The following is a 559061-nucleotide window of genomic DNA, read 5'->3' on the forward strand; positions in this document are numbered from 1 at the left end:
AAATGACACTTCAAAATGTTAGAGTGACACAGTATACATATGTGTGCACGCAAGCGTGTGCGTGTGGGGAAGGGATGCAAAAGGAAGACAAGTCAAAGGCAGACAAAGAGGTGCCAGAGAGGGGCAAAGAGTATGCTACATTCTGCACTGTAGGCAATTAATGGAATAATGTACACCTGAATTAACTCATTAATGATTCCTGGAGTGAATCTTAGAGATCATGAAAAACCACCTGACAAGGCTCTGCAAGAAAAATCTGTTTGGTAAATGGAAAAAAAAAAACCAGAAACAAACCCAAGCCAGTTTCAACATTTATTTATAATTTGGTGCACGATTCATAAATCAAGAAACAAAAGTCAGGGTATATTTTTAATCAAAGTTTTGCTGATCACAATATAGGGTATAAGAAATTGAATTGATAGATCATTTATTATTATGATGAAACTAAATGCTTTATATTCTTAAGTGGAGCAAAGCAGACAGCAATACATTCATATTAGGAAGTTCTTCCTGTGAATGAAAAATGGATTAAAACTGAGATATTGTTTAGCAAGACAGACAAATCTGTGTTTCTTTTTGGTTGTGAAACTATTATAACCATACATAACCAATAAGTATGAAGAATTGGCACTGGGGGAAATCATCTTGCCAGTTTGCCCTACGTGTCTGTATCTGGCAAACGCAATCTGCAGGGTGTGTATTCCATTTGCACATAATCAGATCTCTGACCTGTAACGTGTACATTCTGGAGCTTTAATTGGCACAATTAAAAAGTTATTTAGAGGATGAGCTTGGAGCAAAAAATGTTGTCACATCTCAGAATCCTGGAATGCAACCTGGACTTCATAATAAGCTGGTTTAACTGTTTTTAGAGAGATGTTATGAGTGTTCACTGGAGGGGAAAAGTAACGATCAAGCTACCCATGCAACACACAAATCTGAAGAGTCCAGCATGTGTCAGTGCACAGCAAATTTATTCTATAAAGTGACTAGTGTGAGAAAGAATTAGAAAGGATTATAAAAATACACTACCATATGCTGTAGTATTTGAAAGCGATTAATCCAGTTCTTAAATTCTATTTTAAACTCCCTTTCATTTCTTCCCATAGAAAAATAGAAGCTATATTGCTTTGTTTGAATGCTATGTAGTTAATTACATCTTCTAAGAAACTCTTTTAAAACTAAATGTAATGTTTAATTACAAAATGCCTCCTTGAAAACAGTTAGCTCGCACATTGATTTGTAGTTCATCAAAAAATGCTTTCTTAATTATATTTACAGCCAGAAAATACACAGAGGTTAAAGACTCTATAGAGAAATTTTGAAATTACAGCATGAATTTTGAAGAGAAAGTTACACTTCAAATAGTGGACAACTGACAGCCATGACTGACTAATTGCTGCCTTTCTGTAATTTCAAAACTTAATTGTTGTAAAAAGAATAATTGGAAAACACAGTGTTCATTGTAACGGCTATCAATATTACATTTTTTTATAAGAGCAGATTTTCAAGGACTAATTAGAAAGCAAATCAATTGCATCAAACAAGTGTAAAGTTCACATTAGCTGTTGGACTGATCACCTCAACACGCGGGGTTCACAGTTAAGGGCAGCCCGCGCTTTGGTTCGTAAGGTGTTGTCCTGGAAACCATGCGGATGCAGTCGATAACAGGGCAGACGCTGAGACACAGGGTGCAGCCTGTACAGCTGTCAGTAACCGTGGGCAGGTGGGTTTCGGGATCAAACTGGATAGCCTGTGAACAGGAATAAACATTACTGATGTCACTCACAGAAAAGGTCAAAATTGCTCCCATTTTAGTGTCTGCATTTCCTGTGCTACAGCACTTGGAGACATCTTGGTGTGATTCTGCACTGCAGCTATAGCAACTGTTCAACTGGCAGGGAACAAAACAACCCCCCCTCCTGACACTTTAAAATTAGAAATATGGGCCAAATTATACCTCACTGAAAGCTCATGGGTCACAAGGGCTGGTTACAAAAGGAGGAGTTTGGCCCATGATGTTTAAACTCCCAGAGGGATATTTCTAGTTTCATGTGAAGGAAATATTTTGTAAGACAGCGATTTGCCAGTGTTATTGGTTCAGGGCAGACACCAGACCATGTCTGTACAGCTTCAGCACAACACTGGCCACAGTGTGTTCTTTTGACTTTTATTTTCAGCACAGCATAAACAATCTAATTTAATGAACAGTAGAGAAAAACAGCACGCTGTGCCTTGTATGATTATTTTCCTTTGCAAATCTTTGAAAGGGATATCTGAGTTTTGGGCAGGCAGAGCTTGCTTTAGCTCTCACGTTTCCATGCAGTGAATCCTCATTACCAATTAGAGTGATAAGTGTATTTGAATGTGAAATAACAATTGCAGTCTCAATGAAATAAGCTCCTGGTATAATGGAAATGGCAATTAAAAGCAAAACCAAAAGCATCACACAACTGCAAAAGCTTCAATATCTAAGAAGCAAGCTTAGAAAAGTGAAAAATAAAAAAACCCCACTGAATATCTACTTTTAAGAGTCTTAGCAAGGAAAAATCAGGCCTGAAAGCTGAACTCTCACTTCTCTGCAAACAGGTGGTGGTACCTTAGCAAATCTCCCTAACCACTGTTAGCAACTGGGGGAGCCTAGGGAGGAGATGGTTGGTACTAGGTTGGTGGTGCTGCAGGTTGGCTCCAAAGGCAGATTTGCCGCATTTGGGGTTTCACTACTAGGAAAGCACAGAAGTTGCTGTAGCAACCCACAAGGACATGAATGAAGTAGGTACTAACTGCCCTGAATCTAAAAGTTTTAGTTTAGCTTGAGCACAAAGAGAGCTTTGGTTTGTAAGTACTTAAGAAGGAATCCTTCCTCTCTCCCTAACAACAATGCACATCTTGAAAGGGAGTTCAAAGAGGGAGAAGTCAGGACTACAGTGCTAACTTTAAATTTAAAGGAAAGCTTTTCTATTGGAGTCCTACAAGGTGATAGCTCTGTAGAGCAGTATGGATTTTTTGAAACAAAGAGAAGCACAAAGCAGATGCTATTCTGAAGAGGGGAGGTGTGATTTCTTTGCAATTAAGAATTGCTTTGCAATTCTTTGCAATTAATTTCTTTCCAATTTCCTTAATTAATTAAGGAAAAAAGCACTTTTTTTGTGCTTAGAAAACCTCCTGGGGTTTTAAAATTTGGTTCTTTTGGTGCTGGGTTTTTTTTCCAGTTATAGAAAAGAACGTTTTACTAAATACAAATGCAGTCTTTTGCTCTCCAAGGGCTACATCCTCACCTTCACTGGGAAATATGATGGAAGGAGAAGAGGTGAAGATTGCAGTGTCAAGAAGAAAATTAGACAGTTAAAAGCTACTGCAGTAATCTAATCTGGTATAAATGCAGTATTAATTTTCTCGTATCAGTGGAAAAAACATGTCTACCTTTGCTCTGACACACTTGTTTTAATTGCAGGGGTTGATTTTACATGGGAAGACTTCTTTCTTTGACTGTACGTGGTTAAATTCATCAGACCTACTATTGATTAGACTGACTTAAGGATAAACAAGAGGTCATGGTTTTCAGAGGAAACTTGGTGCTCAGTTAAAGTATTTGTTTCTGACAAACTATTCTTGGACAGGGATGAATGGAAAAATTAATGTAGATATTATTGCTTGCTGCATATTGGATTCCATGGAGGTTATGCTAGACCATATTTTCGTTTTCTAAAAGAACATGAGTCCTCCTTTTTAGTGCAGACCAGTCCATCAGCTCCAGTGGACATGGCAAGGAATGGCATGTAGAAATGCTGATACATTTCATACAACTGATGTTACCATACTGAGCAGAAATCAAGGAAATATTTTGCTGCAAACAGGAGCCCCAGCTCAAAATTGTACTATTTTCTGGTCACAATGATTTCTGCAAACTTCAACCTGCTGCTCTAAAGCCTGGCAGCTATCCTGGAGAGAGGATTTGTACCTCAATCAAGATCAAAACAGAAACCCACCTGCCTGAAATCTGAATTAGTTCAAGTTCAGTTACGCTGATGGAACAAGGACTAGGTTTCTTAAAAAGCATTTGGCAATAAGAACAGCTTTTGTCTCCCCACATCCCCTTAAGTGAGAAGGGATGCATTCTTCCCTTTCTCCCTCATGTACTTGAAAACCATCAAAGAACTGCATTTACTGCTATCTGACTTATGTCTCCTTCATTTTCTTCCTCTTAAAAAGAATCCCCCTTCCCACCTGCAGTTAGGGAGAGACTGGGAGAGTGACCTAGAGCAAGGCCAGTGAGATGCGGTACACTCAGCAGGGCAGGCAGGGCTTGTGCGGCACAGACTGGGAACATGCTGGGGTTCGAATCCAATATTTTAGACATCTGTTTTTCCCACCTGCTCATTAACAGAAGGTGGATTCTTTCTTCCCAGCAGCAGAAAGATAACTCATTGTGCCTTTCTGCTAATTACAGCTGTGCTCTTACCTGGTAGCCAGAATCATTACAGGTCATGTAACATTTGCCACAGTTGATACACATTTCCTCGTCAATCAGAGCCACAACTTGCTCTGTGTTGCAGAGCTCACCATATGTTCCAATATACTGCAGTGCTTTTCCAATGACATCCTAGGGAAAAAAAAAGTTATCAACTCATTTAGAAGATACCTAAGCAGTTTCTATAGCTGCACCGGAGCACTCTCTAGTACTTTAATATGGAAGATTTGGCCATGCACTGTGATGATGATTAGGATTTTTCCCATAAATTTCCAAGTTGCTGACCTTCATACCTCCTGTAAAATATGAAGAATGCTCCATACAGGCACATTTTAAATGTAGGCAGCACTAGAAATATATATTCATATATGAACACATTCTACAAATAGGTTACACATTTAGTACTTGATTTGAGTGTGCTATTGTTTTGCCATTATTGTGTGAAACTTCAAGGAATAAAATGGAGCACAAAACAGGAGTAACATGCTACAAACAATCAGATCATCCTTGGTCATTTCTCATTAGCACAGATTTAAGAGCTCACAGCAAGAAAAGAAAGGGGCACCATCAACTAAACTGACAGAAAGAACAATAACTGCTTTTCTCTCTTTAGTAAAATGTGCAAATAACATTATCATCAGTTTATTGCAAATATTGTACAGAAGTAAGCTGTGGGTCTAATCCTGCAAATCTTGATCAGTTCTGTTAACTTCACAGGAAGGAATTTGTGGCATCAACCTAACACATCTGTGCTGCAAAAGTAAAGGTAATATGGCAGGACAATGTATAGGTACGTACCACTAGAGGAAAACATTCCCTCTAAAAGAAGTTGTTGGGGACCTACCTGATGCAAACAGTTTCCACTTTACATCAAGGGAAACTGCACAGTTCAGTGGCAGTTCAGCTTCACTGAGTCAATGGGAGAGATGGGACAAGTCCCACGTTCTTCGAACTACAGCTATCCCTCAGTTAAAGGAGTTTAACTTGTGGAAGTATAGCATAGATTATGAGCATGACGGCATTTTAAAAGATTCATCCTGTGGGACTGTATTGGTTGCCTGGATATTTTGTAAGTTTACTAAGCACTCTTCTACAACAGTTCCCATGTTGCAAAATAAGCTCGATTTTATGTGCAAGATTCTACATTCTTAAGATAAAGTTAGGCTTAGTAAATGAAGGTTATGTGATGCAACAATACATTTTACTTTTGCTTTAAAAAGCTGTATAACTTATGTATTAGAGAAATCTCATTGATTGACAGGAGAGCAGAACTGGCTTCAAAGTCATTCCACTGTAATAAACCAAGAAGTCTTTATGATTTTGATTACGGAATTTGATCCAAGTCAATTGAAAAATGCTCAGGATCAAGCCAAATACAAGACACAGAAAAGTCTGCTGAGAATTATAAGCTTCAAAGTGTTCACCTTTGGTCTTGCATTGCCAAGAAACATGATAAGGATTTCTTTTTGTATCCTGTTTCTCACTATTTTTTGAAGAAGCAATACTTACCTTATTCCTATCAGTCAAAAAATTATTCAGAAATTATTAGCAACCATTTTAAGTGTGTAGTAGTACGCTATATTTAACCTGTATAATTAATAATCACATACAATGCTCTATATATTGTTTTCAATTCTCATTGCAGAAGAACTGGATTACAGTAACTTAAATTTTCATTGCATTTCTTATTTTGGGCAGCCTTACTTTCAAACAAACTAAGCATCCCTAATTATTCCTATGCCACATCAGAGCAATAGGGTAATATGGCTTTATCAATGTTAGCTCTACAGGAAAGCTCTGCTACATGAATTAAATGCAAAAATGGGTCCAACCTTGTCTTCCTGAGCCTGCTGAGAACTTGCAACAGGTCTACTTCCTGAATGAATGAGTCCCATTCTTCTCAGTGAAGTTTGAACTTTGAGACCTACCTGGGCTTCAGCACTGAAATTAAAATAGTATCTTTATGCAATGAGAGAAATTTATTTGTTCGCTGGATGCAGTGGTAGGAACTATGAAGTTGCTCTTAATGACTGTTGAGGTAGGAAATTCAACCATATCCTAAGCCCAGGAAGGACAGAGAAACTGTACTGTTTTCTTGTTCCAAAAACACTCAAATGTTTTCTCTCTGCCAAACCCCTAAGCTGCTGACATGTGAAATACCTTGGTTGCATTCATTCAAAGCTAAAAGCCTTCCAGTTCTTCTCAGCTACATGCAGAGAACATTAATGCTCTTCCAGCATAAAACAGCTATGGCATATTGCTAAAGGCAGCATGATGAGTGTGGACAGATGACTGTAAGTGAGCAAGTTATCACAGCTTAATGAGTTAACATTCATCAATAGAGCTGTGCAAGCTGATTATGTGCATGGTCCAAATTCACTGCAAATTTGAAGTAAAATCTGTTTGCTTAAACCACTGTAAAAGGTCGATTAACTACTATGAAAGTGGTTTAGCTAATACTTTTTACTTTGGTATTGCAAAGGACTCGACTTGAACATACAGCCCTTTAATGTGACTCCACTGATGAGCTAGAGTAACTAAATCAAATGTGATCTCTTAGGAACTGCTCACACCCCTGTATTTTCATTTCCATGTCTTACTCAGAAAAGTTCATGGATTTACTGGGAATTGCTCAGCAGTTTTTAGGTTGCTACAGTTCTCAGGTTTCTGCAGTCTTTATCAGCTGAAAAACTGTAGTTGTAGAATTCAGCTCCAGCTTGTTTCAAGTCTCATATAGGCTTGTCTGTATCAAACCTGTTACAGGTTTCAAAATACATGTGTCTGTGTGTGATCTACTGCCCCCAGCAATACGAAGTATCCTATAAGCCTCTCTTGTGTAGCCCTCAAACATTCCACTATACATCACAAATGCACTTGTCATCTGCGAGTACTGGTCTGTGTACTGAAGAATTTGAAGAAATTATGTAAAACCTGTACAATATACAATGAAGTAGCTTTCCACTGCCTGCTCATGTAAAAGTATCAATATGGGGAGATTCCTGATAGCGAAGGGCTTTTTAACCTAACAAAAGCAGACTTTACAGAGCACAGGTAATTAACAATTTTCTCAGGGAGGTTCTGGATTCACATTTGTATTCTTTAAATATCGTTTGGATGTTAACAAAACCCACAAAGCTCAAGCAGGTTGCAGAGATGGGGTACTCAAATAATCATGGGATGGAGGGCCTTGCTTATGAGAGAAGACAAAAAGAGCCTAACAAGATGTTTAGCCTAGGAAGATGAAGGCAGAGCAGGAATATGACGTCTCTTTATGTATACATCAGGGAGGGAAAGAGCTATTTAAGTTAAATGACAATGTTGGCACAAGAATATATGATTATAAGCCAGCCATGAATAAATTTAAAGCTGGAAATTAGAAAAGGCTTTTTAAATGAAAAAGGAGTGAGGTGGTTAATGGTCTTCCAGAGAAGCAGCTGGGGGACAGGAGGGAGACAGTGCAAGGTTTAGGATAGCATGAGATAGCTCAGGAAATGGTTGCTTAGAAGAACATAATCAAAATAGATTTTTTCTATTTTCTATTTTCTACAAACTTACAAAGGGAATAAGAAAAACAATGCATATGATACGGTGATTTCTGAATTTTTAACCAAGTCTTACTTCTCACAGCTCACAAAAATATACTTTTGGGGACTTAGAGTCCCAAACAGGGAGGATGATGGCATTTTAGAGGCCTGAAAGTGATTTCAAAAGACTGTGTCAATGATTTACTGTTCATTTACACTCCTGGGTGTTGTGTCTTTTAATCACTTCTTTCTCTCAAGCAAAAACTGTATCTTTATTCATTTGCAAAGTTTCAAGACTTTATTGACTAAAAAAGCAATGGTACTTAAAAGATGTTTTGCAGGTGCAGTCTTTTACAGCATCTCAAGCTATCTCAGAACTTCTTGTTTCCATCAAATCATAAATGTTTGGAACAAAATAAACAGTGCAGCAAGAAATAATCAGCTTTCACTGTTTAAAGTGCAGTTTCACTCCAAAAAGCAACCGTCTAAAATGGCACTATGGGATTCCACACTTGGTATATCTCAATGGCGTCCGGATCAAATTTGCACTGTTTACAGTATAATGGTATTTTTGCCAACTGCCAGATCTGCAAACAGAAGCCAGGTTCTGAAAGTCAAGCTGTGTTCTTTCTGGCTTATGCATTACCAGCAGCAATAAGAAAAAAAACCAACTAAAAACCAAACCTGGAAGGTAAATTTTGTCCTAAGTTACACCTTTGCAATCTCAGGGACCTAGAGTGCTTCTTTTTATTACTGCTGTGCTGTCCCACTCTTCTCAACAAAAGTGTACTGAACAAACTGGGAGAGGAATGTAGTCCTGCAACTGGAACTGGCAGGAAATTCAGTTGCTATGGAGAGAATCAGAGCAGAATCCATTAGTTTTATGTTACTAATGAGTACAGAAAAAAATTCATTTTGTCACTAAGCTAGGCAGATGTGATTTTGAGTATACAACAGGAGTAGATCTGTTCAGTAGGATATTATTTTAGCAATGCTATTTTTATTACTATAGCTGCATTTTTAATGTTAATATATCAAACATTGTATGGTGATTAGTTTTTCATTAGCCATCATATTAGTAAACCTGCATTTGTAAATAAAATTCATGCTTCAGGTATGGCTCCTTGTAGACCTGCTGTGTCCATCTTCATACAGACCACACTGTAAAAAGCCATACTGTGGTCTAGAGATGGTGATCATCACAGGCCTCTCATTAGATCATTAGAAAGCCATACACAGTGCAGGTACTGCATCTCACATAGCAAGTTCAAAGGGAACACATATGCATGTCCTCTTATTGCATTTTTTGAGTCACCATAAGACACTTTGCATGTCACACCATGTTCAGGAGAAAGGTTCTTTGTGCGCTTGAAGCTGACAGCAACAGCAGGTAAGGAAAGCAAGGTAATCTTTAGATTACCAGAAGTAGAGGTCTACCTGTTGACAGTTGGACTCGATGATCTTAAAGGCCTTTTCCATCCTAAACGATTCTATGATTCTATGAATAGCAGCCTGACCTAAGGACAGGCCTCAACCTCAGTTTTCAGGTCTCTGAGGGACCATGACACAAATGCTGAAGTTGATTCACCACCAAGTAATATAAAAAAGTCCTAACAACCATCTGACATTTATATAGCAAAGTTGTGTGCTTGATCCCAAGTACTCTATCTGTTCATTATTATTTATGGAGTGTTTGGGCAGTTCTCAGGATTCAATTGGTTGTGAAAGAACAAGGGGCTGTGCAGAAGTGCCCTCACTAGGATACAGGGAGAGCACAGAAAGGGGATGAAATGTTGCAAAGAAAGTAAATTACTCTCTGTACCAGTTTTTATCTCCATTAGGGAGATACCTGCCTTCCACCTGTTCTTTTTGGTAATAAAGGTGAGGTACTGTCAGAGAGAGAGAGATGAAAAGAAGAAATGTTGGGCAAAAAATTATGGATTAAAGAAGAAAAAGTCATCAGAATCTGAGAGTACCTCACCAAGGTCAGTTTACAGTAAAGTGGCTAACAAAAATATGTAATCTCATTAAAACTAACTTTACTTTGGAAGATTACAGATGCTTTGCCAATAGTTAAAAAGGTTGTTAAATGTGCTCTGGGATTTAGGGACCTCTAACCCTTGTTTCAGTAAAGCAAGCAAAACAGTTGCAGTATTACCTAAAGAGGGACTTACAAAATAACTCAAATGAACCTTTCCTACATAATTCAATATGGCTTCTATAACGAAAAATTATGCCTCGTGAATCTATCAGCATTCTTTATGAAGGCTGTGAGGCAATAAATATATATAAAAAAAAAAACTGGTAAATTTTATGTTTCAATAGGCCTCTGACACAGGCCTGACACAACAGAGTTCTGAAATTAAGTAGCTGTGAAGTGGGATTGCAAGTTGGCTGAACAATAAAGAGCTGGAATACAATGATCAATGTTCAGAAAAGGTGAAGTATTAATAGAGCAAAGGGTCTCAATTTTCTGGTTTAGATATGATTCTGTATAATTCTGCTTGAGTGTGTTTCAGAAAAAGATTTGAACCAGAATATAGAGTTGATACAGATTTTACTTTAAACTAAATTAAAGAAAACCCAAGGAACTTCATAGGTATTTTATAAAACTAGATGAACAGGTACTATCACGGTGAAAAAATGCAGTTTGATGAACAGCATATCAAAATAAGTAACTTTTGCTACTCTTGCCAATGGATACATTCTAGACAAGAGAAAAGCTGCAAGAGAAAACGCAGTAGGAAACACCATGGACAGCTCTTGAAAACTTCTGCTTGATGTGCTGTCCTGACAAGAGACAAGCAAACTAGCAAGATGTTAAGATACTGTAGTGCTGTTATATTAATCAGCCATGATCTGGAATACAGAGTCATTCCAGTTTTACATACAGTAGCACAGTGCCCTTCCTCTTACAGGCTGCTAGTGCAATGACAGCCTTGCGGACGGATCTAGACAGATTGGAGCATTGGGCAATGATTACTGAGATGAAATGTAACAAGTCCAAATGCTGGATTCTGCATCTAGGATGGAATAATGCCAGGCACAAGTATAAACTGGGAGAGGAGTGGCTGCAGAAAAGGATCTGGGGGTACTGGTCAACAGCAGGCTCAATAGGAGTCAGCAGTGTGCCCTGGCAGCCAAGAAGGCAAACCACATCCTGGGGCACATTAAACACAGCATAACCAGCTGGTCAAAAGAGGTGATTATCCCACTGTATTCAGCATTGGTGTGGCCTCACCTTCAATACTGTGTGCAGTCCTGGGCCCCACAATTTAAGAAGGATGTTAAAGTACTTGAATACATCCAGAGGAGGACAACAAAGCTGGTGAAAAGGCTGGAAGAAATGTCCTATGAGGAGCAGCTAATGACTCTGGGTCTCTCTGGTTTGGAGAAAAGGAGGCTGAGGGGTGGCCTCATTGCTCTCTACAACTTCCTGGGGAGGGGAAATGGAGAGGGAGGTGCTCATCTCTTCTCTTTGTTATCCAGTGATAGGATGCATGGGAATGGTTCAAAGCTGCACCAGGGTAGGTTTAGACTGGACATTAGGAAACATTTCTTTACCAAAAGGGTGATCAAACACTGGAACAGCTTCCTAGAGAGGTGGTTGGTGCCCCAAGCCTGTCAGTGCCTTAAAAAGAGGCATGTGGACAATGCCCTTAATAACAGGCTTTAACTTTTGGTCAGCCCTGGAGTGGTCAGGCAGTTGGACTAGATCATCTGTTGTAGGTCCCTTCCAAATGCAACTGTTCTATTATACTCTATTGCAGAACCACTTGAGGCAGTCCTACAGTCAGAGCGGGGAGAGAAAGAGGAGGTTTGGACTCTAGGATTTCTCTCCATATCAGAAGACTAACTTAAATTTGCTTAAAATGTCACATGTAATGAGAATATTTTCTGAGGTACTGTGACAGAGAAGGGGTCATTATGGGCTACTGCAGGGGAGATTATTGCTGTGATTCATGTTGGAGCAAATACTTGGGAGAAGCAGTCTTAGAGTCCTATAAATTATGTGAAACACATGCACAGTTCCACCTGAAATATGCAACAGCTCCATGTTTACGGTGAAGATTACAACATGGTCTTTTCCAGGCAGGCAAGCACAAGCTAAAACTACTCATGGTGAACAACCCAGATACATGCTAGGAAGGATCCAAATGGTACACTGTTATGGCATAATAGTGCTGTGCCTAGATCAATATTCCTCACCTCTCAAGGGGATTTTATAGATTAAGCACAGCACTGGACTAAATGTGGCTAGATACCTCCCAAGGTGCTGGCTTCCAGCTGGGTGCTTACGGCATCAGCATAAAAAGACTTGCATATATATAAAGATATCTGTACACACAAAGGTGAAAAATAGTTCGAACATGAGGAATTTAAGCTTGAGGATCTCTACGGATATTTTTCCAACAGGTGGAACAACATGTCATGCCCTAGCTAAGCTGACAAACCCAGCTATGCCAGAGTGTTTAAACTACCAAACAGGACAATCTCTACAGCAAGACTTGTGGAGTAAAAACCGGAAGAAATAAATAAGCAGATAAATGGTGACCCAATATTATGGTATAGACCCTGGAGGACAAAGAACTAAATTATTAGGAAAAAACCACAGGAATGTATAAGGAAAGAAAGTAATAAGGAGGTAACCTGAGGTAGGCAAATACATGTGTGGGAGCTGTACAAAAATGCAACTGAAAAGATCCAGGGCACATATCCACATATGGCAGAAATTCTGATATTACAGACAAGTGAGAAAAGAAGAAACAACTCTGCTGAATATCAAAGTATGCAGTTTCAATTAATATTGAAAAAAAGAGAAAATAAAGAGAAAAGCCATGGGAAAAGCTATCCAAAAATTAAATTAGATTTTGGATAATCACAGAGGGTTTTTAAATCTATTAAAAAAGTCATTTTGGCAGCATATGGAATTTAAACAAATGTTGGAAATTACATATTACCAACCCAACAGCCAATTAGACAGATGAGGGAGTTCTGGGCAGGCATGAGGAAATTTGCAGCAACCCTCCAAAAATACAACCAGCCAAAGCAGGGGTCATAGGTCTTTCAAGCACAGCTACCTCTCAGGTCTGATCAGTTTCCAAGCATACCTCTTCACTGCTCCAGAGAACTAGAGTTAGGCTGGGATTAGCTATAAGAGCTGACCATTCCCACCCTCAATACCCTAGTCTGAACTAACAGAACATATTCTCTCCTCTGTCTAGAGGGTCATCCAAGACAGAACTGCTAGGAGACGGTCTGGGATTTGTAATTCCAAATGTGAATAATTCTTGGACAGTTACAAATAAATCACTCAAGTCTGAGCTCCTCTGCCTCTCTTCTCTTGAGAATTCCTGATCAGTGAAGCGTATCAGGTAAGTCACCTTTTTTCATTAAGCTTCACTCAGCTTCCTTAATGTGTATTCTGAATCTTCCTGGCAGATTTTCTCCACAATATAACAATAGATGGATCTATTAATAATAAACTTTATTAAAATCTTCTTTTGTAGTGGCAAGTTCCCTACTTCAAGAAAAACACAGGTATTTTCCTATGTCTTAGTGGGCAGTTCTCATTGCTGTTTTTTCTCATTATGGTTAAAATATTCCCTTCTAAAGAGATGGTCAGACTGAAAGACTGTCTGGAATCAGCTTTGGCGGTTCCTACTTTCTTCTAATTGCTTCAGTCTTTTTCAGTTTCGTTTAAATGAAGGTGTGAGAAAGATGCTAACCTGATTTCTCTGGCTGAGAAGCCCTGCACAGACACCACATAGAAGTATTCAAAGTCTTTATAAACAGAGGTTTTTGTTTTGGGAAACTAATTTTCCTCTTCCCTGCAGTAGGGCCTCTTCTGTTCTTTTTAATCTATCTCCTACTACTTGGTTCTTTTTTGCTTTTGTACTTGGAGTTAGGCTTGATAAATTATTGACCTCATCTTTTTATTTATGTTTTTTTCAAGTTTTTATGTCTGGTTTTCCCTCTTGCTAAACTTTTTCCTTCATTCAGTTTATTTGCTTTTGGATGGTATAGTTTTTTGGTTTTCTGCTGTTTTCAGAAGCAAGCTATCTCATTGAAAATGCAGTTATTGGCTGTTGCTTCTTCTTTCTTTTTTTCCCTACATCAATACTCTCCCTGCAAAGAGAACAGAACCGTAAAACCTCTGAGGTCAAGTAGGCTTTGAAAATGCTCATCATAGTGGGAAAAAGAAAGAGTAGATTGCTGTTCTTTGAAACTTTTTGTATGCATGAAGAAGGGAATCTCAGCACAAGAGGAGGGGAGTGATTTTCAATAGTGTGACATAAACCAAAATAAGCAGTCCAAAAAACTGAGAGGGGTCTACAGAAGTAGCAAACTAACTTAGACAGAAAGATGACTCAAAATTTCTCCATGGCTGGTTTTGCAGTTCTACCAGTTAGCTTGGAATACTGCATATGTTCGTAAACTGGGAATTATGTGTTACTTTGAGCCAGTGCTTGTATTGTATTTTATGTTTGGCCTTATTTTTGCAAGAATTCTTACAGGTCTGACCATACAGTGAAAGTTACCTGTCTGTAGATATCTGATATTCTCACATATATGAGGAAGACAGTCAACAAACCTAACAGATAAAATTTTCATACTGCTTTATAAAAGGCTCTACATGAGAATCCTGATTTAAAAAAAAAAAATAAACTGCCTGCTTCTTTTTCCTATTCAGACATGAAGTTAAAGTAAGGTCTAAAGTGAACACCCAGAATAATAAGCTTCTGACGTTTCATTTTATTGACATTTATTGTCTACCTAAGGGAAGGGAAAAGCTCCAATGTATGGATTATGCAGTAGATGGGGTCACAGGTTTTATTTTCACCTTGACATTTACTCATTGCAGATGGTGGATCAGCTACTTAGACAAACATTCTCCAGCTTTAAAAGTTCAGTCTGAAAACCTATGACACAGCTTTCATATGTACTGCACACCAACCTTTTCCATTGATCCTACATGAAAGATGGAGGTATTTAGCACATCGCAAGTAATCAAAAGGTATCATGCAAAACTGAGCTCATACTGTAGCATTCAAACTGCAAGAAATTCTTAACAGTTCTACTTTGTTCTTCAAGGCATTACCCATGTCTTGTTCTACAATTACCATTCCATTGCCTGAATAACTTCATTTTGAAAAATGACATTAGGCAAATACCTATACATGCACATCACAAATCATTTCCCATCGATTTTGGTTAAAAGCTAGAAAGTCTGCATAAGTAGTTGTCTTTGATGCCCTCTAACAAGCTTAAAAGCAGTAATAACCAACTCAAACTGCTAGAAATGACTGTGCATGTCAACTGCCTGATGGCTGATCGTTTCTTATGCGTAAGCATGTATTTTTGTTACCTTGATTGCTGGAATGGGCTTCTTCGGAAAGAAATGCTTTTTCTCAGGAAGCGCAGCAGCAATGCTCTGTTCCTTTAGTTTAAGCTTGTTCTCAGCTATTATCTTTTTGCGTTGTTCCAGGTAAGGCCCAAAACTGGGTAGTTTCTGAAACAAAAATCGGGAAACATGATTATGCTTAATGAGCAGGTGGAGCAAAAAGGTGAGTCCGATCCCACGGGCAAGATCCTAAGTCCTTGCTGAGTGTGACTTGCTTCTTTATTCAGGAAGTTGACACTGGTATCAGTGAGACTGTACCAGAAAGAGAAGTGAATAAAAATCAAATATGAACTTAAGGATCTGACTTGAAAATGTATATTGAATATTAAAATATTAATATACCACAGCAGAAAAATAGCTGAATTGCAGGTCAGCATCCAACGGTCTTCTATTGCCCCATTGCATACTTGCTTATATAAACAAATGTATCATGTTAAATAATTCAAATGCGTAACTTTATTTCTATAGTATGCGGAAAGGTATCGTGAAACTATCAGTTTACTTAGAAGGGTTCCACCAGTGTTTAAGATTATTTGTATGGATATCTGAATATATTGATATACATTGTTAAAGCTTACAAACATGTATTTTGCATTCTGATAACAGAAGGCTGTCTTGACCTGTCAAAGTAAGGCTAACAAACACCAAATGAACTGAAACACATTCTAATCTCCTAATCTACCTCTATGTCCCACTTGCAGTCTTTTCTGCAACATTTAATCCCTGAACCTAATTAAGCAAACTCTAGAGGAAGATTTCACTGAATAGCAAAACTCATGTCTCACCCAAGAACATGAAAGTGCTGGTTCAGATTTCATAAAACACCCAGCCTCCTGAGAGAAGAAGTCCCTTTGCTTACCTAGCAGAAATATGGACAACTTGTAGTATGCCACAATCACAGATTTAGGTGAATGAAAAATGGTAGAAAGTATGGATTTTTGCTTGATGCAAAAGACCATGCCCTTCCTCCCCTGAAACTAGTTCCTTAATCTACAAAAGTATTTTATCTGCAGTACTGCAGAAACTAGCAGGTAGTAACAGGGGATACATAGCCTCAGCGGTTGCTAGCATTAATTCACACTAATAATACAACCTCAAAGAGCATATCGAACAAGATACAGTACTGCTGTGGTTATCAATTTTTTAAGAGGGAATTTCAATGTGAATTTTAAACCCACAATTATTTAAAAATTTAGAAATTATTATTTTTTAAAATGAAGTAAATCCAGAAGAGGTTACCCCGCTCTTCTGCTAATCCTTAAGAGAAAAATTCCTCAATGAGCTCTGTCAGTCACAATACCCAACCTTGGGACCTCAAGCTTCTTGTTATGACAAATAAAAGCTTTCTTGGCTGCTAGGTTTTTGGCACTCTGAACATAGAGCCAGAGGGTGAGGTCCTCGAAATGCTTCCCTGCTTCTGAGACTTGGTTTGTGGCCTCAACACATTTTTAACTTTAAGTCAGAACAAGATTTGCAGTCTCATGATGCTTTCCAGAGGAGGTGCCCTCCTGCAGCATGGGACTGAGCCGTACTCTGGGACAAAGCCTCAACCTAGGCAAATGCAAAACGAGAACTGTGGGGGGTGTTGCAGATCCCATCTGTCCCAAATCTAGATGAGGCCTGAGTTTGCCCACCAGCAAAGGGCTCTTGTTTTGTCTGTTCAGTAGGAACTTTGTTCCTGAATGTCATGTTCAAGGGCTTCCTTACAGACATCAAACAAACTTTCCTTTCTATGCAGTTGCCATACATGATCCTGGAAAGGAAATGCTCTAGGATGTCTTAAAATAAGGCTTTAAATATTACTGCGAACAGCAGTAAGGTAGTGGCTTTACATACCAAAGTCAAATAAGACAGCAAACCCAGAATTGTTTTAAACAGGAAAATGACTAGAAGGGAGAATTTCTCTAATTTCAATTTAATCAATAAGCTCTAATGCACACACAGGGAGACTCAATTCTTTATATGACTTTAAGAAAGCCTAAGACTTTTAGCAAAAATCTAAAAAATATAAATTTTGGTAAAAAGTGTTCTTGTACATCTGCTAGGCTGCATCAATTAGAAATACATTTTGACTATGAATAAGTAGTAGCTGTGTCACTGAGAAACTTTTCTTTCTCCATTTATTTATGTGCTGGTGCCAACAACTTTGGGCTTGAGAGGGCAGGAGACCTGATGACAAAGCATTTTTGGACTCTTCCCTGTCTGGCCAGGAATTGAATTGCTGACTTTCAGAGTAGGTAGCAAAGCTAATTTTGCTGAAGTTTTAACTGAAATAGTCGAGAGAGGAGACAGTTGTTCATGGCTTGACTGATTGAAGATCATCTTTGGGAAGAACAGCCAAATCTTTGCAGAATAAATAATTTACTTTTCTGTTCTCTTAAGGTGTGCCCAATCTCCTAATTTCTACAGACAGAAATACGGAGTATATTGAAATGAAATCAGGAAAAAGTGTAGAAAGGAAATAAGTGTAGAAAAAGAATTCATTTTTGTGTATAGGTGAAGAGCAAATTACAAAGGCAATTAATTAATTTTTGAAGTTGTGAGATGGAAGTATTTAGATTTTTACATCTAACGTAGCTGCTAGCTGGAATGTACAGCAGACATTTTGAAAAGTCTGCAATGCCATCAGTACCATAATACAGATGTTTTGTAATGACATGCATACAGTTAAATTAAACAACTTAATCTGTATCTTTTAAAAATAAATGAAACAATGATTAATCTAGAAAACTAACATCCAACCTTAGTCTTTCCTGTGCATTGCTGTTTTTTCACCAAGAAACTGATTAAATGCAATTTAAAATAATTAAGGAAACACCTAGATCTTAGTCCAGATTTGGGCATACACAATGAGCTTCCACTGACTTACCAGAAAGTGACTGTGTGCCCATACAAATGGTCTGGTTATTTTGTGTTTGGAGTCTAGTAGTTCACAAGCAGCCAAGCCAAATTTCATCAGACAACACTGAAAACCAGCAATCTTTTCTTTAGCAATAAATAATACATGAATATGCAGCCTCAGGAGCTTAGGAAGGACTTATTGATGGTTCCCCTTATAAGTAATGCACAGATATAGGGAACAGTGATGAGACTGCTTATTGTTCAGAGCTGTGGTTTCAGACATTTTGGAGTCAAAGGCCATATGAAATGGCAAACAATATTTTAATGAAGTGAGTTACTGGATATAGCAAAAGCGGAAACATGTTAAAATAACTGCTGAAGAGACGGATATTTAAGAGAGTTTAAAATTAAATCACATCTAATCATTGTAGGGGTTATGGGGGATTTAATAGCACAATTCCCAATGAAAGCACAAGCACAGAACTTGGTGAGTTTAACTCTGTTTGCTTTTGAAATCTTGCTACAGTACTTTTTTAAAAATTTCTAGATATTCCAATGTCACTAAACTCTCCATACACAGATATCTTTGTCATATCAACATCTGCCTAGAAAAAAACCAATTAATATGATCAATATGTGGATTATAGCAAGTGCTGAGAAGATTGCAACAAGCAGAGTAATTAGATAATTCTTGTCTACTTACATACCTGTATCAGTGATGCCTATAGCTGCATTATTTGTATCCATCTGTCTCTATATAGCCATAATTCAATGTGTTTCTATTCTATGAAGATCGAAGCCAAAATAAATATATTAATTGCTATTATTTCATCGTTTATAATTGCATTGTCACTGAACTGGAAGCTTGAAATATTGTGCTGAAGTATTTTACAGAAAGAAAGGAAAAATCAAAATTCTGCTCCCCTCCTCCCACCAGGACTTCCAAAAGCTGCCCTTTAACTGATGAACTGTATAAAACTCCAGCAACATTGTGATTTTTCTTTCAGTAGTTTCTCCAGGGATTCATCACTGATGAATTTGTTCTTACCAGAAAAGCTAAATCTTACTCATTTAAAGATAACAGTATCTTCCACTAAAACTGTCTCTATCCAGATATAAAAAAGCATTACCCTGCCAATAGAGAACTGACAACATAATGAATCAACAATGAAACCTTAAGCCAGGAAAGCTTTAAGGTGAATAAGTCTGTTTTGATTATAATTTATTCATGGATCAATCTAAAGGTAATTGAGCATATTATGAACTTAAAAAGGTGCTCCTTTCCTAATGGTAAAAAGTAGAGAGAATCCTCCACTTCAGATTGCTGCAATTTTTATGGGCACAGCAGCAAGTAGCCTAACTAGTGGAATAGGCTAGTGAACAGGGCAGTGCAATATACATCAGATGACCCAGACTTTATTTCTAACTTTGAAACTGATCTGCTCCTTATTTTGGGAAAGTCCACATACATCTCCATGATGCAGTCATGCGTTGCTTATTTGGGAGCTGTCTCCTACTAAGGGGCTGGGTGCTATCTAATGTTAGAAGACCCAGACTTCAGCTGACACAGCGTATTGGGTTTGTGTGGCAAGGTTTTGGTAGCAGGGGGACTAGAGGGGTGGCTGCTGTGAGAAGGTGATAGAAGTTTCACCTGTGTCTGATAAAGCCAATGCCAGCCAGCTCCAAGACACAGCTGCTGCTGGCCGAGGCCAAGCCCATCATCAACAGTGGTAGTGCCTCTGGGATAACGTATTCCAGAAGGGGGAATAAAAGAACTGTGAAACTGCAGCTGGAGAGAGGAGTGAGAATATGTGAAAGAAACAACCCTCCAGACCCCAAGGTCAGTGAAGAATGAGGGGGAGGAGGTGCTCCAGGTGCTGGAGCAGAGATTCCCCTGCAGCCCGTGGGGAAGACCACAGTGAGGCAGGCTGTCCCCCTGCAGCCCAGGGAGGACCCCAGGCTGGAGCAGGTGGATGCCCCCAAAAGAGGCTGTGACCCCGTGGGAAGCCTGCACTGGAGCAGGCTCCTGGCAGGACCTGTGGACCTGTGCAGAGAGGAGCCCATGTTGGAGCAGGTTTTCTGGCAGGACTTGTGACCCCCTGGGGCACCCACGCTGGAGCAGTTCATGAAGAACTGCAGTCCATGGGAAGGACTCACAATGGAGAAGTTCATGGAGAACTGTGTCCCGTGGGAGGGACCCCATGCTGGAGCAGGGGAAGAGTGCAAGTAGTCCTCCCTGAGGAGGAAGGAGTGGCAGAGACAACATGTGATGCACTGACTGCAACCCCCATTCCCTCTCCACCTGCGCTGCTGGAGGAGGAAGGAGGTAGAGAATTGAGGAGTAAAGTTAAGCCCAGGAAGAAGGGAGGTGTAGCGGGAAGGTTATTTAAGAATTAGTTTTTATTTCTCATTATCCTACTCTGATTTTGACTGGTAATAAAATTAAACTAATTTCCCCAAGTCAAGTCTGTTTTGCCTGTGATGGTAATTGCTGAGTGATCTCTCCATGTCCTTATCTCGACCCATGAGTCTTTCATTATATTTTCTCTCCCCTGTCCAGTTGAGGATGGGGAGTGATAGAGTGGCTTTGGTGGGCACTTCACATCCAGCCAGGGTCAACCTACCAGGCACAGCTAGGTATCATCATAAACCAAAAATAAGTGACAGTACTGCAGTGGATCTGAAGTATATCCTGCTGGTATATGCTGATGAGATGGTGCACCAAAAAGAACACTGGAAAAGTAATAATTTTCACAAAAATGACTTTCAGGGAGCAGTGGTCACAAGGTAAAGGAAGAACTTACATAAACAATTCTAGGGATCACAGGCTCCTGGAAATTCGGGGTAGCAGTATCATTTAGCTATGAGGCAACATGTTTCAAAAATACTTTTTCCCTCATGTGTGAAGGGAACATATTGAATGTAATGTCATTATCCAATTTCATTTATCCTTGGAGTGTTGCCTCCAGTCTGAGGTATGAAGATGTGTATGTATTCATTCTCTAAATTCCTCTTGTGCACTTTCAACATGTAAACAATTTTAAGTGACACAGTGATGTCCCTCATGAATCTGGAAATGGAACTGAAGCCAAATTGTCTTTTTTCACGTACTTTACATTTTTCAAGTGTAGATGTTTCTGCTTGCACATAGCAAAACTAGATGAGAACAAGAATGAAGATTGAAAAATGTCTGACGAACAACTGCTAAAAGAGAGTTCAGATTGCCCTACTGAAATATTCTATACTGGTTGCAGTAGACATGCACCAAACAAAGGCCCACATACTCTGTAGCTATGCAAATGGATGGATAACTGTCACACAAAAACTTTGCCACATAGTGGCAAACACTAATGTGTTCTAAAACACTGCTGTGTTTTAGAAATCAAACAAGAGGTGGGTCTTAACCTTCCTTCTCTGTGGCTTGTTCTTCTGAATAGATCTTTCTCTGAAATTACTTAACCAACAGCTTTCCCTCAGAGGAGAGAAGAAAGAGGAGAAAATAGAAATTCTAAAAATGACTGGAAAGGACAAATGTGGTCAACTACCTTCACAGAATCACAGAGTGGTTGACATTGGAAGGGACGTCTTGAGACCATCTAGTCCAATGCCCTGCTCAGAGCAGGGTCAGCTATAGCAGGTTTCACCAGTTTGTCTATGAGGATGCTACAGGAGACAGTGTTGAAAGCCTTGCTAAAGATAACACCTACTGCTCTTCAGTCATCTCATTGTAGTAGGCTACTGAGTTGGTCAAACATGGTTTTCCCTTCATAAATCCATGCTGACCACCCCCTTCCTATGAAGAACAGTTGATCTGTAGTTGGTTTAGCTATCCTCCCCAAATACCACTCTCTTCTGTAAACATGCAGAAAAGCTGGCCTTCATCCCTTTGCTGCCTTGGCAGGACTACATCTCAGAAGGTTTCTCGTTGGCTTCAGACAACTGGGGAGACAAGCAGCTGCACGGTTAAAAGCTAAGAGTGAAACAACTTGGGAGGCTACATAGCCAAGTGACTACCTCTGACACAGTTAAAGCTATGAAGACTGCAGACAAGAATGAATAGCTTTGAAGAGGGTAATAGGTGAAGCAGGACCCCTGAAAGTGGGAGCATGGTATGGAAAGGCAATCATATAAGGGAAACATTAACATTTAAGCAAGGTAGGCAGCTGCCCTCACCCAGGAGCTACAAGAATTTAAATCAGGTTTGTATGGGTCATTTTATATGCCCTTACCACAAAGGTTTTAGTAATGTTTGACCCCCATTTGGTCATGTGGAAAACATCTATATTTGATATATAAAGTTTTCCAAAGAAAGCAGTTTCAATTTTAATGATTTTATCCAGTTGCTTCTGAATCCTTCAAGTTTATTTTTCTAAAGTCTAATGTGCTCAAAATAGCTACATACACTTAGAATCCTTATTACATGCTTCACATACATGTGGCCTTGACCATACTTTACACTGTGCAACAGTTTCCATTCAGTGGTCTCTTTCCACCCTCTTGCAACTTTACAACAACAACAACAAAGATTACTAAAGTTTCCTGAAGTGGTATCTGCTTCCTTCCTTGTTCTCAGAGAATACAGTGAAACGTGACTCCAACATTTCCAGGGAGGAAAAAAACCACAAGGTCCCAGTACCAAAGAACAGCAACAGTAACAACAATAAAATCTTGTCACAATGTCAAGGTAGCTTGTGCTCCTTCTGGGGAAAAAACCCCAACCCAGCAATAAAGTCAAAAGCTGAATTCTGTTCCTCTGAAGGTGGCAAATAACACACATATTCATATTCATAGATATATGGAGAGAATATTTTGTACAAGCTTTCCCCACTGATTGGGTAAACTGCTTAACTAATGAAAACTAAGTATGTATGGCAATGGAGAAAGTGAAGCTGCTAATTCCTATTCTTTTAGGCGTTCTTACTCCTTCAGAAATTCAAAGCTAAATTATCTTAAATAGCTGCTCTTCTTTGTGTCAGTCTGGCAATGCTAATGTATGGAACCTTCTCATACACTCCATGGTAAGGACCCATGGCATGAAGGAGTCATCCAGTTGGCAGTAGGCTCATGCCAATACCTCCAGCAGGGAATCCTGCCAGAGTCCTCCCTCCCCATGGCATGCAGGCAGGTGACGTGCCATGGAGAGGATGGGGTAATTCACTCTATCAGTTTCCATCTGATAGTGAGTTTCCTGGGCCAACACCAGTTGTTAGAGACCCCAGAGCTGCTGTAGTTACATTAACAAGAAGCTGCAGAGAATTTCTCCCTTGTATTAAAGGGTTCACACATTCTCACAGCTCTGTTTCTTAGAGCTGAGACATTACTGGGATCACTGCCTTTAATGACGTGGAAATGCCTTCAAAGTACAGGACAGAACACAACAATTCTTCAGAAAAAAAATAAACTCTGCCTTTCAGTTATTGATTTTTTTTCCTTGCAACTTTTATTTGCTTTGTAAACAGCACTGTCTCGATAATCTGTAATTACTGCACATATACTTGTTCCTGTAACCTCTGCTCCCCACACTGTGTGTGTATATACCATTGCATTTAGTTACTCAACTATTCTTCCTGCTCTTTAGACCATGATTATTTAAAGCAGGCGAGCTAACCCCAGCCCTGCAGTAATTCTGAGGGGGTTAGGATTTTTCCCTCTGAAAAATGACGGAACATTAATGTGTGTTCTAGGAAAATATATTGCTGTGACCTCACCATGAAACATATAGTACCATGCTTGAGTCTGCAGATAAAACCATTATTTAAAATAACAATTATTTCTTTTTTCATCATTTTTCTAACACTGCCAAAATTTCCTCTACTAGCTCAAAATCATGAACAAATTATTCTTCATGTTCTACCTCAAATGTTTGGTTTTTAGCAGCTTATATATACCAAGTGAAGGAAAAGATTTTAGGATTATAGGCTTACTACAGTGCAGCAAAAAAACTTACATTCTACAAATGTACTGAAGACATGAAATATTCATCAATAAAACAAAAAGGAGTTAATATTTGAAGCAAGCTTAGACATTTACAATCAAAAACCAGGATGACATAGATGATAAAGAAAATGTTACCTTCTGGGGTGAAGAAAAGAAGATACTGATACACATTACTGTGCTACTTCATGAACATCTGGCAGTCTGTCACTTAATAGACAACAACATCTTCTCTAAACAGAAGAGACTTGAATTCATCAGGGATTCTTGTAGTACAGTATGTGCTTAACTTAAGTACCTGCTTTCTGTGATTTCCATAGATTACCATATTCATGACACTGTGGAGTGAAAGCATTCTTCTCACTCTCTAACCACAACATGCAAAAGAAATTAAAACATTGGCAGGCACTTTGTCTCCAGTTTGTTGGACGTGTAAGGAACGGACTTTCGACCCATTTATGCAGATGAAATTCTGTCAGCTAAGCAGCAGCATAACAAAGATGTCAATAGAATGGCTATTAACAAATATCTGACAGGCAAGCAAATATAAATGTATTAAAATGCACCTAGGAAATGTGGTTAAGTATCAGTTGAGCCTTACTATTGGAAAAAACTTTGTGCAAACAAGATTTTGTACTTTTACTGGTACAAAAGTAAAATTACATCAGTCCAGTATTCACATTTTCATGTGTATCTATACACCATGGTGTATATATATCCATACATTCAGCTTATACACTTACCATATCAATGTTGTAAATTACCTGATCATATGAAAAAATGCCATTGCCAGATACTTTTACCCACCTTCTCCTCCAAGCTGGCTGGTAACTGAGCTGTTCAGAACCACCTTAAAATAACTGTGTTTCTTTGGATTCAACCATCCTCTTCTGGGGGTACATGTACTGAGGAGATTGAACTCTAGCAGTACCTAATGACTGTTTCTACGTCCTTTCAAAGAAGTTTCAGAGGTGCTAGCTAGGCTATTACAAGGGAAATAAATCTTTTCTTACAAATATGAGAAAGCATGAATATCCTTGCTGCTATGGCTACATTCGTGGTTACAAATCCACCTGTCAATCATAGATGCTGCTGACCCAGCAAGAAGAGCAGAGCTGTATTAAGCTGAATTTGGTAATTCCACTTGTGCTAAATGAGCTGGGTTGGGTACCAGGAGCAGCCTGGCCTTGTCTCTAGAACTGTGAAAGCCCTGTGAAGCTGCATTTAAACTGCCTACATGACCCATGTGAACCTGTTCAAAAGCTCCTTGAGCAACCTGACACTACCAAGCAGCCCGAGCGCAAATTACCCCTTGTGGGCAAGACTAGGTGAAATGCAGGCTATCTACATCCTCCTTAGCTCTCCCACACTCCCCTCCAGCATCTCCCCGGTGGAAATACAGCTGTAGACACCCTGCAGTACTTAGACATAGAAATCCTATGCACCACATATGCATAGTGGTATGCACCACAGCCATAAAAAATATATATACAGTCTAATCAGTTATGCCCATCAAATTGGTGCTCTCAGGGGAATGAGAGACTAGGCAGAAAAGGCAACCAGCAACCACCTCTTCCAGCCTCTGGAATAAGCCAAGATTTTGAAAGCCACTCTATGAGGTTTTGAGTACATTCAGTAAAATAACCATTGCTGCCACTGTGTACAAAGCAAAGTGCATCTTCACCATTGCTATATGTATTTTAGCTGCAAATTTACCTATCAAATACTTTTTGCTAGCAGTTAAACCTTGCACAAGTGGTAAGAGCATACACTTTTTCCATCTGCTGGAACTTCTGCAGATTTTTTTTTGTTTTTGCTTTGACTTTTGTTTATCCTGCCTTTTTGTTTTGATGTATTTTTTTGCATGGAAGTTCCAGATTTATTACTGACTTGCCTATACTGTAAATAGCATATCATTTCAATATATCTAGAAATAAACTCTGCTTCCCCCTGGTAGATTACACATCACATAACTATACATATATTATCACACTAATAGATTACTTAAATGCAAACCACTGCTAATAATTCCTAAGCAAACCTTCTTCCACTTCAGATTCCTTGTAATCCATCTCTTATGGCAGATGAACTACAGTACTTATCCTCCTTCTGCACAAACTACAATGCTTTTCCTCATTCATCTCTCACACACAGTAATCCTTCCATCTCTACTTCACACAGTCCTAATTTAAATGTAAAGTATTCAGTGCAGACTAATGAGCCCTAGTCAACTCGCAGTTATGACCAAGAAGCCTACCATTGGCTTTTAGAGTCTTCAAACTCAATAATAAAATTACTTTTATCATCACCTCAATAATCTAAACTCACTAAATTTCATGCTAAGAGTCATAATACAAATAGTTCTGGCATTAATAAAAAGTGCTTCCACCCCTAGATAGTCAAAACTCCCACTTCAGTTGGCAAAAGGTAGGATGAGAAAATGCTGAACATTCTCCTATGAAGAGTTTGGGTATTCTGGTTTGGTTAAGGCCTTACAACAGTTTTGAAAATGTGACAAATCAACACATAACATGTGACATTAAAAAAATTTATGAGAATATAGCCAGATGGTAAAATTGGAATGGTCCACTGAAATAAAGTGATGATGAAGAATTTTGATCATTTGAAGTTATTAAAACTTTTAAACAGATCTGAAAAGAAATAAGTAATTGCTAAACTATTTAAAATTAATATTATATCAAACTTATGAATAAAATATCAATAATGCATTCCAAAAGTGATACCTTCACTAAACTGATACAAATGCTTCCTATATCACCATCAAGCAGTGAGGAGATGTCAATGCATGGGTACCAAAGTAATAGATGCTATATAAAAACCTAATGTAGACAAACAGAAAAGTGCTCATTAGAATCAACCTTCCAGTCCCTCACAGTGCCTCTCTTGCATATTTACCTGTCTTTGTGACAGCTAAAGTATCATTATATTCTGAAAATGACATTACAACGGTCATATATTCTAAAATGCTAATTTGATTAGGTTTTCACTCAAGTCAATCAGAGGAAGAATTTGATTTTTAAAAATCTAACGTGCACATCATTAGAAATACAGATCACAGGCATACATCACTGTATTTTTAAAAACTATCTTGTTTTAAATTACTATAATAGCTTTAAAATTAGTTCTGATCATCTTGTTACTACAAGCTTTCACTGATTTGTACGCAAAATTAGGCTTGTGAGTATATGCATTCAGCTTGCCCTCTGCTGTTAAATATAGCCACAATCACATATTGCTTCAACAGGCCATCCACTTTTTCACTGGTTATGTGCTCTTTACAGATAAACAGTGGAGATACATAAACTTTTCCTTTACATATCACTTTTTGCACTGTGTACTCACTGGGCTATTTTGCAGGTCAAAAGGATTGTCATGGTACAACAAACTATACAATTCATACTTGCAAAGAAACTCCTGTCCTGATCCTACAAGCTTTTACATGTGGCTGACCTTTAAACATGCAAGCAGTTACGCTGACCGAGGTTAAGCCTCTGTGCAGCAACTGGGGGAACCGGGACCATGCCTCACTGGCTGACCTCAACCAACCTACTCTTCTTGAACATGCACACATGGTTCCACCTGACTTCATGACAGGAGTTACAGGCAGCTAATGAAAGATAAAATGGAGCATAGAGTGGACACCTCTTTTGCATTGTTTGAAAAAACTGTCATGTTTTCAGCTGTCCTGCACCCAGATAGTTCCAGTTAACATACCTCTTCACAGATGAGTGACCACACAAGCCCTACAGAGCTTTGCTACTCAAAAACCTGCCATATTTAAAAATCTCATCCTCATTTAAATTGTAAAAACAAAATTATTTTTATTTCTTGACATAATTCATCTTGTTAAAGTTATGCCAGATATTTATAGTGATTCAATCTACAGCTCAAAAAAAAAATATAATCTATAGCCATTTCAACCATAAGACAGAAAGGGAAACAAAATTTTCTACTTAGTGCAGCTTCTTTACATTAATGCTGTCTACAACAGTGCTGCTGCTATAAAGGTCACAGATGACATAGTTTATATTATTATAGAGAATCCATGCCACCTGTTTACCTGACTTTTTTTCCTCCATATTTTATAGAGGTGCTGTGTATTCTGATGGATAAAGCTCCTAGGAAAGCTTCAGTCCAAGTGGCTTACAAAGGCAGGAGCAGTCACCACACAGGAGAGATTTGCTCCTTCTCCTCAGGAAGGCTGGGACCATTTCCTGCCTCCAGAGAAGATGCAGTGAGTGGCCCTCCATAAGCAATAGGTCTGTTCCCAAATATCCACTCTTTCTGTGTACAGACCACTTTGATGAGCCATGACACAAGAGCAGAACAACCTGTTTCCTATCAGGTGTGCACCTGGAGCAGGGCAGCAGGGCAATGAGGCAGGGTAGCAAAATACAGCTTAGCTACACAGGCTTTGTGGATAACTGTGGCACAAAGCCAGCTCACAGCTATGAAGTATTTAAGCAGCACTTGATTTTGCTGGAGATAGAGCAGGGTCGCCATCCTGTGCCCCATGCCTGCTGGAAATGCTTGGTGCAGAGCTGGAATGCTCACTGGCCAGGCAGGGGGAAGAAGGGGCAAGGCTGTGACAGGGAGCAGTAGAGTGATGAACAGCGGGGCTCTCCTGGGCAGGAGCAGCCCCTCAAATCCCTCACTCCCCCCATGCCACCCCAGGCTGCTCCCTGCTCTGACAGTAACTTGACTGACAGAGCAGCTCGTGCCCCTCAGCCACTGCTTCAGGCTACCTGCAGGCTTAGACAAATATTTTTCTGTGCTCAGACCCCAGAAGTGAGAGAGTGCGCCTCACTCCAGCCTTTAATCCTTCTTACAGATGGAATATTTTCTTTGAATCACTTTTTTGAAGCAGAGTTCTTTGAGTTTCCTACACATAAATGTGTTTATGCAGGAATAAGCAAGCTCATTGTGGTGGCATCCCTCAGCTACATTTAGCTGAGATGGCGTTATTAAACACGAATATAACTGCTCTCCATCCTCAACATGGGAAACAGCACATATAAAAATTTGTAATTTTTACTGAAAAAAAAATTCCAACTCAACTTTCTTGGCAACCTGGGTGAGGAGGATTACTCTGTCACCTTCAATACTGCCCAAAATGGAACTCGCAAGCAGCATAAAGCTTGGGTGGGCATTTTCTGCAAAAAACCTTCCTGTGACACAGCTGCTGTTGCAGTGGCATGAAATTTAACAAGTCAGCTACAAAGTTTGTCAATGGCGTGTTCATCAGTTTGTGTTCTCCTGTCCCACTGACCAAGCCCTGCTGAAAAAAGTGCCTCCTTATCTATATCTTTGCCTCCTGCTCATATGATGCAGACATGTGGGGTGAGACTAGGAAATACACTCACCCACTCCTGCTTCGGACAAATTGCAGGGTCTTTTCAATGTGGGTGGCCTGCAGTCAAGTTCATGATTTATCTTGAAGAAAAGGTTTGATCTTGGCAGAGTCCTGGGTCATATTTCTTGGTGGTGGTTAGCCTGCTGATCATAGTATTGCCCTGTGATTTCTTTTCATTACTCCTTTCCCCATTGCCAGCCATAATGCTTCCTGAGGCAGCAGACACTGAGGTATACACATGTCCTGACATCAGTACGGCACCAAGCTACTGTGAGCGCTTTTCACAAGAGCCATTTTTCCACCGGAGGAGGTCTTCCTCTTTGCTTTTTTAAAAAAACTTGCAATTCCATTTCTTGACTCAGTTTTGCCATTCAACTTCCTCCAAGGTGATGGTAGTGATAGCAGCGATAAGTGGACTAGATTTTTATTCCCATGTTATTTGCATGAGTGAACAAGAAATAGCCCAGGTTACACTGTCTCCAAATGCAGTTTGGTAGCGGGGCTGCCAGAGTGCCTGATCTTGCTGCAAAATGACTTTTGAGCCACAGAAGCCTGACTAATATAGCAGAGGTTAGGTTCTGAGATTTGCTGTTTGAAATTAAGTCCTTTTTTCTACTTTGCCTCAAAGTCTATTAAGAATGTAATGAGTTTTTATGTCTCTCCTTTCTGTTAGGCCTATGTTTCTCCAGGGGTAATGCACTACTTGCACAGCTCAATGCTCCCCAGTACACAGTCATCCTTTTGAATTGGAGGATTCTGTCCCAGAATAGCTTTGACAGGCACCCAATGGCATTTCTGCTTAGTGATCTGGGTGCTGTAACTTGAAAACCTGTTGTACAGTTCCACTTACCTGTGGGGTTGCAGTACTCCAGGAGATGATGGGACATCTCCTGGCTCATATGGCCAATGTGAAAGATAGATGGACATGAGCTGACACTGAATTTTTGTCTTGTTCAAACACTCCTTTGAGGTGTTTTTTTTAGCCCCTGCCTCAAACTGACAAATACCCAGCTTAATATCCTCATTTTCTCTACTTCTATTATTTTGAGAATCTGACATTCTTGTTCAGTCGTCCTGTGTTTGTGTACATCTGCAGGTTTAGCAGCATTTCCTTGTGGTTACAGAGGGGGTTCTAGTTCTGGCTTTATAAAATGCTTTCTAATAATTGATGGTCACTTTGTATTCATATAGTTTTCTGCCCTTAAAACATAAGGATTGAAGTTTTCACTTGCACACATTGTTCCAGTATGTCTCAGCTGGGCTGCTCCTACACTCTGCTGGTGGATGTAGAAGCCTTTTTGGAGGAGTTGTGTTCTATGTGTGCCTCATGCAAACAGTAGGGCCTCCCCCGCACTGCCTTGTGCGATATAATGGCCTTGGCATTTACATGCTGCAACGCTACACCGTGGGATATTTTGTACAGCTCCTTTATATATGAGAAGACTCCAGTGAATTACAGCAGTTGTATTCATAGTGTGGTTTTGTTTAGTAATCACCTCAGGAGACTGTACAGATCTGAAAAGCATGGAAAAGTATTGTGAGATGGTCTATGAATCCCACTAATCTTCAAACTGACTTACCCATTTTCAGGTGTGGGTCTATCCTGTGTGGTTTTTACTTTTTAGGAGCTGGGTAATAGCCTTTGGGAGGTCAGCAATTATCCCAGTGCTCCAGGAGTCAAATGCAATTTCATCTCATTTTATTTCATTTTAGATTTATTGCCTTGGTCATTGCAAGCAGATAGATGAGAATGTAATCATGATCAGCTACAGCTTTTGCTGTTCTGCTTCTGCATCTATACAGCTACGGCAGCAATCCCAGCCAGTCCCGTTAGTTCTTCTTGCTGATACTGCTGGCATTCTTTTACCACAGGTTTGATCTCAAATTGCATTTTCTTCTACCTCTATCCACCCTAATGGATGCTCAGAAGGTACTCAGGTAGTTACTTTCTTTAATTCTCATATCTAATACATTTGCAAATATACGACTATTGTGTCAGAAACTGAAACTACTTTTACTTTTTTAAGATGGAAAGCATATTACCACCTGCAGGTCTGTATAATGCCTTGTTAAATTGCTAAAAGACTATACATATGTACAGCTTCCCATCTTCTCTATGGCTGGCTTGCTGCCTATCTGACCTGTGGCTCTGGAAAAACTCAGCAATGACACTTATGCCCTCCTTACTTTCACTTGCCCTATTGTTTTCTCTCAGAGTGCAGAGGACTTTCTATTAAGCAAGTGCTTTCCTGGCTGCATCACTGTATCCGTTTCCAGCTCTCGTCTGCCTAGAAGAGATCCCAGACCTTTAAAACAGCATGTAGATACTTTGCTACAGGGCTCTTACAGCTCACTACCTATTTGAGCTAAGTTTTCTGACTTTTTGTATGTAACTTTTATGAATTGTTTGCCCCAGTTTAGTCACACACTTCATTCATTCACTCAATTTAGTTAAAAGCAGAGTATTTGTGCGTTATCTGTATTTCCTGGTATTTTAATTCGTTCAACTTTTCCTGGTAATTTACATTGTCCCGCTGGTATTTTGATTGTTCTATTGTGAAATACTATGCTTTACATTTTTGTCAGCAGTTCTAGATTCTCACAAAATGCCAACAAAGTGTCTGTTATCTAACATTTAGTGATGTTGAACTGTCCAGCTGGCATTCAAACTCATTTCTGCTTTTGTGCTGCTGCTCTTAGTTTAAAGTTCATGCTTGTGCAAATGGCACCAAAAGTTTATTTTTGTTCTTGTGTAGTGCACCAAAGCCAGATATGTGCAAAATTACATTTTCTGAGTCAGTTTGTTTTCCTGATGTGGTGCATTTTTTTCTTTCTGCTATTGTAAGCAAGCTTTGGCAAAACAATTTTCTTGCCAATGCAAAGAATCCCATATGCGAGACAATTACCAGTAGATTTTTCTTCTCTGCTTTGTGTTAATGCATTTATGTTTGCACAAAATTTTTCCTTGTCTATGCAAACATTTTCTTTTCTGAGTGGTAAACGGCTTCTGTCTCTGCTCCACTGATAGTTGGCCTCGGCTTGCTCGCTAATTGTGCACATTAGCTCTGCATTGCTGTAATGTTGCTGCATGAGCTCTCCAGGTGCCTCTACATTAGTGTTTTAGTTTAGATCAGGAGTACACCTTTGAAGTGAATTTCCTCACTATCCCCACATATTGCACTTTGGTTCTTATGGCAGAGCAGTCTCAGAGAGCACAAACTGGATTTTATTTTGGATGAAATGAAACCTGAATGTGTGTTCCAGGAGTGCACCTAAAACGAGCTGCAGCTGCTAATGGGCATTTAGCCCATGAGACCAGACTAGAGTTAGAACACAGTAAAAATACCCAGGAATGCATAGACACAAGTCTGCAGCATCAACCATTTCATTCTGCAACTCCATTCCTATTTGGCCTATTTGTCTGCACTACTTCTTAATGTAAACATAGCTTCTGAGTTCTCTCATTTGAATCACTGCAACTTTGTCCCACCTACAAACTGAATTCATCCATTAGGATGCAATGAACTCATGGGTTAGCTTTTTTATAACATACAGAAAGACAGTGGGCTATCATTTTTTTAAACTGTCTATACTTGGATAATACATATATACACACACATAAGTCACACATATTATATTACATTACGTTCTATTATATTTTAGATAGAAGGTATTTCTGGAGATTTTCTAAATTTCTCACTGGTTTTCTTGATTTTGGAGCCTCAGGCTGTGAGAGTTCTTTTTCCCAGTGCAATTTCCACTAACATCCAATATAGCTCATTTTTATGTCCATCTGTCCATCTTTCATGCCCACTCACATACTACCATAACCATTGCTTTCTCTTTTTTTTTTTTTCTTGAGACTTTTGCAAGATACTCAGTCTGTATCTACAGTAGTAAATCAGTGTCTGGGAATGTTCCTGTGCACAAGGATGTTGTCATCTATCCTAACAAAGCATTACAACATTTTCTTGCCCGCTTTTGGCCTGTGCTGACTATCAGCGTCCCAGGCAATTCTTGGAGAGGCTTTGGAAATTGGCATGCTCCAGGAGCTGTTCCCAGCAGGCAGCCTGCCTGCAGCCAGCCTACTTTGGAGACAAACAGCTTCTGATCATCGGCACAGGCTGCTTGGTGCCAGCTGGCGTAAGCACCTAGGAATATTCCCGGGCACATCTAATTTGAAAGTACAGACACATCTCTCCTTTCTGAAGTTAGGTGCCTATAGGAATCTAGTCACTTCTGATGTCAGTGCCCAGGAAAAATGAAGTAAAACAGTGTAACATCTAACTAGTTTCAGTAAGGCTATTCTCTGTTACCATGGACTTTCTGGAAGTAGACTTAAAAGCTTAATGCATAACCATAAAAAGTATGTCCTAGTGTGGAGTTATTTATCACAGATATCACTGCATTTGTTAACATTTAAGGACATCTCTTTTGTCTTTTTTGCAAAAATAGGAGAAGTACAAATACAGCTTTAAAAAGCCAAGAAAATAAACAATGTTCCAGCATGAGCCAAAGTATGATCTGTATCTTCAACCTAGTCTTAAAGCAAGCTCTTGCACCAGTTGTGTCCTTAAAATAAATGATTTCTCCCTTCTACAGCTACTTTACACCACACGGGGTTCCTTTCACACTCTGCAAGATGCTGCTGTAGTCTTAATTAGGAAGCGAAGCAACCTCAGGATGCTATGAAGTTTTCTTTTTGATGCTTTAACTGGTATCAGTGACACTGATACTGACACTGGTACAGACAGATCATACAATCATAATATTTTGATTTAACTCTCTAAGTGAAATAACAGCTTTAAAAAGTTAGTGTTGATGATTACTTTGATGGGAACTCAGCTTATTTAATATCATTTGCTATCAATTGTTTTTTCCTTAGGAAAACTTTGCTTCAAAGTCTTTAAACATTTCCCCAACAGAAATGAGTAGATTTGGAGGTCCACTGACTCCTTTTTATAACAATGAAACTGATCTGAGATATGTCAACTACTTGGCAGGGCCTAATGACAATACTGAGAGTATGGATCATATCTAAAGACTAGCCTAGACACCTAGTTCCTCTCTTAAAGAATGAGAAATACTTTGAGAATTCTGGTTATAATGTCTTACTTTTTTCTGAAAATAATACAAATTGAATATGAACAGAATCAGTCTGGGCAACAGAACTGGGAACTAATTTTTATTTTCTTTCAGCATTTAATTAGGTTTCTTGAGCCTGCCTCTCAGTGTCTCTGTTTCTGTTCCAGAAGACAAAAGAAACAAGATAAAATGGACACTTGTTTCATATTGCTGTCATCCCTTGCAAACGTTTTATGCCACCTTCATCATTAAAATATCCCAGCAGAGTCTTAACTAATGAACTCCACCTATCTCGTGTGGCTCACCTGCTCTCTCATTCTCATTCTTTGTGTATTCTTTGGTAAGATTTTAGTAATTTCCTTCCTGTAAAAACAAAAGCAAGCAGCAACATAGTTACACTTCTGCACAGAGAAGGCAAAGTTGCAGAAGTGCCTTTTACTCTTAGGGTGAAAGGCAAGGGCACTAACTGAGTCCTAGGTCCTGTGGGAGCTTGTTCCACAGTTGTGGACATGCCCCCAGGCCAACTCAGTCACCTTCCACAGTGGTGTTATAAAAAGAACATTGCTAAAAATACAGCAAGCACAAGAAATGAATGGAGTCATGGAGTATAGTCAGTCTCCCCTGGGGTTTAAGCTAGCATGTAAGATACAAAGGATCTTTGGTACTGACAGTGCTGAAGAAAAAAGCCAAGAGCTGGTTTGCTATCTGTACCACGATGTCCCATCTAGGGATTCCATGCCACCAACACTCCTCATTGCCAGCACATGCATGGAGCCAGGGGGGAAAAAAAAAAAAGTGGAGGCCATACAGGAGGTCAGTGCTTCATCTGAGATGGAAGATAGATCTTTCCTTCAGCATATGCTGAACCTTACAGTTGAACTGCTGTGTCAGAAAATGCTGGGAATCTAGCCTAGAAAATGGAGGGAGGACAGCCTGGTGTTCTTGCAGCAACTTTGGCTTCTGAGCAGACATGCTGCAGCATTTTCTGCAAGCTGAAGTTTTTCAGAAGATATTTACAACTGCTGCTACTTCATACGTTCATTTCTTTTACCTCTTAGTAGAAGGTAAATCACAGTAATAATAAATCTTTCTATATAAATGCAAACCAAAGCTAAAAATGAAATTGGTATCACAATTTTAATTTACCACTTTCATTGTTGTTAATTTATACGAAAGCAGTGTGCCATAAGTTTCCCCTGGAAAACAGTCTAATTAAACTTCTTATTTTATTTAACTTGGGGAAAAGACCATACCCCTGTAGTGAGACAAAGCAAAGCAAGTTTCAACATTTATGTGAAGCTTCTGATTGCTGTGATAAGGGGTGAAAAATAATTTAAGATACCCTCAGCTATAATAGATCACAGTAAAATTTACAGTAGCCTTTTTTAAAGTCTTACTGTTCTTATGTATATAAAAACCATTAGGGGTGCAAACAAAGTTGAACTTTTGGGCTGAGCTTGCTTCACAACTAGCAGCTTGGTTCCAGTGCAGATCACAAAGCTACACATTATCTTTCAAAAATTCCTCCAGAACTTAAGCCCAGACAAATACCACAACATAAAATTTTCATCGCCATCCTGCCTCTTTTATAGCACGTTACATGCAGTGGTCAGTACTGGGCTATGAGGGTTATCAGGCTTCACCACAGCATGGTTCATGATTTGGGGGGGCCTGAACAGAGCATTCCCCAGGCCTGGACTCACAGGGCAAGATGGGCAGAGGGTGGCAGGAGGGCCATGGAGGGTGAGCCAGGAACAGCCACTGTGCAGCCATCGTAGGAGAGAAAGCCCTGCAATATTTTGAACTTCTTTGCAACTACTTCTGAGAGACTCTTTCCACTGGAAAAGTTCAAATGTCTAGTACTCCAGCTCATTTTGGAGAGGAAAAAACCCCCACAAATTGGAATGAAAACTTTGACTTGCAGAAACTTCTGTCTGGGAGAATGTAGGTAAGCTATGCTATTCAAGTCAGCAGACTTTCTTATTGTCCGACCTCCCCTTTGAGATGAGTGTTTGGTATATTATTCACTTCTAAACAGGAAAAAGAGGGCAGCACTATTGAGAGCAATTGTGTTGTTTTCTCTGCTGGGTTTCCAGAGAAAGGGGCCACATTTTGAGTTGAAATTGCTTTCATATTAAATGAAGTATCTGTAATTTGGTCACCACCATTGTACCATTACTTTCATTGTAACGCTACTTAATTACTTAACATTTCAATTTGTATGAGTAAAACCTTTCATCTCTGAACTAGAAATATCTCCCTAAAACCAAGTAAAACATTTTCAAAGGAAAAACATCAGAAATCAGTTTTGTACTGATTGAGCTATAACTAAGTAGTCTTCAGTGACGTAGTGAAATTATTTAAGTGTTTAAGCAAATGTTTACAAGTACTGTTAAAATAAAAATTCTTAATAGTCTTAACTCTAAATAAAGAATTCTATCCCTTCATGACTGTAAAAGCCAAGTGGAACCCAAATGCAATAAAACCATCCCAGCCTAATATTTTAATTCAGTTGTTCAATAATTTCTATTTCTTTGCATTATTTTTACTTTATTATACTTTTATAATACCCTCAAATATATCTATAAAACTTTACAGCCCTTTTCCAACAGCATATGGTGTGTGTTGTGAAGAGAAGCATGTTTATGAGCTGCAAGACAGGAAGAAAATTAAAGTACCCTTATGGGACTGAGGCAGGGAGAGTTGACTATGGTTATGAGCTGAGATTTCGATGTATCCACCACTACCTACCTAATTCTTGAGTCTCGAAGTTTTCATTGCAATTGCATTATAGAATTATCTTGTGTTGGGCTGCTAACACTGTACAATCACTCATTGCTTGAAACTGAATGCAAGTTATGTTGCGACACAGTCCCTTTCACAGCAGCAACTGAGAATATCCTGGCTAAATAAACAAAGCTAGCCTTGAATGAATTTAAAATGAATTTTAACTGAACTAACATTTATTCCACTAACATTTATTCCACTAGAGATGTGGAAGCAAATATTCAATGTACCTAGGTACTATTCAAGAACTATTTGTCATATCCTGATGCAATTCCACTCTCTTAAATGAACACCAGTCAGTTGGGATAGGATCTAACAGCAGAGGCTTACTTGTCTTTCAGCTAGATGGACTTAAATGTGGCTGGTCACAGTTTTCAGTTCTGGGTTTCTAAAATGAACTTTCAGGAACAACCTCTGTAGCTGACACTATTTTGGGGGAGAGTGACCACACACGGTGGTCACTCCAAGTTTTTTGATTCCTCTAGTCTTTCCTGCACCCCTGACTGCAGGAAGAGGGAACCTTGCTGGAGTTTCAGGACATGTCTGCAGAACAGCTGAGAAACACAAACAACAAAACACTTTGTGCACATGCACGAACATACACATGGCTGCACCTACTTCTTTTTCTTTCAAAAAGCTCAAAAGCATTAGATGACATTTTGGATGAATGCCTCAACCCCTTCAGTCTGACTTCCTCACCCCTAGGAGCAGTAAGCCTGGTCAGTATTTCACTTGACTCTTTGCTCCCTCTGAAGAAGGAATGGTGTCCCTGGTTGAGAGAGTGTATGCTTTTGGAAACAGCTTTCTGCATTCTTTTTTGACCGTGTGTTTCTGCTTGTCAAGCTCTTAGTGTCCAAACCACACTAAGCTTCTGGGCAGGAAAGGGTTCATCAGCCCCAACATAAGTCTCTAGTGCCATGCTCCAAGATTCAGACCTACACAGATGCCTCAGATACCTGTAAGGTCTTAAACCACATCTGGAGGCAAATAAATCCCACTCTGAGTGTGTAATGTTCAACTGTTCCAATGTCCTGATATCTGACTTCAGTGCTTAAGGGCAGGGACTTCACTCCTTGTGCTGGAGACTCCTAAGGGCAATTCAGCCAGTCAGATAGATACCATAAACTGAGACCTCTCTCCATGGATGAGATGGGGATGGTATTTGGACAGTTAAGTTGGATGCTTACAATAGACTGTGTTAAGACTCCACTGCAAAATAAGTGCTCAATTCTGCACTAAAAATTATATTCCCAATGCGTGCTGAATTATGAACCAGTACTCATACAGTCAAAATAGTGGTCGTGACTTCACACAGGCATTCCCTCCCAAACTGCCATTTAGGAACTAGACAACTAAAGACACAGACTGGATGAGAAGGAAATGCTTTTTTTAAACAGAGGCAGAGAGGCAGACTTTCAAGCTTTTCAGACTGCACATCAATCACTCAAATGTGGTTATAAATACCTTTGCAAACAATTCACACTACGTAGACAAAAATACCTCAGTGATAAACAACAGAGAAATAAATTAAGTCCTATGGTAAAATGTAAACAGTAAGTTTCTCCTCCATCTGCTGTATACTGGTAAATTAAGTCCAAAATCCAGCAGCAGGCACAGAAGCCCACCCACAGACCAGGCACTGAAGGTCAAAAACTGAGTTATGACAAAACTGCTAACAAAATGGCTGCAGTCTATCAAATGAATGATTATGATGACTGTTGTGAAGAGAAAGAGGGGAGTTCTGGAGCGTATGGCATTTATTAGCCCTGCTCTGTACCACCCACAATGGCAGCTCTGAGAGAACGTGCTCACTCCTTTGGGGTGCTCTTTTATAAATGTTGATTACAAAAGGCACACTCATGCTACAGTTGCCAAAGGATTTCTTATTGTTCCAGCTTTAACAGGTAAGTTTAGAGGTTTCAGAATATAATTTATGCTATGTAAATGGCATGTGAGTTGTTTACATCTTAGTGATAAGTTTTGAGCAAAAGAGAAAACGTAGACATATTTGTGCTTATAGAGCGTTGTTGGTTTACAATAAGCCTTCTGGTTTTCAATTTACAAATGGAAATTTTTGAAATGGACATTTGAAAATGTCAGGAGTGTTCAGCATTTGAAAGAAGGCTCAGTAAAGGCAGTGAAAAACTGCTGGAGAGTGTGGATTAGACTTTCGGTCTGGAATTGGGAAAGATGCCTTTTGGCATATATTTAATATTTTAAATCAGAGCACACCTATTCAGAAAATAGTAAGTAATGATTAGCATCTAGGATATAATGCTCTATGCTGTAATGATGGGTAGTATAAATAAATAAAATTATAGTCAGTAGGTTTGAGAATTCAACTGCTTTAAGCTCAACTGCAAGGTCTTGTCCCGAACGGCCTAAAAAAATGTACTATTTCAGTGGTATGCTTCTGAATTTCTCATGAATCCAGACATACTGTATAAAACAACAAGGTACTTCATAGCTTTTATGTATAAATAAATCAGCAACTTGGAAGAAATACAACATAGTAATGGAAAAAAAAAGAGTATTAATTATTCCAAGCAGTCAAACAGGAAAGAGACAAAATGATTAATGAAAGAACAGATATATGATACGACATACCCTGACCAATATATGGGTTATACAGTGACTGACTTACACTGGATAGTTCCAAACATGGCAATCAAAACCAGAGCTGTGGCATAAAAAATAAAAGGGAGCTATTTCATTAAAACTTGTCTGCTGAGTTGAATGAAGGGCAAACAAGGTCTTACCTATGTGAGGATTAGACCCACCTTCTTAATAACAGCTAGGGTAGGTGTTCTTAAACATCAACCATCAGAGTACCCAAGTGCAATCAGCCTGAATGAGATCCCAAGAAATCAATAAAATTCTTGCCAGGCCCCTTCAAACTATTACGGAGCCCCAATGTGCTGCAGAGCAGCAGATTACATGCTGGCTGTAATTGTTCCCTGGAACAACCCAAACACAGTCCCTGGGCCTTAATGAATTCTGTACAGCATGAATAGGTCAGCAAAGTGCAGAAATCTCTTTTCTCAACTCCTACATGTAGAAAAGGTGTGCCCAACAGCTCCATTTAGTTACTGGGGGCAGTTGCCCTGTGTCAACGTATGACTAATGGGCAATGAAAAAAAAGACATTTTTAATCCATTTAGCCACAAAAACTCAGGAAGTACTGCTCTGACTGCTGAGGCATCCATGTTGTTGGATCAAAACCACACAAGATGACAGAAAAACCTGCAAGGTTTTTTCATCGCAATAAAAATAAAAAAAGGTGGGAAAGGACATAATCATGTTGCTTAAGTATCACCTTAATCTTTAAGCAAAAAGACATTTCAATTGCAGATTATTAGATACTGTTAGCTCCAGTGGTTTATACTGAGTCACTATCTGAACACTTTGTTAGGATGCAGTGGCTTCCAAGGATAACACCTAGTGCACAGCTGAAATACTGGAAAGGGCCATAGGCTAGCTTGTGCAAACCAGACAGGAAAGGTCTAGAAGTCCAGCACATACTCCTGGCAACCCAAAATTTCTCCCAGCGGTACTTCTTCATGCATTTGAGTTTTAAAAGTCCTCCCTACCTTTAATCTCAGCAACCCAGCATGAAACCTCAATCTTTTCTACAAAAAGCCTTTCCTTCCAATCAGGATAATTTTTCTCCTGCTTTTGCTGAACAATTCCTTTTTTTTCCAATTCAACTCATCAGTCTTGGTTGAGTTCTCACTCCACATCATAAAGTCCCCCTCTCTCAATTGATTGCAAACTTCAAATATTTGTAGACCACTGAGTTCTCCACCTCTTATGTTTATACACATCATTTAGGCAGGGCATATGGACACTTAAGAGTTTTAGCTTCTTTAGCTTCTCGCTATCAATCACTCCTTCTAGATTTCTTGTACATCTGTGCATGTCACTACACTTAGGGCTGTGCTTAAGGGCCAAATCTGTTCCTAAGAGAATAAAGAGATGTTATAGTCAAAATCCCTCTCAAAACTAGCACAAGAGTAACACAATTCTTGGAAAACAGGCTGATAATGCATATTTAGTCTGCTGTTTATGACCAATACCATGGACTTTGTTTTGCGCTTTCCTTGCACAGAGCGCTGTGGCCCACAGAGCACCTTGCTATCCAAGTAAACAGCTTTCTTAGATGAGAAGTTTAAAGGGACAATGATTCTTTCAGAAGCTAAAAGCCTAGGTCTTTACATGCACATCAGTAAGTACATCTGTGACTAGTACCAGAAATGAAATGGGAACACATAAATAAAAGTAGGTTTTACTAATAATAGCTACCTGTAGATACAGAAGAGACATTTCTGTTTGCATAGATGTTTCTAAGCCATCTGGATGTCTGTAGAATATAGCCTGCAACTCCGTAAGACTACATCTCGTATAGTATCAAACATTTTGCCAGTGTTTAATGAACAAAAAGATAGCTAGAAGTACTGCTTAGAAATACACAACATTGTTAACAAATTACTTCTCTCACTAGGGGTAGATTCTAGAGGAAGAATTTGATATCATCAGGTTCTCAGACCAGAAATTATAGCTTACATTTTGAAAGGAATAACCTTGCTTTCATGGATGCAATTTGCATCAAAATCTGCACTTACAAAATCAGGAAGAAGAGTTTTGCACACATAAATTAATTGCTGACACATTTTCTAGTGCTTGAACTGTAGACAATTAGCTATCAATCACTACTGACCAGGTCTTTACCAAGTGAGGACACAAAGAGTAAGGGTCAGCAACTAATACCAATCCCACAAATACTGCAGTGTCCTAAACATCCCCAAACTCCGCGAATTTCACCTGACAAAGAAAAATCTCTTTGGCAGTAAAAGCTGGCACAGAACTGAAGGCTGCAGAAAAAGGAGGGAGAGGGAGAGGAAGAGAGAGAGAGACTGATTTGCTCTCAATGAATATGAAAAAGCTGATCTCTGCCATTGAGGAAAATTCTTGCACCAGCAAGTGGTGACTGATTGCGATGAGGAATGCTTTATCACCAAGATCCAGACACCCTTTCATATGGTGATTATTATTCCTGTCATGACCCTCTGGTCATCAAGCCACAGTGTCTTTTGTCACGAAACAACTATCCAATAAAGAATAATCTAGGAATAAGCCTGTAGCATAATATCTTCTACTTGCTTATACACACAGCGGGAGGAGGAAAATCTTCTTCCTATGAGTTATTACCTGCTCTAATCCACTTTGGAAAATAGCAGTATTTCCTTAATTTTGTGAAGCATGCAAACATATTTTTCACAAACCACAGCTACCTGAATAGCTCAGCCCAGAGCTGAAAGCAAATCTAAAAGCTCTCTCAGGCAACAACAAATAGTCCAACATCACGATCAACTCCATGGCAGCACAGAAACTGTCAAATATTCCCATTAAAACTTGATAAGAACATGCAAAGGCTGAATTGCTTGCCAGCTTGCCTCTATGTTTAATTTCATATTGTCTTCTATAAGGCTGAAGTCTGGCCTAATTCCTGATGCTATTCTTGGAGCAACAGTTCTGAGAAACAGAGGTAACGCATGTACAAAGCCCCAACAAACAGCACATACCACCTAGCAATATTACCTCTGGTTTAGTTCCTATACAATAAAACAGTGCTAAATTCTTCAGAAGAGAGAAATTTTATATCAACACTACCATTGTCCGTATTAATATTACCCAGCTACAAAATTCTGTAGAACTCATTTAACCTTCCATGCATTGTTTCTCCAGCTTTTCTAATTCAGCTGCTTGAGAAAGGGGCTACTACTCTGCAGTCACAGACAGTGCGCACTGCGCTGAAAGTGTCCGGGGGAGAAGGGCTGGGAACCCCTGCACTGGGACGTGCAAAGCCATGTCTGGCCATGCAGGCCAATTCTTTTTATGTCTATTCTGTCCTTATTGCTTATGTAGATCACCTAACACGAGGGCTGTTTTGAACGGTTTTATCCAACTAGCAAGCTAACCCTAAGTAACAAATAAAACAATACATATACAACTGTACAGAATAAAAAATTAATGGTGTTAAAGAAGGATGATGCACAGAGACATTATGTGTCACACTGGGGAGGAAGTGGGGGTAAGTGCGCATGGTTAATATGAAAAGATGTCAAAAAAAATGAAGCATAATAATAGTGCAATTTATCCTTGCTAAACGTACTGCGCTGTGCTATAATTAAATATGAAAACCTAAATTTATCTCTATGTTCGGCTGTCATTAACTTAACAGGGAGTGCACATGTTCTAATCTAATGGCTGATTTTTTTCTCCATGTGCAGCATATTAAAATGTATATTAGCCTCAAGGTGCATAAACACAAAATAATAGACCAAAGGTTTTGGCCTGTGGAGAAAAAAATCCATGCTCAAAGGCCGTCAAGTAGCTGGTGATGCAGGGGAGACACTCACTTAGCCTCATTAAGCCAAAGCTCTCTTTTGCTTGTCTTTTGTTCTGCATGACAGCAGCCTCTTTGTTGTATAATAATTCATTCCAAGTTCGTTCCAAGCTACCGAAACTGGTGAACTGTGGCCATTTTAATGAGCAGTATTGGTGGTATGCATAATCTGGAAGCCACGTGGACCAGGCAATCACAGAGCACTGCAGCCAGCAAAATGAGATACTGTCGAAATCACAAATTTGTCAAGTTGTTTTTGGACAGGGTATTATAATAAGCACTAAAATATGCATCTTATTACTCTGCATCTGCCAGTCAAAGATCACTGTAATGAATGCATGCTGCAGGGTATGACCAGGCCGTTTCCCTAAGTAAAACAAACTGCAGAGTACAAAAAAAAAATTAGGTATTTTTGGCAGTGACTGGATATTTTTTTTTTTAAATCCTTTTGCATCAGGAGTTGGATTTTCCTGGCTTGATGTCCGTTGCCAGCAGTGAATGCACTAAAACCGCCACAGCCAAGGAGTTAATGTGAATACATTGTTTCTTAATAGACACATTTACTGGCTATGAATATGAAACTTTAAACTCAGTGCTCAAAGCAAATTCAGCATACAGTACATAGAAAATCCACAAAGTTTAAACTACTTTAAATCTACTTTAATAATCCTAGTTCCTTTTGTTTTACCTATTTCTGCTGCAAATGGCTTCACCATTAGGGAAGATACATTTTACGTAACAACTTGCAGTCTCCATGAGAAACAGCACTGTAGATAATCACAACATGAACTTCCATAATAGACCAGTTAAGGAAAAAAAAAATAATGTTAGAAAGGTCCTTTTTTCTACAAATTGGTCAGGCCAGGGATTGCTCGTAATTGCTTTCGGCTTGCAAAAACTGGGAGGTTCACCAATAGCAGCAAACCTGCTAAGTGTGACTTGTGCAGTGGGGTGCAGGGGTCTGATCTGCTGGCGCTCTCCAAATGCTACTGGTGATGCTCCACAGAAGGACCACAAGGCTTCCACCTGGAGCCATGCCTGTGGAGACCTTTCATCATGTCAGGGGAGGAGATGAAAGACTGAGAGGGGGAAGTAGGAGGAAAGGACTTATTTCCTCATCTGCCTGCAGGTGCTGGTTCAGATATATTTTGGCAGAGCCTTATTTTTGATCAGGCCAACAAGCATATGTGACAACAGTCCCTGAGTGTGATGATGCACAGTTCCCATAATATCCTAAACCAAGAGGTTTCTTGATCAATACTGGCTTATACTTAAGAGGCTTTGCCTGGCTGAGAGTTATATTTCAGGTGCAAGCCTTAGCTGATGGGAAAAAGGATCAAACAGCCTAAAATTGATTTTCCCCTCCTCTGCTCTTCTTCAGAACTGGTGATGGCAATATGGGAGAAAGGGTTTCTTCATCAATGTTAATTTTTTATTGCAATTTCTCTACCACCATATGATGAGATGGTCTGTATTTCTGGACATGGCAACAAATACCATTTGTTCTGTCTTCTTTATACAGGTCTGGAAACAAGTGGACAGTTCTTTGCTATACTGCACAAACTTGCCTTCCTGAATAACAAGGAGCACTTCCAAAAATGAAGGGTGAAAACCTCTGCTCAGTGAAGGCAGTCAGAGGTCTTGAAGAATCTGAAGGCAGACAAAACTTGGCGTATGCATTGCAATAGTATTCTTGTATGGCTGGGAATTCACATTTTATTTATTTATTTAACAGAAGAGAGAATTTAATATTTTGTCGATGGTGTAGCAAGTTTTTTTTCTCTGCCATACAAAAGGCTATTTAGATTTGACTGCAGTCAGGATAGAATTTAGCAGGTTTGTACTGTTCAGAAGACTCAGCTGATAGTACCTGTAGATACTTGAAGGAAGCGCGTATTTTAGTTGTAATGGGAAGTCCATGCATTCAGAGAACAAAATCAGAAGCTTGCTAAATTTAAGGTGATGAGAATCTTCACTGAAGTTCATATACTGTGCATGTTCAGGATCATTCTCTCATCTGTCTGCTGGAGAAAACCACCTTCTATAAATGTGTTTTTATCAGATATGGTTTTAACATTTGCAGTACAGCACAACCTTAACAGTTGAGGAGGATTCACTGTGAAAACCAATTTGTTTTGGATTTTGGATATTTCTGGAATCAAGATGTTTAAATTATTACTTTTTCTTCTTTTTAATTTTTTAACCTTTAGACATGGTCAAATAAATGTCAGGTTTTGCAAAACTTCTGGTGCTGAAAGCAAGGTATGAAACATCCATATACATTTATCTCTGCCTATAAACCCACACCTACCAACTGAATACACTACCATATTTTTAATGTTTAGCCACCTGGCATGTATACAGGCCACTGCGTTAAGTATGATTTTTTTATAGCTGACATGAGGTGCAAGTTTATACACAAAAACACTATACCACTTCTGTGACCACCAGCTGACACCAGTATATTTCTGGGACATAATGACTTCAGCTCTCTGGAGTAAGATCAGTAAGCAACTAATGAAAGAGTCCTGTAATAAACAGACAAGGTGAGACAGTGACTACACACATGAGATCAAATTGCACCTCTGGGGAATACTGTACTTTATCCAGACACCTGGTAAGAACAGAGTTATCTTTATCGCTCCTGGTCATGTATCTTCCTGAGAAACTCATGAACATTATTTTAAAACATAATTCTGTTAATATTGGATTATAAGAATACTAACTGTGCTCTCCCTCTCTCCTGTGCAGACACCCTAATAACTTTGGGTTGTAAGAGCATGCTCTACATCTTAACTGTCTGCCTGATTGCATCATGCACTTGATCTCAGTCCTAAATTCATGCTGAGGTAAGTGTGCTTTTACAAAAGTTCTTCCTCGAGGGAGTCAGTGAGAAGCAGTGTGGTGTCATCATTACCTTGCCATTCTCTCATCTCAGTGTCAAGATTTGCAAGATGAGATTATAGCTGAGACAAGCTGACAAGTTTTATTCCATGCATTTAATGGGGAGGTGATTCAGAGGTCATATTAATGACACTCATCTGTGTCAAGGCTTCAAATGTCAGGTCCTCCCACACAAAAAAACCCCAAACAACTAAATAAGCCATCAGAAAAGCAATGAGGAAGGAAGCCCAGAAGACTGGCTTTGTCCACCTTTGTGAGTCTGATGCAGCATCTGTGCTAGGACTGTCTTTGGAGCGGTTATGGATAAGGCTACAGCAACAGGAAAGAATGAATAAAATTGGTGGAGCTATGGAAGACAGTTTCACCCAGTGACTGCAAGCCATGGCTGAGGTTAGCATTTCTAAGTGGGAATCTCACTGCTATTACAGGCAGTGTAGTACCACAGGTCACATCTTGGACAATGGCAAGTATTGACTACAGCAGCAACTGCTGTGCTAGCAAAAGGGAAAAAGCTAGCGTTACTGAAAAGTCTATCAGAAAATATCCACTAGCTGGCTCAAAGATGATAAATTTAGGGTCTACATGCCAAAAAATACATTCTGCAACAGTGAAAAACATAAAAACAGCATTCAAGTTTCCAAAATATTTTCCAGTGCTAGGATGATTCTCACATGTTAAGGGCTATAAATTATCAGATGAAAGTATTAGTTTCATTAATGCAGAAGCATGAACAGGTACTAATCAACATGATTCTCTTTTTCAGCCAAAAGTTGATATGTTTGCTATTAAACTGCTTATTATACGACACTATTTAGGATAGTATTTTTAGTATTCTTTCTGTTTAGGAAGGAAATTATTGTGATAAATGTAACAACTGACAGTGACAACTGTCCAGTTTGTCATTTACCTGGTAACTGCATGGCAAGACAGCTTCAGTTTTATGTCAGTTGTACCACTTAGAAGAAAGTATTTATCTTTTCGTTTACTCTGGTCATAAAATACTACAATATTTCATGACATAACTCTATTGTGTCACTCTCCTGTGGCAACACTCTGCACTCAGCATCTGTTTGATGCTGAAACTGGGACAGAAAATGAATTATCAAAAGAATAGTGCACTGTTATATAAAAATATGGACATTAACACTCAATATTGCACTGTGAATCAAAACAGATACTATTATGAACATACTTAGCTAGGAACAGGACCAGTTCTAACTCTGTAATATATTCAAAACTGGGAGAGGCTCGATGAATTTTTATACAATCAGAAGGCAAGTGGTTCTTGATGCTGTCGAAAATAATTCCTGTCCCTCAGTTCCTTCTCATTAAATTGTCAATTGCCTGAACTTCTTAACCCTGTGATTCTATATGAGAATTAATAGGAATTTTGTAACAAAATGGAGGATAATTCCTTTATATTTTTCACATTTACTGCACCAAAAATACAATATATCAAAATTAGCATCTTAACTTTTTTTTTTGAATGCAAAAGTTCATCAGTATTTGCTGTTTAGCTTCTTATGGGGTCTTACTGAAAAAACTGCATTTCATCTCGCAGTATACCAAGACAAACTTGGACAGCTCCTTTTACGTTTTTAAAATTGTAATGCAGGATTTTGTCTTTCATATTTTACTCCATGTATAACTTACACATCCCTACACGTTACTTTTATCAATGAGAACATATATATCTCATCAACAGGCTATCTTCTCTTTTCCAAATAGAGAGTGAGGACATGGTTTTTAGTGAATTTATTTTAGAAAGAGAATCACAAGTGTGTGTTATGACTTGCTGCCAAGCGAGCTAGATATTTGTGTTTCAGTCTAGATGAAACTACAGCACTAAATTTGCTAGGCACAAGTACATGAAATCCAATATTGATAATAATTTATGAAGGTAAGAATACTGATTCCTATAATACTGCAAACTTAGTTTATGATAACATAATTAGTTACACTAATAACACTGCTTAGGCACAGTCTTGCTAATTATGATATTATAAATATTAATGATATCACGCCTTTGTATTTGATTGCCCCTAGTAGGAGCATTTATCATGGTATTTCGTTTTACCCGTGTTGTATTATTTTTCTGCCTTTTCCCTTGAACGTCCACTCCTGGACAAATACTTAGCCATCCTGAGCGTATGCTTTAAATATATCAATACCTTATCAGTGATGCAGCCTGGTTAACTTTATATGTTATTATTTAGTAGCAATGATCCAATGTTATAATTCAGTGCTAAGGGCAATCAAATACACAAACAGTTATATTCTGTACGCCTAGTTCTTTTTAAATGTCTAACAGAGCCAGCCAGACAAGATTACACAGGGCTTTGTTTTTCATTCTTTTTCATGTGACCCGTTTCAAGTTAAGATTCCTTTGAATTATTAAACGCTTCCTTAAAGCATCTTTTCACGCTACCTTTTTAAAGTTAATTATTGATGTAGTGACAAGCAGAAAAGACTAAGAATTATATTTTTTTCTTCTCATTCAAAAGGACATGAGAAACACCCTTGACAATGGTTGTCTGTTTAGTAAAATACAAAGGTAATACAAAGATAGAACATTGAATGGAGCTTTAAAGAAGAGTTACAACAAATCTCTGTACATGAGTTGGAAATGTGGAAATGCTGTGTATGTTTCTACAGGTGTTAAAGGAAGGAAGTTTAGATATAACCCTTTGAGCCTGGTTTAACTGCTTAACATAAGTAGATGAAAATGAAACTGCTTATACCTTGTTTTATTTTTAAGCAGCGTATTATACAGAGCTTTAGGAATAGGATTGTCTTTTCTCCTGGAAGGTAATGTTATAATTTTCAGAGCTCCACAGAGAACAACAACAATATAGGAGTCTCTAATCTCCTGCTAAATCCAACTCCAGTCATCAGCAACGATAAGCAGAGATTTGGAGGTGTTTGACACTCCAAATCCTATTCTTTTGTAATTCTTTACTTTTTACAACATTTTCAACAGTGTTATATAAGATTTTTGGAAGGATAATCAATAGGCACGATGTATAACTGAAATCAGTCTTCAGAGAGATCCCCTCTAGTAACCAGAAACAAAAGCTCAGCCTTCCTGCTGTGCAGGTATTTTGCTTAGAGCAGTAGGCAGCAGGGCATCAGTAGGAAGCCAGTTACACCTCCCTGCTTCTCAGCATGGATCAGCCGGTGCCCTGGTGGAGGGGTGAGCAGTACTGAGGGTGGCTGCAACCCATTACATCTGGCAAAAATCTCCAAGGATGCTTTTGTAGCAGGGAACTACTACAGCAGAGAGGAAAGACAGCCCAGAGGTTAGGATTTCAGACCACAGTTTACATTCCTATTCCACCACAGATCTTCTAGGTTTAAATGATCTTGCGGAATCTGTTAAATTATTCAGTGTCACTGTTCCTCACTTGGAACTTCCCTGCCTTGCAGAAGGTTTGGGAGTCAGCACACATGAAACACCATGAGATGCTCAGGTATGATGATCGAAGGGCCACTCCTACCTGATCTAGTGTTCCAAGTAACAGCTGGTTTGTGGCAAGCTGTCTCAGCTGGTCAGGTCCAGCGCTAGGGAGCTTTCATGTCTCCTGGATGTGGCACCCTGGCTGGAATACCCAGGAACTTCTGGCACAATATTAGTAGCATTCTGAATTGAGTTGAGTTTCTTTAAAACAAGCAGTTCCAGAACTTGTTCCAATGCATTTGTAATTTTACATCCTACACTTTTTTTAAAGACATTATGTTATGAATCAAGTGGAGAGATCATTTTTATAGCAAAAACGTTATCCCATATCAAGTCATCTCAAGTTTGTCTTCTTAAGCTGCCTTCAGATATTTGTTAATACTCAGTAGGAAAAAGACTTGGTGACTAATTGTGACAGCAGTAGTGGTTACCCAAGGTAAGGAGCAGAAACTGCATACAATCATTATGGAATTGCATTCAAAACCAAGACATAGTGTCATTATACAGGAATGGCAATGAAACAACATACCTTTCCCATCAGATCAGCAATTCTAGGTACTGGTTTTCCTTTCTGATGACACATGGTTGCAGGACTCTGTCCATTCCATTCTTCAAGTTCCTCAATGCTTTTCAGGTAAAGAAGAGCTCGCAGTCCAGTGCAGTAGTCATCAATAACAGTGAAATCTTGATTCTGGATTGCACTGCACACCTATAAAATATAAGTCAGTTATCAGCAACATCCTGGCAGAGGAGCACATGGAATTAGCAAGCTCTTTGGACTTACTGATTATCATATACCCTTCTTGCAACTTCACTGGGAAAAACTACAAGAATTCAGGATGTTAATTGGCTGCTTAATCCTATGTCATGATACCAGCACTGCAGTTCAGGAAAAAAAGGACTCAATAACACTAATTATGCCTAGGTTTCCTAATGGCAGCCCTTAGACCAGACCTGAAGGCTGTTGAGAAGTAAGCCTGCAAGCCCAGCCCCAAGTGTGCCTTCTGGGCTGCTGACGCTGAGCATGCCAAGCACACTGGCAAACCACCAGCTACGCTCAGACCTTTGTCTGCAGACACACAGTGGTATTCCCCAGCCTGCTCTGTCAGGAAGCACAGACATATCCAGTTAGGCCCCAGTCAAGCAAATCACAGAACCACAGACTTGCTGAGGTTGCAAGGCATCTCTAGAGATTGTCTTGTCCACCCTCCCTGCTCAGAGAAGGGTGAACTAGAGGAGGCTACCCAAGACCGTATTCAGTTGGGGTTTGAATGTCTCCAAAGACAGAGACCTCTCAGGGGAACCTGGTCCAGTGTTCCATCTCTCTTGCAGCTTTTTCTTATATTTAAACAGAATTTCCTGTGTTCCAGTTTGTGCCCATTGCCTCTTGTCCTTTCACTGGATAGTCCTGAGAAGAATCTGGATCCAACAAAAGTGTCTCAGCAAACAGCACCCATTAAGCTGAGCTGTTAGTATGGGTGAACATTGCCAGGCACAAAACTGAATGGTCCACTTCTGCTAATCACCATTTGCCATTCAGTGGTACTGGGAGGCCAGGCCACTTTATTTTAGGTACTGTAGAAACACAGATAGCAATATAGCTTTGTAAACATATAAAACAATGATCCCTGACCTTCAGAGCCTAACATGTGAACACAAAACTACTGACAGCAGAGAACAGTCTCATCATTTACATGGATACTTCTGGACCACATTGTGGGTATCAACTCAGATTTAAACCCACAGAGATCCCCAACCAAACTGACAAGTGAATAAAAAATTCCTGACTCTTCTCTGAACATCTTCTCATTAGCTAAACTCTAATCATCCATCAGTTATGAGGTGCAGGGTTGGTTGAGTACCATTAATTGTCAGTCCCTGGAAATGCTCTGAAATTCCAGATGTGTCAGTGTTTTCAGCCTCTGATTCAGCTTTTATTCTAAAAGCTAAAAAGAATGCTCCTGATAATACCTACACTTACATATACACATAATGAACACAACAATGAAATAGCCACCTATTTTAGAACATGAATGTGTGCATGTGCACACATACATCCATGCTCCTTGGACACAAAAACATGCCTTGGATCATAATTGACATTGATGCTTAAAAAATACAGGAATTGTTTTTCACATTTCAGAAATTATAATAAAACTTGCAATTCTGAAGACAGGTACACATTACTTTGTAATATACCATATACTACAGCTGTGCAAGTTAAAAATAAGGGCAAACTATCAAATAAGCACAAGAACATTTTCTATACAGCACATGTACGTTACACAAAATCTGTTTCTCTGAAGAAACAGTGTGGGCATTAATTAGGTCTGTTACACCTTCCATAGACTTCAAGACTTTTTTTTTTTCCAGAGCAATTATAAAGAACATCATAACAATTTCCTGTACAGGTTATTTAACTGCAAAACTCAACTGATGCTTATTTAAGCCTTTTTGTTCACCAAGGGATTCTCTATTTTTTTAGTGCATGGGTAACACTTTTTTTAAGCTGTTCTTAAAAATACTAAAACTGTAAAAAAATACAGGTAAAAGCCATGTCATGTCACTTGAAACAAGTTCAGGCACTGTTGTCAAAATCCTGAAATATTTTGACAAGATGTATACACATGAGATACACTGGAGGATACCTGTAATAACCTTATAAATAAAGAGGCTTTTACTGTTTTCCATCTTGTGGTGCAGTGTTATGAACTGCAATAATATAAAAATGTGCAGAAGATGATATCACACTAAGAGCTAACATTTGATCCCTGTGAATCTATGTGCAGTGCACTGTTTGCCTTCCCTAGAAAGCCAAGTAGGTTGCAGAACCAAAGGCAAAATGCAATTTTTAAAGAAAAATGTAAATCTCTGCACTGAAGAAAAATGTTATCTGAAATGGAAAGACTTAGATACAGAATTAGCAAGTGGTTTCAGACAATCCTCCTCTTCTGTAGGAGCCTCATGACTATGGTGCCCAATGGTGCAGATAATTAACCAAAGACATGCCATTCACTGATTTCACTGTGATAAAAGCAAGTGCTTATGTTTATGGGCCTTTCCTAGAACAAGAGAGATTCAAACATTAACACATACAAAACCAACATGCTTTTGGCAAATTCCAAAACATTCTGAGCTTTGAAATTTCTTATGTTGCACATATCGGATGGTGAGATTTGTGTTTTAGGCTTACAGTGTCTTCCACGAATCAATGTAGAAGCTTTTGCTGCATTTTAAAAGGTGGTGAACAAAGTCAAGATAAAAGGTCACTCTGACCCATCAGCCATGACAATTTCCACACCACAGAGAGAGGTTTTTAGCATCATACCTGGCTGCATCTGAATCACCAGTTTAAATGACACTGTGCCCTCTTTTCAGCACAAGAGAAGTGGCAGGGCAATAGACCAGGTGAGACTCAAACTCATGCATCCGGAAAAATTGCAGAAGAACTGAACCGACCTGTCTCCACACATCATTAATGCCCCGCTTCGCTCCTGCTGCTTGCACTGGGAACAGGCATGCTTCTCCTCCCTTGCAAAGTGAAACCTTGAGCCGCCTCTTCTGCTGGTATCTTATTTTATGGGTCTGAAGAGCAGGAAAAGCAGGAAGAGCAGTCCAGCTATGGCCATATTTAAAATGGAACTACCTTTTGATTGCTACCCCTTCTCATTTAATGTCTTATTGAACCACCTCAACAGGAGATAAAGGTGAGCAGGGTGCTGCTGTACAGCTGTTACCCATGCTTTGCACACCGATCAGAGCAGCAGCATGAAACAGAACTGCATCCAGCCCTGCCCGCTCAGCTCCTCTCCTCAGCATCATGGTTTTACCAACCAAACATAGTAAAATGTGATTCCCTTTAGACCCTGAAGCAAAAGCCTGAACAAAAATAGAACTTCACAACTGAGAACATACACATGGTCATATTGTGCCAGACCAGCAGTCTGTATCCTGTGGTCCACAGAAGCCGCTTATGGATGAGTATAAGAAACAGAGCAAGTGTAGATCAGTTGCTCACATGGTTTATCAGCCCAGGTTCTGGCAAGCAGTAGTGCTGGGACTTCACATGGCAGATATGACACCTGTTTAATATCCCTTGATCCTAAATAATGTAAGTGAATCTGTTTTATGAGTAAAATAACATTCAACTGTTCACTGAGCCAGGCTTTCACTTGAAACAATTAGGTAGAAAGTAGTTTTTTCTTCTTTGGAATATGAGAGAAAAGCCCTGTGAGCAGCCTATGGGACAGAGTGAGGTTCAGATCACAGTGCAGCTGTTAGCTGTGCTGCTGACAAGTGCAGTCCTGCTGCCTTGGCTGTGTTTGTCTCTAGCTTTGGACTAGAACTTGGGCTAGAAGAGAAAGCTGCTACATTTTTCCTGCTTCGAAAGCTACCTATATTATTCATATTGCACCAATATACACAGAGATAATTTTGCATGAGCTTGGTTTTACTGCACTGCTTGGCTCTGCCTTGGCAGTAGAACTGCTATGATTTCATTTTTAAGATCTGACCTTCTCCCCTTTCCTCCAGGTCCACACTCCAATGATTGTCCCTTACGTCCCAACAGAGACAAGCAGGCCAACATGCTATGTATTACATTGTGCTCTCAGTATTCTGAAATCTAAAATTGTTCAGTATAAGTTGCAGCTGTAGGTTACAATTCTAATCTATACAGACATGTCTGAGATACTAGAAGACACAATGCCTGCTTTGCTGCTGGTAAATCAAACATACACCAAATGATCTCACTGGGGAATGGGGATGTGAAATGAATCACAGGCTAAGGCTCTAAGTAAAACTGTTCTGCAAAATGCAATGATGGGAGAGGCATGCAAAGGTCCCTGCTGATATCTTGCATAAGAAATGACCTGTCTGCTCTATCACTAAATAAACATAAATACTGAGTCTAACTTTGTCAAAGGATCTAGAGCCATTACAAATCTTACTTGAGGAGCTGGAGTAAGTTGTCAGGAAACTATTATTGTGTAAAAAGAATTTTATAGGTTACGTGATTCTAATTAATCATTCACATCAATCTGAAACTTTAAATTTACATTTTTTAAAGAACAAGTTGTAAATTTTCAATGTAAAAAACATTCTTAATGCCTTTGCTTTTAGCAGAATCATTACACAACAAAGATATGCCAATTTCTGAAGTCTTTAGTGAGGCAAATCCCCTGCACCATTCACTGAGAGCTCTGTCTGCGTAAGACCTTTTAGATTTTGTCCATCGTCTTTGTTTCTAGGAGCAATGAGAAAAATACACAGACACTGCATTTTATTTTTGTTTTGCTCTCTACAAAAATGGATGTGGTTCCTGTCCAAACTTTGGTATAACCTGAGAGACAGTGTGGAAGATCTGTGCCATCCGTGCAGAACCTGGACAAAGTGGTTGAGGTACTTTCAGCCAGATCACCCACTAAAGCAATTCCTGTTCAGTGTGTCTTGGCATTTTTCCATTGGGGGATGCTGCAGAGCAGAAAATCTTTTCTGTAACACTAGAAAGAGGTAACAATGCACTCCTCTTCAGGCATTACTCTGTCCACTCTCCTACCCCATGATCTTCAGTTTTTACATGAACTCATTATTATATGGTGAAATCCCAGCTGGACAGGTGATGGTGGGGAAGATGGTGCCAAAAATGGACCCCAGACCCCACCTGCATTCTTTCTATTCCATCAATCGCAGGAATTTCAGCGGAGGCAGCAGAGGAGATGCAGATCTAGATGTGTTTGTACCAATTCTTCCCTACACTACTTTCAACTGACAAGAGGTAGTGTGTCTATAATCTCATATACTGCTAGTTCACTGCAAAAGGCTGGAGCAGGTCAGAGAATCTAGCCTGTTTAATAACATGTTGCTTGCAAGAAGCGTAAGTATTCTTGGTGTGACTAGATCTGTGAGAACAAGAATGCTGCAATGTCTGGCAGCAGCTGTGCTCCTATTCAAAATTGTCTCAAAGCACTATTAAAACCCTTTGCCAGCCATGAATCTGTGGTAGGAGACAATAGCTTGGAGAAAATTTTAATTTTTACACTCTTCCAAAATATGTTTCTTTTTTCAGAATATGTATGTAAAGTAATTGTCATTTTTATGAAAACAGAAGTAACAGTAAGGAAGCACATAGGTGGCAGTGATACACGGTCTAGAAGTAAGAAGATTGATGGGTATATATTTGTATATACAAACGCAAATCACACAGCTTGACTATTCTACCATATTAGTTTCCATTTGTTGTAGCTGTACCACATCAAAGCAGTGATGTCCCCATATATTGCATTTAGTGGTAATGTAATGGACTACCAAAAAAAAAAAAAAAAATCAAAGTGAGAGTTTCTAAGTAGTTTCCTGGCAATTGAGACAGCAGGCTCTTTCATCTGTGCTGTAACTGTGGCAATGCATTGATTTAAACTCCTTCTGAGATCTCAAATGCTTTTATATTCTTAGGTCTCACTGGCTGCTTTCTTTTTGCCTTTTTTTTCCCTTCAAATGATAAAATTCTAGCATTTAGCAGAATGCCATCTTGCTTCCCCAGAAGACGGAGACTTATTTCAGCTTTGGTTCTAAACTGCATAGGATCTCTAAATAAAATAGCTCTCAAAATGCCATCCGATTAGGAAATTGGCCTTTGACTTCACAGTTTCTAATATTCTCACCATAGCAAGGGGATAAACAACTATTATTCCTCTGAGATACCTGTGAGAGGTTTTACAATGGATTAACAATTTTGCTTTTACATTAATTTGGTTGACTTCCTTTGAAATATTTTTACTGATATGCCCAAATGGTAAGCAAAAGATTTACTGTTTTGATTTTGTATTATAATATATTTTCAATTTTAGCACTTCTTATCATCTTTTTATAGAAGCTTTCTTTTTCTATTAAAAATTCTTCCTGATAAGTATTGAAGACATAAATCCACCTTCCTGTTAGAGAAACATTTATGAATGATTCTAAGCTGTTTTTCAATGTATAGTTGAGGCTACTGCTTTTTTGATTAGTGTCTATTGATTAAGATTCTAGCGGAAAAAGACTGAAGTTGTAAATGAATGCAAGGTACTTCAGGAAGGATTCTATTTGTGCCCACCCAGGTATGCATATGAATTGACAGCCTTAAGAAAATTTATTTTACTGTAGTGGGCAAGAGCATGATAACCTGGGTAAGGCACGCATACAATTTAAAATTTATTCTCAAAAGCAACTAGCAAAAACTGACTTAACTAAAGGGAGATCTTTCTAGGCCATGCAATCCATACGCTGCATACTCTTGCCTATAGAAATGAAAATGTATGTTTTCTAGCCCCTATACAATGATTTAGATGTGCCCAGATCTACAAAGTAAAAAGCAGTACACACAGCATTGGTTGTCTGACACAGTACTCATAATAATGTGGCAAGAGCTGCAATGTGAGAGTAAGCAGACAAATAAAATCTCCTCTGAGACTGGTTTCTGCACTTAGAATCTTCAGGATACCAATATCTATGGAAAGGCTGCCTGTATAATGATTGTTCCTCCTCCTCATGTCTCGTTGAACACTGACTTACCAGTACATTAAAAGCGTAGCCTAAATTATCCTTTCTATCAGCAATTATTACTTTTGCTAGAGGGTTGTAGGATTAAGAACATTAGGGGAAGTGGATTATCGGACAACGTGGTACACTCTCTGGAAAAAAATGAGATTCTTTGTTTTAAAGAACAAATTTTTAAGTAAGAAAAAGCTTCCCAAATATTGATACAGTACAGATGGAATGACTTGATTCATTCACATTAGCTGCTTAAATGACTCTAGAGATACAGGTCAGCAGATGGGATGTTACTTAACAAGGCTTCAGATACTGGATCAAGGTGCAAAACCTATTTAGGTGATAGCTGATAGCCTTTTTAAAACATTAGAATTGAGCTAATATACATGAAATGAACTACTATTTCTTCTGAAGTCCAGTACAGCATTCAGAAAGCAGTTTGAAAGACTGAAGTATTACATCTATGAATTGTCTGAATTGTGGGGAAAAAACCACATAATCTTTTTTACTGAGTCCTAGACTTGAAGTCCTATTGAGCTGAAGGCTTACCAGAGACACCTGAGGGGCAACACACAGAAGAAAGGTTCAAAGATGTTAACAACTCCAGGCTCTGCAGAGTAGGCAGCCATTCACATAGGGCTTAAGAAATCTACCAAAAAAACCATGACTGGATGGTCCGGTGCCATGTGGGTGGCAGTAATGAAGTATTTCAGTTATTTTGTTATATCTCAAGTGAGTTCAACAGACAAGCTTGAGGTAAAGTGTCATTCTAATGAAAAGTATAGGCTAATGTCAGTAAGTAATGGATCTCAAAATGAGTTAAAAGGAGAAGGTCTCTAGCCCATACAAGACAAGCTTGCGGGATAAGAGCTCTATCTGTGGTACAGCTTGGATCCTCTCTACAACAGGACAACATAACGCTGTCGTGGTGTTGAGCAGAGCTGAGCTGACATTTAGGGAGCATCAAGGCAGGGACCACAGGTAAGGAAATAAGGATGCAGTAGCTGGGCAGCAAGAAGAGCCACACAGCTTGTGTTGAAGCCACAGCAGCCTCCTGAGGCAGGCTGTAACGAAAAGCCTCCCCAGCACCAAGGTGACAGTTACTCCTGCTGGCATAGAGACCCCAAAGCACCTGATTCTGGGGGGTGAAAGATAGACCTGGTTCATGTATTGCACTCCAGCAACCTTGGGCAACAGTGAGTGGCCAACAATGAAGGAGAAAAAAGTCTAGAATCCATTAGCCACTTATCAGACGAGGGCACAGCAGGGTATAAGAGCACTGTAAGAGATCCTTTAGGAATGTTATCTGATGCATTAATTCCTAGCCTACTCAAATGTATTTTTCCTTCCCTTAAGTTCTTCTCTGTCAATTAATGTATCTTTGATCTAAATAGCTAAACTGGGTGTTTGGGAGTGGGAAACTGGCACTTATCAAGGGACCCTGAATGATGCAATTTTGTATCCTGTGTCTCTGAGAGGGGAATTGCAGAAGAATTCAAGAATTTTCAGAAGGCTCCCTGAGGTAATTGTTTGGGGTTTTTTTTTCTTTTCCCGTCAACCACCCCTAGAGGAATGGTTATATTTCCTTATCTCACTAAAGCATTCTGTCAGTACTTGGAACTACAAAGTGGACCTTTATGCAGTAGGTGGGCACACACACTGATAAAAGTGCTGATCGTGATCATCTTTCCTAAAAAAACAAATATGATTCCACATGCCTTGAGCATTGAGGAGTGTGGGAAACAGCCTCCTAATCAGCCATCTATAGCAAACTGTATCATTGTACTGTAGATCTACAAAATTAAACATATTTTTGAAAGCAGATGAGCTAACTCCCCTGTGTAAACAGTCTAATCACATATAGAGGCTCTACAACTATCTTTAAATTTATGTTGAATATCACTTCATATTTCATTTATTAACACCCAAAGGTCTTGCCTCTCTCTTGTAAGTACTGTTGTGGAAAATGAAATCCTTGAGTTCTCCCAGTGGCTCTGCAGCTGCTGGTACAGCATCAGCAGCTGTGCCAGGTAGACGTAATTTTACTCGACCCATTTCCATGAGCTGTATCCTCCAGTTCCTCCAAAGATATTTCTAAACCAGGTATCAGTTAAGTTTCTCAGATCTGGTGGTTTTATGTTAAAAGTCATCAAGTAACATGACACATTTAGACAGAAGTTAGCAGTGTTTTTAAGATTTTGTTTTCTGAGAGCTAACCAACAGGAATGCCATCCTCTCTAGACTGGAGTTGGTCCATTACTGCATTTTTGGAAAGGCATATTTGTCAGAAGCGAGTGTGGTTCTAGGAAAGCAGGTTTTTCAGAAAAGAACTGTGTTCTGAAAAACGTGTGGAAAAGAGTTTCACAATTACCAATATGTGCTGTTTGACAACATGGAATGCAACTGCTCCATTTAACTTGAAAATGTCTGTTTTGCAATCCAAGTTAATTGGAATTAAAAGGTCAGAACTAAAATATGTTGCAAAATAGTTGAAACAAAGATTTGATTCACCCAAATAATACTTTTTTCTTTAAATGTGTTAATTCCACACATTTTTAGAATTTTGATTATCAGTTTAAACTGGAAAACTTTTCCATCCTTGATCTTCCCTGTGACAGAATAACTATTTCCTGATCATTGGTAATACTCAGGTTCATTAATGCATAACGGATCCAGGGTAAAGCTTCAGCATTCTTTATCCCAGGACACTCTGAATCAGACACAGCAGGGACTTGAACCCAGATCTATTTTGATTAAATGAAATTTGTCAATGAAAAACAGTTTCCTCAAAGAAGTTTCCAACAAACTCTAATGAGAACCATCTACGGAGGGACACTCTCCTGTGACCAGAATTTTGAAAGCTGCAGACCTCTCAAAATCAAACAGAAAAGCAATTTTTCCATTTTGGAACCTCCGTTCAGTCCTGCAATGATTAACCCCTCATCCTTGTGAGTCTTTCCCTCTAGTACTCTCACATTTTATTTCAGTTAAAATTACTTTCATCCTTTATCAGCTTCCCTGTATGAATTTGTGCAGCAGCTGCTGTGTCCATTGAAGAGTGAGATTCATGTGAATAAAATAGTTCTGACCCTCCGAGTCCTTCGTGTCTGAGATAAAACACCACTTTCACATTTCCTTAGGGATTGTTTTACCTATCTCTGTCCAAATAATAAATATCAGAAAGAAAAGCAACAACATAACTCAGATATTGAAGGAAGTTAAACCCTTTCTTAAACGTACTGCCAGCTTCAGAAAAATGGTTTCACTGTTTGTTTCTTTCATTCAAATTGCATGGATAAAAGGACCTCTCGCCAGCCAGATCAATCTGTGTCAGGGAGCTTGTGTTGTAGCAGGAAAAAAACCTTCAAAATGGCATCAGGGCTCACATGCCCAGATTGCTCCCTCCTTCCTGGGCAGAAAAAGATTTTTCTACCACTGGAAAAAACCGGCAGATCGGTGACCAAACTCCAGCTAGCCCTGCACCGAACCCAAGCCAAGCTGGACAGCAGTGCACACCTGTGCCGGTATGGGCTTCAGGTCTGTGCCTTCCCTGAGCACGACCTCCTCCACCACGTGGTCTCCCTTTCATTGCCAGCTACAGCCTCTGACGGAAAGATCAATGGAGCTGCTATGACACAAAAAGGAAAATTTCTTACATGAGTATTTTCTTTGTATGACCAATAATGTTTCCAAGAAAAACTTCTCTGATGGCAGAGCTTTGCAATCCTGAATGTTTTATGTTTTCCCTTTTTGGAAAACAAGTCCCCTGCAGAGGGGGACTTGTTAATACATATAATTTAAAACAAAACACAGGAAATTCCCTAAGTAATTATTGGAGATGGCAGTAACAAAAAAAGAAACTCAGCATTTTCTACTGTGCTTATCTTTCCTTCTATTTATATTTTCAATATCCAACAAGGAGCTGTGTACATTTTCAGATTCAGTTTCTAGTCACTTCCACACTGGTACACAAGGGGAACTCTGTCTATAACAGAGCTAGCTTCGTGTCTGAAAGCAACCTGAGCTGAGCAAACCAACTTGCCCACAATTTCTTCAACACTTAATTGACCCTCTTTTGAAGAGTCATCTCCATGTTGCTTTTACTTTGTAAACTTTTAAACAAAATTCACTTGATGTTAATTCACACCATGTGGTTTTATCTACAGGGAGGACAGCTCTGTGCTTGTTCACATAAGATAGCAGGAGCACAAATCCACATCAGTAATGTGAATCCACATTAAAAATAGGTGCAGCAGTAGTGGGTTGTGGAAAGACAAGCAATATTGTGGATTCTTGGGAGAGATGGAAAGAGCATGTTGCCAAAGCAATTGTTCTTCACATCTCCTCAATCCTTATAGTCCATATGTCACCAGACCCAGGGAAGCAGGGTAGACACCTGGGCAGAAGGGGAAAGAGAAGCAGGCTCAGTGTCCCCAGGTATAAAAGCAGAGAGCAAATCCTCTGCAGACACTTGGAGTGACTGGTATAGGACAGCATTTGAGCTGATGCTCAATTGAGACCATTCAATGATAGTTACACCTACTTTGCATGAGAATCCTTTAAAAGAATGACAAATAGCAATTGTTACGGAATGAGCTTGAATTCAGTCTTACAAATTTATGAAATTACAATCCTATCTATGCAGACCTCATTTACTAGCTGGTGAAACAAGCAGAAATAAAGGAAAGCTAATAGATAAATCCCTTAAGCAGCTCCAAATAAAATGTAAAACTACAGCAAAACTGCACAAAATAAAAGGCATTATTAGCTTAGAGTTTAGTCCGTAACTTTACAATGTGCTGATTTGATTATTGCAACTTTTCATTAAAAGTGGCAAGATACTAAAAGTAAAAATCAATAATGAAAACCTGTTCTAATTTGATATTTTTTTCCAACTATAACCAAAAAGCTTTCTAGATTGTTTTTGTTTGACAAATTCCAATTTCCATTAAAGGAATTCTCACAGAAAATTCTCCCTATCAATTAGCAATTTCCATCCCAAGCATCTGTAATGGAGCAAGTGTGGCAGTCCTCAAATGACTTTTTTTTTATTACCAAAGAGAACAGACAGACAGTTGAGAACAGGCTGAGTTTCTGTAATTAGCACTGAGCTAAGAAAAAAGCAGAAAATAATGAAATGCTTATCAGAAGTGATCACTTGAGTATGTCTGCCCCAACTCTTCTCTCTCTCACACGTTCATTTTCCTTTTGATTTTATGTCTACATGTTCAAACAGCACTTTGTTCCCTCTTTTGTTTCTGCATGTACTGCAAATTTCAGCTCTGCAGAAAAGGGCCACTCCATTCAGCGCTGTGTCCGTTGAAGACTTTTTTAAGCACGCGGCTCTGTGAGCAGCAGAGCTAATGATACCTGGCTTCCAGCAGCTCTGTGTCTCCTGGTTGGGTTCTCTGACGTCTAATAAGGTGTGACTGCCAATTAAAGCCTTTCCTGTGGCTGACACAGTCCTAACAGCACTGTCACATGTGGATTCTCAGAGGTCTAATAAAGGTGAGCTCATAGCACGCTCACGCTTACAGTGAAAGAATGCAGGTACGCTCCATCCTCTGCCTGACTTTTTTTTTTTTTTCTCAAAACTTTTTATAGCAAAATACTTTCTATCTTCCAGAAAATTTCAGTGAAAATGGCCACAAAGCTCAAATGTGACTGAGGATACTCAAAAGGACATAATTTCTTTGGGAATAGGGACTAAAACCTGCTATTTCCATGTGAGACTACATTTATCTCAATCAAAGGACTGATATCTGAAAAGTGGTTTTGCCTTAAGTGGTATTTTTTTTCCTTAAAATTGTTGGTGGATGTAAAGAGCCACACCTTGAATCTCGTTTCATATCATTTTGGTGGCCTGCCACTGCATCCAGCAATCTATTCTTCACTTACTAATTTAACTGGTGAAAGAAGAATTAGCTCCAACATCTTAACTTCTCATTAGCTCCAACATCTTAACTTCTCTGTATCATGGACAGCTTTGTACAGAAAGGTTTTGTTCTTCTACCCTGTAAGCTACAGCCTGCATCAGAAACTTTATGGTGTCCAGTTGGTACCAAAGTGTGCCTGTTCTTGGGCTTATCTGCCCGTGGAGTACTCTCTGACTGACACAAAGCAAAGCTTTCAGCCTCTGTTCCCCCCATGCACTGGTGTAAGGATGAGCTGGGGGCAGAGGAAGGGTGGACTCTTGGCGAGTCCAGGCAGTAGAAGCCCAGCCTTGCTCTGCCACACCAATGGCACCTGTGGTTGTTTAAGGCTTGCAGCCATCCACCTGACATCTTTTGCCTCACAGAGAGCTGAGATTAGACATGAGGAAAGACTGAGCCCTTCCTCTGCATTCAAAATCACTGCTATTCCTTGCAAGACAAAATAAATTTTTTTCCAAGTGTCATCAGTATAAACTTAACCTCATATTGTAAAACAGAGGGCCTACTCTATCACTGCCCTGCTCTGTCACTCCCATGATTTCAATCTCTTCTAGTTTTTCACTCTCCATACCATTAAATGGCATAAATGATAATTCCTGGATGAGAATTTTTTGGCCTCATCTAGTCTTCACTTAACTCAAATTTCAGTGTCTTCACTGACTTGAACAGACACTGAGATGGGCTTAAAAGAGCACTAATTCAGTGCATGGAGAACCAGCTCTCTACTTTGCAGTTCTGTAGCCATAAAAAACCATAGAGAAACAGCATCAGGGACCTTAATGAAAATTAAATTAACCAAACAAAATAAAATGGGGAAAAAATATGATGAATTATTACAGCAGACATTTACTTCATGGGTTTTTGTGGGGGTTTTTTTGAGATTAGGGTGGAGAAAATGGTAGCATCTAAACCTTAAGACGTGACATAACGTTTTTGAAATGTTTTTTTTTTCCCCCCTGTCATTTCAGTGATTATATTTTCAGAGCATTGCTTTTATTTTCTGATACCTATGGCATTTTATACCATGTAGAAGGGTTCCTCACAAGGTTTCACATCTGCACAAATAGAATAACAATGCTCTCTCATAGTTCAAGTCCCACTATTTTGTGATAGAAAAGCTTGTTTATTCACACACAAAAGGCCATCCTGCTGTTATAAAAATCCCTCAGCTAAATGCTTCAGTAAAAAGCCTGCTGAAGAAAAAATAATAATCAAACTGTCCTGAATCCCCTGAGACTCTGGCTCCAAAGAGGTACCAACAAGAATGCTCCTTGAAAATGTTACAAAAAACACAAGTAGTCTCATAAAAACAACCATGTTCTGTGTTGGAGGGAGATTTTATCTTGCAGGGGCAAAAAACCATCGCTATTGCTTTCTTATCATGGGCTGTCATACTTCCAGAATGGCTTTGTTCTTCCTCAGATCCCTGAGGTTTCATACACAACTGGTGTGAGGCAGGAAAGAAGGGCACAGGGCAGATCCAGCATGACGGCGGCTCTGTCTCTGAGGTGGTGTGTATTCCCTCCTTATTCCCTTGCATGAGAGATGAGGAGGGTCATGGTGTAAGGTCCAGAGGCAGCAGGTGTGCATGGACTGAATATGACATGGTGAGGACAAGAGCACAGTGCCTGTAGGAACAGGACTACAAGGTGCTACATCCTGTCCAGGGCAAGTGGGAGACAGAGATGGGTGAAGGTGGGTCTGAAATAGGGCTCAGGGCAAAGCTACAGGCAGCCCTGCTAGGAAGCAGTGTTATATGGGTGGATTTTAAATCGTCGCTATGTAGAGAGCTTTCACAGACATCCATGTTGGAGCAACAGGTGACATGTGTGACCTCCATATTTTGTAAGAAAGGAAATTTATTTGAAAAGGAACCCATATTCTTTACACATTAATGACCAATATTCAAGATTAACAAAAGTATTCCATACCAGAATACAATGTTAAGAGACTCTACCATGAAACAAGTATACTTCAGAAAGTACCCCCTTTGTTCTATGGTTTTTTTGGTTACATCTGCTAGAAATAATGACTACAGAATCTCTTTCAACAAAAGGTCATTTATGTCAATGGACAGAACACAGAGGATCAGATCACCTGCGGTAATTGCAAATTAATGCTCTACTGCTAATGCATTAACTACACAATATTGATCTACAATTCAATCATACAGGCTACTGTGAAGTGATTTTTACTTTAATATTTGTATGCTTTTATTGCTTTTTCCATAATGCATTTTCTCTTTCCACTGGAATTTTCTATAATTGTCTCCATTTTTAATTTCCTACAGAGAGATGACTTTGAAAAATGTATGTGTCTTTCAAAGCCTTGCAAAAATCTAACAAACCATTATTGTGACATGGTAAATCACATACATGATGCAAAAGGTGTAAAAAAATCCGATATCTTATTTTGATAAATTGGGGTTTTAAAAAAAGCTTATTTAAAAAAAAAAATACTTCAGCCTCACTGGAAGCCTATACTAATGAACTGTACCTCAGAAAGATGCAGCTAGACATTTCTGGAGCTTTTGGTATGCAATGAGTGCAAGATTATCTCCATAAAGTTGTTATTTTTTTTAATTTCATGCCTGTACTGAAAAGGGATTGGTGGATTTCGGTATGCTACAAAAAAGTATAGTGCTATGGAATGAGCTGAAGAATGATTTAAATGCTTCAGCATTTTTCATGAAAAATTAAAAAACAAGTGGGATCTTTTTGCAACTGTTTCTGAAGTCCATAAAGTGGAAGAATGGTCTGCTAAATTGCTGTATAAAATTTTAACCCCAGCTACTACTGACTACAATGATCCAGTTTGTTTTCTATACCTGCTGCAAAACTTTCTTACACACAAACTTTTTGCCAGTAATGACACCAAGATATTGCCCTCTATCTTTTAAAGGAGAGGATAGAACACACTTTGAATACTGAAACTCTCTCCCCAAACCATTCCCTAAAATACCCGCTTAATACCACTTGAGGTGGTTACAGCATATATCAAAATACAGCTTACCACCTGACTCCTGACTTGCATTCCTGTGTATGATGATTTTGTAAATAAATACCCACATTGTAAAAAGAAAAGCAATTGGAAAAAATAATGGAGAACTGATTGTAGGTGAAATAGCTGCAGAGGAAAATCTGATCTTGCTTTTAATGGAGGTACATTTATTATTCATAAACCTCTTCTCTAAGAGATATGCCACTCTGCAATTAAATCAACTCACACAAAACCTTCATATTACCTTAGCCCATGAACATCACCCTCATGGCAGAGAAGACACAGGACCCTTGTCTAGGTAAAATGAAGGGAAGCCCAATGGCCATGCAAGTGCTGCTCTCCCAGGTTCTCTAGCTGGGCTCCATGGATGGATCAATACAACCTGTGCTGCTTAGTGATATCAGACCTTGTCTAATGCTGGATGAACTGACATTCCCTACCCTTTAAAAATACTGCTAATGAGGAAACATCCATGCTCTATTCTGTGTAACAGGGTGGTGATAGCAGTGGCAGTACCCACTCCTAGGTTTTGAGACCACTGCTCATTTAGCACAGCTGAGCACAGAGCTCACAGATACTTAAGATAAGGCTATGGGATGCATATATAATTCCCCCAGTACAGTCCCAGTATCTCCCTACTTAACTCAGGGACTTGCTATGGAGTGAATCTTAATAAACTGAATTATTCAGTCGGTCACTTTATTTGATATGATCTCCAAATTCTGTACTTGCTCTGTATTTTGGTACTGAAGTGAACTGTCAAAGCTGTTACGATGAGCAACAGAGGTTTTGACTGTTGAAGAAGGAACAACTTGGGCATTTGATACCAAGGACATGTGAGAGAGAGATTGGGATTCAGGGGAAAGTATGTTAGCCAGCTATTCCTATGACCTTGTTAAGAAATAAAATAGCGGCGATGATTCTCATAATTCTAATTAGGTTCCAAAGATGACCTATGAAGATGAGGCTGTCGTCTTCTGTCTGTCACAACTTGTCTTGCCTAAAGCAGCAAATAAAAGTTTCAATCTAGTCCCGGTCAACTGTATGTCTTATAAGACTGTCTAGAGAGATTAGTCATTTCCCTCTCCCTTCCATTTGCCTTTCCCAAGATGAGGGAAAGACTTATGGCTTGTACTCACAATCTTGCATGAAGTTTACTAAAGGCTTATTTTTAAATAAATGTAATTGAACTAGTTCAGACCCTTACCTACACAGCAGCTTTAGAATCCATTTACCTCAGATTAAATTACTTCCCTACTTTAGTGAAGCAGAAATAAGCTACTCAAGCTGAGGATAGGTTTGATCCAGAGGAGTTTAAAATCAGTTCTAGAGATGATTTAAGTTAAACTGGTGAAGCCTAAGGACAAGAAAAGAGTTTTTCCACCATCTCTGGGAAAAATCTGTTGAAAAGAGAAATTATTCTGTAAAGGGCAGAAGACCAATATAGATCCAAGTAATTTCTGGAAGCCAGTTCCAGAGAACTTGATTATTACTAAAAAGAAAACAATAATTAATGTTTTGTAAATCCAATATTCTTTCTCTTGAGCACTGACTGGGATGTCTGCATTAAATTATATTTCAGAGTTTCCCATTATCACTGGGGCAAACCAATAAAAAAGAAAAGAAATAATAAAAAATAAACAGCTACACAGTCTATATATAGGAAAAGTGCATAAATGACACTAAAAAAATTCATTTTTAGTCATGCAGAAACAGATACAGCAGACGTAGAACAGAAAATCATTCCACTCTGCGTAGTTCAGATCACATAACATTGTTAGAGACAAAGCCATCAAAACTGAAGCTCTATTAGCAATAACAAATGAAATGCATCTATAGCAGTAAAAACGTTCCCTTGCCAATCCTACTTTTTTGTAGACAAATGCTGCTCTGTAATTTGTACCGTTACTTAGTATTTATATAGAAGAAGCTCTCAGACCACTGTGTAAGAAAGGTAGATCTTTTGTCTGTGCATGGGAAAAGAAGAGTTTGAAGCATTCCAATACAGACTAAAAAAAAATAGGAAATGGTATTAATAAATCCAAGGAACACAGTAAGTCTATAAAAAAGCAGTGGCCTTCTACTTCAGCTCCCAGAGATGCTAACTGTGATGTGCATTAAAGAACCCAACCAAACCAAACCACTGAGTTGGCCTTTTTTTTTTTTTCTCTGAAATTTAGCAAAGAAATGACTAATCTCAGCAGTCGCCATAGCTATGCAGAAAGGATGGTCACACTGATTCTAATTTTAATGTCAAAGTGAATTGTGGGAATGAAACCACTCCAGTCATTCCACGGAGTGACACAAAGCCGATATCCACAGGATCCACACCTGCTGTTGTCTGTGATGGGAACTACAGATAAAGGGGATGAGCAGTTATCAGAATGTAACAATATATAATGGAATAATATAACATAACCACCACCTGCTCCTTATCAGCCATTCTAACATATATGCTGCAATGGTGCCCTGACATGCCTAGTAGAGCAAGTAAGGGGCTGATTTCCAGCTAATTTCCTGGTGCCCATAATAACAGGCCACCAAGGCTTCCTTCCATGACAGGGACTAACTAACCATGCCAGTCTGGCCAGGACCTCAAAACAACCCATCAGGCAATGTAAACAGCCTCCACTACTGCCTGCAGTCTGACACCTCACTCCAATGCAATGGGCTGCAATGCCAGCACCCCATGCAGGAGGCAAAGCTCTGCACCTCCTGACAATAAACATGCTTAAGGGACACAGATGCCTGGATAAACAAGGGTTACTTTACACTGGCTCCCAGTGGGACCAAAGTAGTGCTCTTTGAAATCCCCCTCTCCTTGAAAAGGCTCTTTGCAGAAGACAAAAACCGAGAATAAAGGAAGATCAGATAGATAAAGCTTAACTCTGTGTCAACCTTGTTTGTATGATAAGGGAGAGATGGTGAAAGTTTAAATCCTATAGGTCAGAGAAAAAAAGTGATCACATACATATGGCTAGCCTTTTCCCAGATTAGTATCGTGACACCCAAAGTTTTCTTTTGGCAACTCCTCCTCCATCTGAAATGAATCTCTCTTAGCAAGAAGCATGAAGGTAAAAACATGAGAATTCCTGTCAGTGGTATAAAATCCTCACTACCCTAATGTTTGAAAGCAAGATACATTATGGTTTTAATTACAGTTATTTTAATTTTTATATTTTAAAGAAAGAAAAGGTACCTGTAAAACAGAAGCCCCACTGTGTAGAAACTGCAGCCCACTTTCAGCAGAATCGATGCCTCCAGTTGCTAAGATGGGAAATCCTGGGAGAGCACGGGCTATGGCAGACACTGCACGGAGGGCAATGGGCCTAATAGCATTTCCTGCAGAAAACCAGAACATTTTGTTAGCAGTGTCAGAACACACCCTGATGTAATTTGCACATCCCTCATGGTAGGAACATTGGCAACTAACATCTAATTCTGAGATGCAGAGGTTATATTCATTTACAAATTGACACCAAGTGGGTTTCAAGTGGTATCAATACTTGCAAAGCATTATGAGATTGGCTGAAAAAAAGAAAATTGCAGAAACATTTGGATAAACATTGCAATGCTGGCTTGCACATTTTAGCTGATGCTCAAAATAAAGATTAACAATGTCTGAGACATAAAGCAATACTTTATCATACAGTACTCTGTAGACAAAGAGATCTACGTTTCTACATAAAGAATCAGGTTGATTTTTTGAACATAGATGTTGTCCAAGTAAGAGGGAACATCTCACTTATTTATGTGTGACTAAAAATTGTTTAAAGGTGCCATTTCACTGCACTTGACATTTCATATATTATTTAATGTTTCCCCTTTGGACATTTGCAGATTCAGATAATCCTTTAAGTAAGCCCCCTTTAACTATTAACATGATAGAAGCTCAAAAGAATAAAGTATATTCATTTATGGCTGTATCTCCAAGACTGGAGCTTGCATTTTCAAATGGTATGTAGAGGTTGAGTCAGACAACTCACTGCTACATTTAGAGGAATTATGATTAAAGTCTCAATACACTGAGTCTGCAATGCATCTGCTTTGGCTACATCCTACTGATGGCATGCAAGTATTTAAAATATGCATACAGATGCTGCTCATTAAATGATGGATAGCATAGACAGCTGACACTTTCAGTTACTTATTTTTTAGGCTAGTTGGGATTTCTCTAGAAAACTCCCATATTCCTAAAACCTCTACTTAATTTAGAGAACCTTTGGGGTAATTTTATGTTACCGTTAGACAACAATACAGTAGTGTAAGGGAGGGACACATCGCTCCCAGAGGAACTGGCTGGCTGTCAACCTATGCAAGGAAATGCTAGTACTTTTTTTTTTTTTTTTTTTTTTGTACTGTATTAGGTAACCTGGGGAAATACCATGAACCTGAAACACTTCTGAACACTCTCCATGGGTACTGTTATAACCTTTAAAGCTTTGACCTTCTGCAAGAGCAAATAACCAAATGGGAAGAAAGAAATAAAACTGAAGCAACAAACAAAGCAAGAGGAAGAAGAAACCACAATTAGGAAGTGTGGGAAAAGAGCCCATGCAAAAACAGTAGCTGCTGCATCACCACACCTCTGCTTAGAGGCCTGACCAACATGCTCATCTCCTTCAGTCAAAACTTCTTGAACCCAAACAAGCTGTGTTGCCATTCTTTCCCTACCCTTTCTGAGACAGAAGCACTGCAGTCTGCTGGATTTTTAATCTAAGAAAGCCTGTAGTAAAGGATATGTTGCTTTTTTTCATGCAGCCCTGCCTCACTGAGCCCAGCACCTACCCTCCCTCCAGTGTCCCCATCAGTGCTTCCTCTCAGGCCGAGTTTTACTGGTCTCTGCGAAGGACCTACTATCAGCTCAGGATTCTGCTCTCTAGAAAGAGCCTCTGCCTTGCTAGTGCATCAGCTAAGACCTCCCCGGTCTAGCTGGAAGTGTCAATGAGGAGAATGATCCCACACAAATTCGGGCCATAAAACTTGTCACGTTTTGCTTTAAATAGGACAGCTGCACTGTTGCTTTGACAAGGAGATGTTTTTTCAAGGTAATTTTCCATTACAGAAAACCGAAATTTGGTTTGTCTTAACCATTAAAAATACTCTGTCTTCAGCTCACACTGCCTTTTGCAACATACCACTGCCCCTCACTGTAACCCTGACAGACAACACTGAATTCACAGGAGACCCTGGCCCGTCAGTATTAAACACATTCACACCCAAAAGCTCAGCTAAGCAGTCTCTATTGACACCTGCTCTGGATTCAGGACAAAATTATCTTCTTGCGCAATGACAACTTCTGCTGCCTCAGGATAGACATCTTCTCATTATATACTTAATACAACACCTCCTCCTTCTTCAATAGCTGATCTCTGCACCTGAGCAAAAACCAGAATACTTATTATCTGATCAGACAGACTCTTCCACCCTCCATCAAGACACACCACATGTTCTTCCATGCCCATGTTAGGGATCAGGACTGCTCTCAGGCTTTACACAGGTACTTCTTGCTAGTTTAACAGAGACTACATAGAGATACAATGTTTTCAGCACATAAACTTTCATTTGCATAAATGGATAGCCTAACCCAAGATGCACTATCACCATGTTTTGGTGAAAAGTAGAGCCTGGTTCATAAAAATTAGAAATCTCACAAAAACTGCCTTAAAGAATCTAAGATCATACCAGAATAGATCACAGAAAGGAGCTGGAGCTGAACAGGAACTTTCCACAGGACACTAATGACTATTTGCCATCATTTGAGCTAGATCGATTGTAATGTGTTTGAAAGGAATAGAATGATTCTCTGAAAGAAGATGGTCCAGTCTTAGAGAGAGACTTGAGACAAAAAAAATGGAACCATGCTGTTTGCTCTCACAGATTTATGGATAAAGCCTTTTGGAGGGCATACATGCCAAGATATACACTACACAGCCAAAACCATTGAAAATAATCTCATCAAAAAACACTAGTTCATGAGATTCTTCAAATATTCAGTGTTCAAAATTGAGGCTATAGGTAAGCATCAGACTTGCTATATTGCTTTCAGGCACTGACACAGCTGCTCCAGAATCTCACTGTGATGAGGTAGTTTTTTAGAAATGTGAAAGAATACAGACACTGGGAACTCTGAAATCACGTGGCTAGAGGGAAGTCTCTTCCCAATCTGCATGAGTTAAAAACTGACATCTGCCTCGAGGCATGAAGGTTTATATTCTTTTAACCCCAATGTAACTCTGAGAGTTTGCATTCAATCAGTTTTTAAGCCTTATTGACCCTTGACCTTAATGGTATCTTGTAGCAAAGAGTTCCACAAGAAAATATTTCCAGAATAGAATTGTTCCTTTCTTCAGTCTGATTAAATTAGCCACCTTCTCACTTAAATGACTGTCTCTGTACAATGGTCAGTAGAGGAAAAGAAGCAAATGACAGTTTATTTAAGCTTTCAGCACAATAGGTAATCAGAAAGGCTTTCATTCAGCCCAAAGAAATCAAGCATATGATTTGATGAAGCCTAGCAGAGATGGCAATGAGACTTGGAATTTATTATGGAACACAGGTACTTTTTAGTACTAGCTGCACTTGATATTTATAATTTGAGTTATTACTTACATTTGGTGATTAGTAAATTAGTGATAAATTGGTACAATCGCAAAAGTATTCCTTCATCTATAATTCACCCAAATGAATTTAAAAACATTTTATGAGTGCTTATAATGACGATGAGAGTAAATAAATGGCTCTAATGTCAATCAGAGGGTTGACTGAGGTGTCACTATTCATCCCAGCATTTTTTTCTTTAGTCTACAGAATACAGAACAAGCACATCAGAAGGTGCAGCCATTCCCTCATGCATTTCTTGATCAACAGTTCAGAAGCTTCCTCTTCTGTAGTAAAAGCTGCTGGTCTGGAATACAATGTGATTTACTTATGATAGAGATCCTACTGCCTAATGAAACGGTGAAACAACCTTCCAAATCAAAGCCAGAAAGAATACAAACAACAGTGATGTCAAGCTATTAAAAAAAAAAAAGGCAAATAATTAAAAAAAAAAAAAGCAAATGAGCATTGAATTTGACCTAGAGTCTCTATCTTCTTGCATTTTCATATGAGTACCACAGGAAGGTAATAAATTCTGTTATAGAGATTTGTGGAGAAGGAGTTTTTAAAAGGTTGAAAGAAAGGAGATTTAATGCCAGATTTTAAAAGAGCTCTAAGTAGTAGAGGGAATTTGCAGAATGTTGTCTGATAAATCCAATGGTATTTAAGAAGCTGAGGTCCAAATCCAGCATGCATTTGAAAGATGGCTCACATGTTAAGAAATAAGCATCTACCACATACTCTGACATATTGGGACCCGTAATTCCACTAGTTAAGCACCTGTAGCTGGGGAAACTGCTGATATGGTACTCTCTTGATAGTAGTATTACAGCTGCTACCAGAATCTAGATGTGGCTATCATCTACCTGGTTGTAAAATAATGAGATTTAATAAACAAAGTCCATTTATCCAGACCTCAAGCAGGGGAGTGAGATTTGAAAATGAAAGACAGACAGAAAAATATCTGGTGGAGATGACATGCTACTCTATGTTGAAAACTACTCTTTCAAGTCTCTCATTAATTATGGAACAAACAATTGCTATTATATAAAGATTTAAACAATAAAATAATCATATGATGCAAAAGTCCCCTTTTCTTCTTTTTCATGCCTTAAACCAAAGCATTTTGGATTTCTCTTTTTTTTTTTCTTTTTTTTTTTAAAATAAAAAGTCAGATTTTTCGTGACTATCAGTCAAGGAAACCCAATAGGCAAAATACAACACGAAGGAGGAGCAGAACATACGTCAATCAAATCCTCTCCCTCATCAGTGCAGGTAGGCAGAGCTGCCCTTGTCCTCTGAGGGTAGCAGACTGATGACAAACTGATGAGAGGTATTATACCTACTTACTTGTTTGAGTGTTTATTTTTCCTTAGGAAGTAAAAAAACCTTTACCAATGCCAGAAGACACATGTTTTATTACAACTTCATAAGTCCTTGGAGTCCCCAGAGGACTTGATCCTGTCATGCACCAAAAAATGTTCACTAGATTGAGGCCTGAGAGCCAAACTTAATACCTTCTTCAAGGAGAAGCCTGGCATTAAGCTTCAAGCAACCCAGTAGCTTTGGAAGTTCCTAGGAGAACCAATTCAGATCTTGATCCCAGTGATCCACCAATGGGGAAAAAACCTGTCTCAGAAGTCTTGAATGCTGGGCTACATTCTCACTGGCAATACATTGCACCAACGTGGTAGTTTAAAGTCTTTTACACGTATTTGCAGCAGCTCTAAATGGGCCTTTAGGTAAAGATGATCCAGGTCCATAAAAAAATAGCCAACAGAACTGAGGTGAATCAATTCAGACTGATAACACTGAGCCTGAATCTTGAAGCAGTCTGAATGGTCTTTATCAAACTCTGTCAACAAACCCCCCCAGATTTACAAGGAAAGCAAACTCTCATACCTTTGGTTAGTAGGTGACTTAAAAGCAAATTTGTGTATCTATGGTTACTAGATGGAACAAAAATGAATTTGGGTCATAATTCTCCCAATTCTGTGCATTGTAAAGTAAAATTAATTTTTAATTTACATTATATTATATTACACTGCAGTTCTTTATGAATTTAATATCAGATTTAAACCACAGAGCCTAAATGTTACAAAGAAAAATTAGCTGATACATTATTTTTTATTAATATATTACTGATAAAGTCTGTGGTGCTAAAAAAAATAAAACCCCCAAATCTAAGCAAGATCACCCTCCCTCCCTCTGTAAATACATTCTTGGAAGACAGCTGACATTGTTATCTTCCTGACTGTTAAAATTAATGATGCTAATGACAAAATAAGCCAATGACAGCAAATACTAGACTTTAGTGAAAAAGCATTACATAAGGGAATTGGTCTGGGAAAGCTTAGGCATTGTAGATGATCAATCCAATGCTGCAGGAAGTAACTGGATAAGAAAGTTTGGGGATTAGGAAAAAAAACAGAGAAAACATAATTCTTTGTTAAGACATTTTCTGCATAATGTGTACGCTGTCTAGCACTGGTGTTCAAAGTACTTTATACATGTATATATAAATAAAATCTGCATTCACAAAAAGTCCAGGGAAATGTGCAGGTAATACACAGTTACTTTGCATTGCATTCCTTCCGATTGCAATTATTCTATATGTTCTTTCTCTCTCCCACCTGTAGGTGGCCACCATAAGCTACACTTATCAAATAACTCATTAGCAGGGTTTTCAATACTGTCATATCCAGATAATTAGCAATTTATTTAAATAACCAATTTCTGTGGAAATAATTGCCATGGAATGCCCTGAACCTACTTTTTATAAACTATAATAAAAGTGTTAAGATAATCCCTGACATTTGCAAATGCCATTAGTTCACCTTTCCTTTTGATAGTGCTATGGCATTATGTTTAAACAATTACCCGATAACGTGGCAGTTTAATGAAACAGCATAGCAGGCACATCCTTCAAAATGGCCAGAGAATGCATTTATATGCAGAAGAAAACCCAATGAATAGACATGTTTAGAGAGAAAGACTATCCACAGCTGTTATGAGCTCCCCAAATAGGACGCACAATATTCAGTGCACAAAAGAATATAGGAAGTGCCCAAAGACTAAGTTCAATACGGACCTTGCCACAGCTTTAATGGTGCACAGCCCAACACTTCTCAGGATCCAGACAAGACTCTTTCCACTGCTCCCTATCTATTTCACAGCCTAGGCAGTCCTTCTGTCCATTACTACTCATACATTAATAGCCATTTGCCAAAATCACTAATAATAATGTACTATTTAGCTAGGCTCCGGCTATTTCCAACCAAAACTTCTAATTACTCATTTACCAAATGGAGCATTCAAAGAAATATTCATTTTATGGGATGGCTCTACAACAGTTAGCCTCTATCTTCAAAGCAATGGCTATCTAGCGTTTCATTTTACCGACAGTTTGTGAAGGGTGATGCGCCAACACTACCAAATCAATGGCAAAGGTTCTGCTGACTTCAGTGAAGTCAGGACTTTACTCCAAGACTTTAGAATAACGTTAAGGATTCTGCAGATTTTAAACAATTTCTATCTCACTGCCATTGCTGGCTCTTGAAACCATGTCAACTGACTGCATTTTACTCATTTTTGTTAGCATATCATGACTATCTATGACATTTATGGCTTGATAAACTGGTGGTGTGTTAATATTTTCTCTGATAATTATTTCCCCCTTCTTTTTTATTTCAAAGTTTACTTCTCATTTGATTCTATTTGTGATACCTATGGGTTTGAGTCCAACCTGTGACTGGAAAAAAGAAGTAATGATTTTGCTTCATGTCTCCTTCAAAAAAAAATTGTATCAAAATAGAAAAAAAAAGGTGGAACTTTAACAAGCACAGAGAAAAATCAGTGTCCTGCTTAGGATTTTTTTTTAATCATTTTTGAACTCATACTAATGATTATTTATGCTCTTTCAGCTGAAAGTTCATAAAATCACCAGAGTTTTCATTCAATAAATGTTTAACAGTCATCAGAGACTTATCTCAATTAAAAAGGTTAGAATCAGAGAAAGAGAGAGAGAAAAAGTAAATTTTTCTTATCTGTAAATATTATTTATCCAGGAAGACCTGGGGGAATTTTCACTCATATTGAACTTCAGCAGGAAAAATCAAGAGGACAGATACAAATTGTTTTGTGGTTGCTGCAAGAGCTGGTTAAACATTTTCTAACAAAGCCATTCTCTCACTGAAAACTACAGATCTACTAAAAATCGATGCTTCTGGTGATCTGCATGAAACCTAGCAAAGCATTTTCTGTTGCAATTTATCACATGTTCATTATTTAATTTCATTCGTGCTTTCTACTTTGGTTTGACTTGAAGCTGGAAATTGCCTCACACCATGCTTTACATGTTCTTTGGTTGCCTTGGTATGCCCTTTCTTCTTCCTGGCTGCTTCGCTATTGCTCCCCATCGTGACTCAGAATCTGAGCCACATGGTTTGGTGCCGTGGAGGTGAGCATAGTGTGCTGCTAAAGGAGGTCTGGCACCTTTTGCACTGCACTTCTCCACTGGGCCAGTACAAAACTTGCCTTTTACCAAGAAAGTGGTAGTGCTAGTAAAATAAAACAAATAATGATACAACAGTAATGATAAAATAATAAAAGTAGTGCTAATAACTGAGGTACGCTCCCAACGTAACACAAGGAAAAAGACATGCGAATTAGACCAGAGTAAAAGCCAAGGGACAGTCCATCTAAGAAATATTGCCCAGAGTTACCAGACAAGACCGTTGCAGCCATCACAGAGGGACAAATGAGTTCCTACCAAATTCTGCCGGGCAATCCTTCCCCCAAAAAGTTGCGAGTTCTTCACTTTTAACACACGGTAGGTCTCACTGCCCATTTATTTCAGTGGAGAGACAGGTGTGTTTAACTCAAAGTCTAGTGAAAGTGTTTGTGGCTATTTACCCAGAAGCTTACAGATTTGTTCAAAGGCAGCATTGCTTCTGTCAGCCTCAGATATAGTACTACCTTTTAGCTGGTTTTAACCTCCTTAACAACAACTGCCACGGTCAACATGACCATGGTGCCAGAAAGCGGGACGTGCACGTGTGTCTGTGTCTGTGCCTGAACTTTAGTGCATGCGTAACTCTAACCATACAAAGGCAATTTGTTATATCTAAGGTCACATTGGAAGAGTGGTGACTGGCTGCTGAGCAGGGTGCTGAGGTTCCTACAGTGTATTTAAAAATAAAACCATTACTGAAAAATGTAGTACAACAACTTCGCAGGTTATTTACAAAACCTGAAGCACACATCGTACTGTTTAATAACCACTTGTCTAAGAAGTCCATTACAGAAAGGGAGGCAGAGCTTATGGAAGTACAGCAAACTAAATAAACCAGATCTAGATATCTAGAAAGCTCAGATGAAGTATTTCCTTCTCCCTTTACATAACTCCAGATTATTCTTATCCTATTTTGAGGTTTATCTATTTTATTTTGTCTATCTTTCTATTTTATCTATCTCATCCAGTTGCTACTGTCTGGTAATATACAATTTTATGTACGGATGTATTTAGATCTATTTATAGATACATAAAATATATTAAAAATATGAGAGCATGAACACAAAATTTTTGTGAAACAAATTACTCGATTTCAGCAAAAAAGACTGTATTTGCCTGTGCAATAGTGTGTGTGGCTACACACACATCTACCATATTATTATTACATATCCATATAATCTGTGTGAGTATATATATACATGCACACTTAGTAGATATATTTCCATATTCACATATACATAAAACAGTGGATGACACGTCCCCTGATAAAACCTGTTATTTCAACACTTCAAGTGAAAAGTGTTAAAATAAATGGCTCATCACATACAATGTGTTAAAATAAATGTTTATTTCAACACTGTGTGTATCATAGCCATTTATTTCAACACTTCTCGTTTCTCAAGACTCACACAACCAAGAGTAGGAGAACTGATAGCTATACCTAAGGTAGTTGAAGCATACAGACCTACTCATCTGCTTGCCATAGGATGAGTAGGAAGTTATTTGACAATTTTCTTTCTCCCAGCAATAAATGGAAACTACCTACCTTGACTGTTCATGGGGATCTGCATGTGTCTGTAAGTTGGTGGGCTGGATCATTATTTGGAAAGAAGAAGGACCATTACATGAGTCTGTTGAGGTATTTGGAAAGCAAGCTGCTGCTACCAGGGTAGGATTGGGAAAAGAAGCAAAGTATGGGGGCTTTTGACAATTTCACTTTGCAATTTTGCAGTTCAACACAAAGGGATCTGGGCAGACAGACACTTGTGAACAAGAGCAAAAACTAGAGCTGTTCATAGTGAAGGCTGGAAGGGATGTGATTTTTGCAGAACAAGACAAATTATAACCCAGTGACCAAATTATGAGTTAAGAAAGAACAGCTGGGTTCCCACTCTATCCTGCTGAAAATAGTTTCTTGGGAGGATTCTTCAGCTCAAAAGACTTGCCTTATTTATTTTAACACAGAACCTGAAGGATCTTTGGAGCAGAAGCTTTCCAACTTTAGGTGGTCTCTAAAGTACAAATACAGTCTTAGGGAGCTTCATGTTGGTGTGTTTAGATTAGTGTCAGCATCTGAACTTGCTCTGACAGCTTGGACATTACATTATACGCCAGTGTTAAACTAGCGTAAGTTTCTTTCTCTGCCTTCTTTTGGGAGGAAAGCAGAAGAAGCTCCCATTCTCTGGTAGCTCCCACTGGAGCCGGAGGGCACTATGCCTTTATAGATCAGTCTCTAAGGCAAAAGGCAGGATGAGGATGAAGAAATTTAAATAATGCACAAAATATGCACAAAAAACTTCACAAACTACAAGTCCCCTCTGAGCAATATTTACCACTAACTTGCCTGCAATGTTTTCTTACAGCTCTCCTACTTTGAAAAACTCTCAAAGCATGATTAGAGATTGCCTAGGCCCTAGCAAGACAGTGTGGCCTTAAGAAGATAAACACTTGGCAGGGAGTTCTCTTTTCTTTTTCTTGTACTTTTTCTTCCCTGAAATTGCAGATCTATGTGCTGGCCTGGACAGAACACAAACACACAAATTAAACTAACGAAATGTTAGCAAAGACTTTGCAACCAGCACACCCTGTCAGAACACTGTTTTGCACCCAGACAACGAAAAATTGAGACCACAGTTTCATCAACCCACAGATAAATTCACTGCCTCAAGCCAAGCCACTGCACAGTGCTAGTTGCCTATATTCAAACATCTCTCTTCCTGTAAAGTTATCTTCCCCCAGTGTCACCTTTGGCAGATAAAACACTATAATCATTTTGTAGCAGAATAGTGTGCAATGCAATGAAAGTTCTCCAGAAAAAAAAAATGTTTTCATCCTTTCACTTTCTTCAGATGTGATTAGTTCCAGAAAGAGGAGGTATCATCACTCCTTTGAAGGCACTGTAGGTTATAAGATTGGTCCTCAGAAGCTGGCAACATATAATAAAAGTGCTTCATTCCTAAACATCAATCAGTTTCAAGAATGGCAGTAGCTCACAGAATGGTAATAATGGAAATATTCGGCTAATAACTACTGTAGACATTAAAACACTATATGACAGATATGCTGTGTTCATTACAGAGGAACACTTTCTTATAATTACGGTTTTATAACTAGGTACATAAGTTTCTAAATATTTAGTTCCTTATACTTTGGTATTTTTGTACTGAAATTTATATGACAATACTTAGTTACCCATAAAAGAAGAGGCCCCCTCCACTCCAACAGAGAGTTGATACCTTGGCTTTAGCTGAGACCTTGGCTGTGCATGGATGACAATTTTAAAGAAAGGCTTTTTCTTCTGTTCCTTCTTTTTAATAACCTTCACAATTACAGGAAGTTTCATGCCATTTCTTTAGCTGAGAGTGTACAGCAAGCTGAAGAGTTAATGCCTTAATGAAAAGCAAAATAATAGCATGTCCATGCTGTGTAAACTATTTGTGGTATAAAGGAAGCACAAGCCTTATTTGTGGAGGCCTTTACTAGCTCTGGATATATTATCAAGGGTTGGTAATTAAAACATGGTTACATCAGTCCTGCTTGTGACCAGCCACAGAACTCAATGCTGATTGCAAGATGAAATTATGCACCTGTATCATAACAGCATTAATAGGGCTAAATACTCATTTGTTTGATGTATTCAGAGCAACATAAGGGGATGCGAGGGAAGTTAGTGCATTGTTCTGTCAGATGATTTTAATTGTTATCCAATGAGGGCAGCTCAGAGGGTAAGGGACTTAACTTATGTACTTACTCATTGCCTTGGCTTCCACTGAAGAAAACTAGTAGCAACACAATTCCTAGACTGCATTCACTGGTCTTCAGTGATCAAAGTAAAGGCCAACAAACTGAAAGCCAGGGGCCCACAAAGTGTTTGTTGATTTTAAAACACTGATCAGAACACATGCTGCTGCTGCTAAACACATACCAGCAATATTTGGCACTTATGCAAAGCCTTCTAGGAGAGGATATGCAAATGCTATACAAAGGTATAATATTTTTGTCTCACAGAAGAGAAAGGGTGCAAAGAGAGGCCTGGAAATCTGTGTGTGAAAAGAGCAATTCCACCTGAGCAGAAGACACAGCAGTCAGCCCTCCAGGTCACAAATCCCTCATCCCTTGTTCCAGGATGTCATATTGCCCTTTTCTCTAAAACTGCTGGTAATTTAAAGGATACGTTTTTAGAAGTATGCTTTGTAAATCAACTCAGGCAGTCTCGTCTTAGAAGTAAATTACATACTAATGTCCTGAGCACCTTATTCTGTGCATATTCAAGGATGAATTTTTATGCCCATTCGAGCCACAGCCTCAAGCATGGGAATATGGCTGTTCACAGAACTCTACAGGACTGCTGTTGACTGTTGCTGCCACCCATAAAGGAATTACGTTCTTCCCTCCTATTCTTCTCTAATCTAAAATAAAACATATCTGAAACACTTGATTCACTCTGGGGGCAGTATCTTTGGGCAAAACTGGGTTGCCTCATTGTTCTTCCTGGTCATGCAGAATTATTAGGAATTCTGGAGGTTATTTTAAGCTATCAATGTACATATGAAAATGAAGAGATCCCATTTGCATGAGCTATCGCTGACATAATACTGTGTATGGAACACTCAAAGAGGAAGACTCACAAAAGCATAAGTGTTCCATGTGAAACTCTAACACATCTGTTCAGCACTGAAAAGCCAGCATTTAAGTCCAAAGTGCTAGAGAGCTGAGACAAGTGCATTTTTGGAATCAAAACAAATGCTGGTAATTTAAGAAAATACTATGAAGCACACAAAGACTGTACAATGCCATATGTTGCACAATGCATCTGGTAATCAATTTAGTGTATATGCCAAATTCACTAGAAGCCCAAATAGGCTTAAGTTCTTTATTCAGAAATTCAAAAAGTAAACTACAAGCATTATAAACATGGTGCACTTACAATTAAAAAAAAAAGTGGATTTTTCTTTTTACTTACAGAACACAAATAAAAATTAATCTCCTAAATTATATCCCATAATTAATACATGTCCAAGCTTCACTTTCAACCAACAGCTTTCACAGACTCACAGTCTTAGGACACGGTGTGTTCTACAGTATAAAAGATATCGAAGGTTTGAAGTCATGAAGGTTTTATGCTGTCATTTGTGATTCTATACACAATACATTACTGAAGATGTCATCAAACACAGATGTACAAGCAACCTTGCATGTATTGTAGTCCTAAATGAAATATTAATCCACAGTTAAAGTATTAAAATTAAAGTAGAAATCCCTAATTCAAGTGGACAGTATCACCTATAAAGCCAAAATTGTGTAGGATAATAAGTTTTCAGACTTGGGTTACAGTGTCACTGCAGAGACTTGAGCTGTGTTAACTCACCAAGCTTGATCTTGCTTGCCAGAGCATGCTCGTCAATATTTAGGTCCCAGGGAGCATGTCATGAGTCTTTACAAAAACTAGCTTAAATACAAAATACTATAGCAGCTGCTGTGATCCTTTTTCTAACACTGAGATTAAATTGCTGAAATTTGTTTTGAGCTTTTTAAACCAGAAGATGTGTGTCATATACCTACTGTAACAAGAATATAAGAAACAGCATTAAGGGATTGCAATGCTGTTATTAGGGCTTATTAAAATACAGAAAAACACCAGATGCTTTACATTAACTGATTGGAAGATATTTTAATGTCAAGCATACAAATATCACTTTCTTCTGTGATATCAGATTAGAAAACAGACTGGGCTAAAATAAGATACATCTGTGTTTTCAAAAAAAGAAGTCTAACCTGCACCAGCAAAAAACTGAATTATTTACTTGCCTAACCACCAGAATTTCATTACAAAATGCAGGAACACAGTATCTTAGGCATTTGACAGCGGTACCTAGATTAGGAATATACTAATCTCAAATTTCTGATGCAGTCAATGGAGCTAGAACAGAACCCACCTCTGAGAATGCCCATCTCCTTACAGTGATGAGGTAGAAGCTTAAGTCTCCTCGTGAAGTGCCTGAAGTTCAGCGGGATAACCGTTAGCCGTACTTGGTTAGCACATCAGCTCACAGCTGCCTGTGAGATCCCTGACAGTGAGTGCATATCAGTAGCTGTATTTTAGCAAGTCCCTGGCCTCCTTGGGGACAGTCTGGAAGGGCTCTCAGACACAGAGGTGTCCTGGTAGTAATGGCAGCTCATGAAAGCAATGCAGGTAGCATAAGAAGAAGAGAGTACCACTACTGCCTGCCTTCTCTGCCCAGCAAACCTTTGGCTCAGTGAATCTTATTTACGGGAAACAGAGGGAAACAGCAAAGGACATTGGAAAGAGCCTTGGAAGAAGCCCAAGTTTGGAAAAGAGATTGTAAGAGTCACAATTTTCTTTTATTTTTGAAGACCCTTTTACCACCCCACACTATCTGCCTTTAACAGTAAGCTGGGGATGTTCTCAGAGCTGTAAAATAGCGAGCCTGAAAGAAAAGAAAAATAAAGACATTGGAAGGAAATCTGTGTGCCAGCCCCATGCAGAACAGAACTCCTTCCTAAAATTCCCCTCAACAAGATGAAGCAAGACTTGGGATGACTTCCCTGCCTCTGGGAGGGTCTACCTCCTCTATGGATACCTGCCAAGGGCTGATCCTCTAATGCATTTTTATGAACAACAAAGATGCAAGCAATCTCTTCACTATTTCAATAAACCAGATTGTACCACGAAGCAGGCTTTTTCAAAATCTTTCTTAGGGAAAATAAGTTGCCACCCAATCCTCCTTGGTGGTCTGAATTCGTCAAATCCTGCCTTTGATAAGTTCTGAAGAAGCTGCTCGATTTATAAGAAAAAGCAACCGATTCTTAAAAGCCTTGTCCGGCAATACCTTTTCTGCAAGTGCTCCTAATGCACAGAATTTATCAGGGCCTAGAATGAGAAGATTTCTCTCAGTACTCCTTATTAAAATCTAAGCAGCTCTTGACTGGGCATATATCCAAAGATCGGTGAAAATACCGTCAAAGCTTGTGTATTCAATAGGCAGGCAGCTGACACAGCATTAACAGTGTAAGCACAGCAATAACTGACAGGGAGTAAGATAAGCTCAGCCCAGCCAAAATGTGGACTGGAGTAATCATACATTCTTTTAAAAACCAATAGGTCACTCAATAGGGCCATGAAATGTATATAAATGGCCAGACACAACCATAACACAGTTAACCATGTCTTCATTGGCATGCCTGCTTGCAAAAAAACCCCACAGTTTTCTTCTCATTTTGAGCTTCCTGTAACAAAGTTCTTCACAGCATCAGCCTTGCCTCAGTGCTGAGTCATGTGTGGTACCACACATTTTATGGATAGATCTCATGTCATTAAAAACACCCTCTCTCTATATCTGCCACGGCTGCGCAATAGATTTCTCATTCTGAAACAGTGGGACACTGCTCAATGGTTCTCACTTGGCTCTCACTTAACCCAAATAATGGTGGCTCAATCCCTGACTATGAGTGTCTTTGGGGATTTAAACAGGATTTAGTAAAGACGGTTATACAGTGCATCTTAATAGGGAAGACATTTGCAATTATCTGGCAATGTCGAAACTGCAAATCGATCATAAACTGGAAAACCAAATTATGACAGCAGGTTTCCTAAAAGATTTTGTAGGATATGTTTGTATATCCTGTGTGTGGGCAGGATATCTGTATAGATCATTCTATACAATGGTGTGCTTGCATGAAAAGGCACATTAAAATGCAGATCCCTTAGCTGACTGCTATATATTACTTGCATTCTTTTGAAAGGTAAAAAAAATTCTTCTGAGGTTGTGAAATACTTTTATAAATGCTTCTGGCAATAACTCATCAGAGATGATGTGATGCCCAGTGAAATACAAACCCAGGATCTACCCAGTTAAACAAATCTGCTATATTTTGTGTTCTGTATTTTATGTATGAAGCTGGCATTAGGATTTATTCATCATTCAAGTAGGATACTAAAAAATACAGAATGTTAGTGGGATTTAGGTGAATAAAGATGTGTTCACTATGATGATGAGTTCATCATAAATCATAGCTAACCAGTGGTAAAATTTTCAAAGGCTACTCCTATATGGAAGCAGGACAGCAGCAATAAATGCGTAAGTATGTCCTTTTAGTGCTGCTGGATGTAAAGCAAAGCCCTGGGTTAAAAGTTGTCCCAAGGATTATATCCTTTTTTCCTAAACCCCTGTATCTGATTGTCCAAATATCCTGCAACTAGATTAACGTCAGCAAGCACAGTTTCATGTAACCTTCTCTTCAAGCCACTTCCTGACCCATTTCCAAAACACATTGATCCAGTGTTTTGTAGGTACCAAGAATGATGGGAGGCCCAACATCCTCACAGAGATGCCCAAGCCATTGAGGCTACTGAGGCTACTGAAGCAGGTGGAGGAGCTAGCACGCAGTACAGAAGTTGGGGTGTATTGTCAGCAGTGGTAGTATCCCCAGACTGACAGTGGAAGACAGTAGTCAGTTGGCCTATCCTGCAAGCACAGCTGTCCCACAGGGAGAAGGGAGAACAGGAGGAAGCTCCATGCTAACAAATGTTAAGTAAGAAGACATTTTTCTATTTATTTGTTAGCTCATATTTTGATGTTAAATGTATTGCCTTTTTTTTTTTTTTTTCCATGAATGTAAAAACGTGTTTACTGTTCAGGTAAGATGAGAATATGTCTTCCACTGAATACAGATGGGCTCTACAACCAGTATATGCCACATGGTGACTAGATCAAATCAATATGCAAAGTAAGATACGGAAAAAAATGAACATGCTTAAGACATACCAGGTCAGTACTCAGGGATTTTAACTTCTGCTGATACAATTGTTAATCAGAATTGTTTACAAACTCTGCCAGATTCTTGGGGTTTGGGGGGAATTACAATTAGAACTTCTGCTCTGTGACAGGTACAGTTTATATTTTTCACAGAAGATGGTTGCCTCATTGATCATTCTCAAGTACCACCTGTATCACAAACCATGCTGTTGCTTTGGATACAGAATAACAAAGTCAGCAGAAGATATAATTGTGGGCACGATCAACAGCAGGGAGCTTGTAACACTGACATGTATTCACATGAATTTGGACCCTGCTTCTTTTGTCAGGTCTTTCCTCTGCGTCCTATATGGAAGCTCCCTAAACTCTCATAACCTGTATTCAAGTTTGAATCCATCACACATGTACACTGCAACACAGATTTGCAGACCTCCAGGCCAACTTGAACACTACCACCTGAAATTATCTTCTTTGACCTCCAGCCTATGACCACATGCTTAACCACTTAGAATTACTGCTTCTATATAAAATGTACTTGTGCATTGCCTGCAACACTGAGAGCAGAAAGCTAGGCCCAACTCTAACTTGCGTGATTGCTGGAGACCAGTTGGCAAGCCAGAGTGACCCTTCTAACTGGTCACGGAGCAGCCGCTAGAATATCATAAAGCACGCAGCTCTCACAGTTTAGACACACTTTTGTAGTGACTAGTAGCCTTTCAATTGTATGAAAGACTGGAGAATTATACTGCATGCCACCACAGCCTCTAGTCCTCGTTCAAGCTGCACTTGGAAGTCAAAAGACATTTTGACTTCATTGTGATTATCTGAGGAGAAAGGTGAGCAAGATCAGATTGAGAGAACTGCTGAGACTTAATGGAAAACAAACCTAGCAGTAGACTTCACCAGAGCTTTTCTCAATTTTTATTATTTTAATTAATGTCGATTTGAAATTTTTGATAGTATTTTAATTCCTGTGTTAGAATAAACTGAAAAGTACTTAAATGCCAAGTACTTTCCAGATAAATAATTCATAAGATACTTCAAGCAGTTATATTTAAATGACCTCCAAAATGAATTGTAGTAAGTTTTTTATGATAGAAATACATCGGTTTTCAACATGATAATCTCCAAAAGACATGACACAAAAATATTCTGAGTATTTGCTTAAAATTGGAAGAGGTGATCATAGGAGAAAGAGACACCTTCTCCCCTAGACTTGACAGACATGGAAAGACAATCAACTTGTGCTGACAAGGACAACACCAGTGGGTTCAATCTTGCTGATATTATCGGAAGGAGAAATGTTCTCTTCCTGACTGACTTACACCTCCTCATCACGTCATAGTTTGCATATGGTACATTCACCTCTACCCATGACTGTAATTGGGCTTAAACACCAGCTTCTGCTCCACCAGCCTGCTTTAAAATGCTTTGACATCTCTTTTTTCTATTCATTTCCATTCTTTGTTAATCAGCTTATGTCTCCAAGCTGCTAACTAGAAGAGCACTCTTTACTTAATCATGTTAGTCCATACCATTATGTGAACTGATTTCCCATGTTATCTACCTGCACCCAGATTAAAACTGCACCTTCTTTCACCCATGCTTGGGCAAGTTGGCCACAGTTATCCTCTTGTATTTTTACTATATTATGTCTGAGTAGAATTTATGATTTTATCTGAATCACCTTCTGACTTTTGCCTTTGGTAGCCATCAGTAAGACTTGATAGCTTAACAGTTATCTGTTTATTAAAAACCCCCACTCATCTGGGAAATGAATTATTTCAAGCAGACATATTCTATATGAGCTTTGATGTAAACAGTAAATCCAGAGTGTTCAACAACAGTAGTTTAGAGATTGATCTAATTACAGGCTAGTAAAACAGGAGAATATAGCCGATTGCATTTCTAAAACCCTGTACAGACCAGCAACAGTTAACGACGATTTTATGGTTTTCTAGGAGTTTGGAACAAATACTTGGCTTTTAGTCTGAGAGCAATGTTGGACATTTCTGTCTGATGCTTGGGGGATTCAGCCAACTAACAGATACATTTGGTGAAGAATCTCATTCTAGTCATGCCCTCCCTTCCTAATTTCCCTTTTCACTGTTTTGTCGTCTTTGCCTGTTCCTCAGGGAACCGTGTGATTGATAGCCTAATCCAATGACTGTATTACAGCTGCCTCAACTTGGACTCTTTTCCTTATCATTAGCAGTTAGCCTATGGTTAAATTCACAGCTCACTGCTTGGTACAGCCCCTGAGATTTAAGGGTCTGGCCTTTAGAAAATATTTAACATAAAATTGAAATCTTGACATACTGAGAATTCAGTTCTCTGCAAGGCTTCTTTAATTAATCCAATGTACTGTACCATTGTTCTATATGAGGCTGTGACATGGTGAACTGTTACTGACGCTCACAGAGATGTGTAATTCTAAATTAAACACTCACTTACATGTACCTACACTGCGTTTGTTTCCCAAGTACATGTGCATGAATGTGAAAATTTAAATTCAATCTATAACAATAATAAAACACAAACCAATTGCACTTCAAGAGTAAAGACTTCTCATTCATTTCAAGCTTAGAATGAGTTTTTTTCAAAGTAAGAGGAGAAAACACAGCTTTGTTCAAATGCTGTGTGTAAAGACTCATGCTTCATTCTTTTTCCAGGACTCGTTTAATCTTTTTTGGTGAATGAAATCAATTGTGATCATTTTTAATCAACTACAAATGGCACCTGTGCTAGAAGTGTAAAGCGTTTTCTTTGTGGAAAAGAAATTGGCTAAACAATATTAGAAGTGGAAAAAATATGCTTAGTTCTCCGACCTTATCTGGAGAATAATACTTATTTTTAAATAGCTATGGGAAGGATGTAGACCTTGATCTATGCTGTAAACCTTTGCTCTACTTCAGTCAGTCGATGAGCTGCAAGCTTCTATGAAAATGGCAGCTGAGTCCCAGATGAAAAATTATGCATCTCATAAACTGCTATTCTGCTGAAATGTCAAGCTATGGCAGGGCTGTACCTCAAACTCAGCACTTGGCATTTTCCTTCTGTCTGCTTTGTTGCCATGAAGCAAACATGAACAGTGAGGATTTGTGTAGGGCAGGTAGCAGGCGAGCTCCCTGTCAAAAATCTATTATTAGGGCTCTGATCTCTCCTGCACAGACCAGTGATGGCAGAACACTAAGAGAAATCAGACTGCTGCAAGGACATGATGGAAAACAGAGGACTCTTTGTGAATCCTGACATAATATATGCAAATAAGGGCTTTTAATGGCTGAGCTACATTTAACAGAAATAATAAAACGAAATTAAAATTGTACAACAGCATATATTTGTTTTTTACTCCTATCCACACTGTTTTATAAATATATGTTAAGGTAAATAGTCTTTAACTCTTGGTAAATATTTATATTAAACAGAAGTGCCTATGCATACATACATTTTGGTTTGTTTCCAGCGATGGGCAGCTTTTCATTCATTTCTATTGACCAAAATCCTCACTGCACAGTCACTGAGAACTGTGTTTAGGAAAGTGAATGCTCTTGGTTTTTTCCCACTTTTCTTTTAATGATGTGTCATAAATTTAAAATTAAAAGGCAGCCCTTATTATTATAACTTCCACTTTTCCTCTTTCAATATAATTCATACATTTCAGATTAGAATATATGCCCCTATTAATAATGTCAATTATTCATATAATGTATACATTTTCATTTAATGAAATAACACCTGCAAAGCATTTCCTTAAAGGTCACAATTGCTGTCTGACAGGGTTTTTTTGTAAAAACAGACAGCTCCACTAACTTACTTCAGAAGTAACTAAAATTAATGGCCTCTGCTGATTTCCAACAATTATACGTTCCCACATTTAATGACTGAATCTGCTATCTAGATATATTCTGACATCCCATGTGGTCAGCTATGAAGTTATAACATACAACTTTCTGAATCTCTCTTGTTCTGGAAAACATAGAAACATATGTACTGAAACATGCTGTGCAATATATTTGTGCAAAAAATGCCAAAATACTACAGAATGTAATAACTGGACAAAGCAATAAGAGCATGTACACATGAGGTGTTTGAAATACTACTGTAAAATACTGCAATATTTTTGCAACAAAGCATTAAAAGGATACATAGCAAGTGCACCATAGAGAGATTTGCTTTTAACCTAAGTTTTTTGCAAAGTCCAGTGTATGTTTTTATAAATTTATCCCCTAAGGATCTGGCTTCCAGACAAAAACAAAGAAACAAACAGATGACAAAGAACAAAAAAACATGGAAATTCAAACAGAAGCTCTGCTCTATTTTGCCTGCAATAGATATCCTATTGTGCTGCAATGTGGTGTTTTTTATAAAACACATCTGGAATATGGAAGCACACTATGAAAGCTCATGGAAACACTTTAGTTTTTTTTAATTTTAAAATACATTTAAAGGGAACAAATCTTAGGGAAGCATGTAGCTGCTGACAGTATATTAATATTTCTCTGGGAAACCTGGGATCTTATTCTAGTATCTATAAAATACACATTTTTGAAATAATTTATATGTACGCAGACTAAAACATCTCTTTCAGAGCCAGAGGTCATTATCTTTTGTGAGGATAAAAACCAGCATTAGCTTCTCTTTAAGAAACAAATACTCTGCATTACACGTTTATGGGAAGAACTCGTGGTTAAAATCACATGTATTCTATATTCTCAAACCCAAAATACTGCTGGATCAATTCTAAAAGCTCCTTAATGGAAATCAAAGTACATGTCTAATCCTGCAAACACATATGATAGTTATACAGTTTGGGAAGCCATACCTTAATTTTAGTGTTTTTCTTTCACCGTAAGGGCTTATTTCCTTAATCATATTTTGGAGGCTTCATTAGGACATTTCGACTTTTTGAGTAATAGGCAGTTCCTGGAAACTTATAAAAAATGGATGAAGACTGGGATCCTCTAAGCACAATGTCCTCTCATGTAATGGGGCCACAGAAATCTGTAGGGCTACCACAGCCCTTGGGGTCAGCTGAGGCTCCATGGTACCAATTAGAAATTAATTTTCTTTAGAAAACAAAAATTTGTCAAAATTAAAGTGAAATTTTTCCTGCAAATATTTTTTGGCACCAGGATAGAGGTAGAAGGTGAAGAAAAACCAGAGAGGTTTTACAATGCTCAATAGTCGGAGGGTAAACTTGGAATCCTGGGGACCCGGATGGGAACTGGGCTCACACCTGGGATTTAAAGCTGCCTCTCCCAAGTCAGGCTTGTGCGCAGGTCAGCAGACTGTGCTAGCATGAGTGTGTATCCTGTGAGAGCTGTTTCACTTTGTATTAATAATTCAATATTTACAGGGAAGTAGAGAAAAGAGAGAGACTAATCCTACAGTCTAGTGGTCAAACATCCACCTGGGATACTGGGATCCTTCCCTGACAAAACCACCCAACAAACAGGAGGGTAGGAAGGAGGAAACAGTGATGCCTCTTACAGCTTAGCAATTTTCAGCTGATCAAGGTAGATCAAAACAGGAAAGTCACTGCCCAAGCACAGGGTGGGAGGAAAACACTAACTGTGACAACTCAAAGCTAAACAGGGGTTTTAAAGTGATCTCACTAAGTCTCTCCTTCTTTGAAAGATTTTAAAAAAAAAAGTTTTAAAAACCAGAGACATAAGTCTGTTCTCAAAACATCTCAGGATCTATCAAGATGTTAGTAAGCTTTTTTAATTATTATTTTATGTATGTTAGACAAACCATAGGAAACTACCTGTCATTTAGTAATTTAAAAGGAATTAAAAAGAAACTCCCTCTACAAGTTCTCTCTTTTCAGGTAAAACGAGTGACAATCCTTCTGCATATAGCTACTTCTGCATGAGGCAGACGAGAAGAGGAGGGAAGAGGAGGCCAAGGGGAAGTCATATATGGAAAACATTTCTTCAGTACATGGCCATGTAGAAGCATGTTTTTGGACAGTGGAGGGCAGGGAGGACTGCAAGTCAAAATATCAGGCTGCAGCTAGGCCAGGGCATTAACATACTTTCATTAATTTCTCTTTGATGGAAACCTTTATCACACTCCGAGGAGCGAGTCTGCACTCACCCAGAGAAGGCATCCCGCACCGTATAAAGAAACTTGTGGACATTGCGAATTTATAAAACATTGAAGAACAGCCGTCCTTTAAGAGAACGACTTCCTGGCAGCGTGATCTGGTCCCTGCCACCCAGCCGCAGAGCTTCCCCAGCCACGCTGCCAGGCCGCCAGCCCCCTCAGCTGCCACGGGGCCCCACGAAGCGCCTCCCTCCCCTCAGGTCCTGCTGGCTGGCGGGTGGGCGGGAGCCAGGCCTGAGCTTTGAGCACAGCCCTTCAGCAAGCAGAGGGAGGAGCGGGCCTGCAGCCTCACTTCGGGGTGTGAAGTGCTGACTTTTGCATTTTGAGCTGCAGTGGCTTACCTCCGGCTTTCTGCTGGCTGCCTCCTCTCGCCCGCTGCGGCCCTCCATGGCGGCGCAGGGCTCCTGCAGCTTGCAGGGGAGAGAATGGAAATGCAGAGCGCAGAGAACAGCATGCATTTCTCCACGTGATGACAAGGGAGGAATGTGTCCCTGCTGCTGATGGTGGACCCTACGAGCAGCAGCTTCTGCTTTTCACTCTCCGAAGCAGAAGCACCCTTTTAGATGGAGCAACCCCTATACTAACAGGTGATGCTACTGGAGGTCGGGAGAGTTTCCTGTGAATTATGTGTAAAGAGAAGGGGAAAAAAGATAAGCAGGCCCAGGCTGATCTAAAATCCAGTTTAATCCAGCACTCCAGAAACGCTCCATTGCGAGCAATTCCTCACCAGCTGGGTGAGGCTGAGGGTCACCAGCTTTGAGCCTTGGTACGTCTCAGACCTCACCAGCCCACCTGACTGAGGGGACTCTGCGCTGCAACCTCCACGGGGCTGGGGGTCACCCACAGTCCCGGGCCACCCACGGTCATGCAGCATCATGAGCGCAGCACCCCGTGGGACAGAGGTTCCTGCTGCACTTACTGCACTTCTCTGCCAAGCAAGCATCATTTCTAGTCCAGAAAAGAACTGAAATCTGTGCAACTCGAAAAAATCCAGAAAGCGAGATACAGCTTGGCTACACGCTGTATCTGCTCTAGGTTTGTGCACTAGAGAACAGGATAAACCAGCTGTGCTTTGGTAAAACACACGGAAAATGGACCAGACTCATTGCTTTTACAATAGCGCTGATTTTCACTTCAAAAATTAATTCTCTCTAGAGAGGACTTATTCCAAAACACAACCAAAACTTACTGACTCTACCAGGTAATAAAATAGAACAAGAAGTTTAAGCACATTAAAATACAAAACCAATACTTTACACTAGGAAGCGACTTCCATGCCAGGACCACAGAGCACTTCCAAACAAGCCTGTAGGCATGTAAGTGGTGTTACTGCCGTTTCACAGACAGGAGAAATAAAGCACAGAAAGGTCAAGTGTCTGGCTGCAGGCCACGCGGCTCAGCCCTGGCACGGCCAGGAACAGACCTCAGAAGTATGGCCACCCTGCCCTTTTCCCTAACAAGACAACACGCTCTCCCATTTTTTGTCTTCTTGTAAGTATGCTAGCTCTCTTGATTTAAAATTGCTTTCCTGCTTTCATGAATTTGTATACTGCTATATCCTTATCGCTGAGCAGAAAGTATTGCAATGTGCTGCAGAGCCTATTGACTTTATTGGCTCTGTGGCTTTCTTTTGCACCATGAGTTGTGGGATTGGGACCTAGCAATGCCAATTATCAGCAAGAAACCTTTATATGATTGTCTGTAACAATATGCTCTTTCAAAACATAATAAATTGACAGAACTTCCAGTGGTTTTTCCAAATAAATAACCAGATTTGCGTCATAGGTAATGGTGCATCTTAAAATTACATTCTCTATCTCCTCTGATACATGTAAAACTTCAGGAAAAAAAATACATTTATATACTTACATATAAACACACATATATATAAAAATAAAATAAAGAACGAACTTTTCCTCAGGTCCCACTTATAACAGAATTATAAACCATGGAAATGCTGGTACGTCCTCCCTTATAGCTGAGCATCCAGGTGCCACTGTAATTTACACTACATACATGTTTCAAATTTGTGACATAAGAGACACACTTTTCATAATGCGGCCATTTTATAGATTTTATTAGACAGACTTATGGTAGGAAGGAATATTCAGAGATTGCAACTTAAATGAGAAAATGTGAATGGTTTTACTTATATAAAATACTACTGCAATAGTTCTTTTATTAATTTTTAATGCACAGCACCCACTGTGACCTCCTTTATTCTTTTCCTGTCAACATGGCAGGCTAGAAAAATTGAAATGGGCTGTAGCTGTTCTCTTCTTGTTCCTCTCTTCCTCCCATTTTGCATAATATTAAAATATAACATCTTATTGGACTGTCACTGTGAAATAATCATTATGCAATAGGCATAATGATTTTTTCTGATTGTTATCTCTTCCTTACTTTTCAGCGTTCTCTAAAAAATTCCAAATTCCATGTAGTTATCTAAGGTAATAAGGCAATTTTCCACTGAATACACTCGTCTGAATTAAAAGTTTGTTTAAAAGTTATCTTTTGCTATGTTTCTTATGGTTCTCTAAGGATAACACCAGTCACATAAAATAAAGCATTTTTTGCCTGTCTGGTCTCCTCTGATCACGTTTTCGGGGTGAGGTAGGAGGCGGGTCCGATAAAATAGTGTTTGACTCAATCAGGAGGATGCTATTACTTCTGTTATGTATATTTACTGCTACCTCTATCACCAAGGAGACTAATCTCCATACCAGTAAAGTCAAGAAGCTCACAGAATTGTCTTTGCAGGGCCAAGTTCATGTTGTCACAGCAACAGAGTGCACAGGGTCAATAGATTAATACATTAGTGTGCACAGGCGCTGAACTGGAGTGTAAAAGTTTTGCTGCTGGTTTTAAAATTAAACTGTGAATCAGGACTTGGAAATATGGCCTACAAAAGATATTCTTGTATATCTCACGGAATAGGCTACCAAAATACACATATATTTGCCTAATACAGTCTATCATTTTTACCACAGCAGGAAAAGGAGGAAATAACCGCCTTGGAAGAGGTGCACTCGGTGGGAAGGAGGGAGGAAGGCTGGAGTTCAGGCTATGAAACATACACTGCATTTGGATTGTTGATATTTCCCCCTGCGATGCCCTTTCATTAGCCTCTGTCTAACGTGGGGCCTGACAATTGTGACAGAATGAAAAATTTGAGGAAAAGCGAGGGTCATGAGAGAAGAGATTTCCTTCCCTCTCCAGTGACCCTATCACAGTATTCTGATGCAGCACTTTACCATTAAGGAAAGGGCAACCCAAGAGCCTTCACACTTAATCTGTTCCATCTGTCATGACTATTAGAAACATTGACCAGCAGTGAGCTTTAAGGACTCGGTGCTACTGCAGACATGATATTCTAGCCCACTACAAGGACCTCCTGATGTTTTGAAAGCCTCCAAGGAAGTACCACGCATCAAAAAGGGCAACACCTACCTGACACACCACCATATGTGGTCCTCAGTCCTCCACCAACTGCTGGCCAAGGTGTGCTGTCTGCTTTCAGTCCCATCAGTCCTGACACAGTGTTGGTGGCTGTAACACCATCTGCGCCACCTGTGAAAGAAAAGGTTACTTTTTTTTAAATCATGTGTATAAGAAGAAGAGAGGAAAAAACAGAACAGAAAAACTGTGAAACTGTGAAATAACTAGAAATTCAAATAAACAGCTGAAGATGGAAAACAACAAACTGTAAGGGGATATGCAGAAGGGTCCTTAAGACCAATCCTGGGCTGATAAATTTAACAGTAGCTTCAAAGCAGGCTGCATCAGTTGAAAGAGCTGTAAGGGCTGTAAGACAGCACGTTGGAAACACTGGAGCTGACAGGCAGATCTCTGCCCTTCAGCTGTGTGGGACAGAACCTGCTACAGTGGTTGTACAACACCTGGAGGTGCCCCAGCACAGGGGTCACCTCCTCCAAGCTTGTGAGGAGCAAGACAAAATGAACAATGCAACAGAGAAATGATGACCATGGTCCTAAGTGATGGATTAATACACCTACTTGAAAACTTAATTTCCTGCCATGTTGTACTTTAAATTCTAAAGAAAAAAAAAATAAATATACCTTTAAATGGTGTATTTCTGTTCTCACACATCACTTTCACTACTAAATGTAGGAATAGGGCAACTTACAGTGGTATGGTAAATGTATACATATGATAGAAATAGTAGCGTGCAGACAAACACACACACAAATATATATGATTTATGGTTAACAGTCTAATATAGGTCTCATCAAATATATCTATATTCTAGAAACATGGACAAAATTAAGAAGCCTTTGATCACTGTGCTTATTCCAAATACATCAAATAAACTATTTTCATATTAGTTTCTGTTATTATTCCAGCAACTCCCCTATCTTAACCCCATCCAGCAAATTAGTAAATCTGCACAGCTTGTGCACTGGAGTCGGTTACCTTCTTGCGCAGCCATCGCAATATTCACAATATCAGTGACATTTGGGGTCAGCTTGGCAAAGAAAGGAATCTGAACAGCTTGTCTAACCCAGCGACAGATGTTCCGTACCAGCTCTGGATCCTGTTCAAATAGGTCAAATAAATATAGAACATAATTAAAAGTAATATGAACAAAAGGTATATCAAGGAAATAGAAAACTTTGCTATAAGGGGCTATACTGCGATTTTGTGAAATTACATATCAGGACTGAACCTTATCTCATTAGATAACTTATTTCAGACACATCGAGTAACTGCAAATCCATTACAGAAAGGTTAGTTCACGAAAAAAAAGGAAAAATTGCCTTTTTTTCTTTTTTTCCAAAAGACAAAGACATCACAAAATGTTCCCTTCCCAGAGTGTGGAAAATACCATTTTGGATGACAAAGGCTTTCTTCACCCATTTATTTTTAAAATTACTTTTCAGTTTTAATGATTCACTCTATGTAAGGTATATTGAAAATAACCAGTATCCTATAAAATAACATGAACCTGAAGCATTGGCTGATCATGCCTTAATCAGAACAACAAGGATGAGTTGAGGTTGTAGGGCTATCAGAATGCAATTCAGCATTTCTGAACTCTCCTCTGACTTCAGAGAATAACTTGGGATGGCCATAGTGTAAATGGAAGATCAAAATCTTCTCTTTTAAAGCCAGAAATCAAAATCTTCAAATGTTGGCTTTTCCTGATTTCGAGGCATTTACTTCCCTTATGGAACACATCTCATGTAGACAATAATCAACTATTCTTTCCTTTGAGAACAGCTCAGTGGAACTGACATTCTGCATCTGGCACATATAATGGTTATTGTTCAATATAATTCTTAGGGTACGGGTTGTTGTTTTTTTCTGTTGGCTATTAATATTGCTCTCCAACAAATACCTTAAAATTTGCAATACTGATGCATGTAGAACATGGTGCGTGATCTGGTTAAAAACTGAATGCTGCTATTACAAGATTTAGTTCAAATATAACCTGTGGGTAGGCTAATTGGTACCGCAGCGATTATTTACATTTACTAAATCTTTATCACACTCTCAGATAATTAAGTCTGTCATATATGAATAATTTTCTCCCATTTGGATATTGTAAAAACTCAGAAAGCTGCAGTGCTATGTAGTAACTGAAAATGGGATGAACATAAATGATGTTTAGTTTAAAACAATCTGGTGGACACCAAGGCTGTCAGTCTAGTGAACACATGGGAAATATCCCCTTGTTGTTTTTTCTTTTTACACCGGTGGTTAAATACAAACAAAAAAAACCCCACAGGCTGTGTTCCTAGAAAGCACACAGTGCTTGACATGAACCGTAAAACCCTGAGACTTAGCTGTGCTATTCCAAGAAAAATGGTGATCTCCCCACCCATGCAGCTTCCATGAAATATGTATGAATGCTGCAGTATGAAAGTAGTTGGATCTCTGACTTTCATTTCTGTTTTGAATTTCCTTGAGGCCCAATGCAGAAATGAGAGACCCTCTAGAAGACATGAACTGTATATCCTTTATGTTAATTCTTCTCCTTAGAAATCCTTGTAATAATGTTCAGGATGTTGGCAACACATAACTCATTATGCTGACTTCATTGTGCTTATAGTGCTGCCATAAAAATTCTTACTCCAACACACACTAAGACTTAAAAAAAATGCAATTATTTTAATCCACATTGAATAACTTATTGGGATATCTCTTTCATTCATATAAACCCAATTTCCATCCTACCTAAGACAAATTAACTAGTTTGTCTTTCTTAATAATTTGACCTTTTTTCCCCCCCCCCCCCGAAGTAAGTAAAGACCTTTATTTTCTATCAGTTCTGCTTCTCCCACACCAAGATTAATGCAACAAATGCTGTGGAAGGGTCTTCAGTTTCTCAAGCTAGTAAACACTTTAAATACCTGATTCCACAGCACATGTTTAGACAAAGCCCTTTTGAAAGGTTCAGTTCTACCAGTCTTGGAAACCTGCCCATTTTCAGTACCCATAAACCAACAGGTAACTTAATAGGAAAATAATTTGAAAACTCAACTGAAGGAGGTGAAATCTTTTATATTACTTCAATTAATATTCCAAGGAAAAAATAGGAAAGTTTTGTGAGGCAACATGGAAAAAATGAAAAAAAATTAACACAGTGCTTTTCTGCATAGTGACACAGTCACTGATAGGAATCAGAAAGGTGTTGAATTTCATACAAAAAAATCAGAATTTCCATTAAATTTGACAATTTTGGATTGAAACAGGTATTTCTAAAGCTGATTTTTTTCCTCTGTAATCTTTTAGCTAATTTATTTGCTCATTAAATAAACATCATGTAAAGATAATGCTGGATACCTTAAAAAAATCACCATTTACCCTTGTGCCACCCCCAAAACACACACATGTGACAGCTCTCGCTGCTTCCCTTTTCAGTGCGAGTCCCTACTGGAGCACCCAGCTGATTCACCCTGCCACCCTCCCCCTCCCCTCCTCCCTCTGCTCTGCCTCCAGCCCCCTCCTGCTCAGATTCCTTCTGGTGCAGCAGCCAACATCAGTAAGCCACCTCAGCCTGTCCTCTCTCACCTCGCTGCAGGGACATCACAAGTGTCCAGTGGCCATGGGCACTACATGCCTGAGGTTCCCTGCTGCCAGACGGATTTCTATGCCATGAAGTCACTGCATGAGAATACCAGAGCTTCTACGCTCTGCAGACAACTAACATATTCTCAAAGAGGAATAATATCCCCACCTGTTTTTATCTGTAATACCACACTTTCTTCTTTAGATTACTAAGAAAAAGTTATTCGTTCATTTATAAAATTCGTAATTTCCTACTATATTTGCACTAAGGACTTGGAAAAATGCATCATAAGTCATCAGAAGGTTGAAAACAGAAGATACTCATGTCACTGGACAGCTAATTTTCATATGAAATATATGAACTGCATTTATATAACCCAGGGGAAGTTCACTGGATGGTGTACAGCCTCTCCATAGAAGTTTGCCTTTGGACTGAGAACAATTCGCAGAAGTCACACAAGAACACAACTTTTGAGAAAGATTCAAGTAATTAGAAATACAGAATTCATTTCTAAGTGCAATCATTGACTAAAGAAATTATCCCAATTTGAAATGCAGTTCAAAACTTAAGATTTCTGAGAAAGCAAAGTTTTAAACTCAGGTGCAAATTTAACAAGGTGAGCAGCCTGGTACCAAAAACTAGTTTTAAAGAGGCTATATACAGACTTCATTTTGCCTAATAATTTTGTTGATTAAGGGCCTCCCATATACTTGGATTTCTGAAAGATTGACCCCAATTTACAAATTGCATTTACTGATTCTTAGCAGAGAATGGATTTATAAAACATTCAAGGACGAGCACATAACTTGTAAAAGAATGAATGTTGAGGCCCATAAATCACGTTACAAAAACCACCTGTCACTGCTAACACAACATAAATATCTTTTTTTACTCCAGTCCAACTTTATGAAAGTGCCTGCAGCTTTTATCATTGATAAAGTGGTTGATGAAGCCTGCATAGTTAAATATTTTCTAAATGGCTTGATATGTAAAATGTTATTAGCTGTAAAAACAGCTGGGCATTCACATTCGCAAAATCAACAGTATGAACTAACTAAAATATTATTCTGCTTAATGTAGCACAAGATCTTAACGCTTTTGGTTCAAAGCCTACCATGTTGATATAAATTATTTTCTTCTATTACACCTAACTAGGTTTGTTGGTTCTCTCATTAATGATGATACAGTGCAATTGTTACAGAACGTGTAGCATAATTTTGCTCTGTGTGTCAATCCAGAAGAACGAACAAATGCTTCAATGGACTGTAACATCCATTGCTAGCACACTTCATTTATCTGCTGTATTTTATTTTTTTTTAAACAAACATCATCTAAATAAAAGCTTGGTGAAATTATTATCAGCTAAAACATAATATTGATTCATGCACTCTAACTACAGGAATCTGTTGGTAATTTAATACCATATAAAGTCTCTTTTGGTATGAGATGTACATCAGTGTGTCTTCTGTCTTCCTGTTCTTAATCAAATATTGCTTGTTTATTCCAAAGGCACAGGAGATTTGAATGTTACACGGGTTTCTTTTTACTTCCCTAAGCAGCAGTACAGAATCATTTTTCCTGAATATTCATTATAGCCTTGGGCTAGATGGAGCTTTTAATCCTAACTAGTCATTGCCAATGGGTAGATATACTAGAGGAAAAACAACTACTCACTTTTTTTTCTAAATGATCACATGATAAGCTTAACTACAACCATAACTATAAGTCCTCAGAAATTAAAGCAGCAAGTTGTCTACTGATTGCATTTGGCACTGGTAATGAGATGAATCCCACGTCCTATCACCCTCAAGGCAGATACATCCTGCATGCTTAAAAAGGAGTGTGAAAATGCTGTGCATAGACTAGGTCACCTCTCCTTGTTTTTCATGGAAAGAAACAAAACCATGAAGAGATTACCACAGAAATGTCTGGCTGTAGATTTTTGGAAATTTCGGAAATTTTTACTATGACCTGTTTTCAGTGTTCTTGCAGGGTCCTCATTTTTACACTATCCTGTTACTGCACAATCTTTATATTGTATCCAGAACACTTCTCTGAGGTAGGGAAGTACTATTATACCTGTTTAATAAATGGAGAGAGGAGAGTCAGATAGACTGAGGTGCACCTCCTCAAACTCACCTTGTTTTGGTGCCCAGTTTTTACTAAGTCATTTGCATAAGTATCTGAAAAGGTTTGTCTGGCAGAAAACTACTCTTGATTCTTCAGAATACCTTAAAGCATGGGATACTTTCCACATTAACAGAAGAAATATTTTTAATACTTGAATTTAATCAGTTTTTCAGAGTATTTGAATAATGCAAAAGATAGAAATACAACTACTTTAGGGTAATGAACATGCTTTTCTTAACTATGCAAACAGTCCTTGGGAACCACATATGTGTGAGTGTATGTACATATCTACGTGTGCATATATAAAGAACACAAATGTCAGTCTGAAAGATGTCATAAAAATAAACCTGTTACAGAATTTCACCCAAGAACTTCAGAAGGAATGTTACCACACAGTAACATTAGCTGATCTTGTCTAATTAGTACTACAGAAAATGGACCATACCATGCAATCTTCAGTCCATCCCTAATTACTTTAACAGTGGCAGTTCTGCCTCACTAAGAACAGGGTAAGGACTTTTGCAGTTGTGGAAAGTATAAAAACATAACTCTTCTCAGACAGAATCCTGATTTTACATATATATGAAGGCTTTCTCACATAGGACTATGTTGTGGTTTAACCCCAGTCGGCAACTAAGCACCACACTGCCGCTCACTCACTTTTCCCCCACCCAGTGGGATGGGGGAGAAAATTGGGAAAATAATTAAAACTCGTGGGTTGAGATAAGAATGGTTTAATAGAACAGAAAAGAAGAAACTAATAATGATAATGATAACACTAGTAAAATGACAACAGCAATAATAAAAGGATTGGAATGTACAAATGATGTGCAGTGCAATTGCTCACCACCTGCTGATTGACACCCAGCTAGTCCCCAAGCGGCGATCCCCTGCCCCCACTTCCCCCAGTTCCTATACTGGATGTGACGTCCCATGGTATGGAATACACCGTTGGCCAGTTTGGGTCAGCTGCCTTGGCTGTGTCCTGTGCCAACTTCTTGTGCCCCTCCAGCTTTCTCGCTGGCTGGGCATCAGAAACTGAAACATCCTTGATTTTAGAGTAAACATTACTCAGCAACAACTGCAAACATCAGTGCATTATCAACATTCTTCTCATACCTAGCTCAGAAACGTAGCACCGTACCAGCTACTAGGAAGACAATTAACTCCATCCCAGCTGAAACCAGGACAGACTACTAGCTAGCATTACAGGCCACGCCGATGATTTGTGCAAGTCCATTATCCTGAATGTGATGACGGGAAGTTCTAGACAGCACTGAGAATGTTGCAAGATCCATTAGGACTTTGCACGTAAAGTCCTTAAATTTCATTTATCACTGACTACAATGACCTAAACAACAAAGTTTCATAAAGTAAAATACTTTATTCTATTTAATGCAAGCATAAGTCTGATCTTCCTTATAAACATCAAGTCTTTGATGACCACAAAACTATTCTTATATATATATCTCTTGCCATTGAGTTTCATGGCTAAATAATGCATTGTGTCTGCAATTTTAAATACTGACACTAAGTTACAGAGGACTTGTTTTTTCTTTGTATTAATTTGAGACACATGAAGGTGACATGGGATTTCTTATATATGGTTAGGATGCAAGTGGCACCAAGAGTCCCTCATCAGTGCATTCTTCTGGTGGCATATTTTCTTTCTGTACTGGCTCTTCAGAAAAAAAACAAACTTGTAGGCCCCTTACATCTATTACCACTGGAGGAATTTTTTATATGAAAAATGTCCTACAGTTAACTTCCTCATTCTGCACAGTAGATACATTTTCCAAAATAGTATAGATATCTAAGGGAAAAAGAGGGCATGCTTTTTATGTTCAGGAATGATGTAGCCTAAGAAAACCCAAGAATTTCCAAGATTTGGCCTTTAATTCATGTATCATTCTCACTTTATTGTTTCATTCAACAATAGTCTACAAGGGAAGAGTTAAACCTATTCTCAGTCAAATTGCTGTCTGAGAGCACCTTCAAATGCACCTTCATCTGAAAAACAAGAAAGGAGAAAAGAATCTTTCACTGTCTGCAGATAACCTCCATGCAACAGGGAGACTTTCTTCCGGGCCATGCTACCCTTTCCTTGTGAAGACTACGGTGTCACTACCTGCCACGGCATGCAGTGCGGGCATGCAGGGGCAGGATACATTTGGAGCAGCTTTAGAAAATGAGTAATAATAATTTCTATAGATCCCTCACCTATTCAATCCACTCCACCAGCTCAACATGTAGGTCTGGAGCTGCATCTTTTTATAGAGATCCCACAGATGTTCTGAGGACTTGTTAGCCTGAAAAGTTGTTAGTTTAAATGGTTTTTATATGTGTCTATCATGTATTTCTTTTCCAGATCAAACATGGATCCAGAAATACATTAGGAAATTGGAAAAAAATAAAAATTTTTCTCTGTGTGTGAAGAGCTACTCTTTTGCTATTCCTTCAAAGGTGAATAAAAAGTAAAAGTATGGCAATTTCAGCTTAAAGCATTGCAAATTAGTATCTTCAGCATTCACCTTTTTTTTTCATATTACTATTGATCTTTTTCACAGTTATCTTTTCTCCCTCCTCCTATGACATGTCCAACATTGCCTTCATGAAACTGTCTATCTCTAAACCTACCCAAAATTTCCACAGTACCTAAATATAGAATTTCAGTCAATCACTACAGCAAAAGAGACATTTGAATCTCTTGGTTAATGTTACTGTCTTCTCACATTCTAGAAAGGGGCAGTTCAGGTTGTGCATTTGTCCCATTTCAAACTTAATTAAAGCTAACAATTTGTTTAAAGCCTGTCAAATTAAGGGAAGGATTTCCCAGGGTAGAAGATGAATAACTCTCTACTTCTCATCTGGAATAAAAAATGCTTCCTCATTTCTCAGGAAATTTGACAGCTTTTGGTCAACATCTATTGACCACAGCTGTCAAAAAGAAAGACATGAGGCAGTTTAACCTAAGGCAGGAATAACGTTTTTCACAGTTGTATGTGAAGCTATCTATATATATTAGGAAAAATTTCAAAAAATGCCTAAATTACTTTAGAGGCTTTGGGTCAGCCTGGTCAACCCTACAAAAATGTAGCTGCTGGATGAGAGCTTACATCCTTCTGGCTAGAATCTATGATATGATGTGATGTGAATCCAATGTCACAAAATAAACTTTTAGAGATAACGACAGCATGTGAATTCAAGAGTCTTTCAGTCAATACCGTATTGCCTTTGGGCGTGAGATCCAAAGTGTACTGAAGGTAGTGGAAGCCTTTTGCATCAGTTTAGCAAAAAAAAAAAATTCCCCCAAATCTCATTAGACATCTTCAATAAAATGGTACAGGAAAATCCTATTCAGGACAAACATTCAAAAACGTCCATAAATGGAAAATTTCATATCTTGTTCTGGGAGGATCAAATGTTTCATTCCAGTTTAGGCCTTCAGCTTTTATTAATTAACTTGCACTTTGAAACAAGAGGTCTTTTCAATATGAAAAGAGGTTGTAGGGTTGGGGTTTTTTTGAAGAATTTCTAACAGATCAGAGATTCATATGAGAATTAAGCAAGGTCCACATAGTTACCATTTAGCTACACTACCATAGCAACAATATGTACTGTGACTATTGCTCACTGGTATAATTCAAGGATATACTTATTTTCTACTCTCTTACATACTCTGAAATGCTCTTTTATTTTAAAAAATCTTTTGAAAGAAGTCTACTTGGTAAATTAAGACATTTGTGTTATTTCTACGTAGTAAGTGTTCTCTTTATAATTTGAACAAAAACTATAATATATATAAACTGAAGAGATATCATATGGCTTATATAACTAAGCATGTACTACTAGTGAAACAAGCATATTTTTGCTTACAAAATACTGTCAATTAAGATATAGAGGGATAGCTTGGAAAATTCCCATTAGCTTTTACAGACTACATTCTTTCTTTTTGTTATAGTCTATTCACACAGACAAACATATTACCACTTGAAGACCATGTAAAGACTATATTTATATTTTTTATTTTAATTTAATTTTTTAATATATTTATAGGGAGTAATGATTCCCAATTTATAGATGTTTTCGCCAAAGTAAAAATCTAAGCAAGAGCCTAGAGACTTGATTCAACTTTTTTTTTTTTTTTTAATTTCCTGTGGTAAATTATAAGAACTAAAAAACCCCTGCCATCTAGCTCCATTCTTAGATGCTAGGACTTAATTACTTTCAAGTAAAGCTGCAAGCACGTTGTCATGATTTGACCAGCTGCTCTTCAGATCAGTCACTGCAAGTTCCACTTGGGGGAGCCTAACTGAGATTCTCCTTTTTTTCCAGTGATACCAATATGTCCCTGGACAAAATCAAGTCACTCTGGATTAGGTCCAGGCTTTGGTCATGTCTCAGCTGAGAAGTCAAAGCTCTGAGAGAGACCCTGTCTATAGTGGGAGAGAGAACAGCAGGTATGGAGAAAAGCCAGTGTAAGACTATGACACTACTGTGGTTCCTACTTCTCGGAGTTAAGCTACTTTGAAAAACTCAAAAAAATAATAAATAGGTGCACATAAAAAACTGGAACTTTAAATTTAACCGTCTTTAACCAACTAACCTTAAAAGACTCATAAAAGGTTTTGACAGAATCAGAATTTCAATAAATTTCAATTTTAGCAGATCCTCATCTCCCTCTTCTTTCTTACTCTCATTTGGTATTGCAATCACTATTTGTCCCTTCCCCAGCTCTACAATTAGAACCTTTGAAAGATGTTAAAAGTATAAGACAAATAGCCTTTGATCACTTCTCTCTATTCTAAATGAAAAAATGGGAACACTAAGTTGTTACAGCATTTTCTTATTGTAGTACATTACTGGAGCTGCACAAATGAACAATGCTTAACAGTATGTTTTAAAAAAAAGACATCCCCCCTCCTAACCCCACTCTAAAGCTTTTTAACATATCTCATCTAATAGCTGCCAATATTAATAGGTCAGTATCCAAACTCAAGAATACATACATCAAAGTGCTTTGTGGGAGATCCATTTTGGATACCTTATTAGCAGCACGGCACTCCTACACCCCTTCTTTGATAATGTAGCACCTAATGACTGAAAAGATAACTAACATGAAGACAAGGTCAAAAATGAGCTGGAAATTTTTGATTGACCAGTAGACAAAAGTACAAAACATAGATTTAAGTTGGGAGTTAGAGCAACGATAAGAGGGATGTCAAGATCAAGCACAACTGAGACTCGAAAAGTTTGTGTCTGTCTTTAGTCAGCTTTGCAACTACTCCTTTCTCAGATCACATAATAGCTTTTTGTTTTCTCCCTAGCACTAAAAGAAAAACAACCAAATTTATTTTGAAAACTGAGTCCTCTCTCTGCATAGGTGGTCAAACCACAACATTTTTCCTTATTCCAAATTTGTGGGGTTTTTTTGTGTTTTTTATTTTTTAATTTAAAATATTAATCTAAGCAACCAGAAGAAACATCACTGTTAGAAAACTTTCTACTTTTAAAATTAACTATAAGGCTTTTTTTAAAATTGTTACAGTTATATAATAGGAAAAGCTCTCCTTATGTTTCACTGAGATAGGTCAGTTAAAACTGTAGCAATCACTTTACAGCTATTCATTTTAATGCAACATTAAAGGAGTCAGATTAGCAAACAATTTGTTCCAGTACCAGTTGGGCCTAGATGTTTCAAGTGAAAAATGTGAAACTGCACATTTACATTTATCAACTTCTTGGAGATACTAACTGGGAAGATTTATTTATCAACAGCATTGGTATATGTAAACTGTTGACTAATAAGAATGCCTTTTTACCCCTGCCAGAACAAAATATTTTATCTTGGTTTTTCCTAGCCAACCAAAATAATGTTTCTCATATCACTGTAAAGAAGTGGTATGCAGCATGATTAAACAATATTTCAGCTCTTTAGTTCATGCAGAGGTTACTTGCTAGAAGGCATAAAGGTTTGATTAGGCTTACATCATACATGAAATATTTTAAAGGGAAGCATAGAACTTGAACACAAGTGCTGCAGCTACATTTAGCTTTTTCCTGTGGTCAGGTAGGCAAGTTCTCAGTCCCTTCCTATAATAAAGAGGCAGAAAATATCAAATAATTGAGGAAACCATAAACCTTTGAGACCATCAAACTAAGGAATTTAAAACGCATGCTCTGAGAAGGATTCCCCACATTTTTAAAATGATCATCATATAGGCCTGTATTCAGGTTTGGCCTACTGTAAAGAGCAAGCCTCCCAGCGCATTGACTAACTTTATTAGGAGGTGAGGCACAATTAAAAAAAGTATGAGCTTAGTCCTGAAAATTCCCATGTAGGCAGTGAAGACACTAGGTAACACAGTGTTAATTAACTTTAGCAAACAGTGGCATAAAACTAAAACCATAGAAAGAAAAAACTAACGTGCACTGCATAGTTAACTTTTATTGTGTACCAAGATGAACAATCTTAAAATATTTTATTTTACCTGCACATAGATACTTGTTCCCGATCATATCCTTTCCTATAAATCCTGTTTACCAGACGTCATCGGTATGAACAACTGCAATATCTTATGCTGCAACCATATATCCAAAGGCAAAGCAGTCCACAGGATCTGGACATTTAACCAAAATATTTAACCATGTAGACCACAGAAATATGCTTGCCTGAGTTTTCTACATTTCCCTTTTCTGAAAGCTTCTCAGTGCATTAAAATGCAATTGCAAGAATAAGTACAGGTTGCCATTTGGTTTTAAAAAAAAATAAATCATAGTTTTCTTCCTTTCTGGGAAGCACTCACTACATACTCCATCATAGTTAGGCTACTGAAGTGTCACTAAGCCAGCCCAAATCTTTTTGTTTCCTTTTTAAACAGTGGCAGGTCACTGATATTTTGGCCGAACTGACCTTCTTTGTGACATATATCATCTGTAATGTGTATTCCAGATGAAATGCTTCCATCATAGTGAGATTGAAAATAAGGTTATCCTTATCCCCACCTTTCATGTCTTAAGAAAATCCATTCTGTAGAGGATGGTCTCCATAATAAATAAAAAGTCACCACACATGAACAGTATTTAAAATCTTATTAACAGCCATACCATGTCATTAAAAAGTTTCAGCAAGTCAGTAGTGCTATTAACATTACAGTCATACTTAGAATCCCTTTTTATTTTCCATTTTGTCTTTTGAGTAATTAAATTAAAAATCCTTCAAAGCAGTAACAGTGGATTAAATGTTGTCAAACCGCAATATAAAATTACAGAATAGTGTTCTGATGATGACTTTATTAAACTTTGCATCTTAATTCGTTTCTTCTCAAGTGTTATGAAAAACGGAATTCTGAAGACAAAATACCAATTAACGGTTGTACCTCATTATTAAGTATTGTGTCCTTTTACATGTTACAAAAAATAGAATACATGAGCACATAAAGGACATACAGAACTAAAGACATGGAATAAATCCATTTAAATAATGACATCTAATCACACCTGAATCCTGTGAGGGCAACAGAAAAGGAATTGAATCCTCAGGTACTGGAGGAAGGTGAGTGATGCCACCAACCCAGGAGTGACCACATAGTCAGCAAGCTTTTCCTGTTCAGATTTCCAGTGAAACAGCTCATGAGTCAGTTGTTACTTTGAAATCAACTCAGCAAAGCATTTACTTTATGAAGAGGCTTTTAAAGAAGGAGAGAGTAGAAAGAGAAAGGGAAGACACACATATGAAAACCAGGGAAGGTGAAAAAATCAACCAGTGAGGTTAAAACAACAAAACTGAACTTCCATAAAGAATGACGTGTGGCCACGATCAGTGTAGAAGCCAAGAAGGCAAGCCCACAAAACATACCTGGCCCATGAAGACGTGTGCTTAGATCTACGTTTGCAGGAGTTGGAGGAGGCAATCAGCAGCATCCCTTCTCCCCGCACATCCCAAACACCCTCCCAGCAAAACAACGTCCAATGCAGCACTTCTCTGCACGCACAGAGTAACACCATCACCCCCTGAACCAAGGAATCCGTGTTTCTGAGGAGTCTGCATCTTGTGATTGAATTTCCTGCGTCTGCCTGAGCTCTTCCCTCAGCTGGACTATTAAGGCTCCTATTCATATCCACCAGCTTGGGCAGCAGACAATTTCTCTCCCCTACCCAGCTGCCTAGTTTTATGAAACTTACAGAAATTCAGTATCTTTGAAACAGTTTCAGCTCTGAGAAACATGTCTGAAACAGGTCATTTGGTTGAAACATGCCCCAAAGCAACAGAGGGCACTGACAGACACAAAGACAGCGAGATCAGCTAGGAGTTATCTTCTTAAGATCACAGCCAAAATGGATGAAAGGGGCCAATGCGAGAGAACAAGATGACACATAAATCTTGAAACTCCACCGTAAACACCAACACAAACCTCACTTTGATTATACTGGTTTATACTGCATTTTGGGTGGCAATGTTCCCGTTGCTGCTATAGCACAGTGTAACACCACCCTGCTGTATTTTGCATTAATTTGTTGCAGTAACTGATACAAAAGAGAAGAGAGAGAACTAATGCTGCCTGCAGGACTCAATGAATTACACTTAACCAGCATATTATTGTAGGCTGATAGTAGAATTCCACATGAACACAGATATAATCAAATTCTGTTTGGGGCATCATTTATTTAAAATACTTCAAGCTCCTTGCTGGCAGAGCAACAGCAAATTAGCATGCTATGCTGTGCACTTCAATTAAAAAGCAGTCTCATCTTTCCTATTTCCAAGGTACAGCAGAGCAAATCTAATTGTGCGATACAGCCAGTTCTCATCTTTGCAGAGTAACCAGGGCTTTGGGGTTTTTTTGCTTTTTGGTTTTGACAGATTTGTCTTCTCCTGAATAAGGCAATGTGGGCTTTTATGAAACTTGCCTCCTAATTGCAGGCAATAAACATGAACACAGCCAGCAGCAAAGGCTGTAGCAAGTACAGTTTAAGTAGAATGAAAATAAAGGTAAGAAAAGAACCACAAAGCAAGTTCATTTTACATATGATATGAATAGTTAAACCACCAGGATCTGGATTTCAGTGTTCACAAGAGAAGTATACATGCCTCCTTCAATATAAACTAAAAAAAAGCAAACAATCCCCCAAACCTATAGCTTAAATGCTGAGATAGGCAAAGATTTTTTATATTTTGGAGGTTAAAAGGTATGACTAATTAATGAGAAATATTTATAAGCCAGGACGTTATTTTAAATATTTTAAATATTTAAACAAATATTTTAAAATATTTGTTTACAGCATACAGAATCTCTGTTCTTGCACTTAGGCTGAGATCTTTGAATATGAGATCTGTTTTTTTAAAAAGTATAGAAGCATCCTCTGTGCTTTGGAAATTTAACTGATGTGTTGCTTTTGACTTGAGATCTCCCTGTCACACTGATCATCTCACACCAAGTGAACAGGTGAGTCCTTCTGCTTCCTTTTATCCACTACTCATTTCTTATCCCTGGTACAAAGACCACACTACTTTTGGACAGGAATTGAGTCCACAGAATCACAGAAATGTTTGTCTGAATGGATTTCTGGAGGACAGCTAGTCCAAGCTCCTGCTCTGAGTGGGACCACACAAACACCAGTTGAGGTTGCCCATGGCTTTGCCTGCCTGAGCCCTGAAAACTCCCAAGATGGAGAGCACACAGCCCTGCTAGACAGCATGTTCCTGTACTGCATCACCTTCTTGGTGAATTTTTTTCCTGATGCCCAACCTGAAACGTTCAGCCTGCAATTTGTGGCTGTTGCCCCTTGCTGTATCATCTGACACTACAGAGAATTATCTTTTCCTCTTTGTAGCTACTCTCCCAGCATCTTTGTTACAATCTTTCAAGCAGCTGTAGGCTGCTCTTTTCTTCCCTCCATTGTTTTTTACTCGCCATTAGGCCAAGGAGACTCGCTGATATTTTTGAAGACTTTGGATATCACTCATCCTAGTCGGTCTTATTCTAATGATTCTAGGTATATGCACATTACACTTACTAGACCTGGGTTTTCATCTGAACAACAAAGATTGACACAAAACTTAGCAGGAAAACCCAGATTATCCACTCAATTCAACTATTTATTCATTCTTACCAGAGTAGCTGGAAAGACTTGTTGAATTGTGGACCAAAACCAAAAAGTCAAATGCTTAAATGTGTTGATTTCACATCATGGTAATGGTTCTGAATATTTAATGGCACTTTTTAGAAGGATAAGTGAAAAAAACAAAAACCCAAATCATCTCTGCATGGTTTCCAGTGAAGAGACAAAAAGTGCACCACAAATACAACACCAGAAGTTAGGCACTGAAATGTGAGTGTTACCATCTTAGATGTTTGATTTATTATTTTCATAATTTTATTCTATAATCACTACAGTTATGAACTATAGTGGGAGAGCAACAGCGTCATTTTTTAATAATCTGCTGTTCACCACATTGTCTTTATGTTTACTGTTAAATGTTTTGTACACTTACGTGCATTAGTGCTGTTAAACCTAATGATGGAAATTCTATTACGATTTTTAATGATATCCAACTTTTATACAGTTGCAGATTGTTATGAAAGAACACAAAACTTAACTTTATTATCATTCATCAGCATTTGTAAATATAATTGACATTTTATACAGAACCACCTTTAAGTAACTTATTGGCAGCAATACAGATGCCTCTTAATATTACCCTCTGGCTAGCTATGCTGTTTGGGTGCCAGAGTGTCTGCACTAATGACTTGGAATTAAAATCAAGTAAAAGCTGAGAACTGTAACTCCGTATAAAACAAACAGCCATACTTTGTACCAATTCTTTATATATATAATTTGGATATACCTGGCATTTTTTAAATTTACAGTGGGTGTAAAACAGTGAAAGTGTTTGAGACTAGATAACAAAATAGGACAGAGAAAAAACAAATCTGATGTTCCCAGATTTCTACACTTACCCTTAGGCACACCATAGGAATTAAAATGAGGAGAGAAAGTAGACAGTGCAATTAACCTTTCCTTTCCCTCTTTTTTTTAAACAAAAAACAAAACAACAACAAAAAAGGCAGAACATTTTAGACATTACAAATAGTAAAAAATACACATACATGTTTTTCTGCCATTATTTTTCATCTCAGCAATTTCTGTAGTTTTCTGAGGATTTAATGTGCTTAGGCATGAAAAGGGACCTAATCCTTAAAAAAATTTCCTATGAAGACATGGATTATGTTATCAAAAATATTTAAGAAAACCTGCTTCACTGTACAACCAGGAAAGCTGCTCTGTCTCTCAAAGCCTCATGCCTTGACTTCGAGGTATTGAGTGGTGGGTTTTTTTCCAGAGCATATCTGAGCCCTCTCCTCCCCACACCATCTACATATGACCTATTTGACTTCAGCTCTGGGGAAAGAAAAATAAAATTAGGAGTAGAGCCAAAATACTTCCTAGCACTTTCCTGTGTTACAATGGGCCACCACACACGGAAGCTCCTCAGAGAGCTACTGATAAATCTCATCACACATATCATTATTTCATCCAGTTTATCCATACCATTTGCTTCGATAAACTACATTTAAAGGCAGCATAATTTAATTTTAGCCAACTCTGAGGAAGAACCTCAGGATCTGGCTCTCTAAAGATGACTGTTTTATTCATTTATTTGTCTAAAGAAGTAGATTCTTTCCTGAGCTCTCATTTTGGTGATACAGTTACGAAAACACAAGAATATATTTAATAAGCAAGCGTAGCATACATTAAACATTCAAAAGAATATCCATATTGTATGGGGAAGAGAGAAATTTTATTATTATACAAACATACATGTATATATAATGTAATCATCTTGCTTTATGGATCTGATCTCCTCCAAGGAGAGTCACAAATCCACACGATAGCCCTAAGTGCTAAGATTTTGCATTTGGTTCTCTGATTTTACAATAGCTGAAAGATATGTAAAAACTCATGTAGCCAGACAGCTCCCTACTGACTACACATCTAAGCAACTTCACATGCATATATTATTCCAACCAGCAAAAGCTGGAAATAACATATGCCTAAAAAAAAAGGAAAAAAAAAAAAGGAAAAAAGAGTACTTGAAAGGAGACTGTTTTCAGCTTCTGTGTGAAAACTTCAGGGCTCTCCATGACCAAACCACATCCTTCTACAGCATGCTGCCATCTCAGGTGGGGACAACCGAAACTACTGAGTTACGCTCTGCAGAGTGAAGGGTGGAAATTGCTTCACAAGCTTATAAAAACAGCTACTATAGCTCTTTGTTGTTGAATGCAATTCAGGGAAATAATTAATAATAACTACTACCATTTTGCTAGTGTGGTCCTGAAGGATTTTTATAATTCTACCCCATTTTTAATCACAACTTTTGTAAATGACCACTGGCCACAAAAAGCATCCAGATTGCTTTCATTTAAAATAATAATCTATAGCATGGAGCAGATTGACATAATTTTGTTCACAGAAAATAACAAAATGTCCCGTGCGCTGTGCCTGACAGTATTGCTATGATAAAGCTACACCTGAAGTGTGTCCACAGTTGCACTGAAATGATTACAGCCCCTACTGCCTCCCTACTAAAAGTTTTAGAAAGTTAATGGTTTAGTTATCCAACCACACCTCAGTTCATAGAAGTTTTCTGTTTAAGTGAGGAAGTGAGGATGAATTAAGATGTCTACTAGCCCCCCTCGAAGGGGATCAACTGAATAGTGTGTGTCAATTTTAGAGCACGTAATCATGATTCCCACTCAGCATCTCCTTCCTCATCTTTTTCTCCTCTCCCCAAAACGTAGTAAGATGAGAAATCAAACAGACTTCAGACTTCTGAAACTTTGATGGTCAAACGCTAGAAAATCTCCCCCGGTAGGCTGTGAACCAAGAGTTTTCAGAGACTTCCAAGTTCATCACATCTGGGCATGTTTCAGAGCCAAAACAAATTTCAAACCATGACCAAAACATGCAAAAATCTGAAAACTTCAAAAGGATATTAGTATGAGAACTGGTTTTTGTGCATGCTTGCTTTCTTTTCATGGGCAAAACAACACACATTGTCGTAACTGAAGTCACGGGCCGTATTGATAAACTGTATCAGATTTCTACATGACAGAGACATCAGGCATGGATAATTCCAACCTAAACTGTATAAACCATCAAATCTATAGGTTACAGAACACAGGCTCTTATGAGAGAAGACATTAACTGTAGGTGGCACTACCAGAATGTATGCCCTATTCCGTGATTCTAAAATACAGTTAGGTTCATATGCTAAAAACTGTGAAATGAAATGTGTGTATAACTCATGTCCTTCAAAATCATATTGATATATGCAGTAGTTACTGGGTTGTGATCTAAAAGATATCTACAGGGCACTGAAATGGAAACCAACAAATTCTGTCCAAGTGCTTTTTGGAAATTATTTGTTTCCATCTTGTTCCTTGTCAAATACATAGTGCATTTTTGTTCACAGCAAAACTAAGCATTTTGTATATTCTCAGCTTCTGTCTTCCTTTTTTTTTTTTTTGCTTTCAGCACTAAATATTTAAACACATTCAACCTAAAAATCTCAAGCTAGTAATCTGCTGCTTGTGTCTTCTCCCCGAGGTGTAACTATCAATGAGGTAGTACAGGATTGCTGAAGAGACATGAAAGAGATTGCGGTTACAGTCTTACCTGCCCACAGGCCAGGCCCATACCTCTCTCTCCCATACCATGAGGACATGATAAATTTAACTCCAGTGCATCTGCACCAGCAACCTATGAAACATGCAAAAGGGAAAAAAAAGCAAAATTAACTTCAAGTAATACTCCTTGCTGTAGCATTTACTGTTCATGTTAAATAGATTTCTTTAGACATTTCTTTTTTTTTTCTTTTTTCTTTAAAGTGAGAAAGCTATGGTTATGATAGTCTGAAAAAGAAATATGTTGATCATTACAGAGAAAAAATTTCAAAAACTGATGTGGCTTCCCAAATCTACAAAGGAAATTAAAGTAAAAAATAAATTAAAAAGAGACAGGCACAATAAGGAGCTGGTTCTGAAAAATGTTAAAAAATGAAATGTAATGACAGGGCCTTAGGGCAGCACTGAGAGCGAGGTTCAGTAGTCAGTGTTACACAGGTGCTTCTGTGCTCTGAAGCACTGTGACTCAGTAGTAAATTTCTCCTTCCTGCTTTAACGAATTTAGCCTCTAAATTTTCTGCAGGCGCCTGGACTGTGCCATAGCTTTTGTCATTAAATATTTTTATTTCTGAAGTCAAACAAGAGAGTATTAAAAGAAGTCCATACAAACATATTAGTCATACTAATTCCTCTTCAGCACCCTCTATTAGTTAGAATTAAAAAGGCAAACGAGCCAAGGCGTACAAGGGCAGCACACAACCATGCTCCTCCTCCTCCCTGCCGAACTGCTCCGGCCTGAGACGATGATCTCTCCTGTTGCCTTCCACGTGGCTGTAATGAGTATTTTGTTTTGCATTTGCGTTTTGTTTTTGCTTATTGAACAGCAGTAATTTTGCCTGCTGCGTGGCCATGGTTCAGCAGCTCCCCAAGTGCGCAAGCAGGGGAGAAGGCTTCCATCGCTTTTGGGAATCCTCCACGTCCTGAGCAGCTCTGCAAGCCCAGCCATGCTGCACTGTTGCTGGTGCTGTCGGCCTCCGTGACAAGCTGACCTTTTGTATGAATAGGTCGTCCTCCTGCCGAGAGGCACTGCGGTACCTTCTGCGGCTTCTGCTCTTTGGAAAGCCACATCTATTACCTTCTAGGTAGGTTCCTACGCATGTGATTAAATAGCACTGCTCTTTTCCAGAGCACCCCAAACAAGTGTGCTGCTCTCCACAGAGTGGAAGCTAACAACTTCTTTGTGGAAGAAAGTTATATCACACAGGTTACACATTACTGAGTGCATTTAAATAACTACTTCTTTCTAAAGGGGTAACATAAATACAAACACATTGGAAATATCTGTCTTAAAGCCAGACAGCAGTACCACTGGACTAAAAAAAGAGAAGCAAATGGCACAATAAAGCCATTCATCTTAGTCAGTTTAAAAGCGGTACTGCTCCCGTTAAGCACGGATTCCACAAAAGATTTCATGGTCAATTAGGTAAATACAGGTATAAAATGGACTAGTGTTGAAGATCACCAAGTTAATTACTGATAATGTTTAATTCACTTCTCTAAGCTCCTAAGCTATTTTTTCCCTCATAGGTTTGAAATGCCCAAAGAAAATGGAGGTGTCTTCCCACATCATAGGAGGGCTTAGGACACTGTGAATAAAGAAACAACAATGTCCAAACACACACATTCAGCCGTATGAAAACACAAATTCAGAATATCCACACCCATATCTACACATACACAAAAACATATATAAAAAAATTTATAATACTTATAAAACACTTAGATCTGAGCTAATGATAGCAATAACGACAAGGTAATTTTTTTTTTCTTTGCTTAGATTTGTTAAAACCTTCCTTTATTGATCTGAAACTATGCTTTTTATTTCCTCTAGATACTTTACATGGAGAAAACCAGTTTTATTTAAAAATAACAACTTTGTATTACATTCAGATATAGACACCTTTCTGAATGAAATTACTGTGGTCTTAATCAAGTATTTCCTATACTATTCTCTGTGGACACAGGTACATGTTTTTAAATAGTTCTTTTCCTTCAAACTGAATCAAAATTTCAGGTGTATAGTCTGTTTGCATTTGTGTGAGATTGGATTTATATTACAGGAAGCCTGCTGACTGCTATTATATATGCTGGCTTTCTCTGCTATCATTTTTGAAAGTCTGTATTAAAACTAGAATAGCATTAAATGAGCCTTTTATACTTTAAATATTCAAAAGTTTTATATTCAAAATTTGTTCTGGTGCTGTCAAACTAGTATGCCTGGAGGCAAGGTAAGATCAAGTTAGGCTCTCAAAGGTAGAATTAAATTTTATCAGGGCATCCGTCATAATATACAGTTTGCTTAAAATGCAAATAAAAAGTATCTAGATTCAAAGACTAAAGGCTTTCCAGGTACTGCTTAAAAATCCAAGGGACTATTTTTATGGAACAGATTTCCTTTAAATTTACATTTCTATCATTTTAATGAAAACACAGAATAAACAAATTATAATGGACATGCTTTAAATTCTCACTTTTCACTTTGAATGTATTTCTTTCAAGAAATTCCTTATTGCAGCTCTTGTTTTTAAGGAGAATAAAAAAAGATGCAGAAATACATTTAGGAAACCATTACCTCAGCCATTTTTGAAAGTTCAGTCCAGTCCTCCCTGCTATAGCTGCACATGATACTGGCAATCAGAATCTGAAAAGAATATATATGTAATCATTTTAAACCATGTTAACAGATTTTGTAATATAGTCCTTTACTGGGACTCCAGACATTAACGACCACTACCTGCATATGGGAACTACCAGTTATATACTACTAGCATGTATAATGAAATATAGCTGTATATTTCACTGGGGATGAGAAGTAGTATACAAAATCATCTATTTTATCCCTGTTTTTCAAGTCATTAAGGAAAACCAGCAGGTGTAGTCACATAGAGAACTTCGCATTCTCTTTGCCATGCGATAAAGTGAGAACAAAGGCTGTCACAGACACAGAGCCCACCAGGAAAACTGTCAAAGGTATTTGTTTCTGAGGTCAGGGGAATTAAGTTATTTACTATTTACAATGCCAGAAGTTACTTGGGGCCCTTTAGAGGTAGGTAAGACATAAATGCAAGAGTTTAATAAAGCAGCGTACAAACACAATATTCTAGCCGACTTCAGGAAGGCAGGCTACACCAAAACCAGCCCCCTGGAATCTCATACTATGCAAGTTAAGGACAGTGACAGGCAGCTGGGACTGTTTTGTGTAGAGGCAACTGGGAGGAGACTCGTAGGATATCGGAAAAATCTAGAACAGGCAGAGTGGCACAGGGGAATCCCAGCTTTTCTTTTCCCACAATACACATTTTATTTCCTATTTGCTGGCTGTGGCCCCAGTTCCCCAAGAGCTGTTTCTGCGTATTGCCTTTCCTCCTCACTGCACTGAGCACCCTTCAGGTTCAGATTCTGCCTGTAGCTGCTGCTGCCTCCAATATCTTTACTGAGGTTCAAGTGTTTGGGTAAAGTAAGTTCTAATAGGATTCTTCGAGGAGGACAGCTGGACTCACACCTTTCCAGTTGCACAGTGCTATTTACCGTTAAACAAATGTTAACGACTCCTCTGGTGGATGTCCAGTTTAAGTAACAATGTTAATTTCTATTTAAGAACCATCAAAGTTCATCAGACACTGAAACTCGGAAGTTGATACATTTGTGGTACAATTAGCAGAGAATTCAGCCCAGGAAATCCTGCATGGAGGACTTTGTGGAAGGATGAGGTTTGCAGGAAAAAAAGCAAGAGAGACCTATATTGCAGCAGCTAAAAGATTAAATCAGAAAAAGAAGTCACAGAACTTATGACCACAGTACCAGCGCAGTCTGTGTACATCAAAGGAAACTCCAGGGGAGGAGAACAGAAAAACATCTGGCCACACTCTTGATTATTTGGCCCTTTTACGTGAAACGTATGAAAGTTTCACATAGATGTTTGATTCACAGGTAGGATGAAATTTGGTTTTAATCTTTTTTGCTTTCCAAACAAGTTTTACTGTCAGTATTAATATCTGGGATGAGCTTAATCTGTCACTCCCAGTCAGTATAACACTTCTCTTGAACTTTCCCATAACGCTAAGGGTTAATGACTCATTCATGTAAGGTAAAATACTGAAAAGCATACTGTAGAAAAATTGTCCAATACACACAATTGTTGGAAACTATAAACTCCCAAATTATCTCCATAAGAAGGATATTTGGTATCTTTAGAAGGGAGGGAAACATACTTTAAAAAGGAAGGCAGCTAATGGAGAAAATTAGACATGGTGAGATTACAATCTATTCATTTAAAAGGACAATACCACTTACCATCATCATTATTTCCATTACTTCCATTGTTTTGCTGTGATGAATCCGCACCTATCAATCTACCACCCACCTACCTGCAGACTACCTACCCACCCACCCACCTTTCTGGGTGATGTTTGCAAGATGGTAGTCTTTTGAGAAGGAAAGCCTTTGACGAAGTGCCTGCCTTGCCTGCAGGTGCCCATCTGTGCACACCTCTGGCATAAATATTTAAGACCAAGCTTTTCACTAAACACACACAATCATTACTGGCCATGCTTTTATTACCCTCTTGACAGAGGAAAAGACTCTCTCTCCTATACCACCCTTTTTTCTATTGTGGAAAGCCTTATATAGCTCTATAGGCCAAATGTTTATGAAACAGAATTTGCTCTATGTTCTATTTGAATATTCAAGATAATTTGAGTACTCTGGAAATAAACATAAATCTCTTTAAAAAGAATCTAATATTTTTAAACACACAAATTGTGAAAAATTGATTTAAGAAAGTATATGTCAGAAAAATTTAGAGTAAGAAACTAGTTAAAATATGCACTAACTAGAAGTTAGCTAGAAACTATCTTGTCAAATTCACACTTTTTATAAACTAACCAAAGCAAAAAAAACCCCAAACAACTCAGACACTGACAACATGATAAGGGTTTTCACAGTTGCAGTCACAATCCAAAGTATATCAGAAATCTACACAATTCAGCTTTAAAACAAATCAAATTTTTCAGCAGCAAAAGTTGTAAAACAACAAAGGTGGCTGACTGACTATATTCACAAGTAGCTGAGTTAGGTTATGTCAAGTGTTATTAATGAAGTTTGAAAATTCTGCTGGGAGTGTACAAAAGAGGAGGAACAAGATCTGTGATGTTTCAAAGAGCTGTTAATTAAGACAACATGTTTATTTAATATTGATTAGTTTTAGCATTCACATTTAAAATTAAGTACATACTTTTGACAGAAGCAGTGGTTTACAATAACAAAAATAACTGAAAGCAAAAATTACATTTCTGCTGTGACTGTTCACATGAAAACCATGATGTCAGAGGGAATAATGAAAATTTTAAAAAAGTAGGGATTTTATTCTCCTCTTTTCCCTAGTGTTCTCTTATAACTTGAAATTAAACTTAATTCCTAGGTAGAAACAGGTCCTCCAGCACTCCATGTTAACAAAGCTGTCCCTCCTCAAGTGACTGTTCTTCCCCTCTATGGTCTTTTCATTTGGAATCAGTACCCACGACAAAAAAAAATAATAAAATTATCGTATGTGGACATTTAGGGACACTATCTGTGATGTTTGAGGTTTGAATCTAGTCCTAAATCACACATTTATAAAGAAATTTATAATTTATAAAGAAAACATAGAATATTATCTCTTATTACCTAGAAAGAGAATAGCAAGAAAGAAGTAAGAATAACAAGTGATAAGAATCAGATTTTCTATTGGAAAGTAATAAACAGAAGTTGTATCAAATTTCAGTTTCTCAGCCTCTTCTCACTATTTTTTTTCCCCCCATCTTTGGTGCCTGCAATGCCATGTACCACATTACCAACCCTGTAACTTTAATAGCCCCAATCAGTTGTGTCTCATGGAAGTCCAGCACATGGCCCAGCCCAGGAGCATCCTCAGAGAGTGCATCCTTCCTTTCGACTCCTGAAATTTGCAGTAGCAACCTGAGCTTAATTACAGTGGTTTGAACCACAAGTGCAAGGCCGCACCACGCTTGCCTGGCTTACAAAAGTAGACTACTGACAGATCTTACAATAAAACTGCTGCTGAAGTGTGGTAAGTGGTAAATGAAGGTTGACTAAATTGCAGCTTTGTCATAGCTTGAGAGGGGGCTGCCTGCGAAACCATGCATGACTGAAGCACAGTGGGATCCCTGGCCCATTCCTTATTCCAGATCAGAAGCATAGCTGGCATACACTGTTCCCTCTTCTTCTTCATCCAAACTGCTATTTTGCCTGTTGTTGAGAGATCCTGCCTACCCCACCCTGCGTCAAGGAGCGTGGCGGCCCTGCAGACACCACTCCCTCCCCAATGATCGCTGTGACAGACGCACCAGACAAGGTCTTTATGCCCTGACATTACACAGGTGATAGACAATTTCTCCAAATGCCTATAAAGGGACAAACGCATGTTTGTAACATCAGACACTGGTCTGTGTACAAGATTTTCTTGATCATTCATGGAAGAAGATCTACAATAAAACTTTTTTTTTGTTGGAGGGAGGGGAGATGGAAAAGGGAGGGTATATAATGCACCATTTAGGACATGATTATAAGATGAACATACCCTAGCTAAAGCACCTAGTAAAAAGCTACATTTCACACAATTCTGTAACTAATGCATTAGTAGTTGTTTGTCTTAAAAGGACACTGACAAAGTACTTCTCATAATCCTTAAAATATTTTTTCTCCCTGTTTATAATAATCCCCTGGAAACTTAAACTAGAATCTATTTCCCTTGCAAATGCTTTTTTCTCCTCCATTATCTCTATGCGGATGTCTCATGAATGCAACAGCATTAAAAGAAATAAAATGGATGAGGTTTGTCACTGTGTATGTTTTCAAGTGATCTTCCATCCCTAACACATGGAATTCACTGCAAGAGTTTTCAAAACAAAAGGAAGGAGAAAAAAAAATAACTGGGCCTACTTTGGGTCAGACAGTCCTGAGAACATCTATTTAAAGCCAGACAGCAGTAAAACTCTAGGCAGACAATTACCATTTGTCCTGTATGGCTCTGCAGGGAATAAGGGAGTTTCAGTACACACAGAGAGTCTGAAAAAAATCTCAGGGGGATGGATTTAAATGTGAACATTGTCAGTTCCTGAAAATTTAAGAAAACTTCCCAACAGACACAATGGAATCACAATCCTCTACCCTCATGCCTGTAATAACCATATTGATTTTGGTCATCTAAAACAGGCCATAGCCTGTATCTGTTCCTAACCTATTATTCCAGGTCTGTGCATAACCTCCCCGCACTTCAGGAAATTCAGCCACCCATATAATTTCTGCTTTCTCTTCCCTGCCTGTCCCTTCTCATTGCTGCACCAGACTTGAGGACAGTTCTGCACCAAGTGTCCATAGATGCTCCATTTAGACACTGTTGCTGGCCTCAACCTGCACCCCCTTCTACTTTCTCAAACATTTCCAAAAATCCCCAGGGTTTTATTTTTGATGTACACAGCCCTTGCAGAAATAGAAAGAGATCCTTAACATCATATTTAAGAGACCGTTCCTCCGAAAGCTGTAAAATCAAGAGGAGCTTCCAAGAAGGCTGAAGGACTGGTTTTGTAACAGCTACCTGTTTGGGAAGCAGAGATGTGGAACAGGATAATTTCTGTGGACAGAGGAAGTCCAGAGACTGAAGACTATGTTAAGTACCAGATTTCAAATACCCACAAAATATTCTTGATCAATCTAAACTTCAGAAGGTATTTGTATCTGGGTCAGACAGAAGGACCTCAATCTTCCTTTCAAGGCAACTTTCTTCCCAAACAACACAGTATAGCTTTGCCACACAACCTGCTTAGTCTGAACAAACTCAAATGTTTTTAACCAAAATTCTTCAGGAAGCATTTACTAGGAAGAAGCTTGGCACTGAAGATACAGTCTTTCTAAAACAATGGCAAAAATAGCATATTTAGTTCATCACTCACCAGTGGAAAAGACACCTACATCTATACAAGCACATTAGGATAGGAGAACTTCTTGGCAGCTGAATCATTGTTTCACAGCATTAAAATTCCCCGTCTGTCTGAATGAGGGGTATGTGCACTCAGTCCTGACCCACGCCATCTCTCACCCGCACATGGTAATAAGCCAACACACTCAGAGCATTTCCTGAAGGTCCTGCACACATGTAGCTACAAAAGTGTGTGGTCCACCTGGTGCTTGATGAAATGTTAATAAAGAACAGTTTACTGAGCACTCCTCAACTATTTCAATGACACGATAAACAATCTTGTAAAGATCTAAAAAACACATGTTCTGCATAGACTTCAAATAGTTTTTTCACACATGAAAGAATAAAACATATGGACCATAGACCAGATTCTGCCCTACCCAATAGCTCTTAGATGCAGTCTCAGTAGCAAAGAGCGAGCAGCAAGGGAATAAACAACAGCACCACAGGACTTTTTGGGTTGATATAGATTTTCCACCTTATCGAGACTTGCACCACTAGCCTGCCTCTGTAACCCTGCCTCTTGCACAACAGCAGGTTCAGGACAAGTCACAGCTATGCCACATCTTGCCAGCAGAAAGATTCTCGGAGGCTTACTGCCACTCAGTGCAGCAGTCCTCTGCTTTTCCAAATAGCCACTGGCTGATGACATGATCATCCTCAAAACCACCCAGCCAGAATTACCAATGTACAGAACATTTCTAACACCCACCTCACAAGGTAAGAGTGCAAATATTCTGTACTGCCCAAACACACTTAAATGTGCAGTACTGAAAAGCAACGGGAGCACAAAGATTTACTGTTTTAAAAATAACCCTCTAGAAACCAGTCTGATTTTGATGCCTTGTAGACCCAAGTAGGTTTCTCTTTTTCTGTACTTTCTTGTTGTAATTTTTCAATTGTTGCAGAACTGAAATAAAAATAAGCTTCTTATTAAAAACTACCTAGAACATCAAATCCCATGCAATAAGAAAGTTAACAATTGTAAACCCTGTCATGTCTCTCAGAAGCAGAGGAATTATCTTGTTATCAATTTAATAATGGAACATTGAAGTAAATGATGCCATCCACTGACACCAGTAACACTGTCTCTCCTGGGAAATTCATGTCGGTAGCAACTGTCAATCTAGATGGATATGGACATATTAAACATTGTACCTTCAGTCCATAAATCTATTCTTCCTATGCCGCCTTAATAAAAAGATTCTGCATGATGATAAAGACAAGCAATGCAGAATGTCTTGACACTGCTGACCTATAATTCTGCTTCTCTTCTCTCTTCTTTTTTCAGGGAGTGAAGAGTAAATAATTTAACAATCTCTAAACATCCACTGTTTTCCTTCTTAACTTGCATTTAAATTACATTTAAGATAATTTGAATAAATGAAAATAAGACAGGTAGGGGATATTAATATGTTTATTATTTAGCTGTCTTTCTGTAGCAAACCTTTCAAATAAAGCCCTATCTTTACCTTGTTACTTTATATTGAGATCTTCAGTTTGTTTTTCAAAGTGAAGTGGCAGTGAGATATAACAGATTGACACAAAAACAGGACAAACATTATCAGCACACAAGTAAGTCTAGAGAAGCTGATGATAGGAGTTTGAAAATATTACCATTTGCTCACCCTACCACACACACAAAATCAGCACGAGTGGAAAACAACAAAGATTCTTTTCCCAGGCTAAATGGAGATGCTTATTTTCAAAGGCAGTTATTTTCATATGATGACTCTACTTCTATCAATGAGATTCCATCTATTAAATGAGATTATTTGATGGATGTCAGTGAGTACACTGGGCTATAACTTCAAATTAAGGCCTAGAGTTGTTAGGATCTACCATCCTCAGACAAATAAAACCCAAGCGTTATGAATAAACCCATTTCTTTGTAAAATAGCAGAATGCTGTGGCTTTGATGCGAGCATGAAGCTAAACAGAATGTTCTTTAGGACAAAAAAAAAAAAAAAAAAGCTAACTTTCCATTAAAACATTTAATAAGAGTCCTACCAACCTCGAATACAACTGAAAGCAAAATGAGGGGACAGAAAAAAAAGAGACCTTCTGATGCACCTGTACCTCCTTCCATGGTTCAGGGCACTCTTTAATTAAGATGTGGTAATTCCTGAAGAGTGAAAAAGGGACCATGGGATATGAGTTCCCCAAAGCAGATGTTTAATGGAAGAAAATATAGCACTTGCATGAAACACTTCAGGGAAACTCAAATATTTTACACGATTAGAAAAAGTATGCCCATTTTATGACAGACTGTTAAAAATTTCAGTGCTTTGGGTAAACCCTTCAAAGTCCATTGAAAGTTACCCATGTGGCTGAAGACTTCCCTGGAAATTTGATAGAATCTTCGGGATTTTATTTTGTATAGGAAACCTATCCTAGTTCAATCTTTAGTCTCTTTGGTAATGACTGAAAACGAATACATGGGTGAATGAAAATTAGCATTACTGGAAGGAAAAGACACAAGTTAACAAGGGCTGAATCCAAGAGGAGAGTGAAGACAGTTTTCAGCAGTACTTCTTGCAAACAATACCTGCAAGCCCTTGTGGATCTGCCATGCCCCTGCTGTATTTCTGTACTTTTCACACTGACTAAAGAGAAAGCAGAGGAGGCCAATACAATATTGGAGAAGGTAACAGAAAAAGGATATATCTAATTCTACGATATTTCAGATGCATGCTATGACCTGTAGCAAAAGCTTTACACCAGGGTGCTGACATATTATTGATTCTTAAGACCACATGTGGAAAATAAGGCTGGCAAAAGGCAACACAAATTTGTGGAGTTTTTCCTCCACCTTTAGAATTTTTTCTCTCATCAAATAATCTGCCCAGATATACACACATTCCTTTTTAACACAGTTCTTTGAGCACCTCGCTAATTGTTGCTGTTACTCTCATAATAGCACAGGCAACTCTCTGCAGGGTGCCACTGTGAGAGGGGAAGCCAACTGGAGACAAATATGTTCAAGGGCTGTTGGCTGTTCCCAACGGAGGGAATGAGCAGCCATTGACTAAAAGGAACCCTAAGGTCCCTTTCAGTCCCTGACTGCTTCTAGACACATGCAGATATATTTCCCCTACTACTTAGCAGCAAAGCAGCTTAACTTTTTAGAAGACAAATTCAGTAGAAAATAAAAACAGACAAAATGCACCCTGAATAACTTTGTCAGAGTTCCCCAACTCCTGCATTCAGTCAGCTAGCAATTCCCCAGCTCAAATCTGTCTCTGTGTCCCTCAGAAGTCCATCCTATCTATTCCCTTGTTCCATCACCCCCAGGGCTTCTTTTAATCCAATTCCTTGGATTTGAAGGCTCAAGAAAACTAGCAGTATCAGTGCCGGTAGAGGAGAAAAATGTAGCTCAGAGAAGAGGGAGAAAAACCCCTCCCTTTAACACTTTAGAGACCTATGATCTACTTCATCATGTGACACTGCTGGTGCCAAAGCAATGTTTGGGAGGAGTAAGTGATTTTGTCAGCCTGGCTGCATCCTCCACAACTCACCCACTCTCTCTCTGTGCACCATTATCCTTGTAGTGATATATTGAAAAGCACTGATAATTTACCTGATTTTGTACAAACATCTCTTAGGTTAGGCTGTTCTGGTAGATGAGGGTATGGTCATTCAGGTGTGTGGGAACAGGCTGTGTAAGGCTTGTCCTTTCTTCAGAAAATTATCTGAGGGCTTTACACGCCAGCTGCATGGGGGAGACCTATCAGTCCCTTAACGCTATTCTCTCCTGTCTGGCCTGGCTATTGGACTTCACAGAGAGGAGAGCTTCCTCACACTCCAAAACCTGCCTGATTAATGAGACAGGTACACCTCATGAAAGGAGACAATCTGCAAATGTTCACAGGGCTGGGAACACGGAATCTTTTCAATGGCCAGAGCAGGACCAGTGGGATTCATCCCCACCAGAACTTCACTGAGGATCACTTATACAAAGCTTTTCTGGGTTATTTTCCTGTTCGAAAGCATGGATGAAAAGATGGTAGAAAGTTACAATGCACACAGTAACATAGTAATAACTGTTCTATCTATTGATCTTAATTTTCTTGTGATCCCTTTGCCTTTCTCCTCCAGACACTAGAATGATTCTTTTGAAGAACGCTTAAGTTTCCACTTCTTTGGGCATCCTCTTCAAATCCATGTAATCTTCTCTGAATGGTCTGATTTCATAACCAGTTTACTTTGAGCAGAAGGTTGGCCTAGCTCACCTCACCTCCTGAGGTTCCTGCCAACCTGAATTTTGCTGTGAACCATCCTTGCAAAAATACACATCATCAACAAGTATTCTTGCCTTATTCTCTTCATGATCACTTCATAACCTTGCACCAAGCAGAGAGCCGCCTATCTTTAGGAACTCTGACATTAAGCCTATCAAGCCTTCCCCAGGCACAGGAACCTGCTGCAGTCTGGTATTTGTTCAAACCTGTCTTTTATCTCTATATTTTGCCTTTTGTTCTCTTGTGCAATCTCCAAGCTATCATCTTTGCTCCCTTTTGAGATCTGGTTCATTGCTGTCTCCACTGTCTCCTCCTGTGATCTTGCAGGGCCAGTGTGTTTATTTTTCTTCCTTCTTTCCTACCTTCAGGTTTTGTTCTCCCCCTTTATCGTGTACTAAAGCAAACATAGTCTTCAGTTCTACTTTTTCTGCCACTATCTGAGCTCGTACAGCTTTGCTTTTTAATAAGACTTAGTTGTTGTTGAGAGACAGATCAGACCCACAGCCCAGCAGCAAGGCCATCTCCACAACTATGTGTCATCCACCTCCCTCACACACCGTGCACAAACCTCAACTGCAACAAAGCCAAATACCAGATGCACTCACATACATTCATTGATTCCTACCAGCTTTCACGTCTCCAAAAGAACGAGAGCCCTCCTGACCTGGTGGAAGACCACTGTTTCTTAGGCCCATATCAATGGGAGCCCTAGGCTCATTTAACAACAAACCTGTATCAACAGTAGTATTTCTTATACAAAATTAATTCTTGTTGTGCTTTTCAAATGATTAGCGATAAATTCACACTCAATAGCTTCTTGCCAATAACAAATTTTAGGAATTTTTAAAAGGGAAAAGAGAGAAGATAAGAAGATGAGGCAAGCAAGAAACATGTTTCATGGACTATCACAGAATCATAGAAGAGTTTGGGTTGGAAGGGACCTTAAAGATCATCTAGTTCCAAGCCACCTGCTGTGGGTAGGGACACCTTCCATTAGACCAGGCTGCTCAAAGGCCGATCCAACCTGGCCTTGACTATAGAAAAACTTTTAAGAATAAATAAATATTTTCATTTGGAAAAAATGTTTACTATATAAATATTTCTAAATTTGAAATTATATTAAAATATTAAAAAAATATATTAAAATAGTCCCGTAGCAAAGAAAGAAACTCTACTTTCTTTCAGGCACAGAACTTTTCAAGAAGTGAAGATGAAAATCCATGTTTTCTGCTGATCTCTTCATATATCCTTCCTATTATCCCCTGGTATCCCCCAGCTGGGCCAAAAATTCAGTGAACAACAGTGCCACTATGCACCAAACCTCACGATGGCAGGTTTTCAGTGCTCCCATCTGAGATATGATCAGAAAAGCTCATGAGTGGGTAGCTTTATTTTTTTTTACATGCAGACATTATAATTTACTTAAGTAGCTAGCTGTTATGTCTGATGACCCAAGTAGTTTTTTGGCTACACTCCAATAGCAAAGAAGTTACAAAATTAAGGGCTGGAAGTTGGCAGCTACCTTCTGACTAATCCTTCCTTCTCAACTGTCAGTTTCAACCACCTCTTCATCTTTTAGGGAAGCTTCTCTGAAGATGCTGAGAAACTGAAAGAGGCCTTACTATTTTCACTAAATATTTGGATGTTTAATAAAATTGTTATGTAACTTGTTCAGCATACTGCTGTGTGATCGGACATTTCAAAATTAAAATGCATTGAATAGTCTATAGGATTATAGTCTCATTCAAATGAAAGCACAGTAAAACCAATTGCCATCTAGTGTTAGAAAGATTTTCTCAATGACCCAGTACTGAGTATGTGTGCCTCTCAAAAGATAAACTGAAAAAAAATCAGGTGAAATGTGGCTGTCTCTGGCAGAATCAAAGGCAGAAGTCCTTCTAGGAACCAGAGGGGTATCAATAGTACAACATTAAGAGAATGCAAATGTGACTTACGATGTGACTTTTTAATGTCCACCCTTTACCTTGAAATGCACATACTGCTCACAGGTAAGAATTTGGGGTACCTATAAAATTCACACAACCTCTAGGTACTCTCACCTGAGCTGCAGTTAACTGAAATGAAACATTCTGCAAGTGTATTCAGATTTTAGTATGGAGGTATATCTCCCATATATATATCTCTAGGTGGCCAAGAATGGTGTGGCTAAGATTCTTACACTGCAAGAAAAGTGCCACAGATTTTTAGAAATGTTACCCTGAAATGTAGGAATAGATCTTCAATATAATTTTTTGCCAAATCTAAGACCTTAACTAGCTGTTATGTATAGACAGAAACAATCAACATAACTACAATTCTATAACAAAAATGTTAAACAGAATTAAAAGAAAAATGAAACTTGAAACAGATTAGGAAGCCTGAGCTTAAAAAATATGAGAAAGATGTAAAAACAAAGCAGCGAAAAAGCATTCTTCCTTGGAGTTGTGAACTGAGAGGTGCAGCAGCAGGAAATAGGATAGAAAACTACTGTTGTTTTCTTAGAGTTTACATTTAATTTATGTGGCTCATAACAAAGGATGTATTTAGGTCTCCTTGAAAGAAGACTTTAAAATATTTATTTGGGTTTAAGTGTTCAGAAAATAAGTACTTACTGTCACATTTTTCCTTCAACAATTAAAAGAATATACCATCTCCACTAGATGTGCACACAAGGTTTAGATGCACAAACAAATTACTGCTCATTTATGAGTTACAAGCCATCAGCACACCTGCAGCAATCGACTGCTTCAGTGGTCTTTCAAAACCCATAAAATACAAGGTAAGTCCAGCTTGCTGCGTCCAAAATTAAAGAAATTAATTTTAACTGGAATTAGCTTGTACTTGCTGCAAGTTACAAATATGCACATGGGTAGTTTACCATACTGACACACAGTAATTTGCTGTCCCATAGTTATTTGTTGGCATGTCTGTGTTCACATAAAAGTATATCAGACTAATACAGTATGAAGAAAGAAAGAGTTTGCTTTTTGGGTCCTGCTGGCCACCTGATTTTGCATGTTTAGCAGTTGCTACTTAACCTTAATAGCAAGTACAGTTCATTAGTTTCAACTAGAACATAAAAAATGAATTAAAATAGAAAAACAGGGTGAACTGAGATCTAGAATGTGGAAATGTGACAGATATGAGAAGTCTGGTGAAGAAGACCATGTAAACGTTTTATGATCATAGTTCTTAAACTCAATGAGCATAAAAAGTTCAGAAGCTATCAGCATTGTTGAGGGTGCAGATTAAGATCAGTTCAGAGCCCACTAAGAATTCTGCTAATCTACATGTTCCTCTGAGCGGATAAGGAAAAAAACCATCTTGGAACCCTCTATTTCCACATTTTGTTCTGAATTTGAGATCTTTCCACAGTCCCCCTCCCCAGAAAGCACAGGAGGCTGGGATATAGTCCAGCTGCTGTCAATCAGACTGAAGAGCTGGCTCCAATTGTGATAGATTCAAGCATGTGCCTCTGCCTTTCTTGTCTAAGCTAGAACATGTCTGCATAGAGCCAGCTCTCCTACTATCGACACAGTTCATATCAGTAAAGTAAACTCTTTGCTCCTGAACAAAAATAAACAGTTTGATGGTATAACTGCATCCACACTAGGGTTCTGCCAGGACAGCAGTTAGATGCAATTTTATTTTTAGTATTCCTACCCTACATAAGTATGTGAACAAGACTTTTAAATATAGACCTAGCCTTCATGTTTTTCTTCATTAGAGCTCTAGCAGAACGCCTAAAATGTAAACCACATCACAGAAATTAAGTGCAGAGTATGGGCTACAGGAACAGCATATACTTACTACTTTCATCAGACATAAATTTGCTTTCTTCTTATTATTGTAATATACATTCCACAAAAGAGAAGAAGCAGAATTATCTAAACCACATATACTCAGTGCCTCATAAAAGACTAAAATCATATCACAGCCAGTATAAATGAATGCCAAAGCTACTGTGCCTTCTAAAAATCAAATTTTGTAATGTACCCAATTGCCTACAACAAACATGAAATGGAAATTGGGGAGAAGTATTTGGGAGATAAATGTTTTGCACAGGTAATAAGGCTAGCAGAATTTTGTCATTCTTACAAACTTTAGATTTTAATTTTGATGGATCATTGACTGTTGATAATTTTAAAATTTTGCCATTTGGGGTCTTATTTTTTAACATTGCCACAAGGTGATTTTCTCCCCATCCAATGGCAACTTCTACATCCTAATATTAAAACAATAACTACCCAGAAAAGGGCATTTCCTAGGGAGTAATGACTGGCTGGGAGGAGTTGATGGCCCGAGGCACTGCTGAGGGCCATTAACCCTGGCCGGTTATTAATCGCCAGGAAATGCCCTGCACCAAGGTTGTTATTGCTATTTTAAGCACAGATTAGGGGGTGTGTGAAATGGACAACTTAAGTGTACAGATTTTTTTAACGCATGATGCCATTTCCTTTGTTGCAGTTTATGGAGGACATTTCTACAAAGAATGAATGCTCTGCCTGATACCCAGCCAGATTTCACAGATCATTTCACAGCACTCTATTGTGCACACAGTAACTTACCAAACTGAGAAAACAGTTGGGGATTTTAAGAGATTTTCTTTTCTCTCTAAATAATAGTCTGCATAGAAAAATAAAAGGAAATCCGAACCTTAATAAGATGAACAAAAATATGCAACTCTTCATGTCAGTGTCAGCAAATTACATTCTAGAAATATCTTTTTAATCACACTGTCTTTATGTTTAGTGCATTTCCTTTGACGGTACTCCCGCTTAATGACCATTCACATATCTCTTAAAAACTAGGAATTTTTAGCAGCAACAGCCAAAGCACATCCTAAACCAGCTTCAGCCTATGCTAGCCATTAAGGAGTTTGTCTTTTCCAATAATCAAGCAGATTAGGTTATTTTCTAGGAGATGGTTGGTGAAGTATTTCAGAAACTGCTTTAATTTTCTCCTAGTTCTTACCCTAAGGCTAAATTTTTAAAGATGTGTTCATGGTCCTCACAAAACTGCGAAAATTGTTCTTTTCTTGCAGGCATCAATAACTCACTCTCCAAATCAAAAGGATATTCTTAGTGTATGTACAAATAGTCCTCTGCCTTACTGAACTACTTACTGTTTGTCAAACCTTAGCTGTGTAAGCAAAACAAATAAGTCATGGCTTTATAACGTGCATAGGAAGAAAGTAGAGTTCTGCACTAAACTAGTTTGACAGGTTTCTCAACAAAGTGGTAGTTTCCAAGTGCAAAACATAAAAGATCTTCTCACATTTCTCCTCAAGGTCCTAATTCATCACCACAAACATGTACATCTGAATCACAGATTGATTGTAAAAATCTCACTGAATTTACCACGTGGTTCTGTTTTCAGTTACAAATAGTAGTTTCCAGCAAAAGATATGTGCTTTCTTAAAATAAAATTCCCTCAAATTGATGGCCAGAGTGTGTGTTTCCACCTCTTTGCTAGATTAATAACCATATTCTTAAAAAAATAACAACAACAAAAAACCCAAAATGAATTGTGGCAGTTGGGACCAATTGATATGAAACATACTGCATGATCATTTGAACATGCATGAACAGACATTGTCTCTGGATAGATTTTTAGCAGACTGTCTTGTGTTTCTATATGTAGGATCATCTGTGGTGACCCTCTAGAAACAGAGCCTTTCAAGTCTTAGTAAACTGAAGACAGCACTTGAATTACAAAACCCTTAGCACATAATTTCAAACTAGTACAAAATATATCTTCATCTCAGCTTGAGTTCAAGTAACGTAGCTACATGCTAATCAGGTTGTCAAAATGTAATACAGGCACAATGGTCCAAAGGTTGAGACAGGACTGGATGGCAGGAGAGGGTTTCTGATCCTGGGTACAAATATAACAGCTCTTCTTTGTGCATTGACAATGTAAACCCGTACGAATGGGTTACGTAGCTCGGTACGCTGTCTCTGACACACACCAGCAGCAGCTCTCTAGAGCAAGCTTGGAGTAATATTTCCCTAGAAAACTCTCCCAGCTTTTAAGAAATCTGTGGCACAGGAATTCCCTGAGCCAGAGGTGATCTACTCCATAGCCTTCTCCAAATGTTTCCAGTCAGTTCTTTCTCAACCCCTATGTACCTCTGGCACCAGCAATGCCCTGTGAGAATAAGCTCCACAGCCACAGTGGCACTTAGTCAAGTCTATCCTACTGCTCATTTCCACCTACCACCCTTCTGGTTCCAGTCCAGCTGCACCCTTGCTGAGACAAAAAAGTGTGAACCACACAGTGTTTTCAAAATGTGCAAAAAAAAGAAGAATCAATGTGCTGGCATAGTGATGATTTTTGCTTTGTTCTCTCTTCCTTTCCCAGAAATTCTGTTTGATATGTTTTATTTCAGTGCTATTCAGCATTAAACTGAGATTTTCATAGTCCTCTCTACTGTAACCCTTGTACAGTTAGCTTACAATCAATCGCTGTATATATAAATTTAGTACCGTTTTATCCCATGTGCATACTACATTTATCTTCATTTAATTTCATCTGGCAGTTCATTGGCTAGTCACTCAGTAATGCAAGATTCTTCACAAACCTTTATAGTCAGCTCTCATCTTTATCTCCCTACAATACTTACTATTAGAAGTAAAGTCTACATTCTTGAAATTCTCTCTCTTTTCCAGATTGTTAATAAACATTTTAAATAGAACAGAACACAGCACAGATCCCTAGGGAATGTTATTGGAGTTCTCTATCCACTGTGAAAACTGAGTATTTATTCCTTAACATTGCTTCCCATGTTTAACTAGTTATTTATACATGTGGGTTTCTTATGGATCCCACATCTTCTTATGGTAACTTAATTTCTTTCAAATCCTTCAGTGAGGGACCCTGTCAAGCACTTTCAGAAACCCAAGCTCACTTTATCAGTTGAGTCTCTCCTGATGTACTCAAAGAACTTTTTTTAAGGCATGGCATACTACAAAATGTGTTTATTTTAATTTTTTTTCTTTTTTTTTTCCCTTCTTTTTACTAATTCTGGTTTTTAGAACAGCTTCTACCAATTTGCTTTCAAGGATAGAATATTTTAGGTCTGTAGTTTCCCTGATCTCTACCAGAAAAGAGGTGTTACATTGACCCTGTGCCAGTTCTCTGCTACTTTTCAAGCCTCAAGCAGATCTGCTATAGGCAACACTACTATTGAAAAATGCTGATGAGAGATGAGAATTTTCCTGTAATTTCTCATTTTTTTTACTAACACCTAAGCCTCAAGAAGTGAAAATTTACAGCACCGTATTTTGTAGCTCAATCCCATCTCTATTAATATTCAGGTCATATGAGGCTTGAGCATTTTTTATGCCTTGTGGAAGAGCCTTTCCCAGAAAACTTCCTTCCATATAAGAAAATGTGATCTCAGAGACCCAATACATCAACATTTCTGTTACTAGCCTCTGTTTTTGTTCTCTTACTCTTGCAAACAGAAACTGCTGTGCCTACAGAAATGGATGGTCACTTCTGGTGTAAATCCACTGTGTAAATCAGAATTCTTGTTGAATTCTTCCTTAGACTGCACAGAGGAAAATGTGTCCTGCTAGCTCATGAAGAGCTGAACCAACATCAGGAGCAATGAGGACACCCTCAGGGTGGGGAAGAGTAGAAGCTTCCCTGGAATACACGGAGGGGTGTTGTTAATGTGTCTGCTCTTCTTTCATGTCAGCTCTCTCCTCTCTCTTTTCTAGGAAGCATCTTTCTGTACTCTTTTTCATCCTCCCTTTTCCTCATGGTGAAGGACGAAGAAAAAAGGGTAGGTGGTCATATGCTCCATGCTCCGAGGTCTCTTCCCTTCTACCCACCACAGTAGTCACTGGAAATTGAGGAGTCTTGGCCATTCTTGCACTCCACACTAGCTAGGGCCAAGTGGTTTAGTTCCAGGTCAAGGTAACCAGTATGAATGCCTTATTCCAACCTCATCCTCCCTCTTCAGCTAGGATTTCCTCTGATGTTAAGGCACTAGGCCTACTGCCAGTTTTCTGTAGTGAAAGGGATCTCTTCCATATGGTGAATTTAACAACTGCTGTGTGGGTTTTTTCACCTCCTACCAAGCATCTATGATGGCTGGCTTTGGGAAGTTTAAGCTGCAGCAATAACAACTTCTGGAGTTTTTTAATGTGATTTGTGGATCCGAAATTCAGATAAAGGAACCCAGGTAGCTGTTCTGCACTGCTGGGCACCTCCATGATATGGAGTGTGCAAGGTTCTAGGCAGCCCAGCTTGTGTCTCCCTTCCTCCTTGTGTTCTGTCCTTTTCCGTTTGTGTGGAAAAGCATCTGGGCTTCCAGCAAGGGTCCTCTGATAGGCCTGAGAATGCATGGCATGTACCCTCCCCATTCAGGTCCACAATACACTCGTTGCTGTTGGTACCAAGTGAGGTCCACATGGGCACAGCCTTACCTGGCTGTTTAGAAATGTTGTATTCCAAGTTTGTAGGTGCTGTGGCTTGTCAAGAAGTCTGTGACTTATCATGTGGATGCACACCTCAGCAGATATTCGGTCTATGAAGTATTGTTTCTTTGTGATGGAAAGGCAAAGCTATCTATGCTAGCCCTAGGAAGAGCAGGTGTTTATGGAGAGCAGCTGGCTGACAAATTTGATCTTGACTTCTTCTGAACATGACTACCGCAAAGATGAAGATGAGGGTTCTGCCTTTCACCTCACCTAATTACCTGTATTACAAATGCTATTCCGAATTCCCAAGTATTCCAAATTTGAAACCCAAATGGTAAACCAACCTTTTAATTTTTGTAACCTGAATCAAGTCAGTGACTGGTATCTTGAAATGTAAATACTATGTACTCTACCCAACATCCCACAGACCTCTGAACACCCATCAAAAGTGAAAGCTGTAATAATGCCTGCAAAAATAGACAAATTATTCCTAATACATCTAGTGAGAAATCCAACTTTGACCTTCTCTTCACAGTAAAGCTGTGAAGTCTATGATTCCTCTGTATCTTAAAAAGTTTTCCACCTAATGTCCCCTAATTCTAAGTCTCAAAGGAGTTCTACAGCAATTTTAGATATTCTGGTCAATTCCTCTCAGTAATCAGATTACAAGGTCTACTATTAGTGCAGACTTAGAGAGGGAAAAGGTTTATATAAATATACAAATGTTGTTCACATTCTGTAGACAAAACCTGCCATTAAAACCAGAGCTGGTTCTACAAATAAGCTTGATATTTAGGACCCCACTTCAGGGATCGCTTTGGCAAACTAATCAAACCTCTCCATGTAAACTATCCAAATAACTACTCTTACTGTTGGAAATCTAATTCTGTTCATCTTATAACTTCAGGAAATTTTTTTGAGCATTGCATTTTTATGCACCAGAAGTTATTTACAGGAGCAAGGCACTGCTTTATGCCTGTTCAATTGTATTCTTCTTGCTCTGCAACCCCCTATTTCCTCCTATCATCACAGAGTAGAATTAAAACAAATTTGGTTGTTACCTAAATTTAAACTAACAAACAAACAAACAACAAAACCTCCCCAAAACCCCAACCCCCAAAACCAAACAAAACTGGCTGCCCTATTTCATGGTAGGAAAAAAAAAAAAAAAAAAGGGTAATAGAAAAAAATAATTACACCATTCCAAGAGCTTTAAACAAACCAACCAACCAACCAACAAAAAAACAATGCTACAAGGAAGTTGGTTATCAGCCTGAGATCCAGAGATCTGTTCTCACATGCTCTCTAGCATGGCTACTCCTGACAGGTGTTCCTGGGACATTCTGAACAAAATGTTGAACAAAAATATATCTTTAACAGTTTCAGCCCTGAAAAGCTGCTCTCTGCTGATTAACTGTCAGGGAGACTGTCAGCAACATTCTGCAAGCAACAGAACAAACATTAAGACGACAAGAGTTTTCACCTTTATTTTGGGGTCCAAGAGTTTCTAGCAGAAGAGGTTTCTCAATTCAACACGTCATGACACTGATATCTGAATCACAGAATCGGTGTCACAGCTGACAATCTGGTATCCTATCTACGTTCCTTAGAGTCATGCAGCAGTGCATGTGTTCAGTTAGGAGGCCAAAAAGTTACTTTTAAGACTTCAGTATACTAATATAGCAATATTGAAAAATACTCCATTTGGCATCTTCTTCCAAGATCCCAGTACTTCCTCTCAGTACAAATTTCTCAGGCATTTTCTTGTTTGTGATGGACTTCTGTTAGCCCTGTGGGGAATGACATTTCCCCTGCAATCTAATTTTTTTCATTAAGTGTCTTTTCAAAGCCTGTACTGCTGTGACCTCCTGCACATGCTCAGACCCCAACTAATTTGCATGTTGAGGTTCTTCATTAATTTCCTTACTTTTTTATCATCTATAGGGCACCAGTTACAATTTTGGGAAGGTGGAGAAAGACTAGCTGGCAACTGTGTCCATCACCTCAGTTCACATTTTTCTGTAGAGGAGTGTTTTACCATTTTCAAACCTTGCTCTTCTCAAGCTTGTTCTCCCCAGTGCAAATGCTAAGGAGGTTTCAGGATAATATGCAACCTCAAAGTATTTGGCCAGCTACTAGACAGTATAACTATATAGACATGTTTATGGGACTGGAAGAACAGACATTTGTGTAAGTAGGTGACTTAGCAACTCAAATGAGGAGGCTGAGCTATGGTAAGCAAAAGGTTTTGATGAGGAACAGCAGCAGTTTGTAAGCTTTTTGTGGTGAAACAAGTGCTACCACAAATATATCCCATTCCCTCGCAATCACTAAAAATGATTCTCACGATTGCCAGCTTCACTATGCACACAGCTCCTTGTTTTACTGGCACACAAAGATGTACTGCCACTACCAGTATTCACAGTTCCCAGCACAGATAATGGCCGTATTGTAGCCAATGTCAAGTATGTGAATATAAAATTTCAGCAATATGGTCTCTTCCAAGGTTTTATAATTTTCTTTTCAACTTTCTCAGCCACTTCATACTGATTAAAGTTTGTAGACTTTTGCTAAAGTAAAAGTGAATATTTTTTTTCCCGCAGTTTTCATTCCTGCTCATATCCTTAGGTGAGTTCTACTTGGCCAAATTCTTATTTCTTAAATAAACTAATTTCTTGAATATACCATAATATGCCATTTTTTCAGCCACATTTTGGCTGAAAAGTACCTCAATACACCCTATAGTTATGGATCTTCTTGGTAAATAAAATATGAAAGCAGGACATCTTGTGGCATTAGAGTTAGTTCTTTTGCCCCTCTATCTAAAGCACTTCAAATATTGCATGTCCAAATTTTGGTCTAGTATTCTTAACACAAACTGACAACTTTATGCATTTCCCATCGGTGGTGGGTTGACCTCAGTCAGCAGCTAAGCCCCTACCCAGCCACTCGCTCACTCCCCACCTCCAAATCTCCCCTCTGCCATTTCAAACCAGTCTAAGCAGGACTTAGAGAGGGAAAGTCTTCTTATTTCTCATTATGATGTTGAGATAATATTTGTATTACATGAGAACAGCTTTTATTGGCCTTGGCCCAAAATGTCCCTCTATAGCAGGGAGTAAAGTGAGCAGACTACCAGACTATGATTCTGGTTTCAGTAGTCATTCCTCTCAAACAAGCAGCAATTAAATTTCAATCTGAAAATTTTAATTATTGATATTTTTCTTTCACTTTTTTCTTGAATTTTAGATTAATATAGCACTTTACAAACAACGTTTTTTGAGGGAGTAGGGATGCAAAATTTTCCAGTAACATGTCAGCTTTATAGTAATTAAGAAGGGATATTTTAATATTACATTTAAGACTACTAAATTAATAAAATAATTGTTCCATCTTTTCTCATTGTCAAGTTCTCAGTCTCTACTACTACAGAACAAAAAAAATCCATTTTCTCCTGATTAATAATTGCACAGAATGATAAATCCTGTGGTATCAGATGCTATGTGTGGCCATAAGACAGAAAAATATAAATACTTAATTGAATTTCATAACAAAACCCTTAGTTAACCTTGTAAGGAAGGTGTTTGGATATCACAAACACAGGTCAACATAAATAAGTAAAATTAAAATATCTGGGAAAGTAAAAAGAAGACAACAGATACAAACAGACCAATTTTCTTCTCACTTTCACAGCTCTCTGACTGAAAGGTTGTTTTCTTGCAGTGGACACAGTGTTTGTAACACTATATCCTTTGAAAATTTAAGAATAAACAACACTGAATAATACCATATGTTTTAAATGGTCTCAGCCAAGTTGCTGAAGTAATACCTTACTGAGATGACTGAAGTACCAGAAAGAAAACAATCCTATTTTTAACTGCAAATCATTTTAACAGAGAAGCACTTGATTTAAAAAAAAAAATAAAAAAAAAAAATCTTGAGCCTGGACTGCGCATGCCATCTAATTTCTTCTTGTGTGTGTGTGTGTTCTCTGAAAAAACAGTAATAGTGATATTAAATTAACTCAATTAAAAAAATCCCAAATTGAAACAGCAAAGGTTTTGATGATACTTCACAAGCAAACATACAAAATTCAGATACTCTCTCTTTCTGCTTTCTCCTCTGCTTGGACCCTTACAAATATTTAATTCACTGCCTGTGGCATTGAAGCAAGTTTCTGCTGGTGGCAGCTTTTGCCCTAGTCCACTTGAAGTGGATTCAAGGTTGAAGGGACAAGCTAATAGAAGAGAAGACTAGGAAAGGCTGCCAGTCAGAGATAATTGCAAGCTACAAGCAAGCATCAGGAGTCAGAAGAGCCAAAGAATGAGGCCCCTCACTACAGGGGTGAAGACAGCACAAGGAAGATGCTAGCTCCTGATCTATAGAGGCAACATGTCACAGTTACGTGACATTATCCACTGAGCTGTGACTGGTGGTCCTCTTTTGCACAACCCCTTGCAAAATTTAGTTTAAATCCTAGGCTTTGTTGGGGGAATTTAGCTGCTCTTTTTGTGTTATGGTTCGCTTCTTCCTAATGGCACAAGATAGGATGCTGTTGTGGGATCATCTTCTAGCGAGGTAGCTATTTTGCTCATTCCCTTTTCATCTGTAAGATAAATCTTACCTTAAATTACTTGTATTACATAGCAAAAGTAATTATGTATAATTTTTCATTTGTTTTTAATATTTACCATAGCAAGGTAAGCTTTTTACTGTAATCACTTGTGTTGTCATCTCTGTTTGGCCTTCATTTGAGCAGAAAATGTCATTCTTTGCTTGTTAATTACGTTCACCCAAACAGTTCTCAGAAACTGTTTTGGGTTTTAATAAAACACATCAAATTTAAAAAGCCTTTCTAGAGGAGTGAAGAGGAATTGGGGGGGGGGGGGAATTCTGCAAGCTCTATTTATACAGAATATTTCAAAATAAGCAGCAAGAAATTTCTACTCAGTAAACAAAAATCTGTTTTCAGTTGGCAACAGATTTACCATTATAATTATGACAGTCCTTAGATGAGGTCACAGGCTCATTTTAAATATCCCTGTGAGCAAAGCCAAGGTCTACTGCTCAGTGCTGCTTCCCCTGTGTCCACACAGGCTTTACCAACCACAAAGATGCCACAGCAGCAGCCACAGCCAACTTGCAGGACCTGAATTCACATCCTCAAAGTCATAACTCACATAGTGAGGGATGATCAGAAGATGTTCATCCCAGGAACCATGGAAGCGTGAGACTTCATCCCACACAAGAGGCCAGGTCTCAGAAAATTCAAATTCTCCTTTTGAAATTGTTGCTAGTGCTTTTCCTCACAGAAAAGAATGGTTTGGTCTCGAGCACAAAGTGCTGGGATAGATTTTCGGTGAAGACTGCGATGGAAGGCCATTCCCACAGCAGAAATGGCCTATGGTCTGCCTGCATGCAATATCCAGGGCTTTGACAAAGGATGTTAAAATCAAAATCAGAGAATTACAGTATTATCGTTTGATTCACACTTTCAGTATTATGATGCTCAGTCACAGCAAATGAAGTGACAGAAACCTCAGCAAAGAAACACACAGTCCATCCATAGTGAAGTAGGATATTAAACATGCAGCACTTAACTTTCACTATTAATACAATGTGTTTAAAGATTTTTATACTTGCCGATGTATACATTTAAACTCCAGGAATAAGATAAAAACCCAACTGATTATCTTCATGTCGTAATATATTCAGGAACGTTCACTTATTTTGTTCACAGCTGAACCATGGAGGTAATAACTTCAAGACAGCAGACCTGTGGGCTCTGGGATTTCTAGCTCTATTCATTTGAGATAATGATTGAGGATAATTTTGCTTTCCACCTTGTTGTTCTTATTCACTAGAGCAGCAGCTGAAAACCAGTTATGCCAGCTAGCTGGTGTCATAGCTCCCAACTTTGATTATTACCTTCTAGACAGATATTCCCCATAGCCAAGAAGGCTCTAACAAAACTCTATCCTTGGTGTGAAGTTAACTTTAAGCCAGTATTGGTTTTTTTCTCCTAAAGCAGCCAATTGCTTATAAAAATATTAGAAGTATCTTTCACATTTGGAATAAGAATGAAAAGAACAAAGATTCCTTTTATAATCAAATTCAATTCACAACAAAAATTATTATTATAAATTACATCTTTAAATATGATCTTAAATACAAAATTATTCACAGCAGAACTGACAAGCATCCACACTGGGATCAACTCTTTCCCTTGATATTATCTATTTGAATGTAAACATCAGCCTAACTAAAAAATCATGACTGTTCTCTGTTTGTATAACCGTAATTTCACAGAATTTTCTGTCATAAAGATTATTTCAATGGGCTTTTCCAGTTTTTAATAACATACTCACATGTCAGTAAAGCAACTGGCATTCTTTTTAATAAGCATTAAATAGGTGAATTTTCACAGATCTGTAAACTGGAGATTTTAAATAAGTATGTTGCATCTTTATGACTGAGTGGTACTTACATGGTTTGGAAAGTCAGCCTTCAGTTCAGCAACACTTTTACACCAATATGCTGCTGTTTTCTCACTGATCAGTTCGATGTTTAGAAAAGAGCCTTGGCCTGGGCCGTACATAGGACCTGAAGTAATTCCACGCACAATCCTTGGAGAGACATTGGTCACAATATCCTGCAAAACAGTGAAATATTTCAGATTGGTTTTGCAAAGTGAAGCATATATCAATGATGTCTATGACATAATATAAACTTAAATGTATCAGGTGTTCTAAAAATCTACTGTTATTATGGGTAAAAACTACAATTATAGGCCAGTTCTCTACATTAGCAGATTCTCTAATTAGATTCTCTACATCAGTGGACAAAAATGTTGGCTGTGTGTGGGAAATGGTATGATAATTATCAAGAAAATGCCAATATGGGGCACCTATAAACTACCATACAATCATGCAAATAATGCCTTTGTGTTGGGTAGAGGGCATAAAAGACTTTGTGTAAAAAATGGTGTAGGCCTCAGTCATCTGACAACATACATGTGAACTCTCCTCCCCAAAGATGATCAAAGTCCATGTTCTACACTAACAGGTGAAGTGCAAAGAGGTGCTGCCCCCCGGACTTTCTGCTGAAAAGTCAGGCTCACGGGTCCAGTATACCAGTGTATCAAAATTCACAAATGAAATTATATGATTGAGAGATCAACATCAAAAACTAAAACCAAAACCAGTGAAAATTAACATCAATATTGTAAAGCATGACATTTCTGAAGGTCAACATGAGGTTAGCAAACAATTTTGAAACATTCAGTAAACACACAAAATGTTGACTTGTTTAGTAGTCTTAATTAAGCTGCAATGTCACCATATCTCTATTAACAAAGAACTGTAAATTCTGACATTATTTAAAATTAAAAAGAAACATAGATGGCAAAAGGAACATTTTGCCAATTTCCAATTAAAAATAATTTTGAGTAAAGGTCATTTATTTACAAATGTATCAACATTATTTGTTTAAGTACCCCTCCTCACCATCTTGTCATTTTTAGTGAGATAACATGAACCTCCATTAGTATATACCAATTAAGGTCAATTTACATATTTTAATTAAGAACCATCCCATATAAAACAATTAGGGTAATAGGCATACTAACTGGATTTCATAACATTTGGACGTTTTTCCAACTAGATAGACAGGAAACCTTAATTAGCATTAATTAGCACTGATCTGCATATGTTTGATAAGGCATACCCTTGCCACAAAAGATTATTTATTCCTGAATCTGCCAAATGCTGCAGTTACAGAGGATAAAGGGACTTTTCTTCACATTGTATGTAAATTTGAGGTAATCTTCATTTGCTTATAAAGTTGAATTAATTATTATACAGTAAATATGCACTAATATTTTATACTGATAATTATATATCCATTTACATTTGTAGAAATCATACAAAGTGTCCTGGTTTCAGCTGGGATGGAGTTAATTGTCTTCTTAGTAGCTGGTATGGTGCTACATTTTTGAGCTAGGTATGAGAAGAATGTTGATAACACACTGATGTTTTCAGTTGTTGCTAAGTAATGTTTAATCTAAAGTCAAGGATTTTTCAGGTTCTTGTGCCCATCCAGCGAGAAAGCTGGAGGGGCAAAAGAAGTTGGCACAGGACACAGCCAGGGCACCTGACCCAAAGTGGCCACCGGGGTATTCCATACCATGGGACATCATATCTAGTATAGGAACTGGGGGGAGTGGGGGCAGGGGATCGCTGCTTGGGGACTAACTGTGTGTCGATCAGCAGGTGGTGAGCAATTACACTGTGCATCATTTGTACATTCCAATCCTTTTATTATTACTGTTGTTGTTTTATTAGTGTTATCATTATTAGTTTCTTCTTCTCTGTTCTATTAAACTGTTCTTGTCTCAACCCACGAGTTTTACTCCTTTTCCCGATTTTCTCCCCCATCCCACTGAGTGGGGGACAAGCGAGTGAGTGGCTGCGTGGTGCTTAGTTGCCGACTGGGGTTAAATCACAACACAAAGTAATCTCCGCAGTTCATCTATTTTCAAGCCTAATAAGTCTGGAACATGGACATCTCAATAATCCCTAATTTTTCTATTAGAATATTTTCCCTTAATCACAAAAGCTTCACCTCCCTCTCGACAGTTAAGTTGTATTTTCAGAAAAAAATAATTCATAACATTTTCTGAATTTATGCAAACCCAGACCAAACAGCAAGGCATGCTCCCCTCACTCCTAAAACAAAGTACAAAAATTGCAGCTTATGCAGAAGAAGCATTTACATCAGTTTGCTCTGCATTATCCTCTTGAGCGTTTCACTCCTTCTAAATTGCCTCAGAGGAGGTTGTGCTTTGACTTCATCTCAGAAAGCTGGTCATACACACAGGCCAATGCTATCACATCATCCTGCATGAAAAAACATGCAAAATCAAAATGCTGGCTGTCTGACCTTATTCCTGCAAGCACAGGGTGCACATGGTCATTCGTCAAGAGACATGAGTTACTTTAATCATGCTGCAAGTGACCAGGAGCTTCTTTTTCCCATGCTCCAAAGCAGTCAGCAGCTACGTAGCTACAGTAATATGGCATTAAGCCTGAGCTAACAGCCTGTCTGCTGTTAGGAATTATTTTGGGGGGGTTCAGTGCAAATTATGATAACATGCATGTGGTATGATTTCCATTTTGTGGCTGGCTTGTGTATGTGTGTATGCCAGACAATGCTTGGAGCCACTGATGGTACTGTTTATTATCTTACTATTTGCATGTTTTGTTGTTCTTCCAGTCTCTCTCATTTTACTACAAGTAAGAATTCAACGATCGAGATACTACAGCCTAGATTATACCTCTTGCAGGACACTCACAACTCCTCAGTCTGCTTCCATGCAAAGACACTCTGAAGTTTTTGTATCTGCTTTGGGTCTCCAGGCAATCTCCTCTATCTTCTAAGAACAGAGACACCTTTTTAGACCCCGTGACTGCTGCCGAATCCCCATGGCTTCAACTCACTCTTTCCCAGAGCTCAGTCATAGTCAACATCTGAGTGATAATTTATCTCTCCAGGATCCCATGAAGTCGAATCAGGTAATGTACAGACTTTCCAAACTGTCACAAAAGCAGTCACTCCACTTTAATGACCACAAGAGATAACACAGAGCCACATGCAACAGTAAACACACGTACATCTCTCTGCTTACGTTCCTCACTCTTGAATTTTCCCTGAGATTTTGCGAGACCCCTTTGGTGCTCAGGGACCTTCCCCTCCCGTCCCCCATCAGGAGACAGCAGCTCCTTCGAATGGTGGCTTCCATTGTTTCCCTACTGCCTCTGTGTCACAGGACACACACCCCCACCCCCCGCACTGTGTCTGTGCATCACTTTATCTTTCCTCATATCTTTTCCTGACCAAGCTGCTTCTGCTTCCAAAAATCTTTCCCGGCTTTGAAATCCAAACATTACCACTCAGCTGCCCAGAGAGATACGCTGTCCTTATTTAAGATCCCATTCCTCGGTTGCCTCTCCTAGCTCAGAGTAAGCTAGATGGAGAAAGTCTGTAATGACTGACACACTGGCACCTCTCCTGTCTCTTGTTAGCATGTGACAGCCCCAGACACAAGGAGACTCACAGTTCATGGAAGCAAAATGGAATTTTTAACTTATGGGATGATTCAAGGAATCTGTCTATCTACATAGAGAATAAAATCACACAAGTGACAAAAAGGAAAATTGTCTCCTTGAGATGAGTGTGAAATACCTACACAGAACTTGCCTTACCATTACCTTCCTCTTCAGTCTCCTGCCATGTCTACAAAAGCTAAACAGGGAGAGAGTTAGGCAAAGGATCTATTGGCTAGGCTTAGCCAACTTCATGTCCTTTGGTCTCAGGAGTGAATTTTACACGGTACTACAGGTTCCTTCACAAAGACGGGCCATTCTGGTGGCTGGCCAATTTTTACTGCTGTCTCCAAAACAGCAGGTAAGATTGGAGCAGCTGAGATAGCCATAGTGCTCCAGCCCACAGGGTTTGTGAAAGATTATCTTCTGTGTGTTAATTAAATACTGATTTTCTCTGTTTGTAGGAATTGTCCAGCCAAATGCTGGCCACTCATCATTCCTTTTCTTTTCCAAAACCCCAGCTTTTCCTTTTATCCCAGATAATGCGCACTACCCTTTTATTGTTAATACAAGTTGTGTGCATAAAAATCCACAACAGAACTGGTGCAAGAAGCCTGAAAGAAAGCACTTCAAGGTTTGAACCTGAAAACTTTTTTGATTCTAAAAAAAGCTGACTGCTACAGAGAGATGACCTGACTGATGAGTTGGTCTGGTCCCCACACGCAGTTGAAAGTAGAGGTCCAGAAACAGGAATAGGAGAATGTCCCCAGACTCCAAAACGAATCAAGTATCTTACCTTCCCATGCGATGGAAGCAATAAACAGTCCTTGGGAAAAATAGCACAAAGCTTTCATGTACTCTGAAGACCAAGGATAGAAGACTTTTAATAAAGAGCAACTAGGGGAGAACAAAGCTTGTATCTGACCACACTAAAAGACAAAGCTATAGAAAAAATAACCAAAAAAATCATTGGCAAAAGTAAACAGAATAGTCCATGGAAAATTCCTTTGTTTTGTGGGGAAATCTTGCAAATCAATGTAGACTTGGGGATTAAGAAAACTATATTCCATACTAGATCACAGCAAAACAACTTGGTTTGGAGGAGTTAATGCAAACGAAGAGAAACAGTGACAACAAATGGATTCAAGGGCCAACTGTGAATCATTAATATTTCAGCTACTGAATTTCTTCTTTTGCCTCAAAAGCTGATCCTTTTCCCCAGGAGAGCACAGCAGAAACAATAATATCAGTCACTCAAATATATCTAGCTCAGGACATCACCTAAGAAAGTGGTGCCACACAGATAAAAGCAATAATCCTGCTGCTTTTGGGTTCCCCTTTTCTGCTTATGACCATTTTTGATATTCTGGTAATTTGAGACTGAGTTAATTTGCATTACACATATATTTCTGCTCCTGTTGATTAATTAATTAACACACTGAAAAAAAAAAGATCCAAGGCATTGATCAGGCCCCATTTGCTCTAATAATCTTTGAACTCTGCAATCAGATCGTTGAATTCTAAACTACTTAAGTCTAATGGGCTGGGAGGTTTGAGACAACATGTTAAAGACAAAGCCCAAACACTCAGAAGTTTTTCATCAGTTAAATTTAAATAAAGGTGCAAATAAATTAATCAGCCCATGTCTAACTGTTCACTCTAAAAGTTGCTTTGCTTCACACTGTCCACATTTGCAGTTAATAATTGCCACAGATTTTTGTATTGTAAAAACACAACCATGCTATTTAAGCTGAGAGAGAGACACTTAAGTTTGGGCAGCAGGAACATTTTGAATTTTAAGTGACCCAAAGAGGTGTCCAGCACAGTGTTAGATCATGCGATAAGCATATTCATTGTGTGTTTCTCCTAAACTAATCAGCAGAGAAATAATTCACATTGTGAATATTAACATTGTCATCTGTAGGCGTGGAAGTTAATGACCCATGGAAATGAATCAAGCCATACACCTCTCTCTCAGAGTTATTGTTTTAGGGGAATCAAGAAGACAGCTCTTCATTAACTGGGTTCATATTTTTATTTCATAATCATTTCTCCTAGAAACAAAAAAAAAAGTTTGGAGAAAAATGTTGTGTAAAGAGGTCAGTTGCAGGAATATATAAAAACAGTCTCCCAAAGGTATACCACAGCCTCATGCCTATTCAATTAATACAGTTATATTAGGCAACTACAATAAAAAGAACCAAAAGGATAAATCTATACTGTTTTTCATATCAAAGCTCTGATATTCTGTTTCTATTAATTTGCAGAGGTTGAAGCATTCTTTTTCACTTATTTTTCCCAAAATACTACCGCTAATGGTATTTTAATGAACATTTGAAATAATAAAGTTGCTTAAGTGAACACATAGGCATTTATATGTGGGATATGGAAAGCAAATTAATTAATCATATATTTAATTAATATATTAACCTGTTGTACAAGTATTCATTCCTGAAAGTACATGTGTTCTGCAAGGTAAATATCTGCAGCACAATTAAGGTTTTGAGTAAGAGTTTTAGATTTTAAAAATACATTTAATCACACTATACCAAGTGTTAACATGTGTTTTCTTCACTCTGAGAGGCTTCTATGAGACACAGAGAACTTGCCTTGCAGCATTGGCCCCCAAAGTTAATGAAAATCACTGCATTCTTCAAATTAAGCTTTTCTCATCTTTAACTTATGAAAGCAGATAGGAATTAGTGACCTTTTCCTGTCTCTTTTCATTAATATGAGAAAAAGGTTTAACCCAATGAGCAGATTACTACTTTTTACAAAGTTAATTTATTTGACCTTTCTTTCTTTCTTCTAGGGAGGGAGGGCAGTGGAGCATGCATCTGTACATTGGTGGGGTTACTACTTACTAAATATCAATCACTGGCCTCTTTGTGAAGAAGAGATCTAAATAAATACCTTATTAAGGTATTTTTAGTCAGGTATCTCAAAACGGCATACTTAAAGTTAGTAGACAGTAAAATGCAATGTAAAAAAAGCCCAAATGTAAGTTTCTACTGTACTATATGCAGCACACCATCTTCCTTACCTGAACAACAAAACACAGTAGCTGAAAAATGCAGGTATTTAAGCAAATTACGAAGTATTCTTTTTCCCCAGATTTTCAAAGATATATTGAAAAGGCTGTAAAGATTTCAAAATCCAGTATGTGTGAAATGTTTTTGGAGCTTATTTTCTAAATCAAGCCCCCAACATCAACATTCAGTTTTCCCTACAGTTTCCGCTAATTACAGTAGAACTTGATGTACACTTTCACCTATGCAAAAATATGGAGGAGGAGGAGAGGGAGACATCGCCCTTTTCTGCCTAATATCGTAGTAGTTAAAGCATTCTGGAAATCTGCCTCGCTGCACACCCTCATAGATATGAATGGCATCACACACTTATGTCCTCGTAATTCCCTGCCAACTCTCACTCAAGGTCTTACAATGATTTGCCTCTTCTGTGACACAGCTGTCTAGCCAGACTGTGTCTAGTACCACCCCTTCTGGAGTTTTAACCATCCACAAAAGGCAAGTGAAACCTGAAGCAACAATACCACCTTACACAGCACTGCTCCTATATGTTCTTTCTGATTTGTTCCTCACCTTCTCTCCTCCATCAGAGCCGAGACATGTGACATCTCCGAAGAGTTCCTCTTCTGAGGCCCAAAGCACTGACTTGCTCTCCTGAATTTCCTCAAGCTCAGGATTTCTTAAAGCTGAGCTTGTCAGGCTCCTTTTAACAGGAAGCTAAATCCACAGCAAGGACCTCTACAAACACAAAACCATTCCACCACATACAACTATGCAGATTAACAATTTATTTCCATGATGACCTTATCTGCTAGAGTAGTATTTTTACAACATAGAGTGAGACTTACTGGCTCATGGAGCAAGGCAAGTAAATTTGGTTATGATTTCTGCCCAAGGAGGTTTGATGTAGCCTCTGGCACCTTCCAGTGCACAAACCACTGTTATGTTGCACACAATGCCTCTTGTTGAGTTCACAACACTTGTATTTAGCATTTTATTTTAGTGAGGGAATAGGCCAGACTTTGCTCTTCCCATACAAGTACAAAATCTCAGCAAAGTCACTTCCTCCCTCTCTCCTTCTCTTTCTTTCATTGAATACAGGAGCATTTTTAAAAAACTGAAACCTCCTTGACAGAAAAACTTATCTCAGAACATCCCACCATGCAGAAACTGCTCTAGTCTCTCCACCACCAGATATGAGAAATTTAGTACCATAAAGACACCTCCTTTTCTTCCTTGCCTTTGTGAATCAAGTCTAGACCTAGCCCTCTCTTTCTTCTTCATTGCTTTCCTTCTCTTGAAAACAGATAGCATATAATGATAAAATGATGTAAAATAATTATTTTTCAAGTCCTCTCACCAATATAAGAACTGAACTTAAAAATCTATTATTTCCTCAGCCTTCCAGGATTGTTCAGATTGGTGATTTAAAGCATAAGTGTTCTGATCTCTCCACCAGTACAGATCAGATCTTGAAAAAGATCCTTGCTGTTACTTATAAATTACACTTCTTCAGCTTTTATGTACAAGATCGAGTATGCTATAGAGGGGAAAAGGATACTTTAAAAAAATATTCTTATCTGTCTTTTGACGGCTGTTTGTCCTGTGTTTGCAAAGATGAAAGCAACCCAAATCTGTATGTATCTTAGATCCCCAAAGTCTGAAGTACAAAGAGTGCTTGTAAATCTTCCTTAATATTCTACTCTATTTCTAGACTGAATAAGCTGCATTATGCAAACTATTTTTTAAAAATAGACCATTACCTCATAAATGTTTTTACAACATTAAATTATCCAATTTGTGTTTATTAAACCAATTTAACACTACAGCTCCAGCAAGCAAGCTAGCTTTCCAAATCAGCAAGTTAGCACAGAAGACTGCAGCCCCATAAGGGGGAAAGCAATGCATCAGGATTTTGGAGAAAACCTGCTGAAGCACTCATATTGTGTGAAAGACAAATGACAAGTTAGAGGTTTAGTTATTTAATGTTTTTCTATAGCCTCTCATTAGTGCTTTAAGATTTAACCATGAGAATGCATGAGATACTTCAAAATTTACAGACATTGAACTTAATTTCTACCTAAGCTTTTATCATTACTGCTTGCTCAGCACACCACCTTTCTTACTAATGCAGTTTTCAGACAGTAGGCCACCACTACCAATAACTTATGATTCAGATAGCAAAATCCCAAACTCTTTAGATAATCTTACTAGATTAGAGTATAAAAAAACCCTCAGCTGTTTATTCTCTTTACATTAGAATAATCTTGGGACAATCCCATCCCCATTGTAAGTCAAGTAAAAACGGTCTGCTGCCCCTCTTAAAACAAGAGCTGTCCCCCAATCTTTGTTAATTCATACATGATGGTTTGACTAGAAGTCCTAATTTTATAAACTAAAGCTCCCTAAAGTAATAAATCAGGAGATTAAATACAAGACAAAATCAATACAAATTATGAGTGAAAATACAAAAAAATGGAAGAGTAATTATAATATTTATGCCAAATGTGCAATTATATATTTTCTACTTGAGTTATATATTTTACAAGAAAATGAAGTTTTGATCTTTGTTTACAATTACATTCGCTTGAGTTGTTTTTTTAAAAAAAGCTTTTCATAATACAAAGCCATAATGCTTTAAAATTAAAACTTTTAATATTTTTTCTTATTTTTGACATATTTGCTTGTTTTCTAGACATTAGAATGTAAAGACATTTGTACTGTAATTACAAAAGATCATTTTTAAAATGTATTATGTCCTACAGCGCTTTGCCTTGACAATTACTAGATATCACATTCAACAGAATACAAAAAGCAATCTTTATCACAAGGTTAAAATTAGTCTTTGAACAAAAGATGCTTTCAAAGCAAATCCAAATTCTCATCAGTTTTATATCAGTTTCTCTGGGAGAGACAGGGAAGCGAGAGAGGGAGAGAAGAGAAAAGAAAAAAAAAAAGAAGGACATTTGAAAAATTTCTTGCTAATGTTCAGTGTGAGCACACATTTATCAGTTTTCTGATAAAGGTGTAAGCAGTAGGACATGATTAAATTTCTGCTGTCAAACTGCATTGTGGTCAAAAACTATACCCATAGAAGAAGAGAGAAGTAGACTTACAGTTCTTGAGAGAAAGTTGTATCTGTATTCAGACACTCACTTTTGGATCTGTTTTTTTCAGTGTATGATTCTTAGATTTCAGTGTTTTAATATAGTAAACTACCTAATCAATGAATGGTTGCTTTAGCTGACTGATGAGAGAAATGTTCAGTAATTGTCTCAAAACGTTAATTCATTTTCAGTGAGAGGCCACAAGAACAGAAAATCAAGTTTAAACATCCCAGACTTCTACGAGAGAGAAATCTGAAGCTGATCAGCAGATTTCTCAGGCTTGGGGGGTGGGGTGGGCAGTGTTGTTGTTTTGTTGCTGGTTTTTTAGAGGAAAAAGAGATACTTCAGCTAACAAAGAAAATTAGAAATAAGAATATAACATGGCAGAAGACACAAAATAAGAACATCTAGCAGCAAACGCTTCAGAAATTTTCTATCCACAACTTTTTGAGAGATGATACAAATTCCAACAACAACAACAACAAAAAAATCTAATTTTTCCTTGACACAAATGTTGCTCTTTCTGAAGGTTTTTAGTTTTCCATTAATTAAGCAACAACACCTTTAACAGTGCAGCATTTTTTTCTGGACTGTGCTCTGCACCTCCCAGGAGACAACCCCATGAAAAACAGTCACTGATGAAGAAGTCGGCAGCGGATGGTCAACCTTGCCATTTTAATTGAAGCACAGAATTCAAATTACCAAAAAAAGTGCACCATCTTTAGAACTTTAACCTCAGCTCCAAGACTACACCTGAAGGTACTCATTGTGCTATATGGACTGTACTGGGATCTACTAAGAAACCAGATGTTTCAGAAATCACTGCTTCAGACAATATGAAGTGAGATGCTTGAGACTATCTACAATGAAACAAAATGCTGTATCATAACAGCACAGAAAATCCCTGAGGTACTAGGATAGAACATCTTGAAACTGTGTAAAAACTCAGTCTTACTCTGCTACAAGTTACATCTTTGCATCAACAAAATGTTATTTGTGTAGCTTGGATGAAGTATCTGATGAGCTTTATTGAAAAACCTAAACTCTGTATCTGTAACTCACTTATGTTCCCTAAAATATTGACAAGGCATTTCTGGATAATAACCCAGAGCAGATGCTCACAAGTGATCAACATGACAAGACTGGGTTCTATTATTCCACTGCAAGCAAAATGTTGCCATACTAATGATTTGAGGGGAACAGAATGGAATAAAGTAGGAGTACATGGATAAATAAAATATCTACATGGATTACAGCTTTTGGTCCCTACCCTAAAGTGAAAATTCTGTGGCATGGCTTCTAAGGACCTATATACATTCACAAAGGTGGAAAATTAATGCATAATAATTAAAATACACTAGTCCATATAATATAATAAGCATTTATAAAGCTTACCCTTAGGGCTCCAGTGGATTTAGATCATAACAACTTAGCTTGCCTTAAGAGATTAATTCCTTTACAGACATCTAAAAATATTTGTCCATTTTCAGCTGTCAGGGACTACCACCATCAAATCAGTGATCAAAACTCATTGTGAAATGTACTTAACTGACCAAATAAAGGAGCAGCAATTCTTAAGGCTTCATTCTAGACAAGTGCTAATGGTCCCATGAAATGGGAAGGAGAAGGCAGTTTGAAAAGTATGAGTCTGAGAAAACCAGGCAGGAACCAACATAGATAAGACCCGATAAAAGAAAATAGTTAAGACCCAGGGAAGAGAAGGAAGAATTACATGGTATGTTTGCAGCAGCAAGTCTGGGAGAGTCACTAAAGGAGTTATGCTTACAAGGAGAATACAAATGGATTCTCTTCTTGTACTTTAAGAGGACGCCAAATTAATGTAGTTTTTCAAACATCAACATTAGAGACAACTCAATGTTTTTTTCTCTGATACTGTTTTCTAACTGCTAAACAAAATATTTTAAGAAGGCAGTGGGGAAACATCAGTAGCGGTAGGGATGAACTAAAAACCAAGACACAATGCCACAGAATTTGCTCCACTAGATAAAAAATGGGAGAGAATTGCAGGGAGTCTCATAATTGTAACAAAATCCCTGACAGAAATAGCAAACAAAGAGAAAACGGGTTCTTTAAAACACACAACATCTAGGATTTTGCACTCGATGTATAGTCATAGAAATTAAACAAACAAAAAAACCCCTCTAACACAGGAATTCTAATGTCTGCTAATTAAGTGTTTAACTTCACACTTGAAAAAAGCAAGGAGGTAACTATTTATTTAAGAGACAACACTACATGGATTAACAAAGCTCCTGTCAACAACTCTGGACACCTGTACCAAGCTTACTTATTGCCTAATTAAATATTAACATGTCCTGATAGAATCTGTGGTATAATTTTAATTACTGTTTTTCTCATAGGGAAGCCATATAATCAATGTATTTCTAGCTGTTCCTAGAGGCAGCTTTGTAAAACTCCATTAGTAAATTGTGAACCATCACTAAAATATTTTCCTCCAGACTGCTATAAGTAAATCAAGACTATTATATTCTCCTAGGGGGAGGGGAGAATAGATGCTTCCCTTTAAGGGGAGAAAAATACAATTTCTTCAATAATCAAGAAGAAAAATCTTTTAACTACAATCATATTTAAAGAGTTGTTAACATTCTTGCACAAAGGATCAACATTGGGGAGTTACAGAACTCCAAAACTATATTTAAATTTATGTATAATCCAAAATATTTTCATTGCTGGATTAAGTAATTAGGAGGAGAATCACATGACTCTCTTGAAGAATGTATTTAAATTTTCTGCTGGGGATGAACTGCAAATATTGAGGTACGTTTTGTACCTACCTGAAGCATTTTCTTTTTCCATTAAGATTAAGAATGTTTAAATACTATAAACATTGATTAGCATTTGTGTATATTTAGGGGTGAGAAATTCAAGGAAATTACACCAATTCTATTTGGGAAGGTATTTAAATATCTAGTACTGTAATTTTCAAAGTATCAATTCTCCAGGTGGCACTAAACAATTTTAAGTCATAGATAAAGGGGTAAAGGGAAGGTGGAAGGGTTTCAGTATCTAGAGGAATATTTTGGTTTACAGTCCAATGATAATCTATCCATAACAGCTCTATTTTGATAACCTGAGCTCTTAAATGTTAGTTTTGTTTTGAACATACTCCTTCTATCTTTTCCTATATAAACGTCCTATTGAAGCCAAAGGGTCTTTTGCTGAGCAGGGATTGCAAGGCTGAGCCACCTATTGTTCTCAGAGCCTGATTATACGTAGATCTGGATAACAAAATTGTGGGAAAAAACAAACCATGAAAATATCAGCCCCTATGAATTTTAACTTAGCACTTTAACATCTTGTAAGAGATTCAAACCAGTTTTAAGTCAGCCCTAAATTTTGGACAGGATCTTTAAAATAGATTTTGAATTTTGCTAGAGGCATCATCTACTTTAAAATCCATGAAATAAAACTAGTATTTTCCTCTTTGTATTGGCTACCAGAATGGGGACACACATAAGTATTGCATGCAAACTGTTAGATTTTATTTTTGTAGACATAAAAGTAGTTGAAATATCATAAAAGTATCAGAACAGATTTAAACTGAAAACCAAAAATCAAATAATTGACAAAACTCTTTTGAAATTACTGTCCTGTGAATCAACTGCAAGGAATCTCAAATCTCCTACTCCAAATTAAACTATCATCCTGACTTAGTTACCATTTTTGTAATGACTAAGAGGTTTTTCCTGACCCCCTGAATCATGGAATGAACTTTGCTAGCATGTTATGATTGACGACGATGCAGTACAGCTCTGGCAAGAAAGCTGAGACTGAACTTGGGGCATCATTTGTACATCCCAGGGAGGGCCTTTGGGAATGCAGATCCTGGGTGGGCTGCACTCAGAAGGGTAGAGCCAGCATGATCTGATCAGCCAGACTGATCTGCCATCAGTCTCTGAGAGCACTGTGTCTTCATCCATCAGTCACCACAAAAGGCATGACACATAGGCTCCATAATCTAGAGAGAGATGACTTTTTTCTCTCGAGAGCCTCAAAGTAGAGATTTGCAGCCTGCTGGGCTGATTCTAGTTTTCCAGACTGAGCTCTTAATAAATAAACATTCAGTGTTTGCACATGTTTTAACTTCTCTGACAGACGGGAATCCACGTAGAGAAGTGCTGAAGTGTACATAGAATCTTCATGCCAAAGGACAAGCTCTGATTCTGCTTGTGGCAGACAAAGAGGCCCCAATCTCAAGTCTGGTTTTCCTCCAGGTTCACCTGAAGTTTTCATAGCAGTAGGTTAATCATTGCCTATTAATTTTTTTAAATGATCAGGAAAAATGACACATTTTGTTGGCTTTTAAAAATCAGCCCTGTGGGACATAAAGCACCAATTTAGTAAAGCAAAAAAAGCAAAGTTCACTAAAATATTCTTGTAAGAACTGAAAGTAGCCATGATACATGGAAATTCCTAGCAAGACGGTTCTCCTGTTTACCAGTGAGAAAAAAAATTATTCTGAGCTGGCCATGTTCTTTCTCATTAAATGTATAATAGGTCCCAAACCCCAGCACTCTTTGGAGTCATTGCTCAGGTCTGTCATTTATGTAAATATGCTCATCAAAGGATATAGCAGGCACACATAGATAGGGTAGACATGAAATCGGTTCCCCTTGAAATCAATAGGAAGTGGTTGCTAGAGACTACAATTGAGTTAGGGTTTCATTTGGGGAATCTGTGGCAAATGTTGCCACTACTACTGCCACAGGGGTGTAAGAAAGTATACAACGGCTGTGGCTAGATCTCTGGCTTATGCAGGCTCAAAACTGGAATACTAAGAATAAATCTGTCCTCAGCTAGAGAGGGCAGCGTGACCCGCAGGCTCTTCGTTTATTCCAATACAATATTGATTTAAAACTGGGACAAGGATTCAAAAGCCTTCTGATGCTAAACATAAAAAGTCACGCACAAAGTTGTGTAAGGAAAATATGTTTTTTCACCCCACAAGAAATCCTTGGTTAGTGATAATTATATTAGTGATAAATAGGACATAGGGAATGTCTTCCCATCCTTTTTCCTACCACAGAACTGGGGAGTTTGAAGTGCAGCTTACTGCAAAACCTCACTGAGAAATAGGATATACCTGCTGCTGACACGTGTCTGATCACACAAGCAGTCTCACGCCAAGAGCAATGAAGCCAAGTTTGCATCAGGACCAAGATGAGCTCCACAGCACAGAGATGCAGCATTCCTCCCTGCAGCCATAAATCATTGATACTCTCTTCTCAGCCCAAAGCTGTATCCCCAGGTATGGAGATTAATCTATACAGTACAGTCAATGCTCACTCACATTAATGTGCAAAACAAGAGAGTATGTAAGCAGGTATGGATTGCATGTTTCTGCTTTTGAAGGCAGTAGGAATCTGTTTTTTACTCTGCTTATCATAGACGACCTTCCCCTAGCTAACATTGTTTTATGCAACCAGTACAGAGCAGGGCCGGCTTCTCTGCTGCACATCTACGAACAGCAAAGGTAAGACTATTTTATGCACGCAGTGATACAGCAGAAACTTTAATCCTTATGTTATTTAAATAGTATTTTGTAAACTACAATGCAAAACACTGAAGTGCAGTATCCCAAGAATATCAACAAACTTTTTGACAAATTCTTAAACTACAATCACAGAAAGTAGAGTCATTGTAGGAGGGAAATCAATTGGGCATTATACAAGCTCTTTATGCCACACATCTTTTCATGACTTATCTTCATATATTTGAATTGTATATAAACATACATGTACTACATATGCATATTTGCAAAGTAAGTTGCATAATTCTGAACTTGCATAATTCACACTTTAGTGAAACATTCTTTTATTTTGGTACTCTTTAACCTACAGCCTCCTTAAGGGAAAAAAACCTGTCTGTTTTACATCTGAATCTTCCCATTATTCTATGATATTTAGTGTCACCAGTGATAATAACACTTCTTACCTGGGCCTATTCCTGCAATTAATTTCATCTTCACAGTTCCCATGAACTCCAATATGCATTCCAATATGGCTTCATTGCCAGATCTGAGCCTTATTAAAGTAATACCTTTTTTTTTTTTTCCTGTGAATAGAAGGATGCTGAGAATGGGTAACTTCCTACACATTCTACGTGTACAATCATCAACAACTCAGCCCTTTGTGAAAGTATTCGTGTATAAACATGAGTACTGCTTGTATTGCAGTTCTTCAAAAGTGACTTCTCTCTCACTGCAGCCATTCTGTTCTGTAGTAATATAACACAATTTGTTTGTGAAAATATATGCATCTACTTTTTATTTACACATACCAGATTCTATACCATGAACTCACCTAATTTTAATTACACATCATTATCCAGCAATACAGAGTTCCCCCATCTAAACTGTGAATACTAGCATCTCAAAAGATTTTTTCTTTTTTAATTGAAAATAAGTTACCCCGCATTAAAAATAAATTAGCTATTTTTGTCAGTTGATTGGACACTGAATACACACAATAAATCACTAAGAGCATTGTATGCCAGTCTATGTGCTAACCTTGAGCTGCAGTTTATCTAGTGCCTGCAATTCAGAAGACAATAAGGTATTTTACCCAATCAGCTGATCAGCTGAAGGAACTCAAAAGACTGAAATGGCTTTGAAATACACAGGCTTTTAGATATCAAATTACCTCTGGAACCCTCTACTCAGAAGTAACTCGAACAAAACCCATTTGAAATACAGCTTCAATATTCAAAAAAATCAATAATTTAAACCACAGGTTGAACATTTTTACTGCTTCCACTGCAGACTGTCGTTTTTTGAAATGAAAATGCTAATGGCACCAAAGGGGAAAGCTCCAGCCAGAAGAGATACATGTGTGCAGGCATGGATTGGCTAGAAAAGCCGGTTTGCTTTCCCTCCCTCAGTTATGTTTACATAAGATGTCTTAAAATAAACAACTCTCATTTCCACGACTTTAAAAAAAAAAAAAAAGTTTTTCTTTGTTGCACTTAATGTTTCTGTCAATGACAGCTTAGCTATATCAAGACACTTCACTGTAAACATGCGTGCGGAATGCAAATACTACATCCTCAATTATGCTATTAAGTTGCATTATTTTGAAACAGGCACTAATGTCCTGCTTTGAAATACCAGCCATCGCACTGTGAACTCTGGTTTTATAGATAGAAAAGCAGGAATATAGGTGATGTTGTGTTCTAACATCTACATGAAAAACAGGAAGCAGTCCAGTGCATCCTGCAAAAAACAAACAAGTATGGAGGTCCACTGCCAGTGTTAAAAGCTCATTTAAGAGCAGAAATGGCTGGCTGACAAAAGACTTCTTAAAAGATAGGGGAAACACATAAGGAAGAGGCATGGTGGGAATGTAAACCCTCGAATGTAACTGAAGCAAGCTACACATGGAGGATGTCTGACATAGAAGCAAGTCTCTCCTCTGCATGAATTTGACTGTCTGACAGATTATTAGCAGAGCTTGAAATCCATCAGTCTCTTTGTGTAGATACTGTTCCCTTGTGGTAATTTAAACCTCACTAATTTTTAATTTTTAAAATTATGTTAAGGAAGGGATGCACGAAGCAACAAAACACACCAAAAAGCAATGAAATATACATCACAAGACAGAGCTTATGTATCTACAGGTATGCAACTCCCAACACGCACTAAGAACAATTTTTGTTACAGTAGCAAAGCATCACTTCCAGTACTGAAGAGAGTGGCATAAGAAACAAGTTGTAAGATCCATGTTCTTTGGTTTATAATTTTAATACTTTACTCTCAAAACATATTCTTACTCTCTCTTTCATATACTTTTAGAGTCTTCTCCAACCATAGAGTTAGAATGGAAAAGAAAATCTAAATGACAGTATAAAGGTAAAGTTGCTCAAGTATAAAAACCTTATGTATTTGGATACATACAGTTTTACTGTACAGTGAAGATTAAGTTTGCATTTACAGGTTAAACTTTCTGTTTCTAGAAAAAAATCATAATAATCTCTTACAAATTTTCTGGCTGATAGATTCATTCAATTTTAGCCCAAGATAAATGCAGATTTTAAGCCTAGAATAAGAAATGATTAAAGTGTAGCCATTAAAAAAAAGTGACACTCAAAAATGCATACTCCAAAAATTAGACGTGGACACCAATATTCTGCTCCCCCTAAAGGCACAAATGCAAAAGTCCATAAATGTAAGCAGAGAAATTAATCTGAGTTTAAATATACCCAGAATCTAGGAAAATAAGATTTTGTTTACTTATGTGTTAGAGATCTGCATTACTTTCATGTGAAACCACCTATTCCAGGTACTCCTGGCAGTCTTCAAAATAGACCTCCTACACAATAGCAGCAATCAACTGACCTTCCGAGAACGCTGCTCTTGGCAGCAACATAAACTTAAACAGAATACTGAAAAAACAGTAGCAACTAGGAACCCAATATTCACCCTTTCCTCAAGTCTTGCAAAGTTAAGGAGGAAAAACAAGCTCTTCAAGTTTGTGCTGGAGTTAAGAGACTCAGGCTGTTAAAGATCACCCCGGGGCAAGAGCTCCAAGCATATGCAACAACAGTGTTCAGATGAACTGCCAGCATCTCCTTCCTCTCCATCCCAGTGTACTCAAAACAGCCAGAATGGGCTGGACACATTTTTACTTTCCCAAAGAGGCACTTTGTGGTGTTCAAGCCGTGAAGTTTGTCACTACTGACAATATCTGGAGAGATTTAAGATGCAGTCCCATATAGCACACAGTGGCAGTAGGTTAATCGTGAAATATAAAGCATGGCTACTCTTAGCATGGCCTGCATTCAGAAAAGAAAAGGGGTGTAGGCTTCTGGCTCTTATCTGCTGCTGCAGCTACAGCCTGGAATGGAACTACATCCCTCAGCGGGAAGGACTGATAATTCTCTTGCCATAGCCTCTGGATGTTTCCTCTAACCATCCCAGCATTACTCCTATCTTGTCTGGATTGACTTTTGCTCAGCATGCTCTCAACCATGCCCCAGTCTCCCAGAAACACTGAATAATGCAATCGACTGCTCAAGCTAAATCAGCCGAGAGTTATAAAGCTGAGTTTCGACATATTGAAAACACTTCAATCAATGTCACTTTACTAAACCTTCTCTATGGCTTGATATACACATTAAAGAAAAGGGTGGCAAACAGGAACCATCCTGAACTGCACAGGGAGAGAACCATCGCAGGCAATAAACCTGAACATAACACCGACAATGCACTGACAACAGGCTTCTCTGACTCCATTGTTTAAGCGTGAGGTTTGAAAACGGTCAATGAAGATGGCTTTGGGAAAGAATGCATTAGGGACACTTGGGAAATGTTTCCATTTTTGATTGAGTCTGCAATAAAGTATAGATATATGATAAGATACAGCTACAACTGCATACGAAAATATTAACACATTAAAAAAAAAATGCAATTTCTCAAAAAAGTTGGTAATTGATGCTGTTTAACAGCAGCATTATCGCCACACAATTTTTTGTTATTACAGATTCTGATGCTGCAATAGGGCTTTACATACATACGTTTACTATACCATGTGAATTATCAGAAACATCCTATTCCATGTTTGTGTGACTTATTAAATCATAAATCATAATAGCATGTGCCAGAAAATCCTTTTGAAGGACATAATAAGCTAACAATTATCCTCTGAACTCCTTTCTCTGCCTTCAGAGAATAAAATGCATTAGCAACATATCCATTTGCTGCCCCATGATAGAAAATGAAAGCAAGTGTGATGGTTGCACCGTATGCTTTCAGTTCCTGCAGTTGGCTGGTGAAGTGAGCTTTGTTCCCAAATGTGCTGTCAGAGACAAAAAGAATAGTTTCTCCTATACTTTTAAGGAATAATCCTTAAAAAAAAATAAAGAAAAATGAATTGAAGAGGTTTTGTTTTGCACATGTACAGATGGATGTGGAAAAACATAGATGTAAATATCAAATGTAAATTTAAAATATATTTTATTTGGAAGAAAATTAGGAACATAGGGCATTCCTGTATGGTTTAGACTTGAATCAATTAATTACACCTTTTTCACAGAATTCACAGAATCTGATGCAGGGGAATCGTAGCATTTTATTCTGTGCAAATATACACAGAGGAGCAACATTACAAGTATTGTTATAATCCCCTCAGAGGAGGCTTAAGGCCTTCTAGACCAGCCTATCAGTGTTTGGAGTCCCATGTCTGATGATTGGCACAGAGAGAATGCTCTTAGTGTACCATGATTTTGCTCAATTATTTTTGAAGGAAAAATCATAAATAAAAATTCACAACGTAAAGGGTGCTACATAAAGGCATTATTAACTGTGCAGGTGCAGGGAGGTAGAAGCAGCAAGATCACAGGATAAAAATAGCTTCATTAATTCAAAGAAAGTATAAATTACTCCCTCGAATTTTGATTTTTAAAAAAAATCTATTTCTATGGGAGAAAAAACATATTTGTAGTTTAAATTAAAAAGAAAAAAATAAAATCAAATCAACAGTTTCAGATGCAATCCAGATCTGGAATTCACTCAGTTTTCTTTTTCGTTTCAGGAAGACACTGTGCCCAAAGCACATATTGCAAATGCTAAAAAGTAAAAAGATGGGGACCTCTGAAACAATGCATCATTTCCAAGAGTGAAAGTGGATATTAAGCTTCAGTTGCTCAAGTGACATCAAAACATTGTTAACAAATAAATACATATACACATACTTTCTCCGTTTATGATAGCTCATGATATACAAACGAGCTATTTTTTTCTGAGATTTTGCAGATACATAGCTCAAAATTAAATCTCGGCATCATGTGAAGACCCAATCCTGTATTGTGCTATGCTGATTCTGTGGGAAGCTTACATTTGTAATTAAGAAAATGCACGTACCGCATTATTTTCCTGAATTACAAATTTAAATCACAGCGAATTGATACTTTGCTGAATTGGTGTCTGTACTCCTGTACTGTCTAGGTTCTCAATATTCGATACTCCCAACAGTTTCCATCAGCTTTGGGTGGGAATCTGGAATCTAGATACTTTCATTAATCATATTATAGTTATGCATAGTGCACACACATTTAATTCAGAGCATCATTATGACCTGTTCATGCTCTGCCACATCTAGGGATGGACACAATGCCTAATAAGGATTCAGAATAGCATATATGATAGTTATGATGGTTGGCGAGCATCCTTATAAACAACTATACTTTTTCAACATTAACATATAAATAGAGTATCTTGGGAAACTACCATTTTGTGACTCCACTAAACAGATCACAATATAATAATTACTGCCATGGTCAAATTGCGCATGTTGGTGAAGTCCTTTACATGAGAATTTTGATAGTCTGTGTTTATTAGCAAAAATTTTAATTATTCAAAGTCCACATTCTGACTAAAATATGAGAAAAGCATGTGTCACTGCTTTTCTAACATTACACACTTAAGCCTCACTTTATTTACAGCTTTCAGTAGCTTTCAGCTAAATTTCTCATTGCACCCGCTGCCACGTAGCTGGAGAAGGCTAACAAACCCCTCAGTGTTCACATGACAACCTTTGTGCAAACGCATCCTTATTCTGTCATCTACTGGCAGCGTGCTTCCCAGTCATGTTCTCTGCCAGTCCTTACCAGTTTGCCAATTACACAAGCTGCTTCCCAGACATCAGACAAAAATTCCACAAGACTGCTGTGCGAGCGTACCCTAATTAACCATCAGCTTAATTAGACAATTTACTGTGTAATTAGCAGGCAATTAGTCAACACCTCTCAGATCTTATTGACTGCTGTGACAGCCTTCCTTAGTCTACACATTCCCATACGCTTCCACAGCCATGATCCCAGCCCCACCCTGTACGACAGCAACCCTTGCAAGGGAAGGAAAATCATATTACATAACAAGGGAAGAGGGAGAAAAATCAATGTATAGCCTGTTCATCTATTGAACTGTCTTCTAGCCAAGACTTTCTTTTTTCTAGCAATAGAAGGTCAGCTGCTAACAAAAAACCACCCAGCTACAACATACTCATTTGTAGTATGTTTTAGGATTTTTTTTTTTTAAAACTCTTATATTCCACTGAATTATCAGAGAAGTCAGGCACGCAGAAGTTAAGGAAAAAAATAATTTGTAAACTTACTTACATATTGTAGGTTTAAGTATATGGCCAAGAACAGTGAAAAGGTGCTGACAGCTGCTTTTGAAAGCTATCACTGGCATTGTAATTAACTGCTTCATAGTCCAAATTACATCAGGAAAGTCAAAGTAGATTACTTTAAAGTATAAAAAGTCAATACTTGATAATAATTCAATGACATTAGTGTAATTCAGTAGAAATAATTTTTGAAGTACTATGAAATCCTCCACACAAATCTAAAGTTGTATGCCCTTATAATACATGATGTGAGAAAGTACAATTAAAGATTATCATAATATGTATATTAGGGGAATATTAAAAATGTGTGTTCCTGTTTTCTTTTTCTATAGACCAAAAATTGGATTTTGCAATTAGCTGTGACAAGAGCATTTTGGATAATTCTTAAAGTAATAATTCCAAAGTTCATGGCATGGACACACTTGTCTCCTGCTGCAATTAACTCTAGAAGATTTACTCACAAAAATCCTACACTTTCTGACTGAAGGATGGAGTTCCACAAAGCCACAATCTCTATTATAATAAATATTTAGATAATTATAAATCTCAAATAATTATAAGAAGTGTTATTTAGAATACACTCACATACTTATTTGCATAAGTAATAGGTATTTTAACATAAGAACCTATCAGGTTTTTTAAACATATGGGACTTCATTCTGCTTTTGCAACAACGTCAATCAGGAACAAATGCAATTATATCACCATGAGATTCAAAAATCAGCTCTTTGCTTTCTTAACATCTTGTGTGGGCAAATCAGCTGTTAAACACAGCCCTACCAGTTTCATTTACCAAGTGGGAACTCAAGACCTGGGATAATGCAAGCATTTAGGAGAAGCATATTGCCTTTACATAAACGCTACACTGGTATAACCAAAAATCCCTTGAAAAATGATTCAGCTAAAACCCTGTAAATCTGTGTGTGGAAACATATGCCAGTTTAGAGCTAGTTATATCATTTCATCTTATGTCTGCAACCTTTTTAACACAAGCTATACACCACCACATACACACTTGACATTGATTTAAGAGTGTCCATGTAGAGTCAATTTGGGACCACATTTCTGCAAACATGTTGCAAGGTTGCATGGTCCAACCAGGCATCTTTGGGCAGTAGCTGTTGCATGAGATGTGCTTCAGCTCTCTTATGTTTTCCTTGGTGGAGATGGGGAGAAGTGCTCATCCAACAGCAGGGCTGCCACTTAACATGCACAGCTGAAGCGAGAAACAACTAGCTGGTGCCCAGGGGAGAAGGCATGGTGCTGGAAGCATGTCTTCCCCAATACATTTGCAGCCTAATGTCTGTGGGCAGAGGTGGGGTCCCAAAGCATCACCTGGACTCTTGCAGAAGACAGCATTTAACCACAGCTATCTACTTCACGTATGGATTCTGAATGTAGACCTCTGCAAAGGTGCTCGACTGTAAATTTGAGTAACTGAAGCATAAAGACCACTTTTCCTTTATTCCACTTCAGTATCTCAGTAGACCTACTGAAGTCAGGATTGCATTCTGGATTTTCTTGTAATTCAAATGTGGAAATGAGGAAAAAACCCCAAACTCTGACACATGCACTTAACCAAATGGGGAAGGGGGGGAAGTCAGTGACTTGACAGGAGGGAAACTTCTGAATTCTATAATGACAAAATAAATATTTCATTTTTTTCCTGGACATCTGTGGTTTTCTATTGAAGTTCACCATGACAATTCCAAAAAATAGGGAAGTTTATGTCATTGACACTAAGAAAAGTCCAAAATGTTAAATATGGCCTTACGCTGTGATTGTCTTGGATAGACTTTTTTTAAATATAACTATTAAGAAAAATATACTACAGCTTTTCTAATAAATTATTAAATACATTAATGCCACTTAAGAAAGTTATATGCAGTTGGTTGTTCTGAAGTAAGCAAAATACTAAAAAGAGTTTGCAACAAATCTGAATTGAGAATGAAACTTAAGTGTGAAAATTCTAAATTTCAGAATTACATTTGGCAATTTCTAGCTTACATTGAAACTGCCTTTTTAGCTGAATTCCTTTCTGACACAAGATTGTTTGAGGTATTGCCAAGTTTACCAAAAACCTTCCAAGGGCATATAAAACAACTACAGAAAATGATATCTGAATGATACTTTACACAAGTATGTTACATATTTGCTTTTTAGGATCCTGTTTATTCAGGATGTGATATTAAAAAATGTTGAGTACTTCAGATGCAGCCATCAGAAGCTGCAGATTCTCACCAGCTTTGGAACATCGTGCATGTGTGCTCTCTTTGTCTCCCTTTTGTTAAATATTTGCAGGTATTTTCAGAAGAATGAGGTAAAAGCAAAGGTAGTAAAGAGCAAAGCAGCTTCTTCAAAATAAAAAGAAATACTGTTCAGATATTTAGCCTACCATAAAATTTGCATCCATTTTGTTTGACTGATTAGCTAATAGTTGTGCTATGAATAGAAATCACATCTTCTCTTAAGTACTGGTCACTTCCAGAACATCACATATTATGCTGAGCAGCAGGAATGAACACTCCTACTTTTGGCAGCTTTTTTTTGTAGAAAGGCTTCTGTAGCAAAATACTCAGTATTGCAGTCTACGCTCTTCCGAATTTTGCTGGAACTGCTTCTCAGTTATGCCACTCTAAGTGCACAATGAGTTTCATTAAAATATGCAACAGTTTTCAGATTAAAAACTACCTGAAAGACTGTTTTACTAGTCTTTTATGTATAAACTGCCTAAAATATTCAAGCTCAAGGTTAAGGATCAAATTTACACTTTGTACATGTTAGTGCACTGTTGCTCTACTGTTTTAAACCATTGGCTCTGGAAGAGAAAGACATGAAAAAGAAACCATCTCCAAATACTGCGTAAAAACCAAACAGATGAACAGAAAATGAATTGCTGGCTTAAAGACACTATGGAAATTATGAAATGAGCTCAAGAAGCATAAGACATAAAAGTTACAGCCAAGCTTACTCTGCTCCATGAGGGTGCATGGAAGGAGAAGAGAAAATATGGAAAGCAACTTGCTGATCCTCTGTTTGTAAAAGACTACCCTTTAGCACAGATGACATTTACTGACTCAGTGCTTGCACACCTGCGTGACAGATCCCGCTTCGCCTTCCACTGATGAGTTGTCACACTGTGCTACATGCCTTGAGATAACAGACTTCTCCATGAGAAACTCTGTGCTGTGGCTCTCATTGCAGAAGAAATGCAGCACTTCTGCAATATTTAATGCTACAGGAAGAGTGGGACTAAACGTTTGCCCAGAGGTTTAATTTTTATCATTGTAAAAAGATTTTCATATCTAAAGCAATAAATACAACCACAAAGAGAACAAGAGATTTTTTACAGACAGTTGTTAAATTCTTGCTTTAAAAATGCAGTTCATTATCTTCAACATTCAAAGTATTAATTGGTCAAAATACCCAGACTTACTAATGATAAAAACAGATAATTAAAATGGTCCAAACTGCCTCACTTGCAAATTCATTGGTGTCAAGAAGCACGCCTGCAACAATTTAAGGCGTACATCTACTTGGTGCAGACTTCAGCTGTGCTAGGAAGTGAGTTGGCTTATCAATAATGACTTGGCTAAAGTTCTCAGTCCCAGACTCTTTGGCCTCTCTGCTTTCACTCTGTTGTTCAAGCTGTGCTACATCCCTCCAGTCAGGGATTCCTCCAGGGTGACGATGTGCCAAGTCCCTACAGCCCCAGGTGTATGGATTGAGGAGAAAGAATGGTCAAACACAGTCCTCTGCAGTTCCTCAGACAGCAATTTTGAAGCTATTAAAGTTATTAGCATTTAAAGAGAGCCTCCAGGCTTCTTTAAGCTGGGTCAGGGATAGGGTAAAACTAAGTAGAGATGAGTTACAGCCCTGAAGTTGAACATATCAGAGAAATACTTTTTCTTGAGCAAAGAGGAGGAAAATCTGTTTTCCTGCCACTTAGATTCACAGAATGATTTGTTCCTTTTTTTGTAGCCAAATAACACATTTTCTGCATAAAAGTATTCAACTAAAATACAACATCGTAGCTACAGCATTTTAAAAAATAATAATTACATTCTATTGCATTTCCCTAAAATAGTCTTTTACCTCCCCTGTTAACCTTTGCTAATTTTATGCAGTGATCTAAATATGTAAAAATTGGGGAACAATGAAGCTGGTATTTCTTATTAAAACTCCTTCAGAAATACGGAACAAAATAAGGTATATAAAGAACTCAAAAGAATATTAAGACCAATACTAATAATTTTAACATTTGTAAAACCAAAAAATAATTCCACTCACAGAATTTTGTATGCTAAGGAAACCTGTAAAATGCACGCTTTTCTGTTCAAAAAATGTAGTTAATAAAGGTTGTCTGATGTTATTTAGTAGAAAGGCAAACAGTCCTTTTTATATTTGACATTAACAATCTGATCATTTGTCTCCCCAAAGAAAGCCCATACAGCTTTCATACAGACCACACAATAAAGAATAGTAATATTTCTGTTTACTGAGATATCAACTGGCATTTCGTTGCAAGTCAATGGTCTATCTTTGCTACAGCATACTAGACCTCAATCTGGCATCTACAAATGTCAAGAGTATAAAAAAAAATTATAGGATGGAAATCAAAAGCACGTTCTAAATTCCTAAAAAACGAAACAAAGTTCACCTAAACATATTTGCTGCAGAAATCAGTACAATATTCAGCTGTCAATCTTGAAAAACAATGAGGGAGCAATGCTGTCAGTAGGACAGGATAATAACATTTCAAGCAGATGTTCAGGCAGGGCTCTAATTCTCACTGAACTCCCTTGGTAAGCATTTAATTTCTTTATCATATGCAAGCTAGGCAAATTGTACTTCATCAAAACTGTATTGTGAAATATTAATATTTCATATTATAGCAAAACTCCATAGAATAACCTTTGTCATATTAAGAACATCAGAATTTCAAATGTCATGGTTCTGCATTTTAATGCATCTTAAATAGCTTTTTGGCTTGGCACCATAAATTATAACTAGTTTAATCTAAATTACTATGCTGTAATACCATACAAAAATATACATTTTGTAATACAGATTCACTTCTGTGAAATACTAATGTTATGGAAAACAATGCGTCATTGTACCATGATTTTTTTACCACCTTCAATTATGAAGCAAGGTGCGCACAGTGCAAATGTACACAGAGAGCACTAGTTGGAGCCTGAATATGTATATTGTAATAACAGCACATAGAAATGCAATATATGCTGGCTAAACAAATTAATTCTCTGCCAGCAATGGTTTTAATTTAGAAATGGTTCTGAAAAACACATTGTAAAATCTACATCAGTGAATCGTATAAACATATATTATGACTAGAAAGTTTTCTCCGCTATGGTTTAGTTCAAATTCAATCTAGTTTTAATTGTAGCTTTGTTTTTAAAATTATCTATGCAACTTGCTCTATATATAATGAAAAAAAATAATTAAAGATTAAAAATGAAGTTAGTCTGCATGTGGATTTCTGCCGGTTCTCATAATAAAGGCAACTGTTTCCACGTTATTGAAAGCGACAGCATCACAAATCAATGCATGTCACAACAGAATAAAGACAGATGTATCTGATTAATCAGAATTAAATTTTAGAAGTGAAGGAAGCATCTAAAAATCAAAGCAAACATTTCTGCTATCCCAGTTGGTTATTTTCCTCTTTCTAAGCAGCCCATACAATGCTGTGAGAGAATAACAAAGCCTGAATTCTGTTGATAAAACCAATTTCTGCTATAAACTTCTCACTGTGGTAATGGATATAGTATGGAGATGTGCACACTTCACCTAACCTCTGACTTATTTTTATACTATGTTTATACAAACTTTCTGATTATAGGTTTTAATGCAAATTTTGTGTACTAAACAATACTCACTAATAAATTACAAGTAAGTAAACCAGCTCAGTATAACGCTTCTAATAAAAAACTCCCACTCACAGTTATTTGTTTAATTAATGCAGTATCTCTCATTCTGTGGGTAGTTTTCTCTTCTAAGCTCTAAAAGAGGTAATAATCGGTATTCATTTATTGTGGGCTCTATGATATGTAGCTCCCCCATTTCCCTTCAATAGCTTGCCAACAAAATTTACAAATAACACGTTGCAGCACATAGTTATCTGAATAAGACAGAAATACTATTTGAAACAACAGAGCAATGAGCTATTGATCCTGCAGTCAAAAAGGGAAGACATGAATGTAGGAAAAGGTGTGTGAAGGGACATTTTTATTCTGCTACCATTTGTCTTTCCTAGTGACAGACCATTTTAAAAGCAGTTATTCTCATTTCTGGAAGAAATCAAATCTACTTGATACTAAAGCAGCTGTGCAAAGATGCTTAATTTTCTAAATAAAATTCTACAAGTCACTATCTCCCTAACAGATACCTACAGACACATACAGGTACAGTACTTTATAATTAATATTTTCATTGTGCTATAATATCCAGTACCTTCTAAAATATTTAGTGTGCGGTATATTTAAAAGTATAAATACTCTGAAGGAATTTCAGCTATTTCTCATGTCAGCTTTTTTTATGTTTCAACAATAGTACAGTAGTATGCAAGAACAACTTTTGCTGAATCACTCAGAGTTGAAATCCTCACCCTACAAACAGAAAACACTACACTGGTTGTCATGAAGGCAATTATGCAGCAAAGTATGTGGGTGTTTGAAAAGGGAGTGAGCATGGCATGAAACAGTTAGTGCTCTGCTTACTCCCTCTGTGGCAACATGTGATGCTTTCAAGGTGAGGCCAAGACAGATGAGAGTTGGGAAGACTGGGGGAGTAAATTATGGTCCAGGGGCTAGAACTGCAGCACTGCTATACAACAGTTCCCCTATACAGGAAAGTATGGCTTCTCATGGGCTGCAGGGATCCCTAGGCTAGCATTTTAGAAGAGTTTTCTGTGCTAGGTAGCAGAAGAGGGAAAAGGAGAGGAAGTTTACATGAAATGAATCCTCTGTCTTATGAGAATCACAGCTCTCCAGCCCGAGTCCTTTTTATCTCTGTCCTTGTATCTCCTTCTTCCAAGATTTATCCTGCTTTTCCTTCTGATCTTATTCCACCACACAGTAGTTAATGCATGGAAATCTGTGGTTAGGCTGTATATGCTTCTCACTAGCTATATGTCACTCAAATTTAACCTGCATCAGTCACTTTTGCTCAATTGCCAAAGGATGCCCATGGTTGATAGGGAAGTCACTGGTTTCCCTATCAGGGACTGAACACAGTAGTGAATTCAGTAATCAGTCTGGAAAACGAAGCATTTCTCCTGTTGCTAAGGTCCCCTTTGCCACACAGGGCTAACTATTGCAAATAAGTAGGAGGCCCACAAGTTAAACCTAACCAGGACAGATAAAATGAGGACACAAGAGGGATGAACACAGAATTCTGCTTGTAACACATACTATCAGGGCTGAAGTGGAGGAGCTTCAGCTACCAAAACCTGTGTCTAGAGAGCTTCCCTTCCTCCCAGAAGCTGTTCCACTCTTGGGAACTGTACTGTCTGGGGAGCAGCTCTGCCTCCTCCCACTGACTCTGCAGACTTAGATAAGGAAATCTTTGTTTCCTGTTCCTGCTATGCAGTTAGCTGTGACTAGCCAGGCAGGACAGCTCAGTCTGAAATCTCTACTTCCATAGGTACTGCAGCCCAAGAGAGCATTCTGCTCCCTGCTTGAACACTGCGCGAGATTTATGACTACACAATCAGAAGCTAAGTTTAAAGAAAAATAAGTTACCACATTATGCCAACGTATATTATTCCAAACTCTCTGCCAAGTCCTTGTTCTGCATTAAGTCAACAAGAGCAATCTTTGTGTAGTACTCGTTCACATAAGAACTGCTGTACCTCAGCGAGCTTTTCTTCCTATTTGAATTTTTTTTGGTAGCATTAATTACCATGATACCATTATAAATAAAAGCAATTTTATTTCTGCAGCACCTCGCAGCCAAGCATCTCAAATCATGTCACAAATACTAAGGCTTAACACCTGTGGGAAGTGCACTGTTGGGAAGAATACAATAGTAGAAAAACTACATGGTACTTGAGTGGGACACAGTCCTACTGCACACAGCAACACAATTCAAGAGTTTAAGCACCAGAGAAAGACTACTCCCTCTTATTGAACTTTAGAAGAAAGCTTAGCTAGAAATCACTGGACTAGAATTCATCCAAAGTATTTTCCTGAACTTCTCTTTGAAATAAATACTACCTGCAATATTTTGCATCTTCTTGCAACAAATATTAAAAAAACCTGTATTTTGTAACTACTTAAGGTACTTGCTTTTAGCAATCCTCTCACTTGAAAGATCTCCACCTGATTCACACCTCCAGAGCACGGCATCCAGTGGAACACTTTGCAGTTGCCATTTGAGAAATGACTCAGAGTCTGCTGCTTAGTGGAGTAGCAGCATCACTTCCTACAACATGCATGTCTTTCCTCCTGAACTCCCACCAAAACTGGAACTCAGCCAGCATCTGTTTAGCTCTTGAGATACACAGTAATCAACGTGCAGTCTGGCAGGACTGCGAGCATACCAGCAATAAAACTGATAAATAAATAAATCTCAGTACTTTCTATGAATTGCCTTTAGCCCAGGCACTGAATAATTACAGCTGATGGTATGTTAAACACGTAAGTCAGTTGTAAGAACACTTGAATGACATTTATGTCCTAAAAAGCATTTTAATAAGAAACCCTGTGAAGTAGATTGGAATCCCCATTGCAATCCAGAACACCTACTTCCTTCGGGCTACTTCAGGCTTAAGTGACAGCGGAAGCCATTCTGACATATTTTACAGTATGCTGTAGTAATACAGCACTTGTCCTTAGACCTTCCTCATATTAGAGGGCCACCCTCTATAGTTAATTCACTTATGGTACTTACCCATGTAGAGGTGGCAGAGTAACAAATGCACTTTTCTCTTCTGCTGAGGTCTCCATCCATCAGTGCACTTTTACATCCCACCTCTGAATCACGAATAAAAGCCCTTTGTTTCCAAATTCATCTGAAAAGCTCTCTTCAGCTCACGCTCCTGTTTGTTTGTCACTGGTTGACAACACATTACCATTATTCACACTGTTACTCAGGCCTATGCCCAAGGACTTACCTTTGATCCCCTTCCTTTCTCCACAAGTCAAACTATCTACATCCTAGCTCAAATCCTGTTTCTTTTCTCTGCAATACTTTTATCAAAACTGTTATTTTCTTTCACTGTCTAAACTTCTTGCTCAGTCTCATTTTGCCATTTTGAATGTAGTAACAGGAAACCCATCCTGAATGCAATTCTCAGGTCAAACAAGCAATTACATACTTTAAATCTACACCAAATGTTTTATTTTAGGTGTCACACTGAGCCATAGCCTTCAAGACTTAATTCTAACTCCTTCCTCTTCCACTACCTGTTACTGAAGGGTTATGTCACTGTACTACAAGCCTTGAGCACAACTACTATTCCTTCCATAGGCTTGTTTTATGATGCCTCCATCTTTCTCTTCCACTACCAGCCAGCCTCAAGCTTACACCCACATTATCACATTGCAACTGCAACTCAATTTCAATGGCTTATCTTGGCAGTCCTTGGCACAGAAGCCAGCTTTCATGAGTTGCGTGATAAAGCTGTTACTCATTCCCTTTGCATTCTGATCCCTCACAGAAAACATTTTCACTGCAATATTTAGAAAAAGAACTATTACCCTTACTAGATGACTACTATTAAAAGATTGGGGAATATAAGGGAAGAATATAACAGCAAACAAAACAAGGAATTGTGTCACCTTTACACTGCACTGTTGGAACCTCCCAAAGTAGTTGACCTACACAATGTACCATACACTTCCCTGCTATCTTTCTGCTAGCTAGATTTAATAGTGCCATTCCCAAAAGATTCAGATTTTTCAAACATACAAAGAAATCGTTACATGCTAAATATACCTTAAAATATTTCCTTACCTTATCCAGGGAGAATGTTTTAGTGACAGCAAAGCCCCATCCAGCTTCAAAAGCTCTTCGAATCATTGAAGAACTAGTAGTAGGGGTTGCACTGGCAAGGCCAAAAGGATTTGGAAACTTCAGTCCAGCCATTTCTACACTGATGTCTACTAAATCGATAGGAGTATAGAAGAGTGGTAGTTCTGGAACAGTAGAAACTGCAATACCATGTAAGGACTGTAAAAAACAAACAAAAATCACAGACATTTTTGCTGATTCATTTTTATATAATCTATTATTTAACCTGATAAAGGAATAATTAATATATAATAACCCAAAGCTTAAGTATTCTATTATGTGTTCAGACTTGGAAATCAGTAAAACAGGCAAACACTTGCATATGTAACATCTTCTGTCCAAATAGCATTCATGCTGAAATATTATGCCATGCTGGAAATAACCGAACAATAAGAACACTGAAACAGTTATTCTACATCCTGTACTACTAGCCTGGTTCAGTCCAAAGGTTTGTTCAGCCATTCTGAACAGCCAGTTCTGTTCCCTACAGCAGCCAGCAGCAGTGAGATTGAAAAAAAAACAACACGGTATGCGCAGACAGACCCTTTCTAGTTTTCTTCCCAGTTGCCTATCTATAAAAAGTGTAGGGACTTGTGAAAAATGAGGGGAGGCATCCATGTGCAGTATCACTCAGCCCTAACTCAATGTATTTTGAACTCCTGCAACTTTCCCCCCCCCTTTTAAAGATTTTATCTGGCCTATGCAATGGGATACGTATCAATATATTCAAAACTATTATTGGTTTAATATTTAATTCTATTAACATGAATACTTTAAGGGTGACAAAAATTAGGCTCTGATTTGGGATCAAAGAACATCATACACATTACGGCTGTGACACCACAGTCACTTTTGTTTTCGTTTTGAAGACAGCCTTTTCTCTGGAGAGTCCGTGAAAAGCTTTCAATGTAAATGTTGCATCTAATACTGTAAAAATTGTAGAGAGAAAATCTTTTTCCATGTATGGATACTGAACAGCATCCTAATCAGGCTGTGGTAGGTAGAAGTAAAATTTTTGCTCACTCAGATGGTTGACTTAATAAAATCAGAAAGAAATAAAGCAGGGATTTCTAACACAGAGAAGCCCTACACAGTCTGTTCCTAGTAAGATCACAGCAGTTTCTTCTACCCTTAAAATGAAGATTTCTTCAGCAGGACAAAAAGAACCACTACTGGAGGTGTGGGGAAGATTTTCTGTAACAGAGTAAAAACCTCAGCCACTTACAGATTGCTGCCTTTTGGGTTGTTTTTTTAAAGGAACTTACTTATCCCACTTTTACCTGTGAAAACTAATAAGCATGGAAGGGATGAGGGGGTTTTGTTTGTTTGTTTTAGTGCCATTTGTTTCCCAGGCTGGTTCAAAACCTGAATGTTCACATGCCTGTTTTGTTTTGGGACTGCCTGGACTCACATCTCAGATTCTGACTCCAAATCTTTGATTCCTTGGACAGAGAGGATACATTTGGGGGTCAAAATTTCTGATGGCTTAAAAGCACTGAAAGTAGTGGAATTGTCCTAGCCTGAATGATGTAAACCTCAATGCATTCCTAATGGTGGACATTTTCAGAAAAGCTAATTTTTAAAGATCCCTAACACTTGGGTCCAAACTCCCTTCAGTATCATGACCTCTCCCAGCTAGCAGCTGATGCAGCCACACTTTACAAAAAGCCAGACATCCCCTATTTCCTCCCTCCTGAATGCTCACTGCTTCATCTGTGTCATACTCCACAGGGCTGTTTTCCTACACCAGGAGAATCTGAGTTCTTAGAAGACCAATCAGCCCAGCAATCTACATCCCAAAAGCTTTTGCTAACTGACGAAAGGAAAGGAAAGGAAAGGAAAGGAAAGGAAAGGAAAGGAAAGGAAAGGAAAGGAAAGGAAAGGAAAGGAAAGGAAAGGAAAGGAAAGGAAAGGAAAGGAAAGGAAAGGAAAGGAAAGGAAAGGAAAGGAAAGGAAAGGAAAGGAAAGAAAAGAAAAGGAGTAGTCTTTTGATCATTTTGGGTTTGATTTAATCTTTAACTATTTTTTAGTCTTTCTTAACTAAAATTCAACTGCAAAACGTTGTTTGCAATGCCAAAAAAAGAGCTTCCTGGATCACACGACTGAAATTAAAGCATTTTTAAAATGTTAGCACTTTTTGTCTCCTACATATTTGGAAGTGGGGCAATCTGCTGAAATCAACACTGATATACTGAACTCTTACAGTGCACTCTGATTTTGATTCTGTAAGAATGACAGCAAAGAAAGACATAGGGAAAGGGTTTTGGCCAATTCCACTCTATGTGCACATGTGAGTAAAAAATTCTCCATTTTGAAAGCAGTTATTTGTTAATTCATTTGCTATCCAGAATTGTTCAAATGTTCTCTGTGAATGTACTTCAGTCCGAGGATTGCTCAGGAACTATTAATTGCTTGTATAACTGTAAATGTTGATTGCTATAGACAGACAGACAGACAGCTTAAGTGCTTAATATGCAGCTTAAGTTACATTGTATTGTTTCTTTTCGCAGGCAGGACAAATTAATCTCTAAAAGTTGTTCTCACCTAAAATGAGTATTGCTTGGAAGTGATTCTTAACTAAAGACCTCAGATGAGCTTTCTGTGATAAAACAGAAAATAAATCCTATACAAGACAAAAAAATAAAATCCACCAGAGCAGTGAAAGACTTTTGAACCAGGTGGTTGAATACACCCATGTGAAAATAGGCCTTGCCTCCTGCATGCCTTCATGCGAACTGGTCATAAGGCACTTCCTAAACCATATGCAAACAGGCCTATTCTTCCTGCCAAACTTCCCTCACAAAGAGCAAAACCACAAACAATTCCACCCAGACGCACTCAAGCATCGCAAGATGTGCCTAATGCTTTGTTAATGACAAGGTGATGCAGGTGGAGATGGCAGGGCGAGGACTGAAAAAGGGTTTCAATGGAATAAACCAAGTCTTTAAAAACACACAGGGGCAGGATGCAGCTGAAGGTTCAGTAGCCAGTGGCTGTACATCCTCGCAGATTTATCTCTCTCCTTCCTATCAATTCCCTTTTTGCTCTGTTTAGTTTTTTTGCTGTTTTTTCCTTTCAGCACAATAATTATAAAAGAAATAAGCCCTGATGCGTTGTTTTCTACAAAGCAAAACTTTTGGCAAACTAAAATGTTTTATAGCTTCCTGAAAGTAAAATCCTCTTTATAATGAAGGATTTCCCTGACCTTGCACAAACAAATAGGAAAAGAAAGCCTGCAAGCATGGTTTTATTTATAATAACTCTTTTCTTGATTTGTAAAAGTAGAGGACAGAAAGTGTGGCCCATACTTCCCCTAATTTGATGCCAACCAGCTGAGCTACCAATATTGCAAGTACTTACTGTTCCAGTCACAGCAACTTTTTGGATACTGGAACAGGGTGGTGAAAAATCCCCAGCATGCTGCATGCAGTGGCCCCAGCTTGCTCTAGCCAGGGTATGCCTAGAGGCAAAAGGAGCATAGTCTGTAGTGTAGGGCTGAGAGACAGGAACTCAGCTTTAGACCTGATACAATTTGTGACATTCATTTTCTTTAGATGGAGAAAATTCTTAACCACAGCGATATGGTCTAACTCCATTTTCAGGCCCTTAACAAAGATAGACTGTGAAAGTGAGTAGTTGTATTACTGTTATTTTTCACAAGTAATAGAGAGCCTTCTCCACAAATCCTACTGCCTGGAAGAGTTATCCTGAATACTTTCATCTCACTCCTGCCTTCTCTATTTTTAAGTCTGATCTTAAAACATATCTTTTCTCCCTTGCATGTGCTGCTTCTATCCTCTCTCCGATTAGCTATTATTTAACTCTGTTAAATACATTTAAACTTAATGTTAAGTATGTTTATGTTATTTCGTACAATCTCAGAACGGTTGTGGTTGGAAGAGATATCTACTAGTGCAACAACCTTGCTCAAAGCAGGGTCAACTAAAGCAGGTTGCTCAGGGCTTTGTCCAGTTGGACAGAGGTATTCTAAGCTCCTTCCTGGCTTTCTGTTTCTGGAACAGACATATTGCTTACTCAGTGGTAAGCAACTAAAATACCAGGTTTCCTGCACTTGCATTTACTCCACCTTTTTGCAAATGCTGCTTTGTTACTTGTCTCCATGCTAGTGTTTCATATGTTGTTCTAGCTAAACAAAGGGGCATTCAATTTTTCCTTTGGTTATCCTGAAAAGAAGCAGACAACATAACTAATGGCTTCGAAGACAAGCTTCCTGGGAGCGACCCATCTCTGGTATTGATTATGAAATAATGTACATTCATGCATGCTCAAGGAATATATGAGAATGGTCAACCTTCATAAAAGGATCAACAACTATACTCTTCAGACACAAAGCCCATATATTCTTTGACAGCATAGATAAAGAAAAAATAGCAAATATACAACACTGGTTCAAAATAGCACAGTGATGTGCTCAAAATTCGTATTGAATAGCATCTTAGTGAAGTGCAGTTTATATCAGTTAGGATCTAGCTCTCCCTTCTATAAGTGTACCATGGACATTTCAGTCTAAGAAAAATATAAAAGAAAGTGTCCATACTGGGAAGATTACTGTAAAGAAAAAATAGATTTAGATAAAAGAAAACTTATTGTGAACCAGAGAGGAAAAGTCACTTTTTAAGAGGGATTTTAGTGAGAAGAAGGCAGCTTGTGTGCCACGTATGGGAAAACGCTCCACAGCTAAGCGTATGAATAGAGCAGGAATGAAGATTTAAGGCTGGCACAGTGGTCCAGGAAGAAAATACTGGAAGAATTGCGATGCGAGAGCTGTCTTTGCTCTCAAGGCACACATAGAAAATCAGAAGTTAGCCCTGCAATAATTGTGAATTACCCTGAATATAACTATTACATTATTAAATCCCATTCACTAATCAAAAAGAAATGAATGGTAACTGAGGCATAGAAGAGAACAGCAGCCGATATTGCTTCTACACAAGATCATAAAGTCACTGTTGGACAAAAGTGAGGGCCATTACAATTCCCAAACTAAATAAATCACCAAGATTATTTTACAGAAATTTTTACATCATCCACAGAATAACAAAAAGGGTTGAATCCTGAAAAAAAAGTTGTGAATAGTAGTTGCATGAATTAGGCTGATTCTGTTTGGATCTCTAATGATTTGCAAAGAACAGTTCTAGGAAGACTGACTATATCTTCTAACAGGTTCTACTACAACTATCCTTAGTTAGGCTTTGACTGGTCATGTTTATAGAAACTAACCTGACACAGCTGCAGGCAACAATTTCTGAGATGAACCTATGCTTCATACAGTGGGAGGAATATGTTAAGAGGCAGGAGATATTTAGGCAACTAATGATGGAAAGTTTCCAGCATAAGAGCAGCCAAGAAGCTTCTGTAAATAACTCGCAGTTTTGAACATAAGGCATTTCTGCTGGAGAGTCCTTGAGTCTGGATCTCCTGCTTCACTTGACCATGTGCCAGAGCTTGCAGCGACTGGAGTTTCAGGGCACATATCAGGCCCATCTGTTTGCTTAGCCTTTTGCCTGGAGTAGGTTGGGATACAAGCAGCGTGCCGTTCAAACAGTGCATTCTGCAAGTAGTCGGGATGGTGGTTTTGAGTTTCAGTCTTTGACATGGTCTTGGGTTGCTTGAGAAATCCTATGGAATAGTTTTATTTTGCTAAAGGCTGATGGCATTATTGGTAGATCCTGGTTCTGAGACAGTTGGCAATTTTGGAAATGGCTACCTATTCCTGTAACTAAAATGCAAATGGATAGATGGTATCAATGTATTTATTTAAAATTTTATGTGTACTCAATTCAGACACTCAGATGACAGGAAGGTTGCTTGCCTTAGAATCTCACAGTAGAGAGAAAATAAGGTAGTGTGTAAGGGTGTTTTCTCACTTGATATTGGAAGTTTCCAGAATACAGGGCTGTGAATTGAACACGTGCACCCACATGCACACAAAGGCGCGCGCACATGCATACACCTACCTCTAGAAACATCATGGTAATACAATCCTTCTCTAAACAGCTTCTTTAGAAAACAAACTCTCCTCCAGTCACTAAAATTTCTACCAGGTCCAAACACTGGTGAAGTAAATTGCCAAATTACAGCACTCTGAACCACAGCAACCAGATTTTACAAGGGCTGCACATCCAAATAAATGCCCCTGGGCAACCCATTCATCTAACAGCTGGAAAGGTGACACTTGACATTTGGAAACTTTCCTGTGAAGATTGCTGTAAGGCTTTCCCATTAGCTTCCTGGTGAGACTGTAAGGTTGAATAAGCTGCCTTGAAACCTACAAAGGGTAACGGAAATGCTCTAATATCACAAGCTTGCTCGATTTAAAATTCTAATTCTCAAGCCATGACTATTCAGATTTTTCCCAAAGTATTAAATACATTCCAGAAAGGAAAAAAAAAAGCAAGCTTTGAGGAGGAAGCAAGATGATGAAGGTTTTTAAGTGATGTGTGTATTTCTAGAGGTTAAAGAGGAAGGAGACAAACAGGAGATATCCCTCTCTCCCCCTCTCACAGTTACCCAAATTCACAGTGCACTGAGAAATTAAGCAAGCAGGTCAGGGATTAAAGATGTTTCACACTCAGCATTTTCATAGGGTCTAAGAAGGCAGGACACAAACAGTGCTTTAGAACAAGTGAGAAAAAATATGCACAGATACTAACAACAAGCTTTCAGTTGAAGTATTTTTAGGAAGTGAAATCAGACCCCAACAGCATGAAATTGCACAAACATGCAATCAGAGAGGCTTTGAGCAGATGGATGGGGGAGAAAGACATCGAGCTGTTACAGCCCCAACTTCAGTTGTTCAAACCTCTTTTTGTGGGAGAATGAATCATGTACCATGCTTCTAAAAAGTTCCTTGCACTATGAACGCACTCTTTGTCAGCTGGTTCTCCACACAGGCTGTGTCTCCTGTCTCTGAAGGTTCCTCTACAGCTCCTCTAGACTTTGTGCTCTTTCTTTTACTAGAAAAATTAGGGCAGAGGTGCTCAGTCAGCAACATGTAAGGAGCACCAAAAGGGAACATGCAGTTACCAGGTTTTTGAACCCCTGTTCTGTAACCCTTAAACTCACATTTCTCAGGTAAATTCTCCTTTGTGTTATTTTCCTCTGTGCATTCAGTGTTTATTTTTTGTTGGGTTCTTGTGTCCAGTTTATCAGTCTCATCAGAGCAACCTTTGGTTCCAGTGTAGATAATATGAGTACTCTGTAAACTGTTAGTACACTAAAAATGTCTTCCCTATGTAACAACACTGGCAATATTTAATTTTTAGTTTATGCACTATTGGGAGATTTTATGTTTTAATACTGATGGGCTCACTTCTTTTCCGCAATTACCCAATTAGGACTTCTACTTGCACTGTGTATTGTGCAGGGAAGCTTCCTACCCTTGAGCATAATTCAGAGCTGGGGCCAAGAAAATGTTGCTTGGATTTCGGTGTTAAGATAATGTAAGAAAACTGGGTTCAACTACCCAAACTCAAGCATGTGATCCAAGCTGAATGAATCTGTAATGTTCAAATCACCAGATAATCTACGTATTAGTTTCTCAAAACTTGTACATTTAATCTAAACCACAATGAAATTATTTTTTTAAAGTATCTAAACCCAGATAGAAATGGGAAAGAGAAAAATATTTTTAAAAAGTCACCTGTATGTATCTGTGCATGTACCAGGAAGCTTGTTTTCCATCATTTACTGATTCCACTGTAGTGTTAGCAAGACCACCAATGTCACCCCCTGCAAAAACCCAGGGTTCACTTGTTTGCATAGTTTCCAGATCTACTTCAGGAAGACCCCATCTGTTAAACTTGATAGGTGCCATGGCCTCTCTGACTGTAATTAAAGTGGAGGACAAATATGTTAAAAGAAGAAAAAAAACCACTGTTGCTAGAATCTGTCAGATATACACTGATAACAATTAGAAAAGCAGTTCCAAGTTCTTTAACTTACTTAAATGTAAATTTACAGTAAAAATGAAAATTTTTTTTTACATACATAAACACTTTTGTTGAGCTAGTGGAGGTATGTAATTACAAACAGGACTCAGACAGAAAAACAGCATACACTACATGGAACCACAGTTTAGTAGCATCAGAAAAGTAACCAGTTCCTGTGTGCCTGCAAAGCCAGACTTGCACACAAAATAAAGGTACACAAGTGTCACAAGAAGTGACTGACTTGACACAGGCTCAAGAAATAATTGGTGCTAATGTTCTTCTGGTCACTCCCTGAGAACACACTGCATATCCCAGAAGCTGGGATTCACAAAGTCATTCTCAGTGGCATCGCTCATCTCCCAGGGAAAAAGTCCAGCACTTCTGAAAATCTTATTAATGAACAATATTAAGAAAGGAAAAACAAATTTTATTCCTCTTCCTCCACCCATAGCTTTGTACTGCACTTACCATATCAACATGTTATTCTCTTGAGTAACCTACCATATACTCCTTTGTGCAACTTAATATGCAGCATACTATTTTTGACAAAAAAGAATGTTTCTGTTACAATTTCTAGAAATTCATTTAGATCTCCATAATTTACTTCCCACATTCATTAACCCTCAAAACAGAAATGATACTCTGCTACTTTCTGACAGGTCATTATTAAACCTGACTCAAAATTTTCAGATGGAACATTTTCCCACCAGGAAATGTTATGCTACCAAAGATTTGGCTTTGACAAAGTGTGTTGGTTTTAAAGAAATTTAATTCTGAAAAAGATATGTTTCAATAAAGTCAAAACTATCCTGACTTTATATTTAAACTCAGAATATCCTGAAAGTAGGGCTCACTTTGAAACTTGTTACGTATATTAAGAATAAAACCATAAAAACACAATCAAAATGAAATGCTTACATAAAGACAATAGATTTTGTATCTTTTTCACTGCAATTTCTGACTTTTTTTAGAGCATTCATTAAGATATCCTAACTTTTTTCATGTCAGTAAACAGCACATATAGGCTTTCTGCACATGAACTATTATTGTCCTTAAAAAAAAAGTAGATGTGAAAATAAAAAAGTAATTTTTTATACTGCATGGGATTATACAAATGGCATTAAATACACATAAATGCTCAGGAAAAAATATTCCTGCTCTATATTAACATAATTTTTATTCTGCATTTTTAAATTATTTTATTACAATCGCAAAGACACTTTAAAGTAGCTTCACAAAGAGAATCATATTTTTAGCAAATGTTGATGGCATATATCAAAATGAGAGGGTTTTATATACCTTTGTCTACAGGAACTGAAGATTCTGCAATAAAATGTAGGTTAAAATTGCAATATCCCTTAGGGACGTACCACTAGCAGATGCAGATTGCTAAGGTCAATTAAACTGATGTAGTTGTGCTGTCATATATGTAAAAGAGAAACCTGCCAGTTTAAGACAAGAATATTTCTCCAGTACGAGGGCAAAGTCACAGTATTGCCCCAACGCATGCCTGAGTATACAGGAAGCTTCAAATGCATCTTTCTTGCACATCATCGTGATGGAATTTTCTTCCCAGACTCTGTATCTCCCTTCACCTCCAAATCATATATTAGAAGTGTATTTCAAAGCAGGGGCTGTTTATAATTAGGGGCAAAATAATAAAATAGGAAGCAAGGCACAAACATTGTCACCTACTTGTCCCATCTACGCTCTCCTCCTCACCCTTGGCATACATAAACATATATCCAGAGGACTCAAATCCAAAGTATTTTTTTGCAACTGGTTCAGAAGCCAGAATCACAGATGACAGTTCTAAGCTGAAAGACTGTAGCAGGTTCTCCTATTAGAAGTATTTAATTTATCTTCAAGACCTATTGCTTGCACAATCCCTCCCACCCCACATATACTTGTGGCTTAACTTGGCAAAAATAATATTTGCATAGTAACAGCATCAAAAACTTACAAAATGGTTTCCTTTAAAAATACTTAAATTACTGAAAGATCACACCAAACACAACCTTCAGACTGAGATATTTTTCAGTGTGGAAAAAGAGGTCCTTGGTTTGCTTGTTTGGGTTTGGGTTTTTTTTGGTATCTTTTTTTTTAAAAAGGAAAGTGCTGATAATGGCTGATAGCCAATTTATTAAGAATCAAAACATTAACTTTCTCTTTATGTTCCAGATTGTCTGTACTTCAAGAAAGCTTTTGATTGTCTTATATTTGTCATATATAGGATAACTTATTGCATGCAGTGGTACCATCTCAGCATGTGGTCTAGACAGTTCTCGCAAGCTAAATACGTACAGGCTTGTAAAGACATGTTTGGAAAAAACCCAGGGGAAAACTCAGTGCTGCAGGATTTGGTATCAGGGATTTAATAGATGACTTTTGTTTCTCTGAGACAGGACTGAACCACAGTAAAGGTGTTAGAGGGCAATGTGCTATCAGAGATGTAGTTTTTCAGAAGAAATGATGTAAAACTGGAAGTTCTGACTACTTATTTCATCCTGTGGAAAAATAGGGTATTACCTCTGTTATCCTGGATCTATTACATTTCTCAAATCTATCTTTGGATTGTTTTGTGCTAAAATACCTGCCTGGACATAATTATACAAGAAGCTTTTTGAGTGCAAAGAATGCCCAACATACTTTCACCTGAAACATCTCCCCAGGGCCTGGAGATTTGTCTGCCTGATCAGTGTTTTTAAAATTGGGAAAGACCGTTTCGCTGGTGGCAAGGTTGACATGGTATCCAGCAGCTATTTCCTTCTGTCTTTATAATCTCCAAGATTTAGGTTAAGTTAAAATAAGGGCATGATTTAAAAGCATCTTATATAAGAGTTCCTAACGTCCTCACAATTTGGATCTGGTACCCGGAGCAACTGTGAGGCTGAAGGGACCACCTCCTAGACCACCTGCATAAAGAAGGGGAAGAATTTTGGTCTTCACAAAGGGAAGTCCCTTCTCTGCCCCTGTAAGAGGTGAGAGAGGGTCTAAGAGCCAAACCTGAGCTTGACAGGAGGTGACCCCAACTGTCAGTTCCCTGATTTGCTGTTTGACACTGAACAATAAGCAAACTAGATAGCACATGTTTTTGTTGGTGCATGATTTGGGACAGGGGTAAAGAAAAGAGTGTCTTTTAAATCCCTGCATCCTCACATCCTTTAAAGTTTGAAACTAACATAGCTTTGCTCTTGAAAATTAAAAGTACAATCCTGTGGCTGTGCTGCCTTCTCCTCCATATGCTGGTGAGATATTATATATAATTTGAAAAGATCCTTCTGGATGAAAGTCAATGTACAATTGAATTGTTCTGATGCTATCAAGTGATACTAATACAAATAACACCAAACAAAGGACAGTTCTGAATATATATTCCAAATTTGCTATATTCAGAGAGCAAACAAACATAAATGGAAAAGCAGCAGCAAATTATAGCACTTGCAAAAACAATATTAAAATATAAGTGAATACAGGAAAAATATTTTAATTAACAAAACTAATCAAATGGAAAAGATTCGTCAAATAAAGCTTTAAAAGTGAGTCTGTGTGTGTTTGACTGCCATGACTAATTATGTATCCATGTAATGTGTGTTCAATTTGGGCTTATTTAAATAGCAGAAATGCTCATTAGCTGCAGTATATCTGTGAAGCTTCAATAAACAGTTTAATGGTTTTTATGTTTAACCAATTTCATAAGTTCCTGTAATTTTAGCTTTAGTAGCTCATTAATGTTATTTTTGATATCCATCTTAAAGAATTCCTTTACAGTGAATAGTAGCAATACTTCAGAAAAATACAAATATACTGTAACAGTTGTCACATGCACCAATAGACGATTAACTGCTGACACTGCCCACTCTAAATGCCCAACAAATAAAGAAGGGCACAATCATGCTTCCCCCAGTCTCTGCCCCACTAGCATACTGAACCAGGATTAAAAAGTGGTTTGAATGGATAAAGTTGAGTCCAGGTATGCTAGGAGAGGCTCCTGCTGCAAGCTGGTACTGACTGATTTTGTTTTCTGCCTGTCACCAGCAAGCAAATGTGTCTATCAGGTGAAAGAGCAGAATTCCTGCTCTAAGTTAACAGGGGGTTAGAAGTCATCATGAAGCCCACCACTTTTACATATTGAAACTGGTAATCATTTCAGGGTGTGGAACTGCTGCACTCAAACTCATGCAGTAAACCTATTTGTGGAGAAAAATCCTATTCCAAATGACTCAGCAGGAAAACTCCTACCTATTTCACTAGGAATCTATATAAATTTCAGGTTTATATAACAATTTTAAAAAAAGTCTGGTGCCTAAAAGTCTATTCTGGGTGTGTGAGGCAGATGTTCTGCTACCAGGGAGACACCAGGTCACCCCTGTGGGCACTCCCAGCTAGGGCATCACAGCCACCTCTCTTCCTCCCTCCTAGTCTTTCATTAGATATTCAAGGCTTCAGTGCTTTGAGGCTGAAGTTACCTAGCTGTCTGAGCAGGTTGTGTGAAGAAAGTCAACATTCCTTGCAGGTTCACTGGCTTCTGTAGCATTTCAAGTTCTGGATTTGTACAAAGGAAAACTAAAATATTTTTCACTTAGGAGGTCAGAGCTCTGCAAGCTTTTTCCCTTTTTCCCTAGCAAATGCTTCTCAATCTATAGAAATAAGTATTAATTAGGAGTGGGTTAAATAATAAAATTGGAAACTACTTGGGCTAATTTATCTTTGCTGTACGTTGAACTATACTGGGGGGACAGTAGTTATACTCTAGGAAGCCTTCTGGGGTTTGCTGCTGCAGTTTCCAAGCGAGATGACCATCATACTAAAAGTAAAAGCACAGTATCTGAAAGTTGTGACCGATACCCAGAAATGTGAAATAAAATTTTGCCCTTCAGTTACCATGCAATACCTAGCTTCTACCAAAGATTTAATAAAACATATTTTTGCTCACTAATAGCCTACTGTTTCTGGGGGGTTTTGCAAAGGCAGTATTTGGAGTTGGCTTGGGTATTTTTCTGTGGTGGGTTGACCCTGGCTGGATGCCAGATGCCCACCAAAGCTGCTCTATCACTCCCCCTCCTCAGCTGGACAGGGGAGAGAAAATATAATGAAAGGCTCATGGGTCGAGTTAAGGACACTCAGCAATTACCATCACGGGCAAAACAGACTCAACTTGGGGAAAAAAATTAATTTAATTTATTACCAATCAAATCAGACAAGGATAATGAGAAATAAAATCAAATGTTAAAAAACCTTCCCTCCACCCCTCCCTTCTTCATGGGCTCAACTTCACTCCTGAATTCTCTGCCTCCTTCCTCCACAACAGCACAGGGGGACGGGGAATGGGAGTTGAGGTCAGTGCATCACATGTTGTCTCTGCCGCTCCTTCCTCCTTGGGAAGGACCCCTCACACTCTTCCCCTGCTCCAGCGTGGGGTCCCTCCCATGGGAGACAGTTCTCCATGAATTTCTCCAATGTGGGTCCTTCCCATGGGCTGCAGTTCTTCATGAACTGCTCCAGCGTGGGTCCCTTCCATGCTGTGTAGACCTTCAGGTGCAGACTGCTCCAGTGCAGGTCCCCTGCGGGGTCACAAGTCCTCCCAGCAAACCTGCTCCAGCGTGGGCTCCTCTCTCCACAGATCCGCAGGTCCTGCCAGGAGCCTGCTCCAGCATGGGCTTCCCACGGGGTCACAGTCTCCTTCAGGCATCCACCTGCTCCAGCGTGGGGTCCTCCCTGGGCTGCAGGTGGATATCTGCTCCACCGTAGACCTCCCTGGGCTGCAGGGGGACAGCCTGCCTCACCGTGGTCTTCCCCATGGGCTGAAGGGGAATCTCTGCTCTGGTGCCTGGAGCACCTCCTCCCCGTCCTTCATTTGGTGTCTGCAGAGTTGTTTCTTTCACATACTCTCACTCCTCTCTTTGGCTGCAGTTTTTTCCCCCCTTCTTAAATACGTTACCCCAGAGGCACTACCACCATCACTGATGGGCTCAGCCGTGGGCAGCGGTGGGTCTGCCTTGGAGCTGGCTGGCACTGGCTCTGTCGGACACAGGGGAAGCTTCTGGCATCTTCTCACAGAAAGCCACCCCTGTAGCCCTCCCCACTATCAAAACCTTGCCATGCAAACCCAAAACATTTTGCATGCCCCTTTTTTGTCTCTCCAGGAAAATAAATGTACAGCATAATATATTATACGACATTATCATGCTAAGATTCAGTGTTCTGGTAAATGGGAATGCTTCCTCTTTACTGTTGCCTGCTAAACAGTGTTGAACTAAACTTACATTGCCAGTCCCCTATCCTGCCTCAGTCCCCTGTCCTGCACTGCATTTTGTAGTGTGTTTTGAACAAGTGTACTATTTTCCATAATTTCTCCATTGTTTCTCCTCAGAAATTCAGGAAAATAGATCAGAGCAAGAACATTTGTTCCAGTGCAAAATTTTGCAGTCCAAAAATATTGTTCCCTTTTGCTTAACAGAACAAAATAGATAAGAAAATGGTTGTTCAATGTTTAGACTTTAAAACCAACTGGACTGGTGTTAAGATGGATGTTGAGGCTGTACGCAGTGATAGGGAGTACACAGAATTACATTTGTATATATTGAGTAGTTGCAATTTGGAATAGTGACAGAAGATATTTCAGTAATTCACTAATATGTCATAGGCCTCCAAAATAACAAACCAAGCAAAAGAGCAGGAACACGAGGAAAGGTACAAAATTCTCTCACAGCTCTTTATGTGGGTCAGTTATGATGGCTTGAAGGCTTTGGCAAGCTACGCAGTAAAAAAAAGAAGCTTGTGCTTGCAAAATGTTTTTTTTCAACAAGAAGCAAAACATTTTTCTTACTCCATCTGTAGTAGTTTGATTTGAACAATTTGTTGGGGGTTTTTTTATTGGTTTCAGTAAAGTGGTAATGTTCTTAAAATAGTCTAGAAGGCAACTCTCCTGTTTTGTCTGTTAGCAACTTCCCGAGCATAAAATGGACTTAGGAGTCCATTTTTTTAAATTAATTATGGATTTACATGGTTCCCAATGGGAGGATGAATACCTACTAGAACTGTTGCTTGAAAACACAATCAGCATTTTATTTTAACAAAACAAAAAAAGACTAAATACCTACTGTGAGCACATGGAATTTCAGTTGCAAATTTAACAGTTAACGTCCAAGAATAAGAAACACCATGTTGAGGATAATAGACTAGAAAAAGCTTTCTAACCTATGAGCTATTTCTGCTCACAACAGCAGCCACCCACATGCTTATGTCTTATTAAAAAAAACTTTAAAACATGAGCATCAAGGCTGCCCTGAAGACTTTGCTGAACTGGGGCTAAGTCTGATTTTAATCCCTCTGGTTTTCGTAGTATTTTCTTTATTCTTCTATCAGTAGCATCAGCATTTAACAATATTAATAACAAATAGGACATATCCTGCTAGCTTAGCCCTTATCAATACTGCATTTGCAGTTCCCTGAGGTGCCTTATGAATTAAGTCAATTGATAGAGCTTTTTGCATGAGCAACCATTAACACATTTATTCAACCTGCATCTAAGTCATTCAGCCATAAAATAATTCAGACTAGAAGGGCGCTCTGGAGGTCACCTAGACCATCCCCTTCTTCAAAGTTAGATCAAGTTCCAAGTCAGATCGGTTTGCTCATGGCATTGTCCAGTTTTAAGTACCTCCACTATTTTCATGTCCATCTTTTGGTGGAGAATACTTAAATCTCCCTCTCTCTCTTGAATACAAAAATGCACTTCGTTTTTTAAAAACCCCCAAAACACTAAGAAGATAAGATGCTTTTGTTGGTTTGGGTTTGTTTTTTTTTTTTCATTTCTTTTTGTTATGTATGTCGAGGTAGCCTGGAGATTTGGTTGTAATCCAGCTCAATGGTGAAAAGCAAATTTGACTTTCATTAAGACAGCTTAGTCAAAAAAGAGAGATTTAAAAGCAACTGAAATGGTATGCTCAAAATAAACACTTTATTTCCTCATGTCTTAGTTTCTTTTCACTTTCACAACATCCAAAACAAATGCCTTGCCTTTTTCCTTGTTATTTGATTGCTATTCTAACAGCAGTTTCACCAAAAATACAGTGTGAAAATGAGGTGTATTGCTCACCCTCAAGGTAAATGACTCTATTCTTTCATGATTAGCTCACTGCATGACTTTGTTCCCCTCCTATTTTATGTTCCTATTTAAAATCCTCACAACACCTAATTTAGACAGTGAATGCGTACTAGGAGATATAAGACTGGCACAGTATTATGGCTAAGCAACACAGTAAGTTCAACTTTTTAGCTGAAGCAGTTTTTAATGTGGGAGAAAACAGAATCACTCCTTTATCACAGGGTCTATGAATCACAACAAAACATACTGATTGCACAGGCTAATATTTGATTTACCACATGAGGTTCTAGAAAACCTTCCAAAAAACTTAAACAGAGGGTTTTAAAAACAGCAACAACAAAACTTTCTAAAATTCTCAGTCAAGTAAACTCCACCATTGGAATAATTCATGAATCTCCTAAAGATTAAAAAAAATTCTTAATTTTCTCCCCGCTTCCTGAAGGTTAAGACTGAGCCCTAAAACATGACCAACGCAGATGCCAGAGTCTTTGTACAGCAATACATCTCCAAGTGGAATGGGAGTCTGTTCTCTCAAAGAGATGTAGGCTGCACCTCCTGTGTCCTATAGAGCAGAAGGCAACTGCAGGGCAGGAGGAAGCACTGTACGTAGCTGGGTGCAGTTGCTGTCTAGATAACAGCCTAAGCTGCGTGAACCTATCCCAAAGGAATAGTAACACACATAAGCTAGGAATGCTCCTGGAATTAACTTCACATGTTCCTCAGGGAACCAGGTCGATCCTTCTTTTTTACTGTAGGAGTGTTTAGACTCTTCTCATGGCTATATGATGGTTTAACTTTATCGACAACTGGACTGGTGAACAGGAAGCACCGAGTAGCTCATTCAGATTACAGACGACTCTGCTAGCAGCTATACTCTAAAATTCTTCAATGGGACCTATAATTTATTTTCATTAACTAATGTTTTGTCTTCCTGTGAATTGAGTACACTTTTTGTATAATTTTACCAGTAACTCTAGAAAATCTTACTATCAGAAAACTCATTTCTTTAACTTCGTTTAAAAGTGTTATCTATGAGGCATACACAGAAAATGCAGATCTGAGAAGTCATACATTTTTCTGAGGTATGACCACAAATGCTACTAGACTCTTCTTAGATTATTTTAGATTTATGATTTTCCTTGATTGAAAAGATTCACAAAACCATGTTATGTTAAGAAATTTTGAAATTCCCCTTGCAATGGCAGAACCAGCATCTAACTACCAAATTTTCTGGCCACGTGCACTCTGAGGCACTTGCCAAGTCCTCTGTCAGAGCATTTATACCCAAAGGACCATGACAACATGTCATGAGTTAATTGGCTGGCATGACCATGCCCTGGAGAGGTAGGCACATCGATCACTAAGGCTTTCAGAATCTGCTAATGTTGATGAGCGTCTCCAGGCTGAAGATCTATTCATTTTATCAATCTGTCTTCTGCTGAGTCAGTGTTTTTTACTTTTGAGGCACATCTGATGTATGTGTCTGAACTCTTTAAATCTAACCTAGTGTCAGAGAACAGTCTGAGCTCTACTCAGTTCCCATGTTTTTAGTTGTACTCGTGTTCTTCAGCTCTCTTTCTGCTACAGCCAGACAATTTGTTCAATCTCTGAAATGCCATCTCTATGGCAATTTCTGTATCTTTAATATGGAACTATGTAATTGTTAATTTTTAAGACCAAAGCTTAGTTTTATTGCGTATGCACAAGAAATGAGTGATACCCAGTCCAGCTGAACCACAATAATGAATCTGTCCTAATTCTTGCTTAATTTAATAGGTTAAAAAAAAAAAGTTTCAAAGATCAGATCAGACCAGTTCAAAGGTATAGTATAATGAGTTTTTCTAAAGTTAATTAGTGAGACCAGAAGAAATCCCCAAGAGTATTCTTTGAGATCCCATTTGCATTGAGAGGAAAAAAGACATATACTGAGCAACTGTACCTCTAATCTGAGTTCCTGCTCTATACAATGATGTACAGAAAACTACTTTGTTATCAGAGCCTCAAGTTTTGTTCTAAGAGGTATACCTAAAGGACAAAGAAATTCCTGTGAAGGACCAGCAGTCACAAACTGTGTAACCTCTAGAGGACTCATTTCACAAAACTGTCAAAGGACAAGAAACGGCTGCAGCTAAAATAACAATCAGCATTTACAGAATGCATTAGGCAGGGTTACCTTTATTGTCACTTAAAACGGAGCCAAAGGCACTGATCACCACATCAGCTTTCAGACGGACAACCTGATCCTCATCTTCTTTCCAGTTTCCTTCATTGTCTTGTTCGGTTCGAACAAACTCCATTGCAACAATTTGTCCACCTCTAAGTACAACTTTCCGAGGGGAGAGGAAAGGCAGAAATTCACACTTCTCTTCTTTTGCAAGTTCCATCTGTAGAGTAGAAGCAATGAAATATATAACTTGAACATTGTTGTGTTTTTATGAAAAAACAAACAAACAAAAACCCCAACATTTTTTGACTCAAGATGCTACCACGCATTCTTCTGTAGTAGAAGTCACCTGTGTACGGTATACAGTCATCTTAATACCAACTTCAGAGCCTTCCGTGCTATTAAATAAAGCAATTCTAGACAGTGATACTAGGTAAATTTGCAATGTAAATATTTCTCCAATATATTTTCTTATTGTTCTCTGTTAGTTTTAATAGGTATAACTCCTTCAAGGGCAAAAGAGTTACCTTATGCAACTGTGTCTTTTAAGAAGAGGCCTAGTATTAATTAAGTATATGCCCTAATTTCTGTTTACTGTCATTTTAAGATGTTATTAAATGCTGACCACCACATGCAAACAACAGTATTCTGAGTGACAATCCATACTTAAGATCTTCTGAATCTCTCCTGTGGTAAACCTGCTGAAGTCAAACAGCATTTTGTCTTAGCAAAATCTTCAGGATTTGATTGTCTAAGTTTACACGACAACTTTTTTGAATATGTAATATCTAACCTGACATCATTCTAGCATGGCCATTACTAGCTGAAGCTACTTTTATTTTACTTTTTTTCAAGGCCACTGCATGATAGTATGAGTACAAACACTGACAACTTTTAGGAATTTACCCAGGCTGCTAACAAAGATTTTGGTTCAGAGTGACAGCTGATTCTTGATTAGTAAGAATCTGAATAGCACATGAGTCTGTCTGTTCAATGGCTTCAGTAATCTCATTGTGTCTAGATTCTTAAATGTAAGTGCAACAGAAGTAAATTATTCATCAAGAGACCCTCTATTACTTTTTTTGCACTTCTATTCCCCTTCTACAAGATCTCTAAGATGCCCACCTTCTTGAAAGAGATGACCAAACTACCATAAATCTCATTATAAAGATGCATTACATGTCCTGATATCCTCAAGTATACAAAAGTGTAAAGTATGTACGAAATAAATGATAATGGAAAAAGACCACCAAAATAAGGAGATCTAATCTGAAAAAAACCTCCTGTAGTACAGACATATTGAGGAAGCAGAGTCAGTTTCAAAATGTGCAGATGTCCTGATAAATGCCAAAGTGCAAAGCCAAACTAAAAATCAAACTCAACACTGAAATCTGTGATAAATGACATTGCTTTATTGCCATTGGCAGTGATTCAAAGCCAAAATCACTGTAAGTAATTTTCTTACAAGATTTTATAGGCTCCCAAGGCAACGTCAAGATCACTGAGATTCATTAGACAGCAGCCAGAAGGTATCATTCTAGGATCTAACCATGACCTGAAGAGTCACCTACAATACTCAAATGGCTGTTTGATCTCTGGGGTGCTTCCAAGATTAAAAATTTTACTGTAATTTCTAATTTACAAGAAATTCTACCCCCTGTATGCAAAAGCACCTCTCTGACTTTACAGGAAACGGGTACAACAGAGGAAAATTATTTATACAGAGACTATATAAAGTGGGCCTCAGATCATTAATAAACATTTATACATTTTAAGAGCATTTTATAAACAAAACCTTTAGTAGATGTCTTCTAAGTACCTATAGCACACTTTCAGGCCCTGTAGAAATAACAACCAATATTCCTTCTCATAAATGCTGTTATTTAGTTTTACCTCTTCTGGGACGGCCCTGATATTAGTGAATCCCTTCCTGAAGACCACAAACACACGCCGAGCTCCACAGCGTAAAGCAGATGTTGCACAGTCAAAAGCAGTGTCTCCTGCCCCAAGTACAATCACAGTTCCATGTATTGATGGCAATGGAGAGTGACAGGCACACATCCCTGAAAGATGAAAGCAAACCCCCATTTTCAAGTAGAGAAACCATTTCTGCATGACAGCTCAAAAGGTACTTGTACTCAAAGCAGTGTAAAATTGCATCTTACAGTTTCCAAGCATGGAGTGTCACTATCAAATTATTCTGCTTCACTGAAAGACAGTTTTATTTCCGTTTTTAAGATATGCTCATATACATAATTTCATAGTCAGTACTCTAAGCAGCTGCACCTTTCTATCTGGAAAGAATTCAAATGACAACACGTTTGTAGGATTGTGGGTCCTGTCAGGTTGAAATTAGCAATGTGATATATTTTTATTCAAAAAGTAAGTTTCTCTCTTTTCATATTCATTATCCTCCCAGTTAAAAAAAATAACATCTTTTAACAGATTATAAAGAATAAGACTTGGTATGACCAGTTGTTGATAGTTTTGTGTAATAGTTTCTCAAAGATAGTCCCCTCAGTCAATTTTCTACAAGGCACTGACACTGTTCTGGCAATGACACAGTTCTCAGAGGCTGTTCTCTACAGCAGCTGAACATGAGGCAGAAAGAATATTGTTATTACAGTAATTCCTAGATCTTCCAGTGGGAGAAAACGTTTAATCTACATTGGCTTTCTACAAACAATTTGCAAAAAGTTACATGGAGAGAATGACAACATTATGTGTTCGTCATCTACAGCTTGTATTTGATGATTTGATTATACAAGAAATACTTAAGTAAAACTGAACTGTGTGTGTTGCTTGTATGAGACTGCACTTTATCACAAGTTTAAATACAACTGTTGATTACACAAATTATTGCAATTTAAAAAATAATGCCATAAACAATATAAAACTATATTCTCAATGAGCTTGTGATAATTTCATTCAGGAGGTGCTAAGCTGGCCATTTAATCATTGCACTGTAACTCAAGTATCCTGCTATAGTAGCAGCAGATTTTCACATGCAATTGTGAAGAAACACAGGTATCGTTCAAGTAAACAATGCTTTCAATTTAGACATATAAACAGAGTGAGAAACAACATCCTAATACACATATTCTCTCTCCATTTCTAAAATGCTTTATGTATGGCAAATACTATCATTTTCCCCCCTATATGGCACTGCATTTACTATTTACTTAATAGGCTTCTTATTCTAAAATTTTCTCTAAACTTTTCTCATTTATTTTTAATGAACTTAATCCTTCACAAAAATTGTAAATTGAGCAGTGGAAAAAGCACAAGCGCAGCAGGGTAATGGCAGCTCAGAGTGTCATTACAGGACTCGTCTAGAATGGATCAGTCACAGCAGCTCACTTTGCTTTCGGTGAAAAGGCCACTCCCAAAGTAAATTCACATCTATGTATTTGCAAGGAGAACCCCTTTTGGAGGAAAGTATATTAACAAGTGGTATTCAGAACTTAGTAAGCAGGCAGAATATCTATTTTACTGTGAATAAGTCTATTATGTCTATTATTTAGAGAAATGTCATTGTAAAAAAAAAAGAAAAAGGATGGAGCTGGATATAGGACACATATATTTTATTTTAAAATTCCATGCTTTAGAGAGCCAGAGGTAGCTACAGCTGCAGACAGACACTAGGAAATTAAGTAAAAGAGACCATGTTAATTAACAGACAACAACGAAGAGCTACTATTACTGTCAGTCAGAAAATGTTAGTTCTTCAAAGTTCATCCTTTTTTTCATTGTAGACTGTCATGGTTTCAGCTGGGATAGAGTTAATTTTCTTCCTAGTAGCTGGTATAGTGTTATGTTTTGGATTTAGTATGAGAATAATGTTGATAGCAACAACTGAAAACAACAGTGTGTTAAGTAGTGTTTAGACTAAGTCAAGGATTTTTCAGCTTCTCATCCCCAGCCAGCAAGAAGGCTGGAGGGGCACAAGAAGTTGGGAGGGGACACAGCCAGGACAGCTGACCCAAACTGGCCAATGGGGTATTCCATACCATGTGACATCATGCCCAGTATATAAACTGGGGGGAGTTTGCCAGGAGGGGCCGATCACTGCTCAGGAACTACTGGGCATCGGTCAGTGAGAGGCAAGCAATTGCATTGTGCATCACTTGTTTTGTATATTTCAATCCTTTTATTATTATTGTCATATTATTATTATTATTACTATTATTGTTATTATTGTTATTATTTTCTTCCTTTCTGTCCCATTAAACTGTCTTTATCCTAACCCACGAATTTTACTTTTTTTCAGTTCTTTCCCCCATCCCACTGGGTGGGGCAAGTGAGCAAGCAGCTGTGTGGTGGTTAGCTGCTGGCTGGGGTTAAACAACGACATAAAATTAATATAAAAAAATATCATTGCATATCCTGGCAAATCAAGAATGCTACTTTGCAACATTCTAAAAGATGCAGATCACAATATATAGGATCCTCATGTAGGCAGGTGGCATACAGTACATGACTATTACGTGTCCACACAGAATTCTATAAAGTATTTTTAGTCAAATTATTACAAGAGGGCATTCTTTTGCAGGATTTATTTTTCCCTTTTTAATCCACAAATGTTTTGCAATTCAGATTCTTTATCTATTTCATTTTTAAAAATCTATTTCTTAAAAAGAAAACCAAACAAACCCCAGCCTTTTCTCCCAACCCATTTGAGGTCACTATGAGCTTAAGAAAACAGACAGGAATAAGCACTTGATCAAAATAGCAGAGAGATGGGACTAATGGGATGCAGAATTTCCCTTTCTAAGTATTTTACATAAAATTTACTTTTATATGCAGAATGATTTGCTGCAGAAGATATATTCTTCAACACATTGTTTATGGAAAGTCTACCAAATACGGGGGCAACCCTGTATGACACTAAAAGAAATTTCTGAATGCTCAGAAGAAAATAAGATTGTAGATAAAAAAGGTATATGTGTGGTTAAATATGTGGTCCTATGTACAAGACCTCATATTGCACTAAGTATGTGCCCAGAAAACTGTACATGGAATTTCTTTTTTATCAACACATTGGGGAATCTAGACCATGAGGGAACATGGCATAGAAATCTCGAGCTCCATCTCATACATCCATCTGGGGCTTATGACTTCACATTCAGGGCCACTGAAAGCAGCTATACTCCTTGGGGAGCAAACACAGCCATCTGTACTCAAAACAAAGATGTAAAAGCATAAAACTAGACTGTATTTGGTGCCTATGAACTGAGTGCTGTCTTACTAACTCCTGGCATACTACAGTTGTTCTGAGTCTTAGACTGTAAGTTGTTTGGGTAAGGAACTAGTGCTCCCTTAAATGTGTCTGTAAAACATACAGCATGTGACTTGGGATCAAGTAAAATCATTTATCAACAATATACAAAGCAGCTGCTTATATGGGTTGGCAACACATTCTTTAATATCAGATTTTTTCAGACCATCTTATATACACTATTTATATCAAGATACTTTATATAAATGAGAAGCTTATGACATCTTTTGAATATAATTCAAAATAACAAACATAACTTATTAGGGGTAATGATTTCCCATGTACTTATATTTTTATATATGACTATTTGCTTTACAGTCTCTAGGACTGACTTTCCTGACCACACTCCTGAGGTTGCAACTCACCAAGAGAAAACCCTGCCCCAGACCTATTCACTGGGAGGTGCTTCATAATTGGACGTGCTGCTGTGTAAACAGCTGTCCATTTTGATATATCAGTAACTGCTAATGACTTACTGAACATGATTACAACAAAAACATAGTATCACACACCTGGCTTACTTGCCATTGCTACCAAAGGTAGGAAGTCTTTAGATGTGTAGAATCCTTGATCCATTCTCAGTCCTTGGAATATACTGTCTCTGTTTGGTTCTGGCAAACCTAAAACAGATATTTTAAGGCATATCAGAACTACAAGGGAAATTTCAATGACCAATACATATTTGACATTACATACACATTCTCAAAAACCTCCTCAATACAAGCACTTTTACAAACCCTTAGATGTTTCTAAAAGAACATCACAGATGACTGTAGTTTCATGTTTGTAGTCTGTAGCTTACATAACTCATGATCTTTTAATGGTACTGGCACTTGAAAATAAGGTTGCTGAATAACCTGTGTATTCATATAACTCATACCAAAACAAATGCAAAGGAAAGGATTAGAGAGAACAGGATATACAGGGTGCAAAAGCAGGGAAGCTACTGGGGAAGAGAAGACTCTTGTAAGCTTTTCTTGTATCACTCTACCTGCACGCGCGTGTAATGCTGTGAAATGGTTTTGCTCCCTTTGTTCTGAGGCATTCTTCAATATAGCTAGTCTGCAGATAATACAAATGAGGCAATAATAAACAGCTTAACCGATGAGGAAAGGAGCACAAATGGCAATGCTGTAGATCTGTCTTATCTGTGAGTATCTGTATGCCACCATTTTTTGCCACTCTTGATTGTTTTCTCAAAACCCAAAAGTCCTTATTGGCTGACATTTATTTATAGTTATTAATAGCACACACTTTTACAGAAGCCGTAGGATACAGACAGGGGTACACCTCACAACTAATAATAGCAACAAATACCTTTCAATTAAAAGAAAGCAGCAAAAAGCATCTTCCAATTATCAAAGAATAACTTCTTGTTGCTGTGTGAACATTTGGACAGCACAAAAAACCAGTCTGGTTGAGACAGAAGTTAAAACAGTTTTTTCATGCAAATGCAATGATCTATCAGGGTATTTTCAACAGGACCTTGACTTTCATATTTACATCTAAAAGCCATAATATTATCAAAGTATGCTAATTAATAATTATATACTGAAATGGAGTAAACATCAACAATTTTTCTAAGAAAACACACTAGAACCAAGGAGTCCTCAGAGCAAGCAGGCGGAATTGGAGCATGAAAAGCAATCTGTGTTCCCTCCATTCTCAGGCATGGATGGCAGCAGACTAATGTTTCTTCTCTTTGAGACATACTGGTCTGGAAAACCCCAATAACATCATGTTAGTGTCAACAATAAAGCAGGATTGCATATTGAGGAGTGCTGTACCAAGTAGGGAAGGTTTAGGGCCTTTTTATATTCCTGAAGCAGCAAAAATCTGTCTCATTATATCATAAGACCAGGACTCAGTCGTGAGAAAGCTTAGGATTTTTTCATGAGTTACCTGATATGAGGGAAGTTTCTTAAAACTCTAGATCCCTGAATTAAGTTACTATAATACAAAATGGAAAAAAAGTGTATTTTTAGTTTTAACAGGTTCAGGGAATAAAATGAAAATGTGCTCTCAGTGAATTCAAAAGGCTTACAAGACAAAAAGCAAATAAAAAATATCCTGAAATTCTTGTATTTCAAAAATCTCATGTTATTGAGCACTTTGTTGATCTCTTTTTATAAAAAAAATCATGACTCAGTTGCTGAACACCTGACTTTCAAAACACCGCTGATCTATAGTTGGATATTGAGAAAAATAAGGTTAGAAAATACTAGCATGTACTGAACTTCAAGACCTTTGAATGCTGTACTTCCTGGGTAGACTGGACTATCAGCTAATGAAGAATGAATAATGGGTATCTTAAGAGGCTACCAGAAATACTTAATGCTATTGAAAATACAGTATGTAAAATGCATTAAAGAAATTATTTTTAAAACCACATAGGTTTTCCTCTATGTATATATTGCAAAATCATCTATGGCAAGTAGAGTACTTCAGAAAAAGCTCTCAGTGACTGCCTACGCGCAGAGGACAGAGTAATGCGACTAATTCTATTGAGGTGTCCATAAACCAGCTCAGAGGCCTCAGTTTACTCTTGGGAGAAACACTCTTGTCATTAGTGAGATGTGCAGTCTGCATTAAAGATAATTTCCTTTCTACCTAACATCTATCCTAGTTCAAAACCAAGGAGAAACCCTTACAAAAAGTTTTTCCACGTATTTTTGCCACTTTTATAATTGTTTCACCTCTAACAGAATCGGTAATTTAGCTCCCATAGGTTGAAGAAAGAGTAGAATTAAGGGAATGTTGTAATGTTCACGGTTCAGGCTCATCACTAGTTCAGTGCCACTGAAATCAAAGGAGTTGGATTAAGAATGCATTGGATTCAATGATGTTTAGCCTAGCTGATATGACCAAAAAAAAAGCCTAATAGGTAGTCAGTATATGTGGCATTTTTTGCTATTTATTTTACTATTTTCATTTTGCTGAAAAGTCAATGAAAACCAATTTTGCAATATTTACATTTGAAGGAAATGCAGGGGATTTTTCTCTTATACCTATAAACACCTGGCACAGTTTCAAGCTCTTTGTTAAGCATCTGCTGGAAGTTGTACTGGATTCTGATGTATCTCCTTTTGCTATTTAGTATTTGCCATTATTAGGATTATGATTGCATTTAATTTTGTTAAAATAGAGAGATAGAGTACTTCTTAAAACCACTAGGTAGCTAAGAAAGAGGCAGGCAGAGGCAGACAAACAGAGGAAGAGATCAAGAACTGATAAGATCCACTTTAGAGACAAAGCATTTCATAATAAATGGCCACCCCACAGAAGTATGCTTTACAGACAGATCAAATATTGATAAATAGCCAAGAGCCTCTTAGGAGAGAGAACATTTGATGAAAAAACAGCTGTAGAGGAAAAATATAGTTTCAAGCAAATGCTTTTAGTGGAGAAATAAAATTTAAAAAACCCCAGTCATCTATGAAAGACACAATTTAGGTCAAAATAATGAACCAAGAGAAATACCCTTTGAAGATAAATCAGAGAGATCCTTTAGCAAAAGGGATTTCACACACCAGTACAAAATAGCCAGGAGCTGCCCAAGAAAAAATGCTTAGAAAAACATGAGGTCTTTCCCCTACGTTTTAGGCTGGAACCAATGGTAGTCAGTTCTCTGCTCTCCAAATCTACATGCAACCCATTTAAAAGGCTTTTTCATTTATTACTTGGTATTTCCCGTCCTGAAAGAATCTTTCACTATTCTAGGTCTCCTGTCTTTAAATAACCTATATCAAAATCTAGTGATAACAATTATTTCTTTCACCTGCACTGAAGAACAACTCTTCTGGAAGACAACCAAGAGGATGCAGCCTAGAAAGACAATTCCACTGGCATTGTTCAGATGGACTCTGCACACCCGTACACAAGCAGAGGGCTATGCCCCACGCCTTGCCTTCTGCAGCCAAAGCCCTGGACTTCCTGAAGCCTCAGTCCCTTTACCCACTGATGCCAGGGAACAAGCTTCTGTAGCAACTGATATACAAACCACACAATGAAGCCTCATGGGCTGTGGAAAACAACATTTACTGAGAACACAAAAAGTAGAAACATTATGAAAATAAGAGCTTGAATGACAGATCTAGGTCAGCTTTGCAAAAAGGTAATCTAGACAGTCGCAGTCTGGGTCAGGTACAGCGTAGAAAGCAATTAATCTCTATTCCTGACCCTCTGGTTTGCTAGGCCCTGCGCATTTTATCTCTAGATGCTCCAGCTGTTTCTCAGTAAGCATCACTCTCTTAGTATGAAGCCCTCTTTCCTTCTTGCCTTGATTTGATCCTCACAACCCCATCTCTAGTGGGCTATACCTGAGCATCAGTGTCTCTCCCGTGTCTGACATACCTTCCAAAGTCATTAGCCACTATAACAGTGGCTTTGGAAAACACAGACTTTATCCTCCCTTTTTCATATCCTTTATATATACATATCAAAATACACATGCATATATATATTAGAAGAAACAACTGCTTCCTATCAAGATCCTGTACTCTTTGTTGTCACAATACTGATGCATGTCAATTTTCTTAACTTGCAGTGTTAAGTCCATTGTCTCCATTTAAAGAGAGAGAATTTAGATCCTCTCACAATTCTCTAGTCCAGATGAAATATGAAACACTAAATGATTAGAGGCAATTTGTTGGATATACAAGGCAATATAGAAGAGTGATGCATACACAATGTAAGGTACTGGCATGCAAAGCAATGCACCTAGTCCATGTGGTTGCTGCACCAAATAAATCGAGGCACGTCAACACATCAATCAGTTAAGCCTGAAAAGGAAATAAATACTGCTGCTATTAATGTAACTATTAGCCTGGTCTGAAAAGGAAAACTAAAGTGGGAGTAGAGGCACAGCATATCCCTCTCTCTCTCAAATCCCCTCTCCCCAGAAATAGGAATGCCTTCTGAACTTGAACTCATTGTTTGGATTACTTAAATCTGACATGTTTGGGCAGATTTGCAGTTTCAGATGAACTTCTCAGTCAGTCTTAATAACCGACATACAAAATAAGCCTTCGTCCTTGGTAAGGGTCAAATGCAGTTTTCACTGGCACCTGACTGAAAACAAATCTCCAGACAAAAAAAAATAGAGCTGAAGTTGAAGTGGAAGTATACAGTAGCCTACAGGGACAAAACTTACTAGAGCATTGTGAGGTTTTCTGTTTTCCCTCACATCAACCGCCAAAAAGTCTGGTTTGCTTCATTTTTAAATGTAATAATACCACATTCTGGAAAAATTTAAGCTGGACCAGGTAAACAAATTAATAACTAGCACCTTTGAAGCAATATTCCCTCTCTTTGCATTCTTAGCTGTTGCTATCCTGACAGAAGAGAGTTTTCAAGATGACAATTGGCTGCATTGTTTTTACCAACTCCTTACTTTCAGGTAAAAATGTAAATTCAGGCTGGTGAATGCAACCTGTGTTTGAATATACCGAGAACTATTTTTTTAAAAGCCAAGACACTCTATTTTGACATTTTTTATAATGAATCCTTCAACTTTGTTTCAAAATGATATTACATTTATAAACTTATCCAAACTGAACTCAAAAGAAAATAAAGAAAATTGGATTCACTGGCCAATGACATCCAATTTTCTACTGCTTAAAAACTGGCAAACCAAAACCAACATGAAACCCCATTCACTTTTTTTTTTTTTAAATGTTCTTTTGTCATATAAATATGGACCATTAGGTAGAAATTTAGAGGGTAGGGAGGTCTTTCCACCTTTTGCCATATCCATGAAAACCTGTTCATGTTTCAAAATTAAACAAGATTTTGAAAAATCACATTTCTAGAGAAAACTCGTGTTCTGCCCTTCCCAGCCTCCATGACAGGGATTTGCTGAGGAAGGGGGGCCCAGGAGATCCTAGGACCAGGTAGAAAGCCTCGAACTGTAAGTATCTACTGAGAAGAAAAATGCACGAATCTCATGATACCAGATGTGGGCAGAAGAAACTTATTATTAGCTGTGTATCTGCTCTGGTGGCAATGCAAATCTCCTGAAATAATACCTGAGAGGCTAAGCCCAGACAACCTGAGACCCAGCCTGCTAATCAGCATAAGAAACTTGAACATAGCCCAGTAATGGGGCAGCATAGGTTCTGCACCAGCAATACCTCACCTTTGGCCAGCTTGAGGAATAGGAATAACAAGTTGTGCCCACTCATGTGCCCTGGGCAAAGGAGCCATGGAAGGCTGATGGACAGAGACTGACATGAATCTTAGAGAGGAGCTGACATGCTCTGGTAAGTTATTTTTGTTAACAATATTTGTGTGTGTGTGTGTGTGGGGGGGTATTTTCTTAAAAAGATGTGCTAAAGTACATACCGAGCTAAGAAAATTGCTCTATAAAGGTGAATTTCTAAAGGCACCATTTCCCTTCTGAAAGGGGCCTTTCGAATTAACAGAGAAGTATCCATGCTGTCCCTTCTCCCTGCCCTTTTATGCACCGAGTGTTCCAACTTGCTCCTTGTGTTACTGTATAAAAATATTTCAGATGTAACACTTCTGATAGCATTTCACACTTGCCCAGAGAGTTGCAGCTATAGCTACCATATGGTCAGAGTGACTACAAAGGTGCGTGGCAGAGAAGAAAGAACATATTGTAAATTCCAAGCGCATAAGCATCCTTAATATTTCTGCATGTTCTGTTCTTCTTCAACAAGTCTAGTTTGTGGTCTGGGGAAATGGAGATCAAAATCTATGTATTTAAAGCAGTTTTATGTCACACAATCCATGAATTGTATAAATTGGACCATGAGTTTTAAGTACATTAAAGTATTTTCTTGAAATGTAACATTGAAACAGTAAATTCTTATAGCTGTCAAATGTACAGGTTTCCCTAGACAAGACAGAATCTATTTGTATGCAGTGGCATATGCTCTACCTATTTGTTTATAAGAAGTTACATTCATTTGTATCAATATTGATAACATTGCTGTCCATGGATCAATATTACATCACAATCTAGATATGAACTATACTAAAGTGCATTACCCAAATATGGTACCTAAGCTGTGCCACATAGCTGATTATATTAAACACAGCATTACAATTCGTGCTATGACATTCATCAGAAATGGAACAGAAAGCCAATGGTATCTAAAGAGTTACTCTCTCTACATTTTTAAAGGTTTGCTTCTGAAAGACTAAATGCCCAGTAAAGTTGCAAATGCTCTGCAGGTGCTCAGCTTCTCTCAAGGTCAGTCCATTAGTGATTAACACATTAGTAAATACTTTTGAGGCTTGTATTTTTAAAGGATCTCTCTTGTTTTGCTGGAGATTTTTTTTTATGGTGGCAGCTTTGTTACTTCCTGTTGTGAGGTTCAATAGAGTATGTTTTCTAGGTGGTTGATTTTTTTTTGTTTGCTCTGTATGTCGATGGAGATAAGTGTTTTAATTACTTTTTTAATGTCTATGCTTTTGTATTTTCTTCCTCTCTCCATTTATTTCCTGCTGTTGAGATTACTGCCTCATCTCCACAGCAGGTGGCTCTTTGAAATTTGTTTTCTCTGTAAGCCTGGTAGATTTATTTTGTAATATAACTGCTCCTTTTTACTGTTTTTTATTAATGATTTCTCTACTTTGGAATAGGTACACTTGCAAGGTTTGTAGGAGTAATTCCCTAATGATGGCTAAAGGCCCTGTTCATAGAAAAAGAGAAGTAAGGGTAAAAAGTAAAAGAACTACAAGGCACTTGGGTTAGGCTTTTCTTACCCTGAAGTTAGAATGAACACTGTATACAGCATACGTGAAAGAGCACCCTTGACATTTAACAACAAGAGCCATACACAATTGCTGCAGTACATTCTAAGTAGAACAGCTATGTCCATACCATAACTCCTTTTAAAAACAGCTGAATGGGTAGCTGAACCTGGAAGTAATGCAGTCTATAGGTCTCACACCTTACTTTGTTGCTAAATTAGACACAGAGACAAGAATCTGAGCTCTTGGAAATGGTATTGAAGTTAACAGGAATGAAGTAGTCAGATCAGCCAGAACTAGATTTGTTCTTATAATCCAATTTCTCTTTGAAGCCAATTGTCCAATCCCAGTTTAGATGTAGCCAAAATTTCACAAGATCTAGGCATCAGAAACTGCAGATGGGAATCACAGGCAGAGTTTAGAATCAATTCACGTGAGTGATGGAAATTAGGAATATGACCACGCAATCAGTGTTGTATGTCTGAGCTTGGATTACAAAACACTGCAGCCCTGTGGTCTGCTCTCACAACATCTAGTGATCCCATGATCAGATTAGATTGGCATCTAATGTCAACCAAAATGTCCAAAGATGAACCATAACTCATTAGCCCCATGAAATATAGAGTCCACCCCTAATTTGGTTATATCATAATCAGTCTAGCTTTTCTCAGGGCTTTAGCCTATACTCCGCAGCCTAGCTCTGGTCTTAATTGCTCTTCTTAATTTTATTATGGTCAACATATGGGACCTGCACTTCAAATACTATTGGGATAACACTCAAGTATGACTAAGGTAATGTGTTTTAGTGAAAATCATCAGTGTTTCAAGATGATTAAACAAAGATATGGAGAAATTATGTGGCGATTTTGCACTTCTCAATATCTGGTATTCAATTAAGCACCATAATGATTTTCAACTCCCAATTTGACTTGAGCACATATCCTCTAAAAGCACTTTCTTAAAACGCATACCTCAGAACTGAAGCAAAAAGTATCACTCAGTGTTTTTAAAACATAATTATTTAAAGGACACACTGGAAGTGATACTAGACAAAGTATCTGGACAAAGTGATACTGGACAAAGATATACAGCTTTGTAAATTAAGGAACAGATGGTAATTCTAGCCTTTCTTCTCAGGTTGGAAACTTGATACTTAATGTTGCCCATATTTGAAGTGATAGTTAAATTGAGGATGCTAGGAGGTTAGATGGTAGTTCTGGTGAAATGACTTGCTAAAATGTGAAGATTACTATAAAGTAAACCTCATCATAGAGAAGGATGAATGCAGAAGTCTGCTTACCTTCCCTCTGGTTCTGTTCTGCCTGGTATTATTTATTGCAGGACTTAAAGTACCGAAACAGTTTGCTATGAATCTTGATTTGTAGAACATAAGAGTTTTGTAAATTGTAATACAGAGCAACTGAAGAAGCATCTGCTGTAAAAAACAAAGTGGAATATTGCTGCAAACCTTTCTTATGTCATCTTGGAAACATTTTTTATACTGGCAACAAATCTGAAAAGGTCACTAGGAAAAATGCATTTAGTAGTCTCAGTCAAATCCATCTCTAACATAAGAATGTACCATTCCACACAGGAAAAGAGCTTGGTCCTGTCTGCTTACAACAGAGCTGAACTGGATTTTTAGTCCTGACTGGAATTTGGTCACTTCTTACCACTAGCATAAGCTGTCATTATTCAGGAGCATCCTTGAAGCGGCATAGCAGGGATGCTGAAGTTTAAGATCTGACATGCTAATGTCGTCAGTTCCTTTCCCTCTTCCTTCTACAAGTTTTTTCCTAGCACTTACCAAAGGAAAGACACAGGGGGGGCTGTGTTTCCTCCAGACACCAGCCAGATACTATTTGTCAGTGTGATATGCTGCACCATGCTAGAGCAGAAGAAACTGGCCCCAATGCTTACTCTTGTTCAGTAAATGGTGCTGAAGTGAAGTGGCCACAAAAGCAAGATCACCTCCTTGGGGACTCTCTATCAGTAATTTGAAGGACACAAAAAAATCTATCATCTCAGAAACCATATGTCACAATAAAGTAATTTTTATACAGTATAAAAAATCTGAATATGTAAAGTGAAAGCAAATAAACTGGACAGAGAGAATGCGAGCAACTGACTCCTGAAGAGAAAGCAGAAAATACTACAATAACTGTTTGCAATAGAAACAGTATCTTTCCCCAAGTAGATTCATTATAACTTACCTGTCTAATATGTCCAGTTTATAGGCAGTCATGCTGGCATATTGGAATAATCAAAACCAATGAAAATTTACAAAGGGAAAATCAAATGTTAGCATAGAAAGCATCTCTTCATATTCATTTTTTATTTCAAAAAAATTGGAAAAAATCTTGAAAAGTTGGATCAATAGAAGCTACATATGGTAAATATGCAGGGAATGGATAAAATGAGAACAAAACTGATGGAAAACATTCACAAAGAAAAAAACCACAAATGCTTAGTTGGCATCACAAATTAAAATAAATACTAGACCTCTACACTGTTGCAAATCAACAGCTAAAAAAAAAAATAAATATTTATCAAAGGCAGCAAATTCATCCTGTAGAAGTATGTGAGAAAAAATTAAGTCATTGATATTCTGGAAAAATACCTTTGGTCAGATCTCAGGCACTGTACAGCAAGGAAGTTGCAATGAAGTGTACTGAGACAACGTCAACTTGTACTAACTAAAATTATCCTGTATTTTTGATGTAATAGTAGTATAATAGCTGATAGGTGGTATCAAAGTGTTACAAATATAAACACTGATTTTTATAATACTGTTTCCTAAATTTAATTAAATTGAACAGTTAAGAATCAGAAAAACATCTAACTCTAGCCGTTTCTCTTAAATCTGCTACTATTACTCTGTTGCATGCCACTTCTGTAGCTTCCATTCTATTTGAATATAGTGACTATGAAACAACAGACTGGATCAATTATAGCTTTGCACCCTATATAACTGTATCTATATTAAATACTTGTAAAACCTTACTTATCCAGGAGGAAAATCCCACACACTAAATAATACTTGAAAAATATAGGACTTTCTAGCTATTCCTATTTTTAAAACTTAACAAGGATTCACCCCAACGTTTTTTTTTTTTTCAAATGTAAAAGTCTTCAGTGTAAACCAGCAATGTCTCCTAAATGCTACTGAATAATTACCATTCTATCTGAAATTTCAATATAGGAAACAAATATTGTTTCCCAGTTCTTTGTTAACATATTAAATTGTCTTAGCTTAAATCTTAGAATATTAATACACTGGGTTTGTCCACATGGAAGAACAAAAAGATGCTATAAAGCTTATTCAGTAATTACTCCCATATCATTCCACCTATGCTCCATTTTTTAATCACTTCAGGTAAACCATCTCTACATATATTTTAATATGAAGCCTCAAAAAATACTTCTAAACATTATTCATTTTTCTGCAGCACAGATCTAAAACTGAAAACCTATCATCAGTGCATTCTGATGAAAAGGTAATAATTAAATCTTTTTTCCCCCTTCTTCTACAGCACATTATTTGACCTATGATAAAACAACCTATCAAATTTCCATTTATTATTTCTACCTGAAGGGTTTTGCCAGCTCACACAAACATAAATCTCCATTTGTCAGATTTAAATTGTACCTCTCCCATCTGCTATGAGGGTTCATAGCTCTTGTCCCTTAAAAATTACCGAATAGCATCAAGCAACATAACCTCCCTCCAGCCTTCACTGACCCTTGCAATCAATAATATTTGTAACCTGTATGTGCACAGTTAAGTAGAAGAGAAGCCATGCACTATCCTAGTTAACCACATTGAGCTGCGATACTAAAATCTGCTCCCTTGTGTCTCCTGTGATCAATTTTAATCTCTGGACCAAGAATAAAAGAATGCAGACCCTGTGTCCAAATTCATCTGAAACGGATGTTACAGATTTGTAGGTGTGCACAGGAGCTGTGGATTTAATACAACCAGCAGTTCAAGCAAAGAACAAATCTAAGCTATCATTCATTCTCATTACCCTCAGTGTATTTTGGATCTTCAGAAGACATTACAAAACACAGGAAAATGCACATGTACTGACATAAGCCTGTTCTCTTTGTTAAAATACCATCAGGTAACAGTTATTTGTTCGAGCTGTATCCATTACTGCCACTGCAGGTAAGGTGGAGGTCAGTTATTCCATTATGATTACTTTGTTTAAAGGTTTATAAATAGACTGCCAATATTCATTCCTTCTGGAAAAGTGTCATATAAAGTAAATTAAACAGAAATTCACTAGAAATAATAAAGCCTGGTTCTGCTTTGTTAAAAATAAACAATTATTACAGATAAAAAAGAGTAATTCAGGTTTCTGATGGTATTTGTTCTCTCACCTCCAAACTAATTTTATTTAAAGGAAGGCAAATTTGCCAGCCAATTAGTCTAATTAGACAATGGTATCTGAATGTAGAACAGGAAGAAAGCAACTTTAGAAACCTACTGCAGTAGAAAAAGCCCTTTTTGAATCTGTCACACTACCAGAATGCATGTTTCCAGAGTTCTCGTAACTGCGTATTTATAGGCTTGGCTATATTGGCTCCTCATCAGCAGCTCCAGTGCCATGAATCATCTATCAAAACATTTGAGAAGACTTTCTTACTCATTTCTTTAAAGCAACATTCTGAAGAGACACTTTCAACTTGATTATGCTCCAGTGTTCACTATCAATTAAGAAAAATAGCACACAGTTTTATAATTGCAGGTAAAAAATAAGTATGCAACGTCAGAGGATTTATCTTCTCAGATTGTCTCATGATGTGTGTCAGTACAGAGTATGCTGCAACAAATATGACATTCTTGAGTAACATGCTGGAGGGTCAATGAGCTTTCTCACTCTGGTCATTTACCCACTTCACATTGATACCCTTATCATTAAGCACATATTTATCTCCCTTTCCTTTTAAAAGCAACTGTAGCAAGGAGTTTTATGTAAATATCCTACTAAAGTGATATTCTCTTACACAAGTAGATCAGCTGAGAAACATTAAACCACCTGTATAGCTACCCCTGCATGCTTTCACATACTGGAAATAACTGAGTTAAGGGTCAATGACAGAAAGAAGTCACAGATTGTCTAAGGGTTTTTTTTAATGCATTAATTAAGTCTGAATCCCTTTCCTAACATCAGCATATGTTGTATTTTTGAAATTTTATTCAAAGATGGACTGTCTTTATTAACTAATTATACCATTTTCATCAAGTACCTGAGTTTTCCTTGGGTGTTTCACATAGTGCTGGCAGGGCACTAAATACAATGCAGTTGAACCTCAGATACTGTATGGCTACTGTCTAGAAAACAGACAGAGAAGTGATGGTGAAGATCTCCAAAAGCCTCCTCAATGCCCAACAGTCAAGAACATGAAGTGAAACATTGTCACACTTAAGATTATGGGTCATGTACTTGGCTTGTGGGTGCAGAAATCTGCACAATCACACACACAAGATCCCTCCTTCTCTTCAGCTTATTCTTCTGGTGGCTAAATAAAAAATTCAAAATGGGAAATTTATACTGCTTACGTTAAGCAACTAATTTTGGTGATACTTAAAGCGTTAAAGAAGTAGGAACCTATGTTCCTTTTCAGTCCATGAAGAGATGGCCATGTCCAGAGAGATTACTGTTTCGGGAAGTTAAAACTAGATGCCTAAAATTGCCTGCAGCCAATGGTGCAAATACTCCCAAGAGAGCGTATGCTTCCCCTGACACGGCATCCGACCCATACTAATATTAGTCCAGGCACACAAACATACCAAGGAGTGAGCATGAGTCCTACAGCAGGAAGATTCTTTCCCAGTGGAGTTTCAAATGGTAACAAAACCAAGAAGCATCTGATCAATAGATAGAAAATCAAGTTACATGGTCCCAATAGGTCCCTCGAACAAGGATTTCTATCTGAAATGTTCACGCTTGTCTAATGTTGCTGCCTTTAATCCTTTCACACCAGTGGGTCCTACATGCTTGCATTAGTGCTAATGTAAAAGAAATGAACATTTTATACAAGGATATCCACTCTCCCCAAGTAAAGGGGTTAATACTAAAGTAAGCTTTAGGAATGTAAATTATTTTCCCCATGTGGCTGAAAAACTACATGAGTTATTCATTTAAAAATTATTAGCATATAAAATCAGTATTATCTCTGCAGTTAATGTACAGTTCACTCACAACCTTTTGGACCATTACAATTAAGAAAGGCAGCATCTTTAATGAAGTTACAAAACACGTTGTTTATTAAATAGCAAATTGTATCTTTAATTACTTTAAATATTATAATCTGATGAAAAATTATTTCATAAACCTCAAGACAAATTATGTCAGAGATGGAGTATGCATTTTGTTCCTCTGAATCCTAAACAGCACTTTCAATTTGCTTACATGTTTCTGTTGTATGCAAATCTGCTCTTGAAATTGCTTTCAAGTACCTAAACCCAATGCCACTAGCATACATTTCAGATGCAGTTTGTGCTATTCTTTGTTTTTAAAACAGATTTAATTTTTTGTCAAATGTAGAATTTGGCAGTTCTAGTAAATGCAGCTTTTCTATTAATCCTCAGGAGGTAAACTGAAGATAGGTTTCTGTGGGGGTCCCAAAATCGGGCTCATTGAATTAAAGACTATTTGGGTGTCTACTGTATTTTATTATTTCACTGTTCTATTTTGACTTAAAAGATAACTTTTGTTCAAAACTGTGAAGAGCTTTGAGGATACACTGTAACACCAACAAGCACATACTGAGATAATTTGAAATATTCCATCTTTTTTTATACAAAGTAATCTCTGCACACTGTCAAGACACTTTTTGCTGTCTGTCCAGTATTAGACCTACCTGCTTGGTGTGCTGGCCACTATATGACAAAGGCTGAGTACTGCACAATTAAAGAAAAAGTTTAGTTGTTCACAGCATCAGGCCCTTCACTGTGCTTTGGATCAAACCCAGACCAAAGTCAGTATTAAAATGCATTGATTTCTGCATCACTAAGACAAAATTAATACATTCAACCTCAATTATGTCAACATCGACTTGCTACTGAATATTTTGACACTGTCTGGAAACCCCCGGTTAGCTATCAGACTTTCTCAGGCTAATCAATGAATCGAGAAAGCTCAGTGATTATCTTCAATTCCTTTATGCTAAAAAATTGCTACATTCTATCTATGTCTTCTTTAGCAGAAATATTATCCATGCAAATCATGAAGACAGACTGAGGAGAAACAATTATTCAGTGTAATAGTAGAATAGTAAAAATTAATTTTAAAAAGTACCAAACTTTTTTTTTTTTTCAAGTGTCTGCAGTGGTCAATAATTGATATCATAGAATTATAAAATACAATCATTGATAACATGTTGTTTAGAGTTGAAACAAAAATACACTGAAGATCAAAATATAATAAACATGCTTACTTGCACCATTAGTACAAATACTTTTGAACATGGAAATCTGTTCAGAAAAAACACTTGGCAGTCTTTTGGGACTACGTATGTGCCATAAAGAAAAACCTAGCTGGGATCTGTAGGCAAGTTGAGTAGTGAAAGTCAGATACATTTGTGAGAGCACTCACAACAAAATCAAGTTTTGAAAAAAGTTTTCCTGCAGAAATCTAACGTTAACTGTAACACAGTTAAATGTGTTACAGACCACAACTGAATACAGTACTTGAAACAAACCTCTTCATGGGTGTGCACCTAAATACTCTAGTTGATTTGGGCCTAAGTATCTTCAGGATCTATACTTTGTCTTCCAAAAGATCTGTATGTCTCTACATTACTGACGTGCTATTTAGCAGAGAGACTGCCTTGGAGGCAAAGAACCTCAGGAGTGCCAGGAGATTTTCAGAGTAAGCCTTCTTATGTGTTCAAAGATGTTCAAAACCCAACTGCATATGGTCCTAGGCAACCTGCTCTAGCTGACCCTGCTTTGAGCTGGGGGGCTAGACTAGACAATCTCCAAAGGTGCCTTGCAACTATTTTATGATTCAATGAAATACCCCCTGTTGAGGTCCTAAGCCATGGAAAGATTTCTGAACTTCTTATCTGGGATTTGAAAAATCCACTAATACAGTTAGGTAAAAGAAAAGTATTCCCTATTAGGGCATAGGTAGCACACATTCACAGTAAATTAAGAGAAATTCACAGGCATCTACAGGCATTTTCCACAGACCCTGTATGTTTCTATTGGTTACAGAGCTCTCCTAGCCATTGGCAGTGTACTAGAAATCAGACCCTTTCTTCATGTACCCATGCTACAAAGAAACAAAGCTCAGGGATGGAGAACTAAAACCCACAACTTTCACACAAGGCTGGAAAGTTAATTTTTGAAGCTTCACTCCGAAACCTCCTTCCATGCTTCCATTTAATACTATACATACTTGTTTGCAGAAACCACATCTTGCCACTCACAGTCACCTTCCCAGTGATGGAGCTGGCCTTGTCTTACTCAACAAAAATAGTCACTAATCTTGTAAAATAGGAGTATAGGACAAGGACAAGGACTTTAAATCCAAAACTGAATAAAATTTTCCTCCATTCTCAGATTATTTAAGTTATTAGTATTTAAAAACAACTTCTTAAATATCACTACCTACAGTCATGGGTATTTGCAACATGTAAGAACAGTAATTCTACCTCTGATGTCATTTTTTTAACAGGTTACAACTGATACTGCTCAATACCAGAGCTTCCTTAAAGTCCATGTAAAAATCCCACCATTCAGATGGAAAATCTTGATTTGTACATCCACTTGCCTTTCAGAAGTTCAGCATCACCAAATCAGTTCTACCAAACCGAGCCTTTCACACCAGTATTTTTAATGATAAATTAGTTTTGCTTCACATATAAAATTAGACTATGCCTGTTTGAACACTTGCCACAGAATGACTTTAATTAACCTTAGCAACAGTTGTGTGAGAAGAGACTCGGATAAACAGAATCCTCTGCTTAAAATAAAAAAAAATAAATCTACCTCTGACTTCTGCATTCTGGTAACCACCACTTTATTTCTTATTATAGTACACATATAAGTAGAAAACAAGTATTCACTTATGCATTCAAATGCAAAATCAGATCTGTATGTTAAAGGTACAGCATGCGCAATGAAATCTACGTAACCCTGCACTGATAATCACATCACCAAGCATATGCACAGGTACAGCTCCATACCTGTAAGTACAGGTCTTTCCAAAAGCTCATGCCTTCAAATTTTTGGAGGGAGGGATTAGGATTACAACCTTTCTTGAGTCTGCAATCAAACGCTGAGCAGTTATATATTTATAGGTTAGACAACTTCTTTTTTCCATGGCCATCTCTATCACCAATTTAACAGAAAAGAAAAAGCCGTTTTCAGAGACTCATAGCTCAGGAACAAAGTAATAAATTAAGCCACATTTCAGAATATTTGAATGAAGAAACTGTTGAAGGGGCAAGAAACAAAACTATTTTTAAATGCAGCCTTTGCAAGATAAAAAGAGGTTACTATTGAGGCACCATAGGGCAGGTTGGGGGACTTTTCTATTTAATTATTTATTCATTCAATCATTTACAGATCATTTAGAACTCTGTACTGAAACCAAAATTCCTAATTACATAGATTTTACAGAATAAGGGAATATTAATTAATAAAAGGTAAATCATACATCCAACTAAGATTACTTAAAAACCTGGAAAGAGATAAAAAGAATGATGCACTTGGCAAATGGAGCCATCAGAAAGATGCCATAAATGCAGTGCTATCATGACACTGAAGAAGAAAGGAATAAAATGGAATATTTAAAATTTCTGAAGCCTTGTAATTAAATGTATAACAAATGCAGCATGCAGAATTTCTGGGTGTACTGCAAGAGCCATAAAATTTATAAAATGAAGGTAGTGATATTATAGCAACACCTTCTCATTTTCATTGCATGTAGAAATGCAAATCAGTTAGCAGACAGCAAGCTTTACTCCATGCTTGGCTGCATGAGTTATTTCAATACCAATAGTAACAAATAGCACAGTTTGTAGTGCTTTCTATTTTCAAGGTGCTATACAAACAGACAATCCTCAAAATATCCAGTATCCAGATAACAGATAAACATTTATCCCTGCACTTTACAGATGTGCAAAGAAATTTAAGTGATTTGCCAAGGACCATGCATTAGAAGCAAGGTTGTGATGGCTCTTGGGCACTCACACAATAGGATTTTAAAATGCTAGAACAGTGGATCTTTCATAACCAGAATCTTTATGGTCTGGGAAGCATGCAGGCTATTTCCTGCCTACGACAGTGCTAGTGCAAGCATTGTCATAAGTTATCTCCTTGCAACTGGAGCTCTGGAGGCACCCAGACCACCTGTACCCTGCACAGGAATCAAAGTGCTGAGAGAAGCGGGCAATGTCCTTGAAAGGCCACTCTTTATGGTCTTAGAAAGGCCTTGGACACTGGAGGAGCTCCTCAATGACTAGAGACAGGTATCAAGCCTCCAACATCTATTAATTAGTGTAAAATGCTTATTTTTGCAACTATTTTCCCTTCTTTGTTTTAAGGAGATGGATCATATCTACAGGCCATGTTGCATCATAGCTACTTTGGCAGTAGCCTGGACAGAGTGGACACAGGTAAGAAGACTTGTGCATATCGCTGGGCAGCTGCACCCTCTGTCTTTGGGAAACACATGTGAATGCTAATATTAAAAACCTAGGAATAATACGTAGTCAAAGGGTTATTCAGAGAGCAAACCAAAATTAGCACCTCATTAAAAGTCCCCCTATTTCCACTGACTCCACATAGAGTAGTAAGAGCCCAGCTGCAGAAGCAGAGCGGGAGGTGACTATTTAATGAACTGTACATTTGAATAAGATGGTCATTTGGTGTCAGCACAGACAATGGGAACCTTCCTTCATGATTACTAGTTTCCGCTATTTGACTTTTTTTGGACACATCTAATTATACATCTTCTCTTACCTGTCACCTAGCAACCTCAGATGTGATTTAATTATGTTTGGTGAAAAAAAAATATTGGCTGACATAACAATATGCTTACTCTTTGAGTTGAAGTAATGTAATCAAAACTGATGTAAAAATCCTCAAAATACACACATTTCCCCATCCTTCAACTTATTACAGCTGACCAGTCAGGAGAGGTATTTAAATAAGTACTTCTTTTTTTTTAACTTTAGATCTTATTTATTTGGTATATGTGGCAAACAATATTTTACACAGAAAGGAAAGGAACCAAATTCAGCAAAACACATTTATTCCATTCATTTGTTCTTTTTCTTTAAAGAAAAAACCGACATCTACCTTATCAAAGGACAGAAACTATTGAAAATCTGGCTAAAATAGCTATAGGAGCGTTTTGCTTTATTTTAATCCTTTCCATTTTTATCATCTTTATGGATATTGCTCATGTCTTTAAGCCTTTATTTCTTAAATTTGTTTCTTTGTCAGTTTATGCATTCTATCTGATTTATCTTCCTTTATATTTCCTTAATTTTTTCATTTCCATTTTGTAGTAGATATATTTTTCTTGTTTGCCTCATCTTTATCTACTATTTTTTTCCAACTCTCCCTCATTTTTTTGCAGGGTTTTCCCCTTCAGTGTTTCCCTTCCAGGCTCACACTGCCAGCATTGTCTCTGGAGCAGCTGAAAGTAACAAGACGCAAACACCACTTGCCTAGGGGCCCAGGGATTTGTCAGCTACAAGATGCTTTGGAGAAAATGTTTTCTTCTAACTTAGTTATATCATTGCCTTAAAAAATGCCAGTTAAAGCATTTCAGTTTGGTACTTTAAAATATAGATAATGTGTATTTATTAAAAAACCCCAACTTTTTCTAGCAAAGTATTAAGTCTAGTGGAGAAGTAATGCCTCACATTTGATGATTTTGAACTTTTTCAATCTGTAGATCACTACAAAGGATTAATGGGGCTGTGGAACTGGCTCATTGAAGAAGTTATGATGTTGAACAGCTGTATATAGCAGTACCTGTCATTGACTGCTATACTGTAGAAAGTGTGGAGATGGCACAAACATACCTGATACCAGTGAAAAAGATCATATATACTTTAGGCAGATGTCCCATTGGCTTAAAATTCTACATTAAAAAGATACACAGCTAATTTTATAATTTTTTTTTCTGCATAAAGCAAGTGCTTTGAGCAGTTTTTTCTTGCTATCACTTTTCTACAAAATCATAAGGTTGTTGTACTGCAAGCATTTACATTCATACTGAAGTCCATGCACAGTAAGTTAAAGTGGTCTGTTGACACTGTCTATTGAGGTAAACCCCGAGTCAAGACCAAGTTTTGCTTCCTATACAGAAGGCAAGCTCCCCCTCAAGCAAATCTTGTTCATGTATCAGTCATTCAGACAGGACACAGAGCATGGCATGCATAGCCACCCCAGACATTGCATCAGAGCTGTGTAGACATAGCCATAAATGCCAATGGAATTACTTACATTGTGTAAAGTGAAGTCTGTGCATAAGCTTTTGTGAGAACAAGGCCTAACATTGTTTTTAATATAAAAACATTTTATACAACTCCTCCCACATTTCTTAAAACTGCATCCCTAATTATGGAGTGTGGAGATCTACTATAAGTGATTAATGTTGTTTTGTTTGTTGTTATGGAAACAAACCAAGTAGGAGTCTCTGCTTTGCGTATAGAATTTCCAGTCAAATTTTACAGTAAATAGCTAAGCTTTCCAGTATGTAAGCAACAACACCATATGGCCATTAATCTCCACCCAAAGACTATGTCCTCACTTGCCACTATTTGTTAAAATTAAGGTCTTTCCAGGAATATAGAAAAATTACCTGCTCCACCCTGTTACTGGTCAGTAAGCAACAAAACGTGGTAATCTCAATTAGGGACAGTTTATAAGAGTGAACACTTGACAAACTTGATCAAAACATTCATATGAAAGTAATGCTTAAATCAAACTTGAGTTGACAAATTCCGCAGCTCTCAGGACAGAACACCTGCCCTGGGGATGCTACAGCCATACACAGGAATTTATGGAATATAAGTTCCCAACAAATTAACGATGCATCCAAAAGATATAAATTTCTAAAGCATTATTTGGTATTGAACATGTGTGATGTGGGTACCTTCCAGACAAAATGGAGACCAGTGTTCCCTAAGGAACTTACTATTCAATAAACAGAGGTTTGCAAAAAGGTTGTGAGCAAGATGAAAGGTGAAAGCCACATGAAGAAAGAAAATATCAAAGGGGTATGGTTTAGTAAGAAAATACCAATGTTAATTTTGCTTCTGTGGGAGTTAAATGACCTGGATAGACCAGATCATGATTCTTGTCCTAATAATTTTTGGTTTCTGCATATAGAGATAAACTTCAGCACCGCATATCTGAATCTAGCCCTGTGTTGTGGTCATCTCCTCTCCCTGCACCTGACAATGGGGCTGACTATCCCTTTCCTTTGGACTCCTCCAAAGACAATTGTAATTCCACAAGGACCCTCTCTGCCATCAACAGGCATTACTGATTACCTTAGCTCTTAGTTTGTACACTCCTGGACAGGTTCCCAAGGAGATAAAAATGTTCTCCCCAGTGTCAACCCAAAAAAGGGAAGGTGCATCCATTTCCTGCTGAACTGTGGTACCAAACAAATTGCTTGTAAATGTAGTCACCACCAGTTCATACATTGGTGGAAGTCCAGTGGTTTCCTGCCTTGCCCACTCTTTCGTCCCTTCTTGGAGTCACACCAGAAGCATTCTTGGATTTGCCTGAAGTGATCACTACTAGCCCAAACACACAATAATCATTACAGGTGGCTGTTTCCTAGCTGCCAAGCAGTATCAGACAGGCCTCAGTTGGCCTCAGAGACATGCACATGGATCAAGTCAAAACCTGTCCTGCCATTAAGACCCATCAGCAAACCTCAGTAATTAGAGGTTCTCCCTTTTGGGTCCGAGGCACATTCTCAAACACACCACAAATCTGCCTTTTTGATATCGCATTGGTTCCTTGTTGAAAAGCCAGCCACTTCACCCCCACAAGGCATGGCAACTTCCTTAGATACCCAGGAGCCCCAGGAGGGGAATGGAAACTGCCCCAGCCCTGCTTTATCACCTCCTTATTCTGCCTCTTGATTCTATCACTGATACCAATTTTTCTTGCTCATATTTTTGCTCTGAGGGATTGTAATGTCACTCTGGTTAGGATGACAAGCTTCCTCACCCATTCCTGACCAAGAGACACTTCTGCCTGGGAAAACACTAATAATGAGCCTCTTTTGACAGTGGATATTTACGCTGCCCTAGCGCCCTTTGCTGCATCCCTGGGTGATTTCTAACCAGGCCTTAATGTGATCCCATTAGTTATCCTGCAGCTTTGGGGACATCTAATATACACCCTGTCTGAGTGTGTACAGCTATGGATATAACCCCTACAGTCCTCTGCTGCCTCCTCCTAACTCTTCTTACTGCTAATTCAGACATCAGGCTGGAATCTGGCTGAAGGACAGGGTTTAAATATCCTTCCTGGTACACAGAACAACAGTTTGTCCATCATCTGAATAAGCAGTGCAAAGTGTCTTTACAATGAAGCATTCAAGAGGACTAGGCAAAATAAACAGTAGTCTTTTGTTCAGGCTTGTTTGCCTGAGCAATGTTTTACAACCTTTGGGCAAAGTTTCTCTTTTTATATCAGAATGGAAAGCAATGCCATTTAGATGGCACAGAAGGTGAATCACAGGACTTGTAAAATTACAGAGGCAGGTAATAAGAATATTATAGGGTGTTTCATAGGTGATATAATTGCAGTTATTTTTGATAATAAAAATCCATTGAAATTAGGATTTGAATTACACATAAATGTAGTCATAGGGCTGTACTTCTAAAATCTCAGATGAGTACTTGATTCTCATTTAAAAGTGAAACCAGGATTGAATAACCAGCAGCCAATGCTACTTCTCTACAGCAAGAATAACTAATACAGAGGGAGTGAAATGAATAGAGCTAGCAATGCATTTCCCCCCCAGCATATCAAGCAGGTTTTCATACGGAAGCAGTGGTCATCAATCACTACCTCATTACCAACCTGTCATCTGAGTTTAGGCTAAATGTATTCTGGCTTGCTGCCATACTAAATGTTCAATGAAACATCCTTAAGGCTCTCTACAAGTTCAGCTGAAGTCGCACATGCTATACATCAAAGAGGAACATTAGCGTTATCATAGCTTAATAAATAGTGCCATTCTGGCAATGTAATCCTATGTTCTAGAGCTATCTTCCATTCCCAGTATTATACTGCTTAAGTAAACAATCTTGCTGTCTTGTGTGAAGTTTATTTAGTGATAAATGCATGTAAAGATAATTAGTCATACTGTTATAGATACAGTTCCATCCCAGCTGAAGAACATAAGCAAAAATAGCATAGCATTTTAAAAGCATACAAAGACATAATGAACTTTATCTTGAAGCATTAGTTCATAATTCTTGCATATTGTGGTTTATTATCCAAGTTTCACTGCATTGGAAAACAATGATGACAGTTGAAGGATCCCATATCAATGCCTTTTCAAAATAACATTGGCTTGAATACGGGACTTTTGGATACCCCTGGGATGCAATGCAGCCACTAAGATGACTGCAAAATATATTTCAACAGCTGTGAATACTATCTGCTTTAGGAATAACTCCTGACTTAAGTAACAATACTTATAATTAGTCATTCATTTCCATGTACACTTGGAGCACTAAGTCCGGAATTTCTGTTTACATTTAAAAATGCCAATAAAACTTACATCTAGATTCTAAAGTGACAGAAACTTCAAGACGCATCTTAAAGAAAAGCCTAATAACACATTTTTATATATGTGAATCAGTTTAGCCTCTTAAAATTATTTTTAAATAATGAAAAATCATCTAGAAATTTAAGAATACTTTTTCTGTCCTTGTATAAAAACTTTCATTTATAAACACTACATTTGTTATGCAGTCAGGCCTTACTATTCCTAAATTAAAATATGAGAAATGGCTGCAGTATGTTCAGTCATAGATTTTCCAAATGATATTAAGTATATAGCAGGAAACCTGTCTTGACTAGTAAGCTGGGCTTGTTCTATGCAAAACACATTGAACTTAAACCATGTATTCAAGCCCTTACCTATATCTGACACTGTTCCTTCCCATTGTGCATTGATCTAAATAAAACAGTAGCTGCACCAACCCTTGACCTAAGTACAACTGGTAAGGGAGAAAAATCACGAGTCAGCATCCTTCCTTTACTAATATAGTTGAAAAGAAAAAGTTACATACCAAAGAGTGCTCCCCACATTACCATAAGTCAACAGAAGCTGGGGACACTTTTCAACAAGTAAAGAATAGAAATTGCATGGTGTTTGGATGGTGTCCTTCTTGATAAGGGATGGCAGAAGATGCTCTTTACAAAGTGCATGTCCTGCCTGGCGAAAACAATGCTGGATGCAGAGTCCTTCTCCCACATGTTTACTGAGGCATACATACACAAGGAAAAGCAATTCACTTTAACTGAAGTTCTGACAAACTGAAGAGGCTGCTAAATGATTCTTTGGTCTGAACAAGGCTTATGATGTATATTGCTTGCTTAAACCAGGCTCTCCCTTTCCTGTTCTGTTGCCTCACCTTCTAAGCCGCTTAACTAGAAGTCAGTCTTGGGACAAATTTGGTTGTCTGTGGAGTCTTAGCAACAGAGACTGGATTTCCAGATATACATCTGTAGAATGAACTTGTCGTTTCAACTTTGAGTTGTCTTGCTTTTTGCTTGCCTATTCCACCACGTTTAAGTTCTCTTTTGCCTTTAAGGCAAGGTCTCTGCTACAAAATGGTGACGCTAGAATAGTTGCATTTAGCACTAAGAAAAGATGAGATGTCAAGAAGCAGTAGTAGTTGCACAGTTCTGGCACTCCTGAGAGCAATAAGAGTGTATTTTGTGCGGTTCCTGCTCAGGACTGCAAAGAAAAGCTGTCATAAGGTTTTCCTTTTACTCTTTCTGTTTCTGCATATATACAAAGGGCCAGGCATCAAACTTGCTGTTAATAGTGTGCAATAATATAGCTTAAAAAGCTTACACAGGTTTCATTTAAGCCACACATTAGATACAAAATGCATGGCTTCCATCAACTGCTTTAGTAATAACTTCAGTGGAAAAAAGATCAGAATTTATATTCTTAAAAGTTACACATTGTTAGGCGGCATTTTTTTTATATTTACAAAGATACTGAAGAAAAAGTATGAAAAAAAAAAATGTTGCATGTGAAAATCTCACTAGATCCTTGATAAAACTAAAACTGTTCTTATAGGACCACAGCACTAAACAGTTCTGTCTTCAACCCCAACCTTAACTCAGTGGCATTTTTGAGGTCTTCTACAACACTGTTAGCTTAATTCAGAAGCTGAAAGCAATCACGAAACACAACAACAATGAAAAAGGGCATTACAAGATGTATCAGTTAAAGGCATACTATTGTTTTCCTGTGTATTTGGTGCACAACAAGGGAAGGGGAAAAACTGTGCTTCGTTTACTACATACCTTTTTTTACAACAGAAGCCTGCAAAGGGGCTTGCAGCAGGTCTGTCCTCTTCCATGCCTGATAGCTTACAGACTTAGCTGCCTGACCAAGCAATTTGGATCCAGATCCTTCATTGCAGAAATTATCAGATTTACAACGCTTCTGACAGCTTTTGCTTCTGAAGTTTCAATTTGTCTGCTAGACTAAATTATTGCAACATCCATTTAGCATTACTACAAATTCTGATTATCTACTTCTTTAGGTTTGTTTGGTTTGGGGGTTTTTCCTCCTCCTTCTTTAAAGATACATGGGTCAGGATCCTGTGAGAGCTCAGAGGACTTAGTGTCCAGCTGTTCTTCCATGTGTTCTCTAGGCCAACACCTGCTGCAGAGATACTACCAAGACCTCATGGTTGGCACGCTGCTCTAATTCCACTCGGCTTGTAGGTTGAAAGGTCACTCCTTTAATGCAGTCAGTTTGTGGCTTCCACATTAAAGAGAGGGAGTTACTATCACGGCTGGAGCTCTATTTTATGAAATCCAGTGACAGTAAAACCAGATGCCCTCTACTTTCATAATTGCTTTAACTGTCAAGTACATCTTAGAAAAATAACTTCTAGGGCCTGATGAGAGGACAAGCCAACCGCTCCATGAACAAGAGAATCTTCTAACTTAAAGCTATGACATTAGTTAAGGACCCTAAAGAAATGGCTGAAGGCATGGTCTGAGGACAAGATTCATTTGCTTGTCTTTTTATGTCAGAGATACTATGAAAAGAGAATTGAAGATAAAGAGGCTTTTTTCTGCTCTCTAACTCCCACTATAGAGGAGCCCGTAAGATCAAAACAAGATGAAGAACAGAGCAGAAAAGGCTATATGTGAAGAAAGCAAATGCTATGAATAGAATCTAACGGGAACTTAAACAAAACTTTTGATAAACAATGATAACTCTAAGTGACTAAATACAATATGACTACTATGCTGTAGCCCTTCAGCACTAATTTCCACAGACAAAACAGGGTGTGAAAACAGGTTCAAGGGACATAGCAGCACATCATCCAATTTTACTAAAAATTGGCACACCTTATTAAAAACTTTACCAGGTTATACTTTCTTTACATGACAGCAAAACATCCTTTTTTTCTGGCTGGAGTTTATACACACTTAAGTGATCAGTGCCAAATCCCAAGACGAAAAATATTTTAGATGCCTACTGAATTAGACAGAACAGAAAAGTAAGAAAGTGGGTAAGGTGTACACAAATAATAGGTCTAGATTTATGGAACAGCTTAGACCAGCATTTCCAAATATTCCCCACTGCAAAGAAGCGCTCCACAGTCACTGACCTCGCATAAATGAGAAAATGGGAAAGTAGGCTGTATCTTTCCACTGTTCCACCTTACCTATTTCCAAAACTAGACAAAAGACAGTTTTCTCTAACACGGGAGTCAGGGCTCTCCAACTTGTCTGCACCTATGTTGCAGTTTCATGGAAGTGAGTCTGCACCATCATTAGCTCTACGTGATCTGAACTCCATGGCAGCTCCGAATACAGCCAATTGACCTGACACCAGATCAACACACAGAGACATGTACCACAGAAAAAATAAGGCCACTTTATAAACCAAGGGCAGTCTAGAAGACTACCCAGCAACTCCAAGACTAGCCTAGAAGTGTGCAAAAGTAAAACCTCCATCTACAAGTCACTGCCCATTTTCAAACATGCAGCTTACGTAGGGAGAAGAGAATTATACCTTTGTTCATAAACACACTTACAGCAAACTTAACAAACTTTAATGGCACCACCTTTTAATGACACTACCAATTAATTAATTTTCCTGATTTCGATGTTAAAATTGCATCAATACATTTTTTTACTTCTATTATGTATCTAAGAGAGAATCCTTTCTGTTCATATGTGCAGTTTGAACAGCTGTAAATGATGCCAAATGCAAACATTTAAGGGAAGTTCCAGCATATCAAATTTAACCCTCATTTCTGTCTCAATGACAGATGCAAGAATTCCAACTAGGTGGATTTTATGAACAGTTAAATGATTTGTATTCAGAGCAACATTAAAAATCCCCATGACAAAGTGCACTTGAACAAAAATACCCTCCTTGTGACACATCCTTTACAAGTAATGTGTTTTCATTTTTCACATGTTGCATCTCATTTATTTTATTCAGGCACACATAGTTAAATCTACAAGATACGGTAAGCTTCCAATACCTTTGAAATAATAAATCATTTCTTACAGATGTTTTCACCCACTGCAAGGCTGCTGCTTATTAATCAAACATTATCAGTATCTATCACTGCCCAGTGCTAAACAGGAAAGGCACCTTATTTTGAGTTTTGACTTTTATTCACTGGTTAGTCCCTGACCCTTACACTACTGCATGCTTATTAGAAATATGGAAAGCCCTACTGCATGGCAGATCTTACTACAAGGAGTTTTAGGAGTGTTATACAAGCAGAAGCATATTTTTCTTCAAGAACTGAAGGCAACAAAGCCAAGCTGCTCTTCAAATTGGCAACACAAATGCAATCACATTGTCTTCAAAGCTCTTTTCCAACATGTAAGTAAAATGTAACCATGTTAGCAAACTACTTCTGCTCTAGATCTTTTCATATCTGAAATGTTTCATTTTTGATAAATTATTAAAATTTCATTTCAGAAAACAGTACATAGGATACAATACATCTTTAACAGTATAATCTTATGGCGGAAAACTTAAAGAAAATGGTACAATGTGAGTAAGAACTTATCTGATAAAAAAATTTCAACTTCCTTGTGATCATTGAGAAATTGCTGGATTCATGTCAATAATGCAAAATAAAACTTTTGCATTATTTAATTTGCTATTTTGGTCATTACACATCTTTTTCAAAATGCTGGAATAGAAACAAAATTTGGGGAAGCAGCACAAATTGCAAGTGGTTAGGAATGGGGATTTCTGTAGCTCCAAGAAAGACTGAATGTTTGCCAGCAAGAACACAGTCTAGCTTCTCCACAGCACTTTTACAATACTGAGCATTTTTATAGCACTTTTAGTGCTAAGTTTCACCATTCCCATATGATAGTACAGAAGAATGAAGTCGGCCAGGAGGCCAATAGCCAGAGCCCAAGTCTCACTCTCAGCAGAGCATCACACCACACTGCTTCCCTCCAGTGATCTACTGTGGTTCATGATTTATATTTTTGTCATTAACCAAGTGAAAAATTAAAGGCAATGAACAAGGCTTCCAGTTAAAAACAACCACCATCTCCTGCCACAGCTGCAATTCACTCAACTCTCCTTTAACTAAACAGTTTGCATATTCTATAGCTTTCTGAATGAACACTGAACACCACACTTGTATCTATGATTATTCACTCTGCAAGGCTGATTAAACACATTCCATTCTTGCAAGCATGGCAGGTCTACAGAAGTGACTGAGCTACAATGTGTATTTCTATGCTTCAATACAATAAAGGGCACATTCAGCACATGCAAAGGCTCATATTTGCATCTGAAAAATAAGGAACCAACTTGCCAATGTAGTGGGTGTATGAAGACTCTTACGTCCCTATGATTTAAAAAGTGCTAAGATTTCAAAACTTTCTTTACTTAATTTTACTGGGCTTTCCAGAAAAAGCTGTGCACAAAGAAGGCATGGATTGTAACAATTAGGGGTGAATTCTTTAGATTCTGTCTACTGAGGGAAGGAAATCAGGTTTTTTAATGCAAATTAACTCCAAGCTTTATTATCAAGAAGCTACTACAGCAACAAAACAGGATGGAACTTTATCCCAGTGATTAGCACAGACACCACAAGCGAGCACCTTATGCTTCCTGCACAGAATAGTCACTGTGCCTCTCTCCCCTAGCTCTGCAAATGTCTTTCTGCTAGGAACAGGCAAGAACTCAAAACTCTGAGAGTAAGGAGACAAACCAGCAATTTTAAATCCCATAATCTGGAACAACTTCAGGATCAGTACCAGTCTGGAACTCAGGCTAACCGCACTAACCCCTGGCATAGCACCATGCCCCGAGCTCCTGTGCTGAAGCTACAGAGAAGGCTGCAGGAACCAGGCTCGGCTATCACCTCAGGCTTCAGCATGGAAGAGCTCTGCTAGCCCGCCAGGGCCTTCCCGAGCTTTGTGTGGAGAGCGTGGGGGATCAGCCACCTCACCCGGGAGAGGATCAAATAATTAAAACTGCCTAAAATCTATTCAGAATAGGCACCACAATGCTTCACATTTTGGATCTCCCCTTTTCCCTTAGCCACCAAGAGTGTTTTTTCTACAGCACAGTTGTGAGTAGCAAACTTGGGAGCCACAAGCTACATAAGAATGTAAAGACCTGCTCTTTGGTCACCCAAGTATGTAAAATCTTCTTGGGAGCATTTTTGGGGGTTTTGAAGCAACCCTTATCTAACACTCTAAAGGTTAAGAAATCTCCCAGATAAAACTTTAGCCATCAGTTTTCATCTACAAAAGATTTGTATTGGGCCATAATAGTAGAATCAGGCCTGTGTTTCCCAGCAAACAGAAAAGCAATCAGGTCTAAGTCACCTGTATACTGAAATAATGAATTGTGATATTTTCACTCTCTAACTTCAAAACAATATACTAACTATAAAATTAGAATAACTCTTTCTTTTAGAAGGTATGTTCCATTCTCATTTAAAAAATCCAATGTATTAGAGAAAAAGCTTTAAATATGGTACTGTTGAGAAATGGTTAATGATTTCATCTCAATTTAAATAAGAACCTGGTACTGAAATTTCATTATCTACTGAACTGTCAGAAGCTATTTAAAAATACACATCACACTAAAATAAACAACCATCTATTACCATTAGTCACAAACCAACAATGAATTATTTGTAACAAAAAAAATCCTAAGAAATCTGTTATACCATGTTCTATTACATCAATGAAACAATAACAAACAAAACCTTGACAATTCTTAGAAATGTAGTAATAGAGTAAAAGTTTCTACTTAATATGTAACTAGTAATTTCAACACAATGGCAGGATTAACATTAACAATTAATTGTCTGAAATCTGTTGATCTTTAAATTCTCATTATTCTTTTTTGTTTTCTTCCTGCGAAACTAATCACCAAAGATCATTAGAGGGAATGTTGAATCATCATACTAGCTGTTGAATGCATTTTCACTTTCTCTAACGATTCATGTTCAGCTTACATTTTTAGCACAAATGAATGAAAAATAGCCAAAGGATTTCCTGTGAAAGAAAACACTGTCAAGGACAATGAGTATGGTTTGATACTATAAAACATGCACAGAAGACTATCTATGTGACTTTATGCACAAGGAATGTCAAATTTCATCTCATGCCTATAGGACACACCTGTACTCTACACAAACCCACAATAGAGAAATATTTGCATACCTGTTAACCTTTCTTTTAAAAGATTTGCCATGTGATACATACTATAATATTTATATACTCTATCCTAATTATATACAGTCTTAGTAATCATTAACATATGTATTCACACAGTGTCTTTTAATTTCATAGTAGAAGCAACCATACAACTGGCATCTCCAGAAAGAATAGATTAGAATAGTAAAGAACAATTTTCAAGTATCATGACCATGACAAGTGGTTCAAAAGCCTGGATAATTTCTATCCACTCAAAATTCAAGACACAGCAGCAAGAATATTTACACAGCTTCATTAAAGATCGCTTACTATAGTGAACATGTAAAAATTTTCTTCTCAGATATTTGTTGCCCTTAAAAACTACCATCCTATTAAAAGTAAAGAGATCTGGAAGGTGGTGGACATGCCTTCCCATGATGGTAGAAGCTATTGTAGTGGATAAGAAAATTACAGATACCACTGGAATAGGAAAGTTTTTCAATTAATGCATTGAGCCTGAAGGAAGGACTGAGGGATTCCCTCAGGCACAGACCACAGGCAAAGAAGGCTACAGGTCTCAGAAGGCCTTCAGACTGTGAATCCCACCCAGACAAACAGAATCACTAGTGAGTGTGCCCCAAGTTACACGAAGGACCAAAACTGGCCTCAAGCACACCTAGCTGTCAGGATTTTCCCCTGAAATTAGGTAGCTGCCCTTCATTATACCAAACTGTTCCTAGATCAACAAAGGCCTGACTACCAAGCGATGATGAAAAGGGAAGCAGATGACTGAGAAGCACAAGACAACCACCAGGTCAGACAAAAGCCTTGACCCCTCCAGCAGTGGCTTCCTAGAGACCACTCTCCCAAAGCAGAGAAGTGGCAGAGCAAGAAGTTTTCCTAAAGCAATCTCTAAAAGTCCTTCAAAAAGTACTACAAATCTACTGCACAAATCCAGGTTTTGTCTTAATTTGTCAATTCAATTCAACAAGCAGATACACCCCTGTTGAATGGGCAGTGAAAGGAATATGAATTCAGGAACATTATGAGACATAAATGTGTGCAGGAAGACTGCTTAAAACTTTACTCATTAACACAAAAAAGTGCTTGCCATCTTCTCACCAATTATTGGCACTAAACAAGTGAGATTTTGATACCCTTCCTACTCCTTTACAATCTTTAAAAATAAAAAAAAATAAATCCAACAAGCCCAAGTTTTTAACTAGCCTTTTATTCTTCATAAGCAAGATGAAGGAAAGTAAGGAATTTCTAAACCTATTGTTTAAATTTTGCATTGTGTCAGCCCTCCTATAGTATTAGGTAGAACAACGTTTCAAAAAGTGTCTGATTGCATTAAATACATATTGGACCACATGCAGAAAGCTCAACTAAAGCAAATGGATATGCACCCACTTACCAGATGTATTTTAGATGGTTGTTCATTCTGTGTCTGAATGTTAACATGGAAGTAAAAATATGGCAGCATAATTAATACTCTACATCTAAAAAGATAAAAGTAAATGACTCATGGAGTGAACTTTCAGAAGCAACAGGTAAGCAAGCAAAACCCTTTTCTTTAGGTGTAAGGCACTGAAGTGTGCAAAATCAGAATATGAAAATGCAGTATCAAACATCACCATTTTGTTCAATATTTTCTTTTCTAATGTACTTCTCAAACATCAAAATGCTTAAAAATAAATGCTTGAATAAACTCCCAAAAAGTGCTAAATAATGCTAAGTGCTAAATAATCTGCTAAGATATTAAAAAATTTAACTACTCTTAAAACAATATGAATCAAATTGATATATTTAGAGCCACATTTCTTCAGGGAAACTGTCCAACATTATGGAAAGAGACAGGAAAGTCTTTTATAAAAAATGTGCAGTAGAGATTGTTATGCTAAGTAGTTTTTTGGTAGGAAAGATGAGTAAATAACAGCATGAACATCTGTATAATTTGCAAGTGAATAACTTAAGGATGCCCATGGGCAGATTATTAGTATTTTTTGAAAGTGTCCTAAGACTATTAATAGTAAATAAGCTGCTTTGTGCATCTGAGCCTTAAAAGCTTTCCACTGCCTACTGCTTCCGATGTGTATCAGGAAGGTTCCACTAATATCCAGAGCAGTAGTGACAGAACTGGAAGAACAGCTTACTACAAATGCCAGTAGTAGAAAAAGATGCCTCAAACATAAAAATTCTTTGATGTATATATATTATTGGTCTCCAGGAAAGATGCTGCACTAGGAATAAAAGCAAGTTCAAAAATCTACTATAAGCATGTAAGAACAGGTTCTTTCCTTTTCTAATATAACTATATTCCTTTTGTTCTTTAATAACAAAATTTTTTAGATTAAAGAGTAGCAGAAGATGAGAATAACATGAATATTGAGGACTAACCAGTTTTGCATTAGTACCAATTTACGCTGTAATTTGTTTATAATACTCTTCACATGAGACATGAAAAAATTAAGAAATGTGTTATTGTAGAAGAGTGCATTCATCCTCCAAGCTGTGAGCCATGAGCTATGGCTCTCCAGGAGGGAGACTATAAAGAAGTCCTATACATGACTGCACAAACTTAGGTAGACCTTCTTCCTTGGGACTTAATTTCACGCAGTTGCAGTTCAATGTGCAGTTTTGATCCTGTTCTGTACTAAATTGCAAATGCATCTATCACTGGCCATCTCATGGATCTTTATTTAAAAAAATATTGTTTTCATCTTAATTTTAAAATTATTCGGGTTACTGTAAGGCAATTGTGAAATGCTTTGAATTGGCTTTGTCCAAATCCTGCCACTGCTCTTTGTCACTCTTGCTCTTCAAACTTTTCAAAGTGCTGTGACTTCATGACTCATCTTGATGACTTCATTTTCATTATATCTAATCCCAAAGTGTCACAGCTTTTTGAAGCTAAATGGATTTGAGTAGTTTGTTTTGTCACAATAAAATGTAATTCCAAGTGTTTTCCCTGGCTCTGCAGCCTGTATTATCTTTTACTGCATAAGGATACTGATGCCTGAAAGGCCAGTGTTGTCACCATTTAAAATCCTGGGTAAAAAGCACGATTTTTGCAAGATTCTGAGACAGTGACAACCCTTGTCTACAAGTGTCAATAAAACCAACCAAGAAACTAAGCTAGACACACATTTATTTTGAGTATCTAGCTGATCATGTTTCCAACAACATCATTCTTTCCTGCACTACCTTCCAACACATTATTTTTCACCCCTGCTTGTTGTGATTTATCTGGTCTTTAGGCTTTGGATTCTTTGCAGCAAAAACTGTATCATCTATAAAGTGTCAGAATACTTAGGAAATTATAAAATAATACAAAAAAAAACACCAAAAAAACTCCAAAAATAGAGCTGAAGATCCTAAGAACCTAAAGCTGCTCAATGCTTGTGCTACAGTTCCATCTTTAACCAAGATGCCTTATATTTTACATGACTTGCTACATTACCTCTGAGCCAAACAGGTCTTCACAAAGAGGCCTAAAAGCAGAATTTTGGGGAACATCTTAAATGCCAAGCAACAGAAAACAATTCTGAAAAACAACCAACCAACAGATAAATCCTGGATATGCTTTCAAATGACTCTGCCTCTAAACTTTTCCCTCTGGAGGTGATAAGTGAAAAAGCAAGTGAAGAGAAAAAGAAAATTCAGAAATACAAGGTAAAACAAAACCAGAGAAGCAAACAAATAAAAGTCTGTTCACAACCTGAAATGAGAACTATTTTGAATATGACATATTTCCTCCATAAATGTCTGTGCTGGCCATGGGCCTACAGGCCCCATATGCAGATTTCACGTCCTCCAAATTTAGTTTATGAATCAGGAGTATGATGCACAATTTTTTCCTATAGCACAAGCAAAATGAACATCTGTTCACTTTTTGCCACGTAGGTTTATATCTGTGTGGGTGGGTGTGAACAGAGCTCTTGATGTGTAATATTCTTCCCATCTGCACACCAGGTGGCACTGCATAGTTAATCAGAAGATAATAACAGGCATGAGGAGATTACTTACTTTTGGGGAAGAGACAGTAAATCAATCTCACAGGGTTTTTTTTAAAAACAAGGTACATCAATGCTTGGACTTTTAATTTCTTTTTTTGGTGTGTAATTTCATTCCAATCAATGGAATCATCTGATTATATTATTGTTCGAATGCTATGTTAATAAACTATGAATGACTGCAATTATCACAAAGGTTCTTTCCACAAGGGATTTAATTTATTTCTTTTTTTAGGTACAGTTTTAACCCTTGCAAGCAGGATATACTATTTAGGATACATCCAAACAACAATCTGTTTAGATTTACTCTGTATGCTCATCTAACCTACCATTTCACAGTACTTAATACAACCTCTGAATACCCTAATACAATGAAACTGACTTTATAGCAATTCAACATCACAAGATGGAGGAAGAAACAAGAAAGCTTCATTAGTAGCTGCATTTGCCCTACAATGAGAAGTTAACTAGAAAGTTAGTTTGTGCTGCAAGTTTAAGCCTACAGACACTAAAGTTAAAGTGTCTAAGCAATTTCTGGGAATGGGGACTTAAGATTTTTTAAAATATTTTACCAAAAAAAACTATTTTTGAAGATATATTTTTATCTGAACTTTATATAAAGAGAATGTAAATGTTATATAAAACCTCTATGTTATGGTAAAATGTTACAGAATAAGGATAGAGGTTTGTGTAAAAGTCTGCAGAAAATATGTTTATGGTGATAGCCTTTCTATATATTTGTCTGAATGTCACATGAAATGTCCTTAAAGACTTTGAATATTTAGGTCATTCATTTTCATTCAATTAAATAGTTGTATAAAAAAATTGTTTTGTATTTCCTCTTTCAAAAAGAATATACAATGCCTTGTGGAGTCTTAGAAGACAGAACCACAGAATCCTGTTTTCCAAAGAAAGTAGCTGAACTTCAAGAAGGGTGAGTAATAAAAGCCTAGTATTTCTGCATTTGCTATGATAGCCAAGCAAGACACATACACATAGACATTCTTTGTAAAAATCATAAGTATTCTACCCTGAAAATCAACCAGGAGACACAGTAATGCAAAGTGTTCAGACTACTCTGTTCTCCATAAGATACCCTTCGCTGCTGTACTTTGCTGTCTCTGAGGACCATGTGCTCTCTCCTCTAGCCCCTCACCCCATCATTGATTTCTCTTTTTGCTCTCAGCATGCCAATTCTCTGTTGCCCTGAGTCTCTATGATGTTTACAGAAGGCAGCAACTGATGCGAGACTTTTTTTTTTAATAGCAAAATTTTCAAAATTATTTGTCAGCTCAATCACCAATTCTTCACAAACATTTCTTATCAAAAAGCAGACCTGATTCTAGGTAAAGCATGTTGAGTGTAATCTATCAAATCTGGAAAGGATTTTTTTTTTCCTATGCATAAGTTTAGAGGTTAATTTTAAAACTTTGAAAGTTCAATTGGGAGGTTTAATTCATATTCATTAATGTTTGTGAATAACAAAATAAAACTAAAAGATCTGTAACTGTTAGATAAACAGAATTTTAAAATGAAAATTTTAAGGACTCTGATTCTACATCTCTAATTCTTAATCGGCATTTTTAATTGCCCATTGAAATAAGACTGAATAAGTTTAGAAATTGCACCAAGCTAAATGACAATGAAAAGAACTAAAAAACATAGTCGAGACTCCCAGAATATATTTAACAGGTTGTTCCTCCCTTTGTATGGGTGCTGCCTTTTAGTCATGTGAAAAAATTCTCATGTGTGCTATTGTCTATCATCACTTTTGATGTAAGAAACTGAGATTCATGGACTACCCTTTATGTTAGCTGTAATCTGAAATCAGGACTGCTGGAGAAAAACAGAAGAATGGTCTATCCCTTGGGTCCTTGTATGTAAAACACAAGATGTGTCTGCTGCCAGATGTTGCAAAATATACATCTTTGTAGAGAGGAAACTGAGAGGACATGAGAGTAAATGAGGGACAGGGAAGAGGCAATTCATGTATTGATCCTCTAGAAATAAACAGAAGTACATCATTAAGAACTAGCTGGATGAAACACAGTTCAGATAAAGCAAAAAACAGGAAATTGAAGGAAAGAACTACCAAAAGCAAAAAAGGTAACAAGCAATCCTCTGACTAAGATTCACCTACCATTTGTTCTGAGGTTCTGCTATCAGAGGGCAGCATTGCCTTCCAGTATGCCATTGCCCAGATTGATCTCTTTCATTACCACTTACCCAGGTAACTATGAAAGCTTTTCCTTGGATCCAGTCTTTGCTAGTTCAGCGTATGTCTTCGTAACCCCAAATTCCATATCAGTCTCTACAACATTACACACACAGCCACAGCCTACTTGGGAAAGATAAGATGGTGCAAAATAAAATAGTATGGAGGTAAGGTGTGACTCAAATTGAGATCCTAGAAGTTGCCAAAGGTTCGTGACACATACTGGCCATCTGTTCATTTTCAGGTGTAGTACAAGTTGTTTTTCTGAGCTTTAAACAGTGACTTAAATGCACCAGACCTACTGGCTGGAGAGAGTCTTTCATGGTAAGATAAGCCATCATAGTCTCAATGCCTCAGTAAGCAAAGACTTGAAGCTAAGTATTTTTTATTATTATTATTTATTTTAGAGTAAGGCTGTTAACCTGTATCCCTTTGTGAACTTCTTAGGAATTCTTTACCCTTCAGGTCTGAAACAGAGCAAATATGTTGACTAGAGCATACTTTTAACACCTTTCCAAACAGCTCTCACAAAAAGCTTTTGCTATTCATTTTTCTTCAGTAAGGTCACTTGCTAGAAGTGATCAAACCTCAGCCACCTATGCTTTACCTTTTATAGACACAGCTGAGGGGTGTACTTTTCCTACCTCATGCAACATTCCCACAGAGCAATGGACTTTTTCCTGATGCATAACTGTGTGGAAAATAGCTTTCAAATTTCTCTTTGCATCTCCACCTGCCCTTATGCAGCTGGCTATTTACAAGTGCTCTTCCAGTTCATGAATCACACATGGACTCTTGTACAATCCTGATGGACAAATTCTTGAGTTCCGTATCATTTGCAAGACTAAAGGTGTGCTCTTCAAAAATCACATGACTATGACAAAATCCTCTTACAGTGTACTCCCTCTTCCTAACAGGGACTTCACCTTCTTTTACACACCCATTCACTTTTTCTTTCTTCCGCTAATAAGGAAAATTGAAAACTACCATGTTAATTTCTCATCAAGGTACAGATTCATTCAAAAGCAAATTACAACCACCTTTAAAAAAAAAATCTTCTATTTTATGTAAGTAGTGTTCTCTAATTATTTTACTCCCATGATTTAGGGTAATCGAATGCAACATTTCATTGAATATGTTTGTTCAGTAGCCAAAGAACACAAAACTAAATACAGTACAGACTCATTATGGAAAAACTGCTGCTGTTGAGAGTTTATAAATGCTCTGTTGCATTAATATAACTAACCCTAGAAATCTTTAATCCCTTGGTTTGTCCTCCATCTTTCACTACCAGTATGCAAGGCCACATTAACTGTCCAGTGTCTTACACAGTACTGTAAAAGAGAGATGACAGGCAGACATGAGGGTACAGAGAGGGACCAACTTCATCATGAATGCAAGGTAGCTTCCAATAACAAAACTTTGTAGGAACACATAATCCTTCATTAGCATTTATACCCTCTGTTTCCTAATACAGTCAGTGAACACATGGTTTACAGGAGAATTATGCTTCAAATACCTTCTCTTGTTTATTAAAATTCTGGCTGTGTCCCTTTACCTAGCATCTGTATGGCACAATGTGGTCTGTATGTATTTCTAACCAAAAAATATTTTATATCAGGATAAATTTATTAAGGTCAGAAAATAAACCCACATACATAAAACAAACATTCCAATCCTATGTGAAGTGCTTGGTGGTCATTTTTGCTAACCTTTAACTGAACTGTTATTTTAAATTTCCTAGTCAGAAATGCAGGGGAATCATGCCAATATTCCAAAAATGACTGATAATTTTTTCCTAAATGCTAGACTCTCAGAAAACAAATGTTTATTTATGAATTAATCCCTCATTGGTGAGATTTCACAAAACAGTTTCAAAGACAGATGAAAACAATAAAGAAGGTAAGTTGGACCATTCCCTTGTATACAATTACATCAAAATATGACACATCAGAATTCCTATACATGGAAGGTCTCTAACAATGTGAGGATTTAGGATTATATAAATCACAATGTTCTGCACTATAATCACATGACAGAATAGACCTGCAAAGCTTATTATACTGCATAACCAGATGGTAAACAACAGTTGTCGCTGTACTAAGAATTACATCTCTGTAATCAATAATAGGAAGGAGGAACACAGTTGGACAACTTGTTTCCTATTATGTTCACTTAGGCAACGTCTAGATCAATAAAGAGCATTAAGCCTCATACCAACTGTAAACAATGCCTGCTCAACATGCCTATCATATGGTAGCGATAGGTCCAGCTGTACTTCAAAATACTGGTAAATGGATAACAATTCTAACATTAAAAAGAAGCAATGATTCAAATAGCAGGCAGGTGCGGGACTTCTTTAGCATGTGAGAGAAGACAGACCTATGATGCCAGTTTTAGTATAAGTCAAAGTCAGCTTATTTTTTTAACCCATCCCATAATTACATTTCACTACAGCCTATCTGAAGGATGTTACATGTTTTATATGGAGAAAAGAAAAAAGAAACCAAGCATGGTATCACTAGCTTACATATAGACTCAGTAATTATGTGGGTATAGTAAGCTGTTCACAAAAATTGAAAACTGAATTTGTGTATTGCTCCAGGCCAATATGGCAATTAATTACAAATAAGTTTTCACTTCATCCATTTTTTAACTATTTAAACAAATAATAAATCATCCCAATCAGCTACATTCTCGTCTTACTTAAGAATCACATAAATGTGAAAAATTTAACAAATAACTGTCTTAAGACAGCTAGCTTTAGCTTCCTGGTTTTTAAATTTTCCTTATATTCCATACTTCCATAATGCATCAAATTGAAGCTGTCTCACATCATGCTATTAACACAGATACAAGTCCCAGATTATTCTTAGACAGTCATTCAATTTCAGGATGACAAAACACAGAACAGACAGCTCTTCTTACCTATTCCAATAAAGACTGCTTCATAGCCATCTTCTTTCAAGGTACGGAGTGTCATTCCATGCATTGCAAGGCCTTTACTAAAAATTATCTGAAAGAATTAAAGGTTACTTGCTTTTAATGTGATAATGTGAAAATAATTTCTATCATGTCCTGCATACAGGCATCTTGCAGGATCTTCTAGTGAACAAACAAAGCAAATTATTTTTTTTTTCCCCCCAAGCCAGGCTTAAAAGGCCAGACTGGCTCTGATTTAAGCAAGTGGCCCAAACTAGCTATGGGTAAAAGGTACCTTCAGATCATCCTCAGATGGGGGCCACTACAGGCTAGCTTGGTTTCTGCTGTAAGCTAAAAGAGTTAAAGCAAGCTAAACAAACAAGAGAAGCGTGTCTACGGAACATGGTACTGAAGTAAAGCTGAAAATGGCAGTTTTCTACTGTGAGTAAATTGTTGTATTCAGTGCTGACTACAAAAGGTTCTATTCCCATGTGAAAATCAGAATGTAAGAAATATGATGTGGAAGCAAGAACCTTCTTTAGCGAATATGCACTAAACAGATCACCCAGCACACCAACCAAAAAACAAGCAGTTTAGGTTATTGCAGAAACATTAGTGAAAGTATGAGCCTCTTACAGGGAAATAAAGAAAAGACATGACACTATTCTGCATTAACAGGGGTTCTGAAGAGAAAACGAAGCAGTGTTTCCCCACACAGTATCAGGCAGTTGGTAGGCCTCCAAGTGTGCAGAATGCAACGTACTTTAGACTCTCTGAACTTGAATGTCGTATGCCAGTTTCTGTTACATCACTTGTGTATTCACTTTACAAAATGTCATGCTCTGTTGTGTAAGCACTATACTTCGTGATCTTAACAGTTTAGTCTTCATGTCATTGTATGTCTTGTTTGTTATTGAATCTGCCTATTTTCCATTTAATATACTTTTCCTATTGGTGGAAAAAAAAGGCAGATGTAAAATACAGTGTAAAATACTTAAAGCACTGACTTTTTTTGTATTTGGAGATTTAGTATAAATTTTATCAGAGGTGCAAAAGCCATGTACTGTTGTAATCCTTTCAAGAACACAGACTACATCCTCACTGGCAACAAAATACATTCCATAAATTGTCATTACATTTTTTTATCCTATTGTGTACATATGTTATGAAAACCTAATGAAGGAATTTAAATGGCAATACTATTTTATGTGGGGATTCATAATACTCCTAGGGCCTAGATCTGTAATCCTTATTCAGCTGACTAATTCCTACTAATTTCAGTAGAATTACTTGAATAAACAGCACTACTGAGCATTTACACAATACAGCGCCTTCCACCACAGATCTGAAATGTTTTAAGTAAACACCAGAAAGTATTTCCAGCTTATAGAGGTATAAAACTAAGGTACTTAGTTAACCAGCTTGCCAAAGGATCAACTGCAAACCAATGGCAAAGCTTGGAAGCAAATTTACATTGAGATTCTCTGCTGCACTTCAAAACAGCGGAGGACCTGCAGGTCAAGATGACATGGTGGCTCTATCAGTCCATTCTGGAGACCCTGTCATAACAGGGAGCTCTGAGGAACTGAGTTTTGCAGAGGGTTCCCAAGAGCCTATGGCCAGCAATTTTGTCTAAAATTGCCTCAGTGCTCTGATTTTAGCCCCTTTCCTAACTCAACCTCCATTCTGTCCATCTTTTCAAGGGTTGCAAAGGGATCTTTAGAGTAGAAAAATAGACCTGTAGCATTTAAAGCCTTATCTTACATCTTACCAGCATTTTTATAAAACCTGGACAGGATGAGGTTCTCACTTGGGTCTTGTGACAACAGTCTACTGCTTTTATGATACGAACCAATGCAAAAGATTCCAAGAAGAATTTCCTGCTTCACTGAATGCTTTAGTATTGTGTTAAAAATATATTAACCCTCCTGGTACTCAAAAATTTGATACAGTGATGCATTCTACATTCGTAACTTCTATTAGAATGTGCAGCAGTTGTAAATACTACCTAAATCTTCAGCTCAAGCCCTAAATTAACAATAAAGAGATGTTCCCATTATCTATAAACAACACACATTTGTTTAACAGAATAATGCATAACTATTACTTTCCAAGAAGCTGAATGACTATTATTGTTTATAATAGATGATCATGTTAACGCTTTAATTTGATGCATTTTATTATAAAATAAACTTGGATGCAAGACTGGATGATAAACCATTAAGAAAAAACTCAGGGAGAGGGAACAAAAGGAGAAATATCAAATATGAATGTTTTAAGTAGTGCCAAACTTGCATGAAAAAAACTCCATTAAAAAAATCAAATCATTCCAATAGCTACATTGAACCCCTAAAGCAATTTAGGAATTTGTTTCTTACAGACAATTAATCACATTCAGGCATGCCAGATGAGAACTATTGATTGCCCTTTTCCAAACTAGTGGCATTCAGACAGGAGACAGACAAATGCCCTGAGCAAGAGGAAGCATCTTCCTGCCTCTGTCTAGCGTAGCTTTTAATCGTTCTTTACTAATGTGCATGACATTTTGCTGTTAATCTTTGGCACAGTTCTTGTTCTTTTTTCTTTGAGCTATACATAGACAGGATACATTTTTCATTACCTTCACTCCAAGATCCTTCATAAGCTCAGCTTCAAAATTCACTACATCATACGGCAATCGGAACTGGGGGATTTCAGATGTACTAAAACAAATAAAAATGCTTGTGAAATACTTCCAGCTATTAGGAAGAAAGGATTGTTTAATTTGTTAATAATGCAATACTTATAACAAACCTTCGTTAATTTTGACGTATGTGAATGGAAATGTGCTGAAGCTTGACCATTGGCTTTTTTAACTTGTTAGAGTGACAAAACAGCATTATTCAGCCAATGCTAAAAATATAGGCCAGAAAGGCAGTACCTTGAGGCCAATCCTCCCCACACTTCTAGGTAACCGTTTAACATATGTTAAGCTTGGGTCCAAAAGAACTTCATCTCTGTTACTTTTGTGCACCAGAATATGTAACACTAAACAAAATTAAGACATCCATTTCAGAAAAGATCTCATGGGTATTAAAAGCAAAGTGAACTTCTAGCATTCATTGAGCTATCCAATAAGAAACAATCAAATTTCCTATACATTTTCTTTAAAAGTGTTGCATATGCTATTTTGAGCAATAGTATTTAAAACTGTACCCTCCTCCATTTCTACTTCATAAATTTTTTCATGATCTTTCAGGATGGACAAAGTCGGTAATGGTCTATCAGCTTTTGTATCTCAAGTCCGCTTTTTGACTTAATGTTTATTAGCTGCCATTTTTTCCTCCTGGGAAAAATTAGGAATGACATCTTCAAGTTCCCAGAATCACAGACCTCCTATATGGGAAAACTGAAGTGCCAGCACAGAATCTCAGTTTTTATCTACTGGTACAGATCTTTCTCTCCAATGAAATGGCATCTACTTATGCCAGTTCAAAAACTCTGCCATAAAATGCATTACAGGAAACACAGTGAAGTTCTATTTTAGATACCTTTGTTCAATGAAGATAAAAAAACCTGAATATGCAGAAAACTGAAAGTCTCTCCCCAGATATTTCTAAGCTTCAGTCTAGTATGTTTTCAAATTAAACATAACAAAGCACTAGCAGAGATTCACTGTGGCTTTATTTTACATACTGTTAGTGACCACACGACCTTTAACATCTAACTTTGACAGCCCAGAAGGATTTTATTTATTTTAAGTTGCATCAACTTTAATTATATCAATAAGAAACTGGTGTTCCTCCTTATCATTTCTAATATTGCCCTTTTTTCAACTTTCCTGAACAGTGTGCAATGAAAAGTGTTCTAAATACCAGATACAATGAACACGTCATGATAATACAACTTTCATAGATCATGCTAAGTAAAAAGGTGTCTGAGGCACAAACTAATGTATACGATTCTGCAATAAAGAAATCTAATAAAAAAAGGAAAATTCCATTTTCCAAGCCACCTATATATCTGTTGAAGGCCTGTAATTTCCATTACATGCTCCCAGAACAGCACTGGCTGTGTTATGTCACTGTCAGAATTTGTAAACAGTTTTTTTCTCTTATTAAACTTTCACTTAGTTTTGTACTGTGCAATATACCACATACATGTACATATAAGTTCATATGCAAATACACACAATTCTGTGGGGACACATGCTTGCATATGTATCATGAAAATAAGCATTTTATGAAAGTCAACTGGTACATCAATAATTCTGATACAGTTTCTTTCAGCAGCAGAAGACAGTCTGACTCTGCAATGGAGAGACAGAGCAGGAGAAGGAAATGGGGCAGAGGTTCAGGAGGGATGCAGTGGATGGGAATGGTGTCCCACAAAATTCACCTCTTCCTCAAATCTGATCCAAGTTAGAGGTGCTTGGACAGGTGTTTGGTGCTTCCCAGTGATCCGAAATTACTTTTGCTCAAGGAACACCTCTTTGGCCTAGTGAGAGAAATATTTTGGTATATTGTAAATCAGTGGCATAGCTAGGAGCACAGGCAGTGAAGCTTATTCACAGTCTCTAAACCAAAGCGAGATCTGCTCCTACCTACTCTACTATAAAGCACAGATTTTACACAACTGGTGAAATGCAGGAAAACCTCCCCATGAATGTGAAAGATTCAGCCATGTTGAGACAACCACAGACTTATGCTATGTCTAAATATCACACCACAGGAACTACAATCACAAGACACCTTTCTGTTGTAGCAATATTATTAAAGTTAGCTATGATGTAACATGCATGTGAAGGAACATCTTAGTTAAAAACACTTAAAAAAAGGCAGAGCGAACTGAAAAAGGGCACAAGCACTGCCCTTCCAAACAGCTGATTCCAAACACAAAATTAATTTGGTCTTGTTAGCCATTTGCAATAGTTTATGCGGCCTTGAAAATACACCCATTAATAACCCAAACTTGTTAAAAGATGTACTTCAAAGACTTACAAATGCAATAATAGATGATTGCTGCCACAGGCCAGCCTCCCTTCTGTTCCAGGATTAAAATAAGGACAAAAGGAATTGATGCCCTTAAACCTGATGTTAAACTTTCTACAATGACTGGAAGTAAAATTTGACCTTGATTGCTATGGGCTTTTGAAGACTCAAAAAAAAAAAGAAATACATTTCAAAATGCACTGCTTGACCATTAAGAATACTAAAGGAACAGGCAAAACTTACTGTAAGGCTTTTTGCAGTAGAACAAACAACAGACTAAGCTTTATTTTAAATTCAACTTAAAACATGAAGAACAGATGCAACTTAACATCACATTGCTTCAAATATGGAAGCATATGGCAAGTAACTGCAGCACTGTACTGTAAGCACTGTAAGCAAATGCAGAAAATACTGTATTATATTGCTGAGTCCAACCTGAGTCTAACCTGTCACCAAATAAAGCTTCATTGTTAGAAACATCTCATTATTTCTTACCACTTTACAGCAATAAAATTCATTTTAAATCTGGTATTTATAAAATGTGCTACTCAACAGGTGAGTAAGTATTTCATGTACTAAATTTGCAATCCTCTATGGCAACCAGTTCAAGTAAAACAGCTCCAGAGATAAATGCCTATGTATCAACACCTTGATAATTAGAATCATAGAATCACAGAATTGTTTAGGTTGGAAAAGACCTTTAAGATCATCAAGTCCAACCGTCAACCCAACACAACCATGCCCACTAAACCATGTCCTGAAAAGGTAGAATACTTCTGAACCTCACTGTGAAAAATGCAAGTAATCCATTCAACTTCTCCAGCATTGATTCTCTATCTTCCAGAGCACTGGATAAGTATTTCACATTATGACATTATGGATCAAATTCATTAATGGTTGTCTACTGATTTCAGTGATGCTGCAATGAGAAACACAAGTGCATCACCCTTCTTTCTCTCTCTGTTTCTTTTCACTTTTTATTTTATAAACACTTTAGTGTGGTTACATCCTCAATATGTAAAATTTCTTTTTGATTTTGAATGGGTTGGTATCCACTAGTCAGTTTCTGAAATATTTTATCTTATACTTAGGGATTCCAAAAAAGTTACAAGATACAATCTCAGCCATTGTTAGAGTGGTAAAAATTCATCTTCTAGTGTAGAGGACATGACACCATGCAAATATCTGCCAAGTGTTTACTATATGGGAAAACTGCAAAGGTACTGTCCTTTGAGTATCGGCAATTTGTTGAAGGTTTAGAATTGTAGGGGGTTTATTTCACTCTTATGGTATGGTTTACTAAAGCTGCAAATCCAGGCATACATAATGGATTTTTTACTGTCACCTTTATTTGCATAAGGTAGTTCATGAACGCCTTCTAAATTTAAAAATCTCCATTAAATTAGTATCTGTCTGAAGCATTTTAAACATCTACTAATTCTTTCACTATGTAGGGCTACAAGTACTTATCTTGTTTTAAAAGCTTTGGATAAGGGAAAATGGTTCCTGACATAATTTTCTAAAGTGTGAATTTGATAATGTCTTGGTTTTGGCTGGGATAGAATTAATTCTCTTCCTAGTAGCTGGTATAGTGTTATGTTTTGGATTTAGTATAAGAATAATGTTGATAACACACTGATGTTTTCAGTTGTTGCTAAGTAGTGTTTAGACTAAGTCAAGGATTTTTCAGCTTCTCATGCCCAGCCAGTGAGAAAGGTAGAGGTGCACAAGAAGTTGGGAGGCGACACAGCCAGGACAGCTGACCCAAACTGGCCAATGGGGTATTCCATACCATGTGATGTCATGCTTAGTATATAAACTGGGGGGGAGTTGGCCTGGGGGGTGGATCACTGCTCAGGAACTAACTAGGCATCAGTTGGCAAATGGTGAGGAATTGCATTGTGCATCACGTTTTGTATATTCCAATCCTTTTATTACTGTTATTGTTATTTTATTGTTGTTGTTATTATTATCATTATTAGTTTCTTCCTTTCTGTCCTGTTAAACTGTTCTTATCTCAACCCACAAGTTTTACTTTTTTTTCTTTCCCGATTCTCTCCCCCATCCCACTGGATGCGGGGGCAGTGAGTGGCTGCATTGTGCCTAGTTGCTGGCTGGCATTAAACCATGACAGATAACAATCGCACTGTCCTGGTTTCAGATGGGATAGAGTTAACTGTCTTCCTAGTAGCTGGTACAGTGCTATGTTTTGAGTTCAGTATGCAAAGAATGTTGATAACACTGATGTTTTCAGTTGTTGCCCAGTAGTGTTTAGACTAAGTCAAGGATTTCTCAGCTTCTCATGCCCAGCCAGCGAGAAAGCTGGAGGGGCACAAGAAGTTGGCACAGGACACAGCCAGGGCACCTGACCCAAACTGGCCAACAGGGTATTCCATACCATGTGACATCCCATTTAGTATAGGAACTGGGAAGTGGGGGCGGGGAATTGCCGCTCAGGGACTAGCTGGGTGTCGGTCGGCGGGTGGTGAGCAATTGCCCTGCCCATTTGTACATTCCAATCCTTTTATTACTACTGTTGTCATTTTATTAGTGTTACCATTATCATTATTAGTTTCTTCTTTTCTGTTCTATTAAACCGTTCTTATCTCAACCCACGAGTTTTACTTCTTTTCCTGATTTTCTCCCCCATCCCACTGGATGAGGGGGGAGTGAGCGGCTGCGTGGTGCTTAGTTGCTGGCTGGGGCTAAACCATGACACGCACCCTGGAATTTTAGAGGTCATGTGAAAAGAATATAGGAGAGAGCCACCAGAGTTTCAGCTTGCCTGTAACTGTACCTATTTTAACTCGAAGGATGAATTATTTAAATAAAAAATAAGTTTTCCAGATCTGAAATTTTTTACTCTCTTCCTTTGGTAAATCTAGAGGGATCATGTATACACTATGTTTGCACAAATTTTTTTGCTATGCTTTCTACAGTCATTGGAAACAGTGCTTTGTTGTCATTGTTTTTTACCTTAAGCCACCAGCATACTCCTGCTTTTCAAATATGGTGATGTTTGAATAGCCCAATCGAGCCAAAAAGGAAGCACAACTTAAACTTGCAGGTCCTGCACCAAGAAGAGCTATCTTCACATGATAGGCTTCAGGCATATCTTCTAGAGGAGGTAAGGAAGGGTTTCTGATCTGAGGAATATTCATAGCTTTGAACACCTGAAAAGCAATACATTCAACAGGTTACTTACTTTACATTCCCTCCTCAAATTTTATTATTAATACCATGATGGAAGCTTCAGCTAGTACTGTCCCCATTCATTGATATATTATTGCAGATCGCTTCACAACATTATAGGGATTCCCAAATGGCATGATGGGTGCATTTGTGAGGGATGTTGTGGATGCAGGGTTTGGTCCTTCTATGGTTCTTTTTGTCTTAAAAATGTCTGAAGTCAGATCTTTGACTACTGTAAATTTTACAGAGAAGATGGAACCAGACTATGAGTAACAGAATAGTATTACAATATCGGCGAGATAGCAGAGAATCTCTGTAATACCAAAATCTCCTTCCAAAGAATGTTCCGATTATTCCTACTGCTAGAAGAGTATTTCTGTGAATAACACAAAGGATTTTAATGCCAGTGAAAGCGGCTTTGCTTCTTCAGGAGACATCTTGTGTAATCCTGGATAAATCACTTATGGCTTGACTTTTTAGAGGTGGTAGGTAACCAACCTTAGGTGGTTTTGAAACTTTTTTTTTGGAACTGCCCCTAGTCTTCAGTGCTGTATTTCCAAAGGTAACCCATGCTTTAGGTACCTTCTCAGGTAATTCTAATAGGACTTATTTCATGTTAGTTGCTGATCTATTTCAGATATTCTCCACTTTTTAATTGGGTGTCCAAAAGTTGTAGGCATATCTGAAAGTTAGACTGTTCTCCCTATGCCTCAATTCTTCACCTGTAAAATGGTGATGATCCACTCCATTCTGTTCTTCACTATTAAAAGTACTTTGGGGCAGTCTCTGACCACTACTATGTATTTATACAGAACCCAGCACAATGGGCTCCTAACCTAGCTGTAATGTCACACAGTTTATTTCAGATTTTCATTAAATCAATTCTTTGCTCAGGCATACAGGTAAGAGGCTAAGGCAGAAATAGTCCACATTCACTGAGCTAGACTTCACTGTCCTCTGCATTTACATATACTGTAGGGGAAGGAATGGTTATCTTATATAACCTACAAAAGGAAAAAGGATGGACTTGCAGCCCTTGCAGGCTACTAAAGATTAGGAGTGTGGAAGAGCACAGTTTCATCTTCATTTTATTTTAGGCATTAGGGGGAAAATATTTAACCCAAGGAGTATATCTTTGTAGCAGAAGCACAGTATTATACCAAAAGGATACAAGAGCTCATTGTATTGGGATTCTCAGCCATATCACAAACACGACAAGACTGCACCTCAAAAACTACCAGAAGACAACGTTGTTCCCCAGCTATTTCAATGCAGAACTGCATTCCGTAAGTATTAATTAGTCCTCTAAAATACATATATTCTCATTTAATAAGTAGCTTATTTAAGCTATTTAACAGGTTTACCAACAGTTTCTGCTTTCCTTAGAACTCAAGAAGCAAAGGTTTTTCAAGTTAAACTTTGGCAATTCCACTCATGAATAGAATTTTTCATTTATATTTTGAATCAATGTTCATTTTCTTCATGCGCACTTGAGCACTCATGCTAGGTAAACCAATGATTAGTTCCTTCCCCCTCTAAAATTTCTGTGTCAAATCTCCCAGTCTTTGTAAATTGACATAGCATTTTAACAAACTGCAAGAAGCAAGAGACAGATAATTGTTTTTAAAAAGGAATCATTTAAACCTGACAATTCATACAATATGGGAAGGTTTAATGTGGTTATTAATGGATTTCAAGGCTGAAAAGCTTATATTGTACTGTGAGACTAGACTGTGATAACCAAAATGCAAAAGGATATTTCTAAAATGTCTGCTTTGTTACATTCACACAGAAATGGCTTGAATGATACCAAATTTCCATTAAAGTCTCATGCAGTTGTTTTAGAAGGCTATTCAGCAATACAAACCATATAACTTGCAAATTTAATGTGTATATTGAACACTATGAATATGCATATGCTTAATAAATTTATCACCAAATTTACTTTATTGTTAACACAATCATTTTTATGTTTATTACTGAATAGTCATACCCATCAACTAAATGTTATACTAAAGTGCTGCACTACTGTAGTGTGGTGTTAAGCTTCAGAAACCAAGCACTCATGCAGGAAATCCTAGTAGTTCAGGCTGAATGGTCAACTTTAATTCTGACTATTTGCAAATAGGGTGAAACTGTCTTTATGCAGCAGAGCCAGCTTGTGCGGTAATATCTTGCCATCTGGAATTCAGTGGCAGTTTTGCATATTAAGGCTGGCAGGGTAACTGTGTGAAAATAGCAAACTGCTTCAATGCATTTCAAAAGATTTTCACTCACCTCATGGTGAAGTTTCCCTACAGTGTAATTCACCTAATTAAATATCACTGAATTCTTCTGTACAAATCCTTTGGTGTGCAAAAATGACTACCTTGCAAGCAGTGTTCAATGCCACATTACACACAACTGTCCTCTCCAATATTAATCTGCTCAAACTGTGGTCAGGATGCAAGTAAAGTTTAAAACTATTGCCTTTCTTGTCCACCTTCCCGTCTGCCTTTCCTTCTGGCTCTCTCTCATACACAACAAAAGAGATTAGATAGATTATTAATACACATTAATAACACTGGGCGTTTATTCTTTAACTTTTTATCAAATACTACGCAATCATCATTACTTCACCATCTAGGGCCTGTTCAAACTAAACCCACACAGATTCCATCCACTTCTTATGCTCCATGTCCATTAGGGTCCATAGAAAGAATATCCCAGTTTACAAAAAAGATTATGGAGACTTTGTCCTCAAGTGAGATACAATTTGACCAAACCGAAACAGCCAATCTGTTCTGCTGAAGTTCCAACAACTGAAGAAAATTCTCTCTTGATTCAGACATTTATAACATATTACAGTTTCCCTATTTGCATTACTTCAACATGTAAAGGTGTGAGTTTGCTCAATGTTGACTCCAGTGTGAAATCTGTGGGTTTGTTCCCTTCTCCCTTGTAAATCAAACATCCTTCACTGTATTGGGGTTGGTTCTTGTTCCAAAACATTCAGTATACTCGACAAAGAGCGTAATTGGAGGCACTGCATGCGAACACAAGTTTGTATTAAGGTTCCACAATATTTCCCACGTAAGCAAACTACAGTGGTTTTGATTGCTGAGCATCTGATTCAAGTTTAATTTTCCTAGAAACTTTTAGCCAACTCATTTTACCTGTTTTTCAGAATGCAGACAGGGAAAAGCATATTGTTCTCCTCGTGTAATAAAATTCTGGTTCTTTTCTTCGCTACGTGACTCTAGTATTAGCATGTTTTGATGAAAAGATATGACATTTGGCAGAGTGGCAGGTGACTCGGAGAAATGTATTTCGCTAACCTGATGAAATTCATTTTCTGGCATAGTAAGCATGAATTAAATGAATCTAAAACATTTAAAACCATTAGAGCAGGTTAGAACTGTTACTGAGAATCGTTATCTCAGTTTTTATATAAATTAGAATAAATTAAAGTAACTCACTTCTGTCACTTTTGAGTTTGCTGATCAGAATTTTTCTAAAAGGAATATACTATAGAAGCCCTTCACCTATTTGCAGAATTCAAATATGGTCAGACAGTTTTACCCTAATTCACCTTTATTTAAAATTACCCTTAGAATATGACAAAGAATGTGTTAAATAAAACAGTAAATAGATTGAAAGTTTAACCTCAATGTTAAAATGTAAAAAACCTTTGCCTAATCCTATGAAACAAGATAGGCTGCTAAAAAGCATATTTGGTAGTCTCCAAGACATACACAGAGGGTATGTGACAGTGACACATAGGGTCACATTTCTTAAGTAAAAAGTGCATGTTTAATCTGTCATCTTCATCACAAAACCTTCATCAACAGAAAAAGGCTGAAAAAAGAAAAAATAGGGAAAATGGAAGGAGCAGTAGGAAGATTTAATCTTTTAGTAACATAAGTTTTGACTTCATAACTAAATCCTTTATATTCTGGAGGCATAATGCTTGCTTCCATGCTGAAAAGGCTATAGAAAGAAGTTTATCAGTCAGGTTTGCCATTAAATATCCTTCACTAAGATGATGAGAAACCAAACAGTTACTGATGTAGACCTTAGCGTCTAGCTGGTATTTATTTTAGTGTGAAACACATTAGTACATTCTGAATTGTTATACACAGAACTGCTAGTGCACAGAAAGAAAAACACAAGCAATGAAATCAGTAACATTCAGGAACTGATTGTATTAGTTTCACACTTTCCCACTGGTTTCCATAGATATTTATCTGTAGGCTGGTTTACATTTATGGGACAGTTGAATATTTAAAGAAGAAAACAATATTCTGCACAGATTTTAATAAAAAAAGAAACAAATCGCATGCTTAGTAATCTTCTTGAAGTTGTCAAATTACATGATCACACAGTTAATTTAATTTAATTGCTGTGGATAGCACAGGATGTACAGGAAGTGTTTTTCCACAAACGTGAGCTAGTTAGGAAAACTTGTTGATCCACCCTCCACAAGATAACAGCTAAAGTTGTAATACTGCAGACTTTTGTGCAAGTATGTGAGTGTTGCTAAAACTAGGGCCTAAAACATCTCATTAAAGACTTTTCAAACCTACATAACAACTATACATTAATATTATCCCAGTCCCAAGAAAACCTAGGGGCATCGCAGAGTCTATATCTCAAAATTTCATGAATCCCACCAGTAAAAAGGACATAGAAACAGTCATGTAAATGCCTTAAAAAAACCAAAGAATGTTTAGTGTCTGTAACACATGCTGTAGAGAAATTTATATAAGTTGTCCAAATATCAGCAAGTCTTCCAGCATTGGCCTGAGAAATCAGAATTCCTCAGATTCATCCCCTTGAACTCTTGTAGAAGGCTACACCATCCCCTTTAGACAAGCCTAAAATTTTATAATTGATTATTTTAGATTTCAACAAGACTTAAAAGAGAAAATAACTTCTTTATTATTAAAATGTTAAAATATTATATTATTAAAGTGTTAAAATAAAAATTAATACCAACAAATAGTTTTATTTCTGTTTGTCCTGCTGTCTTAGCTCCCCAGAACAATCCTCCTCTGATGACGCAGCATGCGTATCCATGCCAGCGATGGCGAGGGGCTGAGGCAACCATCCCAAGGCCATCCAACTGCAGGAACTGCAGCTCCACAAGAACCACCTTCTCCCCCCACCTATGTTAAGACTGATCAGAGCTGCCAATGTGCAACCAAAAGAGGGACCCTGAGCCTGAGGGTGCAGCGCACCCCTCCATAGCAGTCCCTCTGGGCAGCTGTTGCTTCCTTGCCCGTGGTGCGGTGGGGGAGAAGGGAGGTTCAACACTCGGAGGAGGACCCTTAGTACAGCCCACACCTCCCAGACCAGGCGCTCTGCTAAGATGCCCCTAGGTTAGCAGCAGGTAAGCTCATACAACGCATCTTTCAGGAAAAAAAACATATCGAGTCTCCTTTCCCAATTTCTTTCTGCTGCAACAGCAGCCAGGATATATCTCCAGAGAGGAACAAATCACCAGAACTGTTGCTGGCACAAGAGCCACAGTACTAAATGATCTAGTATTTAAATCTAGTATGCAGCAATTAAAATAATACATTTTCTATTTAGCTTGTGCTGCTCCATTCAGAATGATTAACTAGAAACACAGGAGAACCTTTAGAATCAGTAATGTCTATCCAGAAATGTAAGATTTTGAGGGCTTCTTACTAACACAATGTAATCGATCACACTTCCTTTTTACTACAAGCATCCAAACTTGTACTTGAATAACCAGTAATTTTAGTTTATTTTGTGGGACTGACAGTCATATAGCTCATGCCTATATCTATTGTCAGTGCAATCTCAGTATATTTTCCCTGAACTTGTGTTCCAAAACCAGAGATGTTTCCTGATTCTAAAGTACTTGGGCAAAGGAGACAGATAAAGACATTAATATAATTTTGACCTGTGCAGTAGCAGGTGTAACCTGCGCTTGACACTCATCATTTATAATAGTGAGCTTTTACTCCATGTTATTCTCTAGATGCAACAGTTACCGTGGTAACTGCATCCCAGTATACACATTCTACACCACAAATACAAACGGACATTTCCTTTTTTTCCACTTGAACATTTAATTGTCAAAACCCACATTTTTTTCAGACTGTATTACAATTTACTTTAAGAATGAACCAAACATATTTACAAAACTATATGGAAGGGCAGAAGGAAAATGCAGGAGGTGTGAGGTGCTATTTTTTTGTTCTACCATATGCAAGACAAATATTTTACAATTAGGGAGTTTTATCTGCAGTATGAACAGATGATCAGTCATTGTTCAGAAGCACAAAGGGGCATACGTCATACCCATATATTTTCCATTTTAAATCCACATTCCTGCTTTACTGCAATTTTATCTTTTATCTCAGCTAGCAGTTGTGCCTTTTTATTATCGCTTGCTCTTGTAATGCATCAAGAGTATGATCCTCAGACTAATTCCAAGGGAAAAAAAGTCTAAAACTGGCTTTATGCACAATGGAGTTTTTAGTAAATAAGCCCCTGTGGGACAAACTATTACACAGTGCATGAGAATTACCATGCAGCTCTCATTAAGAGTAACACATGTTGCACACCTAAATTACACAATTTGTTATGTTACTCATATAGGTAAAGCTGTGAATACACTTCGCTTGCAGTATCTAGGACAAATTTTGGATGAGCAGTAGTACCTTATGATTTTCTTCAGTATTTTAATCTATATTTTTATAACGATTGTTACTTGGAAGCACTCATAGCATTATATTTTTTTCAACTATGCATACTTTCACACTAAAATTTAACTGAATGAAAGCTAAAAGAAAGTTAATTACAAAAAAGTGACTACCTATTATTTCTAATTATGAGTACTACAATACATACAAATTCTTCATTAAACAGCAGTAAATCTAAATGCTATTAACAACTAATTTTAACATTTTTAGGATACTATAAACATATTAAGATAATAAACTTTACTGAAAAGTTATTTTTGTTAAAGTACTAAATAGAACTGTATAACAATTTTATTTTGTTAGAACTCTTGACACTAATATCACTTTAAACAAACTTGAAACATTAGGAGCAAAGCCATTCAAAGCTATTCATCCTCTCTGCAGTTTTCAGATCAATCATTGTGCCAGCACTGAGCATTTTTTAATAGATTTCTAAAGATTTTTGAAGAAAAATGGCAGATATTTAGCATTATCTATCAAGTCATAATTCCCCTCTATTAATCATAGCATTAGGGCTAAAAAGAGACACAAATCAAGTTTTAACAGATATTACTTGCATTTGGTTCCTAAACAGTAATATTTCATCATTGTATTTATCATCTGCTTGACAACTGTTTAATCTTTCTTTTTTCTTTTGGTTTGTTTTTTTTGTGGGGTTTTTTTTTGTGTGCGTGTTTAGGTTTTTTGTTGAGCTTGTTTTGTTTTGTTTTGTTTTTTGAAAAAAATAAGTCTCCTGCTTTGCAACAAATACTAAGTTTTTACATATATGGAATAAAGACCATTAGAAGAAAAGCTAATAAAATTGCCTCTTGACTGATAAAACCTAACTATTGAATATACACATAGAACAAATACAGTTCAGAGTCTCTAGCTTCATCCTGTAAATAAGAACTTTGGTCCAAACTGTACTGATTATTATGCTTATATGTTCAAATCTCGAGAAAATTGAAGTGGATAGCTGCTTAAATGACAGAAGGGGGAGAATATTCAGCAACAGCTAGCAGAAAAGTTTAGCAAATGCTCTAGAAGTTTTACAAATCTCCTGGAGAGATGAAAGGAGGGATACAAACAGATAAAAGAAGAACTGCAGCAGGTAGCAACATTTGCACATCAAATCATGACCGACAGCCATTGAGAAGGGGGTGTGAAGCCTATGAATGGCAGCAGAGAAAAAAAATTGGCCTTACAGACATATCATCTGTTACTTCCAGATAGATTTGCATTTCTATTTTGGTCCTTCCTACAAAGTTTTTTTTCTCAGGCTTTGTAAAGGTGACTGGAATTTCATCATGTGTTTGTAAATATGATCAGCCAAATCGCTCAAGATACAGAAGAGGGACATGCTCATTAGTTAAGGACTATAGAAACATGCAATCTTAGCACATGCATATGCCTTTTTTTAGACAGCCACAACTTCCTCACTTCTACAGAGACCAAAATCACAATTTTTACCCAAATATACTTCAGATAGATCAGATGAGGTGCCAGCTGAGACTATGAGTTTGGTACAAGTTCTCCATGCCCTCAATGGAAGTAAACAAATGAGTAGTAGCCTCCATCTTTCTTCAGATGGAATTTGGAGCGTTGAAACTATACAGTCACAAATAATGCACATGCACCTCAACAGAAACCCTTTAGAAGACTTCATAACATCAAGTGGCAAGTAACAATCTTTGCTTCAGTCGCCAAAATATACACATACCTTTATGAACGAATAAATGTACACATATACATGTGTGTGCATCTGTATTTATCTAGATAGACGGACACAGACATATATTTCAGGTCAGCCTGAAACTACTTGTTTACTTAGTTTTGGCAAAAAAGGACAGTAAAAAGTCTAAATCATCTGAAACTTTTCCTTTGCCCCAACGCCAGTACCAATGCACACTAATTCTGCTATAGGACCTACCCTATGCCCAGAACAGTTCTACGTCTCCTTAACATGCAGTTACAGATGCAGGTGCACTTGATTTTTTTCCCTACACAGCCTACTTCAGTAACATCCACAATTTCACCTGGCTTAGATAAAGCTTTCATTATAAAAAAAATTGTCTCAACTACTACTGTGTCTAAAGAGTCATCCTGCTCACAATAATGTTCCTTATATTCCTACAAAGTATTGCATTATGAAAGCATTTCTAAGCTTCTGAACAAGCCATAAGAAAAAGGATAATTATTCTAACTTTCTACACCTTTATTTTATTAGTACCAACTTTTTTTTAAACAAGTCATTAACAAAGGCAAGCATTTAGACAATAGTTATTGGTACAGACAAAGAATTTAAGACATTTGCAAGTCCTACCTACCTCAGTAGCAAACTGCTGCAATCCACCAATATTAACTGGTCCCTCCTCAGTGGCATACAAATTGCAGCCACCAACACAGAGTTCTGATGTTGGACACACCATTCCACAGGTCAGGCCAAGTGGATTGTCTGAAAGAATCATTTTGGCAGCTCCATAGTAGTTCTGAAGAAAAAAGGGGGAAAAAAGGGGCGGGGGGAGAAGAAAAAATAAGAGAAAGTCACATAACAAGGAAGCAAAAATTCAACAGAAAATACCAAATACTTTTTCTATAACTGGCTAGTAGAATAATATAGAAATATAAATATATTAACTAACACTGACATTATTTAAATGTACAACATGTTATACAGCATTATGTTAAGGACACTGGAAAGAAAGTCTGCCAAACCATTGATTATGTAAAGATAAAAATTAACTTTTTAGTTTGCAAAATAGTTAAAAGACTCTTCAGTCTGGATCTTCAGTAGGATTTTTAGTGGCTTAACAAATCTACATTCGAAAACTATTGTGCCTGCATTATGTATTTGTTAATACTTTCTCCATTTCTAGGTCAATTGGGCAATAGTTGAGTTGTAAACCTTGTTGGAGGTCTGATCAGAAAGGGTCATTTAGATTATCAGTTCTTTATGACACAGGGAATGAAAAGCTTATTTTACACATCCGTGCACACCATCTCTGCAGATATGCCTGTCCTTCACACCAGATCAGTAGGGCCAATTGTCCCAGACCCATGAAGAGAAGAGGAGAAGGTTTCCTATGTAGCTACCCATAGATACTGCATTACTGAATTCTTTTTGGAACTCTTTTTCCTCAACTACATACTGATCAGGGCAAACACTTACTCTTCTGTTTCCCTAAATAGCAAACCAAGGAACTGATTAAAGAAGTTATGTACAATTTACAACTTCTCAATATTCAGTGCACATCTTCAGGAAAGGAACCGTTCCCTGATATATGAGAGCTAGCAAGATTTCTTTCCATTCTAAAAATCTAAGGAATGGACATTAGCCAGCTCGCCATGCCTGACGCCATGAGAAAACAACCCCTGGTTGTTTTTCAGACTGGATAAATCTCTTAAGAGGGAGCATGAGAGGAAATGCCAGCAGTAAACTGAAGTCTCATTTAGAGGGGGAGAACTACTGATTGCAGTTCCAAATTTACATTACATTTACATTAATGAAATTATGGTGTAATTAAAGCAAACAACTTACATCCTATCTTTTCTTCTGTATAGTCAAGATAAAAGTTTAGTAAACTGTATACTCTAGTCCTTTCTTCATTTTACCACTCCTCCCACCCACTTTAAAAGCCCCACCGAGGGTTGTTCATGAAGCTGGGTTAATGCTAGTTTGCTTTAAGGACCAGAAGACAATACAATACCCCTTATAATTAGCACACGGCTGAAGTTCCACAAAAGTTTGTTCAGCTTTCTCCAAACTAGCAATAACTGAGAGATTAAAAAAAAGTATTGTCTCCTTCCTCTTCCACCACTTCTTCCATATTCCCATCTTCAGTAATCATCACTAACATGAAACTGTTTTTTATAACAAATATCTTTACCTCTCTGTCCCAGGACAGCTGACTCAGAACAGCCAGAACATGTAGCGTTCAAATGTTGTGAAGTACTTGGTCACAGCAGACCCTATGCAATGCCTGTGACTTACTGCCTGTCAAGTAGGCTAACGTATGCAGAAGCGTTCATTCAAAGTGAATGCTATGCCAGAGCAAGAATCCAGTTACGAATAAAAAGAGCAGTGTCAAGATCTGACAATATAACCAACAGTGGGTAACAAGACTTTGATTTGGGAGGTTCAAATTCACTAAAGGCATATCAAAAGACTGAGCATAAAATTCTTAAAGTTAAAACTGATGCAATAGACACAGCTAGAGATTCTGAAGAGAATGCCAATGTTTAAGAAATGTATTTGTAGATGTAACTGGACCTTTTGCTTACAGATGCTGGTCTACTGCACAGCATGAGCCCCTGTCCATCACTTAGAAACACAAACCAGCTACCTCAGTGTATTTTCATAGGATTTTTTAGACACTATTAAAATCCATTGAAATTCTAACCCTGGCTGAATAGGCATCTCTTCTGGGAGAACTTTCAACCATTTTGCCTGTGGTGACTGGTAAGGCACTTTATCACCCCAGATTCTCGTTTATTCCAATGTAAAGGAGTATTAGTTAAACAGAAATTGTATGTATTAGCAAACATTTTTGCTCTTCCAGATGAATGATACTGGTTTGATATGCCAGATTGTTAGAGCTGCTAAAAACAGCCAGTGAAGACATTGTAAGCTCAATGCAGCAGCAAAACACAGAGGTCTAGTTATACTGGAGATGTCCCTGAAACATAACCATGCAGACAGCAGAGGTGACAGTCAATGCAGGAGATCCACACCTTTCTGAAGCAGAGACCAGCCTAGATACCTTACAGCATCTTAAGTGGCACTAGATGTCTGTTCCCCAGGCAATTACATCTAGTCATTCCTTTTTTCCACTCTAAAGGAATAATTACATACTAGTATTGGGGATTTTTCTCACTAACTCAAAGACAAAATGGTTTTCAAAGGATTTTTGCTCAGTTTGATATTTCACTACATATGAGAGTTATATTTTCCCTTCCTGTGTTGTCCAGGATTATTATTTTTATTATCTTCAACTCTGGTTCAATGGAAACAATTACAACAACATGCATTTCCATCTAAGTAACTTCATTAAGGATTTTCTACATTTTTAGGCTATGTAATTAAAATCAATATATAAAGCTAGTTATTATGCCAAGAATGCAAAACTGTTAAATTTTCCTTTTTAAAATTTATTTTATTACATATCTGTAAAGTATATTCTCACACCTGAGCTGTGCCACTACAGGCAGCATCAACACAGCTGGCACATTCTAATTGTTTTGCAAGCTCAAACCAAACTCTGAGCACAGCTATGCTACAGAAAGACAGGGTACATTAAAGAAGCAAGTGACTTCAGAGAGATGGGATCAGGGTCATTGTGGGTGTAGGACTGAGATCACGGCTTATTGAGGGGATATCTAGGAAAACCTGTCTCAGAACATCGTGCCGGACTTCAGTAAGGAGGCTGGGACTGAAGTCCTAATGGGGGTAAGGCTAACTGCTGCTGAACTCTGAATTTGGGGGAAACATGATGGAGTATATAAAGGTGGGGTCCTGATTTGGGAAGTTTTGAGATGTTGCTGTCATGATCCTGGTTGTTACTGCTACCACTAGTTAAAAAAAAAAAAAAAAAAAAGGGGGGAACCGTGTCCTCTTCACATGAGAGTACCAAAAGCTATATATAGTACATTACCATGCTAAAATATTAAGACATTAGATAAACTGTATCAAAGAGTATATATCTTCTAGTCTTAACACGTGAAATGAGTTTTAATGATAAATTAAAAGACAGTCACACCTGAAGTCCAAAGTGTTCCACTCATCTTTGGGAGCAGCAGGGCAAGTCTTCTGCACTGCTTCACTAGTGTGCTCCCGCTGTGCTAAAGTGGACTACTCTAAAGATGAAAGGGAAGTACATGTTCAGTGCTGACTTAGTTTCCCTGTCTGCCAACAAAAAGTCACCCTGTGTCACTTTTACCATTGGTAAACTTCTAACATACTTGCAGAAGAGCTGCAGTTCCCTAGCTCTCCTCTTCCACCTTCTAGAACACCAGTGTAACTAACCACTGTTCCCATTGACATTGATACTGACCATTACCAGTGAAAGAATATGGCCACGTGCTGCTACCATGACTCTCTGCAGTGGCTCAAGAGCAAGCCCATCTGCAATGTCCCTGATACCCAAGGTGCAGTCCAGCATGGAGACTGGGCTGTGAGCAGGACTTCAGGAGCCCAGCTCTGACTTGCTTCATCTCTTTGTCCTTCCATTCTATTTAATAATTTATCCTGCCTTTACTGTGTTGATTTATTATCTAACATATCAAACATGATTAAAAAAATGTTTCCCAATACTTGACAAAAACTGGCAGGGAAATACAGTATAGTCTAGTAAATTACACTAAGTGGTGTTATACAAACTGTGTTAAAAAACTGCTGTCGTGGTTTAACCCCAGCCAGCAACTAAGCACCACACAGCCGCTCACTCACTCCCCCCCATCCAGTGGGATGGGGGAGAAAATCAGGAAAAAAGAAGTAAAACTCCTGGGTTGAGATAAGAACAGTTTAATAGAACAGAAAAGAAGAAACTAATAATGATAATCATAACACTAATAAAATGACAACAGTAGTAATAAAAGGATTGGAATGTACAAATGATGCGCAGGGCAATTGCTCACCACCCGCCAACTGACACCCAGCCAGTCCCCGAGCAACGATTCCCTGCCCCCCACCTCCCAGTTCCTATACTAGATGGGACGTCCCATGGTATGGAATACACCGTTGGCCAGTTTTGGTCAGGTGCCCTGGTTGTGTCCTGTGCCAACTTCTTGTGCCCCTCCAGCTTTCTCGCTGGCTGGGCATGAAAAGCTGAAAAATCCTTGACTATAGTCTAAACAATACTGAGCAACAACTGAAAACATCAGTGTTATCAACATTCTTCGCATACTGAACTCAAAACATAGCACTGTACCAGCTACTAAGAAGACAGTTAACTCTATCCCAGCTGAAACCAGGACAACTGCAAACTGTTGTGTTACTACAGTAATAAATGAGAGTTTGTAGTATAGGTACAGTAGTATATGTACAGTATCTTAAATGTTTAGTCACATGAACACTTTGTGCTTTCATAACTTCTTTTTAAGCTGAAAACATGTATTAATGATCATTACATTTACCAGTGACATTAAAGGTAGAATATTCATAGCATATTCACATTTTAGAAAAAAATATTGATCACTTTTATTTCACAAAACCAGGGTGTAGCAGACTGCACACAAAACAGACATGAGATGCAGACCCGGCAAGTTGGTAACTACACAACCAGATGTTACATGGGAGAAAGGATCAGAATTAAAGGGAGGCTGGCTTCATTAAAATGACAAAGTTACTCCAGGGCATGGAATGCAGGAAGCTACCTTAGCAGTTCGGAGTAATTTTTTTAGATGCTGAAATAATAAGATGACTCAGTTGGCTAGTTTCTTACAGGTGTCGTAGAGGAAGCAAGTCTAAAACTAGAATGTTTCTGAATTTTTTAATGAGATAAATGTCTGCTCATGTCTTTGTTCATAGAATCTTTTTTCCTGTGCACTTCCATAGAAATAAATTAATCTAACTGCATAGGATGTTTTGTGGTTTCCTACATCAAAATGTCAATAAATACTACATTGCTAACACAAGGAACAAAAACAAGCCTTAAACAGACATCAATAATCAGTGGAAACCAGGCAGAGGAGGATCTCCACATGTATCATTTGGAAGCATTATATAATTTGCATGCAAATGAGACTGGTTTTTACTTGAAAAAAAAACTATTAAAACACATAGGATCAATACTGAGAGACCAGAAGAAATTGCATTTACTATCAGGAAATGCTTATAGCATCTTTTCTTTCAATTCAATTCAAGAGCTTTCTATATAAATTCATTATGCATCAGGGTGTTTTGATATCGCCATTTTCTCAAAAACAATGAAGAGTATGCATTATTATGTTTTGTGTAATAAAAATGAACACACTGCCTTCATCAGGATTTGGGGGCAGAGTGAATACTTTAAAAGAAGAAAAAAGTGGTAATTTCCTTTTCATCTGGGTTTAGTTTAAAAAAAAGAGAGACATAGCAAAAAATATGGGAAATTATCACCACCTCCTATCCTAGTTCATGTTCTGTGATGGCTTTAAAATTTACTCAAGATGTATTGGATTAAAATATTTTCACACACCGAAGAGCCACTATTTAAAGTACGTTGTTATGTAAGTAGCATTTTTCACATTGACACAACAGTTCAAATATAACAAGAAACACCCCCAGTCTGTCAGCCCCCCCAAATATCTTCTGAAGAAGAATGAACAAAACATAACAGCAACTTATCAAATCATACATATTCTATATTATAATGCTGATGATTTTTAATCAATCCAGAAATCTTTCACATCATTTGACTTGTGTCATCATAACAGGACTGTAATTTCACACAGTGTCACTATCTTTTTATGAAAAAGAACGGAAGAAATATCTTGTACTGTCATTTTGTCCTTTGTAGTCTAGAATGTGAGAGATTCCTTAATTGACATAGTGTCATCGCAAAAGTCTATTCTACATAATTACACTATGGCAACTGAAACCAGCTGTCAGCCATTCCATTACACTAAGTACAAACAGACATCTCAAGAAAAGTCACTGTTTCAAGTGCATCAATTTAACACCATTACTACTTTTTCTTTTAAATGTTTTTTTGTATTTAGTGACCTGAAATATACAAAGATTAACAGAGAAAGCTGAATAAAACAGCACTTTCAAAAACCTGGGGCCTCAAAGGAGTACTTAAAGATTAATTGTGATGCATATCTGTATATAATTATTACCAATCATCTAGCAGCTTTCCGACTTCCACAATCCTTCATTGTATTAACAGTATCCCACTTACTGTATTTTACATATGAACTGTGACTCATGATTTTCTAGAGTCTTTGCAATGGCATATAGATGTCCTTTGTTAATTTACTCAGAGTTCCTCTGGCACAGAAAAAATATCATTCTGTTTCTCTCACCTGTCATAATCCTATGTCTCTCACCACCCTTTCTCCCTTACAATCTTTTATTCATTTCATTTTCTCTTAACGATCCCACAGCTTTCTGTCTCTTGCCTTCCTTTGTCTACCCACTTTTCTTTCTCACTTCCAGTATATTACCACAAACACTTTTTCCTTTACTCCCTCAATCTCCCAAACTTCAGATTCACCCTTATACCTTGGTATCCATCTCTGTCTTCCAGTTTGTTCCATCTCCCATTTCTCCCTTGATAAAAGCCCACACATTTCTTTTGGTTTCATTTAAACCTAAACATTCCTCTGAAATCCTAAAACTTACTCTCGTGTTCCACAACTTTCTTTGTACTGTTCCTGGCATTCATTTCTCTCTCCTCCATTTCCCTACCAGTATTCTGCACAGTCCAGGGACAACCTCTTATCCAGAGGGAAGCACAGCTTTGTTGGGTTTAGGGGTTTGGGTTTTTTTTTGGTTTTCTGTCTTTTTGTTTTGTTTTGTTTTAATGTTGGCCACCAGAAGGCTTACATCCACCTATGAAGCCTGTTAGAAAACAGCTGACATGTCAGCTCAGACCAGTTTATTACTAAGGGATATGGGAGAAGATGGTCTTTCTGAACAAGGAGAAAGCTGTTGAATCAATGTCAGGAATCATTGTAATACTGCAAGACTTGAGATAAAAATTTGAGAGCTAGTAACAGAGGGCTGCAGCGACAAAGTGTGATTTTTAAGTACTGGTAACACAAAAGATACTTCTGCACCCCCAATTCTTCATTATAGTCTCAGACTATAAAGGCTGAGTCACTCCTTACACCTGTGCCATGTAACACAGCAATATCCCCATGCCTAAACTGCACCAACAGTTGTTTTTCAATGCAACTACTCAACCATAAAGTTGTCTGATGACAAAAAGGCCCAAGACCATCTCACTGGACAGTACAAAGGTAGAGCATATGAGCAGCTGTTGCTTTCTAACAGGCAGCTTCATCTGGCACACACTTCTGCATAACAGGAGAAAAGCTGGACAGGCTGCAAGTGTTCAGGCTGATGGTTGCTTCTGGGAAGCTGTAGGATTTTCTGCTGCTGTACAGTATATGCTTGTGCCAGCCCTAAAGGATGATGGGTGCTGGAGTTCCATTTTACCAACTCCTTGCTTTGATGTAGCAACACAGGGAAAGGAGGACGTAAAATTCTAACATCACTCCTAGTACTCATTCAGGGATAGGGAGGCAAAGCTTTCTTCTGCAGCAGATGAACACTTTTCTCCTAGTGTTTTTTATTTTTAAAGAAAGAAATAACTAAGATGGCACTTGTGCATTATAAAACAAAGAATATACACTTTGCAATGTTGAAGACTCTCTTTAAAGAGAGGACAGCTGAAGTCAGAATACTTGTCTGCCATCTTCTGATGTTTAGAAACAAAAGTAGTGATGTGTGCATAGTGAATTTGAAGCCCGGTCTCTGAGAGACACAATCACAAGCGGTCTGTATGAACCAAGAAACACTGACTGAGAAGACACAATAGAATAGATTGTACCTTTATAAAGTGGAGTTGTAATCCAGTTTGTATGGAAAAAGAGAATGGAAGTTGTGGCCTAAACTCTACTGAGTCACAGCAGCTAACACAATACAGCGTAAGTGACATCCTTTTTCTCAAAGAGGCTCAAGGCTCATTGAGTCTGGCAATTCAATTACCCTCTGAACTCACAAGCAACCCCTCCTCCCCTGTCCCTCTTCTACTCCTGAGCTCAGGTGTAATGGCAGAACAGCCAGAGCAGCTACATTGTACATGGCCTGTAAATATCTAAAAAGCCTCAGGCTTAAGAGAACAAGAATCCCTGACCTTTTATGATTGCTATAGCAGTTTTCCAACAAAACAAACTACATACAACAGAGCTCTTAAATACCTGACAAAGTAATTCATTTTCAGTACGCTGCTGTCTAATACTCCATATTAATAATGAATCATGTTTAAATAAATACCTGCGTGCAATACTGCTTACTGCTTATACAGGGATGAAGACAAGGAATTTATTGAACTGAATCTCCTCTAAACAAGCAGAAGGGCAACCTGCTGAAGGGATTTTCTCAAGTCAGTGATGAAGAAAGATTCACAAGCAGGACAGGGACTCAATAAGCCTAGAAAGCATACCCCAAATTCCTGGATTTATTGACCTCAAATACCTGAATGTTCTACACTTCACCTATTTATTTCATCTAGAAGCTACCAGATATAAGTTTTCCAATTAAAAAAGAAAGTTTATTTACAAGGTGAAAACAGCAAAAAAGATTTAACATTTTGAAAAGTATTTTCAATGTGATGTAAAATATCCTTGATCATGTGAAGTAAATACTCTTATGACAATAATACAAAAATATTCAGCAAACAGATTGCTGAATGATATCTGAATGATTATTTCAATAGAAGTTTAGAAAAATGCATAACAAAGTGAAAAATTACTTACTGGTTCCATTAAAAATTTTCAAAACTATAAGTTACAGTTCTAATGTGGTTTTCAAAAGCACACCATTCTTGTTTTCTATCTGCTCTAAAAGCATATGGTGCAGGTACCTCAACCATCAGAGCAGCGGGCTGAAAGAGAGGAGAGGACACTGCAGGAGCAGCCATGGTAGTGGGCTCTCACAGAGACTCTGCTGGGGTCATGCCTTCAGGTGAACCATTTCAGCTTTCAGTACCCCTCTCAACTTCCACCTCATATTTATTGCTTGCTTAGCAGAAAGCAATGAGTTTCAAAGCACAATAGTGTAAAAACAGTAGTACATACCTATACATAGAAAAAAATCCTATTAATAAAGGAAACCAGAAGAATTTACTGCTACCTCTTCTGAAGAACAGAATTTGTTACAACAGAAATATTTTCTAGCAAAGGCACCAGAAACTAATTCATCAAAAGGAAAATTCAGCCTAGCAGACTGCAGCCATGAAGTCAAGGTTGGGTTCCCTCTAGCACTGTTTATTTCCCTGAGAAGTTGCTTGGTACATGAATTACAGGAGGCACAGCCATTGACATGGAGGCCACAAATACACAGGACTTCCTTAGCCTTCTTTCTCAGCCCATGACTTCAGCTATTTGCTAAGCATATCTGGTTGTGGGTTTTTCTCACTTCTAGGTTTTTGGATTTGTTTTTTTGTTTCAGTTTTCTAGTTTTTTGTTTGTTTTTAAAGACAGCATTAGAGCTGTTGCAGAGGAATGCTTCCACAACCATGCTATATTAGATTTCTTACAATAGGGTAAGGAAAGAAAGCAAAGGCTAAGACTGTATGTAAACTCACACTTGGAACTGGATTTCACAGAAGCAGCGCTGATTTTAGACATGCAATTTCCCATCCTAACATCTTGGCTAGCAGAAACCGACTACCTGACTTTTTTAAACTTCCTGTGTGTGAACGTTTCCTGCCATCTATGCAATTATCAGGCATCAACATGAGGTAAAAGCAGTTACTAAAACCATTGTATATCTTTTCTAAAAACTAGTTTCAGAGTGGATACAGAAACTATTGATAGATAGGGATAGGGTCCAAAAAGAAAGGCTGTTAAGTATGTTTCAGGAATCTAATATACTTAGGTATTTCTGTAAAGAATGTTAAATCTCCTAAGATAATAGTAGTATATTGCAATTCTTTTCTAAAGCAGGATTTCCTGATAAAACAGCAAGCGATTGGGTCACCTGCTCAGGACAAGACCAGCATCTTACCTAGCTTTTGCAGCTTCCAAGATAATTTAAAAGAATTACCGTCAAACAGCCCAAACTCTGTAGGGTTGATCCACCTCACTCACCATCTGACAGGTTGGCGCTATTAAAACCTCTAAGACTGTACCCATTGGCTTCAGCAGGGCAAAGACTTCACCTCACACCTTTGAGGCAGTTTCCTAGTATTATTCCAGTATACCTTTGCCAAAATACAACTCTCAAAGCTCTGCAGTCACCCCACCTTGATTTTTTCTGCTCTGTAATGGATTCACAGAATTCAGAATGAATTCAGCTGTTAAAATGACTTACCCTTTTTGCAAAGGCACAAAGGGGCATCATATTTCTGAGGCTATCACAGTCTAAAAGATCCACCAAATTTATCATTCCAGGATGCTGTTGGTGTTAGTTCTCCTTCTGACATCTTCAGTTGCAGTCTTCAGTTATCTTCCCTGGTTCCTTATTCCCAGCTTTTATGTTTTGATAATCAGGCCCTTTTCCTTTCCTCAACAACACATCACCCTATCCTACCCAAAGCAGTAGCATAACTACTACTTAATAAGAAAAGACCATCCTGGTAAAATACTTTCATAAAATTTGCTTTATGTTTCCTAAACAAACTACAGCACAATGATGAGATGGAGACTAGCAGTTTCATCACTGCCTTGTACGTTCTCTGTTCAGTTTGCCTGCTTCATGATGCCTGGAAGAAGTAATAAGCAGCAATATGCCGCATACTATACTATGGTTGCAAACAGATGCCTACATTCATGAAAATAAATGCTGCAGTGACAGGGTACAGATTAGATAAGAAAACTGCTTATATGCAGATGCTGGGCATAATGCCAATTACTGTAAACCACATCAACATGTAGTTACATTATAATTGATACATGTATCTTAATATGTCCTCTTATCCTAATGTTTCTTGTTAAGGTGCAGAATTTACCGGTGTCTTTGTACAACACGCAATGTAGCAAAAGCAACGTGGCTGTTAACTCGCACACAGCAGTGCTGCTGTTGCCCACTTCATTCCAGCTTTGTTGGCCATGTCAGCTGCCTCTAACAGTGAGACATGCTAGAGAATAAAATGCAGCCAGAAAATCTTTGTACCACACCCAGTAGATTATGAGTCTAGTTGGGCTCATACAGACAAATAAATCACATAGCAACTAATGATTCCACAGATGGGGAGTAAGTTTTAATAGGTATGGGGCAATCAATATCCAGTCATCTTTAGGCTATCCCAGACAGCCTAATGAATCTTGTCATATCAACTTTGCAGTCATCTTTATATATTTCTATTTCTGACTGTTAAAAGTCACTTGTCAGAATAATGTTTTTAAGATTTCATTATGATTATTGTATAATAGCCTATTAAGAAAGGAAAAGGTACAGTACCTCCAAAGAGGGGGTTCAATTTATTCCTGTAGTATTTTATTAACAGTCTAAGTGACTGACTACATTTGCATTACCAGAGCCTCTTATTATAAACTACAAGAAAACATTCCTTGAGATGACCACCTTCACGCCGAATTTCTGCCGAAAGCAAATTTAAACTGTAATCACTTCTTTGAAAAAACCAACAACAAACCTTTAACGAAAGAAAAGGTTTGTAACTGTAATGCCTCAGTTAGCAGCAATGTTAAATAATTACACTGTAATGCTCAGTTTTTTGGATATCATTATATTTGAAAACCATCAAAACCAAAACCTTTAGAGAAAAAATGACATGAAGAAATAGATTTGCACTATACACTATCTGTGTGGGCACAGAACAGCAGCAAAAATAATTAAAAATTAGCTGACTTGAACTTTCAAGCATCTGTTGTAAACACTACTTTTTTTAAGACTTTACAAAGATAAATCTTGAAATGCAATCTCACTAACAGAACTCCAAGTAACTGCTGTTATCTGCTTCTGTGTACTACTGCAAGCCTGATTTTACCTTGTTTGCAATACTTGTGATGAATGACTTGATGTCCAGATTAGTTGGGCAACTCTTCTGACAGGGGGCATCTGCACACTTTAAGCATCTACAGGAATAAAAGAAAATATGTCAAGGAGACATGGAATACAAATGCTGCCAATAGCGTAAGGTTTTCAAGTTAACATGGTAGAAGATAAGCCACAGTAGAATAATACAGAGCATTTTCATAAAATTTCTATTTAAAACTTCTAGGCACTACATGATCATTATTGACTTGCATTCCACACTGGTTGGTTACATACCGTTGACTCCACTTTACAAAGGAAGGCAGTAGGGTGCAGCTACAAACATATGGGCTACACATGTCTAAGTATTAGGAAACATCTAATTACATAGAAGTAATTTTTTTCCCTGGAATCGAAGACTGCTAACTTCTGACCATTCCATTTTCCTATTAGAAAAACATCTGTGCTGTGAATCTGAATTTATTAACAAAGTTCTCGAAGTGTCACTGTGGATTAGATTTTGGATGTTGGACAAATGAGACATACAAAAGCAACAGCATTTCCACAGAGGAAGGAATTACTTTGTACTGTATGTGCCAAAGAATAGGAATGGCTGATAAATTTTCAAGTCACTTTTCTATGATTTTTGTGTGATATGTCTGTGACTTCTGAAAACAATTCAGTAGTCTTATGCATACTCCCAGCTGAAATCCCTAAGACCCTCTTCTTATCATCCCTAATTCCCAGCAGAAAAAGACCTGGGGGTGCTGGTTGACAGCCAGCTGGATATGAGCCAGCAGTGTGCCCAGGTGGCCAAGAAGGCCAACGGCATCGTGGCCTGTATCAGAAATAGTGTGGCCAGCAGGAGCAGGGAGGTGATTGTTCCCCTGTACTGGGCACTGGTGAGGCCACAGCTCGAGTACGGTGTTCAGTTTTGGGCCCCTCACTACGGGAAAGACATTGAGGTGCTGGAGCGTGTCCAGAGAAGGGCAGCCAAGTTGGTGAGGGGCCTGGAGCACAAGTCCTGTGAGGAGCGACTGAGGTAGCTGGGGCTGTTTAGTCTGGAGAAGAGGAGGCTGAGGGGAGACCTTATAGCTCTATACAACTACCTGAAAGGAGGTTGTAGTGAGGTGGGTGCTGGTCTCTTCTGTCAGGTGGCTGGAGATAGGACGAGAGGAAATGGCCTCAAGTTGCAGCTGGGGAGGTTTAGGTTGGATATTAGGAAAAAATTTTTTACTGAAAGGGTTGTCAGGTATTGGAATAGGCTGCCCAGGGAAGTGATTGTGTCACCATCCCTGGAGGTGTTCAGAAAGCGCGTAAACGAGGCACTTCAGAACATGGTTTAGGGGGAATGGTTGATGTTTGGACTCAATGATCTTGAAGGTCTTTTCCGACCTAAACAATTCTATGATTCTAATGACAAAACCTAACTGTATATTAGAATGTAGGAAGTAGCAAAGATTTATTTTCTGTCCCTGCATAGTCTTTCATGAGGATGTACCAGTCTGGTTGCTTACACAAGTCCCATCTAAGGATTAAGCCCTCAGGGTAGTCTATGCAATTTGCAGTAAGCAAACCTAACAAAAAAAAAGGTAAAAGTCAGCTGAGATGTAAAATGGTTCTCTATTAAACACAAATGTATTTGTACACACTTTTGGTTTTACATATCAATTATTATCATAGGTCAAATGCCACACTACTAATTATCTCAGAATTCATTAAGTTATTCCAGATGCTCTTTCAATATTGTTTTACTAACATACAGAGTTTATGTAAATTGTGGTTTTAACAATCTATGGCAAATGAAATAAAATTTGTTTTTACCTATTACCTGAGCACAACTACTTACATAAGTTCCACAAGTCCACCTTAATTATTGTTACTTAATGACAGGTAATAACACTGTGGCATTGGCTGGGACAGAATATTTTTGAACACAAAAAAGCTGCAAGAGGCCTATGGTCTACATGCACAAAGAAATGAATTCCTTCATTAAAAGGAATGAAATGCCTGAAATATCTGCAGTGAAAAACTGGCTTGACTTTGTCAATCACAGATATTGCATTTATTTTCTTTTTTTGTTGGTGGTGGGATTTTTTTTTCAATTAAGGGTGGAATAAGAGAGAAGGCAAGGCCAATTAAGTCAAATATTAAATAGACTTTCACCTTTCTACTCATTATCATCTAGCTGGGTATTGCAGACATCATGGCACCAGCAAAATTTGAAGGCACAAGTGGTAGTGGCTGTTTGGATTTTCTCACAGAACTAGTCATGGGGGAAAGGTCCCAGAGGAAATATTTAAAGGAAAATAGGTCTTACAGGATGCAACAGCTGGGAAATCTGATAAAGCTAAATCCAGGTTCAAGACCATAGTGGGTTACTAGTTTATCTAGTCAGGATGTCAGAGGGCTCTGGCAGAAAAGCACCAGCAGGTTTAGCTGTGGCAGTTAAATATACCGCTGCCCAGCACTACCCACTGACAGGTCCATGTTATAAATGCCTTAACAAGCAAAGGCAGGCCTGTGGGGACCCTCAAAGTGTTGATCCGGCCAGAGCACCAAGTCAAGAGGATGCTCTTAGCATTCAAAGCAGATTGAAAGACAGCAAAGTTTTAGTACTAGAAGGCAGAAAAAAAGGAGGTATGCTAGACAAAATACACCACTATGAGGGCTCAGATGATCATTTTGCCTGTGTAGGCAGGAAGGAAATAATAGAAGTGGAAAATCACGCATTTAAAAAAGGCAACAATTCCATTCTGACTTTTTGCTCTTCACTTCCCTGAATATGGTTTCCTTTGAAATACAACAGTCCTGTATCCAAGACCAAAAAGAATTGTACTTAACATAAAAAAACCTTTCTGTCGATTATATATAGAACAATCTCATGTCAAAACTGACTAGAATGGCACCTAGCAGGATAAGCAGTGTACACATTGTGGCTAGCAAACATCCTTACTAAATTATTTCTCTTTTGATTTTTGAGCTGGTTCACAAATAACAGCTGTTGAAAATGGCAGCAACGGGGGGGGCAGATAATACAAACTTGAATGTGAGCTTTGGGGAGGAGGGGAGGGTGCCATGAATATGCCAGTCCAGACTTTCTCTTATAATAATACCATCTTCCGATTCTCTGAGCACTCTGCAGACTAAAGTGCACCAGGCTGCCATTAATCCCACTTATCACCCTGACAGCTCAGTAATTACACTCCCGCTATAGCTAGGTACTGTAAGGTACCGAAGTCCTAATAAAACACCAAGCACTGTGCAGAACGCGTGCTGGTGAGGTGTTTTATTAAACTTGGGGGGTTGATCATCAAGTGACATTAGTGTTGACCTATTTTTCTATCTGACAATAAATTATCCTCTGACCATACCATAATACATATTACAGAGTGCATTTACTGTACCAAGGAGCAAAGGCATTGCATTCTGTTTAACAAGGCAAAAAGCGTAAATAAAATAGTAGAATTGCCCACCAGAAAGTTATTACATAAATTGCTGCAAGTGATTGATCCTTTCAAAAATCACAGGCAAAATACTGTGCTTAAGGGAATATACCAACAATTGCCACAAGCTTCAATTCCACATGCATGTCCCCATACAAAGAAACACTAAGTATTATGTTTTTTTCCTTCTTCTGTAACAGCCCTTCCACCCTATGAAAGCCCACCTTTCATTTTACAAGGTTATTCCATTAATATGGGTTTAGTTCTAAATAATGTAAAAAAGAAACTAGAAATTTAGATTAAAATTCTTTAATTCACCTGCTAGCTCCTACCAAATTTAAATTAAGAGCTACACGCTCACTATTAAAAAAAAAAAAAAAAAAAACAACAAACAAAACCAAACCAAACCAACAACAAAATGAAACATACATGTTTTTAAGTCTATTCTGGACTGCATAAAAATACAGAGCATTAGACAAAGCCAGACCTATGCTAATCTCAGAGTGTATATCCCAGCATTTCTTAGTAAAAATATAGGAAAAATCCTTCCATCTATCAGAAAACACCCTATTATCAATTTTTCCCCTATTTTTTCATGGAACAGCACCTCCTTTAGAAACATATATGCTATGTTGAATCTTAAAAGATACCATATTCACTTCATATGCATATTGATTTCCATGTAAAAGGCAACACCATAGTCTTTGCATCACTAAACCCCAGCTTGAGGAACTCAAAGAAAAGCAATGATGTTTTCCATTTTGTAAGCACTTAGCTGTTGGTTCAACTCAGTCTCATTATGAAATGGTAAATTAAGTTAGATATAAAAACCCCTACAAATGCTATGCAAGTATAGCATATTTATATAAATATTTATGCAAATATTATCATTTGGCATAGCTTTATAGACATGCCTGTGACTATATAATGACAGAAATTCACGTTTCCCACACATCTAGGCACAAAATTTACATCTCTTACTTAACAGTGTTAAATTATACATATGTATCCCCAGTGAACTTAAAATCTTTAACTTCTTACTTTTAAATGTTGCAACACTGAAGTTATTTATTGTTTAAGGTAAGCATGCTTGTAAATCTCTTTCAGGCACAAATAATACATGCAAAGGATACTTATGCAGTAGCCCAGCATTATCAGCTACCAGGTTTGCACCTTTCAATCTTGTCAGTGCAAAATAAGCACCTAAAACCATGCATGTATACAAACAAACTCATACGTTCAACCTCTAATAGCAGGGGTACTAATACAAAAAAAAAACCCACAAAAAAAAAACAACAACAAAACCTCAAAACACATAACACAGAGAGGAGTAGATTACAAACATCTGAAGACAATAAAAGGAAAAGGCACTTCAAAAGTAGTGGATTTTTTTTCAAAGTAATAAAAAAGAAAAATGGAATAGACAAATAAAAGTTACAAATTTCTGGAACACATACTACCCATTGGGAAAAAAGATGCAAGGAACCATGAGGTATGTCTATGCATAAAAGGAATAGAAATCAAATGAGGAAAAGAAAGGATAAAAAAGTAACAAATTTCTCTACCAAAATCTTTCCCTTAGGAAAAAATGATACCAGAAACCAGTTGCCTACTCTTGTGTAGAGAAGAAAAAGAGAAAAGGAAGCCACAGCCAAGACTAATTTTCTATTAACAGTTTTGATTGTTTAATTGTTGAAATATTACTCAGTATTTCATTCTGAAGTTAAAATATCTGACCAACAGGTAGTCTCATTTCTATGTCTAGACCAGCTCTTAAGACATTTTTGCTTCTAAACAAAGAAGGGCAATTTAGTCATATTGTTACCTGAAATTGCAGCAAAAGATTGTCTATCTAACTAGGAAGAATATAACCTGAAGTTACAATCACATGTATGCTGAAAGGCCAGGGGTGAAACAGATAATATGGAGTAAGATTCCACAACGGATCATTGCTGATAACCTATCAAATTTTCATATATCACAAAACAGGCCAAATAACCTTTATCATGGTTACTGTTGGCAGAGGTTTAGAAGCAGATTAAATCCTAATCCATTTATGTGGGTTTCTGCAGGACACAAACATTCATTTTGAAAAAATGCTTCCAGCTCTACTATTTGTAGAAGTTTTTAAAATTTTATTCACTACTCAAAGCAATAGCCCACACACCCACGTAACAGTTTTACACAGGTCTCATAATGATGTTCTGTATACACTTCCCAAGGCTTTGGTCAATTAATTTTAAGAGAATGGTAGAGCTTATTCCACCCAATGAACTAGAGGCCAGTTTGCACAAGAGACCCAATTACGATCTCAAGGTTCTTCTTGGTTCCAAGTCTCTTGCACCACTATCTAAAACATGAGTTGGGGATGGTAAACAGCGGAATAAAAAAGTCACATGTAAGGAAGAAATAAATCTATAATTCCCAAGCTGAATGCCCATCGCCTTTGATGACAGACGTGAAGAGCATCACATAAGGTTTTCTCTTGAGGTTCAATCCTTTAACCACTTAAGGCTAATCTTGCAGAACTTAGGCTTTCTTCTCCCCATTTGATCTTGCTGTACTTAAACAGGGTCAAGGACAACCCTAAACAGAGATTTGGACATAAGTATGCTCATTTAAAAGAGATGTCAGGATAAAGATTCTCTACTGCAATGGAAAGCCGTTGGTGAGAACCTACTGCTAGCAGCTCTACAAAAAAAAAAAAAAAAAAAAAAAAAAAAAAAAAAAAAAAAAGGAGTTGCTGCCATTATATTCTTTATTGAAAAAATCAAAACACCCCAAACTAACAATCAAACAAAAAATCCTATGCTCTTTTGTCTTCCTGTTTGTTACATTTCACAATGGATAGAAGAGGAGAAAAAGATTATAAAGCAACGGGGAGATTTTGTTGCTGAGTTTAAATGTCAAAACACAGTAACAGTTGATACAAGGGTTTGATGAGTACCAAAGACAAATGATACTTAGAGGAATATTTGTTTTCATTCAAAGTCAAGAAGCAGAAAAAGGGACTCACACACACAAGGCTGAGAACTCTGTTGTGTATGTGCAATGTAATAATGAAGACAAAATAATCTTAAATTAGAATCAACTATGAACACATAATTTTGGACCATAGGAGAAACAGAGATAATCCCCAAGAAAAGCCTCCGAATACAATGGGCATCAGAAACTGTATAAAAGGCAGTCAACACAGACTATACAAACAAGCAGGTATCATGGTCCTGGATATGTAAAACTGGAAAGAGAAATGCCCAGCCTGTTAGCAATGCACAGGAAGAATAAGAAACAAAACATTCAGTATCATGTAAATTGGCAATACCAGTTCACATGTGAAGAAAGAAGGAAAGACTCCCACATCATCAGTGTTGCCTCTTCAATCACCTGGGAATCCTGTGAACCTTTGGCAGACCCACAAAAAATGGGAATGCTTCTCTGTCAGTAAGTTAAGATGACCAGAGGAAGCAAATTTTAAATAGAGGCACTCTACAGGATTAGAGACAGATATGACACTCTGCTGGCAGCTACAGGAGGTATAAGGGAGGTGCTTTTTATTGAAAGGAAGAAATGCTCAGAGTTGAAAGTCTTCAGACACAAAAACCTCCTACCCTAGTGCAGAATAATAGCACTTAGAGACAAGGTTATTTTCAGACACTTGAGAGGTAGTGAATCACATGGACATAGACTCCAAATCATTCTATTCATCAATGACTCATCTTTCTCTTTTCTTCTTTGTCTCTCTACACAACCATAATTCTTTCCACATCTACTTCTGAATCCCCTTCAGTGCAGGAACTCTCCTCTCCCCTTTGCCTCTGTGTGGCTGTCTTCCTGTTTTCTGTAGTCTTTTCTCCCCATTCATCTGAAACTTCTCCACCTCTCTGTCCTATAACTTTTTATCATTCTTCAGCATAACTCCATTTTAATGGATAATGTTGGTAACATTAAAAAAGCATGACTCAATGTCTGCCAGCAGATATTTATGACAGTGGTGTAGGAGAGTGAGCACCAGTCACTTTTCAATCCATCTTACAAGTTTTTGCCATCCACCATCCAGCCCTTCGGAACCTCCATTTCTCTTAAGTTCTTACAAGTTTTTGCCATCCACCATCCAGCCCTTCAGAACCTCCATTTCTCATAAGTTCCTTCACTAAATCTGTCCTTGCCTAGTGCCACCTCTTTTGCATACCTTGGTCTGTGATCAGACATATGCAAAGAGTGGCGACCAGAAGACAAGTAGATTGGTGGGATTTCCTTTTAAACCCTTGCTGAATGGTGGGAACACAGCCAGACAGAGCTCTGTAGTCAGCTCAGAAGTAGTGCTCTAAGCACTGCTCCATGGCAAGAAGCCTGCTATGAGTCAGTTCATGGAAAATTATATTCTGCCTGCTCTTAAATTCTTCCTGTCATTTTACTGGGACACAGAATTTTTCACTTACTGTATTGCAATATAGCCTCAAAGACTATTGCCTTTCACCCACTTCATTTTATATAGTTGGTATATCATTACTTTTATCATATTTCTTCAGTTTATAATGTTACAGAATAAAACTGCTATATAAATTGATTAAAAATAGAAAGAGCAGTGCAGCTTACAGAATATTGTAGCACAAAGCATGTATATCAGCACATGCCAAATCAGAAAAGCTGTAGCATCCTTTTGATATATCAGAAATAAAATAAAAATATATATATATAATGCAAATCATTTCAACCATCTTATGCTTTCCCATACACTCAATCTGTGAACAAGCAAATCAAATAAATAGTTACTGATAGAAATGTGAACCATACTATACACAGCTCATACCAAATCAATATTATTACTAAAAATATATATATTTTAACATCACCAGTACTAGAATCTGTATGGAATACCTTTCACTAGCTCCTTCACTCCCATACAGATGACCTCTTCTTTGGAGTTTTACTAGGGCAATTTATTTACAGCATCTTTAAATCTACGCTTTGTTTTTACAATCCATTTGTTATATATTGCTCTACAACATTCAGAGGTCTTTGACTTCAAAGTTATTATGATTATGTCTCACAAAAAATTATTGCCATGGTGCATGAATATAATGCTCTCAGATTGTATAAAGGAATGAAGTCCAGAGAGTGTCAAAACCTATCAGTTCCTCCCCCTTAGGGGTAGATCTTAAATGGGCTATGTCAACCATACAGTTCCTGACAAGTATGTGCAGACTCATGTACCACACAGCTCTCTTAGGTCAAACCCATCTACATGCTTTTACGTGCAGCAATTATTCCACCTCAGCCTCTATAAGTTAAGACACAAAATGAACCTCTGATTCTTCATTTGAATGTTACTCTTTTCCATTTCTTGCATTCATTTCCAAGTAACAAAGGTTTCTTTGCAGTTTATCAGCATACTATGTTTTGGAAGGGGCTACTAAAAATAAAAATTTTCTCTTTCTGCTCCATCCAAGACCATGGTACATCAAATGCTGCTTCAGTTCTCATTTTTGACACTACTGGTGTCACTAGGTTTACATCAGGTAAAGTAGTCAGAGACTAAGTCAGAATTAGCTCTAGGTAACACAGAGACAGCAGCTTTGAGTTCCAGCAAGACCAACCTATCACAGGAATTTGAGGTTATTCTCAAGCAGCAGTTACCAGTTTGGGTGCTGTCTATCACAGAAAACTATCATGGGAAACAGTACCTGATGTGCTTGCGAGACTCCTGGTCTTCTCATCTTTTCAGTTATTTCTTGTCCTTTATATTGTGGCACCACCCTAATGAGCTTTGGCTGGTCCCTTTATTGATATTCTGTCTCAGACTAGGGCAGTATTACTGTACCTCTTCAAAAAGCTTGTATTTAAGTTGCTACATTTTTGCAATTCCCATGAATGACAAGCTAGGTATCTGTTTCAATTAGCTTTAAGAATTCAATACATTGATTTGTCCACTGGCTTTAAAAGCTGACAGGTAGCATTGGGATTTCAGTTTGATTTTAAAAAAGAAGTCTCTTATTTTGCATATCTAACTGTTTCTAAAAAAATCCTCTCTGGAAGACTCAGCTATCTTAGCTTGTTGCAAACACTCAGAGATAGGGTTAAGAAGTTTAAAATAATCCTGTAAGACCTCTGTACAAAACTACAGAGTTTCCGTAGTGTTATATAATACACTGAATGTTACCAGATGTGTTTAAACTAAAAAGTCAACAAATGTGGTACTTGAATTTCTATTTTGAAATATTGTATTAGAATTAGAATTTAAGTTTAATTACTGCAATCGGCCCTCACATCTTATACCTATTCCATGGCCTAATTGCTACCAACAAGTGCTTGGCTAAGAAGTCACCACTGCTCTCGGAAAAATGATTTTGTAAACTCTTTCCAGCAGAACTTAGTACATAACTGGCCTAGAGACTGTTGCTTTGTACAATGAAAGAAAAAGTATTTGGGAATCTGGGTCTTCAAATTTAGTTATTTAAAATTAATGTAAGAGGAAATAAAGTTGAACTTAGCAATGTACATTAGTATGGGATACATTTTCAGAAGAAAAAACTACTTATCTTCAGTTTAATTTTCAGCTTTATCTTTATATCCACACCACTGGCCAAACACATGAATGCTTAGGGAAAAGCAGGTGCTGCAACTAAAGAATCTGCGGGCCACCCGTACATAAGAAATCCGTTCCATAATCTGGATAGCTATCTATTTTTCGTACTTCATTGTTACAAGAAGAAAAAAAACACAACAAAAACCTACAAACAAACAAACCAACCTGCACCTTCTGAGTAAAGGATATATCAAGTAGACTAGTTACTCCCATTCACTTCAGAACTGAAAGAATTCTTTTTTATTTCAAATACAAAAATTTTAAATATTAGATTTTCAGCAATATTCATTCTAAGCATTGTTCCCTTTTTTCTTGTTTCATATTAAGCATTATGAAACTGCTGTGTTTTCAAAAGTATTAATCAACATTCAAAATTCATTAAACTGTCCCAGAAAAACTAACTATAGCTAAAGTTTTTATTACTGTCAACAACATATATTTATTTAAAACTTAAGAGTTTTTAGAGTTACAAAAAAAAGTAGTTAAAAGTCAATTTGCAAATTCTTTGGAAAAACTGATTACATTTCACACTACATATTAATTAATATTTTCTCAACATAGGAACAGAATATAGTTTGTTGCTCATTATGTCAAAGTTGATGGTATCCCATATTATTCCAGTAGTGCAAAAGATGCACAAGAAACATATCGCTAAGACCTTGATACAACCTATTTAGAACTCGGACTGTGCTCTTTCAAGTCCTTGAGAGCAGCACTTTAACAGCCAAACAAACCACTTGTGGCTCAGCCACACCTAGCCTTATGGAGTTTTTTAAATGGTTACATTTATGTTCACCACAATAGTGATCCCTTTCACATAGGAGACAGCTGCTACATAATGTTCAATATCCTTTTAATCCTCTATAGACCTTAGACAGAAGGTTTGACAGAACTGACAGTTTTTATTATAACTTGCCCTGTACACAATAATCTTCTTTCACCTGGACTTTTCTCCCAGAAGCGTTACAGACTTTTTGACTTATATCAAGGATTATTTCTAAGTCTTTTTAGGAGAGAAGAAATTATTTTTATGTGACATGATTCTTATCCTGTGTAAATTACCTTTTCAAAATATGAAACACCTGTTGTCTGTTTATCTTAATGTCAGTGAAACTCCTTAGGGTTCACTTCAGGAAAAATACACTTCACAAGTTTAGTCACAGACGTTTTTTCTCCCAAAATGCCTTCATCATCTATGCACATCTTAAAAATGGCATTCTGTACAATACATCGTTAACAACAGTAATACACATCTACCGTTTCTTTGTACTGAAAACATTTAATACATTTAATAATAAGATATATAAACAATCTATGATGAAATATAATGTAACTAAAATGCATGAATTGGAAGTTTAAGAAAATGTTCTCAGTTAAAAACTACAAACCCAGAAGAAACCCATTTCCTCACTACAGCACCACAGAGACTCTAACAATCAGACCAATAGTGCTAATGCTCATCTGTCTTGCAATTTAGGCATGCCAGCAATTCCACCACAATTAAAGCAAGAGTGATTTAAACAAAGAACCTTTATGGAGAAGTAGTCTTGGGAAAGGCAGTAACAGCAGAATAAGCTCACGTTTCCCTTAGTTTTAGGATCTGAGCACCAAAGAATTCTCTGGCTCTCTCTTTACCATCATCCTGTCATTTGACCAGAGAACTGATCTGATTTTGATCTAGAATCCAGCCACTTGCAAGACAGACTTCACTGCTCTCTGCACACAATGCATTCCCACAATTTCCAAACCCATGATGCTATTTGCAAGTGGTAGGGGGTGGGAGGAAGGGAGGAAAGAGGGTAAAAGATCAAGGAGGTTTGTGCAGGCTTTGCTGGTGGCGTCACCTGAACATTTAACCATACACTGAGTGTATTCTGGAAGTAGACAAAAGCACAAATTACCTCATTGAACTCTGTATCCAAAATAGAAGTTTCAAAAGTTTCAGTTTCCCTTGTTTTCAGACTTGTAGAAAAAAAAATATTTTTGGCTGCTACTACAGTTTAGAACTCCAGAGAAAACCAAGAGGTCAGTCACATTTCCACTATGAACCTGATAAAAAGGCTTCTTCCCACGCAGGAGATAAGTTATTGACCCCAGTCGACCACCTTTTTCCAAATTCTAAAAATCATAGCCAGAGTATCCTTAGTAAAGCTCAGTCCTGCCAGATGGTGAACACTTTAGTTCATTATCAGACTGCTTAACTGTGCTTTATTTTAATATCTGTAGTCCCCAGTGGGACTCAGTTAGACCATTCATTTGCTTATAATGAAAGCCCTTAAGCAATCTGTTAAACCAACCTTTTCCAGAAGTGAGTTCCCAGCACCCAGACTAGCAGGAATAGCTCCAGCATCCTCACTCTTTTCCTCATCTTAATATTGATGCAGCTATACATATTTGAGAACCATGTGCCACTCCTCATGTCTTCTCCCTGAGAGGATCCGCTGGTGTGGAAACTGCAAGAATTCAGCAGAGAATTCTAAGATTTAATATTTTCTCTAGAAATTGCATGTGTACAATGACTGTCTTCCATCTTCTTTTGCAAATAAAGAGGTTTGTCTAAGACACCTTAATAAGTGACACTGTCACTTATTAATATGCTCAGCCATGAAGACCGAGAAAAAAGGAAATATGCTTGCTAATTTGGTTCTAAATTTCTAAACTGCATATCATTTATACATTTTTTAGCCACAGGAAAACAATATATCACTGTTTATAATATATAAGCATCTTTTTTTAAAGATGGCATTTTCTTGTGTGCTTTGGTGTTTAAGGGAATTAATTTGGCTTTGTTTTTCTACCTTAAATTTATTCAGAAAGTAGATTCAAAACCAGTATCCCTTCAGCAAATGAAAAGAGCTTTATGACACAATAACAGAAATCATATAGGCAAACTACAGAGGTCAGCACAGAGCAGAGAAACCCTCTACAAATTACACTAAGAATCAATGTTGCATTCTTAATATCTTGAGTGTAAAGATATAAGTAATATTTCAATAGTAGATAGTTGAAAAATCAGACTTATTTGTTTACTAGAAGTAAATATACTAACTCATTAAGACTGAATGATTGGTTTGTATGTTCTATATCTAGATTTTGCTATAATCACTTGCACTGTGAAGAATTTTACAACATTCATAGTATGATGATGTAAATAAATGACATAGCCAAAGTCACGCTCCAGACTATTGACATTTACATGAAAATAACACATAATTTAAATACAAAATGCTTTCTTTTTCTTTTTCTTTTTTTTTTAACCAAAACTTATGGAGACAGTAGTGGTAATATGCAGGCTCACTTTCTATCGATCTGAGTGGTCACCAAATAAATTTAGAACCTGACCCTCTTGATGGCTAGGCTGGTTGACAGAAGCACCGCACTGCATCCTTCTGCCTTATTACAGTTTCATTCATCCAGAGTAGAAAAACTCCTACATGCAAACTACTTAACTGGGGATATAAGATAGCCGTTCAACCTTTAAAGTCTCACCAACCAGGACTACTGTAACGTTACGTGGACAGAAGACTGGACTACCTGACTTAACAGGTTTACACTTTCTTTGCAATCTCTACTAGTATGTTTAATAATGGCCTTTAAAAATGGCAAATTTATGTCTGTTTCTCTATCTGCAGTTGAGGTTTCCCACAGGGAGAAGCAAACTTCAAAGAATTTAAGAGTTCATATATCTCTCAAGTTATTTAGGATTACAGGAGTGACACAAGTATTCATTTCCCTTATAAATTAAATCCCTATTTTTAGCACCTTACCAGTCACTCCAAAATTAGAGTAAATAAAAGGACTCTAGTTAAAATAACAGTACCCAAAGGATCTAAAATATTTATTATATACAAGGATTTTCAAATGCAACTGCCTGAACACGTTTTTAAAAGGGTTTGATTTCTAAATGCTATAGCATGGCCTTTTAAGTGCATGTCTATTGGCAAACAAAACTCCATCTACTAGCTAAACATAGAAAAGGCACTGGCCTGCTAATGTCAAGAAGGCTTAGGTGGCAACTAGACCACAATTGGTTCATCTGTGTTTGCAAAAATAGGACAAACATTTGTTGCTAAAAGGAAGACACAAAAATATTGTATTTTAGGTTTTACCCTTACAACCCAAGTAGGAAGAATTTTCACATCCTTTTAAGAAGATTATAGAAAAGACAAAGTATTTGCCACATTTCCTCCCATACTGAAGCTAATGGCATAAGAATGAATACATTTTCTGGGATGGCTCAACAGTTAAGTGCTGTCCGGAAAATATTAAAAGAAATGTTTTTTTCAGAGAAGCACAGCTCAGGGAAATTTTAGGATGAATAAAAAAATCATTAATCTGTTGATTCACCATGGTTTGATAGATCACTTGTTCTTGAATATGTGGCATTGCACTTCTTCGTACATGCTCAGATTGTTAGACCTACACCAAATACAGCAGGACTGTAAATGTAGTGCAACTGAAAAAGCATACTTCTCCCATTTTCCAAAGGCATTGCATTTTCAAAAACCTGCTGGAAGGATTTAAATATTCTCTTTTGGTAGATAGTTCCTCTTGCTACAAATGAGCAGATGCCTGCCTTTTGGCAATTCTTTTTTACGCAGTTATTTGAAAACAATTACAGAAAATGTTAAAATTGATATATAAAAAAAGTACTCCACAAAGATCCAAATACTGCATTTCTCGGACAAGTCACACAAAGACATTTTAGAACGCCTAGGAATCAGTACAAAGTGCTGCTTCTGTTCCACCCTCTATTAGTACTGCCTCTCTCTACACAAAAACACACACAGTACACATTAGCAATTTCCCGTTTGCTCCTGCACCCCAGGCTTAGACACTGTGATTTTAGTGTTGCTCTTTTCTAACCCAGAAGCATTAGGGTTTGATGAATACATTTGATAACTTCCAGCAGCTTCATGCCTCAGGATTTATAGGATACTACCATACAGCCTATGATATCAACACAATCACAAGCATAGCTTCCTTAACAATGAGGGCTGCTAATTGTTTTCTCTACTCTATATGAATGCCAAAAGAAGAGGATACCGGCAGATTCAGACAGCTCTTATTAAAAGCTCTTTGCAGTAAGAATCCTGTAGCTCTCTACCCACGCCCTTTTTATCATTGCTTAACCACCACTCTCCCTGTCCTGAGCACTACTGTTGCTAAAAGCCTTCAGTGCTCCCCTGGATCTCAGCTCTCACCACAAATGAAGCCAACAGGAGAACCTCCTTGATCGTTACTCCTTTCAGTCTGCTCCATTCCTGCATCTCTGGCTCTGGGAAGACAACGGGCAAGCCTAGCTATTGTTCCCACCCTCCTTGGCCAGAATCTGATCACAGCAGAATATATTCCAATTTCAGGTTACTGTAGACCGGTAAAAGTTTTGACTGTATATGATGTTGCTGCTTTATCAGATTCTTTTCTCAGTCAGGACTTGCCTGGTTAGCAATTTTAAAAGCAATTAGCTCACCTGCATGAAGGCATCTTGATAATGGCTTCCAAATTTTACACAGCAAAAGGAAAGATAATTTGTGTTAGAATCCCACTCCAGTCCTATTTCAGGTATATTCAAGGGCTGTATTTTCTATGAGGGGCTGGATGGTGTTAAACATTGTTCAGTCTAGAAAGGTACCTAAAGATACTACAAACTCCATATGTTTCAGCTTCAGTCTACGAGTTCTGACTAAAGTTATGCAGTTCAACAAAGACTATCAATATAAATTCAAAGCAACACTTAACTCGTGTATTAGTTGTGCTGCTGATACGTGTTCACTTATGTAATATGAAGCAGTGAAACAGAAGATGACAAATGCAAGTAAAGGGTGTTTAGTCACTTGTAGTTCAGTCAATACAATTTGTTTTTCCTTTGCAAGACTAGAATAGCAGAAAGATACAGTTATCCACTCTAATTTCCCATTTCACTACAGGCCTGAAATGTACTAGTCACATTAAGACTAGAAACACATCCTTGGAAATAGCCTCTACTCATTATTTTCTACACTCTGAAGCAATTTTTTCCATATTCAGAAGATGGGATATTTTGCCAATCACAAGACGTTTGTCTTTCTGCATTAGACAGGAATGAAGAATAGTAAAAGCTCTTTGTCTTTTCTTCATCCCTTCATTTCCTTATCCATGACTAGCCCCTTCAGCCCCTTTGAAGACCAGGAGCTTTTCACAGAGAGAGGAATTTGACAGCTATCACTCAAAGAGAGAAATAAAAAAATCTTTTCCCCAAATGACAAAAAAAATATAATCAGTGTAATTATGGGCAGAATTCCTGTCTGTATTTTTGAAAGATCTCTCCATAAATTCATTTTAGTGCTTCAGAGATGCTAAAATCCAGCAACCTAAGTTGTACTAATTTGTGTTTACAAAACATGACCACGCAAAACTCTGTCCAGAGTTTAAAACAAAAACAATAGAAATATGCACAATATATTACATAAGGCAATAACTCTTCCATTTTTCAGCAGAGAGGAAGGAGTGACACTGCTGTGGCAAAATGCTCTACTGATAGCATAGCATGATCTTTGCTAAAATATACTTGAGTATGTTTACTGGCATGGTGCAAGATGAGGTACTAGCATAAACAGTTAACACTGAACCACAAATGTCAAAACAGATTAAGTACATTATGTGATACATTATTCCTTTTTTTATTGTGTTTGTTAACTTGCTAATTTGCACAATTCAGTAATTCGTAAAAGGGTCTCCCTATCATTAGTGCAAATTAGTAATTTTCTAGCACATAATCAAAGATATGCATTAAATTTATACTTTACATTGCATGTTTGTTGCCTTTGTGAACATAAAAAAATGTTACACAGTCAAATGAAATTCTAGGGTGATTATTTTGAACCTGAAAATAGCTCTACACAACCTCCTGACATATTTCTCAACATCAGCCTGGTGAGTGTACTACACTATCACGAGCATTTTTCTGCTTAGCATGAAAATATAAAGCTATTTTTTCTGAATAGTTCCTGATAGTACTACCTATTCATATATTTTAAACTTAAGTCACTTCTTCTCTGGATAAATCCTATTACTGCCACACCAGTAACATTATACCTGTCCTAATACTTCTCTAACACACACTTTTTCCATAGTATAAGCCTAAGTCACTGTGTAGAGATAAATCTCAACAAGAGGCAGGTTCCACCAAAAAATTTAAACATCATATTTTGGTTTTAGATTCAGTCACATAATCATTCAACTACAGTTCACAGTACTGCTTTGCAAGAGTGACAGTAAAGGTTCACCATCATTTGTGGAGCGATAAGGGTTATTGTTAATACATCTATCTCATTACTAGCAGAGTTCACGATACAAACATTAGAATTAATAATGAATAGTTCAAATAATTTTCATGTTCCAAAAGAACAAACAAATCAGACTTATTTTTACATGTGATTTAATATTTCCTTTCTATCTATTAAGACAAAAAATTAAGAAGTTCCAGCATTTTCCATAGTCTCACAATATATGTAAGATAAGGTGTGGAACACAAACCACCTCAACTAAAAGAGCTGAAATCAGTTTAGTCAGCATCCATGAATTATATGTGACAAATGCCCTCAAGTATTCCACCTTTTTACATAGTTAGTTCATAATGGCTCATGCTAGTATCTACTAAATATTTTATTAATTTACCATGAATATAAAGTATGACATTACCACTTTATTCTTGGAGAAATAAGAGATTAAATTACTGACACACTGTATCAGGGCGGGGGGGCGGGGGGGAGGGAGAATGATAAGTGGGAAAAATGTGGATTAAGCAAATGGGAAAGAAAAAGAAAAACCAACAGTAGCAACCATTAACTAATACAGACACTTACCTTGCTAGGCCCAATTTCTCAAGCCAAGCCTATCCCAAGAGCCCAAGTGTTTCAGAATGCTACGGACACTAATTCTGGGACCAGCATTTACAGCTCAGAGACCCACAGTTCTGTTGTAAATATGCTAATAATGATTTGCTGATTTTTCAAAAATTACACATTTCCACATTTTCCTTTTTAAAAAAAACAGGTATTTGAGTCATATTCCAAAATGCAAATGCTCAGTTTTACACTATGTTTTATGAAAGTGCACACTATATTGTACTAAATCTCCATATTGGTACATCTTCGGTTACTTGACAAACTTATTTCTGCAATATTGTTATAACACAGCTGGTCTGAATTTTTCTGTCCAGTTACAGATCACTATTCCTTTAACAGAGGCCAGCAGCATTTCTTTTCCAGGCTCAGAACCCACTCTTATTACCATAGCTTTAAAATGAGCAACACACCTTTTGCCTCACTAAACAACAGACAAAAGCACTAAGTGATACCTGAAGCAGGTATCATGAACAAATGAGCCATTTTCAAAAATACCATTTTGTAAACCATGACCTCCTGCTAACATGAAAGTTGTCTGCATTGTGACTCCAGTGATTAGTGTTCATCCTGAAAATGGTCAGTTACAGTTTTGAATGCAGAAATGTTGTTCCTTAAATCAAGTCAAAGAGCCTTACACTTTAAGACATCTCCTTGGTAGCCCTGAGAATATAACAAACTGACTCTCAGTGTGTTGGCCAGTCCCCAGCATTGTTCAGATCTGCCATCCTTGGGGATGCGGACCAGGTGTTAGCAAAGTGTCAAAACCTTTCACCTTGAATGTGGAAGCAGTATAGCTAGGTCAGTGCCTGTAACCACATGTGGAAGAATTAGTTCTGCCCATTTCTTATTCTGCCAGTAAACACAGGCTCAGCATAATGCTGGCACATCTACCATTTTCTGTTTGCCTACACAGGCTGTAGAGTGTCCATCCTTGGAGATATTCAAAACCTGGCTGGACACAGCTCAGAGCAAGCTGCTCTAGTCAACACTGTTCTGATTAAGAGGATTGGACTAGACAATCTCCCTATGTCCCTTCCAATCTCAGTGAGTCTGTGATTCTACAAGAGATACTTGAACTGTCTACTTGAAGATAATTTCTCCCTGCCTGCCGTCCCTAGGGTTTATTATCACAGACCCAGAGCTATGCTAGCCACAGCTTCACCCTGTGCTAACCAGAGTCAGCTCTGAAGGCAAGTTCACACCTGTACAAAAGTCTGTGTTTATCTCCCTACATTTACCTAGACAGTCATCATCAATATGGCACCTGAGCATCTCTCACTCTTGGTTTGTATTTCCCTCCCCATCAAAGCTATAAGGCCAAGAAATACTATTTCCATTTTGACAATGAAGGACTAAGGCACAGAACACTTTAGCAGCTTTTAGCAACCTAAGCACAGAAACCACTTGCATCCAAGCCTCCAAGGCAGTACCAGAACCACTGAGTTATCCCTTATTCTTGGGTGCTCCAATGGACCATCAAGTTAGATGCTGTTGTCTTACTTAATTTAACAAAAGCTTTTGAAAATTTTTATTTAAAAGCTACCACAATCAAGAGCAGCACTCTTAATCTGCTGCTCCAAGCAAAGAAAATCATGGTCCCAAGGAAGTCAATGAGAAGTCTGCCTCTAACTTCATTGTACCCTAAGGTGAAATTATAGCAACACTTTTGCTATTTTTACTCATGCTTGTTCTGAAGAGTGAAGGCAACTCATTACCTGGACTTTAGACTGAGTCATTGATCATCAGGAAGACTGTTGAGTATCAGATGGAGAATCTTTGTCACAGGCATTAATATGACAGTAAAAAAGAAAAGTTTCATTTTTAGACTGCTGATTAAGTTGGAGGCCTATTAATCAGAAATTTTTAAAGGAAACATATTGTGTAAACAGAACCAGTAAATTTAGAAGTCATTGAGATTCAGAGTTCCTTGATGACATTTTAAAAATCTCTTTTGAGAAAAGAATAACCCTTTAAAGTTACACCAATTTTTATTTTTCATATCATACACTTGTGAATGAACATTGACTAGAGCACCAAGGTTATTGTATAGATTTTAACACCTGAATGAGAACAAACTGCACACAGTTATTAAAAAAAACCAACAAAACTGTATTTTTGCATGGCAAAAGAAAAAGTTGCTTTCAAGTACAAAATCCCACATTATGGAATATAGCATTTCTCAAATTCTGCTAGATATAGATGTAATCTCAACAGTAAATATCAACATTATGCTAGATAATTTTTTTTATATTTAGGGTGACAGAGGTGTAACTTGAGACATTTCAAGACTTTAAATATTGCATTTTTTTAATAGCTCAGAAAAATATTATGACCACCACTGTTAAATTCTCTGATAATTTTTGAAGATATGCCAAATTGCTGTTAGTATTAAAATAATTTCATATTTAGTATTTTTCATTTTCAGAAAACTAAGTAGTCTTATTTGCATGGTTCCTTAGACAAAGAAAGAAGCTGAAAGTTTGTCTGAAATTACTGGATAGGAAAGACTGGGTATCTTTACATTGTTCATAATATTCAGTTCACTTGACATTGTTCTCCACTGCATCTAACTACAGCAGTAATTATTGCAATAAACAGTATGCTCTCACACTAATGAGAAATCCTACAGAGTAATTTTTAAAGTCTTTCCCTTAATGATTCTCCTATCAATTCGATCTTCTTGGATCTGAATATCAAAACAGCAATCATACAGGGAGTATCTAGTAGGTTCTCTGTTAGTTTCATAAAGGAAATAAGGTGTAATTTAGCATGTATATATACTGCATCATAACATTAAATAACCATTTTATTTTACATCTAACTTCTGTTTGTTGGTTGGGGATTTGGGGGTTGGGGGGTGGTGGTTTTGGTGGGGTTTTTTTTAAAGAAAAAAATACCTGAAGGTTAATGAATGTTAACAGACTACATTCAAAAGACTGAACAAAACATGGTGATTTGTACACTGTGATTACCACGTGGAATAAAATAATTTAACCCACTCAAATGTGTTACCAAACGTATCAGAAACAGTATTAACATGAACCTCTCTTCTTTCTTAGTTAAATAGGAATCCAGACAGAATATTCACACATATTTCTTAGAGAGTAACACACAGAAATTATTTTCTAGTTGTATGCAACATTTTGAAGACATGTTCTGCATGGTAGACTCTCACTTCTTGTCTGAATTTAATGTTAGGTAACTTTCTCACTCGTTTCATAACACCTTATTACACCTTACTACACTGCTATCTTTGGTATTTGCTACACACTGTAATAAAATAAATAAGGATCCTTCATGTTGATAAAATACAGTATATCTGAAGACAGCAAGCATGTGCCCATTTGTTTACAATAGAATGCACAAATCAAATGTTTTATTTGTATTGGAGCTGGCACAAATCACTTGCTAACAAAAGAATTAGTGCTATCCCGAGGCTGCACTCCACAAATAAACAGCTTTGAAAAGAAACTATCCTAAAGGAAACCTCCATTTTCACCTGTCATATAAAGCATCCACCTGTCTGACGCACACTTATGGAATGAAAGTGAAATTGAAGTGTGACTGTGGTATCCAATAATTCTATTGAATAACTCTAAAAGTATTCAATAAAAGGAGAGCTTGTGAGAAGGAAACAAACCTCTTCCATCTAATCAGACTTTTAAATTCTTTCAAAATACTTTATTTCAGTAAATTCAAAATATAGCAATCTCTAAATTAAACCATCTGTGGTATAAAGACAGGCTCACAGGAGACAGACCTCAGAGTTTCCCTGTTTTCAGCCAGCATGTTAATAAACAGATCTTCCTGACAGAGCCCACACTGCCAAAGAGCAACTAGAAAGCGGTGTACTCCAGAGAAGAACCCCTTATGTCTCTAACCATCAGTCCCTTCTGAAAGCTGCCTTTAAGTGCTACAGACAATTTTAGAAAGTACTTCCAGCCTACAGACAGCCAAGCTAGATGAGGGGCAGTTTTTGTAACTTGCTGCACCAAATGAGTTGCAAAGTATGTGTGTTAATGAAATTCTCCACTAAGACAGGATAAAGTCTCCAAGAGTGTCCCTATGAGGAGTAGTGTGAGGCTTCTACAGTTGGAAAACTTCAAATTACAAGACATTATGTGGAGTATATTACATATTAGTGACAGTGATACAAAAATACATTGTGAAGTAAAGGCAGATTCTTCTCTGCAAGTGTTCGAAATACTACAGATTCATGAATACCAACAAAGCTACATATACATAATATTCAAAACAGATGATGGTGTAAGGAAAAATTAATTTTCCATACATTCAGTGGTATCTTTAAAATATCTGTCTGTGGCTGTTTTCTCTTTATTCCAGTAATAATACATAGCTTAGTCACTATAAGACACATTCTGTGCTGTGTATACAGGGCTACTTTTACTGAAGCAAATGCACGTGGAAATGAATTGACTATCAGCTCAGGAGCATCCTTTAAGTATTTAAATATTTTAACTGCATTGCTCTAGGGCTTAGAAGTGAAACTGTTTCAAGAGCTCATTCCAGTTTCAAGTTCTGCCACATGCTGCTTGGATCATCTAGAAAAGGTCCATCTTTGCCTTGTTTTATTTCTGTAGTATGCAGAAATAATACCGGTTCTTAAAGGGGCTGTGAGCATTGGTGGTCGCTTACATATTACAATACCAGGGCTATAGGCAAACTGTGCTTTGTTTTTTGGGGCATCTATGTTACCACTTTGATCAGCAGAGGACTTCAGAAGCAAATCTCCCAGGAGAGCGCTCCAGTTCTGCTGCAGTTCTACAAGTGCTCCAGCCTTCATCCAGCCTGAGGTGTCTAACCAGCACCCACACACGGGTAGACCCTCGGTCTGCACAGCACCACCTGTTTCACAATACAGACCTGCGCCAGCATCCAACTCCACGCAAAGCACTCAGCATGAAAGAGCTCTCCTGCACTGTAAGGAATTCCCCCTCTTGTGATAGCATTGAAGATGCAGCTAATAATTTTACCAGATAGTACCCTATTCAAACATGCATTAGCATTAGGACACATTTTATATCACTTAAAATCTCAAGAGTCTTTTCAGTATTCCTGAAACGAGGCAATTCTCTGCTGGAATAGTTGTATCTCAGAAAGTCTGTCTCCAGACACAGGCTGACAATTTCCTGGACTGAAACTCATTTAGCTATGTTCAGTATCACTGTTACCAGGCTTTATAAGTTTCTTTACCTTTTCTTGACCAATGCCACTGCCAACTGCCATAAACTTGATTTTTTTCTTTTCTTTTTTTGATAATTCATGTGCACTTTAAATGTAATATCACTAAATAGCTTCACTACTTCAACATCTTTCCTCTTCCTTACTCCTGTATTTTTATGGTAATTGACTGATGCTCTCCTACATTTTAACTGAAAAATCCATTTTTGAAAACAGAATTGCATGGAAGACAGTTTCACTTTCCAAATGCCACACAACATTTTTTTTAATAGTGCAATTTCTAGGTATTAAATAGGGGTTTCTTTTCTTAAAAGAAAAACATTGAATTTATAAGATTATGCCAGAAAGGAAATACTTATAGCTTATATTAATCTCTAAAAAATGTAACTCAGCCTTTTTAGTGAAACTTGAGGGAATGAAGGTACATGAATGTAAACATTTGCCACTGAACACTAAACTTGGTTTTGGAGACTGAGTATCTGTCTTTTAATCTATAAAAGAACAGGTCATCAATTAAGACTGAGGCTATTCATTTATGAGTCCAGAGAGTCCAGAAGAAATCTTTTTGAAATTTTCGTAGCATCACCTGCTACAACACTATCACAAAATCCTAGGTTTACATCCTGGTTGCCAAAAAAAACCCCAACCATCAACACTAAAATAGGCTATTTGGGGCTATAATACATAACATGATTTAAGCCAGTTTCCAAGTATCTTAAGTTTTACCCTTTCTTTATGTTTTCTTTCACCTTTTAATGTATCAATCCTAACATACACAAATAATTAGAAGAATGAACACAGTAGAAAGTTCTTGCCAGATTTCCCCTGCTCCAGGAAAAGCCTGGGAACACAGAGGATGCTTACAGGATGCCCTGAAAGTCACCAGATCCAATCCAAGCCATGGCAGACCCAGGAATAGTATAAGCAGCCTTTCACTTGAACTAAGGTCTCTTATCTTGACTGCCCAGCGCAATGGCAGTGCTGCACAACCACATTAGGAAGAGCAGCATCACCCTAAAAGCTAGTTACAAATCACTGATGCTTTTACATCTCTCTTTAAAATAGATACATGCACATCTTAAATGCTGTCCAAAACCAGGCAAATACTTATCTGGAACACTTAGTAAGTGGCATGCAGTCACATCCTGCATGAGTTTCTCTTTCTAACAAGCTTGCAGGAGACGAATACGGTTATTCTCCCTTCCACAAATGAGAGGTAATATGCAGATTTCACTACTATGCATTTATCAAGACTACCAAGAAAAACAACAACAAGGAAAGCAGAAAAACAGAATATCCCCAAGTGTAAGTCACAGTTGGAAGTATAAAATGAAAGCTGCTGCCAGTTAACAGAAGACACTGATAGAATGGGACTTTGCAACCCTCAGTACTATAGGCTCCTATGGAGATCAAAAATACGTGACCCAAAGAAGTGACATCAGAAGAGAAAAGTTCCTCCCAACAGTGGTTTTCTTAAAACCTATAACCAGGCTTGCCTGCAAATACATTTACCATCAGATGCTGCCAGGAAGAATATGGAAGGTGGACAGCTGTTTACCCACAACTATAGCTACCTTTCATACCCTTACTACCTCTTAGAAAGGGGAGGAATTGCCAGCATGCAATTCTCACGCAGCCAGTTCTCACAAACCTTATCTGCACTTCCCTAATTAGACCTGGCTGCTTAGCATTTCTAGGTCAGCCTTCTTCAGTCACTTTTCCAGAAAAAAATAGTGGTGCTTCAGCCTCTGCTACACAAAGTAGTGTATGAAACTTTGTCCCAGTGTATGGAAAACATCCATCACTTAAAATGCTGAGTACACAGAGACACAGGTGTTTTCCAGAGCATCTAAAATGAGCATGGTGTCTACTGCTCACAGAGTAGCAGAGCAGAGCACGCATCTTCTCTAACATCCATCCAGCAAGCAAGATACAACCTACAGGGTTTTTTACACTATGTAGTATTAAACAACATGTATCTGGATTGTAAAGTGAATGTTGTAATCCCCATCTTTGTATCTAATTCTAGTGTATAATAGTTTAATCCTAATCTTTTTATTTTTCAAAGTATGACTACATTCAATAATCTGACTATTTAACAAATTAAATTAATTCAAGGAATGACTTAGAGAATTATTAAAGAATGTTTTTCAATGAATATTTGCAAGAAATGTAGAAATATTTCACATAAAATTGTCTGGGTTCCTACCAGTAAAACAAACATATTATTTCCTTTAAAACTCAGAGGGAGGAGGAGGAAGGAAGAAGCTATCTGTAACATGAAACATCATTTGCACAGTCACAAGTAGTTTGGGTTAATTACTCTTAAGGTGTTTGACTATCCAAGTTTTAATCAACAGAGCCTTACTCTGGTGCAGATGTTGACATCTGTAAAAGTTAGCGCCATTTTATCTCCTCCAGGCATTGTAGCACCTGGAGAAGCCACAGGGAAGGCAACATGGATTCTTCTTGAAATTACCACAGCAGCTGTCAACTCAGGAGGAGGTATATACTGACTTGTACCAGACAACAGAATTGTACAAACCTGCACTCTCTCTTCTTAAATACAGTCTTTAAGCAACACTGAGAAATCTGTAACAAGAACACAATTTACCATATGACAAAAAATATCAGCATTCATTGGACAGATGTACTGAAAGCTTTTAACTTTGTCACACAAGTATAGACTTTGATTTGGCAATCGTATAATTAATATTGTAGATAAACCATTAACAAAGTCATATACAGTTCATGGTGACATAATAACTTCTGTTTAATGACGTAGTGCCTTTGATTCAAATACCTGGATTTTAACAGGTATGCTGCTTAAAACCACAATGAAAAAGTGGGAAAAAAATTACTATGTGAACTCATTTTTATCACCTTATTCTCTTTTTTGTAGGTCTACAAACTCTTAAGTGAAAAATTATACACTACTAAGAAAACATTAGTACAAGAACCCAGTAAACACATACTGGATACTACAGAAAACAGCTTTTCTGCAGTCCAATCTTGGAACAAAGGACCAACAGTTTATTCCTGTTTGAAAGTACATCCCAGTCACAAGATGAGTGTCACAAACTTACACAAAGCAAGTTACAGAGCTCTAAATACAGCAGTATTACTACAGACAAAGCACTGCAGCCCTTCCAATGTGAATGCTATACCATGCCACACCAAAATCACAAAAAAGAACAAGCAAAAGCTTAAAATAATAGACACGTATTCATTGGGAATTTTGTACAACAGTATAATAATAATAATGATGATCGCTTTTCCAGGTTAAATTCCCATCCAATTTGTCTGCATGGAAATATAAGCTAATACTAAGAAACTACACTGTAGTGGCAGAAAGGAGAAAATGCAAAGCAGTAGCATCACTCTTGGGCTTTCGTTTGCTTTTTAGGCAGTTACTCAAATCCTTTCCAAAGCCCTAGCACCCAAACACAGGTTCATGAGGCAGATAACTTCATCAGCTTTGTGCCCAAGAATATCTGGAGTAACAAAAATGGAAGAGTACTTATGTTTCCCTTAATTTCATAATAACAGAATGCTACAAAATAAAAACAAGCAGAGTGCAAGGCTAGTAACTTCAATATGTATCCCAGATCCACTTCAATAACAGCATAGCCTATCATGAGTCATAGTATTTAATAATCTTGCTGCATGTTAGTGCAGCAAGAACAGAATCTTCCTTGTTCTTATAATAAACTGCTGTTAACCTCTTCCTAACACTACAGAAAATACTCTCTGATCATTTCCATTGTGTTAGAGTAACTAATCTGAACTTGAAAGCTGAAAGGTGTAACACTAATGCCACGTACTGACATAACTCAGAACTCTTTTTTATTTTTTACACTCTTAAAAGTCAATCTACTTCCATAGGAAAAAGAAAACAGATTTCAGACTACTGTTTCACAGAAATCTGACCCTTATAGGCATTAGGGGTTTGAAAATATTTTCTACTGGGTGAGAGCAATTTCTCAGATGTAGAGCACATTTATGAAACTTATTCTGCAGAGAAGACCAGCTTCTATTCTTGATTTCAGTCTATGAAGACAATAGATAAAGCTGACAATTGTCAATCTATAGTCAATCGCCCACTGATCTCAATGGGGTACTATGAAAAAATCAAAAAAGATAATAGACATTACATATTAATGAATTTATAAATTATCATCATTACTTGTTCAGTGCCGCATTACCACACTTCAGCTCACTTGGGGGGAAAATACATACCTCTCCCTTTTTGAACACTGCTTTACAGTACTGTGTTTCCCTTTCACTCATCTCTCTGCAAACTCTTTGCTACAGCTCTCACTCTTCATTGCAGACTCCACTTTTAGGATCTGCCCCATAGATCCACTAAGATGATTGTTTATTAAACAAATACATACACCAGAAATACTATAAAATGATAATACATACACCTAATAGCAATCATTAGGCCTTAGAGAGACTCATTCCAGTGATGCCAGAGTGGGAAGAGTATACACATCTCCCAGTCTTTCTTTAGGCTGCTTTCAATGCAAATCTCCACAGCAGCATCTAAAACAGATTAAACTGGGATGTCTCCTATCATAAAATATCTCTCTCTTGTGGTCCAGGGCCAAGTACTGTATCCAGAGGAATTATTCTGAAGACTTAATGCTAATACTGAAATTATGATGTAAAAGCAGGTGTTAGAAGATGTATGTAGTCAAAACTCAGAGAACACAAAACTACATCTAAATTTTACTTTGAAGAAGATAAAATAAGTTACCCAGCCAGAGTTATTGATCCAGTCTCATTTGAAGATTTTGAATCAAATTCGGAAATGAAGAAGAGTGAGAGTTCAAATGTGTCCAAGATGGGGGGTCTCCTGGGGGTTCCTGAAGGACATGCAATTACTAATGCAGCTCTTAAACTCTCTTTGCTTCCCCTCTCCCATTTGCTTACACTTGTGAAAAACAGAGGCTTTGGTGTACAAAACTGAGAAGAGATGTGAATGGGTACTTAAAAAATACATGTGGATAGGATCTGAGGGGAATTGAAATCCAGACTGAATCCAGCTATCCAAGATGATGTCTGTTTGTGCTGTTTCTAATTCACCTCAATACAAACACAACTAGAATGATAACACTTATCTTGAGAATTGCAATATACCTAATTGTATTGCCACCAGAATCAGAATTACCTTTCCTCAAATCATGCAAGCAATTTGAATTACAGGCTCAGGCTTACGTGCCATCTTGAATATACACCAATAAGATTTGCTCTTCTCACAGTTCCAAAACTTAAGAGGGATTTTAGAATATCCTACCTTCTAAATCTTCCATTTACCAGTATAACTGCTCATTCACAGAGTTAGCTTGTATTTTGACTGCTAGACCTTTTCTGCAATTCAGGCACACACAACTCCCTTTCCATGAATTCAAAATGCAACTATTAAAGTAATCTTTCTGACCATTGTTTCATCTGCAAAAGCAAGATTTGGGCTTTGCAACCCCAAAATTAACTAAAGGTAACTTCCAGCTGCCCTTCTGTGCAGTGAAGTAGTTTGACCCAAGTTAGATGCTCAGGCTCCAAACACACACTAAATGAATGGACAGAGTAGGTAGGGGTATACATGAGAGAGTCTCAAAAACAAAGCCAAGATGCTAGCTGGGAATATTTCAGTTGCTTAAATACCTGACATGGCCTGAGACAAACCAGGGCCATGGCCCTCCTTCTCCAAAGGCTATCACTATGAACCTGCTCATGAAGGAATAAATTTAAGCTTTGCTTTTCGATCTGAAAAAGGGGGGGAAAAAAACCAAACAAAAAAAAACCCACAAACAAAAAACCCCCCATAGTTGCACAGCAACCACCAGCAGACAACCTATGTTTGAGCCCTGAGCTGTAGAAGTGTTTACTCAAAAATCAGGAATAGCAGAGATTTGAACTCACCTTTTTAATATGCCAAACATACTTGCTAAACCTCTAAGCTATTAGCCTTCAACATCAGGTAGTTACTAGCTCCTTCTGTACATCTGGTTTGGTCAATCTGGAGGGACTGAATCGATGTGGAATAGGAAGACCCCATCTGGAAACCTACAGTAGAGTTCAGCGTTGAGTCTTTAACTGTAGAGCAGTGTAAGTACTCTGGCAGGCTTTAGGTGCTCTCAGGCTTTAGGGACTTAGAGGGGCAACTCTTAAGTGACTTTAATAATCACACCCAGCGTCTCATAACTACCAGGTATTTTGTCTGACCCGGTAATCTAAAAGATATTCTTACATGTTAATAGCCTTCTCAATATATAAATCGATTAAATAATCAGTCCATTTCTTTGAAAAATATTATCTACTTTTCAATAAATTTGAAAAATACATATATTCTGTTGAACAGATGTACAGTATTTCAAAATCACATTTCCAGAGCAAAAAGGTCCAAATGGATACTTCCAAGGATGCAAACTAGATGCTGTATTCAATAGATGTATCTATTTCTACTTAGCATGATATGAAGCACTTTCAGACACTGTTTTGGCGCTATATATGGTACATTACTCATTCTGAGAAATAGTTAGCATAGTATTTTACAAATGGAAGAAAATAGCTACTTGCACATAGTTTTGTGATTCAAAGCCTTCATTTAAGCAATGACACCCATCCATCACAAGTATGCCATGGTGTATGTTTTTTTATAACAGTTCGTTACATACAATGAGAGAATCTAAATATCCAACATGTTTATAGCACATCAGGCAGTCCTTCTAGCACATCAACCTGATGCTGATTTTGGACGAGCTCCTGATAGCACATCAAACATTCCATCATTCATTAATATATCTCTGCATCTTTCAGGAAGAGACAGATGATCTTTCCTTCGAGGCCAGTGCAGCTTGACTGTACTGATGGGTCCCCAATTAGACCTCTAAATCTTAGGTGAGCATGCCTCAGTAAAAAAGGAATAAGAACTGATTAAGTATCTTGTTTCCTTGACAGCAGTATAGAAGGCATTTAAGGAATTAAAAAAAAAACCAACTACTGTATGTTTATATTAACTCCTAATAGCAAAGCTGGTACAAAATACTGTTTCATAGAGTTGCATTTTTTAATAAGTTGCTACTATTGGTAGCAATTTGTTTCTCCTCTCAGCTGTTCACCTACAGATAGGCACATTTGACAGCTAAAGGCAGACCATTTCTATAAGGCTATGAAATTTGACATAACCCCACTACCACCACTACTACTACCTCTCAAAAATCCAGTATGTCCATGATCTAAAACTAGGAATAGAACACAAGAAAGCCACGTGGGTTTTACATACATCCATGTAAGCATCTTTTAGTTTTGAGGTACAGATAAAACATGCTTAGTCTGATCTGCATTACTGCAGTGTTCTTGTTAAAAACCACCATCTGTCAGAGATTATCCTATTTTACACAGAGGGAACACACATTAATTATTAATCCTACTCCTCACAGAAATGTACTCACACAAGATCAGGACTTATCCATGGTGTGACAAGAGTATTACTTGTTCTTAGTAGGCAGTCTCTGGATGAAACTCAGGATTGGTCCCTTGAGTACTTCCAGCAAATGAGCTGCTTCAGGGCAGGTCACTGGCCACATGGCAGAGCATCATCACACAAGAAGCAACAGCTGAATTCCCAGGACCTGAATCTACTTCCATGAGCCAATATAAATACTACATACAATATAGACATTACATTTGCAGACACAAGCACTGTGGCCCTATGCTGTGCATACACTGAAGCACACATTCAAGTTTAAGCATATGAATTTGGCTTCATTTAATTAGATGCAAGAGTAAGAGCTTTCTCAGTGTTGGCCAAAGTGCTTGGCACTTTGCTGTCTTCCACATGTGCTGAGGGAGGGAATTCATAGCTGTAAAATAGCACACCGATGTGGCAGATCTAATTAATCCACAATGAGAACCTGATGATAGGCAAAATAAGAAGATAAAGAAAGCTCTTCATAGATCCTAGTGAGGGACAATGGAAAGTGATCATTCTTCCCCAAGGAATTCCCTAATCACATATCATTTTCTAGGGAAGCTGGTAGAGACCACATTTCTGCTCCAAGACAGTTTTACCTATGTGGTATTGTTTGAGTGTACAATGTCATATATTGCCTTCAGTTAAAACTTCATTACCACTGAGCTTGTTTCCTTGGTCAGTGGCAAACTGACCAGTCAAAGCATTTTACAAACAAACTTCTTGCAGGTTTTAGTATTTCAATGAGGAAAAACTTAGAGAAAGACTACTGAGCAAAGTAATTTGAAAATAAAACTAATTATGCCATACAGAAGTAGCTAATATTAGACAGCAACTTGTAGTCCTAGGCTGTATTTGGTGCAATACATACCAGAACCTCTATTTTACTATGAAGAACAAAACTAAAAGTATATTCTTGATTCCCCAAAACAATAAGACATGTCAGAACGTGAAGGACTCTTCTGGATAAACAGAAAATATACTAATGTCCATAAATCTCAAAACTTTGATATCGTTTCTATTTTTAAGGTAATCTCTTACATTACAATGTCTGTACCTTTCTGGGCAAGGAAGAGGTTAAAAATCTTTCTTTCTAAAACCAGAAAATGCTCCACTGAAAAGCTGCCTAAGCTGCCAAGCATGGAGAGATAGTACTCCAGTTGGAACTTATTACAGAGACAACATAGGAGAGCTGATCCAGCTTTTTATTTACTGTAGAGGCAGAAATTACGTGAACATCTTTCTGTGTAGACCTAGAAAAATATGTTGGCCCTGAAGCCAAGGATCAGAACATTACGACCCTGCCAAAATGAAATAGGTTATTTGTTTTTTTTAATTTAGTGAGATTTGGCACCGATTTATGTATTTTTCCCTGGAGAAGAGGAACTATTTATATTCTTCAGAGCACAGATCACAATTGTTAATTTTCGGTGGCCCTGCATAAAGAAATAGTAGGTTTACTATTTTGAAACAAGAGGACCACAGTTTTCAGTCTGGTAAGAAGAGACAATTTTGTGTAGAGCCATTTTAAGTCTCTTCCGATAGGTGGAACTTCCAAGAGAAGGGGTTTTTTTCAAGTAAACACATGTCCATGTCTCTCAGGGTCAGCAACTGTGACAAACAGGAACGGGCACACAAGTCCCATGCTAAAAGTTCACCTTCCATGAAGTGAAACATAACTAAGGACTTCTCCCATTCCCACATGGTTCATTTTTTTCCCTGGATAAAGTCACAGCACAAAGCACCAAGTGGTGTCAATTGTGCCATCATAAAAATAACAGGTGTCCTGTCCATTGATGCTCCTAAAAAAGGATTTTACTCACCCTTACACCATTCAAGTACCATGCACACTCCCTCATACATACAGCACATAATATAGCTCAGGTTGTATCTCCAGATCAGATTAGGTTGCCTCTATCTGACAAGAATCATGAGAACCTGTCAAAGGACCTTCCCAGGGCTCTGCTTACAGACCTCATTTCAGAGGTTTAAATTGACTATGCAGCAGGACAGTGACGCAGTATTATGTACGGTTGGACCCTTTGTAAACCACCAGGTCCTAATCCACTTCCCTGGCAGCCAGAGCTGGACCTCAGCTTTCAGGCTGCTTCTTCTGAGCACTTTGACCACTCATCAGCCAGCCAGAGACTGAAGGAGAAAATGTAAGATCAATCTGGAAAGTTGCAACCTTTCCAACAGCTACTCCATAAACAAAGGAAGAAAGATTACTTTACAGGACTTGGCTCAGTTCCTCTTAACTAGCAAAGTCGTAGTAGGCCACATGAGGAACATCAAAAAAGTATACCAGAGCCAAAAACAAACAAACAAACAAAACAAAACAAAACAAAAAAAAGCAGAGGAAACAAAAGGGGACAAAATTAGCTGGTTAACACAAAAAAAAGCCCACTCTTCCTGTCTCCCCATCAGGATATCAGAAACTGGCCATTGGGGTTTGGGGGGAAGAAATCCATCAAACTAATGAGCTGAGATCATTCTCTTACTTGAAAAGGTAGGAAGAGATCTCTAACTCTCCTTGCTGTTTTAAAACAACAATTGTGTCACATACAGAACAGAATTATCAGTATTTGTCCAGTAAACCTAAGGAACCATAACTAAATGACACCAAAAGCAATACAAGAATTAATGCTACCTATTTTGCAGGCAAATTGTTCTTAATTATTGCTCTATAGTTTTCCAGGCATTTTTATGCAAGCAGTTTTGGAGACATGTTGTATTTAAGTATTAATGAAAGAGTCCATCATATAGCTCACTTTTAGATTCATTAAAAAAACCAACCTAACAACTTTATTGTACCTACTTACTTATATTAAAAAACCTGTCACTACATAACACTTATCCTGAGTATAACTGCTCGTTTGGGTCATCAGGTATACAAAAGACAACATTTGATTTTTATGATCAACTTGAGCTTCTTGCTCATTACTGGCAGCTGTAGAAGTTCCCCACAGTCCCACAACTACCCACCCTGACCTCCCTACTCCTTCCAAAACTGGGACAATGAGCACCTCTGGCAGTTCTAAACCTTTATGACTTGCTTCCACAAGGCCCAGAAACTCTTAATAAGACCAAGCTGTTTCTTTCAAATGAAACTTACATGGGTTAAATATTACTGCACTTGAGCAATCATGTGGCAATACATATTGCATTAGCTCTTCAATATCTAGAACTGATAAAAATAGAGGGCAATAGGAGGAAGATTTTTAAACTATCAGACTTTTTAGAGTATTCCCACAAAGTTTTGCTAACATCCATATTAATTAGCGACCTCCTCACACTGCAATAAATATATTTGTCAGCAAACCTCTAAAAAGAGCAACAGCCATATGATAAACAGGAGACATTCCATGAAGCCAGTCCATTAATTACCACACACTTTTCCACCATTATTCATCACATGGATAATAAATGAGCCCGAACATAAGGTTTACTTATCCTGTGATTACTTCCCCCTAGATCGTCAGTTGCAGAGGTTTTATGGTACTGGTATATTCCATCAGTGCAAAACCTGAGCAGGTTGTGTTGACCCCCCCCAAAAAAAAATTCAAGACAAGAAATAATCAGAACATTGCTTTTCTAGAGATGAACTTACAACTATCAAACTACTAAAAAATAGCCCAACTATTGCTTTCAATGCTTCTCCTTCAGGTACAGCAATTCAGAAAGACAGATCAGTGGGAGCTTCATGGAAGTGACTTTTTCTTATCAATTTATGTATTTCCAATTAAAAGCAGAGTACTTTGATGCAGGAGAGCACACTGCTTTGTAATTTTGTGATTACATAGCTGGTTTTCATTAGTTTTAAAGAAATGGCATCAGAAAATTGTTGTTTTGAAAAACATGGATAGTACCTATTGGAACACTGACACCCAGCATGGCTCTTTTCTTTACATTCCTTCATCGTTTGGATGTTATTCCTACTCTTTCAATAGCTTTGCTACAATTCTTTTTATAACCTCAAAAAAACCAATGTTCATGTAGCTCATTCATGCAAGAAAAAAAGTTACAATTGTTCTATTTTCACACAAATTTGCAGCATATCTCTGCAGCTCAAATCTCAGTGATGCAGTACAGATACGCATTTTAGAAATGCTCATGGACACAGACAGCTCCTTCAGAACGTTGTTCATATTTATTCCTTCACAAGTCAATTCTCACAGAAAACGGCTCATCAAGCTGTTCTGTATTTCTGTCGATGCAATATAACAAGAACTGGGGAAACAGATTCCATCTGCAAGCTATCTTGCAATTTAAAAAAATACTTCAAATTTAATTAAAAAACATTTTTTGCAATAGGCTGTCTGAAGTCATTATAACTGAGAAAATGCTTTCTCCAATTCCATTTTTATATGTTATAAAATATAAATTAAGTATTTAAATAAAATAATAATAAAAAACAACAACAGAGGGTATCATTCCATTAGGATTATTTGTCAATGAACTTTCACTAAATTCTAAAATAGAAAGAAAACTTTCCCATCACCAGAATTTTGTCCTTCAGGGAAATTTATCTTGCACTCACAATTTTTGTAGTAGGGAGTTACCATATACATACATATTTTTCACTTCACTACAGACTTATTTAATCAAGTTCCATTTGCTCATTCTTTTCATGCAATAGTAGCTATGATGTTTTTCTAAATGGCATGTCTCAAAAGTTTTCTTTCTTCTTTCGTATTTATACATTTAAAGCTCTTGAATTCTCAGCTACTTTGAAAACCTGGTCATTAGCCACTTATCTAGAATGGGAATTTTAAAAGGAGCTTAAGGTGAGGTAGCCATACACAACTGCAAGTTGCATACCTAAGCCCTCTGTAGGAACTTTTGAAAATCCAGCCTAAGGTTGGGGGAAAAAACAAACAAACAAACAAAAAAAGCCCAAAACCATGGAGTTTACTTTTCTGAAAATATGTAACCTAACCTGCAGCCCTTAAAGCATACTTAGTGCCAGTTCTAACGAAGTGATACAAGGAGCACCTGTGCCAATTTCACCACATTATGTGACCTTCTTGCCTTCTGCCATCAAGCCTCAGCAGCTGCATTGTTTTTACCAGGATCCATTTTTCAGGGTCAAAGATACATTCCATCTTATATACTGGGAAGAGTATCTTAATCTTGGTCCAGAAATTTTTCCCTACCTATCAGTGTAAGAATATATAATGCAATCAAACATCTCTTTACCTGTCCCTTCCACCAAACAGCCCCCATAAAATGGCAGCAAAGAAAACTGAAAATGTCCCTTAGTAAAAGTAACTAACCCAAAGCTCCCGTTTTGAAGGAAGATGCCCACTTTCATGCTGGAAATAATGGAAAAACAAGTTTGATTTTTTTTTTTTTTTTGTTAAATTAGCACACATTTGCAGATCCGATTCCAGGTGATAATGAACAGAGTGCAAGGGATTTTGGTTTTTAGTCTCTTAAGTGTTACTTTCTCTTTTTCTTTTTTTTTTTTGTGAAGATATAACCATATTTAGATTTCAATTCAAACCACAGCTCTAGTTTATTGTACATAAAGATGTGTCTGAAGCACAAAGTACTGAATCAGAGAAAGGAAAGCACATCCCATCCTACAGTGGTGACATGAGTTACTTGCATAGTTGCCACAAAAGTAATAATTACACTGTAACTCAATGGGAACAATGGTAATTTCACAGTAGCTCATGTTGTTGTTATCACCCTATATCCTGATAACTGTGAAATTAATTTGTGGTACCACTGTATGTGTCAGCTTTAAGCTGTTCCCTAGGTAACATTACGCTACCATAGAGAAGGAATGCTTGGCAGTAAAATGGGTAGCAGCAGATTGATTATACAAAAAGAATCTTCCCTCTACATACAAATAACTTGGCAATCAGGGAGATGTTGCGAGAAAATCCTCCCCACTGCCTTTTTTTTTTTTTTTAAAAAAAGACATTAATAGAGTTAATGGTATTAACTGACCATTATCCATACACTGGAAGAATGCAAAGGTAAAACAAAATGAGCAAACTCCCAGATTATATTTAGTGCTACTGACCCATTGTTCCAACTGCAGCTAAGATGCAGCATAAAAATGTTGAAAATTTCTTCTTCCTTCTTCTAGTCATTTCACACATTAACCATTAAATAGCAATTTTAAATATAAAAGCAAATATACAGCACTAAGATGTATTTAGGAGGGCAACAATAGTGTAGGTTATGCTTTCACAAATAATGCTCACTTCATCTCAGAGGCACAGTCCTTTCACCTCCTGAACATTTAACATTATTTTGCAATACTACTACTGCCAAAAAGGAGTTCCACACTAAATATAAAAGACAACACTCTGCCACACAACACATTGAAATGCTTACAAATTTACTGGAGAAAATTCAGTGCCACAATAACTGAAGGTCTGGAAAACATTAAATCATGGAATTTAAGTAGGGAACTTATTACTGATTGGTAACAATAAACAAAACACTGAGTTTAAACTTTCCAGTCATTCTGCTTGGTACAGCAGTAGGTATGAGGCTTTGGATTAAAGATGCTATTTCTTTCTATAGAATTTGGATATTTCTTTCACTTTTAATCCAGGCCTGTTCACATAGCATTAGAAACGCATACTGTAATGCCGCCTTCTCGTATGTTTGTCTGTAAGGAAACAGGTGAAAAAAATCACAGCATGTTACATATACAGACTCAGTGGTTCAGCTGGAGTTTTGTTACTGAAAAAGCAGCATCATCTCAGTGTCAGCACTAGTCATCAAAGCAAAGGTGTTGAGCAGATACTCTGATCCAGGATATCCAGGGACAAGCATGTTTTGTCGCTCTGTAGTTTTGATCTTTATCTCTGACTGATCCTCCTTTTGTGATTGCTGCCCCCAAAACCCCTGACAGGTGATGTTCAAATGTGTTTTGTTTTTTTTTTTTACAACCCAAAATAGAGCTTTCAGAGCTCTGAAAGCAGCTGTAGGAGCCTAAATCCAGCTTGGACAGTCCCAAATGTGTATTCTTCATTAAATATTGGCACATACTATGCCAAATTATGTCACTGCTGAGAGGAAAATTTTGCCCGTCCTATACTCAATTATTCATTGGAAAGGCACTCTGATCATTGCCACTATCGACCCAGGAATTCAACCTATATCATTTGCCAAATCAGCACGTACCCTCGTCCACTCAACACTCACTCTTCTTCCACTCCCCGCTGTGTGAGCCAATTCTGATGCACAAGAACCCTTAAATGCAGGCAACATATACAATACACATTTGCAGTCAGCAAGCTTACTACATTAACTGCATGGAGAATTTGCTGGTGCTTTTGATGCTGGTAGGAATTACTAAGGGATATCAGTACTGATTGATCCCCTTTTTCAGTCCTATTAATAACTGTCTGCAGTTATCTTTGCTTTGGTAGACCAGTGCAAAGCCTTGATGCTCAGCTAAATCAGTGGTCATTTTTTTTCCACATACCTGACACTATTTCTGCCTGAACGAGCATGGGCCAAGCCTTATGGCTGGCTTTTTAACCCCTGTGCATCCTCCTCTGTTCTTTTTCTTTTATACACTCTTCAGGTGTCAGTGCTGAAACAACTCCAATCAGTTGGAACAAACACACCTCCTGGAACTACAAATGCTGCCAGTGACAAACAACCTTCCATTTGCTGGATCAATGCTGTCAAAGGCATTCAGAAATGCTTCAAGAAAGGTGTATGTATGTATGTACGTAACTAAAGATCTTTGGAAAGCTTTGGACGCTAGTAGCAATTACTGGTTTTGCTGTAAGCCCAAACTTACTACCGCAGAGAAAATGTCTGTTACCAAGAGGTGTCAGATGCTCTTTTTAGAAAGCTGATTGAAAAATGAGTAGTGTGGATAAAAAAATGCCTGAGATGGGGAATTTTACCTTTATAATCATTAAATCAAACCAGGTGCAGTACAGCTGGTATTTTTACCTATGATAGTATTCAATAACCCGCTTGAAACTAACTGATGTACTCTGAGATATCTGTGGTTCACAAAAAGGAATCCCAACATTGTTTTTAACATGCACTGGTAAACTCTGTACCAAGACTGCTAATGAGGCTGAAGATTAACTCCTTAATTGTGAACTATTTGCTAATACTCCATAAGTAGTGGCTGTTCCTTATCATATTTCAAATATGCTGAGATACACCATGGAGCAGTTTATAAAGCCATTCCCATGCTATTTTAAATGTATATATTTTGCTGAGGACTGTTCAAAATTGTAAAGAATATTAATGTATTTTTAAGACAGTTGTGGTGGGTTGACTGCCACAGTACAACAGTGATGTCTACTGACTTGGGAAATGGCTTTGAAGTGATGTGAAAATTAGTTGAAAATGAGACCGACCACAAAAAATTCTAAGTGATTCCTATCCAACCCCCCAGGTCTCAGCAGCAAAGTCACTACCAAAAAAGATGCCTTGCCATCTCTGGTTTCTCCAAGCTGCCAAACTGCTGATACATTGCTAGTTTTCTGGGCTTCAAAAAGAAATGAGACAGTCTGTTGATATTATACATATATTTTCATTTTAGATCTTATTTTAGACATATTTTTCCGGAAAAAATAGGACTTTTTTGGAGGAAAAATTTACACCATTTGACCAAATTAATTGAGTAGTTCTTTCCAAGTTCATAAGATTCAGCAGGGTCTTGGACATGATCTCTAACCATACAGAAATTATATTTGATTACTAAAACTACAATGCCGTAGCATTTAGAGAAGCTTGTTCAAATGTCTCTAGAACACCATAAAGTCCCAAAATTAAGATATAAATCCTTGCAATGAAATGACATCAAATACATTTCAATAAGACAATCATCACGTACATTCATTCAGCAAGAGTTATTAGCCAGCATGCGAAGTCTTCGAATAACTTCCATTGCACTTCCAGCCAACTGTAAGCTTGATGCATTACCTTGGAAGAATGCCACATTTCCCACTGTGCTAAACTCACTGAAACAAATAGGAAAGCAGCATTGCTGTGTTACATCCCTGCTTTACTATTGTGTAATTGGACCACACTACAGGAACAACACTTTGTATTACAAATATTGAGTTACCATTATCAACTTGTGGCTTCACACTCTCAGCACAAAAGCAATGAATTCTCGTCTTACATCAAGAATTAAATGAGTATGATAGAAGAGAAAATATTAAGAGAAGTTGCATTTCAAAGCTCTGTTTGCAGTTATAGTTTTAAGACAAAATAAATTTTATATGTTATGACATTGTTACACTAGCAGGAGAAAGAACGTTTAGCAACACTAATAGCAAAAGATTACTCAGGCCTTTCCAATTTAGGGGTGAAGTCTTCACTCACTCACATACCCAAGTAGAATAAAAGAATAAAAATTGATCACAGAAGCAGGGAGTACAGGGAGATAGTTTTACACTTTCTGAAAACATATCCAATTCAACTAGGAAAGAGAGCAAAATACTTGTGCTGTATAGTCCCTGCTGGTTAAACGGCTTCTTGTGTTAGAAAAGGAAAATCAGGGATTTCATCTGCAACTGGGTGAACAGTGGTCCTCCATCCTCTCCTGGGGTATTAACCAGCCTTTCCCCATCATTTTGGCTGCAGAAGAATTTATCCCTAGAATGGCTGCATCTCTAATAGCAGAAGATACCCTAGAAGGACTGTATCTATATGAGCAGCATGGCCCAGCAGCAGGGGGTCTCACCAGCAAAACAGTTGGCATTAAGACCTGACATCACCCTTCCCAAAATGCAGGTAGTGTTTATTTCAGCATAGTTCTAACCTAGTCCTGTAGGCTTGAGCAACCAACATGGACATCCGTGTCCCTGCAGCTTCAGCGTCACAGCTGCCTGTGCTGGCTGTCTTAGAGATAGCACAGAAGTGCTCACCTGCCATGAGGAGGACTCACAGCAGCAGCGCATCCCCCTGCCTGGGCACGCTACTGCCTCACTGGCTTTGTACAAAATGTCATCTGAATCAGTGAGGATGACACAGAAGCACCCTACAGGTGGGCCATGACTAAACGTATGACTCTACATAGGAGCCATTTAAGCTTGTCTATATCTACCCAAAAAAAAAGAAGTTACACCAGATGCTGACAACGGTGCAGCTGCATCTCAGTGCAAGCTGAAAGATGCATCAAGAAAGGGGACTTTCAGCTCTGTTTTGGCTACTGCAGCCACACGGCTAGCAGTGCTCTGGCTTAGCCATGCAGTCACAGCAATCTTTAGCGGAAAACACTCAATAGAGCCAGATTCTCTCTTAAATATATAACAATTCCTATTTAAGTAATTTTAAATATCCCTGTATGATTCTTTAACTATAGGGAGAACAATTCCCAACCCAGTTAATTATTTTATCTGAGAAGAAATCACAAGAGAATACACTTAAGGACAGAAGAGTGTTAACACCACTAACAGTTGCCATGCAAGTAAATTTGCAATGGGAAGACTGAGGTGTGGACACTGTGAGGCACAGCCCAACATCTAATAGCCAGCCATGAGCCAAGCAAGACTCTGGAAGTCCCTGGGAACAGCAACTGTTTTACACATGCTCAAGTGCATTTCCTGTTCACTGGAAAAAACCACAGATAAGTAAGAAACCCCACTGAGGAAGGGCCTATATGCTGAAACAGGAAGACATGCCAGATAGGAGGAAAAAAAAACAAACATGGGGGAAATTATTTTATAAATATGTATTTTTCTATAATAAAAATACTCCTTGAAGTATAAGTGTTCTCTTGCCCTTTTGGTAATACTGTCAGATACTGACCAAGCCATATTTCTTTTTTTTTTTTTTTTAATACATTACCAAATACAAAGTGCTTGGTTAATACTAATTAATACTAACAAACATGGAAAAATCTGCAATAGGTAAAATAGCCATAATAAAAGTATTGGTAGTATTAAACAGTACCATTAAACACTACTACTGCATAGTAATAATAAAAGTAATAGTATTTACAAATATAGTAAAAGTAATTACTTTATTAAATAAAAATATTAAAAATAGTAATAGTAATCACTACTTTTTGAAGTACAGTAACAGTAGAATTATTAAATACTATTAATAAATAGTAGTAAAAAAGTAGTAGTAGTATTTAAAAATATTTCACAAAAACTTACTACTTTTAAAAGATTATTGTATTGTAATGGTGTCAGATTGTAAATCAATGTCTTTTGTAAGTATTCTGATGGAAATCACATTATAATTCTTTCCATTAAACTCTGTTCCACATGCAGATCCATTCTTAGAATTCACTTGAATGGGTCCAAATACTATGGTGACATTCAGAACTGTTCAGGGTTTGTTTTACAGAAGAAAATGTCTTTTTATTTTTTCTTTGTGAAAAAAAACCTTGAAGTTCAGTATTGGACCAAGCCAGAACTAAATGCTCCAGATTGGTTGAACAAGCTAAATACATACAAATGGAAACTTACTGCAAATGCCTGTTCCACAAAGAATCTTGTCACTGCCAGTATTCTCTGCACATTACAAAGCACATCCTAGACAAGCCGTACTGGGCATTCAAGACGGCAGGAGATGCTGCTCAAGAATATTTAGTTTGTTCCTTGATTCTCTGTGACACCTCTTATGTTTGTAAGCAGCTTCCTTTGTACAAATTGTTGCCTGAAATCTTAACACTCTTCACTCCTAGGGGTGCTAAAATTTAGTAGCCTTGCCTTAGGCGCTAGCAGTGAAAGCCTCCAGGCTATCCTGAATGACCTAAAGTGGTCTAGGGCTTAATGGGCTCCCCACCAACTTTTCAACAGCAAGGTCCAATAAAAGGAGATTATCCTGTAAAGTATCTGTGTTCCTTAGAAAAGAGGATGGAAAATAGTTTCTGCAAAATTTTGTAGCCAAATAGCTAAATGTGTGGCACTGATGCTAGTCTATCTTCTTACCAACTAATTTATTGAAAAAATCCAATACACATTAGAGTCTTATTTTCAATAAACAGGTTGATTCCATTGGAACATTAAACTTAAATAATCTTTTCGTGCTCTCTCAAATAGCCTCAAGTAAATAAACAGGATTTAAATTCAGAATTTTACAGGGGAAGGCCAGATTGATTTTGATGGTTGGAACCACAGTTTAATCTTTGGAACACCCTTACCCCAACATACAAAACATTTCTAGGAAAATGGATGTTTGTTCTTACATCCAGAACCACAACAGCCAGTATAATATAAAGTTAGGACTCTTGAGAAGCAGCAAAAAAAGTAAGCGTAGCTACTAATATTCATTATAACCAAAGGGTTCTAATCACACCATAATCAGAAAAGATAATGATGATCTGGCCACAATGAACATACAAAGCAAAGACACACTCTACCTAATAAAGCAGTTTTGAATGAAGACTATATTTTATCCTCAATCCTCTAGCTTTGCTTTATATCCCGAACTCCAAGAAGAATGTACTCAGAGATGCCCATGGCAACACAAAGCCCATTGACTTCAAAGGACACGACAAAGGAGGGAAGAAAGAGTACACTTTTGGGGGCTTTTGAGAGCTACAGTAAACATCTGAAAAGAAGGAAGTTCAGGTATATTTAAAATAGCATTTGTAAAGACAGATTGGTTTCTGACTGTACACAAAAGAAAAATTACTGTAGGAAATGGGGTTTCCTGAATACATGTGGAATGTGGTACTCTCAATAGGCTGGCTACAGTGGAGATTAAATTCATGACTTACAAATAAAACAGCATGAGCTTCGACATCTTGAACTAAAACATCTGACTCCTTTGCCAAAGCGGTAACACGCTCAGCTTCTGTGTATGTCCCAGACTTTTGTTATGGTCTAAAATGGTATAAGCCATCTTCTAACTAAGCTATCCAAAGCCCTGGAACATAAAATCAAATATCAGTAATCTACAGAAAGCCATGACTCATGGCAAGACCACCAGCACATTCCCTTCACTCATCTCTGAACTTTTTATTTATTTATTTCATTTAATGAACCAAAACCTTTTTCAAAGTGTACAGGCTGGTGAAACTCAGGTATTCATAAGCCTGGTAGTCCATCTTGTATATATAATCTCTAGCAATCCAGAGCATTTTTTCCTGATTGTTTTCCTGATTTGTCTGTAGCAAAGAACAAATTTCAGCAATATTTTAAAATCTTGCATTTTAAAAAGTAACAAAGGGGGAACCCATAGAGCAAACTCAAGATTCTGTAGTGCAATTTTCTACTCTAACAGTTTGCAATCGAGTGGCTATTAGTCACTAAAACTTACAACGCTTCACCCACTGCATGCCATCTTTGGAGTCTTTGTGGTAAGCCATCTGCCACAGTGGTTTTCAAAATCTCTTTCACCAACATCAGACAACATCTCCTGCAGTTTGCTAAAAAGCAAAATTTTGACTGTTATCCAATTCTTTCCTTTAAATCATAAAACTAAATGGTTCAAAAGCAAAAACAGGCTCCCCTCCCTTGAAGTGACAGAAAAATGTTTTTTGTTTTCTCCTCTCCTCTCCGAAATATTTTTGGGAGTGGTACACATGAATACAGCAGCAATGTGTTTACCATACACAGAAAAAACCTGAAGCATCATTCAGCACTGTAATACATACAAGAAAGAGTATGGACAACATGCAAGATTTTCACAAAAACATTCATGTAATATCTTGCCTAAAGCACACTTCAGTATATCAACAAAAGTAGTAATTGTAATGCAGTTTCCAAACCCACAAATATTGTTACTTTGCTATTGTGCTAACAATGCTTTTGTTCTATATCCATGTATTGTTTATATACACTACAAGGCATAATTCAGTCCTCTGATGTAAAGCAACTGCAAACCTGTATTGCCAATTGGAATCATAAAAAAAATTCAACATCGTTTTACATCTGCCAGTCATGAACATCATCGATGCACAACTTTAGGTCAGTTAAAGTTGCATTTGCTAGTTTATGCTAGCTAGGTGACTAAAAGAACATTCAAAGGAAAACAATCCAACTTATCTTGATCCCCTCCCCTGTAATATCTAAAGAAACAAGCCTATCCTCTGTCTACATCACTAGCTAAAAAATAAATTACAATTCATAAATTAAAAAGGAGAAATTATATACAATATTTTGAACAATGTATGTGTAACAATCAGCTGAAATGAACTTGTAAATGTAATTCAGTATCAAAATTTCTGGTCAAGGTATTATGAAGTTGATATGCAAGTAGAACAGCCCATCCCACAATCAAGCTCAAACCAAGACACTTTATAGTTCTCTTGATTATACTTTAAAAATATTTAAAGTAATGCAATTACATTCTAAACTGCAGAAGATAAAAATTATCACTCGTTCCACAAGATCTTCACTGTAAGTTATACCTTTGACTTAAAACAATGGACTTGCCATATATCAGAACCTCCTTTTTTTAATTGCAAAATGAAACATGAAGTATTTTAATTCTCCACATAAATGATACAGAAAGACAATGCAAGTTCTAATAACTATCACAAAAATAATTACATTAATGTCACAGGTTCCTATACATGTTTGGTGGTACAGCTCTGCACAGTGTCTGCCTGAAGACAGAAATTATGCTATCGTGGCAAGATCTAAGTAATGCATCCCAGGCACTGCTAGGCCCCCAGAGGGTAGCTAGTGAGTGACTCTGGAGTTAATTAGCCAACAAAGAGCAAGGTAAAATTGCATGAACACAGAACCTTGTTAATGCCGCTAAACAGCTTCTAGCACCTAAGCAGCATGTTTAGTCATAGCTATCCTTATACAGGGCTGTCTTGCACTGTGAAGATATACGGCCAATATTTGGTCAATGCAAGTGAGGTTGACAATCTGTTTGATCTGTAATGTACACAAAGGATGACAGTGAAGTTCTGGTTTCAAAATGGCACTCAAAACTAAATTCATTTCTATTAGCCACATAGGTCTTTACTATGGAAGTACTACTAAAGTTCTCAAGTGCTTTAATATTCTGCATGTATTCCTATGCAACACCAAATGTAACTAGCAACACTAGGATTCTGCAGCATCTGCTTATTTCCATATGCTATTAATAATATGGTAAATTTATAAATTGTCAAGAAACATATCTAGAGAAGAAATTCTAAGGGGAGCATGGTCTATTCCCCAAATTCCACAGTTTTGTGTGCTGTTTTGTTTTCAGTCTGAGAATATCTCTGCGGGTAATTTTTTTTAAAGGAATATCTCTAAGCCAAATGTAGTCTAAATAAAGGTCTAAATGAATATGCCTATATATATAAGTGGTTTACCTAATTATTATGTTCTCTGGAGTGTGTGGGGTGTTTGATTGTTGTTAGTGAGATACATCAGAGGAACATGTGCTAGTCACCCAAGAAGGCACAGTGTTGTTGCACATTTTTGTTAAATACATATAAAGCAATCACTTGCTTCTCTCTTAAAAACATGCCCCAAGCAGCATTCAAATGATTGCACTGGAGAGAAAAGTAAAGATAGAAGGTGGAAGAGGAATTTGAACTTACTCCCTCAGTCCCAAATAAGCACACTAATCACAAGGCTACTGGAACTCACTCCAAAGGATTCCACCTCCCCTGAACATGAAGGATTTCTTTGAATAGATGATCTTTGAGACCTGGATCAGGAACCCAGAAGCAATTATCTTTACTCCTCCTCATTCACCTTTCCTTTCAACTTACCTGAGATTGGTCCTATCTCTCAGAACAGCTTAAGAACAATACAGGGAAGCAGGCATACTTTTAACATGACATTTTTCATTATTCTCATTTTCCTTGTATTTCATGCCTGCATTTCTCTAACACTCCAGCTCCATGATGTGGCTTTTTAAAGGGGGAGAATCAAGTTTCCTGACTCAGAACCGGAATATGAACCTGTATTTGCCACATCTCAGGCCACAGCCCTAACAAGTTGGTTACTAGATATTTTGTAGTTTGTGTTTGCAGACTTGTTTTGTTCACATGTTTCTAAATCCCCAACTTTTACTCTGCAAACTAATGAACACTTGTGAAATCATGGAACTTCTTACAGTGCAATTTTCTTGGGTTTTGCCCAGCCATAGAAACTATTTGTCAAATACATCTGAGAGTCTAGACCGTATTAAAAGAAGCCTGATTATTACAAAGCCCAGCTTATACAGTTGTCAAGACAACAGTGAATATCATCATTAACAGAAACTGTTTCTATCAAACTGGAAATCACCGTTGAAGCCTCACACCCGTGTTCACATTATCCAAAACCATATGCAAATATGTGAATGGAAAACAAAATTCCAAATGAACTTTGGTTCCTTTTTATACTGATCCAGACAAGCAAACTTTGTCTCTCCTTTCCCACTTTGAAGTAGGAAGAGATATGTTTAAATCTTCCTTTATTAACAAGAAACCTATACAAAAATAGTCAGCTTTAATTTTCACTTGCAAAGCTTTCACGTATACTAATTCAATGTTCACAAGATAGAACATACACATATTCACCTACAAGTAGGACCCACACATGTATTTAACATCTCACCAGTCTCACTGACTACTCACTGCCGTAAGCCACTGACATAAGCCAACTCAGTTGATAAGTAAACAATTGCAACACCAGATTCAGAAGATGTTAAACATTATGACTTCATTTGTCTGACACCAGATTCGTGAAATGTACACTAGACATAGGCCTAAAGCATACTACTAGTACAGTGTTCAAAAGCAATCTATCATCTACTGCAGTGGCTGATACTTCAAAGGGTTGGGCTGCCAACCAGAGGGATCTCAACAGGCTGGAGGAATGGGCCTACAGCAACCTCGTGAAGTTAGGAGGAAAAAAAAAGGGGGGGGGGAGGAGAAAGAGACAAGTGAAGTTCTGCCCCTGGGGAGGAACAACATCAGGCACCAGTACAGGCTGGGGCCAACAAGCTGGAAAGCAGCTTTGCAGAAAAGGCCCTGGGGGTCCTGGGGGACAAGCTGAACATGAGCCAGTCCTTGCAGCTAAGGCCAGCGACATCCTGGGCTGTGTTAGGTAGAGCATCACCAGCAGGTCGAGGGAGGAGATCCTTCTCCAGTGCCCAACACTGGTGAGACACACCTGCAGCGCTGTGTCCTGTGCTGGGCTCCCCAGAACAAGAGAGACACGGACATACCCAAGCAAGTCCAGCAAAGGGCCCCTGAGGTGGTCAAGGGACTGGAGCATCTGTCACACAAGGAGAGGTTGAGAGATCTAGCGACATTTAGCCTCCAGCAGAGAAGGCTCAGGGGGGATCTTATCAATATGTATAAATACCTGATGGGAGGAATAAAGACAACAGAGCCAGACCCTTCTTAGTGGTGCCCAGTGAAAGGAAGAAACAACAGGCACAAGCTGAAACACAAGGAATTGCAGTAAAAAAAAAAAAAAAGGTGGGGGTAAACCTGGCTGGACACAGCCCTGAGCAACCTGCTCTACTTGACCCTGCTCTGAGCAGGAAAGCTGGTCTAGGCCAGTGATCTCCAGACTGGAGTGTGCACAAGACAACCCACCTGGATGTGGGAAGAAAATATTTTTAGTAGCATTAATAAATATTTTTTTTATTTCATCTTTATCTCATCCTTTATTAATTTCTGTTCTTGTGTGTGTTTTATAATACACATAATATATTAGTACAGTGGTACATGTATATAATTTATAAAGAAATAAACATATACATATCGGGAGTGTATGCTCAAAAACATTTTGCTGGTCCAAAATCAATAAAGTCTGGAGACCACTGGTCTAGATGATCTCCAACAGTTCTTTCTCACTTCGGTGAGTCTGTGATTCTCTCTCTTGATAACGACAATGGATGCCTATACACAAAGTAAGGGAACGGATTCAGTGGAAAAAAGAAATTTCCTTCCTGCCAGCTGATGTCTGTTACTTTCTGAAATTTGTCCTTCACCTTGTTAAACCCAGTAACTACCTAAACCTTATCTTCTTCTAAATTGATATTAATAATTGCATTTTTTATTTCTTCTACACCTCTACTAAAAGTTACTTTATAGTTTGGACGGAGTTTTGTTGTGGTTTTTTTGGTTTTAAGGCTCCTCAAGGCTTCTTTACCCTACTTTCCCAGAGGAATGATTACTGCAGCAGTCCAGATTCCAGTTTTGCCACCTATGAAAAGACTACCAGGGTCAGCATACAGTTAGCTATGCCACTTCCTCCTCCTCAAATACTTATCTCCTCATAGCAGCCAAACCAGTCTAAAAGGTCCTTTAAATTTCTAGATGAAACTTTACTGAGGAGCAGGATCCAGATTTTTTACAGTGATTATATATTAAGAACAAACTGAGCCCTGTTCAACAAAAGCTTAATGATCTTACTTATGCAACCTGACATTATAGGTATACATCCATGCTATTTTTCTGCCAAGTTACTACATAAAATACCCAGTTAAATTATCATATACATATTCAAGGTATGTAAAGCAATACTCTGTCCATTTATAAACCCCAATTCAAAAAACTAATGTATTTTTATTGTTTACATAAGCTTTGCAGTTGCATTAAAATATACTAATAAATAAACCATTTGGAGTACATTAATAAAATAAGCAAAACATTAACTGAATTGAATGCTTTACGATTTTACATGCAATCATAAGTAAACCAAATTCTTACAATACCACTCTTTATACACTGAGTAATGGCAAACTACTATCAGCTCATTATCTCATTCAAGGTCTAAAATAATATGTAAAGTAGAACTAGAGAAAGTTCATACGCTTTATGATCATTTCAAAACCCTTCAGAAAATTTATTTTGCATACATCTATCTACATAAACAAGAAAGATGATTTTCATGTAATCCTTAATTTGAACACCATTCAGTTTCTGAAGGCTGGAAAAAGAACAAGACCCTTCTTGGATATTAGTGTTTGTTTATGCAGAGCACAGTGATATTCATAGACTGGAAATGTATTGAAACCCCTATTAAATTGACCATTTTTCTCAAAGAGAAAGTTAAAATAGAAGGTCTCATTCCAAACAGGAGCACTGGGGAAAAATGTTCATTGTATCTCTCATCTGGCAGACCAGTAGTACCACTCTGGGAAATCAGAGAGGATTTGGGCAGACTGCCCGCTCAACTTAAGGCTCATCTGAGATCCACATATATCTGCTTAGCTATCCAACTAGGATTTTGTTGTTGGTTTTTTCATGCCCACATGATTTTAGTGCCTTTGTGCAATGTGCATCCCTCTCTACATGCTTCCCTTACCAGAAGGAGGCAGGTATCTCACAATACTGAGGCCAGCAAATCTGTGTCCTCCCACACCTGGTCCGATGTCCACTATAGTTATGGGAAAGCAAAGTGAACTTTAATCTGTCAAAATGTACCACCTGAATTACATATGCTATAGATAATCTTGGGATCCAAATAGAAAAACGCAGCCACCAAGGATATGGGGTGACTATGCAAGCAGTTGAAAGAACCCTACAGCCTAAAATAACAAGTGGTTTTTTTACACACATTCAGAAAAATATGTACACCTACATGCATATACCTCTCTAAATTAACATTTTGCAGCTTTTATGTGTTACTCAAGTACATTATAAAAACATACTACAGTCTTAATTTAGTAAGTCAGGTATTTTCTTTACTTCCATTAAAACAACTAAGAAAAAAATCAACCATATAATACTGACTGCAATTAAGAGAATTCCAGCACTGCACAGTATCCGTCACACTTCACAATCAATAACTATTTCTCAGAATGGCTTGTACACTAGCAGAAATAGCCAGGATACAAATTTATGAGACAGTAAAGTGCTTTTTATTGTATGCACAGCATAGAATCATAAGAATCTTCTACACAGTCCTTGTAACAGAAACATGACCTTTGAAATGCCAAAGCTCCCTTCCCTAGCTAATGTTTATCACCAAAGAGCTGTCAGCTCCCAAGTTTTTGAAAGATTAACTCTGCTGAGTCATGTATCACAAACACTGCAAACCTACCCATGGAACATTGTTACAGGAGAGCAGCAACTTGAAATCCAATTTGTTGAAAATACTAAAATTAGCTTCATATGCCAAAAGTTCCCCAAGTCTTTATTTTAAGTAAATTTCCATTTACTGGCACTACACGAAGGATTTAGATACACAGATGACCAATCACATAGGGAGAAAACCCTAAATGTATGAAGCCGAACAAGCAAAAAGCAAGAAATCACAATTAGAAAGGTGAATGCCATTATTTTTACAGTTACTAGAAACACTAGTATTTGAAATATTCAGAAAGGAAAGAATATAATTTGGAGGTAATAAGAAAGGCTTCAAAAGAGGCAGGTTGCATGTCAAATCAGAATACTTTTACAAACACTTATTCATAGCACTGTACATAAGACAAGCATCATGAACATAGACACACAAATAATTCATTCAAACACATCCATAAATTTAAAGGGATTATGAACACAATCAAAGCAAATGGGTGTAATTATTTTTTCAAGAAGATTCTCAATATTTTTTGTTGGTTGTTTTTTTCTACTTTTTACTGTGCTAGCGCAAGTCTAAGTAGTTACTCTGATATCAGGCAAATGAAATGAAGCACTATGTTTGCATCATTACATTTTACTATCCAACTTTCAAAACCTTTAAAAGTACAGGTTAATATAATTTTCTGATCCACAGATAATACTATAATTAACATCTTCCTGATTATTCAGTGATTTACTTCAGAAAATTTGTCTTTGGTTCCACCATCTTTCAGAATAGTAACCATTCCCTTTTCCAGATACTATAGCTGACAAGTTTCCTTGGAGTCCTGTACCCAGCTACTTCACAGTGCACGTAAGGATGACAGAAGATTCATGTACTGACTAATTTTAACCTCCTCTAATAAGCATTAAGTGCAATGATATGAGGATATTAAGCAAAATATACATCTCTACAATACATGAAGGACCCGATAGATTTTAATGTTCCATTAGCAAAACCAAAATCATACAAATCTGGTGATAAAATTCAGAGTACACAGGAACTTCATACATAAAAATCAAATCCAATTTAAAAGCAAGCACAGGTTTGTTCAAACAGCATTGTACAATTGCTTTAACACTTACAGAATTTAGATGAACAATATTTTCATTCACTAACAGTTTAGTATAAATATAAAGCAAGGCACCCCTTAAGCATTTTAAATAACAAATTAAACATTTACGTTTTTTACTGTGCAGTCAGGCTTAACATTTATGCAGCTTGAAAACCAAAGTACAGCCTCAAGGGAAGCCTCTCCACTGACAAATTAATACCTTAGAGAATAGAGCTGAATGGTGGCAATGAACTCATTTGTTCCCCCAATAATGAAGAATGACTCTTTCTTTACCACATCTGTGACTGTTGCTATGGTGACCCAGACTTACCTCATTGCTTCTCGAAGTGCTCCTCGCTCACTAAGAGTCGTGTGCTTGATGTCATCAAAATTATTTTCTAGTTTCTCACAGTTCTGCAACAAACGGACAAACCCATGTAAGGCTCTTAAACAGTATATTGTACATGTATTAACATTATTCAACATCATGCAAACAAAACTGATTTATATTATGTAACCTCAAATTATGCATTCCGATTTAATTACACAGGAGTCATTAAAAAGACACTGAGAACTCAGAAACAAAGTAAACATGAATCTTATTATATCGTTGTCATGGAAATAATCTTACAAATGTTCCATATCAAAATGTATAGAATTTTTACTTTTTTCTTCTTTGAAAAAAAAAATTAATTTTTCCTTTATCAGTATGCAAGGCTACAAAGCTACTGTACACACACAGACAAGAATAGAAACCTAAACATGCATTTTAGAATTATAATAAAAGTTATAAATTCTTTCCCAATGAAACAGGCAGTGTTATTGGAACAAACCAATCATATTTAATTCATAGTTAATTTTTAAAACATAACAGAAACTGAAAAGATTAATTGCTTATAGACACCTCAACCACTTAAAGCTTTTTCCAGATTAGAGCTCACTGTTATTTCTCAAAGTAATATGAAGCCAATAATTTTGTGACAATAAGCGAAATAAAACTTTGCTGTATTCTGTTAATTATTATTAAATGTGTGACGGGTTCTATTACTCCAGAGTGCTGATCCTTTTCTTCTGCTCCCATAAAGGTGGTAAAATTGACTTGGAAGATGCTAGGGAGTACAGAAATTTGTATCTGTGCAAAGTCAGTGTGAAATACCAGCAAACAAGAATTCCCTGATCATCTGCATCATCCATAGGATTTTTATATTCTCCCTAGGCTTCATCAATACAGGAGGCTTTTAGGTTACCTCTGTTCTCTGCAGCACCTTTCTCCAATACCAAAACTTACCTCTGGGAGGCATAATTTTGCCATATGGGTGTAAAAGAAAGACAAGTTGCAAGCATAACGGTTAGTATTGCTAACAACCTTGAAGGCAGGATTGTCAGGCTTTTTATGCAGTAGCTTTAAAGAAAATATGAGCACTATTATTTGGTCATATTGCTTTCACAGTTTTTAATATCTGAATTAATTTTCAAGTCCACATCTTAAAGATAGTTTTAATAAACACAATAAAAGTTACCTATTGTTATTTCTTTTGTGCATTGATTCTTTATTTTTATAATTACATTCAATTTGAGGCTACAAAAGCATTACTGTAAAGGAAATAATTAGATACTTGTAAATGACCTAACCAGATACTTTAGCTTGTTCAATTAGCATTTAAACTATCATTATTTTTAAATAAGATTACAGACTTTTTAATACAAAGTTTTAATGCTTTAACAATACATTTCTGAGCAGGAGAAATGAACAAAGCTTACATTCAGAACTTTTGCAATCTTTTCTCTCCCTTAAAAAAATTCTACATGCCTTAAGTATGAGTAGTAAATCTTATCCCATGGCTAATCAGATATTATTTATTTGTTTATATTACAATCAGTTGTCCTTTGTATGGCAAAATCCTACTCAAAACCTCAAAGGGATTACACAAGAAAGACAAGGAAGCTCTACAATGAAGTATACCATTATTTAGATCAGCCTACATTGACCTTCAGCTCCAAGCACACACAGGCAGTTCAGTCATTTAAAATACATGAAGAAATCCAAATCAACAATAGTAATAAAGAATTCCTGATTCATCAGTACTAAACTGAAAGTATCTGTGCAAGCAAAATCAAACCTCCTATCCTCCAGGAAAACAGACCAAAGGAAACACCATTTGGAATATTGCTCCAAGTGCCAAAAGAGGAAAGCCCATGCTTTAACAATCTTGTGCCACCAGCATCTGAGCACAGGTTCAGAACATCTGAGCATCACACAGTTCACTTCTCTTGACCCTGTGGTATAAAGCACATAGAAACAACAGAGGATGCAAAGCACACAAAATTTTTATCAAACAGAATTAAATCTTCTCTATATCATACAAGGTAAAATAGCTGATGCTCTCCATGTGGACAATGCTGAAAAGAGTAAGTTCAGCTGGTATTTCTTCTTTGTCTATATAGACCATACTGTGTTAATCAGCTGAAGGGCAACAAAGGTGGCCCATATCTAAAGAAAATGCTGTGATCATGTAGCCTTACATGCACAAATATTCTATCTCAACTATAAACCCAATGCAAAAATGGATAACCCAGAACAAAAAATGGAACAAATTTTATAGACTCAAGTAATAGATGTACCAATTCATTTGGCAAGAAGATGAACTTATTTCTACCATTTCTGAGAACTGTTTCTGGACAGTATCTTTCTCAGCTACTTTCAGCCAAATAGCTCTCATCCAAGGTACAGCAGTTGGAGAGCAAATAATTTCACCATTAGGAAAAAATGAACTAAAAACAGAGCCAGATGCAAACTCCTGAAGGAAGATGACCTCATAGTACTATGTAATCAGTTACTGCACACTGAACAGGAGACTGAGCAAATATTGATCATACCTACTGCTTTCCAGTTAGAGCTGCAATCATCCAAAATAGTATGTTGCATCCTCTCAGAGAAAAGAGAACAGGGTGTCTGAAGTACCAAATATAAGCATAGCTACAGGTGTATAGATGCCACTTCTTCATGGGTCTGAGTATCAGCTTGCACGCTACATTTGTAGATCATCTGAAAGGTTATCAGTTCATAAGAAAGGCTACCAATATGAATGAAATTGTGAGCATGAGAATACTCTGAAGAATATGACTGGGAAATGACGAAACTTCAGTAGACCATGACCAGGGTGAGCTTTACATTCTTAAGTATTAATCAGTAACAAAAATTGAGCTCATTCTATCATTCATGCTACCAAATAAATTAATATCTATAAATATCTTGCTCAGGGCAGTATGTTTTGGCCCATTAATACTTCACAGATTTAAGTATAATGAGCAATTAAACTCCCAGGTGTTTCATTTTGAGCAGCAGCTAAAGTAAAAAAACCAAAACACAAGCAATGAAAAAAATTAGTTTTGGTGGCTTGCTGCCAAGTGATTTTCTGTGGGTATAGATAAAGTCTGGAAGTTTTAACTCTATGATTCAATAATTACAGAGCACTCTATATGTTATTGCTGTTGGCAGATCTATTGTGCTGCATGATACTAAACTAAGTATCACCTTTCAGAAGTTCAGGAGGAAAAATAAGTACAGAGATGCAATTAGGGACATGGTCATCATAAGTCAAACTACCGTTAAACATCAAAAAGCCACAAAAGCCTAAATACTGCTTCTTAAAGGATTCTGGCATAAATACTTTGAGGTTTTTAAATGAACTAAAAAGCAAGACAGTAGGGAAGAGATTTTATATATTTATAAATGGCTTATTTATCACATAAGAACTTAACTAAAACTACATGACAACTAGTTAAAAGGGAAGATATAGAGTGGATATCCACAAATATCTGTGGCATCACACACAGCATACTAGTAGAACACCTAATCAGAAATGAGAAAGATGAATTATGAAAGTATGAGATGAAGAAGAAAGAAGATTAATGAACAAATTGAAAAGCTTTTCCTCCCATAACCACAAAAATACAACTTTTATTCCTACTGCAATATTTTATTGTTAATAAAATAAACTGCAAGCTTTGGGAGCAAGGACTATGTGCTCGTAATTCTGTGTTTTCAGTTATGGTAAGCAATAATATTAAAAATATCATGACATAAACTTTATAATAATATTGTAACAGTCTGAGGAAATTCAGCAACTACCAAGTCCAAAGTACTCTTACTCTCTGACACTAGTTGAAGTAACAAGCTAGCTCATATAACTGGAGAATAAAGAATCACTCTAGTTTTAAACAAAAGCCTAGGATTCTGGCAAAAGTGAAGCTGTACTTTTTAAAACACATCTCTAAACATTCATCAGCTTAGCTTTCTTGTATATGTTTTTGCCTTGGATGGAAAAGCCCTCTTTGCTTGACTTAGTCATTTGAAAAGCAATTCTTGATTTGGCCTCTTGTGTCAAATGCAAAACTTTGCAGAAGTAGCTCAGAAACCAAAAGCAGTCTATTGCCTGGTGTCACCACTGAGAATCTCCCTAAATCACAAAAGCATTGCTGCCTCTGCTCTGCCATGACAGGCCTAAGAGTTTTGAGAAGACCATAACTCAAAATCACCCATTCTGCAATGCAGTACTGATAAAAGAAGTGACCCCCACTTCCATCAAAATCAACCTTAAATCTTCCATCCAGCCAAACAAGAATGGGATCATACTAAGCCATATACTGCTACTTTAACTCTATCCTAAAATACTTCACATAAGACTTTCAAAAGTGTTAGTATTACGGATAATGTCTTACACACATTTTGAGATAGCTGAAAAACAAAATCTTTTGATATGACAACAGCGTAAGACCTATTCTAGGGCAGCCTGCATCACTGAAGTTGAGTAGATCTCTTAACCCTAGTCAATACACTGCCAAATCAAAAGACTTGCTTATAATACCGTCTCTCTTCCATGAAATAGGGGTTTAGGTAAATAGGATTGCTGAATTCTTGAAATTCATTGCTACCACATGGTTTTAGGAAATCTTCTTAGAAAGCTTGAGTTTTTTCCAAACATTTGTGAAAGTAGTCTCACATTTTTATTGTCAAATGTTCTCTGTGTATTAAACATAAGGAACATACGGCAATTGAAAGATGGAACAGCTCTCACCTGTTCAGTTCATATTTACTATTGCTAATGCTAAAACAAATTAATTTTTCTCCTGTTTTCTACTTTATAATCCATGAAAAAGGTTCCTACAGAGTATGTTGTGTCTTAATTTTCTAATGTTTATGCAGCCAAATTTTAAAATGTGCATATTAAATGTATTTGTACCTAGACTTCTGAGTGCTTAAAATGAGACAGCCTGGTCCAAATTCTGAAGGATGTAGTAGCTCCCTCTGGTATTTCAGGTAGTTACCTTTAAGGAGGTAGGCTCCAACGACAGATTGACAAAACTATTGGGGACCTCCAGAATCTACTTAAGTAGCTATGTCCTGTACAGATTCAACAAGAAGTGTCTCAAATTTTGGTCCAAAAATTCCTTAAAAAGTCAAGTCCCACACATGCCACAAGGCTGACCACATTATCTAGCTCTTTTGAAAATGTTAGCCATACTGTAGAAGTGATCTCCTTTACCAAAATTTTAACAAAAAGGCTGACTTCTTCGGGCGACTGTATAAAAAGTGTAGAATGCTTATCTCCATATTGATGATCTTATTGATCTATAAAATGTTAACACCAATAATCACTTGTTATTCTGGAAATGTGAATTATTTCATCAGCAGAAAACTTTAGAAATAACTAACTTGTGTTTTATAAACCTAAAACAACATTATAATAGTAATCTAAACTGTAATATATTGCTGCAAGGATAATTATTAAGGGAAAACACAGCTGACATTTTCTGATTTATGCACACAATCAGAGATGGAGTCCAAGGACTGTGACATAATTATCTTCATGCTAACAATTTTTGTAAATCTCTTGACAGAATTTTAGCTAATTTTAAAATGCCTTCTGAAGATTAGCACTTAAAACTGTTGGGGAAAAGAGCACAATTTATTAGCAAGGGTATAATTGTAAACCTTCCAAATACTCATTGTGAATATCATTTAGACAGTAACTCCTGCTTTAGCAGCTGGTATATAAGACTCCAGTTTATGGAATCTTGAAGCAACAGAGAGAGTAGAATCTAATTAAACAGGATTACATACCAAAGAAAAATTATTAAAAACAGACTAATAGACAATTGTTATGAATTTGGAATGGCACGTCTACTTCTTTTGATGCAAACTTATATAACACTCTGCTTTATTCTGATGAAACCTAAATATTCTCAGCAGACTTCTCTCCTGATTTGGAACAGGCTGTCTTTCTACACTGAAACAACACAGAAAGCTAAATGGTTCCACTGATCTCTCACAGACTTAAGCACCCATCTGCTATAAGGTAAAATGACTTACATATATTGCATTTATTCTCATGTTGGTGCTACGATTCATTAAAGTTATTCAGTAGCCAATAGCTGTATTCCATACAAGAAGCCCCCTTAAACTATCTTCATATTGAGAAACTAAACAAAGCCGATGCCATTTGCCAAGGGTTTTATCTAAGAGCATTCTTAAAAACTAAACAATTAAAAGGATTGCTTGATCCTAACTGTAAGATATTACGATCTATGCAATATCTACCAACTAAATTCCTCCTTCCTATTTGCTGTGACTCATTCTCAAGGGGTTCTTATTCCAAACAGGGGGAAAAACAGCTTAAAACTGATACCTGACCAGCTGTTCACAAAGCAAAACTAGGTATTTTTTTAATATGTACATATTCCTAATATCCGCAGAAAGTATATTGAGCCCTCAGGTATTTACATAACATTTGACAGCATGTCATTCATAATACATGAACATTTGTTATAACAATTTTTTCATTATGTGATATAGCCACATTAGCCAGAGAGGTGCTTTGAAAAATATAGATATTCCAACAGAAAATCAGCTCTAAGTGTTAGTAACCAAATAAAAATCAATAGAAAAAAATATTAAATAGAATTGTGGGTGGCTGCAAGCAATGCCTAATTAGCATAACCATGTTAATCTTTCTCAGGTTTTTTTAAGAGGAATATTATTTTTAAGGCACTAAAATTAGTGCACATGCGAACTCAAACATAATTATCACATTTTCTCCACAAATGGAAATATATTATTAAAACAGGACTGAGACCAGGAAACTCTGATGCATGAGATAGTCTCTGAAACAGCAAGTGTGGTTTTTGTTATTAATTACCAGAAATACTGTCAATATAACTGGGAATTCTGAAGCAGAAGCAGACAATTTTGGATTTTTAAAAGTTTTCCCAGTATAAAATATGGTACACTTAATCCTTAAAAACAGGTAATTATATAAAAGTTAATTACTTGTTAAAAATACATAACACTAGTTTGCAATTTTACTGGGATTGTGAAAGATCTTCCAAATATGAGATGGAATTCTGCTAACTTCCTTTTCGTGCTGTTACACACACAAATTTCAAGTAGCAAATTTATAACAGCCTTCACGTTCACATAAGGGTATGGTATCTTGCTTGCATTCAACCTGCTGTTGTAAGAGCAGATGCAGACACCACGTGTTTTGGCAATGGATAACACATCAGATAGTAGCGATACAGGGAGGATGAGAAAAGACATCCTGAAAGGACCAAGCATGCAACACAAAGAATAGTAGACTAAAGAACTCAAAAGAAAAGAATAAAAACCTACAAAAGATATGCAAGACAGCAGAGGCACAGCTGGAAGTAATAAAGGAGCAGAGAATGCAGGTGATGCCACTAGACAGGACATTTTATAATGCTCCTCCCCTTCTGACTCAGCTTTAAAATAGAAAACTGTGAACAAAAAGGAAGGAAAATCTTTGCCTCTCCCACTTTTTCCTTCTCTTCCTAGAACAAATGTTAAACTTGATCAGTAGATGAATGCGAGGATTTGGCAACAAGCTACCAGTCCCTCTGCATCTGAAGGGACACTTTTAAGACTGCTTCCCTCTATGGGATAGGGCTCTGTAGCAGGGAACAATATACATCATCTCTTAGAAAATGACAAGCTTTGTCTAGTTACTATTTCTTTTTTAAGGTGGGTATAGTCCTGCCTTCTTCCTATTGGAGAGCCTGAGCACTACATAAGGGCCTTCACAGAAGTTTAAGATCCTACCTGGGACCCATTCTTGACAGCTGAATCCTCCAATTCTCCAGTAGTCATAGAATAAATTTACAATTTAATTATTTAAGGGCATGAAGTCCAAGTAAAGAGACACAGGCTCTACACAAAATTTCTAAATATACTACTTTCACTTGACAGTGAAAATATAACTAAGTAAAGATTAGTAAGGAAAAAAATATCCCAAATGCTGTACTTCCTCCCCTCCCAGTACTTTCCCATACCTCAACCTATCTTGCTTTTCCCTTGGGATTCTTTACTCTGCTTAGGCAAATATTCCCCTGACTCATCGAGATTAAATAAAATGAGAGTATGTATGTAGGTAAAGACCAGACTCATATTGAGAATTAACATTTACAGAGCTCATAACCTGGAAAAAAGGAAGAATCTTTAAAGTGCAGGTAAAACTGTACTCCTAAGGAACAGATTATGTTCTTGACCTTCAACAAAGAGCATAAGAAAAAACACGTACCCAAAAGCCCCTGCATTTTTAGAAGCTGAATGACCAAGAATTTAAGGAATTAACCCCACATATTTGAGAGTACCAACTAACAGGATCACTCTTAGTTTTCATGCATGGCTGAAGATTTATTAAATATAAGAGCTTTTTAAAAATTAAAGTTACAATAAAATGCTTAAATGCCACCCTGAAACAATGCAGTCCAGCCCTGTATAGAGGAATAAAAGCAAATTGCATATAGCAGGCTTGCTTCCTCAGCCCAGGATGCCGCCTCTTTTCTCTTACAAGGCACATTTTATTCTCCAACAACAGTATTTTTCAGAAGTGCCACAGCAAAACATTTTCTTTCATGTTTCTGTGTTCACCATGCACTACAGCTCCCTGTAGTTGCCTCAATATTAAAAAAAATAACACAACAGGACACAATTTTCCCAACCAATTCTGCAGAAGCTAATCTGCCTAAGCTATTTCCCATGATTTTGCATAAGCTTCTTTCCCAAATAACTATGAGAACTGGCTAGGCAAGTGTGCTGTTTTAGCTGGGATAAGAGTTAATTTTCTTCATAGTAGCTAGTATGGGACTACGTTTTCGATTTATGCTGGAAAAAGTGTTGATAACCCAGGGATGTTTTCGTTATTGCTGAGCAGTGCTTACTCAGAGCCAAGGCCTTTTCTGCTTCTCACACTGCCCCCCTCCCCCCACAGCAAGCAGACTGGGGGTGCACAAGAAGTTGGGAGGGGACACAGCCAGGACAGCTGAGCCCAACTGATGAAAGGGATATTCCAGAACCCCATGTCATGGTTTAACCCCAGCCAGCAACTAAGCACCACACAGCCGCTCACTCACTCCCCCCCCACCCCATCCAGTGGGATGGGGGAGAAAATCGGGAAAAAGAAGTAAAACTCCTGGGTTGAGATAAGAACGGTTTAATAGAACAGAAAAGAAAAAACTAATAACGATAATGATAACACTAATAAAATGACAACAGTAGTAATAAAAGGATTGGAATGTACAAATGATGCGCAGGGCAATTGCTCACCACCCGCCAACTGACACCCAGCCAGTCCCCGAGCGACGATTCCCTGCCCCCCACCTCCCAGTTCCTATACTAGATGGGACATCCCATGGTATGGAATACACCGTTGGCCAGTTTGGGTCAGGTGCCCTGGTTGTGTCCTGTGCCAACTTCTTGTGCCCCTCCAGCTTTCTCACTGGCTGGGCATGAGAAGCTGAAAAATCCTTGACTATAGTCTAAACAATACTGAGCAACAACTGAAAACATCAGTGTTATCAACATTCTTCGCATACTGAACTCAAAACATAGCACTGTACCAGCTACTAGGAAGACAGTTAACTCTATCCCAGCTGAAACCAGGACAGTATCCATCCCTTATTCTATACCATTGACATCATGCTCAGTTCCCATACCTTTAGTTACATCCTGAGCAATCACCACCACCTTTCCATCCCTTTGAGACATATGAACAATTATTTATATATACATATGTATAAACACACAGAGATATCATTCCTTTAGTTCGTGAGTTATGTTTTTAAAACATTTGTTGAGTTCATTTAGTTTCTGACTCTGGGCTCCATCTGTCATACCAGTCTGTCTGGGCAGGAGGGATGGTGCAAAGTCCTCTCAGTCGGTAGAGCCAGAATTGGGCTTCAGTGCGGAGTGACGAGCAGATGACATCTGACGCAGCAGGAGGATGGTGTGCACCGTTGGATTGTTGCATGCTGTAGTCAGTTCTGATTCCATCACTACTGCGCTTTGCTCAGTTTTATCACAGTTCTTTCTTGCTTGATCCAAATGATTCTCACTATAGTACTATGGATATAGCATATAACAATTACAGTAATGATAACATACAGTGGCAGGGTTATATAGCAACTAATATCATACAGTTTAATTCTGGCTATTCTCACCTAAAATCAAATCCCCTTGAGGCACACATCGGACTTCTCCATCTTTTCGCATCACCCACCAAGTGCACCCAGGCCCTTGAGCAAAAGCAATCCCACGAGTGGGTTTACCTTTGCCTGAGGCAGGAGTAACCCAGACTGTTTTCCCTAACATATTTTTCATGTGCACTACAGGGACTTTATCCCCTTCTACAGTATGTATAAATTCTGATTGGGCAGGGCCACTCCGATTGGCAGATCCTCTGGTGTTGACTAACCAGGTGGCTTTTGCTAAGTGTGTGTCCCAATGTTTGAAGATTCCACCCTGCATTGATCTCAATGTTGTCTTTAACAGTCCATTGTATCGCTCAATTTTCCCAGAGGCTGGTGCATGATAGGGGATATGATACACCCACTCAATGCCATGCTCTTTGGCCCAGGTGTCTATAAGGTTGTTTCGGAAATGAGTCCCGTTGTCTGACTCAATTCTTTCTGGGGTGCTGTGTCAACCACAAGACCTGCTTCTCAAGGCCCAGGATAGTGTTCTGGGCAGTGGCATGGGGTACAGAATACGTTTCCAGCCATCCGGTGGTTGCTTCCACCATTGTCAGCACATAGCGCTTGCCTTAGCGAGTTTGTGGGAGTGTGACATAGTCAATCTGCCAGGCTTCCCCAAATTTATACTTCAGCCATCGCCCTCCATACCACAGGGGCTTTAACCGCTTGGCTTGCTTAATTGCAGCACATGGTTCACATTCATGGATAACCTGCACGATAGTGTCCATGGTCAGGTCCACCACTCGATCTCGAGCCTATCTATGTGTTGCATCTCTTCCCTGATGCCCTGAAGTATCATGGGCCCACCGAGCCATAAATAGCTCACCCTTATGTTGCCAGTCCAGGTCCACCTGAGCCACTTCAATCTTGGCAGCCTGATACACCTGTTCGTTGTTTCGATGTTCTTCAGTGGCCCGACCCTTGGGTACGTGAGCATCTACTTGACGTACTTTTACAACTAGATTCTCTAGCCGGGATGCAGTATCTTGCCACAGTGTGGCAGCCCAAATGGGTTTACCTCTGCGCTGCCAGTTGCTCTGCTTCCATTGCTGTAGCCACCCCCACAGGGCATTTGCCACCATCCATGAGTCAGTATAGAGATAGAGCACTGGCCACTTTTTCAGCAATGTCTAACGCTAGCTGGATGGCTTTCACCTCTGCAAACTGACTCGATTCACCTTCTCCTTCAGCAGTTTCTGCAACTTGTCGTGTAGGACTCCATACAGCAGCTTTCCACCTTCGATGCTTTCCCACAATGCGAAAGGACCCATCAGTGAACAGGGCATATGGCCTCTCATTTTCTGGCAGTTTATTATACAGCGGGGCTTCTTCAGCAAATGCCACCTCCTCCTCTGGCGACATTCCAAAATCTTTGCCTTCTGGCCAGTCCGTGATCACTTCTAAAATTCCTGGGCGACTGGGGTTTCCCGTGTGAGCCTGCTGTGTGATCAGTGCGATCCACTTACTCCATGTGGCGTCAGTCACGTGATGTGTAGAGGAGACCCTCCCCTTGAACATCCAGCCCAGCACTGGCAGTCGGGGTGCTAAGAGGAGCTGTGTCTCAGTACCAACCACTTCTGAGGCGGCTCGAACTCCTTCATACGCTGCCAGTATCTCTTTTTCAGTTGGAGTATAGCGAGCCTCAGATCCTTGATATCCCCGACTCCAAAACCCCAGAGGTCAGCCACGGGTCTCCCCAGGTGCTTTCTGCCAGAGGCTCCAGGTAGGGCCATTCTCCCCAGCTGCAGTGTAGAGCACATTTTTAACATCTTGTCCTGTCCGGACTGGTCCAAGAGCTACGGCATGAACAATCTCCCGTAAAGGCTTGTTGTTGTTCAGGGCCCCATTTAAAATCATTCTTCTTCCTGGTCACTTGATAGAGAGGGCTTACAATCAAACTGTAATTTGGAATATGCATTCTCCAAAACCCCACGACACCTAATAAGGCCTGTGTGTCCTTTGTATTAGTTGGGGGAGACATAGCTGCTATTTTGTTAATCATGTCCATTGGGATCTGACGACGTCCATCTTGCCATTTTATTCCCAAAAACTGGATCTCCTGTGCAGGTCCCTTGACCTTACTTTCTTTTATGGCAAAACCGGCTTTCAGAAGGATTTGGATTATTTTCTTCCCTTTCTCAAAGACTTCTTCTGCCATGTTGCCCCACACGATGATGTCATCAATGTATTGCAGGTGTTCCGGAGCTTCACCTTTTTCCAGTGCAGTCTGGATTAGTCCATGGCAAATGGTGGGGCTGTGTTTCCACCCCTGGGGCAATCGATTCCAAGTGTACTGGACACCCCTCCAAGTAAAGGCAAATTGTGGGTAACACTCTGCCGCCAGAGGGATTGAGAAAAACGCATTAGCAATGTCAATTGTGGCATACCACTTGGCTGCCTTTGACTCTAGCTCGTATTGAAGTTCTAGAATATCTGGAATGGCAGCACTCAGTGGTGGCGTCACTTCATTCAGGCCGCGATAGTCAACTGTTAATCTCCATTCCCCATTAGACTTCCGCACTGGCCATATGGGACTATTAAAGGGTGAGCGAGTTTTGCTGATCACTCCTTGGCTCTCCAGTTGGCGAATCAATTTGTGGATGGGAATCAGAGAGTCTTGGTTGGTGCGATATTGCCGCCGGTGCACCGTCGTGGTAGCAATTGGCACTTGTCGTTCTTCAACCTTCAGCAACCCCACAATCAGAGGGTCTTGAGAGAGACCAGGAAGGGTAGACAACTGTTCAATGCCCTCCATCTCCAAGGCAGCTATACCGAAAGCCCATCAATACCCCTTCGGGTCCTTAAAGTACCCCCTCCTGAGATAGTCTATGGCAAGGATACACGGAGCCTCTGGACCAGTCACAATGGGGTGTTTCTGCCATTCATTTCCAGTTAGGCTTACTTCAGCTTCCAATACAGTTAACTCTTGAGATCCCCTTGTCACACCAGAAATACAAATGGGTTCTGTCCCTTTATAACTTGATGGCATTAGAGTGCACTGTGCACCGGTGTCTACTAGAGCCTTGTACTCCTGTGGGTCTGACGTGCCAGGCCATAGAATCCACACAGTCCAATAGACCCGGTTATCCCTTTCCTTCACCTGGCTGGAGGCAGGGCCCCTCTAATTCTGGTTAGAGTATTCAGTATTCACTTCTCATAGAATTGGCTCAGAAGTCCCTTCAAGAGGATTGGAAATAAAGTCAGCCCTTCTACTCTGTTTGGAAACTGGAGCGGCATTTTTCCTGGTAGAATCCCCTTTTGTGGTGTTTTTTCCTTGCAGTTCACATACCCGTGCATTTAGGACTGAGGTAGGTTTTCCGTCCCATTTCCTCATGTCGTCTCCCTGATCACATAGATAAAACCACAGGGCACCTCGCGGTGTGTACCTTCTATATTCTCTCTCTTGGGCAGAAGACCGTTCACTCCTAACAGCTGAGACATTGGTCCTTACAAGTGTGGAGTAGGACATATCCTCTTTGATTTGTTGGATATCCTGGGACAGCTTCTCCACAGCCGAAATGCAGGCTTGTAGGGAGGAGGAGAGATTTTCTTCATATTGACGGAGTTGGTGAGCCACTTCCTCCACTGTTTGTGCCTCTTCATCCTTCCAGGACATTACTGCCAATGCGTTGGCATAGGATGATTGTGCGCTCCGTACAAACTTCCGCCACATGGGTCGTGTGCATTGGACTTTGTCTGGATCTTTGGGTAATTGTGGGTTGTCCAGGTCATGACCAATCATCTCTAGCACAGCTAATTCCCTCAGATATTGGACACCTTTTTCCATGGTGGTCCACTTGCTTGATTGACATATAACATCTTCCTTAAAGGGGTACCTTTCCTTCACACTTGACAGGAGTCGCCTCCAGAGGCTGATGGCTTGTGTCCCTCTTCCAATTGCCTTGTCAATGCCACCTTCCCTGGCAAGTGATCCCAGCTGCTTGGCTTCCCTACCTTCTAATTCCAAGCTATTAGCCCCATTGTCCCAGCATCGGAGGAGCCAGGTGATAATATGCTCACCTATACGGCGGCCAAAATCTTTTCACAAATCCCGCAGCTCACTCAAGGATAGGGACCAGGTTATTACCTCTGGTTCTGCCTCTTCCTCTGGTTCCCGTGATGACCCTGGTTCACCTTCATCCTTCGCTAAGCAAACTGACTTTTTTGTATATTTCTTTTTCTGTACAGGGGCAACTGATACTGGTGCAGGTTGGTCAGCTGGTTCAGTTGCAGTATCGCTCGCCAGGTTTTGGATAACCGCAGCGTCTGTCGCCGAGGTTTGGGTAGCAGCAGTGCTCGTCGGTGGGGCTGGAGGGACCGCAGTGCCCATTGCCAAGGTTTGGGTAGCTGCTGTGTTCATTGCCGGGGCTAGAGGGGCTGCAGTGCCTGTTGCTGAGGTTTGGGTAGCCCGAGTTCTTGTCACCGGGGCTGGAGGGTTCACGGTGCCTGTCGCCAAGGTCTGGGTGCCTGTAATGCTCCTTGCCAGGCCTGGAGGGGCCGCAGCGCCCGTTGTCGAGGTTTGGGTGGCCGTGGTGCTCATCGTTTTGTTGTTAGGTCTAGAGACTTTCTCCTCCCCTTGAGGGTACTGAGTGGTGTCGAACAGGGCTCGATAGGCATGGGCCAGGCCCCAGCACGTTGCAGTGATTTGTATCTCTCCGGAGCTGCCAGGGTGACAGCATACCTTTTCCAAATATTTTACTAGTTCTTCTGGATGCTGCACTTGTTCAGGGGTGAATTTCCAAAACATTGGAGGTGCCCACTTTTTTTAGGTACTTGCCCATACTACCACACACCCTGCCACTCAATTATCTAGCCCTGGGGCACATCTCTGGGTGATCTTCTTAAAAAGCTGTTTAACCTTAAACGAGAGCTGATCCACATTCAGAAGTATGCTAATTCCTAGCAGTAGGGCTAGGACCGTGCTAGTCCCAACACCCCAGGAGTATTCAAATTTTTCAAAATTCTCAAACACCATTGTAACTGGACTGAAGGAGAAAGGAGACAGGAAGAAAGGTACCCCACCCATAGACTGGTTTTCCATGGAGGAAAGGTAAATGGTATAATTATTAATAGTTTCCCACAGATGGCTCCCGCCGTATAAAGGTGACAATGCTAAGTGCAAATACCAGATTAATCCCACAGCCGATGACTTTATCATACCATAAACCAGTGTTATACCTTACATCAAAACGAAAACCTTAATCCACCTCCCACGGATGATAAGCAGTAGAAGAGGAACTACATACAGCAAGCGAGGTGATACATAACAGAGCTTTAAAAAACAGAGCAACAATTCTAAGAACACATAAATCAACATAATGAACACTTAGAACAAATTTGTTTTAACAAGCTCTGGTCAGGTTTGTTGTTATCTCAATCCTTCGTGCCCCACGTTGGGCGCCAAAAAGGACTGTCGTGGTTTAACCCCAGCCAGCAACTAAGCACCACGCAGCCGCTCACTCACTCCCCCCCATCCAGTGGGATGGGGAAGAAAATCAGGAAAAAAGAAGTAAAACTCCTGGGTTGAGATAAGAACGGTTTAATAGAACACAAAAGAAGAAACTAATAATGATAATGATAACACTAATACAATGACAACAGTAGTAATAAAAGGATTGGAATGTACAAATGACGTGCAGGGCAATTGCTCACCAACCGCCGACTGACACCCAGCCAGTCCCCCAGCGGCGATTCCCCGCTCCCCACTTCCCAGTTCCTATACTAGATGGGACGTCCCATGGTATGGAATACACTGTTGGCCAGTTTGGGTCAGGTGCCCTGGTTGTGTCCTGTGCCAACTTCTTGTGCCCTGGCTGGGCATGAGAAGCTGAAAAATCCTTGACTATAGTCTAAACAATACTGAGCAACAACTGAAAACATCAGTGTTATCAACATTCTTTGCATACTGAACACAAAACATAGCACTGTACCACCTACTAGGAAGACAGTTAACTCTATCCCAGCTGAAACCAGGACACCATATGACATCATGCTCAGCATATAAAGCTGGGGGAAGAAGAAGGAAGCAGGGGGACATTTGGAGTTACTGCATTCGACTTCCTAAGTAACCGCTATGCGTGATGGAGCCCTGCTTTCCTGGAGATGGCTGAACACCTGCCTGCTGATGGGAGGTAGCTAATGAACTCTTTGTCTTGCTTTGCTTGCACATGTGGCTTTTGCTTTACTTATTAAACTGTCTTTATTTCAACCCACTTTTACTCTTCCAATTCTCCCCCCCATCCCACCGGGGAGTGAGCAAGCGGCTGTGTGGTGCTTAGTTGCCATCTGGGGTTAAACCACGACAAGATCCCATCCTCTGACTTGGTGAATTACGAAGAAAAGAGTATATGTGCTTCTGTTCTGGATTACCGTGTTCCCTGAAAATCAGCATCACAGCATAGATGACTTAGCAGTGAAACAAATTTCCTTCTGTGACAGTTGAGGGTACTTACCACAGACAAAGCCAAATGTGAAATTGAGACTAGATTTTCCCAGAGGAATAACTGGAAATATTAAGTTTGCTTGAGAACCATCTACACAGGTCAAAGGAATAAGCATTAGGAAAAAGGCTGCAGCCAGTAGAGCACAACCCTTTTATCAAGACCCTGGTGCAGTTGTGTTACATGCTGGAACTCTGTATCAGATTTTCCATCACTATCATTCCTTACGAAAAACTGAAGAATGATCTGACTTAAAATAATCTGAAACTCATATGAGTGGCATATGAACGCCATATGCAAACACTACAAAATGTTACCTCAGCTTTTATGTTTTATACTACATGTTGACTCTGAAGTAACTGTAGATGATAGCAGGACATGCCATGAGAAGACATATAACCAAGTTGACAATTCATATAGCTCTGAAAAAAACCTAGTCTGCAATTTCTCCTTTTCTTTGAGATTCAAAAGACATGTCCTTGTACTGAGATGTTGAGGAAAGCCAAGTATTTAAATACATTTTATATTAATTGCCATCAAAAATAGCTAAATCAGAGGAAAACTTGCCGTCATTTTCTTTTTTTTTTTCTTCAAAATAATAGAAAGAAAAAAAATAGTGAAAAGACTACTATATTTATACGCATTCTTTACTATGTTCATCACTGACTGGTATCTAAAACCTTATTGTAACACTATAGGGTCCACATACAGTAAGACAGTGAGCTCAGACTCTGTGGACAAATGGAAGCATACAAAAAAACCCCAAAAAACCAAAACCATGAAACTGGAAAGCATGTATAAGAACGCACAAAGAACCACTAAATTGGTTCACTGGGAGCCAAAACTGTTTAACAGTCAGCACAATTAAATATCTTTCAATATCATGCATCAAGCCAAGTTAGTCAAACTGAAAGCTTCTACTCATTGCTAAGGAGGTGGAACATCAAGTCTTGGAGGGTGGGAAGGAACAACAAAGCAGGACAGTACAAACACTGTTGCTGTAAAATATTTTTTTTCCCCTCTCAAAAAATATTCAGAAAATCAGAGGTATGGGGCTATTACAATGGTTGCAGATCCTACGAAGTAGTCACCATCTGTTGTGTCATCTATTTACAGACATACAGACATAATCAAAACTGAGTGAAAACTGCTCAAATAAGTGTAATTTTCCTTGAATAAGATACCATGCATATTTAATAAGCTTGACAATCTCCCAATACAAGTTTAAGGGAATAAACAGTATTGGTTTCTTTTCTGTAAGAAATGACATGAAGGAGAACTTTCCTATACACAGAAATTAACAGGGTTTATGTGTAGCTACATTTGTCATCAGGGCATTCAAAAGTTCTTTTCACAGTGAACATTAGAAAGAGCATTAGGAGAAAGCTGCTGTAACGCTGTTTATTCACATGCAGCTTGAAAAAATCACCCAGGATAAATACATAGCCTCAAGTCTCAAGTCCATTTACCACCTTAGAGAGAAGAGCATCTAACAACCCAATACCGCAGTATGGCAGTATGCACTCTTCCAGTTCTGTGTCCCATTTACTGTTGTCTTTGTAAGGTTTTTACTCCTTTGGAAGCTTTCATGTCTCAGCCTAAATAGCTTTCTTCTCCCAAAACCTTCTGGCCTGCCTTCAGACAGCTCAGAGTGCTGTATTCTCCTTCTTGTCAGTGTCTTAAAAATTGCTGTGTTCAAGCTGAGGTGAGCAATACAAGCATACCCCAAAGCACTAGTCAAGCACCTTCCCAGCAATTCCCAAGCAAGCAAGGACATATGGAGCCAAGATTCACCAGAAAAGAAGTGTAATGCAAGGCTCCTTGGTATGAGCTAGGCTTAGCACTCTTTGGAGGAGTCTACTTCAGGTCCCACAAACAGTGCTCAAGACATTTGGGCTAGATAGCACAGTTCCTGAGCTAATAAATTGGGTCTCTCAGCAGGGCTGGCTCTGTCACAGCATTTTCCTCACATGGCTATGCTACTCCCAAGTCTAGAAGTAGCTCCAACTATTGCAAGTGAAGGACTTCCACTCCCTGCAACCAGAGCTTAACCTAGTACCCTTAGTATAATCATCCACATTTTGCAATAAAATGCAATTACCTAGTTTGAAAATGCTATTTTCAAACATACACACTGAATATTTTCTAAATAACACTGAAACTCTTTCTTTAAATTATTTTTCCTCTCTGGAAAACATATTGGACTTATTAATCAGTCCCCAGCTCCTGAGTGTCACTACTACTATTGCATACGTGCAAACAGAGCAATAGGAAAGAGCAGGGTGGCTGCAAAGAAGAAACAAAAATCACTATTCTTTTAACATAATTACCAAATTTCTCCTTTTTCTTCATGAAGCCATTTTTATCTCCGATTTTTAATTCTTATTCTTACGCAGCAGTTTCCCTGTTTCCCTTGTGTACACAGTTTGAGCTTTCATTATTTAATTTTTCTTCAGTAGTGCCCTATCTTTCCTTTTCTTTTTTTTTTTCTTCATTATTTGGGTTTTTTTCCTTTCCTGTTCCATTTACCCACACTTGCTTACTTTTTTCCCCTAGTCCTTACTATTTATTTCATGTCTCTTGGTCTGTTTCATTATGTGTCATGGCTTTTCCTTTATTTTTTTCATATTGCATTCCTTTAATCCACTCCTGCAGCTCCCTGATTTCTATGTGCTTCCTTAACTATTACCCAAATGGCTCCAAGCAGGACACACTCAAACTGAAGAACAAATAAATTAAAAGAAAAATACTATCTGTGGCCATGCGGTGTTGCCTAGCAACGCCCTGCACCTCTCCACAGCTTTTCTAGAGCCCTGGTGGCAACAGAGCTTTTCAGACTTATTGCTACAAATATACGCAAGTTCCTTTTCACATTGTTTGTCCGTTTACTAGCAAATAAATGCAGAGGAAAATATAAATGAGAAAGAAAAACTTCAGCACCAGCAACAGGACTGCTTTTCCAGCACAAGAAAAAGCCACATACTCTGATGCATGCTGCCCCCTTGTCTCTCATGCACTCTGTAAAACACGTGCAGCTTACATATTACTACTGGTCACCAATACTATTACCGTTAAAATCGTTGAGAAATAGAATGTAAATAATATTTCTTATGCAATTAAAATTTGTGTTAAATTCACCCAACTCTTAAATAGTTACTGTGTATGCACTACTGGCTGAGATTCCTTGGTTTTTTACACTCTTGCAAAGTTGCTTCTGAAAGCTTTACACTAAAGAAAAGATAGCAGGTAGCCTCTAGATTGTCTAGGATAGGAAAAATGGTCGAAGAATTGTCAAAAATGCAGTGGAATTATAAAGGAAGTGAAGTTTGCTCCTAAAGCTTATAGATCCAATCTTAAAAGATTTTCAGTATCTATTATTTCTAATGACTTCAGGTATGACAGAGGTGAAAGTGAAGCTTCCCCCCCACCCTCATTTCTTTTAAAACAAAAATTTGCTGGACTCAATCTTCCAAAGTTAGAAACAAATGCTCATTAAGTTCATACTTTACAAATTATTGATGATTCAGCATTAGCTAAACTGAGTTTCAAGAAGACAGATACCAACTCAGTTTCCCTGACAGTCCTTTTTTATTCCACAGCAATGAAAGACTACTTCCAACAGCCAATGGCAACTTCTGAGAAAGAAAAGTCTTTTTAATTTTGGGATGGAAAACTGAAACTTTAAGTGTATTAGGAGTCCTGGAAGAGGAGTCAAGAAATAGAAATGCTAAGGCAAAAGATAGCCACATAAATTAGCTAAGGACCAACCTGTGATGAGGCTCACAGAATGGATAAAATGTTCAGTTAACATGTGTCTTTCTGAAGGGCATCAAAATCAGTGTTATTACTTGGGAATTTTTTATTCAACCTCAAATTAGTTTGATGTCTGCATAGCACAGTATCAGTAGCAAATGAAAAGAAGGTGCATCAGAGCACTTACCTTAAAAAGCATTTAACAGCAGTCTACATCTCTCAGCTACAAATTGTTACGCAGTAAAGAGAAACCACAAACGATCAACATAAATGAAGGACAGAAAATAATATTCAGGTACATAATCCCCATTTATTAACCTCACTCACAAAGAAATGTTTGTAGAAATTAATGGCCGAAGTAAGGGTACATAGAGTTGGTTGGAGAACACAGCAGAACCCATAGATGATACAAGTCACCATAAAACCAACACAGGCATTGCGAAGTCAAGCACTTAAATTCAAAAATGCCTAAAAAAGGTTTGCTGTTTCAAAACTTGATTTGGCCCCTTCCCACACATGCAGCAAAGCACCAGTTTTAATGACATGATCATATGCTATTTTGCACAGAAGGGCTGCCTGACTCAGAAGACAGAACAGAGAGCACTCACCTAATCAATAGTCTTTCAACATTTGTGCTCAGCGTGTAGTCTTATTTACTGCACACTATTCAAAACCTTACTTGAAGGCAGAACTATTTTTCCCCATGAACATTTCAATGACATCACTATAATATCTGAAGTGATGTAAAAGCAATTTATTCTACATACTATGAATATCCCTTTTTAACAGGTAGGAACTGGCACAGAAAGACAATCCAATAACTGAGCATGCTATGTCAGACACCTATGGTCCAAAACATTAGAGTATATAGGAGACTGGAAGTGACAACTTGGATGATCAGTTACTCTCTTGCTTTCACATTCAGATTTTCTCATCCAGTTGATGGAACCATCACCCTCTGACCAGCTGGTATTTCTAAATCATCTTCTCTCTTAATTCCAGCCACTAAGCCCCTAGTCATTCTTATCTTCAGCCCTTGGCCGTACAGCCTCCTAATTGCACTACTAAATTTATTCTTACCTTTTATTTTATTCTAAACTTCAGTATCACAGTGTTCTTTATGATGTTCTAGTTTCTTCTGTATTGACAGTGCCTGTCGACTTTCTTGTAACATGCTCCTAATATTTATGTCAACCTCATTAATGAAAATATTAAATGGTATGAATCTGAAGATTGATCCTTCAGTGCTCTTTTTAAGCACCACTCACTCTCATTTCCTTTCTAGCTAAGCAGATGATACTTCATTAATAATTGGAAAAAAAACCCAAAAAACTTGTCAGTGTGTCATGATCTATCCCTAACAATAAAGCCCAATATGTCTTATTCCATCTTATATTTACCTTAACACAAAAATAAATCTTTGCTTCAACATTTGTTTTCAAAGTTTTACATGCTGCTGCTATGAGACTGACAGAGTTATAGTCAGTCACCCATCAATTCTCCATCTTTTAACATACAGAAACTGCGTCGGCTATTCTTTAATCAAGTACCATAACATCCAGCTTGCTTTACTCTTAGACCTGTAATTTCACATGTCAATTTTTCCATGATACTTTTACGGACATTTTTCTGTCCCTTTGAGTTCAGAGATTAAACCCTCCATTTTTCCTTCTGGCCTGTCTGGGGTAATTTCCATTTCTGCACTTGTCTGCCCATTAGCCACCTCTTGTTTTACTCCCATTTTACTGAAACTAGGACAATGATTTACAAAGGTTTTAGACAATACCTAGGATGTTTAATCCTTTCTTCACACTCACTTTCCTTGTTCTTTTTTTTTCTTTTAACTTAGATACCTTAACAACGTTTTACTATTTGTTTTATATAGCTGGATAACCTTTTACTATTTGTTTTCATTTCTTTCACCAGGTGTGACTTGACTTTTGAAAGCTCTCACTTCTCCCTCTGTACTTCCTGCAAAGTTTGCAATGGGCAAACCATCAATCCCATTTTTTTAAATTCGTTGTGGGTTATCCTCATACTCTTAATACTCTTTTTGAAGCTGTTTTCCATTTTAGTCTAAAACTCTTCTTTACAAGTTGGGATGCAAACTCCAAATAACTTTTGTATATTTGAATTAATAAAAATCTCCTCTAAATTCATGTCTTTGAGCTGTTTAGTTCAGTTCAGAGATCTAAACAGTTTTCTTAACTTCTGAGTTTGTCTTATAAAATACTAAAATAAATGTTGGTAATTCTTCTATAGAATTTAATATAAATTAACTAAAAAAAAAAAAAAGCTTGATGAACATTAGAATAGAATCATTAAGTTTGGAAAAGGCCTCTAAGATCATCAAGTCCAACCGTCAACCCAACACCACCATGCCCAATAAACCATGTCCTGAAGTGCCACGTCTACACTTTTTTTGACATTTGTTACATTCTGTGATTATCTATTCTATGACTTACCCCATTTGCTAAGTTTAAGGCTGAAGTCCATTCAGCTTCATACCTGAATTAGTAAGGGTTGATACTATTTAAAATTTTGTTAGCGTTTCTGACTTAATGACTGTTACTAACAAAGTCTGTCAGTTATCACACCAAAGAATACATGCACCCTACCATTATCAGGACCTGTGGTTTTCCAGGCTGTATACAGAAAGTCAAACTGTCTTACAATGACTTACCTCTCTGATAGCATTACAATCAATTCCAAGTATAGAAAGCTGTGAGGTTAACAGAATGATGACAGTGAACTTCAGAAAATATAATTTCAATAGGCTCAAGTTGGTATGTCTTCTGAAATATATACTGATCAGTAAAGGAAAGCAGGAGAGAGGGCAAACCAGAAATGCACAAAGGGAAACTATTCCTGAGTAAAGGAAAACAAACAAACAAACCCCACACCACCTAACAGACCTTTATGATCATACCATGTCCCCCACATGGCCTGGAAATCAAAATCACAAAAACGGGGAAACTATGACACATACCTAAGTATATAAATTTCTACAGCACAAGCACTATAGGAATAAAATCAGAAAGCTAAGGCATCAAGCAAATTTCAATTAGCAAGGAAGAGAAAACATAATAAGAAAATAGTCCTATATACATGAGAAGTAAGATGAAAATAAAAAGAAGTACAGGTTATATACTGAAAAGGAGAGCAAATAACAAATGATGCAGAGTGAACTGAATTATTTACAGCCTTCCCTGCTCTCTTTATGAAGATGGCATGGTATAGCCATAACCATTACTAAAAGTATTATTTTTAGCAAGAACAGGGGATTGCAGGCTTAAGTATGAGAAAAAGAGGTTTGGGAATTATTTTGTTTTTTTAATCAGACAGATGCAGTTCATATATCACTGAGTTATCAAGGAACTAACAGAAGCAATGCTTGGATCACTGTCAATTGCACCCAAAGACTCTGAGGGCTTGGGGTTCCAAAAGGCCAGAAGAGACAGACATAATGCTTCCCTTTACAAAAAAAGGGAGTGAAAATAGCAATTGTAGCCCCCAGAAGAGAAAATTAAGTACATTTATGAAAAATTATAGTGTGATATAAAAAAGCCAACATGGGCATGTAAAAACAAAGTTAAATCAATCTTATTTTCTGTCCTTAAGAGGATGAATGGACTCATGAATAAGTGGCAGATGTGACAAATCTCAAATAAACTTTTTTTATAAGTATTCCACACCACATTTTCATAAGCCAATTAAAAATATAGTCTAGATAAAACAAATATCCAGCGAGTGCATAAACAAATACCCAGTGAGTGCATTCTTCTTACTGAAGAACAACTCCTAGTTTGTTTTCTATCACTGAAAAAGGAACTGAATCAAGATGCTTCATGATTCATCCAGGACCCTAGTGACTTGGATAGCTGAAAAAGAAGAACGTACTAATGGTTTCAACCAACATCATGTTTGGTAGAATAAGGGAAACAGGGAAGGAGGAGATATTAAACATTTTAAAAGGCAAGATAAGAATTTAAAAATCAAGACAAACTGAAGGGTCGGAATTTAGGCCATAAATTGAATACAAGAGAATCCAACACTCTTGCAGAAGGAACAGCACATCATGGGATAGTTCAGTGCATGAGGCAAAGAAATTATTTCATTCTACTTGGTGCTAGCTAGGTCCCAGCTGAAAAATTGGGTAATTTTTCATCATCACAATTAAAGAAAGATGCAGAAAATGAAAATCCAAAGAAAAGCACCAAAATAACATTTTCAGAAAACATGACCAGCAAAGAAGAGTTGCAGGAAAATAGAGACCTGGAAGGATATCTAACAGGAATCTTCTAATATAAAAGATTTTATACAAAAAAGGGAACAATCATTAATTGTTCTTCAAGTAGGAGGAGAAGGACAAGACAACAATTTGATCTTCAACAAATAAAATACAGTATATTTTAGGAAAAACTTGCTGTTGCATTGATTAAACACTAACAAGAATGAGAAGTCTCCATTCTGTCCCAGTCCAGAAATTCTATCACTATCCCTCCCAAACCTACATTTTTATGATTCTATGATTAGATTTATTTCTATTTACAGCCATAGCCTAATTTAAACCTGCTGTGTGGAGACTCTATGGCATATTCTCAGTACACTAGAAACTAGTTTATTACCCTTCCCTACAGTGATTTTGATCCATAAAGGTATGGTTTTACCCTTGCTGTCTTTTTATTGTCTGTTGCATTATTAACATAAAATGCTTTACCTTTAAGTTTGTCATTCCTGAATAGTGCATATCATTTAAGGCAGCTATACAGATAGTCACTTGGATGCTTCTTAATTTGTTTACTTGATTTAGCAATGTTAATACCATTCCTCTCACATCGTACATGAACAAGAAATCTTCAACTTATTTTTTTAAAGGAAAATACAAAAAGACATGAATTACAACTTGACAATTTTCAAATGGAATGCATGTGGTAGGATCTTTAGCTCTATAGAAAACCTCTTCCACTTCAGCTAGCAATTAAACAACAGGAGGTTGTTGTCCTGCCTCAATATTACAGGGGAACAGAAAGTTTTGCTGAGCGATTGTTCCAGATACTTGCTGATGAAACAGGACTGATTGGAGATGGAAGAACTGACTGCAGAAAACACGTACATGTAGCTTTCTGAAGACAGCTGGAACTGCTGGAACAGGCACACAGCCAGAAAGACTAAGAGGGAATATGCCTCAACGTGGCAACACTACAGTTCCAGAGGATGGACCAGTTCCATTTCATCAATATGAAGCACACACACTACAAAGAAGGTTCTTGTACCAAGGAGTACCTAGCATCTTTGCAGACTGAAGAATCCCAAAAACATTCTTTCTGATTATCAATACTGTTGTTTTCAACACTATATTCAAACAATGTATCAGTTCATAAAACAACAAAAAAATGATTATGAAAGTCTCAAATCGTTCCTGAGATGCACCACCAAAAATTTAGGAGGTCCTGAAATGAGGACACTAATGTAAGCAAAGAATACTGAATATTGTAAGCAAAGGAGCAGTGAGTGATGAGGCACTTAACTGCTCTCCACCTGAAGACTGTACACGGTGATAAAAACACAACAGGTTTTCAAAGCTTCTGGACAGTTCTGTTGCACCAACATACTTTTTCAATCCCCAGCCTGTTACACATCCTTGGTTCAAAGCATGAGGATGCTAGTGGTTTTTTTAAATACAATGTTATCAGGATTGGTTAAAAGATCAAAACCAAGCTTTTCTGCTAAACTTTTTCATTCATACTTAAGTAATTTTTTGATATCCATATATGACTGATTTTTTAATATGCATAAAAGAATTGATGGACTGGTATGTGGAAAATTTTTGTCCAAATATACAGCAAAAATATGCAGACAAACCACAAGCAGAGTCTTGTAATGAACACTTCGGTGCAACTTGATGTTGGACAGTGCTATCAGCCCTGCTTAAAATACAGCATTCAGCAAGCTATACTACTTCCTTCACACTAAAATTGGTCTCTCAGCTCAGTTTACTTCTAGTGAGCAGATGTCTTCCAGGGTTTAGACACTATAAATAGATCTGAAGTGAGTAATTACTAACAGGCTAACAATGGCACAGGTTTCTCCAAGAAGCAATGTTCAAGCACTTACAATTTCTCAACCTAAAGCTCATGATCATTTTTAATTTTATAGATTTCTAAACAGAACAGAGATGGGACTTTCGCTACACAAGAAGAAAGTCTAGGAGAGGAAAGGAAAGAGTGAAAGAGCAGTATTGGTTTCAGTATAGGCAATGGCTTACAAAAGAAAAAAAAAGTGGAAGTACAGGGGCTGAAAAAAGAGAAGCTAGTCTTGTTATTTATTCTGTTTTCCAATATACCAACGCAAGAAGGCACCTTTATCTCCATCCAGTAACCACAGGGAAGTGCACATATAGAAATCAACATCTAAAAGAACATAAGCCTAAGCATAAAATGAAAGTTAACAGTGAAGATTGTTTCTGGTCCTATCTCTACACTCAGGTTTAATGAAGGGGAATGAGTTGATCAGACTTATCTAGAATTCAGCATTTGTGGCAGACAAGCATTTTTGATTTTGTCATTTACAAAATTTGCAACTCTGAGACAATTCGGTTTTGAAATCGTTAAGTTCAGAAATACATCTGGAACTGAAAATCTTTGGTGAGTGCTGCTCTGTAAGAAGTGGAATCATCCAGCATCAAATCTGAAGGACACCAAAACTGAAGAACTCTGAAGAGAGGAAGTTAAGAGGTCAGAGGTGGTTTTGCATAGCCCTCCAGAAGAGCCACAAGGTAGGAAGGAACCTTTTTGCAGAGGACTAAGAAAGGATTTGGCATAACTTGCCATCAGCTAGTATTTAGAATTTGATGCGCAGAAAATGTGCATAAAAGCACTAATCTGTAGCAGTCAGGCAAGTTAGGACCTATTGAGATATTCCAATGAAAATACCTTAATACATTGAAACTAAAATAAAACAGAAAATTCAAGGATTATAATATGCATTTCTTAGAGCAAGTATAAGTGATATCATATATAAACATGTAAACCACTTTATTCCAGTAAAATGGTTATAAATGCCAGCATATGGTATCGATACGAGAAAATGCAGAGTAATTAGTTAATCTAAAAAATGCATGAGTAGGAATTTGACTGCTAAATGATTAAACTGGTACATTTTAAAATGTGTATTAATATTTAATTATTGACACTACGAGAAAAGAGAAAATCTCTTGATGTTACTTCTCAGCTCTTTCTGATACTCAGTAACTCATGTAATATTCATATGAATAGTTTGTGCATATACAGTCAATCACTAGTTAAATAAAAGAATAATTCTCAAATTCCCTAATCACCTCAATAGATCCTAATGCAATATTTTCCACATTTGGGAATCAGAGCGTTTTATTTAAGAAATCAGTCTGGCCATGATGAATACAGTGCAGCCCAAGCAGACATCAGTTCAAAGAATCAGATGTCAAAGTGCTCCCTCTAATGTCCCTTAATCATCACACCAATTAGTGGTTGAATAGTGATGTGATTAAAAAGACTGCTGCTATCCTATACCTATTCAGACTAGTAGAATTCTACATATGTTCTACCAATTAATGTTTGAATAGAGCAGCGATTAGAGAGACATCTGCCATTGTATATCCATTCAGAAAGGAGCTAAACTTGCATATTCATATGCAATGAAGACAAAAATAAATATTTGCAAAGGTAAACTATAAGTTTAGATTATAAAGATAATTGAGTTGATTTCCTCTAATGAGTGTTCTCTATTTTACAATATTTGGGATTATTTTTTATTTATAAATATATAATCTTTCATCAATACATGTCTAGAAATGGCCAAATTATTCACTGAAAAAGCATTTATTCATTAAGGTTCCTGATTTCAGGCCTTGGGTGAACTGGGTTTCATATCTACTTGTTTGCAGTTTGCACTATTTCTGCTTCAACCCAGTTATTTGTGAACTGCTAACTTGATTATTCTGTAACTGTGATACATGATTGGGCACAAAAATCACGTGGCATTTTTCCATCTCACTGGAAGGCAATATTTAGAGTAACAAACTGATTACAGCTGAGAAAGAATCATCTTATTTACAGGTTTTTCTATGCAGGCTTGGACATTTGTACACCAAGAGGTACTTACAAACCTTTTTAAATAAGAATTCCTTTTTATGGATGTTCATATATAGCAGTGACAGCCACAGAACTACTATCAAAGCAAAAAGCAGTTTGAAGTTCTAGCAAACTCTTATTACTACTGTTTTAAGGGAGTAACCTTGTCCTCTGAATTTAAAGAGCAATGTGATCTGTTACACCTTGCAATGAATTGCAGATCTCACTCTACCATCAGCACAGAGCAATCTGGTAGTTGCACCTTAACGTTGCAAAGAAAAAGACAAGGTGAAAAATTTGGTTCTCTCTAATGGCTGGAAAGAACCACAGAACAGTTAAAGACTCTTGTCCAAAAGTGATGCCCCTGCAAAAAAACAGCTGAGCTTAAAAATTATTTTTTTCAAGGAAGAGAGGCTCTTGTACAATGCTGATCAGGCTTAGCAAATGTAAGGACAAAGAACAATGCTACCACTGCCAGAAAATCAATACTGTTACAGGCTATGGCAATTAACTACAAACCAATTTAAACCTCATTTCCTTTTCACCTTTCTTGTCTTGTTGAAATACTTCCAACTCTTCCATCTGGAGCAATTATTATTATCATTTCTAAATGCAGAAGAATGTCTGAATACATAGGTGGGTTTATATCACCTTCTCACATATCCTCAGTAGGTACCTCCAAGGTTTCATTAAAAAAAAAAGGCTGGATACAATATCCTACTGAATTCTCCAGTGACAAGTGAATTTGTAAAAATTCCAGAGGTGAATTTCATTAAAACGACAAACCCGCATGTTTACAAGGTAAAAGCAGAACTTGTCCCATAATGCTTAGAAACCCTATTCATAAAGCAAAGAATTCAGTATGCTGGATGCAACGCAAATGCACACAATGTGTGCCCATCTAGTTCATGATCTAAATATCAGCAAGCATAAAATACACACAGAAATGGAATTATAGTGAGTTGGAAACCATAAATCAAAACATAGATCAGATGTCTAAAGCATCCTGAAGTACCTAGAAAACCCCTGAAATCAAAGTCCTCACAGCTTCCACAGTTCATTCCTTTGCTTTAGTTTTATCTGTAAGTTGATGATCTAATGTGATCTAAATTTTGCTTCCTTCTCCAAGATTTATTATTAGTATAGCTATCTCAAAACTCTTCTACTTTAAATTTCTTCTGACCAACAGAAACCTTTGTTTCCCCAGACAGACTAGTGGCATCTGTTTATACCACCTTTCAGGATGACTCAGAAGAAACCAGAGTGTTGATGCTTAGGTTTAGCACTGTTACCAAGGGTGATTTAGCAATAGTTTATGTACTGTGATATAAATCTCTGAGTTAAAATTTCTGAAGGAAAAGTGACTGATCTTGTACCTACAGCTATAAATCATTTTTACATCAAAATTCGGTTGCTAACACAGAAAATAAACAACAGCACTCATTGAAAGCATAATTGAACCTTCCTTTAGGAGAATGCTTTTCTAATGATGAGGAAAGATACTGACACTCAGTTTCCACTTCAGAACTCATTTAATGAGCAACCCAAAGTGTCTCAGAGCAGGCTAGGAGTTAAAATTTCACTTGTATAATTATTCTGAGGAAATATGTAAGTCTGCCATCTGGAAGTGTATTAGACATTACAAAGACTGTATGCATGCCTCAGCAGATGCAGCTTTTGTTCAGAGTTTTGAGGGCTGTTAATTTAATTAGTTTTGTATTTTCATACTCCCACCTTCCCTCCAACAGTAATTCTGCAAAGGCAGCATCAGTACAGCTTTAAAAGAATCCAAAGCTAAAAGCCAAATTCAGGTTTTGAGGAAATGCAAACAAGTATACTTCCTATGGACTTCAAATAGAGCTTGACCTGTTTAATAGCCAGCCTAAATGTTACTGCCAATGGCTTTTTAGATCATAACAAAAAGTTGTGCTCAATGTATCCTTTTGCACATTAGCTTTCTTATTTTAAGAAGGCTAGGAAAGGATTCTATCATTTCGTTTTCTTTGTTTATTAAAACCACTCAACAACAATGACCTGCAGAATGTAAAAAGTCTCTCATTTTTTCCTAACGCCTTTAATGTAAGGGGATGCCAGACAAATGTTTAGGTTTGATTTTTTTAGTTTTGTAGGGCTTTTTCCGCCAGAATAGTAAGCTGTGTGGTAAATCTTGCACAGTAAAAGTAAGCTACATATTTCTGAGTAAAGAAAAGTTTGACAGTTCTAAAAACTAGGACCATTACTGGCCTAAAAATAAGGACTACCCCTTTACAGTTTCTTCCAGCATTTTACATTTCTTATCATGACTTTCAAACTAAATAATGTGACATTTCTACCAAATAGTTCATAACATACAGTACAATAACTATCTGTGATGAAGGCGTGTACATGTACAGATACACCTATTTGCTTATCTCTAACCTTTAACCCTCTAAGTTGCAACACATGAGCAGATCTCAGTGCAGGGTCTTAACTGCACAGATCTCCATGCAGTAATGCAGAACTATAAAACCAAGTTGTTTATTAGATTGTAAACCCATGCCAAAACATCATCCTGCAATATTTGACAATGTTCAGAATTTCTTTCAAATGAAAATCCAGCCAAGGCACACAACGTAGCGATGAACCCAAAATTGGTGCTGTTTGCACAGCCCAAGAAGCTCAGACCTTGGGGATCCAAGAACATTTGGGACACCATGAAGCACGCACACACAGCTAAAAGCAGGAATGTGGGAAGAGAGACAATTTCTAGGAAGCTTTCTAGAAAAAACTTTCACAATTAACAGCAAACCCTTCAAATAGCAAACATTTTACAAATAAACTGAATACAAAAATCAAACAAGGCTGATATGAGGAAAAGCTCAGAGACAACCAAGAGTGAAAAAGCCTAGTAGCTTTAGAAAATGTGTGTTAACACACCCACTAGAAAGATACATATGTGTACGCTATAGTTTGATGTTTAACTAACTAGGATAATTTACATTGGAACAGCTAATCAGGTTACTACACAGATACCTAGCTGCCCTGCTGCACAGATACCTGAGCTTCCTAATAAACACTTTCTGAAAACAGAGTTTACAGCCCAGTATTGATTTCAGGTCACCTGAAAACATAACAGTGTAAACTGCAGCTGTCCAGGAGCTGCTTGCTGAGCAGCTCAACCAGCTGTACAACAGGAAAAAATAGTTGTGGGCAATAACTGCATCAGACATCCCAAAATAATCATCCCTGTTCACAAACAGAAGCTTTTCATGTACATTAGTTTCCAGTTATTATAACAATGTCTAAGCCAATAAATAAGAAAATAGGAATATTAGCTATAGTAAGAGAGAGATTCTTATAATCAATGCTATAAAATGGGAAACTATACTAGAGTATGGTTGAAATGCTAAGGATACCCTGGGTTGCTCCTTCCAGAAAATATTTGCTGGTCTTACTGGATTTCATGATTTTGAGAAACTGAGGAACTTTGTGGGGTTTTTGTTTTGGTTTGTGTTTTGTTGGATTTGGGGTTTTTTTAATTATAAACGAGTATCAACTATCAAACCTGAATTTTCCTACTTAGTGAGAGAAGGTGTTTTGATAACACTATGAAAATACACCATAACATTATACCCACAAAGGAAACAGTTTGCAGATGTAGAAGTAGTACTCCACCTAAATCTCTTCTAAATTTAGAGGATTATCTAAGAGAATCTGTAGGAAGACAGTAAAAACACTACAAACCTTCTAATCAGACAAGAGATCAAAGAGACAACTAAATCTATAGGATTAGTCAAATATCACACTGAGACTAGGATTTTATATACCTAGAGAGAAAACGATGATCTCTAATGGCAGAAATACTTAAGAATATAGTCTATAATGAAAAAATATTTATTCTAAAACGACCTATTTCCTGAAAAACACAATGCACAAAATTTAAAAGCCAGAGCCATATTTTAATCTAATCTTTATGTGTTTATATGTAACATATAAATACGGTCATGTATATATAGTCCATATATAGATAGCTCTATATATACTTATATATGTACATAAAATAGGTACATGTGATGGGTTCCCCTATTTCTGTACTGAAATAAAACGACCTTTAAAAGTCTCAGAAAGGATAGTGAAGTGCTGCTCTACCCAGTGTTACTCTTGGAAAACAGAAAGAAAAGGAGCAAGTGGCAGAAGAGGCAGCTGACACTGGCTACCCAGGGACAGCAAGAGGCTCTAAGAAGCTCCGGAGGCGGTGAGCCAGCTGTGATATTGCTTGAAACGTATCAGACTCCATAACAAAAGGCGAAAAAGTTGCATCAAAGGCTTACTAAATCACCAAAAAGGAAAAAAGTATGGCATGTACTGGGTTCTGAAGAGTACACAGCTGATCGCAAAGTAACTTTGTATCTACAGGAACAGAACTAGGGGCCAAATTTCACTACTGAACAACACAGGAAATTCAAATTTTAATTTTTCACACAACTGATATTTCAGCCTCAATGATTTATTGCATGTTCCAGATGCAATAATAAACATGCACTTACTGAACAGCTTTTGTCAGAATTCCTTTTCCATTGCTTCTTGACTTGTTTCTTTGCTGCAGTTGAATGAAGAGTTGCATGTGTCTGTTTTCGGGGATTTAAAGCCAGAATGTTCTGTAGAAAGAGAACAGGAAATTTTAAAATATAGATAAAATTTTCCAAAAATTTCAAAGTCTCTTAAATCACACCTCACACACCTATTTACAGTGCTATGCAAAAACAAAACACAATTACTCAACATTATATCCCAGCTTCATACTAATTTGTTTAGATTTGTATTGTCCACACCACTTAGATTATGAATATTTGAAGAGATTTCTAGGGCTGCTAGAAAACAGAATTATATTTAGTCACCATGATAATTGTTTCCATTCCCAGAAGTTTGTTATGTAGGGCATATAGAAACACATAATTCTGCTTCATTGTATCACTCCAAGTAACACTCATAAAGCAAAACAAGCAAAAATATTTTAAAGGATCTGGGTTATTTCTGGATGTTTCATCATTTCAGTATAAATTCCAACTTCCCCTTCACAGGATCCTGCCTTTATGTCTAGTGAGCTGATGAGTTAACTTCATTTCTCTTACAATGCTTTAATTTGCAAGGACACAAACAAATGTTGGGAATACAGCCGTATTTTCAAGTGCCAGTGGTGGTCTGATGACACAGGCAGAGTGAAGTTTGTAATGTCTTTCATTATACTAGTGTAACTTGAAAAATTAAATCAGCTTTTTGGAACCCAAGCTCTTTTTCAAATCAGGTGAATGACAGGTTTCCATAGCAAAACTGATCTCATTTAATTCAAGGTATAATGTGAACAAAGTGCAAGCAACAGATCAGACTCAGGTCTGTGATGGAGAACGAAAACAGGCATATTTTTGGTTGTAACTCCTGGAATTGGTTTTGTAAGTAAGTTTTCCTTTAAAAAAACTTGACTTTAGCACTATACTTCTCCACTGTGGTGAATATGGTGTGCTTATTTTGTTAATATATGTCAAAGATGTGCGAGACTGACTTCAGAAATGGAGACTGAACTTGATGATGATGATGATCAGGATGCTTCCTTATTTTAAAAGTCTGCTTGAGTGGGTGATAATGATGAAGTAGTTATCTGTTGTATTAAGATTTTATTGTGCTGTTTATGGGGACTTTTTTTTTTTTTTAATGCAACAGGGTCACTTTCTTATCAACTATTTAATACTTACTCTGGAATGGTCAGTAATCTATTTTTCCCACAAAACAGAAATCTCACCTACCTGAAAATTTTACCTGCAAATAACAACATAGCCCAATGTAGTAACTCCCAGCTTGCCTGAAGCAGAGAGACAAAAAAGTGGGGTACAACATTCAAAAAGGTATAGATTATTTAGCAGCCTACATGCGGTTGACTTTCAGGAAGAGTTAGAGGATGTTATCAGATGTGCCTCTGCAATTCCAGCAGTAAAGACTCTGCTCCATTTCTGGGTGTTCCCCAGCTGGGTACCTCAGGCAAGATGTGGCAACCAAATACATTCAGTGGTGGGTTATGCTAATTTATTTCCTTCTCAATTAAAACAGAGCAGGGACATTCACATAAACAATGTCACTTACAGCATCTCAGTTGCTACTTTAATTTCTCAGGATGATCGAACTCAACTGTCAGGGCACATCTGACTCATTGGTGATAAGACTGTTGAGTGCCCAAATCACCTAAACTGGGCAGTAGGTCCTGAATCACACATACACTTTAGAAAAAATTTGCCTAGTCTCTTTTGTAATTGCTTAATGCAGTATTCTTGGCCATGAATATTATAATTATTTTAGCACACTGAAATGAATTGCAAATTTCTAGTAATAAACTGTAACAGATGTACTCCACTGGGTACAGCACCAGTTGGTTTAAAACATGGAACAAATGGTGGGGCAAGCCAAGGACGGAAGAATCCCCATATGTTTGCTCCTGTTGGAATTCTGCAGCAGGAGCATGGCTCCAAGCGCAACAGTTGCAGAAATCCAAAAGGACTACATAGCGCAGCATGTCCCAGAATTAAATCTGAAATAAAACTGGCACAGAACATACTAAATCACATATACAATATAAAAATTGCTTATATTCCCACTATGTAAATAAAATACTATCTGCCTAAATCTTGGATTGCTGACCAAGGTGGCTGTTCTAGCTAGAGGTCCCTGGTGTTTAAGAACAGCTCAGAAGTTAACTGCCTAAATGGGAAAGTAATGTAAATGCTTTGGGGTCTGTTAAACTGTCAGAAAGAAAAATTAGTGGGGGTGTTTTCTTCCTATTCATTTCAGTTCCCTGGTTGGTTTTCTGCAGCTTATGGCTAGTCAGACATTTAGTAAATTTAACAAATAAATTCAGGTAGGTGAGCCAGTAAGTGGAAAATCACTGAGAATAAAGTTCTAGAGGGAGTGTTGCCACTAACACTTCATGTATGCACCCAGCTAAACAAAAATAAACCCCCTTGGACATGCAAGAAAGGAAGCCTAGGACACCCAATCTCTCAAAGACACTGGCCATCTGACCGGGGGAGAGCACATTGGTGAGGAGAATTATTTGGGCATCTGTGATCTTGCTTGACCCAATCCCATGCTTATTCTGCTACATAAATTCTCATTCTTGCTAGATGAGCTGTTGTTTGATCTCTCCAGATGTTGAAAGGGCAAGACTCAAGTTCCCCAATGGAGGATGTGGGTACATAATACATCACTTTTCAGAGTACTACGAGCTTTGGATTTCACATTAAGATGCTATTTGTATAGTAATGGGGAAACCTATGAATTATATATTTAGTTTTTTACATAAATGGACACATTTATTTCATTAAAAACAAAGTAGGTATAAATCCATATCATTAATGGCTGCAAATCAGAATATAATGCTGCTGTATTCTGTAGAAAACTATTTAGGTACTACATTGATGGAGAAAGAAATAGCGCTATGAGTAAGTACACAGAAGTAAATTCAGCCCACATTGAGTACACACTTGTGGCACAGCTGCACAACATGCACAGTAGAGTTAAGCCTGTGGCTTTGCACAACACCAATGATTATGGGAACCACGAAAGTATTACACTTTCTTTCATTATTTCCAGAGATTAATTTTGAAGACCACTTTAGGAAGAAAGCCAAGTGGTCTGTCTCTACAGAACACAACTCAATATATATTGCAGATGACTCCCTCAAATACAACTACCTCAAGGAATTCCTTTAATAACCCATGACAATGATTTCTCTTATGTCTTTTAAAAGACAAAGATTATTGTAAGCTAAAAAATATTAAAGAAATGTTTAATTCCCTAATACATCCTCTTCTAGAAGGGAACATATTCATTATGACTAATATGTACTGATTTAGGTTGCAAGTATCCTAAAATGCTATAAACTACTCATATGTAATGTACATTGAGAATGACTAGCATGCATAAGTGATAGCTACAGTTTTTAAATTTTGAGAATTTAGTGATAAATGGTTATGTTGATCTGTGCCAACACAGTAACATAGCTTCTGAGAATAAACTTGCCATAAGATATTAATTAGGTATTTATTGCTCAGCTTCTACTTTAAAGGCTATGATTAAGAAGTCTACGTAAAAAATACTAGCTCTAATCTTTTACTATCTTCTATTAATGAAAAGGCTGTAAAAGTTTTAAAACAGCATGTTATATTACAGCGAGTAATTTACCATGAATTTGAATTAATATTAGTCCAAATAAGTGATTTCAAGGCAGTTATTTGGGATAGGACACATTCTGCATTTGGGAGTCCTGTTTCTGACACAGCATTTTGGGGTAAATCAAGACAAGTTTGGCACATGCTCTGCGGTGATCCAACATAAATTTCTGGTATACAAATTTAATTTCATTTTTAATTTCATTAAAAGTGTCACACTCATTTTATTCCCATCTCATAAAGCCACCCTTTTAGCTGAAATCTTATGAAGCTATTGCAATTAAATCTGATTTTTAACTAAATGCCTATTCAGCAAAATAAAATATAAAGTTATGGAAGCACTACGCTTATTAAGAACGCTCCAACACCAACCAGGGCAGGGGGGCAGGCAGAGAGGGGATGGTGTTAAGAAAAAAAGTACAATTTACATCGTAGGTGGGACTGCAGTAACTTCAAGGCAGTCATCAAAAGTCCTGCTAGTCTAGCATTGTCTTTGTAAAATACATGACATCACTCCAAATTCTGAAAGCTTTTTTTTAAAGCACTAATCTTTGAAGTCTTCAGCTTTTTTCTTTTTTTTTTTTTCCCCCCCAAAGTAACAGCCTTAGCACGGTGTCCTGGTTATGTGGACCTTACCTCTCATTCGAAACAGGAAATTTGGTAAAAATTCCACAGTTAAGATTACTCTGCTTCTGGAAAAACTACTATTAAAACCAATCAGCTGCACCAGGAGTACTTAGTCCTTAGTAATTCTCACCTTTGTTACTGGTAATTCAAAGCCAGAAGAAGGATCAGAAAAACCCCCTTCAGGCTCCGTCACAGGTTGCGTTATTAAAACTGTATAGGCTTCTTAATAAGACAAAGTAATAATTTGCTCTTTCCATGGATTCTGTCCACTTTCTCTAGCTTGTTTGGTAAGTTTCTTATGAATGGCCCCAAAACGCCGGCTGAAGTTCACCACAGATCAATATGCATACAGTCGCAATGAAGCTGCTGAAAATGCAACTTGTTCACATGCTGACTATGATTATGGGCACAAAATGTGGTCCATGTGTTATTCACTTTGTTTTAGCATACAGCACATTTACCTAACCCAGCCCCTGCAATACAGAGGTTATATCCTGTTTTACTCCAGTTGCTTCACAGACTATCCTCAGCTAAACTCTTTTACATTTTTTCATATATATGTATAAATATTGTTATATATACATATCTCTCTCAATTAAAATTCAGGAGTAGGCTAGGCATCCTAGGGAATGCATGTGGAGAGCAATTTAACCCACCCCATTCCATTAATCTACCCAATTTCCTTAAAAAGAGTTGTAATCTCCCTCGCAGCAAGTAATGTTAAATGTATTGCAAGATACGTATGTTCACCAAGTGAACATAATGAGAACATATTTCTTTTTTCTAAGAGTATTGAGCGTATTAAACAATTACTTTCAAAGCTATGCAAGTGTTAATTCACTGACAGAAACAAGTACCTGGGGTTTTTCCCCTGATATTTTCTAGTATAGCTGAACACGAAACTAATTTTATTATTGTTAGTCAGTCAAAGACCAAAGAGCTAAAGCTAGAAGTGTTTGTTTTCATGAGATTAGATGACCCAGAATAATGAGTATTGTTTAAATATCATGTCAGTTAAGAAAAGGATGACTAAGGCTTGAACTCTATTAATATCTTTTTTGAACTGCCAAGTTCACATTTTCCTTCTCACATCTACTCTGCCTTTTGCAAAGCTGCATGAAGCACTCACAGTTTAGACGCAGCACTTCAAACACCGTGTAGAGTCCCTCACTATTACAAGTGGAAGGTTCATTACCAAATGAACAAGAGCAATTTCTAGTCCTAGGAAGAGTCTGTAACACTAAAAGATAAACAAGATTTCAAAAAAAAAGTATCTAAGTCATGTCTTCCAAAGCTAGCTCTATATTATTTTTTCATTATGGAAGGAATATGGGAAAATGTTGTGAATTTCTCCCTCATGCTTATGTATGATAGAATATGTCATAAATTGACAGTTGTGTCAAATGTGTATTTCCTTACGGGGGATCTGAACTGATGAGAATCTTTACAAACAATTTATATAACCTGGCTGATAATACATCTTAGGAATTCATCAAAAAATTTCAAAAAGGAGAAAAGACTGTGCTTTCATAGTATTTCAAGCCTGGTTTAATTGTGAGGCGACAAAGGCCAGAGAAAGCTTGATGAAACATGAAATGACCACAGATGTCAGAGGAATAGTGTAGTCAGCCTTTGGAGAACCCGATTCTAGAAGCAGAAAGCATGCCAGACAGCATGGGACTCAGAGGGGAAATCCCCAAAGAATTATTTTTGTATATTACCAGATATGTTTTCTGTTACTGAGACAAACGGCTGCACATGTGAGCAAAGTCACAAGCCAACTGCAAACTCATTTATAGTACAGTATATCATAGCATGACAAGCCACTACCCTCTCATGTCTCGGATAAACTCTCCAGGTGACTCTCTGCATCCATGCCCGAGAACTGGTAATTGACATTATTATGAAATCTTCAAACCAGAGTCCTCAAGGTCCAGAGAGCTGGAAGATGGGGCTCCACTTTTGTGGAGTGACAGCCAGCCTGTGACTAGGAAATGTACCAGAAGAGCAGCAGCACTGCAGCCTCCCATGAGACAGAGGCTGAGAAGCCAACAGGCTCTGGGGACTGGGGCCTGACCCTGAATCCTGGTGCGCATATGGGTGCCTGAATCCTGGTACACATATGGGTGGCGGGGAGAGCTTAAACGCAGCTGGGAAAAGACTCAACTTTCAATCACAAGACTTATTTATTCTCTAAGCCACACAAGCTCAGAGCCTCAAAAAGGAGCAAGAACTCGAAGGCCAGTGGATGATCTTGTAGTAAGCATATTCTAGCTGTGCACTGACACATCACTACTGTTAGCATAGCGCTTAAGTACAACATCTTCATCTTTACACTTCCACATAGCTTTAGATTTTCCCATAAGACAGACTGCTATATCAGAATAAACACCGTTCTGTCTTCTTGCACTCCTTACACAGCCTCTAATATTTAGTGAGAGTAAGACTATTCTTTATCCTGTAATAATATCATAGCATACCGGTATCCTAGAGGTGTAGTCCTAGATCCATTACTAGATACTTAGAAAGTGGGATTTCCAGAACAATTTTACCACTACAGATTTTCATGGTCCTCAGATTTCCCTGCAGTATGTAAATACTGCCTCTTAACAAAACGAGCAGTTTTCTAAATCACTCCCACAAAAGTCAGGAATACGTCTATATTAACAAAAGTGTGGTATACTTCATGCACTTTCTGTTACATAAGCAAAGTTAATGCATTACAGATTAACAAAGTAGCAAAATTACACAACCCTAAACATGGTTTACCTAATTTTGTTGATACGTTAACTTTCAGATTAAGAGCTTGATTTCTCTACCTCAGCAATGCATTTATGCTAGGTATTACCGTAAATTCTAAAAGGTATACTGAAAAAGAAAAGTGTTACTTGCTTCCCGTAGATACCAACCACTCCTCTATTGGAAGAGCTCTGGGTGGTAAATTATGCTGCTAGAAACTCTGCATACTACCTCCTTGACACAACTGATCTCTGCAGAAGCACCTTGACCCTCACAGGGAAAATTGAACTGAATACTCACCCTCTGTGCTTAACTTAAGTACCCAAGTAGTAACCCAGCATTCAGTGAATTATTCACATACTTAACACAAGCACGTATACCTTAAAAGCCAAATAGCTTAAAGCAGGCTCAAACTCCATAAGATAAAGTTCTCAGATCTGAGGCTTCCCCAGGAACACCCTACTCTGTGACAACATCATGTTTTCACACTATAAACAATACACTACGTCAAAATCTATTAGGGTGAACACAACAAATTCAGAGAAGGCGTAGCTGTGCACAGATCTCATGGATGTACTCAAAGTTGAATTCACTATTATGTGTTCATTTTGTTGACTAAAATATTGTTTAATTTACAGCCTTTAAAAATAGAATGGTTTAAAGTTTGGTGCAGCTATCCTTCCACAGCTACATTTAACATTTTAACCAATTTTCTCTCTAACTGGACAGTCTTAGTCATTCAACCAATTGGCTAAGTGCAAAAAACCCCAGAGCAATTCATGTCACGGCCTTGATTCTTAGCTTCATGACTCCTACTACTTTAAAAGTAAGCACATGCATGGTCTCAACAGACTATGAAACCCACTACACTCAAAGTTACCTTTTTTCATCTTCCTAATAAAAATATCTTCATTCTTTACAAATCAAAACTTAAAGCTTCATAAAATATTTAGGTTTGCATCACAAGTATAACAGAAGTTTTTTGTTTCCTCACTATAATATTTATCATTGCCTCGATCGCTTGTGCACCAAATTGCCCTGTTACATGAGAAATACTAAATAACATTTGTAACTGCTCACTTATACAGTCATTTAATGAATATCTCACAGCAAAAAGGATCATTATCATACACATACATTTACATCTCACTTCTATTTTTCTGCAAGAAGACAAACAGATTGAACGAGAAAGCAAGCTCAGTTGCCTTTGGAGATAAACTTGGTGCCAAAACCAAAAACAGGCCACTGTCTCCCCATAACTGAACCTCTCTATTGAACCTTCAATTGCAGGTGTTTGCTTAGCCAAAACCCAAACTTGCATTAGAGACATGTCAGTTAATGAAAAGTGAATGCTCTACTGACTTTTGATCATAGGAGAGAAATTAGCATTAAATGTTATTACTGCTTTAAGTTTAAACATTAGCAAAATCAGCTGAACTAACTTCAGCTGAGCAAAGCAATCTTCTGAACTTTGTTAAAAGGTGATTTTCAAAGTCCAATGAATGAACCTGAAATACGAGAATGAGAGCGACAATATACATCTAAAACATCTAGTACATTCAGTGCTTGAAACACATGAACATTTATATTCGTTCCAAGAACATGCCAACTATCTATCAGTACTGACTTTCTAAATCTGTTGCAACATTAAGAAGCAACAAATAAACTTACCCATATGCAACTAATGTGCAAACTTCTACAAACATTTCAGTAGCAACTGTTTAATACAATGGTAAAATACAAAACTGACGATGGAACTATTTATTTTCTAGTAACTTTGTGCATACATCACAGCATCCTAATCAAAAAGGAAAAAAAAATCAGCATGTAGAAGGAAAATGGAAATATGAAGAATTTGTTAATTATATACTATAAACAGTAAGGGTTTGATGTGTGAAGTCACATATTAAAATATTATTAAACGTCTGATAATTGAAAAAATAACACAGCCAATCTTCAAACAACAAAATTTGACAGCCCATGCAAGTAAGGCAAGAGGAAACTGTTGCCAAGTTTTCCTCTTCCTTTTAACAAGTCATTGTCTTCTTTTGCAGTAGCACACAGTGATCCTATGTTGACACCTTTAAGCAAAGAAATGTGACATCCTGTAAATTCATAGAGCATCACATGCGTTAGAGATGACAGTGGAACATATATCAATAATGGGGAATACAAAGCAATTCCTTGGAGTTCTTCGCTCTTATTCAACAATTTTGATTTTTAAATCTTACTGACATTAAATACTGCTAAATATGTGGCCCGGAAGCAGAGGTGATACTCTTAAAAAAATAGGATAATCAAATTAGGCTGCCCAATCTAAAAACATGCCAGCAAACATCTGGATTCTGATCTATCATACTTTGTCACATGCTTATACAGAAAACTTATTTTTAAAATACTTTATAAAGGGTGTTATATGTAGTAGTATTATTTTCCAACTCTTTTACTTATTAAGCCAAACTTTATTTCTGCTGAGACCTTTGAATAGGGAAAAATTACTATTTTTATAATTTCTAAGTTTTTCTAAAAATATAGTTAAGTAGTTCTCCTATAAACATACTGTAATGATTCTAAAGCCTTGGATTCCAAGCTGCAGAAAAATTTAAGTATTGGACTTTTGCAAAAAAATAAAATTCCCATCTTGCTGACAGGACTAGGCTGTCCTAGACTACAAAATACAAGACCACAAAGCTGTCATTCAGTTAGGATGGAAATATTAACAAACACTTGTCTCAGATCAGCATTCCTTTGTTTGTGGTTTGGTATGAGCAACAGCAAATATTGCAGAATAACAGGAATAGCTGTAACAGAGTAACATTATTTAGTACACTAGAAATGATGTAAAGGAAAAGTACCCAGGTAACTGTTATGTAAGTGTTTTAACTATCCTCCCACTCTTCTCCACCTGACAGCTTCAGAAACATGCCAGAAGAACCAACAGTTCAATGTGGATTTGGTCTTTACCTTCTTCAGCTTGACTTTAGGTCAGCTCTTCTTTCACCTATTGTTTGCTCACTTTTCCTGAGCAGAGGCCTACATTCACAGACAGGTGAGTTTTGTAAGGCAGGTGACTAACTCCAGAAGTGGAAGTTTCATGCCCAAGTCGACTTCCTCTTACAGCAACTGAGGAAGGGATTCAACAGCTCCCAGCATGTGAAGCAGAACACCCCAGCTAGTTGTGACAAAACACCAAACAGTCAAGAAGTACACAACCACAATGGTTGTTCTCTCTCACCCTCCTGGACTTACACACCAACTGGCAGCATTTGCACAAACATTTCTCTGGGATGATGGTTCTCAGCTTGAAACTCTACCTGAGTTTAAACACTTACCTCTACTCAAATGTATGAGTTTTGTAGCTTCCATTTGAAACAAGGGGAAAAGGGGGGAAGAGTCACAGGAAATAACAAGAGCAGTCACTTTTGCATAATAGTCTAACGGTTACTGGAGTCACCCTGGAAAGAGAAGACCTCCATCGCCATGTTCCTGCCTTCCACTGACCAGGATGGAAGGCTAACCTGGATGAAACTCAGCTGATTAGCTGTTCATCTAAGATTACAAAAGCAAATCAGAGAGCAAATATGACAAGAACACTGCTCCAACATTAAAATAGTTTTGACCCAACTCTCTCTCAAGACTGCTTATATATTTTTCATTAAGGGCTCATTGATTAAGTGCACAGAGAACATTATGCTGGGAGTTAAAAATGAGCTAACTTTGCTTTTGTGCTTAATACTTCTTGGGGTTCTTAAATCAGTTCATCTTATCTCCTCACGTGGTGCCAAGGTTTGGCAGCGTGCAAGCTACTCTGCTTTACTTAAGAACAAATATTCCACAGTCTTCTGAAAACTATATCTTATCATATCCTAACAAAGAGGAACTGGCCCTTCAGCAGTCAATAGCATTGCTTACTGCTGACTGCTGTCATTTTACTCGGACTGCAGGTTTTTTGAGAAGAGATAATATTTTCTTTTTTTCTGTTCTGTATTCTTTTCAGTTCTGCATTTTATCACCAGCATTCTAGAACAGCTTCTGTTGTGGTTATCTTGTTTGATTTTTTTTTCCTCCCAACTCTTTTGTCACTCTCTCACTTCCATCTGTTTTGAAGAGCTATGTATGAGCTTACTAAAATCTTTAAAATTTTGGTTTTCAATTGGAACTGAAAGAAGGGCAGTATCAAACATAGCTTTAAAATGGAAGCCAAATAAGTCTGGGAACCACCTCTAATCTCCCATCCCACGTTCCTGTCATTAGCATGCACACACACCCACATGCAAGTGTGCGAGTGAATTTGCACATGCTTACTTTGTCCCTCAGATTCTGAAGACTGCCAATTAACAGGGAGGGAGGTATTTCTCTAACACTGATGAACAAATTTGTTAAGGCTGAAATCAGATCTTGTACTCACCTGCAGTTATGTTCCAAAATATTACACTACACATGATACTTTGCGCACGGATCCTGACACCAATTACGGATAACATTCCTTAAGAGCTAGTACATAGACCTAAAATGACACACCAAGAAGGATGGTGGGCTTTAATTTCATAAGTACTAAATCAAAGCCAAATCTGGTACTCATTCCCATTTTTGCCCTGAGCGTAAATCATGGAGTTCTTCTTCAATACTGATTTAATTTACAATTAGAGTTTTCCTAAATGCAATGGCTACACCCTATCTCACAAACCTCATTTTTAACCTTAACATGTGACATAATATGAAAACTGCTAACACAAATAATTGACTGCTTTATTATAAATAAGAATACTTAAAATTATTTTAAATGCCTCATAAATCCACATTAGGTCTACTTTATTGATTTCAGAAAAGTTCATTTTATTTCCATAGCAATATTCCATAATCTAAGCATTTAAAAAAAAAACACAACCACTTTTCTCAGTTTTAACTGTCACTGAAATATCCTTCATTTCAAAGATATCAAGAAATTATCACTATTCACTTTCAATACAAAGCCTCTTACATTTCAGCTGTCATTTTCAAAAAAATCATACTGGAAATAGTGTTTCTAAGCAGAGTTCAGTTGCAGTGTAATAAGTAATAATTTCATCAATTAGCAGTATTCAGCATCCACTGAGAATTCTCTCACTATTATTTTATTCATAGAGTCCTTTGTGGAAGTAGCATACTAAAAAGATCCATTTATCCTTCAAGGTTTTTCATAAATGTGTCATACATCTTAGAAAACAATTGGTTATTATTCTTGCTCAATCTAAATAATTATAATAACTTCCAGGTGTAAAACCTCTTTTTATACTTCCAATCTTCTTTACTCACATTATGGGTCTACATTTTTAATAACCTATTCTAACACTTCTACCTACTTTCACACATGCATTCTGGAGTTTTGCATGGATGCTAGACATGCCTGGATGGGAGGGTAGTCAGCTTATTGTTAAGAGTGGAACAGAATTAGGTTTCATAGAATGCCCTTCACAATCAAGGCAAAACCAAGCATTTTATTATGAGCTAGATGCTAGTATAGACGCTAAGAGTGCGATGGATGTTAAGGAAAATGCTGTGATTGTTAAATTCAGCAATAGCTTGCTTGCAGAGCCTATTTTATTTCTCCTTCCCTCTAGATCCTTCCACATACTTATCAGCCCATTTCTCCTCACTCAGAAGGACATGTCCTGCCTTCTGTCCTTTCATCTCAAGACTGCAAAGGGCTCCCTTCAGAGCACAATATTATCACTCCTTAATCAATTAATGGAGATGTGATTGGGCAGTATGAGGACCTCTCTCAAGGCTGGGTAGACAGCCCTGTGCAGACCATACAGCACAATCAAACATCTCTGTCTTAGGAAACAGTAGCTCAAATTTCAGTGATGCATCTCCTACACAGCAGTCTGCTTCATTCTCTCCAAGTTGGTCAAATGTTTTGTCAACCAAGAAAACCCTGGCCATGACAGTTCATTCCAACATAAGAAGTTTCAATTTAAATAAGGCATCTCAGAGCACAGCTAACAAAATCACAACAAAGAACCAAGGAAAGTGTGCAGCAATATATTAAAAAAATAAACTAGGTACCACAACAACCTATCTGAAAATGGCACAGAGTCCAATCTCCATCATAAATATAAACCTAATGACATTGCACATATGACTAATACTTGAAAGTAGTACATCATTAGGAAGAAAGATTAACTAATGTCAAACTTTAAAAACAGCTTTCAATTTTTCCACCTCATTTCTATATTCTCAAAGTGATGTGCACAGGTACATCTATTAAAAAAACTGCATACACCGGCAAGACATGTAAATCAGACAGTTTGGCTGCCTGGACACTTCTCCCTTTAATTACATATATAATTGTTTTTGAACCTGAAATTAAAATGTCAGAATGCACCATGATTGCCTTTAACTGATGACTACCATCCCATCTAAATGGAAATATTTAGATTCATCACCTAGATATTTTTTTAATTAGCTTTCAAATGAAGTCACAGGCAAGCATGTCTGCCGTCTCCCATTTGCACTGTTGGTGTCAAGTTGAACTGGAAAGGCCAATCATTTCAATGAACTAAAATAAACATCATTTTAAGGTCATGTCACTTGTAACACTTCAGGCAGCAAACGTCATACTGAAAATAAAATTGAACCTTGGCTTGAGCAAAGATGAAAGGTTTGGCATTTCAAGGACTTCATTGTGTTTATCACTTTAAATTTACAAATAAAATACCCGCATCACATTTATTAATATTCATCATACTAATAAAGCTTTCTGAAACTGTATGTGTAAATACTGGAAGCATTATTAAAACCAAAATACTTTTATAAGTGGGTTCACCCTAATTTCAAATGGTGAAGTCTCTGCAAGACCTAAAAACACTCAAAATTCAACATTGGTTTAGTGAGGCATCTCCGACCATGGTAAGAGACGAGATGTTTCATAAGGTTTAAGTGTTTTGACAGAGGGCAGGAGTGAAATTGCCTAACTCAGTCCACAGTAAGAAAACATGGGTGTTGAAAAAGTGAGTTATTGTTTGTTCTGAGACTACACATCAAAGGTATGGGTGTATTTCTCGCCATCCTCGGCGTAAGCAATGTGACCCAAGTACTGGCCATCTAGGGTTGACATTCTGCTGCTATTGGACAGAGTAAGTCACCTCCCACCACTCACAATGCATGCTAATACACGGATGTCTAAGGGAATTAAAACATCTCATGGCTTTGACTAAGGCCTCCCACTGTTTAATGTGGAACCTCCGTTTACCCTAAGCCCTTTACAAATACACTTAGGGGTTTGATATAGAGATGCTAGTCATCCAGATGATGCATTTCCAAGGGAAATAAACCCCTCTTCTGTTGTAAGGTAGTTAGGAAAGGTTACACAGTGCTTTCTGAGCCATCTCAAGGACAGAGTACATATCAAAACTGCTTCATGAAGAGATTCTTGCATTCTTCCTGCTTGCAAGGAAAACTCGATCCCTTTAGTGTCAATCTGGGCTGAGAATGGTGATTCAACTACAACTTAACTGGGTAATAGCTTATGGTTTGGATAATATTAAGAAAAAAAAACCTATACATATCTTGATCTAAACAGTCCCCAAATGTACTTGCTTTGGCATTTCATCCTCACTATGTTTCTAATTTTTGTTGTTGCTGTTGTATTTCTCTAATGATATTTAAAAAAATTTGCCCTCTTGAATTCTATGTTCTTTGCCATCTGCAACAACAAAAAAGATTTGGCTGTTTCTTGCAGCTGTAAGAGTTTATGAGCAGAAAAAAAGGAATTTAAAGTTAAACTTAAGACCTAGTTTGAATCACCTGTTATTTCATAAAAGAATACACCTGTCCAATTTGAAGGCAAAATGTTCTTCTTATTTCTAATAATCATTATTATAAGAAGAAAACTGGAAAATTTAGTTCATTTCCTCCACTCACTTCTTTACCTGTTTTCTTCCCTAGTCCCAATTTGACCTGGATATATCTGGGGGGTTTTATATTTACATTTTGAATTATGGCATTGCATTTGAACGGCACACAGACCAAGACGACAAAATGCCAACCAAGATCTGTGTAGCCGATCTCTGTTGGCAGATTTCACAATCTGATGCTCTGCACATGTAAAGACACCAGAGATTTATGCTGTGCTGATCTGGAAGAAGAAATCTGCCCTTAGTATACAAACGACAGCAAATGAAAAGACTTTGAATAACATGCCCACACAAACACCACCCTCTGAGCTTCTGATAAGACATTTATGGCCAAAGGTTTCCTAATCCCAAATGTTTGATTTCTTTGCCAAATCACATACTTGCCAACGTCTCATATAAAGGCACAAATTCTGCTCTTCTCAAAGGCGATGGCCCAGGGCAGGGAGCTGAGTGTGTAACACTGTACTGATGAAATAAAAAAAAGGAATAGAAATCATATGCTAATAAGAGGAGGGAGGTTGCCAGGCAACCAGGGAGGGAGAGAAAGCAGTTTTTGATTTGAACTCTGTGCTGTCAAAGGGTTAGCATAGCCAGAACAAACAGGACACATTCAATCCAGCTTGTCTGCAGCCACCAGGAGTTTCAGCTTTTCTCAACATTTTAAGCAGATGTGTGCTCCCAACTCAGTGCCAGCTATGTTTATATTCCCTGGGTCATTTTACTGGCACTGGGACACTGGCAAAATGGCATAGGATGGGATGGACAGTAGTTTTTTAAAAAGTGTCCATATGAAAAGCAGCAGCATGTGCTTTCTGGTAGCACAAACTGCACCATGCATGTAAACTGGCTTGTTGGATGGAGATAGCTGTGCAGCCTTGGGTCCAAGCAAATCCCAGTCCATCTGATACAGCCACACCTCTCTCAGCTGCACTGAAAACTGTGTAAGTTCTGCCCTGCTGCTAGAATGGCACCCCTTCAAATGCATCTCAAAAGACTGCCCTGCACCACTGCACTGCACTCTTGTCACATGTGATGGGCAAAATCCTGACTTACAGATCTCAGCTTCCTATATCAACATGTAATTTTACTTTCACAAAAGATGTGACAGTAAGCAGAGGAAAGAATAAAATTCAAGTCCAGTCTACAACATAAATTCATCATTAAATCCATTTATGTAACAAAAAGGAAAATTAATTTCAGTTCCTTCTTGTTTTCAGAGTTGTTAACTGCAGTGACAACTCGTAAGTCCCAGCCATGAGAAAAGGTGGGAGTAGCAAGTCTTAATAAGACCCTCTTAAAATTTAAAAAATGTGGAAAAAATTGGAAGTTGAATTCATGAATAACATTAAAACTCAAAGGTCAAAGGAAAATGAAAAGCACAAGCATCGGGGTTTTTTGCCCAAATTTTTTTTTGCAATATCTATTATGGAGGACTTGACTGAATTTCAGTGCTACAATTTAGCAGTGGAGGCAAGACAGTACATAACTCTTTGAGCATCAATAGGTTTTGCATATACAACATGAAAAGATAAAATGTTTCATACAAAAGACTTTCCTTCCTACTTGCCAGACCAGGTTTTAACCTGATGAGTAAATCATATTGTTCAATTCTCCAAGAAAGACATGATAATTGTGGTCTATAATCTTCCATGAGGCCTTAGTAATCATGCTATAATTGCTGTTCCACTCATCTAAGAGTTTACTACAATAAAACCACTAAAACAATGAAAGAGCTTGAGAAATTCATTAAACAAAAATAGCTAAACAGGAAGTTTTGTTTCCTCACCGATTGCTCATCAAATGACCCTAGGAAGCCAGAGCCTTCAATCTGGAACAGCCATCTGATCACCACGGCAAGCTATAAAGCAATAACTGTAAAAAATTCTACATATTAAAGCTTCGTTATGGAAATTCAAACAACTAGTAGGTATCTACAACAGAGAGAGACACTGTAATAATTGGAGCTTTTTAAAATAAAAGTTTAGCCTAGATCAAAGAAAGCTAGCTTCAACTATTTATTCACATAACCATTGCTTGACAGTTTTGCAAGCCACGCTGACTAGTAGGGTTCCTTGCTATCTTGCTGGAGGTTTCCTGTGTTTTTACAGTATTCTTTATTTTTCAATCTTTGCCCTGCTTCCCCCTTTAGAGGACACCAAGCTTAGCTCTCAGATGTACCTTCAAGGCACCACCTTTGCTACCTGCAGTCTTTCACTGTTCTAGTCCATTTGTATTGGGAGAAGAATAAATCTGACAAACAAAACTTGCTTACCTTGCTGTCATAGCCCATACTTTGTAGCACCCACTAAGTATATATCCCAGGGAAAGAAGAACTGTCACTGCTATCAAACCTGCTACTTTAAGGGGTATGGAAACTGCAGGTTGTACAATAAAGCTTCCTTGAGGCTTAGAGGCACTTCCCATGTGGCTCTGACATGCAGCAGGAAGTACGGCACAAGAAGTCCTGTTCCCCTACCTACCCAACCCTGGAACCAGCTGCAGCCCTTGAGTTCAGGTGTGCTGTCTGCATCCTTGGTGAGCTGCTCAAACAGGCTACAACCTCCTTCCACCTTCTGCAGCCTTCAGAGAGCAGTGTGTATCTTGCTGCTGAAAAAACTCAAAATCAACATGCCCATGTCTGCTATGCACTGAGGAACTCCTGGAGCCTCCTGTGTCCTCACTAAGGTCAGCACCCAATGGTCACAGTTTGGCCCTTAAGAAACACTCCTCTTCACCCTGAAGTTAATGTAGTTTGTAAAGCTTTTGTCCACAATAGGCAACAGCAACTTATTTATACCCGTGGATTACACTACAACAGTAGTAAAAATACAGTGCACAAGTAACACAGCAAATGTTAGCTTTCTAAAGTAACACCAAATAAAGCTATGTGGATGAATTTTACAACAACTTTTCAAACAAAAAGATGTGATTTAAGAGCCATCTATACTTCCTAAAACTATATTAAGAGAAAGCTTGAAACAGTTACAGTGACAATGTTTGTTACGTTTTATGTGAAAGCGCCACAAATTTATGCTGGTAATTCTCAGACAATTCCCAGATTGCTATTTCAGAACACGGCTCTAGCCCTTTACACCTTTCCTTTTATTCTCACAAGTCAGGCATCAGTGCTAACATCTGGAAACAGGTGTGACAGCATGCTAGGTACCCAGCTGTTGGCCCAGCAAGGAACTACCCATTCATCAACACCCAACTCCCCTTTAAACATATGCAATAGATGATTCAGAGGGACAGTTAGATCTGTGAAATGCCAACATACTCTCTATCTACTGTAAGAATGATAATGCTGTTTCATACTAAGGTATGCTGGGGGAATGGGTCTTAATTTACCATCAGTGTTTCAGGTTTATGACAACAGTGTGGCAAAGCATCTCGGCTCTGCAGAGAACCAGCCCTTACCAAGGAAGGCTGGGAGACCCACTCTCACTAGCTGTAGACTGGATGGCAAAGAGGTAGAAAGTATCCACCATCCAAACATCACCAAATGAGATGACTAGAGGGACTGCAGAGAAGGACTGAAATGCAGTCAGGAAAACATAGCATGCAGAGTAAAATATTAAATAATGTAATTCAAGGTTGGGGTCATCCTGCATGAACTCAAGAAACTAAGTTAAGTTTCTACTTGACACTTCACAGTTTTGCCATTCATTAATTTCTGAGTACTTGATCTGACAACTTTAATTCTTTAAAGAATCCTGAAATTTCCAAGAGATATAATTGTGTATGGTTTACACAAAATGATAATGATAGTAAAGAATCTGCTAAAAAAAAAAAAAAAAAGGAAGGAAAAAAAAAAGAAGGCTTTCTTTCCCAGAGTATCATTGGGAAAGGTACGTATGAAGCCTATAAACACTATCTGGAGTTTGAATGTACATTTAACACAGTCTCACATTACAAGTTAGAAAGGGAATGCTGTCTTCATACTGTAGGTTTCACAATTTTTTATAAAGATCTAAAAGTGCAATAAATAAAAAGCCAAGGCAAGTCCTTGCACCATACATCCAAGCTATTGACCTGTAGCTATTTTGGAATGGGCTTTCTTTCCTTTTGCTTAGAGTTTCTGCACCCAAGGAATATTATCAGCACGTTTTGATATAGAGTTGACCAGATTCAAAAAAAGCCAGTGTTTGGGGTTTGTGGGCTTGGCAGTAGTTTGGGGTTTGTTTGGGGTTTTGGGGGGATTGGGGGGGGGGGGGGGTAACACTAACATTTTTTGGAGAAGACCCTATATTTTAACCACAACACTCCTAGTCTTCCACAATTTAGAAAGCAGACTTTTAGAACAAGATTATCTATGTAATTTCTTTATCTTCTTCAGTTAGGCCAAAAGATTTGCTCAGGAGCTGAAGCTGCTGCCTAAGGCAACCAAGGGGGACAAGATTCCTCAGGGACAGCTTCATGGAATATTTCTTTTTTTAAATAACTTGGAGAATTGGCTGTGATTTTAGCTACTTCTAGCACAGATTCTTGGCTCCTCTTTAACCAATGACATCAGTCTTTTTATACAGTCTTAACTATCTAAATAAATGTTGAAGTAGCACCAAGGCTCCAAAGGTCATATTTAATATTTTAATTATACAAACTATGTTTGAGATGCTAATCACTGAGATAAGTTTCATGAAATCATTCATTTAGTTTTTATACTTGTCCTGGTTTCAGCTGGGATAGAGTTAACTGTCTTCCTAGCAGCTGGTACAGTGCTATGTTTTGAGTTCAGTATGCGAAGAATGTTGATAACACTGATGTTTTCAGTTGTTGCTCAGTAGTGTTTAGACTATAGTCAAGGATTTTTCAGCTTCTCATGCCCAGCCAGTGAGAAAGCTGGAGGGGCACAAGAAGTTGGCACAGGACACAACCAGGGCACCTGACCCAAACTGGCCAACAGTGTATTCCATACCATGGGATGTCCCATCTAGTACAGGAGCTGGGAAGTGGGGGGGCGGGGAATCGCCGCTGGGGGACTGGCTGGGTGTCAGTCGGCAGGTGGTGAGCAATTGCCCTGCACATCATTTGTACATTCCAATCCTTTTATTACTACTGTTGTCATTTTATTAGTGTTATCATTATCATTATTAGTTTTTTCTTTTCTTTTCTATTAAACCATTCTTATCTCAACTCAGGAGTTTTACTTCTTTTTTCTTGATTTTCTCCCCCATCCCACTGGATGGGGGGGAGTGAGAGAGCGGCTGCGTGGTGCTTAGCTGCTGGCTGGGGTTAAACCACGACAATACTGTAGCCAAGAAAGTGACCAAAACATTCAAGTTGTGCTGCCAGTGCTCATGTTGATAGACTTCTCCACTGAACAACCAAATTTTTTAGAATATTTATCTACAGGAATATAAGCTTAGCTAACATGCACTTTCTCTACTTCAAAGAAAAAGATAAAATATATTTTTATTGAAAAATAAAAATAAAATGTATTAAATACACCATTTTTTTTCCCCAAAAAAAGTCCCGGGGGGGGGGATGGAGATGGGGAGATGCAATTAGACTACCAGTAATTATTGATATATTCTTCTAGGAGACAAATCATACAGTGACTAAATTTATTCAAACAGATGGGGAAAGGACAATGCATTTGGTTAGAAGTAGACTGCCTTGATTTCCTTGCTAATTTAAATGAGTGCTGAAAACAAAAACACAGGAAGATATTGACCAAAGTTTCTATTTTCAACCTGACAGTAAGGCAAACATTAGTCTTTTTCAAAATCCACCAGTTAGTCTTCTAAATCATGTAGTACTGCATACTATTACCAACACGATCCTACAATAATATATTGTTCTTTGAATCTGAGTCATACATATCAAGAAATGCAAAACAACATAGTCCCAGAAATATTTTGCGTTAAAAAATCAGAGGGAAATACTCAAAAACCTGTACTGCCAAAATCAAACTCTTTTAATAGAAAAATGAACTTCAACACTTTAAGAAAAATCCCAGATTGGCTGCTCTGAAAACACTGAGCTGATAAAAGGCAGACTAATGATTTCATACCACAGTGCCTCCCTAACTGCCAGGAAGACTTCTACGATAGTTCATTCTTCCCATGAATTCCATGTTTCAATTTTATCAGAGTATCTGTAAGAGCATTTCTGGACATTAGTTACAGATTGAGCAGCAGCTCAGTTAGGAAATGGACTGGACACAAAAACTCAATATGAGAACTGATGATAAAATTCAGCCACAACTGACCTAGAGGTGTATTCAAGCTGCTGCTGTGCACATTTGCGCATTATGACTGGGCCGTCAATGAGCTGCAACAGCCTATCCTAAACCTAATATTTTAAAACTTCAAGGTATACCACAGCAAAAAGTCGTGTCAGGTGGGAACAAGACTGTCAAAGTACAAGCTGGTTTATCATCACTTTGGTTTTTACTAGACTCTCTGAAAGAGCTGAAGCTTACAGCCAAGTGCAAGGTCCTGTGAACAGTGGCAGAAAGCTACCTTGAGTCCCAACCATGCAACCTGGCTAACATCAGCAGGAGCTCACCAGATGTTACACTGCACTAGCCTTGGTCCCACTCCACCTCTAGGGCCACGTTTGGACCCTACTTCCAAGCTCCCAGTCCATCCTGCAGCAAGGAATATCATGCAAAGACGTTAAGTGCTACAGGTACTGCAAACCACTTGCCGCAAGTGTGCTACTCCTGCCATCCTGCTCAGTGTCCCATGCAACTGTTTTACACCCAGGAGACACAGTGCAGTACGTCAGCTCAGCTTGGCCCACAGCAGGACAGTGAAGAACTGAGGGCCTGCACGCCTCCGACGTCCCACAGGCAGCTGAGGGTCACTGAGACCAAGGCCGTGAGGCGCTGTGCGAGGGTCCGGCCTGGCAGCCTGAGGCCCGTGAGGCCGCCCGGGGCTTCCTCAGGCCACGGCGCCCGAGCAGGAACCCTGCCAGAGCCAGGAGGGAGACCTCACCGCGAGAGACGGGGCTCGTCCAGGCCCAGCCCTCGACTTCGCCGGCGGGGAGTGACAGGAGGCGGCGAGGGGAAGGGGAGGGGAGGCGCCGGGCACCGCCCCCTCACGCCCCCACACACCCCTCGGCCGGGCGGCGGCCCCCCTTACCGGGGCGAGAGCCGGAGCGGAGCCTCAGGCCGCTGCCCTGGAGGCCACCCCGACAAGGGCTGCGGCTGCCCGGGTGGCAGGCCAGCCGCCGAGGCCGGGACGGGCTCTGCCCGCGGCCGACCCCGCGGCGGGGCGGCACGGCGGAGCGAGGCCCCGGACGCCGCCGGCGGGCAGAGGCAACAGCGGCGAGGCACTTCCTCACGCAGCGAAACTTTTGCTGGGCTCTCCCGGCCCGCGCGCCGCCGCCGGGCAGAGCCCCCTCCCCGCTAGCGACAGCCGCACGTCCCGGCAGGGCGAGTGGGTACCTCAATGTCCACCGGGTCCCGGCTCAGCACACGAGCCATGGTGTCCGCACCGCCACCGCCTTCCCGCGGCTCCCCGCAGTCCCAGAGTGGAGCGGAGCCGAGCGCGGGAGGAGGCGGAGCCGCTAGCCCGGACAGCAACGCCCAAGTGGGCGGGCACCCCCCGCGCCGGGCCCGGGCCGCCCCGGCGAACTGAGGGCACGCGTGTCCCCGCGGGGCGGGAGCGTTCCCGGCCCGGCACCTCGGCGCGGCCAGGGCTCGCGCCGCTTTACCTCAGGCCCGCGGCGGGCGCCAACGGCCACTGAGGGGAGACGACGCGGCTCGGCAGAAACCCTCCACAGGGGCTTCACGGCACGCTCCCCCCGCTGGGAAACGGCCTTTCAGCCGCAGGCCTCACACGGCACGGCCGTGGCACCGCCCTGCCCAAAGGGCGGGCGCCCTGGGGCCCAGCCGCGTCTCCGTGACTTGCCGGTGCACCCCTCGCCTGAGCCCACGGGCACTCACCCTGTCTCGGTGCCAGAGCCTCCTTAGCCATTATGCTTCCCATTCCCCTTGGTAGAAGGGGAAGCAGGGACAGGGCCAAACCTCACTCTGGTTGTTTCTCTACTTCATGAAAATCCCACGAGAGGAGCCTGCGCACCAGGGCCACAGCCAATACCACCGTGGTCGGGGACATGGCCCCTCTCCTGCCCAGAGGCAGAGAGGCCCCTTCTCAGGGTTGCACATACACCTCAGCATTACTGGCCTGGACTGTCCCTGAAACTTCACCCTGCTCTCCGCAGAGACAGTGAGCCTTCCCTCACCCAGCATCTCCTCAGGAGAATGCCCCCATCACAGAAGCCACCCTGCCACAGGGAGTGCCACAAAGGCAAGCAGGCCAGGTAACACAGCCTCTGTGCTGCCTTAAGTTTCTCTCCTCCCAAACATTGCGATTGTTTAATAACACAAACACAATATTTATGGTATCACTGGAATAAACACTCCCAGTGCAACATGCCTACAAAGAAGTTCTGCCTTCCCTGCTACCTTAAAAAAAAACAGAAAAAGCAATTATTCTCAACTTGGAAAAAAAAAAAAACAACCAACCTATAACAGTTTCTAGACAGCACTTTCAAGTAGCTACACCTATGATCCCCCAAAATATGAGAGCTTTTCTCATCATTTCACAAGAATAGAAAAGTTTTAATTAAGACCAATCTTTGATTTTCCTATTTGGAGGCCAGGCAACTTCTTGGGTTTTTTCTCCCCTTCTCAAAACAGAATCCCACATCTGGTCTTCAACATGCTCTTTGCAGCACTCATTTTATCCAGTTAGCTTTCATTGTCCCTTCTTTAATACAGCATTAAAAAGGATTTTTAAAAGGGCTTCCCACTTTTATTTGCTTTATAAAAAGCCTGAAAAAGTGTAAGTAGCTTCTGGACACCGATGACCCTTTGGGTGCAGTAGAGAATAGGTTTGCCTTTTCTCTTCTTTTCATGTCTCCAGACAGAATGCCTCTCACAGAATAACATGGAAATTTTTCTTTGCCTTGTAATTATTTTATTTCTTTCCATCTCTGTAAATGAGCACTTTTGAGATGCCCAGTGGAGATTTTGTTTCCCTTGTAAGATGTGGAGAAATAAGGTTGTAGTCTTTCGTGTCTCAAGTGAGAGCTGTGTTTTCTCAAATCTCTGCTTCAGCACTATCACATAACAATTCTTGCTGATTACAATCACCCATGCAAAGCAGTTAAAGTGTTGTCAAGAAAATCAGAAGCAGGATCCCCAGCATTTCTAGTACTTGTCTCTAACGAATCCATGAGCCTGGATCGTTTCTTTGATATTAACATTGCTGAGCAGCTCAGTGGTCTCTGGTGCTAGCTGGGGAGTTTTCTAGTTGCATTTGCTCCTGACCTACAGCAGTATATTGACTATACAAGTGCATTAGGCCCATAAGTCATTTTCACAAGGAATATTGCCATGCATATGAAATAATAAACTGTTTTGTGTCCAACCATCTACAGCTTGCATCCATTTGTTCTAAAGGAGCAGTTACATTAGAAGAGACTAGCAGCAGTCACTGGACTTTCCAGTTTCATTCTGTCCTGTCAGGTTTTCAGCTATTACAGATAACACCCTTTTGAATAACCTCCATTTCTTTTGGAAAGTGTCATCACACACATTTTCTCTTTTGCTCTGCAGGTTATAAATCCTTGGTTACCCCCACGTTACCTACCAAGCAAAATGAAACCTGACACCTGTAGGATTTTTGCCCTATGGAACCAGTAAATAGTAACACCATTTAAATTTCATAGAAGTAGGGTTTTTACCTCCAAATGAAGCAGGACTTATTCTGCCAATAAGTACAGGTCAGAGAAAGGGATTCAGAGACCTAACCATATCCTGCCTTACCTCAGACTTTGTATTTCTTGGTAGAGGGGGCTCCTTTTATTTCCACTCCCACACATTTCTCCTGGGGATCAACTTACTGTCTGCAGCCTATGGCAGTCAGCCAGACTGTGTCAGCCTGCTGCAATTGCCAGCTTCCCCAGCAGTTTGGGAGGGCTAGCCTTCCTTGGATCACCCATCTGATCTCTGGATTCTCAGCTGTGGCAAATAGCGCTCTTATCAGCACTGAGCATCAGTACAGCTGAACTTTGTTTCAGGAAATAAATGAGCAGAAACAGGGAGGCATGCATAACATTCATCAGAATACAAGTACTCCTGCTTTTCTAAAGCCCAACTTATAAGAAATTTTAATAAGTGTTATGCAGCCTAAATATAGCTTGGGCTTTTTTCCTGAAGAAGTGCTAAGCCTGATTTTTTTAATATTTTTTTTCTTCCCCCCAGCAGGGTTTTGACAGTAGCAGAAACAGAGCAGTGATGCTAAAGGCCTAACTTCCACTTCTGACATTAAATGCTGTTGAGGCTTGGTTGAGTTACACGCTTTTGAAAATTGCCATTAACTTTTTTTTCTTATGCTCTTCAGGTAAAATTTGCTCACATGCCAAAGAAATAATTGCACATGAACTTTCTCATAAAACCTCCAGGCACTCACTGCCACCACAGCGGCAACAGCCTTGTGCTGGGAATGGCTGCCTCACTAGGAGGGCAGAGCAGGTTGGCAAGCAAGGTCATGTCCTTCCAATTCAAATGGTTCCAGGAACACAACCTGCAATCTAAACCAAAAGAATCCTCCTCCAGCCACTGCAGTAGTTAATCTGCGAGTTTAAAGGGTAAACTGTAAACTCTGGAAGTCCAGCATTCAAATGCTGGCAGTGATGTATTACGGAGCCTAGAGGTCTCAGTGTACTGACATATCATACAAGCAGCTCCCCACTTTTTCCTCAAAACTGCCCCGATTCACATCAGTTCCAGTACTAGAAAGACAGGACATTCCAGACTTTAATTTGCTGTGCATTTGTAACTGGTGGGCACTCTTTAATCACACACTGGGTTTATTCCAGGACCAGTTTCCTCACACATAAGCGGGAGGGTTACAGTCTCACAGCTAGCATCTCCCAACATCTGAATGCAGATTTAGCAATCCAGATTACTCATTACACTTAAGCAAGTTGATCTGTCAAATTCAGGAAAGCCTGAAGTGAACCCAAGTTGTTCTTTTACCTTCTTCGAGCACCTCACTATGACAGTGCATAGATTTACATTTGAGCTATTTGCTGCTCCTGCCCTCTCAGTTTGGCTTGTCAACTCCCGAGTGCAATTGTCAAAAGGCGATACATCCAGTATGCAAAGGGTCTAAGAGAAATGGGATTAGCAAGAAAATGCCATGAAGATGACAAGCTGCTTCTGAAGGCTCCCAACAGCTTCTCAGATGTTAGTTTTTTTCCCTTACGCTAGGAGTCACAGTAGTAGTGACACTGAGTTTCCCAGGACAAGGCAAATCACTATTAAAGTTCAAAGAAGTAGCTCCACTGATTCCATTGCCAGGTTCATCAGCAATGTGTTGTATGTCTTTACTGTACTAATGTCAAGGAGTAAACAAGTGTATACACATGAAAAAGTTGAAGCGTGAGAGGGAAAGGTTTTACTGTACTGTTTCCAAAATATCCATAAGTGAAGAGCCATAGAGTAACTATGCCATCCTTTGTCCTCCCTCATCCCAATCCAGTCCAGGGGGACTGGAATTCAAGAGTTAACTTGGGAAGTCTTGCTCTCACTACCTCTCCCAAACAGCAGCATTGATGTTGAAGTATATAGTTACAGCTTTATGCATTTCTTCACCAATTTAGGGAAAATGCTCAACTTAAAACATTCACATTAGTGAAGAAGTTTACATTGCTTTTCTAATCTGCTTGCTTACGGTTGGATTTGCAGTACTCTTCAGAAAGAGAAGCTACACAGGATAACACAGGGGATGCCCCAGCACAGGAGTACAAATGCACTTTAAGTGTGAGATATACACAATTATAAATTCTGTTAGAAGGAAACTCTGACCATTACTCAGACATAGCCTTTGGGCATGGAACTGTAAAACACAAATAGATGAATAAATATTATAAAATGGCCACCATGTGAGCTTTGACAAGTGTCCAAATGCATTTTAAACTAAAATGAACTGTTCTTTAGTGAGTCCACTAATTTATTCCAGCCATCTGTGTCAGTGTAAACAAAAGCTTATCTCCTAAACTGCTTTACAATTTTTTTAGATGTAGCAAGGACCACAAGTTTCAACATGATCATCTTGGGGGAAAAAATTAAGCAAAAAGAACCCACATATTTTCACACCACAAACATCTTTTGATAACCACTATCATGCAATTGAAAGAAATATTAAAAAGTAAGACTTGTTTCTGGCATAGCATAATGTTTTCCTATCTAAATGCCACCAAATGTTTCTTTAGGATATTTTAGGGGATGGAAAAATCTGGCTATTTTTTTCCCGCTTCCAGTCATGACATCTGTAGACAAATCCTATATTTATTACTAAGCTTGAGAATCACCAACTTGATGTCCTGGGTTTGCACTGGTCTGAGAGCCTTTTCTCTGTATATGTCTCAAATTATTTTCAGTCTCAATGTGCTTCTCATGTTGCTGGACCTTAGCTAGGTAGAATAGTCAGGAAATCTGAGTGTTTATGAAGTATACACATTTAGCATGAGTCTTCCCTGGATAAAAGCAATCACAGATCTCACAATAAGATGGGATTTTGGAGCACTGAACCTGGGGAAGAGGAGGCTGAAAGTACTTTACAGGAAGAATATGTTGGACTTAATTTTAGAAATACTGAGCAGCCACTCAGTTTCAGACCAAATTATCCTTTCAGGACAAAACAAGCAAATCCGCTATAGGATTTGAAAATTTGAAATCACTTAGTTGCCTCTGAGACATCTCATGGTTGTGGTGGTGGAAGGGGTGTCACATTCATCTTTCAGCCCTGGGTGTTAGAAGAAAAGGGTGCTCCTTTCCAGACATACACACCTCTGGGACAGGAGGAACGAAAAATAAGTTTTGTTTTGAAGAATCAGACCATTTGTGCTGAGGCCTGGTACAGTGCATTATTTGCATCTTCTACATTCCCTGTGGCAACAAGATTCTGACAAGGGTGAGGTCTGCCTTTTGAATGAAACCGTGTTTGGAGCCATTTCATAGTGCAGCAGTGAAGTAGGATAAAATGATGCTGAGTTCACCTGAGATTCCTTTAGATGTCAACTGGCTGGTGTCTGTGCAAACTGACCTTCCAACCCTCCCTCCCATGTGCAGAGGTGGTTTCCAAGCCTCCAAGAAGTCAGACTGCCAAGCTATTAGAGAACGGGTTTACTACATACCTAACTTCTGGCAACAGCAAGTATTTCTCCATTCAGATAAACATTAGAGATGGTGACTTACTGCCTTGCCTATGACCATGCAAAATTAGCTACTTCTGTGCTTACAGTTTCAAAGGGAGGCACACAGTGAGATCAGAGGAAGATCAGCCTCTAAAATAGACAGAGACCACGAATATATTCACTGAACTATTGGTATGAATTCACCCCTTCCAACAATGGCAGAAGCCTCAGCAGGAGTTTGTTTTGTGTTGTGGGTTTTTTGCAGGGATTCTGCAGGTGTCTTGCTTTCCAGAGATACTTACAAGGTACAAACTGGTCTCTTGAATTATTTACAAAATACTACTAGTATTTACTATTTGTCTCTATAGTTGCAACATAACTGGTTTCAACTTTGATAGGTTTTCAAATGCCTCACAAAGCAAATATTTGACAAACAAGATAGCTACTGTTTGCTTTTTTAAATAACTATTTTGTAAAGAAAAACTGCCATCAGATTAACATCCTTGAAACAAACTGTTAGTGTGTTTGGATTGTTCTTATTTAGTAGTTCAAAAAGGAACAAACAGGTTTGTGTTTTCCTAAAAGAAATATAATAACTGATGATAACTCAATGTCCCTTTAAGTAAATGCAATTAGTCCTTTGTCTCCGCAATACATCCATTCCTCTCATGGCTGAAATCCCAGCCATACTTATTAATGCCCAATGATCAGCAGCAGCAGTTTAAGGCTAGGTTAATACCTTTTTGACAGCTTCAGCTGTGCCCTGTGACGAAACAAAAAAATCTGACAGTCATTGCAGAATCTATTATTAAAGTACTAATGAGAGCACTACAAAAGAAAAACCATAGCAACTATATGCTAGCCTCATCATAAGTCACCTTGGTAGGCAGGTTTACCAGAGAAATCTTAGTTTTAACACTAAAGGCAAAACAAGAATGAAGAGTTACCTTGTCTGATTTTGTAATGTGAACAATTTTCTTCTCCCTAGCATACATATAACGCATGACATTCCCAGAGGACTGTCTACTTGCTTGCTTAGAGATGACAGTTTACAAGTGACATCAGTTGTTCAGCTATGTAAAAGCACATATTACTTTTATATTAACAGACACCTTCCCTTTTCGTTATTATAGTACACAAAAATTAAAACTTTCTTTTTCATGTTTGTTAAATACATACTGGATTGCCATCAAAACAGTGAAGCTTTCTCCTTCCACCAGTGCTCTATGTAAACACTAAACAGGACTCTGCACGTTTTAAACCCAACTCTTTGCATGCCTGCAAGTTGCTTCCTACAGAGTTCCATTTACTTGCAAACAATTCATTTACACTGTCTTGCAACTTCAGCTGTTGTAGCCATACACAAAATGAAATGTATTGCTCCTATTGCAAGATTTAAACACAGAGTTAAAAGGCTGTAAGTTGGAGATCATTTTCTAATAAAGGTTACTCTCTTCTCCAGGTCTTTACAGTGCTCAGTGCAATGGACCCAAACTATAACTTGGTTTTATAATAGTATTCAACAGCCATCAACACTAACAGACACAGGTAATTAACTTGAATATTTTAAGCCAAGCAATGAAATATTGCTGGAGAAAAGCTGTTCTATGGTGCTTTACATTGCATAAATAATTGCTGTAAGGTAAAGTAGTGCTTGGGCTGGAAACGAAGTAGAAGCTCCCAAAGCGCTAACCAGTATATCTTTTACTCTGTAGTCTCCAGCAAATAGGGCAAAAAGAACAAAAACTTGACTAACTTTTCCTCAGGACAGTTCAAGAAAATGTCTCTTGCCCACCTTGCTATAGAGCTGACTTTTACCCAGGACATATACACTGCATAGAAGAAAGCCAATTTCCACTTACAAGTCTCACACGTGGCTGTAGCCCCCAATTGTTGGTATAAGGCAATTGATAAAGACTATCCACAGCCTCAGCGGTTGACTGGAGAACAGATGCTCAGATGATATAAATGACTTGTGGTACATCCCCATGTCCTTGCTAAACTACTAGGCTGATGGCAAGCTAGTCATCTGTCTTGGACTGTTTTGAGCAAATTCCTGAAGCCTATTTCACCATTTCAGAAATAGCTAACTTTACAATCAGCAACACTTATTGCCTTCTTGGCAAGGTTGAAATGAATAGGAGAAATTAATTCCTACCCAAGGTCCCTGCAAAATATGGGCAAGACGTTAATTCACTGCCACCCTTGCCTAAGGTAGCAGTTGTCAATACGACGAACACTCTGCATCATCATTTTCTCTCTAATTTAATCAAGGTCATATTAGATCACTACATCAAATCAAGCAGAGTCAATTTGATTAAAAAAAATAATCTGAGCTAAACCAGTTTCCTTCTGGAAATTAACCCATTATCACAAACCTTATCCATCAATGGAGACCATCTTATTTACTCTGAAAATCACTACTGCTATAGAACACACACCATGCTTTAAAAAATAAATCCTCTCCCATCAAATAAAACAAGATTGTCTAATCTCATGCCTAAATTTGTGGATTTTGATCAGATTAAAAAATTTAATTCTTGCTTTTATTTTTATTTCCTCCAAAACTGTTTCTTCCACCTTTCTCTTCTTCTGTAGCTACCATTAGCCCTGTAATACCAGTTGACCTTATGACAGCTTTTCTAGACAAACATCTTGTATACACAATGTCTTCACTTCTTTGGTCATCTATTGTTTTACGTTTGGGGTATTTTTGCCATATATTATATTTAAGTCTCACACAGGAAAACAACAACTTTCATGGAATACTGAAATGTATGACTAACAAAAATGTACTGTATTATGCTGGGTGCTATTTACCTCATGCAAGGTTAGATCTTAAAAAAAAAATCATGGTGTTTGTGGAGCTGTCCACTTTTTATGCAAAAAAGCAAAGTAAAAAGTTTTGTGTTTTCTTGCTGGTGGTTTTGTTTGGTTTAGGTTGTTTGGTTTGGTTTGTTGGGGCTTTTTTGTTCATTTTTTTTAAAGATTATGTCCAGTAGAGCTCCTTCCCAAATTTGTACCAGTTATCACTTTTTTCATTGCAGCACCTACATGTTCAAGATTTTACTCTAACTGCTTAGTAATCTATTGCTATGGCAACTTTTGGCTAAACTGCATTCCACCTTCCTGAAGAATGCCTGCAGTTAGGTGGTGTACTACAGCCACAACAACTGGCTGGAAAAGTGTGATCTCCACATGGCTGGGACTCATGAAGGGAGAGAGGGTCACAGATACTGTCCTTTTAGCCCACACAGCAAATTCCAGCTTCAAACATTCCAAAAACTTGAAGGATCCCTCCCACATGCCTCATAACACCTACATCAATAGCTTCTATAGCCAAAACATTTTTTTTAAGCTTGTCAAATACTGACAATGAGATCATATATATATGCATACTTGTCATTTTATGCACACTTATTGCACAGAGAACCTATATCACTGTCACTGGATATATTTGCTATAAGCCTGAAAGGAACAGAATATCATAGGGTTTAAAAGGCCTTTTTGGTTTTAATTTTTTTCCTCAATCACAGAAGAAATTAATCATCATCTTATAAATAAAGCTATTGTAAATACCAAAGCCAATGGATCTATGACAATTAAGATTGACTAAGGAGCTCCCCACACACACACACACAGCAAGACCTGCAGTTGAACCACGTTGTAACAGACTGGCTAGCCCATCTGTTTGTAATGCTTGTTTGTTATTCTCCCATCATATACTTAAACTGTCAGCTCTCGTTTTGGGTTATATGCTTTGCAAGTACATACCAGCCATTTAAAGATGATGAGGTCTCCCCACCCCCACTAAAGCCATGGTAACACAATTTTCCTTGGATCTGATTTTGCACTGCTTGAGTAATTGACACTGAGCAAGTACTACGTACTACACATATAGGTTGTGATCTTGCAAGGGACAAGCCTTGGTATCAGCAGGATGAATTTGAAAGGATGCAGAGTGTGTCAGAGAGACATAGCTGGCTTTGCTTCTTCCAGTAACACTTTTTTTCCTAAGTCTGTACCTCTATCTCATACTACTTCCACAGAACAAAATTAAGAGGGGACTAACAGACTAGAAATATTTATGACTAAGTATAACCTCAAAGTGTTTTGGAATAGGAGTAATACACTTGGGATAACAACTGCTGTAAGTTCTATATAGATCTGTGAATTTTGGTAAGCTGTATTGTAGGGTTTCTTTTTTTTCCCCCTTTAAGGTTGAAATAAAACACTCAGCAAAATAAAAAATGCATAGAATCCCTTTGGCTCAAACTTATTTGGTTGGAGGAAAACATAGTTTGCCATTTAAAATTTCTACAACTTTATTTTTTAATATACAATTTAGGGCTCTATCTGCAGATTGTGATTTTTAATTTCAGAATCAGTTACGTTATTTTTGCTATCTACCAACTATAAGAAGGTATATTTTACCGCCAAGTTACTGTAATGAACCACTAGTTCAAGATTTGAAAGTGTTTATACCAATGAATTTGTAATTCCCTTCTACCCATGGTTAAAGGGATTTTACTTTTTTTTTTTTCCCCAAGGCAAATCTAATATTGCAGAAAGTCTGTCTAGGTGTTTGATGATAATTAGCTAGAAAGTTAGCCTGCTAGAAATGTTATTCATCAAAATACCATGGAGTCCTGGGAAGATTGCAGACCTCTGTTGCAAAGTTTCTCAGAGACAGGCTACTTGGTTACATCAGGTTTAAATTACATAAAGTATTGATTAAAGTCTTTCTCAATTAACTATCGCCAACTTAAAAGGTGCCTGTTATTTCAAGGGAACATTTAGGGCCAGATTCTCAACTATGTTAGGGCTCAGTTGTACTACTCCACAGCAGCCCAGAAAGGCTGCTAACTAAGGTAATAGTTGCTATTCTACCTTGGCACTGCAAGCCTCAAAATATGGGTGCAATTTCCCCATGGCCCAAATTTCCTACTGACATAGTGCCCATCAGCTGTGCCTTGCCTCATTTGTAGCAGCAGAAAAGGAGGCAAAAGAAAACATTTATACACAAGCTTAACATCAGGTAAATGAGGATTAAAGCTTCTTCTACAACTTCTTCTTTCAGGACTACAGCATGTGCTCTGCATTCTCCAATTTAAACACATCTAGTTTAGAAAGTATTTCATTTCTGTATGTCAAAAATTTCTATAAGTCTTCCAACATCATTATTTGGTCTTCTGTTTACTGAAGGTCATTATCTGTGATATCTGCTGTTTGCAAAACATAGTGCATGTTCATAATCAAGGCATTTATTGGTGGCACTTTGAGGGGTTAATTTTGCCCAGTCATCCATAATTAGCTGCAGCAAAGCTCTGTATCTTCCAATGAAGAGATATTTAGCTATCCCAAGCAAGGGGGCAAATAGTTTCTCCTCAGATGAGAAAGCTGTTGCATATGGCATGAGTTCACCAAGATGCACATTTGCATTAAGATGACAAGCCATCTTTCTGGATGACTCTAGATAGCCCTTGACTACACAAGCAGTCGGATGCCACCAATTTCAAGGAGTGCTTAGAAGGATGTGCTGTATGAAGGGAGTTCAGAACATAATCAAGAACAGCCATTGCTATATCATAAACGGTTCCTGTTAAGTAACCACTGAAACCACCAGTTAGAAGGAAGGGACCATCTCTAACCTTAAGATCAACAACAGTAAATGGAGGTTTTAAACCCAAAATACAGTTTTAGCCAACAATTTCAATACAAACAATAGCAACGCATGCTCCTTGCAACACTTTCTCAGAAAGCCTGTGCACCCAGGCCTGTGAACAGCAAGTCCAATGTGCTGACAGAAACCTACTCATGGGACAGATGAAGCTGTACACAGAGCAGCAGCTAAACTCATCACATAGTCCCTCAAAAGAGACCTTTAAACCTGCTGCAGACAAAGTCATAAACAGACTCTGGACCCATTTCTATTACTGATAACTTCACTGAAGACAAAATCGATTCAATTTGTTTCCTTGTTTTGATTTTACAGAACAGCATGTGTAGTTTCATCACAATGTTTATCTGAAGTTTATCATATCTAAACTTCAAGGATTTGCATTTCTGCCATAAAAGATGACAGTGATAGCAAATACAAAGACTGAAGTACTCAAAATATGAGTCTACTTGGGCCAAGTTTTAATATTGTGACACCTTGATTCCCACTTGAGTAATTGACCATCTGAAGTTTCTACAATACAGATATCACTTCTATTATCAATATACACTCCACAGTAGGGGTTGTGGGTTTTTTCCCCTTTTAAGGTTTTATAAATGGACTGTACTTCGTGTTCAGAACACTGATATTCTAAGTCAAACTATTTAGTCACAGGACACATCAGCAACATTAAGCCATTACATCTACTTATGCTCTTCCTACCTCCACACTAACAGAGACATAGGAAGTTTTGCAAAGAAAGAAGTGTAGGAGAGTATATAAATAACCAGAGTGTGCCTTATGTTTTTCTTCCCAACTCTCTTCTAAGTCTTTGCTAGAGGCTGTCATGTGTCCCCTTCCTCTTTTCATTCTGTTTTTACTACCTCTGAAAGTTAGTCAGACCTTTTTTGTAGTGCCACAAGCATACCCCTGAGGCTGCACATGCTGCTTTGGTCTAAGCTTCTTCCTTTAATACACCTTTCCCGTTGTTTTGTTATCCCCTCCCCCTGCCTCCATTCTACCACCTGTTCTTCATCCTCTCTTCTCACTTGCCCTTTTTACCATGTGGAGCTTTTGCTTTTAACTGTCACAGCAGCAGGAGCCTTTTTTTTTTTTTTTTTTTCCTCCTTATTCCTCAGTGATGAACAGTTTACATTTGAGTATAAACTCAAACCAGTTTTGTTAATTTTCAAGCACACTATGGCTGCTTTTGAAGGATTTATTTTAGTAAATAATGGGTCTGCAGGACACAAAACAGACTTTTAAACCAAAGTAAATCTTAAGATGTTAAGGAGAACAGTCACCTTCTGTCTGATTGATCCTGAGTCTTAGGGGATGGTCTACATCTGTTATGAGTTGGAATTATCCTCATAACAGGATATGTTATGGAGGAGAAAAGCCAGAGCACTGGAAAAGACAAAAAACCACCCACCACCCCCCAAAAAAACCCCAACCAAACTCATAACCAAACATCCTTCTAATAAAGATCCCTTGGATGTAATGAAATTAATCAAACAGCAATGCAGGATGCATAGCAGTCCTTTCCACCCAGTTTATCTTAGGTGGTTTCACAGTTTCAAGGTAAATATGGAAAAAAGGAAATACACTAGTAGGGGGAAATATTTTTTTTATTTCCCTACTTCTGTGGATGACCACTAGGAAGTATTTCTTCCATATCAAATTACTCTATGTTGCATTTCACTTCACATTATCTCAAGTGCTGTATCAGGGTGTGAAGTTAACATAGTGTAACATATGATGAACTTTTTTTTGCTCCGTAGGGAACTACAACAATATGTGCTAAACTGTTGTTAAAAACATAAGAATTTGAGCATCTGTAGGACTTTGTTCCTTGTGATCATAATGCCTTAGCATGTTTCTTATTATTACACATTCAGGAAAGAGTGAACTAGTCTTTTCTTTAGTAAGAGAAGGATAATCAAGAAAACTAAAGTGATTAGGATGTAAAGTTAAGCGTCCAGCAGTTGAAAGTTGGCCTGTCTCCGGCAAAATTCAGTGCAAATCAATGCTAATTAAGAATTTGGCCCAATATCGGCAGGCAGAACCAGAAAATAAAGCCAAAAGACAGACTCATCACAGGGACTTTCAGATACAAATAATAATCTTCATAAGTTAAAAAAGGAGAATAACTGTGGCAAATAGGCATAGGCATACAAGGATACTGCTTGGTACAAAACAGAGTAGGTGATTCTTTCTAGTTTTGCAAAAAAACCCAACCATGTAAATACTAGTGAAGTGAGAGGGGAAACATTTTTTTTCTATGACCTCTATGTTACACGCACCATAGAAAAATCATTACTCCTCTCTTATCAAAGGTAGCAGGAAAGTTGAAAAAAGTGAGATCCCAGACTCTTTAAATCAGTTACATAACTCACCTGTGTAATTAAGTTTTCTAAATCAGTAAGATTTCAGCAGAAACTAAAGAAATTATTAAGGAGATCCTAACATCATAGCATAGATCCATTATTCCTTCTAGTAACTTTGTGTTGGAAAAAGCCTTTGATCTGACAAGGACCTTTTCCTGCTCACCTTGAGCTCTATAAGCTTTTTTGCTCCTGCTAAGCACTAATTGATTTCATTGAGAACAGGTGATCTTAAATTAAGTAAATTTAGCTCAAATTCATGACCATATATGGAAATGCCTATCAGAAGCAGCAAGTGTTTCAGAATGCAGATTTGCTCTAACCTCACCCTCTCCTGGAGTAGAGTAGATGTTATGACAGAAAAAGGAGCTTCCCCTTTTTTGTTGTAATTTGAGAATTACACAGCCCTCTGTGCTTTCCCCTTACAGCCTGCCCTTTGATCTAAGGGACCTTGGTTCAGAGGTTTGCAGGCAATACAGATCTTGCATGCAATGAGCATACAATACAGCAGCTGCACTTTCCTGACTTATCACCCTTAAAGCAAATGTAGGCAGCATTAGGATGGATACAGGTAACTGTGGGAGTTTCCACCACCATGAGCCAGGCGAACACGTTCTTTATGTGTTATTCCCGAACTCTGCCCCCAGAACCCCGTGGAATAATGTGGATCGCTGTATCCCTCTATGGTTGTACAGAGGTAGCACCCATTGACTCTTCCTGTGTCTTCTTATGATCCTCATATTCATCATGCATTGAACTAGATGACATGATGTGACCCATCATAATTTACTTCCCCTTCTATGTCTGTTTTTCAGCCCTATAAACAACATCTAAGAGTCCCCGTTTGCCATGTTTGTAATATAATAAATAAGACTAAAGCATGAAACATTTTTAAGAATGGCAAGACTTTTATTTCATGCAACACAGCATGAATTATTTTACCAACTACTTGGTAATCTCATAGATTTGGCTGTAGTTGCACTTGTATAACCTGTACATCATGATACCAGAAATATCAACTTTTTTCACTCTTGCTGCTCTCATTGTGTCACAAAAACATGTGATCACTCAAAGTTCCGTATGTAGACTGGGCAGACAGCCCTTATAAATGTTATTCTTAGCGGGGCGTTTCATTTTTAGATACTGTATAACATGGTATTTCATGTGCAATTGTCTTCACGTCCATGGGATTTCAGAAGCACTCTGCCTTGCCTTCCGTCCACCCATCCTCCAAAGGATTGCCATGTGGCAGGCAATTGAGAAAGTTTCAGCAAATAATTAGGAGTGGCCCTGTGTGCCAGCACTTTTCCTGTATTTTGTTTTTTCATTTAGAGAATATTACAAATACACCATCAAGGAATGACACTGTTCATCTGGCATCTTTGGCATAAAGAGAAAATGTGAATTAAGGCTTTCTAATAAATGCTATAAAATGGATTTCTTGAGCAGAATAATGTGTTATCTATGGGTAATTTCCCATGAAAGTAGAGACTATATTTCTGATTAGACATGGATATTATCCTTTCCAGTATGTTTCTGTCAATGCACTGATTCAGCAACCGTTTAGACCCCAAGGTCAGGGCTGTTCATAAGTCCCATTGATTTCAAAGTTGAATGTCTGCCCAAGATTAAACACAAAGAGGAATGCTTTCCTAAATCAATTTATTTAAGTCTGTATGTAAGTGCTCTGTTGAATCTGGGACTAAAGTCAGCAACAAATCAGGAAAGATAGTGAGTTTGGGCCAAATATGTGTATTAGTAGCCAAAACACATGTAATGAGACAAGGAGCATCATTGTTACTTGGATTTAAAACAAGATCCCGAAATGTGTAAGCTAACCAGATCTTTAGCTTTCATTTCTTTTAGAGCTCTTAGCTTAAATCTAAATGGTGAGACAGCTTATATGTGCCTGTACACATTGGGGTGGCCCTTGGTTGTCTTCTGCCCTGCACCTGGATCTACTTCCCAGAGAAGTCACAATATCAGCAGGAGGAACAGTGCCTGCCTGAGTTTCTCTTGCTAGGATGGTACAGAAGATATACCTAAACTCCAGAGCTGAGAAGGGCTCTGCACTCCACAAGCTCAGGGTTGCAATCTTTTGTTCTGTGCAGTGTCTTCAAACAGAAGTTTATTTTGAGTTTCTGTATACAGCAAGTAGAAAGTCATCTTAACAAACACAGGAGATTATGAATTTGACAGAGCACAGTGTAGATCAAAATGATTTTAATCATTACCTCCTGTTTTAATTACTGCTTGACACATTATCTCTATTGTCCTTCTACAAGTCTCTCTTTTGAATGAAATATTAAAGGCGAGTCACAGCTGAATATATATGCAGTCTAGAAAGAAAATGGCTTTGAACTATTTGAAATGATTTATTGTCCACATTTCTTTATGAATATTTATTTGCCATAGTGAAAGCAATTCAATAAAAAGGAAACATGAGGACCAGTTAACTGAACATTTGCATACTCTAATGGTTAAAAAAAAGGGAAAGAAAAATAATACAGTGCATTAGAATGGTGTTAATGCTGTGGTTCTCCTATTTCCATAGTTAATTTCAAATATTGCATGTGTAAGAGCAAAAAGCTATGGTCAAGACTTTTAGGAATTCAGATCCTGAAGAGGAGATGTATAAATAGCCTACAAATAAGTGTCCCTACCCTTTATAAATTCCCATTCAGAAGGAAATAAACATGTTTGTAGGGGTATTTTCAAGGCCAGGGTGGAGTCTATAATTTTGTTTCCATACTACTTCAGGTAGCTAGCTATGAAAGCTTGTTTTTTGCAACAAGCATACATAATCTAAGTCCTCATCTTGTCAGGACCAGAGATTGCTCATTCCCTGACACTCCTCAGAGAAGCAGCAGGTACACATGGCCATGAAAAGGAGACATGAGCACACTGAGTATTTTGCAGTATAAAACCTTTAGTATTTAAGCACAGCTACACGTACCAAAACCAAGACCACACACACAGCAGAGATGCTGCTTTCCTTCACTCCTCAGTGGAGGAACAGAGATTTTCATGGTATGTGCCCTCATTTCACCCTGCTTGAATTAATTTAATCGAGCAAAAAGCACTATGTGTTAGACTTGGAATGAACTTTGTTCCTCAGAGCTTCTTAGTGATATTCTGATACCCAGTCACAGATGGGGCCTTGACAGATTTTGTACTGATTTTCATGATTCCTTTTTTATTTATATTTTTTTAAGCAGGATTGTCGCTGCTTGAGAATTCAAATGCAAATGGAGATGTTCACAGGAACTGTTTCGTAAGGAAGCTCAGCTGGTTGGTTTTTAGAGCTCATAAGCTGAATAATATTTGGAAAAAGATAAACTTTGATACATAATGGTTCTAGAGAAGAATGGTTACAGTAGTAAAACACAGACTTTGGACAAATACTCTACGCCTCAATTTTCATTTCTTTGGAGCAAGAATGATAATAATAATATTTATTTATAGTAATAATGATCAGTATTATCTACCTGAAAGCTAACTGTGAGGCTGATTTATTAATATTTTCAAATTACTTCATGATCCTCAACTAGAATTTGCCCTGAAAGTACTAAATACTATAATTTTCTCTGTATGCCTATTTCATTTTTCTCTGGAGAAAACCACACTTATTGTGTTGCTCTCTTTACATTTGCCTACATACCACATTCTAAAGTTCTAGGTGTTGAGCTTTTCCAGAAGTTAGTAACAGGCACATTTTACATTATTGTATTTTTTGCTTATTTCTCCCTCTTTCATCATAGTGTTTTACCCCCATCTAGATATCATGATACCTGACCTGGGGGTTTGTTCCTGCTTGTACAGATACATGAGACCTACACTCGCTATTTATTTCCTTGTCTGAATCTGGAATTGACAATGTCACCACACATTGGTTCTCTGAGGTCAGAGCTCTCTTGACATACCATTTTAAACGTATTGTGAGCAATTGGGGAGTTTCTTTAAGTTACACGTAGTTAGATGCTACCACATACTACATGCCTGATTATATTTGTAGGTATCTGAAAAGAATTTTTCTTCTGGCAGTTTACCAGGTCTTCCATTTATTGGCGAAAGTGTATCAGTTATTCACAACTGAAGATACCCAAATCCATTTCCTCTGGTTGTTATCTGTTGGATAGCTAGGCTCTAATGGCTAAAATCTACATCTACCAACATAAAAGCTGTAGGATATGACACCGGTATCTTGTGGTTCCAATCAGCCTCCTGGTATTATAGCAGTACTTTTTATTTAACTGTATTTCTACTGAGCTCAGCCTGCTCGAGTCATGTGAGCTGTTTTACATATCATCTGCATTGTATATTGTGATAATTGAAAACTCAACACAGCCTGGAGGCAGTGGCACAACGGCATGGGCGTGGGCTGGGGCATAACTCAGAAGAATAAGGCAGGCAGGCAGCAACAAGCAGGGAGAAGCCGGCCCCAGCAGCGTCCCCGCCAGCGGCCGAGCTGGGTCAGGTGTCGGGCAGCTGGGTGTCCCGCAGCATGCGGGCAGCTCCGGGAGCAGCAAACACCCAGTGCCGTGGCCAGGGGAAGCGGGACTCGGATGTCACTCCGTTTGCCATCGTGGGGCCAACGTCTGGGAGCACAGAGCGTAGGCAGGGTCCGAGGCTCACCTGGAAAATCACACGGACAGATCAAAACCAGATTCGTGGCCATGCACTTCACTGACAGCTCCTGTCCTCTGCACATGCCCAGCCCTTTGCAGGGTGGCTTCTGTTCCTGAAACATCATCTAAGCCAACATTAGCAAAGAATGGGCCAGATAATTTTTTCTAGTGTTTCAGAGGTGTAACATATATCAATAAATGTCACTTGCTATTTGAATGCTCGTAATAAGAATTAAAACAAATTACTTAAATTAAATGACTGGAGTAGGGCACAGTATTTCTTCCTATTAGCTTATGCGGAAAGAAAAAAATGCCTGGCGTGTAAAAAGGAGACAAGAAGAAATAATGAGAAAACAAGTTGTGGCATGAAGAAGAGAAATATTTCTTGCCTGTCCTCTTGGCTCTATCTATGAAGATTTCATCCAACAACCTCAGCCAAAACTAGTTAATGGGTGATTTGTATGTCTGGCTGGTGGAAGGTCCAGTTGTCTCTGGGGGGCTGCCGTGCAGGCAGGAGGATTTTCCAAGAAGCTGACAAGTAGGTCTCTGCAGTGGGAGTCATGAGCTTTTCACGTGAGCAGGACACCTGAGCTGATGGGACGGTTTGAAGGAGTTAGATGTAGCCCTACCTTGTAGCAGCAACCCCAGAAGTTGCCAATGTTAGATTGTCCCCACAGACTGAAGATCTACAGCTTTCCATGGGTCATTTGGCATTGCGAGGAAGGAAGACGAGCTAGTTCAGGAGACTTAAGTTGGACAGCTGTAACATTAAGACAGGTTGAAACACTCCACTAGTTAGGCTTTCCCTTAAAGGCATATTTTTATAAACAGACGTCTAAAACCCCCCAGGAGAACAGGTCAGACCAGTTCCTGCCCTTCCTGTAGCTCCGGCCTTTGCTTGGCCTTTGCTCTCCACTCTCTGCCCAAATTCCCCAGCTACAGCAGCTCTGCTCCCCCTGCACCCTGCCCACAGCTGGGAAAAGCCACTGCCAAGGCCCCACGAGACTCCCCACACCTCATCATGGGGCTTCATCCTGCCCCAGACTCTGTCCTCCCACTGTGGCAGAGACCTGTCCCACCCCTAAACCTCGAGGTCAGCTCCTCAAATGTCAGTGCCTCTTGAGGCCTCGTTAGGGGAAGCACAGGTCTGGTGGGTAGGAGTGGGAATCTGGGTTTTGTTCATGTTTTTATTTCCTAACTTTCTGCTAGAAATGCACCCTTCCAGGGCTCTGGTTAGCTGTCTGCATTATGGGTGTGAGCATGTATATTTCCTGCTCGTGACATAGTGTTAATTAATCATTATTTCTAAAGTCCCTTTAAATTGTCAGACAGGGGGATCTATTACTTTCCTCTCATTCTTCTCTTACTTTTTCTTCTTCTGTTTAGTATGAGAGTCATCAGTAGTGAACTGATTATAGGAAACTAATTTACATCATCAGTTCAGTAGTAGGACATACTTCTTAAATCATCTAAGATAAATACTTTTAATTAAGCAAATGTCCTACTCAATTCACTGTGGACAATCCCATCATAATGCATATTACTTCTGCATGCTAAATCTTAATCTTCACCAACACTGAATGCATGGTGCAAAACCATTATAAAAAAAAAAAAGGCTTACTGTAATATTGCTATTTTAAAGCTGCCAGCTTTTGTATTCATTTATATGATGACAACAGACCCCTGGCTAACAAATTTTACTACAAATCAGAATTTTTATCAGATATGTCTATGAGATCAAATCAATGCTAGCATATTATTTGCAGTTTTTATTAAAAAGTTAAATTGGGATTATTATAAACTCTCTTCAGATTCCTTAATAAAAAAAAATTAAAGTTAAAATCTAATGAGATTTCCTGGAAGCATTTTAAAAGGTTGCAACAACAGTAAAGTCAGCAGGCACCACACAGCAAAAGGAAGTATTTACTGATCAGAAGATGAATGCTTCCTCCCCCAGAGTTTAATGGTTTTACATTATATGGATTTTTAAGGGGGGGTGGGGGTGGGGTGGGGTGGGGGTGGTGGCAAGAAAAACTACAAGCCAATGCTTTCCTCATCCAAGACATCATATTTCTTCCTGATCAAAGCCTGCAAATTCTGGTGCAAACTGATTTTTTTGCTCTTGTGACCAAAATTTCCTGTCTTCCCCCCCTCCCTCAATCTGTTCAGGCTTGGGTTTGGAAGTTCCTACTGCAGAGGAAGAAAGCCTGTTCCCTATTGCCTTGGTTGTGGTGTTGAAACCCATCAATATTCCTCTGGCAGGTACCCTGACCCTGGTGCCCTCGAACATGCTCAGGGTATTCCTGAGCCTTTGTCCCTGGGAGGATTAACAGAGTTGCCCTGGAGCCAGCCTGAAGGTGTTTTAATAAGTAATACGGGTGGGCTGCACAGCTTACTTCAAGCTTTGCCTCAGGCTGCCCCTGCTCAGCAACATAGATGCAGCCATTGAAATTAGGGGGTAAAGCATGGCTCCGTGTATGAGTTAGAGTCTGAATCCTCAGAATTTGGGGAAGGCTATCTCCAAAGATCTCCTTCCTCCAGCCAGGCAGGTATTCTGACAGAGGGAACCAGGGCATGAGACCTGCTTTTCTTCTGCCACTGACTTCTTCTCTGACCTTCTGTCAGTTACGTAAGCTGTCTCTCCCTCTCTCTCTATTTTTCTTTCCTGTCTGGACTTTCTCATGGCTCTTAAGCTTATAAATTGCCTGAAGAAGACACCATGGCTCTCTGTATGGTTTCTCTGTGCTTAGCACAAGTAGGTCCCAGTCTCAGCTGGGTCCTGTGGCTATATCATGGTAAAAGTAAATAAATAGATAATAGTATTAACAATGGTTATTTTTTTGTATGAACAATATGATCCTAATGGAGGAGAAGCCTCTCCTCTCCTCTGAGGTGTTTTTTATCTGCAAGTGAAGGTCTCTCTTCCCCTACTCAGCTGGAGAAGATACTGCCTTTGTAAATCAGACAAAACTTATCATGTAAAATGGAACACATCTTTGATTATATTGAATACTATCCTGTCTGTAATTTACCCTTGCTGCTGCAAAGGACACAACATGATTAAGCTAAGAAATGATAGACTGAACATTATGTGTCAGGATGGAAAAACATATTTCCTATCTAAATAGGAAATAATCATCAAAAAACAGTGAAAATATACAAGAAAATATTTCAACATACAATAAACAAGCCACCCTGCTGTTGCCTTGTATTGTATTGTTGCTATCCTTGCTCAGATTGTGGCAGATACTTCTCCTGTATTCTTTATTCTTAAAAAACTACAAACTGTCATGATTTTGTAATGATGTGAGTATCTTCCCGCCATAAGTGCATATGTTCTGCTGCCTCCTCGGTCTGCCAACTCTTCTGCATTTCCCTGGGCGAGTCCAGATTCTCCCAGTGACATTTCTCAAATTGTAGATCTGCGCAGTGTGTTTTCCTGGAGCTGTTAGAAACATTGCTACTTTCCTTAATAACAATGTTTAGCAGTACCAGCTATCACTAGTTATTGGGTATACTCCAGGTGCTCTGCACAGGGGGAGAGGGGTCATTACACCATTTTACAGACCGGGAAACCAAGGCATTGCATTTGGCAGTGATTTCCCCAAAACATGCTGTAGAACGTGCAAACAGGAGAAGGACCAACATCCCTTCAGCTCACATTTTATTGTTTAGCATTTGTTACTGCTTTTTTTTTCCTTTGATATTACCACCTGCAGCACTGTGCCCTCCCAACAGCATTACAGAGAATGATCACAGCAGAGTCAAGTGCTTTTGTGATAACGAATTCAGATACTGCAGCAAACAATGCAAGTAATTTTCCTTATTTTGGAGTGCGACTTTTCCATACATGGTGTTTAGTAACTTCTATCGTGTCTCTGATGATTTCTGGGTTTGAAGCCATGATATGTTCCTACCCAAATTAGCATATGATGAAATTTTGTGCTAATATTCAGATGATAAGGTCTGTTTGCTGTTTCCATATAGATGTATCTTTGACAGGAAAAGCAATTCTATAATAAGCCCAGGATGAAAAGCCCATCAATTGAATTGGTACCACATTACTATGGCAACAATATAATCCTAATGAAATTGTGACTGTTGAACCTTGTTTATGGAACTCTACAAAATGGGCTTCATAAAAGGAGAAATCTTGTTGTTTAGTAGATGTTTCAAAGCATGATAAAAGCCTTATAACCACATGTGCTGTGACTTATTAACCATGTTATCATCCTCATTTAAGATAATACATTGCTGTTTGTAAGAGCAATAGCACTCGCAAAGAAATAAAATTATATAGGAAAATCTGTGCTTCTCCAGGTTTCAATGTGCACCACAGAAAGACTCTCTTCCCTCCACACCCCAATTCACCATGTCAATTGGCAAATGTGCATAGCTGGTCATGCAGTTGTTACTGCTTGTTTAATCTCTTCCAGAACCTATAAAATATACTGCTACTGTAGTTGCAGTAAACACCTTTTCTGTAAGACAAATGTGGCTTAGTTTGTATCAAAATATTCCACAAAAACATCTCCTTTTAGACAAAGTCCTGCACAGAGAAGGTGTGGTAGCAGGAATGTGGTCTCAGCTTCCCCCCTCCTTTCTTCCTCCCCCTTTGGCAGTTTACTGCCATATAGGTTCCCAGTACAGAGGCAGGGAGTCACTCTCCCAAGAGGGGTGGCTATCATTCCTCAGCACAGCAGTCCTTGCTGAAGGCAAGGTCTGATATTATGTCCTGCTTTTAAACAAAAAAGTGCTGAGCATTCAGATTTCACGGCCAGTTGTGTATTGGACAGCCAACAGGCTTCTTGGGAGTTGCCTCACATCAAAGCATTTGGGGCTCCAGTGTCAAGTTTTGTAAAGCAGGATCTCATTTTTAGCTAATAGATAATTTTCCTCATTGTTTTCACCTTGGAAATAAAAAGTGTAGTTCAGCCTGTGAAGTCCATCTCCTAATTTGCCAGGTAAATCAGAACAGAAGAGCAGGTGAACCGGCAAGCAATGAACTCGGAGAGGCAAGAGGGCTGGGAATGTATGCCTACAAGTTTTTTCTTTAGCAGGCTAATAATACTGTAATATATTCACCACACTAGTATTATCTAGATATTTAGCACAGACAATAGGAGAGAACACCGCTCGTTTTAGTGAAGTCCTGATCTATATGGCACAGAAGTCAGCATGAATCTTCACCACATTAGATTTAATGGGCTTTAAATCAGGGCTTTAAAGGACTGTTTTTGAAAGCTCCACGTTTCATCCTATTTGGAAAAGGAAGCACTGTCTAACATTTAGTTATGCCCATGGTTTGTGGAAAAGCAATGCACCGAATTTGAGTTGATAGAAATATAATGTAATGTAATTTCACTTAATATATATTTTGCATTGGCTGACAGTTTTATTAAGCAGAACCAATAATCATCATTATTCAGCGTAATAACCATCTCATTAGAAATAGTCTAATTTTCCCTAATTCTAATTTACCTCTCGGACTAAGATGTTCTAAAATTACTGAAGAGCCTACAGTTCAGTTTTGTAAGAATTAAAAGGAAACATAAGTCTTTGGAAAGCTATTACTGACTGATTGCTGCTAAAATTGTGATATGCCAGAGCTTTGTGAGAGAGACAAGTTCAGAAAATTCAGGTTAGGAAATTACTACATCACTTTTATTTTCTTACTGTCTTTGAAGTAACACTTTCTGCACCCATTTTGCACAAACAATAATAAATTGTATGGTTGCCTGCAAGCCTTGCATGTACTCCCCTCTGTTAAAGGACCTGACTAAGGATCACACCAAAGAGTGCTGGTAAGGAGGAACTGACAAGCAGAAACATTTCTTAGAGAGACAGAGAAGGCAATGAAGACACCTATCAAGTTTCATTATCCTCCAGTGAAAATAGGATGTAAACTGTGACATCCAGGCAGATTTACATATGTCAGGCAAGCAGATGTGAGCAGAAAAATGTACATGCTAAATCTCACCTAATAGGCTTACTCTGTGGATTATTCTCAATGACCAAGGCTATGTTAACTGTAGTTAACACAGAGGATATAAGAAATATGTATTCATAAGTGAATCTGGGGACATTACCAGCTGTGCTGAATTTAATGTTCTTTGATATATCTTGGAGCATCCTAAAAGTGCTTTGGGTGTCATACACTTCTACAGACATCATAAACAGCACTATGGTATATAGCTTTAGTTCCAAAATTTCAAAGGCGCTCTGTTTTCTCTAAAAATGTGCTTGAAAAAATTTACATTCAAACAGCATTTGTGCACGCAAACTGCTATAGCTGCTTAGCTACTTGATCTGTTTGTGCCAGTTCTGAAAACACATTTGATCAAAAGAATATTGTTGCAATCATAGAGAGAAGTAACCTCATATGAAACAAGGAAGCACTTTGCAGGTTATGTTATAAAATAGACAAATTGTCTAAAGGTTATGTTTATCATAGGATGTTATTCTATGTAGTTCAAATAGTTCAATAGTTCAATAGTTCTATGTAGTTCAAATATCTTGGGGAGGGGGGGTGTTAATATTCCCCCAAAATAATACAGAAAACACAGTCTCTTCTGTGGAAGCACTCTGCTTATGCAATCTCTGAAATTCTGAGGCTTTTCCAGCTGTAGTATTATTTGCTCAGCTATCAGAACACACAGTACAGCAGCAAAAAGCATTACACTATTATCCCTAGATAATTTGATAGTCTGCAAATGTATTTTCCTGCCTGTGGTTCCAGGCATTATGCTCTCACTTGAAGTAATGATTTGCACTTATCTTATACAATTCAAGTTAGCCCGTATTGGTTTCACTTTGAACATTTACCTGCACAGTACAAGCACAGCTTATTTGTAGATTGGACAAACTAGACTAGATGGGTGATTTTTACAAGCCGGACTATATCAGCAGTGCAATGGGATGCCTACCGTAGACAGCTGGCTTCTGGAGGAAGTGGCGCGGTGACTCACTGGTGGCTGTCTCCTGCTTGCGTCAATGATATCACACCCGTACATCAGCATGAGTCTGCTGGAAATGCTGAATTTTAAGTCTGACATAAAAACCACAGCTCTGATCTGATGTGGTGGATAAATACAGCATGGCACTTTCCAGAAGTACTTACCCTGCTTTTCTCTTTGGACTGCATGGGACGTGAAAACTCACCTTAAATTCCTCTTGCATTTCTGGAGTTTACCATACCATTCCCCGAAACGCTGGAAACCAAGTTGTCCAGTGCTAACTGGGTAGTTGTTTCACCTCCAATGCACCCACACTTCAGGGTGATACCATTCCTTTGTAGAATTTGTGAAGTTAGTGAGTGTGGATATGAGGCTTTGGTTTTGGATGGGCTCAGAGGTCACCTCCCCTACCCTTGCTTGGCAGCCTGTGTTGGGAACAAATTTACACAAGTTGACAACAATTTACTCCTGGATCTTAACTGGTTGGCAATGGATGAAGTACCCATTGGTGCTGGCAAGAGGAAAGTCTCATTTAGAGAGCATGCTGCTTTCTCCGTCCCCGGTGATACTCCTCTGGGAGCCCGGGGTGAATTCAGAGGAGCCGTGCACTGCTGACATCCATTGAGCTGCCTGCTCTCTGTGGGTGTGAAAATGCTCAGCAACACAAAAGACATAAAATATGATTTACGCTCTCTCATTCCACTGTCATAAATTCCTGAATGTCACACTGGTTCACATTTGATATAGAAAAAAAAAATGAACGTCAAGGGAGTGATTTGCAAAAGGGCGCAGTCCTGGCTTGGCGTGGTCAGCAGCCAGGGCAGGAGCTCCCACCTCTGCCATCCTGCTGCCCTCATCATCAGCTGGAGCAGCCCCCAGCATGTGGGCAAGAGGCCTGGAGATGCCCACGTGATGCAGGTGTGACAGCTACAGTTCAAAAAAGCAACAGGGGACAGTATCTAAACAGTCAGAAATTATTGTGTTGCTGGTTTCTCCTCCCTTATCTGTTTGTGGTGTCTTGGATTCTACTGTGACACTTCAGCCAGTTACTTTAAAATAAATTAAAAAAAAATTACGTGGATGTTCAAAACCCTACTTCTGTTATGCTAAAAATCTTTAAGTCCTTTATTTTGAGAGAAAAATTAATACTAAACTTGTCTTTCCAGGACACAGTGACATTTAAGAACAGCAGCACTTAAAAAAAAAAAAAGGCAAGAATCCCAGTTTACCATTCTGATGTCAGTTTATGATAACATTTATGACATTAATATAATGGATTATGACCTTTCTTGGCTTGTCTGACTGACAGTTGTTCATATATAACATGGTACTTATCACCTTGGTCCTTCCATAATAATAATCGCTTCAATTTTCTGAGCTGTGTCATCAAAACATGTACTCTTAAGTGTTGATCTCATCTCTGGGAGAGTAGTATCAGGAGCTCCTTTTGAGCTTTATGTCACCTAAAATCTAGAGTGAAATTGAAGCCCAACTGCAGAAAAATACCCTGTGTCTAACTTTATCCCAAAGCCTGCATAATGGCAGCCCTTATGGTTTTAAATGATTTACTGAGGCCTGTCAAAATGATGTGCTTTTCTGCATGGAAGTTATTGAAGTTCGGAAATGTCATTATTCTGTACAAACCTGAGAGATCTTGAGGAAACACAATAGTTGGTGTGTTACAATTACTTACTTTGACCTTCCCATTTCTTTCGCTCTTTAATCTCAGGGTAGACAGAATAAAATATATTTTCTTCAATATTTAAGATAAAAATTTGCTGTGCAATTTGTACCTGCTTTCCTTGTGCCCATTTTCACTAAACAAGGTGTCGGGATACTCTTTTTAGATTAGCAGTTTCACATATATCATATATAAATACAAAAATGTTTCCAAAACCTGACGATTTAGCAAATACTAATGATGTTTGGATGGATAAGGGGAAGCTCAGAAGACCTGGATTATACACTGAGGTCTGCCACAGTCCTGCTCCACAACCCTGTTGCTTCCCCATTTGCACTGAGCCTCTCAGGCTGCTTGGTGGCCACCGAGTTGTTCCCTACCGTCCTCTCAGCAAGTGAGCTGGGCTGGGGCCATGGCTGCAACGTGTGAAAGACATTCACACTGCAGGGTCAGGTCTGGTACAACAAGCCAGTGCGCACAGCAACCGCCCCATTAGTCAACTTTATTCAAACCAACCTGGGAACTGCATCAAACACCTTGCACCAGCACAGCAGGACCATCTTCCCGTGTGTGGAGACGACACCTGCCTCTCCCTGAACATGGCAGGTTGTGGGTACAGCCACAGCACCTGCACAGCAGCACGCCAGTCTTTCCACAGTACAAGGTTTCCTCACGTATGCAACAGAGAACCAGCGTGGCAACAGACACATCCTTCAAATAATAAATATTAAAAAGAAACATTATGTCTTTAGGCCAGCTGAACAATTCCACATGCCCTAGAGCCACATTGAGACAGGACATCCCTGTTGAACACAGGGCTGTACTCCCACAGACAGGCCTTTCTCCAGGCGAGCGCTAAGGCTCTCCGGCCCTCGCTGTTGCCCTGGAGCTAGGCAACACTGTCCTTCTGGCATGAACATCCCATCTACAGGAATTTCAGGTTCAAGCAAGAACAAGCCTATAGTACAGCAAGGCAGCACTGGCATGTACTGTTGAGTGCATTTACATTGATGCCTCTGTCTTCTTTCCAGTATTTTGTCAAGAACATAACATGCTAACTTTTTTTATTTCTATTATTATTTCTTTTTTTTTAAATGAACCCGCAAAGTGACAGGGTAGCTGCACGCAAGGTATGGGGTACTGCTGTTCTGTTGGCTGACACGGCAGCACAGAGAGGTGTGCTGGTGCTCAGTTGTCACCTTCCAAAGCTGCCTTCAACATGGTGAATCAAAATGGTTCCTCAGCGACAGATCCTGGGCTGGCTTTTCAGGCTGGGTGCTGATGAGCAGCCGTTTCCATCTCTAGGCCTGGTGATTAGTTTTATTCAGCTGAGAGACAAGTAGTTGGACATTTGTCACTGTTTCTGTGAAAAATGTGGGCATGTTTTCTTGGGCTATCAAATGGGACATATGGGAGCTGGATTCCATCCTTCATTAGATCTTGGAAATTGTGTCCTCCTGAGGCAATTAATTAGCATGATGTTCTTGGCTGCTAATGTTTGCTTTCAGATTTCAGTGGCAACAGACTTGGCAACATAAATTTTGTGAGGATGGTCTAATGGTTTTAAGGTGTTAGCCAAGGCCTCCACACAGCTTGCTTCAACCCCTCAGCTTTTAGAGTTCCCTTACATGTGCAGACAGGTCTCATGGTTTCTGTCCCTGTCTTAGCTCTGTCTTTGAAAAATAAATATAATACTACTTTCATGTTTCACAGGACAGATGCATTACAGATTGCACCACAACAGAGTCCAGGCAGTACTACTGCAGTCCTCTGCCTCCCTATCTCTGCGATAGAGTATCTATTCTGCAAAGCTTTTCTTTAATCCTTTCAGTTTAAGGCAAAATCATTTACATTAGAAATTTGTCAGCTGAACACATATCTATTTGTTTACTTTCAGTTTGCCCACTGTAGATATCTGCAGGTTGTACACACCTTTATCTGTAGAAAGGACATCTGTGGGAAAAGGCATATTGCCCTATTTAAGTAAGCCATTTCATCTAGGCTTATATACAAGGTATACACCCCTTAGCTGGTGTCTTCCATGTGTGATCATTTCCAGACTATATCCTTTCTAAACCAGTGTGATGTACAGCAAAACCACACACTTTTAACCTCTGAATACAATCCACAGATATAATCTAGACTGTTTGCTTTGCTTTTATTACCTCAATTATATTTATAATGTTATATAATTATAACAATTCATGGTTGAAAAACAGTGTTAGTTACAACTACAAAAAATGTCATGCCTCGCTCAAAGGGAGATGCAAGCAAAATATAAAAATATCTATCTGGTACAGTTATACAGTGAATAACACGTCTGCCATGGAGAAGAGCATACACTTTTGTTTGGTATCCACTAAACACTAACATAGGGCTGAATTTTCAAGGGGAGGGGAGAGGAGGAACAGTACACCAAAATGCTAGTGCCATTTTATAGATGCATTGGTTAGTACTATTGCAAATAAGAAGTTGTGCATGTAGGAGCTCACTTAAGTGGCCATTACTGTATGTGATTTGAACTCACAAAAGACATATTACAAAGCTGTTTGAAAGATCTGCTCTTACCCTCCATTTAAAACAAAATCAGTCCACGGTGTTAATTTAGGTAGCCTTTTCAGTCACTGATATACAATCATGGACTTTTTAAACATGTATGAAAGGAATTAGGTGGAAGAAGAAAATGAAAATACTACTAAAGAGTAGCTGCAACATTTGATGCTCCTTCCAGATAGCTTGTTCTCATTTAAATAGAATGAGAAAATGCAAAACATTTAATGTAGGATTGTCTATTTTCACTTGATGTAGCTAGGACTTAAACATTCTGGGATTGAACTTTGTTTTCATACCTGCCAGACCTCTATTAATTAAAAACAACAAAAACACAAGCAGAAAAGCTGAGCAATTGAAGGTGAATTCATCCCATATAACCACGGTATTCATGCCATACTTTTTTATACTTTGTGCTTCTACTCTTATTAGCCCACGATATCTTAATGCAGTGCTTCTTCAGACTCCCTTATTCCTCCCATCAGTTCAGGCACAGTGATCCATTTCCACATACCCAGCATTCAACCTCCAGCTCTCTGACTTTCAAACTGTGTCTTTCACAGACCACCAGGAAGGCTTTTGCAGAACACTAGCTGAAAGACACTTATTGTGCAACTAATAAGGAAGGTTTAAATACCATTAAAATTCTGACTTGTACTTTAAAATGCCATGAAATTCTGAATTAAGGCTCTGCCTCGCATCCCCAGTTGCACAATTGCACCTAAGTACTGCCAGCAGTATAGTAAGATCACAGACTGCCTGCAGCAGCTGAAATGCGCCAGCACTTTGGACCGCTACAGCTTTTTGCTCAGGCTCCTGATGGCTTTCTTGGAAGCCTGGTCACCATTAAGGCTAGACAGGAAGGCACTGAGTAAGAAGTTTAAGCTCTGAATTACTCTGATGGTTTTACTTCAGCCTCTCATGTATTGCTGTTCTAGAAGTCATAGCAGATCCATGCTCAACTATTTAGTTTGGGCCTCAAAATTACACTTGCCCTTAAATTTTTGTCAGATGATGAAGGACAAAGTAAAATGATAAAATGTTCACTTTTTAAGAAACCCGTTTTAAAAATTGGGGAGAAAACATACATAATATTTCAGACTATTCTTTTGAATCACTGATACGGAACAATTTGGTGAGTAGATATCATGTTTATATGGTGGGACCATGGATTTTCAGTTGACACATGGCTGGTGTGATGGAGTCTTAAGATCTGCTGTATGGATGGGAGTATATGTTTGAAAATTAAGATCCAAAGAAGCTGTATAAGAAAAATCCTTATCATTAAAAATTGAAGAGCATTGATCTACATTATTGACCAACAATTGTAAACCTTTCATTTTACAGGAGAGCTGCTTCCTAACTTGTACAGAAATCTTCAAAACCATTGGCTCTTTTCTTTACATGTTTTAAAAGCGTAATTAATTAAATATGGCATAAATACTGTTTAGATGTTGACCATGGGGCTAGACTAAGCAACACCAGCATAAGAAGAAAAGGCCAGATATTACAGTGGAATTGCTTACAGAGCCAACCGTCAGCCTGGAGGGAGCTGCTCTAATGACAAATATCCATGCATGATGTAAACCTCTTTTTTGGTGTTGGTGGTGGTGGTGGTTTAGTAACTTCCATTGCAAGTGGGTATTACATTTTTAATTGATTCCTAGCAGCACAGTCTGCATCCTTCACTGATAGGTGTCCATTTCACAAGGTTATTGGCTTTTGACATATCTTGTTAGATGTTACCATGAGACAGATTTTTTTTTGCACAGACTGATGTCTATTGATATTACATTAGTTCATCAAGGTTACAAATCACACTGCATTGCACTACATTTCACATTTGCTGTATCATGACAAGAGGTTTATAATATTCACTCTGGGGTACATAAAGTGCTTGCTACCCATCCCTTGGATAAATAATTTAAGAAATTGTTGGGAAATCATACCTAATTAGTAGGATCAGCACTCAACAAGTGCCCTTTGATTTAAATTGTATTTGTATTTTGATAGGTATTGATTTTATGAGTAGGAGAGATGAATAATACATTTTGCATTTCTCCGCTGTTCACAGCAATAATCTGACAGAAACAATGGAGGAACACTCCTGCGATGGAAGATGCCTCTGGGGACCTGGATGCCTTTCCCTACAAAACCCATGGGGCAATTAAAGGCACTCCTAAACTGCGTGGAGTGGCCTGTTCCCTTTTTCTTCCATTGATTTGCTGCATCATCCTGGACAAATCACTCATCCTCTCGAAGTCTCTCCTTTTCCATCTGTAAAATGGAAACAGAACGGTTCCTCATCAGTCCACAAATGGCCATGAGACGCAGGGAGAAAAGGAATACCTACATGCGAGTGGGTATTATTCAAGCCCTGCCTGCCATTATCACATGGAGCATGGGGCAAAAAGGGAGCCAGCAAGTGCGTCTGTCTGTGGGCACAGGAGCCTTGTGACACATACTAGGACCCACAGTGAAATCATATGCCTCTTAGAGCAGCAAGGTGGAGGTAGGCATCACGCAGCACACTCTAACCCAGCCAGCCTTCTGTCCCTGCTGCCAGCATCAATGTTCTGGTTATTTTGGCTACTTACTTCCCTGGGTGAATTGATAAAACAAGATTCATTTGTTTTTCCTGATTGCTAATCCTTTAGAGTGAGGAGAGTGAACAAGGTGTAGGTTGTACCATGCACATAATCCAGGTAACACATGCAGGCCAGTATCTTCCCACTGCAATAGCCACTCGGCATGCAGGTACACAAGCCTGCTCGCATGAGTCGCCAGGGTGAGGAACAGAAGCAGGCAAAAACATCATCTCTGAGATTGAAAAAAATCATAATATATATAGGTATTTACAAACAGTGGTTTCCAGCACTCCAGCAGCTATAACAAATGCAGACTCTCTGAGATAACCATAATTACAGAAAAGCTTTATTTATTTTTTTTTCACCCAGTATGCCAGCTCTGATTAGAAAGGAAAACCGTAGGTTCAACTGTGCGACACAATAAACCATGGCATCAAAGCAAGCCTCAAAGTGGCTCCTCGGCTGCTGGCAAACAGTACAGTCATAAGAAAAGAGACAATGAAAATACAATAAGTAGAAATAGCAGGGTTTGCCCCATAATATAAACACCATAGATATTCTTTTAATACAAAGAGAAGCAGGATCAACAGCGACAGCTTTAAATTTGCCAAGTATCATGGGAGGATTGTAAAATACATCTTCCCCAAACCAAGCTGAAGGAGCAGAATGAGCCAAGATGTTCTCCTCAGAACAAAGACATCCCTCTTCATAGGTCTCAGACAGTTAGCAGGCTTAACTTTTTTGTTATTTTTATCATCATCTCTGTCTCATTCCAGCTTCAGCACGATGTGCTGAAATACCTATTAGTGCCTCTTTATGTAGGTGCAGTCCACTGCACCAAAATCACTTTATGGTCTTCAAAAACCAGAAATTATATTTAAGACGTTTCATTTGAATATGCACCTTAAAAAAAAAAAATACCCTACTAGACAAGTGGCAGCTGGGACCATGCAAATCTGAAATGGAAGGATTGCTGTCATATGGAGGAGCAGAAAATTCATATGTGTTTGGGTCCTCAGCCTCTCACAGGCAAAGATACAAGTAACGTGTGGTGGATTTCTTTGTGATGCTCCCCCCCCCCTTTTTTTTTTGTTAATATTTTACATTCTTTTAGAAGCATTTCCTGTACATTAAGGCCTATATTCATATAATCATGAGTAACATGCAACTTCTCTGTCTCGCCTTTCTAGTTCCAGGCAGATTTAGAGAAATTGAGGCCTGGCAACACACAGCTGAGGTGCACAGCAGCACACAGCTGAAAGTGTTAAGAATGGGGCTGCTTGAACATCTTCCCCCCCCCCCCCCCCCCTCATTAAAGTTTCATTTGAAGAATTTCTGTGGGAGCCTTAGCCAGTACAACAGCACTCGTCACTTTTAGGTTCCCAAGCAGCAGTGCAATAGCAGCACAGGGGAGAACACGTACCAGATAGACACAGTCTTTCTTCTTATGCCTGCTGTACCCTCCCAGATGCAATAATTCACTGTCTTCAGTATCTTTTCATAAGAGACAAGCAATATTAATTATGCTGAAGTATTTAAGAGCATGAATACTAGAGAAGTTCTTACTTATTTCACAAGCTATTCTGCTTTCCAAGTAAAATGCAAAGTGATTGTATTAAGTTTCATTTTAAGGCAATGCCAGACACCTCCTGGGTAACCCGTCTAGCAAGTCCGATTCCCAGTGAAGCCAACAAGAGAACCATGTATGCTTTTATGAATGCTGAAATGGTCCATGAATCTCAAATAGTATTGCACCCTCTCTTTTATAAATCTTTTATGTGTTTTCCTTCAATAAATACATATATTTTGCTTTTTTAATCTCAGGGCCCCTTTTGAGCTGCATGGCTCTTAGAATCTCAATAGAAAAGTAGCAACATGAAACAAAAAATAAACACTTTTAATGGGGAAAGTCTATATTTTACCAAGGAAAGTGTGGTTTAAAATAAAAGACAGGCTCCTGCAACATCTAAATCCTGCATATTTTCTGCAGAGCACGGCACAGCTATTGACATGCTGTTGGTTTTATATGTCCCAGGATGCATGAATTATTACTGTCATTTGACAATTTATATTCCTAGTTCCATAGCCTATAGCAACACTTACCGTCAGCTGTGGTAGACTATACCAGACCTCTGGCGATGCCTCTTATTGATCAAGCACTGCTCAATGTTTGCCTGCTCAGTAATGCAAAGACGTCCTAATTCTCTAAGACAGAAAACCCACAAGTTATTGCGTTTGGGATTTCTAGTCCTTTTAAGAGACTCAAGACATGAAACACAGATTACAGATACCTTCTCCCCCATCAGGAGGTAAACTGATAGTTGTCTTATGACCTTTAGGTACTACAAAAGAAAGTGCATTGCACAGTAATACTAAAGAGAAAAGGTGGCCAGATCCTAACAAACAGTGCTAGTATGCAAACTGTTTGTGAAAGGGACCTCAGGAACAAAAGAAGTGTTCTGCTGAGAGTCAGTGCACTTGCAGTGACAGGTTTATTAACTTCTTTAAAAAGGACCTAGCCAAAGTGAGTATACAGAGATCCCAGTAGCAGAAAAACTATGTCAAAGGTGTTTGTGCTTATGGATTTGAAGAAAAATAAACTAGCTCAATGCTTGGATGAAATTCCCTGAATACAAGAGCATGAGTTTATGTAAATAATAAATAGATATTGCAAATCATGAGGCAGCGGAGAATACCACGATTGTCTGCAAAAAGACCCAGTGCAGCAAAGACAAGTTTGTGGGCTCAGCATGCACACACACACGCATTCCAACACCTGCTTGAGTCAAAGGAAAGGTGACCTACCCTTTGCACAGGACAAATTCTATCGGGTACCACAGCTCATCATAGCAGCACACTAGCTTCAGCCCCTGCTTTGAAGAGCTGTTTTACACCTGCTCCCTTCCCCAATCCACACTCCTCCCCTCCCTTTGGTGCTGCCTCCTCTGATTTCCCTCTCCCCCTTCCAGGGAGCAGCTATGGCCCCAACAGGCTTCAAAGCAGCCACAGCTTTGCTCCTTGGCACAGCCCTTCAGGTGGAGCAGGTCAGCGAGCAACAGGAAACACAAAGCACAGCAGGGGAGAGCCTCACAGCGGATGGAGTGCTAATGCACAAGCTTTGACCCATTCCTACAAAAACAGCTTTATTTCACTTTTTTTTTTTAAATCTCCAGGTGATAGCTGCAAATAATGCCATTGCCAATGAGGCTCGTTAGCAGCATTTTTTTCTTTATTTGTTACACCTTTATTTTGCAGTTTTTTTCTTAAAATATATTCACTTCTTTGCACCAGTACAGCTGAACTGGATTGACCTGATGCAAAGACAAGGGGGCCAAACTCTCAGCTGGAGCTTCAGAGCTCCTGAGGAGGGGGGGGGGGGGGCTCAGGGCCTGGGACCCCTCACTGCCCTGCAGCACTGCACACATTGGCACAATCTGGGGGATGAGGGCAGCCGGTGCCCTGAGCGGAGGAGCGCAGGGGCCATGCTGGTGCCCATCACTGTGTGCTGGGGACCTCTCCTGAAGGGGTGAAAGCCACCCCTATACCTGGGGGTGGCGATAGCTGCACCACCAGGGTTTGTTTGTGTGTGCACACCGGTGAGGCCACGTCCACCTGCATGGGTCAGTGTGACAGCTACGGGATGCTGCCTACGGGGGGGTCCTTGATGCATCACCCAGGTGGGAAATTGCTGGGGGTGATGGCTGAGCCCTGCCAGGGATGAGCTCCAGGTCTGCACACCCTCAGTACAGTCCTCCCACAGTGGCAAGTGTGCTGTGCAGGGGCAGCCAGGAGCCAGCTCGGCCTCTCACCCACCGGTCCCAGGTGTTTGCCTCAAAGTCGTGACATCAGCCGAGGGAAGTGACCCGCTTAGCTTGGCCAGCCTTAACCACCAGAGAATTTGCACAAGGCCAGCTCAGCTTCTCCCCTTAGCCTCATGGCTGCCCTTCTTCAGGGTGTAGCCCCCGGGGGAGCATCCTGGTCTTCTGCCCTGGACCTCCAGCCAGGCCATGCTTCACACCTGGGGCACCAGCGCTCATGTATTCTCAGGGCTGGTTGCTCAGGGACTGAAATATTCCAGTAACACCCAATCAGCATTCACTTGGCCAGGGATCAGCTTTAATGTGCTTGTGTGATGAGCATGCCACCTGGTGCCCGACAGCACCCTGTCCCAGGGGGTTGCAGCTCCCCATGTGGGGCGAGGTCCTGCCCCTGCTGGGGACCTGCTGGACCCAACTCTCAGGGCGATGCAGATCTTGGATCTGACCCCTGCACTCCGTGCCTCTGCCGATTGTGGTTTTGCTCCTCACTTGCACTACAGAGCCAGCAGCTGCAGCACCCTCCTGGTGTGCTCTGCTAGTCGTTGGTAAGGGGCTCTTTCCCCAGCTATCACTTTTCATCCTACAGCTCTGAGTGCAAGAGTGAGCCTGAAGCACGGCAAAGAGTTTTTCTGCTTGCATTGCACCTTTCTCCTCAGTCTCTGCCATTGTCTGATCCTCCTGCTTCCCTTGCCCGCCTTGCCAGTGTTACTCCCACCCGAGGGGCCTCCAGCATCTTTGTTTCCTGGCTGCATCTCTTGGGAAGCATCATCGGGTCATGAACCATTTCCTCCAAACACTGACTGCATCTGCTGCCTTAGCACAATGATAGAGTTGCTTATACGGTCCCAACTTGCTGCAACGAAAAGCCGTGCTCTTTCAATTTATCCGATGAGGTTTTATTATCATTTGAAATACAGTGGCACAGCTCTGTGCCTGTAACATCTTCAGAGTCACTTAACGGCACAGCTACAGAACACGACTCCAGTTGAGCTCAGCTGATCACAGAAGGTGACTTCTGTTGCTGGAGCACTTTATCATCGGGGTAACACAGGCTGGTAAGGCAGGCAGCATTTGACTAGTGAAGCCTCTTTCTTTGACATCCTAAGGGAAGAGCATGGCTGCACATGAGTTAAACCCTTGCCAGCAAAAATGTTTTGCTTTGCCAAAATATTATAATGGTGATTTTGTTCCTGCCTTTTGAAGGAATGGGATTTAATCGACAGAACCATTCAGCTCCTCAGCCAGCTTGAAGAGAGCTGGTTAATGACAAAGACCACTGGCATTCACACAGTCCCACTGGCCTCCTTGAATGGATAATGCCTCTTTGGTTGACTTCTCTCAGGGAGGAACCAGTTCCTGCTTAACCCCTGGAAATGGTGGAAGGTGCAAACTCCAGGCTAAAGGCAGCTCTTCTCTGCTTCATGAGGCTCAGCCCACTGACCTCACATTCCTGTAGTCGCATCTGGCAGAGCTGCTGCTCTGGAACATGTAAACCAGCCCCCAGATTCAGGCACCCGGTCACAACAAGGACAGGGAGGGAATTTCTGCTGCAGTTCATCATCACTAGGGTCAGCCAGAGCTGCATGCTGAGCGGGACAGTCGGAGAGGCTGCTACAGCACCGGCAGGACTTGGCATACTCAGAAATGGCACAGATTGCATAGCCAAAAGCAACCTTTGGTTCTTCGTAACACAGTGCAATATGTATATAGTTTTAGAAATATATATACACACACACATTTACATACACGCTCAGCTACACACCATGCATATGTATGGGTGTATGTATAGTCACACAATGGTAGTCCTAAATTTTCAGTAAAGAAAGAATGCATCGTGTGCATCTGTGCAAAAAGATCACAACTCTTACAGATAGTTTATCAACTGAAATGGGAATTTTACAGCCCTCCAAATCCTTACTCTTGAATCGTTCAGTAGTTTATGCAATTTGGGAAGAGTCTAATTTTGACTTATTGACATCAGTGCAGTTACTGAGTGAGAAGGGCTAACTCCCACCATGGTTTCCTCTGAACCCTCATATAAAGAAACAAAACGTATTCCATTTCCACAAACACTGGATGTAGTGCTTTTGATAAAATAAAATGCCTTTAAATAAAATACTTTATACACTTTGATTTATTTGTAGTTCTGCTTCTAATGATTAAAAACATCTACTGTCTTCCCATGATCAATAATCGATTTTTGTAAGGGGCTGTTACTTTCATTATGAACATCTAAAAGCAATCCAATCTACTAAAACCCTATATACAGACACATCATAAAAGACAAACTACTTTATACCCAGCAGACAAATAAAGACATGGACAGGTCTGAGATGTTGCAGGCATAAGTATTTTGGACAGACTAAAAAAAAAAAAAAATCTCTGGAAAGTGGAGACCATAATCAAGACCCTTAGCAGATCATTCAGTAAAACACAGCCTGAACAACCCCACAGTGGGTCCCAGTTGTGGGGTGGGAAGTTGGAAGGGTGGGAGAGGCAGCATACCCAGTATGCCCAGGGGTCATTCTCCTGTCACTATAAACAGGTCACAAGGTTGAGTATGGTTTCCTAGGTGCACCGCAAGTATTCACATCTCCTGTTTGCAATGTGGTGCACTTCAGCTGACGGAAGAAAACAGGGGAGACCCATTCCTCCTTCATCTGCAGCCAGCTGGGCTTTGTTCCTTTCTGTTTCCTCCTCTTTCTGCCCAACTCCTTCATCCCTTATTGAAGCCCTGGAAGCTTCCTATTATTCCAGTCTTTAAATCAATTTGTGTTAAACTATTACTGTTGTAGATGCTGTTTCTGTGTTCCTGCTGCTCAGTAGGAAGCAGACTTAGCGGTGCCACCCTAAGTAATGAAGGTTTATTTACAAATGGCTCAAACCCATTAAAAACTAGTGGCTTGATCCTACAGACCTATACTCAAGCCTACAATCCCCACCCCAGATCAATCACAGTGGTGTCTAACAAAGTGCTGCTGGCAGACCTACCGACACTGTTTCAGACACATCTTTACATATATTAGTTGCATTAAATTATTATTACTGCACCAAGCTGTCTTCGAGCCATGTTAAAATTGCAGGAGCTGCTTGGGACTTGGCCCTGCACTCTTGACATTTGTGAAACTGTCATCCACACAGTATCACACCAAGTCAGGCACTGCAGTCAAGCTCACACAGCAGCTCATAAGCATGACTGTATTTTTAACATCCCAGAAATGGTTACTGCGTCATCTCCCTTTATGGCTTTCCCAGAATATTCTTTATATTCTCTGGTTTGTACAAAATGAACGCATCTAGGATGTTAACTCTCCCTGCACAGACTCAATGGGCAATTCCTGCCCAGAGAGGAATGCCTGGCCTCCTTCTTAAAGATAACATACTGATTTTAAAATTGCTTTGATGACTTGGAAAGCGATGCACAAATTGGGATCAGTGCATTTATCAGAGCACTGCTCTTTGCACAAGGGCAGCTGATGTTTCTGATTACCAGAGGACAGTGTACTGGTCTCTCCAAAACACAAGGTGAGGATTTACAAAAGAGATGCTCTTAACTCTTGTCCAGCCCAGGTCCAGAATTCATTCTCAACAGGTTGGAAATGCTGAGTCAACCTCCTTCAAATCTCATCTTAAACCTGGCTTTTTACAAAGGCTTCTTCTCATTGACAGGTCTTTTTTCACTGTCAGTAGTAGGGCAAAACTCCTCAGGTTGCTCTTTCACAAGGACACTACTAGTTTACTCCATAGTGAAGTTCATTAGGCCTTGCCTTTTTATAAGGTAGCAGCAAGTAATTGCATGGGAACGTGTGTTTTCATCCTCCCCATCTGTAATTGTAAGAGGGCACAATGAGAGCAGAGATAGTCTATAAACACCTTAAAAAAACCCCACAAAACAGCTTTGGGCTTTGATAAGAGTACATTGATTTGAGTCACCTGGTTATCACTGAATCTTTGTATGAAAGCACTGAATATATATTTTAAACACTTAGCTCCTCTAAATCACAACAACTGATTTTATTTTTTTTTTGACACTCACAAGACACATCAGATAGCTCTCCTTTTAGAAGAAAAGAGGACCTAAAGCCTGATACGTGGCCAGATAGGACATTACTTCATCTTTTGTCACAGTTTTGTAAACAATAACTCTGCTGAGATTTAACTGGGAGCTGGTGCTTACTCATGTTCCTTGTAGACCTCAGGTCAACTGAATGTGGATGAACATCAGACAGTGCCCGCACCTAGCAGTGGTTCACCAGGCCACCCCACGGGGCAGCTGTCGGGCACCACAGAGCGGTGCAAGCCCTCATGCTCTGGCCAAGGTAAGAGGGAGAAAAGCTATTGGAGACTGCGTTGGGGGTGGGGGGTGGGGGGAGTGGGTGCATTCAGAAAAACCCCCACAAACCTCCAAAATCACATTGAGCTCCTGCCTAAGGAGTATGCTGGAAGATTAAGACTGATAATTAATTATTGAGCTTACTCATGTTTATCCAGTCTTCCCTTTTGTTTTCATTTTTCTACTCCTTTTTCCCTCTCTTCCTTTTCATTCCCTTGTCTCTCTTTGATTCTTTCTTTTCTGCTTTTTCCTATTTCTTCCCTTCCTTTGCTATTTCCAGTCATTTCCTTCTGTGCATTTTCTCTTCTACCTTTCCCCTTTGTTCAGGCGCCCTGTCTCTCTCCTCTGCTCCCTCCAGGAGTGAAGCGGGCACTGCTGTGATTTAGCACTGATACCTCACCTAGCCTAGGATAAGCAACAAAAAGGAAAGAATAAAACAAGATAACAAGTATTTTGTTTAAAAAATATCACAGGTCCTTTAGGACCTTGATTCAATCCTTCCAAAAAAGTAAAACAATGGCAATTTTTAATAGGCATCAGATCACAACTCAAAGGTACCACTCCTTGAATACAATAATGAGTCAGGCAGTTCTAGAAGTTGTGGGATATGGGAAACACATTTTGCCATTTATTCATGAACAATTCTGCAAAATTAGTCACAACCACTATTTATTAAGCTCTATCACACGGACTTTGCCTTTATTCAATACCCTTCTCTTCACATACCTATTCAAACACTGAAAATAAAGACTTTTATTTACTTAAGCACATATTTCTGAACATTTTTAAGATGCAGTAAACTCTCGGTTTTCTGCCTTAAGTTGCACCAAGGACAAGGCAGTAAGAGCTAACAAGAGCTCTCACAAAAACATTAGCTGTACTCTAACCATTCGTGCTACTATAGCATTTTTAATACCAGGTAGTATTTTACACCTCAGATTTAATGCACACAGAATAGTTGTGAGTACAATGATGTTTGGATACCAGCATTTAGAAGCATGAAATTACAAGTGTACTGACAGGTTTTCATGTGCTTCCTTCTAGCACAGAAGCTGCTGCTCTTTGTCCCCCACGTCCTTTGTGTCAGAAGCAGCACAATGCTAATAAATCTCAAATATATTTTGAGATTCATAGCAAGGCCTGCAACACCCGAGTGGAATTTATAAACATGTTTTATAATTGTTTCTGCACAGGCTAGAGCACAGAAGCACAAGGAAAGGTCTCTTTGCCCTGTTAGTGGGCATTGGAAACGGAAGCAGCTTCATTCCTCTGCCTGGGACATGATCCCCGATATCCATAGTTCTGGCTGGATTTGCAGGGAACCGGGTTCCCTGCTCTTGCTGGAGTGGGCCTGGGCAGCACCACATGCCACTCACAGCCAGCGGAGGTGGGGCAGCCCTGCAATTCTGCCTTCTAGCTCACTCGGTGAGCCAAGGATCTTTTTAGGACACTTACTGCAAGTATTTATGACTATTTGTGTGAGGTAGCAGCATGGCTTTAAAATCTGGCAATGTCTGGGCTTCACGGGACTCAAATTTGCTACAGAATTAAGATTTGGGGTTAGATTTCTTTTTAGGCATTTACATAACCTCAGAAAAGTGTTTTGCTCAGAGGTGTCAGAGAGGTTCCAGCATCATTACTAAAACATTAGGGAGTTTCACACCCAATGTACAGCAATCTGGATCTAAAAACTAGACCATACTGAGAAAAACCTGTAAACAGGTTTTTCTCCTGATCTCATTTCATGTAACTGGGCAGGAATGCTGAGATGTTAGAGGCTTGAATCCTGCCTGGAAGCACAGTGCTGGGCAGGGAAGGTGCTGCACGTGGGGATCAAGACTCCTCAGAGTCATCAGCTCATCAGACCAATTCCCTCTACCTTTCTCCACCAACTTGGCAGTCTGGCGTCCCCAACTTTTCACGGAGGGAGCAAGTTAACCCAGAGAAGGGACTGAACTGCAAGGATTTATTTCATGTGGCAAACAAACAGCTTTTGTCTTGTGAACATCAGTCTTAAATCACTTTATGGATATATCCTCTGGAAATAATACTCAGATTTCCAGAGCTTTAGAGTAGCTATCTGGAAATCCATCAGTAGAAATGTGGAGAGTTGCGAGAGAAAGACAGGCGTCCTTATTTGCAGTTTCTTTACTGCAAGACCCTCCTTTTTTATGCTTTCCAGTGACTTCCCGCTCTCATATTCTAAAGGTAATATTAAATTTCTGGGAAAAATTACACTGATTTTTTCAATTAGGATCATAAACATTTACCGTTGAAAATAACTCACCGGTTTCCTCAGTTTCCATCCAGTAAAACCCTCTAACACCGCAGTGTGCTTTATGCATATGCAAGAGAAAAACTGAGGTCAAAAGCACAGGGGCCCTGCTGATGCTATTGAGCCGCATCCTTTCAGCGGGGCCGGGAGGAGCCCCGGGGAGCTCTGCGCAACCTCCCGGTGAGCCCAGCTGCTGCTGCTGCATCGCCTTGTGGGTGGCATCCCTGCCCACCCAGGCAGGGCCAGGCAGAAATCTCCCAGCCCGGCAAGGGGCAGGAGGGTCCCCGAGTGCCGTGCCGGTCATGCCCCCACGCAGAGAGCCACGCTAAGGCGAAGCGGCACCGGCCCTCAGTGCCGCACCCCAAGGTGGGGAGTGGCAGGATGGGAGAAACCCAGGCAGCCATGGCTTCGGCATGGCTCGAGCCTTTGAGCATGTGGTCATATGTTATTTTTCTGGGGGATTAGGTCGTATCTGTTTGTCGCAATAATCCACCATCCTGACCACCAAAGCTCCCTGAGCTCCCAGATGTCCTGGCCCTGGGGTTATCATGAAAAAAAGCCACATAGGCCCTCTGTAAGCCCCTTCAATTCGCCACGTATACCTCGTGTTCAGCAGCTCCTTGTATCTGGCAGCATTCAGCAGCATCCACAGAGCTGTTGTCCTGCCAAGACATTTTCCTCCCATGGGAGAGCCATTTCCCCCCTCTTTTTCCTTCAGCTTATACAGATAAAAGGAAATAATGGAAAGGAGGGGGACTATGAAGTTACAAATCGAACACCAGCAAATTTAGCTAGGAAAATATTATCACCCAGTACCACTCGGACTTTTGCACTCTGTTGTACAGGCACTATGCCCAACCCTGTTGGGAGTTGGTAATACATTTCATACTGTCAGCTTAATTCAGCAGCTAACTCCATGCAACGCTGAACTACCGCAGTACATGTATACGTGTGCGCCTACACACACAGGTACAAACACTTGCTGTAAAACAGAGCTGTTATTCTTAAACATGTTCAAATTGCATAATATTAATAGAGGGTCTTTTCCCTTGAAAAAAGTCACATATTTTATATCCTTTATCAATCCCAATGTCTAAATTTGGAGCACCCAGATAGCATACTCACTGATTCCTCAGCTCCTGCATTTTCATTTTGGGAGCATTTTTCAATCTTGACACTGAATGGATGAGCAAGTTATGATCTGACATTTTAAAAACAAGAGTAATTGCTCACATGCCCTACACAGCAGAGCTGCCACCCCCACAGGGAGAGCCTGCAGCCCTCACACAGGCAAGGCTCCCATGGAGGGGAGTGGGATTGCGTGTCACTAACACTGCCGCACCAGGCTTGCTCTCCAGGGACAGACTTTGCAGCGTGGACAGCATTTGGGTTTTTCATTATAAAAGAAGAGGAGAAATGGCTTTATTACCGATCTTCCCAAAAGCTGTCCTTAATAATAACAGTAAGTCAAATAAATCAGCATAGGATTTGGATTTCTATGTAAGGGTATGTTGAACTATCAAAGAAGGTAAGCTCCAAGGAGAACCAAGTGATCACTCATCCCATATCTCAGGTTAGAGAGAGCTATTCATATTCTAATACTTGTGCTACACATGTACGCTTTAAAGTCCTTTTTGAAGTGCTGGAATCCAGGCTCTAATTGGGCTGGCTCAACCCTCAGGGCTGTTACAGCAGACACTCCCGTAATACCACAAACTTCAGCAGGGTTGCCCTGCATTTAGGCTGCTTTAAGAAACTTTGGTTCCCATTTCTCCTGCTGACCTGGCTTATGCCCCACTTGGCAGCGTTAGCACAGGGAGCAGACACAGAGCAGCGCAGGCTGTAGCACGCTCCTGTACTTGGTTACCTGAGCACAAAGCAGAGGTGAAAGAGCCAGGAAGAAAGACCTGCCCTGAAGGAGGGTGGTACTGAATTTGTTGCCAGATATAGGAAGTTAAAGAAATTCTTCTTTTACCTTGCAGGAGCTCCGAATCAAAATATCTAGAAAAAGTGCCATTTAGTAAAAATTAGATCAGGTTTGTTATCGTTATTTTCATCTCCTGAACCCTTGCAATAGCTTTAGTGGTTTGGAAAGACCTTCTCTGAGAGACAGCATAGGTTTTGTCCTGGGGACTCACCGTCCAGCAAGGGCAGACCCCCTCCTGCCATCCCTGGGCAGTGGGTCCATGCCACCCTGCATCCCGGTTTCCCCTGCCTCTGTGTCCAGAGGACCCGCTGCAGAACGTTTCACTAATTTACATGGGCATTGATGTCTGCCTGAGTCCAGACATCTAAGAAGCACCAGGAATAGCAAACATTGCAGCGTTTAAATTTGTTAAATAAAACAATGCATGGCAGCAATGCTCAAACTGAAAAGTAAAACTCCCGGTTGGAGCAAGCCGGTAGCACAGCGGCTCTGTGTACACTGAAACCTCCACCATGCCACACTCTCTTCAGCCACGTCCAGGATTTACGTGCCCCCTCCCTCAATTAGGACCCAGTGGAGAGGGGACTCGGGAGCTGCCCATGCCTCTCCTGCTGTGTGCTGCCTGCGGGGGCCAGCTCAGACCTGCCCGTGGCAGGAGGGATGCTGCAGCCTGGCCACCCCCCTGCCACCAGGGCAAGCCACAGCAGCCCCTGTCTTCTCCGACTGCATTACTTCCAGCAATTACAGCGCTGCTCCATGAGCCTGGATTTTCATGTTGGGGTCTATGAGCTACAGAATAACCTACAAACCAAGTTATATGGCTGAGAGTCTCTTGCCCCACCAGGAGAGAAAGAATTTTGACCCCCACCTGTTCTTTAGCTGTCTTTCCCTACAGGTGAGTGACCCGCAGTGCTTCACCACAATTAACTGTGACCCTCAGCTTTTGGTAGCAATTTGGTTTCAATTACCTCCTTCGGAAAAATCTGAACGATTACCACCATTTTTTTCCCCACCTCTTTCTGATGCCAAGTGTTTATCAAAGTGTTCGCAATGCATCAACAGTTGACCCTGCAAAAACTCCAAAGAAAGCATCTGTTGCCCCCAGTGAAGACTGGGGGAGCACAAGCCCTGGGTTGCTTTGCCTGGCAGGGATCCACAGGCACCGCTGGGGATTTCTCCCCAATGAGGAGTGCAAGTCTGAGAGCTGCAGGACCACACCAGTGCCAACTCTGCTGAGTCCAGGGGAAGCTCACACCTACTAACAAAATCACTCCTGTCCTGCCCTGGGGCTGCAGTGCCAGAAGCAGGGTGGCAGCAGCTCCTGTCTCACCTGAGCCCTATGAGATGACAGCTGCTTCTGATGCAGAGGGTGCCCACAGGGGCTCAGGGACATGCCACCCTCCCTCCCCAGAGCCTCTACACCACTCTAAGGCTGACACAGAGTGGGGACCAGGCTTAAACTGAATCTAACAGCAGCTCTTCCAGGGTAGGGAAATGAAGAAAGGAAGCCGCAACACACTGTGGATCCTAATTGCATTTGCTCTGCAGGCTCTGAAACATCAGTCAAACAAATATGCCATCGCCTTTACTGCTATGCAGTTGCCATTTACTATTTTACTGGGAAATCGTCCAGAAAAGGGATACTACCTAGAAGGGAGCATTATGCCAGCACTGGAAACCAGTAATATTTCTGAACAACCCCATGGGCCCACTGTCTATTCCTACACTGCAGAAAGACAAGAAGAGCCAGAGCAAGCCAACTGTTTTTTGTGGTAGCAATTGCAGCAGCAGCGGGTACAGAGGCAGCCCAGGACCCAGCAGGCACATCTGAACTGGTGCACACCTTGGAGATGTGACAATTTACACCAGGAAAGAGTATGATTCAGTGAGTGGAGGGGGGAAAAAACCATCCTAAACTGACCTCTTTTATGAGTCTGAGTTCCATAACACAACTCACCAGAGTTCATGAGGACTGGGGTAAGCAATATGAAGAGGCAGAGCATGCCCACTCCCCACCTCTATCAATCCACAGAGCCAGTAATTTCCAGGACATGCAGATGCCAAGGGGCAGACGGGTTTGCTGAAGGAGCAAAGCCCCTGTCCATGGGAAGAGCCCCACTGAAACCATCTCTTTTCTCTGGCAATGCCTCTTGCCCTCCAGAGCTCACTTCCTGCTACAGGCAGCTCCCTAATACTTAATTGCCTCTCTGCTAGAGACTCAGAGTAAGCATTTGAGTTATTTAATATACAGAATCATTCTGAATCACCCCTTTTTACCACTACGGTTTTTTTCCTCCCAGTCAAAAAAGCATAACAAAGGGCACTCAGCCTATTTCTGCCCACTCTAATTCCCCTCCTACTCCCCACAAGGAAATACAGATTTACCTGGACAATATCCCATAGACTTCTAAGAAAAACCCAGTCTGCCCATCCTTCCTTCTCTTCAGGTAGGACAGCTAGTCCAAGAAGGCAGTTTCAGACCTACTTATAGATTCAGCCTCTGTGGGCAGGGGGAGCAGGGGCTGTGCCCAGCACAGGTGAGGAGGGAACCGTCCATTGCTGAAAGAGGCAGCTCCCACCCCCTGGGAATCAGCTTAGCCAGGAAAACCTGTGCCCTTCACACCAGCACCTGGCTCTCTGTTTCCAGAAGGTTCAGCAGCCATTTTATTTCTGACATTTTTTGGTTTTCATCACCTTGTCTCTGGCACTGAAAGTGCTGGTGGAGCAATGCTCAGTTCAAGCTCTTATGTCAGGGCCCCCTGTCCCTGGTGCTGGGGTAGCACTAATGAGGCCACACAGTGCCCAGTGAGCAGGGGGCAGGGACACCAACTACCAGCAGTGCTGGGGCTGCTGCCTGGCACAGAGGTGGCTGTTCTGCCCAGGGCCAGAGCCTGAGCCTGAGCTGCTGCAGTCTGGGGGACCTGTGTTCACTGCATCACAGGGATTTACACCGTGAGCATTTGGTCCCTACCTTATTCTTTGCATACTTTGTTGGCTCTAGGTATAGTTCCTGCAGACATACAAGCTGGATTAATATTAATTTTTTTTTCACGTTAGACAAAACAAACACCATGTTTTATCGCCCTTTTCTCCCTCTCTTTCTCTCAGATGGGATTTCTTAAATTCACGTGGGTTCCATATTTTCGTAAACCACGTTGGCTGGAGTAAGCTGTCTTTGAATCATCATTCAGAGAACTGAAGATTTAATTTCATGGTGGAATAAAGGTTGACATTTACTTTTTATTTACACCACACCAAGGGTTAATAAGGTTACTATAACCTTAATCTTTGCTAGCTCAACAATAGAATACTCCAGGATTACTGCAAAAGCTGGATTTTAATTCTTTTTAATCCCATTATTGTTGATAACCTTAGCAACACTGTGCTCCACCATAGAGGTGGAGCAGGGGAATCTCAGACTCTGCAATTTCTTTCCATGGAGCAACACTCATAGTTTGAGCAGAAGAGCCAGAGACAGTTGCTTGGTTGATACCTGCAGTGAGGTTCACGGTTTGCAGTAGGGCTGCAATGCTGCTTTTAAACTCCTTGTCAGAGATCTTTGCCAAGAAAAACATTGGTCCAGTGGCATATGTTGGCGGAGCAATGCAAGGTTGCTCTAATTCCCTTACTTTGTTTTTCCCTCCTCCCATGCGACAACTACTCCAAGAATCAGACTGCCAGTCTGGCAAGTTGAGATCCAGAAACTTACTGCTAATTACCATGTTTACAATTCCCAACCTGTCTGTTGGTGCCAACAATCAAACTGCATCCTCTTGCGTGCACCAAAAGACACTTGCTGGCAGTAGCTTCCTAAGGTTCCAGGCTGGCTACATTAATTACTGCTAACTTAATTTTTGTGTATTGAGAAGCAGCTTTAATTAGCAATTCCATGGATTAAAATGATCCTTTTATGAGTTTCAAGGAATAGCAGCTTGACTTACAGATCACTTACCAACCTATATGTCTTTTATTTGGAAATACAAGTGGTAGTAAATTTATATGTGGTCTGACAAATAAAATAGGCAGAGGTTTAATAAAAATCACACCAGGAAATGAAAGGTTATGCCTTCCCTTTGAAATAAAATAAGCAGCTCTAAAAAGGCAGGTTGGATGTTTTTATCACTTCTCAGTAAATGTTTGACTGGACAGAATAAACCACATTCTCACGGTATATCACTGAATCAAAGTACTTAATGAATTTTAAAAAAAGCCTCTATTTTATTAACTCAGTGAAAGAAAGCCCAAACTCAAGTTAACTGCAGGGCAGAGCCTGAGCAGAGAGGTTCTCATTTATGCCCTGCAGGTCCTAGCCCGAGGCTCCTGAAGGCCATCTGTCTACTCAGGCAAAACCAGCTCGGTTGGGATCCCCTTTAACAAAGCACATGCTTCAGCCCCGCTGGAATCAGCAGAGCGTACCGTCCCCAAAGAGCGGCACATCTCAGCAGCCAGGCTGAGCTGGGAGGGCTTCGGGACCCACATGGGCACGCCAGGACCCAGCAGATGCAGAGGCCTGTGCATTACATGGGAACATGCTACTCACCAAAGGCCTGTGCCCCTGGGGCCGTGCCTGCAGAGCCCACCCACCACCCACAACTACCCCGTCTGCTGCGATTCGTTTCTAACCTGAATTTTCCACGGCAATAGCATTCACAGTCTCCGTGATGCCAGCCTTAAAAAGTTGGTCAAGAATTCATGAGAACTGCACTACGCAGCCTCTCTGAAGATGTATTTTTCTATTCTCTGGCTGGCATGGAAGTGAAGGACAGAGAGCAGAGCTATCCCGAGCTCTGGCCCTGACGTGGCTCGGTGCTCGTGGGGCGGACGGGCTGCTGCCGGCGGCACAAGGCTACACTCAGTTAGTGCTGCCAGACATGCTGGCAGAGTGCAGGTGCCGGCATGGCCACTGCCTGCCAGACATCCCTGCCTGTGCTGAGGCTGCAGTCAGTCTCCTCTTTTAGGGGCAGTTTGTTTTGTCACAATCGTCTGCAAATTGCCATTTTTAAGAGGAACCCTGAAGTCAGACTGTAGAGCAGGGTCATGCCTGTATCTGCTTATGATAACGCTGGTCCTACCTGGCTCCCAAAATTCAGCCTGCTTTTAAGTGTGTAAAGATAGATTTAGGGGTCTGATTTTAGTACCCTTTTTCTTAAAACTTGGTCTAACTGTGCAGTAACAGGCCACAACGAGGCTGTCTTTTCTCCCCTGTAGCCGATTCTCCACCATTTCAGAGAGTCCCAAGACACCAGCCGATTCCCTTGCTTTCCTGGCACCATTTCTCAGGCTGCCAGCCACTGCCAGGGTCCCACTCTTACACCACGGCCCTGCTCTGTGGGATTGCAGTGGGCTACTAAGGAAAAGATAACCCAGGGCAAAACTAAAGTGTACAAAAATTAGTGTAGCATAGGGGCAGTTGAGCCAAAGCAGGGAGTAAGCCAAAGAGACAGACACTAAACACAAGAGGCATTTTGACTTACAAGGGGAAGAAGGGAAACAAAATGAATCAGTGCTCCCAGAGGAGGCAGTCTAGATCTACTCTGGTCCTAAAGTGAGAGAGTGGAAACAAGCCTTTAAGAGTAGTTTATTTATACAAGGCGTAATGAATATGCTGAGCAAACTACCAAAGGAGGCAATAAACCTGCATCTCTGAGAATGGTCTAAAAGGAGTTAGATTGGCACTTTAGAGGAAAGAGACATTCAAGGCTGCAAAGGCAAGTGACAGTATACAGAGACACGTGGACGCAGCTCATGTGGCCCACGCTATTGATGTATTTTCCCTCCCCAGCCCAGTCTGCTCAGCTTGATTACTTACATTTTGTATAACTTGTAGACATAGTCTAAAGAGAGTCAACCAGTTTCCACTCAATTTATAATTTAGCAAGCAGAGGAGCTTGATTCTTCTAATTTACATAAAACACACATAAAACTGAAAACAAAATAGCTTTAGAGTATATGGGCAAAGTACACAAGAGCCACAGAGGAAAGGAAGAGTAAAAAAGGACACAGAGCAAAAGCACTGTCTGGATTGTGCTTTGATAAGGGGTCTTGAGTGCCTTATTCACGCTAAACATCTCACAGACAAGCAAGTTTTCATTGTCACAGGCATGTGTGCCACTGTACCTCAGCCTCATCACTGGACTATCAGCCACCCAGACCTACCTAACCAACATTGTAATACCATATAGGGCTTTTTTACTGCATCTTTTTTTTCTAGGTAAAGAAGAAATATTGTTGAAAACCTTCTGCAATGACATGGCAAGAAGGCATCAGCGTGTATCAAGCTAGTACTGCTTGCCTCTCATTCCTTCTTGGACATCTCCTTTTCTCATGAAGAAAGGCACCCTACGGGTAAGCCCAGGTCAGCGTGCCGCTTCCCGGGAGAAGCAATGGGGCTGTGCTCTTGCTCCCCTGCTCTTGTGACTCTTTCTCCTGCATTCCTCCTCCATGACTGGCAGGTCCTGGCAGAGCCATCGAAGGCATTCTCTGAGAGGAGACACCACCTGCCAAGTGCCGAAGCTGATATTCCTCCCCGTGGCATGGTAGGCTCCAAATCGTGCCTCTCTTCCCCGTTTGCCTGAGGAGTCATCCTGGGTACTAACAATAGACTCCATGGAGGCTGGTGGAGCTCAGGCTGCCTCACCAACTTCTGTCTGAATTCAGTCATTTCCAGTGAGCAATATATAAATAGATGCTGCCTCATTATTGATGTATGTTGTGCAAAGGATTTAGCCGGGGATGAAGCTTGCCTGCCTTCCTTTTATGGATGAAAAGCAGGATCCCAGAGCCTTTATGTGAGATCTCTGCACATGTCAATCAAACCACACCAGGATGGAGATTTTGTGCTCTTTGGTCCTTGTTAAACGGCAGCCACACAGCCATGGGAAATGGCCCTGGGAAGGAAATGCAGCTCTGCATGCATGCACATGTGAGTATAGGCACATTTACACACACACCAAACCCAAATGAAAACAGAATACTAATGGTCTCAGCCTAATTCTTCTATTCCTTTTCAAATCCCAAGACCAGGCTGCAGTCTGGGCTACTCTGACACAAATCTCACTTGACGTTATTATAAATCACTGATGTACACTAATGGAAGAGTTAGCCTCTGATTTGAAAAGCAAACCTTAGCGGCTGGCCCAAGGCCCAAGACTCTCAGCCCTTCAGTCTGGGTGCTGTAGCGCATTGATACTGGCCAGCTAAATCTGACCATGAACTCCAGCGAAGGCAAGCTATCGATATTTCAGAAAGCCATTCCTCACACTTCTGAGCAGCAAACAGCCCGTCACTAAGAAGGCCAAACCCTTGTCAGCGTGAGCTGACTTCTATGAAATGAAATACTGACCTTACTGCTAGCTCCAGAGTTAATCTCAGAAGAAAGATTTTATTAGAGAAAGCAGAGCTGTTATTCTGAGCCTCTCTATGGGGCACATATTTAAGTTTTGCACCCAGGAAATGTGGAATACTTTATTGTGGCATTTGGTAAAAATGAAAACATAAAAACTCCAGCTAAGTATTTGGGGGGCAGGGGGATTTATCTTATTTGGTTTGCTTTTCTTGGATTTCACATCATGCACATGCAGCCTCCTTTCCCTTGTTGGAGTTTTTCCTCCCTCTGTACCAGAGAGGCTGGAGCAGAATGAGCAGCACTGACTCACTGCAGCTCCAGCAAATGAAAATTAAACATCTCTATTTTCATCTCTAACCGAGGGTCTGGACTGGTCCTGCATTCTTTGCTGGTAAGAATTTACATACACAGAAATGACGAGCACCTAAACAAGGAGAGCAAAAGGGAATGGTTTTGTTTCTTGCTTCCTAGAGCCGGACTTGCAGAGCCTGTTTTCACCAAGGGGGTCTAGGAATGGCTGAAGGCAAATGGGCTTATGTCATCACATGTACAACAGCCACATCATGTCATAACACAACAAAGGACAATACTACATGCACAGTCAAAAGGAAAAAGATTGTACTGAAACCTTGAAAGTAATTATGTTATTGTCCTCAATACTCAGATACTCAATAACTCAGATCACTGGCAAACATGCAGGGAAGAAGGCCTCTTTCTTAAAAATGGAAAAATCACCACCTCTTAAACTGAGGTCTGAAAAAGTTTCCACTGCTCTCCTCTATAGTTCAAGACATTCAGGAAAAAAAATAGGAAATTAAATGATCCTGACATTTCTAAAATAAAACATGTCGAGAAAGAAAAACCCTTCTGTACCCTCAAACCTTTTGCATGTATCATAAACAGGAAAGGGGACAGGCAGGCAGCAGAGGAACGAAAGTAGGGGAACAAGAAACAATTTTTCCCTGTAGTGGTCATTTTTAACACCCAGAGCATCAAGACTGTAATAACTGTTGCTCCAGTAAAACAGCAGGCATTGGACTGTATAATTTTGGATTTCAGAACAATGTTTTTGGCAATTTGATGAAGAGGTAATACTACTCTCCATTTTCTTGGCGTAACCAGGTAAGTTACTTCCCAAAGAATGATTGTTAAAGGATGAGTTTCCAGATGGTGTGAAGCATTAATGCATCAAGCCTCCCTGCTCTTATTATTTCCCACCTAACTTAAAAAAAAATAAAAAAATCCTTTATAATGCAGTAATTACAGGATGCCTCTTTATTTGAATTTTCTATCAACTTCTTGTTAGGAGAATGTGAATACTTGCAAAGCTATGACTATCAGATAACTAAGAGAAGTCATACAAAATCTACGTTATCTATGTAAATGCCTCTGTAAGATGCAGTGAGATGGTTCTTTTTTGGGTAACAGGCTGCACAATCAAATGCTGTACAGCGCTGGTTCAGAATGTCCCCCTTTCTCCAATTAGAGAAGACCAATCCCATGGTGATCACTTTGTCATTGATTTTCAGTGATTTAAAAGATAGGCTTAACCTATGAATGTTAATAAACTTTGTGATATTGTCCTGACTTAGTAAGAGAACTGCTAATATTCCAAACAACATTATGAATCAGAATTCTTAATATTAAAGTCAGCTGTATTTTTCCAACATTTCATACTTAATGTAATAATGTGAAAGGGGTGTACATTACATACAACTCAGATGAACTGATATGGAACAGTACCATGGTGACAACTGACCTTGAAACAGATAAAAGATTAAGTTTGACTTAATCTGAAATAATCTGATAGAGTAGCTTGGAAAGTTTAAGTAGCCTTTTACAGGCCTACCTCTTTCTTTCTAGTAGTATAAATACTGGGGAATTATCAGAGCCGGTTCAGCTCCTGGAGGTGTATCGCAGAAGTCAGAGGCAAGAAGGCCTCCCCAGGTGGCTCCCCTACCCTCGTAGGGTCACTGCTGCCTGCAGTGTCTTGACCAAGCTAATTTTATAACTCCCAGGCAAGGGCTTTCCTGCATGAAGATTGCTCTGTTACTTTAGATCATCCCTGCTGGCTAGAGAGGTATTGGGTTCACCGAAAGGAAACGTTTCTTGATAGCCACGCTGCATTTTCTCCTTACATAGCTCCTAGGTCTATTTGCACACACCAGGCTACATCACTTTCGTGCAGACAGGAGGAATTCTGGCCCCATGGAAATCAATGGAAAATTCCCACTGGTTTCTGTAGGAGAACAATTTCAAAAGGAGGATACTCATTTCATTTATCTATATGGGCATTATTATGTCATTTTGGCTAGGTATGTATATTCACATATATATAGTTATATAAAACTCCCTTCAGCTATATATTCAGAGCTCTTTTTTTTCCCATCAATGAACCCCTCTAGTTTCTGGAACATTTCACCTAATTTTCTGTTGGCTGCTTTTAACCAGATGCTGGTTTTTGCCAGAAAGCAAACTATCAAACATGTGTGATGTTCCAACTCTGTTTTCCACACTTCTGGTGCATTCTCCCAGCACCACACTGCGATACCTCCTTGCCTGCCGTCCCTCACGTCTCTCCTCTCGGCTGCCCTTGGGTCTGCAAAGCCATGGCACATCTACCCTCTACCATCACCTCCAGGCCTCTTCTCTTTACCTTCCTTATGATCCTCTCTGTCTTTTGATGTCAGACTCCTTCCATCACCTCTATGAATTCTGGCTTGGGTTTCACTTTTAGACTTCTTATTTTTGGCCTGTCATTTAAATTTCTTTTGAGTCATTGTTATTATCGAGCCAACATTTATAAATAGCTCTATGCATTGCAGGTATGTGATAATCAAGTCTTTTGATTTTTGAGCAATTTGGTTACTAAATGATAGCAATGAAAAACATGCAAGCATCACGGGCATTAGCCCAGGAATTGTTTCCACCATTGAAGCTTCCAGGACGCAGATGCTGAATCTGGTAAAAATTTATGATTATTAATAATGAGTGTTACAATTTACCTTTACAGCACCAAATGGTGAGGTGTCGTAACAGCCAGGGGCATAACAGCGGGGGGGGGGGGGGGGGGGGTGTGCTTTTCAGAAAAATAGTAATCTTTTAAAACAAAGAGAAGAAAAAGCCTTTTGTGTGTGTAAACACACTATTTATTAAAAAAAAAAGCATAAAAATCCAGTTGTATACGTTACTTCTAGTGTGATGTTAAAACCCAGAGGAAAAGCCTAGTTAGCTTACTCTTACAACTGCAAAGTATGTGTATAGCTGTGTGGATGTATAGGTATTATTGTTTTCAGTTTCCTTAAGAAAACCCTGTGAACACTAGAAGCCACCTAAACTGACACAAAAGGCAATAACCTGTTATGGGAAGAAATCTTACTCTCCCCTCAAAATCAGGTGTAGTCTTAAAAGTGGAAAGCAAGCAGAATTGATCCCAAGGAAAGGCATCTGTGTAACCGCACATATCTACACGCAACAGTGTGTGCATTTATTTTAGGCAAATTTGCAGGCAGCAAGAGGAATCACAACACCGGTCATAAATACGCACTGCAATGGCACGGCCCCTGCTGAGGTGAGTGGGAGTTGTGCCTCTGTCAGGTCTGGGAGAGGGGGGCTTTTCGTATTACGCTGTAGCCTCCCTTCAGAGACATGTGTGTGTGTATATGTGTGTCTATATATACATATTCATTCCATTCAGAAATACATATACATGTAAGGGCTGTAAGCTTAAATACTTGTGGAAAGAGCACCCAAAATCAAATGGCAGCCCTCGTCGCTTAATTTAGAGTATTGCTAAGCAGACCAATGCTTCCTGTTATAGGCAGACCCAGGCAGGGCTGTTCCCCTGCCTGCGCAGGGCAATAGGGACCAAAGCTACTCTTCCTTCATCCACTCCCGCCATGGGGCACGACGTGCCCATGGCGCTCGGGGGCACAGCCCTTTCGGCAGTCCCCCATTCTGGGAAGGCCGGAGCAGTCACCGTCTCCCTGGCGCGGAGCTGGGGTGGGGAGCAGCCGGCATCACGGGTGGCTGCATGGGGGGGCCCTGCAGCACCCTGCTCTGCACCAGGGCGGCTGCCACCCCAGTGTTCGCTCCTCCATCCACTGGCTACACTGCTATGGGTGCCCTGGCGTGACAAAGACTTACCTATGGGAGCAGCCTTCGAGGCTACACCAGCGGATAAAATTACCCAGAGATATAAATCTTCATAGGATTATGGCCTTTAAAAAAAGGCTAAGTTCAAGTAATTATTTTTGGGCTAATTCTTTATTTAATTTTCTACCAGGATGCAGATTACAAAAACAATTTTAGAACAGAAATTAGTATTCTAAATTAATTAAATATGCACTCTCCAAAACAGCTGTTAACACACGGTTGGTGCTGCCACAAACCTCATTCTAAAACGTTGTCTTAGAAAATACTCGTACTGATACAATTAAAACCCCTTATTTATAAAGTAATTTCTTATTATGTTGCACTATAGCCTTTTAGTATAATTTCTACTATTAATAAAATAACATTAGACTATTAGAGGCAGGGGGTTTTTAGCCTCATTTTTTAGTACACAGGATTCGCAATTTCTAAAGCAAAAAAAATAGGAAGTGTAGCATTGTAAAAATCCCTTTCACTAGGGGTCTAATCTTTCCTGCAGTGAAATCAATTGGGGCTTTGCTATTGCATTGAATGGTAGGATTTGGCCCCAAATATTTTGGATTTAACATGAGCAACCTTGCTCCCCTGAGCAGTCCCGTGGAAGCTACGTGCATTCCCAGGATCAGGCCCGCAGTATAAATAGTCTCTTCTTAGAGATCTGTTGTTCAGAAACGACTGCTTCTGTCCTTCAATATACATACGTGACAGACCCCAGGAACTGCTAATGAATGGGGAGAGCCACTCTGAGATCGTGCTATTGGGAAACATCATTCTAAGAGCCCTTATGCTATTCAGCTTTTACACAACACTTTAAAATTATTTTGGTGAGCACATCCAGTATTTCGCCGATTGGAGCTTACAGTTTCACTCTTTTAACCCACATATCATAGCAATTCCCAAAAGATTTTAGAGAAAAGAAATCTACAATCATCAAAATGTTAATTTTGACAATGACAAAGAGTATATGCATTAAAAATGCATCAGCCCTGTCATTAAGGCATTATTCAGCAAAACCAGCTCATCATGCTGAACAGAAAGCAACTAGAAGAACCCAGGTATAAAGGAACATTTTGCTAAGCTTGTATTTATGGGTACCAGTCCAATTCATACTGCACAAGATACTCAACCAAGCAAAGAGCAAACAAAACCACATCCTTTATGTGATGAAATGGGAACTCCTGATAATACTCTAAGTCATGATCCAAGGGAAAATGTCAACTAAAAGCTCAGATCAGAGCAAGGTTTGTAATACAAACCTGGATGTTTAAAATAGTATTTCCATCGCTGTTCCTGCAGCACTTGTGAATGCGGCTGTATTACGGTGCTGAACTGACTATGACTTAGCAGCTCATCGTGTCTTTTTAAAGCATAATTTAACATTATTTCTGAGGCTGTTGAACATACTAAACTACAAGAAAAAAAAAATCTGCTTTCAAGTGGTATTAGAGAAACAGAAAGATCAGAGTGCTAGCATCAAAGATGTGTCTAAAGAATAACAGATCCACACGTCTGCGTAACAACGAGCGCTCCACTCGCTACTGAAGGCAACAGAGTAAGATTCCTTTGGCAGTTGTTGGAAATAATTAAGCAGAACATAGATGGCCTTTCAATCACTAAGCAAGAGACAGAGAGAAAGACATTCTCCATCATCCCACATCACACTCACAACTTAACCATCACCTCACGTCTGACTTGTCCATGTTAAAAATTGTTCTTAGCCTCGTCACAGCTGAGCTTGGGGAAAGATCCATTCAAAAAGTCTATCTCACCACAGTCCTCTTGGTCTTGCTTTAAAATGGCTTCTGATCTAATTAACTTAAGGCTGAAATCTCACACTGGCGACTACGTGGCAACAAGACCTGGGATCATCTAGGCGTGTGGCAAGCTCTCGAATAGGGAAACATAGGGATGATCACACCCAGATCCTCGTCTTTGCTAGTCCTGGGAAAAAAGACTGCAGGTAGGAATGCTATGCCTGGATATTCCTAAGCACAGCAGCTGAAAGGCTGACCAGGCTTTTAACCAAAGCCCGTGCCCTGCTGCTGAGGTAGGAGAGAGGGACAGATGCACCTCTTTTTCTGTGTTAGATGGGGCATGGCTTGGCCAGTGACAGGAATCAACGCTCCCTTGGTTGTGTCTCCTGCCCACCCAGCTGCAAGTAGCATTCAGGGAGTCCTGAGCTCTTGGGGGGAGGGGAGGGGGGGGGCGGGGGGGCAAAGAAGCCACCGCCTAAGCTCCAAGAGGGGAAACAACCCCTCGGCCCTGGCCCCGAACATGTATCTCAACCTGGGGCCGCAGAGGCTGACGAGACCTGCGTTCGGCTGGGTGCTTCCCGACCTGCCGAGCTGGGGCTGGTGTGAAGGGGGGTTCCTAATCCTGCCCTCACCAGCTTGCCATGGCGGGCTGAGGATAAGGGGGCTAGGAGGACATCAACCCCTCGAAGCAGTCGGCCGCAACCTGCTCCCCGGCAGCGGCCCCTCCGCACCCAGGGAACGGGGGCTTCCCCGCGGGGGTCGGGCGCAGCCACGGCCGTGCGGGGTGCCCCTTGCCTCGCCAGCACGGGTTCTCGGCACCCCTCCGCCCGCCGGCAGTCCCCAAGCCCCGCAGCACCCAGCAGCCGCGGAGGGGGCGGCATTCCGGGCTCCGCCGGCGGGGGCGGGCGGAGCCGGGGCCGCCCCGGCCCCGCGGGCGCCCCGCGTCCCGGGGGTGGGGACCCCCCCGGCGGGCGGGGCTGGCCGCCCCGGTCCCCCCCGCCCCCGGCCCGCGCTCCCCGGCGGGGAGGGCCGAGGGGCCGCGGGCCCCGGGCGCGGCGCGGGCTGGGGGCTGCCGGGCCTGCGCCGGGGCACCGGGGCTTCCCGCAGGGGGCGAGCACTTTCCCCCCGGCGCCGGCGCAGCCCGCCGAGCGCTGCCTCGCGGAGGGGGGCCCCGCAACGGCCCCGGCTCCCCCGGTCTCCCCCTACCCGCGGCCCCCGGCGGGCCAGGGCCGCCCGCGGCGTGCTCCCGCGAGGCTCAGCAAAGCCTTCCCCGGCCCGCCCCGGCCCCGGGCTTGCTCCCACGCACACGCACACGCACACAGGCGGGCACCCCCCTCCGCAGGGGACGGGGCGTCCGAGCTCCCCCCGCCCGGGCAGAGACACAGACAGAGTGAAACATTGCAAAGCGTAGGAAAAGATGGAAAAGGTGCTACCTTGGCAACTAGAGGAGGTTAGGAGCCAGCTGGTGGGCTGGGGGCGGTCGCGCTGCCTGCCTGCCTGCCTGCCCGCCGCCGGTACTCTCCTCGACTACGCGTATTCTTAAGCAATAACAACGTAATCCGTATTATCCACCCAAGAATACCCGTCACCGAAGAGAGTCAGAAAGCTGCTGCTGTTGCTGTGGCTGCTGCTGCTGGAAGTGCTGCACCGGGACAATAAATCCATAACTATAATTCCCCTCTAGAAGAAGGAGAATCCACAAGGGGTGCCGAGTGATCTCGTCCCATATCCAATGGACGCTGAACCTTCCCATCCTGCGGAGGCAAACGAGAGGAGCGGGCGTTTAATACACACGCGTACAGTCCCTCCGCTCTCCTGCTGCCTTACTGGAGCGGGCAAGGTCTTGCAGGCGAGGTGAACGGAAATAAATCAAAGTAAGGTTGAGTTTACCTGGCGATTGCCTGCTTTCTTCCTCTGTGCTTCTCTGGCATCCTATTCCCTAGCTGTACGCTCCATCAATTCTCCAAGGGAGCTCGCAAGGGATGTCACACGCGGCAACAGATTCCTGTAAAAGAGATGCACGGTTAAGCACACAAATATTACAAATCTGTTTGCATAGGTGGGCTTGGGAGAGCTCCGATAAAGCAGCAGCCACGCCTGAGAGACTTTCATCTGGGCTTGGGAAATGCGTTTTACAAGTCCTGACTCACATTGACTCGATGTGCTACCAAGAGGAGGGAGGGCGAAAAGGAGCGCGATGAAGAGAAGGAAAATCAAAGAAAGAAATAGCAAAGGCTCCGAGCTCAGCAGAGGCACTCCTCTGCCAGGCCTCCCTAGTGCCACGAAAACCTAAGGCTAAAAAGGCTTCAAAGTACGAATTCGGCGCGCTTCGCTCTCCGCGTGTGCCCGAACGGCAGAACCCGCTGGCTGCGGGGCGCCGAGCCGGGCAGGCGGCTCTGCCGCGGCGGCGGCGGCGGGCGGGGGCAGCGGCGGCGGCCGCGTACCTCCGCACTGACACCTGCCGCCTCCCTGCAAATGTTTGCAAAAGGCGAACCGGGGCGAGGACGGGGAAAAGGAGAAAAAAATAAAAAAAAAAGAAGAAAAAAAAAAGAGAAGAAAGAAAAAAAAGAAAAGAAGTTATTTCCAAATGGCGCCTGCGGCTCTGCCTGGCACCCGGAGCAGTTCCCTTATCAGCAGCGCTCGTACTTGGGGGAGGCGGGAGGGGGAAGCTTTGTCTGATGATCTGCCGCGGTGATAATAAACGTTTATTGTTCGCCAACTAAATAGAAAGGATCTCTGCAACGTCATGGCACAGCACACTTCGCCTGGCGATTAGGAACTTCTCCGGGTTATTTCACCCCGGTTCCTGACGCTACGGACAGCTTCTGTGTGAGTGACGGGGAGGGGGGAAAGAAACTAGCAATGCACGGGCAAAGCCCGCACGTAGCAGGGGTACTCCGCACTTCTTCAGCCATGAGTAATTATGCAGCACGCACAGCTCTCATTATCCACTGCGCTCGGTAACTGACCAGCTTGTTGATTAGATTCCAGTTGAAATTAATACAAGATGCTCGCTTTTTCTACAGATTCCTTCCTGAACATGAGCCCTTGCCTTCCTTGACATATTACCACCATGCTTCCTACGAAAACGTACGAGAAGACATTTGTTTTGCAACACAAATTCTTGTCTGAATTCGAAAGAAAAGAGAAAAACAAATAAAAAAGAAACACTTTGATAGCCATATTACCTTAAATGAAAAAAAAAAAAATAATCCAACTCACTCTATCTTAATCTCATTTTAGGTGTAATTTCCTATATTCTTCTAACACGGCAAGCTTTCGAGTTGCATTTTAAATGGCAGATAGAAAGTAAATAACAAACACCGTAATTTTTCCCCGCTGTGAAATTGAAGGCTGTAACCCCGTTAGCTGGCGTTGGAACTCAAATAACTGATGCAGTGGGTTTCCTTCAACTTGAACAAAAGCCGTTTGAAAAAGTAAAATGCACCGAGTCGTGGCGAAAACACTCTACAGTGATACACCTAGACCGATATTCTCCGAAATCTGGAGGCGCTCCACAAATGCGTCGAGAATTAGGCAGAAATCCAAACTTTGGGGTGGGTTTTTTGGTATGGTTTTTTTTTTTTTATATTAAAGAATGCGATTCTCGGGGAGAAGACGAGCAGCGCCGCGCCAGCCTTATTCTCCCTATGTCCATCTGGCACTGCCCTTCCCCTCCCTGACAAACATCCCCCCTCACCTCCCCCCGCCCGCGAATACGGCGCCTTCCGAAACTTCCCCTGCCCAGCCCCTCCGCCGCGGTCGCCCCGCACCGCCCCGGCCCGCCCCGCCGCACCCACCGCCCGGCGGGCCCTGCAGCACCCGCGGCGCCGGACAGCGCCGAGCACCGCCCGCCGCCGCGCCGCTCCCCGCGGCCGCCGGCTGCCCGGTCACCCGCGCCCCCTCCGGCCGGCGGGCCCCTGCCCACCCCCGCGCCCCTGCCCACCCCGGCACCGGCGCGCCCGGACGCACACATAACCACCCCCACTCCCCCCCCCCCCCCGCCCCCGGGCACGCCGACCGGGGGAGCGCAACCCCCGGTGCGCCGCCCGCCTCGCACCTTCTCCGCCGCATGCGGGAGGTGCCGGTGGTGGCGCGCCCGCCTCGGCATTAAATACCTTTGTTCACCGGCTCCGGAAAGCCATGTTTATCGGCGCTGCCGCCCCGCTCCCCCGCCGAAGGAGCCTGGGTGCCGGAGCCCCAGCCCGGCGAGGCTGGGGAAGGGCCCCGGGGGGCACCTCCACTGCCTCTGCCGTGCCCGGGGAGGGGGGCGGGAGGGGGGGGGGGGAAGGCAGAAGGGAGGGGAACGGGTGGAGGGAATTAAACAATTAAGCTATCAGGAGCGAAGCTCTGAGCAGAGCTCGGGTTCGCCACGAAAAGCAAATTTCAGAGGGGGGAATATCGATCCCATCCGTCAATAGAGAGGCGCGATGTCTTTCCGTGCGAGAAATTGTTCTGAATTAGGGGGCTCGCTGGTGAAAGGGGGAAGGGGGGGGGGGGGAGAAAAGAAAGAAAGGAGGAAGGAAGAAAATATTCATTCCCGCTCAAAGGCAGCCTCTTTTTAAAATCGCTGGGAGCTCGCTCCTTTCGCCACCTACCCAAGTAACCGCCAGAAATCCACCTCTATTGAAGCGCTTACCCTTTAAATCCAGGTTTCAAGCAGAACTCCAACTGTGTGTAAAACCAGGGAGTCATCTGATGTGTGATGGGGAATGGGCTCTGGGCAGCAGAAAGCAGCTTTCTCTCCTGGTGCCGGATTACCATGTTAACAAACCCCGGGAAGGGACCCCGGCGCCTATGGCTGGCCATGTCTCGTTGCTTTCACACATCGGCGGCTGCTCTTGCTTCCCATGTCCCCGGTGATCGCCTCTCAGATGAATGTGGGCTTCCAGAAGAGGAGTCGGGGGGGAGAGGAGGAAAAAAAATCGCCTAATGCAATCAAATCGATCTGATCTACACCATCTGTCGCCTGCCACTACACACAAGCGTTAAAATAGGAAAACGGGAGACACTGACAGCTCAGGAAGGTTGTTCTGCAGAGTTCATTTTTAGCAGAGCATAATTGGGTATGGACAGCATACAGTTACCAAAGCTGCTGTTAACCATCCAGTAGAGGATCCCAAACATGCTAATGGTGGATTAATTGAGGAAGATCTGACGTGCAAGCTTCATAGTCTCTTATTCATGACTTCCCAACGGGAAAGGACCAATGCCGTGTGGGACTATGGTAACACAGAGTCAAAGAGCTGCTAAGAAAATGGCTCTGTGTTCATAGCACCTCTCTCTGATAACAAACATATGTCGACCAGAACCGTTTAGCAGGATGGGGGAAATGAAATTTTCTTAGCCAAGGTTAGCAATTCCCATCGCTTGCACTTAAAGACAAGTAAAAAAATGGACTGCAGGTCTAAGGCACTTTTGAGTGCCAGTCTCGGGTTTCACAGCTAATGAAAGCAGACAGCTCCTGCACATATGGGGGGGTTAAACCCCAAATCTCTTACTTCTTACTGTGACCAAAATCCATCCATAGAAAAGCTCTAAACATGCAGCACTGCTAATTTCATCAGGAATGACGCAAGGTCGTTTTAATGCCAGGAACCCTTTTGACTTTTTCCAGCAGGAATGGCTTTTGGGCAAGACATTTCCGATCACTGAAATTTGACATAATCTGAGATAAATATGATTGGGGGGGGGGGGAGGGGGCGGCGAGTTGGGAAGAGATGGAGTGTGCATCCAGACCTGCAATCACCCCTGCTGCCAACGCTCAAATTTGCTCGCGTTTTCTAGTCTTTCCTGAATAATGAGGTTATAGAGACGTATATGTAATTATTAAAGCAGCGTAAGTACACAAGCTGCAGACGTCTACAGCGACCGCGTCTACACACACAGACGGGGAGACACAGTGCGCCCGTCGGGGTGCTCCTTTCCAGTCCCTAATAAATCCATCACCAGTGGGGGAAAGGGCTGCTAGGACAAATGGAAGGCAAATTCCTCCCCAGTCCACCCCAGCCCCGGCCGAAGGCGCCGGGCCCGGGGGTGGCGGGAGAGCGGGGCCGGGGCCGGGCGCTGTCCGCCCGCCCGGTGCTGAACGGCAGCGGCCCGGCCCCGCAGACAATGGCCAGGCGCGACGCGGCCGTCACCGCCGCGCAGGGCGCCGGGCGGCTGCCGCCTCCGCCTCCAAAGTCTGTGCGGTCGCCCTGTCAATCGGTACAACAATTAGGAAAGCTCCTGTTAGTTTCCACCTCGCCTATCTGATTAGCAGAGACTAATAACACTAATAATACGAATCCAAGCGGCTGAATGTAAATGTTCCGGTAAACAATTAGTGTTTAGGGTAATTCTGGAGTTAACTGCATGCCTCTCCTGGAAGTTTGTGTTAATCTCTTTAGAATAAATCTAACAGTTATGAATTAGATTAGCCTTGAAAACGTAGCCTAAAGACAAATCAAACAATTTACCCGATCTTTTGTTTCAATATACATTAATTAAGCTCTGCTGCCTACCTACACAGCATTCTTGGGTCCCGGCCACGGTGCCGAGCCAACGAGCCTCGCTGCCTTTGTTAGCATTTGCGTCCAACTATTGCCCTCTGCAGGTCAAGCCCCAGCCGCGGCGAGCGCTGCGGCGGGCAGGAGCCGCCGGGCTCGGCGCCTCCCCGGCCCCCTTTTCGAAAAGGATCCAACTTTTGTGGGGTTTGATTCTTCACCACGAGGGCTCGGACGTGCTTCTTTAGAAGGGGCTACGAGCGGGGAGAGCCGGCACCAGGCAGGGCACGGAGCACTGCTCCGGCTGTCCTCAGCCCCTCTTCCCACCCCGGCCGTGAGACGAGAAGACAGAACAAGGCGAGGTGCCACTCTGAAGACTCGTTGTTTTCTTTCTCCCCTTATCTCCACACGACTCCGGGAAGCTTCCTAGGCAAAGTCTGCCATTTCCCCGGGTTTGCCGAGGAACGAGGCAAGAACCCAGCACCAAACAGGGCCAGGGGGGTGCCGGTGCTCGGGAGCCCGCCCGACTCCCCCCGGCCGGGAAACTTTTCCCGGGCACAACTTAAAAGAGAGTTCGCCTCTCTCGCTCCCGCTCCCAGAGAAACCTCCCGGGAAGCCAGGCGGCCTGCGGCGGCAGCTGCGAGAATGCTGCCCGGCAGCCGCCCCTCCCTCCCTCCCCAGCCCCGGGCTCCTACCCTAAAGGGATGATTCCTGCTCCTGCGGGGACAGCGGGAACTTTGGGCACCGCCCGGTGCCACTCCCGCAGCCACGCTCATGCCGTGCCCCCGCATGCCTCGGCACCACTTACGCGGTAAATGCACAAAATGGTCTACCAGACCACCCCCCCCCCCCCCCCCCCCCCCGCCCAATGCTAAAGCGATCCGGTTATTGTTACTTGTAATTCAGGAGCTTCAGTGCCCAATAAAAGGTGGCCGCTCCCTTTCTTTTTCCCACCACACCTGAACACCGCTTTTTGTAAGGACTCGCTTTATTCCCTCTCTCCTCTTTCTACCTGGGGTTACCACGGTTCACACGGGCTTCGGCATCCGCCCCGGAGCCCGGCACCGGGGCCGCCTGCTCCCACGGGCTGCCTGAGCCCCGCCGCCCTCGGCACGCATGGCCGCCTATTACCGTTAATAACAAGACGGTCTTTTCTCGGAGCTCGACGCCGCAGCGAGGCGGGGAGGGGAGAGAGGCAGGCAGGCTGGGCTGCGACCAGGGCGGCAGACCCCGTCCCTGCCGCAAGCTGCCCGAGCAGGGGGAGCGGCCGCGCACGCCGCGCTGCCGCAGAGGCGGACACGCGGAGGCCTTTTGTCTCCCGGCAGCCGCCGCCTCGCCCGGCCGGGGGGCGGCCACCCCCCCGGCCCCGGGCCGCGCCGGGCGGAAGCGGCGCGGGAGGGCTGCCGGACCGGCGCGGCGCGGCCCGGCCCGCACCCGCGCAGCTGCGGCAGCCCCGCCGCGGCGGGGGGGGCTGCGGGACGGCGCCGGCCAGCGCCCGCCCGCGGGCGGGGGGGCCGCCGGCTCTCCCGGGGACCCGTCGGCCCCCCGCGGCCCCAGCCCGCCTGCGCGGCGCGCAGAGGCGCGGAGCGGCGGCGCCCCCTGCTGGCGGCGCGCGGCGCCGCAGGCCGCGCAGGTAGGCGGGGCCTGGGCCCGGCCGCGGCGCTCCTGGCTCCGCCCCGCCCCGCCCCGCCCCGCCCCGGGAGCGAAGCACAGCGCAGGGGGGAGACAGTGCCTCCCGCCCGGGGTGCTCCCAGGGGACGAGACTCCGGGCACAGGCAGGCCAGGGGAGGGAGAGGAGCCGGGTCACCCACCCCTTCCCAAGGCAAGGGCTGGGGGGAGGGGGGGGATGCGGGGCTGCGCCGGCATCTGCGCCCTCGTGTTGCGGCAGCGGGACGGCTTGCCCGTCCTCGGAAACAACTGCGCTGGGAGACACCGCCAGCAGGCTCTTGGCGGGGCTCTCCTCCCCAGGAGCTGCACAGGGTCTAGTCTCTGCAGGCAGAGTCTTCAGCCACAGAAGAAGCAAGCCGTGCGTGGTGCCCAGCTACCTGCCCCTGCTCACGTCCATCGCTGCTCTCCCACTCCCAAGAGCGAACACAAAGAGTTCCACATTCAGCATGACCTTGAGCTGTTTCCGCTCTGTTCCTACACTGGCACTTGAGAGCAGGGAAGGATTACCTGGAAATGTTGAAGAACACCTTGAGTGCTAGGTTGATGGGATAATCGGGGAACTGAATAGAGCAGCCTAAAACCCAAAATGTACACGATGCAACTTGAGATATGTTGTGGCTGGCTACTTCTTTTTCCAGAATATTGCCAAGACGTTCTAGCTTGGTGATGTTCTCACTGTTACCTGCAAACATTGGACTTGTCTGGCCTGAGACAAGTCCTAGCTCTCTGGTCGTCTCAGGCATGATACCCAGTTCAAACACTGATCGAGAGCCATTTATAAAGCACTTACTTTCTCTGGCCCTACTATTCCCCTTGGAAAGCTGCTCCAGAATCTCGTAACTTGGCTTCTTAAGATTTCCAGCCTACGTTTATTAGGGGCCCATTTATATCCATTTGTTCAGATGCCAATTTTGTCCTTGAACTTAATTAGTTTTGATATTTACTCCCCTCACAGTGTACTAACATTCCTTCTCATAATTTCTTTTGTTTAAATCAAGCTTTTTGGTCTTGTCTCATAAGATAGAATCTTGATTTCCCTGATTATCCCCATATCCTAGCAACTTATGAAAACTGGGTTCTGACCAATACCCAGAAATTATGGTTTTCAAAAAGGTTCATTATTCTATCCATTTTCAGTTTGACCAAGACACAAGTAGGGAGAATGATTAGCATAAGGTCAGACAAACCACAATTCTCCTGACTTCAAGTTCTTTTGCAATCTATCAGGGACATGAGTTCTGAAAGGCTTGTGGTTTATAACTTGGCATTACATCAATGCACATTTCTATACCTATATATCATCTTCTGGAGGGAAAAAGCGGCCTTGTAGTTAAGAGGGTACATTAGAAATCTGGAGATTTCGCTTTGAACGCCAGGTCTGCCACAGGCAACAGAGGTAACTTGGGCCAGTCCTTTAGTCTTCTGCCACATTTAACCAATTTTAAAATGGGGACAGTAATACTCCCATTCTCACCTCTTTTTCCTTCCCACATACATACTTGAATTGTATGGTGCTCAGACCAAGCGTCTCCTTTTTGAGTACTCCCAGTGCCTGGCAATCTGAAGTACAAATGTGTCTGTGACTCTTAAGCTGATGGTTAAAAATAGCCCCTACTCTTATAAAGTCTGCTTTAAAGGGTCTATCCTAAAAGCTGTTAGTCATTAAGCACAGTAGGAACTGGAATCCCTGAGATCTGCAGCCCCTTGATTGATTACATTAAAAACGTTCTCTGTTACTAAACTAAACCCAGGGGCCAGCAGTAAAGTCGAGAGACATTTGACTGCAAAGCTGCATCCTGACTTCTGGTTTTCAAGTCTTTGCCTAATTGAAGACCAAGTCAAAGCTTTATTATTATATATTTTTTAAACACGTGCAAAATTTAACACATTTTCTTCACCAGTTTTCACTTCAGGTGGCAATTTTTGATCAGCAAATACAGCACAGAAACTGGACTAAAACTGGAAGCCCCGACAGCCTCGCAGCTGGAGTGGTCCTGGTAATAACAAATACTACCATTGTCCTTCCTCAGCAATCCGAGGGTGGAAGGTTGAGACTGAGCACAGAAATAGAGAGCACTCTGTTGAGCTGAGGTGAAGCAATGATATTTATGGGAGTAATTATCACAGAGGAAAAACTGGAAAAATATGATTACAGCAAATTGTAACTCTCTCAGATATGTTCTTCATTGTTAGAAATAGCTCAGCTGAGACCAAACCAATATGAACAACAGACTGGGAGTGTCAGACACTGATTCTCTGGAGGCTGATACCATCAGACCCTCTGAGCGGAACAGGATCCAGCTTCAGCATATTAGAGAGCTGGGTGTCAGCAGCCTGTGCCTCTTCCGGCCATTCTTCTCACGTGAAAACTACTTAAAACGAGAACTGCTGGGCTCCCCACTGGAAAAGCTGACCTGGAGATGCTGCCCCTACAGACTGCTGGTAGGAGAGGTAGCCATGTCTCAGAGCCAGGCAGTTGCCTTACACTTTTCCATCAGCAGCTGTAGCCAACAAGTGCTGCCGAGCAGCTGGCAGAAGACACTCACTCACGTTTCAGAGTACAACTGTGTAGAAACAGTTGGGTGACATGACCATGCGCAACACCCGTCACTGCACTGGTGCTGCCTTTCTATTTGATACCGTTCCTCTCTTGGCTTCAGCTGCTGTGTTTGCCAAACGCATGATGCCTCTAGAGACCTCCTGCCATGGGTGCAGCCACGGACTCACCTCAGCCTATGGGGAGCAAGGAGGACCCTTCTCAGATGATGGGTTCTGCTGAAGGAACCACAGCAGCCCAAGGCAGAGTGTGGGGCCAAAACCTGTAAAGGGGTGTTGAGTCTCAAAGACCTTGAAGGCAATGAACTGTAAGCTCTGCAAGCTTGGGGGGTTTTATGGAAGGAGTGGATGTAGCTAAGAAAAGCAAGCCTTGAAAAGACATGGTTGCTTTGGCAGCAATTCTGTGTGCCCCGTATGCAGAGGGGTCTGAACATGGCTTGTGCAGGTAGGTTTTATGCCTTCATATTTATGTGGTGTCTTGGCTTGATGCAAGTCTTCTGCATCAGGGTGTCTGAGTCAATTGTATTTGGGAAGGGATTTTCACACTTCCATGGCAGAACATTTTACATGCTTCATGGAGCTAATATCTTGCAACTGATGTTTAGACATTTTTAGAAGCAATAATCAATATTGCATAAAAACAAAACCACCACTTAATAAAGTGGTGAACTGTTCTCATTTAAATATACCTACCCCATGGATCAGATGCATCAAAGAAGTTCTTTGGGTGGCTTGAGAGCTCTGTAGGTGATGTTGCTGCTCTCAAACAGTCTGTGAGAAGAATTATAAATGGTATTTACCTTTTAATTAAACAAAATATCTTGCAAATTAAACACATGCTCTTGCACGTCAAAATTTAGTTAGCATCCATTTTTTTGGTGCATCCTATGGCTCTCTGACAGCCTATTGAGTCTACAGCCAAATCTGAACACACATTGCTGGTTCCCTTTTCCCCTACATTTTGGGCATCATGCGTTAGATTTTATCACATCCAAGGGGAAAAACATTCTGTAATTGACTGTTAATACTTAAGCAGATCTCCTGCTTAATATTCTTGTTGCTTAAAAAAAGCCCCAAAATATATTGGTGTGACCTGGCAATGGCAGAGAAGCAGTTTTGGACACTTGTGTGACATACGTCTTATTATCTTATGTAGAAAATTTGACAGTGAATGACAGAGCACCTTAGAGGGATTTAAGAAGATGATAAAGGCAACAGCTTTCACATGAATACAGAGTCTAGTTCCTAACAGTTACAAGCTTTTTTTGCATGCATCCTTGTAATTTGACATTTATAATTCACTGCAGTGCTGAATCTCTGTCATTTTCTCACTGTCAGGTTCTCTATATGTGGATGTACATGTCCTTTCTAATTAGTATATGCATTTGAACATTTAATCTCATCTTCTCTCCACCTTATTATGCAGTTACACATTGATCTGTTCTGTATCAACAAATGCTTTTGGTAAAACATATATAGTTCTATGTTGTTCCTCTCTCTAAACAGGTGCCTCTATCTTCTCTTTTTTTAGCTTGTAAACCCATTTTAACCTAAACAAAAGCATTAATTCACAATGGATTTAATAATAGGTAAAAATAAATATCCTACAGAGAAACATTAACCCTTGAGATTATATTTTTATCTACACTCACGCTGTGCATCTTTTATTGTGCATAGCATCTTCCTTGTAGGGAACACCAAAGACCTTTTTGGAGGCATTGATTGATGCCTTTGCAACACTGATAAACATTAGACCGATTTTATCCTTGGAGGAACAGTACAGAAACATTGCAGAACTTGCTCAAGGTAAGCTAAGAAAACAACAAAATAGCTGCAGACAGAGCAAGCCCCGAGGTCTCAGCACCTGACCTGAAGCCCACTGGAAAACATAACCAATATGAAAAGCAGGTTGCATTTGCAGGCCCCAGTTCCAGCGCTGACCTTTCACCACCCACTCATCATTTTGCATTAGCAACTGGGGTGGTGCTGTGCTATTGCTTGATATTCCTGTTTATTAGTTAACTTAGTTGGGATTTAACTCCGTTGAAATGAAGGCCTTTCAGTATAATGTTGAAACAGGCCATGGAGGACACACTTTTAGTAACAGTCATACTGATACTGAAGTCAAATAAAGTATTTATTCCAAATGTTTCAAATATTATGGCTTCATATTTGGAGTAGGAGATATTCAAGTGGTTGTACTGCTTGAAGCACAGAACAAAAAAGAATAAAGTGACTGCTATTTGTGTAGTAGAATTAAAACATCCCCTCTACCAGTATTTAAAAAGATGACTTAGGGATGAATTCAAAGCAAACTTTTCCCAGCTTTCAGCTGATTGGGGATGGGGATAAATGTACTAATACAAATACTGACAGCCATTTTAAATGCTCACAATGTAACTTGTGGTTTTGAAAGATACCAGGTTTGCTTTGAGAAGGAAACAAAACAAAACACAGTAGCAGTACAGGAAAAACTCACCCATACGGTTTAGAAGAGCGTATGATGGTGATAAAGACTACTTTAAAGAAAAAGAGACTACGCACATGGATGTCAGTCCATTATTCACACCATTCAGTGGAAGAGCTGGGATTGTTACAAGCAACTGTCTCTGTGCTGACAGCTGCAGACTTTGGCAACATGGGGCAGGTCCCGCACTGCCTCCTCTAAAGGTTCCCCCTTTAGTCACACAGTATTTTCAATTGGGAAGAAAATCTGCTCAGGCCAACAACTTTCACCAATATTGATCGTTACTTCTGCTGATGTGTAAAGCAGATCTGGGCAGCAGAAGTGAACTTTTGTTTAGTTTTTTTGTTTGTGTTTTTTTTTTTCTTCCCCCCCCCCCCCCTTGGGTCTAATTATTGAACTGCAAAGTTCCACTAGGTTTACACAAGATTAATGCAAGAAATGGAAGAAACCAGGTTTGGTTTTGGAACTTTCTGGTCTAAGCAACTTTTTCAAATGACCTTGATGGATCTGGTTGGAGGTTTACCTCTTTATATCGCTTGAAGTATCTTCTAAAATATAGTCATAGTAGCACCTATTCAAAAAATTAATCATCTGATGAAAAGCTGCCCTGGAAAATATAAATAGCATCAAATGGCGTCCAAATGTTCCTAAATACAAAATGGAGGGCAAGTGACTCATTTATGCATTTTAAAATAAAAAGAAAATACATGCATCATATTTTATATTTATATTCTCACTATACTTTTATGTTAATCTTTAAGAACCACGATAGAAATCACTTCTCTCTTTTAATTTCTGACTTGGGAAAAATTCCTATTCAGTCAGTGAGGATTTTCAGTAAGTAGAAAATGATTAAGGATTTTAGAATACATTGCCTGGGTCAGAGGTGTCTTTGGAAACAAGACAAGTCTGTGAATTTTCAGGATTTTTTCCATGGCAGCTGAATATGAGTTGGAGGGTTTCCAGACCCAAGAAGAACAACACATTGCAATGACTGTACTCACAGAAAGCCATGACACAGCCTTGAGGAAACGGCCAGAAAGGCTACAGCTTCATTGTAAAAGTTGGGTAGTGTACCAAGTAGGGTAAAAAGGTCTTTCATGAATGTGAAGTATAGTTTTCCTTTGAAGATAATCTGGTTTTTAATTGAGAGTTCACTCTATCCCAAGTCCCTGCTTTGCTGGCTTTTTTTGCTTGGTCAGGTGAACTATTGTTGTTCCTGAGATCTGCGAGTGGGAGTCTCCAATTCCAGCATCCTTAAATGCTGAGTTCTTCCAGCATTTACAAACCTAAATCAGGCCACGTAACAAAATTACTTTTCGCATTCTTCTTTATTGCGGAGGATCTGTGCTTTGCCTGAAGGCAGGTAGGCTGCCCCCCCAGGGGATCAAACAGGCAGGCTTCTCAGAGCGAGTGTCTTAGCTTAGTTCTGCAGTAAAATGAAGTGCACTTTGTACTTGTGAACATTTACATACAGTATACGAGGAGTGCTGCACGAGAAAGTTCACTAGTATGAGCATATGTAACATTCTCTTTGATATACATCTCCTATTTTCTGATCCCATTGCTTCAGATCAGCTCTAAGTCTTATATCTAAACAGTCAGTCCAAAGGGAAAGTCCCTGTTTACAGCCTGGATTAAGAGCTTTAGCAAAAGGCAAGGTAGAAAGCCATTCATTTACTACATAAGAAAAAGAACTTCTTTGTATTTTATCGCTTGCCAGCGTCTTCCAAGTCTTTTTCTTTTCCTCTCTTCCCCTCCAAACAGAAAGTAGAAAGGGAAGTTCCCATTTCACAGCATGGATCAAGAAAAGAAAAAAAGCATATTGTGCAACTTTCCCTTTTTGCCTTGAATAGGTTTACTTTTGCTTCACCCCTCAGGGCTCCTGGAAGCATATGTGTTCAGCTGAAACGCCACGCTCTTGCCTTGTTAGACCTTTTCCCAAGACTTTTCTTAAGAAGCGAGTATTGGGAGGAGAACAAGACTGGAAGGTGAGGGAAGGGCCAGAGCGGAGCTGCCCTCAGCCAGGCCAAGGACCAGTCCCTCTCCACAGCACAGGCAAAGAGAGGAGATGCACCAACCACCAGCGGAGGGGGCAGGCAGTGGGCAGAGAAATACAGAGCACAGCAGGAGCTGCAGCAAGGCAGAATGAAGCAGATGAGTCCAAAAGGATCAATAATGCAACGCATGGAGTCAGCGTGGTGGCAACTGGGAGAGCCTGTTCTCTCAGGCAGCCTCTACAGAGGACATCCTGCCAGGGCCTCCCTGAAACAAGCACTGCAAGTCCCCAAAGACTCAGCAAGAGAGATGTGAAAAAAGGATTGCTCCATCTTGGATTATTTATTTTGGTGGGACAGAGCAAACACAGAAAGCAATTAAGCATTAGTTGAGGGTAATCAAAACTTTCCATTTTTGAGATATCAGAATTTTTGCTTTAGTGTTTTTGGTTTTTTAAAGCTATTTGTTTACTATAACACTTTTTGAAACAAAATCCTTCATTTCAAAATGGCTGAAAGGGAGTGTTTTGGCAATTTCTCATTATTCATAATAATCAAAAGTGACTTTTTTAAAATAAGAGAAAAGCAGAAATAAGCTTTCTCCTACAAAAGTTGTGCTAGAAGTTAGTAGTAAGTAAAGATGAACTTCTACAAAAAATTTCTTAATGATACACCTGAACAGGGGAAAACAGGAGGTAGGCAGAACAGAACAGAGGCAGAGGTAAAGCATCACTTTGTGAATCTTTACTCAGGCTAATTCCCACAGTCTGGCTCTGATTTGCAAGGTGTGGCCCAGGTGAGCTTATAAAATTAAAATTCTCATTAACTTTTACTCCTTGCAATTTGCCACGAGCCAGCCTGCAGCTGGGTGAGCCCTCACCTGCACCAGGGGCTCCAGCCTCAGGTCCAAGGTGCTTCCTGGGCATCACACCCCTTTGCCGGCACAGCCACAGCAATCCCCATGAACCCTCATCTTTTGTAGATACTTGCTGTGTCTCCTTACAGCTTGGTTTCGTGGCTCTTCTCATCAATCCCAGCGCCTTTCTTCACCTTCTGGTGAAATTCCTCTGCTCCAAACTCCACCTTAGCAGGCAAGCTTGGTCTGAATAATTTCCCAGCCTAATGGCCTCTTTAGTATGTGTATTAACCCAAATCACCTGTGTAGGAGCCACCCAGGGTGAATGATCCCGTATTACCTGTGGTCTGGGAGATGGATAACACTGTCCTGACAGCTCAGAGTGGGTTACATCTATACAGACGCTTTCATGATGAAACAATTAATCATGTCATCCAGCATTTTTCATTAGTACGTTAGTGTGGGCAGGATATTTTTAATAGCATTCATTTCTCATGGGTGCCTGTTTGGTTCATCCTACTTACATTCTCACGATTAACTGAATTACCAGTTTCAGAAACTGAAGGGAATTTCTTCCACATTTTTCCATTTTTCAATTCATCACAACATTGGCAAGGATTCTTCAGGCATTTTGTTCTTATCTGTAACATGGCGCTCCAGCAAATTTTATTTAAGAGAATCCCTGTCCTAGAGGGAGCCTAGCACATGGATACAGACATTGTTGCCACCTAATCTCCTTTAATGGGTCATTACTGTTGTGGCATTTGGTCTCCCGCTCTTTATCTCATTAGCTATAAGGCTCTGAGATACATTGGAAAGCCTGTGGTATGCAGCGTTTTGTACAGCAGGTAGTCAGTAGACAAACACACTTGACTGCAGTGGCAGGGAATTGGCTTCGATGGCTCAGCTGGTCTCTTCCCATGTGAAGTCCCTAAGGACCTCTCCCATCTTCCAGTAGAGCTAACACATCACCTCTTGCTTATTCCAGTAGGATCTATACCAGTCTCAGATAAAAGCATCTCTTTCCTTCCACTTTCCTCCATTCAAGCATGAAGAGCTACATGAACAATGTTAGCTCCTTCCCCAGAAACAATAACAGAAATCCTTCATTTTATTGTACTTTTCCCCTCAGTGCAAGTTCCACTAATATGTCACACAGTTTCTCTTCTGCCTTTCTTAAAAGTCTCTCACCTTTTTTCAAAACAAGAGGATTCATTAGTGCTTTTAAGTGGTCATGGACAAAGCAAAACAGGGTAGTGCAGTCCTCATTACATCAACATTACAGTGAGGGATGGATACAATCTACCCAAGAGTTATTTTGTCGTGCAAATTATTAAAATTCATAGCTTGGAGGTGTGAATGCTTCTTTAAGAAAGGTACTTATGTTATCCCCAAAATAGCACCAGTACCATGTGATGTTCCAGTTGCTATGGTTACCACAAATTTGTTATTTAATAGCAAAGAAAATAGATGCACAAAACATGCTAATTATAACTGGTACAAATTTTTCTAAATGTTTTATATGAATATGCATGCATGTTTTATGCATAAGGAATAGGAATGCCCTTTTTCAAATAATTCTTCAAGTTTTTAGAAGCATTTTAGTAACTGGCGGGGAAGTACATTGTGTGGCTCTCAGCAACAGAGGGAAAGGAGACTGAAAAATTGAAGATGGGCACTTTGTCTGAAACAATGCAATTTTCTGTTCAAGTAGCAGGAGAACCCTGAAAACCCAAGATGGTTAAATTTGTCAAACCCTTGTACTTTCCCAAGTGCATTTGCTTTGTTTCTTCTTCTCCTCTTTGCTGTGTCGAAAGGATTCCCTCTCTGGATTGAAGTCCCTGAGAAACAATCGCGGGACCTTTTGAAATGAAGTTGCCCGTTATGAAGTTGTAATGTTAACATAACCCAAATGCAGAAACCGAAGTGCTCCAGTCACTGTTGGAATCGATACTGCTGGAGACAACTACTATGGCCTCCCTCTGGCCAGAGCTGCCGGGCGTGCGGCAGTGTGCCGGCTCAGCGGGCCGGTCCTGGCTGCTCCTGCTCGCGCCGGCCGGCAGTGGCCTGCCTTTGGGGGTGCAGCTGGAGGCCTGAGCATGCCCCACTGGTGCAGGCTCCTGCTGCAGGGTCGCAGGGACCTCCGCAGGCTGGGAGCTCAGGTGGCGCTTTGCAGAATCACAGCCAGTGAGCGCAGCACGGAAAGATGTTGCCGTTGGACTTGCACGTATTGCAAGGAGAAACACGCGGGTCTGGCTCTGGACATGCAGAGGAGGGATGCATCCCTGCTGGAAGGGATATGTATGAGAACAAACCTCTTACAATTCCCCTTTCCTTTCTGTTTGCCGCCAGGTGTTCCCAGAGGTAAGTCTGGGGGGGGGAACAGTGCGTGCACTACTCGAAGTGCTGGAGCTGTAACAGGTGGCAGGCCCGGCAGGGTCCTGGGGAGGAGCAGGAGAAACCTCACTCCTTCCTTCAACCTGTCTGTGGCCATGGTGAAGAGGCTCTCAAGCCTCAATTAAACAAAGATATGCCCGCGAGACATGGGGAGAGAGCAATTGGCTCCCGGCTGGCATGGAGAGCTGCGGAGCACTTGTGCTGGCAGCGGCACCGCACGCGGTGCCGTCTGCAGTTCAGGGCCCAGCCGGGTCGGTGCCTCACCTCACCGCCTAGTGCCGGGCAGCCTTGGCTGCTCATCCGGGTTCCCTCCTCTTCCCAGCGAGAGGAGGATGTTGCACGTGCCTTTGGGGCAGGAGTATCATATGGCGGACTCTGCCGCGCTTGGGGGTTGTTGCTGAAAATGTCACTGCTGTCACTTGAAATCAAGCCCTCTCTTCTCATAGAGGCTTTTATCTCTTCCCTTATGAGGATGCAACAGCCGCAGGCAGAATTAAAGTCGTGTGCACGTGTTTTGCTGCCAAATGGCCGTACTTAATGACATGGATACCGAAGGCACTTACTTATGCTGCTGGTTTTTCCCTTTCACACCCCAAGCACATGCTAGCTGGCTGCCGTATTTCAGATGTTGCAGCGTGTCAGCGATACCGACTGAAAAACCTTCTCTGTAGCTTGCTGTCACACCGTGATTGATATCAGCTGTAACAAGATAAAATGTTATGGCACTGTAATTCTGCTTGATGCAAGGTAGACTTTGATCTTTACCATTTTGCAAAGATTATAATATACACTTAGTTTGATAAATAATACCCTTTCACCAGAGTCACAGAAAGTGGAAGGAAAATTGGCAACTAAACTTTTGAAACTTCTCTGGCGAAGATGTTGATGTTTACAAAGCAAAAGGCTAAATAATAGGAAAAAACTCCCACTTGCCTACTTGTAAGTAGATATAAATAAAAACCACCTACTAGATAACCAGCCCTTTTTGGCTAGTTTCTGTGCATGCACGTGCATCACACCAGCAGCAGGGTGGTCGGCCCCTGGCAGAGGCATGGCAGACGTGAGAGCAGTGAGGGGGCCAGGGGGTGCTGGGGAAGTCATAACCCCCAGCATCTCACAGAAGCAGAGGGGAACGCACTCTGGATTTTCCTACGTGTCTCAACTGGACTGTTGCAGAGAAATTCACCCAGAGAAATTCAGAACTGTGGGAGCCACGCAGGTAACAGTGCTCACTCACTCACGTGGCTATGGAATGGGCCCTTGGACAGGGATGGAGGTTCGGCTCTTCCAGCCTTCCAGGACAAACAACAGACAGCATATGACATCCCCAACGCATTTTCTTCAACTTACAACTTGAGGTGGCCTGGGATTTATGTTTCCAGGTGCCTTTCTAAAGATGCTCAGAAAGATCTAAAATTGTAATTTTATTGGATTTGTTCTGCTTTTTAATTTGAACAGTTATTTGGATCTTGGCAAAAAATGAGAAAACCCCAGCACTGTAGCCATGAGAAAGTGTTCTCATCAGGTAACCATTTATTAAAATATTTTAACCAGCTGGTAGAAATATGATTATAATCAGAAACTGACAGGCAAATGTATGCTCCCATTTGCACAATCAAGTCAGGGAACAGTCCACTTTGAGAGTTTTTCTTTATTATTGTTGCACTTCCATACACAGTGCAGTGCACCTGAGCATGACCCACCTCCCTTGCCAGGGACTTGGGATGGAATCAGCACCTCAAAAGGGGGGACACAGCCCCACGCTCTCCTCTGCTGTGTGGCTTTGCACAGCTCCGGACTGTTCATCTCAGACCATGACTCTCTTACGCAGCTCGGGGGGCAGTGCAGTTTTATTTCACCCGAAGCTGGACAGCCTTTAAGGCAAACCTACTTACAGCTGAGCTCTGGTTTCCGGCAGAGGTTTGCCAGTGCCATCTCAAGGGGATGGCCGCATTGGCAATGCGGTTTAGCTTCTGAGGGTAGTCTGCCAAATCCATGAAAGATTTTGCATGGCAAGAATAGGGTGTAACTCAAGGCCATGATTGTTTTCCATGTAAATGTCTGTTTTGGTTTGTGCTTAAATGATTATCTGTCATTGATTTGTGTGCCTAACTACAACTGCTTCAAGCTGTTTTCAATTATTCTGTTCTCAATACAATGCAATCCCAAGGATTAGCCATACCAAGTCCCACAAACCACCTTGCAGTAACAGAGCCATAAACTGAAGAGGGTAGAAAGGATTTTAATGGGAGATTGAAGAGAAATGACTCACTGGTTGAGAGAAAAGAGGGAGTGTGCAGGCTTTGACTGCAGGAGAGCTGCTTCGTGATGCCTCTGAGTGCACTGAAGACCCCAGGTTAATATAATAATTCTTCTTTCCCTATCATGCAGGTTTCTGGTAATGATTTCATAATTAGAGGTGTATTTAAAAACGGGCTTGAAATGAAGCATATGTTCTGGCTTTGCGCTAAGAGGAGGTAGCTAGTTGCAGTGTAATGTTGCACAGGGCTTGTTTCCTTGCCTGCTGAATTATCTTTGTAAGTTTTGTGTGGCTTCTCTTTTTGTATTTTTGATTGAAAACCTGCACCTTTGGAGAGAAGCTGTATTTCTCCTTGGCAGTCCTCTCTTTCACCAGGACTGATATTTTAAGAGTAAACAATGTCCATCTACACCAAATCCTGTGTCCTCTGCAGGGGGGAATAACCTGAACTCTCCCACACCTTGTGCCTAGGTGATATAGAATACTGCTTGTTATGAGCTGCTTTACAGTTTATCAGCTAGGATCGTTAGCACACTCCTTCAGCAATCAGGAGCTGAGTGCTTCACTGCTCCTCTTTACACGTACTAGTAAAAGTCTTCATACACTTGGACTAAGATCCTAATTGTTGCAAAGTAATTAACTATGTACACTTCTGCAGTAGCCATTTGTGACAGTATCCATCAACTGGGAAAATGTAACTGTTATTGAATTTCTAAGAACAGCCATTAATATTCTGACTTTAAACCAATTTAAATATTTGAACTTTCTGAGTGCACAGCTGAGATGAATAACATGGAGAAGCACACTCAGATGGATTAAATCCACTATGGATTTTATCAATACAGAGAGTAGGAAGAGAGATAAGTTATTTGTCTGACATTATATATATATATATATATACACACACACATTTGTAGTGGATAAAATCAAATGTGTTATCACTATCTGCACTTTGCTATGTATATTTTAAAACATTATGAGTGGATGGGTACATACGCAGCACTAGTTTACGAGAGATACCATCATTAATTTCCACATAGCTATATGTTTTCATGGGCTTTTTAACCTTTTAATATTAAGTAAAATAGCAACTACAGCACTCTCCTATATCCTTGGGAGTATCACAGTTTAAAAAGATTTCTGTTAAAAACACAGGAAATGCCACTGCAGTAAAGATCAAGAAAGTGAGGTACATGGTGTAGGAGGCTGGGGGTTGAATTCCCAGCTGATCTCCAGGAGCTGCTCAGGCTGAGCTGACCGAAGTCCCAGCAGGGATGTACGGTGCCATGGAGTGGGAACCTGGACCCGCCGCTGTCTGCCGGGAGGCTCTGGGCTGGTTGGGGTTTGTCCTCATCATGCCAAACTGCTTTGGCTGCACTTGTGGCTGCTTCTGCCCATGGCAGCAGGGGAACGTTTCTGCCTGCCCCAGCAGAGGCTCGCTGCTTGATTAGAGTTTCTGGGCATCAGGAAATCCAGTGATAGTGTGGAGTGATAACTCTTCTTCTGGAGACAGCTGGCTGACCTTATATGAGAAAACTTTTTATTTCTTTTTCTAGGCCAGCATTCAAAAATCTGTCAGATCACTTTAATCTGTTGAATTTCGAGCAAATGCAAATAAAATAAGAAAGACTCCAAAGCAAAGCTAAACTCTAAATGTCCCAATACTTAATCTCTAAGATAAATAAAAACAACAGGGATGTCTGCTGTAGCTTTTGCAGAACACAAAGTAGTTGAGTCTCAGGCAAAGCTTTTATATAACTAGGCTTTTCCCATGGTACACCATATCCTCGTAATCAGTCTTCAATCTGTTCTCTTACTTTCAATAATAAGCTGCAATGAAGCTCACCCTAATGAAAAAAAAAAAGGATGCATGCACAAAGGACCAAGCATCCTCATGAGGTGGTGGTAGAACACAGTGTGGGATGGGATTTCTAATCTGATGCTCTCCTATTGCCATATCATAGGGGGGAGCTGATAATTATTTTCCAAAAAAGAAAGGTGGCTACCCCCAGTTGCATCTCAATTATCCTCGTTAGGTTCAGCATATTGCTGTTTTTAAACTGAAATGAAAAATGGTCTGAATTATAGAAACAATTAATTGAAGGGACATGGTCAAATAGCTCAGGTAGATGTTGGAACTCCATCTGCAAAAGTATTTTATAACTAGTTGAGCAATGCTCTCTGAGCTTCCATGAAGCAGGATTGGAACTTTTGTGTTTCAACCTCCCCACTCCCAGTTACCATTTAAAAGAAGCAGCCTTGTTTTCACATGGTCTGAAATGTACATTGGTAAAGCAGAATTTCCTGAATGCAGATAAATAATCCCAGAGTTGTTTTGCTGTGACTGAAAAGGCTGGTGCAGGTGTAGCAAAGTAAGACAAAGAGATTTATCTTAGCCTGCGACTTGTGCTTGCTTATTTATAAACACAGCAGAAAGCCCCAGGCACAGGCAGGTCCTGGCACGCATGGCAGGCAGGAGGCAGTGGCACGGGGGACAAGCACACCCTCATGGAAAGTGGATTAGAAACACCACTTTGAAAGGACCCAGAGAGCATGCACATACAACTCTCGAATCAAACCTCCGAGTACCCAGCTCACATCTGCACTGCAAGAAAGCTGCTGATGCCGAAGAGTGACTAACCACTGAAAGAGATGACAGACAGCAGGAAGGAACAGAAAGGGACAGGACACTCCTGCTGGTGGGGGCAGTCCCAGCCACGTCAGCTGTGGTTCTTGTTTATGCAGAGCTTGCAAGACATGCATGCGGAGGCTGGTGGGAAGATGGAGAGGAGCGTGGCTGATTCCTACAGCACCTGAAGCACACAGGCGCTTCAGTAAATACAGAAACAGGGCCCAGCCCGCAGTTTGGCAACCTGAAGAAATACCACTGTGAAGAGACAGCGAAAAGGAGTTGCCAAAGTGGTATCACTTGTCCACATTCTCCACATCAACGCCAACGATTTGAGTACTGCCAAGTTCACGACAGCAAATGCCAGTCATGCACGCAAAGCAGCAAGCTGTGCTGCCGCGGCAGGGCCGGCTCCTGCGCCCCCGGCCGTTGCACTGGGCCAGCAGCCATTTGCAGTGCCAGTGCACACCTTCCTTAAATAACACGGCTGTAGAGTGCTTTGAACTGTCACAAAAACATCAGCAACGTCTCAGACTAATGCCTAAGTACATGTATTTCATGCGAGTTGGGCCGTTTGCCCTTAGAGTTATTTGTAGAACAATATTTGTTTCAGAAAACTCTTGAACTGAATGGACAATTTATAAAGGAAGACCTTGTCTTTGTTTTACTGAGTGCTTTGTCATTGGAAAGCAATAGAGAGCCCTCACCTTATTGGAGAGCTCCCCTTCAGTCATAGCCCTGGGGCTGCTAGATAGCTCATTCCTGTGATATACTTTAATGGGTGTCATTTCTTTTTAATAAGTCCAAACAAAACAGTTAATAAATCCTAAGAGCTCCCTATCATTATATCTGTAATGCTTGGCTTTCACTTCTTCAGCAGTGTTGATCTTCTTGAAACTCATGGTGTTCTCATAACTCTCTCTAAATAATGATCCGTGTTTCAGTCTTTGATTCAGCACTGACGTGAGTTTTCTGCACGCTTTGCTGCGCAATGTCTGCTGCTGAGTCATATCTAATTTACACCGAGATAAACTACATCATCCAGGGTAGCCTCTGACTCCGAGGAGCACCCCCTAATCCACATTGCCAATGGGTTTTTCTATCACCATCAGTTTGGAGGATGCCACCCCAGTTTTGGATTCCATGGAGATTGTTATGAAATGTATTAATCCATCATCTTTTGGTTCCCAAAAGGATCTCTGGGAGTTCAGCACCTCCGTGCAGCTCACCCACCCTGAAAGAGGTGATAGCTGCGGATTTCTCAGCAGGGACAGGGAGGACTCTAAGAAGTGGTCACCTTTGCCATGGCTTAGGGGAAATCTCTGGGTGAAGACAGCTCTTACACGTGGGTACAGTGAATAAATCTTTCACAGTAATTTTTCCTTTTTCCCGTTGGCAATTTTTAGCACTTTTCCTGCTTTCTGGTGACACTGCACTAAATTGCATTCTGTTAGCAAAGTAAAATAGCAAAATGGTGTATTTTAAGTGGAAATCTAAATGATGTACTTGCAAGAGCTCGTCAAAACCCAGAACCTGAACAACTAGACATGGGGAAGGCAGCTATTTCACAGCCACCGTCAATGAGAGCACCAAGTCACACTTCGAAGTGTGTCAGAATAGAAAGAAGTTTTAAAGATTCACTTTGAACTAATTTTTTTTTAACAGTGCAAACCTGAGATTTCCTAAACATCCCTCACAAGCTGCAAACTGCTGTAGCGTCATGCTAGCAGCAGCTGTGGATTGCACTAGCTGGATCCACAGAGACCCTCTGTAGTCACCCTTTGTGCAGCGGGACCACCACCACCTTGAGCTGTGGCATGGGCCTGACTGGACCTCTCCCTCAGAGTGAGCTCCCAGCAATGGCCTCTCAGCTTTAAACTCAGGTTTTGTTAGAGTAGGACAGTTTGCTTACTGAATACCAAAACTCCCAGCAGCTTTGGGGGCAGGGAGGAAGCCTTCTGACACACCTTGTGATGAATGAGTATCCCTGACATATTCCATGCGTACGTTATGCAATACAACAGCTGAACTTTTCTGTGATTTCACTTTATATTTACAATGCACTTTATTGTGCTAGATCTTATCTTTAAGATGAAAAATTAATATTTAAAATCCTATGCTCTAGATCAAAGCATCTCTTGCTTGTTTGTAATAAAACACTTTGACTCTTACCTAAATTTCCTGTTCAGACTGTCCAAGAATTCAAGTGTTTCATTATAACAGAAGTGAGAGAGCTTTGATCTAGAAAATAAGAGGCTTCAAATCTCTACTTAATAGCTGGCAAAGTTAATTATTGAAATAACAATAATATGAAAGTCGAGAACAATAAAATAGTAGAATATTAAATAAGTCATAAAAAGGCATGAGTTGATATATGCCGTGCCATATTCTCATACTAATAATATTAATAAAGAATAACAGTTTATATTGTCACAATGCATACGTGTGTGTGTGCACACGCATGTGTATGAGTATAATGGACTTCTACCCCATAAGACCTGATTGTGGGCTGAGCCTCAAAGTATTAGGCAAAATAGAAAGATGGTACGTGCTCCTAAAGCCTTACAACATAAGAATAAGGCAAGAGACAAAAGTGGGGCACAGAAAAATGGACAATGGCGTACAGGGGAACACAGGATGATATTGAGCAACAGGACAGGCAGCAAATGAAGAGCCTAGCAGTAGTTAGGAAAAGGGCACAGAGAGTTTCACTGGGAGATGGGGAGGAGGATGTGAGGTAGTTTGCAGCTGCCTGCAGGATGGTCCTCTCAAAAGTGACAGGCAGCAGGGAGGGGCTGGGGGTGCAAGTGTGGGCACCTGACACGTGGGTGACAGGAGCTGGCATCAGGGTCACCCCAGCTGGCAGTACTAATCAAATCAAATCAAATCATTAAGTTTGGAAAAGACCTCTAAGATCATCAAGTCCAACCGTCAACCCGACACCACCATGTCCACTAAACCATGTCCTGAAGTGCCACGTCTATGCACTTCTTTAATACCTCCAGGGATGGTGACTCCAGCACTTCCCTGGGCAGCCTATTCCAATGTCTGACAACTCTTTCAGCAAAGAAATTTTTTCTAATATCCAGTCTAAACCTCCCCTGGTGCATTGAGGCCATTTCCTCTCATCCTAAGTAACTGTTGATAACTGAAAGTGGAAGTGGACTGTGACAGAGCACGAAAATGAGGACAAACAGGTAACATTTGGTGCAATACAAAACAAAAGGAGATGGAGGAGGGATGGACAGAACATGGGAGATGGATGGGCTATGAAAAGAGTATTTCCAGTGTCATTTTAAGTGGGCACCAAAAGGCCAATGTAGCATTTGTCAAGGCCTGATAAAAAATGTGTTGCACTAATTGAGACATAGAAGAGGCTAGTCAAGGGCCTTAGCCATGGGGATGGACAGGAAAGGCAACATCTTAGAGATGCTAAGCAGGAGCAGTCAGTGGGATTATGCCATAGCCTGGATGTGAGGACCTGAGAAAGGGTCTGAGTCAAAGATGACACACAAATTATGGGCCTGAGTGACAGGCAGGGCAGTGAGGTTGTCCAGCATGATCAAAGAGGGGACTAGCAGGGAAGACATGAATTGGGGAAGATTAAAAGTTCTGTCTCATCCGCATTGAGTCTGAGTTGACAGACGGTTGCCTACATGAAATGACAGGGAAACAAGCCCAGAGCTGAAGTTGGCCAGAGGAGGCAGGTCGTGAGCGCACAGGTAGATCTGTGAGTTGGCTGTGCAGAGACGGTAGCTGAGTGTGTGTTTGCAGATGAAATTACCCAAAGATGCAGAAAGGTGCAGAGAGAGAAGGCAAAGAGGACTAGGTTCTATAAAACCACCTCAGAAAATAATACCGCTAGTCACATAGCATAAAATGAGGTTAAAACAATAAATACACATGAAGAATTTAATTTCAGAGGTGCATTTAGTTTGTGATTTTATCTCTTTTTCCCAAATAGAATTTTCCAAAGGATCATTTGAAAAGTATTTGGGTTTTTTTCAGAAAATGTCATTAAAATTAATGTAATTTCATGAATATGTCAATTTTGACAAAAATCCTATTTCACAGTGGAAAAATGTTTTAACAACAAAACCAAAAATTCAAAGCAGTTTGCTTTTAGCTCTAAACATAGATCCTACTACTGTCAAGTAACATCTTTCTTTATCTTCTTTATGTCTCAAACTGCATTAAAAAGAGTCTAGAGGTTTTGCTGATTCTGTTGTAATCAATCCTGTCAGAGCTGTTATTGGATTTATCTCAGAATCTGAACACCAGCATTTTTCATTGTTGTTTTAGATTTTCTTCATGATTGTACAAGTAAAACAGTCAAGAGTAGAATGAAATCTAAAATATGCTAAGTTGAACAAATACAATTATTAAACGACTATAAAATTATCCATGAAGCTTTCTTGGCTCTGAATAAACATCAATGACTCTTATTTAGTGGACTTTAATGAAATGCAGGTCTATCCAGGTATGAATTAATTTTAAAATTATGTCAGGGTAAAGCAGGCTTATATTTACCTGGCTTCATTTGGTATAGAGGTGTTTAAACATTTATCAAAATAAAAGCATGCAAGCATAGCAGAGCGAAGTGACACCATGAATGAAATCAGGCAAGATTCTAACGCTGCAGAAAACCCCACCCAAACCCGAGCGCCACACATGCCTCAGCCTTTCAGAGGCCTGTATAAAACTGCTCAGCTGATGCACAGCACCATTTATAAATCATGCATACATCTTGTAGGCTTCAGTGCAGTATGGACAATAAAAGGGAATTAAGATGCTTAATGAGGTGAGATGTCTCCTACAAACTGGCATCTGTCTTTCCTTCTTTCTTGCACTCTTTGGGGTATAATTTTCTTTCTTTTTCTTCCTATCTTTCATAATTTCTCTTGCTAATAAGGAGCCCAGCTTTTCCTACTGAAGGATGTGATTAGCTACAGCATTAGGCACATGCAAATCATCTATCTTCCCATCTCTAGTATGTATATGTGTCCTTCATAACATTACCACCCTCATTTTTACATGTGTTAGACAGGTTTGCACAGGCTATCTCTACTGTTGTTGTGGTATTCCCCCAAAGCATATGCAGTTAGCTAAAATTCCCTAACTAAAGTTCCCCTCCCTGCACACGGGGGGCAGAAGCCAATCCACCCAGAATTGCCCATGGGCTCGCTGTCCCCTCATTGCCTAAGTGTGCCATTAGCCAGTGTCACATATAATATCACGTAGCTTGCGTCATTAGTAAAATGACAAAATAAAACTTGAATTACCACCCTTGGATGTGGTTTACTGGAGCATTAATACATTTCTTGGGCTATTGAAGTCATTCAGCCTTTGCAGTCATGGCTCACAACGCACCCGATGTATTATTAATGTCCCAGTAAAGCACACCCTGTTGTGTCTTAATGCTATGGCATAAGATGCCTGAAAAAGTAAACAGCTATGTAAAGCAGAGAGTGGTGACTGTTAGAGAGATGAATGGGGGGACATTACAGTTTTGCTCACCGTGCCTGTGGCTCCAGCAGTCTCAGAGATGCCTCGGTAATGTTTCGCTGTGTATATTCTGCAGAGGATTTTTTCCCGAGTTTTTCTAAACATCTATTATTTATAAACCACCACTGGTCTACACGATGCTTCATGGGTAAGTAAAGGAAACATTCCCTGCCCTGAGGAGCTTACACCGGCTGCTCCTGGTGCCGTGGCCATGCATGGGGCTGGCTGGGCAGGCAGAGGTGCAGGCAGGACTGCTGTTTGTCCACAGCCCCCAGCCCTGCTGTGCCCACCTCCCCGCACAGCCCATGCCAGCCCTAGCAGGGAAAGGCCCAAATAAACGAACCCAGCAGTGTCATGCTGGGCTGCTGTCATTTCCATACTGCTTATGCATAGTGCACATCTTAGATAAGCTGTACCTCTCTGAAACAAGTGCTCAGATAATCTGTATCCTCATGTAATTTGCTGCTATGACTGCTGCCGCAGCTGCTGCTACACAGTTTTCTCCCTCCCAAACCAGCTGCGGATCCAGCAAATTCCTTCGGTGTTGAAAGACGGAGCCAGCGGGTGGGAGGGAGGGAGCCGGCAGGCAAAGATGAAGGGGACAGCCAAGGCACTGTGTAGAGGATGGGAGGAGAGAGCAGAGAGAAGGAAGGAGCTGCTGCAGGGAGGGCACTGTGTGCACTACCTGACATGCATACAACCCACATGCCACCTGAATCAAAGCATCTTTTATAAATAACCCCTGGGAAGAAGGTCTCCACAATGACAGCTGAAAAGATCCAAAGCAAAACTTACACGGGCAAGGCAGTTCTCTTCCCAAATATGAGAATTTCCTTTACCTATTTGATGATGGGTCATGGATGTCCTCAGAATGACTCAGAGAAGTCTTTTAGAGAAGTCTTTTGGAGAAGTCTGAAACCCCGGACTTGGGAATTCATGAGGAACAGGCACAGCCGCCACCTCTAAGGTTGCTGATTCCCGGAGCAGGAGGGAGACCCACGTCCCTGTACAAGCAGCATAGGATCATGCCTTTGAGAAAGCCATTGAGATACTGCTAATATCACTTCTTGCAATATATTTATTTTTTTATATATATATTTTGGCCCAGTTGTTGAGTTAACATGCAGTCCTTTGGTAAGGAGACTGTAACTTTCATCTGAAGGAGTTGATCTAAGAAAAAGGCAAAATGCAGGGAAGGAGCAGAGACAGATGAATAAAGTTTAGGGGTCAGGCTGTGAAAAAAACAACCAGTCTGTACATTCAGTACAGTTGGTGCGTGTCACCAGTGGCTCGCTGGGTGGAGCTGGGAAAATAACACAGCCTTGAGTTCTGTGCCTGAAACAACCCATGAGGTAAAAACGGTGCAGAACAGTCAGATCTTGTCATTCAACTCAAGACGAAGTTTTGCTTCAAGTTTGGGGTTATTTTAATCCTTGTCCATAATTTTTTCCCCTCTCTCAGTTGTTTGGAATTGAGAAATGCATTTCGAAGCAAAGAGTCAACAGGCTCAGGTTTTTTGAAATGTCAGAGTGGATTGTCTCGAGGTTTTCAAAATCTCTTGCTGCCTGCCACTTCCCAGATATTTTTGCCTCGGCTGGAAATTTATTGAGTCTGACCCTAATTTGTTAACAGTTTTGATTCCCTTGAAACATTATTTTCCAGAAAATTCACTGTTCATCACAAAACAATGTCAATATGCCCCCTCCTCCCCCATTCCTGCGGGCAGCTCAGTGCAGGCCCTCCGTGCTTGGCCACCCTCAGTCGTGCCCCTCAGCCTCCCCGCTGGGCAGCAGGCATTTCAGACCCCCTGAAACTCAAGCAAAGGTTTGGAGAGGGGTAAAGATAGCAAATTTAGATATCTTTCTTGGAAGCTTTTTTGTGCTATGTATATTGGGGTGGAAATATTGTGGCCAAGTGTGAACAGCGATGGGGTGAATCATAGGTCTGGATGCTAGTGGGGAGAAACCTCTGTGGGGACCAAGGGCAAGCTGGTGGCCAGCTCATGAGGACAAGGAGGCAAGGGCAGGGGCAGAGGCTGATAGTAGAATAGGCTTGAGGGGGACAACTGTGGCAGCCATGGGGAGAAAGGGATGACGGTAGTTGAGCCAGGAGAGGATGAGAACCTAGGTAAGAGCTTTGATGGTCTGGAGAAAGAAAAGCCTGGAACACAGAGGGGTTATAAAGGAAAATACAGTAAAGGCATGACCTGCTTGGTGAATAAAGTGTGTGGCAAGTAGACAGTCCACACTCCATACTGTAAAAAATGCTGTAAAAGAACTGCTGAACAAATGCAATAATTAAATTGATATATTCTTCTCCTATTTCTAAAGCCTTTGCTTTCAGTAGTTTTCTAGTTCAATAATGTATGTGCTGTGACAGATACAGAACAGTCAATATTAACAGCCCCCTTCCAGCTGCAGTTAAGTTTATTTTAAAATCTCCACATTTTCATATATGAAGTAGATGTTTAAAATTGATCAGAGAGTTCAACATATTTGTATTAAAACAGATCCTGTTTTATCAGGCAGTTGAAACTATTCTGATAGTTAGAGCCATGTCCTTTGGCTATTGATATAATTGTCCTTTGACAGGTAACTGATTGCCAGGTAGGCAGACTCTGTATGTAAAAAAAAGGCCTTCACTCCCTGGATATATCTTTTCTTTTTAGCCACTTCTGCAAGAGAAGCTCGCAGAGCTTCCACACCCTGCACTCACAAAAGCAAATGGCACAGTGCATCTGTATAAATGGTGAATCAGCACCGCACATCCCTCCCTGTACTCCTGTTGTGCTGGTCAGTCCTCATCCTGACCCTTTAATAAAATACTGCTTCCGAACAGAAAGGTGCAGAATAAGTGACATCTGTTAATCTTTGCAGTGTGTTTGTGTGCTGCCATAGCCTAATCTCTATGAAAATCAAAATGGTGTCATTTTTTCCTTTTGAAGTACCAATTTGGCAGGCCCTTACCCACCACTTAACTCGTCTCTCTCCGCTGCCCACCCAGGGCAAGATTTCAGTGTTGTCCAGGAAATCGCAGTCTGATACTACAGATGATGGGTAAGCAACTGCCTGTAACTTCCAAGTTGCCAGGACAAGTTGCAAAGATCACTAAACTCTCAGAGTGACAGGTGATCGATATGCTGAACAATTAGTATCAAATATACAGTAAATGATGCATAATATCATTGGTGAAAAATGCTCTATTTAGGCAGAATGTAGATTGATGTCAGAAAATGCTCTTTAGTGTGTGGAATAATCAAGTCAACTGCTTGATGGATGTACTATATAGTCTATTTACATAGCTTGGATTCAATACACTTACACAACATTTGCATCAGAAACATATCTATAGTCAACCAATGGGAAAGAATACATGATTTTACCAACATGCTTATACATTAATAATATTACTTGGCAATCTGATGTTTCAAGACCCAGGGTGAATTACTTATTAAAAACCCATATACAGCTATCTGTCTTTATCTTTCTTTCTGTGTGAGCCATAATGGCCCTGATTGTTTTCAAAATTACATTTGGCCAGGATATGACTGTTACATGAAACCTCTTAAACCAATATCATTTCCCTCACTGATAAAATACATTATACTGCTGGGTGCATTGAGCCAAACCATTAACGAAGGAAGCTTAACCTAACCTTTGTGCTTCTGACCAGCCGTTACAGCAAACTAACATTTCAGAAATTGTTTAAAAAAGGGAATTGACATGATTATGAATATTTATATTAAGTTCACTCATTCCTTGAAGCTTCTCCTATCACCCTCACTTTTAATGGTTTGAATTTTGCAGGAGACTTAGTTACTTGGGAAGATACAAGGAAATGTACTCCATTTAACATTGTTTAGAAACGCAGGCCCATGATAAATTAGCTCGATAAGGTCAAATTAAGCAAGGACGGTTTTAAAACTTATGCATGAGAAAAATCAAATACATGTATTCAGTACAAATTTGAAAAAAGTGACGTGATGGAAGTCATAGAAAAACCTCAAGTCAAATTCTTCATAATAACAGTGGTGCTATTTTAATAAACCACCTCAAGCCATACCTGGCTCGAAGGAGAGGCAAGGTTCCCCAGACCTCCAGGCTAAGACTATAGAGCTTGTCTGATAAGAAGCAAGTGATGCAACATCAGTGAGAAACACTACTCTCACAAGGAGTTAATGAAGCCATTCTCTGAAGTTAATAATCAACTAGATTGCAGTGCTCCTTCCTCTCTCCTCAGGTCTCCATCGTGACTCCTCCTCACAACAGAGACAGGAGGCTGATCATCATTTTCATGCTCAACAAGATGAACCACCGAGCAGAAGTAAAGGAAGGGCAAGACTTACCTGTAAACATGAACAATGCATAGCTTCTGCATAGCACTTTTCCTCTTTAGGTGTCCAGTGGCTTTACAGAGTAGGTCATGGCCTATAAGACCTCAGGGTAATGTCTTGTTCATGACATATACCAGTGGCAGAGGTACAAGTGGACCATCTCAGCATCACTAAGCGTGAGAAGGCAGAACTGGGGATCCTGGAAGAAATGCTGTGCAATTCATTGTATATGCAAACTAGCAGGCACCGCAGAGTAACGCAGTCTCGCCACAGGCATCTCAGCCCACCAGTCTGAACAATTTCCAGATGAAAACCATTTCAGAGGCTTGCTACTCTTAATTTTTTTCTTCCCTTGTTTCTCCTATTCATCTACTCATTTGTCATTTCTGAAAACACTGAAAGCACCAAGTATATTTCTGATGTAGGCAGATGTGAAACAAAGCGACGCACTGCTAATTGTAGGGCAGGAAAGGTACATAGCAGCTTCTGTGCTTGCCAGGACAGAGCTAATTTTAGTCTGTACAGCTGCAGTTTTATCAGTGTAGATACACAGTTTACAGCAAGTAAAGCACTGTGGTTCTGCCTTATTTCCTCACTCTCTGCATGGAATCCTGCTGTAGCAGGATGGTTCTGCAAGCGTGATGGGAGGGAAAGCCAGAGAAATGAGCTAAAGGACAGCAGTGTCTTACAAGCACACGGCTTTAAGCTGGCTGTGGATGCTGAGTCAATACAATGGTAAAAGAGGGGATCGTCACCTGTCATCACCTCTCCAGCAGGAGAGATTCCTACTCCTAAGGAAGAGTTCTTAACCTATACAGCCACCATTTGTTCTGTTTCATGCTGCATCAGCCATCTTTGAAACTGCCAGAAAGAAAAAGGGGAGAGTGGTCTTCAGGGAGCTGCAGGAGTCCCTCCCCTTCCCTGTATCACCCTGTAGGCACAGGCACCACAACACCACTGGGGCAAAAGTGGGTGGCTATGCCCACTAGCCCAGCCATCGTGCCTGTGTGGTGGCATGTAGGGACAGACAGGCCCAGGGTTGGGGAGGTGGTGGGAGGCAGCAGCGAGGAAGAAACAGGAACCCGGCAGAGCAGGAGGTCTCTGAGCTGCCAGGGCATTGTGAAGAGCTGCCTGGCTGGAAACTGGAGGTGCTCCCGATGCCACGTCTCCTCCCATATTCAGAGGAATTCACCTTCTTACACTGCATCAGAGCAGCATCTGATCCCCTCTCTGATCTCTTGTCCTGTCTGGAAATAATACTCCACATCCCAAATCTGGCTAATGTCTCCTGCTGAAACGGAGTGATGCTCTTAGTGCTCTAGTTAGTGCTGTCAAGCAATCTGAAATGGAAGCTGGCAGTTGTCCTTCCAAATGGCTATTGCTACGTGTAGCTCAGAAATGGTAAGCTAAAAAATCTTTTTGTGTTTGAACTCTTTCCAATTTTATTCAATAGGATACTGGCAGGCCACTTTCTGTGTTAATTATTTCTGTCCTGATTGCCTGGCCACACAGAGCACTAGATCGACAGTATCACAATTCACCATTTGTTAATGCTTCCAGGTGAACCCAGAAAGAAATGGAAATAAAGAAATTTCACCTACAGACAAATGTCCAAAAGTTAGAGAAGGGGAAAGAAGGTGGCAGTGGAGTCAGAAGAGCCGTGTACCTCCCAGACCTGTATCAATTCTTCCATGATTTTAGAAATCCTTAAGAGTAGAAGAATGACACAGTGTATTACTCATTGGAAAATGCTTAATGGGTCTGATCCTGAAATGAATTACACTGGCTTAAATCTGGAATGGCTCCAACAAAGTCAGAGATTAATCAAGACGAACTTTTAATACCTGATTAGGAAAGACTGCCTCTGCATTGCTGGCAGGTACAAATGAGAGGACCTAGGCATAAAATTACCTCATTGCTCCCACAAATCAGTGAGCTAAATGGCTACATCTTGACATTCACACCAGCAGTAAATTATAGTCAGGCATAAAAATCTGGGAACAGTTAAATGTGGGTGCAAAACTGAGACTAAAAGCCAGAAGGTGTTTGAGTCCTGTTAACACAAATACTGACTTCTAATGCTCTTCATAGCATCATGCCTTTGGAAGAGCACAAGTGAATGCAAGGGACAATGTCGTCCAAAAAAAGAACCACCCTGGAAAACTGCTTAATAGAATTTGCACCAGGACTTTCCTGTCCTGGCTTCTGAGGCAGTCACTGACTACTGCAATATTCCCAGCCAGGAAAAAGGGAACCAGGGAGTTTCCAGCCATGGGAGCTGTCTACATGAAGAGGGGAGTCTCCCTTTGTATGGCACTCACAAGCCCAGGTTCTGGCTGTACCTGCAGACCAAGGGCAGTCTGAGAGCATAATCCACCCATGCCACAGCTCTGACATTTTACGGACTATACTACTGGCCGTTGAGATAGACATCATTTGAGATAAGCTGATTTCTCACACAAGCCAGGATTGTTTGTCCAAAATTAAGCAAAATTTTGTAGGGTCTGTGGCACATGCAAAATTGCAAGCACCTATAAAAGGAAACTGAGCACCTTGTGCACACACTAAATACGTGTAGTAACGAAACTAATTCAAAAAGTGGAGGTTAATCAGCAGCATTCTGAATAAGCAAAAAAAAAGCAAATGGATCCTTTCAAAACAGACAGAATTACTGATATTCTCAATACATTTAAAATTACAGTCAAAAGACTCCAGTTAGGATGACCCAGCCTCCCCCTGAAGCATGAGTTCCTTGTTTTGACAATGTGTGGAACAAAGTGCTGGTGAAGAATTCATTAATGAGTTAAAGCAAACCCATAGTCCTCAGTTTAATTGTTTTGGGGTTAAATGGGACATTTCTGAAGAACACAACTCAGACTCTTGAAAGAGACCTGTTTACATAGGAGAAGTCATGAATATGTTCTGGCTAAAGACTGAAGAGTCTCTTTTGGAAAAATGTAGTCAAAGCATGTTGCTGTGCTGTTGCACCAGGACTGCTGACTTCTCCCACACAGCCATTGAACTGGTGCCCCTCTAGTGAGAGCACTTCAGAAGTTAATTGGGAAAGAAAGAATAGCATGGCAAAGCGCCACAGCACTGCAGTATTGGGCTTTCTCACCCCCAATGCTTACATTACCAATGCTGCCCTTTGAACCAGCATTTCTGAAGGAGGTTTGTGTCACAAAACCAGAAACTTTCCTTCTCCGGCCCCTTCTCCTCACAAAGTAATTCAGTTAAGACTGTCAATAGTAGTAATCTGGGTGATGATTAATCATGACTTTGGGTGCAGTTGTCAGTAAGGAGGCAGGGAACGCGCTGCTGCCCCATGCAGCCCCTTCCTGCAGCCTGATCTCCCACATAGCACACGGTTGGTCCCTGCATCCCTTCTACTCCAAACCCCAATGGTCTCGGCATGGTAGCTGAACAAAGAATCGTGTGTAGCTAATAAAAAGAAGAGGGAGGCAGGTTGAGCAGCAACAGCACTTACTGCACCAGCACAGGTTTACCAGTATCCAGCCATGAGCATCTCTGGCACACTGAAATGTCACCCAGCTTCCCAGCGTGCAACACCTCCCTGCAATGCACAGACAGCATGCACATGTCTTGGTGTGTCTGTGAGATGGAGATAAGCTTGTTAAAAATCGTGTGATGCCCATTTTGTTTTAGGAATTTTGTGGATACTGAGGTTAGAATTTCATCTCTTTTCCTTTCATGGATTTAACTAAATCTCACCCAGGATTTTGAAACATGCCAGGATTAGAGAACAATCTCTTTAAACATGAGCTTATTTCTTACACTGAAATTTCTCCAGCTGGGATCCGCAATAACAGCAACAGTTTTAAGGTCTCCATCTTCATAGTGGCCAGTGTAACAGGCAAGCTGGGTCTGGGCAGCCAGGGCTTTGACTGACTTTAGCTGAGCTCTGGGTGCTCGTTGTGGTGAAAGCTAGGACTTGACTCACCTGAACCTTCGATCCATAGGTACAAACTGAGGAGAAACACTATCAGCTAATAAGACCACAAGCTCCCTTCCCCAGGAGCTCTTTTTATCGCAATGCTTAGGAGGTCGGAAGTAGCGTGGTTTGGTTGCCATCACCTAACAAACAGGGAATGTGAAGCAAAGTGGGTCTTTGTGGAAAACCTGTGGGCACAAACTTAAAAACACCCTTGAAAAATGTAGCCAGGATGATACAGTGTCTTTTCAACTTAACATAGGAAACATGCCTCATCCCTCAGGTGAAATGAAACCACAGCAGGAAACCCCACTCACAGAGAAGAAAAGCAGTTGCAGCTTCACAGCTGTGAACAGCAGATTGGAAGTTGCAGGTTACACTGGTGGTCCATGTGTGCCTGCTAGCAGCTGGTCTTTTGTCCCCTCTGGCTGCCAGCTGCATGGTATCCCTGTTCCATCAAACTTCCTTGCAAGTACTGGCTAATTGGTACAGGAGGGTTAATTGCAATGTCTTAATGTGTCCAACAGACCCTGCTACACCCAGAGAACTGCCCTAGGCACCCAAGGGCAGGAGCCCCGAACCAGGTGGGGTCCTTTCCCTCAAAAGCAATACTTTCCAGACCTTGGTTCTACCTGGAGGTGCAGCCCACTCACCTTTAAAAGAAGGAGACAATGGATTTGGCTGGGTGCAGACCCCACAGTGCCTGGCACTGAGAATCTCCTGACTGCCATCTCCTTGCGGAAGAGAGGGGAAGGCTCAGGAGGTCTCACCTCATGGCAGAAGGCAAGTCCAGTCTCTCAGCACAGAAGCCTTTCTGTCCAGTATCTTGCACCCTTGTTCTGCCTCCTCTGGGTCTCAGGGAGAAAAAGCTTTGGCCTGACAGCTCCACGCGGGAGGTCTGTGCTTCAACCTAGGAGAACAGGAGTGGGTAGTGGAGTATGTACTGAGCCACTGAAGTCTGGTTCAAACATACTTCAAAGCTTGTGGAAGCCAACAGGGGTCTTATGTATCGCTACTGTTATTCACATCAATCCAGAGCACTTTGCCCAAGTCCACACAGTGGGATCTCTACAGAGTTATAAATAGACCCCAACTCTCAGGACTCCCACTCCCCTGCTCTAAGTCCTTCTTACCATTCCCTGGCTATACCTGACACTTTTGGATATTGTGTCTTACTTTTCCTCTGACTACAATTCACTTCTTTCTAAGGAAAAATGAAAGATTCGTAGTTTTGTTTGGACACTGGCTCACCTTTTCACCAAGCTTATCCTTCTTTCCAAGAGCATGCCAGGAAATGGACTGTCAGATGGGCAGCTGAGGGAGAGAATCTCATCAGAACAGGGCATTGCATGTCTGAAATCTCATGGAAATTTGCTCACAGATCTTTACCAGCTCGTATCTGCTAGGTATTGATAACCTTTTCCAGCACTCTGCATTTGTTGTTACCACACATTCATTTTGTGTCAGCTTCATGCTGTCCATCGGCCAATTCCATGCACGGCCAAACCAGGTGTCTCTGTTGAATGGTCCAGGATACACCTTGTGGCTGGATACCTCGGAGTCCGTTGCAATGTTCCTATTGTTTTCAGTGAGGTGAGGACAAAGCTCTCTGTGTTCATTATACCTAGAGCTAAGCATGAAGTCTAACAGCAGAAACAAAGAAAAAAATATATTGCAGCCAGTTTTATCCAAATTGTTGTAGGCTTTTATGGAATCATAAAGATCAGTAAAATGGTCTTTGTGTAACATACCACAACTCTAAACATAATAAAGCTAAAATCAATGAGCATTCTTTAAAATAAGTGAATACACCCACACAGTTCAAATTTCATTGTCTTTAGACATGCAGTAGATGTTCTGATACGTCAACTTTGATTTTGGCTTCCCCTCCTCCCAGATATTCTTTTTATCATGTTGCCTGTATGAAATGCATTGAACGCGGCGGGGGGGGGGGTGGGGGGGGGGAGCAGAAAGCAGTGTTTGGTCTTAAGCATTCATTAAACATCTGTAGGAGTTAATACAAAGGAATAGTCTTTGAATAAATCTAAAAATTAGGAAATTGTACTTCTGATCTTGACTTCACCCTCATGCATGAATGAACACATTTTAATTTTGTTCATCTTTGTTGTGTTTAAACCAAACAGTGAAAACAACCCTCATCCAACTGTTACATATCATTTCTAATGACAGGGTAGCTTTTGTTCTAAATGCACATGTAAAAAGATGTTCGCTTTAATATTCCAGTTCTTGGCTCTTCAAGTTAAAATAGTGATCTCTACTGATAATGACATACATTTACATTAGAATTCCAACTTGATTCCCTACCTTTCATAATCTACATATATCTTTTGTTTTGTTTCAGATTCTTTTTCTTGCAGGTTATGTAGATTTGGCTGCAGTACATTTTTCCCCCAAAGAATATCCAAAAATACATGTCTGCATAGCATAAAGTTGGAAGAACTGTTTGTCGCAGTCTGCTCAACAAAACAGGTTGTTTTTCTGTTTGCAGATTATTAATGAGAAGGCATCCAAGTTTTACAAATGGCTTCATTATTAGAAATCATTCTGTGAATTTCATAATTTAGGGCCAAAAGGGACTATTAGTTCACCTAGTCTGACCCCTTGTACCCTATAGGTTACTACATTTCACCCAGGCACTAAACTCAAAGACTTCGTTAGACTAAAGTATTTCAAGTCCTCAGATTAAATTGTGCTCCACCGGTAGAGAACAAGAAAGACAAAGCTGCCAGTAATACCTAAGCACCCTGCAACAGCAAAGAATTATTTAGATGACATATGCCTAGATCATCCCAACATGTGAGGCTTAAATTTAATGAGCAGTAGGACCTAGACACCTCAAGATGATCTTAGGAAAGATGATAGTCTGCACCAGAGCGCTCATCCATTCTGGTCCCAGGGCAATTTAGAAAGGATTTGGGTGCCTAACCATAAACATCTAGTGCCACTTGACACTTCACATGAGGTAGCCTGGTGTGTCTGAATGCAGAACAGCATGGCAGCAGCAGGACCCACACTCCCGGGAGTGTCGGGTGAAGGCAAGACATGCGAGGCAGTGACAAGTGGCAGTAGACCCTCTGTTTTACAGCTGCATTCAGTCCCGAGGATGGGATTCAGCCCCACACTGAGAGACCTAAGTCTCTGGGCTTCATTTGCAGTCTGTGGGGATTTACACAGTACACCAGAAGTGTCTAGCAAGGCGCTCGGAACCCCCCCATTGATGATGTTTGATGAGCTGCCAGAATCCCTGGGCTCCTTCTCTGCTGATGAGCTCCCCATTGCCCAAATCTCACCCTGAAAGGCTCTAGGGCTTCAGAAGGACATGAGGAAACAAAGAGCCCAGCAAGATCTAAGCAGGTGTGTGTGCACGCAAAGTCTGCCTTCCCAGACCGTGAAGGTGCCTGACCGTAAGCCCTGAAGCACAGGGTTTCATTAGGCACACTGTCTTAACCCAAGAAGTGGAAATATGAAGATTATATTGACAGCAATGCTGGCAATCCCATCAAAGCCCATGACAGGACTCACCGAAAATCACCATCCAGGCTGGCCACCCACAGCCTCCCCCAGAAAGCTTTAGCAAATGACTTTCTGATGAGTTATCACCCACACAGTGGGTAGTTTATCTGGTATATTGCCTGCCATAGGGCTTGCTGGGAAACTATTTTGCCCTCACTGTTTCCAGTGACAAGTGGAAATTTCAAATATTGCCGTCTCCTTCCTAATCATACACCCTTAGCCTCTATCTCAGACAGATTACAATTGGCCTTGGTAGTTTGGTCCCTGCCTCTTGTAGGCTTTGATGTTTCCTTTCCCTTTTCTTTTCCATCATGCTGTCAGGGTTTTGCAGACCAGGCCTGGGAGAGCACAAGAGCATGTGCATCCTACTTAAGAAACACTGTCTCTTCATGGCAAACAGTCAAATTTCACATTGTCTGTGAAATCCAAGAGATGTGAAAATTGTGTAGTCTTGCACAGCTCTCCTCTCAGAAGCGCTAAGCAGACAGCAGCTCCCCATAGCCCACACAGCTATGAATTTCCATAAAAAATGGGAATCGAGGCCTTACCAAGTATTAGAGCTCTTTAAATCATAGGTAAAACTAACCTGTATTCCATGTTGAAAAAAGTCTCTGAAAGGACAAAACGTGCATGTTGATGGCAGAGAAAAAGAATTGTATGTCTGCTCATTGGGGAAAAAAAATCCAAGAATATTTAATGTGTGAAAATAGGACTCCAGTTATGCTGTTAAGAATAATGAAATCTAGGGTGCTAAGTACTACATGTGTCACTGTACAAGTTAAGCTGCCTGAGGCAGTTTTAATTTCTCTAGCCAATTTTTCTTAAATTTTCTTTAATTTACGCACCAAAGTATTCATTACCTGTAGAGGAGGGGGCTGGATGGGGTAAGCTGCAGAGCTCTTCCCTCCACTGCCAGAAGTCCTCAATGCGGCACGGTGCCTGGGGTGCATGGCTGTGGGGGACCTGGGGGCTGGTCTCTGGGCTGGGTGCTGGGAACAGGGCTTGCCAGGGAGCCCTGAAACCAGAGCGGAGGCTGGCAGGGAGCACACTGGCTCCTCTGAGACCTGCTGGGAGCTGCCCCAGCTCTGGTGTAATGGATTTTAGTCACAGGCTCGACTATTCCTCCCCCTGTAGAGAAACGCTGTACTGGTCACAGCAGTCTAGGAGGGAGAGGGTATGTGCCCCTCACCGAAAGCCCTGGAGATAATCTCCAGAGCCCAGGGCTGGTACTGATATGCATCCAGACACCATGAATCAAAACAAGTATCATTTGTTCCCAAGGTTTGGCAGGAACAGCATGGCCAGGGAGGCTGAGGGGAAGGAGGGCAGAGCAGAGCTGAGGGTGGAGCAGAGCCAACAAGCCAGCATCAGCCCTTGCTCAGGCTGCAGGATCAGCTGCTGCAGAGGTTTCTCTGGCTGCATAACCTGTACTGGGCTGACCCGAGGTGCTGTAGCCATTGTATTGAAGACCCAGAAAGGAAATACCCAGAATATTCTTAAATTGCTAATCTAGGAATTTTCATTATTGTTTTTTCTTTTTTGAGGCCCTTTGGTTTAACCTAAATGTGCCACCTTCCAACAGCATACGTATTGGCAGCTCCAGGATCTTCAGTCATTTCTCAGAGTAGATGTTACTTTCCTTTTTCTGGGCAAACAAAATACGCTTTGATATTAACATTTTCAATAGCCTCAAAATGTAAGTAGCTTGCCGTGCAATATCACGCTCTTACCTTGCCAGAGTATTTCACTCCTCTTTTTTTTGTTCCTTGTAGCTACTTTCCATGTCAAGAACAGGCTGAAATTAACTTGTCAAAATTATTAAATTTGAGAGGCAAACATAATCCAAAATTGGATAGACACAAACAAGTGACAGCAGCAGGAGTGTGCACGTTGGGGGACTATGCTGAGCACATTTGCATTTTACTGGTGAAATATGCAATTTGCTGTGGCACTTGCTGTAGTTTCACCTCTTAGGAGTCACTGAGGCAGAAGCCTGCCTGCAGAGTCAGGTTCAGTCTGGCCTGTGCCGCAGGTACCCTGCCAGAGCTTGGGAAAGGTTCTTCAGTCACCATTGGTCTCCACTCCGTATCTGCAGCAGGAAAAGGTTATTTTAGATTTGCAAAATCTTTACTGTTTGTGATCTACTCCACTGAGCTGTCGCTGGCTGGGCTTGACTCAGTACACACGTTAAAGTGAAATAGCTGCGGGAGAAACAGAGGTATGTGCTGGGGGACAATCCACAGGTATGCCCCGGGCAGCAAAGGCTGGTCGTGGCATCCTTGCAGGGTGCTGCGTGCTGGAATCAGAGGCTTCCCAACCAGGGAAAGCAGAGGGATCGGTAAGTGTCCCTGACTTTGTGACAAAGCCAGGCACGCTGCTTGTCTGGGCAGGGCACTGCTGCCACACTGCCGTGGGCAGGCGAGGTGCAGAAGGCCTCATAAATGGCCCATTTTACACTCCACCAGCAGCAGCAGTGCTGAGGACCCAGCAAGTGAGGGACAGCTATACATGGCGTGGTCATATCAACACAGATCTCACCCGTCAGCAGCCAAGCCTGAAAGCACCCAATGTCCTTTTAGCCAGCTCTCCATATTTAACAACTACAAGTCAACAAATGATCGGCACAGCGACTGAAAAGTTCTCCCTTTTTTCCTCCCTCCCATGTTCAGGTTCCCCATGCATCCCGCAACTTGCAGGAGTTTTGAAAGGACTGCAGGCAGCAGCAGCCCCTGCCTGTCCCTCCTGCCCCAGCTGGGAAGGGCAGTGCAACCATCTCCACTGAGCTTCATTTCAGACATCATTTGGGTTACAGGGCAGTGGCTCTGCTTGCTCAAGTCACTAAGCCAACCTCAGGTGGTTTGGAGATGAGACAGGAGCCAATTTTTATCATGTTCTCTGAAGAAAAGGCCACTTTTTCTGCACTGCAAAATAATGGTAGGGTCTGCGCCGTGTTTCTGATTTGCATCAGCAGTCGGCAGGCTGCGTCGCCAGCCAGACCCTCTGGACAGCATGCTCTCGCCCTGTCTCAGGCACAGGACCAGGAGGCAGGTCTGGAGGGGCAAAAGGCACAACCAGCAAAGGTGAAAGCTGGTCTCTGCCCATGCCTCTGCAGCCCCTGCCGCAGGGGAAGCTCCTCCCTGAGGGGCAGCACTGGGGTGGAGGTCGGACCTCGGCCCATGATGGTAACACCCCAAATTATTCCCAGCCAGCCTCCAGCCACTGCCAGATGGAGGGAGGCCGCAGCGGGACAGGAGCCTAAAAAGGTGCAAAACCAGGCAAGGGGACCTTCGTGGCAGGCCTCTGTTCAGCTCTGGTTTTGTGCCAGGGAAGTTACTGCACTCATCTGCCTCTGAGGACAAAATGCCTGTATCTGTATTCTTCATCTCCAAGCCTTACACTTTGCCCAAAAACTCTATTTGGATTTGTCTATACCCTATACTGAGTTTGGGCACAAACCAATGCAGAAGACCACATTCACCATTGGCATAGTTTGACTTTCATACCTTCTTTTTTTTTTTTGGTGGTTGTCTCCAAATTGCAGCAAAGATGCACCTCTTCCATGTTCTCCATTTTCTAAACACTAAACTTGGAGTGAAATGGATTGTGCATGTTTTTCTCCATTTCAGTGCAAGATCCTCTCTTCTTCCCAGCTTCCATCAGCAACCAAAAACCATCTTCAAAACTTTGGTGGAAAGATAGGACACATGAGATAGTATGTTACTTTGAATGGAGTTTCTGGAGCAGCCAAAGTTTTGAGCTCCTCTACTGCTCTCTCTCTAGTTTGATTCAGAGTCTAATCCATCCAAAAATTCAACCATGATGAACTTTCCCAAAACAGAAGCAGCAAGCTGCTTCCCACCATCACATACTTGGCCTGTATCCCGTCTATCCATATGCAGCAGATGTAAATATAATTTACTGGCACAAGCAGCTTTCTGCACATGGCATCTTTCTAAGTCTTCTTTAGTATCCATGTGAAGAAATAAATGATTTTATTGATGCACTTGGAGGCTCCAATAACGCTTCATAATGACCTATAAATGGAGGTCTTTCTTAATATGCATTGATCAGTAACTCATGTAATTATGTCTCGTAACATTTTGCTGAATTGTTAACAATTCTAACCAAAGCTATAATGATTTCTTATAGACAACTTAAGTCTTCCAGGAGCCACACTTTGCTGGCTTCCGTATATTGTAGACCTGAACATATACAGATTTAGTGCAGGTACCAGTTGCATCAGTTAATTTAGGACATGGCCTCTTCCAGCTGTGCCAAATCATTGCAAGTAAAGCTTGCAAAGTCTCCTGCCACGTTGAGATGCTTTGCAGAGCCCATTGGACCAAATACAGACAACATGATTTTTTTTTTCAATCCTGTGGAAATAAAATGGTTAGTAAGATGGTGCTTTAATCAGGGAGAAGACAACCATAAAGTCAGAATGAAATATTCTCAGTGGAGACAACCTGTCTGGTGGCAATGGGAAATCCTGCGTGTCAGCACATTCATTCTTGGCTTAATCCTTGCTCACTGGATGTGACTCAAAAGAAACGCTGGGCTTCAGCTTCTTCATCAGCAAAATGGGGATAATATTTCCACTTATGCAAGCCACTTTAAGTGGAAAGCACTGCATTCATGCAAGATAGCGTTATCGTGCCAGTACACAGCAGAGTTTTTCACTTTCTGCCTGGAACATTTCATAAAAATCCCCACATATGGAACAGAACAAGTATTGCAGACTGTGGAAAATGTGATTTTTAGGGAGCTGACAGTGCCACTTACATTTGTGCAGTTTCGCATTTCAAATACAGTCATGTTTGGCAACGAAATTCAGGATCATCTGCTGGCTTTTATGAAACGAGCTGACCATACTGCTCCAGGTTTTGCCAGCCCTGTCACAACCGCGCTCTGCACCAGCCCTGGCCCCTGCCCAGGCTGGGGCAGCACCCGCGTGTTGCCAGCTGCCGCCTGGGCAGCAGGACGTGGCTGGCAGGTGCCAAGCAAAGCCCTGAGCTTCGCACATGGGTTTTGGAGCAGAAACAGATCGTTTAGCACTTTAAATTCCTCCCACCAAGAGTGTGCTGCGGCATCGATTGTCATTCCCCCGCTTGTCCATAGCGGACAGAGGAGAGCGATGCTCTAGCACCTTGCTGCTTTGCATCATGGAAGGTGGGACCTGGGGCTTCGGGCAAGTTGCAGACCCTGCCCTCCGTGATGAGGGCCCACCATGCCCCGGCACACCCTCAACTCCCCATTGACGACGAGGGACAGTTTGCTGTCCCTGGCCCAGAGCTGTGCCACCAAGAAAGCACACAGCCCTGCCTAGCAACTCACTGTCCCCTTCTGGTTTTCAGTACAGTGCTTTATTAATGTCAGAAGACTGATAGATGCTTAAATAGCTCAACTTCCTGCTTTCCTTCCTATATGAGCTTGGAACAAGACTGTAGACACGTACCATACATCGCATAGCTATCAAAGAAAGAAGAATTATATTTTAATTACTGTATTTATCTCAGAGAACACAATGATTAGTTTTTCTGATGAAAATAAATGTAATAAAGGCTAACGGACTTTTGGTAGTAGAGCCGTTAAAACCTCTATCCAAATACGGTCTAGATATCTGGGGTGCAATTAGGACAGCCGTGCCAAGTACTTCTTGGGGTAAGCGTACAGATGCTCTCTAACCTGAATCTAATTCTGCTCAAAGGCCAAGGCAGAGGAGCGCTATCTGTTGCAATGATTTAGTAGAAATGGGCAACATTACATTTCTAATGCCTTTTGGTCAACAAGCACATTAGGACTTTCAGTGCCTGCTACTCAAGACCTAATTGCTTTTAGCAACTCTTTCACAGAAAATACATCATCACGGCAAACACAGTGCTCATGTGTGAAGAAGTCAGACCCAAAGCAAAGCGGTGGTTATCAGGAGGATAGGCCACACAACACGAGAGCTTTTGGAGTGAACTGCAAAATTCAGACATCTGTATTAGGCCTCCTCCTGTAAAAGCAGAGCTGAACAAATAATTCAAAATGAATAATTTATTTGATTAATTTTGTCTCTGCTTGCTCAGGGAATATATAAAAGCCAATCACACCATCTTGAATTTATTTGTTATTCAAATCTATTCAGTGACTTTCTCTTCACTATATTTTTTTTACTCTATGGATTAATCAGAATATTTAAAATTAAAAATACACAGTTTTCCTGTGATTGGCCAGACGTGCCACATGACACTACTTTTCTTTTGTGAGCAAGTGAGTATGCCAGCACTTCTGGAGTAATCCTTATGCATGCAAAATTGAAAATTCAGTTTTGACAAATATTTGCATGTGCATCTTTGGAATTCACTCACTGCCAAGAAAACTGTCAGTAAAATTCAGCACCTCTTAAATTTGTAAAATGTGAGAACTAAAACATGCATTTTAATATTTGCATTTAATTTTTTTTTTTTTTTTTTCAGTTTCATCTGGAAGTTTTAGAACATTGTATTTTCCCTGAAAGAATGCAGCATTGCCTACCAGGACTGAGTTACAGTTTTGAGCCACTCATCTTAGTATCACTTGGCTCAGCCAATTGTCTGTTGTCCTAAAAGCCTATAGTTTTCTAAATGGGCAAATGCTACACGCATTATGTGCAAGGCTTTCAAAAGTCAGGGTGGTTTTGCCTTGATGGATGTGTGCATTATTCCTGCATCAAATAATCCCTCAATTATTGAATGATTCTTATTCTATCATTAGGAAAAAGCAGATTTGAGAACAACTCGGTGAAAGTGTAAACAATGGTGTTAGCATCAAATGGGGGTGAAGGGAAAAGCCAATCCACCAGAGAAAATTTTCTTCTCAATTTTTTGGTTAAGAACACCTGTTAAAGGAGGCCTCATTTATCTGATGTGTTATTTTGTGTAGCACCCCTTTTTAGGGCAGAGCCCAAGTTAGGGATTCCTGGGAACATCTTACACTACCTCACACCTCAACCCCATGTATCTGTAAACATTTAAAAGCACACCTACATACTCCAGGTAGCAATTGCCCATCTCTGGTGTAACAGATACAAGGGGCTGTATGCACATGTGTGTGTTTGCCTGAACTAATATAACTATCTGCAGGATTTATGTGTTAATATATCTCTTGGTTTATCCTTAAAGCAGCCTCCAAATGTTCACGTACAAGGACATGAAAAAAATTAGGGTCCATCTAAATCTTTGATGACATCTGACGCACTGTTCACTCAGGGTGGGAGTGAAAGAGAATATATCCCTAATAGCCCTTTGCAGAAGTATTTAGGTGGAAACTCTGCCTGTAAAGGGATATTTGTTAAGGCATCTGTAGCAATCAGCAGCAGAGCTTGGCATGGCTGCTGCTGTCCTGGCTCCATCCTGCCACCCGCACAAGGCCACCGCGTCCTCTCCTACTGAGGAAAGCTGGTCCTGCTTGGCCAATGAGGTAGCTGGCACCGTAAAATAGCAACAACCAAAACCTAATGCAGACAGTGGGAGGGTTATCTGCTGGTAAAGACAAGCAGGGGGACAGCCAGCTAGGTCTTTTCAGCCTGCAAGGACCACAAGTGCAACTATAAAACTATGGCAGGTAATAAGGTATTAAGTCATTGAGTAAACAGATCTGGTGCATCAGTTACCAAACAGGATGATTTAAATGGCTTAATTTACACATCACAGCAAGCCTTTCCTACTGCAAATCAATAAATTTGCATAGGTTCTTAAAATAATCAGCAACATGCTCCTGCATATATTTTTTAAATAGGTACAAAATTCCTTAATGAAAGCCAGAATCCCATCATAAGCTCAGTCTTTAGTTCACCTGCTAGTTATATTTACGAGGCAATATGAATGTATTAAGGCCTAGAGCTAAGCAGCAGCTTTTCTGCAGAGAGTAGGACTGCAGGCTCCTATGGGCCTAGGTGTAAAGCCCCCTCCTGCCACCCCACAGTGCCCTGGCCACAGCGAGGACTGACCCCACTGGGGCTCGAGGAATGGGCACGAGCTAGTGTGGAAATCTTGCAGCTTTGCTGGATCATGGAAAGACACTGTACCAACAGGTCAGCTGGGCACGAATGGGGCTGTCCTGGGGCATGATGTGGGTCTTACTACAGGAATGGTCTTACTACAGGAATACTCTGCTCAGTCCAGTCCTCCTATGGCCAGCTGTTAAAAAATAAAAATAAATCAAGATTAAAAAAGATTGAGGGAATGCTTTGGCTTGTAGCTGTGCAATGGCCAGGGGCTTTGATGTTAATTTTTAAAGCAGATTTTTTTCTCCTCTGCTAAAATAAAAGGCAAGGTTTTTAAACAGAGAAACAAAATGAGGTCAGAGGATGGAAAAAACATGGGTACTCATGCCAAAAGCAAGAGAAGTAAAGGCAGGGGTGGCCTCTTGCTCTTGAGTGTGCAGAGCCAGGGGAGCACAGGGGCTTCCCTCAGCTTGGCATGAGCCAGCCTAAGGTACCAACCAAAATTTGAACCCTTTGCCTTGCTTTCTCCTGCTTTCCCCGGTGTATATCATGACACTGTGCGCCACCACCAAGCATCTCAGGGGGAATACAAGCATCTCCTTATGCAGGTGTAGTGCAAGACCTCTTCTGAATACCAAGGGCATCCTTTCTGCCCTAGCAGAGCTCCGGTTAGGGAGCAGAGGAGCTGGAGCAGACTCAGATGATCACCTCTCCTCTCCCCGTTGCCTCAGGCAGGATTGTTACCAGCCTCCAGTCTTGGAGCAAACACCCCTTGCTGAGCATGGGTACAGCAGCCCTCACTGTCCCTGCTGGGATGGGATCACTGTGATTCCAATTAGCCCATACCTTACCGGACCTGCCAGAGAGCAGGTCTGTGGGTGGAAGACCACGCAGGCATCTCTGAAGAACCACTCAATCCTTCATCCTGCTCCCTGCCCTCCATACATGGCCTCATACAGAGCCTGACAGGCACAGCCTCCTAACTCAGACAGCTGTTGCCATCTAGAAATGATGCAGATAATTAGTAGATATGGAAAAGAGGACCCTACTATGGTCACATATCCTGGCAAGGTACTATCCTGCTGTCCCTCATTTCTTTGCATTTCTCATACTTAATTTTTTATTTGAGTTTTTTTAATATTTATTACTCATGGTTGAATGTTGGGTTATAGTATGTCAAACTTGACAAAACTTCAAGCAGAGGGAATGATAAAAAGTATCTCAAAAATCATATTTGCCCCTTAATAATTTAATTCTGTAGAAAGGGAAATCAAAGCATCACAAACTGATTGCTGTGAAACAAATTACAATTATTTCCACACATCCAAATAAATCTACTAATTTTAGGCATCTGACTTCAGGCATTAGATGGAATATGCAAATGCACATGTTGAAATGATGGCCGCATCTCTAGAGCTGCTCACTTATTTCTCTGTTCTTACTAGATGCTCAATAGTTTCAGACTGCTATTGAGACATGCAGTAAATTAGCTGCTCTTAAGCACTGCCTGTTCAAAATATTAAAAAGCATGGCTGTAAAGTACAGCTGACAGTTTTAGGCATCTGACACTGACTTATCCTTTCTGGAAATGCAGATTCTGATGCCCACTGCCGCGCTCCCCAAACCTGCTTCCAATTAGGTCATTCTGTTCTAGCAACCATTAACTGAAGCCCTCTGCCCTGCTCTACCTTTCAGAAAGAGAGCGGCATGCAATGAAATGTCCCTGTTGAACACAAGTTTTCCACATGCATTTTACAAAGTGTACTTGTTCAGCTGTCACACTGCTTCATATAAGAGAAGTCATCTGATATCATTGCTGACATAGTAGTCTAGTGTGGCATTTAATATTAGGCTTTATATAACTCACAGGGATGGCAGAGCAATCTCAGGTAATCAAAATAAATGAAGACAGCCTGAATAATGCATTTGTTAAATCTAAATAACATACAGTGGACACCTTTAAAGTGTTTTCCAGGAAAATGTGACTCAGATGCAATATTGATTGAGAAGATAAAGACAGGTGGTTTTGATTCCTGTATTATGGAAGCAGAGAGGACTTTGATAATGTAACAATCATCTTTTGTTATTTTGCTGCAGTCCAATACAGCTAGAATCAATTTTTCATTGTACTCATTTACTGGAAAAGGGGATAATAGCAAGGACAACACAGCTTTAATAGAAAGAATAAGTCATGATTTAATTCAGATGTTGTACTACAGCTACAAGTTGGAAGATATATTTATATATACAGAAACAGTACAAAGGAGCCTGCATGCTTTCGAATAGAAGGCATGGCTCTGCATTTCTCTTTATTGGTAGTTAGGCTGAATGATGCAGCATTATCCTGACAGCAATAAGAAGCAAGAACCTTTTAAAGTGGAAAAAGGTAGCTGTAGGATTATTTGCAATCTTTATAGAAAAATAAAGGGCAATAGTAAAAGGGCACATTTAGGTCTTTATTAATACTTGTATTTAAGTAAAAATGACAAGCAGAAAAATCCAAAGAAAGGCTAAGTTCACAATCAATGTAATGTTTTTCTGCACAATTGAGATCCTTCTCAAAGATCTCAGGCATTTTTGATAAGTTTTTTTCTCATGGAAAGTACTCAGGATTATGATAAATTAATAATTTCTTTTTTTTTCTCCTGGCAAAACAGATTGCTTGATGACTTCTTGAATGCAACACAAATCTAAGAGTGATAGTGTTTGGGGCTGGATTAGTCTCCTGGGGTTGCATACAGTGTATGAAATTTCATAGCTTTCCCAAGGAGTTCAATAGTGCTCTTCTCTGTGGCAAGACACTGCTGAATGACCCCTGAAAAAACACTCTGCAGACCACACCTCAAAACATTACCACCAAAAGCTGCCAGGAGTTAATTTAGCCCAGGTATAGCCCAGAAATATTCTGCATGGCATATTTCTGAGCAGCAGTTGTTAGGCCAGCCTAAATCTGAATTTCAGCCCAGACTTCAGAGGAAATCAGGATCTAAAGTCAAGCTTTAGAGCTGGTTTTCACCTCTGTAATTAATAGACCTGCAGCTGATACTCCTCCTTCTAATTAGCATCTTCTACAGAAAAGCAGACAAAACAGGTAAAATCCTTCCCAGGAATTTCAGGCTTTTCTTTAAAAAGAGTCTGGTCTAGTCCTAGCCCTTATAAGCCGAGCCCACATTCCTCTCTGAGGAGCAAAAAGCATAAAACAAGAAAAATAAATTAACTCCTTCCTTGGCAGCAGCAACTTCTCACCAGCATTTCCCAGTCTCTTTTTAAGCTAATGAGAGGAATCTGACACAGGTGCATCTCAGCTGGAGCATCTTAGGAAGGCATTTCCAGCCTCCAGAGCACACCTGGGATTTACACCAGTGACCCTCAACCACCTCTGTCCAGCTCCTGAGATGCTGGGAAGCCTTGGGCAAGTCCCTTTGCTGCCTGCTGGGTTATTAGTGGGCAAGGTGCAGGGAGCTGCAGGGCTCAGGTCACTGGAAGACCAGGGCATTTCTCTAGGACACAGCAAAGAGAAATGCTCCATAATGTGCAGAAGGTGCAACATGAGGACAGCTTGGGAGAGTCACTGATGTCCTGCCAGGCAGAAGCAGAGTCATCCCAGATTGGCATGGCTTGCTGCTCAGGGCTGACGAGCACTGTACTGCAAACACCTAGGATCCCAAACACAACAAGGCTGGCCTTAGACCATAATGAGTTCACTCTAAAACTGCTAAGGTTTAAAACCAATGTTAAAGAAAACATGTTTTTCAATTTCTTTACACTGCTGTTTCTCAGCCACTAGGCTGAGACTTCATACTTTTCTCCCCAAGACACAGGGCAGGTGCTCTGTGAAATCCTGACCTCTGGGACTCACCTGCACACCCAACTAGTCCAACCATGCCAGAAATCTCCCAGAATGGCAAGATACTCCAGGAGGCCATGAACGCTTTGAGCCGAGCACCGGTGACTGCAGATCTGCTGGCTCTAGAGGGAGGTTAGGATAAGGGTATGAGGATAGCTGCTGCGTCTGACGTCTTCATAGACTTCGAGCTTGCTGCCGTGGGAAGAGAAGCTATGTCATTAGGTTTCCCCTGGGCTGAGAAGAGACCAGTATGTCAACAGTCCTATACAAGAGGGCAAAAATGCAGTCTCATTGCCTACCCTTGAACCCAGCAAGGCCTTCATCACTGATCCTATAGCGATCCATGTTGCTAGACAATGAGGAATGGTGACATATCTACTGCCTTTTCCTTACCATCACAGCCCATGGCTGGCTGTCTCCTTACCACACAACTGCAGGGACAGACAGCTATAGCCCCTCTTCACATGCCCTTTTCAAGGTCCTGAGGCATTTGGAGGAATGAACTCTTGCTCACTGCCTATCCTGAAGCTACAGTATCACCTGACAATAGTGAATGACCTTTTATATACGTGATATATTCCTTTTAACAGGGAAAGGGGAAACCTGCTCTTCATCAGAAGGGAAATTCCAGTGTTCTCCACTTCCCCAACCTTGTAGACAGAGGTGCCTTTATGGGTAAGCTTCATCTCCTCTTCACTCCCTTTTACTTTTCCTCCCCTTTATTTTTCAATTCTGTCTCCAGTGTTTTTCACCTGGTTAAAGGTTTCTTGATACAGATGCCTACTCTTTACTCTAGAATTACATGGTCCAGGTAGGAATTTCCTGCAAAACCAGATGTTCCTTCCTGGGGAGGAGGGGGCATTCAGGTTAGTACTGGTCAAATCACATGAACTTACCAAGTTTGGATTTTTCTCTTCATCCTGTTTTAGTTTAGAGGAACTATCTAACTAGCTCCAATCTAGCAATGACATGAGTGTAGTGAAAACCATGCCCTTCCAAACACTGCTCTGAGCTCCCCAAAGACTCTTCAAATATAACTAAGCAGAGGTAATTTTAAGACAAAACTTAACACTGCAATAGGAAGATGGGTTAAAATCATTAGCAAACTTTTCATGCATTGGTTCTGTGCCACTGTGAATGCCATCTCTGATCTGAAACATATTAGCATGCACACTTCTGGGCTAGAAAGAATCAGAGATTGACTTCCTTACATATATAGGTGTTTCAATTTCCTGGCAAGAAAATAAAACTGATACAAAGCACACAAAGGACCCCAATATCAGCAAGAATGTCACTAGTAGTGCAATGCGTTAAAGAAGATCATTGCAACAAATCAAGTTCCTAAGCGTGACTTTCCCTTTCATGCAGAGAATGGACTGATTCGTTCCCCAAACAATGGAAAATTTCGCAGAGGCTCTGGAACAGATTGCTCTGTTTGCTCCATTACTCACAGATCAGCTTGCCACATTCAGCAACAAAGGCAAGGGCTAAAGTCATCTTATTTGTTGTCCGCAATTTATGAAAAAATAATCTAGCTCATAGGAAATGAGGTGCTTCAAGAACTTGCTGAAGTGAAAGCATTTCTCTGTCAGCATGGATTCAGCTTCAATATGACTCATATGATCTGTGCACTACTATTTTATGCTATGTTGATCCATCTAGGAATAATTGTGAAGACTTTACTGGATTTCTTTTACTGCTAGAAAAAATGGACTTAAGCTGTGCTGTCTGTCTGTACCTTGACTTGAGTTACAAATCTCGGCAGGATGTAGCCATTGCATTTTGGGGCATGGGCAGGCCTGTTGTATGACATATGATATCAGTAGTTCAGTGACACAGTTCTGGGTCCCAAGAGGAAAGTAACGTTTCTGCATGCATAGCATTTCCTTCCATCCATGTCATACTCATTTTTGATAAATTTCTTTGGCTGCCACCACTTGACACTAGTGGACCATCATCTAAACATGTAAAAGCAAATGAAATGTATTGTACGTAACCCATTCAATACTATCAGTGTCTAACATCAATGCTTTCTGACTCACAGCTTTAGGAAACCTTCAAAAGGTCATCAAATGGCTTGGAGCTGTCTGAAACTGCAAGGGAAATATCTCCCAAGCCTAGCATACACAGATCCCCCACAGGGCTCCATGTTTGACTCCTTCCCACTGTGGAACCTACCAGCCATTTAGCATGAACATGGCAGCTACTGCTCTGCAAGGAGAGTCTACATCAGCCGCTCCATGTGGATATTCCCACACCAAAGGGATTTCTTTTCAGAATCCCATTCACAGGGGGAGATTTCAGGCTCCCAAAGACCAACTCCCTCTGCATCTTATTTCAATAGCGCTGGAGACACTACAGGAAGTTCAGACGTAAGACATTGCCAACTGCCCTTGCCCCAAATGATTTTAGTGAAATTCTTTGCCTAAGAAAAACTGTACATATAATGAGATCATTCTTCAACCTGCTTAGGAAATGGGCATAGGAAAATGGGATGTTCACTTTCATCAGAAGAATAAGTCTTTCAGAGAGAAGTTCTGAGGCTCTTAATCATGTTGAATATAGTATAATCCTAGGAAAAATCCCATGGTAGTCCACATTTTTATTAAGAACATCATTTTCATTGTTAATACATCAGACTTTGTTTTTATCTGACTTATGCTCAGTGATTATAACATAGACATAGTGTTTGCATATGAAAGACTAAGAAAGGAGTGAGTGTTATAGTCCACAGAAGAAGGACTGAGGAGGGATAGATGGATGTTCGCATTGGTAAATAGTATTAGAATTAATTGTTTTTAAAAGCATTCAGGTGCATCTCATTTTGCTTCCATATAACTAAAAAGGAAGCAACTGATTTGCAACCTGGGATTTGAAATAGCTGATAAAAAGCCAGAAGATAATTTTTGATAAAGTACTTGTTCAACAGCTGCAGCATCACACAGTACCTGTTGGGCAAGTGCCAAGCTACCTGCTTAATGTCTGGAGATTGATAACTGTTAGGAATTTGATGAATGACAGGTTGAGAAGGTACACACAGTGCCTGGACTACAGACAGGCCTAGGGATGATATCCTTAAAAAAACCCCAGTGCAATCTTTAAGTTAAGACTGTGGTCAACAGTCTGCTGTGTTACTCATTTGCTGTTTTGGGGGTTCTCTGCAAAGAAAAGGTCCTGAAGTCTTTTCTTTGTCTTTGACAAATTCTGGACAAAGTCCTTCCTGAGATATCCAGAGAAACCCAAAGCATCCAAATCTGATAATAATCCCATATATCCCAGGCATTCTCTGCTTTCTCCTGTGCATCCTAGTCATAATTCCCTGCTCAGAGACACACAGAACATTTCTGTTCTGCACAAGGACTGGGGAGGAAAAATACCCAATAAACACACAAACAAAACACTCCCCCCCCTTCTTCACTTACTCTGCTCTGTGTGCAGGGTCCAGAAGCCATTCTGCTCAACAGTGTTTTTCTTTGACCCCCACAGGGTCCCATGGAGCCAGCCCAGGCTGCTGCTGTCCCTCCCAGACACTTTGGACGGACAGACCTGTTCTCCACGTCCCCCTCCTGGGCAATAACACAGCTATACTTCTTGCAGAGGACACTGGTGACATTAAAAACCAATAGTGCTTATTGCTCTGTGGATAGGATGAACCAGATACGCACAGTGCTGTCAGTTACAATGTAAGTGCCATTTTCAGGAGACTTGGTCTTCCTAGCACATACTGAGCAGAGTGAGAAGGCTCCTTCCATAGGTACCTGCTCTAAATTGTCTTGCAGAAGAGCTTGCATCCCTCAACTGACTCTACAGGGAGTCCAAGGAGACTAAACTCCTATTTTAGGCTTGAGCGCAGTCCTTGCATGGATGAGTTTGACTGCAGATTTCCCACTCAGTAGGGCTACCTAGCAAAATGAAGGTATGACTGCATGAGTAGGCAAGCCCATATCTACAGTAGTTGGGCTAGCTCAGAGCATAGCAGAAAGGTGTCACTGTCATCAGCAAGAACCAGCCAAAGCACCTATCCGAGGCCCGTACAGTGTGCAGCACTACTGTCTGTGCTACCCAGCTGCTCATTGCTCAGCTGCAGGGGTGCTTACAGGGGTGAGGCTAACCCCGGTGCTGTTGCACTTTCAATTTATTGTACAGATACTAACCTGATGTTATTTCATGGGAATCCTGTGTCTTCCCTGAAGAACAATGCAAGTGGGAGATTTCAAGCATTTTGCATCTGGAGTTTCACCTTGGTGTAACTGAAAATACAAAAAACCCGAAACCCAATGAAATAAAAGATGGCTTTAAGATATGTAGATGTTTATGTATGCATACATGTATACACACAGAGAGAGCAGCTTGGGTGAAAATTTGAATCCAAAGGACTAAAGTCTCAGCACCTCTGGATTTTTCTTCTGGAGAGCACCAGCACTATTTCATCAGAACAAGCAGCCCAGGGAAAGCTGCTTGACTTTGCTGATATTAACTCATGCTTTGCTTCCCTAATCTTTTTGTTTTCAGTATTGTCAAATAATGGAGATGCAGAGAGAGATGGAGAATTCTAGCCTAAAAGCCAGTTTCCTCTGTTACAGCAAGTGTTATCCCTGAGGTCAAGGATTGTCTGCATCAATAACACACCAATCTCAGTAGCCCCATTTAAATGGTGAGTCAGTTCACATAATCCAGCCACATGTCAGATGAAAAAGAATGGTTTAGCAAACACTTTGCAGTCATCTATTTCTTAGAACTTAGTAGTAGTAAATTATTGGATATCAGTCTATTGTTGCAACTATATATCTTTACACAATAGCAATTTTTCTTACAGTTTTCTCCTGCTCAGCTGCTTATTGAGTATTTTTATACACCCCATATTTATTTTTAAATATTCACTGGAATTTTTCCATCTACAGAAGTTAAGGGACTAAGTCCAGCCAGAGTTCACAAGAGCATTTCTCAGGCAAGGAAAGCTGATACAAAGAATTTGGCTGCCCCACTAATTCAAAGCACAGAATGACTTACCTCCGGTCCAGTCCTAATTTAGGAACGGCCTTTGCCTCCTGAGCCAACTGCATTCAACTGGACTGTCCCAGCCATGCACGCTTCTGCTGGGAGTTTTAATAGATACACTGGTTAAATGAAACAAAATTTATATCTTAACTTCACTATTATCTATCAGAGTAAAAAAAATAACCTCACTGCATACTTATACCTCCTCATCACCAAGAGCAGCTGAATCCCACTGGCTGTTGGGGCACAAGGAGGGGCGGGAGCCCCAGCAGCACCCCCTGGCAAGACCTGGGGGCAGTCAGGAGGGTAACTTACACTGGAGAGCCTCCCCCAAACACATCCTGCCCCCTAACAGTGGGAAGGGGCAAAGCTCACCCAGACATCCCCCATCAGGCACAAACTTGCATGGCCACAGCTCCCTCAACCCTACAGCAGCTCTGGGACATGGCCATACTTTGCCCCGCAGCACAGATGTCACCTGAGGAAGTTTTAATGCCACTTAGGTGAGGAGCATGTTAAAACTAGTAGCAGGCGGGGAAGGAAACCCTGAGAGATTTGGCAGGTAAACCTTTTTTCTACAGAAAAGGTCAAACTCAACCTAGTGGGCTAGAAGTCTTCTACCCCCAAAAAAGGTACCAAAACCATCTAAAGCAGTACAAAAAAAAGCACCTCTGATATCATGAAAAAGAAATCATGTAAAGCTACTTTAACTTCCTCTTTCAGGTTTTCTTTGGGATTGTACAAAGAAGATATTGCTAATACTTCATTTATATATTTGCTGATCACACAAAGGCAGAAAATCAGTCAGCGACCAGAACAACAATAACAAGCCTTTTTCTAGTACATTGTAATTATGTGTGGTATGTGTTTAAGGATTTGCTCTAGGATCACTCTGAAAAACACATGTGAATTTGAATAACATACTGATGCTCTAGTACAGAAAATCCTACACTTGTGCCGGAGCAACTCTGAATCAATAGTCTTTACAAACACGCACACGTTTAAGACTTGGCCTTCAGCAGCCATTGTGCTGCACCTGCATCGCTGACAAACAACAGGCAGTAAAACAAGCTTGGGCAAAGAGAACAGCTCCGTACACCCCTGTGTTCTGGGCTGGGAGCATTTGCCACCTCTGAGGAGCAAAAGGCTGAACAGGGGGTGAACTCTTGTATGGCACGTTTCTTGTGATAGCAGGCCTTCAATAGGTACCATGTACATGGCAGCACACTTTCTACTTTGTGTGGTATAAGAAAACCAGAACCCTTCTTAGAATTGAAGAATTTTGACCAGCCACCACAAAGGGGCTTTAAACAAAGGAAAAAACCTAAATCGGTACTGGCTGTGAAAATATTGTCAGAGAAATAAAGCAGCATTGTAATGCATGTCATACAGCACGGGACGTTGGAAGAAGTGCTGTTTTTTTACTGGGATCGTCTAAGCAGTTTCATATGAAAAGGCAAGTGAAACTAACACTACTTTTTTTTTTTTTTAATGGCTGATTTTACAGGAGCATGTAACCTCATGGGAAACAGCCAATACATAAAGTTACTGTTTCCCTCTTGAAACTCACCACCAATGGAATATATTGTGACACTCAGTCACAAGCAGACGGATACCAAAACTGACATTACGTACAATGCACAGTCTGACTAATAGTAGGTGAAACCTGACACAAACATCAAACCACAAGGATTTTCAAAGTTGTGCAGGGAAAGCAAAATTTGCTAGGAACGTTGTGTTTTTAGCACGGATATCTGTGAGCATGTGTTGCACTTGCACTGCAGTCAGGTCACTGCAGCTGTGATTTCTTGCTCATTTCCAGCACTTGTAAATCCTAGAGATCAGGAGCTGCTTGGTAAAGCTATGCTCTTACCTCTCAATTGGCTGCTGTGGAAACAGCAATTATGAGTTAAATTTCACCATGCTTAAAAATAACCCTCTTTTTCACTCTGGTCTAAGGTAACCAGTCTTAAAAGAAGGCAGCAGACAATCAGAAATGAAGAAATGCAAAGACCCAGGCTGGAATGTACGTACAGCCTCCACTCCTCCTGCCCAGGCACTGGCCTTTGGCTCCACTGGCATCAATAGCAGCTTTTCTGGTGGCGGTGGTGGAGTCACAGCTGAACCTTAAAAGTTTTCCATTGCTCCCGTAGCAGCTCCATAGCTCCATGATGGCCAGAAATTCTCAACATTGCAGTGAATTTCTGGAAAAATGAATGTCTGAGTCATGTTCCTGCCACAGCAGCCAGAAGAGCAGAGCCACTCTTGAAGAAGCATGTGCAGCTTGCCCCAGGGACCAAAGAGCTGATGGGCTACAAACAAAAACAGACCTCAAACATCATGCTGAAGTATTTTCTGTTGCATCATCCTTGGTTTTCAAATGTATCTAATTAAAAAGAATAAGTTCTCTCCCTTCCCCCAGTTACAAAACTTCCCCCAGGCATCAAAACTGAAGGGTACAAATGAGGACACTGTTTTGGCCTCTGGTGTTAGTAGACTGAAGAGGATCTTGCAATTCCATTCTGCTCTTCCAGAGACTCTTCTTTCCTAAAAGACAAAACTAAACTTGTAAATGTATTCAAAGAACAAAACCATTTCATATTGTAATTTATACTTACATTTAGGTGAGCGTATCTTGCTATCACTTAAAGATTTTGAAAATGAAATAGTAATTGCTTTTTTTCCACAAATATTTCTGTATGGAGCAGTCTGGTAAGATGTAGGACTTCAGGCAGCCAAAGAATATTCTGCATTGATCACTGAATGGGCATGCAAAGGAATTTGAAAACAGGAAGAGTTTCTTATATTTGGAATTGAATCATTGAAGGTGATTCTTGTTAGGAACTTTTAGATTAAACTGCCCCACTGCTGCTTTATGTTTTCTGTCTGCTTCTTTAAATTAACACTTTTAGAAAGAAATGTGCATTATAGTTATACCTTACTAATTTTTGAGGAACAGAACACAGGCACTCTTCAAGCTGGTCTCAAAGAACAAAAAAAATTTTTTTTAAGAAAAAAAAATTACTTAAGGAGAAAATCATTCCAGCTCTTGAGAAGTATGAGTGGTGGCAAGATTGCTATCTTATATGTAAAACAATAAATTACAAATCCTGATCTTCCTTAACACTCTGGTAGCTGAACTAAGGACTAACATGATCAGAGAGAATCCAAGCAGAAAGAATAAGTGCCTAGTCCAAGGTAACAAAAGCAGAGTGAGGAATGCAGCCTCATAACTTTAGATTGTATGCTACATTGCAAGCCAGCTATTTAGAGTGGTATTTTCTTCTTCCTCTCAGCTAAAAACACCTATGTACAATGTAGAGTTATAGCATCCTTAATGGCTAGGCCACTTCTCTGACTTTTAAGGCATGAGAAACTTTTTGCTTCCTTTTTCTTTTTCCTAAGGCAAGGTGAAACATTACAGACTCACAATTAAACTTTAAAACAAAAATATGAAGTTGTCTCCGTCTTTACAAACAACTTCACTTTTTTACTAGATTGTCATCTACAAATTTGCCCTTCAAAGAAAGGAAATGGCATTAAAAGTCATCACCACCTCTTCTGACTGCCACATGGTATAGATTATTTAACAAAGTCTTGCTGCTTTATCAATAATAAGAAGTATTCTTGAGAACAGTATGGGGAGAGCATTAAAATTCTCTCGCTTTAGAGACTGTGTGGTACCATGTTGTCCAATTGCTTCTCAGAAGCAACCCACATCATCTCCACATCACTCTGAGAAAAAGACAACATAATCTGATGTTTGCTTACTTGTGCATCTTGGGTTGTTGATTCTTCTCCAGCTAGACAAAACCGAGGATGAGCACATTTCACATGTGAGCTTCGTGCTCTGCAAGGAATGAAAGGTCAAAGGGTAGCAGGCAAAAGCTATTTGCCATTCAGTTCTAATTTCCCTCATAAATTATTAAACAATCCCTTATGCATTTCCATCTTTGATAGTCTTGTGGTATGAAGTGTAAGTCAATGGATAAGCTAATTGCAATAAGCAGAAGTGGTATTTAATGCACTGGACACTTTCAATAGCAAAGTAGTTCTAATTAGTGTTTCTAACTGATGTGACAGCAGTTTACAGAGTGCCAAAATAGTTCCTCATTTGTCAAGTGGGTCTGAAGCTTATGGCAGCTTTCTGATCATCTCCCTTGCCGCGGGACCTGAAAGCACCTTCAAAAAGCTTTCTCTCATTGATCTTTAGTCAGATGCTGACTGAAAGGCACACAGCTTTGCCAGAAAGAAGATAGATAGATGCTGCACCAGCATGAAAATGTCACTTGCTTAATGAAAAAGGGTATCTGTTCATAACCCCTCTGTATTCATGTATATGCACACACATGCACAAACACAAGCCTAAAGCCGGTGAGCCAGTGAATAGAGCATTTTTGTTAAGCATTTGAATGTGTGTGCAAAGTACTGTCTGCATAAACTTATCACATCAGATCACATATGACATATCCTTATATATACACAAATATGACATCACACAATCTATGACTGAAATGCAAAGATTTTGAAAGGCACATTAAGTGCTTCCCTCTAGACTTTTCATTATTAGGCACGCACTGCATCAGATGAACTACACCATTAGTTTCAAATTGTCAGAACTTACTTTCCTTGTCTATGATTTTTCTTCTAATATATCAATAGTTCAGCTATCCTGCCGTTTTGAGGGCTGAGGGAGTAAACGATGGCATGTCAGATAAAGAGCAAGTATTTGCCAAATACAGTGTCAAGAAAGTTCAGAACAGTTTTTGCTTTGTTACACTTGTTTTATAGCCATCATTAAATAATTACATATTGTGGTTAGTTATGGGATAAACTACGACATTTTCCTATGTAGCTCAGACGACATTGGAAAGGGCCCTAAAAGCATCTAGGAGAGGGAAGGAAGGAGGATTTCTGAAAATTGTTTGTAAATTCACTGCCAAATGGGTCTGTCAAAAGCCACTCTTTACCAAAATACACTAGATACCTGGACCTGTGTCGATGCGGTACAGCCAGAATTTTTTCTTTAAATGGTACCATGTGTGAACCATAACCTTATTTGGGTGCTGGAGATCCACCACTCTGTGATGCATGTTCCAGAAGTCTCCCAGTCACTGAAAATGGGAAGGGGATGTAACAAAACAGCCAAGTTGTATCCACACTGCCGGGCTGCCCATGTCCCCAGTGGCCACAACAGATGGCTTCTGGCCAGGTAACTTGGCTCATGGGGTAGCCAAATATCTGGTGCAAAGCAGCATCCTTGCCCAGCTGTCTTTCACCAGCAGTCCTTCTTTGCTGGGTTTCTTGGGAACAGCACTCAAAAGCCAGCAGGTATTTCAGAAGTGCTGAGTAGAGCCTCCACCAGTCCATTAAGGGAGGTTTAGGACTACTTTTGGCTCCCTGCCGTAGCTTAAGTCAGACTTGAGGGATACCCTGTCTCACTGCCCAGCCTATGTGCTTCCTTAAAACAAAAGCTGAATTCATAATGCATTATTTGTACAATGTTTGTACATTATTAAATAATAATGGAGAAATAACTTTTCCTGAGAAAGAGAGATTCTCCACAACATTTCGTATCCAGACTGAATCCTGAAAGGGCAACTGCTCTTTCCACAGACAGAAGACTCAGTATCTAGAAATGGAGACCAAAAGAAAAACAAACAAACCAACCCCCACTTTCTTTCAGCACACCAGCAAGCTTTAGTTCAGTGGTTTTTCAGACTCCAAAGGTCTGGTGCAGTCAGGAGCTACTTGACTGACATCAACTCTCCTTTCTCTCCCAAGGCTTATACCTAGCCTATAAAAAAACCCCAACAAACCAAAACAAACAAAAAAACCCCAAAACAGTCCCACGGGGTAAAGATGACTTCTAGGTTTTCTTGATTTCTAGGTATGGCTTTATTTTTAATAACTACTAGAGGCTTGATGTTCCACTGCTACTATAAACAGCTTTGAAGCAAGCATGATACAAAAGAATGCCCAGTTGAGGATAACGCCCGCTGTCTGAAGAGGTGACAACTCCCTCTCTTTGAAGTCTATCTCTGTAAATATTCCATAGTTTGTAAATATGCAGTTTGACCAGCTGAAGCAACAGAGTCATTTCAGATCAATCATGGAGGCTGATACTCTCTTGCAGGAGACCACAGCTCATAAAAGTACATGGAAGGCAATGTCACTTAGTGCAGCCCAGGCAATTAGGAGTATGGAAGGGACTGGGTCAGAACACAAGTCAGAAATAATAGAGAGTATGCACTAATTGGAGAAGCTTTTTATTTTATTAGTGCTTCCATGTCAAATTAGTCAAATGGCTTAGGCACTTAGTGGCAGTGAAGTATGCACACTGCATGCCCACCCGGCACAAAGCCATGTGCAGCTTCACATCTCACTACTTCCCTTTTCTTCTCCCGCTGCTTTCTAGACTCAGGACCCCAGCTTTCATGCAGTTCCTGTTGGTATCAGCTTGATCACCTTTCAGAATAGGTGATTAAGTTTACCTAGTCAATAAATAAGAAGTTATTTGACTAAGGCACCAACTGGAACTCATTATTGAACCAAATCTTAGTGACTGAACCCCGTTAGCTTTGCAGTCTGGCTTCACTGCAGTGCAAGGGAGGCAATTCATCCTTAAGCCCTTAGTACTGCAAAGTCTGCCCATCCCACCGCTAGGCTCTGCACACTCTGTAAGAGGTGAAACCAGTGGTGCTTCAATGAATGACATTCCAATAGCCAAATAACAAGGCACAAACCTGGTCTGAGTCAAGTGAGCATGGAAAGATACTGTCACCTCCATCACAGCACAGGCCCCTCACAGAGGCAGAAAAGCTGGTGGGGCAGTCTGTTGTTACCAAGGAGGACTTACATTTGCCCTGGTTTTCTCTAATTAAAGGCATTTGCATGCTGGCTTTCAGGCTAGGCAGAGGATGATGAGTGATCCTTCCTCCCTTTGAAATTCTCATACCAATTTTCTAAAAATTATCCAGAATGCTAAGCAGCTTTGTTTAGATTTAAAAACATTGCCAGAAAACTTGCTTTTGTAATGGACGTGTGCTCTCTGCTTCTTCTGATATTTATGGCTTTGAAAAGCAGATAGGTCATGGGTGATGGAGCAGGAGAGCCTGTTTCACAGAGTCCCCTGTTCTTGCTTGTCATTTCCAAAGAGCTTTGTATCACACAGGACAGAAGCAGCCAAAGCACCATCATTTCACCATAGTTTAGGATACTGTTTTGGAGAGCGCCTTATGTCATGGGGGTCAGTCATAGAAGCCCTGCTATATAACTTGCATTTCACATACTTTAAAAAGTGTTATTCTCCTGTTTAGGTCTCAGACCTCCATAACAGTTGTCATCTTCCCTGTCCCTGTCTAAATTATTGCTCTTGTATTTTAGAATTCATCTTTTTGTCATTTGATCCACTTACTGACTTCTTTCTCTGATCCCATTCTGTGTTGTCCCAGTGAACCTCCCTATGCTTTTATCAACTAATGCCCTACACTTTCACACTAATTTCTCACGAAACAATAGCTCTCCAGTTTCTTTTGTAGCTCTAGATCTGTTACGAATATTAATAGCTTCTTGCAAGCTCTATTATTTGTGGGAGAAAGTGCTGATGTTTGATCTGTGGCTTTTTCTTGAATACACTAGTATCTCTGCAGTTGGGGTTTGGGTCTCTTATGTTTTCCTACCAGATTCCTTTCTTCATTTCCATCTTTCCTTTTTTATTGCAGAGCCATAGAGGACCTTTAAGCATTTTTCTTTATTAAGCAAGCCTTCTCACACTGGCACAGTCTATGGTGATTTCTGCCCTCATTGCGGACTATTTCTGTACATTCCCTAAAGGCATCAAGCCATTCAGGTGGTAGTGTGTAATTTATTTTGTACTGTGAAATTCCTGCCATGCCTGTATGTATTTAGACCACAGGCAAACCAATAAAGTTGTCATAGAAACAAAGCATTTCATGAATAAATCAATCCATAACAAACTTGTAAACTTCGAAGAACCCATTGTGCTTTAACAACACATCTATTATATACACACTAATCATGTTTGTAATGAACAATGTACATATACTACACATGTCCATTTGTTTTGTCCTATTGGGCATCTTATAGATATTTTTAACACTTTCCTGCATGTTGTGCATATCTCCACAGTATGGAAGGACAGAATTGGATGCTTGCATGATAATGTAGCAGCAGGAACTTTTCTGTTTCTTTTTTGATGTGTGAGGTGGAGGTTCAGTAAACTCTGAATGCCTTTTTTACAAGCCAGTGAGGATTGAAAGTATCAGCGCAGTAATTCTTTTTCTAGTCACAGACAACTTAATAGGACTTCATCCACTCTTCATGTAATTAGAAAAAAGCCCAGTCGATGGGAGCCTGATAAAAGAAGCAGATAATATTGCTGAGAGCTGATAATACAAGCAAAAGTTCAAAGGCTGAGAAAATCCTACCTTCTTTTACTCCAGTTTAGTCTCACTCAGATACATACATCTGAGGTGGAAATGCTGCTAGAATTGATCTAATACAGTCTTGATACTTCACCACTTCGCACATCATGCTTTCACTAGCACTTGGGAGAGATGGGTGCAGAATACTACCTGATCAACACAGCAGTGTTCACCTGGGTGCAAATGGCCAGGCCAAACAGGATGGAAATTTTTTTGAGTGTCAGTCTAACAATCACCTGATTTCACATGGATATTCATGCAGTAAGGTACTATTTGCTGCGAGTTGCACGGTGCATTTGAACTCTTAGCTATCAATGCAAAGCCAAAGGAGAGCTTTTCAAGTGTGCCTATGAGAAACTTGCCTACAAACAAGATGAAAGAAAAGGAGTACATGTTTCAGGATGCAGGAGGAATAAAAGAAATAACACTCATTATTAAAGAAGAATGGTTAGCATTCAAATTCAGGCTGGATATCTTCCCACTGATAGATAAACATTATTAAGGTGTAAGATATACCATACAAGGACAGCCTTACGGGGCCTGTCAATATGGGGGCCCAGAGGCCACAGCAGGTCCCTTCCCAGCACCATACCTCCTCTTCAGTCTCTGCAGAGGAAAGGGCAAGCTGAGGTGCCTGTTACAGGGAAAAACCTATCTGCCTTCTCCATACAGCAGCACCAGTCAAAACAGATAGGAATAATGGGGTTGGTCTTAAGCACCTACCCCAGATAATGTGTGCCTGAATAACAAATTCATAACAAATTAGTAGCTATGCATCAGAGCACATGGATTTGCCAGACACAAGGTAGAGTCTCATTCTACTGAGCCCAGTAAATAAACAATAGATTATAGTTTAATATCCTTCTGTAACCCACTAATGTTATGTAAACTTGGTTACAAATACCATTAACTATATAGACATCTCACTTCAAGGAGTTTTTCTGAAACCCAAGGAAATTGGAAAACCCAAACAAATTGGAGTAATATGTTTTATAACTACAAATTAAAAAATGTCTCTCTCTTTAGAAGCCATTTAAGGGCTTTTTCTAGTGTCTCTAGGATATTCATTAATTGCCTGGCAGTTAAGAAAATTCCAAGTATTTATTTTGTTATATTCTGGGATATGTACAGGGAGACAAACAAAGGAAGAATCTTGAAAAGAAAACTCTGCAACACATTTAGGCAGCCTGTTTCTCTGCAGAATTATCCCCTATTCACAATGGGAAAGCTACAGTAAAGAACTTGCTCACAGACATATGATGCAGGTTGGGTGATTTTTTTTTAGTGTTGTCTACACACAAGACAAAAGCTCTCAGCTCCATCAAGAAATATGCTATAGGGAGCACACCTCAAAAGCAAAAATCATCTGCTTTCAAATTCACAGTGCCTTCTTTTGACTACATATTTTACAGATATGTTATTCCATAGAACAATATATTACACAGTAATTAGGTTCATTTATGGAATCAAATCAAGGCTGTCTACATTTCTGCTGGGTAATGTTCTTCACAAACAATCCTCTCTCCTGGCTCCTCTGATTATTTTATGATTCCTCTTGCTTCTTGTCAGTACAGATTAAAGGTAACACATACTGCTGGGAACAAACATAATTTTCCAGCAGTAGCATTTTGTTTTCCTTAATAATTAACAAGTGCTGCTGACTAACCTTCCGGTATAAAAAGTGCACCTTATCGAAAGGCAGCGGACACAGGTTAGAACAGCTCACTTGGGATATCAAAATAAGAAGTGTGATTAAAGCATTAAAGATTTAGAGGTTGACATTAAGGGATGAAAGGTGGAATTACTGTAAATATAAAACTGTTCAGCATTAAACGGAATGTGTTGCATTTGAAACAGTCTTTCAAAGTGCTAACATTTCAGCATTAATTATTAATAGAAACTGACAGCTCATTTTTAATTTGAGCCTAATGACAAGGTTCCTTAAGAGATAAATACACCACACTGGCTCAGAAGGTTTGTGGATCTTTTGAAAGGCTCTCTAGGTTGTCTAGGCCTTAATTTGCAAATTCCTTATAAAATAACAGGCTGTTCTCAGAGGTACAAACACCCCCAGTGAGCACCAGCCTGCCCACCAGCTGCAGGGTGCCACTGGCAGCACTCCTCCCCTCTGCTGCTGATCCAGGCAGACCTGGAAAAGGTTCCAAGGACACACCACCCACCTCTCCTCACTCCCTTCCCCACCAGACAAGAGCTTTGGGAAACATACCTAGTCTTCTGAGTGCTTTTCTTATCAGACCACAAATACCCTGTTCACCCACCACTAGTCACCTAATATCTTTAGAGCAACCACCCATCTTATTTTCACATTTGTCATCATTTTCAGTTATGTCGCCAAAACAACAAGTTCTAGGATGCAGTTCTGATCCCACCTCAGTCGCCATCACTCAGGGGTAAAGTCACTGCCGTCAGGGACTAAAAACTGCTGTTGCTGCATTTCCTTCATGGTCAGAATAAACTTTTGAAGTGTCTACTATCAATAAAAATACCATTATTTTATTTCTGCTATTGAAACTTTTGTGACTATATTAAATGCAAAAAATGCAATTTAGGTATGAAACAGAACAATATATTCAATCATATCTATATTATATAGAGAAAAGCATACTAAATAGATTTTTTGTTAATAGAAATATTTGTAGTAACAACTCAGATGCTCCTTTGGGGCATTAGAAATCTGCCAGGAGTGTGAAGTTCTAAACAACCAGCCAGAATCAGGGTCAAACTTAGCTCATTAGCTTTGGCAGGTGTAAAGGCTCATGAGTGACAGTGTACTTTCCTTCCAGCCATGCAAACAAATTGCAGCAAGGAGACTAAGTGAAGATATATGGCCATTGCATTCCTATAGGGGAGGTAAGAAATGGGGAAGATGGAAAGAAATTGGATGGGGTGAGAAGTAGGGAAAATAAAATGAAAGGGAACACCCCATGTTTTAGGATATGGTTGAGAAAAAAGTTCAGAAGTAAGAAAGCAGAAGGAACATACTGATGGTTTTATCTGCTCCTACTGACACATTCAGAATTCCTCAGGGACTGGAAAGAAATGAGGCCGTTTGTGAGCTGGGCTTTCACTGTGCTCAACCCTGTCACACAATAGAACAGGAATTAACTTGTGTCTCTGAAAAAACAATATTTGGCAAAGAAGGGCACTGAGGCCACGACGCTGTCAAATTAAAGGACCTTCAGAGAAGAAAAACACTTGTATATTGGTTTAATTCAAGCATCAGGGTAAATGAAGAGTAAATAAGGGTAAGAAGAAGAGGAAGTAAGAGAAATCATTGCTTGAAAAATACATTGTGATCTCACTGGAAAGCCTGCTGATGTAAATGTTTTGGGGCTTGGCTTTTCTGTTTACTTAGTGCTTTTGTTCTGCATCAAAGGAATCTGTGCTACAGGTAGCATGTATGGAGTATCAAAGTTACAAAATGACTTTTGGGAAAAACATTTAGCTAAAATACTGAGAACTTCACTTCTGGTGCTATCTTGAGTTAGTGTTCACTCAGTTCCTTTTTGGCACCTGGAGCTACTCTTCAATAGCTTGTAGGAAACCTAGTGAAATCAAATGCTTTCCCCATTAACACCAAATCAATCTAATTCTACCTGCTCATGGTAGTGTCTAGGTAGGGTGTCTCTAGAGTAATTAAAAATATAATTTGGGAAGCAAGTATTTTTGTTTTTATTATATAAAGTGTCTTACAGGAATGTTCCAATGTGTGATCTCACTCAACAACTAAACACCTGTATTCTGGCAAGTGGAAAAGCTGAGCTAAGAAAAGCTTTTCATTTTATATAAAAAATAAAATTGCTAAATTCACCTAAACGAACCATTTAAAGCAATTTGCTTTCCCAGATATTACTCAGGAATATTTGCCATTTAGGAGTTGTTATAGAAGTATGAAATATGCCTAATGAAATACACAGCTATACAAAAGTCAAGGCTTTTTTTATAAGTCATTCTTTAATGAATGATGAGGCATTTTCTTGTAAAAATGTTGCCAGTGTGTATATTTCTAAAGCATATTAAGAAATGTACAATCAGAAGCAGCATGCTATTCTATCTTCTGCTTATTTCCTTGAAAAAGTTACTGTCACAAATAGAAATGGTATCTGAAAAGACTCCATGAGTGCATCTTTCTGGAAAAAGAGAAAATTTCCTCTTCATTTGAAGATTTGATTCCAGGGATGACAAGGCAGTTTGCAATTTCAGCATGTCTCCTGATTTTTATAAAAGACAGGAATGACAGCTTCAAAGGCCCAGCTCCCAAGTATGAAACCCTTTTGTAAATTTGCCTCTTAACTCCTAAATGTCTGCTTTAATAAGCTAGTTTCAATACATACATGTCACTTGCAACATGAGGATTCACATACAGGCTGGATAGTTGTTCTGAGAGCCTGATCCCATTTCAGCTTTCCAAGAGCCTTCTGGGTTCCCTCATTATGTCTTACACATATATCAATCACAAGCCTAAACTGCACGTTTCCTGCATCCCAGCACAAGGGCACCTTCCCTACATAATGGGAACACACATGTGCTATGCCATTTTTGAAGGCCACTCATACTTCTGCATGTGTCAGTATATTCACTTGCTACAAGACAGGATTTAATCCTGTCCAAATAAATTTTGGCCACAATACAGATGCATACCAGGAAAAGGACTATAACATACTACCTAGACATACCTCTTAGAGGCTACACAGCCTGCTCTTGCAGAAAGTGCAGACATCCCATCTTTATGACATTTTAAATAAGGGCAGCAAGTGTCGATTTTGCACACCTTACTACATCAGAGCCCTGCAACATCCTCCTGAGGGCTTTTAAACTAGCAACACATACTGTAAGTGATCTGCGTTGCATGCAGACTAGAAAATTTCCCACATTTCTCACCTCTCCTTCCTTCTTCCTAACCTCACAACCACCTCAGCTGAACTTCTATAAAAGACAACAATGTGACTTTGAACAGACAAAAGAAATGGCAAACTTTACTGTCTCAGGAACTGCAACAGACCTTAGCCGGCAGAGACTTGAGCTCCTTTCTGACTTTTCCACTACATAGGACAGACTACCACCAGCAAATCTCATGTATACTTACAGGGTAATGCCTCATGCTGGAATTTAGAAGACAGCAGCAGCTCTAAGCTCATGGGCAACAATATTTTATTTTTCTAACAATATATTCATCAATAAAACAAATATGAAGGGTAGTTCTGAAAACACAAAGCACTGTGCCCAGATTTCTCATTTCTTTTCAGTGAGTTCCTCATTTTTTTTTCTGTATCTGCAGTGAGTTTCCATGAGAGGTAAAATGGTCTCGTTAGCTGTCTCCTTGCTTACATTACACAGACCCCACTCAAGGCCAAACCTTCAGCCAGCACAGACCCAAGCTACATCCCTTGATGTTACTGGAGCTTTTCTAATGTGCTGCAGATGGGAATTTGGCTCCGACAGCTCTGGTGTATGTGATAGCCCTTTTCAGTATACGATGCTTTATGGAGGCAGCATTAAAGCAGACACAGCTCCCTGCTCTTTGAAAGGCAGACACATCTACTATCTAACTCCAACAATTTATACACCTAAAGGGACCCAACTGAAATGGCAACAAGAACCTTTTTTATTATTATTTCATCTTGTCAAGATTAGCAGATTAGAAGGTGTGCATTTTTGAAGTGGTACACAAAGGCTGTAGTAGGAGGAGTTTAAGAGGCTCTGCCAAGGAAGGAGAATGCAAACTGCATGTTTGAGGCACTTGGCAATAGGCTATGCAAGTCTCTAGGAAGCAGTGAGACATGGGGAGGGAGAAGGATAGGAAACCAAGCCATGGCAAGACAAGTCTGAGCCCTGGAGACAGTCAGGGAGAGGCACAGGCATTAGCCTGAGAGGAAAGGCAAGAAGCTGAGTCCCAGTCTGTAGCATTGGAGGACAAGGGGACATCAATGTGGAGATGTCTGGGAGACAGCTGAAGCTGAAGACCTGAGCATTTGGGGTGGTCAATGACTAAATTGATTGAGTTGGGAGCTGTCAAATAGGGGCAGCAGGTTAAAGAACATAAGAGGAGCTGGTAGGGAGAGAAATGGTCCTGTAAGCCACAAGAATCAACAAAATAGAGTTTAAAAGGGAAGGTGCTGCTTATAGCAATGCTGACTAATACAAATTGAATGGGACAGTGAAAACCAAGACAGAGCAAAGAAAATATAAATCACTGCATAAACAGGAAGTTCTACTACATATCTTCTCAGAGACCAAAGAAAAAGGCCAACAGGCAGCTAGTGTAAACTGGCATAGCTCCACTGAAAGCCAAGGATACCCTTCCCATCACAGAGTCAGCCCCAGTGATGCCTTCAGGCTTCTCATGCACTGTCCCCCAGTGCTTTAACTACATCATATCACATGTGCAAGCATGCAAGGCTAACACAGTGGTCTTCCCCCCACACCTTAAGAAGTGTCCATAAATTGTATTTGAGGTAGGTAGTAGAAGGGGGAGAAAAATATTCATATTGACTTTTATCCATTACTCCATAAAGATGCTCCCATAAAGAAAAAACTAAGGAGGCTTATTGTGTAATTGTTCAACACAAGGATTTACTGTGCAATACAGCAAAGCTTCATGCAGCTTCACTGTGAAACTCCCCGATTTACTGTGAACACAGCAGAGCTTATCATGATGTAACTGTTCTGTGGGAAAGACTTGGCACAAGCTTGGGATAGGGTTTCACAGACCATTAATGACTGACAGGTTCATTTTAAATGAGTTATAAAAGAGTTCACTGTACAAAATCATCATGCTGTCTGTGTGATATTCAGATATTTTAACTTGTGCTGTATAAACACTCCTTACCACCAAGAAATTACCAAACAAGCACATATATTATGAGATTGGATTGGTTTACATTTCTCTTGTGTTTTATATATTATCATTAGAGTCAGCCTTCACATTTTCATGGTCTATACATGAAAAATTGAAACATTTCACTTTTCCTTCAGATTGGACTGGGCAAGATATGTACAACCCTTCAACCCAATTATGAAATGTTAAATGCTCCCAGCTTAGGTACAATATTTTCAAAATCATAAATCTGCATTTTTGAAGGCTGGGAGACTTCTGTAAAATTTTAAGTGGGTGTCCGACAAGTCAGATAAAGCCCAGCACAAAAATAATGTAAACACTATTTCGCTAACTGTTCACCTGTTTCCCTTTTGCTTGGCTGGGCTTAGCAGTGTTGCACATTAAACTGGGACAAATATGATAAACCCCTGATCTTTATGGAACTCCTATGCTTGAGGGTGTCCTGCCAATAAAATTGGAGTCAGGTACTGACTCCTGCGGGTAAGAGGGGAGATCAGATTTGGGTGGCTTTCAGCCAGTGTCATGCTAGAACTACAGAGAAATAACAAGCCTGTCTTTTTATAGAAAGTACTGAAAAAGAAGGGATGAAAATACCACTTGAATTACATGGACAATATATTGAATGGTAAATGCAAAACTGAAGAGGTCATCCAGCAGCTACCACCAGTTCAAGCCCATTCACTGTCAAATCTTGCATACAACACAAGCAGAGAAGACTGAATGCTTGCTGAAGCAGTGTGCGGGGGCCAATAGCTATTTTTAATACTAGGTCCCCTGTCCCATCCCCCCATTTTGTAAACAGTAACTTGGGCTTTACACAAAATTAGTTCTTCATCTCCCTTGGCCACACTATGAATTGTGCATTATTCTACAGTAGAAGAGCTCACGTGTTAATCCATGAGTGAAGGGAAGAAGCTGCAAAAGCTGCAGCTGAAAATGTGTGTATCTCCAATAACTCTGCTTTTGTAGAAGAGTTCAACTTAAGGTGGCCCCATAAATTCCCCACACCTGATTAGGCAGTATGATGAGGGAGAAGCACAGCAAAAGCACGCTACTGGCATGGAGACTCATATAGCCCCAAGACCATGACAAAGAGTAGGTTTGCTGTCCAAACAAGCTAAATTCACTACTAACGTGGTTTTGGATCACACTATGCTAGCCACAGCCACAAGAGAAGTCTTAAAGCAATTTGTTTCTGAAAAAAACCAACCAGTTTTCATTGTTCCTGTTGTGAAAAAGCATTAAAACAAACCTTGCCCTGTTACAAGCAAGGAGCAGTGAGCCAACATGGCCACAGAACTGCCCAGGCTTTCTTTTTTCAAGGAATCAGTGATTTACTTTTCTTATTTACACTAGAAAACAGCAGGATTTTTAACTCCTGTAATTATCTTTCAATACTGTATAAGGCTGAGCACCTGATTCCACTGACTACAAAGGGGACCAAAGTACATGCTTCAGTTTAAGCACATGGCGAACTGTTCCAAGAAATCAGGGCCAAGGAACTGTGCAGCAATTTCTGCTGCAGGTGCTTCCACAGCCTTGTTTGCCCTCCAGCCTCCTCATCTGCTAACATGATTCACTGTTATTTTGCCACTGGACTGGCTGACCTATTAAAAATGTATCTGGACATACAGCTGTACCCTGTGATGTACTGTTAACTCTGTTCCGTCAGATTGATTTAGGGAACAGGAATATGCTTATCTGGAAAGGTAAAAATCACAAGGCAGGAAAGGAACAGCTGGCAAGTCTTAAAGACAAAGGGGAGGCTCTCTTCAGACACTTTTCTTGTATAATTTATGCTGTAGACATTTTACTCTGTCTAATTGCCCCATTTCAATCTAATGTCAGTTAATCAATGACTTCTGCATAGCATGGAGGTGAACTCTGGATGCAGAACAAATGCATAAATTTAGTCTGCCTTTTTGCAGGCTCTACTTGCAGAGCTTCATCTTTTGCATTTGCTTTCTGGAGTTGAAATTTCTTCTTTTTTGACTCATCCCCAGCAAACACCCACATTCTCCCTCTTTTGAGTCAGTGTTTTTGTATTTTTAAATCATGATTACACTTCTGTAAAATGTAGATTTTTTAAGTACCTCACCACTGCTTTTTACTATTATGATTTTATTATCCTGCTATTTTCATTTGGAAGGTCTGCTTCTCAAGCCTACCCAGGTGGCAAGATCCCAGATGTATCATGAGATGAACATTTGACTTTTTGCCTTGCTTCCAAAGTCTTGTTTTCATGCCTTTCTCTCCCTTACTCAATATATTCAACAGTACTTTTAAAATGAGAATATATTATCCCAAGCACTTGGAGGAACCCACAGGTTTTTTTTAATCTGCTAGGTTAATCTATGTAGAGCAGTTGGTAACGAAAAACATTTCGAGATTACGCCAATTAACCCCACATGTAAAGTATCTGATTTCGCAGGTGCTCCAGGCTACAACTTCATGGGATGAGGCCCATATTCTTCTATTATGTTCACACTAACACTACATTTAAACAGATATATCCAAATTCACTTGTAGATACGCTGAAGGAGGACACTGCACCTATCCCAGATGGGCAGACTCTTGCGTCTCCCTCAAACTCACCTTATCAGAAACTGGCAAAAATTAGAGATTTTTTCACAGCTCCCAAGAAATCAAAATTTTCTGGAGGAAATTTGGAAAATCTGTCAGAGTAATAGTTTAACTGCCTGAGTGTAATCCTTGAAACCAATAGGCAGTTTTCATCTGTCTTCCTCTGGAGGCTAGATCAAGCCCAGCATGGAATGGGACAAAAGGAGATACTTTAGAGTACAGGTGAAACAGACGACACTGGCATTCATATTTGTTCCAAATGCTGGGGAAACTCAACATAAGGTGTTTTTTCCTTCCATTTCTTTAAATGGCCTGCACATTTGAGTTGTTCTGCTTAATGTCTGAAATAGTGCCACAGGTTTCTCAAGAGCTGGATCTTTATCAAGGAGAGGTATTTAGGGGAATTTTAACCTGATCCATTCTGCTACGAATCACTGTAGCTCCTCCCTTGAAACAGTCCAGAGGATTTGGATCAACTCACTGCCTAACACTATCCTGAAGAGAACAAACTAGGACAAACCATCCAGCTTTTCAGCTCTCAAGCACCACACCATCTCTTTTACCATGACCTGCACAGGAGGCATAGATAAGAGGAGGGTCATGTTTTGAGTTATGAAATTCCTGAACAATAACCTGGGTTTGCACACAGAGTAGGTAGACACAAGGTCAAGCAGGTGAGCAAGCAGATCAGTACTGCTTGCCATAGAAACCCCTTGGTCACACAGGAGACCAATGGAGAGCACAAGCTGCTTCAGCCAGCTGCTTCTCTGGAGGAACCACGGCTCCTGTCCCCATGTTTCTGGGGCTCAAAAAGGCTTGAAAACTAGATATGGGAAACTAGCTCATGTTCACATGAACTGACTTGGACATAGCAATTGCCCTGGGATATTAAATCAGGCTGCTTTTTTATTCTCCTAAGAAAGTTCAGCCTTCTAATACAAAAGAGGGGATAGAGACATGGGGCAGGGCAGGGTCCTCCAGGTTAAGTAAACGCTATTAACACATTTATTTACCTTGACTAATTTGTGTCTTCTTCCAGCAGGACAGGGAGGCAGGAGCTGAGGGCAGTATCAGGGCCAGTCCCACAGCAGCCAACCGGGAGAGTGGGGCAGCTTCAACCACAAGCCCCCAACATCAGGCAAGTTCATGGTGATGACACAGGTCTGAAGTCAAGCTTGGTGGTCAATCCATGGGTCATGGTCAGACACAATCCAGAGATTGCCAGACAGGCCCATAGTGACCGGACAGGTCTGCCACCAAGCCAGGAGGTCCACACACAGGTCAGAGTCCAGATCAGTAGGGTGCATGGACAGGGAGCTGGAGACCAGCACCCCCACAGCATGGCTTAAGAAAAGACTGATTGTCCAGGGCTGAGCTTAAATAGTGGGTGGTGTGGGAGGTTCCAGGTGAGGCTGATCAGTGCTTCAGGGCACTTGACACCTGATTTATTGTTTCCTTTCATTTCTGTCCACATTTACAGGGAAGTGTGGGTTTAGACTGCATTATACCACGTGCCTAAAAGAAAAAACCACCAAAACAAACCCCAGGTACCCTAGTGAAATTATTGAGAGAGGCTTCTATGAGAAATACCAGCTGTGATATGGAGCCTCAGATGGGATTTGAAGTTTTATTCAATATTTCCTAGTCAAACTCAGCATTCTGCTTGGGGAGCTACAATAGTGCATGATCAAAACCTCCTCTTATTTACCACAACAGACTATTGTATTGCATCACATTGTTGCTGGTACAGAAAATATTTAATATCAGTTTTGTAGTTGTAAATTACAGCTCCGAAATTTTCCATATGCTTTATCCAATACACATCAAACTGTTATGTTCATTGTTCCAAAATAGGTGGAATTTGCCATAAAAGGTCTGATCAAGATCCCACTAACTTAAAACTGCCTTATTCTTCTGCGTAAATAGAATAGGACTACCTGGGGATATTTTTTCCATTGCCAAAAGAGAGAATCAGACAGATGATAGTTTGTCTCATCAGGAAGATGTATAATGCATTTTATCTTCGGTTTTTGAGAAAACCCTGTGTTAGAAACGTGTTGTAGGTGGAATAAATCCACTGTGGTATAAAATTAGAAATCATTCTGAGATCACATGTAAAACAAACATGGCCAACAAAAAGGTTGTTTTAAAAGCTGTTGGATTTGTGGTAGTATTCCTCTTTGAATACACTATCATTAGGATTTTATTGATCTGAAAGTTCTTAGTATTTCAAAGGCTCAGATTACAATTTTCTCAAAATATGAGAAAAAAAATCTATTGCACCAATTATATGAGCAATCTGAAGTCTGTAGTGTGCAGCGCCTTTACAGGACAAAACAGTAACAAAAGGAAATAAAAGCCAGTGTCAATCTTCGATGAAATTAACACAATTTAAAGCTGCTCCAGGCAAAACAATGAAATCTGTAATTTATCAGCACGGGATAACATCACCAGGGGAATTATTTAATGATTAACTACAGTGGGCTGAAGCCTGGGGTGAGGCATGGTGGCTTACGGCTGCACTTGGAGTGTGTTCTCCCTCAGAGCTGAAACGGCCATCCATTTCCATGGGAAAACAAACCCCGGCAAGGGCTGCCACTAAACCCTAGCTCTTCCTCTGCACAGGACAGGTCCAGGGCGAGGGAAGTATCAACATGAGCTCTCCACCAGCTTTGCGAGCGTGCAAGTGCTCTGGACTGGCAATGAAAGCACTGATGTATTCAAACAGCTTTAAATGCAAAACCAATAAAACCACTCACCATAGGAAGGGCAGAAGCTGCTCTGTCGCCGATGCAGATTTTATCATTGACCCTTGTAGAGGCAGGATTTCACACCAAGTATTTTTTGCTACAAAGAACTGAGAAGGTGAAAGAGCTACATGCTAGTGTTTAATATTGTAGTGTAAGTACTGGCAAATTACATTTCTGCGCTTCATGGAAGCAATCTGCTTCTGTGACTAAACAGATTTCTGCAGCAGAGCTTAGTGACAGGGCTCAGAGTGACCAGGGGAAGCCACGGGGAGAGGTGTCACGTTTGTCAGACTCCCACAGGGCACAGAAACACAGATGGCGTTCCAGAGCTGGAGACCAACCACCTGTCTGCACCCTCGGAAATAAGGAAAATGGGACTAACTATTGAGCTACTGGAATCACAGACAGGCAAAACTGATGTAACCAAGAGCAGGCAGCCCTGGGAACGATCTTCCATCTTTTGCGAGCACACACGCGCACTGTCTTCGCAAGGGGCTGGGCTGCTCAGCCTTGGTGGACGCTGCTGGGCGCTCCCTTCCAGCTCTTCCCTGCGTGTTCCCCCACACCAGTGTGGGGAGGCTGAGCCGGCCTTGCAGCGTGAAGCGCCTGCAGCCAGCACCCTGTGGGGCCACCCATGCCGTGGCCAATGCCGGCAGCGGCTTGCTGCTGCCATGGGGCACAGTGGCCTCAGGGGCTGGCATGGAGGGCTATCCTCAGCCAGGACAGACAGAGAGGTCCATCCCAACAGCACCCACACAGCAGCTGCTCTCGGGGCAGCTATCGTGACATTTTTTGTGGCAAGTTAGATCACTGCAGACCTGAAAGGGATGAATTACAAGTAGTGTTTAGGAAACTCGAAGAGCTGTTGGCTTTTCCACATGGCTGAACTGCTCCCAGCTGAAGTCTGAGCTCCAGGCTTGGCCCTGGCACTGTCACTGTGGTTTGGCTGCAGGGCCACCTGCGCTTACCCAAGGCTGCTGCCTTGGTCCTGGCATCTCCCTCAACACACAGCTTTAGGATGGGGATTCTGATTGTAGGTGTGTGGGAGACTCCACCAGGATGGAGCCACAAACCTTTGGAGCAAGTGTATTTCCTCTTCTGGGAGCAGCACACTGTTTGTGAAGCTACACCTCTGCATGGCTTTCTATAGCAGATGAGCAAGGGAGACACCTAATTCCCTTTATTATGTTTTGTAGCCTGAAGACAGTGGAAGTGTTGAGCCAGAATATCCTAGATCAACTTCTGCATCATGGTAATCAAATAGCACATGGGTTGTTGATTTAATAACACATTTTTGCTATAGAGACAGGAAGAGCGTGTAAAGTATCTCCGTTTTTAAGTATTATAGTAATTATAATCTGTTGGGATGTTAGCTGTGTTGCCTTGGTCATTTTTGTGTCTGGGTTCTCTTCAAATCTGTCAATTTTATGCATCCTCAGAAATGTCTTCAAATTGGCAGAGCCTTTGTCATTGTAACTGCTGTGACAAACACCAACAAAGTTCTTGTTGCTACAATTAACAAAAGTAAGGCTGTGTTCCCAAAGACGATCTACAGTAATATCTACACGCAGATTGCACTATTCTCCCTCTAAGTCTTGCTGCTGATTAACAGGGAGGGGTTTTTTCCTGAAGAATCTGTTGTTTTTCTAGCTTGCTATTAGCCTCCACAAATGACTGTGTGATGCAGTTTTGTGTCTCCAAGCCTACAGTAAATGAGAAATATTTTGTAGAATTTTCTTTTGCTCTTGAATTTTTCAACATGCACATGGGATAAGAATGTAACAAGACTCCAATAGAATTTTATAATTGGATCAAAACACAGTTCACCCACATATGAGCTGGATTGCTTGTGATAGATGTCAGGAGAAACTCTAAGGCAATACTAAAACTCTTTTATTCCATAACTGCCAAATAAAATAGTACTAAAAGCCCGTGAGCAAAAGCCTCCTGGTTTGGTTGGATTTAAATAGGAAAAGAGCAGTCAGCTAGTGGATGGGGCATCAGTGATATCAAATTATATGAAGCCAAATGATAAGATTGCCGTACCATCCTCCCTGCCTCCATTTCTACTTCAGTTCTGAACACATTAATCGTGGCTAGATAATTTGCACCTTGAATCCAAAGCAGGCATGTATCCCATCTTTGGGAAGAACCAAAGGCTGAGACCTCGAACTGTGTCTGATATCTAAATGCCGCTCCTCCAGCTGCCATTAAGAACCTATCAGATCTGGTCTGCCACCCAGATGCAGGACTGGCCAGACTATGCATGTCCTCTGGGGTTTTTTTACTCTAGAGCCAAAATACTGACTTGCCTGCTTCCAAGGAAGAGGTAGTGACCTTGCCTTGAGGGTCTACAGGAGGGTGCCTGACCCCACCAGCTTGAGCTGAAGGACCCCACACTGCAAAGCGGGAGTTTCCAAGGTCCCCCTGCACAAGTCCTGCCCCACAACAAGAGCTGCTGCCTACCCCCAGCCATGCTGCCTGCCCAGCAGCCTCATGGCACCAGAGATCAGACTCTTTTCTCCACACCCCCCAACCTTGTGTGCTGCCGTGTTGTCCCACACAGCCCCACGTGTCCCGAGCTGGAGAGTCAGGGTGGGCAAGCCATGGATAACACCCCTTCCTGCACTGGAAAGACAACTACCAGGAGCTGTGCACTGAGCTGCCTTCCTAGTCAGTCCAGGCCCTGTCTCTGGGGCATTGAACTCAGCTCCAAAAGCATCAGTGGAATAAGTCAGAAACTGCTGAAATGCTCCCATTTCCCTACGAGGCATAAGGAGAAGCTGTGCTGGAGCACCTGTAGACTGCAACAAAACCCGTCCAAGCAGCATCCTGGGAGGAGGCCAACACAGTGTTGTAACATGGGAGATGAGCATGAGCTCATACCGTGCTGCCCATGGTGTGCAGCAAAAGCCTCGTCTGTTTGTGTTAGCCTTTCCTCAGCAGAGATGTCGTCTGGCCCTCAGCCCCTGAGGAAAGCAAACAAAAGCAGGGAGGGCAGAGCAATCGTCAGGTCCTGCCGGAGCCCTGATGCAGCTTACCACTACTGTGTGTGGTGCCTAGATTTTATGTCAGCAATGCAACATAATTAATTAGAATTAGACTGGATGAGAATACATTAGACACAGTGAGATACTACATTCCTGCCTGTCCATCCTTGGAAGCGCTGGGCACAGTTTCTTTCCTTATGCATATTCCCTTAATAATATATTTGTCACAAGGATTCTTCCTACACCCATCTGGCATATAGATATTTTTCCAAATTTGTCATTTTTTATGTTCCAAAACCTATTTTACTTCAGATGCTTTCATAATGAAGCAGCAAAAGCCTGCCATAGCTTGATATATGGAGCAGAAATCACATCTGTGCCAGGCTGTTTTCTAATCAGATAAAGCACTGAATACCTGCAGTGCTTTTTCTTCTGGCCTTTGAGTAGATGTACCTGAGTGACTTCCTCTGCTAGTCTAGCTTTGCATTCTTAATTAAACTACAAAATACCATTCTTAAATTTAGCTTTCAGCTAATTGCAGTGCTTTTAAAGCAAAAGAAAGAGAATCATTAGAAGTGCCTAGTGGCCCCCTGCACAACACAAACCACAGAAATTCATTCTGCAACTTGGGCATCAGCCCAAAAACCTGTGCTTGAAGTAGAGCATACCTTTCAGAAGGGCACTTGCCCTCATTTCTCCTTTTAATGCTGTCATTCACGGAACATAATTTAGACATCTGCTACAAATGAGCACTGGAAGTGGGCAACAGGGTGGGGACTTCAATGAGTTTGTTCTTACCAAATTTGGGCCCCCGACAGAAGGAGAAAAAGAGCTGCATGGTTCCATTTTCATCAACATCATAAGTCTATGGTGCAAGGAACTTCACTTAACCCAACAGTCATAGGGAGGTGCTTCTACTTTTCTCCGAGCCTTCACCTGCCCTGCTGTGGCTTGGCTCCTCACCACTGCTTGGCCCCTTTGCATGCACAGAACCATCCAGCAAGATGGATTCTGCAGAAGATAATTTCATCTGAAGCCACATTAACTCCCCAGACACACTGTCTGCTCCTCATGGTACATCCCAGGAGAGGCTTCTCTGGCACAGCAGAGACAGGAAGGCTGATGGTTTGTGGCACTCCCCTATGCCAAATCCCGGGAGAGAGTTCCTCCTACTTTGAATTTCCTCTGTTCATATAAAGTAAAAGGACAATCTGAGACATCGCTCTCAGTATAGTTCAAAACACAGTTTGAAGTGTGAATTTTTCAATATTTGAAGCATTGGCTTTTATGATTTATTTATTGATATTCCAGGACAAGCATTGCAGAGTGTAGCTGGTGCCTACTCCAAATATAACAACAATCATTGAATGAATAGCAATATTTTCACAGACATTTTGTCCATTCCTATGCAGATAAGTTTTGTCTCTGTATAATAACACAAAGATATCAGCAGATAAGATCAAGCATTTTGGAGAAGCACTAAAAACCCGCTGACTCTGAAACTTAATAGTTCATATTGTTTCATTTCTGACAATAGTATGTACTTTATGAACAGAACCCGACTTTATACCGGGTGTGACTCAGGCGTAGGAGGTGTGCAGGGTTTGCTGTCTCTTATCCCTTGAGTCCACCTTGTAATATTGCTGGTATCCGTGTGTAACAGATAGTGTTGTGCAGTGGGCTGGAAGATAATAAATAGATGTGAGCTGATGATTTACAGGAGGGTGCTTGGAACTCCTTGAGCCACTGGGGAAGGGAAACTATGCTGGTACAAGGTTGTGCTGTCAACCTCGCAATAGTTTCTCCTCTCTCCAGAGGGCAATTTCTCCAAGATGTAGCTTGCTTCCTGTCTCATCATCTGGAAATTCACAAATCAGAGGAACTGTGGTTAATTACCAAAATGGCTGATCCATAGATTCTTAGCTGTCAGAGCCGGGGGGGTGATGTTTAATTGTTGTTTTTCTCTGAAAGGATTTCTCCTAAAGTGATGAAATAACTCACATTAATGAAGACTGCAAATAGAAGACTTTTGTGATGATTTCCAGTTGTTGAAAGAATTGCTTATTTAAAATGCATTGCTTTCTTATGTGAAGAAACTTACATTTCTCCAAACACCCGGAATAAATTTAGCCTAAAACAGTCATAACAAAGGATGAATGCATATTCAGGCTAACACTGTATGTGATCTCTGATCATACACTAGTTAAGTTATGCAATCAGTGATTTATGGTACTAAATTGTGGAGCCTCTTATCTGCAGGAGTGTAGGTAAAGGGGTGGAACTCTCATCAATCGAAAGACTATACTAGTTCAGCACTGGGATAATTAAGGCAGACAGTAAAAAAGCATGAACTAATAATATTTAAAAAATGAAATCAGAATTTCTATTTGCATAGTGTTATTAAGCAATACAGTGCTGAGCCACCTTTTCAAAAAGCTTGCCTAGAAATCCACTTATTACCTTGTAGCACTTGATATATGTGTTCTTCATATTCATGCTGAGGGTATTTGTAGAGTAGTTATGTAATACGCATACTGTCCTCAACTTAAAAAACAGAATTACAAATAATGGCCATCTTTCCAGTTTATTCCAAGACAGAGGCAAAACAAGAAGAAAAAAAACACAAGTGATTTTAAAGTGCAAATTTCTGAAATTTCACTCATCCTATTGGCAGTGCTTTTCTTCCCATCACCGATATCAGGTAGAGATAGTCAGGCATAATGAGGAACTAGCACAGGGGAACTGTATTAATCAAACAATGTTCAAAAAAAAGTTTAATTAACTGCATATTTTGTAAAAGCCACATTTCATTACTGTTTGTTAGGAAGATGGAAGCATGCACTGGAAACACTAATTCTAATTATTACTTCAAGTGGGAGTTTTGGCATAAGGTCAAGGAATAATAGAAGAATGTGTGAATCTGTGCTACAGCGTAGCAGTAAGACTAATCATTTGAATAAAGCCAGTTGCTTTTTCTTGGACTGTCTGTGTGCTGTTCAATGTTCTGGATGAATCTAACACAATCAGCCTGTTCTCTGGTGTATATCCACTTCCTGCTGACTCAGGGCAGCTTGCCTCTTCTGCCATTTATTAAAATGAAATGTTCCTATTAAAACACCGTTTTTCAGAGAGATGACCAAATAGATATTAGTAATGACATTATTAAAACTATTTTGTTTAAAATGAACTGTCACACTTGTGCATTGTAAAGCAACACAAACAAATCTATTTCATTTAGTGAGAGATTGCTTTGAAGAGCTGGATTTCTTTCTCTCTATTAGAAGGTATTGCAGAGGGGATGTGATGTGTGCTCCAGGAAACTGCCAGCTTTTATAGCTATTAGAAAGGAGGAATACTGTTTCTAGTACTCTCCATAGCAAATAATGTATAATTCATGGACTTCATTAACATGCAAATATGATCCATGGTCTCCTATGTTTATATCTCCTAATAATCTATTAATGGTTTTAAAAGTAAAGGGTAATAGAAACATTTTGTATCAGCAACATTTACTCATGGTTCTCTCTGTTTTTCTCTAATTGTATAGTGTAAGCATGTATAGAATTAAAACAGAAACAATGGAAACTAATTAACCTATGACTCTCAAATAAATATTTATTGAACATAAGGTCACTGCCCAATAATTTGTGATTCTGTAATGAAAGACCCTATTATCATTAGATGACAACATGCCTTAGAAAAACCTGTGCTGGGGGTATGGAAAGGTACTTGTATCAAAACTGCTGCTTGAAATGACCGCTAGACTTGGAAATAGCATTTGTATTGAGATTTCAGTTTCTGCATCAAACATGGGTGGAACAAGGAAACAAAGAAATATCAGATTCATCTTGAAGACTTGGACTTTTTCAGTTTCCTTTGAAATAGCAGAAGGATAGGTAAGATTTCATCCTGATGCAACCTTGTCTGACATTTTAGGATCAGCTACTCTCCACTTCTGTATTCTAACTGAAACTTTAGAGTTGTCAGTCTGAAAAAATGTCAAAATCCACTTCTTGCTATTGTCCAAGCAGAGTCTATACAGCAGCAGCAGGCAGATAGTTCCAGATTTTGGGTTTTTTTTTCTGCTCTGGGCACTTGCTGCTTGCAGGTTTGCATGCTTTCCCTCCTACTCTCTGTGGTACCATTGCACAACCCCTGAGCCTGAGTGCTGCCGCCGTGCCGCCCTCCCCTGAGGCTCCCCGTGCAGCCGGCACCCCAGCCCCATTGTCGAGCCCCTCACCTTTCCCTCCTTTCCCTCTCTGAAACTTCACAGGGGCATCTGCCTAGGTAGTGATTTCACTTCTGTATTTATCAAAAGCCACACAAAGAGAAACAGTGCAAGATGTGGGCACATTTGCTCTTTGTAAAAAAAGACGTACAAAGCAATGGTGCTATAGGCAACAATAAACCATTTTAACCAACTAATGGAGAAAAACATCCTGCCAAGGACAGTTTTGATGATTTTCGTACTACATCCTATAAGCACTGGACAGTGGTTTAGACCAGGGTCAAGGACCTTTTCTCTGAGGCTGAAGAGTTTGCCTGAGCATAAGGAGAAAATAACGTGTCAATCCTCACAGCACCTCCCTTTATTTTTAATAAAAAATGTTCCTCATGTCACATAAAGATGGGAGGAATACTGGACTTCTAAACATTCATTAACAAATAGATATAGGGTCATTTTTTTAAAAATGCATATATGACGTAGGAGCCCTTTATTTTACCAGCTACCTCCTTCCAATGATGCTGATTTCTCAGAAAAAATGAGAACAAATTACTTTGGGCTGCGAAACACAGACTGGACTTTCACTCGGCATCCTTAGCTCACCCTTTTGCGCTCCTCTTGGCAACTCAGTGGCATGCAAGATCCTGACTGCAAGCTTGTGTCAGTGTTTTAATCTTCTACTGTGATGACCTTTTTCAGGTTAACTGTGACTAAAAAAGTCAGTCTCTTATCCACACTCTTCTATGCCACACCTCTATTACACCTTCCTTCTCTCTGAAGCACGGAAGAACACTTAGGTACGTGTAACCCTTCCAAAAATGAGAATTGCCTGAAAGCTACAGCTGCATGAATTTGGGAACCTGGGTGGTGTGTCCACCAGGAGAGAGGCAGTTCAGAAAAGAGTTTGTACGCTATTCATATTGACCTATACATGTAGAAAAAAATTTATTTGTTTGGTAGAGGCTACCTGTCAGTATAAACAAACAATTACACTCACAATGAAAATACACCAGTTTTACACAACAAAAAAAAGCCTGTTGGTACATACACTTCACAGTTCTTTACAGATTTCCTTAATTAAATGAATGTAACAAGTTGATTAGACTTCAGAAGCTCTGAGAAAAGTCAGATCCACTTATACTGAAAAGTAGGACTCAGAAATAAATTATTCACAGTTGATTAGAGTAAGACAAGCATTTCTCAAACGTTTCTCAATACTTCAGAAAAAGCGACATATTGAACTCTATTTTACTGTGAGGCTCAAAATGGCAATTAACACTCCTAAGCTGCATATAAAACCCAGTATGAACCACGTTTACAAGAACATTGTGTGTGAATCAAATTACGTTATCTTTGGTTTGAAGAACTTAGAAATAATTGCCAATAAGTATTCATGTATAGGACCAGTTTTTTGAAACAAGTTATTTTAATTACTACTAGTGTCAGGAGTACGTGTAGGCGATTTTATTAGACTTAATGTGTTTAGTGAAGCTCCCTGAACTGTAGCTGGTTTATTTCTGTAGAGGATGAAATATTTAATGTATCTTTATAGTTTTTACTTTCTAATATTGTATTTATGTCTAAATGAAATCCCAACATTTGATGTTTTTATCGCTTTCATAGAGAATACCAGTATGAAGCACAGTGATATATTATCATCAAAAAGATCTGAACGTCATGTAGATCTGGGTTTCTATATAACACACTTGTAAGACAAATACCCTTCAAACTGCATGCATTTAGAGCCCTCTACATTTGTACCCACACCTGGACCTCTGATGCAGCAATGTACAGGAGCCCTTCCATGAAAGGATGTGACTGGAAAAAAGGGAGAGAGGGAAAAGGTCCCTAAGAGCTGAATGTCTTGGTCCTGAAAAGTGATAGAAATCCTTGCTGCTTTTAGATCATTCACTTAGCAGCTTTTTCACTTCTAGTAATATTTTTCTCAAATACAAAGGTCCTTGAACCCTCCATATCCAAATTATTAAAAAAAATTATCAAGAAAATGATATCAGCAACTCTGTCAATAAATGATGCTAAGAAGGTAATTTCAAGATATCCATACATGCAAACGATAAAATCTTAGTGAATATGTCAAGCAGCCTTTCAAGTTATATGACTTGTGGATTTGCTTCCTTTTCTGTTTTTCTGAACCACTGAGGCCATACATTCATGCAATTTCAAACGCTGCAGCGACAGTCAAACCTCACAGAGCGAACTGCACAGCCCATGACATGCCAATATGTTGTGCTACAGCTGGGAGATGGGCCAGGTCACATCCTGCCTGGCACAGCAACATGCAGCAAACAATCACAGGCACAACGCTACTGCCTCCTCCCTCATGCAGGAGCAGACCCTGCTGGCCCTACACCAACAGGACTACTGGAGGAGTAAGGCAATAAAGGTAAAGAAATGTGGCACTTCATGATAATGCATATTTTACATCACCCAATTCCAAAGGTAGACTAATTCCTTAATATGTGTTATCTCGGACATGTCAATCCCATGTGAAGGTTTTAGAGACATCTGCAAACATTCATACTTCAAGGAACACCATACTTACGCACTTTACTGGTGTGATATAAATTAGCAGTTTCCCACTCTTCATTGCCACAATAAATCCACACAGAAAGAAGTGTTGGTATATACAACACCACCAAAGAGCCTGAAATAGTAGTAGTGAATTGCAGTTATAAAAATAAATTTCTAAAAAGAAGAGAGAAGAGAAAAGGAGACGAATGTTCTAATCTTACCTTCATCATAATCTTATTAGCATTTCTCAGTGAGTAGTTCAAGTATCAGTCTATACTCTTATGAATCTGTCTCATAAATATGTCAAGTGCAAAGTATAGTTATTTTAATAGTCTGTGTTGGTGGGCCATCATGGATTTAATTAAGAGACAACTAGTGTATGAAATATGACACAAAAGCACCAAACCAAATGGAGAAATGTTTTACTGCAGATTTAAATCAGGGACATAGAAGTAATGATGATCTGGCCTTAGAAATCCTACTTAAATTTAATTAATGCAGACCAGCACATACCAGTTCATATAGGAACAAAAAATAGAGGCATTAAAAATAATGATTTAAGCTATACTGTGTTATTTATAAAGACATTTGCATTATCTCCAACTGCATTATGTTATTTGTTGGAGATAATGTGTGTTGGTTTGTGGCTCTTTAATTAATTTTAAAAGGCTGGAAATACAAGTCCAATAAAAATTGTTAAAATAATACTGTCCTGGTTTCAGCTGGGATAGAGATAATTGTCTTCCTAGACCATGACAATTACTTTCGGCTATCTGTTTTTCCAAAATGAATCCTTTATTAAGCTTCCTGCCTCATTTTGAAGGGTCTCAGAATCCTCAAATCATTCTGCTACGAAATTGCCAATATCCTTCTAAGGTTGTGATGAAAACTGTGCTTTTTCCACCCAAATTTGCTCTTCCTCCATCTTCTCAAAAAGCGAGAGCATAGTCAGCACTGTGAGTACTCAGGATTAGATCTTCAAGAACTGCACAGTCCTTCCTGCTATCATTTTGGTGTACTGTTTTGACTTCATAGGAGATTTGGCAAGACACAATGTTTTTAAGAAGCAATGCAAGAGTACATATTTTCACGTTGAAATTCCTTGCTACTTATATGAGTTTAACACTATTTTAGAAAGACAGAATCTGATTAATTCCACAAAACTATTCCAGTATCTCAATCCCATCTTGCAAAATCATTGACTGACAACAACCTCAGTTGCACTGAAGTTGAAAGCAAGGCTTCCTATTGATTAGTAAGGGCACAGAAGCAGACACTGAAAATATACAGTTAAGTATATGCCTGTCTGGCTGTAAGAACTGATGCCTCGGTCAACTGTTGCGACTACATTTATACATGATTTTCACGTCTAAGACTCTCCATTTTATTAATATGATCCAGCAGATACTAGCTATCACATGTTAACTTTCTCAGTTCAAGTGGCTTCCAGTCATTTAGATTAGAATAACCTTTAATTGGTTGGTTGCTCTAGCAGGCACTTAAAGTATTCATAGATTTTATTAACCTTTTATTACTAAAGGAGAAGAAAAAAGGCACTGGCCAGAAAGCATCATTAAGTGAACTTCATCCCAATTTTCAGAAAACTCAGAGCTGTGGACTCTAGCTGCTCTCCAAACACCATAATTTGGAATGCCGGGAATGTAATAAAAACTGTAAATTGACACAAAAATGAAAGTGCTTGGGAGAAATAAATTCATAACTACTTCTATTTTTTGGTGAAGAAAACATCAAAGGTTTGCAACTCAGCCTGGAAGGCAAAAATGGATAAAAGAAGAGTGCCTATAGTTTCAAAATATTTTTCTCTTTAATGAACAGTTGAAAATATCCATAAATCTCTTCCAGTATCACTGTATTTAAAAAGCAGTCAAGTCTTTTGTGCCTGACATGTTTATAGTAAATCTATTCTCAGCTGTCGTGTTTGCATAAATTGTCCAAAAGTTCATCCTGTCTTGGCTGTCTTTCAGTATTCATTAGTATTTAAGTCATTTCTGGAGTAAATGAAGGGAAAAAATGCCCAGAAATGGAGATAATGCATAGAAAGAACCAGACTTCTGACGACTAACAAGAACAAACACAGCTTTATTCAGTTATATTCACAGAAATTTGTTTCTTATTGCCAGGGATGAACTAAACAGTATGAATTGTGTGTGTAAGTGCCTAATAAATAAATACAGGCAATCAGGATGAAAATCTGAATAATATACAATAAGGTAATAATACAGTCCCAAATAGGTATTTATATGGATGCCTAACTAATCAAATTGCTCCTGTCAGAGGTCTGCTGTAAGCCATCACCTGGATTTAGCATACCTTTGCACCTTCCTCTGATAGTAAGAATTACAGTGCAGAAACACAATGTCAACCCCAATCTTTCACCTTCTTCCTCAATTAAGAAGACATATATAGCAAAAATGAAGAAAATTACATTGAAGGAGTACTGCCATGTGGGTACAGCCTGAAACACAGGGCTGGCTGAAGCCCCTGGGGAGGGATGGAGGGAGGCAAGGCACTGCACAACAGAGAGCACCCATCTTCCCATGGGACAGAGGATTCGGGCGCCCCCAGCCTCCAGGGCTCATCCTGGCTTGGCTGTCCCCTCCATCTGGGATTTTCCCTGGCACCCACAGCCTGGCTGTTTGCTCATCCAGCTGCAGCAGTTGGAGGGATCCCCGTGCCCCTGCCTCGCTGTGCTGTGCTCGGCTGAGCCTCGTGGGTGTTTGCAGGAGGCAGTGTAAGCACGGCCCCCTTCCCATTGCGGAGGCAGGAACAAACACTGGGCTTTCATCTTCTCAACAAACACACCCAAATTCAAAAGCTTCCTCTCAGGAGTAATTAGAGCCACTTTGGGTAGCATTGTAACTAGAGCATCTAAACACCTTTTAGGTTACTTTTAGTACAAAATAGTCACTTGATAAGAAGGGCTGAAGATCAAAGACATCATTTGCTGAGTTACTCAAGTAACAAAGAGGTGAATAGGTAAGAAACAACCACACAGCTGCATTGCAAGCAAAGAAGGAAAACCAGAGCTTCCCGGTCTAGACTCCTGTGGAATCAAACCTGAAGATGTGCAGGCAGAAATTTACCCTGGTCTACTCCCTGCACAACATGTTCATTAGATTTTAAAATAACAGGCCACTATATCTCTCAGCCTCAGGGTACAGTTTCTGTGATTTCCATTAAAAGTCTTGTTGACAGTGGGGTTTGTTCACTGAAGTGCGAACATACAATGGTTTTGCAAGGAGTTTATAGAGTAACTTACATTCACAGAAAGTTACCCACACCTCTGTATCAAAAACAATTTGCAGAATTAGATATTTAACAAACAAGTTTGAGATCTGCAATGATTAAATTAGTGAGATAATTAGCACGATATTTAAGGTTAATGTTCACAAGTAGGTTAATTATATCCTTTCCCAAATTTCTGTTTTCATTTCACTTGACGCATGTTGCAATAACAGTGAAAGTGAGGCCACACTTGCAGAGATGGCAGGGGAGGCAGCACGTGTCACCAAAGGTATCAGAGGCTAAATGCACACTTCTGAAGGAACTTTTCTCCAACATACAGTCTTAGTGCTTTGTATTCTTCATGTCCCAGCAGTTCTCCAGCTTTTAGGGTGAATTCCCTTGAATAACACTTAAGATCTGTATAAAGAAACATTTTCTACAGGGCTTGTGGGATTTCTTAGCTTCAAGACTTCACACAGCTCCCTAATGTTAATTACAAAGGAGACAGCATTTAATGCTTTATACTGAATTCAGTCCACATGCACAGCTCCTATGTACAAGACTGCAGACCCAAAGCAAGACATAGAGCTGAAATTCCCTCTGATTGGACTTCAGTGAGGTTATTTCATGTTTACTCTAATGAAATTAAGAACAACATTTCCTGGAATTGTCAGCAGGACAGGTGTAGACAATCAAGCAGGGAGTCAGGTACTATGATAAAGTTTTAAAAAACTGTTTAGCAGTTATTTGCGCAGAGGCAATAGGACACGGCATCTGGATTAACTTACATAAAGCTGTTTTGCAAACATGTCAAGCCAGCATGACCACGGCCTCTGAGACACTAGGAACCAGAGCCCTGTACATGGGGCAATGCTCCCCGGCCTTCTGTTCAGCAACAAGCTAACGCTGCTTGGAGGAAACATGCTGAAGCTTTCTACTAGCAGAGCATCTGAATGCTGTTCCCTCTTCTGTCTGACAGAGACTGTCCATTTTCGTCTCCTCAGTGTACCAAAGCCCAGGGGCAAAGTTCCCAAATCCTGACAGGAGGTGCTGATGGACTAAAATGCCACACGAAGGGCTGAGCTTCAAAATTTTAACCTCTAAAACAAGGGAAGTTGAGACCCAAATACTGCCAAACATTATGGTATATCATATATGGAACGTATTTAGACAGCATGTGTAATTTGTAATCTTTACATGCACCCTAGCAAGTTTTACAAGGTTCCCCCCCTTGGTAAACATATGAGGTGTAGGCTGCTAAAGGCCTCCCAGCCTAGCTGCCCTCCCCTGGTGACATGCAGCCTAGTAAAAAGTTCATACAGCCATTTTCAGCATTTTTCCAAATGGAAAGATGGCTTCATTTCATGTTAGATTCAGGGCTGCCAGCGGCAGCGACACTGGGGTGCCCGTGCTCACGAGCCGCGCAGGATCCCGTCCCGCCCCAGCCCTCGGCGCAAGCACCATTGCCCGTCACCATGCGGTGAGGGGCAATTCCTGAAGATGTGGTGCTACCTGCTTAGCCTACTGCAACCCCTGGCGTTTTGATCCTCTAAAAGAGGGTCCAATTCTCCCCCAGGAAGAGGGCATTCCCTGGCTTTTAATTTACATCTGCTTTCCCTCCTGTTGACTTCACGTTTCCTTTCCTTTCATGGTTCCCTCATGTTGGCCCAGCTCTCCCTCACACAGGCTCGCTGGGCAGCCAAGCCCAGCCTGTCCAGCTCCTTGCGCCTCTCTGTGTGGGGCTGTAAAGCTGTTGCTGAAAAAGGGAAGCAGACTCTCTGCTCTCCAGGGGAAGAGGGAAGCCCTGACTGTAAGGGAGAGCTGAATAAAATGGTTTGTGTCAAATTTTCTCCTGCTACTGTTTTGCTGAGCGAAAGAATGGATCCAGAAGTCTTATAGCTGTCTACAGAGGATGTGCTTTTACATACTGCTATGGCTATAAAAATCTATCTTCTGAGCAAAAGAAGTAACCTTTTAAACTAGAGCTAGCCGCAACACCTTGTTTTCAGGTTCTGCAATGTAGGAAACTCACAGCATGCTATGTTGAAATTTTGAATCATTTTCTGAATTTTTTAAGCTGCAAAATTTTACTCAGCTTTGTTTTATTTATTTATTTACTTTTTATTTCAGTATGGTGCTGTTATTTGCTAAATTATTTGATCATTTTGCCACAGCATTACAAAACGCTAACTTGCTGATGCCTGCTGGACCCTGCTTATAAGGAGGCTCACAAGAAAGGAGCTGGTGAAAATCAGTCTCTGTCCTTTTAAAAAATTAGTTGAAGCAATTTCACATTTCTACTTTCCCAAAAAGACACTGCAACCATTTTTCTTCCTTCCTTATGTATTGTTCACACCACCGCAACATAAACATATGCTTCTCTATCCCACATACCTACTGCCACAGACAGAGCCCTCTTCTGCATTATTTCAGTGGCAAGGACAGAGGTAGCGATGCTCTGGGCTGTACTGTATTTGCACAAGCGAGTGCTGTGAGTATACATGCAAGTAGAGCAACTGATTTTTGAAAGGCAGTTAGACACCCAACCAGTAATTGTGTGTACAATTACTGTGATTACACATGTAATCATGGTCATTGTGCTTCCAAATGATGCATGTGCTATTCTAAAAATTCGCTGCTGTATTACTAAAATTAATGAGAGCTTTGCCATCAATTTGAACTGATGGAGGATCAAACACTGTGTATTGTAGCAGTAGTCTTGATATATCCAAGAGCAAATGCAATTTTTGCATCCCAAATGCTATATTTTCAGTGTATTGAAACAGTAAAAGAGGGATGGAGACAGTTTCTTAGCATATCTAGGTATATATTCATTATGCATTCATTAATAAATTATCATTTTTGAATAGGGTTCTCGATTTGATTCAAACTCCACTAACATTAAGAGAAAACCAGGGCTCTGGATCAAGACTTCTTTAATGTTTCCAATTAGCTTGGGTTATACAGCTGTGTATGCATTTGTTCATAGCAAAATCTTTGGCTTTTGACTGCCTTGTCTTTCAAGAGTTAAATGGGATTTTGCAGAGAAGATGCTGTGCGATACAATAGGTATGGTGATATGTAGTATTTCACATCTAGTCTTTGTCCATGTTCTAACAATATGCATTAAATGTCTTACTATTGTCTCCTTTTCAGATTAGTTTACAGCCCTGTAGTTCCAGCTGTTTTATTCTGAAACTCTAAAACCCTATCGCTAGGGAGTTCTGTGTAATTGCCCATAATATGCACCACATTATCCATTTCAGGAACTGTGCTGAAAGACAGCAGCAATAAGGGGTTTTCTAAAGGCAGTCTGGTTTACACTAATGGATCTAACAGGAAGGAAATGCAATTTGAAAGAAGCTGATGCATATGTTCTATTGTTGAATATAATGTTTGATTTAATTATTAACTGTCTGTGATAGAAAGTCAGATCCTGCTCAGTTCTGCTTACAATTGGTACTCTGCTACCACTAAAACCAGACAAGATTCAGTCTGAGGATTTAACAGTTCTTTGTAAAATACTGGCATTTAATTGTGCTTTTATAAAATATCAGCTGAGGAACCTCAGCTGCATGCTTCTTCCATACAGGCTGGTTTTCTTTTATCAAGGTAAATATACAATATAGAAGCCGACTCTCTTTCCTTCTTCAGCTGCATAAATCAGAAGATTCTCAAAGTTAATGATCTGCTCCAAGTATTTAAATAAATATGATCAAGATTGAGTTCATATTCAGCGCTGTTCACGACCTATTCATTTTTATTTTATTTTGCATTTCATGTCATACACATAGCACTGCAGTCAATCTACTTCTTTATCACTGAGGAAGTACACAATGGACCCAAGTCAATTCTTAGGAAGGAGTTAAATTGTGCTGGCATGACTTTACCTATCCTTCTTTTATCAGGGACGGAGGATCTGGCAGACAATTTCAGTCCAATTCTATAATTGGTGTTTTGTGATCTCTAGTAAATTGTTGCATTGTGTTACAAAGGTCCCTAATTCCATGTGTGAGTATTAACATGGTGTAAGGAATGAACTCATTATGAAGAACTCTTACCTGAAATTCCCTTATCCTTTCCTCACCATGGTGACTCCTATCAAACTCATTCATATAACGTAATCTGGAAAGAAATAGGCATTGATGTTAAACTGCTGCATTTTCAGAGGAGTTTAAAGGTAAAAATCATAGCTCTCCTGCACGATTCAGACAAATCAGTAGTTTAACACCACTAGTAAACAAAATAATTGAGCAATGTAATTTCAGGTTTGTATTTTGTATCTGTCTGGTAAGATTATTATCTTTGACACTATCTTAAGCAGATGCAGGACTGGAGTTGAAATTAAACAGTAGTAATGATATTTGGAGTGCATCCAGAATGATCTTCATTGTTTGTGAGAGTGGCTTCCACATCATTATTTGATCCATAATTTCTCATCTTCCATTAAACATATCTTTCTATGTGTAGTGCACACAGCACTAACTCTGTGGGACCCAACTTCCTTTGCAAACTCCAAAGGGATTGGTTACTTTTGTCTGGAGGGTAATAGCAAGAAATGAAGTTCCTAGGAAATACACTGCCACGCCTCAAACACCTAATTGATTTAGACAGCTTAAGAAAAAATAGAGACCCCTTCCACAGTGTATTTGCATTCTTAGTGTCAGTCAGCAGACTTCAGTCACAGATTATGAAAGAGCCACTGCAGCAAAATCCATGTCAGATTTATCTGGAGATTTCTGCTTGTAATCTCTTCTCTGTTGTAAGGATCTGAGAAGATTTTAGGCTTTTTAAAAGCCTCAAACATTTTGAATATTTTGGTTTAGAGAAGTACCTGAGAGCTCAGATCAAAATATATCCAGACTGCTTTAGACCATGACTCCCAACACAGCAGATTCCTGCTGGATCTTTCCTGGGTCAAGAGCATCATAAACCCAATCTTTCTTAGGCTGTTTCAGGACTCCTGCTTTCAGCCTTGCCAGAAACCAACAAATGCCAAGGTGTGCAATTTCTTTCAAAAAGTTAACAAAAACCTGCAAAACAGGTATGAGCTGAGGTCAGTTCTCATTTTGGCTAAAGCTTTCTCTTAGTTTCACTGTTACTCCTACTCCTAATTAAAAGTTTATTGAAGCACTTTGCATAGTGTATTGAAGAAGCAATTGTTGGAGTGAAAAGAAAAACTGTCAGTTCTGAAAATAGCTTGGACTGCTCATGTGTCGTTCTCAGTATATGCTGAAATATCCAGAAAAACATGGCTCACACTGTGGATTGCATCAGATACCCACACATGTATAAGCAACTGTCTCCCCGCCCTCTCCTCCTGAGGCTCATTTTTATGAAACACATGGTTAGAACTGAGCTGTGCTTTCTGCCATTGGAGCAAGCTACAACAGAACAGAGCACAAAGGAAATTTATTCCCCTGGCGTACGTAGGATCTGCCCGTAGAGCTCAGTGTGAGAATTAAGAACAGACACTTAGGTAACCAGCACACTGCAGGGACCTGGGGCGAAGCAGGCAGGTTCATTTTCTTGGATCCCATGACCAGAACTTAGGTAAGGCTGCGTATGCGCTGAGTGTCAGATCATTTGCAGATCAGGAATGCCAGCTTTTCACCCAGGTCCTGGGAGCTCATCCTCCTATCTCAGCCATGCCAGAACCCATCCAGCCTGAGCATTCCCAATGCACCTGTACAATAAGAGTTAGTGCGACCAGTCCACCCACTTGTCCCCTTCTCCCCTTCTCAACTTGTGGCTCCCTGCACTGATCATGCTTTGTCTCCATCCTGAAGTACCACCCTGTGTTTGCTGGCTTCGGCATGTCCAAGAGGGAGATTGAAAACAGTATCAGTGGCTAGACAGAAGGGCAATTGAAAAAGGGTGCTGTGGAAATCATATTCATAGGGAGAAAGAAGTGAATTCACGCAGGTGTTTCTCCATTTCTGCTGTGACTCCTCTAGGCAGCAAAACAGGTGAGTTTGCTGCATGCTAATCAGGAAAAAGAACATCTGAAATATGCATCTGCACATGAGCATCTGTGCAGAGTTTCTCCAAACCAGTTCTCAAGTGCATTTTTTTTCTCTGTGGGCCTCTTTTGTACTTTGTTGTGCCAAGAGGTTTATTTTGTATAGGTGGAGAGGCCCCTATCCACCAGCCATCAGGGAGTGCTATTAATATGCAGCATCTTGAATGCATGAGCTGAATGACAAGCTGGCAGAGTTTGAGACTGTGTGGTCCAAGTTTACGTCTCTCCCTGAAGAGGTGAAAAGCCCCTTCCCAAACTCTCTGCCAAACTGTGCAAAGAGGTGAAAGAAAGGAGAATGGGCAAACTATTTTTCTGCTTCTCTCTTCCTAATACTTTCACACTATCATTTCTTTCCCCTGGCCACAGTTAATGTGAATGGCCGATTTCATAGTTTGCTACTGAGCTTCAATGTTGAAACAGAACACGATAGCAGAGCTATTGAACTTTTTTTTTAATCCACTTGTGGAAGAAATTTGAATTCATGTATCGTTCTCCATCCTCTGCCTGAAACATCCCTACAATAGTGAGTTAAACTGAGGTCCTGAATTTTAGGCATATTTGCACTTTGCTTTTGGTCACGTAGTGTCACCATGCAAGACTCAACCCAGCAAGTTTTTCAGCCTGGAAAAACTCACTGAGTTCTTTTATGTGCCTGAGTAGGAAGAAAGGTACCTATATGTCTCATTACAGACTAGTTACAGGTGGATCTAGGAAGAGTCAGTGGGTGTTTCTTACTCTCCTCACCTAGAAGATGGGGAAGGATGCAGCGGGAGGCAGAGGAACCACACAGCCACCATCCCCCGCCTCAAAACAAGCTGCTGCCTGGGGCTGTTGCCAGCCATTCCATGGAGCTCAGGAGCTGGACTCTGCTTGTGCAAATTAGCTGCACCTGCAGAGATGTTCGCCTGGGGCCTCCTGTACCAATACATGCTGGACTTTTGTTACCACATAACATAACTGTACTGTGGTTTGTTTGTCGAACTAGTGCCTTAAACAGGTATCTTTGGCCTTCACCAGCTGTTCAGCTTTGGGGAGTTTAGGAAGAATTAGAGAAAAAAAGAGCCACAAATAAAAAATTTGCTTCAGAGTCTTGTGATAGAAGAGAGAGAACAACACAGATTGGCCCACATGTGTCCACCTAGCCTTGTGGCAATGTCTACCATGTGAGCAGAACTGAAACAAGCCCACCCCAGAGACCTTTCCTTGGTGAAGCCATTCCCACCAAGCCTGTGCAGCCAAGTGAGGAACTGGCTTTCCACCTCTCCATGGTAGTGTGAAGTTAGGATCTGGTTTTGCTCTACTCGATCCCAACTGGCTGGGGCCTCGCAAGCCATAAGTTTCAGACCAGCAGCTCCACAGCAGTATCCTTGCTAGAGCCTGGCTTGATCAGCAAATGGCTCTACCCCAGCCTCCATGCAGATTACTAACGGGAACAGCAAACTGGGCTTTTTCAGATACCAGCTGTTACCCTGGCATTGCTGTCTCCCTCTGTGCATGCCTTTGTCATTCCCTGAATCTCTGCTCGCTGCACAACTCTTGGACTGAGCTAAAATTACTTTGGGGATGTTTTCCTCTTGCCTTAAAGGACTAATCTGCTTTTGTTTTTCCCTCAGTCACAGCAAAACACAGAAAATGGTCTACATGGAAAATGTGAAAAATGGTTTCTATGTAAATTGGAAGTAATGTCAGCCAAATTGATTTGTTAATTTAATGTCTAAAAATCATTTCGTATTCCCCATTTACAAATTTATATTCTTTCTTATGGGAATGTATTTTCTCCATATTCGACACATTTTTTAACTGTTCCAACTATTTTTCACCATTCCACAAAGCAGGTTCATTTACAAGTGATGCTTATCGATCAGAGGGGAAATTACATCTTTTATTCCTTACTATGAGATTGAAGTCCTATCCCTTTTCTGGGAAGATTATGTAGTATCTTACCAAAAATTCCTTTTGAATCAGGTATCAGGGCCCGTAGGGATGGTCAGACAAATGCTGCCAAAGGAGTAAAATTACTAGCCACAATGCATCAGCTTGAGAAAAAAACAGTTACTGTCTGTGGAGTGATGTGGAACAAGTACAAATATATACTTTTATAATGCCATAGAAAACATGACCTTGTTTAAAATTATGTCATGCAAATGTGTAAAAATTTAGGTTATTAAGAATCCCATAAAACAGACAATCTATTAATAGGATTGTCCATGCTCATGCAGGAGGGGCTAGCAGCAAACTCTCACTGATACTTTAAATTTGGGAAATGCTGATTTTTATCAGCTTGCCCACACAGTGAAAAGATTTTCCAGGATAAGAGCCACATGGGTAAGTTAAACTTTCCTGCCGACACATCTCTGTTGTTGAGTGCGTACAACCTCCTCGCAATCACAGACTGGTGCTAGGCACAGGTCTTCCACAGAAGAGAAAATCAAAGCTTTGAATCATATATTCAAGGGCCTCTCACTGAGAGAGAACTGAAATAATTTTAAATAAAATTCCTAGGTATTGAACAAACACCACAGCAGCACGGATGCCGGCAGCAGAAGATGGCAGGCACTCGGGCTGCCACCCCAGCTCTGGCCCCAGCTCTGTGTAGCAACGGGGGCAATTCCAGCTGTGGCAGAGCAAGCACAGGAGCATCCCCGTGAGCAGATGGACGAGCTGCCTCCTGTGGCAGCCAGCACCGAGCTCTTCCCGCTAGCGAGGCCGTGCCTACAACATCAAGTAACCTTTCCCTGAGCACACTGTGGTGTTTGCTAATTATGACACTCTGCATATTGCTGATATCCTTACAAACATCCCATTCTTTCTGTGAACCACAGTGGCTTTACACCAGCAGGCAGAGTTGGAGAGAAAATATCTCCTTGGAGTTAAAAACGCACCACCTCAGCCTCCTGCTCAACTCCCCTGTGGGGCAGACACCGCCAAATGCCACACGCATCCACAGGTCAGGGGCTATTTTAATGACATCAGATAGACTCCACTTACCCTGCTGTGGGTGTCCTCCAATGCCACTACAGTGTGGACTAACTTTCCCCTACACCAACTGTCAGCAAGACAGATGTGGATTTCCTTAAAATAATAGAGGTCTGAAAATAAAACGATATTGATTCAGGCTATCTTGTCAATCACAGGGAAGAAGAACAGCCCAGCAGGTACAAGGGCAGTTTGTAAAAAAAAACGTGCCTTTGTTTCTAAAAACCAGCAGATTTCCTCTGAGACAAAATATTTTGCTGGAGACAAGAAAGACCAAGAGAAAAAGTTTTCCATGGGACGAAATTAAATGGTTCCAACAAAAAACTTCATTAGCACCTTCAAAGGCAACAGCAAGAGAAGCTGAGCAATGTGCTATGCAGCTGGACTGAGCTCAGTGGGCACCTGGTACCTCTCACCTTGCACAGGACCCTCAGCGGCTGTTGGCACTCACGTATCGCCCAGGTTCCTGAAGATTCTATACTGTTGAGATACCTGGTTGTTTTGAGATACTGCTGACACAAAAGGGCAGCAGCCTTCCACGCTTTGGATCTTGCTGTGTTCCCCCTCATTTGCAGCAGGAAAGATGCTGCCGGCCTCAGTCATACTGCATCACGCTCCCTCCTTTAGTAACCCCCTGGACCCTACAGCCAGCGCAGGCACTTGCTGCCAGCCCTGCAACATGGGAAGGCAGCACAGGGGCCCAGGGCACAGGGCTGCACAGACTGACCCAAGGCATGAAAGCCTACAGAGGCTTTATATTAAAAAGAGCTTCAAAGCTGCAAAAATATTAACACCCACCAAAAAATAGGGCCATAAAGGTCCTTTAATAGCCCTATACTGCTCTTCCCATGAACTCTAAGTTCTTAGTGAGGAAGGAACTGTTAAAAAATTATTGTTTATGAGCTCTCTGTGTGTGCCAGTATAGGTACAAAGAGCATTCCAATTTATTTGAAAGGTTACATATCAAAACTGAATATGCAGTACAACTGTGTTATCACATCATATAGCTTTTACACAGGAAATCCAATTCTTGGCATGTATGCCTTGTAGGCACTGGGGCTGGATTCCCTCACTAACAAAACTAGAGATGAAGAGGTAATATGTAAAAAAATAATTTATTCATCCTTCTTTTCTTGTTCATAAATTGTCTACAAATCTCTTAGAAAACTCCCCACATAATCCCTGGCTTTAAATTACTCACAATTTTTTTCCAATAAATAGTATTTTAGCTTGCAGAATATTTGAACATGGGATTCAAGGTACTCAGCACCTTTGCAAGTGAGACTGTTCATGCTGAATAATTCAGTTGTCTCAGTTTCAGAAACCTGATCTGATTTCTTTTGAGCTGTACGACCCTCTTCAGGTACCTTATGCATCATAAACAACCTCCCCCTTGCCTGCTGCTTGTTAGAGGCACTGGCTGTGCCTGCCAAGGGAGGCTGACCCAGCACTGCCTGTTACCCGCCTTCAAGCTGACTCTAGTAACTAGGTGGGAAACCACCGCCCTTTTCTGAGGGAATACCTGTACGCTATCAGGTACTTGCCCCCCAAGTAAGGAAGTGCCCTGAATCAGTCATAGAGAATGTGCCTTTCACTTGACAAGGTAAAAGATGAAATCAGGACACTTTTAGTCCAGCAAAATAAGCGGTTAGACTCTTGTGCACAACATTGGATAAACTCAGAAAATAAAAACTAAACTAAAATTAAAAAGTGCATTTCTAGACTGCAGTTATCGAACAGGACCTCTCCTAGCCCTCACAAGATCAGCAGCACATTGGGCTGGCAATTACAGGTCCAAACCTCGTGGAGGCTGTTCACCCTGAGCAGCACCTTTCCCTTGTTCAAGGTGGATGAGCTCACCTCCTCTGGGCTAGCCCGGGGGTCCTGTGGCCACCTCTGTGGGCTGCCCATGACTTCTCCTCCTAGCATCCCTGTGCATCACAGCTCAGGCCAGAACCAATCCCACTGGGTCCACGGAGGGGTCGGGCATCCTTCCTTCCTCCCCTTGTTTTTGGGAATACAAATGTATATGTGCCAAGCAGGACACATCCCATCTTCCCACCTCGCCCACTGGGGTTGGTTTCTTCCCTCACTATGGAAGATTTGCTGAACTGTCATTTCTATCATATTCCTTGGTAAGAATATTCTTTTCGGCTTCTGGTCTTCCTGCAAGTCACAACATGCTCAAGATTATGCTTAAACTTGACACACCGTGAGAACTGGTTTATACAAACATCTTATTAGAGTTAGGGTTTCTTCCTTGAAGTTATCTTCTAGTTGAAACCACACATCACATTTTGGAGTTCCAATGACAGTCATTGTATGTACACCACTTTTTCTAAGTTACCCCAAACTCTCAGCCATTGCATTCTATCATGATTCTTGTGTCTTAAATACTTTAAAAGAAACCCCAACCACTTCCTTTACATTATTCTGCTTGGAGATAGTCACTGAACCTGCCAGTGACAATCTCCTGACAGCACAAATGAGGAGAAATTGGCATCTAAGATTCACTTTATGCTGAAGTACAATGTTTAATATGCTAAAAAAATAAATAAATTCCTCAAATAGAAATTTGAAATCTGCACCGTTTCTTATTTTCTTATATCTTCTAATTTGTTTCTGCTTCTCGATGAATCCTGCAATTCACTAGGTAAAGGTTCTTCAAGGCGCTCCATCCAGCTGAAACCTTCCTAAAGTTCTTCAGTCCCATAGGATAGATCACAAATACCAGGCAACACGACGTGAAATCTAAATCTCACAATTAAATATATCACTGAAAATTTATTTTCTGCAAGTATCTGAAAAGCCTAATTGAATATTTGCTTTTGCAAATATTCATGAAAGATAATTTCAAGAGCTTGTATGCTCATAGACAGCATATTCACAGAGTCATAGACATGATCAATTTGGAGTTCATTTCTGAATTTAAATGAATATTCATAGACATTTTTAACTATTCCTTTAAATTCAATACAGACTCATCAGCACTCATTTGCACCTACTTTTTATTAGCGCAAATCAGGATTAAAAACATAGAAATCAAAAGTTAAGCATGTCTGAAAAATGCTTAAAGAACAACAAAATTAAGCCATCCTTTCTTATCTTCAGAATGGAATAAATCTAGCTTCCTTTTTTATTAAAAATTGAGAATAATTTGTGATCTTTTGAAGTTATTGTTCTGCTGTCAGCTAAAGCTATTTATATGGTTTGATACTAAACATTCCTTTACATAATGGTGTCTCTTCCTCCCAAGACCTTAAATATTATTCATCTGCAATACTTTTTCCCATTTCCTTGAATTCAGTTTAAATGAAGTTTATAAAACTCTCATAAAGTGATCTATTCCAGGCTGGTTTCAAATGCTACAAAGTTGAATATTAAAAATTCTTTCACTTATGAAAAATTTGACAATATCAAGAAAATTGAGAGATATTTTGGACAATAAATTTAAACAGTTGCAAGTCAATGAGTTATTGAAACATTTTCCTAAAGAGTAGCAATAGTCACACTCAGTTAGATTCCTTACATGCTTCAAGTTCTCATGCGACTGAAGAACTCATGGGATATGATAATTCAGTAAAATCACATTGTTTTAAAAAGCTTAAGTCCCGGAACTTTCTTTCCTTCACATCTTCTCATTTATTCTTTCTTAGTTTGAAGCTGAACTCAGAAAGCAGTACCTCATTTTGTTTGACTCCAGGATGACCTCTGAAGCTGTTTGGAAAGATGGGACTGTATTAAAGGTCACGTTTCCAAAGATATTCTAGGTGATTTAGAAGTATAAAGGTCTATTGACCTGTAGGATTCTAAATGTCTTAGTCAATTCTAAAAAGGGCATAAATGTGGGACTATTTGGCTCTTTTGACTGTTTTCCTAACATTTTTTCGTCAAAGTGATGCACAGTGACATACAGTGAGTTACATCACAAAAGCTAACAAAGATAATTACATTAGAGCTAATCAAGTTTGTGCACTATGATGTCAACCACAAGCTTTTTCAAAAAGCCACTGATGAACCTGATGCCCAACATTCTTGAAGAGTAACCAATCTGTTCTTCACCCTTTCCCTGGAAAGCTGAAGTGATGTGGAATAGCGTCTCTTAAGAATATACTCTCCAGTATCCCAGCACCTTCTAGAAGTTACAAATGCAATATTCACAGTTATTGTTTGCATTTATATGGAGGTAGTTGCTTCTCTATCAAAGAATTTTCTGGAACTATTGGCAACAAATGAGAAAGTTAAAAAATCCAAAATGAAGAAGAGAAGGCCTCTCCGCCCCCCCCCCCCCCTTTATGTTTTTAACCATTTTTCTTAGATTATCCTAATATCTAAAATCAGTATTTTTGTCCCTACTTATTTTCTTCAGTACTCAGCTTCTGAGCATGTTTTATACAAGGCAATGTGAAAGGCTTGGCTTTGAAGTCACAGAAAACTCACTGGCCAAGTGCATCAGCAATTCACAGAAACACACATGAAGGTACAGAGCATAGAACTCGTACAGATCAGGGAAGCTACACAAGCCGCTATATCAGTTCAGCTTCATTTATTAAAAGGAATTGACAAGATACCCTGTATTGGAGTCTCTGCTATATTACTTACAGAATAACAGGTCAAACTTTATGAGAAATTTCTCTTGCTGCCTTTTGCAGATGCAAAGGTCTTTACTGCAGGTGGATCATTTAACTCCCCTGAGATAAGACATTCTAATTCCATCCAGCCCGCTTGCTTTTCACCTTTATTTCTTAGATCATATTCACCTTTGTTGCAACAATCACTAATTATCTACAGTTCTGAAAATAAAATTGAAACATGACATTTCCTTAAAACCCTTTCTATTATTAGAATACTGAGACATGCATATACCTCCTATGCTAATTGATTAGCTAAGTTATATCTTAGTGGAAGAAACTGGTTTAACATAAGTTTTAATTCAGACTGCAAAATTCTGCAGTATACTTTCCCATTCAGTACAAATAATTTTCATCCTTGTACTCTTTGCTTCCTCATTCACCCCACAGTCATTTACTCAACTATGGGGTTGTGAAGATTGCAGTAGCTGTTAGTCTACACGAAGAAACTGTTATATTCACACCAAATATATGACATGCAAATATACCATTGTAATTCATCTGCTTCTTTAGGCTAATTTATTTTTTAATGAATTTAGTCACTGGGAATTGAAGTACTTTAGCTTCAAAAATAGAGTTTGTTGAAAACCTTTTTCTGAAATATATAATTTTCAAGCAGGTTTTCAGCCAGCTCAAATCACTGTTGAGATCCTTTATTTAGTGAACCAACACTTCAATAATTAAGACAGAGATATGACGTTTGTATAATAGCCCATAATTTTGTATATGAGATATAGGGATAGCAGAGAAAGCTGTGTACCACTGGCATAGTTAGACAAGCTCTTTCTGAGGTACAACGTAAACATAAACAACGTTCTGAAAATTATTCTGAAATTACTTTGCCATTAATTAGTTGCAGGAGTAGCTTTTTCAGAAGAGAATTTAAATTAATTTAAAAGATGCCATCAAGATTTAATAGACAAGTTCTAGTCATAATTGGGAAACACAGTTACAAGTGGCTCACATGTCAGAAAGCTGCAGAAACGGACTGATGGGAACACACACAGGGTGTAAGTGGTGGCTGTCCTAGCCTGGCATCACCAGATCTGATCTGAGGAAGACCACCTGTATCAAAACTCGCACAGATCTGAAAGAGCTATAAATTGAGTGTTTGGCAACGCTCAATTGGCACGTGACACAGTGTTTTGATGGGAATATCCAGAACTCGCTTAGTGAAGCAAATTCAGGCATTAATGAAATTTCTTTGGGAAGGGATGTAAGCCTTGACCATGGCGGGTGTGGCTCTGACTAGCCACAGGCTTCTGAAGTCACACAGAAGCTCAAAGGCATTTATTTTCCCTACAGAAAAGCACCAAATTTGAATTTTAACTGGGCTGAATTTAGTCTGACATCTGCAAAGACGACATTTTCCATTGGCAACACTCAGTTACAGGAAATCTGAGCTTTTAAGGAAACCCCTCGTACAACAGACATTTTGAAGCTCTCATTCGTTAGCTGGGGATTACTGAGCTCGCTGCTGCTGGAAAGCCCACTGTTCTGGTCAAGCTAGAGTCCTGCGTGGTGGCAGTTGTTGGCTCTTTAAATAGATTACTTCAGTTTGGATGGAAAGAAAATGCAGATTCAAGATCACAATTAGGAGGATGGGGAAAGACAGAATGAGATTAAGAGAGATATCACTAACAAACCTCACACACTGAAAACAATGGCAGTAAAATCACAATGACAGAACAATCATTTATGTCATATCGGTTTGAGAGAACATCGATTTAAAAGGTGCAATCAGATCCATTTATTGCAAGGACTAAAAAATTATGGAAACTGTGAAAGTGACTACAAATACATCCTTTGCTATATTTTAAACCAGTAGCATAGCTTTACCCAATTAGAATGAAACCCACCTTATAAGAAATATCTAATTAGATATGGTAAACTTATTTTCTTTTAAAAGAACGACATTGATGACTCCTAATTACACACATACATGTTCTCTAAGTAAATTAGTTATTGTCTAAAGCCATTATGCCGAACAAGTCCCTATACAACAGTGTCATCTAGTGGTCAGCGGTCAGACTCTGCTTTAGCTGGAAGAGGGAGAAGGGCAAAAAGAGAAGGAATTGTTTGTTTAATAGATTGCATTATTTCACAAAACAAGACACTTCATGATTTACTATGTTCATGTTAACGACAGGCCGTTCAGCATACTAGCAGAAGGTATGGAAGGACTGATACTTGGACACTGGGAGAAGAAAGGGAAAGCCTATCAGCTGCCAGTCCAATGGAAACTAGGGCTGTGCCAGGTGCTTTCTGCCATGTTAGCAACAACGACACGTTCACTCTCCTTCTCTGCCTCCAGGCTTGTTCCCTGTAGTACTTTTGGTCCAGATTTGTAGTTCAAGTTGGGGGAAGTTTTGCTGTCGACTGTGTGTGTTCAGCAGGGAGCCGATCCTGGCAGGTCCATGCTGCTGCACAGCCTCACCTCAACCCCCGGCCGCCTCCTGCACGACTGAGGATCAATTCATGCATTCCAGTCTGCAGTCCCTTGCATAGAGCTTTTCTGCTCAATGCTGCATGCCTCTATTGTATTCAAGAAAGCTTGCTAATACTTTGCTTCCTATCAGCCAGCTAACCGCGCACTGGGCGAGAATATGGCGAGCATGTGCTGGTCTGATTGCGACACTAGAGACAAAACACCCAGTGGAATGAACAAACAATTACACTTTACAGACCTGCATCCTGGAAGTATTCCTAATGAATGGGAAACAGAAAAAAACCTGATGTGATGACAACATGCCCTAAAGGCAACGCATCACCATGGCCCTGAACAACATGCTATCAGCTGAGCCCTACATCTACCAGTAAATCTTATGAAAAAGAACAACTTTATATTCTAGAACTAGCTGGACGTTCTGGATAACGACAATGTGAGCGTAAGGTCTTGATAGGGACACCTTCCGTGGGCTTCAGTGAAAGCCATGTTTTATAAGGTGTATGCCTCTGAGAGCCAATACAGATCGTAACAGACGTGCAAACCCAGATAGTATTTCTCAGCTCCTTGCTGTAACAGGCTACTCCTTTTCCCAGAAAAGCCTTGGGGCCTGATACCAGCCATCTTGACAAATCAGACATCACAAAATTGTCAGATTGGCAAGCTGTGATCTTTGAGATAACCAAATAAAATTCAGATTCCACCTCAATTCACAGGAATTCAGTACTATTTCCAAGAGTCTATTAATTCAAACATATTCCTGGAAGACTTGAGCCCTTATTTCTTGACAAATAAATATAATAATTGGGATCATTAAAAGACTGCATTAAATTCCGAAGGTCTTTTTTAGTATGTTCTACAAAAATTTCACAATACTTTATACGCAGATCTTCAGCATCCAGTAATTACAACTAGTATTGTCTTATAATTAATATTTCCCCTGATTGATGACATTGAAAGGAAGAAAGGAAGGAAGAAAGGAAGGAAGAAAGGAAGGAAGAGAGAGAGAGAGAGAAAAGAGAGAGAAAGAGAGATAGAAAAAAAGAGAGAGAAAAAAGAGAGAGAGAGAATCTTGTAGAAATCAGCTTCTTTGTCAAGTTCTTTTGGAGGTAAGAAATAAATCAAGGGCTGGATTTTATGCATCAAACCTGATCGCTAACCAGTATGGGGTTTTCCCTATTCCCTGCTGCTGGGTCCCACTTACCTGGCTTTTTCTCTCAATCCAGCACTCCTCAAAAGGGCTGCACTAAGTCAGCATTCTTCGACTGGATTGTTCCAGTGATCAATAGAGAAAGGACAATGATTTATTTAAAAAGCAGCAATGCAGCACTGCAAGAATTAGTTCTCTTCTGGAAATGTTTCCCATTTTATGCATTTCCTACTTAAAAGAATGCACAATAAACTTCAGCGTGCATTGCAGTGCAAACCACATTTTAACTTCACCCCTTCATTTTTTTCTCTTTTGGAAGTATTACGTGGGTTTTTTTATTTAAAGCTTGTTGTATATTGATTTAGCAAGGAACAGGTAATAGCCATATCAATTTTCTCAGAGTGAGAGGTATTGGTAGAAAACCAATTCTATAACTAGAAACAGAAATGACTGATCTATTGGCTATTATGAGCTACTCTGATTATATTATACATAGATTACATGGTTGATATATAGAAATAAAATAGGCAAGTTTTGTATTTTAGATATTTCAACTAACATAGGCAGTACTGTTAAAAGCAAGAGGTCCACATCAGCAGTATAATATACTAGAAATTGATATTTTGCATAGGAAATGGGATATATGTCTCTGAGTTCCGTATTATGTGGATTATTACATTTGGGAGAAATAACTTTCAGTATTATTATAGCAGTTTGAGAAATAAAAATGTATCTGAATCTGAAAAAAATACAGCTTATAACAATCTGGGCACACGCTTAGTGTTTCACAAAAAGTAAATGGGATAGAAGGTACGTTTTACATCTTCAAAAAAAGATTATTTTTCCCCCTTTTGGGTTGCATGTTTCTTCATAATCATCATTTTGCAATATAATGTCAGAATGAAGCACAAAAGGGAATTTTTTTCCAACAATTGGAATTGCCATGGCAACACCCCAGATCTCAGATAAAGTTTGGTCCTGTACCGATAGTCACATTAGCATTTGTTTTTGTGCTAAGCACAATACTGCATGTGAAAAGCACTTAGATCTCTCTAGTTAAGTGTAAAAAGGTGTAATTTGACTATTTCAGAAACGTGAGCTATAAGATTTCAACAGCTCCACAGAAAGCTTAATCTTTAAAATCACATATTTTTGAAATGACACAAATCATCAAAAGAAAATTAGGTGTGGCTATTAATATTAAGAGCAGTTGTTTGCATCTCTAGTCTCAATTATGCTGAATTTGAATAACTGTCCACTGTCCCCTTTCCAGCAGCTCTTAACTTTCCCAAACATGTTAATCTCCACTCTTTGTATTTGCATATATATGTATATATATATAAAAAGAAACATGAAATTAAGTGATGCCTTTAAGCTACTGAAGAATCAAAGGAGACTATTTTTCCAAGACATCTTTATGAGGATAATTTCCTCACACTAATGTAAAGAATCAGTTGAAGGTAAACACAGATATTTCTTTTCTGATACTCCAAAATCCTATCTGAACTATAAGGAAATTAAAATCCTTTAAATTACAAATATTCTAACCTGGCAAATGTACATATCTATCGAGCATATACACATAAACATATTTAGGATGTGTTCAGGAAGTTTTTATCCTGTAACACTACTCAGTAAGATTGTAGAACAACCTACCAGAAACAAAATACAGAGGGAGGATACATGACCATTTGAGCTGAAACCCGATTCCTCCCCAAGCAGAAAACAAAACCAAAACACACTTTCTATCAAAGCAGCATACAGTTCAGATTTCAGTTACTGATTTTCTCAAATAGTGTAGAGACAAGGGCTTTGATTTCAAAAAAACATGCTTGAAATATAAGATAACCATAATTGTTCCCAAATGAACTGGCTAACAAATAGACAGAGTGCCAAAGTACTTACTATGAATTTTAACAGTTCTGATGACAGAATAAATAGTACAGAATGCAAGATGACACTGAAATTCTGTTGCAAAAATAAGAGATTTCAGAAAGATCTGATTACCCATCACTGGGCAAATGTCATGAACCATACAAACAAAGCAATATAAATATGCAGTCTTGGTATACTCAAGCAGGTACTACATACGCTGTAATAAATAGAATGAGGAATATAATACGCAGTGTTTCCAGCCAGAAAGGGAGTAACTCAAACACGAGACCTGGTGTCTCCTTTCTCTTTAAGGGACAGATGGCCAAACAGCATTGGCTAGGAAAGGATCTTCCAGAAGCCAAGCCTAACATTAAACAAGGCGGTCATGGCTGTCACTGGAAAGATCCTAAATTCTAATATTTTATGAGTATACAGGGTCTGCTTGAAATATATGCTGGTGTTTGAAGTGCTACTATTTTCCTGTTCATATTATAGATACAACTTAATGGGTCCAGGATGACAAGCTTAGCTCCTCAAATGAAAAATTGACAAGCTGCAAACTGTATTTAAGGGCAGAATAAGCTAATTACCAAAAGCAAAAGCACAAAAATAAGAAAAGAAAAAAAGCCCAGGGACAGATACTGTTAGCTGTTGTGGGGCTCAGTTTCCAAGCACCCAGCAGAACTTTAAGTCCCCATTTACTTGCCCTAAGAGGTGTGCATTGTACCGAGAACCTCAATGCCTTGATACACTGGTGTCCCACCTGAGACACACAAGTACTTAGAGTTAGGCAAGGAGTCCTCAACTACTTTTGAGATCAACAGCCTTGACAGTTGCAAAGCCCTTGGCAGATAAGTCCTGCAGGTTCCAGATAAGGTCCTGAGAAGCCAGCAACATGTGCTGCATTAGAACCAACTTAAATGTGATTCATTTTTAGTATTTACTGGTGGACACTAGGAAAGAGAAGGGAACTTCTTGCTATTATCCTTCAACATTGTTTAACTTTTTTCTTTATCCTATTGGTTTCTATTCTGCAGAACAGGCTGCTAGCTTTAAAATGCTGCAATCATCATTTGGGTTCACCCCAGCTTTAATGCACAAATTCTTAATTAAGAGACCTTTCTTACAGAAAAGGTAAAGCACTTCTGTTAACGAACACCATCTTCCACTCTCCCAAGCAAGATGTTTACTTTTTATGGGAAATAACCGGGATCTCCTTGAAGACATAGGCATACTTTGAATCTGCTTTTCCAGAGTTCACACTTCTAGGCATGAATTATTATTCCCTGTGATGTGAGGCAATAAATGAGTTGAGCTATGAAAACTCAGTACTTTGGAGATTGTAAACCAAAACAGAAAACTGGGAGGGAGCTGGGAAGAAAAGACAGACAGCAGTGAGACTACACCACCGAGCATCTGGGGGTTTTTACGCCTCTCCTTGCTGCCCTACAATTTTTCTAGTAGCTCCTCTTTAAAGGGAAAAATATGTAGGTAGCTGTGTCACTGGTAGCTCTATCTGCAACCATACAGTTGTGATTTTATTATGCAGTGTTGTGTTTTAATAGCCATTTGAAAGCATTATTGAAATATCTCATTGCACATTACGATGACTCTTGTACCAGTAACTAAAGATGTAGTCCCCAGGAAATGCCATTTATTTCAGTGGAGCACAGCTGTACTAGAGGAAAAAGCCTGAGGCACCCGCAGCAGCAATAGGGAAGCAGAGGGAATCAGCAGCTTCTGTCTGATTTGAAAGAGAAACATCTCTTTTAAAGTATTTATTTGCAAACACCTTGCACAATTACAGGCATTTCTAGAGGAGTCTCCCAGTTGTTTTATTTCTGAATTAATTTTCCTTCAGGTGTTTTGATGATTTTGCTAATCTTTTCCTTTGCAAATAAATCCATTCCTTGTAAAAAAGTCTAGCAGTTCTTTTTTTTAGTATCCAACATGCCCACACATGGAGGTTACACACTGAAAACATATGCCCCTTTTCAACTTGCGCTTGTGCTCTAATGGAGGAAAAGCAGCAAGTATTTGAAATGTCTTTCTTCCTATAGAAAAATTTTGTTTTCATTTCTTCCATTTTAGACAAACATTACTGAAATGACAATTGGAAACAGTAGTTTCTGAAAACCATTTCAAAGAAGTTTACAACAGCTACTGTAGTTACAATTATTTCTGTAGAGAAGCACAAAAAGGATAAAGAGAAAATTCAAGCCAATTCCAAACCTCTCACCTTTTCCTAAAAATCAGGATTACATTTCTGATGACTCCAAATTTAGTAGGTTGGGCTGGGAATCTACTTCTCATGCTGTCAAAGTTGTGTGCTGTGATCTGGAACAGGTCACTTAATGCCTATCTGCTGTTTTGTTTCTTCCTTCCTTAGCTGGCTAATTTATACTGTGAAATATCAGGACAGACTATAACACTCTGCTGCCGATACAGCACATAGAAAAATGAGGCGTGACCTTTTAAATACAGTATTAATTCTAATACTGGCATTGGAAATGCTTTACTCTCTTACAATGCAAATAAGAACATCTTAGTTATGGAGGTTACGTATACACGTCACAGAAGCACATTTAAGGACAAGCAAATATATGAAAAAAACCAGAAGAATCTGAATGATGATTAAATTTCATAGGGTAAAAATCTGATCACCAAGAATACTGTCTGCATAATGCATAATAGAGAGTATGTTGTATTCATTTACATTTCTCAAATGTGTACATTTTCAGTATGTACAGTTTCAGTAATTGGAAAAGAAATTTGGATGCTAGAGTTTCCATAAATAACAAAAAATCATCAAGATGCATTTTTCTCTTGTGCTTTTTTTTTCTTTTTATCTGACTTATAATTTTTTTATTTCTTTTGTGTGATCTCAAGAGATTAAAGTCCAAACCACCTAGCTGTATCACGGGCAAAATAAGTCATATGACATGCTCAATTTTTAGAGTCATTAGCTATCTGCAGACATCGTCTTAAGCAGTGGAGTTAAAAATCCTAAGAGAAAAAGACAGAATATATCTGAAGGTAAAAAGCCTTTGTGGGTGTTGATGGAAGTATATGGAAGAAACCAGCAAGAACAGTGGATAATGGAAGATTGCTAGTGAAGGTAGTGGGCTTATCTATATGACAAATTGATGAAGAATGAGGAGGAAAACTATGTTGATTTAATGCTGGCAATTTGAAGCATAGGCTGCACAGCTGTTTCAGACAGAAATACCAAGATATATTCAGAAGCAACCCCTGCTCTGACAGATTAATAAAATACCAGGAATTATTTGAGCTTCTTAGAGGAAGGGATCACTAAAGAGCCCTTCGAATACCCAAGATATTGCACATAAGAATAAAGGAATGGCTCATCCAGCCCTTGCCTGTCTGTTATCAAGAATATGCTTTAAACTGATAGCCAAGCTTTTCTAGCAGACATGAAAAAAAAACATATTAGAAGTGAAAAAGTGGAGAATAAAGTGAACACCTGCTATTGATACAATTTTAGAAAAAAAAACTGTCAGTGGTAGAACCTTCAAACAGGACACCTACGAAAGGCTTACCTAAGAAAAATACACCATACAGGGTCTTCTGTTTCAACTTACACTCCTTAAACTTGTTACTAGCAATAGGAATGTTTACCCAGGTAAATGGAAAATCCAGGCTTCTTACACTTCAAAAATAACACAAACCAACTCTGTGTAAACATTTTCACTGCTGCTTTAAACATGCCTGTGAATGTTGAGCCCTCCGTTCTCTGATCAAATATGAAGGACCCCATTTCCCTGGTTCTGCCAGGTGTTTAATATGTGCTCTGCATGCTCACTGCTAACAATGTCAGTCTACCCAATCATTAGAAAATATATTTTAGCACATTTTACTAAACAGCCAGCCAAGCTTCTTGGCTGGATTTCTGAGAGAAAGTTTGATTTACCTGCATTTTTGTCCAGTTCCAGACAATCCAGCACTCTCAGAAAGGCTACATTGTATCAGTAGCTTTCCACTGCTCTACTCCAGAAGCTTTGGAAAAATAACATGGATTAATTTACAGACCAAAAGATCAGAGCTGAAAGTTAGTTCTTTGCTGGGAGAGAAGCTCACTATGGAAGAATGCTTAGGAAGTGACAAGACTGCAGGGTAGCTCTAAAAAAAGTAAAAGTGAAAAAAAGTAAGTAGCTTTGGTATCCCTCCCTTCCTCCCCCAAAAGAAGGAATATTTCTTGGGACTACTTCAGTGTGATGGCTCACTAATGAGTTATTCACAGTAAGGTAGGACTTGCTTTCTTTCCCAGGGGTTACAGCAATGTCAAGTGAAAACATGTCAGTCTGCTAAGAAATACCAATGGTGTGGAATAATTCTACCGCAGATGACACAATCAGCCCTCTAATGATACGAGCTCTTTTGATGAGTGTATCTGAACTACATTCCTACAAAGGATGTCAGGCATTACCAGTAATTTGATAAGCTCCTCTAAGCAACTTCTAAAGCCATGTTTTAATTTATCAGCATTGCCTAAACTTATTATTCATTGCACAGTCCTCTTCCAGCATTATTTTTAACAGTATAAGCACTCTGAGTACTAATTTTAATACTAAAATGACCAACACGTCCTCATCTTAGTTCTGGGAAGAACTGCTCAAACCTCAGCCCAATGGAATGTCCCAAAGGGTGAGGAAGAGCATAGGCTGCAAAATGTAAGTGACTTGTTTTCTGATATTTGGGTTAAGCCTATTTTTCTTGCAGTCCCTGTAGATGTAGTACACAAAACGTGGTATTTAGGATGCTTTTTGTCAGGCTGTTGGTTCTCGTGGTCAAGAAGGAAATTCCTTTATTAAGGAATCTACTGGGAAAGGTCTGTTGTGGTTTTTCACCTCAATCACAACATCATTGCTTAAATACAATTTAGAAATAAATTTAATTTTTCTAAACAGATTGCAATTTACAACTTAATTTATGCTTAGTGCTACTGAGAGGTCTAAAGCACTTCCCTTCCAGGACAAAACTTGAAATTCATCTAGTAGACTTGATTCTTATGGGAAAATCTTTGTAGACTCAAGTCTGTTCTTCACAATCTCTTTCTCTCATCCTCAAGAAGAAAGTTAAGATCATTTCACAGACTTAGCTGCATTAATAAGACAGTTGGAAGACAGTCTCACAGAAACTCCATAATCTGTGTTCTGCACCTATATTAAGTTTTGGTACTTTGTATTGAGAAAGTTGTGGCCTACAACTGAAATCCATATTTGTGCAAAACTTGATCTGCCCATTATGTATCAGAATTTAGTTACAGGCAAGCAGTTAAAAAATGCTAGACTGACCCATGCTCAGACACCTTAAAAAAAAGATGTCCAGTATTACCTAAAGGTATGATTTGTTCAGAAGTGTTTCAGCCCACAGGTGGAGTAAACTGGCCCCTAAGAATGCCTGGTCCCTAATGAGAGTAAGCATGTGCGCACTGCCTGCAGCATGCTGCTAACACCAGCAATCCTGCGATGGTCCAATGCTTATAACCAAAGCTGGTATCGGTCAAGCATTTGGAGGTACAGGAAGGATTCCCTTCAAAATTTCTTCTAAAGCCTCAAGGTCAGACTAATGCACCTATAACCACCTGGGTCATTTTTCCTTCTCCCTAACACCATTTATTTGCTGTCATATGGTATCAGATATGAGTGTTCATGAGCCAGTCTCTTTCTGGTCAGGAAACTGTTGATCACCATACTTCAATACATCAAACTGCTTGTGTTTTGCTTGTATCTCAGTTGCAATGAGCCTGTGGACTCATTCCTACTAAGCAACCTTCATTTCCCACCACAGTCAGCAGCAGCATTTCTAATGAAGACAGCATAAAGCATTTTCTTATTTTTAGGGTCATTCATCTAATCTCTGAACAGTGACCCCACGTTCTTCTTAGAGGTTTGTTTCTGAAACTGCTTGCTTAAGGCTGGGTAATTTTACCATGTTTAATATCCAGTGTAAGGTCTAGCTCTGCTTGACTTTTGTTCAATTCACCTTATTTCTATGCTTCTTTACCTCTTTTGCATAGATTTCTTTGCCTGTCAGTCCTTTCTGCAATCTTTTTCATTCTGCTCATTTAATTTTAATTATGTGGCTATTCATCCAGTTAGATTCTTTCTACAACGTTTCCTTCTTTGTTCTGGATATTAATTCCAGATAGCTTTCAAACTTTTGAGTAAGAAAGTTTCAGACCTCCTCCACATTTGAGTTTCTGAGCTTCTTTGGTAGAATGATTTAATCACTCACATCTGTAGAGTATCGAGCTTTGAAATCCTCAGTTACATACCTACTTGTTTTACTCTTGTAATTTATTTTTTTCTGAATCACACATCATACATTCTTTAAACAGCTCACCTAGAATATCTTCATTACTTAAATGAAACCTTAAAGTTGGCCTCTTATCGATGAAGTGCAAAAACTGTCAGCTATTACCAGCAGAAATAACCAGTATTATTAGCATTTATTCTCCAGGCTATACTGAAGAAGTTAAATACTTCCATATGTGGGGCTGGCCACCCATATGGTCACAACTTCTGGTAGTACTTAAAGCTTTAACCATGCACAAAATGTTAAAACATAAAATGCCTTTAAAAGATCCCTTTTAGTAACCAAATCCAATCCTACAATATCCTACAGACACAAAATTACTAGAATTTTTCTAACTATCATTCCCTGATTTTGAAGCACTTTTGATTCAAACATAGCTACACTATTGCTACTTCTTTCTTTAATCTGCCTCATAAATTAATGTGCAATTCTATCTTTTTTTGATTACCACACCCTGTTCTACACCTGTTTTTCCATTACTTTCTTGCAGTCCTTCTAACATTCCACACTTTTCTGTATTTGCACATTGTATTTGCATACAAACATTTTAATTACTCTTTCCTGACCATCAATTTTTACATAGATTAATGAAAATCCTTCTGCTGATTACAGCACCTAACTATAATCCTGAAGAACTGCTCTGGCCTGTTTCTTTTCCCCCCGGCAGGGTCAGCTGCACTTCCCTTGCCAAACCTCCCAGCTGTACAAATGGCTACCCCTGCCCAGCTGCAGAGGAGAGGCAGGTAGCAGTGGCACAACACACCTCCCTTGGGTGCATCCATCGCTGCAGGGCTGACAGAACTAGCCCCAACAAGGAATCCATCCCTCACACTGCAGGAGCTGGACCAGACTGGCCTACCTGACTGTTGTTATGCAGATCATTATTTTCTCTTCTTGCTGCCCATGTTTCTGCTCGCTGCTAACTCCATCATCGCTGGAAGACACTTGAACTCTTTTTCTGTTTACAGGAGATAAAGAGATAAAGAGATAAACTGTCTGACTGGGCAGTCCAAAAAAATCTCTCAGCCTTACCCCTCATTTCTTAGTTTCAGACTCATTTTACAAATTATGCCAGTCTCAGTCCCCAGAGTCCGATTACCAATGCTATTTCCTTATTTTCAGCTTCCTCAGTATGCAGCAGTACATGTCATTATTTACGTTTTGATCAATTGTGAGATAATTTGTAATCCATTCCACTCTGCATTTTGGTTACCTAAAAATTGACTGATTCATTTGGAAATAGGCATAATTTTGTTTTAAAGCCATTAGCATTTCAGGCCATACTTTTACTGGAGACTCATTCCTTCAGCTTCTGTACTGATCTGTACATTACTTGCTTTTTTGTGCTATAAAAATGAGAAGAAAATGCTTTATTAAGTAGATCATACTTTTAAATATGTTGTGTAACCAGAGGATTATTCAAACCTTTCTTCATCTGGGTTTAAGTTCATAGCTACCATGTTTGCTTTTACTGTTTCCTTTCGCCTCCTTTCCTAACTCCTATCAGGCATGCATTTGCGTTCAGGTGTGCATGTAAAATTAAGGATAAAGTTAAAAGGCATCCACACACCAGCAGCACATTTTCAGGGGAACCTTAGGCCAATTTCTTTATTGCCTTGTGAGTAATTTGCATGGGTTCTGCTAGACCACGGGAATCATGAATCTTCTTGGGTAATGCTTCTAAAGGCCTGAAAGGGCACATAGCTGAAGGCAAGAATGGCGGCCTTGTGCTCCAGCACTATAACCAGGCGGCTTTTGCTAAATGTGAATCCCAATGTTTGAAAGTTCCGCCCCCCATTGCTTTCAATGTAGCTTTTAACAGTCCATTGTATCGCTCAATTTTCCCAGAGGCTGGTGCATGATAGGGGATATGATATACCTACTCAATGCCATGCTCTTTGGCCCAGGTGTCTATGAGGTTGTTTTGGAAATGAGTCCCATTGTCTGACTCGATTCTTTCTGGGGTGCCATGTCACCACAAGACCTGCTTCTGCCAGGCTTCCCCAAATTTATACTTCAGCCATCGCCCTCCATACCACAGGGGCTTTAACCGCTTGGCTTGCTTAATTGCAGCACATGGTTCACATTCATGGATAACCTGTGCGATAGTGTCCATGGTCAGGTCCACCCCTCGATCACGAGCCCATCTGTATGTTGCATCTCTTCCCTGATGGCCTGAAGTATCATGGGCCCACCGAGCCATAAATAGCTCACCCTTATGTTGCCAGTCCAGGTCCACCTGAGCCACTGCAATCTTGTGCCATTTTATTCCCAAAAACTGGATCTCCTGTGCAGGTCCCTTGACCTTACTTTCTTCTATGGCAAAACCGGCTTTCAGAAGGATTTGGATTATTTTCTTCCCTTTCTCAAAGACTTCTTCTGCCATGTTGCCCCATATGATGATGTCATCAATGTATTGCAGGTGTTCCGGAGCTTCACCTTTTTCCAGTGCAGTCTGGATTAGTCCATGGCAAATGGTGGGGCTGTGTTTCCACCCCTGGGGCAATCGATTCCAAGTGTACTGGACACCCCTCCAAGTAAAGGCAAATTGTGGGTAACACTCTGCTGCCAGAGGGATTCAGAAAAACGCATTAGCAATGTCAATTGTGGCATACCACTTGGCTGCCTTTGACTCTAGTTCGTATTGAAGTTCTAGCATATCTGGAACGGCAGCACTCAGCGGTGGCATAACTTCATTCAGGCTGCAATAGTCAACTGTTGGTCTCCACTCCCCATTGGACTTCTGCAGACTTGCTCCAATCTACCCAATAACTCTTATCAAGCAGAGAGGATAGCTGAAGGCAAGAATGGCCGCCTTGTGCTCCAGCACTATATCCAAAATACTTGTGTTGCCTTATCAGCACGGGGCTTCAGACAGAAACCATACAGCTTATCAGGAATTATATTAGATATTTTTGGCAGAGTGGGAACCAAAGTCTCCCACATCTTATATCATTCCTCCTGGAAGCTTGAATAGCTTTCTGAAACACAGAGATGCAAATTCACATGAAGGCACTCCCAAACTATTCCAACCTGCAAGAGCTGAAGTAATTCCCAGCTGATTCAAAAACAGATGAGCTTCCCACTGAGACCCTTTCCCCTACACTCAGCTATTGAGTCCAGCATCAACAGAGCTTGCTCTTGTAAGAGGCAGTCTGAGTGATGCTAGAATGGTTAAACTGGAGTTTCCTCTTGAGCAAATCCAAAGGTGCTCTCAGAGATACTGTATACGGAAAAGGAACCCCTTCCATCAGTTGTTCTCTGTTCATTGCTGTTTTCCTTGTGTATATCATGTGAGGACAAGAAAGGTCACCGGTCTAAAATTCTAGCCTGTTTCATTAGTTTCATATACAGTTTAGAAATTTGAACAATTTGGTAGTATAAATCATTAAGTCAGTGTAAAGAGGAATTCTTACAGAACATCAAATCAACTACTGCAGCATACATGGCCACAGGCTGAAAAACGCAATCTAGCAGATAGTCATTTGCTGTCTTAAGTGATATGACACAGAAAAAAAACATTATTCCATTAAGGCTTCAGAAGTTCAGTAAAGCCAAAAATAGCATGCAGCTTTGCTTCACAGATAAGGAAAGCCCAGGTATACACTTGAAGTAGAAGGAACTGACCTCTCTGATTTCCAAACTTTTTCACAATATGGAGTAGGTTAAGTGTAAGTATTGTACTACACACCTCTCAAGTTCTCCTATATTCCTTCCATTTTCTTAAGTCTATAGCATCCTTCTAGCAACCACTTATCTGAAAGATGAATAAATAAGAGAAATTTCATGTATTTAAGCTTTCATCTAATATGACATGGATTTAATTCCTAGGAGCTGGGGAGGTACACCTACTCTTCCCTGCAGTTTCATCTTGCCTAACAACTTTTCTCTTTCTCTCAGTGGAAAACAAGTGCCAGTGCTGTCTAATTACAGAGCCTGCTGTAACTGTAATACGGTAGTTCAATGCCACAGTCCATCCACAAACCTCATTTTAAACACAAGTTCTCTTGCAAATCCATTGGGTAGCTGTCTTAAGTGCTCTGCTATCACATCATCCCTAAGTGCAAAATCAGTTGAATAAAATAGGGATGTAATTAATCCCATTGTTTCCCCTCTAAGACACAGACCAATCTGGTCTTTCTCATTTTCTTACAGACCAAAACAAAACTACTAATAGTTATTAAATAAGAGAAAACTGCAGGAAGCATATGAGTGCTTGTGCCACTACTGTAAATCACATATGCTGGAATACTTCCTTCCTTGTCTGACCTACAGCTCTTGAAGCTGCAGTCTGACCATACTGTCCAAAGTCACTCTGTGTCTTGGATTATGACTTGGCATAAAGTCTTGAAATTTAAATTGTTTCCTCTGTTATTTTTTTTCTAGAATTTGGCAATGGTTCTTCTCAGTATTTGGAGACAAATACTTCTCAATTTTGAAGACAAAGAGTCTCCAAAATTGTACACAGTGCAAACACACCAAGACATGTTAAGAGGAAATAAAATGAAACAAACAAACAAACAAAAAATTCTTCTTTGGGCTACAAAATTAATGAAGTCTACTCTCCTGTGTACTTGTGTCACACCTCACTCACACGTTCACTATATAGCATTCCTACCAGATATATTACATGACTTAGATAAGGAAGACATGCAGTGGTAAGAGAACAGGCAGTAGCTGGTTCATTGTATTTCATCTGTTCTGAGCACAAGGAAACAAATACTCTCCAGCACTTTACTGTCCACTAGGAGCAACTGATATTTTTAAAGCCCACAGATATTTGGGGGGGGGTTAAATGTAAAATAAAGGGATAATAGTAGAACTGCTGTTTCATACGTATGTAAGCTGTCAGAAAAACTTTGAGGTTTCCCAAGAAGTTTTGCCTAAGTAAGGGGTAAGAGATCAAGCCAAAATGTAAAAAATATTCTTTCATCTATAAATCTGTCTCGGCTCTTTTCTGGGTTTAGGCATCTCTTTTAATGGTGTTGAAATTATTTTGAGCTGTTTAGCAACTTTATAGCAAATACTGCAAGGAGAAGAAGAATCTTCTGTTGGACCAACTGCCAAGTTTTCACACAAGGGCTTTTCCACATATTAATATTTGATAAGGAAACTATCCTAAAATGTTGTAAACACAGCTGTTTCCATTCTAGGATTGATGTCTGCTACGTTGGGCTAGCTTAGTGCTCACAAAGTACCCTAATATAACGCCTTTGCATTTTTTACTTATTCATAAGCCTGCTTCCCTTTCTAATGATATTGTCTGATAACATACATTGTTCTTTTGGTCACTTCTGAGTCTCACCAGTTTCCAGATCTTTAAAACAACCTCCACTATTAATTGACATGCATCATTTGTTTGCAAGGACTTAACAACAGCTATTCATAAACTGAGAGCTGCTTTTGCCTGATAGGTTGCGAAAAAAAAATCAGTTACACACTGTCTAAATGGCAAGAAAGGTATCCATGAAGTAAATTCAAAATTTACACCTGAAGACACTGCAGTTACCCTGTCAAGCTGTGTGGATTTACTTTCAACTCCGGCAGACCGTAATTGTTTACTTAACCTGGATATTGATTGTAGTTAGACTTCTGACTTGCTTCCTTCGGCTGCAATTCTCATTTTGGCAGTTTCACATACATCACTTAAAATTCCTCTCTGCAGCCTTCTTGTTCACATTCTTTCCTCTTGGTCATAATCTACTATCCATGACTTTTATATCTGCATTATGATGATGATGGGGTTGTTGTTTTTTTTTTACATTTTATGACCTCTGTAGAACAAAAAGGGGCAATTTTTAGCAAGAATGACCTTGATCCACTGTCCTTTACAATTAGTATCATACAGAGTTTTATGGATGAGAAATGCTCAGTGACATAAGATAAAAGTGAAAGATTTTGTGGCCGTGTAGCTGTAGAATGAATTTTCCATGTGTTTTATGAATGACTGTATACGTATCATGTTCTATCAATAAGTATTAAAGTGTTAATTAGGTCCCATGTATATCCCATTTTTATGTCAACAGTTCAGGTGTGAATTTTAGGACTAAAAAAACCCTTTCATATAAAAGCTTTCTTAATAGTCATCCTGGTAGTAATAAACTAAGGCAAGAGGCACACAAAGTTTCTGTAAAAAAAACCAAACACAAAACTATTAAAACATCATGAATACAGAGGGTTAATTCAACCACAACATGCCTCCTGGATGGGCTTAAGTAGGCTCACCTACCTGCCAGCTCCCTTTGGTAAAGTTTTTTAGTATCACTGAAACCATGTGCGAACAGTAAAAGATTGCTAAATCCTTATAAAGCAATGCTGTAAAGGCTAATAATCCTTGAAACAATGGCAAGCCCTGTGCCTAAAAGGTCAAACAATGATCACAGGTTTGCACAGTATTTTCAGAGCCTGTGCATTATTACACTGCAACAGCTGAAATACAGAATTCTTCGATTTAAATGGGTTATAAACAGACATCTGTAAATGAATAACATTCACTGTCATTTCTTTCAGTTATTTAACAAACAGGACCACACCTCGTCATCTATAAACAGGTTAACTGAGGTCCAGTACTAATCTGTTTCCTTTTACCTAAAGTTCAGAGTTCCCAAACCACACATCAGGAGAATTAAAAATAGAAAGAACTCAGATTCATCCATCAAATTAATTCAATAAGCCTTTAAAGGTATATTAAATATTAATATATTCGTTGCATACTTTTGGACTAGGAGATACTCTAATACTTCATGCCATGAAGTACAGATTGCTAAATATACTATTCATCAAAAAACAAGAACAGCAGCAATTATTTGGAAACATGAAACCATTCCTTCAGCAGAAGAGACAATGCTAGATTAGAACAGATGGACTCTATCTGACAACAGCGCAAAGTATTAAAAAAAAAAAAAAATCAATTCTTTCATATCCAATGAAGCTTGGCAACTGTTTTTAGATATTGTAAAAATTATGAAACCCAATAACGCTTCACCTGGAATATTTTCATGTCTAAAATTTGGCAGAGTCACATAACTTAAAAGGATAGCAAGTCTCTAGATATTGATCAGGGCTCTGTGCATCTACAATGTCATAAAAATGATCTGCAGCTATAAAAGAGATAACACGATTATGAGTACACTACATTGTAATTTCCTTTGGGCAGTCAGAAAGCAAAGACAGTCTGATAGTCTCTGAGAAAAATAAGCCTGGAGCATATCCACTGTCTGACAGATAAGTCATTTTCCAATATTCCAATTAAAGCACCTTCCAAACTTAAACTAATAAGAACAACAAAAATAACAGAACAGTTTAACAGTTACCTTTCAACCAAAACACAACAGGCAGCTGAAAAGCTAAGCAGTGCCCAAGCTATCCGAGAGCTTTAATGCTCCAACTCCTTTGCCAGTTCAGGCATGGAACACAAACAGTTAACCTTATTTTGAGCCATTATATGGAGCTTACTATAAAGCTTGCTCTAATAAATGGTATGATATGAAGGTCAGCCCTTAATTCACCATCAAAATATCTTCTGGGTGTAAACATAATGACTTCTGCTTATACACTATACAACCCTGACAAGAATGCTACTTGACAATGCATTTCAGACCTCGAAAATTGTTCTCATTTATGTCAAGGTGGCGAATGTCAGCAGATTCACTAATATGCTTATTATTCGCGCTGCAGTGGTGGAACAGAGTAAAACGCCATGAGCCCTCCCTACCCTGCTACTGCCTGGCTAGGAAGCCGATGAAATGAAACAAGATTTAATCCTGTCCATATCACTGTGCAGTTGGTGAAACTCGACAAGTCAACATTAAGTATTCAAAGTGATATTGTGGCCTAAAGGGATCACATGCAGCCTGCACATGAGAGTGAAGGAATAGCTCGGTTCTGCTTCGGTGTTTGTAAATTTAATTTGTTCAAGAAAAAGCAACTCTGGAAGGGATTACTAGCTAGGATCAACACTCTTACCAAAGAAAAAGGGAAAATGCAAGTAGGAATAATACTGACATTTTTGTAATACAAAATAGCTTTTTGGGCTTAAGTGAATAAAAAAAAGTTGGAGGTGATTGCAGCTCAGCCCTGGCATATGTTAATATTCCACTCAGTGCTCCTGAGTAGGAGGGCCTGGAAAGGTTGAGTGTTTCATGAAGACTGAATAGGTATTTAGAAAACACCACATTGTACAAAATGTTAAAATTTATTTATCAAAATATTGTCACGTATTGTCTCAGTGCAATAGCTATTTCTTTAAATAAGTGGGGCAATAATATTCTTAGCATAATAACATCTGACATGTCAACCCTTAATTATTGCCAAGATCTAATTCCACAGGTTCAGAGAAGGATATCAGTGGCTAAATGTATAAATCCCAGGCTCTCAGGAAACACAGAACCTGTTGGCATACGTGTGCACATACACACACTGAAATGAAGAATAACCAAGATCTACAGCAATGCACTTTCGAAAAAACAGTACAAGAGGAACGTGTAAATCCCCTCTGTAAGTGTAGCTCTGTAGTTATGCTACCTGCGGTATCTCTGAATAGCACAATTATTCAGTTGTTTAATGTCGTCTCTGGTCCTACAGCAGAAAATGAGCAACAAATTCTTGAGTCTGTAAAAAGCTCTTTTTGCTAAATACTGCAGGGGGAGAGGTGCTGGCAATCCCACTGGGACTCGGCATGGGAGGGAAGATGCCCTGAAGTTATATTTACTCCCAACAGAGCTTAGGGACAACTAGGGTAGAGGGCGCAGAGAGCAGGTGAAAGTGATGGCAGAACGGTCTCCTATTTTTGTTTTAGCATGAATCCTTGTGATGATTAAAACTCCAAATAAGTGTTAAATGTAATGCATATTTTCCTAGAGCAAAGGACAATGAATACCTTTTCCTCACAGACTGGTACTTCAAATATAAAGCACAGAAAGATAAGCACTGCCAGCAAGGAATCTAAAAATATGTCTTGTTAAGCTTGATTAATGAGCTAATAAAAAGCTATAATAAGAAAAAATCCAATTAAAGCATCTTGTGAGATTCTCTCAAACAGAAATAAAGAACCCAAGAGAATGGTAAAACTTTGAAAAATTAGTATGATCCAGATGACAGCTTTAGTATTCAGCCTACAGTACATCAGTTTTATACTTTCTTTGACTGCCTGTCCTTTATTTATCATCTCTGATATGTGCTGTCTGGAATTCTGATCCTCAATGAGTTTTCTTTTATTTTGTTATTGCCTCACAAGTACAACATCTGTATTTAAATACAGACATATTAAAAACTCAGGCATTTTATTGGTTGTAGGTACTCACTGTATTCAGAAAACCTGTAGGCCTCTGCCCTTAGGAACAGTGAAATAAAGGCAAAACCAGAGGAAACGAAACTCATTCGTCACCTATATAAAGTCAGAAAACAAACCAGCCACACTTATCTTATCATTGATGTACAAAGGACAGAGTAGAAAAAGTAGAAAATATATACTCTGATACTCACTTTTCATCAGTATCTGGTACCCAAAGGTAACCAAGAGGACACAGGAGCAGCAAGGACACTGGAAAGGAACTGTAAAAGACCCAGAGGTGGGAAGAGCTGTAGATTTGGTGTTGGATGAGAAGCACCTGCACCACAAGGAACCCCAGCCTGCACCTTGCAGAGCCCGGAGGTGAGCGGCACCCGGCCAAGGGCTGGTGGCAGCTGGCGAGGAAGGCAGTGCACCGGAGAAACCCAAGGTTCCTCAGAGGCACAGCAAACAGCAGCAGGGCAGGGACGTCTCACACAGGGTCGGAAGGAAAAGCAGCTCGAGGATCTCGTACCAGGCCAGTCTTTATTTTAAAACTACATAACGTGCCTATTTTAACTTTACTGAAACATACTCCGCCATCGGCGAGCATCTGAGTCCCCAGGAAAGGTGCATCCCGTCTCCCTCTGGTGGCTGGTCCACAAAAGAGAGCAACATACTACGGCAAACGCTTGTCTGTTAGCCAAGATGTGTGTGATCACTTCAGCATAACGGTCCACCAGCCCTCAACTCACTGCTTCCTCTGAATTTTAGGGTTTGGTGTTGT

The 559061-nt window shown here is 39.5% G+C and overlaps 1 protein-coding gene across 2 annotated transcripts; it reads right to left on the bottom strand.

Moving 5' to 3' along the window:
- Nucleotides 1-300: 300 nt before the first annotated feature.
- On the bottom strand, nucleotides 301-374753 carry DPYD (dihydropyrimidine dehydrogenase). Of its 2 annotated transcripts, XM_049808457.1 has the most exons (23): nucleotides 374668-374753; nucleotides 352342-352452; nucleotides 319292-319374; nucleotides 267395-267482; nucleotides 255065-255226; nucleotides 245824-246020; nucleotides 240498-240579; nucleotides 237884-237971; nucleotides 198606-198713; nucleotides 194709-194878; nucleotides 192825-193035; nucleotides 182253-182437; nucleotides 174533-174748; nucleotides 142639-142803; nucleotides 118076-118144; nucleotides 115496-115579; nucleotides 97084-97204; nucleotides 96100-96219; nucleotides 69848-69990; nucleotides 50718-50897; nucleotides 15365-15508; nucleotides 4463-4603; nucleotides 301-1753 (listed from the first exon to the last, which is right to left on the bottom strand). In XM_049808457.1, the coding sequence occupies exons 1-23, from the start codon at nucleotides 374704-374706 to the stop codon at nucleotides 1583-1585; spliced, it is 3078 nt and encodes a 1025-aa protein (XP_049664414.1). In that variant the 5' UTR covers nucleotides 374707-374753; the 3' UTR covers nucleotides 301-1582. The 2 variants fall into 2 exon arrangements, with proteins under 2 accessions (XP_049664414.1, XP_049664415.1); XM_049808458.1 differs by lacking the exons at nucleotides 267395-267482; nucleotides 352342-352452; nucleotides 374668-374753 and having other exon boundaries at nucleotides 319292-319323.
- Nucleotides 374754-559061: the final 184308 nt, after the last annotated feature.

The sequence above is a fragment of the Accipiter gentilis genome, chromosome 8 (genome assembly GCF_929443795.1).
Source record: "Accipiter gentilis chromosome 8, bAccGen1.1, whole genome shotgun sequence".
Taxonomy (NCBI): Eukaryota; Metazoa; Chordata; class Aves; order Accipitriformes; family Accipitridae; genus Astur; species Astur gentilis.

Excerpts from the sequence above, each read along its gene's own strand:
- DPYD (XM_049808457.1), bottom strand. The coding sequence starts at position 374,706 with ATGGCTCGTGTGCTGAGCCGGGACCCGGTGGACATTGAG. Across the intron at positions 174,749-182,252 it reads ACATGCACAGATACATACAG|TCCTTACATGGTATTGCAGT; the intron begins GTGACTTTTTAA and ends TGTTTTTTACAG. Across the intron at positions 1,754-4,462 it reads GTAATGATTCTGGCTACCAG|GCTATCCAGTTTGATCCCGA; the intron begins GTAAGAGCACAG and ends TCCTGTTCACAG.